The following is a 576,716-nucleotide window of genomic DNA, read 5'->3' on the forward strand; positions in this document are numbered from 1 at the left end:
TCTCTGGGTACAACCCATCCAATCTGTACAGGTCCCATCTCCCACCCCTCCAACTCCCTCCTGAACCATCTCTCCAGCCACCGTCTGTGGCACCAGAAATCATCTGAAGAGTACTACTTTTGCAGTACTACTTCCTAGCTCCCTAAAACCTCCCTGCAGGACCTCGTCCCTCTTTTTACCCATATCACTGGTACAGCAGGCTGTTCACTTTCACCATTCCGTGCCCTGCAGTTACTTAGTGACACCCTTGAGTGCATCAGAGAGACCGCATGTGATCTGGATTCACATCATCCACTGCAGAAACACCTGTCCCCCTAAACAAAGAAGCACAGTTTAACTTCTAAGCTTAGAAAAATTACGTTGATTAGCAAAGTTTAGTTTCTCTTGCTTTGAATTTCTGTATGACTTTTAAGGAATACATATTCCTGCAATGCTCTTGCGTTATTGGTTCATCCATATTTTCTGCTGGTAATCGTGTCAACCAAAATTTTGTGTTATTGTTTCTTATTTACAATGACTGATATTGCATGTTCACATTTGATTACAGGGGAGTCTTTTGTGTGATTCGTAAAAGTGCATTCTTGAAAATCTAGAGAATTCTGTGGAAGCATTTTTTGTTCGAGGTTAATTAATGGCTTTGACTTTATCTGAAGCCCCTTTTCCATTTGGATAACAAAAATTGCTTTGGAATTAAAGATAAATCTTAAGGAATAAATTTAAAGAATGAAGGATTCAAATAAGTGAATTATTATCACAAGCATATTTTCTTCCTAAATTTAATATTCTGTTCTACCCAAGATTCATCCAGCCAAACTGTAACCTAAATGTTTATCTTTGTGTTGGTAAATGGAAATAATATTAAAATTTTTTGGTTTATATGGATTTTAGCAAGGCGTTCGATAAGGTCCCCCATGCAAGGCTTCTCGAAAAAGTGAGAGGGCATGGGATCCAAGGGGCTGCTGCCCTATGGATCCAGAATTGGCTTGCCCAAAGGAGGCAGAGAGTGTGTATAGATGGGTCTTTTTCTAAATGGTGGTCGGTCACCAGTAGTGTGCCCCAGGGATCTGTTCTAAATGACCTGGATGAGGAAGTGGAGGGATGGGTTGGTAAGTTTGCCGACGACACGAAGGTTGGTGGGGTTGTGGATAGTCTGGAGGGATGTCAGAAGTTACAGAGGGACATAGTCTGGATGCAAGACTGGGCGGAGAAGTGGCAGATGGACTTCAACCCAGATAAATGCGTAGTGGTCCATTTTGGCAGGTCAAATGGGATGAAGGAGTACAATATAAAGGGAAAGACTCTTAGTACTGTAGAGGATCAGAAGGACCTTGGGGTCTGGGTCCATAGGACTCTAAAATCGGCCCCGCAGGTGGAGGAGGTGGTTAAGAAGGCGTATGGTGTGCTGGCCTTTATCAATCGAGGGATTGAGTTTAAGAGTCCGGGGATAATGATGCAGCTATATAAGACCCTCGTCAGACCCCACTTGGAGTACTGTGCTCAGTTCTGGTCGCCTCATTACAGGAAGAATGTGGAAAAGATTGAAAGGGTGCAGAGGCGATTTACAAGGATGTTGCCTGGATTGAGTGGCATGCCTTATGAGGATAGGCTGAGGGAGCTCGGTCTTTTCTCCTTGGAGAGACGTAGGATGAGAGGAGACCTAATAGAGGTATATAAGATGTTGAGAGACATAGATCATGTGGACTCTCAGAGCCTTTTTCCCAGGGTGGAAATGGCTGCTACGAGAGGACACAGGTTTAAGGTGCTGGGGTGTAGGTACAGGGGAGATGTTAGGGGGAAGTTTTTCACACCGAGGGTGGTGGGCGAGTGGAATCGGCACAACTTGTGGGGCCGAAGGGCCTGTTTTGTGCTGTAGTTTTCTATGTTTCTAAATGTTAGCGTTTAAGGATTGAATCTCAAAGTTGAGTCTAAATAAGGTTTCTAGGCATTTTTGACACGTTATATTGATAAAGAAATTGATTCTTTGTATATATTACCTGCTCTGCAAAGAAGTAAATCTTGTTATTACATTCATTGATCCTGTGAAATAAATGCAGTTTACAATAAATCAGGATTAAAAATCAGTGATATTGGGGAGCGGAATAAATTGTTTGCAAACTCTTGTTAAAATCAATTGTGTATATCTTTTTCTATTAAATAAAAATTAAGTATCCCAATTTATCAGTTTTTTTATTCATTTAAGGAATGTGGATTTTGCTGACTATGCCATCATTCATTGTCCATCCCTAATTGCCCTTGAAAAGGTGATAGTGAGCTGCTTTCTTAAATTGCTGCCATCCATGTGGTGTTGGTACACCCACAGTGCTGTTAGAGAGGGAGTTTCAGGATTTTGACCTAACGCCAGTGAAGGTATAGCGACATATTTTCAAGTCAGGATGGTGATGGCTTGGAGGGGAACTTCCAGGGGTGGGTGTTCCCATATGTTGTCTACCCTTGACCTTATAGATGGTAGTGATTATCAAGGATTTGGAAGGTGCTTTCTATGGAATCTAGGTGAGTTCCACCAGTGCATCTTGTAGATGTTACATGTTGCCATTGAGCATTGGTCGTGGAGGGAGTGAATGTTAATGCACGGGATGCGAATCAAGCAGGTTGCTTTGTCCTGATGGTGTCAAGCTTCTTGAGTGTTGTTGGAGTTGCATTCATCAAACTTGCACTCCAGGCAAGGGGAGAGTATTTCATCACACTCTTGGCGTGTGCCTTGTAAATGATGGACAAGCTCTGGGGAGTCAGGAGGTGAGTTATTCGCCACAGGATTCCTAGCCTATGGTCAAGTTGTTTCTGGTTAATAATAAACTCCAGGATGTTGATGGTGGAGATTCCGTGATGGTAATGCCATTAAACATCAAGGTGGTTGGCGATGGTTAGATTCTCTCTTGTTGGAGATGCTCATTACTTGGCACTTGTGTGGTGCGAATGTTACTTAGAGTCAAGAGGCTTACAGCATGGAAACAGGCCCTTCGGCCCAACTTGTCCATGCCGCCCTTTTTTTGTTAAACCCCTAAACTAATCCCAATTGCCCACATTTGGCCCATATTCCTCTATACCCAAGTTACTTGCCACTTGTCAGCCTAAGCCTGGATATTGTGCAGGTCTAATTGCATTGAGCATGAACGACTACAACATCTGAGGAGTTGCAAATGGTGTTGACAATCATCAAACATCCCCACTTCTGACCTTATGATGACAGGAGGATCACTGATGAAAGGTCATGAAAATGTAGTGTGCAGGTAGTGTAGTGGTTACATAGTTTAACTCTCACCACTACAATTTAAAAATTCTATTCTGTTCTAGAACCATTTAAGGTGACATAATTGTTATACAAAGCCACTGGTTCACCCTTGTCCTTTAGGAAGAGGAAGATTTGATTTGATTTTGATTTGATTTGATTTATTATTGTCGCATGTATTAGCATACAGTGAAAAGTATTGTTTCTTGCACGCTATACAGACAAAGCATACCATTCATAGAGAAGGAAAAGAGAGAGTGCAGAATGTACTGTTACAGTCATAGGGTGTAGAGAAAGGTCAACTTAATGCAAGGTAGGTCCATTCAAAAGTCTGATGGCAGCAGGGAAGAAACTGTTCTTGAGTCGGTTGGTATGTGACCTCAGACTTTTGCATCTTTTTCCCGACGGAAGAAGATGAAAGAGAGAATGTCTGAAGTGCGTGGGGTTCTTAATTATGCTGGCTGCTTTGCCAAGGCAGCAGGAAGTGTAGACAGTCAATGGATGGGAGGCTGTTTTGCGTGATGGATTTGGGTTACATTCACGACATTTTGTAGTTTTTTACGGTCTTGGGCAGAGCAGGAGCCATACCAACCTGTGATACAACCAGAAAGAATGCTTCCTATGGTGCATCTGTAAAAGTTGGTGAGAGTCGTAGCTGACATGCCAAATTTCCTTAGTCTTCTGAGAAAGTAGAGGCATTGTTGGGCTTTCTTAACTATAGTGTCGGCATGAGGGGACCAAGACAGGTTGTTGATGATCTGGACATCTAAAAACTTGAAGCACTTGACCCTTTCTACTTCGTCCCTGTTGATGTAGACAGGGGCACGTTCTCCTCTACGCTTCCTGAAGTCGATGGCAATCTCTTTCATTTTGTTGACATTGAGAAAGAGATTATTGTTGCCGCACCAGTTCACCAGATTCTCTATCTCATTTCTGTACTCTTGTCTCGTCATTGTTTGAGATCCGACCCACTGAAGTGATGTCGTCAGCAAATTTGAAAATTGAGTTGATGGGGAATTTGGTCTCACAGTCATAGGTGTATAAGGAGTATAGTAGGAGGCTGAGAACACAGCCTTGTGGGGCACCGGTGTTGAGGATGATCATGGAGGAGGTGTTGTTGCCTATCTGTACTGATTGTGGTCTGTGGATTAGGAAGTTCAGGATCCAGTTGCAGAAGGAGGAGCCGAGGCCCAGGCCATGGGGTTTGGAGTTGAGTTTCGTAGGGATAATGGTTTTGAAGGCTGAGCTGTTGTCAATAAATAGGAGTCTCACAATGTCTTTGTTATCTAGATGTTTCAGGGTTGAGATCAGGGCCAGGGAGATCCCGTCTGCTGTGGACCTGTTGCGGCGGCAGGCAATCTAGTGGATCCAGGCAATCTGGGAGGCTGGAATTGATTTGTGCCATGACTAACCTTTTGAAGCACTTCATAATGATGGATGTCAGAGCCACCAGCCGATAGTCATTAAGGCACGCTGCCTGACATTTCTTTGCAACCAGGATGATAATCGTCGTCTTGAAGCAGATTAGGACCTCCGATTGTTGTAAAGAGAGGTTGAAGATGTCTGTGAATACCCCCGCCAGCTGATCCGCGCAGGATCTGACTGCTCGTCTGGGTACCCCATCCAGGCCAGTCGCTTTCCGTAGGTTTACCTTAGAAGTTTGCTCTGACATCTGCAATAGTGACCTCGGATGTAGGTTCATCGCTTCCAGGGTGGAGGGCATGCTCTCGCTGACCTCTTGCTCAAAACAGGTGTAAAATGCATTGAGCTCATCAGGAAGGGGTGCTTTGGAGTTGGCGATTTGCCATGCCTTCATCGTGTAGACTGTTATGTCTTGCAGGACTTGCCATAGTTGGCAGGGGTCTGTGTGGCTAGCCTGGGACTCTAGCTTCATCAGGTACTGTCTTTTGGTATCTGACTTTCTTGTACAAGTCAGGGCCGCCTGACTTGAACGCCTCAGACCTGGACTTCAGCAAGCAGTGGATATCCCTGTTGATCCATGGTTTCCGGTTGGGAAACAGGTGGATTTGCTTCTTTGGCACACAGTCTTCTGCACGCTTACTAATGAAGTCAGTTACTATCGTGACGTACTCATTCAGGCTGTTCGCAGAGTTTTTAAATACTGACCAGTCCACTGACTCCAAACAGTCACATTTATGTCACGTTATCAGTAACCCCCACAGCTTGCCCCTGGTCTTGCAGAATCTCACTAGCTGTTCTTTCTGGAGACAATATACATCTCTTTAACCTGTGTTGAATGCTCCCTCCACCCACATTGTCTGTACCTTTAAGACCTGGCTGGCTGTAGAGATTTGCATTCTAATTAGTATTCTGTAACTTGATTTCTGTGTCTGTGCACTGTTTGAGAGCACATTTCCACTCCATCTGACGAAGGAGCAGTGCTCCGAAAGCTTATGGTATTTGCTACCAAATAAATCTGTTGGACTTTAACCTAGTGTTGTGAGACTTCTTACTGTGTTAACCTCAGTCCAACGCCGGCATCTCCACATCCAAACAGTCCCGCAGGAGATCATCTGATTCCTCAGACAAACATTGCACGACTTTCTTTGATGGATTCTCCTGCTTCAGAGGGTCTCAAGGGAGGAACCTACTGTCCTTGATGTTGATTTGGATGCTTGTGATAAAATTGAGAGCTGTCCCACAGACCGGTCAAGCAACAACCTGACACTGTCTGTATATAAGTATAAATGGCTATGCCCCAGACATCACCATCCCTGAGTATGTCCTATCCACTAGCAGAACAGCAGTATACAGTCAAGAGGAAGTTGCCCTGGGACTTCTCAATATTGACTCTGGACTCCCATCAGGTCAAACATGGGCAACAAACCTCCTGCTGATAACCACCTACTGATGAATGATCAACCGATGAATTAGAATTCCTCCATGTCAGACACAAATGAGAAGAAGCACTGAGGGTGGCAAGGGCACAGAATGTACTCTGGGTGAAGGCTTCAATGTCCATCACCAAGAGCGGCTTGGTAGCACCAGTACTAACTAAATTGGCCAAGTCCTAAAGGACATGGCTGATTGAGTCTGAGCAAATGCTGAAGGAACCTCAATGGTGGTGAAGCCCAGCACATCCATGCAAAAGACAATGGTTGCATTTGCAACCATCCTCGAGCAGAAATGCTGGATGATCCATCATGGCTTCCTCCTGAGGTCCCCAACATGATGGATGCCAGTTCTCGGCCAATTCAATTAATTCCAGGCGATATCAAGAAATAACTGAAGACACTGGATACTGCAAAGGCTATGGGTCCTGCCAGCATTCTGGCAACAGTGCTGAAGACTTGTGCTACAAATTAGCTGCACTTCTAGTCAAGCTGCTCAGTTCAGCTACAACACTGGCATGTACCAGCAATGTGGAAAATTGTCCTGGTCTGCCTGTCTACAAAAAGCAGGACAAATCCAACCCAGCCAACCAGTCTACACTCGATTATAAGCAAAGTAGTGAAAGTGTTGTCCATTGTTACAAAGTGACAGTTGCACATCAATAATCTGCACGTTGACATTCATTTTGGGTTCCGCCAGCGCCAGTTCATTCCTGATCTCATCACAGCCATGGTCCAAATATGGACAAAAGAGCTGATCTCGAGGTGACACTGGTATCAAAGAGCCTTAGCAAAACTGACGTCAGTGAGAACTTTTGCAGGGTGGAATAAAACTCAATTGTTTGGAGTCATATCTAGCATAAGGTAGATGATTGTGGTTATTGGAAGTCAAACATCTCAGTCCCAGTACATGGCTACACAAGTTCCTCCAAATTGTATCCGAGACCCAACTTCAGTCCTAATTGGGATGAAAGTTCCACCCTCTGAAGCTGCCACCCAATCAGATTGGCCGGCAGCTCCATCAGTCCCGGCAGCTGCCAGGAAGATGTCAGTAGCAGCTGCCGGGGCTGCAGCTGTAGTGAGGGATCTGAGGCCTAGGACCCCTGAAGCAGGTAAGCCTGGCATCTTGGGACAGGCGGGTTTGGGAGTGTTAGGCAAAGGGGCTATGAGGAGAAGGGGTGGGTTTAAGAGAGGAAATAGGTAAGGTGGGGGTTTAGTCTAAGGGGGGGGGGATACACCACGATTGGCAAAGGGCAGCCCCTGAAGGGGGCTATGGAGGCTCAGTAATGAATGATATCTATTCTCAGTTTTCTAGGGCATCAGCTGCTGGAAATGATTATGCTGTTGCCATTTAGAGATCTATACCCATCCTTTATTTCTGCCCTTATTCCTTTTGTCATTTACTTTTTCATGGGCCACTCTTTTACCCTGAAGTCTTGCCTGTCTGAAAGCTTGCTTTTTAAAGCTCTAACTTCCAATTCTGATGGAATGTTATTAATGTAAAACATTAACCCTGTTCTCTCTACAGCTCCTAGCTAACCTGTTGATTTTCCAACATTGTTTTTTTTTCTGAAAGATATTCAGAGTAATAGGTTTGCGTCTGCCAATAGATGCAAAGACCTAATTAAGGTGGAATATGATGCTCAGCATTTGCAGCAGCACTAAAGTTAATTGTATGCCTATGAATGGAGTTTTTAGTTTAATCGTCTGAAATGTTTAATATCAGATTAAATCTATTCTGAAATTTTCATATTGGTTTTAGTACCTTCCAACAGACACACGTATGCTAACAAATTAGCTTTAAAATACCATTGTGCAGGAAATGTGTCATTAATATGGCTGAGATTTTATGTTAAATGTAAACTTTTTGGTGCATTTAGTAGAATGATTTGCTAAATGTTATGGCTATTACACATGGGCAGAAACTAATAAAGGGTATACACTGGGACAGAGCTACAACACTGATGGGGAAAAGGGGGATTAAATCTGCAACCAACTATTTTCACTTCTACTAAAAGCATATGTATGTTTTATTGGATGCAACGTTTTTTCTTCTACCATTTCAAAGCAATTTAAGAGACAAAATACATTTAACAAGACCATACAATTTTTAAATTATTGTCAAAAGTATTGTTTCTTGCGCGCTATACAGACAAGGCATACTGTACATAGAGAAGGGAAGGAGAAGGTGCAGAATGTAGTGTTACAGTCATAGTTAGGGTATAGAAAAAGATTAATACAAGGTAGGTCCATTCAAAAGTCTGATGGCAGCAAGGAAGAAACCGTTCTTGAGTCGGTTGGTAGTATGACCTAAGACTTTTGTATCTTTTTCCCGATGGAAAAACGTGGAAGACAGTATGTCCAGGGTGCATGGGGTCCTTGATTATGCTGGCTGCTTTTTCGAGGCAGCGGGAATCATAGAAATCATAGAAACCCTACAGTACAGAAAGAGGCCATTCGGCCCATCGAGTCTGCACCGACCACAATCCCACCCAGGCCCTACCCCCGTATCCCTACATTTTTACCCGCTAATCCCTCTAATCTACGCATCCCAGGACACTAAGGGGCAATTTTAGCACGGCCAATCAACCTAACCCGCACATCTTTGGACTGCGGGAGGAAACCGGAGCACCCGGAGGAAACCCACGCAGACACGAGGAGAATGTGCAAACTCCACACAGACAGTGACCCAAGCCGGGAATCGAACCCAGGTCCCTGGAGCTGTGAAGCAGCAGTGCTAACCCACTGTGCTTACCGTGCTGCCCGGGAAGTGTAGACAGTCAATGGTTGGGAGGCTGGTTTGCGTGATGGACTTGACTTCGTTCATGACCCTTTGTAGTTTCTTGTGGTCTTGGACAGAGCAGGAGCCGTACCAAGCTGTGATACAACCACAAATAATGCTTTCTATGATGCATCTGTAAAAGTCGGTGAGAGTCGTAGTGGGCATCTTATCAAAGTTAGTTATACTCAAGTTCAAAGCACATTTATTTTTATGCCTTTCATGGCTTAAAGTCATCCCAAAATTATTACAATCCAATTGTTGCCATCCCAAATTACGACACCTCTAACAGTGCAGCACTCTCTCAATGTTGTGCTGTAGCCAGTAAGTGCTCGAATCTCTGTAATGGGACATAAATCCACAACCTTCTGACTCAGACAAGAGTGCCACCCCTGAGCCAAATCTGAAACTCAAGTGCTTTACATTTATTTCCTGTTAGATATTTTAAACTCCAGGGGAAGTGAAATCTACTTGACTGGCTTTTCTTCAAGAGGTCTTATTGAAGCTGTTGCTTTTCGCTTTCTTAAAAAATGCTTAGCTCTGTTTCCTGTTTGATATTTTAATATTTCAGGAAGCTAAAGCTGCTTGCTTACAGCTTTTTTGCAAAACAACTTAAAGCATGTATTTCTTATTTCTAAAATACAGTAAGTGTATTTTTCACAAGCTAATTGGCTTATCCTGACTAAAGGATTGGGGTAGGATATGTGAGGTCATCGCTACGCATACAATTATGAAATTATTAGTGTTGTGACTATCTAGTTCATTGTTTATGATATTTTGGAGATAATAATTCTGAAGATTAAAGTTTCAAAGGCAAGGTAATTAAAATAAAAGCAAAATACAGCTGATGCTGGAATCTGAAACAAAAACAGAAAATGCTGGAAAATCTCAGTAGGTCTGATAGCATCTGTGGAGAGAGAAAAGAGCCAACGTTTTGAGTCTGGATGACCCTTCATTAGAGCCAGAGACAAAAAGAATAGGAAATTTATATTGTAAGGCTGAGGATGGGACAGTGGAGAGGGGAGGACAGGCTGTAATTAAAATGTTGGACTTTCAAGATTACCAGAGCACAAAAAATGGCATTTCAAAGGGTTACCCAAAGTGATAGCATTATAAGATCACAGGTGGGCAGACTTAGCTAAAGAACTGGGTACATCTGCCATAAGAAATGGAAGAGATGTTTTTGTTCTGGGCGTTAAATATAAATTGGTCCAAAAGCATTGAACCCTGAAAGCTTGTAAAACCTATTTACTTCATCAGACCAAGGAAGAAATTGTAAATCAAGGTAATTTTAATTATAGTAAGAAGTTTAACAACACCAGGTTAAAGTCCAACAGGTTTATTTGGTAGCAAAAGCCACACAAGCTTTCGAGGCTCTGAGCCCCTTCTTCAGGTGAGTGGGAATTCTGTTCACAAACAGAACTTATAAGACACAGACTCAATTTACATGAATAATGGTTGGAATGCGAATACTTACAACTAATCCAGTCTTTAAGAAACAAAACAATGGGAGTGGAGAGAGCATCAAGACAGGCTAAAAAGATGTGTATTGTCTCCAGACAAGACAGCCAGTGAAACTCTGCAGGTCCACGCAACTGTGGGAGTTACAAATAGTGTGACATAAATTCTGATTCTAGGATCGCATGATAAAGACTCAGGAGGAAAAAAGCAGAAATATTTATGTGAAATAGTGTGACATAAACCCAATATCCCGGTTGAGGCCGTCCTTGTGTGTGCGGAACCTGGCTATCAGTTTCTGCTCCGCGACTCTGCGCTGTCGTGTGTCGCGAAGGCCGCCTTGGAGAACGCTTACCCGAATATCAGAGGCCGAATGCCCGTGACCGCTGAAGTGCTCCCCAACAGGAAGAGAACAGTCTTGCCTGGTGATTGTCGAGCGGTGTTCATTCATCCGTTGTCGCAGCGTCTGCATAGTTTCCCCAATGTACCATGCCTCGGGACATCCTTTCTTGCAGCGTATCAGGTAGACAACGTTGGCCGAGTTGCAAGAGTATGTACCGTGTACCTGGTGGATGGTGTTCTCACGTGAGATGATGGCATCTGTGTCGATGATCCGGCACATAATTTTAATTATGGCATGTTGGTGCTTATTGCGAAAGAAATGGAATATAAAAGTAGGGAAGCTTTACTGACACTTTACAGGGCCTTGGTGAGACCACATAGCGTACCGTGTGCAGTTTTACCTTACTTAAAATATATCTAATTGCTTTAGAAGAAGTTCAGAGATGGTTCACTCATCTCACTCCTGTGATGAAACGCTTATCTTATGAAGAAAGGTCGAGTAAGTTGAACCTTTACCTCATGGGGTTTAGAAGAATGCGAGGTGATCCTATTGAAACATTTAAGATCTGGAGGGGACTTGATAGGGTGGATACCATCAGGTTGTTTCCTCTTGTTGGAAGAGGCTAAAATAAGACAGAGATTAGATTTTTTTATTTTCAAGGGGTCATTAGTCTGTGGAATTCTCTTTTGCAGAAAGTGATGGAGTCCGGGTCATTAAATTTATTAAAGACTGAGTTAGAGTTTTGATGGATTAGGTACTCGAGGGTTATTTATTATTGTCACATGTATTAGTATACAATAAAAAGTATTGTTTCTTGCGCGCTATACAGACAAAGCATACCGTTCATAGAGAAGGAAAGGAGAGAGTGCAGAATGTAGTGTTACAGTCATAGCTAGGGTGAGATAGCTAAGATCAACTTAATGCGAGGCAGGCCCATTCAAAAGTCTGATGGCAGCAGGGAAGAAGATGTTCTTGAGTCGGTTAGTACGTGTCCTCAGACTTTGTATCTTTTTCCTGACAGAAGAAGGTGAAAGAGAGCATGCCTGGGGTACGTGGGGTTCTTAATTATGCTGGCTGCTTTTCCGAGGCAGCAGAAAGTGTAGACAGTGTCAATGGGTGGGAGGCTGGTTTGAGTGATGGACTGGGCTTCGTTCATGACCCTTTATAGTTTCTTGCGGTCTTGGGCAGAGCAGGAGCCATAGAAAGCTGTGATACAGACATAAAGAATGCTTTCTATGGTGCATCTGTATATGTTGATGGCAGTTGTAGCGGATGTGCCAAATTTTCTTAATCTTCTGAGAGAGTAGAGGCATTATTGGGCTTTCTTAACTATAGTGTTGGCATGGGGGGGACCAGGACAGGTTGTTGGTGATCTGGACACCTAAAAATTTGAAGATCTCGACCATTTCTACTTCGTGCCGATTAATATAGACAGGAGCATGTCCTCCACTATGCTTCTTGAAGTCAATAACTATCTCATAGAGTCATAGAGGTTTACAGCATTGTCTATGCCGCCCTTATTTTTTTTTAAAAACACCTAAGCTAATCCCAATTGCCCGCATTTGTCCCATATCCCTCTATACCCATCGTACCCATGTAACTATCTAAATGCTTTTTAAAATATAAAATTGTACCTGCCTCTATTACTACCTCTGGCAGCTTGTTCCAGACACTCACCACCCTCTGTGTGAAAAAATTGCCCCTCTGGACACTTTTGTATCTCTCCCCTCTCACCTTAAACCTATGCCCTCTAGTTTTAGACTCCCCTACCTTTGGGAAAAGATATTGACTATCTCGCTGATCTGTGTCCCTCATTATTTTATACACCTCTATAAGATCATCCCTCAGCCTCCTACGCTCCAGAGAAAAAAGTCCCAGTCTTTTCAGCCTCTCCTTATAACTCAATCCATCAAGTCCTGGTAGCATCCTAGTAAATCTTTTCTGCACTCTTTCTAGTTTAATAATATCCTTTCTATAATAGGGTGACCAGAATTTCACACAGTATTCCAAGTGTGGCCCTACCAATGTCTTGTACAACTTCAACAAGACGTCCCAACTCCTGTATTCAATGTTCTGACTGATGAAACCAAGCATGTTGAATGCCTTCTTCACCACTCTGTCCACCTGTGACTCCACTTTCTTCAAGGAGCTATGAGCATGTACCCCTAGATCTCTTTGTTCTATAACTCTCCCCAGCGCCCTACCATTAACTGAGTAAGTCCTGCCCTGGTTCAATCTACCAAAATGCATTACCTCGCATTTGTCTAAATTAAACTCCATCTGCCATTCGTCAGCCCACTGGCCCAATTGATCAAGATCCCGCTGCAGTTGGAGATAACCTTCATCTCCTTCATTTTGTTGATGTTGAGGGAGAGATTATTGTCATTGCATCAGTTCACCAGATTCTCTACCTCATTCCTGTACTCCCTCTCATCTGACCCATTGCAGTGGTATCATCAGCAAACTTGAAAATCGGGTTGGAGGGGAATTTGGCCACACAGTCATAGGTTTATAAGGAATATAGTAAGAGGCTGAGGACACAGCACTGTGAGACACTGGTGTTGAGAATGTTCATGGAGGTGTTGTTGCCTATCCTTACTGATTGTGGTCTGTGGGTGAGGAAGTTCAGGATCCAATTTGCAGAGGGAGGAACCGAGCCCCAGGCCAGGGAGTTTGGAGATGCACTTCGTAGGAATAATGGTGTCGAAGGCTGAGCTGTAGTCAATAAATAGGTGTCTGACACGGGTGTCTTTGTTATCTAAGTGTTCTAGGGTTGATTGCAGGGCCAGGGAGATGGCGTTTGCTGTGGACCTGTTGCAGCAGTAGGTGAACTGTAGTGGATCCAGGCAGTCCGGGAGGCTGGAATTGATTTGTGCCATGACTAATCTTTCAATGCACTTCATAATGATGGACGTCAGAGCCACCAGACAACAGTCATTAAGGCACACTGCTTGGCTTTTCTTTGGTCCCGGGATGATGGTCATCTTCTTGAAGCAGATAGGGACCTCACATTGTTGTAAAGAGAGGTTGAAGATGTCTGTGAATATCCCCGCCAGCTGATCCGTGCAGGATCTGAGTGCTCGTCTGGGTACCCCATCCGCGCCAGTCGCTTTCCGTAGGTTGATCTTCGAGAAAGCTGCTCTGACACCTGCAATGGTGACCTCGGATACAGTTTCATCCGAGGCATCTGGGGTGGAGGGCAAGCTCTCGCTGACCTCTTGCTCAAAAGGGCATAGAATGCATTGAGCTCATCAGGGAGAGGTGTGTTGGAGCCGGCAATTTTACATTCCTTCATCTTGTAGCCTGTTATGTCTTGCAGACCTTGCCATAGTCGGGTGATGTCTGTGTGGCTAGCCTGGGACTCTAGCTTGGTCCGGTACTGTCTTTTGCATCTTTGGATCTCCTTAGATCATATCTGGCTTTCTTGTATAGATCAGGATCGCCTGACTTGAATGCCTCAGACCTAGCTGATTGGGAAACACACGGATTTCCTTCTTTGGCACACAGTTTTCTACACACGTACTAATGAAGTCAGTTACTGTGGTTGTGTACTCGTTCAGGCTGGTAGTAGAGTTTTTAAAAACTGACCAGTCTACTGACTCTAAGTAGCCCCATAGGAGATCATCCGATTCCTCAGACCAACATTGCACGACTTTATTTGATAGATTCTCCCTTTTCAGTTTTTGCTTATTAGCCGGGAGCAGGAGCACAGCCTTGTTGTCTGATTTGCCAAAGTGTCGGCGGGCAATAGGGTGGTAGGCATATTTGATATTTGTGTAGCAGTGGTCTAGGATGTTTGGGCCTCTGGTGGAACAGGAGACGTGTTGGTGGTAACTTGGTATCTTGTTCTTACTGGATGGCGGAGAAGGCTCAAAGGGCCAAAAGGCCTACTTTTGCTCTATGTTCCTAAAGGTCAGGTTTAGAACATCCCAAGCAGGCTATGTCCTTATGCAGATGGATGGAGCTTGGGGAAATTCTCTGGTTTCAATTTATCTGATTATTTGCTGAGTTAGTGGCAGTTTGGAGCTGGTGTGGTTTGCAGTTCACTAAGAGACGGTCAAAGTTAATAATCGATAGTTAGCTAAGCCTGTAACAAAGAAAAAAGCTAACCATCACTGACCATGTGGAACTTGGGTGAGGCTTAGTCTCAGTCTAAATTTTGAGAGGGAACAGAAGCTCAAATCTTGCCTTGTTTAAAGCATATCGAAGAATCGACAATGGGCCTCACAATCTTGTGGTAAAGAAATCAGCAGGCAGATAGATTAGCTGGGAAATATTGAAAAGTAACCGCAACAAGGGGCTGAGGCTTCCATTACCAAGAGATTGTAACTGAAAGTTTTACCTCTGAGAATAGCCAGAGTGGAGGAGAATTCTCTGGAGGACTGTGGCATAGTTATGGTTGCAGAAGCAAATAACTTTAAGCTTGATATGTGTTACAAGAGAATTCTTGGGGGAAGTAAAAAGTAAATCAAGGATCTATAAGCCATAGTGTTAATATTTGTGTTGTTTGATTTGTTCTATATGCAACAAAGGTTATGTTTTGTTTTTTAAAAATGAAGTCTTGTGGCATATTAGTTAAAACGAGGTATTCAGATTTTTACTTAAATGTTAATGGCCCTTAACCATTAACTCATGCATTATACCTGTACTGTATTTTGGAGTCATTATGGGGAATTTTGCAATCTATTCATTGTCTTAAAACATTGAACAGTGCAGTTGAGACTGTAAAATGTAACAGTCTCCTGACAGTTTACTTTACGGTTTGTACATAGAATTATGAGAAATAACGTGACAATATTCAAGGCCTACATTAAACACTAATGCTTTTACTAAGTTTGTAAAACAGAAGGCACCTATTGCAATGCCTCTGTTGCAATGCACCATTACAGTTAATCTCAAATATATTACAAGAAATATGTAAGTGCGATCATCTAATGAGTGGTTAACCTTCCTACCAATCAAACCTCTAGCAGTTGACCCCACGTTGTTTGGCTTAGCAATGAATTATCATTTTGCAACAATTTTATACTTTTGCTTTCCACTGTGGGCAGATTGTCCGATTGGCAGATCCCATCAATGTCAACCTTGAGCTATAATTATCCAATGAAGTGTCTAATTGTTTCTTCAAACTATGACTTCAGACACTTGTTGACAATATCTGTATGTTCAAAACCCTCTTCAGTAGTTTCTAATTCTCTTGTTTTATCAATAACTCCTTCCCTGGACAAAAAAAACAATTCAACACTGTCACATTATTGATTCCTTACAAACTCTGCCAAATTAAAGATAGCATAAACACCTAACACTATTTGGACAAAGTGAATTAGCATATTTTAAAACAGCCACCTGTATCATGTTCGCCGGCATGATATCTCTAGGTCTAAATCTTCTTCTTGACATCAAAGTCAAGCATAAATATGTTTACTGGTAGATTTTACATGTTCCAGTCCAGTGCCTTGGTCATCAGTGATGGATAAAACCACCCTGCAGCTGTTACAGCCAACAACATTCTGCATTTAATTTAAACTATCGATGTACCCCCGGTTGAGTAACTTCCACAAATCTAAACCACAAATTTTGATTAAAAGTACGCAAGTCAGTCAAAAAATATTGCAGCAAATTACAGGGGAAAGCAGCCTGAGTTATGAGATTCTGATTCAATGAGAAGTTTATTCAGCACACTGATTTGGTAAGGGATTCTACATGACTTTCTATCCATATAAATTGATGGATGGAAAATAAGCCATGGGTAGTCCATTAGGAGCAGAAGTTCTCCATGCCTTTTTTTCTATGTTTGTTACATTCTGTTGATCCAATAGCCAGACACAGGAAAAAGGATAACTTGCTGCAGGGAATCTACCTAAGCGTACACACTATCACATCCAACCAAATATGACCTATGGTTAAAACTAAATATATTAAATTACGATAAAATATGAAGAAAATAAAATTATGCTACATTAACTTGACCTTTAATGAATATTCGGTATGGTTTCATCCCAACTATTCCATAGCTTGTGATCTTCTGCTAAATGTTGCGCATCTCCAGCCTTAACTGGTGAATCATTGCCTTCTCCATCTCGAAAGCAAATGATAAGGGCTGGTATTCAATACTTTTGAACAGTTACCATCATTGAGGCTACATTTCCTTTTAAATCACACCACCTTTGCGTATGGCTGATGATTCATCCTTGGACTCTATTGCTATTAATTTGGGCTACTTTAAGGACTCTTCCCATCCCAATTCTGTTTCTCCATATTAGCAACTTCTGCCATTTATTATCCACCTATACTTTGAGTTGTTGATTGCTCCAGACTTCCTTCAGGTCACATTACCCTTCTCTATGCAATCTCCTATCTTTAAGCACAATGGCTAACTCACCATATTAACTACTACGCCTGGCAAAAAAAACTCATTTGTATAGAATTTGTGAAATTAAACATCTCCAGAGCAAGGCTGGGTATTACGATTTTTTTTAAAATGATGAGAGGGAGAGCAAAGGTATTAGGAAAAAAATAAGCATTTGAAAACAGTTTGAAAACCTTTAGAGAAGTAGTTAAGTATCTAGATAGATTGGAAATAGACAAATACATTTTTAAAAAAATGACAAATTAGATAAAAACAACTGCAAACAAATTAATCTTTCTTCCAGTTTACGTGAAATAGATTATCAGGAGTAATTTTGAGAATTAATTTAGGTAACAGTTGTCAGTGTGCCTATACCCAACCTCCTTGACCTCTTTAAGGAAATTACAATCCAACTGGACTAATAGACCAGACATATATTTCCAAAGGTTTTTGACAATGTTCCACGCGATAAGCTATTGTTTAAATCCATAAGCTGTAGGCATTCAAATTAAACGCTAGCAATAGGTAATAGACTGTTGATGGAGACTGCAGCAGAAAATTACAAGTCCATGATAAAACATTTTTAAGAGTACAAGGAAATACTAACTGAGCTACCTCGGGTCTGACACCTCTGCTATTGCCAATTGAAATAAATAACCTGAATCTGAAATTAACATTACAGGTTGATGATCTTTCATTATAACTGGAAAAGGTTAGACATGCAATAGGTTTTCAGTGAGTAGAGGCAGAAAAAGTTGCAAGGAAAGGGAAAAAAAGGAAGGCTGATGATGGGGTCGAAGGAAGGAGGGATTAAATAGGACAGAGATAATGGTGCAAGGCAAAAAGGACAAGAAAATAAATAAAATATGGGTCCAGAGAAGATATAAATGGCAACAGAAGAATCTTTACTAGCAGCGACTGATTAAAATGTAAGTGATGATTATGATCTTAAATTGTTCCATTCTTTGTTCAGTCCAGAAGACTAGACAATGCCTAATCAAAACGTGAGAAGCTTCCTTCAAGCTTCAGTTCAGCTTCAGTGAAACAGTGTAGGAGGCCAAGGACTGACAGCTCAGGGTAAGAGCAGAGAATTATTAAGTGATGAACTATTGGAAAAACAGGTCTTTCGGAGAGAACATGGTATTCCTCAAAGTAATCACCCACTTTGTATTTGGTCTCTCCAGCATAGACCGGACTGCACTGTGAGCAGTGAATATGCCATATACTTAATTGAAAGAAGTAAATTACTGTTTCACCTTGAGAAAATGCTCGAGTTCTTTACTAAGAAGGCAGTAGCAGAACATTTAGAAATTCAAAATACAATCAGGCAAAGTCAACATGATTTTGTGAAAGGGATATCATGTTTGTTTATTTATTACAGTTCTTTGGGGATGTAACAAGCAGGGTAGATAAGAGGGCAGTGAGATATGTTGCCTTTGGATTTCCACAAGCAGGGTGGATAGAAGAGGTCAGTGAGATGTGTTGCTTTTGGATTTCCAACTGGGATTCAAAAAGGTGCCACACAAAAGATTACCACATGACATAAGAGGTCATGGTGTTCAGGGTGATACATTAGCATGGAGAAAGGTTCAGCTAAGAGTCAGGATAAATGGATCATTTTCAGGTTGGCAAACTAATTGATGGTATTGCAGGGCTCAACTATTTACAATCTATATAATGAAGTTAAAGTTTAAAAGTTTACTTATTAGTGTCACAAATAGACTGAGGTTACTGTGAAATCTCTTAGTTGCCATACTCTGGTATCTGTTCCAATATATTGAGGGAGAATTTAGCATGGCCAATCCACCTAACCAGCATGTCTTTTGGACTGTGGGAGGAAACCGGAACATCTGGAGGAAACCCATGCAGACACGGGGAAAACGTGCAGACTTCGCACAGATAGTGACCCAAGCCGGGAATTGAACCCAGGTCCCTGGCGCTGTGAGGCAGCAGTGCTAACCACTATGCCACCATGCCACCCTAAAAGTGTTGATGATACAAAGGTTGGTCGGAAAACAAGCTGCGAGAAGCATAAAAGAGACTGCAAGGAATATAGATAGGTTATCTGAGTGGACAAAAATTTGGCAAATGGAGTATAATATGGAGAAATGTGAGTTTGTCCCCTTTGACAAGAAAAATAGAAAAACAGAATATTATTTAACTAGAGAGTTCTTCTTGGCCTTTTGGCTAAGATCAAGCATCAGATCAAACACAAGATGGGGTGCAATGTCTTATCTTGTCAGCTTGGATCTTGTTTGTTTCTCTTATGGGGACTTTGAATTGGATTCAATTGGAGTTTGAATTTGTTTTTTTGGAGCAAGCAAGGAAGGATCTGATTCTGCCTGGTCCACTCTGAGCATTGGCTTTGTAACTTTAAGAGTGAGTAAAAAATTATAAGTAATGCAGGAAGATCTGTACCCGAATCACCAAAAGTTAGCATGCAAAGACAAATGGAATGTTGGCCTTTATTGTAAGTGTGATGTGGAGAAGTCTTGCTGCAACTGTACAGGACATCGGTGGTGAAACCACATGGATTATTCTGTACTATTTTGGTGTCCTTGCGTAAGGAGTGATAAACTTGCATTGGAAGCAGTTCAGAAAAGGTTCACTGGATTGATTCCTGGGATGAGGAAAGGTTGAGTATTTGCCCTATGCTTATTGGAGTTTAAGAAGACTGAGAAGTAATCTTATTGAAATATATAAGACTTTGATTCACAGAGTAGAAACTGAGAGAATGGTTCTTATGGGGAAATCTGGAACTAAGAGACAGTTGCTTTTTTATAGGACCTTCGCCATTTATTACCTGGTGAAGGATTGGCCTCTAATAGTGTTAGTGGTCAAGGGATAGGCACTTGCACGATTGAGGATCATACAAATCATCTCTTCTATAACTTTAATGGATTGAAAATGATGACTTCTGATTGAACGTTTCACAATATGCTCCCTGGGCACACTCAAAAAACAGGTGCACTGGAATGTTTACCCTTTAAAGTTTTTTAACTTTCTCTTTTCCTCGTTCTTTCTTATTGTGTTTTATTTATTGCTGTCATATTTGTTTCTGCACCCCTGGAAATGGCAGGTGCAGCAGCTTCGATACTTCAGTGGGTGGCTTGGAGCACATCCAGGACTTGGGTGACAGGAGGATTGATGGTCAACTACTTGACTTCAGAAATCCGTTGTGGCAGCAGACTCCCAGGAGTACAGTGAAAATGCATTAGTGATCCCACAAGAGGTCAAACATCCCTGTTGATGCATGGGAGTCCCTGACGTCTGACCAACCAAAATGGAGAAAGTTCATCTAGGAGCTACCAAACACGCACACAGACTTCATCAAGAATGTGAAGAGACAAAGTCCAAGAATCTGAGGCAATGAATAAACCTCCAAATTATCCATCCACCCGTCTTTCCAAGCACAACTTACAGCACATGTGGCAGAGCCTGTAGATTGCACGTTTAATATATCAACCACCTCAGAATACATAAAACCAGAGTAGAAGTAAATTATCCTCAATCCCTTAGAAGGAGAGAAGATGGTCTCTGCACTTCTGACTTGGTAGAACATGATGCTTTAGATGTTATTTGCTGTTTGAAGGGCTCTCTAAGTATTATTGTTGGATTTCTGTGAAGGATTCAGTCTATTGAGGAACAGACAGGTTGGTAACACACATTCGGGTTCAGTAGCAAGGAATCAATCAATCACATATAAAGTCATCTCTGATCTTTTCCTTGTCTTGCACTTCACCAAATCCCCTTATCCTACACCTCCCAAACATACTTCCTTCTGTGTTTGCTGAGAAACAACCACTCTCCCCATTCATTTATAACTCTGTTAGAATGCAAAGGTGCCCTTCATCTTCTTGACTGAAAACCATCTTTTTAAACATTCTCCCCTGTCTCCTCCATCCTCACCTTGGGAGGAGGCCATGGACCGAGAGCGAGACCATCCGATCAACTGTATCTGCCAGGCTTCTCTTTTGCTAGCTCACTGGGCTGAACTTGCTCAGAGGCTCCTCTGTCCTAACTCTGAACATGTGCCTTTCTCTTTTCCTCTCCTATCTTCCTTTGTACTTCCTTCAAACAAATCCTGTCCAAGATACCCATCTCTGATGATATATCTGTGCCATCACTAAGAACATATTTCCACCTCTTTAACAGTGCCCAACTCTGCCCCTACCTCAGCTCATCTGTTGAAACAGTCAACATTGCATTGCTAACTCTAGATATGACTATTCCAACATGTTCCTGGATGATCTCCCATATTCTACCCATGGTAAACAAAACTCCTCTGCACGTGCCCTCACTTCATCATCCGTGTGCACATTGACTTACACTGAGTCCCAGTTAAGCACACTGCAAATTTAAAATTGTTCCCTTGTTTTCAAATCCCTTATTGCCTCCCCCTGTCTTATTTTAGTAATCTTCTCTAATCCTATAATCTTTCAAGATATCAGTTCTCCACAAATTATGTCCTCTTGAGCTTCCACAATTTTATACACTTCACCTTTCCTTAGTTATGAAATTTCCTTCTTAAATCTCTCTGCTCCTTTACCTTCCTTTCCTCCTTTAAGGTGCTCCTTTAAATCTACCTATTTGACCAAACCTTTGGTCAGCTTCCTTAATATCGCTTTACGTGGCTTGTGTCAAATTTTCTTTCAGTAACACTCATGTCAAGCACATTGAAACATAGAGCTATGTTAAAGGCACTATATCTTAACATGTTTTTAGTCATTCATGAGTTGTGTGTATTGCAGAAAAGGTCAAAATTAATTACCACAGAAAAGGGCGGCACGATGGCACACTGGCTAGCACTACTGCCTCACAGCACAAGGGACCCTGGTTCTATTCCTGGCTTGGGTCACTGTCTGTGTGGAGTCTGCATGTTCTCCCTGTGCCTGCGTGGGTTTCCTCCGGGTTCTCTGGTTTCCTCCCACAATCTGAAAGACATGTCCATTAGGTGCATTGGCCATGGTAAATCCTCCCTCAGTGTACCCGAACAGGCGCTGGAGTGTGGTGACCAGGGAGTTTTCACAGTAACTTCATTGCAGTGTTAATGTAAGCCTATTTGTGACACTAATAAATAAACTTTAAAAAGGTAGTGGTAGTGAGGTGGAATATCTGGATTTTAGGTGTGAGTTGTGTGTGCAGGGAATACTGCTGGGTAAGTGATGGAGATATGGTATCTTGAACAGTGGAAGCAGTGGTGTGGTGGCTAGAATTATCGTGTGAAGATTCATTCACTGACCTTGACCACCCGTGTGAGGTCATTAGACTTCATGTGGCAATGCTGTCAGGTCCTTGGGCCCAGACTCCAAATCCATTCTACTATTTGCTGAGAACCGAAATAATATTTTGACACAAAAGTTGCGTGTGAAGATATAAAGATGTGGTAATCAATCAGTCTATGTGGTTCTTCAGACCCAAACCACAAGGTGAGTCACTACTTGCATACTATTATAGGTGTTGGAAATCTGAAACAAAAGCAAACTACTGGAATACTCAGCAATGTGGGCAGCATCTGTGGAGAGAGAAACTGAGTTGACCATTCAGGCTGACAACCTCACCTTTTTCAGAATGATACCATTGATGCAGTGGGAAATTATATGACTGTGAATAAATTAACTAAATGAATGAAGTCCGTAAACTTTCAAAACAGAAGTGCAGGCAATTCTGAAGCATATACCAGCCGTGGCTCAGTTGGTGGAAGCTTCACCTTATGAGTCAGATGGGTTCAGGTTCAAATCTTACTCCTGGACTTGAGCACCAAAATCAAGGCTGACACTCCAGTGCAGTGCTGAGGGAGTACTGAACTTTGAGATGCTGTCTTTCAGATGAGACATCAAACTGAGGCCCTGTCAGGGAATATGGGTGACTTTGGGTCTCCAAAATACAATCTCTCTTCCTGCTGCCCGATTTTCTGAATATTTCTCGCAGGTGGATGCAAAGGCTTTTTTTTCAAAGAACAAGGGAGCTCTCGCCTGTGTCCTAGTCATTTTATATCCCTCATTTCAAAAACAAAATTATCTTGTCACTGTCACATTGGTGTTTGTAGAAGCTTGGTCTGTGCAAATTGGCTGCCATTTTTCCTGCATTAGACCAGTGACTGCATTCCTAAAGTACCTAATTGACCAAATTCATTTGAGACATCCAGTGGTCCTGAGAAGCACGACATAGATGCCAGTCTATGTGCACACTTTTCCACCCCTTACCACCAATGTGATCTTCAGATTCCGCCAAAGACACCCCCTGGAGTGAAGTGACTTCTTGTGAGCTGGCCACTAATTGCATCTTTTACTCCCATTCTGCACTTCTAATGCTGTATTCTAAATCTTTTAAACTATCTAACAAATTTTTGAATTCTCATACAGATCATATAAAGCTGATCTTTCTCTTCACCTTACCGGTTACTGTAACACAATATTCTGCACCCTCTCCTTTCCTTCTCCTCTATGTACTCTATGAATGGTATGTTTTGTCTGTGCAGCATGCAAAAAACAATACTTTTCATTGTATCCCAATATATGTGGCAAATCAAATCATATCACCTTACCAGTGATGTAACGAGGCTCCTGTCCAGGAGGATGGGGAGCTCATTTCAATAAATTGTAATAAATTTAAATGTAATTAAAGGGTTTCCACTCCATATGCTCCTCCCTCATGGAATGTTTGCACAGCAGCCAAGCGGAAACTGGAAGGGGCGCACAGATAGGGGAGTGCCAGGGAGCAGGCCTTCTGGGAATTCCATTGGGGGAGGGGGCTTTTCCTTAGGTGTGGATGGGGGGTTGCCCTTGTGTTTGTAGAAGGGATGGGGGGGGGTCCCCACAGCCATGGGGGAGTTTGCCTGGTTTATGGGGATGGTAGGGAATGGGGTTTCCCGTATCCATGAGAGTGTGTGGGGAGAGGGGTAGATTTTGTTGTAGCTCGCTGATCATCAGGAGCTGGCATTGCCAGCTCTATGAGACATAGCCCCACCAGCGTGATGGCAGCAGATGCCAGAAGATTTTCTTTTACTCTGAGCACCACAATATCCGGCACAAAAATGCCGACTGTGCAGCTGGGGGAGCTGTAGGCAGGTTTTCCTGGCAGAGCCAGCACTTTGAGTAAATTTTGGAAGATTCCATCCCAGAATTTTTTTTTCAAATAAACAGGCTATGCTGGAAATATTCAGAAGGTTAGATAGTTTCTATGGCAAGAAATTGGGTAGTGGATACCTAAGAGGTACCAATATTTGGGTAAGTGCCCACAATCACTCTTCAAATTAAGTGACCATAAAGGTCACTAGCATCCACATTGTGACGTCATCTGTGTTAAGGAATTTTAGTTTGCATAAGAACAAAAAGTGCCAGGAATGCCATGCCTCCTTTTCACTACGAGAATTTTCAATATGTTAGCAAGATGAGGGAGAATAGCTTTACATAACTTATGTTACATGACATAGAGGGCTCCTAAATATTCCCTGTTTAGTTGTACTGACTTGATTTAAATAGAATTAGCTTACATATCCCCCACAAACAGAGACACTCCACAGGAATGGTGGAGTCATTTGGGAGTTCCCCTATGATGAGCAGCACAATCTTTTTTTAAACATGAGTTAATTTTTTTAGTACCACCGGATGTTGAAATGTCTGCTACATATTTAATTGTATGCAAATATTGCTGTTGATTTCACCCAAAAGATTTTGACTATGCTCATTTGCAACATATTCATTTCCTCCCCAGAAACATTTGGCAAAACTGATCAAAGAAGAGGTTTCTGGCGTTAACTGAGGTGTTGGTACAGATTTTATTTCATTTCATTTCCATTCATTGTACCATAGTATATGTTAAATCGAGCGTTAAGTGAGAATATATCTATTGATTTTTTTTTAACAAATGCCTTCTGGGTACAAGCAACAACATGCTTGTATTCAGCATCTTTGATAGAAAATCATCCCGAGCAGATTCATAGAGATGGAAAGCAAAAATGGACACCAGGTTACTCAAGGAGACATTAGGAGGGCTGAACAAAATGTATCGGGATAGGGCAATTTTAAGATGGTTCTTAAAGTTGGACAGGAAAGTCAAGGAGCTTCTATGTAGCAGTGTTGGACAACCTGCAGCCCGGGGGCCACATGTGGCTCATCTGGGTTCTAAGTGAGGCCGACAAGACATTCTGTTGACTGTTGTTCGCACGCAAGGTTACCACATTCTGCTGACCTCTGTGCACATAGTTTTTTTCCTTTGGTATGACTGAAGTGATACGCACATAAAGCAAGGACAAGTGAAGTGAGGTACATACTGCTTGCACACAACATCAAATGTGAGAGCTACGCACTTCCTCTGCATCCAAAGTGTAAATATTTCTTTTGTTTTCACCATTTACCATTTGAAGTTGGTAGCACAGTGGTTAGCACTGCGGCTTCACAGCTCCAGGGACCTGGGTTCGATTCCCACTCGGGTCACTGTCTGTGTGGAGTTTGCACATTCTCCTCGTGTCTGCGTGGGTTTCCTCCGGGTGCTCCGGTTTCCTCCCACAGTCCAAAGATGTGCGGGTTAGGTCGATTGGCTGTGCTAAAATTGCCCCTTAGTGTCCTGAGATGAGTAGGTTAGAGGGATTAGTGGGTAAAATATGTAGGGATATGGGGGTAGGGCCTGGGTGGGATTGTGGTCGGTGCAGACTCGATGGGCCGAATGGCCTCTTTCTGCACTGTAGGGTTCTATGATCTATGATCTATGATCTATAACTTGTGATGAAATGTTTGGCACGTATTAAATATATTTAATCTTATTCATGGGGTCATGGTTAATAAACAAGGCTGATTTCAATCTTACGGCCCACGAAGATGAAGGAGAGCCACTCAATAGCCTAGGTGCCCATCACTACTATATAACACCATAAGACAAAGGAGCAGAATTAGGCCACTCGGCCCATCGAGTCTGCTCCACCATTCAATCATGGTTGATATTTTTTTCATCCTCATTCTACTGCCTTTTCCCCATAACCCCTGATCCCCTTATTAATCAAGAACCTATCTATCTCTGTCTTAAAGACACTCAATGACCTGGCCTCCACAGCCTTCTGCAGCAATCTGCGGCAAAGAGTTCCACAGATTCACCACTCTCTGGCTGAAGAAATTCCTCCATCTCTGTTCTAAAGGATCGTCCCTTTAGCCTGAGGTTGCGCCCTCTATTTTTCCTACTAGTGGAAACATCCTCTCCACGTCCACTCTATCCAGGCCTCGCAGTATCCTGTAAGTTTCAATAAGATCCCCCCTCATCCTTCTAAGCTCCAATGAGTAGAGACCCAGAGTCCTCAACCGTTCCTCATACGACAAGCCCTTCATTCCAGGGATCATTCTTGTCCTCTGGACCATTTCCAAGGCCAGCACATCCTTCCATAGATATGGGGCCCAAAACTGCTCACAATACTCCAAATGGGGTCTGACCAGAGCCTTATACAGCCTCAGAAGTAAATCCCTGCTCTTGTATTCTAGCCCTCTCAACATGAATGCTAACTTTGCATTAGCCTTCCTAACTGCCGTCTGAACCTGCACGTTAACCTTAAGAGAATCTTGAACAATGACTCCCAAGTCCCTTTGTATGTCTGATTTCCTAAGCAATTTCCCATTTAGAAATAATCTATGCCTCCATTCTTCCTTCCAAAGTGCATAACCTCACACTTTTCCACATTGTATTCCATCTGCCAATTCTTTGCCCACTCTCCTAACCTGTCCAAGCCCTTCTGCAGCCCCCCTGCTTCCTCAACACTACCTGCCCCTCTACATATCTTTGTATCATCTGCAAACTTAGCAACAGTGCCTTCAGTTCCTTCCTCCAAATCGTTAATGCATATTGTGAAAATATGCGACCCCAGCACTGACCCCCGAGGCACATCACTAGTCACCGGCTGCCATCCTGAAAAAGACCCCTTTATCCCCATTCTCTGCCTTCTGCCAGTCAGCCAATCCTCTATCCATGCCAGGATCTTACCCTTAACACCATGGGCACTTAACTTATTTAACAGTCTTAATGTAGCACCTTGTCAAAGGCCTTCTGGAAATCTAAATAAATCACGTCCACCGGTTCTCCTTTATCTAACTTCCTTGTTACCTCCTCAAAGAACTCAAACAGATTTGTCAGACATGACCTCCCCTCGACAAAGCTGTGTTGACTCGGTCATACTTTATTATGCACTTCCAAGTACTCTGTAATCTCATCTTCAATAATGGACTCTAAAATCTTCCCAATGACTGAAGTCAGGCTAACCGGCCTATAATTTCCCGTCTGCTGCCTCCCTTCCTTCTTAAACAGCGGTGTTACATTAGCTACATTCCAGTCCTCTGGTACCCTCCCTGCCTCCAGTGATTCCTGAAAGATCACCACCAATGCCTGCACAATTTCCTCAGCTATCTCTTTTAGAACCCTGTGGTGTAGTCCATCCGGTCCAGGTGATTTCTCCACCTTCAGACCTTTCAATTGCCCCAGAATCTTCTCCTTAGTGATGGCCACTACACTCACCTGTGCCCCCTGACTCTCCTGGAGCTCTGGCATTCCACTGGTGTCTTCCACCGTGAAGACTGATGCAGAGTAACTATTCAGTTCCTCTGCCATTGCTTTGTTTCCTATTATTACTTCTCCAGCCTCATTTTCCAGTGGTCCAATGGCTATTTCCGCCTCCCTCTTACCTTTAAATATTGAAAAAAACTCTTCCTATCTTCTTTTATACTACTAGCTAGCTTACACTCATAATTCATCTTCTCCCCCCTTATTGCTTTTTTAGTATGTAGGAAGGGAATTTCAGAGCTTGAGCTCAGACGGCTTGAAGGCATTGTTACCACTTGTGTGACGGGGGCAAATTAAAGTGGTAGATGAGGTTCTACAGATATGGAAGGGTGAGGCCATTCAGGGATTTAAACACTAAGAAGAATGTTTTAAATGTGTGATATAGGGGAACCGGAAGCCAATGTAGGTCAAATGTGATGCAGACATCATCCTCATTATGTCTTCACTTCCTGTGGTTGATCTTTGTAGTATAAGGATGTTTGGGTTAATAAGGTTTAATGTTGGACTGGGAAAACAGAGCATCCACATTGATGTAGAGAGTCACATTGAATCAGAATCATAGAATCCCTACAGTGCAGAAGGCAGGTATTTGGCCCATTGAGTCTGCACTGACTCTCTGACAGAGCATCTTACCCAGGCTCATCCTCCTGCCCTATCCCTGTAACCGCACATATTTACCCCACTAATCCCCCTAACCTACACACCTTGTGACACTAATGGACAACTTAGCATAGCCAATCCACGTACCCTGCACATCTTTGCGAGACTGTGTGCAGGGAAATTTAAAGAGAAGTTGGCTTGAAGATAGCACCGATGAGTAAGTAAATGAGCTTACCCCAGGAGATTTGCATATAACTCTATCTGCTAACATCCGCAGGTGCAACAATTTTTTCAAAAGGGCGACAGCAGTGCAAATCACATCAAGGATATTACAGACTTTAGTCTAGACAAAATGGTAATGCAGCAAATGGCAATTCAGCAGAGAAATGCTTAATAAATATTAATTTTACACTGCAAGGTCAAGACAAAGTCATCAACTCAGATGTCCTGAAGTGTGTTAATCCATCAGCATACACCCAGTGACAAGCCAATGATGGTGCGCTGGTTTGGCCACATTCATTGGATTAATGAATGCCATTTACTCAAAGACCTTCTGTATCGTGACCTGGTCACAGGGTCGTGATCTCCTGGGTGTCCATAATTCCGCTACAAAGGGCACCTGTAAGTGAGATATGAAGATGGCAAACATTGACACTGACAACTGGAAGAAAGTCGGTGATGGCCATGACCTCTGGAAGCTGACTGGATGGACTTTGGGAGAGGTGAGCAAAAACAAAGAGCTCGACTGACTCGAAAATGGGCCCAGAAGAAGCAAAGGCCAGTGAATCAGCTACTGTCTTCCTCTAGAGCAAATACAGGAGTTGGGACATCTTGTTGAAGTTGTACAAGACATTGGTAAGGCCACATTTGGAATACTCTGTACAGTTCTGGTTACCCTATTATGGAAAAGATATTATTAAACTAGAAAGAGTGCAGAAGAGATTTACTGGGATGTTACTGAGACTTGATGGTTTGAGTTATAAGGAGAGGCTGGATAGAAGGCTGAGGGGTGATCTTATGGAGATCTATAAAATAATGGCGGGTATAGATCAGCTAGAAAGTCAATATCTTTTCCCAAAGGTAGGGGAGTCTAAAACTAGAGGGCATAGGTTTAAGGTGAGGGGCGATAGATACAAAAGTGTCCAGAGGGGCATTTTTTTTCACAGAGGATGGTGAGTGTCTGGAACAAGCTGCCAGAGGTAGTAGTAGAGGCAGGTACAATTTTGTCTTTTAAAAAGCATTTAGACAGTTACATGGGTAAGATGGGTATAGAGGGATACAGGCCAAATGCGGGCAATTGGGACTAGCTTAGAGGTTTAAAAAATAGGGTGGCATGGACAAGTTGGGCCGAAGGGCCCGTCTCTCCATGCTGTAAACCTCTATGATTCTATGACTCTAAATGCAGCAGAGACTGCCATGCCAGGGTGGCGTTCCTGAGCCACTCCAGGCGATGCTTAACGGAGAGTTGACTATCAGGGTGCAAATTATTGTCTTAACGAGATGAAAGGCTGCCAGACTGCAATGGCAGGACAGAGTTTCTATGCAATAATCACTACTGCAACACAATGAATTGAAAGGAAACCTTGACTCTTGTGTGACGATCTCAGAATGTGTATGTGGTTGAGAATTTCTAAATGAACATTATTCAACTATTTTACAATGAAAACTACATTCATTTTTGGATAAAGCTATTTATCAGAACTGTTCACCATTCATTTCCTGGCAATTTGAATTGTTTCCTGTTAGTGTAAAAATGTTCTGCACAGCACATTACTGCTGTAGGCCATAAGCCTGAATTATTAATAAGCCTTTTGAAGGAGAAGTTACTGTAAAGCTGAAGTTACAGTAAATTGTTACAAAATGCCAAAATCTCCTTTGCTTTATGTGTATAACATGACACTGAAAAGAACAAAAAATTTATGGATATACTTGCATTATAATCAGGGAGGTGCAACTGCTTGATTCTTTCCAGATTTTGGAAAGAAGAAACATTTATAACGAGCATTGGCAAATGCCCAAAGTAGATCTCTCCTTCATTCTTTCAACCACAGCAAAAGATGGCAAGGGCACTGCAAGAGGAACATTAGCAAATATATTTTTCATGTGTGAAGGGGATAGTGCTGCAAAGTGCCAGGTAACATTTTTGTACCATTCTTTGACTTGATTTATTATTGTCACATGTATTAGTATACAGTGAAAAGTATTGTTTCTTGCGCGCTATACAGACAAAACATACCGTTCATGAGAAGGAAAGGAGAGAGTACAGAATGTAGTGTTACCGTCATAGTTAGGGTATAGAGAAAGATCAATTTAATGTGAGGATCCATTCAAAAGTCTGATGGCAGCAGGGAAGAAACTGTTCTTGAGTCGGTTGTATGTGATCTCAGACTTTTGTATCTTTTTCCTGATGGAAGAAGGTGGAAGAGAGAATGTCAGGGGTGCGTGGGATTCTTGATTATGCTGGCTGCTTTTCCGAGGCAGCGGGAAGTGTAGACAGAGTCAATGGATGGGAGGCTTTATATTCTGATTGAACCTACATCTGTACAGATGATATATTTTTGCAAATCTTGGAAAACCTAGACATCTGCCTGGCATCTATTTGAATAAGGCTGTTTTTTTTTACTTCATTAGAAATGTCAAATAGATTTTCCTGTTAAATAATTATATTTGTAGTCAACAATGTCACAGCCTGTTGCTATTTCTTGAAGAGTATGTCACATTTTACAACCTATAATTTCCATCACTAGTGGAATGGCTTGCAAATATGTCAACTGCTTAATTTCTCACTCTGATTTAAATACTAACAATATGCATTTATAAAGCACCACTTGTGTAGCCATAGAACCCTATAGTGAAGAAGGAGGCCATTCGACCCATCGAGTCCGCACCAACCACAATCCCATCCAGGCCCTGACTCCATAACCATATTCATTTACCCTAGCTAATCCTCCTGACACTAAGGGGCAATTTAGCACGGTCAATCCACCTAACCCGAACATCTTTGGAGTGTGGGAGGAAAACGGAGCACACGGAGGAAACACATGCAGACGTGGGGAGAATGTGCAAACTCCACACAGGCAGTGACCCGAGGCCAGAATTGAACCCGGGTCCCTAGCACTGTGAGGCAGCAGTGCTAACCACAGCGCCACTGTGCCACCCCTAAAACAATCCAAAGCGCTTCACAGGTACACAGAAAAAAAGAGTTGTTTATCCTTTGAAGCAAATTTGAGATTTTCTCTCCTTGCATTTCTCTCTGTTTATGGAGTCAAACAGCAAGTCACAAAGTATGTCTTTGGAGACCTTGGTCTTTGCCTGGAGTCATCACAGGTTAAGCAGGCTCCTGTCCATGCAATACCTGCTTCTGATGCCAGGATCATCATCTTGGACAGGATTAGAGAGCATGGTGGAGAAAAAACATGCTGATAAAGGTTGGTGTTAAACTCCATTTGTGCTAAGAATGGGTCAGAAGCCTCACCATCATCCAGGGTGTGGAGATGCTGGGGTGGGCACAGTAAGAAGTCTCTCAATCCCAGGTTAAAATCCAACAGGTTTATTGGAATCATGAGCTTTTGGAGTGCTGCTCCTTCATCAGGTGAGGAAGGAGCAGCGCTCTGAAAGCTCGTGATTCCAATAAACCTGTTGGATTTTAACGATCCAAGCTCGTGTTGGATTTTTTTAACCTGGTGTTATGAGACGTCATCCAGGGAACATAGAAACATACCAGCATTTAACTGCTGAACAATTACGATGAATTTCTCGATTATCTTCCAAAGGCCCTCACGGCTAACTGTGTTGAAAGCCTTGGTCAGATCAATAAATGTGGTGCAGAGATCCATGTTCTGTTCTTGGCCTTTGTCTTGGAACTGTCGAACTGGAACCACCATACGTGTGGTCCTCAAACTGCACCGACTCCCTGGCAGCAGATCCTGTTTGAGATGTTGTGTTAAGCACTTCAGAAGGATTCTGAAGAATGTTTTCCTGTAACAGAGCAGACTGAGATTCTTCTTTGGTCACAAAATCATACGAAATAGGAGCAGGAGTAAACTAATTGAACCAGTTCCGCCATTCAATAAGTACATGGCTGATGATTGCTGCATGATTGGCAAGTTCCTTTCCGCTTGTACAGGTGGGCAATGGAGCTATCTTTTTATTCTTGCTGGGTGGTTCCTTGCTCCCACATAGACTGAAAGGATTCAGTGATTGTGGTCATGGAGGTTTACAGCACAGAAAAAGGCCCTTCAGCCCATTGCATCTGCATGGGTCAAACACAAACCACCCAACTATTTTAATCCTATTTTCCAACACTTGACCATAGCCTTGTTGCAATGACATCACAAGTGCACATTTAAATACTTCTTAAATGTTATGAGAGTCTCTGCCTCCACCATCCTTTCAGGCAGTGAGTTCCAGATTCCCACCAGCCTCTGGGTGAAAAAGTGTTTCTTCACTTCCCCTCTAAACCTCCTGCCCTTTATCTTAAAAAGATGCCCCCTGGTCATTGATCCCTCCACCAAGAGGAAAAGTTTCTTCCTGTCTATTCTATTTATGCCCCTCATGTGAAGAGAGATTGCATAGACTCAGGTTGTTTTCCTTGGAGCAGAGGAGACTGAGGGGGGACATGGATTGAGATGTATAAAATTATAAGGGGAACAACCACCCCAAGCCTTCTGTAATTTTACAACAATTTAACTTTAATTCAACAGGGAGAGCCTCAGGGGAGCAAATTGCAGATTATATAGCAAGACTTAGGAAAATCGCCGAACATTGTGATTTCAGGGCAACGTTAAATGAGATGTTGAGAGATCAATTGGTTTGCGGAGTAAATGATGAGGCAAGACAGAGAAAGTTGCTGGCAGAAACTGAGATTGATTTTAAAAAGGCGCTGGAAATAGCTTTAGCAATGGAGAGTGCTGGAAGGCACCAAGGAACTTCACAGAATGTGCAAAATGGTACGGTCCAACAGTTAGGATGGGAAACTGTAGACAGCAGTGGCACCAGCAGTGAAGACCTCAGTTTAAACTGGGAAACAGTTATCAAAGCACGTAAAGTTAGGAGATTCAAGAGAATGAATCAACCACCAAGGATCAGTACCGAGTGTTACTGGTGTGGGAGAAACCATTCCCAAAGATTTTCAGATTCAGAAATGTAGAATGCTTCATGTGTTACCAAAAGGGCCATTTGAGGCACAGATATAAGAATAAATGGGGCTTGCCTAGTTGCGATAGAGTGGACAGACCAGCACTAGTACATAGTGTTGAAGATTTTTCTGTGAGTGATCAAAATGTTCTTCAGATGAATAATGTGAAAGTGGGCAAGGTAGTCCCATTACAGTGGTGTTATTGATCAATGGCAAACCATTAAGAATGGAAATAGACACTGGAGCGTCTACTATTGTAGTATCATATCTTCGAGAAGGGGTTTGACGGAGGTTGAGGGGTGACCTGATAGAAGTCTACAAGATTATGAGAGGCATGGACAGAGTGGATAGTCAGAAGCTTTTTCCCAGGGTGGAAAACTCAATTACTAGGGGGCATAGGTTCAAGGTGCGAGGGGCAAGGTTTAAAGGAGATGTACGAGGCAGATTTTTTACACAGAGGGTGTTGGGTGCCTGGAACTCATTGCCGGGGGAACTAATGGAAGCGGATATGGTGTTGACTTTTAAGGGGCGTCTTGACAAATACATGAATAGGACGGGAATAGAGGGATATGGTCCCCAGAAGGGCAACATCGTCGCTGCAGGCTTGGAGGGCTGGAGGGCCTGTTCCTGTGCTGTAATTTTCTTTGTTCTTTGTTCTATTAAAGGAGGAGGCCCACATGAAGTAATCTGGAGGTATCCAGACTTTTTTCAGGATGAACTTGGGAAAATTAAAGCTGTAAAAGCAAAAATTCACATAGAGCCAGAAACCACTCCAAAATCTTTCAAATCTAGACCTGTGCCTTTTTAAAATCAATCTCAGTTTCTGCCAGCAACTTTCTCTGTATTGCCTCATCGTTTACTCCGCAAACCAATTGATCCCTCAACATCTCATTTAACGTTGCCCTAAAGTCACAATGTTCTGCGATTTTCCTAAGTCTTGCCATATAAACTGCAATTTAGAACATAGAACATAGAAAGCCACAGCACAAACAGGCCCTTCGGCCCACAAGTTGCGCTGATCATATCCCCTGAGGCTCTCCCTGATGAATTAAAGTTAAATTGTCGCAAAATTACAGAGGGCTTGGGGTGGTTGTGCCCCTCATAATTTTATACATCTCAATCCATGTCCCCGCTCAATCTCCTCTGCTCCAAGGAAAACAACCTCAGTCTATAATCTCTCTTCTTATGCTTTGTTGGACAAAGTTGAGACTGAGCTAAAAAGCCTGGAAGAACTTGGTATCATCCAACCAGTTCAGTTTGCAAATGGGCAGCCCCTATTGTGACTGCAGTAAAACCAGATAAAACAGTCCGCATCTGTGGAGATTATAAATTAACAATAAACCGGGCAGATAAACTGGACAAATACCTTATCCCTAAAATAGAGAATTTATATGCAAGACTGGCTGGAGGATAACCATATCCCAAATTAGATATGAGTCATGTTTATCAACAACTAGAGTTGGATGATGCTTCTGGAGGCTAACACCCATAAAGGATTACAGCAGTACATACACTTGCCCTTTGACATTTCATCGGCATGTGCCATCTTTCAAAGAACCATGGTAAGCTTATTGCAGGGCTTGCCACGTGTCATTATATATTTGGATGATGTACTGATTACTGTGTGCAACTGGCAATGAACATTTGGACAATCTAGAAGAGATACTGAGAAAATTTCAGGAGGTGGAAGTTTATCTGAAAAGGGAAAAGTGCTTTTTCAAGGCCAGTGCAGTAGTTTACCTCGACTACCATGTCAATGCCCAGGTTTGCATCCTATGAAGGACAAAGTATGGGCAATAAAAGAGGTGCCGTACCTGAGACACACCTCAGAGCTTAAATTATTCCTGGGATTGGTCAACTATTGACATAGAACATAGAAAAACTACAGCACAAAACAGGCCCTTCGGCCCCACAAGTTGTGCCGAACATATCCCTACCTTTTAGGCCTACCTATAACCCTCCATCCTATTAAGTCCCATGTACTCATCCAGGAGTCTCTTAAAAGACCCTATTGAGTTTGCCTCCACCACCACTGACGGCAGCCGATTCCACTCGCCCACCACCCTCTGTGTGAAAAACTTCCCCCTAACATTTCCCCTGTACCTACCCCCCAGCACCTTAAACCTGTGTCCTCTCGTTCCACCCTGGGAAAAAGCCTTTGAGAGTCCACCCGATCTATGCTTCTCAACATCTTATATATTTCTATTAGGTCTCCTCTCATCCTACGTCTCTCCAAGGAGAAAAGACCAAGCTCCCTCAGTCTATCCTCATAAGGCATGCCACTTAATCCAGGCAACATCCTTGTAAATCTCCTCTGCACCCTTTCAATCTTTTCCACATCCTTCCTGTAATGAGGTGACCAGAACTGAGCACAGTACTCCAAGTGGGGTCTGACGAGGGTCTTATATAGATGCATCACTATCCCCGGACTCCTAAACTCAATCCCTCGATTGATAAAGGCCAGCACACCATACGCCTTCTTAACCACCTCCTCCACCTGCGGGGCCGATTTTAGAGTCCTATGGACCCGGACCCCAAGGTCCTTCTGATCTTCTACAGTACTAAGAGTCGTTCCCTTTATATTGTACTCCTTCATCCCATTTGACCTGCCAAAATGGACCACTATGCATTTATCTAGGTTGAAGTCCATCTGCCACTTCTCTGCCCAGTCTTGCATCCTATCTATGTCCCTCTGTAACTTCTGACATCCCTCCAGACTATCCACAACCCCACCAACCTTCGTGTCGTCGGCAAACTTACCAACCTATCCCTCCACTTCCTCATCCAGGTCATTTATGAAAATGACAAACAGCAAGGGTCCCAGAATAGATCCCTGGGGCACACCACTGGTGACCAACCTCCATTTAGAAAAAGACCCATCTATACCCATTCTCTGTCTCCTTTGGGCAAGCCAGTTCTTTCTTAAAGTCCACATACTCAATCTTTTCAGTCCACCGCAAACCCGCAGTACATCCACCCAGGTCCTTTTCCTCTGTGAAAACTGAGGCAAAATACTCATTAAGCACCTCTGCCATTTCTACTGGTTCCGTACAGATTTTCCCGCCTTCACCTTTTATAGGCCCTATTCCTTCACGTCTCATCCTTTTACTCTTCACATATTTATAGAACGCCTTAGGGTTTTCCTTAATTCTACTTGCCAAGGCCTTCTCGTGACCCCTTCTGGCTCTCCTAATTTCCTTCTTTAGTCCCTTCCTACAAGCTGTATACTCATCTAGATCCCTATCTTCGCCAAGCTCTCTGAACCTTTTGTACGCTTTCCTTTTCTTCCCGACTAGGTCCCGCACCGCTTTCGTGCACCACGGTTCCTTTAACCTACCAACTCCTCCCTGTCTGCTCAGAACGTTGTCGTGTAGAACTCTAGACAGACATTCCTTGAAAAACTGCCACCTCTCTTCAGTACATTTCCCCGAGAATACCTCCTTCCAATTTACTCCTCTAATTTGCTGCCTTATGTCTTCATATTTCCCCTTACTCCATATAAACGCTTTCCTAACTGCCTGATCCTCTCTTTTTCCAATGCAAGCATAAAGGAGATAGAGTTATGATCGCTAAGCCCAAGATGCTCTCCCACTGAGAGATCTGACACCTGTCCAGGTTCATTGGTCAGTATCAGATCAAGTACAGCCTCTCCTCTTGTAGGCTTGTCCACATGCTGAGTCAGTAAACCCTCCTGAACACACCTAACGAACTCCTCCTCATCCAATCCCCTTACCCTAGGGAGATTCCAATCTATGTTTGGGAAATTAAAGTCTCCCATCACAATAACTCTGCTATTATTGCAACTCTCCAGGATCTGTTTCCCTATCTGCTCCTCCACCTCCCTGTTACTATTGGGCGGCCTATAGAAAACTCCCAGCAAAGTGATCGACCCCTTCCCACTCCAACTTCCACCCACAGAGACTCGGTGGACAATCCCTCCACAGCATACACCTTCTCTACAGCTGTGACACTATCCCTGATCAGCAGTGCCACTCCACCCCCTCTCTTGCCTCCCTCCCTGTCCTTCTTGAAACATCTGAATCCTGGCACCTGGAGTATCCAGTCCTGTCCCTGAGACATCCAAGTCTCCGTAATGGCCACCACATCACACTTCCAGGCATCGATCCACGCTCTGAGCTCATCCCCTTTATTCACTATACTCCTGTCACACCTGTCAACACTATTTGTTCCTTTACGTGTTTTATGGAAGAAACACCAGAGATGTTTTTGGAAAATACCACAGAAAGAAGCACTTAACAAAGTCAAACAATGTTTCGTTCATCGTGCCTTTTGGTACACTTCAACCCACCCAAGAAATTAGTGCCAACATGTGATGCCTTCCTGTATGACACTGGGGAAGTAATATCACACAGAATGGATGATGGGTCTGAGAGACCTATTGCATACATGTCAAGAACCCATTCAGAAGCTAATAAGGGATACTCGCAGATAGAAAAAGAAGGGCTCTCTGTGGTATACAGTGTGAGATAATTCCACCAATATGTCTACAGTAGACATTTTGCAACCGTTGCGGACCACAAGCCACTGTTGGGTCTTTACAATGAGGATAAAGCCATTCCGCCGATTGCTTTGGTCAGGATTCAGCAATGGGCACTGCTCCTGTCAGCCTATGAATACACATTTGAACACCGGCCAGAGAAACAAATTGCCAGTGCAATGCCCTTAACCACCTTCCACTGCCAGAGAGCACCCCGCCACCCAATAGCACAAGAGATTTTGATGGTAATAAATCTGGTGGCCAGGCATCAATGCCAATATTGGGAAAATGGTAAAGCACTGTGGCAGTTACAGCACAAATTACCAGCCACGGCACCTTTGCACCCGTGGAAATACCCAGGTTGGCCATGGGTGCGAGTCCTCCTCCAATACCCCTAGGCTGCAGGTTTTCCCGTTCACATGAGCAGGACCAGCAGATCTTGCCTGTATGAAGGACTGGAAAATTCCAGCCCTTATCTTTACAGGGCTTACCTTAATGACAAGTCATCAATTTCCAGGCCAGATGTTTATTGAAATATCCACAAGACTGTCCCGTGCAAGCTCAGAGAGATGCAAGACACTTGGCTGAATCAGAATGCAAATGCAGTTCAGTCACATGCAGACCACAAAGACAAAGAGAATCTGCGGTTCTCTGAAATCTGTCTATGGGGAAAAGAATAAATGCTGAACCAAAGAATGAAGATTGAAAGATGATCAAAAGTATGTTAAAATGATACATTTTGGGGGATGTCATAATGAAGGAGAGGGAAGAGCTGAGGGTTTAGGAAGGGAGGTCCCACATGCAGAGCCTCAGAGGCTGAAGGGACAGTTACCAATGGCAGAGTATAGAGGGAGAACTCAGGGATGGCATGATGGTAGCAGATGGTAGGGCTGGAGAAAGTAAGCAAAACCATGAGAATGGATGAAACAAAAGGACAAGAATTTGAAGTAGGCTGAATTCTGCTCCTATTTTGTAAGTAGTCCTGTAAGGCTGAAGTATGTGTAAACGGCAGGATTTGGTGTCGGATAGGTTACAGGAGCAGAATTTATGACGGTAAAGCATTGGGGAGCTTTGGAATAATTGAGCCTGGAAGTAGCATGGACCTGGTTTTCAATGATAAGTGAGCGTTATGGGCAGATATGAAGCAAGTTAATGAGGTGGGAGTAGACAGCTTGTGATAGGCAGGATCTATACCTGAATGCATGCAACTGCAGCAACACTGAAGTTGCTCAACACCAGCCAAGACATTTGATCAGCACCCATCTCAAACTGTAGCATACCATAGCTGTTTTGTGTCCTATCTATTGGATGCACTGAGACAAGTCACCAAGGTTTCTACCTCCTCCACAATTGCCAGCAACCAGAAATACAGGTGCATCACCTCCAAGGTGCCCTCCAAGTCTCATACAATTTTGACTTGGCAGATATCCTTCATCATTGCTGGAGTCCCGCAACAGCATATCCACCACAAATTCAAAAGGAAGACTCATTGCCACCTTCTCAAGTCCAGTCTTCCCACTGATGCCAATATCCCAAGAATAAAGTTAAGCAAAATGGGGTTGGATACATGGCTCGGGATTGAGCCGGGCTCTGCACATTCAACAAGTCATGATGATTAATACATTTCTAAAACCAATTCATGAGAATGATATAATCACAACAGTGATTACAAAAAGGCTAATAAAAATATATTTATTCATTTGATAAGTGGCTAATAACACTGACAGTGCGGCACCAGCCAGTGAATTGAGTAAACATATAATACACCAGTCCCAAGTGTGTCTGAGGTTATCACCCACTGCTTGAGAATGTGTCTATTTTTGGCTCTATGCTCTCTGCAACACTCTTTCTTGGGGATAGGTAAATTTTAAATATGCAGCTCACCTTCTAACAGGCTGATGGTAAATTAACTAAACATAAACAACTGTAACAGTGAGGACAAACAAGTTCACGGTGGTGAGAATGAAGCCAAAACTGAAATGGTGCTATAACTCATGTAAAAATGTAGGAAAGAGGAATCCCAAATTTATATTTCATAGCATACAATCAAATAGGGCAGACTAAACTTCGCTGAGCTGGGCAAGGCTCAATAGGCACAATCACAGTGGAAATCAGAAGCAGTTGGGGATTGGGAAACTGAACTGTTCAGACAGATATGATACGGTGGGCATTGCACCATGACATGCTGAAAGTAGATGGTGACATTCCCCTCGTACATTTACAGTAGAGGATGTGAACCATAAAAGAGTAGATTGTTCAAACACTTCTCATTGCTTTTACAGCCTTAAAAACAGATCTGGATTTTGTAAAGCACATTTCTAGTTTCAGTAAGTGGATAAACTATGCAATCACAACAGAATGTTGCTGTGTTTCCCAGCAACCGTTGACAAGCTTTACCTTTTACAAGAATGAATAAAGACGAAGCAGGTCACATGCTTTTGAGGAAATAATTGAGAAATAGGTTCATATTGACCATGGTAGATTATGAGAGGTATTCAATGGCCCCTCCAAGTTTGTAATCGGAGGTGGGGGTATTTATTCAGACGGGAGGATGTTGGGTGGGGGCTTCGCCACCTTCACCTCTGTTCTGATTAAGTCTGAGGCAGGAATCTCATGATTGCCTTCACAACATGCCACCAATTCAGGTTCTTTAAGGACCTCATCCACTGGTACTCAGCCAGCAGCAATTGGCAAGGGAGTTGCTATGTGGGAAGCCCGAAAGGTAAACTCTAATGCGTTTGTTTTCAGGGTTCCCAGTGAGTTGGGTCAGGGGAATCCATGCCTGCTTGAAGGCCAGGCATCAGGTAGCAGGAATTGTGGGAAGGGGCATTCACCACCTGCCCTTGCGGCTGACCTCTCCCCTCTCCCCCACAACACCAATCCTACCCTCAGGTCCCTTGCTGACCCTGGACATTTAGATGATGCATTTCCAGCAGCTCCCACCATTCCCACTTATGCTGTTTACAAAAGACAACTGCTGGCCTCTGGCCAACAACTAAGGAGGCAAAAACAGAAAATGCTGGAAAATCTCAGCAGGTCTGACAGTATCTGTGGGGAGAGAATAGAGCTAATGTTTCTAGTCTAGATGACCCTTCATCAGAGCTCTAAAGGAGAAATTGTTGAGTGAGAGAACCAGTTCAGCCAGGAGGAGAGTGGTGCTGGATGGGATTGTACAAACCTCTGTTCGAGGAAGAAGCAAAGAGCTTTGAGGCCATCCTGGTAGGGAATGGAGGTCTAGAGGGATAGGATATCCATGATGAGGAGTAGGCGATTTGGGCCGGGGAACTAGAAGTCGTTGATATGGCGCAAGGCATCGGAGGAATCGTGGATGTAGGTGGGAAGGTTCTGGAGTCAAGATAGGAGGAAATGAGTTCAGTGAGGCAGGAACAGGCTGACACAATGGGCCTACCGGACAGACCTGTTTGTGGATTCTGTGAAGGAGGTAGAAGCAGGCTATCCGAGGCTGGGGACTGTGGAGGGAAGATCTCCGGAGGAGATGAGGTTATTGACAGTCTGGAAACAGTGGCTTGATGTTCGGTGGTGGGGGGTCATGGTCTAGGGGGAAGTAGGAGGAAACATTTCGAGAGTTGGTGCTCAGCCTCTGCGAGATAGAGGTCCGTATGCCACACAACAACAGCACTGTCCTTGTCGACAGGTTTGATGACAAGGTCAGGGTTGATCCTAAGAGAGCGAAGTGCAGCAAGTTCAGAAGGGAAAAGTTAGAGTGGTTGAGAGGAGCAGAGAAATTGAGATGGCCGATGTCACGTTGACAGTTCTCGATGAAAAGATCAAGAGCTAGTAAGAGGCCAGAGGGAGGGGGAATGCTAGTGGTGGGTAAAAGGATCTGTTGAACAGGGGGGGAGAACTCCTGCCCAAAGAAGTGAACACGGAGATGAAGGCAGTGGAAGAAGAGTTCAGCATCATGTGAAGCCCGAAATTCATTGAGGTGAGGACATAAGGATACGAAGCCCAGTCCTATGCTGAGTACAGCACACTCAGCCTCAGAAAGAGGAAGGTCAGAGGGTATGGTGAATACACAGCAAGGGCTGGAGTTCGGAGGGATGGGATCCGAGGGATGGGAGGAGGTGGAGGGTCCTGGATGGGTGATGGTATCGATGAGTTGTTGGAGCTTGCGTCCCTTAACACCTAAAAGGAAGAGAAAAAGTTTCTTGTTAATGAGCCGGATGAGATGAAGAATGAGGTGAAACTGGGAACCAGGACAGCTTTGAGAAAGAGCGAGTCGGTGCTGCTGAAGAGAGATATCGAGGGTGTACATATAGCAGTGCATGGCACTGAGCGTGGATCTCAGGATGCAGCGAGAACAGCAGTCCAAGGAATGTTGCATATTCCAGAGATACCTGTAATCCTGGATGGATTCGAAAGATGAGGGGTGGAACTTCATTGGAAACCACGTGGGGTGAGTCGGAGATGGAGACAGTCACTGAGGAAGGAAATATGGCTGTGAAAGTGAGTTTTGGTAAACACCTTGTCGAGCACCAGGAGGGAAATGTAAAGCAGTGATGGTGCACAGGGTGAAAGAGACAAACGGAATTTCTGTCGGAGAGAAGAGCAGTACTTCTTCAGGGACGGCTCTGACGAAGGGTCATCTAGACTCGAAACGTTGACTTTATTCTCTCCCCACAGATGCTGTCAGACCTGCTGAGATTATCCAGTATTTTCTATTTTTATTTCAAATTCCAGCATCTGCAGTAATTTTGCTTTTAGCTAAGAAGACAACATGGGTCTCTTTGGTGAGACACATCTAATCTGGATTAAATTTTGTCTTGTGTGTCTAGGTGCCAAGGTTTCTGAATTAGTATTACCAAGCACCTTACCTGGAACCAGAGCATCCAATCTCACTCTGCAAAGCAGCGGCAGTAATCCATCCTCAGTAGGGTATTTAGACAGTCTGTTTTATAACAGCTGGAAATGGTCAAGGAAAATCAGAAAACATCTGGCCAGCTGAGGAGGGCAGGAAACCTGATGTGTTTTTAAATGAAAGATTATTTTGGAGCACAGGCAATTGACGTGGTAGTTCAGGGACTCAACTAGGAGCTTTCAACATCTGGCCTGGAACATTCCAAAACCTATATGTATTGTGTTCGTATGTGGGAAGCGTTTAGTCGTCCTTGGAATGAATAAGGATTGTGGAGATTTCTACGGTGAAGCTCCTCAAGAAAGAGTCTAGAATATTAATCTTTGCATCTATCGTGAACACATGCAGTGTGGCTGATGTAGGGAGGAGTGAGAATAAAGAGGTTCCATTTTTTAAAAAAGGACTCTTTCCTGCATGCTTCCTGTTGGCCATAGATAAAGTGGATACAAATGCACTTGTTGCATAATGTCAAAACTAACTCCAGAAAGACTGTACTACAGAAGTCGAAACAATAGAGGAAGGCTGATTGCTTTCAATAGTTGATGGGTGAATTAGTGAAATGAGTGGGCAGGTGGAAGAAGGTTGCCTTGGGAACTGACAGGATGCGGAATAGAAAATAGACCTCCAGGTTAAAGGGAATGCTGAAGTTGTGCACTACCGTGCAGGCTAAGCAGACAGTCAGTGAGGTTTATGGCATCTGTCCCAGAGGCACTTATTAGCTGGCAAGATCTAAACAGTTTTGGAGTTGCTGATTTGGGGCTTCAGAAGGTTTCTTCTCATTCAGGATTGATTTCAGAGAGGTCAGGCTGATTTTCAATGGCAATGTTAAAACTATTTGCACTGAGATTAATGGAGAGGATTATACACATGAGATTACTAATGGATTCTGGTTCCTGCTGAAGTAAACTTCTTTAAAGATGGGCATTGCTTTACAGGAAAGCGGCTGTGTATTTTTCCATTATCTGTGTGGAGTCAGTGTTCCATCCCTTTTTTAATCCTTCCAATTTACTCCTCTTTTCATGTGAATTCTGCCTCAATAGCAAGTTCTCATAAGATTACACTGAACACATTTCTTAAACTTCCCAATATTATAAAATCATTAGGTGTGACCTTACGACCTTGTCCCGCCTAACCTTTGGCTAGATGAGCTGGTAAGATCGGGTAAGAGGCAAAACCCCGGAAACGTGCCCAGTTTCCCACTTTCCCGATCATACCAGCATTGTTTTGCCGGTGAAATCAGTTTCACGCTGGCCGATTTCAATATTAATGACATGATTTAAATGTCATTAAGGAGTCCCGGCCGCCATCATCCGGGCTCACTTGCTTTAACCACCTCGCCGATCGTGGTTCTCACCGGCGAGAATCACAGTCGGCCTCCACCAGCAGAGACCAGACGTGGTGACCTCGCTGGGTAGATCAGAGGCCTTTGAAGCTCCCCGGGTTGTCAGGGGAGGGCTGGGCAGTGCACATGGGGCAGTGCCAGCCCAACAGTGCCCTCCTGGCACACTAATGCTGCCCATTGGGCACCTTGACACTGCCCACTGGGCAACATAGCTATGCCAAGGGCAGTGCCAAGTGGGTGGGGCATGAGTGGGGCGGAACCTGTGGAGGTGGAGCTATGTCTAGCAGGGAAGGAAGGAGCTCTGCAGGGGTGGTGATCGGAATCAGAGGGATGGAGCTCTGTGGTGGGGGAGTGTGGGGGGGTGGGGGGGCAATCACAGAGAAGGCGGAACTGTGCCAGGGTGGCCATCAGGGTATGAGGAAGGACTGGAACTCTGCCGGGTGGCTACCAGTAGGGGGAGGGGGGCATCTCTGTCGGGGTGGCGATCAGCAGAGGGACGGGTGGGGGAGGGGTTAGACCGGCACAAGGGGCGACCAACGTCATGGAAGGGGGTCCTAATGTCAGTGGGCTGGGAGCGGGGAAGCGGCAGAAGATTTCTGGGTGTCGGCTTCCCCGGCTAGCTCTGTCCCCACCCCATTGGTGAGAATAGCATCCCAGCTTCTTGGCACTTTTTTTGCACTAAGTGTCATAAGATTGCGACTTGCAGCTCATCAAAAAAATGGTGCCATTCACTTTCACTTTCTCGCACATTCAGCACTTGGAATTTTTTCATAAGATCGTGCCCATTTTCTGCCAATTTGATCTGGCAAAATTTGATCTGGTGGCACGGTGGCACAGTGATTAGCACTGCTGCGTCATAGCGCCAGGGACCCGGGTTCGATTCCCGGCTTGGGTCACTGTCTGTGTGGAATCTGCACGTTCTCCCCGTGTACGCGTGGGTTTCCTCCGGGTGCTCCGGTTTCCTCCCACAGTCCGAGAGACATGCTGGTTAGATGCATTGACCATGCTAAATTCTCCCTCAGTGTACCCAAACAGGCGCCGGAGTGTGGCGAATAGGGGGATTTTCACTGTAACTTCATTGCAGTGTTAATGTAAGCTTACTTGTCACACTAATAAATAAACTTAAACTTTAAACAAAGAGATTAAAAAATTGTATTTGCCAAACAGATCCATTTAATCAAAAACACTTTCCGTTAGTTCCCACGTAGCTTATTCAAATCATTATATATGGTATATCCGATATTTTTTTAGCATCATTTATGGCTGACATCCTTCATTTTATTAATAATCTTTTTTGCATGCTGTTCCTTCCTGTTGCATTTTTTCTCTGTTTCTCTTCAATGTTGCCTGAAGTCTTTTTTGTTTTTTTGAATTCACGCTTCATGTTGTTCAGTACCCACAGCCACCCTCCAGAGTACAAGTTTCTTCACACTTTTAAAAAATGTTCTTTCCATTTTGTAATCACTTGAGGTTAACCTTGCGATACATGAATATCACATGACTCTCATTAGCAATTTTGCAATGTTACCTCAGCCTTGTTTGTGTGAGGCAACCAAGCCTTTAAAATCGATGTCACGGTTGCAAAATGCTGTTTTTGTGGATTTTGCCTGTGTAAAATTATTTGTTAATATTACTCTAAGGCTTGGAATGCTATTAAATTATCAAATGATAATTCAGCAGTAAAGGAATTAAGGGTTATGGTGAGCGGGTGGGTAAATGGAGCTGAGTCCACAAAAAGATCAGCTATGATCTTATTGAATGGCGGAGCAGGCTCGAGGGGCAAGATGGCCTACTCCTGCTCCAAGTTCTTATGTTTCTATGAATATTTCTATAATTTATTGACAGAGCCATTCCTAGCACCAACTCAATTTAAGATCACTGAAGTATCTTCACTCTCCCACCTCTCTTAACTCTGTTTCTAAAAGGTTTCATTGGTCAAGTGCAGGTTGTAAAATAGCCAATCAAACCTAAGCACATTGGTCGAGATTTCCATTCCAGGTCCTGACCCCCTTCCCCTCCCCCTTTGGTGAAATCTTGTTGAGGTATCAGGGATGCTGCCCAGAAAGCAGTGGAGAGACACATGCTGCCTCTTTTTTGGGAAGGCCTGCCTAACCACAAGAGAATCAGACAGTCAATAGGCAAGTAACGGGCCTTTCCTTGGAATCAAGACCTCAGGGGCAGGTGACTTGTCCAGCAAGAATTGCCAGCAAATCAGAGGCCAACAGCTCCTGTGCTCAGCAGCACTGGGGAGACTATGGCCAAGTCCAGGAGGACAAGCACAAGAATCCCAGGATCGTGAAGAGCCACAGGTAGCTAGTGTTGGTGGGGCGGGAACAGGGGGGGCTTCACATGGTGAGGATCGCAGGAAGAAGGGGGCAAGAGATTGGAAGCAAGGATAGGGTGTGGCACCCCACCAGCACCCCCACCCTCCTATGTTCAGTCCCTTGATCAGGGCATGATTTCCTTTGGTTGAGGGATCTCTCCCACCACTCCCCCCCCCCCCCCCCCCGCCCCCCCAACTTCAGTCACTCCTCTCAAGTCCCTGCCCCTGTGTTTATCTGATGCCTCACTTGAAATGCTACGGGGAAGTTTGCAACATCCCATCTGAATGAAAAGTGCTGAGTGACAGAGGTTTTGACCTAATGCCATCTGTTTTCACCTCACAGGCTAAATGAAAGAACAATGCCAGGGAGAATGAGAGGAAACATTGGACACTGGATTGCCTAGATCACTTGTCTGATGCATTCCCAGGAACTGGCCAATAATCTGGCTCAGTTGCAAGAAACTGGGTGATTTGAGAGAAAGAAATAGGAGTGAAACATTGACAGAGTCAACAAATCTCAACATCTCCAGGATCAGGGGATCCATGGCAATCCTCCATACAATAAGCTGTTGATACTTTTACAACCATGGGAAGGCCATGGTGATGGTTCCTGTGAACGCTCAAATGACCATCAATGAGAAACACAAGTCAGCAATCATCTTCCTGGACAGGCACAGGCTTCTTTGTCACTGACACTCCAACAAGTCAAGGGAGCTTCTCCTTTAATTACAGAATCTCTACTGAGGGTATCTCCTCTCTTGCTCAGGGATCTGCCTCTGCTCCTAGTTATATTGCTCCTTATCGCTAGTCAATCCTATCTTAGAGTAGCTTAATCCCATTTCCAGTCAGGTCTTTCCTTTCAACTGTAATGTGCAGTCTTCCTGAAACCCTCTCTTATGACCGCTGAAGACCATTATGGCGAATGATCCATTTACTCCACCATCAACCTCGGCTACCCCAACTCCTCAAAGCCAATTTTCCCCAAGATGTCTTTGTCAGGAGTGATATGACAGAGATATGACAGAAAAATCTCCTGACTCGAAACAATTTGTTGTCTTTGGTTGAAAGCTTTTTCTGAGCCTTCCTACTTTAATGGTTCTGTTCTGCCATTCTGACTTGCTCCCCGGTGTGTGAGCACCTCCTCCCTGTCATGACTGAGACCCCGTGTGGATCCCTGACAAGAAAATTCTAAACTGGTCCCTGATGAGCTGACTGGTGTGTTAACTGCTTTAAGTAGCCATTCATGGATCTTGGGTGGGTTGCATCTCTAGCTCTCAGCAGAACCTTTAAAACTTTGAGCAGACCAGTTTTGCATGGAGAAAGTGACATGTCGACCAGAGAGGTCACTTTAAGTAATGGCCCCGTTCCCACCCTCCAATCTAACTAAAAATGCCAAGTGTTGGATATACAAGCCTGAATGATCTCAGAATATCCCATCAATTAAGTCCTCCGCTCCAGCCCTGGCTATTCGCTCATTGGTATTGCAAATTCTGGGGTGGAGATTTAATATAGAGTCGTGTATTCTTTTGAATCACTTCAGTTTGCTACCGAGGTGAATAAAAGTAAGAGGATATGATACAATTCCCCTCAGAGAAAAATGAATTCTGAACTGTTAAGCAGTAAAATTAAAGGTGGCACAGTGGTTAGCCCTACTGCCTCACAGCACCAGGGACCCAAGTTCAATTCCAGCCTTGGGTGACTGTCTGTGTGGAGTCTGCATGTACTCTCCATGTCTGTGTGGGTTTCCTCTGGGTGCTCTAGTTACCTCCCACACTCCAAAGATGTGCATGTTAGGTGGATTGGCCATGCTAAATTGACCCTTAGTGTCAGGGGGATTAGCAGAGTAACTATGTGGGGTTACGGGGATAGGGCCTGGATGGGATTTTTGTCAGTGCAAGATTGATGGGCCAAATGGCCTCCTTCTGCACTGTAGGGATTCTATAAGATGTAATTTATGTTAAAATTACTGTTCATTATGTTTTATGGAGATTTTAATGGTATTTTCCATGTAGATGTTGGATTTAGATATTGGAAAAAAGAGAACAATTTCAAAATTTGCCAAAGATACCAAACTGGGAAGAGTGGATATAAGTGAGGATGATACTAATTGACTGTAACAGGACATAGATAGGCTAGCAGAATGGGCAGACAAGTGCCAGATGATGATGTATTTTGGCACAAGGAATAGGGAGAGGCAATATAGACTTATCGTTCTAAAGAGTGTGTGGTGCAGGGGGACCTGGGGGATTGTAGGTGTATAGATCTTTAAAGGTAGCATATCCTTTTTTAAAAAAACAAACCCCGCTGTGGTCAAAGAGTGGGAAAAGAGGGGAGCTAATCTATCCTGGCTCATCCTACTGTTGACCCATGTGGACAAAGCAGGAGAAGTCAATGCAGGGAAGAGGCTGGATGGAAGTGGAACTATGGAGACTGGTAACAACGGAGCCTATAGAGAGGCCGCAGAGAATATTGGAGCTTTCAACTATACCAAAAGTGTCCAATGGTCATGGTTGCACAGAGGACCCAAGGGACTCAAACAAGGAGCAGTGGGAAGTGCAAGGGTGGATTTTACGGGAAGACATATTCCCTGCCCTTCCCATTGGAAAAGTCGGACTTAAGCCTACCAATCCAGAAACCTGGCAACAATAAAACGCTGGAAGCAGCCTGAATTAAAGTGTGACTTCCGCACACATCTGGGAGGAAGGCCCACCCAGGAGGGCTGCTGGCTAATCTGTTTGATGAGCTGGTTTGTAGTCGTAGCAGTGCCAGGATCGAGCCATGGCCATTGGTGGGACTACAGCCATTCCCCGAGGAAGAAGAGTCATGGAAGCCAGGCTTAAAGGTAAGTCTGGAATTTTGGACAGGCCTGGTTGGGACAGCCCAGCGAGGGGGCTGATTGGGGTGAGCTGTTGTTTTGGCCACTGCTATTTGGTATTATGAGATAAAAGATACAGACAAACTGTATGTGATTATTTTGCCTGTGTCCCTTTAGCTGAGGGCATTGGCCTGCATTGTCAACATCAACAAATATTGAAACAGCAAACAAAAAGCAATGACTAGAAAACCAGTTGTACTTTATTTGCCATCTCCAATGTTTGATCATTTTCAAACAGTTCAAAATATTTCATACCTTTAAGATAAAATCTGAAGAATGATAGGGGCTGGGGAGTGGGTGCATGGTGGTGGGGGAGGGGAGGTGATGGGGTGCTGAAAACCTGTGTTCCAGGTAGGGCTGTAAATTTGGCCAACAGGAGGTTTGTCAGATCCTTGCTTAACGTCAACAGGGAAATCAGAAACATAGACAAATCTGAGAGCTTCCTATTCCAACCAGTAGCCAGGAGGGTGATAGAGTTGCTGCCTGATTGCCATGAGGGCATTTATCACCGTATGAGAAGCAAAACCACTGCTAATACCAGACATTGCAACTCAGAAACAACGTGTAGAAATGAATATGAGGTCTATCAAGTTTCACAGTCACAGGAAGTTTTGTGTGAGCTTTGATCTTTGGCTCAAATTACTTTGCAACATGTAGCTTGGGTCAATAACTGCCTGCTTACTGCAACAACCTCATTGCTCTTCTAACACGCTGTGGTACAACATCCTGTTTAGAAACATCTGCATTCCTATCCTTGCCTCCTTCACCATTTTCTGCGAATCTCAACAGATTTATGCTGTTGTGCTTGCTGCTGCCTCTGTTGCCAGTCTTGCGGCTGCCTCAGTGGCAATGCCAACAAGTGGTTGGGGAGGAAGATGATGGGCCCAACAGACTGTCATAAATTCCAGCCCATAATGTCATGCTTGAGGGAGAAGACATGTTTGATGGTGGAAAGTTTCTTTGGATTATTCTTTAGGACGGTGCCTTAGCTGGCAAGGCTGACATTTATTGGTTACACCTAATTAACCTTGGAGAAAGTGATTATTCATTTATTACTGCAGTCCATGGAATGAAGATATTCCCATTATGTTGTTTGCTGACTTCCAGGATTTGACCCTGTGACAATCAAAGATAATGTGGCCCAAAACAGATCAGTGTGTAACTTGGAACAACTTGGAGATGATGGTTTCCCCATACACCTGCAACCCTTGTCATTCTAGGTGAAGGAGGGCCATGATTTGGGAGGTGCTGTTGAAGAAACATTAATGAGTTGCTGAAGTGCACCCTGTAGTTAGTAGACACTGCAGAAATGATACGTGGGTAGTGGAAGGAGTGGAGATTAGACCAGTGGATGAGTTAGAATCATAGAATCCTACAGTGCAGCAGGAGGCCATTTGACCCATCGAGTCCACACCTGCCACAATCCCACCCAGGCCCTATCCCCATAACCCCATGCATTTACCCTAGCCAGTTCCCCTGACACTAAGGGGCAATTTAGCATGGCCAATCCACCTAACCCACACATCTTTGGACTGTAGGAGAAAACCAGAGCACCCGGAGGAAACCCACGGAGAATGTGCAGACTCCGCACAAGCAGCGACCCAAGCCGGGAATCGAACCCAGGTCCCTGGCGCTGTGAGGCAACAGTGCTAACCACTGTGCCACCCCTGTTCAAGCAGATTGCTTTGCCCTCAACAAGGGTGAGTGTTTTGCAACTGTGCCCATCCAGACAAATTTACCGAGTATTAGATGTTAAACTTGGTCAAGTTAAAGAAAGGTAAAGTCAACAAAGATTCACTGATTATATCCGCGCTCTGGTTCTTTACTGATAAAGTTGCTTTTCAGACATGTTTTGGTAGACCTACTTTTCTTTCCTGGAATCGCTGTTAATGAGGATCCAACGGTTTTTTAATGGAGTCTCAGTTTGCTGCAAGATCGTAAACACTTTTCTCAGCAAAACAGGGTGCAAACATAGATGACATGTTCTAGAGGGAGAGAGAGGGAGACCCTTGTTCTCTTTGGCAGTCTGTGTGTTCTCTGCCTAGGACCCAATCCCAGAACCCACACAAGAGGTTGTATCACATGACCTCTCTCCATGTCTCTTGTATATTCCAAAGAATATCAGGCACCGGCTCACGTCTCGTAGTCGGCCCTTGTTTCATGGCTGAGGTGATTAATTTTTTAAAAATCAAAAACAGAAAATGCTGGAAAATCTCAGCAGGTCTGACAGCGTCTGTGGAGAGAGAACAGAGCTGACGTTTCAAGTCTGGATGATTTCGTAAATGAATTTACGAAGTTTCTGACATGTTATTCTGATCAAGATTACTCTGAGGAAAGAACCCAGTACAGACGTGAATGATGGGGTGAAGCAATATTGAAGTTTCTTTTGGAAATCGGTTTCAAGCACTGGCAGTTATATTCGTAAGAGCTTTACAAAATTTCATGTTCTTGTTTTTCAGCAACAGAATTTGTCGACAACCTGCATCCTGTTTGCTGATACGAACCTCAAATGTTGAAACAGCAAATAATTGTTACAGAATCTAGCACTAGCTTCTAACTGTAATAATGAATCATTAACTTTGTTTCATTTTGTAGACAGATGTTTTCTGTGCAAACAGTGACTGTGTTGAGAAACTGAGTGGAATTCTCCTGTTAGTATGAATATAAACTATCCACACAGCAATAAATTTAAAGTTTATTTATTGGTGTCACAAGTAGGTTTACATTAACACTGCCATGAAGTTACTGTGAAAATCCCCCAGTCGTCACACTCCGGCACCCATTCGGGTACATTGAGGGAGAATTTAGCACGGTCAATGCACCTAACTAGCGCGTCTTTTGGACTGTGGGAGGAAACCGCAGCACCCGGAGGAAACCCACGCAGACACGGGGAAAATGTGCAGACTCCGTGTGGTGGACCTCAGTTGTGCCTTTGTCCTATATGGACCACCGTTGTGTGTGTTTGTCATACCTGGACACATCCCCTTCCAGTTTGGTTCCTCCCCTCAGCACCTAGTATAAAGGTGGCTGTCTCCTCCCCCTTGTTCAGTCCAGGTCGGTTAATTGTTGGGATCTGCTCCTGATTCTGTTGTGAATAAAAGCCTACACTTATATTGGCATATCGGTAGTCTTTCGCCTTATTGATAGCGCATCACTTAGCACAGACAGTGACCCAAGCCGGGAATCGAACCCGGGTCCCTGGCGCTGTGAGACAACAGTGCTAACCACTGTGCCATCATATTGCCTCAGAAATGCCACTTCTGCGAGTCTATTTGATATATACAACACTCTGGGAAATTTTCAGATCTTTCAGTCTTGCTGGAGACTTAAGTCCAAACTCGGACTCTCAACTATTCACCAGAGGGAGTCGGATGATGAAGGATTTGATGTTTTCAAATGATAAACTTTGTCACCAGCTGCTTCATGCTGCACAAAAGAGGGGTCATGAACATAGAACATAGAACAGTACAGCACAGAACAGGCCCTTCGGCCCACGATGTTGTGCCGAGCTTTATCTGAAACCAAGATCAAGCTATCCCACTCCCTATCACACTGGTGTGCTCCATGTGCCTATCCAATAACCGCTTAAATGTTCCTAAAGTGTCTGACTCCACTATCACTGCAGGCAGTCCATTCCACACCCCAACCACTCTCTGCATAAAGAACCTACCTCTGATATCCTTCCTCTATCTCCCACTATGAACCCTATAGTTATGCCCCCTTGTAATAGCTCCATCCACCCGAGGAAATAGTCTTTGAATGTTCACTCTATCTATCCCCTTCATCATTTTATAAACCTCTATTAAGTCTCCCCTCAGCCTCCTCCGCTCCAGAGAGAACAATCCTAGCTCCCTCAACCTTTCCTCATAAGACCTACCCTCCAAACCAGGCAGCATCCTGGTAAATCTCCTCTGCACTCTTTCCAGCGCTTCCACATCCTTCTTATAGTGAGGTGGCCAGAACTGCACACAATATTCCAAATGTGGTCTCACCAAGGTCCTGTACAGTTGCAGCATAACCCCACGGCTCTTAAACTCCAACCCCCTGTTAATAAAAGCTAACACACTATAGGCCTTCTTCACAGCTCTATCCACTTGAGTGGCAACCTTTAGAGATCTGTGGATATGGACACCAAGATCTCTCTGTTCCTCCACAGTCTTCAGGACCCTACCTTTAACCCTGTAATCCACATTTAAATTAGTCCTACCAAAATGAATCACCTCACATCATGTGCGAAGCCCCCTTCAGGATTTCAGGGTGACAACAGTTATAGATGTCGGTGTGTTACATTGCTTATTTGGCCATGCAAGTTAAACATTCATTTACAAAAACTTTGGAGATTCCAGCTGTAAAACATGTTACGTGGTTTTAATATGATAGAAATTGGCTATAATTCTACCCTGACACCTAACCTCAATTCTGCCATCCTCTTCCATTTTACAGGCAGGTCCTGTGAGTCCTTCAAGCACCTCCTGAGTTTTTTCATTCTTTTTTGTTAATGGGACTCGGGCATTGCTATAGTGGGATTTGAACAGGGGGGGGGGGGGGGGGGGGGTGGCGGATTCTCCCAAAAGTGCTGTATTGGCGAGAAAACTGGTCTAGATCACGACAGTTTTTTCAATGCAACTTCAGACCCAAATCTCCGCACTCTGTGCAATGTGGGGTGGGGCCTATTCACACCAAAGAGCCTGGAATCGGCAGGATGAGCAGGAACCCACGCATGTGCACATCGCTGGGAAATCACTGAAAAGACCTCCCAGCATCCAGATCACTGCCATCCAATCCCCACACACATCGCTGGCCTCATCGCTGGCCCCCACAAGCCCCCTACAGACATCACTGGCCCCCACAACCACCCCACAGACATCGCTGGCCTCATCGCTGCCCCCCTCCCCCATACAGCCATTGCTGGCCCCCCTCCCCATACAGACATCACTGCCTCCCCCTCCCCCATACAGCCATTGCTGCCCCCCCCTCCCCCATACAGCCATTGCTGCCCCCCCCTCCCCCATACAGCCATTGCTGCCCCATCCCCCATACAGCCATTGCTGGCCCCCTCCCCCATACAGACATCACTGCCTCCCCCTCCCCCATACAGCCATTGCTGGCCCCCCTCCCCCATACAGCCATCGCTGCCCCCCTCCCCCATACAGCCATTGCTGCCCCATCCCCCATACAGACATCGCTGGCTCCCCCCATACAGACATCAATGCCCCCCCCCCCCCCCCCATACAGACATCAATGCCCCCCCCCCCCCCCCCCCCCATACAGACATCACTGCCCCTCCCTCCCTCCCCCATACAAACATCGCTGGCCCCCACAACTCCCCCACACATCACTGGCCTCATCGCTGGTCCCCACAACCCCTCCACAGACATCGCTGGCTCCCCTGTCTCCTCCCACACACAGACATGGCTGCCCGCTCACCTCATGCCCCCATGGATCCGGATAATGCGGGTACCTAATCCCTCCATCCTTAAAAATACTGTCCTCACTGCTGCCCTGCAGGGAACTAGTGTTGTGCTGACATGTACAACCCCAGCCTGTGATCATTCTCTCTCTTGAATGGGAGTCTTGAATATTGCACCCTCCCCCGGACACAGGAGCTAATCGATTAGAAGCCCTGAGTATTGCATCCCTCCCAGACACAGCAACCTATTGAATGGCAGCCAATCAGCACCCGAGGGATGAATGACACTCAACTGAAAGCAGCCTTCAAAATCTCTCACAAATATTTGTTGTCAACGGGCCCTTGACGGCCGCACTCACTGCACCTGCACTCCCCTAATAAGCCAGAGCTGTCTATAAGCTGCAGGAATGGACACACAGCCAGTCACACCACAAAGATGGCTGCTCGCAAACCTGCACCCAGATTTACAGAGGCTGACCAGGAGCACCTGCTAGGTGCTGTGGGGGAGAGGTGTGAGCGGATCTTCCCCGGCCAGGGCCCTCACCAAGGGGTGCATCCGCCACGGCATTGTGGGAGGAGGTGGCAGAAGCGGTGAATGCCAGGAGCCTGACACCGCGCTCTGGCCGGCAGTGTCGGAAAAAAATGTGCGACCTTCTTCGAGCAACAAGGGTGAGTGAGCATCCCACTTGGAACCCTGCACATGCTTGGCACAGATCTCAAACCCTGCTTAGACACCTGAAGGGCATGCAACAAGTTATTTTTCCCCCAAGGAACAGAATCTCATCCCTTTCCCTCACTCCTCAACGAGCACCTTCAGTGGTGACCGCTTTCCCTGAAACTGCCACCGAGAAACCGCCCGAGACACAGGCACGCATTGCGCACCATGCACTGCAATATATTAATACTTGCTATCCATCTTGTGTTCCCACAGGAGAAGAACATTCGCAACGTATGTGAGACGACACAGACTGGTGGTGGTGTGCCTGACCTGCGGCAGCTGACCAGCATGGAGGAGCATGCCTTGAGCTGGCAGGGGGTGATGGGCCTTCCCAATTGGTCACCGACAGCCAGGTCGGCGTCCAGCATGCAAGTGAGCAGAGGCTTACCCTCAACCTAGGTCCTCCTCGAAGTAAGTGCGATGCTGGACAGAATGTTTTGCCTCCCTTCCCCTAATGTGTGTTCTTTATTGCAGCTCTGGACGAGGAACGGCCCTTCGGGTGTTGCCGCCGCCCCTGCTGCTCTGGAGCAAACTGCCCGCGTCCCCCTGGATAACACCTCGGAGGGAGGCACTGAGGAATCCTCCGAGGGCAGCACCACTGAAGCGTCACCGGCATGTACCACACAAACCACCAACACAGAGACTGTCACCACAGTGGGTACCTTTAGTGTTGAGGCTTCTGGATCACTTACTGGTGAGCACATCACAGCTGCTGATGCACATCGGGTGGAGGTGGGCACATCCGAGGGCTCGGGCACACGGAGGTCTGCCAGATGCTAGGATTCAGCTGTCCCCAAGCCAGATGCCAGACCTCTGGGTTTGTTCCTCCCAAGGCTGGTGGAGATGCATCAGGAAACCTGGGGAGTTGTGGAAGGGTTGTCAGCAACCATGCTGCAACTGCAAGGCTGTTTAGGGGAGTCCAATAGAGTGCTGTTGCAGGAGGTGGTGCCGACACAGCGTGCGAACCAGGCCAACACTGCAAGGGTGGCGACCACAGTGGAAAGTCTGGCTCAGGGGTCTGTCCGCATGGGTGACAGGGTCCAGGCCATCCTGGAGACACAACAGGCCACGGGCGAGTGTGTTTCTGGCATCCAGGAGGTAGTGTTCGATGGCCATGGGTGTCGGGGGCTTGTGGGAGACACTGCTGGCCATGGCTGGGACTCTCGCTGGCATTCTGGAGACACAGCAGGCCTTGGCTGTGAGCCTTGACAACTTAGCCCAGGCTCAGAGGGCTATTGCAGAGGGGCTCCAGAGCTTGGCCCAGTCTCAGAGGGCCAGGGCTGAGGAGGCACAGATCTTGGGGCAGGTGCATCTAGGCCTCTGGGACTGGCAGAGCCAGGTGATGCCGGAGCTTCTGGAGCTCAGTCCAGCTACCCTGGCGTCCCATGGAGTGCCCCCGGGGCCTCTGGGCACACCAAGGGAGGAGGAAGGGCTGAACCCATGCCAGGGTCTTCCACCCAGGAGATCCCAGACGTCCCGAGACCTTCCAACTCCCCCCTTCCTCACTCTGAGGCATCTCAGAACCAGCGAGATGTACAGGGTGGCACCGAAACAGTGCCGTCCGCGAGTCAGCTGGGGCCCTAGGTCCCGGCCACCCAGGGGACATCTGCCAAGGGCATCACAGGCAATGGGGCGTGCATCACAGCTGGACACCTCCATCTCCGACGTGCATCCTGGGGTAGCACCTAGAAGAAGCAGTAGACAGCACAAAGTTAGAAAGTTGTAGTTCACTAGAGGGCACAGCTGAAGGTCACCAGTTGTCAGGGTTTATTAATCAATAATGTTAAGAACACAAACTGTTAATTGCACCTCACAGCTGTGACTAATGTGTCTCTGATTCAAACCGCACCCTCCCACCCCCCCACCACCCCCCCCAACCGCCCCCCCCCGCCCCCCCAACCGCCCCCCCCCCCACCCCCCCCCCCCCCCCCCACCCCCGAGAGCTGAGTGGCCCATCAGCCATGACCTTAGCGGGTAACCCTTGTAGCCATCCCGGGAGCCTGGGCTGGTCTTCAAAGAGCACAGGGATGTCCGACTGCCTGAGCACAAAGCTGTCTTGGACACTCCCTCGATGGCGTGCATCGACCTGCATGATCCTCATTAGCTGGTCACAGACAATTTGGACGTTCAGGGAGTGGAACCCCTTCCTGTTCACAAATTGCTGCTGTTCTGCATGTGGGGCCCGCAAGGCGATGTGTGTCCCGCCCACTGCTCCCTGGACATTGGGAATCCCAGCGATGGAAGCAAAGCCGAGAGCCTGGACCTCCTGCTGTGCACAGCCCACATCGAAATTAATGAGCTGTCCTGCCCGGGCATACAAGGCATCTGTGACCTGCCGCACACATCTGCGCACGGAGGCCTGGGAGATTCCAGCTACATCACCACTGGGTGCCTGAAATGAGCCGGAGGCATAAAAACTCAGGGCAGCCATAACCTTCACGTCAACAGAGAGCGGGTGGCCACCACTCCCCTGGAGTGCCAGGTGTGCAAGCACCTCACACAGGTGTCGCACCGTGGTCTTGGACAGGCATAGCTGGCGACGGCACATCTCCTCCAAGAGGGCCTCGAATGAATTGCGGGGCCTGTACCTCCTTGGCCTCGGCACCCTCCACCTTCTGTGCACCCTCTCGGGAAGCTGCTCACCCACCTCCTAGCCCTGAGCGGCAGCCCCCTTTCCCTCTTTCCTGAGGGACTGGTGGTGGCTGCTCCTGCTCCACGCCCGCCACCTCCTGAGGGCCGCCTCCTCCTACAACTCCGCCCCTGCTGCCACCAACATGGCCAGCTCCAGATCGAGCAAACTGAGATCCATCTGCACAGTGGGGTTTGGAAAGAGCATAGAATGATGGATTATTATCATTGGCTGCATAGACCCAGCACCACCCCAATCCCTCACTTGGGCCAGTGTGGTGAACCATCGTTGGTTACCACTGTGGGTTATTCCAATGTTACTGTTGGGTTAGGGTGTTGCCACTGTGGGGGTTGTTATAATGTTGTTGGGTTAGGGTGTTTACACTGTGGGATTAATATACCTGTGGTGGATGTTGTTATGGCACATCCCGGTCGGGCCCCGCCTCCTGGGGAGAGGTATAAGACCCTCTGCTCAGGCAGGACCCCTCCAGTCTGGATTGGTGTACTCGTGTTAGATAGTTCCATTGTTTATCAATAAAAGCCTTCAATGGCCTTCAAGGTTTTGAAAAGCGACATTGCGAAAGCCACGATGCACGCGGTGGATGAATCCATCCCTTTTCAGGTGGAAAGTGATGCATCGGATTTCGCCCTGGCCGCCACACTAAACCAGGCAGGCAGGCCCGTCGCGTTTTTTTCCCGCACCCTTCAAGGTCCCGAAATTCGGCATTCAGCGGTGGAGAAGGAGGCCCAGGCCATTGTGGAGGCCGTCAGACACTGGCGCCATTACCTGGCGGGGAAGCGGTTCACCCTGATCACGGATCAACGATCCGTGGCGTTTATGTTCAGTAATACGCAGAGGGGCAAGATCAAGAACGATAAGATCTTGCGGTGGAGAATTGAGCTCTCCACCTATAATTACGATATTATGTATCGTCCAGGGAAGCTCAATGAGCCCTCGGATGCCCTCTCGCGCGGAACATGCGCTATCATGCAGGAGGACCGCTTGAAGGCCCTCCACAATGACCTGTGCCATCCTGGAGTCACTCGACTCTACCACTTCATAAAAGCCCGCAACCTGCCCTACTCGGTGGAGGATGTCAGGTCAGTAACGAGAAGCTGTCGGATTTGCGCGGAATGCAAACCGCACTTTTATCGACCGGACTGGGCACAATTGGTCAAGGCCACTCGCCCCTTCGAGAGGCTGAGTGTGGATTTTAAGGGCCCCCTTCCCTCAACGGACCGGAATGTCTATTTTCTCAATATCATAGATGAATACTCCCGGTTCCCGTTTGTTGTCCCCTGTGCGGACACGTCGACTGCCACGGTAATTAAGGCATTCAGTGATCTTTTTACCCTGTTCGGGTACCCCTGCTACATACATAGCGACAGGGGCTCATCGTTCATGAGTAACGACTTGAGGCAATTCCTGCTCTCATACGGGATTGCCTCTAGTAGAACCACGAGCTACAACCCTAGGGGCAACGGACAGGTGGAGAGAGAGAATGCTACAGTCTGGAATGCTGTCCTATTGGCGCTGAAGTCCAGGGGCCTTCCAGTCTCCCGTTGGCAGGAGGTCCTTCCAAATGCGCTTCATTCCATCCGCTCCCTCCTGTGTACGGCAACCAATGCTACTCCCCACAAGAGGATGTTCTCATTCCCTCGGAAGTCGTCCTCGGGGATCTCCTTACCAGCCTGGTTGACGTACCCAGGACCCGTCCTTCTGCGGCGACATGTGAGGGCCCGCAAGTCCGATCCCTTGGTCGAACCGGTCCAACTCCTCCACGCCAACCCTCAGTATGCCTATGTGGCATATCCTGATGGGCGAGAGGACACGGTCTCGATTCGAGACCTGGCGCCCGCAGGGGACGTAGCAACTCCTGTCGCTCCTATACCCCCTGTCACGAACCCCCTTTCACTTCTTTCTTCCCCAGACGTGGCGCGGTCAGCACCGGGACCAGTGCATAACAGTTATACTCCCATGTACAGCTTGCCTGAGACTCGGAGATCGGCGCCACCACAGAAGGTTCCAGGATCCCCTGCACCACCGCCTCACCAGGGTCAACCGGCCCGGGAGTCCTCGAGGGGACAGCCGGACGTTGTTTTGGAGAGAACGCCACCGCAAGCACCTGCTCCGGTGTCGCAACCGGTGTTGAGGAGATCACAGCGACGGTGCGGTCCTCCAGACCGTCTGGACTTGTGAATTTTGTATATATGTGACCTGTTTTCGCACCCCGCCGGCCTTTGTTTTTAAAGGAGGGGTGAATGTGGTGAACCATCGTTGGTTACCACTGTGGGTTATTCCAATGTTACTGTTGGGTTAGGGTGTTGCCACTGTGGGATTAATATACCTGTGGTGGATGTTGTTATGGCACATCCCGGTCGGGCCCCGCCTCCTGGGGAGAGGTATAAGACCCTCTGCTCAGGCGGGACCCCTCCAGTCTGGATTGGTGTACTCGTGTTAGATAGTTCCATTGTTTATCAATAAAAGCCTTCAATCGCTGAAGCCTTGTACCTCGTGCTTGATTGTCGCGCATCAGCCAGCATCCCTACTTGTGGGAGCTGGCAACCCCACACAACCCATGGTGCCATGCGTGACCCGATTAGGGTTGTGTGAGATTCCCATCATGACAAATGCTGGCACAGATTATGCAGGTCGGTGTGCAGCCATGGGCAATGTGCACCGTTGAGCCATTGCTTTGTGTGCAACTGCAGAATTCGTTACAGGCATGTGTTGCTGTCCGTGTCACAGGGCAGAGACAGACTGCAAATCAGCACCAGATGTGTACCCAGTGATAGCAGATTCCATGCAGTCCATGTCTGACCCCCTGCACCCCGGCCTGGAGCAACAGCTGCTTCATCTGGTTAGGCCTGAGTCAGCATTTGGTGCACTCTTTCCCCACCCCGGAACACCAGCAATCAGTCGAGTCCCTGATCACACCCCCCGGCAAGACAATGCCACTGCAAAGTGCCCTGGAGGGGAGGGCTGAGCAGGACTCCTTCACAGAATCTCACCCAGAGAGCTCTGAGAAAATAGAAGCCCCCCACCCCAAATATCACTGGTTCATGGGCCAACACCTGAAGGCAGCAGGAGGAAGGCCATCAGACATCTCCCGAGCCTGCCTGCAACATCCCCCGCGCTCCGCTAGTAGCACTTACCTCCTCACGCCAGTTCAAGGCTGCCACACCAGGTTGAGACTTTTATGTACCTACTCTGATTCCCGCCAAAGTGACATCACAACAAAGAGGTGGGAGACGCTAATGTGGGCGGAGATTGCCGTGTGTACCTGATAATGGCAAGCTGAGGTATGGAAAGTCATGCAAATCAGCAGCACGCTGGTTTTCTGCGCAGTCCTGGCGGCGCCATTGTTTTCCGGTTGGGAGATGCGCGCATGATGTAAGCACTCGCGGGGAACCCGCAAAATGGCCGACACGCACATCTCCTGACCCAACCCGCCAGAAAATTTGTGGGCCGCGGTGGGAGAATCGCCCCCAGGGTTCCCAGAGCATTGCCCTGCTCTCCTCTTGCTGGATTACTAATCCAGTGACATTACCATGAGGACACTGCCTCCGCCTAAAGCGCTCTGAATGACATTCTTTTGCGGAGGGACAGACAGACCAGAATAATCTTCTTCCGTGTCACTGTAATATGTTGGGGCTGCTATCTGTAAATATATATGGACATTACCTGTCTGGAACCCTCTATTACACAGTAACAGGGTGCAGCTTTAACTTCCTTCCTTCCGTTCATGTCAGGAGGAAACCATTGAAATGGATGCTGCAATTTCTGAAATAGGTGCCACAACAATTTAAAACTCCTGTTGAGTGAATACAAACTCTTACAGAGTGAGAAACGGAATTCATCGAAAATACAAAAACTACACTAACCATAGTGATTGACAGGAACAAACTTAAGCAAAATCCTACTGGATATCTGAAAGATAGCTTGATAGCTTGATCTGGGTTTCGGAAAAGGTTCGGCACAACATCGTGGGCCGAAGGGCCTGTACTGTGCTGTACTGTTCTATGTTCTATGAAATAAAAACAGAAAGTGTTGGAAAACTGGGCAGCTCTGGCAGCTGCTGTGGAGAGCTAACGTTTCGAGTCTGTTTGACTTTTTTACAGAACTGCCTCAAGCTTCCACATCTTGCCAGAATCGTGCCCCACAGCAGTTTTCACTTTAAGTCCTCTTGCATTTACAATCCAAATGAAATGATTTGCATCCGGTTTATCAAAGCCTTCCTTCATTTTAACAACATAAACAATGTCCCCTCAAAATATTTTTATCCGAATGGCATCTCTCTTCTAGCTTAGCCCCAGGTCTGTCACCCTTGCGTGAGTTAGACACAGGTGCAAGGCTAGTTTTGTTGTAAGTACTCTGTGAGAAAGCGAGTTCAGCCTGTGGTTAAGCCTATTGCTCAACATCCTGTTAATATTTGTTGAAGTGTAACAAGAACATGGTCAGCACATCTGATACTGAGTATTGATTGTTGATCTCCAATATTAGGACCGAGAATTTTGTTTGGAAAAGTAAGAAATGGATGCCAGTCTCTGTGCCTGAAGATGGAGGCCAAGGATCACGATAAATTGATCCATGGCTCTTATCTAAATAATCGGGGTGAGCTGCCATTGCATTCACAACTTCGCAGGAAAAAATTGGCTGAGAATCAAGTTTCAATCTGTCTTTTTGGCCCTGAGGTCCTGGTGGAGATCACGATGTGGAGATGCCAGCGTTGGACTGGGGTAAACACAGTAAGAGTTTTAACAACACCAGGTTAAAGTCCAACAGGTTTATTTGGTAGCAAATGCCATTAGCTTTCAGAGCGCTGCCCCTTCGTCAGATGGAGTGGATATCTGCTCTCAGGTATGCCCTGTTTGAGAGCAGATATCCACTCCATCTGACGAAGGGGCAGCGCTCCGAAAGCTAATAGCATTTGCTACCAAATAAACCTGTTGGACTTTAACCTGGTGTTGTTAAAACTCTTACAGGAGGAGGGACAGGGGAAGGGAGTTCTCCGGCTGCAGTAGGAGCAGCATGGGGACAGTGTGGAACCATGAGGAGTTGAATAGGCAGAATGTTAATGTCTATAAAACCTGAGGGGAACGGGTCTGTCACTGTGGGTGCCCAATTTCCGAGAGAGGCCCTTAAACTGGCATTGTCCTCTGAGTAACATTTGCAAGGGGCCCCTGTTTTAGACAGCTGCCGCAGACTCAATTATGGGATGAATACTCTTCAGCTGACCTTGGGACTCCTTGGTCACCATAAAACATTTACTTGCTCGATCTTGCCAGCAACACCTGCATCCCATGAAAGAATGAAGAAAAATAATCCTTTGCCAGTCTTACATTGTCCAGTGCATTCCAGATTAATTTTTGTTGCAAGTCTGCCCTCTCCTGGAGCTGAATCATGTGTTAATTAAAAGCACACCTCTTCACTTCTGTTTACGGACCTGAGTACATTACATTGCAAGAGCTGTTGATATTATATTTCAAAGGGTTTGATTCCCATAGTACATAGAAAATAAGACAGTTGTATATCTCATAAGCAACCAAGCCCACTTAGAAAACAAAGTACGTGCAGGAGTACTACATATCTTGTCAAGCCTGTGCTTGTATTTGAAACAAGGACGTACAGAGGTTGTTAGAACTGGTTAGGAATCAAATAGAATTTCCCCAAGGCAAAGGTAAATGATCTTAACATTTAACTGTTGCACTGACAACTTTGTAAATTGCTGGTTAGACATGGTGGCACAGTGGTTAGCACTGCTGCCTCTCAGGGACCCGGGTCCAATTCCTGGTTTGGGTCACTGTCTGTGTGGTATCTGCATGTTCTTCTCGTGTCTGCGTGGGTTTCCTCCAGGTGCTCTGGTTTCCTCCCACAGTCTGAAAGATGTGCTGGTTAGGTGCATTGGCCATGCTAAATTCTCTGTGTACCTGAACAGGCACTGGAGTGTGGCGACTAGGGGATTTTGACTGTAACTTCATAGCAGTGTTAATGTAAACCTACTTGTGGCACTAATAAATAAACTTAAATTTAGACCTCAGCTGGAGAATTCTGGATAACATTTCAAAACGTTGGCTCTATTCTCTCTCCGCAGATGCTGTCAGACTGCTGAGATTTTCCAGCGTTTTCTGTTTTTATTTTGGAATTCGGCATCCGCTGAATTTTGCTTTTATCAAACAATTACATTGCATCTTTAAATTGCTGAAAAGTTTCAAAGTATTTTGCACAGGGGGTAGGCATCAACAAGGAATTGGAGAAACAGATGGAGTAGTGACTGAAAGCCTCGTTGAAGGGTTAGTTCTGAGGAATCTTTTGAAGGGGAGAAGAGGTTTAAGTAGACAAATAAACTTAGAAAGGAACTTTTGCATGAAGCAATTTGCTTGAAGACTCTTCGGAGTGGCACAGTGATTAACATTGCTGCCTCAGCGCCAGGGACCCGGGTTCGATTCCCAGCTTGGGTCACTATCTGTGCAGAGTCTGCATGTTCTTCCCGTGTCTGTGTGGGTTTCCTCCGGGTGCTCCGGTTTCCTTCCACAGTCCGAAAGAGATGCTGGTTAGGTGCATTGGCCATGCTAAATTCTCGCTCAGTGTACCTGAACAGGTGCTCGATTGTGGCAATTAGGAGATTTTCACAGTAGCATCATTGTAGTGTTCATGTAAGCCTACTTGTGACCCTAAATTTTAGAAAACTGATGTTTCAAGAAAAATGATTTTTAAAAAACACAATTACCTGCATGTCAAGTTCAATTTTTCAGTGCAGAACACAGCTTAGAGTCACAATGCACACAGGCTTCTTTGAAAGTTGCCAAAGCCCACAAGATATGATGATATTCATCACAAGTTTTGGCGATAGCACTATAGTTATGCTATTATATTACTAAAACATAGAAGGGGATTGAGTTTCAGTGCATCATGCCACTTATAGACCATTAAAACAGGTATTTTCTGATATTTTTCTCAATGTTTAGAATCTGCCCATCCCAGTTACATGAGGTTAATTTGTACCTTCTGTCGAATTATGTCAATCCACAGAAGATCCAATTTTTCTTGACTATGGTACAGATCTTTCCTTTTGTCTCTTGTTATTAATGCTCATGAAGCTCCTCCTTTAAAGTCACTACTGTACTCACTTCCAATGAGTTGACAAGCTGCTGGAGTCCTGTATGCTGCCAATAAAATGTCTTTGCCGTCTGAGAATGCCTGCTAATAGTTTCATTAATTAGCTTCCTGCGCACTGAAGCAGGCATATTCCTGTTTGATGTCACTCATTCTAATTTTCCTTGCCACCCGTTCCACCGATAATACCACAGTCTTCACCAGAACAGCTCAGAGCAACAAGGGAAGGCTGCAGAGATAGACCGCTTTGCATTTGATCCACTCCTGCATTGTCAAGTGAAGTTACATCTTGCCAGAACCAAGATTAGTCATGCACAAGCTGTGCCCAAATGGCACCAAGACAGATCAACAAGTCACCAAAGAGCTGTGGCATTTTTCACTAGCAAACCTGAAGGTTCTGCTGGAAGGGACAGATGCCTGAGTGTACCATCTAGAACCCCAGATAAGAGGCAGCTAGGGTCCAATCAGGGCCTTCACTTCCACAGAAGCACAAGCTGCAGTAAGTTTAGGGAGGACTGGAACACAGAAATGATTGTGACTTCCAGACTTTGGCTACTGCTGTTCCTCAGAGTTGGACAGATTTGACAGCTGCCTTCGATCAACCATCCCACTGCTCAGTGGGTCTGCAGATCCAGGCCCTGATGAAATAGTGATGGCTTGTGTTCTTGTTCCTGATACTGACCTTTCCGAGGACAGTAATGTGTGCCAAGCCTCCAGCAGTCCCCATTTGAATACTATGCCTTGATGGGCAAGACCAGAATGCCCAGGATCTCTGTCAAGCCATCCAGTGGCTGACCACCAGGAGCCCGCAGTTAAAATCCAAGGACCACCTCAGTCCAAAACTTTGATGGAAAAGAAAATAGCGCAAGATGTAAAATAGGCTGTTTCACATTTTGTGCTATCACGAAGACCAATAATCACTCTTATCAATACCTTTATAAAACATGTGTTGCACTGGAGGCTCCTTCCCTTCTTTTGTGTTTGTGCTCTTAAATTAAACTCATTTTGTTTTTTTTTTGTGCTGCTGTAATACTCTCATGTACGGATTCAACGGGGCGGCACGGTAGCACAGTGGTTAGCACTGCTGCTTCACAGCTCCAGGGACCTGGGTTCGATTCCCGGCTTGGGTCACTGTCTGTGTGGAGTTTGCACATTCTCCTCGTGTCTGCGTGGGTTTCCTCCGGGTGCTCCGGTTTCCTCCCACAGTCCAAAGATGTGCGGGTTAGGTTGATTGGCCATGCTAAAATTGCCCCTTAGTGTCCTGGGATGGGTAGATCAGAGGGATTAGTAGGTAAAATATGTAGGGATATGGGTGTGGGATATGGGTGTAGGGTCTGGGTGGGATTGTGGTCGGTGCAGACTCGATGGGCCGAATGGCCTCTTTCTGTACTGTAGGGTTTCTATGATTTCTATGAACACTGGTTATATTTTTACAATTGAAGTGCCAAGTTTAAAGTGCAGCACTTTGTACAACTTAGTGACTAAACAGAGTATTGAATTGTCTCAATCATGATCTGAGTCAGTGCTATTCACAGAAGTGTTCAGTTCAGATTTAAGCAGGTACAGGCATGAAGTTATAGCATAGAATGCAAAGTAAAATAGAGCAAAATAAAATCTATCCACCTTAATCAGTAACACTGAAAGACAATGCTTGTCTAAACTTCTCTGTTGCTCTCCGTTTCTACAAATCAGTGTTGACTAAACACAGTAGCCTAGATTTTATTCTGGGTTCAAATCTTACCTAGGAGTGTTTCTCCCAGCTCAACATTAAAACTATTTGCTGCCATCAGCTGTTGTGATATGTAATGTAGTTTACATATTGACTAACATAACTGCTGAATTTGTTTGCTATAGATCATCACAGGAAGAGATGCAGGTTAACACATTTCTAATTGTTGAAACTATGGCAATCACATCAGGCCTGTTTGGGTTTTGAAATGCAATCAGTATTAAGTGTCTGACCTGGCTTGCCACAGTCGTGTGACCTTGAGGAAATTTCTGGGTGCAGCCATGTTGCATGCAGTTCAATAAAGACACAAGCAAGACTACAGTCTGAGAACCCATAACTGGCTGTCTGGAGTGGAACAAATTGATTGAGTTTTGAAAATCTGGAAGAGAAACTACAGCTACTGAAAGAGAAACATTGTCCACCCCGCTAAAAGCTGCTGAAGAAACAGATCAGGAAAAGCTAACACAAGCTGAAGGCTGCAAACAGAATACTGTATGATGCAACAATGGCTGCAGATGTTCCACTTCCTGTTCCTGTGGAAATGAATGGCAACATGTGGCAGAATTGGTCATTTTTACACTTGCAATGGCAAAATTATGAGATTGCAACCGATTTAAAAAACAAGCCAGAGCCAATATATGCAGTAACATTTTGAACACTGCTGGGGGGAAGCTGCTACAAATTGTATTCAACCCTAAATCTATCTGACACAGACACAGCAGAAATTTTGCCTTGAAGGTACACTTTGAACACCAAGTGAACATGACTTACAAACAATTTTACCATCGCATTGTGCCCGTTTTTGGGCGCAAAAACTTGGTAAGGTCGGGCATGAGATGAGTAACATGATCCGTGACCACCTCCGAACCGGTTCCCCCTTTACCAAGGCCCGAAAATGGCCGCGATCAGGACCGTGCCCAAAATGGTCGCGACAGTCATTTAAATACATTTGCATGCATTTCAATAGTCTTAATGGTCTGCACGGCCAACTTTGCTAGCACTCCCCCTTTACCACCAATTTCGCCTATTGGAAACTGGCGCAAAACAGACATACTCCAGAAAAGTCCAATTCGGGTGCTCCATCAGTGAGGGTTAGTGAGGAGGTAGGTGTGGAGCGTCCGATGGCTCTGTGCTGCTTATGGGTGCCCTTTCGTTGAGGCCATTTTGTTTCTCGGGTCGGTGGCAGCTCTGCGAGTATGTGGGGGGATCACGGACTGTTGCTCAGCAGGGTGTCCGATGTCCAATTTGCAGCACTGACCTGGTCTCAGCACTGACCTTGGGTCTTGTGGATGCTGCTGGGTCCTAGTGCACTCAGCACTCTTCCAGCTGAAGGATGTGCACAAAGTGGCACGGTAGCACAGTGGTTAGCACTGCTGCTTCACAGCTCCAGGGACCTGGGTTCGATTCCCGGCTCGGGTCACTGTCTGTGTGGAGTTTGCACATTCTCCTCGTGTCTGTGTGGGTTTCCTCCAGGTGCTCCGGTTTCCTCCCACAGTCCAAAGATGTGCGGGTTAGGTTGATTGGCCATGATAAAAATTGCCCCTTAGTGTCCTGAGATGTGTAGGTTAGAGGGATTAGTGGGTAAAATATGTAGGGATATGGGGGCAGGGCCTGGGTGGGATTGTGGTCGGTGCAGACTCGATGGGCCAAATGGCCTCTTCCTGCACTGTAGGGTTTCTATGATTTCTATGAAAGCCTTGCAAATTGCACTGCTGCAGCCTCTCAACTTTTCAAAGAGCTGTGATTGTGGGTGCATGTGGGTGGGAGAATGGGGGGTCCGTGATTCTGGTGCGCATGTGGGTGGGGGAATGGGGTCTGTGATTCTAATGAGCATGTGGGTGGGGGAATGGGGGGTCTGTGATTCTGGTGAGCATGTGGGTGGGGGATTGGGTGTCTGTGATTCTGGTGAGCATGTGGGTGGGGGATTGGGGGTCTCTGATTCTGGGGAGTATGTGGGTGGGGGAATGGGGGTCTGTGATTCTGGGGAGCATGTGGGTGGGGGAATGGGCAGTATGGACAGTGTGTGTTGCTGGGCTAGGCGAGACACCCTGACAGCATGAATGACAGCTTCATTGTCAGGAGCTCTGACATACCGGAGACATTTGAGGAGGGGTCCAGGCTGCGGGGGTGGCTTGTGAATGATATATGTTACCCACTTCGGACATGGCTGATGACACCTGTGTGGAGACCTGTGACTGAGGCAGAGACCCACTAGAATGAGGCCCATGGAGCCACCCAGGCGATAGTGGAGAGGTGCATTGGGCTCCACAAAATGCAATTCCGGTGCCTAGACCACTCTGGCGGGGCCCTACAATGCAGCTCTCCGATCCCTTCCCACATTGTGGTGGTGTGCGATGCCCTGCACAAACTGGCACAGCAGAGAGGTGACCTTTTGGAGGAGGACATGGAGGCCGACGAGCCGCCCAGCAGGAGGAGGAGGAGGAGGAGGAGGAAGAGGAGGAGCACGCTGAGTAACCACACCCAGCCATTGGAGGGCTGGCAGCTCGAATGAGGCTTGCGAGGGCGGCGAGGGAGATCCTGATCACCAGGTGGTTCAGTCACTAGGGACCTGTGTCTGTGCGCGTGGGTTCCATTTCCCCCCCATCCCCCAAATCCTTCTATCTCCTGCAACATCATCACACAAGAGTGGTGGGCCTGGGTACGCTGTATTAGCGAGATTTTTGGCAGGCAGAATGGTGATGACAACTCGCTAAGCACCATTATGATGATGCTCTCGTGCAAACTAGTTTGACTCCTACCTGAGCTCTGCATGCACGCTGGCACCTGGGCCCACATCTGTGTAGTGGGTAAGGGATCTGAAACCCCCATACAGGACCCTGGAGTGGGTTGGGTGGTGAAGGGGAGAGAATCACTTGTGGGTTCTGGGGAACCAATGCCTTCCTTTTCTCAGTGACACAGCATTGAGGGGCCTCCCCAACTGACATCAACATGAAGCTTCCCTCCGGCGATCCTCAGTGGAAGAGGATTCTTATTCGAGACAAATTAGTCACAGGTGGGTAGTGAAAAAAAATTAATGACGAGAATAAAGGTGTTTAAATAATAAATTCTAACATACAAATGTGTGAATGGAAAACATTAAGGTGCTTAAAGATCTATCTAACTAGTGCAACCCTTCATCCATGCCATCTGAGTGCATCTATAACTTCCTAACCTTACGTGGCCTATCACTGCGTCTCAGTGACTCCCCAGACTGTACATCGGAGGTGGAGGGAGCCAGCTGCCTACCTCGCCCCGTGGTCTGTGATGCATGTGGCAGGTGTCCTCCGGAGGCCCTGGACCTTGAGGGCCCTGTCCGGCTTCCAGGTGTCTGGGACATTTCCATGACACTCTCTTCATCCTGCTGCCCCTGAGATGCCCTGGTGTCAGGAAGGGGGGCGTCAGAAGGTGTAGCCACAGCCACATTCTTCTGGCTGGAAGGCCCCGGCACGGGCTCGAGCCCTTCCTCCTCCCTTGGGGTTCCTGTGGGCCCCTGGGTCACTCCATGGGATGGCGGTGCTTCTGCAGAGCTCCAGAAGTTCTGGTGTCACCTGGCCCTGCCAGTCCTGGAGGACCACCTGCATCCTACCCATGATGGTTGAGCCCTCAGCAATGGCCACCTGAGTCGGGGGCCACCTGTCAATGGCCGCAGCAAGTGCCCTCTGAGACTGGGCCACGCTCTGCAGCCCCTCAGTCATGGCCCTCTGAGACTGGGCCACATTCTCAAGGGCTGTAGCCATAGCCTGCTGTGTCCTGCAAGCTCTCAAGCCTCTAAGCCATGGGCTGCAGAACCTCAAGAATCCTGTTGAGTCCCTCAGCTGTGACCCGCTGTGACTCGGCCATCGCCTGGAGCCTGCCACTCATGGTGTGAGCGTTCCCTGCCCCAGACTTTCCATCGTGGACACCACTCTTGCAGTGTTGGCTTGGGAAGCTCGCAAGACTGGCAATAGCTAGTCTGCCTGAAAGCTTTGGGACTCCTCCCAACAGCCTCATACTCGGTCCAGTGTGGCTGTCAGCCCCTCCTGCATTTCCTGGCTCTGTTGCTGCATCTCCAGCAGCTGAGGGAGAAGTGATCTCAGAGGCCCAGCATGTAGCCTGGGGCCAGCTGAGTCCTCACCTCCGGCAGGCCCCCGCATGTCAGAGGCCTCGGACGTTCCCTCCTCCACCCGATGTACATCAGTAGATGTGTCGTGCTCACCAGAGAGTGACCCAGAAGCTTCACCACTAACTGGACCCACAGCCGTGTCAGGATCTGGGATGGTGAACTGCGAGGTGGAAACTGACGCCAAAACGGTGCCACCCTCGGAGTTCGCTTCACCCATATCCTCTGAGGACTCATCCGAGCTGTCTGGAGCAGGATGGGCGGGAGCCGCAGTGGGGGCCATGATGCCCGAAGGCTGTGGGGCGTCCGGATCTGTTCCTGCAACACAGGACACAAGGTTAAGTGCAAGGGAGAAAGAGGAATCCAGGATGCAAAAAACTTGATTCACATTTCTCCGTTGAACATAGAACAAAGCACAAACAAAATTACATCACAGGAACTGGCCCTTAGGCCCTCCAAGCCTGCAGCGGCCAGGCTGCCCATCTGAATTGTAATGCCCCACCCTTCTGGGGACCATATGCTTCTATTCCCATCCCATTCACGTAGCTGTAAAGACGCCCCTTAAAGGCCACTCTCGTATCTGCCTCCGCGACTTCCCCCAGTAGCGTGTTCCAGGCACCCACCATCCTCCCTGTGCAAATAAACATGCCTCATACATCTCCTTTAAACCTTGTCCCTCACACCCAAAACCCATGCCCGCTAGAAGTTGCCTTCAAATTGAGTGGAGAATTGACTGGTGCTCACTTCCTGACAGCAGCCCGACCATGCTGTCGCTGCCTGCACCTCTCCTTCCCTGGACATCTCCAGCGCCCGCTCTTCAAATGGGGTGAGGACCCAGATGTCTGGCTCACCACCCCCTGTCTTCACCCTCTCTCGGGTATTACAGTCGGTCTTCTCCTGTGGGGATAGAAGGAGCCATGAAATAAATGATGGCGCGACTTATGCAGAGTATCAGGTGGTGACCCTTCGAGGGCAAGCGCATTGGGGCTCTTGGGTGGGATAGGAAGGAGGTGCTTGGGGGTCAGGGGCTGGAAGCATGCAGGGTGCTGGGGATGGGAGGATCTGGGGAAGATGCTAGGTGGGGTTAAGCACTCACTCTTGCTGCCCAGATGAGATCATTGACCTTCTTGCGGAATTGCTTTCCCTTTCTGGGGGCCAATGCCATGGCACTAACCGAGGTGGCAACTGCCTCCCGGGCTGCATTGCCATCAGCCCCCCTGGGTCTGCGTCCTGCTGGGGGGAAGAGGGTGTCCCACCTCGCCTCTGCTGCATCCAGCAGCCTCCCGAGGTCTCCATCAGTAAATCGGGGAGCTGGTCGTGTGCTCATTTTTTTTCCTCCACTGCCTGCCTGTCCATCCTTGAGTTTTTTATGGAGCTGCCCCTCGTTAGGGCAGATCAGCTGCAGGCAGTTTGACAGAACATTCCAGCAAGTTCCATGCAGTTTGCTTGTTAGCACTGAGGGGAAGGCAAGTGAGCACTTGCAGATGGGCTGATGGAGAGGGGGGGATGGTGGTGGATCAGTGCCTCAATGATTGGGGACAGAGGAGAGAGAGGGAGGTGTCACACAGCCATCGGAGTCTGGAGGAGATGGGGGCCTTGTGCTGGAGGGTCCAGGTGGGGAGGAGGGGCGGATCACTCTGCCTGAGATCAGTGGAGGGGGAGGGGGGACTGCTGCCACCCTGCATGAAATCAGTGGGGGGGGGGGGCGGGGGAAGGGGGCCGCGATTGGCCTGGGTGGCAGGGGTGTGGGGGGATAAGGGGGTCAGTAATGTTGGGGGGTGGGGCAATGTCTGTGGGGGCTAGGGGGAGGCATTATCCGGCCCGGGAGGGGTGTGGCAGGGGAGCAACATTCTATCTTTTTTTCTGCGCAGTTGGGGGCTCTGATCGGAGCTGCAGGATTTCAAGCACATTAAATCCCGCCCACAGGTTTCTGCAACACGATTCGGAATCGTTCATATTATTGCAGGCAGAGTGCATAAGGGGGCACCTGAAAACAGACCTAAAAGTTGGATCTGAAACAATCCCAGTTTCAAGTCCGCCCGAATGAAAATGGTAAAATAGGATCCAATATGTTTTCAACATTAAGACTTGAGGTGAAGTAGAGTCCATTGACCAGTTTTTGACTGCAGTAACACAGGTTGCAGAATCATGTGCATTTAGACAACTAAAAGTTGATCTCATTGAAGATCGAATTGACTTAGGTATAAGAGATCCAACAGTGGGAACAAATCTACTGAGAAGGGAGAAACATACTCTCAAGAAAGCAATAGAATTGTGCAGAAATGCAATGGTTGTAAAGTGTCAGATGGAGCACATATATGGCTGAACAGACCAGGAGATCCATTATGCTGATCGACTTTCCAGGTTAAAAGAGCAGAACAACCCTAGACATGATGCAAATACTGCATGGACATCATTCAAATGAAAATAATGAGTGTCCAGCATAGGGACAGCAGTGTTTTAACTGCAAGAAGCTGAACCGTTTCACACTCAAGTATTTGGCTAGAAAGAAGCAAAACAAGCTTATACAAAGGGACACTGGAGAGATATCCGCCAAAGAATCAGATGAAGAACTATACAGCATGCAACAGGATGGTTCCATCAGGTTGATAATTAATTTCTGATTATTAGAGTGATGACTGCAGAAGGAGAGCATCAGGTGAACCAGAAGTGTCATGTAGGCACTGGTGCATCATGCAACATTATGGACTTCACAGACTTTTGTAAATTGACTTAATATGGCGACTCAAAAATGAAGCCCTCAAAAGTAAGGTTGAGGCAATATGATGGCACTGTACTAAGAAAGCAACTTAGTCTGAGAGCCCAATGCAATGGTAAAAAATGAAGATCTGGAGTTCCAGATCATAAAGTTTTAAAGTTTAATTATTAGTCACAAGTAAGGCTTATATTAACACTGCAATGGAGTTACTGTGAAATTCCCCTAGTCGCCACACTGCGGCGCCTGTTCGGGTCAATGCACCTAACCAGCACGTCGTTCAGATTGTGGGAGGAAACCCATGCAGACACGGGGAGAACATGCAAACTCCACACAGATAGTGACCCAAGCCAGGAATCGAACCCGGGTGTCTGGCGCTGTGAGGCAGCAGTGCTAACCACTGTGCTACCGTGCCGCCCCTCATAGACAGTACAGAACAGCCATTCATCTCAGCTGAAGCAAGTCTAAAACTTGAACCCTAAATATGCCAACAGAGATTCACAACATGTCGCAGCACACAAAATCATTGACCACTGAACAGATCGTAGAGGAGTACAAAGATGTATTTGTAGGCAGCCATGTTACCTGTAGCTCAATAAAGACATTATACTAGAAAGACTTTGAGATCATAATAATACCCATTAAACTAATTGGGAGGAGAACACTTAAAAAGAAAGAAACATAAAATGTTGATACTGTACGCACACAAAACAGATTCCAGAAAGTTTCTTTAGTGGTTTCTGAACAGACAAACAATGAACGGGATTTACTGCCCAATTCGCCACACATTTCGCAGCGATGGGAGGTGACTTGTCATTGACCTGTGGCAGGATCTTCTGGTCCCACCATTGTAATTGAGATTTACCCGTTGAATACACCCCTCACCGCTCTAACACCCATGGTGGGGTGTGCTATCAGTGGGACTGGAAGATCCCACATGAATGACCAGAAAGTTCTGGACAATATGTCTGGGAAGTTATTTAAAAATGCAAATGGTTTTCCTGGATGCTAACTAACTCACTCCTCACCATTTCAATGGAAGAGATTTAAAAGTCAATGGCTGCTAACCATGCTGCCCCCATGAAGATGGAACTTCAAATAAAGCCATTAAGTGAGGATGGTTAGAATGGGACTGTTGATGGCATATCAATCTTTCCTCCAAGAATTACCCTTGAGAATCAGTACTACAAGAGTGAGTGATTAAAGGGGAAGGCATATTGGAATGGTCATTGACCAGAGAGGCAGTGTTCTGGCAGAGTCAAGCTAGAAAAGTCAATCTGAATTAGAGATCTGAGGCTGCTGAGCCATTGAGCACATGAGCTTTTCCTGCCAAAACAACTCTGTGGGTGGAGTCCCCTGTGCAGAAGCTGGAAGCCAGTGCAGCAACCACAGAGCTCAAGGCATTGGCAGAGATCCAGTGCATTCTTTCGTTCCTTTGAGGAAAAGTTATTTAAAGAGAAAATAAGATTCTTGAGATGGAAAGATTTTTTATCCCTGACAGCGAAATAACCAGTTATACATTGGAAGGCTCCAGACTTCCTCAACATATTTAAATTATTTGGGCAATGTATGAGTTGTGATTATGAATGACATCAGCACATCTGGACTGTCAGAAGTAGGCCAGAAAGAGCCATCTAAGCTCTGGACTCAGCTAAGAGTTAAGATAAATTTCAGAATCCATTGGCTTGAACTGACAATAGCCAGCAGAAATTATTGATCAGTTTGTTAGAAGATTTTGGAACAAGGTTAATGATCCTTCAGATGTAGAATTCTCTGAGAAAGTAATGATGCTGGTAGTCATATTGACTCTAATAGAGGTGTTCCTAAAATATGAGTTTAATGTGTAAAAGGGGCACAACATCGACAGTCTATTTAAAGATGGCAGAAAATATGAAGCTATCATCGTGGTCAGGCAAATCCACAAATACTTAGAGCAGCAATAACTATAGATGGGGTAGCCATCTACACAGTGCAAGATGTGCAAGAAATGTGGTCTCATGCACAATCCATGTAACTGTGCTGTGTTTTGAGATACTGGCAAGGTCTATGGTCTACTGAGATACTGGAAAAGATTGTGTAGGTTGTGTACAAAGATTGGTCGTAAGGAAGCAGGCAGAAATAACAGCAAGACACAACTCAGCAAAAAACAGATGCTACATGGTGGCAAGAATGCCACTTTAAGCACAGGCATGTCCACGAGGCAGGCAGAGACCTGGATGGCAAAAAGACACCGAGAAAGACAAACACGAGTTTGAAAATGAACAAGCTTTCGGTATAGTGACAGTCACGCAGCATGTGGAAGCTTGTGATGTGCAGTTGCCTCCTCTGCACATAGGGTGAAAGGTCAGTGTGATCCACATGCAAGAGAGGACATGGCTTCCTGCAATGTTGAAGAGGAATGGATGTCAGTTGAGAAAGTTATCCAACAGCCTCATACCTAAGAACTCTGAGTGTCAAGGATGACACTTATTCTCGTTCTTCAGAACTTCAAGTTCTGAGAGTGGAGACAAGGGAGATGGCATTGTGTATGTCATCAACACTACAATTCCAGATCTCAGTTTCACTGTTACCAGATCAGGTCGAGATAACAGACATCTATGTTTCAGAAACACTTGGACAATTATTATGAGAGTCAATACCAGTTTAAATACTGTTCACAATTATCCTATTTTATTATGTACATGGCTTATAACTTGGGTGGTTTTTCTATTTAAGGAAATAAGGAGATATTGTGATATTGCTTTCAGTGCATGTAGATTAACAAAAATGAATATGTAAATGATTTCACACACACACACCATAAAATCCCTACAGTGCAGAAAGAGGCCATTCAACCCATTGAGGCTGCACCAATTCTCCAAAGCAGCATCCTACCCAGACCTTTCCTTTTGCCCTATCCCCGTAACCCCATGCATTTACCTTGGCCAATCCACCTAACCGACACATCTTGGGGCACTAAGGGGCAATTTAGAATGGCCAATCTACCTAAGCTGCACCTCTTTGGATTGTGGGAGGAAACCAGAGCACCTGGAGGAAACCCACGCAGACACGGGGAGAACATGCAAACTCCACACAGACAGCAACCCCCCCCCAAGGCCAGAATCGAACCCAGGACCCTGGAGTTGTGAGGCTTCAGTGCTAACCACAATGCCACTGTGCCACCCTGCTGCACAACAATCACACCCCAGCAAGGACGATCCGTTCTCCAGGTCATTTTTATTCTTTTAATCACATCTATTTCTTCCTAAAATTATTTGAGGGAGAAACGTTAGCTTGTTAGTTGACTGTAAGAAAGCACTAAAGATTTTAAGGCTCGGGTCTGAGAACAAGGTCTGCTACAAAAATGCTTGCAAACAAATGCATGCAAGTAATTTATACTCCTTTAAACAAGTTGTGACAAAACCTCTTTTGGAATGGGCTGAGGTTTTCATTTACTTTTTAAGTTAGTGTTAGTCAGGTTAACCTGAAAGAAATTTCAAAGCATGTTTACCTATTTGTACAAATATCTTTGTACAAATTAAAATGCTGAAGCTGCAGAGTCACTTCAAGAGGCTCCCGTTACCAAACAAAAGGCTTTTTGAAGATGTGAGTATATCTATAGCTCTCTAAGCTTTGAAATATTCTTCAATTTTCAGATTTAGTAACAAATAATTCTCTTACTGCTATGTACACAATTCTGGAGGGAGCAATGCCAGAGGGCACTGCCAGAATTTGATAGAAGGCCCAAAAATCAGTCTTACACTGGTATGAAATTACAGCTGCATCCCCCGATGCTGCCCGTCATGGCAGATTGGGAATCCCACTGTCGACCAGTGTGAAATTAATTTGCATCCCATTAATCGGATACGGGTGAAGGCCGGACCAGAATCTTCCTCCCATTTCTGATTCTCCACGATGCCAGTGGGAAAACACGCCAGTGCACGACAGGCCTGGACCAACTTGGCGTGCAAAAGTTAGGACTAACCTGAAGAAAGCCTGGGGCTGCCTCCAGAGTTTGGGGTGGAGGTCACCAGAGACCCTGGACCTTGCAACACCACAGCTTTGGTGGCGGAGCATCTATGAGGTAGATCTTCCAACTTCATTGTCTTTGAGGTTGTCCATCTTCCAGTCTCAGAGTGTTCCTGGAGGTCCATCTTCTTTCTTCAGGAGGTCCACTTTCTTTCTCTGGGGTCCACCTCTTTCTCAGGAGGTCTACCTTCTTTCTTCAGGAGGTTTGTATTATTAGCAAACTTGGAAACATTACATTCAGTTCCCTCATCTGACTCATTGATATATATTGCCAATGACTGAGTCCAAGCACTGGTCCTGTTGCACTTCACTAATTACAGCCCACTATGACCCGTTTATTTCTACTCTCTGTTTTCTATCCGTTAACAGATCCTCAATCCATCCTAATATATTATTCTCAATCCTATGAACCCTGATCTTGTGTAACAACCTCTTGTGTGGCACTTAATTGAATGATTTCTGAAAATCCAAATATGCGACATTTAGTGATCCCCCTCTTATTTAGCCTGCTCATTACACCCTCAAAAATGTCTCATAAATTTGTCAAACACTGTTTCCCTTTCATAAATCCATGTTGACTCTGCCTAATCATAAATTGATTTTTCAAATGGTCTGATATCATTTCCTTAACTCTAAATTCTCGCATTTTTCTCACAACAGACAGAAGGCAGAGAGTTGGGATAAAAGGTTCTTTCTCAGAATGGCAACCGGTGACAAGTGGTGTCCCGCAGGGTTCAGTGTTGGGGCCACAGCTGTTCTCTTTATATATTAACGATCTAGATGACGGGACTGGGAGCATTCTGGCCAAGTTTGCCGATGATACAAAGATAGGTGGAGGGGCAGGTAGTATTGAGGAGGTGGGGAGGCTGCAGAAAGATTTAGACAGTTTAGGAGAGTGGTCCAAGAAGTGGCTGATGAAATTCAACGTGGGCAAGTGCGAGGTCGTACACTTTGGAAAAAAGAATAGAGGCATGGACTATTTTCTAAACGGTGACAAAATTCATAATGCTAAAGTGCAAAGGGACTTGGGAGTCCTAGTCCAGGATTCTCTAAAGGTAAACTTGCAGGTTGAGTCCGTAATTAAGAAAGCAAATGTAATGTTGTCATTTATCTCAAGAGGCTTGGAATACAAAAGCAGGGATGTACTTCTGAGGCTTTATAAAGCACTGGTTAGGCCCCATTTGGAGTACTGTGAGCAATTTTGGGCCCCACACCTCAGGAAGGACATACTGGCACTGGAGCGGGTCCAGCGGAGATTCACACGGATGATCCCAGGAATGGTAGGCCTGACATACGATGAACGTCTGAGGATCGTGGGATTATATTCATTGGAGTTTAGGAGGTTGAGGGGAGATCTGATAGAAACTTACAAGATAATGAACGGCTTAGATAGGATGGACGTAGGGAAGTTGTTTCCATTAACAGGGGAGACTAGGACGCGGGGGCACAGCCTTAGAATAAAAGGGAGTCACTTTAGAACAGAGATGAGGAGAAATTTCTTCAGCCAGAGAGTGGTGGGTCTGTGGAATTCATTGCCACAGAGGGCTGTGGAGGCCGAGACGTTGAGCGTCTTCAAGACAGAAATTGATAAATTCTTGATTTCTCGAGGAATTAAGGGCTATGGGGAGAGAGCGGGTAAATGGAGTTGAAATCAACCATGATTGAATGGTGGAGTGGACTCGATGGGCCGAATGGCCTTACTTCCGCTCCTATGTCTTATGGTCTTATGGTCTTAACTGACATCGGACAAACTGGATTTTTATTCCTGTTTTTCCTCTCCCTCATTTGTTGAACAATGGGGTTATTTTACTGTCTTCCAATCAATTGGCTGAATCTAGGGCATTCTAGATGGTCAAAATCACTCCACTTCCACTCTGCATGATCAGTGTGCCCAATTCTTTTAAGCCTCAGAACAAAGACCATCATTCCCAGGGTATTTGTCTCACCAATTCCTCCAGAACTGTCTCTTTACTAACAGTAATTACTTTGAGTTCTTCACACTCATTAAATCCTTGGTTTCCCTCAATTAATAGATGTCACTGTCATTTCATTTTTCCCCAGTTCTAATTACTTCAGTCTCTGTTTCTAATGGACCCATGATACCTTTCACCAATCTCTTCCTTTTTTACAAACTTGTAAAAGCTCTTGCTATATGTTTTTTTTCGGCCCATCGAACCTACTCCACCATTCAATGTGATCATGACGGATCCTCAATCTCAATGCCATATTCCTGCTCTCTCCCCATACCCCTTGACCCCCTTCGAGTGTCTAGAAATCTCTTTATTTCTTAAAATACACTCAGTGACCTGGTCTACACAGTCTTATGTGGTGGAGAATTCCACAGGTTCGTCACACTTTGAGCAAAGAAATTTCTCCTCAACCCACTCAGGGGTTTCCCAAACTGCACAAACCCCAACTTTCTGACTGATCTGCTCCAATGAGTTACAGTCAGCATTCTATTTCAGTTTAAGGTTTTTGGTATAAAAGTGTGGCTATTTCCACCTTTTTAAAAACCTTTCTAAAAACCTTTTGAAATGAAATAGTTTGCAGTTTTAATAAACCATTTGTATATTGGTTGAAAGTTCAGGAACAGATTTTCTATTGCATGCAATCCGATACATAGAATCATAGAAACCCTACAGTACAGAAAGAGGCCATTCGGCCCATCGAGTCTACACCGACCACAATCCCACCCAGGCCCTAGTCCCATATCCTACACATCTTACCCGCTAATCCCGCCAATCTACGCATCCCAGGACACTAAGGAGCAATTTTAGCATGGCCAATCAACCTAACCTGCACATCTTTGGACTGTGGGAGGAAACTGGAGCACCCGGAGGAAACCCACGCAGACACAAGGAGAATGTACAAACTCCACACAGACAGTGACCCAAGCCGGGAATTGAACCCAGGTCCCTGGAGCTGTGAAGCAGCAGTGCTAACCACTGTGCTACCGTGCCACCAGATTTCACTTTCTCAAGGTGTTGGCAAAGCATGATGGGAAAATTGTCTCTTCTGTGTTGTGTCACTTGGTGATTCTATCGATCTAGTATGACCTATCTATTTGTCAGCAAGTGTGTGATGGTTCAGCCCTATGAATGTTAGGATTTCTGGTCAAGGAAGGAAAGCTTATCAGATCCACGTTCTATGCCAAAATCTGGAACAACTGCCAAACATATTGGAAAATTACCTTTGTTGTCCCTAGCATTTTAATAACCTGCATTCTACGGCTCAGAATTCCCTCAGAATTGTTCCCCCCATGGTAACCAAAGCTTTACCGGATATGTGGCATATCCAGGATTCAGAGGAGGCAGTGGCATAGTGATGTTGTGACTGAACTAGTAATCCAGAAACCCAAGAAATGCTCTGGGGACCAGAGTTTAAATCCCATCATGGCAGTTGGTTGAATGTGAATTCGATAAAAATCTGGAATTAAATCCAACAATAATCTGGAATTAAAAGTCTGCTGATGACCATGAAACCACTGTTGATTGTTGTTAAAATCCACCTGGTTCACTAATGTCCTTCAGGGAAGGAAATCTGCCCTCCTTACCTGGTCTGGCCTACGTGTGACTCCAGACCCACAGCAATGTGGTTGACTTTGAAAGTGAGACACTCAGTTCAAGGAGTAATTAGGGATGGACAACAAATGCTGACCTTGGCAGCAACATCATGGGAGAATTTTTAAAAGATTAGGTCATACTTGCAGTGAAGCTGTGGCTGACAACAAGCCCAAGAAAATTCCATGCTGTAACTCTACATCGTACACCTCTGCCCTTACCTCTCCCACACTGCGCTGAAAACATTATTTGCTCTTTTTTTTAACCTTGAGGCTCAAATTCGCCAATTCTCCCTGCTAATCTTTTCAAACCACCCAACACAGGCTCCAGCCTCACAAATTTACATCTCCTACATCTATTACAGATATGTCAATCACTCAGCTCTCTGACCTCCTCAGACCTGTTGAATTCAAAATTCTAATCCTTATTTAAAATTGCTCCACATCCACACCCTTCCAGCTTTCCTTCTCCAGTCCTGAATCCTAGCTCTCCAATCTTCCACCAAGGCCTCTAATGTCTCCCACTTCCCTTCACTCCAATATCGGCAGCAGATGGCTCAGCAGTTGCAGCCTACCCTCTGGAACTGCCTCCCGAGATCTATATTCCGTCATACCTCTCTCCAGGCTTTCCAAAATCTTCTCAAAACTTATCTCTTTGACTAAGTGTTTTCAATTATATAACTCTTCTATCAATGCTCACAGTCCATTTCTCTTCAGTGAACAGCCTTTGTTAGCATCCTTACCTCTGGCCCACAAGCTCCAGGTTCAAGTCCCACTTCAGGACTTGATGGCCATGGAAGGTGAGTTTGCAGTGTGGCTAGACATTGAGCAAGGTTATCAAAAATTGCAGCAGGATCTTGATCAGCTGGAGAAGTTGGCTGAGAAATGGCAAATGGATTTCAATGCAGATAAGTGTGAGGTGTTGCATTTTGGAAAGTCAAATCAAGTTAGGACTTTCACAGTGAATGGTAAGACCTTAGTGACTATCATGGAACAGAGGGACCTTGGAGTTCAGGTGCACGGTTCTCTAAAAGTGGAGTCACAGTTGGATAGCGCAGTGAAGAAGGCTTTTAGCATGCTGGCCTTCATTAGTCAGGGCATTGAGTGTAGAAGTTGGGAAGTAATGTAGCAGTTGTACAGGACGTTGGTGAGGCCGCATCTGGAGTATTGTAGTTTGGGTCGCTTTGCTATAGGAAAAATGTTATTAAACTGAACAGAGTGCAGAAGAGATTTACAAGGATGTTGCCAGGACTCAAGGGATTGAGCTATAGGGAGAGATTGGACAGGCTAGGACTTTATTCTTTGGAGCGTAGGAGACTGAGGGGTGATCTTATAGAGGTATATAAGAGCATGAGAGGCATGGATAGGGTGAATGCACCCAGTCTTTTTCCCAGGGTGGGGGAATCAAGAACTAGAGGGCATAGATTTAAGTTAAGATGGGAAAGAATTAATGGGAACCTGAGGAGACATTGACAACATTTAAAACGTATTTGGACAGATACATGGATAGGAAAGGTTTAGAGGGATATGGGCCAAATGCAGGCAAATAGGGTTAGCTTAGATGGGCATTTTGGTCAGCATGGACCAGTTTGGGCTGAAGAGCCTGTCTCCATGCCATAGATTCTATGATTCTATCAGCCTATGAATCCTCCCTAATAGCAGGCCTCAAGAGCAGGAGAGTTTCTTTGTCAACAATACTGCAGGCAGCAACAGCAGACCACTACAATACTTTGCCATGAGAATCATGTACTAGTCCAATGGGACTCATGGAATCATAGAATCATACAGTGCAGAAGGAGGCCATTCAGCCCATTGAGTCTACACCAAATACAATCCCACCCAGGCCCTATCTCCATAACCACATACATTTACCCTAGCTAATCTCCCTGACACTAAGGGTCAATTTAGCATGGCCAATCCACCTAACCTGCACACTCCATGGTTGCCAACACCCTGTTAGGGCATGGTACCTGAGGCGGAGGAGGAACAGCATTGGAGCATTTACTGTGTTAACGACGCAACATAAATACAAGTTATTATTGATACACACACCATCCAGCATAATTCATCGACTCCAAGCTTGACTGCTAAGTGAAAACATATACAGACATGAAATAAAGAAAATCTGGTGGATTTTGCTAATGAAACCACAGCTTTTGTCCATTAGCTCAGTTTATACAATTTTAGCTGTAACCATATGACAGAGTTTCATGCCTTCCTTGTCTGAATTAGAAGCTGAAATCATATTGGGGAAAATTTGAATCCGTGGATGTTGCAATGGATAAACCTCCACTGGAGTTTCCTTTTGACTTTTGTTTTCTGTTTGTACATATAGATTCAGATGCTGGTGGCAGGTTTATTGTAACAATAAGTGAAAAAGAAAGTCAGTCCAGGCAGCTTCTTCCTGTGTTGCTGTGGTCTGTTTTACTGGATATGAGAGATATTTTGATAAAATTCCCTAACAGCAATTTGGCAGAAGCCAGTAGAGAACATTTTTAAATCCCAATTCAACCCCATGTGTTATCAGTAATCAGCAAGTAAACATACACATTTCCATAGATTCCTTTAAAATCGCTTCCTCCTGATGTTCAGTGGAAAATAGCCTGGCTGGAATTCCGCCAAAAACATTCTACGTGTCGAAAATGAGTAATTCACACTGTTTTTTCTCATTGGGAGTTCAGAGAAGAAACTCCCACACTCTGTGCATTGCAGAGGTCATTAGCATGTATATCATTAAAAATCAGTGGATGGGGCCTATTCCTGCTGGAGAGACCGGCAGCATAGCGCTGAGTGGACCACTGCACATGCACTGATCTGTCAGCACTGAGATTGGTGCATGCGCAGTGGCCCCGCACTGCTGGCCTCCTGATTGCAGGCCAGCTCGATCGCTGGCCAGCCACACGACCCCGCATCGCTGCCCCTCTACCCCCCCTCATAGCACGATTGCTGGCCGCCTGAGCATTCCCGGGCCAGTCCCGGCCCGCCCCAATCTCCAACCCCCCCGCCGTGATTCCCCACACCCGCAGTCCCGACCCCCCCTCCAAGCAGGCTGACTCCTCTCCCCCACCACCACCCTAAGCCCGCCCCGATCGCTGGCCTCCCTCTTTTCCTCACCGATCCTGTCTGCAGAGTGGCACCAGGACCCCCTCACCCCCACCAATTGGCCGACCAGGCTCCATCCCCATTAGCCCCTGCCCCCCAAAGGCCTCCCCTTTGGCACTGCCTCATGCTGGATGGGCAGTGCCAAGGTGCCCCCTGGGCATTGGCACTTTAACCCCTGGGCAGTGCCAGGGGGTCAGGCTGGCACTGCCAGGGTGCCAATGCCCAGGAGGCACCTCCTGACCCTCTGGGGGGCCCCAATTGCCGCTCTCTTCACTCCAGCAGGGTCAGGCTGCTAGTTCCCCATTAGTGGGGGGCTCTCTAAGCCCTGCTGGAGTGAACCACTATGGCGGGAAAGGGGAGGGGGCGAAATGCTAGTGGGCCCAGAGACTTCAGAAATTTAAATTATATTTAAATGACCATTTAAATGGTCTTGGTGCCTCCCCACCGATTTCCTGCATGGAGCTGACGCCGCCAGGAATCCGGCGCTGGGAGATGCTATCGCGACGGGAACACATGCGCGAACCCCGTGAATTGGTCGACACGAGAATCACCTAGCTAGCAGGATGGGAGAATCGCGGCTTTCCACTGAACCAACCAGATTATTAAAATACTAGGTTTAATCCCTAGTCCAATCTCAGTTAGTTGATCTCAAATTGGCCACTAGATTGGATACTATAATTTGCCTCAGATCCCTGTCCAGGAATTTGAAAAAATAACCATGTTTATTGTAGAATCATAGAATGGCTATAGCGGACTAGGAGGCTGTTTGGCCCATAATGTCCATAAGACCATAAGACATAGGAGCAGAGTTAGGCCACGTGGCCCATCGAGTCTGCTCCACCATTCAATCATGTTTGATATTTGTGGTGACCCACTGTAACTACATGTTGTATGCCTGGACACACCCCTGCTGCACCTGACCCGAGACTCCTCCCTTTCCACCTGAACGAGGTATAAAGATGACGGTTCCTCCACCCTGCCTCAGTCTGGGCCAGGTTAGCTACAAGGGTGTGTTCCAGTTCTTTGCAATTAAAAGTCTGTTATTTTCACTCACTCGCTGGAGTCCTCGTAATTGATGGTGCATCAATTTTAATCGCAAAGAAAAAAAAACAGAACTCGTAGGATGGAGCAAATTTTAAAGCCCGATAAATTAAACCTGGATCCGCAAGCTGTGGGAGCTGCCAACAGCTTCGATCACTGGCTGAAGTGCTTTGAAGCCTTCCTCGAAGCCTCCGCTGTCGTCCAGTCCGAATCAGACAAGCTGCACGTGCTCCGTGCCTGGGTAAGCAACATGGTTTATGCCACGATCCGCGACGCTGAGACGTACAGGGACGCGCTAGAGCTCTGAAAGAGCCAGTACAGTAAACGGACGAATGAAGTCTCCGCCAGACACCTTCTGGCTATCGGAAGACAGCGGCTGGGAGAATCGAGTGCACAGTTTCTCTGCGAACTACGGGTACTCGGCAGGGCCTGTAACTGCAAGGCTGTATCCGCCGCGCAGTACACGGAGGACTTAATCCGCGATGCCTATGTTACGGGCATCGCGTCCATCTACATTCAGCAGCGACTGCTGGAGCAAGGTGGGCTGGACCTACCGAAAACAGTGACGCTCGCTGAATCTTTAGAGGTGGCATCCCGTAACCTCGAGGCTTACGCACCCGACCACACGGTTGCATCGTGGGCACCACGGCCACTGCCACCCCAGTATCTAGGAGGGCCGCAGACTTATGCCACACCACGCCGCACCAACGACTCGACTGCTGCAGCTGTTGCAGGCCCGAAATGTTATTTTTGCGGCCTGGGGAAGCACCCCCGACAACGCTGCCCGGCAAGGGAGGTGTTCTGCTCTGGGTGCGGGAAAAAGGACCGCAAATATACTGCTTTCGAGGCAGATGGCCGCCTCTATCACTTCCTTAGGGTCCCCTTCGGCGTCACCAATGGGGTCTCGGTTTTCCAGCGTGAGATGGACCGAATGGTGGACCAGAACGGGCTACGGGCCTCCTTCCTGTACCTGGATAACGTCACCATCTGCGGCCATGATCAGCAGGACTACGACGCGAACCTCAATAAATTCCTTCACACGGCCGCGCTCCTTAACCTGACCTACAATAAGGAGAATTGTGTCTTCCACACTCACCGCCTCGCCATCCTGGGGTATGTAGTGGAAAACGGGGTCATCGGCCCCGATCCTGACTGCATGCGTCCCTTCCTGGAACTTCCCCTTCCCACCAATCTCAAAGCACTGAGGAGATGCCTGGGCTTCTTCTCATACTACGCCCAGTGGGTCCCTAATTATGCGAATAAGGCCCGTCTGCTTATCAAATCCACCCTTTTTCCCCTGTCGGGAGAAGCCCGCTTGGCCTTTGACTGCATCAAAGCGGACATCGCGAAGGCCACGATGCACGCTGTGGATGAGTCAATCCCTTCCCAGGTGGAGAGTGATGCATCTGACTTCGCCCTGGCCACCACCCTTAAACAGGCGGGCAGACCCGTGGCCTTCTTCTCGCGAACCCGCCAAGGCTCGGAAATTCGACACTCTTCTGTCGAGAAGGAGGCCCAGGCCTTCGTCGAAGGAGTCCAACACTGGTGCCACTACTTAGCTGGCCGACGGTTCACTTTGCTCACGGACCAACGTTCGGTGGCTTTTATGTTCAACAACGCGTAGAGGGGCAAGATTAAGAACGATAAGATACTGAGGTGGAGGATTGAGCTCTCCACCTACAATTATGATATCTTATACCGGCCCGGGAAGCTCAATGAGCCTCCGGACGCTCTGTCTCACAGAACATGTGCCAGCGCACAAGTGAACCAGCTACAGACTCTCCACAATGACCTCTGTCACCCGGGAGTCACCAGGCTCTACCATTTTATTAAGGCCCGTAACCTGCCTATTCTGTTGAGGACGTCCAGTCTATAATCAGATACTGCCCGGTCTGCGCGGAGTGTAAGCCGCACGTCTATCGGCCGGACAGGGCACACCTCATAAAAGTCACCCGCCCCTTTGAACGCCTCAGCATTGATTTCAAAGGGCCCCTTCCTTCTTCTGACCGCAACACCTATTTCCTCAACGTGATAGATGAGTACTCCCGATTCCCTTTTGCCATTCCCTGCTTGGATATGACTTCAGCCACGGTCGTCAGGGCCCTGCACGGCCTCTTCACCCTGTTCGGTTTCCCTAGCTACATCCACAGCGACTGGGGATCCTCCTTCATGAGTGATGAGCTGCGTCAGTACCTGTGCTCTAAGGGCATAGCCTCGAGTAGGACTACCAGCTATAACCCCAGGGGAAACGGACAGGTAGAGAGGGAGAATGCGACAGTCTGGAAGGCCGTTTTACTAGCGCTACGGTCTAAAGGCCTTCCAGTCACCCGCTGGCAAGAAGTCCTCCCTGATGCACTGCACTCAATTAGGTCACTCCTGTGTACGGCTACCAATGCCACCCCCATGAGCAGATATTTGCTTTCCCAAGGAAGTCCTCCTCGGGAATCTCACTACTGTCGTGGCTGACGTACCCAGGCCCCGTTCTGCACCGGAGGCATGTGCGGCCCCATAAGTCGGACCCCCTGGTCGGAAAGGTCCAGCTCCTCCACGCCAACCCCCAATATGCCTATGTGTCATACCCCGATGGGCGGGAGGACACGGTCTCTATCCGGGACCTGGCGCCTGCGGGTGCCCCGGAGCCCACTATGACCTCCCATCCCACATCCCTAGACCCCTCTGTTGTTCAGGTAGCACCAGGTCCACTTACTTCTTTGTCCCCTGTATGAAGCTCGCCTGAGCCCCCGGAGTCACCGCACAGTACCCAACCAGAAGGGACGACGGCGGACTCGAGCGGTTTCACCCTGCCATCTGAGACAACACCTCAACCAGCACTACGGCGGTCGCAGCGACGGATCAAGCCGCCCGACAGGCTGAACCTGTGAGGGGTCGCCATCTTACTTCAGCTTCGTGACTCTTGTATATACATCTTCGTGCCTCTGTATATATTGTTCCACCCATCTCACGCCCGCCGGACTCTTTTTTTAAAAAAGGGGGTGAATGTGGTGACCCACTGTAATTACATGTTGTATGCCTGGACACACCCCTGCTGCACCTGACCCGAGACTCCTCCCTTTCCACCTGAATGAGGTATAAAGATGACGGTTCCTCCCCCCTGCCTCAGTCTGGGCCAGGTTAGCTACAAGGGTGTGTTCCAGTTCTTTGCGATTAAAAGCCTGTTATTTTCACTCATTCGCTGGAGTCCTCGTAATTGATGGTGCATCAATATTTTTCTCATCCCCATTCTCCTGCCTTTTTCCCATAACTCCTGATCCCCCTATTAATCAAGAACCTATCTATCTCTGTCTTAAAGACACTCAATGATCTGGCCTCAACAGACTTCTGCGGCAAAGAGTTCCACAGATTCACCAATCTCTGGCTGAAGAAATTCCTCCTCATCTCTGTTTTAAAGGATTGTCCCTTTAGTCTGAAGTTGTGCCCGCTGGTTCTAGTTTTTCCCACTAGTGGAAACATCCTCTTCACATCTATTCTATCCAGGCCTCGCAGTATCATATAAGTTTCAGTAAGATCCCCCCCCACCTCAGCCTTCTAAACTCCAAGTACAGACCCAGAGTCCTCAACCGTTCCTCATACGACAAGCTCTTCATTCCAGGGATCATTCTTGTGAACCTCCTCTGGATCCTTTCCAAGGCCAGCACATCCTTCCTTAGATATGGGGCCCAAAACTACTCACAATACTCCAAATGGGGTCTGACCAGAGCCTTATACAGGCTCTGGTCAGAAGCACATCCCTGCTCTTGTATTCTAGCCCTCTCGACATGAATGCTAACATTGCATTTGCCTTCCTAACTGCCGACTGAACCTGCACGTTAACCTTGCTTAAGAGAATCTTAGGAATTCAGAAACACAAAGGGACTTGGGAGTCCTTGTTCATTTCCCCATTTGGAAAGCAGTCTATGCCTCCATTCCTCCTTCCAAAGTGCATAACCTCACATTTTTCCACATTGTATTCCATCTGCCACTCCTTTGCCCACTCTCCTAACCTGTCCAAGTCCTACTGCAGTCCCCCTGCTTCCTCAATACTACATGTCCCTCTACATATCTTTGTATCATCTGCAAACTTCCTTCTTCCAAATCGTTAATGTATATTGTGAAAAGTTGTGGTCCCAGCACCAACCTCTGAGGCACACCATTAGTCACCAGCTGCCGTCCTGAAAAACCCTTTTATCCCCACTCTCTGCCTTCTGCCAGTCAGCCAATCCTCTATCCAAAACTGTCAAAACAAGCTCTCTGTAAAAGCTACTTTCTGTCAATTCCACGTAAATTTTGCCTTCTGTATCTTTCCTATTAGATGGTGGCCTATAAAATATACTACGCAGGGTGATATCCTTTCTTGATATCCTTTTATCCAGTAATATCCTTTCTTGTTTAGAAACATAGAAAAACTACAGCACAAAACAGGCCCTTCGGCCCCACAAGTTGTCCTGAACATATCCCTACCTTTTAGGCCTACCTATAACCCTCCATCCTATTAAGTCCCATGTATTCATCCAGGAGTCTCTTAAAAGACCCTATTGAGTTTGCCTCCAGCACCACTGACAGCAGCCGATTCCACTCGCCCACCACCCTCTGTGTGAAAAACTTCCCCCTAACATTTCCCCTGTACCTACCCCCCAGCACCTTAAACCTGTGTCCTCTCGTAGCAGCCATTTCCACCCTGGGAAAAAGCCTCTGAGAGTCCACATGATCTATGCCTCTCAACATCTTATATACCTCTATTAGATCTCCTCTCATCCTACATCTTTCCAAGGAGAAAAGACCGAGCTCCCTCAGCCTATCCTCATAAGGCATGCCACTCAATCCAGGCAACATCCTTGTAAATCTCCTCTGCACCCTTTCAATCTTTTCCACATCCTTCCTGTAATGAGGCGACCAGAACTGAGCACAGTACTCCAAGTGGGGTCTGACGAGGGTCTTATATAGCTGCATCATTATCCCTGGACTCCTAAACTCAATCCCTCGATTGATAAAGGCCAGCACACCATACGCCTTCTTAACCACCTCCTCCACCTGCGGGGCCTATTTTAGAGTCCTATGGACCCGGACCCCGAGGTCCTTCTGATCCTCTACAGTACGAAGAGCCTTTCCCTTTATATTGTACTCCTTCATCCCATTTGACCTGTCAAAATGGACCACGACGCATTTATCTGGGTTGAAGTCCATCTGCCACTTCTCCGCCCAGTCTTGCATCCTATCCATGTCCCTCTGTAACTTCTGACATCCCTCCAGACTATCCATAACCCCACCAACCTTCGTATCGTCGGCAAACTTACCAACCCATCCCTCCACTTCCTCATCCAGGTCATTTATAAAAATGACAAACAGCAAGGGTCCCAGAATAGATCCCTGGGGCACACCACTGGTGACCGACCTCCATTTAGAAAAAGACCCATCTATACCCACTCTCTGCCTCCTTTGGGCAAGCCAGTTCTGGATTCACAGGGCAGCAGCCCCTTGGATCCCATGCCCTCTCACTTTTTCTGGAAGCCTTGCATGGGGGACCTTATCGAACGCCTTGCTAAAATCCATATAAACCACATCTACCGCTTTCCCTTCGTCAATGTGTTTAGTCACATTTTCGAAGAACTCCACCAGGCTCGAAAGGCACGATCTGCCTTTGACAAAGCCATGCTGAGTATTCTTGAGCATACTAAACTTCTCTAAATGCTCATAAATCTTGTACCTCAGGATCTTCTCCATCCACTGAGGTTAGACTCACCGGCCGGTAATTTCCTGGGCTATCCCTATTCCCCTTCTTGAAAATAGGAACCACATCCGCAATCCTCCAATCCTCCGGCACCTCCCCCGTCTCCATCGACGACGCAAAGATCATCGCCAGAGGCTCTGCAATCTCTTCTCTCGCCTCCCACAGTAACCTGGGGTACATCCCATCCGGACCCGGCGACTTATCTATCTTGATGCCATTCAAAGATTCCAGCACAACCTCTTTGTTAAAGTCCACATACTCAATCTTTTCAGTCCACCGCAAGCACACAGTACATCCACCCAGGTCCTTCTCCTCTGTGAAAACTGAGGCAAAATACTCATTAAGCACCTCTGCCATTTCTACTGGTTCCGTCCAGACTTTCCCGCCTTCACCTTGTATAGGCCCTATTCCTTCACGTCTCATCCTTTTACTTTTCACATATTTATAGAACGCCTTAGGGTTTTCCTTAATTCTACTTGCCAAGGCCTTCTCGTGATCCCTTTGGCTCTCCTAATTTCCTTCTTTAGTCCCTTCCTACAAGCCGTATACTCATCTAGATCCCTATCTTCGCCAAGCTCTCTGAACCTTTTGTACGCTTTCCTTTTCTTCTCGACTAGGTCCCGTGCAGCTTTAGTGCATCACGGTTCCTTTAACCTACCAACTCCTCCCTGTCTGCTCGGAACGTTGTCCTGTAGAACCCTGGACAGACATTCCTTGAAAAACTGCCACCTCTCTTCAGTACTCTCTTCAGTTTCTTGGCTCTCACCAAATTGTTTCTTTCCTTGACCCTTCTATGACATTCAATGTTTCCAGCATTGTAATATTGCCCTTAATTAATACTGCCACCCTTCCTCATTTCTTTTGTCCCTATCTTTCCTGAACCCTGTATCCTTTTTTTGAGTAACGTCTCTATTATTGCCATAGCATCATCATCCCACAGGACTACCTGTCCCTTCAGCTCTATATCTGCCTAACTTTGTGCATTTACATGCATGCACTGTGAAATTAATTTGGACCTTACTGCATTTCAGATTAATTTGACTTACTTTGATCTTACTATTTCCTGCTGCAGTGTTATTTGTCTTTCCCAGCTAGTTGTGCACTTTGTCCTCTTGAATGTTACCACCTGGTTCACACTCCCCCCTGCCAATTTTGTTTCTTCCTGAACACGAGTCAATGATTTTACTGAAAAGTGGACACCTCCACACAATAGTTCGGGACAGGGTTTGGCTTATTTGTAATGCATCCATAAATTTTTACTGCCTTGGGTCATTCATGAAATCTGAACACTTGGACATTTAGTACCCACCCATACCATGAAACATTGTTTTCAGTAGCAAAAGAAAAAAAGTTGGAAACAAAAGAATTCATTTTGATGCAAACCTGAAAAGTATATAAAATAGTGCAAATGACATATTAAATCATGCCTCTTGATGTCATTTTATAGTAGGGCACACTGGTTAGCACTGCTGCCTCACAGCACCAGAGAACCGAGTTTGATTCTAGTCTCTGTGTGGAGTTTGCACGTTGTCCCCATATCTGATTTGATTTGATTTGATTTATTATTGTCACATGTATTGACATACAGTGAAAAGTATTGTTTCTTGCGCGCTACTCAGACAAAGCATACCATTCATAGAGAAGGAAACTAGAGAGTGCAGAATGTAGTCATAGCTAGGGTGTAGAAAAAGATCAACTTAATGCAAGGTAAGTCTATTCAAAAGCCTGACAGCAGCAGGGAAGAAGCTGTTCTTGAGTCAGTTGGTACCTGACGTCAGACTTTTGTATCTTTTCCCCAACGGAAGAAGGTGGAAGAAAGAATGTCCAGGGTGTGTGGGGTCCTTAATTATGCTGGCTGCTTTGCCGAGGCAGCACGGAGTGTAGACAGAGTCAATGGATGGGAGGCTGGTTTGTGTGATGGATTGGGCTACATTCACGACCTTTTGTAGATCCTTGCGATCTTGGGCAGAACAGGAGCCATACCAAGCTGTGATACAACCAGAAAGAATGCTTTCTATGGTGCATCTGTAAATGTTGCTGAGAGTCATAGCTGACATGCCAAATTTGCTTCGTCTTCTGAGAAAGTAGAGGCGTTGGTGGACTTTCTTAACTATAGTGTCAGCATGGGGGGACCAGGACAAGTTGTTGGTGATCTGGACACCTAAAAACTTGAAGCTCTTGACCCTTTCTACATCGTCCCCATTGATATAGACAGGGGCATGTTCTCCTTTATGCTTCCTGAAGTCGATGACAATCTCTTCCGTTTTGTTGGCATTGAGGAAGAGATTATTGTTGCTGCACCAGTTCACCAGATTCTCTATCTCATTCCTGTTCTCTGTCTCATCATTGTTTGAGGTCCGATCCACTACAGTGGTGTCATCAGCAAACTTGAAAATCAAATTGGAGGGGAATTTGGCACACAGTCATAGGTGTATAAGGAGTATAGTAGGAGGCTGAGAACACAGCCTTGTGGGGCACCGGTGTTGAGGATGATCATGGAGGAGGTGTTATTGCCTATCCTTACTGATTGTGGTTTGTGAATTAGGAAGGTCAGGATCCAGTCACAGAGGGAGGTGCCGGGGCCCAGGTCACGGAGTTCGGAGATGAGTTTCATGGGAATAATGGTGTTGAAGGCTGAGCTGTAGTCAATAAATAGGAGTCTGACATAGGTGTCCTTGTTATCTAGGTGTTCCAGGGTTGAGTGCAGGACCAGGGAAATGGCATTTGCTGTGGACCTGTTGCGGCGGTAGGCAAACTGTGGTGGATCCGGGCAGTCCGGGAGGCTGGAATTGATTCGTGCCATGACTAACCTTTCAAAGCACTTCATAATGATGGATGTCAGAGCCACCGGACAATAGTCATTGAGGCACGCTCCTGGCTTTTCTTTGGTACCGGGATGATGGTCGTCTTCTTGAAGCAGATAGGGACCTCAGATTGTTGTAAGGAGAGGTTGAAGATGTCAGTGAATACCCCTGCCAGCTGATCCGTGCAGGATCTGAGTGCTCATCTGGGTACCCCATCCGGGCCAATTGCTTTCCGTGGGTTGACCTTCGAGAAAGCTGTTCTGATTCAGTAAGATCGTGTAAGATTCAAAATTCAGATTCAAAGATTCAGTAAGATTCAAAATTGGCTAATGTCCTTTAGGGAAGAAAATCTGCTGTCCTTACCTGGTCTGGCCTACATGTGACTCCAGAGCCACAGCAATGTGGTTGACTCTCAACTGCCCTCGGGCAACTAGGAGTGGGCAATAAATGCTGGCCAGCCAGTGACGCCCATGTCCCACGAATGGATAAAAAAAATGATGGCTTTAACTCCACTTTCCTGCTGCCCGCCTGTAAGCCTTGACACCCATGTCAATCAAAATTCCGTCGAACACAAATTAGAAATTCAATGATTCAGCATTCCGTGCTCTCTGAGGAGGGAATTCCAAAGATTAACTCCAAGTAGTGAACTTCCTCTTCATCTCGAGTTTAAATGTGATGGCATACACAGTAAAAAAAATTGTTCTCATTCTGTTGAAAGTTAGAACGTGCAAAATCACATTAATTTACACACAGATTGGTTCAGTTAAAACTTTGCCTTATTACTCAAACCACCAATCGTTGTAGTGTTTAAAATATTAAATTCCTGTGGTATTACGAAATACGATTTACACAAAGTGTGTCTAATATTTCTCCAAAATCAATGTGTGCTCTTTTATTGTAAGGTTAACCACAAGGTATGTGCCCAAGCAGATAAAGAGAATTACGAAAAAAAACTTAAACAGTAACATCTTTTCCCAGAAATAATGGTAATGTATAGCATTTTGGGGGAAAGAAATGCAGCTGTTACAGGAAATGATAAAGCTGCTGGCACAAAGACTTATTTTTTCAGAAGCTTCAATCTAAGCCAATAATGGGAGGTGTCAATAAACTATAGCTCGAGTTGATTGATGGCAGTACACAGCCTCCTATTGGTTAAATAAAGAATTCCCAAACCAGGAACAGCTCCTTTTGGAATATGCCTATCCAAATCGTTTCATGATTTCCAGCATCCATACAACCCTGACTGGCATGACTGAGAGAGAGGTTTGTATTGACTTTATTTCTATTGGTAGCAGTTAAGTGCTTTTCTCTAAAAGATAAGAGAAATCCCCAGGTCTGCTGATACAGTGTTCCTTGTAACATGACTTAGCTTTTTATTTTGTTGGGACTCCAATACTTACCGTACAACTGGCAATTTGTGATTTCCTCAGCAATGTTATAATGAAAGGTTGAAGCAAGACAATGTTAGTTAGGAAAGAGTGGATGGATACTCTTATCTTTGCTGCCTCTCTGTTGGTGGCTGTTAAGGACTTTTCTCTAAAAGAGAGACAAATCTCCACGATCTGCTGTTTTCTATTTCTGTCTGTTAAAAGGAGTAGGTAAAGAAATTGTAGCTGTTCTAATCATGGTCCTCCTCAGCTGTTTTGATTCAGAAATTGTTCCCCTGGATAGGAAAGTTGCCAATACCCATTTCATTGTTCAAGAAAGGTAGGAGAAATAAATGATAGGCCTATTAGTCTAAAGTCTTTTGTGGGGACATTATTAGAATCTGTTATTTAGGGCAGACAGAGCAATTGAATGAGAGCAAATATGAGCATGAACTTGTAAAATGTTAGTCATGCCTCAGGAACCTAAGCGAATTTTTTGAAAAATTTGCTTGAATTTTTTGAGGAGGTGACCAGGTGTGTGTATACGAGGATAGTGCAGTCGATGTCGTTTATATGTGTTTCAGCAAAGCTTTTGACAAGGTTCCACTTGGGAGGCTTGTAAAGAAAGTAAATTCACATGGGATACAGGGTAATTTGATAAAATGGATTCAAAATTGGCTCAGTTGTAGGAGACAGAGGGTGATGACAGAAGGCTGCTTTAATGACTGGAAGCCAGTGTCCAGTGGCGTACCACAGGGATCTGTGGTGGGCCTCCTATTGTTCGTTATTTATAGAAATGACATTGATGACTATGTGGGGGGTAAGATTAGTAAGTTTGCGGATGACACAAAAATTGGACATGTGATTAACAGTGAGGCAGAATGTCTTGGCTACAAGAAGATATAGACGGAATGGTCAAATGGGCAGATAAGTGGCAGATAGAATTTAACCCTGTAAAGTGTGAGGTGATACACTTTGGAAGAAGTAATTTGACAAGGAAGTACTCAATGAATGGTAGGACACATAAAGTTCTGTGTAACAAGGGGACTTTGGCATGTTTATCCACAGATCTCTGAAAAGCAGAAGGGCATGTTAGTAGGGTGGTGAAAAAAGCATATGGAACACTTGCCTTTATCAATCGAGGCCTAGGTTACAAAAACAGGGAAGTCATGTTGGAGCTGTATAGAACTTTGGTGAGGTCACAGTTAGAGTACTGTGTGCATTTCTGGTCGCCACATTATAGGAAGAGTGTAATTGCGCTGGAGGGGGTGCAGACGAGATTCACCAGGATGATGCCGGGATGGAACATTTAAGTTAAGAAAAGAGGCTTAAGTTGTTTTCGTTGGGACAGAGAAGACTGAGGGGTGACCTGATCGAGGTGTATAAGATTATGAGAGACATGGACAGAGTGGATAAGGAGCAGCTATTCTCCGGAATCAGGTCCAGCACAGCTCCCTCCCTTTCCCTTAGTTGAAGGGTCAGTCACGAGGGGACATAGGTTCAAGGCGAGGGGCAGGGTGTTTAGGGGGAATGTAAGGAAAAACTTTTTACCCAGAGGGTGTTGACGGTCTGGAATGCACTGCCTGGGAGGGTGGTGGTGGCGGGTTGCCTCACATCCTTTTAAAAAGTATCTGGATGAGCACTTCGCACATCAGAACATTCAGGGCTTTGAGCCATCTGCTGGCAGATGGAATTAGGTGGGAGGTCAGGTGTTTCTAACGTATTGGTGCGGACTTGATGGGCTGAAGGGCCTTTTCTGCATTGTATGATTCTATGATTCTATGATATAACTAAGTATGATGAAAGTTATGAATATGGGCTAACAGAGGACATTCAGTAAGGTGCAACATAAAAGACTGTTAACAAAAAGGAGAGCACATTGATTTGGCGCAAGTCTATTGGTCGTGTTATATGGAATTGGATCGAAGTAGGTGACAGAGGGTCGGAATATTAAATAGGCCAGATCTTCCGAGTAGTGGAAATCACAATTGGATTACCACTTCCTTCCTATTTGTTTACATGGTGTAAGAATTCCGAATTCCTGGCCTGGACTTCTGAACTAGGCCTCTTCAGAAATGCAGGAATCGCCTGTTTTCAGAGTCCTTCCTTGTAGGGCAGCATTGTCAGGCAAAGTCAGATCATTAGGGAGGCAGGGTGGTTGTTGGGAGGGTGGGTAGGGTGGTGAGCTCAGGTCAAAGGGGGGGGGAGCGGTTGGGACAGTCAGGGGGATTCAGAGGGTCCAGGTGGAGTCGGAGGGTTAGGCTGGACAAGTGCGGGGAGGTCAAAAGTTTGGGGAGAGTTGGAGGATCAGAGGGAGAGATGGTGGGTTGCAGAGGTGAAGGTTAGGGTGCGTTGGTGGGTTGATGGGGGCAGGAATCAGGGTGGGCAGTTGTATAGTTACCCAAGAATTAAACATTGTTTTTTCAGTCTAATATTTCCTGGGTAACTCTCTGGGTAACTGAGTAAGAACCATCCCAAGTCTCCAAGTCTAATTCAGAGTTGGAAACTTTTTCTGAGGGTCCAGGAAAGGTTCAGAATTGCCCAACAGGAGTTCAAAATTCCCAGGCAATTCCTGCAAAGTCCTTGTATTTGGGCTTCTGAGGGATCCCCAGCACATCTTCCAGTTAAATCCAGTCTCCCACCATCCAGAGACCCGAAGATCTGGTCCAATATAATTGCCAATGTGACTAGTAATGTCCCCAAGGATCTGTACTGAGGTCTGAGCTGTGAACTGTGAGTGAGTTAGATGAAGGATGAGAGCTCTATACCCAAGTGGTGACAAAAGGATGGGTGGCACTATGAGTAATATAGATTGGAGTGAAACATTACAGAAGGGCATTGTTGGATTAAATGAATGGATACAATTGTGGCCGATGGAGTTCAAGGCAGGGTGGTATCAAGTTATCAGCTTTAGACCTAGGAAAGTTAGATCAAAGTATTTTCTAAATGGTGAGAAGCTGGAAACTATGGAGGAACAGAGAAATTTAAGGGCCCAAGTACAGAGGTAACTAAAAGCTTTTAGGAAGGTAAAAAAAGAAATTAAGAAGACTATTAGAATGTTAATATCTCAAGAGAGCTGCAACACAAAGGTTTGGAAGTTATGTTACAGCTATATAAAACTTCTGTTAGACACCATTAGAGTGTTGCAACAATTCTTGGTCACTACGTCTCAGGAAGGCTATATTGAGAAGAGAGTGTTGATTGGTTGGTAAGTGGGCTTTGATTGGTAGAAGTGTTGCACCAGTTGATAGTGCCTGACAGCTAACTGCCAAGCATTGCTTGAAACGCACTGCACATTACCTCTACTGGAAGTTACATATACTAATACATAGGGCCCTGTTTCTTTGCAGACAGAAAGAACACATACACACATTACATCTGTTTCAGCTGAACAACGTAAGTGGCAGCCATTCACCGGTCCATTCTTAGGGCAATGCCTTGCCCAATCAGAGTTTGATTGCCTGGTTTATATTTCAAGCAATTCTTGGCAGTTAACTGTCATTCACCATCAAGTGGTACATACTCTATAATAAAACCTCTGCCAACCAGAGTCCACTTGATAGGAAATAGATATAATTTTATATAATTTATATTTGTATTTGTGTGTGTTGGGCATAAGACATAGATTTATGTTTAAGATTAATTTGTTAAGGAAACTTGACTTTTAGTTTCAGTTTAAAAATTGCCCACATTTTTAATGAGGTATTACGACCCTTGAAGGGGAGTTAAAGCAAACACAGAGTATAAAATAACTACACTGTCGCCTAGCAATAGAAAGGCCACAAGGGAACAGAAAGCAGTTTGAGGTTCAGTTGGTAATTATGTGCTAAGGTGAAGGCAATAGTTTTAAATCTCTCCGACCACCCAAACCTGTGCACTTACCTTCACCCTGGCCTATCAATTCCAATGGACCCTTTAAACTTAGATGCTTTACCGCAGGTAGTGCAGTAAAAAATGGGGCATTGCCTCCTTGAATCTGATGGAGCTGGATTGCACAGGGGCTTATGAGAGATCTTTCAATGCAGGCCCCTAGCAGTTGCGATCATCAGATATTTCAGTGCGGTTTTCAAAAAACGGTATGCATTAAAATATATGTATTAAAATATATATATATTAAAATGTATATTAAAATATATATATTAAAGTATGCATTAAATTCTTCTCATTCGTGTGGACCATCTATTTCTGACACTAATCAGATGTTATGATTCATAATCTCACCCCATTATGTAGCCAGACTAAATTCTGCAATATTTTCTTTGCCAGTCTATACTCTCATTAAATTGCTTGGCATTCCTATTTTAGTAATTTACTTCCCACCACTCTTGACTTTTATAGTTTTACAGTAACTGGAGCTCTGAGTTCTGACAAAGAATCCATTGAAAATACTAATTTGTTTTTTTTTAATGCTGATGGACTTGGTGTTCATTGCCAGTATTTTCTGATTTTATTCCATAAATGTTAATATGTTAATAATCTGCAACATCATAAAACCATAAGACGTAGGAGCAGAATGAGGCCACTCGGCCCATCACGTCTGCTCTGCCATTCAATCATATTTTTCTCATTCCCATTCTCCTGCCTTTTCCCCATAACCCCTGATCCCCTTATTAATCAAGAACCTATCTACCTCTGTCTTAAAGACACTCAATGACCTGGCCTCCACAGCCCTCTGCGGCAAAGAGTTCCAAAGATTCATCACTCTCTGGCTGAAGAAATTCCTCCTCATCTCTGTTTTAAAGGATCGTCCCTTTAACCTGAGGTTGTGCCCTCTGGTTTTAGTTTTTCCTACTAGTGGAAACATCCTCTCCACGTCCACTCTATCATCGTAGGTTTGAAGACTCATTGTTACAAACCTGGGTGACCCTTGGGTAGGCACAATAAGAAGTCTTACAACACCAGGTTAAAGTCCAACAGATTTATTTGGCAGCACAAGCTTTCGGAGTCTCAAGCTCCTTCATCAGGTGAGTGAGGACATGTGTTCACAAACAGGGCATATAAAGACACAAACTCAATTTACAAGATAATGGTTGGAATGCGAGTTTTTACAGGTAATCAGGACTATAAAGTCACACCCCCTCCCCCCCCCCTTGACCAGAGGATGAATGGCAGAGAGGCTCTCTCCACTCTCTGCTTTTTGTTTTGCGCCCGGGCGCGTTCTGTCAGATTCGTGGTTCGGCGCTCCGACAGATGCAAATGCGCTAGACCCCGCCCACTAGACCCGTGCCGAAAAAAGGCGTATGGGGGCGCTGGAGCGCAGCTGCCGGGCGCGGGTCTGATTTACGGCTGCACCCGGCACTTAGAGCCGATTTGGTAAAATCGGCCCGTGTCTCGCCGCGGATGCGAGAGCGAATTTGTGACATATTGTGTGATGCCAGCCTAACAAATTACACAGTAAGGGCGCTTCCCAATGTTTCGTGTGATGGGGAGGGTTGGATGGTGTGTTCCCTGCCTTCATTTGTGAGCATCATATTTAAGAGGCATCTCTTAACTTACCCACTATAGAAGGAGGTGATGCCTCGCTGATCACAGGGAGCTCTCACTCAAATTCAGTGACACATCCCCGTGACAGCACTATACACGTCCATCTGGTAGAATTGTCAGTACTACACACATTTATCTGGCAGAATTGTCAGGACTAAGTGCTGGGGTTCTCCTTCAGTTGTCCACTTGATCTAACCTGCTGCTCTGCCCACCACTGTGACCCAGTTCTCAATGAAACATTTCAAGATCTCCACCACAAGGCTCTAGATAGTTGCAAGTGGCCATTTGTACCTTTGGCATTCAATCAAATATTTTTACCCCTCCCTCTGTTACCCACACTCTCACCCCATAACCATTGACCCCTGCCCCCAGGTGTAACATTTAACCTTCTCATGTTCTCATGGTTACCCTTTAACCCATCCCCTCATCCTCCAACCTGTGCAGCTGAATGTCCACACCCCATTCCTCCCCAAGGAGCCCAACCCCATAATGGTAGATCTGCCTCCCTTCATCCTGCCGATCCACAGAATCCACTTCTCCTTCCACATCCACTCCAAAACCCCTCAGTGTCCCTTCACCCGTCCCTGTTGAACCCTCCCCATCCCACCCTATTGGCTTTCACTGCCCCGTCTAACCCGCACCATCCCTTCCTATCACCAATTCAGTATGTTCCCATGACTCAGCAGATGACACCACAGACCCCCTCCCTCTGAACCCCATTCCCATCTCTCCCCCATCATTCCTGTTTACATCTGGACACCCAGCGCCACCTGTGCGCCACCTCTGCCCTTCCCACTCTCCCACTCTATACCAGTTCACCCACTCAGTGATCCCTGCAGCATCTCTCTCTCTCTCTCTCTCCCCTAGGAGCTCCCATTATTAGGAATGCAGAGCGGTTTCTCATCGGCCTCTGGCGGGAATGCTGACATTCCCATCATCATTTTACACCGGCAAGAAACAGAATTTTTGGCTCCTGCCACTTTATTCCTCCCCCCCTCCCACCCCCCCAATTAAACTCTCATAGGGGGAACTGGGAAATTTCACCCTCTGTACCAGGTATAAAACTCTTAAGGAAAAATGCACAATATTCTTTTGCTAAATGCATAATATTTATTAAAATATTTGAATCCTCCAATAATTTTGTTCAAGTGATGTCAATAGCATCAAAGTGAGGATGTATTGCCAGAAAGATTGAATATTCAGATCATATGAATGAAGTATGGACTGTGGCCCTCTGTTCAAGTTCACCCAATCCCCATCAAGTAGAAATTGCAACTTTGAACTCCGTTTCTGCCAGGAAGGAAAGGGAATAAATATTCCATTGATTTTTTTTAAAATTGCTGTTTTATTTATAAACGTAGTAGACCAATTTACCTGATAGGGAGCATACAATTCACTAAAATAATGAATTGTGCTTTGTTTTTCAGTCGTTCCTATATTGTGTAATATGGGTGACCTGTCTGCAATTCAGTATATGTGCGTGGAGTGGTAAGTGCATAGATTCATAGAATCATAGAATCCCTACAGTGCAGAAGGAGGCTATTTGCCCCATCGAGTCTGCACTGACTACAATCCCACCAGGCCCTATCCCCATAATCCCCACGTATTTACCCTAGCTAGTCCCCTTGACACTAAGGGGCAATTTTAGCATGGCCAATCCACCTAACCTACACATCTTTGGATTGAAGAAGGAAACCGGAATACCCGGAGGTAACCCATGCAGACACATGGAGAATGTATAATATAATAATAAAATAGATTCTATGGAGTGTCATCATCACTGTTGTTAATGTGCAAATTCCACACAGACAGTGACTCAAGCCGGGAATTGAACCCAGGTCCCTGGTGCTGTGAGGTAGCACTGCTAACCACTGTGCCACCGTGCCGCTCCAAGTGCAACTCAAGGAAATGTGCGTTTCTCATTTTGCATCAAATCTGGTAGAATGCCTGATGCTAAGATGCCGCCCCTGCTACCTTCTGTGGGAGTTCACCTCCGTTATCCTAACAACAGTTTACATCCCACCCCATGTGGAAATGAAGATCGCGCTGGATGAAATATACACCACTGCAAATAGTCTTGAGATGAAACATCCCAAGGCCTTGTTCATCGTGGCCGCAATTTCAATCAGGTCAAGCTCAGGAGCGTACTACCAAGTTACCACCAGCATGTCTCCTGTTCCACCAGAGCCCAAACATCCGAGACCACTGCTACACAAATATCAAACATGCATACCGCTCTATCACCCACCCACACTTTGGCAAATCAGACCACAAGGCTGTGTTCCTGCTCCCGGCTTACAAGCAAAACCTGAAGCAGGAGAATCCATCAAAGAAAGTCGTGCAATGTTGGTCTGAGGAATCGGATGATCTCCTATGGGACTGCTAGGAGTCAGTGGACTGGTCAGTATTTAAAAACTCTGCGACCAGCTTGAACGAGTACGCCACTACAGTAACTGACATCATTAGTAAGTGTGTAGAAGACTGTGTGCCAAAGAAGCAAATCCGCATGTTGCCCAACCGGAAACCATGGATGAACAGGGATATCGACTGCTTGCTGAAGTCCAGGTCTGAGGCGTTCAAGTCAGGCCACCCTGACCTACACCAGAATGCCAAATATGATCTAAGGAGATCAATCAAAGATGCCAAAAGACAGTAGCAAGATGGCAAGATCTCTGAAACAGTACTGAGAGCGACTTAATGGGAATAGAACTAATGTCACTAAAGTGTAAACAAAAGAGAGCCACAAGTTGTCACATCCTCTCTGCCACCTTCATCCCAAACTTAGCTTAAACCCTGCAGATAGCACAGCTGTCCTGGAAGCAAGGTACATCACCACATTCCACAAGCACAACCCATGCAATTCTGCACCTTACCACCCCTACACACCCCTCTGTCCCCCCACCCTCCACCCCTACACACCCCTCTGTCCCCCCACCCTCCATCCCTCCACACCCCTCTGCCCCCCCACCCTCCACCCCTACACAACCCTCTGTCCCCCCACCCTCCACCCCTACACACCCCTCTGTCCCCCCACCCTCCACCCCTACACACCCCTCTGTCCCCCCACCCTCCACCCCTACACACCCCTCTGCCCCCCCACCCTCCACCCCTCCACACCCCTCTGTCCCCCCACCCTCCACCCCTACACACCCCTCTGCCCCCCCACCCTCCACCCCTACACAACCCTCTGTCCCCCCACCCTCCACCCCTACACACCCCTCTGTCCCCCCACCCTCCACCCCTACACACCCCTCTGTCCCCCCACCCTCCACCCCTCCACACCCCTCTGTCCCCCCACCCTCCATCCCTACACACCCCTCTGTCCCCCCACCCTCCATCCCTACACACCCCTCTGTCCCCCCACCCTCCACCCCTACACACCCCTCTGTCCCCCCACCCTCCACTCCTCCACACCCCTCTGTCCCCCCACCCTCCACTCCTCCACACCCCTCTGTCCCCCCACCCTCCATCCCTCCACACCCCTCTGTCCCCCCACCCTCCACCCCTCCACACCCCTCTGTCCCCCCACCCTCCACCCCTCCACACCCCTCTGTCCCCCCACCCTCCATCTCTACACACCCCTCTGTCCCCCCACCCTCCACACCCCTCTGTCCCCCCACCCTCCATCTCTACACACCCCTCTGTCCCCCCACCCTCCACCCCTCCACACCCCTCTGTCCCCCCACCCTCCATCTCTACACACCCCTCTGTCCCCCCACCCTCCACTCCTCCACACCCCTCTGTCCCCCCACCCTCCACCCCTACACACTCCTCTGCCCCCCTACCTTCCACCCCTATGCACCTTTCTGCCCCCCTACCCTCCATCCCTACAAACCCCTCTGCCCCCACACCCCAACCCTGCACCCCTATACATCCCTCTGCCCCCACACCCCCACACTCCATCCCTACAAACCCCTCTGCCCCCACACCCCCACCCTCCACCCCATGTCATTTGGTTTTTTAACCCTCACATTCCAGCTCAGCACTGAGTAATTCACAGAACCCTTGGGAGTGGGAAGAGTCGGGAGCATGCGGACTCGGATCTCATATGTACTTACGTGAAAAAGGAAATTCAAGAAAGATTGCATTAACAAGATCAGTATTTAAGAATGTGCAACAGTTTGCAATCTACAGCCTCATTTTAAGTAACATTAGAGAAGCCTTTTCTTTATTGATGGATGTAGCACAGAGCAGATTCATTACAAGCTGCAGCAGATCCCAAAGCATAAATACCCAGGATCCAGTTGGCGCCTCCTCTTTCATTGGAGCACAGACTATTGCCCTGCTGTCAGTAGTAGGTAGCACAGTAGCACAGTGGTTAGCACTGCTGCTTCACAGCGCCAGGGACCTGGGTTCAATTCCCAATTTGGGTCGCTGTCTGTGTGGAGTTTGCACATTCTCCCTGTGTCTGTGTGGGTTTCCTCCCACAGTCTGAAAGATCTGCTGGTTAGGTGCATTGACCCGAACAGGTGCCTGACTGTGGCGACTAGGGGAATTTCACAGTAACTTCATTGCAGTGTTAATATAAGCCTTACTTGTGACACTAATAAATAAACTTTACTTTAGTAGGGGCAGATTAGACAAAGTGGATTTCAGACCTTGGAGGCTGTGATTTTAGCATTTGATAGCTGCAATTGTACTGGTCACTGGGAATAATAGTTCCAGCACCCAGTGGAATAGACCTGGCTGGAAGCCACTCAAGACTGCCCCATCCCACTCAGAGTATCAGACAAGATAGCACACCACATCCAGGCTCACACTCCCAAAATGAAGCAATTGTAACTTTCACCATTTGTTTTAAAATAACTTTCGGGAAATTTCTGTTGCTAAATACTGCCTGCTGATTACCAAATAGTTGCTCATAACGGAAGCATTTGGCAAACTTCAGCAAAACAGGAAGAACAGAATAAGAGGATTTGTTACAATACAACAGGAGTGCAGGGACCAGACAGTGCATGCTACCCAGCGACACATGCTTAGGTGCAGGGACAGGAAAGCCTGCTCTATATGTGTAACATAGACTCATGTAATAATTACATTGCAATTCTTGCACCTTGTAGTTAATTGCTTAATCTATTTTGTCTGTAATCTATAATTAAAATATTAGATTCATTAATTGGTTATTGAAAATCAACTTCCCTTTTTCTCCAGGATCACCTGAGAAGCCTACAAATGTGTCCTGCATAACATATTACAATAAAAACATGACCTGCTGGTGGAATCCTGGAGAAGACGCATTAGTCTCAACCACGTATCAGTTAAAGTTGTTGTGGGTATTCTATTTTGCTAATTTTATGGACTACGTACATTAGACATTGCAATAAGATCTGGACAATATCGAGGCTTGGGTTCACAAGTGGCAAGTAACATTCGCGCCACACAAATGCCAGGCAATGATCATCACCAATAAGAGACACTCTAACCACCGCCCCTTGACATTCAATGGTGCAACCATCACTGAATCCCCCACTGTCAACATCCTTGGGGTTACCATTGACCAGAAACTCAACTAGACTCACCACATAAACACACTGGCTACAAGAGCAGGTCAGAGGCTAGGAATACTGCGGTGAGTAACTCACCTCCTGACTCCCCAGAGCCTATCCACCATCTAAAGGGCACAAGTCAGAAGTGTGATGGAATACTTCCCACTTGCCTGGATGGGTGTAGCTCCAACAACACTCAAGAAGCTTGACACCATCCAGGACAAAGCAGCCCACTTGACTGGCACCACATCTACAAATATTCAATCCCTCCACCACCAACGCTCAGTAGCAGCAGTGTGTACTATCTACAAGATGCACTGCAGCAATTCACCAAAGATCCTTAGACAGCACCTTCCAAACCCACAACCACTTCCATCTAGAAGGACAAGGGCAGTAGATAAATGAGAACACCACCATCTGCAAGTTCCCTTCCAAGCCACTTGGAAATATATCGCCGTTCCTTCACAGTTGATGGGTCAAAATCCTGGAATTCCCTCCCTAACGGCATTGTGGGTCAACCCATAGAACATGGACTGCAGCGATTCAAGAAGACAGCTCATCACCACCTTCTCAAGGGCAACTAGGGATGGGCAATAAATGCTGGCCAGCCAGCGACACCCATGTCCCACGAATGAAGTAAAAAAAAGACAGCACCTTCCAAAGCGCTCCCCCCACCCCCACCGACCCCCTGGCTTCTTGGAAGGCACTAGAAGGCCACCCCCATACAGTTGGTGGATGCACCATGTGGCCAGAGACTTTTCCAACACTGGCAAAATGCCACTAGCCTAGTAAAATGGCCGCCATGGGCCAATTAATTGACTTCCCAACTCCGGTCGGTGGGTGTGTTCCCACAGCTGTGAATATCCCCTGACAATGTAAACATACCGCGCTTCCCTCCATTTCCCACCATCTTTTCCACCCTTCATGCCTCCCAGTCTGTCTCCAATGGGCTAGCAAAATCCCAACCAATGAGTCAAGAAAGGAAAAGGGGAGAAAATTAGAGTAAACTTCAAAAAGGAAAAGAAATCAATGTAATGCATACATATGTTAAATAATGAAGGCGTAGTTTTAGAAACAGATCTATTCCTTCAGTGCTCAGAATTCAATGGGATCTTTCTGAAATAGATGACGGGAATGAAAAAAATGTGGCAAATGTTACCACAAATCAGTCAGAATTTTTTTTAACCATCAATTTACTCCATTTATTTTAGCATTCCTTCAATTCGTTTACAAAACTGCATTCCAGAACATTCCAAGAACTCATGCACAATTTATTATCCAAATATTCGGTATTTTGTCGATTATACCATTTGGGTAGAGGCAAAAAACAAGTATGGAAAAACTGACTCGGACCACATAGTACTGGATGCAATGGATTCAGGTAACACTGGAATTGCATGTAATGGGGAAACACCCGAAAATGACACCTTGTAAAAGTGCATCATTGTGATGTTGTATGTGATACAGTAAATGAATCAAAATGCAATTATTATTCAATACATTAATTATTATAATATAATAATTCTTAGAATTTTCCAATGATATAACCATCATTTCACCGATTTAATAATTACATTTTGAACTAACTTTATTTAGTGAAGCCTGAGCCCATCTTCATCACATCAGTACAACCTGGGCATGGATCGGGCGGAGCATTGATTGTGAAATGGGAAAACCCTTGGAAACTGCCATTCATTTTTCCACTAAAATACCACATCCAATATCGAATGGCTGGGACTGTGGGCTGGATTCAGGTACTTTAACTGGGCATCAATGGGAAAAGATTTAATGCAAATGCTGAATTTGTTAGAAATTGTGTTGGTTATTATTCAAAGTCTGAAATGTTTCATGCCTTTTTTGTGATATTTATGGAGTTGATATGTAGACTTATTGTTTATCTTTTGAAGCTATAAATAATTGAAGGCTTATATGTTAATCTCTCCTTTATTCTGTTTTATTCTATACTCGTGATGGATCTGTATACTTGCATTAAAAGTCATGTTTGAAAGAGTAAACAAGATGAAAAACTTGTGTTTTGTATCTTTCATAGAATCCGTATAGTGCAGAAGGAGGCCATTCGGCCCATCATACCTTCAGCAGCAACAATCCCATCTAGGCCCTCTCCCCGTAAACCCAAGTATTTACCCCGCTAATCCCCCTGACACTAAGGGGCAATTTAGCACAGCCAATCCACCACACCTTTGGACTGCGGGAAGAAACCGGAACACCCATAGGAAACGCATGTAGACACAGGGAGAATGTGCAAACACCTCACAGTCAATCACCCAATGTCAGAATTGAACCACTGTCCCTGGTGCTGTGAGGCAACAGTGCTAACCACTGTGCCACCGTGCTTTCAACTGGGGCAGCATGGTGGCACAGTGGTTAACACTGCTGCCTCACAGCACCAGGGACCCGGGTGCGATTCCCGACTTGGGTCACTGTCTGTGTGGAGTCTGCACATTCTCCCCGTGTCTGCGTGGGTTTCCTCCGGGTGCTCCAATTTCCTCCCACAGTCCAAAAGGCATGCTGATTAGGTGCATTGGACACGCTAAATTCTCCCTCAATGTACCCGAACAGGTGCCAGATTGTGGGGATTTTCACAGTAATTTCATTTCAGTGTTAATGTAAGCCTATTTGTGACACTAATAAATAAACTTTAAACTTTAATTTTTTATATGATCATGGGTATTTGCCTCCATTTTGCAAACAAGTGATACATTTAGCTGATAGAAATTTTCATCCTGCCAGCTTGGTGTGGGCTTGAAAATGTCAATCTGTATGTGACCAATTCACCACCCAATCCCCCTGAGGTGGTCACTGGGACAAGAATTATTGTAGAAATATGAGCTTGAATGTCTTTCAACCAACACAAGATTATTTTTATTCTTTCTGCCTTAGATTCAACTGGAGGAAATACCTCCTCATCAAGAGGTTTTCACCATTAAAGGCCTAAAGCCATTTACAAAGTATATTGTGGCAATTCGCTGCATGAGACGGTATGGGAACGGTTACTGGAGTGATTGGAGTTTGGAGAAAACTGGAACTTCTTCTGAAGATCGTATGTAGATTTCAACATCTGTTTATATTGACAACACTCAAATTAACTTGCATGTGTTGGAAGTGAAAATTGTGCAGTTTTTGCATGCAACCAGAATTTTAGTGAATTGTTTAGTTTTGCAGTCATATTGTTGCACACCACTTCTAATGCCTCTTGATGTCCATTGGTTATATAATGATGCAGCTACTAATCCAACACTGAAAACTCATCCTAAGATGTGTAGGTTAGATGGATTACCCATGGTAAATCACAGAATCAGAATCACAGAATCACAGAATACTACAGTGCAGAAGAGGCCCTTCAGCCCATCAAGTCTGCACCAACGCATGAAATGCCCTGACCTGCCCACCTAATCCCACGTGCCAGCACTTGGCCCATAGCCTTGAATGTTCTGACATGCGGCACGGTAGCACAGTGGTTAGCACTGCTGCTTCACAGCTCCAGGGACCTGGGTTCGATTCCCGGCTTAGGCCACTGTCTGTGTGGAGTTTGTACATTCTCCTCGTGTCTGCTGGGTTTCCTCCGGGTGCTCCGGTTTCCTCCCACAGTCCAAAGATGTGCAGGTTAGGTTGATTGGCCATGCTTAAATTGCCCCTTAGTGTCCCGAGATGTGTAGGTTAGAAGGGTTAGTGGGTAAAACATGTAAGGATATGGGGGTAGGGCCTGGGTGGGATTGTGGTCGGTGCAGACTCGATGGGCCGAATGGCCTCTTTCTGTACTGTAAGGGTTCTATGAATCTCTTTCTATGCCAAGTACCCATCCAGGTACTTTTTAAAGGATGTGAGGCATCCGCCTCCACCACCCTCCCGGGCAGTGCATTCCAGACCGTCAACACCTTCTGAGGAAAGAAGTTTTTCTCAAATCCCCCCTAAACCTCCCACCCCTCATTTTTAACTTGTGTCCCCTCGTAATTGACCCTTCAACTAAGGGGAACAGCTGCTCCCTAGCCATCCTATCCATGCCCCTCATAATCTTGAACACCTCAGTCTTCTCTGCTCCAATGAAAAAATGTGTGGAGTTACAGAGATAGGGTGGGGGAGAGGGCTTGGGTAAGATGCTCTGTTAGAGAGTCGGTACAGTCTCGATGGGCTGAATGGCCTCCTTCTGCACTGTAGGGATTCTATGAACTGGGTGAGGTCCTTGCCTTGTAGTCTGAGATCACTTTTTCTTTGCAAAGAATCGTCATTACTCTAAAATAAAAACAGAAAATGCTCAGCAGGTCTGGCAGCATCTGTGAAGAGAGAGACAGAGTTACATTTCGAGTCTAATATGACTCTTAAGCAGGACAATCATCGTTACTCTACTGAGTACTGAATTAGCATTATCGTCCTCTTGGTATAATTGTAATGGGCCAAAAGTCTGTCCTACTCTCTCATTTATTATCTAGGAACTTTGTACAAGAGGTTGATTTTATCTCCCAGTGCAGTCTAGTGGAACAGTAGCAGGGAGTCTTCACTGATTTTAATAGTTTTCACTGTTAGCATCCCCACATCCTAACTTCTCAACTAAAAAGGCCTCCTATGAATTAATTAGTGGTTACAAGATCACCAACTAACACATCTTCCACTCCTTACTCTTAACCTGGCAGCTATTGGTAATCTAGTTATTCATCAGTTGTTGTTTATCAGTTTTGATAAACCGTTTATCATAATTAATGCTAGTGATTTGTCATGATAAAGGACATGGTGACTCCTGAGACATGACCTGGTGACTCCTGAGACATGACCTGGTGAATTCCCTGACCTTTACAATCTCCAATTACAGATCCATTTTATTCAGTAATCATATAGAAATTGGAAGGGTTAAGGTAGGATTAGGGTTAGAGACTATTATTGAGCATGAACATTAGGAAGACAATGTCTGGTAGATCATGGATATTTTTCCTCTGAATGATGCAAATGGATACTGCAGAGTGCGAGTGGCTGTAATATAATGAAAGTGGAATAAGGAAGGAGATGTTACTTCGCCCTGCTTGGGTTGGTTTTCAGATAGAAACATGTTCCTGATTGTGCTTGCAGCCATCCCATAGTTTTCAAACTTTCCCAAGGCAAATCATTTAGCCTTAAATTACTCTGGAGATTATTTCCTGATTTTACACACCTGACAACGATTCTCACTTGCTGCTTAAAGATCTTAGAAACTCAAACCTATGCTGTATATGACTTTCCTGCCATTTCACATCTTGGTCAGAAAATCATCCACCTAAATTTCCAGACTGCACTCATGGCGGTCAAAGCAGGAACACAAAGTTGGCCGTTCACTTTAACACAAAGGCAAAATACTGTGGATGCTGGAATCTGAAACAAAAACAGAAAATACTGGAGAAACTCAGCAGGTCTGACAACACCTGCGGAGAGAGAATAGAGCCAACGGTTCAGGTGGGATTTTACAGCCACGCTCACCCCAAAACCGGAAAATCCCGCCAGAGGTCATTGGATCTTTGCATGGTTGGCCCCAGCCCGCCCGCCCACTACGATTCCTGCGGTGGGCATGACGGGAGAATTCTCCCCTTCGTGTCTGGATGACCCTTTGTGAGACCCTTCGCCCTCACTTTAACAATTGTGTGCTGTGTATACAAATTATTTTACAGTTCATGCCTCTTAACATGTAATCAAAAAAAAAGCTGTCAGTATTCTATTTCTCTGATGATTTTGAATCCTAGAACCAGCTCAAGGGCCAGACCTCTGGATCGTAAATAAAAATCCAAATTTACAAAGTAGACCAGTACTCATCATGTGGAAGGTAATGACTACATGTTTTTGTAGCTTGCAAACTTAATAAGGTAAACCTGCAAGGATCTTATCATGCACTTAGTTTATCAACAAGCTTTATCTCCTTATGTCATAAACATCTATTCAAGTCTCTTGAACAATAATTAAGAAGTCAATGAGTTAGCCTCTGGAGGTAACATGAGGCAGCTGGATCTTTTTCTGATTATTCAATGGTCTTGTTGTGGGAAAAATCCACTAGTAGTCAGACTTCGAGATTCAGAAAATACGATTTATTAAACGGAGCTCCGTGGAGAAAAGCGCTATGTTCATAGAACACTCTTTCTCAATTGTATACCGGGAGCGGTTCAATTTTATACCCTTTACAAAATGGGTAGACCGGTGATTCGAAGATTATCACATTTACAAGTATTTAACATTTCATGAATGGGTACATTTCCCCATATTTACAAGAATACAAACAGGTATAGACATTTAGCATTTTATGAATGGGTCTATCAATGGCTAGTTTCGTCTTGTGCGGGTGCTAATCGGTTCCCTCGCATTCATATTTCCCGCCTTCCTCTAGCATTAATCTAAGCTCTTTGTTTAGGGGTTTCCTTATCTTAAAGATGTTTCGACCCTTGGCTTTGGCTTCCTGAGGTGTTTGTTTGCTATGAGTCACTGTCTGTACTTTGTAAGTGGTTTGTCTGTCAGGATTCTGGCTTGACGTTATTTCTGAAAAGCGGGAGCCTGTGGCTGTTTTTCTGGCTTCTTTCCCAGTTAACCCTGTGTGTGCCAGGCAGCCATTTCAGAGTGTGCTTTCTTGTGCTGCCATTTTAAAGTGTGCCCCCCTTGTATTTTCCCCTTACAGTCTCAATCCTTAATAAGATAAGATGAAGCTGGTTAAGTAAAAGTTGTTGGTTCTATAACGTCATTGAAATGTCGACTGACAATCAATGGTAACCTTTCTTGTCTGTGAGTCAGAACTCAGTGGGTTTCAATCCCACTGCAGAGACTTGAGCATGTAATCTAGGCTGTTACACTGGTGTATTACTAAGGGATGGATGGACTGCACTATTGGAAATTCCATCTTTCAGATGAGAAGTTAAACTTCTCTGGCCATTCAGGTTGGCAGAGTCCTCTGGTCCCGCCAGCAGCAAGGGGTATCTTTAATGGGAATTCGCATTGACAGCAGCAGGACCTGAAGATTCCTCTGCCAGCAAATGGTGCGCCACCTCCCGCTGCAGAGAAAATCGCTGAGGGGAGGCCAGAGAATTTCACCCTTCATCTGCCCCATCAGGTGGATGGAAAAGACCTTGGCACCATTGAAGGAGGGTGAGCCACCATCTTGAACCGTTGTAGTCCATGTGGTGCAAGTGCACCCATGATGCTGTTAGGGAGAGGGTTCCAGGATTTTGATCCAGCAACAATGAAGGAACGGTGATATAATTCCAAGTCAAGATGGTGAGTGGCCCAGAGGGGAACTTGCAGGTGGTTGTGTTCCCATGCGTCGACTGCCCTTATCTTCTGGGTGGTAGAGGTGCTATTTCTAGACACGAAACGCATCAAAGGGTATAGGGAGAGAGTGTGGTGTTGAGATGGAGAATCAGCCATGATCACACTGAATGGTACAGCAAGCTCAAGGGGCCAAATGGCCTAATCCTGCTCCTATTAGCTATGTTTCCAGGTCATGGGTTTGGAAGGTGCTGACGAAAAAGCTTTGCTGAGTTAAAGAACAAAGAAAATTACAGCACAGGAACAGGCCCTTCAGCCCTCCAACCCTGCACCGACCATGCTGCCCGACTTAACTAAAACCCCCTACCCTTCTGGGGGCCATATCCCTCTATTCCCATCCGATTCATGTATTTGTCCAGACATCCCTTAAAAGTCACTATCGTATCTGCTTCCACTACCTCCCCTGCAGTATATCCTGTAGATGGTACACACTGCTGCTACTGTACATCAGTAATAGAGGGAGTGAATATTCAAGGTGGTGGATGCAGTGTCAATTGAGTGGGCTGCTTTGTCCTGGATGGTGGCAAGCTTCTTGAGTGTTGTTGGAGCTGCACTCATCCAGGCAAGTGGAAAGTATTCCATCATATTCCTGATTTGTGCCTTGTAGATTGTGGAGAGGCTTTGGGGAGTCAGGAGGTGAATTACTCACCGCAGAATTTCCAGCCACTGACCTGCTCTTGTAGCCACAGTATTTATAAGGCTGGTCCAGTTCAGTTTCTGGACAATGATAACCCCCCCAAGATGTTGATGGAGGGGAATTCAGCGATGGTAATGCCATATCTACATTTTACCACATTTGACCACATGTACTGCTTGCTCCTATTTGAAGATTTTACAGTCACAAGGTCACAAGATACTTATCAATGAGGAATATAATTCAATAAACCTTAATATATTCTTCCAGAACAACCCTACATCCTCCATCCCATCCATCACCATCATTGCTGCATCCCGTTGAATCTTAAATGATTCCAGGCTTTTCACCTCCACCACTCTGAAAATCCAGTTGGAGTATTAATCATTCTTTGTGGGAAGAAGCTCCTCGTGCCAGCTTGAACTCCTGGTTCTTTTCTGTACTGCTGCCAGTGTTTTCATGTCTTCCCTGTGTATCAGTCAGCCTTTATAAGGCTCTATAATATTTTTAATTTTGTTTGATGCTGACTCATTCAACAGGTGTAAAAATAAAATAAAAATACACAATTTTTAAATTTAATTTTAATTCAAACATTCAGGAACTAAGCCCGTCTGATGCTAATGGAATCATTTTAGGATACCAACTGCAGATAAGAGAAAGGAAGAGTCAGACAGTGGCATGGATCAACAGTACTGACCTGAAGTACAGTCTTGTTCTTTCTGGAGAATCCTACAAAATAGCGATTACTGCCTACAACTCAGTTGGGAACTCCCCTGAGTCTACGCTGATCGTGCCCCCAGCAAATCCAGAAGGTAAGTGTAACAAATGAAAGACACAAATTGATGATTTAATTTGTGAAGAGAGTGTAAAGTTGAGCCATACAAACCAACCATTGTCAGAGTTTAATCTTCACTCTGTGCTGAAGAGGTTGACCTGTATTAGTGCTACAAGTAGGAGAATGCCCCTGGCATTGACTTGACTGTTGTCCATTCATTGCTGTTGAAATGTGTCTGAGAAATGTGGACAGGGTTGAGCTCTTCTCTGGGCCTGACTTTACCAAACCTTCACGCCCGTTTTCGGGCGTGAAATCGCGGTAAAGTTGGGCGTCGGGCCTTTAACGCGATCTACACCCGAACCTGAGCAGATCGCGGCTTTACCAACACCCGATTCGGGCGTGGGTCCGGTGCGCACCCAAATCGGGCAGCCTGGCGATTTAAATGCATTTGCATGCATTTAAATCGACTTAATGAACCGCGCGCCCAACTCTACCGCAAAATCCCACTTTACCGTCTTCTGGCTCGATCCGTGTCCGCGTTGTTACCGACCTGCAAAATAAAAGTCGCCGCTGCAGCATCCGAAGTGTGGGGTCAGAGACGGCAACGGCTCTCTGACCCAGGTCATCCTCTGGTCGGGGCTGGAGGGGGGTGGGAGGAGAGGGGGTGTGACCGACCATCCCCGGGGGGGGTGGGGGGGTGACGTATCATCCCCTGGGGGAGGATTACTCTTCCCTGCAGGAAGCGAGAGTGTTGGCTGTGGCTAGCAGTGTACCAGTGATGGTGCCAGGAGGGATCGGCTGCAGACAGGCAACGGAACCCCCCCCCGACCAGAGGATGAGACGTCACACCCCCTCTCCTCCCCCTCACAGGGGATGAGGCGTCACACCCCCTCCCTTCCCACCCCCCCCAGGGGATGATCGGTCACACCCCCTCCCCTCCCACCCTCCCCTGCCACCCCCGACCAGAGGATGAACGTCAGAGAGCCGCTCTCTCTGCTTTCTGCTTTTTTTTTCACGCCCGGACGCGCTGTCAGATTTTTTTCAAACTGCGCATGTGCAGTTCAGAGCTCCGATCGGTCCGCCAGCGCTAAGTCCCACAACGCGGATCGGGCCGGAGCCGGCAAAACGCGTATGGGCGCGCTGCAAAGAGGATTCCAGGCGCGGATCTATTTGACCCCCAGATCCGGCACTTAGACTCAAAATGGTAAAATTCTCCCCTCTGATTTCTGTCATGACAATACTTCGGGAGGTCTGATGGGAGGGCAGGGGTGGGTGGGTGGGGTAGGTGGTGGTGCTCGTACATCCACACTGGATTTATACTCCTCCCAATGCCTCAATTAAATAATTCATTATTCGCCTGCTATGATTTTGGTGGTGCTGAAATATCAGAAGGAACCTACAGGTGTTCTCTTTGGCTCTTCACTGAGGTTCAGGCCTTGATCCCAGTCTGAACCTGGATGGTGTCCCCAGAGTCACAAGCGGGCCTGTGCTGCCTGGTCTGATCAACCATCCTCTGAAGATCATAGGCTATTTGAAAGCCTAAAACATGGGAACTCCTTAATTAGGGAGGCCTTGTCATGATCCCATTTCTTTTCATGATGATGGCCTTGTAAACCCAGATAGAGGTTTCAACTTCACTACGCCATCCCAGAAGCTAGAGGACCTAGGCCGGAACCAGGCATAATCAGATCTCGCTGACTCTGACCAAAATCATAGCAGGAGAACAATGAATTATTTAATTGAGGCATTGGGAGGAACACAAATCCAGTGTGGATGTACGAGCAATTGTTTCAAATATCAACTGAGCTTTGATTAATGTCGAATAGAGTTTGCTAATGATAATGGTGTTTGTTTTGATTATAGAACTCCCACCCATACAACATGTACAAGCTGCCCCACACAATGAGCAATTGATGGTAGAATGGAAGGCTCCCAACTCATCAGTAAATAGATACACACTTGAATGGTGTGTGGCAGAGTCAGACAGTGATCAGTGCACTGGGCCTGTACACTGGAGGAACGAACCCAATTCCACAGAGAAAGCATTTGTAAATGGTGAGTGGTTATCATAACATACAAACATACAACCTAGGAACGGAAGTAGGCCATTCAGCCCATCAAGCCTGCTCCTACATTGAATAAGACCATGACTGATCTGTTTGTGTTTCAAATTCCACATTCCCACCAATAACGTCTAATTCCCTTGCCCAACAAGAATCTATCTACCTCCACATTAAAAATATTCAATGACCCCACTTTCACCACCTTCTGAGGCAGAGAGTTCTAAAGTCAGCCAACCCTCAGAGAAAAGAATTCCCATTTCTGTCCTAAAAGGATTATTCCTCAATTTAAAACTGTGTCCCTGAGTTCCCCCACAAGAAGAAAAGCTATAAAAGGCCCTAACTTCCACCCAGCTATGGAAAATGATGCCCTGCTGGAGTTACAAGAGTTTAAAGCGCACATATTTGCTTGGAAAACTTCATTGAAACCTCTGCTGACTGGAGTTGCTTGGGACCTTCAGTGAAAGAGTCCCCAAAGGCGCATTCCAGCACAGGAGAACTCAGGGAGCTAACCCCCCACCTCCGATTGCATTGGCTGCTGTGAAGCAGGTAGGTTTAAAAGACCAGTGAAATTAACAGGCCCGGGAGGAGTTAAGTGTCCAGGTAAATGGATGGAATTTGACTGGTCGATTCCGGTTGTCAGTAGGAAGGGGGGGGGGGGGGGCGGGGGTTCAGGTCCGAATGGGGAACCGAAAGGTCCTTGCAGGGGGAAGAGGGTGGGGGGGATCACGTTTGCACAGAGAGAGCTGAGAACACACAATGGGTGCAGGTTAGGTCTGCGCACGGTACGGAGTTGGGGAATGTGGAGGATGTTCCGTGCGGGGCCCAGTCTGCGTGTTTAAAATAATTACTCTGATGTTACTCTTCTAATTCTTTCAGGGTAAATATTAGTGTAAAACTGGAAGAATCCTCCGAAGTTAGTGATTTAAATCCATTGTCGCGTGGTTCCCAGCACAGCTTCACATATTTAGGATGAACTCTGAGCATTGAATTCAGCGCTCATCCATTGTTGAGCAAGAATGGGAACCTGTGTTGCAGCAGGATTTCAATGACTGTCGCTATTTAGAGAATGGTTACATCATGCTTTTTAAGTCCTCAAATTTTCCATTGAATTAATGCTGGGAGATCAAGACAGCCCATGTAGAAATTCCATCACAAACTTTTTAATTTTATCTGATGTTGATAGCACCCCCACTTTACATCTTATCCAGTGAATTGTATAAGTAGTGATTACATCCCCTAAAACATTATCTCCATTTACATCTTCCACAGAAAACATTATGCCATTCAAGCGCTATAAGGTGGCAGTTTACCCTGTGTACGGTGAAGGCCCTGGACCTCAGCTTTCAATAAAGGCATATCTACAAGAAGGCTGTAAGTAAATTCCAACTAAGTCACCCTATAACTTGTTTACGTAAATCAGGTTTTTGAAAATCTAACTGGATTAATACAAGGGCGAGTTTCAAATTATCATCAACCTGGTTTCTAACATTTCTCAACAAGCTTTGAATTCAAATGTTAAGTGTTGAGTTAACCACCATTACTGCAATGTAAACGGGGTGGCACGGTGACACAGTGGTTAGCACTGCTGCCTCACAGTGCAGGGACCCAGGTTCAATTCCGATCTTGGGTCACTGTCTGTGCAGAGTTTGCACATTCTTCCCGTGTCTGCGTGGGTTTCCTCTGGGTGCTCTGGTTTCCTCCCACAGTCCAAAGATGAGGTTGATTGACCATGCTAAATTGCCCCTTAGTGTCAGGGGGATTAACAGGGTAAACATGTGGGGTGACAGGAATAGGGCCTGGGTGGGATTATGGTCGGTACAGACTCGGTGGGCCGAATGGCTTCCTTCTGCACTGTAGGGATTCTATGATAAACTACAGCTCTGGAAAGTCACGATTCTTGCCTGTCAGTTGTTTCAATACAATGCCTTCACACATTGGGATTGTCACAGTTACAACCAGACAGATGCTACAGCTGTTTTTGTGAACGGTACCTCCGGCTACCAAAATGTAAAAGGAATATGATGCACTGCCCTGATTTTGTAATGCTAGCCTTTTCTGAAACTGCATCCTTTTACAGCTCCAGCGCATGGCCCTTTTGTTCATTTAAAGGAAGCAGGAAAAATGGAAGCTGAGTTGGAATGGGATGAAATTCCGGTGGATAAACAGCGTGGGTTCATCACAAATTATACCATCTTTTATGAGCGTGCTGGTGAAAATGAATCATGTGAGCTGAAAAGATCTTTACTTTCCCTGGTGGAATAAAATGTCCGCACAACGATAGGGCCAGAGGTTGCACGCAGAGGCCATCAGTCCCATGGAGGCTGTGTAGACTGGGGGAGACTTGGAGCTGGAGGCTTCATGCACTTGTTGTGTGTTTGGGGGGGGGGGGGGGGGGGGGGGAGGAGGAGGGGGAGGGGGGGGGGCACTGACATGAAAGACTACACATGCACTCAAACCAGAGGTACTTTCTGTCCGATTTGATTCAATTGGTTTTCCATTTCCTGGATGTTAATTCATTGTTGTTCAAGCCAGCAAGGGCGCCTCCATGTTGAGGTGGACTCCGGCCTGCTTCAGCAACACCCACCTCTCCCGGTGAGGCTGCCAGGATTCCCGAACTGCAGGCCTCTGGTTGGGCCTGCAGCATCAAGAGCTCACCCACAGTCCTGTGATTGTGAAGGTGGCCGATTAGGAAGCTGCCTCCATGAAAGATTGCACTGCTCTTGGAGTCGGCATGTGCCGACTTGTGACCCCCATTTGGTCCCAATGTCAGGGTCCCAAAGCACACTGTAAAATCCTGCCCATCTCGGCAAATGCTGCCTGACTTGCTGAGTATTTCCAGCAGCTTCCATTTTTATTCCAGATTGTAGTAATTCACTGCATAAATTATTTTTCCTTAAATTGCACTTAATTATTTTGCCACTGTGGGCTCTGATTACTGACCCTGCTGCCACTGGAAACAGCTTCTGATTATTTACTCAAATCACAATATTTAAGATTTGAACACCTTTATCCAACTGTCGGTCGCCTTCAATAATAATGAAGTAGAAAAATAGAAAATGCTGGAAAAATCAGCAGGTTTGGCAGCATCTGCGGAGAGAAAAACACAGTTAATGTTTGGAGTCCAATGATCCTTCTACAGAAGAAGGCCCTCAACATTCTATGCTTTAAGAAGAACAACCCCAGCTTCTCCAGTCTCTCTATGTGACTGAAGCTTTTCATTCTGGTAATACTCAAGTGAAGCTTCTTTACACTCTCCCCAAGATCTTAATATTCATCCTAAAGTGCGGTACCCATATTGGCCACAATATCCCTTCTTACCACTCCGTTCCCCAATGATGGGGAGGCCATGGTCTAATGGTATTATCACTGGACTTATCTGGAGGCTCAAGTTTTTGCTCTGGGGACCTGGGTTCAAATCCCACCAAGGCAAATGGTGAATTCTGAATTCAATAATGAAACAATCTGGAATTAGAAATCTAAATGTGACTATGAAGCCATTATCAATTGTTGTAAAAGTTCATCTGGTTCACTAATGTCCATTAGTGAAGGAAATCTATCGTCCTTACCTGGTCTGGTCTACATGTGACTCCAGACCCACAGCAATGTGGTTGACTCTTAAAATGTCCTCTGAAATGGCCGAGCAAGCCACTCAGTTCAAGGGCAATTCAGGATGAGCAATGAAAGCTGGTGCAGCCAGTGATGCCCAGATCCAATGAATAACAAAACCACTTTTGATAAAAGTTTAGCATAAAATTTGCATGGATTTTAGCAAGCTCCCTGAATGTTTAGCAAGCTCCCTGAATGTTTAGCAAGCTCCTTGAATGTTTAGCAAGCTCCCTGAATGTTTAGCAAGCTCCCTGAATGTTTAGCAAGCACCCCAAATGTGTTAGGCAGGTTCCTTTACTGTTCTTTTTCTTTCATTCATCCTGAGCCGAATTGTAATGTCCTTATCATCCCCAGCTGAGATCAGCTTAGCCCAGAACCACAAACATCACTGAATTGTGTGACTCAGGTACTTACTAACACTTTGGAGGAATGTTCCAGATTTGGGTCTTTTCAGGTTCAGTGGTGTCGGTCAGCAGTAAACAATCTGAGCATCTTGATTTTATGGAAGTTGACGCTCACTGTAATATATCAACTTTTACCAGATCGTAACCCAGCAATGAAACAATAGAATCCCCATGTGACATGAACCACACAATCATGTCTTTTGCACTATAATTCTTCAATCTCTCCAAAGGTGGATTGAGAAAATGTGGTGAGAGGAGGCTTGCAAAAATCAATAAAATGTCTAACATTATAGGAAGGTGAATGTAGGGAAAGTGATGTTACAGTCAGGACACTATCTTTGAAATGTAACACAAAATAAAGAACACACCATGCTTCCCCAGTGAAGTTGTCTTCCTGGATTTAAAAAAATTAACTTCGAAATGCTCTTCGGCATTTGTAACCTCTTTTCAGGCCCTGTATTTTCCTACATTTCTATACGGGAACATCAGAACTTAAGAACATGAGAAAGAGAAGTACAAGGAAACCTTATAACCTGTCAGACTTTAATATGATCATGGCTGATTATTGGTCTGAACCCCCTACCTGCTCCCCATATCCCTCGATTCCCTGAGAAACTAGAGATCTGTCTGCCTCAGCCTCATATAGTCAATGATGGAGTATCCATCACCGAGAAGGACAAGGGAAGATGCATGGGAACACCATCACCTGGAGGTTCCCCTCCAAGCCACTCACCCTTCTGACTTGGAAGTATATTGCCGTTCCTTCATTGTTGCTGGGTCAAAATCCTGGAGCTCCCTCCCGAGCAGCGCTGTGGGTGCACCCACACCACATGGACTGCAACGGTTCAAGAAGACAGATCACCACCCATTTTTTTTTTTAATGCATTCGTGAGGCATGGGCGTCACTGTCTGGCCAGCATTTATTGCCCATCCCTAGTTGCCCGAGGACAGTTGGGAGTCATCACATTGCTGTGGCTCTGGAGTCACATGTCGGCCAGACCAGGTAAAGATGGCAGATTTCCTTCCCTAAAGGACATTAGTGAACTAGATGGGTTTTTCCGACAATCGGCATTGGTTTCATGGTCATCAGTAGATTTTTAATTCCAGATGTTTTTTGTTGAATTCAAATTCCAACATCTACCATGGCATGATTCGAACCTGAGTCTCCAGAACATTAGCTGAGTTTCTGAATTAATACCACTTGGCCATCACCTCCCCCAAGGGCAATTAGGGATGAGCAATAAATGTTGGCCGAGCCAGCGATACCCACATCCTGCGAAAAATGCATTTTTAAAAATCGACAACCCTTTGGGGTAGAGAATTCCAAAGATTCACAACCTCTTGAGTGAAGCAATTTCCCCTCAGATCATTCCTAAATGATCATCCTGATGTTGTGCCCCTGTGTCTAGATTCCCCTTTCTGTCTCTACCCACTCAAGCCCAGTCACAAGCTATTATGAATCAAATTGATAAAGATAGCCTGGAAGATGAGTTTATAGAAGTATTTAGATGAGCACTTGAAACGCCATAGCTTCCAAGGCTATGGACCAAGTGTTGAAGAATAGATAGGTGCTTTATGGCTGGCACAGACACGATGGGTCAAAGAGCCTCTTTCTGTAAACCTCTATCGTTTTATGTTTCAATTAGATCAGCACTCATTTTTCTATATGGGTTGATTCCATGAATAGGCACAGAGCAATTGGTGCATATAGAATAAACCCTTTATGATAAAACAATCAATGAACAATAGAAAAACTATTTATTGGAAGTGTTCACGGGAAAGATCTAATGATGTAGGAACTGTACAGTAGTTTTTACACGAGTGTTTGCACTCTTTTATGCAATCCTTTTGCAGATGTGACTGTTGGCCCAGCAAGTCGAAAATACACTCTGCTTAACTTAAGAAGCAATACCTTGTACTGGGTAAATGTCATGGCTTCTACCGCAAAAGGAGGCACAAATGGTACAGCCATCACTTTCAAAACATTAATCTTCAGTAAGTTCTGAACACTACCAGATCATATTATTTACTCTCTTAGTTCAGTTGTAAGGCAATAATGTTTATTCTGTTCATTAACAAATCGAAAATATGTCTTTCATGCAACAATCCAAATTATACTATAAAGGACTGAACGTAAGGGTAGCACTGTAGCACAGTAGTTAGCACCGCTGCCTCACAGTGTCAGGGACCCAGGTTCAATTCTGGCCTTGGGTGACTGTCTGTGTGGAGTCTGCACGTTCACCCCGTGTCTGAGTGGGTTTCCGCCCAGGTGCTCAGGTTTCCTCCCACAGTCCAAAGATATGTGAGTCAGGTGGATTGACCATGCTAAATTGCCCCTCAGTTTCTGGGGACCAGCAGGGTTTATATGTGGGGTTACGGGGATAGGGTCTGGGTGGGATTGTTGTTGGTGAAAGTTTGATGGGCCAAATGGCCGCCTTCTGCACTGAATGGATTCTATGATAAGGATTTAAGAAATTATAAACAATAATGTTACTGGACAAATATTCTAGATTTCTGGACGAATGCTCTGGAGACATGAGTTCAAGTTCCATAACAGCAGGTGGGGGAATTTATATTCAATCAATGAATAAATCTGGAATAAAATTATTTAATTAATAATGAAACTACTGAATTGTTGTAAGAGAAGGAAATCTGCCATTCTTACCTGGTGTGGACTACATGTGACTCCAGACACACACCAATATCATTGACTCTTAACTGTCCTCTGAAATGGCCTGGTAAGCCTCTCACATTATCACAGAACACTACAGTGCAGAAGAGGCCCTTCGGCCCATCGAGTCTGCACCGACGCATGAAATGCCCTGACCTGCCCACCTAATCCCACTTGCCAGTAATTGGCCCCTCTCAGTTGTAAGCGGGCTCACCACCACTGCTCAAGGGCAATTAAGGATGGGTAATAAATTATGGCCTTTCCAGCGATGCCCACATCTCAAGAACGAATGTATTAAAAAAATTGGGATTTCAAAATTCAAAAAATGATTTCAAATAAACCTGTTGGACTATAACCTGGTGTTCTATGACCTCTCACAAAAAAAAATGGAAAGAAGAAAAGAATATTTGTCTCATCAACCCATTCCCTCCATAAGCTCTGCACAGTTCATCCTGTCATAAACTTCATCCGCTTAACTCAATTCCCAGGGAGGAACCATTTCCAAGTGTTACCTCTGTGAACAAGGGAGGATGACATTTCAATGTTATTCCAGGGTTTCCAAGGCTCTTCTTCTGGACAGGCTGCACAATCCCTGCAGAAATCCATCTCCATAACCTCAATATAAACCCAATTTTTGCAACACACTTCTGTAACCTGCCACCTACAAGCTGTGTTCAACATGAATCTATCATGGTTCTAAAATCCATGCTTTGCGTGCTGAGTTTTGCAGAGCCAATTATGCAATCCAGCATTATTACCATAATTTAATCTTTCTCTGTTTTTGAATATAATAATCTAATCCTTACATTTTGTATTTTTCAGCAAAGTGGGAAACGGCTGCCATCATATTATCCACCTTCCTTATTTTCTTGTCAATTGCTGTTGCGATGTTGTTTGTGTACATTAAGAACAAGTAAGTACCACTGAAATTTCAAGTGAATTTTCATTCAAGTCATTGAATGCAATTACTCTCATGGACGAGACATAGCCATGTTTTCCAAATCACACTGCACAATCGATTGAACACAAGCAGCTATAGTTCACTTTAAAAAAAATACAGTTTTAAAAATCTGTAAATTAGGATTTAGAAACATGCAAGATGTATCTAGATTTTTTGCCATATAAGAGCAACAGTAGCTAATTCAATTAAACGGCATTATGTTTCATTCAAGGAATACTATCAAAATTCATGTTTATATTTAGCTGCTACTTTTCAAATCTTGCTCCCTAGGATTAGAAACAAATCTTGTCAGACTGTCCCAGATCCAGCAGACACTAATCCTCATGTAAATTCACTGAAGTACCAAACCCAGGTAAGGTTTCTCACTGCAAGGTTTTTAAATGGAAACTCAGTAACATACTTGAAGCCCTTTTTAGATCTTAATGTTAGTTTGTTTTAGTTTTAAGTGTTTGTGGTCGCGGCTTCATCATATCAATAAATTCCTTCAAAATTCTAGCTCCGTCTCTCCCAGAACAGTGTTCCTCCAACTTTGGTTCCTCTTGCACCCCACTCCCTTCACCCCATCATTGGTGGGTGGACCTTCAGCCACTTTGATTGTATGCTCTAGAATTCTCACCTTAAACTCTTCCATGTTTCTATTTTCATCTCCCTTTCTTTAGACCCTCCTCAAAACCCATGTCCTTGACTAAGTTCCTGATCGCCACACCTTTGGCCTGAATTTGCAAATGCTGCGGCAGTGACCCAAGAGCAGGTGTGATTTGAAAATCCCATTCCTGAAGTCCAGCTCTGGATCCCACTGCCTCTGGAACGTTATGTAATTTTGAAAGTGGGGAGTGGGGTGGGGTGTGGCACGAGGGTGCAGATGGGGTCACCCTGAAACCCGTGTACCTCCAATTAAGTGCTTACTGATGAATTCATTAACAGGCCTCAGAGAAGCTTTTTTTTTAATTTGCAAGGAGATACAGTAGTGTAGTAGAAAATGTTCCTGCACAAATAATCCAAAGGACCAGCTCTTGCTCTGGGGATATGGGTTCAAATCCCACCATGGTAATTGGTGGAATTTAAATTCAATTAAAAACAAAATCTGGAATTGAAAGTTAGTCTCAGTAATGATAACCTTGAAATTATCATTGTCACAAAAAGCCCATCTGGTTCGCTAATGCCTTTTAGGGATGGAAATCATCCTTACCTATTCTGGCCTACATGTGACTCCAGACTTAAGCAATGTGATTGACTTAATTGCTCTCAAGGGTGGGCAACAAATGATCCCATGAAAGGTATATTTAAAAAGTGTCTGACCCTGGGAATAGACCGTGTCTAGGGAATGCCCAGGTGCAGTTGGTATACATACAGTGAGGAGTTACAAGGAATAATGGATAAGCTGGTCAGCTCATTTAAAAGTTCTGGTCGCCACATTATCAAAAGGATGCGATTGCACTGGAGAGAGTGCAGAGGAGATTCACCAGGATGCTGCCTGGGATGGAACATTTAAGTTATGAAGGGAGATTGGATAGGCTTGGGTTGTTTTCTTTGGAGTAGAGAAGAAGGGGTGACCTGATCGAGGTGTACAAGATTATGAGGGGCATTGCCAGAGTGGATAAGGAGCAGCTGTTCCCTTTAGTTGAAGGGGCAGTCACAAGGGGACACAAGTTCAAGGTGAGTGGCAAGAGGATTAGGGGGATGAGAGGAAAAGCTTTTTTACCCAGAGGGTGGTGACGGTTTGGAGCGTGCTGTCTGGGAGGGTGGTAGAGGGGAGTTGTCTCACATTCTTTAAAAGTATCTGGATGAGCACTTGGCACATCATAACATTCGGGCTATGGGCCAAGTGCTGGCAGATGGAATTAGGTGGGAGTTCAAGTGTTTCTAATGTGTTGATGTGTAACCGATGGGCCAAAGGGCCTCTTCTGCACTGTATGATTCTATGAATTACTCTCCAACCCCACTCAGGTGATCAAAAGCAGTCAAGGGAATTACATGGGCTATGTTGCATGCCTTAAAAAAATTCCAAAGCATTTATAGTTTGGAAAGGGTTAAAAATACTTTCAGCGATATTTGTAATGAATGAATGAACATGAAGGCGTGAAATTTCTCTACGTAAAAGTATTCATTAACCCATCTTATTTGAAAAAGTTTCATTTTGATCCTTTTATCACAGCGTAACCTGGATGCAGAAAATCTGGGAAAGGTCTCGGAGAAGGTCAGTGCTATACAACAGCAACAGCAAAGTGCTGACGAGAAGGAGTCAAGTAGAACCTGTTCGAGGAGTGCTGAAGATCCAACTACAATGGGGAGCAGCAGTAGTCAGCAGCTGCCAACTCGGGTCTTAAGGTCAAACTCGACTTGTCTGCTTCTGGGTCCTGAAGAGACATTTCAGATTTAGATTAAGAAGGGAAATGAAATTCAGAATATCTACCTTCACAATGAGAAAAATTTTAAGAGAAAACACCTATATTAAAAATGAAGGGTATGACACTCACAGAATGATGGCGAGAAAAGGTGAAACAGAGAAATCTCACACTAGAAATACCAGAATCATATACTGGCTCATAAAGTTTGTATTTCACATGAAGAGTCACATGGACTCATTTAATAACCATTTAATATGTTGAATCAATCATTCTGTCATATTGTTTTTCCAGGCCAGGACTGATTTTTCAAGTGTCTTTAACCTTCAGTTCAGAAAAAATTAAAAATTGTCAATTCAACATGATAGTGATGGAGAGGCTCACTGAGTGACTGACACATTCTTGGAGCCAGTGTAGTGGCTTGTTTCCTAGATTCAGACTAACGAGGCCTTACGTGTCTGATTGAGTTTTTTGAAGATGTGACTAGACACTTAGACGGGGGAAGAGCGGTAGATGTGGTTTATATGGATTTCAGTAAGGCGTTTGATAAGGTGCCCCATGCAAGGCTTTTGGAGAAAGTGAAGGGGCATGGGATACAAGGGGATGTTGCTTTGTGGATTCAGAACTGGCTTGCCCACAGAAGGCAAAGAGTGGTTGTAGATGGGTCTTTTTCAGAGTGGAGGTCGGTCACCAGTGGGGTGCCCCAGGGATCTGTTCTGGGACCCTTGCTCTTTGTGATTTTTATAAATGACCTGGGTGAGGAAGTGGAAGGATGGGTTGGCAAGTTTGCTGATGACACAAAGGTTGGAGGTGTTGTGGATAGTGCAGAGGGATGTCAGCAGTTGCAACGAGACATAGATAAGATGCAAGACTGGGCAGAGAAGTGGCAGATGGACTTCAACCCAGATAAGTGTGTGGTGGTTCATTTTGACAGGTCGAATAGGATGGAAGAATATAATATTAAGGGTAAGACGCTTGGCAGTGTGGAAGAACAGAGGGATCTTGGGGTCCGGGTTCATAGGACGCTCAAAGTGGCGTCACAGGTAGAGGCTGTGGTTAAGAAGGCGTTTGGATTACTGGCCTTCATCAACAGAGGAATTGAGTTTAGAAATCGGGAGATAATGCTGCAGCTGTATAGGACCCTGGTCAGACCCCACCTGGAGTACTGTGCCCAGTTCTGGTCACCTCATTACAGAAAGGATGTGGAAGCCATAGAACGGGTGCAGAGGAGATTCACAAGGATCTCCTTGTGAATCTCCTTGGAGAGGCGAAGGATGAGAGGTGACCTGATAGAGGTGTATAAGATGTTGAGAGGTATTGATAGAGTGGATTCTCAGAGGCTTTTACCCAGGGCTGAAATGGTTGTCACGAGAGGCCACAGGTTTAGGGTGCAGGGGAGTAGGTATAGAGGAGATGTTAGGGGTAAGTTTTTCACTCAGAGGGTGGTGGGTGCGTGGAATCGGCTGCCGGTAGTGGTGGTGGAAGCGGATTCGATTGAGTCTTTTCAGAGACTTTTGGATAGGTTCATGGAGGTTAGTAAGATAGAGGGTTATAGATGAGCCTAGAAGGTAAGGAAATTGTTCGGCGCAACTTGTGGGCCGAAGGGCCTGTTTGTGCTGTAGCTTTTCTATGTTTCTACGACTTTGAATAATTAAGTATTTCCTAACAGATGGAAAAGCTCTTTTTAACTTTATTTACACAATAACTCGAAAGGGGAATATATGACATTGGAAATATATTTCTTACAGCAAGAGAATGAAGGGAGAAGGCATTTATTCAAACTTCTGCACATTTAACTAATCATGATTTATTAATTTCAAATTGTTTCCCCAAATAAACAACTACCAAAGTTAACCAGCACGGAAAAGTATTTTCCACTAAATTCTATTTCCAAGAGTCACATTGATTGACTTTACTCATCGCATTTCAAATGGGGATGGAATTTCCTGTGACAGAGCACTGAATGCCATCGACCAGTAGTTAGACTTGTCCTTGTACACGTCAGGTCAAAAATGATTCACCCACAAAGTTGCTGGAAGTGGGGATTAGTAATGGTGCTGCAAGGAAAACAGGGCAATTTACAGGATATCTCCTTAATCACTGAGATTAAGGACTAGGCGGGAGAACAGATAAAACTGAGAAAGTAAATTAAAGAGAGTAAATACAAGGTCAATTCAGGTACAAAAAGAGAAATAAAGAGAACAAATAAAGAGAACAAGAGGTGGGAAAAAGACTGAGAAAAGGGCATGGTGACATGGAATTACAATTTTGTATTTGATGACAGCACGGTGGCATCCTGGTTAGCACTGCTGCCTCACAGCCCCAGGGACCCGGGTTCAATTCTGGCCCTGTCTGTGTGGAGCTTGCACATTCTCCCCGTGTCTGCGTGGGTTTCCTCCCACTGTCCAAAGATGTGCGGGTTAGGTTAATTGGCCCTGATAAATTGACCCTTGGGGGCCCAATTTTGCCATTTTGATTCTAAGTGCTGAATCTAGGCGCAATTCAAATCCGACTTGGAAAACTGTTCTCAGGTGCCCCCCTACGCACTTAGCCTAAAAAAAATCGCAAGTCTGAACTGCGCTGTGGGCGGGGCTTATCGCACCCGAAACGCTGCTGCTCCGATCGGAGCTTTGAACTGCGCATGCGCAGTGAAAAAAAATTTGAAAAACGCGCCCCTGTCACATTGCTCCCGGGCCGCAAAAAAGCAGATAAAGCGGCCCGGGAGCAAAAAGCAGGAGCAATGGCCCCCACAGACATCGCCTCACCTCCACAACATAACTGGCCCCCTTATCCACCCAAACCGATCGCGACCCTCTGCTCCACTTTCCCCCCCACCGATCGCCTGCAGAGTGGCAGCGGTCCCCCCTGCCCCCCCCCCCCACCCCCCCACCAGAGATCCATCTGGCCTCCCTCCCCCCGCCCCCACCATAGAATGATCGGGCCTTCCTCCTCTTCCCCCATCCCTCACCAGAGAGCGATCGGGCCTCTCTTTCCCCCCCCCCCCAGCAGAGATACATCTGACCCACCTCCCTCCTCCCTCCCCCCCCCCCCCCCCACCACCACCAGAGAATGATCGGACCTCCCTCCTCCCCCCTCTCACCAGAGAATGATAAGGCCCCCCCCCCCCCCCCCCCCGCCCACCACCGATCTGAGTCAGAGAGCCTCTGAAGCTCTGAACTTACCTCTTCAGAAGCTGGAGCGCCTGAAACAGGCTTTTCCGAGCATGTCTGTTTCTCGTTGAATCTGAACGTGCGAATGTGATGGTAAAGGGGGAAATGCTGGTAAAGTTGGGCGGGCAGCCATTAATTCAATTTAAATGCATGCAAATGCATTTAAATCGCCATTGCGCCTGTTTTGGGCACGGTTTGGATCGCGGCCATTTTTGGCCCTTGATAAAGTGTGCATCTGTGCAGACGTGGGCGCGGATCGCGCTAATCGCCTCACGCCCGACTTTACCAAGTTTTCGCACCCGACAACAGGTGCAACGCAATGGTAAAATCAGGCCCTTAGTGTCAGGGGATTAGCAGGGTAAATACATGGGGTTACAGGGATAGGGCCTGAGGGGGATTGTTGTCGGTGCAGGCTCGATGGGCCGAATGGCCTCCTTCTGCACGGTAGGGATTCTATGTTAGGTGTGGACATCACCGACTAGGCAACCACTTATTACCCATACCTAATCACCCTGAAGAAGGTGATGAGCTAGCTGCCTTCTTAAACTGCTGCAGTTCATGTGGTGTAGCTACACCCATAGTTTTGTTGGGGAGGGAATTCCAGGATTTTGACCCAGTGACAGTGAAGGAACGGCAATATATTTCCAAGTGAGGATATTGTGTAGCTTGGAGGGAACTTGCATGATCTTCAATGCATCTGAATGCAAACAGAGAAGATGCCGTTTCCGTGAAGCACCTCAGACAGCAAACTTTAAATATTGATGTAAAACAGCACATCTGTCCGTTATTTGAAGTTGCTGTATGATTTGCACAGAAATAACAGTGACGCAGCATTAGCATCATCGTTTTAACAGCAAAACCTGGTCCAATATATCTGCTTTACAGAGGAACAGGCTCCTTACGCTGAACAAGAATCCTCTTGTTCAGCATATTCAATACAGATATGCGGGGGACGTATTTTACACAGAGGGTGGTGGGGGCTTGGAATGCACTACCAAGCAAGGTAGTTGAGGCAAACACGCTAGGATCATTTAAGACTTATCTAGATAGCCACATGAACAGACTGGGAATAGAGGGATACAAACGAATGGTCTAGTTGGGCACATGAGTGGCGCAGGCTTGGAGGGCCGAAGGGCCTGTTCCTGTGCTGTATTGTTCTTTGTTCTTTGTTCTCTGTGTGTGTTGCTACGGGCATGGGTTTGCTTTGTGTTTACAGATTTAATGAACTGGAGCAGAATAACATTGTGTAGTCAGATTCAGCTTGATAAGAGAATTTAGATTACAGTTCCAGTGTTGGTTTCACAGGGTCAGTTCAGCATGGCACAGCTGGTCTTCTGGCTTTTGGCCCACATGGGAGAAGGGACTTTTACATGAAGTTGTTTGGCACATATCAATTGGGACAGTCACTAAGAGGGGAGGGAAAAGGAAATGTGTGGAATTAGCAAGTATTAGAAAACAAGTCGCATCCTAATCGCAATGGGCAGCATGGTGGCACAGTGGTTAGCACTGCTGCCTCACAGCGCCACGGACCCAGGTTCAGTTCTGGCCTTGGGTCACTGTCTGTGTGGAGTTTGCACTTTCTCCCTGTGTCTGCGTGGGTTTCCTCCGGGTGTTCCGGTTTCCCCCCACACTCCAAAGATGTGCGGGTTAGGTTGATTAGCCATGATAAAATTGCCCTTTAATGTCAAGGGGATTAGCAGGGTAAATATGTGGTGTTACGGGAATAGGGCCTGGGTGGGATTGCGGTTGGTGCCGACTCGATGGGCCAAATGGCCTCCTTCTGCACTGTAGGGATTCTATGATACTATGAATTATTAGAGCTGTAAAGGCAAAAGGATGAAGTCCCGAAGTCATTGCAAGTCTGCTTCATGAAGATGTTTATTTCACTGGGAAATCAGTGGCAGTGTCTTCAATGTCAAATTTCAATGCTCTCTGTTGAACTCAATACTCAAATGATTCATGTATTACCCCATGTCCCTGAACTGAACCCTGTGAGATACCACTACTCACTTCAACAATACTGAAAAAAAATCCATATATCCTGCTCTGTGCTTTCTTATCTGAATAAAATATTTATCCATCATAATATTCTTCGCTACATTCTCAATTAACCCAGGGTTCACACCCAACCTGATATCATTCTTTTTAGTATAGATCAATGTCCGTAATTTTTGAAATCAATAGGATTTATCCAATAGGAACTGCTAACTAGTGTGACAATGGCTACATTATTTTAGTTAGCAGGTTCCAATTTTAGTAGAAAACACCTTGTGTAGTTTCACAAAACAAATAGATATACTTCAAATTGATTTGTCATACGAGGAACGGTTGAGGACTCTGGGTCTGTACTCGGAGTTTAGAAGGATGAGGAGGGATCTTACTGAACCTTAGAGGATACTGCGAGGCCTGGATAGAGTGGACGTGGAGAGGATTTTCCACTAGTATGAAAAACTAGAACCAGAGGGCACAACCTCAGGCTAAAGGTACGATTCTTTAAAACAGAGATGAGGAGGAATTTCTTCAGCCAGAGAGTGGTGAATCAGTGGAACTCTTTGCCGCAGAAGGCTGTGGAGGCCAGGTCATTGAGTGTTTTTAAGACAGAGATAGATAGGTTCTTGATTAATAAGGGGATCAGGGGTTATGGGGAAAAGGCAGGAGAATGGGGATGAGAAAAAAAAAATCAGCCGTGATTGAATGGCGGGGCAGACTCGATGGGCCGAGTGGCCTAATTCTGCTCCTATGTCTTATGGTCTTATGGTCTTACATGTACATATTTACCTACAAACATCTAACACCGCTCAGTAACCAGGGATGTAAAACTTTCACATTGATCCAAAAGACTTGGACAATATGACTGAAATTTTCTGCTCCCGCTTGCATCGGGCAGGTTTGGTGGTGAGAGCAGAAAATATTGCAAGAAGGTCAAAGTCGCATTTCATGTTGACATGAAAACAGGAAGCGATCGCCCCTCCCCTCGTCAGTGGCTGGCCATGTTTCCACCATTTAATGCCAGTATCTCATTGGAATATATTTGCACATCATTGTCGGGCCCATATGCTGAAATCATAGCCACACATCAAAAAATGCATCCATGGTGGCATGATGTCAGAAGCCTGCCCACTCTCGCCCAAATTGAGGTTTTTTAATGGCCAATTAATGGTCCACTTAAGGCCTGCTTCCCAGCCCACCCTCAATTTTGAGGCTGACAAGAGGAGATCAGGGACCAGGGGAGGCAGGGATGTGGGGAAGCCCAGCAGATCACCCTGCTTAGACTCGGCCTAGAGGGCGTGACACTTTCCTTATTAGCCCCTTTTCCACATCAGGTGGCCTGTGGTCTGCATCGCCTACCCTAACTCACCCCACCCCTGGTGCTCTCTCTCTCTCCCTCTCCCCTTCAGGCACTCTATCAGAAACCCTCAAACTCCTCTCTCACCCTGCCTCTGGGCCTCACCTCCCATTTTCACTGAAACACCTCTAGTACTTATTTACCCTATCGTGGCTCCAGGATTAGATTCTACTCCAGGTGGCACTGCTGGGACAACAGAGCTGCTGGCCAATCAGACTAGCTGGAAAGTCTCTGAGGTTGGACTTCCGCTTGAAGGGCAAAGGACCAAAATGGCAGCCACCAGTGGCATAGATGTGTTCTCCAACCACCCTTCAAATGGCAGCAAGGGAATACCAGCCAGCTGTTAAACTCTACCCATTGCTTCCTTACTAATTATAAGTATAATTAGCCACATCTGGCTTCCCAATTAGCCACGTGGGTCTGGATTTTATTGGGTGCTGTATTCAACCTCTTCCCCCCCGACCGTCTGAAAAGGTCAGTCGGGAGGCCAACCAGAAAAGAACAAGCAGCCCTACAGCCATTTAACATTTGGAAGGGAGCTGACGGCCTCAAGGTGAATCCTCTGCTTCCATCTGGGGAAAAGTGCTTACTCACCCCTGCCCCCGCCATCTCAGCTTGTTCAATCAAGCACCGGACTGCCAGTGGCCATCCAGCAGATAGGAGGCCAATCAAAGGGGCAAGCAAGGACTCCAGGCCCACCAACATGCCAGAAGGGCTTGGTGGGGGAAGTGGGGGAAATAAAAACAGCCATCCTAAGACAAATCACAGCAAAGGCTCCACCATCCTACTGTGACCTCTGACGATTTAAGAGGACATGCGAGTTCATGTCAAGAAGACCTTGAGTTCATCTGTCGATGTGCGTTCAGTGAATTGAATCCAACAGCCCAACCAAATTCACCAGACCAAGTAATATCTGCCTCTCAGGCAATTAACCTAGTTCTGGGGAAAAGTTAACTTATTGTGTAAGAAGTGTTTCTTTAACCTGTGAGTGTTTGTGATAAAGCTAAATCCTTTATCTGTCTTGTGAAGTAAGGGCACCTGGGTAAACTGTTTTGAGTGATGAACTGGTCGAAGTGTCTGTATAGAGTGTTTCACAGACAACAGTGGGCCCTGACTGGCAGGCTCCATCAATGAGGGTGAGGAGTATTGGGGGGCCAGGTTTGAGAGGTCAAGGGGGAGTGTTTTGATTTTTAATTTATTATTGTCATATGTATTAGTATACAGTGAAGAGTATCGTTTCTTGCACACTATACAGACAAAGCATATATCATTCATAGAGAAGGAAACGAGAGAGTGCAGAATGTAGTGTTACAGTCATAGCTAGGGTGGAGAGAAAGATCAACTTAATGTGAGGTAGGTCCATTCAAAAGTCTGATGGCAGCAGGGAAGAAGCTGTTCTTGAGTCAGTAGGTACGTGACCTCAGACTTTAGTATCTTTTTCCCGATGGAAGAAGGTGGAAGAGAGAATGTCCGGAGTGCAAGGGGTCCTTAATAATGCTGGCTGCCTTACCGAGACAGTGGGAAGTGTAGACAGAGTCAATGGATGGGAGGCTGGTTTGCGTGATGGATTGGGCTACATTCATGACCTTTCGTAGTTTGTTGCGGTCTTGGGCAGAGCAGGAGCCATACCAAGTTGTGATACAACCAGAAAGAATGCTTTTTATGGTGCATCTGTAAAAGTTGGTGAGAGTCGTCGCTGACATGCCAAATTTCCTCAGTCTTCTGAGAAAGTAGAGGCATTGGTGGGCTTTCTTAACTATAGCGTCGGCATGGGGGGACCAGGACACGTTGTTGGTGATCTGGGACACCTGAAAACCTGAAGCTCTCGACCCTTTCTACTTCGTCCCCATTGAGCCATCCATCCATTCAGGGACTCAGGGCCACGGAAGGGATCAGGTACCTGAGAGTTCTTCTTTACGCTTCCTGAAGTTGACAACAATTTCCTTTGTTTTGTTGACATTGAGGGAGAGATTATTATCGCAGCACCAGTTCACCAGATTCTCTATCTCATTCCTGTACTCTGTTTTATCAATATTTTGAGATCCGACCCATTACAGTGGTGTCATCAGCAAACTTGAAAATCGAGTTGGAGGGGAATTTGGCCACACAGTCATAGGTGTATAAGGAGTATAGATGGGGCTATGGAGGGGGGGGGGGGGGGGGGGGGGAATGACCTTGTTGGGGGCTGCTGGTAACTGCCTACATTGGGCACAGGGGAGTCACTAAGGAAGTCCCTATCCCTCTTGCCCAGTAAAAGCTGTCAGACTGCTCAGCATAGGTCTCTCACTGCCTTAGGCAAATAGCCACAGCGCAGGATTAGACACTGGGGAGGTGGGGGTGGGACCAAACACCCCCCACAGTCACTCATAAAATGGGAGATCAATCAGCAGCAGTCAGAACAGTGATGGGTCAGACATGTCTGGAATTTTGTGAGCTCCCCGTCTTCAAACCCACCAGCAAGGAGCAGAAAATCCAGGGCAGGTAGCTGGTGGAAATTGTAGAGCGCAACACAACTTTAAATAGTTCTGCCATACTTAATCATCTGTACCTTGGCAATCCTCAGCTTCTTAACTGACCTCACATTTAACAATCCTATCTCTACTGATATGATGTAAAATACTTCACAGTTTCTCTGATATCTTTTGAAAAGTTTTCCTTATACTTCCCTTAAGCCCTTTCTTAATATCTCATTCTGCTCCTTTGTTTTTTTTTTATTTGTTTTTTCAGTCTTTGTAGGCCAGTCTTTTTCAATTTCAATTTAACTTTCATTATCTGTAGAATCTGAAAACTGCTAGTAGGGTTTTTAATGGATTTTAAATTATTTTGTATATTTTCAATCCACTTAAACAAAAAATTATAATTTTGCCGACAGAATTATATCCCTAGACTTATAATGCCTTTGCTAATTCACTGGGGATGTGGATTCAATTCCCACCATGGCAGCTGTACCCCTAAGGACATTTTAGGGCCACTCTATAGATCCAGTTTCTGTGGGGGGCCAAAGTTAAGCCTGAAACCCAGTAAAGTCGGTGACCTTTTAACTTCCAGGCCGATCTTTGGAATGTTCCTGATACACTGCTCCACTATGGCCCTCGTGCTGCTGTAACTTTCATTAGGCCTCCTTTGGGCGGCACGGTAGCACAGTGGTTAGCACTGCTGCTTCACAGCTCCAGGGTCCCGGGTTCGGTTCCTGGCTCGGGTCACTGTCTGTGTGGAGTTTGCACATTCTCCTCGTGTCTGCGTGGGTTTTCTCCAGGTGCTCCGGTTTCCTCCCACAGTCCAAAGATGTGCGGGTTAGGTTGATTGGCCAGGTTAAAAATTGCCCCTTAGAGTCCTGGGATGTGTAGGTTAGAGGGATTAGCGGGTAAAATATGTGGGGGTAGGGCCTGGGTGGGATTGTGGTCGGTGCAGACTCGATGGGCCGAATGGCCTCCTTCTGCACTGTAGGGTTTCTATGATTTCTATGCTTCAGTTCTGGGCACCTTTTAAGGCATCAATAGCCATCTCTTTGATGGATACTCCCTGTCACTTATGAGCCATCGATCCAGGGAATCAGGGCCACGGAAGGGATCAGGTACCTGAGAGTTCTGAAGGATAAAGGAGTTGTGGTTGCTGTCCGGGTACCAAGTGCACGCCTATATGATCCACCAATGATGATCACAGAACAGCTGGACATTCAGCACGTGGAAGCCCTTCCTGTTGATGAAGGAACAGGGCTGTCCTGCAGGGGCCTTTATGGCACAGTGAATCGTCAATGGCTCCCTGGGGAAACCTGCAATCACTGTTAATCCTTGAGCTCTTTGGACACCGCGTGTGAAGGAGATGTAATTCCCTGCCATTCAGCACATTGCATCAATGAAGACCTTTCTGCAGTATTGCACAGCAGGTTGTGTGATGTCTCTGTGGTCTCCACAGGTTGCCTGGAAGGAGCCTGTTGTGAAGAAGTTGAACCTGACTGCCACCTTCAAAGCGACAGGCATTGAGTTCCCACCCTACGGATATCTGCCCTGCAAACATGTCACAGAGTGATACATCAAATGATATCAGAATAGATAATCTGTTCATTCAAATAAGCACTTCCGGCAGACATTGACAAACTAACTGCTAAACTGATCTGCAGCTTTGAAACCTGCTTCAACAAACTGATCCATGCAAAAAACAGCTATCCAAAAGGTATGATTCTGACTCGCTAATGACATTAATTATTATTTACATCATGCAAGCATTTGACCCCCATGCGCATGGGATGTTATTCAAATCCAGAATGAAATGCTGCCTGGCATCTTCATACCCAATGGAAATCGCTCCAGTTTTGGGAGCGTAATATTCAGTCTGTAGTATCTGGAGGTATGGATTTGAGTAAGCAATGTCAAAAAACGACAATATAAATTCTGTAATTTATTCATGTTCTTTAAAACAATTTTACCATCAGTTCTATAAGAATTAAAATTGATATCATAAAAGATATACAATAAACAAATAAGGTTATAAAACAGATATAGTATGGTCCCATGGATACCAACAGCTCTCAAAATCCTACCTGAATGGTCATTCTTATAAACTGAACATTGAGTGTCTTCTCTATTACAGCAAGGAAGGTATACCCAGGCCAGATACTATCCTCATGAAATACACCTGCGTACATTATAGCAAACAAGGCTGGCAAGAACAATAATACTGTGTTGAATTTTTCTCCTTTTAGCCTCAAGAAAGAGGTATATGTAAGATTAATGCTTTCCCAAGAGAGAACAGCAAGTTTAGCTCTAAACAAATATCAAACCTGTTTTTTGCACCTATTGAAAACACTCATTACTCTTCTAAACTATGATTAAGATCTGTTCAATATTTCTTTACCTCATCTAATACAATCTTTATATTTCAATACATAACATACTTTCCTTTTCTCCAAGCTATAAATGGGACATTTTTAATGCTCTTTCTCCCCCATCTACAGTCAGACAAGGTGTATGATAAGAGGCCAATCCATTCCCCCCAGTTTTCTGCCCACCAATAGTGAACATAAATTTCTATCAGTTGTTTCAAACTCAAGAATAACGGTCACTTCGTCATCATTACATTGTTTTAATTTGACAAATAAATTCACAATTCAGCCTTTTGGTGACAAATTCTCATGCCTCCATTTGTTGCTTTGCAATGAAATTAAGGTGAGAAATACTGGGTCAAAACTGTATCTTGACCAGCTTGGTTCAGTGATAGAAATATTACCTCCAAGTCAGAAATTGATGGGTTTAAACCCTACACCAGGAGTTGAGAACAGAATCCACGCTGACATTTCAACAACTAACTGAGGGAGTGCTGCATCATCAGAGGTGCCATCCTTCAGACTGAAACCTTGCCTGCCCTAGCAGGCAGATGAAACAAACACTCTGGCTCCATTTGAAGATGATCAAAAGGTTTGTCCTGGTGTCCTGCCCAATGTTTCTCCTTTCACCAACATCACTGTAACTATTTAACTGGTCATCTAATTCATTGCTGTTTGTGGGACCTTGCTGTGTGTAAATTGGCTGCCACATCTTACTACAGTACAACATCTGAAATGAGTATTCATTGGCAGTGAAATGCTTTTGGATCTCCTGAAGTTATGAATGGTACTACATAAACGTAGGGGACAAATCTCTGACCTCGCTATGCCTGGCGCAGATCGTGCCCATCCTGGAGAATAGCGTTTGGGCCTAAAAATTGGTTTCGCGCCTGATGCCAAACAGTTTACGATTCTCCTGGCCCTTTCCTAATGGCATGAACCAGATCACGCCCAAAAAGAGCACAAGGCCAATTAGCATATTTAAATCGGCATAACCCATTCGAATCCCACCGCCCGGAATTCCCCGGCATTTGAGCACGGTGCAAGAACAGCTTGAATCACTACTGATCTTCACTAGCGGAGACCTAGCACAATGGCCACAACAAGGGGCACAGAGGCCATTGAACACCCAGGTGGTCGGGGGCATGGCTGGATGTCACCCATCACCCAGTGCTCACTTGGAGATGCCCACCATATACCCTGGCATTTCACCCCCGGCGGTGCCCAATGGACATGTTGGCAGTGCCAGTTTTGCACCACCAGTGTGCTGGGGCAGTGTCAAGGGAGTGGAGCCTGTGTGGGGGGTTATGCTGGGGGGACTTTGCAGGGGAGGGCTATGCAGGGGGCATCTTGCAAGGGTGGACCAGATCAGGAGTCATGATGAGGGGGGCATGTCGGGAGTCCTGATGGGGCGCATTTTGGGAGTCAGGCAGGGGCATGCTGCCACCAATGAGGGGGCTTGGGTGAGGGGGTGGGGGGGAATCCCGATGTCCATAGGGAGAGGGAGGCAGTCTCCCAGTGCACTGTGCAATCAGGGCACCCTTGCGAAACAGTGCCTGAGCGCTCTGAAGCTAGGCTCATTCGCATGATTAGGCCTGAACCCCCTAATACTGGCGCAAAACTGATTGTGGGAGGATTATGGTGCAGAGCGCGCCTGAGAGACCGGTGCTGATCACTCTATTATTCCCGCTGTTGTGACATTTAGTTTTCACTGAGGGAGAATATGTTTTTTCCTTTCTATTCCTCAATTCCGTAGGGCTAAGAAGCAGTAGCAGGCCATTCAAGAATAGGGACATTGCAGCATGAACTTGATCTAGGCCACATAGGCACATGTTCCATCCTCTAGCAGGGTTCAGAGGATAGCATCAGAAATACAAACCCTGATCAATGTTTCCAAGGATATGGTGAGTACAATACCACCACCCTGTCAGAGATCAGATAATTCAGTGATCAAATCCAAAATCATTCTGATCTGTGCAGCGTCAGTACTCTCTGGGTGATGTCAAAGAGCCAGTAGGTTCTTATGTCATTCATTTTTTAATGAGATTGGAGCACCGCTGGCTAGGACAGCATTTATGGCCCATCCCTTTCTATGATTCAATAGCTGGAATTCTCCAATATCTTACACCACGCCACCGCTGCCAGCGAGAATGGAGAATTTGGCGTTCAGCCAATTCTCCATTCACAGCAGCGGGACTGGAGAATCCCAGCTATAGATGAAGTCGGAGAATCCCAGCCAACATATCCATTTTTATATTAATATGAGACAATATTAAATAATCTGCGTGTTTCCTGTGTTACACTTCAATTAAAGTATAAAGAAACAGAGGCATTGACGTTGCTTCACACTGCCTTCAAAATGAGCTTGGTGACCTTCCGGCCCTGATAGCACCATTGACCTGTCTAGCTTCATTTTGAAAGAAGCCCATAGGTTTTTCAAAGCGTCTGTCTGTTTCAGTCAATAAGCCCCATTCAAATGTGGTTCCTATGACATAAGCACATAATATTTGAATAACATAACACAGCATAATGTTTTGAATGTAAATTAACTGGCTGTTAATTCCTTTGGAAAGTGGAAAATAATGGCAGAATTGAGCAGAGTCAATATGAAATTATGAAAAGGAAGTCATGTTTGACAAACCTGTTATAGAGTTTTTTGAAGAGGAACCAAACAGGATAGATAAGGGCAAACCAGTGCATTCGGTATATTTGTATTTTCAAGTCTTTGGATAAGGTCCCACACAAGAGGTTAATACAAAAAATTAGAACACATGGAATTGGCATGGGTATACTGGCATGGATTGAGAATTGGTTCACAGACAGAAAACAGAGAGCATGATTAAACAGGTCACTCTCAGGATGGCAGACTGTTCCTAGTGGATCAAGTGCTTGAGTCCCAGCTATTCACAGTCTGTATCAATGATTTGGATGCGGGGACCAAATGTAATACTTCTAAATTTCATGATGGCACGGGACTAGGTGGGGATGAGTTGTGAGGAGGATGCAAGGAGATTTCAAGAGAACACAGTCTCAGAATAAAGGGTAGACTATTTAGGACTGAGATGAGGCGGAATTTCTTCATTCAGAGGGTGATGAATCTCTGGAATCCTCTAACCCAATGGGCAGTGGATACTGAGTCACTGAGTATGGTCAAGGCAGAGATCAACAGATTTCTGGATATTAGAGACATCAAGGGTCATGGGGAAAATGCAGGAAAATGGCATTGTGGTAAAAGATCAACCGTGATCCAATTGAATAACAGAGCAGGCTCGAGGGGCCGAATGGCCCACTCCTGCATCTATTTCTTGTGTTCCTCTGATAACACCCTCCTCTTGCAACATCCAATTTTCTTTTTAAAACGTTGGTTGTTTTGGCATTAATCACCGTTATGGCAGCAAGTTCCAGGGTCATTACCACTCACTGTAATTCCCCCTGCACCTCTTGTCCAAAATCTTAAATCTGTGTTCCTGGATTTTCTGCATCAGCCATGGGAAGAGTTTTTCTTTGCCTACCTGTCTCAGCCTGTCAAATTCTTGTAGTCTCCATCAAATTCTCTTTACTCCAAGGAGGACAACACCAGCTTCTCCAATCTAACCTTGTAGCTAAAATACATCATCCCTGGAATCAATCTGGTACATTTCCACTGCACTCTCTCAAGGACTTTCATGTCTTTCCGAACCTGTGGTGACCAGAACTGGACACTATACTCTCCCAGATCTTTAAGCAGTGTCAGCATAATTTCTCTGTTTTTGTACTCCATGTTTCTAATAAATGAAACCCAAGATCCCATATGCTTTGCTAACCATTTTCTCAATACACCCTGTCAACTTCAAAGGTGCACTACCTCACACTTCTCTGTATTAAATTCCATCTGCCACTTGTCTGCCCATTCTGCTAACCTATTTATGTCCTGTTGCAGACAATTCATGTCATGCTCATTGTTTACCACTCCTACAAGTTTGTGATCGTAGGCAAATTTGGAAATTTTACTCCATATTCCAAGATCCAAGTCATATATACATAGCAAGAAAAGCAGTGGTCCCAGCATTGACCCTTGGGAAACATCACTGTCTACCACAATCCAGTGTGAAAAACAACAATCTACTATAACTCACTAACTTCTACTCTTAAGTCAAATTTGTATCCAATTACTCACTGGCCCTCCTATTTCATAAGCCTCAATTTTATTAACCAACCTTTTATGTGGCACTTAGTCAAACCCTTTCTTAAAATCCATATATCCATTGTATTCCCTTAATTACTTCATCAAAGAATTTAATTAGTCACGCACAATCTGTCTTTTATAAATCAATGCTGGCTCTCCTTAAATAACTCAAACCTCTTGAAGTCCCTGTTGATATTTTTACCCAAATAACTCAAACCTCTTGAAGTCCCTGTTGATATTTTTACCCTGACTAACGATTCCAAAATCTTACTCACCACTGATGTCAGACTAACTGACCTGTAGTTACTGGGACTGCCCTTACTCCCTTTCTTGAATAAGGAGTCACATTTGCCACTCTCCAATCCTCTGACACCACCCCCCAACAATATCTACAGAAGCTTGAAAAGTTAAGGCAAATCCTCCACCCCCACTTGCAATGTCTTCTCCTTCCTGCTCCTGCACCTTTACCCTCTGTTTCCATCCTTGGCCTCCTACAATATCTCGTCTGCATGCTAGCCCTTGTTATCCCCAAAGGCATAGCATTAATTTTCATATATACGCTGACAGTACCCTGTTCTATCTCACCACTTCTCTACTCCGCCACTGTTGCTAAATTATCTGACTGCTTATATAAATAGCACAGTAAGAAGTTTAACAACACCAGGTTAAAGTCCAACAGGTTTATTTGGTAGCAAAAGCCAAGACCAAATAAACCTGTTGGACTTTAACCTGGCGTTGTTAAACTTCTTACTGTGTTTACCCCAGTCCAACGCCGGCATCTCTACATCATATATAAATAGCATCCAGTACTGGATGAGAAAATAGTTTCATATATTTAGTTCCAATAAATTCCCACATCACTATCTTCATCAATGTGTCGTGCTACTACAATAGATATTGACACTGTTGGGAATAATGTGTGGCGTTCTGGTCTTCTATAGGAAGGGTGTGATTGCATGAGAGATGGTGCAGAGGAGATTCACCAGGATGTTGCCTGGGCTGGAGCATTTCAGCTATGAAGAGAGGCTAGTTAGGCTGGGGTTGTTTTACTTAGAGCAGGAAAAGCTGAGGGGGGGCCTGATTGAGGTGTACAAAATTATGAGGGACATAGATAGGAAGGAACTTTTCCCCTTATTAGAGGGGTCAATAACCAGGGGGCATAGATTTAAGGTAAGGGGCAGGAGATTTAGAGGGGATTTGAGGAGAAGCTTTTTCACCCAGAGGGTGGTGAGAATCTGAAATTCACTGCCTGAAAGGCTGGTCAAGGCAGGAACCCTCACAATATTTGAGAAGCATTTAGATGAGCACTTGGAATGCCATAGCATGCAAGGCTATGGACCAAGTTCTGGAAAATGGGATTAGAATAGACAGGTGCTTGATGGCTAGCGCAGACCTGATCGACCGAAGGGCCTCTTTTCTTTTTGTGTTGTTAAACTCAATGACTCTATGAAGTTGCACTGTGCAGCACTGGTGTAGTTTCTGTTCAAGCAATAGACAAGAGAATGTACTGTAAACATTAAGGATTTGTACACAAATACATATTTTAGACTTTGATTTCTTGCTTGCATTGTTCCCTAGTATTTGTCCTTTAGCCCGCTCCTTCATTTTACATTAACTTTTGGAGGCAGGAACAATAATATGACTCAAATTTTGTTGCGTGGGTAGGGCGTTGGGCAGTAATTTGAGCCTGTTATGTGAATTATTCTTTTATAATGATTCTGCCTAGTATTACAAGAGCAGATATGGCTCAAATCTAAAACAATCAGTTTAAAAAAAAACAAATTCTGAGATAAAATTATAAAAATAATGGACATGAACCCAAAAGAGACAAAAAAAATTAATATTCTGTCAGAGCTTCAGAAATATTAACATATTTTGCCCTTTTCATATCCCAACAGACCTGCTGCACATTATATTTGTTTTTAATTCTGAAAACATGAGATTTCTGATGTGAAAGACTTGCTGTCTACAGCAGTTACATTTCATTGTTCAGCATAAATCCCAGTAATTCCACCGTAATGTAAGTTTGCATTTGGTTAGTTGGTTGATTATCTTGCTGAGGACTCTGCAGGTTCGGATCCACAGTTCCAGTATCTTCTTGTACTTTTTTGTCCACTTTAGAGCAACTATCAAACACAGGATCATTTGAGTTATCTGGACATGGTGCAAATTGCAACTCCGTCACATTTAAGGAGTTCTTCAAATATGCATTGTTTTTATCTATTGGTTGAAACACATCATTTTCCTCAATAATTTGTGGACACCAATTTTCTTCTGCTCCATCAATTGTATTTATTTCAGTTTCAAAGTCGCTGGTGCTTTTTTCCGAAGTATTTGAAAGCAGTGGCTGTTTTGACGATGACCTGCTGATGTCAGGGATTTGGCTCTTGTAGCCTTCCTCCAAGACAGTGTACATTACTGTATTCATAGACTGTAACAAATTGGTCTCTTCATCATTTGAAGTACTCTGCTGAGGGGGAGGTGTGGTAAAAGAACATTCTACTTCCACTGTGTGAAGAAGCGAATCTTTGTCTTTCCTTGTCAATTGTAGGTTGCTTTCTTCAGACAGACATAAGACTTCAACTGTGCTGAAGTCAGTGTTGAAATCATTCTCTGGATTCAGTAATTTAGGGGTTTGATCCATCTTGAAAAAGAAAAGAAAAAGTTAAATCCTTCTGGTAAGATAACATTCCCTAAAATCCAGTTCTGCTATCCTCCTGCCAAGCTGCCTTTTCACTCACCACCCAGAGACCATGGTCGATCCTCCTCCCCACCAAGTCTACGGATGATGATTTGGTAAGCCAGTTATCATTTTCTCTTTTCAAACCAATGCCAATATCTTCACAATGCTTAACGATGTCAGCATAACTTAATTTTGGCATAAATCATTTTCTTCTTTGTATCGGCACTAACTGACTAAAATAAATCATTGGAAAGGGCACCTGAGTGTCCCTGAGCTGGTATGGACAAGATGGGCCAAATGGCCTCCTTCTGTGCTGTTACCTTTCTATGGTTTTATGGTTCTAAGTGAGGTACACATCCCCAGTAAGTAGTCAGTCACATACTGCTCAAGATTTAGACTAGTTGCTCATTTTCTAACTTCATGTTAAATGGAGTTAACCTTCATGATAACTTGTGCCATTCCCAGAATATCATGAAATATCAGTCAATACTGTTAAAAGCTGGACACGACCAGGTGGATGCCACAAATCATGTGACCTGGAGAGTATGAGAGTCACACATTTGGAATGAGCACCAAAGGAGAGGCAACCTTTTCATTAAGAAAAGGAATTGGTCACCTGTGCCCTTTTCCTCCCACCTTGAAATGAAGGGGCAGCACTCCAAAAGCTTGTGCTACCAAATAAACCTGTTGGACTTTAACCTGGTGTTCTGAGACTTCTTACTGTGCCCACCCCAGTCCAACACCGGCATCTCCACATTATGTTTGAAAATGGCAGTCAATAGTCCTTTGTTGGCTGCTGGTACCCAGTGTTGTGCCCCTGGCACTTCCAGAACATTGTCAGACACGCACAGAGTAAATTACACAATTGTTCATATTATAGAGCACAGCAAGGTGGAGTCAGCGGGTGCACTGTGCATTACCAGCCCCAAAAAAACCTTGAGAAATCATCTCCGCTCACTAAATTCTAATCATCTTCCTTTCTGCAATCACTAAGTGAGGCACAACTGCCTGGATATTCATAGAGCATCATAGGTTGCAGAATCTATGCAGCATTAAAAAACCAGTATTATTAATCAGGACACATTATTTCATCTTTCGTGTATTTGCCTGAAGCATTCAATCACTTTTTTTATTTCATAGAAATCATAAATCATAGAATCCCTACAGTGCAGAAGGAGGTCATTCGGCCCATCGAGTCTGCACCGACAACAATCCCACCTAGGCTCTATCCCCGTAACCCTACATACTTACCCCACTAATCTACACATCCCAGGACCCACCAAGGGGCAAGTTAGCATGGCCAATGCACCTAACCCACACATCTTTGGACTGTGGGAGGAAACCGAAGCACCCGGATGAAACCCACGCAGACACGGGGAGAATGTGCAGACTCCACACAGACAGCGACCCAAGCCGGGAATCGAACATCGGTTCCTGGAGCTGTGAGGCAGCAGTGCTAACCACTGTGCCACCCTTTCTGTGATAGACAACAAAATAGCATCTAATAAAAGTGCAAATAGGTAAGATTAGAATCTAAGCTGCTGAAGGAGTAAGACAACTTTTTGGATTAAAAACATTTCAAGGTAGAAAATAAAATTTATGGAGAAAACTCAGATTACGAAGGATTTTGCTATTGATTGAATTTAGAGAAAAGTCCATCTGTTTACCTGATTTATTACCAAATTATTTAAATTACACCGTTAAGTGATAGGACTGAGAGACAAAAAGTACTTAACACCACAAAGTTTCTAATCAAAATAAATTATATTTAAATTAGAAGAAGCAAACCAGTCTTCAAAAAGTTTCACAGACATACAAACCGTGTTCAAAAAGAAGTAAAATACCACAGAAGCTGAAAAATAAACAAAAGGCTTCCATGTTAACTCTGTTTCTCTCTCCTCACTTGCTGTCTGGCCTACGGAGTATTTCCAGCATTATCTGTTTCTATACCAATTTGAAACCTCTTTTATAAATCCAAACCATTAGGCAGAAAAAACATACCTTGTATTGATGCTCATGAAACCAATCAGCCAAAGTGCTGCCTGCTGGATCTGCAACATCAGGCCAGATGTGATTTTTAATCCTAAAAGAGACAGAGATGACCATCATATTTATAATCTTATTCAGAGGAAATGGAACATTTTCACAAGCTTTCACCTTATTGGTTTCCTCAGGAAAGAGTGTGAGATCTGAAAGATTTTACTTCAGATTAACACGTTACTACATTATTAAACACAACCTATGGATGTCAGCAAAGTTCAAAACAAATTGTACCACTTCAGTGGAACAAAAGATTTAGGGACAAGGTCCCACAACTATCAGCTAATTCTATAGCTCCAGTGCGCAAAATCAATACTAAAGAAGTCAGATAACGCCTCCATTGACATTGTGAAAGGACCAGGTTGTCATGGAGTTGGGCCAACTCGTGAGGCTTTTAAAAATGGTGGGCAGGAGCTGGGTGCACAGGTCCCACCTCCATTTTTGACAGATCCTTTTTGCCAGGAAGACGAAAGGGGAGGGGCATGAATCACACAGGCGGAGAACCCAAACTTAGTAGGGCCATTTGAAATTCATGCTGAGTTCAAACAGACCCCATTTTGTGCCAAAGGTCCTAACCAGAATTGTTAGAACCATAATTTTATGGAGGAGGCATATGGAATCTTGCAGGGTGGTTAACATCTGGTCAAGTGTCATGATCTGAAGTGTTTAAAATCCCCAGTCATTAAAAACAGAAAAAAACCAGGCTGCAGCTGTCAGCTAGAATGAAAAAGTAGACAACTAATATTGGAGTGCATTGACTGATGAACCATCTAGTGTAGCTTAAAGAAAATAGCCATCTGTTCCTGTAGTTTCAATATACTTCACTGCTCATTTCCCAAGGGCTATTATTTCAGCTGGGCCCATTGTGAATGCTGAGTTTCAAAAGCTATAAATTACTTATCGTAGCAAGGGACTAAGTTCACATCTGGATGAAATGTTTTCAGAGACTATAAAAAGAATTAGTTGCCGTTGACGTGATTAGTCAACAGAAGTTCATTTGATTTTGAAACAGATCGATTACTTGAGGGGATTTAAATATTTTAATGGGTTTCATGAATATGAGATAAGAGGACTGTCCTTGACATAATTTCACTGAATGTGGCACCAAGGAGCCCCAGCAAGTCAGAGGGAAAACTCGTTGGAGTCAATCCTGGCACAAAGGAAGATGATTACGATTGTTGGAGGTCAAGCATCTCAGTCCCAAGACATTGCTGCAGGGGTTCCTCAGTGTGGTGTCTAAGCCTAAACATCTTCAGTTGCTTGATCAATGACATTTCCTCTATCATAAGGTCAGAAATGGGGATGTTCACAATGTTCATCATAATTTGCATCTCCTCAAATACTGAAGCAGTCCATGTCCAGATGCTGCAAAACCTGGACAACATTCAGGCTTTGGCAGACAAGTGGCAAGTTATCATTTATTATGAGGGGAAATTATTACAAAAGTAGGGAGGTTATGCTTCAGTTGTACGGGGCATGAGTGAGACCACATCTGGAGTACTGTGTAGAGTATTGATCTCCTTATTTAAGGAAAGACGTAATTTTTAAAAATTCATTCGTGGGACGGGGCGTCGCTGGCTAGCCAGCATTTAGTGCCCTAGTTGTCCTTGAGAAGGTGGTGGTGAGCTTCCTTCTTAAATCGCTGCAGTCCATGTTCTGTGGGTTGACCCACAATGCCGTTAGGAAGGGAGTTGCAGGATCTTGACCCAGCGACTGCGAAGCAACGATGATATATTTCCAAGGGGATGGTGAGTGGTTTGGAGGGGAACTAGCAGGTGGTGGTCTTCCCATTTAGCTGCTACCCTTGTCCTTCTAGATGGAAGTGGTCATGGGTTTGGAAGGTACTGTCTAAGGATCTTTGGTGAATTGCTGCAGTGCATCTTGTAGATAGTACACACTGCTGCTACTAAGCATCAGTGGCGGAGGGGCTGAATGTTTGTAGAAGTGGTGCCAATCAAGTGGGCTGCTTTGTCCTGGATGGTGTCAAGCTTCTTGAGTATTGTTGGAGCTGCACCATCCAGGCAAGTGGGGAGTTTTCCATCACATTCCTGACTTGTGCCTTGTAGATGGTGGATAGGCTCTGGGGAGTCAGAAGGTGAGTTACTCACCGCAGTATTCCTAGTCTCTGACCTACTCTTGTAGCCACTGTGTTTATGTGGCGAGTCCAGTTGAATACCTGGTCAATGGTAACCCCAAGGATGTTGACAGTGGGGAATCCAGTGATGGTTGCACCACTGAATGTCAAGGGGCAGTGGTTAGTGTGTCTCTTATTGGTGACGGTAATTGCCTGGCATTTGTGTGGCACAAATGTTACTTGCCAACTGTCAGCCCAAGCCTGGATATTATCCAGAGCTTGTTGCATTTGAACAAGCACTGCTTCATTATCTGAGGAATCGCGAATGGTGCAGAACATTGTGCAATCATCAGCGAATGTCCCCACTTCTGACTTTATGACAGAGGGAAGGTCACTGATGAAGCTGAAGATGGTTGGGCCTGGGACACTACCCTGAGGGACTCCTGCAGAGATGCCCTGGAGCTGGGATAACTGACCTTTTACAACCACAACCATCTTCTTATGTACCAGGTATGACTCCAACCAGCGGAGAGTTTGCTCTTCATTGATTCCAGTTTCACTGAAGCTCCTTGATGCCACATTTGGTTGAATGCAGCCTTGATGTCAAGGCTGTCACTTTCACCTCACCTCTAAATGCATTGGAAGCAATTCAGTAAAGGTTTATTAGACTAATGCCAAGATTGTCTTCTGAGGAAAGATTGGAGCTGTTAGGTTTGTATTCACTCGAGTTTAGAAGAGTAAGTGGTGACTTGATTGAAACCTTTAAGATCCTGAGGGGTACTGATAGGCTGAAAATGGATTCTAGTTGGAGAATCCAGAACCAAAGGTCACTGTTTAAAAATAAGGGGTCATTCATTTAAGACAGGTGAGAAGAAATTATTTCTCAGTGTTGTGAGTCTCTGGAACTCTCTTTCTCAAAAGTCAACAGAAGCAGAATCTTTGAATATTTTTTGATTTGATTTATTATTGTCACATGTATTAACATACAGTGAAAAGTATTGTTTCTTGCGCGCTATACAGACAAAACATACCGTTCATAGAGAAGGAAATGAGAGAGTGCAGAATGTAGTGTTACAGTCATAGCTAGGGTGCAGAGAAAGATCAACTTAATGCAAGGTAGGTCCTTTCAAAAGGCTGACAGCAGCAGGAAAGCTGTTCTTGAATCAGTTGGTACGTGACCTCAGACTTTTGTATCTTTTTTCCGAACGGAAGAAGGTGGAAGAGAGAATGTCCGGACTGCGTGGGGTTCTTAATTATGCTGGCTGCTTTTCCGAGGCAACGGGAAGTGTAGAGTCAATGGATGGGAGGCTGGTTTGCGTGATGGATTGGGCTACATTCACGACCTTTTGTAGTTCCTTGCGGTCTTGAGCAGAGCAGGATCCATACCAAGCTGTGACACAACCAGAAAGAATGCTTTCTATGGTGCATCTGTAAAAGTTGGTGAGAGTCGTAGCTGACATGCCAAATTTGCTTAGTCTTCTGAGAAAGTAGATGCGTTGGTGGGCTTTCTTAACTATAGCGTCAGCATGGGGGGACCAGAACAGGTTGTTGGTGATCTGGACACCTAAAAACTTGAAGCTTTCGACCCTTTCTACTTCGTCCCCGTTGATGTAGACAGAGACATGTTCTCCTTTACACTTCCTGAAGTCGATGACAATCTCCTTCGTTTTGTTGACACTGAGGGAGAGATTATTGTTGCTGCACCAGTTCACCAGATTCTCTATCTCATTCCTGTATTCTGTCTCGTCATTGTTTGAGGTCTGGCCCACTACGGTGGTGTCGTCAGCAAACTTGAAAATCGAATTGGAGGGGAATTTGGCCACACAGCTGAGCTGAGGCTGAGCTAGATCGATTCTGGATTAACATTGGGGGTAAAAGGTTATCAAGGGTAAGCAGGAATGTGAGGTTGAAGTTGCAATCAGATGAGCCATGATCTTACTGAATGGTGGAGGAGGCTGAAGGGGATGAGTGGCCTATACCTGCTCCTAATTTGTATGTTCGTATGTTTATACATGTTCATTGTACATCTCAAGTCCGGAGTTGAGAGGGTTGTCTTATGAGGAGAGATTGAGTAGACTGGGACTATTTTCATTAGAATTTAGACAAATGAGGGGGAATCTTATAGAAACATATAAAATTATGAAGGGATAAGATAGAAGCAAAATAAGGAGGAGCAGATTTAGGACTGAGTTGAGGAAGAACGTCTTCACACAAAGGGTTGTGAATCTGTGGAATTCCCTGCCCAGTGAAACAGTTGAGGCTACCTCATTGAATGTTTTTAAGACAAGGATAGACAGATTTTTCATCAGTAAAGGAATGAAGGGTTATGGTGAGCGGGCGGGTAAGTGGAGCTGAGTCCACAAAAAGATCAGCCATGATCTTATTGAATGGCGGAGCAAGTTTGAGAGGCCAACTGGCCTACTCCTGCTCCTAGTTCTTATGCTCTTAAGTCACAAGTCAATCCTCAAACATCATGTGATATATGCTACAAAGCCACAAAATATGTATCAACTTTACATTGTGTAAAATTCCATACTCAGTGTTGCCAGCACAGAGCTCCACACACGGGAAATGAGTATTGGAACGGTGGGCAGGTGATGTCCAGAATTTCCCATCCTTCAACTCTGTTATTGGAAAATCAATCCAATCACATGATTTTACCATATGCACCACATGTGGAGTTCTGTGCCTGGGGTGCTGGTGACCAGAACTTACCCATTATTATCTGAAAACATCAAAACAAACTTACTTATGCTTGTTGCCGAAACAGATCATCAAGACATTTACTATTAGTAGGAAGCAGACAAGAATAGGCACCACAATGACCGTAATATCTTCTGGCTCTGCAATCAAATTATAAGTTGGCTATTATTTTGAAGCAATGCTAGTCACGACACAAATCATCAACACATAACGTTTGTATCACTGCTTAGATTTGACAAGACTTCCTTAGTATTATGCATCCACCATTTTGTTCCATTTACAGAAACTGAAAGTTTTACCAGAAAATTCTGATAAGGATCACCTTCTAAACAAACTCTCTAAAACAGAGATAAAAGTAAAATCCTGCGGATGTTGGAATCTGAAACAAAAACAGAAAATGCTGGAAAATCTCGGCAGGTCTGACAGCGTCTGTGGGAGAGAAAAGAGCCAACGTTTCGAGTCTGGATGACCCTTGGTCAGAACTAAGAGCAAAGAGAATCAGCAGACATTTATACTATGGGGGGGGGGGGGGGGGGGGGGGGGGGGGGATGGGACAAAGGGAATTTAAATGAGGATACAGAAGGCTGAGAAGGTGCTAAAAGTGTCCATTAAGTGATCAGAATGTGTGAATGGCAGAAAGAGGTACAGATTCCAGCCCCCCTCCATCCTCAAAGTATAAATCTCTGCTATTCACTTTGCTCTTAGCTCCGACGAAGGGTCATCTAGACTTGAAACGTTGGCTCTATCCCCTCCCCACAGATGCTGTCAGACCTGCTGAGATTTTCCAGCATTTTCTGTTTTTCTCTCCAAAACAGACTTGTCCCACCAGCCGGATTGTGGCCCCAGGGCCACTGTTCAAAATGCTGGGAAGGCAGCAAAGGGAAGATGGAGATTCTGCATGCGGCCGCTTTCTCCAATCACAGGCCGTTGATAAGCTCACTCAGCAGCAAATGCAAGAAAGAAACAGGTTGTGATTGGAGGAGCAGTGAACAGCAGAGGTGGTGAGTATGTTGGGTCGGCCAGAGTGGGAGGGGAAAAGAGAAACTGCGGGGCCACGGGGGAAGAAGCAGAGGCTGAGGGACAACAGCGGTGAGACGATGCAGAGGTCAGGGTCGGGGAAGAGGCTGGCTGTGAGAAATAGGGAAAGAGTTAGTGTGAAAGAGTGAGTGTGTGTGTGAGAGGAAGTGTGTGAAGGTGCAAGAGAGAGGGTGTGAGAGGGTTTTTATTTCTGGGTGCCGTGTCACAGGGTTCGAATCTTGCTGAGTACATCGTATGTATATTACTCTTTAGCATGTCACGTGTTCTACAGAATGGAACATGATTGTATTGAATATGCAACAATTTCCAACTGTTCAGCTACAATGCAATGGAACATAATATATTCTAAAGATGCTAGAAGTATATTGCTCTGCTTTTTAGGTTTTAATAGCACATGGGCACAGATACCTATTTTATACAAATGGTCTCTCTTCAGCTCCTGTTCCTGGTGGTGCAGGCAAGATCAGGAATTCACCTCTTCTGCCTGCACTGCCATCTGTCCCAAACATGCACCCTCCCGTTCAACCAAGAGGATGAGGCCCCAATCCAGGAATCCTGCAATTTATTGCACAAGTTTATCTTACTACGTTTGAGTGGCTCTGACACAGGGATCCATCAGAAGCAACTGTGTCAGCCCTGAGGATAGGGAGGATGGCCCAGTAAGGGATCATCACAGCTATACCCATTCCTCAAAGTCACTTTTCCTGAAGACACATCTTGGCAGCCGCAGACACAACCCCAATGCAGGAGTTGGCATCTGCGGATTTTTGGAGTCAATTATGTTCAACTTAAGCAAGAGAAGTCTCGATTAAACTGCATTTATTTCAATGCAAGAGGCCTGATGAGCAAGGCAGATGAGCTCAGGGCATGGATGGGTACATGGGACGAGGATATTATAGCAATTATTGAAGCATGGCTAAGGGAAGGACAGAACAGACAAGTCAATGTTCCAGGGTACAGATGCTATAGGAAAGATAGAGAGGAGGGGGAGTTGCATTTTTGTTTAAGGAGAACATGTGGTGAACCATAGATGGTTACCACTATGGGTACTGAACCATAGATGGTTACCACTATGGGTACTTGTACATATGTTACTCTTGTTACTGTAGGGGTTAGGGTTGGGGTGTTCCACCTGTTGGTATTGTTCTGTGGTACACTCCGGTTGGCTCCGCCTACCTATAGGAGTATAAAGGTCACTGCACTTCCTAGTGACCCTTTAGTCTGGGATTGTATTGTTAAGCAGTATGCTCCATTCTTGTTAATAATAAAAGCCTTTATTTCCCGGGTACGATCCAGCCTCCCAAGTGAATTAATCGCGCATCAGAACATCACGGCAGTACTGAAAGGGGATATTTCTGAGTGTTCGCCCACTGAGTCTATATGGGTAGAACTGAGAAATAAGAAAGGGGAGATCACTTTGATAGGATTGTACAATAGACCCCCAAATAGTCAGTGGGAAATTGAGGAACTAATATGTAAGGAGATTACTGCGAACACCAGGAAAAATAGGATGGTAATAGTAGGGGACTTTAATTTTCCCAACATTGACTGGGACAGTCATAGTATTAGGGGCTTGGATGGAGAGAAATTTCTTCAGTGTATTCAGGAGAAACTTCTCATTCAGTCTGTGGATGGCCCGACTAGAGAGGAGGCAAAACTTGACCTCCTCTGGGGAAATAAGGAAGGGCAGGTGACAGAATTGTTAGTGAGGGATCACTTTGGGACCAGTGACCATAATTCCATTAGTTTTAAGATAGCTTTGGAGAATGTTAGGTCTGGCCCAAAAGTTAAAATTCTAAATTGGGGCAAGGCCAATTTTGATGATATTAGATGGTACCAGACAAGAACTTTCAAAGGATGATTGGGGGAGTCTGCTGGCAGGCTAACAGACGTCTGATAAGTGGGAGGTTTTCAAAATTGTGTTAACCAGGGTTCAGAGTAAGCACATTCCTTTTAGAGAGAAGGGCAAGGCTGGTAGAAGTAGGGAACCCTGGATGACTCAGGATATTGAGGACCTGGTCAAAAAGAAGAAGGAGGCATACGACATGCATTGGCAGCTGGGATCAAGTGGGTCCCTTGAAGAACATAAAGGGTGTCAGAGTAGAATTAAGAGAGAAATCAGGAAGGCAAAGAGGGGACATGAGATTGCTGTGGCAGATAAGGCAAAAGAGAATCCAGAGAGCTTCTACAAATATATAAAGGGCAAAATAGCAACTAGGGAAAGAATAGAACCTCTTAAGGATCAACAAGGTCATCTATGTACGGATCCACAAGAGATAGGTGAGATCCTAAATGAATATTTCTCATCAGTATTTACTTTTGAGAACGGGAACTTGGGGAAATAAACAATGACATCTTGAGAAGTGTACATATTACAGAGAAGGAGCGCATCAAGGTAGATAAATCCCCGGGACCTGATGAAGTGATTCCCAGGACATTGTGGAAGACTAGGGGGTAAACCCCTATGACTCTAGGACTCTGTAACTGAGAAAGAGAGTACGAGAGCAAGAATTAGCTTGCAGCTCATTAGGGTTCTTTATCACCCTGTATAAAACTGAACGTGTTTTGTGCAGCTACAAAGCTGGGAAATAAATACCTGAACGTTGAACTTTTTCTCATTGTGCTTCGCTTACCGAGTGCATCTGTTTTGAAGAAGATTGACGAGTTTATGCCTCCCTTCTCTGTGGATGCCATGACATGTAATGTATAGTCTGTATCTTTCTGCAGCGACTTCAGTGTATATTCGTGAACAGTCGCATTCACTGTTACAGCTGCAAAATATACAAAGAATAATTAGAAGGCAGTAAAACATAGTCTGAGAGAACTTTGTGATGAAATCTCTGTGTGCAAGAATCATATTTAACAACTTAATTTCACAAATTCAAAGAATCACAAATTTACAACACGGAAGACCATTTGGCCAATCGGGCTTGTGTCAGCTGAAAAACTGCCATCCAGACTAAACCCACTTTTCATACCTGCCCATTGTAGTTTTTGGCATTTAAAGTGCATTTCCTAGTACTTTGTACACGTGTTGGGGATTTCTATCTCTACTACTCTTTCAGACAGTTAGTTACAGATTCCACTGACCTTTGGCTGAAAAAAGTTCTCCTCAACTTTAATCATTCCATCAATTTAAATCTGTGCCCCTGCTTATTAACCTCTCTGCTGATGGAAATTGAATTTTTATATTCCTATTATATCAATTTAATCTCCTCTCAGCAACCTCTATTCCAAAGTTATTATCCCTGCCTATCCAATCTTTCCTCATAGCTAAAATTCTTCAGTCTTGGCAACATTCTTGCAAATCTCCTCTGTACCTTTTCTGGCGTGATCACATCCTTCCCAAAATGGGTGACCATACATGTATCAGAGTGTTTAACTAGTGCCTTGCACATTCTTACATAACCTCCCACTCTGATAGTCTATGGGTGGGATTTTACGACCTCGCTCGTCCCAAAACCATAAAAGCCCGCTTGGGGTCAACGGACATTTCCATGGTCCACCCCTCACCTGCTCCGATTCCCATGGTGGGCGGAATGGTAAAATTCTGGCCAATGTCTCTTCTAATCAAGGAGTACATCCCATATACCTTATTAAGTACTTTATCTACCTGTCCCATTACCTTAGGGGATTTTCACAGTAACTTCATTGCAGTGTTAATATAAGCCTACTTGTGACACATAAATAAAATTAAAACTTAAACTTCAGAGATCTGAGGACATGCACACAAAAGTCCATCAATTCCTCTACACTTCTTAGTATCCTGCCATTTATTATATATTCCCTTGCCTTGTTTGTCCTTCCCAAATGCATGACCTTACACTTCTCTGTTTTGAATTCTATTTGCGATTTGTACTACACACCTGACCAGTCCATTGTTATCTTCCTGTCTCCAGCTTTCTACCTCACGATCAACCACATGGCCAACTTTTGTACCATCTGATAATTTCTAATCATGTCCTATATATTTAAGTCTTAATCACTTGATATATGCATACCAGGATAAACAATGTACCTCAAACAGAGCCCTGTTCAAACCCACTGGAAACAGTCCTCCAGTCACAAAAACACCCATGGCTTCCTGCCAGTGAGTCAATTTTAGATCCAACTTGCACCCTTCCCTTGGGTCTCATTGTCTATTACATTTCTGAACAGTCTGCCATGTGGGACCTTGTCAAAGGTCTTGTTAAAATCCACGTAGACTACATCAAACTTGATAGAGCTGAGAAACACCAAAGGCAAAAAACGTTAGTGGGGGTTGTATATGGACCCCCAAAACTGTAGTGGTGATGTTGGGGATGGCATTAAACAGGAAATTAGAGACGCATGCGGTAAAGTAACTGTGATGACTTCAGCCAGGCTAATGAGGTTGGTTTGCTAGAGTATGAACTACCTGATGAGTCCTAATTGATGGTTAAATCAGGGAGCCTCATGCTCCCTATTTAAAGCAGGTGTGTCAGATTCCCAGCCTGCATTCAGCAGGGAGCAATTGGAGAGCTGACTGTATACAGATGTATGGTGTAAATAAAGTAACTTGGTGACGGGACTTTCGCCTCCATGGAGTTATTACAGTAACATCTGCAATTATGGGTGACTTTAATCTACCTATAGATTGGACAAATCAAATTAGCAACAATACTGTAGAGGAGGAATTCCTGGAGTGTGAAATAGCACATGAGAACACTGCAGCTTTTTTGACATTGTGTCCCTTTTCTACCACTTCAGGGTGCCCCTAGTGACTCTGCTCCGTGAATCCTTCACAGCAATATCACTGTGTGGTGTCAATCACATCATCAGACTCTGATTTATTAATCAGCAGGCTCTCATCACTTTGTAGCAGGTTGTTAGTTGCTGCAAGGAGCCGCCACTATTTGGAACATGGTGAATCGGAGCCAGTGGCTACATTCTTGAGTTTTAAACCTTTGCCTGCTGGGCAGGAGAGTGGGGCAGTGAAAACTGAGATCTCTAATACCATTTAAAAATAAACTGGACACATGTTTTTAAAAGAAAATCGGCAAAAAGTTCAAGAAGACAATGAGGCATGCACAGGACAAGACTAAAAGAATGAGATGTGTGCGATTACAATACCGAGGCTTCCACTCACATCAGATCCATATGGATCTGACTGTGCCTTAATATTGCATTTTGCTTTAGAGACAACTCAAAAGAACACACTTACCATTTTCACCTTTTGCAGATTTGTAAAAGATGGTGTAATTAATGATGAATCCACGCTGCTTTTCCACTGGAATTTCATCCCATTTGACTGTGACTGCTGTGCCTTTCACAACTGGAGTAAAAATGGCTGGGCCTTCCTCTGGAACTGACAAAGAAAGCCTTGGTCTAACACATGTTTAACACAAATAATTCAGATTTTTTTCCCCATTCTCAATTTAACCAGATATTAACGACCTACAATAGATGGCCTTTATATTACAGTCCTGTGGTATTCACCAGTCTCTAAGCAGCACATCTATTCCATTTATTTTCCCTATATGCTGGTTGTAAGCAGAGTAAATGAATATGGCATTAATCTCCACCAGGACACATTGGGCCCGATTTTACCATTTTCATTCTAAGTGCTGAATCTGGGCGTAATGCAGATCCGACTTGGAAATCTGCTTTCAGGCGCCCCCACACGCACTCAGCCTGAAAAAAACATCGCGAGTCCCATTCACGCTGTGGGCGAGGCTTAGCGCAGCCAAAACGATCGGAGCTCTGAACTGCGCATGCGCAGTTAGAAAAAATTTTGAAAAAGCGCGCCCATGCCAGATCGCTCCCGCGCCGGAGAAAGCGGCTCAGGAGCGAAAAGCGGGTGCGATGGCCCCCACACACATCACTGTCCCCCTTATCCAACCCCCTACTACCCACACACATCACTGTCCCCCTTATCCACCCCTCCCCACTACCCACACACATCACTGTCCCCCTTATCCACCCCCCACCAATCACCCACAGAGTGGCAGTGGACCCCCCTGCCCCCCCCCGCACCCCCACCAGAGATCCATCTGCCCCCCCCCCCGCCACCAGAGATCCACCTGCCCCCCACCAGTGAGCGATCGGGCTTCCCCCCTCACCAGAGATACATCTTACCTGCCTCCCTCCTCCCGCCATAGACAATGATCTGGCCTCACTCACACCGCCCCCACCCCCAGACAACGATCTGGCCTCACTCTCCCCCCACCCCAGACAACAATCTGGCCTCACTCACCCCCACCCCGCAGAGGAACATCTGACCCGCCTCCCCCCCCCCCCACCCCTCCCCCCCCCCACCACCACCAGATAACAATCAGCCCTCCCCCACCAACCACCAGACAATTATCGGCCCTTCTCCCCGCCCCCACCAGAGATACATCTGACCCGCCTCCTCCTCCTTCCCCCCGCCCAACCAGACAACGAACTGGCCTCACCCCCCTCCACCCCCCTCCACCCCCCAACCAGAGAATGATCTGGCCCGCCCACCTCCCCCCCTCCCTCTTCCCCCCCCCTCCCCGGCCCCCGTACCACTGATCTGAGTCAGGGAGCCGTTGGAAGCTCTGAATGCGCTCTTCAGCAGCTGGAGTGCCCGATTCAGACTTTTATTTAGCAGGTCCATTACGGCGCGGTTCCGGATTGGCAAACGCGGTGGTAAAGGGAGAAATGCTGATAAAGTTGGGCGGGCAGTTCATTAATTCAATTTAAATGCATGCAAATGCATTTAAATCGCCGTTGCGCCTGTTTTGAGCACGAAGTGGATCGCCGCCATTCCCGGGTTTCGGTAAAGTGGCAATCTGCGCAGACGTGGGCGCGGATCGCGTTAATGGCCTCTCACCCGACTTTACCACGTTTCCGTGCCCGAAAACGGGTGCGACACAATGGTAAAATCGGGCCCAATGTGTCCAATTTTAACTCTCTGCAAGTGGATACATTTTAGAGGTTAAAATCAGGCCCAATAAGTCAGCCCATTATTTCTCCAAGCGGATTTTATTTCCTTGTCAGTTATATAAGGAATGCATTTCATAGATTAAAAGTTGATCCTGGTAGGATGAGAATATTTTCTATTAATTTATTGAATGTGGGATTAATTGGCAAGGAATCATTGAGAAGGTGGTGGAGATGAGCTGTCTTTTTGAACTGCTGCAATCCATGTGTTGTATATACACCCACTGTGCTGTTAGGAAGGAATTCCAGGATTTTGATCCAGTTTCAGTGAAGGAACAGTCATATGGCTCCAAGTGAGCTTGGTGTAACTTAGAATCATAGAATCCTACAGTGCAGAAGGAGGCCATTCGGCCATCGAGTCTGCACTGACCACAATCCCACTCAGGCCCTATCCCTATAAGGCCATGCATTTACCCTGGCTAGTGTCTCTGACACTTAGGGGCAATTTAGCATGGCCAATCCACCTAACCCGCACATCTTTGGACTGTGGGAGGAAACTGGAGCACCCAAAGGAATCCCTTGCAGACACGGGGAGAATGTGCAAACTGCACAGACAGTGACCCAAGCTGGGAATCAAACCCAGGTCCCCGGCGCTGTGAGGCAGCAGTGCTAACCACTGTGCCACCGTGCCGTCCCACTTGGAAGGGAACTTGCTATGATGGTGTTCCCATGTATCTGCTGCCCTTGTCCTGGATGATAGTCCAAGGAATCTTGTCTAAGGAATCTTGACAAATTGCTGCAGTGCATTTTATAGATCTTACACATAACGGCCAGTATCCAGCTGTTGTGGGGGGGGCGGGGGGGGGGGGGGGGGGGGTGGAGGGAGGACGAATGCTGAAAGTGGTGGGTGGGGCACTAGAACTGTCCTCCTTTGCATTAGGTATGAATCCAACCAATGGAGTCTTCCCCCTTCAATTTTGCTAATGCTTCGCAAAGAACAAAGAAAAGAACAAAGAAAATTACAGCGCAGGAACAGGTCCTTCGGCCCTCCAAGCCTGCACCGACCATGCTGCCCGACTTAACTAAAACCCCCTACCCTTCCAGGGACCATATCCCTCTATTTCCATTCCTATTCATGTATTTGTCAAGACGCCCCTTAAAAGCCACTATCGTATCCGCTTCCATTACCTCCCCTGGCAGAGAGTTCCAGGCACCCACCACCTTTTGTGTAAAAAATCTGCCTCGTACATCTCCTTTAAACCTTGCCCCTCACACCTTAAACCTGTGCCCCCTAGTAATTGACTCTTCCACCCTGGGAAAAAGCTTCTGACTATCCACGCTGTCCATGCCTCTCATAATCTTGTAGACTTCTATCAGGTCGCCCAGGTTCTGCCATTTACTGTACATTTCCTATCTGTATTAGACCTTCCAAAATACATTACCTCACATTTGTCATGCCCAGTATGACATGCATATCCTATTCATAGCTTTTAAAACATGAACTGTAATCAGTTAAAATCATTTCTTTTAAAATTGGATGTAAAATGCTGCAAAAGGTGGCTGAGCTCAGCTAACTTGATTTGTGAATTCAGGCTGCCACACAGCCTGGAAAGGACACATTCCAAGTTCAGAAGTGTCGATACCCATACCTGAAACTCTCCAGAAATGATTTCCTGACCTGAATGAGTCTTTTTCAGAAACAAAGATAATGATTGTCTCAGGCCCAAAAGGTGGATTTCTGCACAAAAAGATCCAAGCTGTGGATAATTAACGTAAGCTGAACGCCATATTTGTAAGGGAGCTGTGAAGGATCACATGGTAATGCAGCCATGTTAGTCAGCCTTTTAAAAAAAAGTCTTAAGTGCTGTCAGCAGAACACGGGACAACTGCAGGATTGATAGTAGTAGTAAGGGCAGCAATATCTACATCTTTAAGACCTGGAGACTTCAACACCTTGAGGGAACCAATAAGAACAAAAAAAAGCTACTTGACCTTCTCCTCACCAAGCTCGCTGTCGCAGGAGCACATGTCCGTGACAATATCAGTAGCAGTGAACACCACAGTCCTTACACAGACAAAGGCCAGAAATTCACCGGCACTCCCACCCTGGTTGCGGGGGCGGACAAGGCTTGGAGAACAGCATTCTCGTTGGCCTCGGGCAGGGTCATACGAACCTTGGGCGGACATGCCAGTAAAATTCCGCCCAGAGTCCTGTCTTCACATTGAGGATATCTTCCACGGTCTTGTGTGGCATTACCATCGTTCTAAATGGGATAGATTTTGAACTAATCTAGCAATTCAAAGTTCAAGCATAAGGCGCCATGGGCCATCAACAGCAACAGAATTGTCTTCAACTACAATCTCTATCCTCATATCCCTCATTCTGACATTATCATCAAGCCCCAGGGATAAACCCTGGTTCAATGAAGAATGCAGAAGGGTTTGCAAGGAAGAGCACCAGGCATACCTAAAATGAGGTATCGACCTGGTGAAGCTGCAGCACAGGGCGGCCTGCGTACCAAACAGCAGAGGAAGCCTGCAATTCCACAACCAAAGGATCAGATCTAAGCTCCAAGACCTGCAACAGCCAGTCATGAATGGTGATGGACAATTAGACAACTCATTGGAGGGAGAGGCTTCACAAATATTGCCATCCTCAATGATGGGGGAGCCCAGCACATCAGTGCAAAAGATAAGGCTGAAACATTTGCGACCATCATCAACCAGAGGTGCCAAGTGGATGATCCATCTCAGCCACCTCTGGAGGTCCCCAGCATCATAGATGACGGTTTTCAGCCAATTCGATTCACTCCAAATGATGTCAAGAAACAGCTGACGGCAGCATCATCATAAGTCCCCAAGCCTGTTCTTTTTAAAGTCATCATAGAAATCATAGAAATCATACAGTGCAGAAGGAGGCCATTCAGACCATCAAATCTGCAATAACCACAATCCCACCCAAGCCCTATCCCCATAACCCCATGCATTTACCCTAGCTAGACCTCCTAACACGAAGGGGCACTTCAGCATGGCCAATCCACCTAACCCGTACATCCTTGGACTTTGGGGGGAATGATGTCACACTATCTGTAACCCCCACAGAGTTTCACTGGCTGTCTTGTCTGGAGACAATACACATCTTTTTAGCCTGTCTTGATGCTCTCTCCACTCACATTGTTTTGTTTCTTAAAGACTTGATTAGTTGTAAGTATTCGCATTCCAACCATTATTCATGTAAATTGAGTTTGTGTCTTTATATGCTCTGTTTGTGAACAGAATTCCCACTCACCTGAAGAAGGGGCTTGCAGCTCCGAAAGCTTGTGTGGCTTTTGCTACCAAATAAACCTGTTGGACTTTAACCTGGTGTTGTTAAACTTCTTACTTTGGGAGGAAACCAGAGCACCCAGAGGAAACCTACGCAGGCCCGGGGAGAATGTGCAGACTCCACACAGACAGTGACGGAAGCAGGAATCAAACCCTGGAGCTGTGAGGCAGCAATGCTAACCACTGTGCCACCATGCCGCCCCACTTTAGTGAACTAGCTGGGTTTTTCCAATAATCAACAACGGTTTCATGGTCATCAGTAGATTCTTAATTCCAGATATTTTTTATTGAATTCAAATTTCACCATCTGCCATGGTGGGATTCGAACCCGGTCCCCAGATATTAGCTAGTTTCTGGATTAAATGCCTAGCGATAATGCCACTTGGCCACCAGTACAGAAAACTGGCCTCCTAGTAAACAAGATTACAAGTAGTTAATTTCATGACCGACTGAAAATCCATCTCTTCAATGGAATCCTGCAATAATCCTGACACACGGATCCAACTATTGAATCCACAGAGACTGCTCTTCAGGAGTGAAAATGCTTTTTTGACCAGACCTACACATTGTGTAGCTTTTCCAAAGAGCCATATATGTGAATTACAAACTATTATTTTGTTTATGATTTGTGAAAGTGTCCTATTCTCTTTAGCTGCATTCTTCACACTTAAGATAATGTGTCTGTGTGTTTGTTTAAATGTGATAAGTGATGTAGCAATAGACATTTGAGCACATGAACAAATAATCCTCTTCATTTAAACCCATGAAAAGCTTGCTGCTGGTTATTCAAATTTTTCATACACTCAGGCATTAATAAGCACATACCTTCTTCCTTTCCAAAATTCACACCGATCAAAAACAGTATCCCTGACCATAACAGTGCTGCTTGATAGCGCCTCGGTAAAATACTGCCTTGATGTTAGGGGCAGTCGCTCTCACCTCGCCATTCGAATTCAGCTTTATTGTTCATGTTTGGACAAAGGTCGTAATGAGGTCAGGAATGGAGAAACCACGGGAACCTAAACTGAGCATCTATTGGATTATTACTGCGTATGTACTGAGGCCTGACGGGCAAGGCAGATGAACTCAGGGCCTTGATGGGTACGTGGGACTGGGATATTATAGCAATTACTGAAACATGGCTAAGGGAGGGACAGGTCTGGGAGCTCATTGTTTCAGGGTACAGATGCTATAGGAAAGATAAAACAGGAGGTAAGAGAGGAGGGGGAGTTGCACTTTTGATTAGGGAAAACATCACGGCCGTACTGAGAGGGGATATATCCGAGGGTTCGGCCACTGAGTCTATATGGGTAGAACTGAGAAATAAGAAGGGGGAAATCACTTTGATAGGGTCGTACTAAACAGTCAGCGGGAAATTGAGAGGCAAATATGTAAAGAGATTACAGAAAGCTCCAAGAAAAATAGGGTGGTAATAGTCGGAGATTTTAATTTTCCCAACATTGACTGGGACAGCCATAGTATTAGAGGGTTGGATGGAGAGAAATTTGTTGAGTGTATTCAGGAGGAATTTCTCATTCAGTGGATGGCCCGACTAGAGAGGGGGCAAAACCTGACCTCCTCTTGGGAAATAAGGAAAGGCAGGTGACAGAAGTGTTAGTGAGGGATCACTTTGGGACCAGTGACCATAATTCTATTAGTTTTAAGATAGCTATGAAGAATGATAGGTCTATCCCAAAAGTTAATATTCTAAATTGGGGCAAGGCCAATTTTGATGGTATCCGGCAGGAAGTTTCAAAAGTTAATGGGGGAGTCTGTGGGAAGGAAAAGGGACGTCTGGTAAGTGGCATGCTTTCAAAAGTGTGTTAACCAGAGTTCAGGGTAAACACATTCCTCTTAGAGTGAAGGGCAAGGCTGGCAGAAGTCGAGAACCCTGGATGACTCGGGATATTGAGGCCCTGGTCAAGAAAAAGAGAGGCACATGACGTGCATAGGGAGCTGGGATCAAGTGAATCTCTTGAAGAGTATAGGGGGTGTAGGAGTAGAGTTAAGAGAGAAATCAGGAGGGCAAAAAGGGGACACGAAATTGTTTTGGCAAAGGAGAATCCAAAGAGCTTCTACGTATACATAAAGGGCAAAAGTGTAACAAGGGAGAGAGTAGGGCCTCTTAAGGATCAACAAGGTAATCAATGTGCGGATCCACAAGAGATGGGTGAGATCCTAAATGAATATTTCTCATCAGTATTTACTGTTGAGAAAAGCATGGATGTTCGGGAACTTGGGGAATTAAATATTGATGTCTTGAGGAGTGTACATATTACAGAGAAGGAGGTGCTGGAAGTCTTAAAGCGCATCAAGGTAGATAAATCTGCGGGACCTGATGAGGTATATCCCAGGACATTGTTGGAGGCTAGGGAGGAAATTGCGGGTCCCCAAACCAAGATATTTGAATCATTGATAGTCACGGGTGAGGTACTTGAAGATTGGAGAGTGGTAAATGTTGTGCCTTTGTTTAAAAAGGGCTGCAGGGAAAAGCTTGGGAACTACAGGCCAGATAGCCTCACATCTGTGGTGGGTAAATTGTTGGAAGGTATTTTGAAAGACAGGATCTACAGGCATTTAGAGATGCAAGGACTGATTAGGGACAGTCAGCATGGCTTTGTGAGTGGAAAATCATGTCTCACAAATTTAATTTGAGTTTTTTGAAGGGGTAACCAAGAAGGTAGATGAGGGCAGTGCAGTTGATGTTGTCTACATGGACCTTAGCAAGGCCTTTGACAAGGTACCGCATGGTAGGTTGTTGCATAAAGTTAAATCTCACGGGATCCAGGGTGAGGTATCTAAATGGATACAAAATTGCTGGTTGTAGAGAGTTGTTTTTCAAACTGGAGGCCTGTGACCAGCGGTGTGCCTCAGGGATCAGTGCTGGGCCCACTGTTATTTGTCATTTAAATTAGTGATTTGCATGAGAATATAGGGGGCATGGTCAGTAAGTTTGCAGATGACACCAAGATTGGTGGCATGGTGGACAGTGAGGAAGGTTATCTCCAATTGCAGAGGGATCTTGATCAATTGGGCCAGTGGGCTGACGAATGGCAGATGGAGTTTAATTTAGACAAATGCGAGGTAGTGCATTTTGGTAGATTGAACGAGGGCAGGACTTACTCAGTTAATGGTAGGGCGTTGGGGAGGGTTGCAGAACAAAGAGATCTAGGGGTACATGTTCATAGCTCCTTGAAAATTGAGTCACAGGTGGACAGAGTGGTGAAGAAGGCATTCGGCATGCTTGGTTTCATCAGTCAGAACATTGAATACAGGAGTTGGGACGTCTTGTTGAAGTTGTACATTGGTAAGGCCACACTTGGAATACTGTGTGCAATTCTGGTCACCCTATTATAGAAAGGATATTATTAAACTAGAAAGAGTGCAGAAAAGATTTACTAGGATGCTACTGGGACTTGATGGATTGAGATATAAGGAGAGGCTGAATAGATGGGACTTTTTTCTCTGGAGCGTAGGAGGCTGAGGGGTGACCTTATAGAGGTCTATAAAATAATGAGGGGCATAGACAAGGTAGATAGTTAATATCTTTTCCCAAAGGTAGGGGAGTCTAAAACTAGAGGGTATAGGTTTAAGGTGAGAGGGGAGAGATACAAAAGTGTCCAGAGGGGCAATTTTGTTCACACAGAGGGTGGTGAGTGTCTGGAACAAGCTGCCAGAGGTAGTAGTAGAGGCGGGTACAATTTTATCTTTTAAAATAGTTACATGGGTACGATGGGTATAGAGGGATATGGGCCAAATGCAGGCAATTGGGATTAGCTTAGGGGTTTAAAATAAATAAATAAGGGCGGCATGGACAAGTTGGGCCGAAGGGCCTATTTCCATGCTGTAAACCTCTATGACTTTATGACTCTATGTGTTGTTTGATAGCACTGTCAACAACATCTTCCATTACTATTTTGACAATCAAGAGTAGACTGAATGGGCAATGGTTGGCCACATTGGATTTGTCCTATTTCTGTGGTCAGGACGCTTGTGGGAAATTTTCCACATTGTCGGAAAGATGCCAGTATGGAAGTTGTTTAATCAGGGGTTAACCCGGAACATTATGGTGAAATCATTGGCAATTACAATACTTACGGTTTAATAAATGTACTGAATTCACACATAAACAGCTCAAAATCAGGCTAATTGTGATAATGGGACAAATCAATGAGAAAAGTCACTTTCCACATTATGGGTGGGATTTTATGATGCCACCAAAATAATGGACTTTTGAATGGCTCACTGCACTTTATAGCTCCATCCCCACTGCAACAGGTCCATAAAGTTCCTCCCTATACATGCAACTTGCACTTCTTAGTTTAATCAAAAAGCTACCAATTATTACAAAACAGAAAAAGGGGAAATTGTTTTAACATTGGTATAGTACTTTCAGGAGCACAGCTTGCTTTTAAAATCCAGAAATACAACATTTGAACACTGCCAATTTGGCAAGCGGCATTTCCAATTGATAAACAACCCAGCATGTAGCCTGCTATCTGATGTCGCACTGCCTCAAATCAAGGTCGCTGGAAAGCCCCTAGTTAGCTATTAAATCTTGGAATATTTACTTACTAGCTTGCTGAAGGTATGCCGGTATTGAAAATGGATTTCCTGGACCATCATTGTACACAGAATAAACAGAGATGTTATAGCGCTTAAATTGTTCTAAATCTGTGAAGGAAATCAGAAAAATTGTGCAGCAATTTAGAAAGATTCTTAAATAGGTTATTTTCAATATAAACACCAAGATACAAACATCTTGTTCAAACTTAATTAGTCGAATTATTTTCATATTTATCTGCATTGCAATGCTTGAAGCATTTAACTGTTCTTAAGCAGCTAATTCTAGATGGTTGCTATGTTTAATGATAGGCCATTGCCATGTGTTTTCGCTGTCTTTTGGTTCCCAGATGTTATTAATATTAATCGCACTTTAAGCTTTGAATGATTAGAACTCTTTATGTTTACTTTTGTTATAAGGTCTGGTGCAAAGAAGGACCAGATTGAACTAGTTCTGTTATAGTTCACGAGTTCACACTCGTGAACTATAAGTGCTTAGCAACCATGAAATGTAGCTTCCCCCCCCCCCCCCCCACCTAAGACACTTACACGTAACACACCAGTTCCCAGCTAAGTAGTCTCCAGCTATTTATGGATAATACAACAATACATAACAACCAGTAACCAAGAATCCCCAGTTCCATTCTGAGTCCTTGCTGACATTTTTGTAGCTGTACTGTGTGTAACTGTTGTCTGTTGATAAGATCGGTTAGACCAATGTAAAAGAGAAGATAATGTGGGTACACCATGAAATAATTTTTCTTTTGTTTTGAAAATATTGCAGGGCAATTATGAAATGTGCTGCAGGTTTAATTCTGGCCAAGCTTTGGAAAACCCAGCAGCTAAAGGGAGTCATGGACAACTTCAGGGAGAAGGTAAGTGTCTTTACAGCACTGGAAGCCAGGAGGAGCCAGACTGTTGTCTCCGGGATACAACAGATGACCGTCTTGCTTTGGATTGGAACCTCACTCCAACAGACCATCTTTCACAAAGACCACTACTGGGTTGGGGATCAGATACCCGTTTCTTCCAGGGCCATAGATTGGATCCTCCCGGCACCCACCCTGCGCTCCAAGTACCAGCTTCGGACATTTCCGGCCTGCTCTAGAGTGCTCCCTGCTTGACCAGAAGTCAAGCTTGCCAATCAGGCTGACTCCTGGATGGAAATTGTGGCAAAAAAAAAACCTTTTACAACATGTGGGGAAACCAGAACTTTTGGGTGTCCCATCAGAAACTCTATTCCCCAACTATGTCACCAGGCCCCTTCAAGATCAGGGCCTGTGTGTACTGCTGACAATTATTGCTACAAAACAAAGCATAACCATTCCTTTAAGTTAGAAATGCCCGTTTTGGCTCTCTGCTGGCCAAGAGTTTGTAGCTTTCACTGTATTTCCAAGTAAGTTAGCCTGTTCCTGTGAGTGAGAAAGTAACAGTGGTTGGAAACAGTCTGCCTCTTGGCAGTCTGACCTGCCTCACATTACTCCATTGCTCAGCCTCTTCTTTCTCCAAGAATCATGAAGAGGGGAATTTCCATTAGGAAATCCTTGATTCTGAGATTATTTATTTTTAAGTGGCAGAGCCAGACCATTAATTACCAACTAATTAGATGGAAACACCAAAGGGACAAAAAGGTTAGGTAAAGATTTAAAATACATTACGCATGGTAAAATCACATGCGTTTCAGTAAATAGCACGACTTTAGTAACTGGATTGTCCATTTTATCTGGACTGGATAATGATTGGATGTTTTAACAGTAATAAGACCAGGAAATGGAAGCGCAATCAATAGGCCACCAGGGCCTTGTACTAATAAAATCAGCTGCACAATTGCAATCAGCAGTACAAAAACCAACCAGAAAATCGAATAGTGAGCTAAATGGGTGAATATCCAGCATAACAGATCTCTGCCTATGTTTCCATTTGCTTTATCCACTTCAGAGTCATTGTTCAGCTGCTGCTACGTTGTGCTTTTCCAAATTGTACAGTTGTATTTCTCTCCCGGCCCCTTTGAAATGTTTTGTTCATTCAGGCGTGGGATATGAGTTCTGCAGAATGGAATGTTTTCCCATTTCAGCTACCAGGGTCAATGTTAAGCACTTTCAGCTTAGATATGGGATTGTTAGATATAGAGCTCCCTCTAATCCATCTCATAATATAGCACAGTCAAGTCTCAGATCAGGAACCGAGGCTGCCGTAGTATATATTTTTCAACAGTAGCTATCTTGTGGTTTCTCAATGTCATTCATTTTTTTCCCCAATAGAGAGTCTATTTTATGCTACAGGCAAATGTCCATTAGGAACGTGGTTGATGATTCAAAACTTCGTCATCAAGGACTCATGCAGAAAAATACAAGCTGGAAGGATAATTATTAACATTTTCCTGGCAGGGATTATATTCAAGAGCGATAGGAGAACAGGTTTATACTATTTGTTACTGGATTAAGAGACAAAACAAAAAGTAAATCTCTTGCTTCCATTATATTTTAGGCAGCATTTTCTGAAAAACACTGAAGTGAACTTGCGGTGGCACAGTGGTTAGCTCTGCTGCCTAACTGTGCCAGGGACCCGGGTTCAATTTTAGCCTCAGGTCACTGTCTGTGTGGAGTTTGCACTTTCTCCCCGTGCCTGCGTGGGTTTCCTCCGGGTGCTCCGGTTTCCTCCGGGTGCTCCGGTTTCCTCCCACAGTCCAAGATGTGCGGGTTAGGTTGACTGGCCATGCTAAATTGACCCTGGTGTCAGGAGGATTAGCAGGGTAAATATGTAGGGTTATGGGAGTGGGGCCTGGGTAGGGCTGTGGTCAGTATAAACTCAATGGGCTGACTGGCCTCCTTCTGCACTGTAGGGATTCTATAATTCTATAAAAAACTGCTTAAATAACATCAAAGAGCAGGCCTGCTAAGCGAGCAACAGGTGTAACTCCACTCAACACGAAGTAATATCCTCACTGGATATTCAGCCATTTACAATAGATTCACTTAGATGTGAATCTGTTATGGGGGACACCCCGGGGGTGTAAGGGTGAGTATAACCCCTAGGCGGAGAGGAACATGGCCTGGAAGTGGCACGGTGATCCCCCTAACCTACACATCTTGCGACACTAAGGCATAATTTAGCAAGGCCATTCCATCTAACCTGCACATCTTTGGACTGTGGGAGGAAACCAGAGCACTCGGAGAAAACCCAGGCAGGCACGGAGAGAATGTGCAAACTCCACACAGAGTCACCCATGTCATGCCGACCAGTGCCAGGGGGCCGACCCCATTAGGGGTCTCATGAAGGAGTGGGAGGGGATTCATTCAGATTTGGTTGTGGGCCGACGGAAGAGCAGGGGATGGTCATTGGCGGGTTGGGGGTTCCTGGAACGACTAAGGGGGAAGGGACTGATGATTGGGTGGGGAGGGGTTGGAGAAGTGCTGACTCCAATCAGGGGGTGGAGAGGGCAGCCCCTGAGACCTCCGTGATGAGCTGGGGAAGGTTTACTCAGGTTCTGATCGTGGCACCCTTTAAAGATGGCGCCTTGATCTCTGAGCAGTTTCATGGGCAAGTTTAGGTTATGCCCACCCCCACCTTCCGTCTTAGGCATGAACCACATCCCCTTGAATTTTTTTGGCAGAGTGTCATAAGATCTGGGGAGAAAGTATGCTGATTTTCTTGTCAGAAACAACACTGCCATTTTTGGTAAGATTTCACCCAACATTTTTATTTTAATAATCTTGTGAAATCCAGTACAAATCTTGAAAACTATTTTTAAAAAAACACTGGAGAAATAAATTTCCTTGTATCATTTTATTTCTTTCATTGCAGCACCATGATATCAAAAAGGCTGGCCACAATACATTGTGGACATAGAGGAAGTGTTTTTAATCTATTAAGTTCCCAATAATGTGTATAAGTTATTCAGTGGACACAGGCTGCACATTATTTCTCATCTCTCCAATTAATAAATAGTTAGGTCTTCCAGTTGACATGAAAATGAGTCCTGTAAATCAGCCTAATTTGACCTTGGTCTATTAAATTAGCAGATTATGGCTAGACACCCACTCCCGGCACAGTGGTTAGCACTGCTGCCTCACAGCGCCAGGGACCTGGGTTCAATTCCAGCTTTGGGTCACTGTCTATGTGGAGTTTGTACCTTCTCCCTCTGTCTGCATGGGTTTCCTTTGGGTACTCCGGTTTTCTCCCACACTCCAAAGATGGGGTCTGGCCACGTTAAATTGTCCCTTAGTGTCCCAAGCTGTGTAGGTTATGGGGATTAGCAGGGTAAACATGTGGGGTTACGAGGATAGGACATGGGGAGGGCCTGTGTGAGATGCTCTGCTAGAGAGGTGGTGCAGACTTGATGGGCTGAATGACCTCCTTGTGCACTGTAGGGATTCTATGATTCCCTCTATCCAATAACCTCTGATGGAAAGTGCGTTTATGTAGTTATTGAGTAAGATCAAGGCTGGTCTCAGCTGATTATTCTTTCTGGTGGTTTCAGCTTAACCACAAAGATGAACATTTCATATGATTTGGAGCACACAGCCCCAGTATGAGTCAACATTCTCAGGAAAAGAGAGACAAAAGTGAAGCAACAGATTGCTTTCCTTCTCCTTTAACCCCTCAGTACACTTGGTGCAGTGGCCATTTTACATTTATCTTATACTAATATCCATGCCTTATATTTTAAGCGTTTATATAATGAATATTTACCCTGTAAGTAAGACATTTCAGAAGTGTTGTCCTCGTGTTGCCAGTGCAATGGCCCAGCAAATGGACTTGTATCCAAAATCAAACACCATTCAATCACATAACCATTGTCAGGTGGTCTTGTAGCCTTCCACTGTACGAGCAGTTGGTCATTCTGTGATGTAACGTTAACGTATTGAACAGCTGCAAAACCTTTTTTCAAATAGGTGACAAGACATTAGTGTACAAATCTAATAAAGTTGCAATAATCACTATAATGATCATTACAAAACAGGAATAATTTGTTGCCCCTTTGTTTGTTATTGGCCCCTAATGCCACAAACTGTCTAAAGCAGGTAACCATCCAGCAACCTACAAAACAAAGAACAAAGAAAATTACAGCACAGGAACAGGCCCTTCGGCCCTCCAAGCCTGCACCAACCATGCTGCCTGACTGACCTAGAATCCCCTACCCTTCCGGGGACCGTAACCCTCTATTCCCATCCTATTCATATATTTGTCAAGATGTGGAGATGCCGGCGTTGGACTGGGGTAGGCACAGTAAGTAGTCTCACAACACCAGGTTAAAGTCCAACAGGTTTATTTGGTAGCACGCGCTTTCGGAGCGTTGCCCCTTCATCAGGTGAGTGATGAAGGGGCAATGCTCCGAAAGCTTGTGCTACCAAATAAACCTGTTGGACTTTAACGTGGTGTGAGACTACTTACTATATTTGTCAAGACGCCCCTTAAATGTCACTATCGTATCTGCTTCCACTACTTCGCCCGGCAGCGAGTTCCAGGCACCCACCACCCTCTGTGTCAAAACGTGCCTCATACATCTCCTTTAAACCTTGCCCCTCGCACCTTAAACCTATTCCCCCTAGTAATTGACTCTTCCACCCTGGGAAAAAGCTTCTGACTGTCCACTCTGTCCATGCCCCTCATAATCTTGTAGGCTTCTATCAGGAAGTAGACTTTCAGGCCTGCCAATAACACTCTGAAACTAATTGCTAGATGTCTTAAGATTAATGGTGGCACTCCATAATGCCTTAGAATTTCACATCACAGAAGGAGGCCATTCAACCTATTGCATCTTGGCTGGCTCTTCGCCAGAGCTATGCAATCTCACTGACCTGCCGTCACTCTTTAGCCTGTGTCTTCCTGTATAGCACTTCAACAAAAGTGAGGAAGCCTGAGTTCAAATCTCACCTTGCCTGGCATCTGTAGTCAGGATTTTACCGAGTGAAACACTATTAGAAACAGTACAGGGGGTGAAGTAGCTCAGAGTGAGAGCAAGCGGATGTTATTTTGGGTTTCCACATCATGCTTTGGCTCAGTAATCTGACTGACAATAGATAAACATTGACAGATGTTTTGGAAAAGTGCATAATTGCCTATTTTTTTTTAACCAAAGCTTTGAAACGGGGACAGCAAAGCTGGGATTGGAGAGAATTACTTCATAGTTACATAGCAAAAAGATTAATCATAATATTTGGATATTAATATTCATATTTCCATCTGTGGCTCTTGTTAAAAGGTTTTAGTTGAATATTTGCTATGCCTCAGGAATAGTAAGACATACCTGTCTGGTTTATTGCTGGAACTATCAAAGTGGCTTTAGGAGAGTCACCTGCTGAGTTATAGGCGACCACAGTTATAGCGTATGCTTCATGCGTCAAGAACAAAGAATAATTCAAATATGTTGTATTATGTTGTAGCATCACTGTTGGATCCTTTCTTTTCCCATACTGTACTCTGTATCCTAAGATAATTCCATTTGCTTCAGATCTGTTTAATGCCTGCATCAAAAATATCAGGTTATTCTGGAACGAATTTCATATCCTGTTATCTTCATGGTATGGATTACAGAGTTACATTCAAGACTTCTGAGTAGATTTTGATGATTTGACAAGTTCTCCCCCCAGCAATTTTGTCTTTCTTTCCCTGAGAATATTGACTCACACACTGGGGGAAAGTGGCGGCGCAATGGTCATGCCACTTAATCCAGAGGCGCAGGCTAATACTTAGGCACAGGATAATTCTTAGGGAATATAGAGTTCAAACCATGGCAGCTGGTGGAATTTAAATTCAATTAATAAAAGAAAATCTGGAATATAAAGTTAGCCTCAGTAATGATGACCACGAAACTACCACTGATTATCTGTAAAAAGCCATCGAGTTCACTAATGTCCTTCAGAGAAGGGAATAGAAACATAGAAACATAGAAAACTACAGCACAAAACAGGCCCTTCGGCCCCACAAGTTGTGCCAAACATATCCCTACCTTTTAGGCCTACCTATAACCCTCCATCCTATTAAGTCCCATGTACCCATCTCTTAAAAGACCCTATTGAGTTTGCCTCCACCACCACTGACGGCAGCCGATTCCACTCGCCCACCACCCTCTGTGTGAAAAACTTCCCCCTAACATTTCCCCTGTACCTACACCCCAGCACCTTAAACCTGTGTCCTCTCGTAGCAGCCATTTTCACCCTGGGAAAAAGCCACTGAGAGTCCACACGATCTATGCCTCTCAACATCTTATATACCTCTATTAGGTCTCCTCTCATCCTACGTCTCTCCAAGGAGAAAAGACCGAGCTCCCTCAGCCTATCCTCATAAGGCATGCCACTCAATCCAGGCAACATCCTTGTAAATCACCTCTGCACCCTTTCAATCTTTTCCACATCCTTCCTGTAATGAGGCGACCAGAACTGAGCACAGTACTCCAAGTGGGGTCTGACGAGGGTCTTATATAACTGCATCATTATCCCCGGACTCCTAAACTCAATCCCTCGATTGATAAAGGCCAGCACACCGTACGCCTTCTTAACCACCTCCTCCACCTGCGGGGCCGATTTTAGAGTCCTATGGACCCGGACCCTAAGGTCCTTCTGATCCTCTAAAGTACTAAGAGTCTTTCCCTTTATATTGTACTCCTTCATCCCATTTGACCTGCCAAAATGGACCACTACGCATTTATCTGGGTTGAAGTCCATCTGCCACTTCTCTGCCCAGTCTTGCATCCTATCTATGTCCCTCTGTAACTTCTGACATCCCTCCAGACTATCCACAACCCCACCAACCTTCGTGTCGTCGGCAAACTTACCAACCCATCCCTCCACTTCCTCATCCAGGTCATTTATGAAAATGACAAACAGCAAGGGTCCCAGAACAGATCCCTGGGGCACACCACTGGTGACCGACGTCCATTTAGAAAAAAACCCATCTATACATACTCTCTGCCTCCTTTGGGCAAGCCAGTTCTGGATCCACAGGGCAGCAGCCCCTTCACTTTTTCTAGAAGCCTTGCATGGGGGACCTTATCGAACGCCTTGCTAAAATCCATATAAACCACATCTACCGCTTTCCCTTCGTCAATGTGTTTAGTCACATTTTCGAAGAACTCCAGCAGGCTCGTAAGGCACGATCTGCCTTTGACAAAGCCATGCTGAGTATTCTTGAGCATACTAAACCTCTCTAAATGCTCATAAATCTTGTCCCTCAGGATCTTCTCCATCAGCTTACCGACCACTGAGGTTAGACTCACTGGTCGGTAATTTCCTGGGCTATCCCTATTCCCCTTCGTGAAAATAGGAACCACATCCGCAATCCTCCAATCCTCCGGCACCTCTCCTGTCTCCATCAATGACGCAAAGATCATCGTCAGAGGCTCTGCCATCCTTATCTGGTCTGGCTTACAAGTGATTCCAGATCCACAACAATGTGGTTGATTCTTAACTGCTTTATGAAATGGCTTAGCAGGCCATTCAGTTCAAGGGCAATTAGGGATGATCAACAAATGCTGACCTTGCCAGCAAAGCCCATATTTCATGAGAGAATACATTTTTAAAAATGAAAATAGTGCAACGTCCTATTTTTCATCTGTCAGGGCCCACAAACTCTGACTCATTTTTTACTTCCTGTACACCCTTATGCTTGCACAACTTTGAAAATGAAAGATGGTGGGAAAACATCCGACTTCTGGGATCTAGAGTTTGCATAGATACACACCGCATTAGCTGGAAGCTTCTCTTCAAATAGATGCTTATTAAAATTAAAAATTGCTAAGTTAACTTTTCACACTCAAACTGCAATTAGTTTAACTTCAGCATCCAAGAAGATATTTCTGCAGCCTTGACTGTTATTCAATAGATAGGAAACACACTAAACACATTAAAGTAATTCACACTGGGGCCTTGACTACTGGCTATATTAATTGACAACTTTGATGATGGGACAAAAGCCACATATCTACCATTGCCAATGACACAAAGATAGGTGTTACTGTAAACAGGTGGAAGTGCGATGGATTAAGTGGATTTCAATATAGGAAATATGAGGTCATCCACTGTGGACAGCTTACTTTCTAAATAGTGAAAAGCTAGAAACAGTCAAGGTCCAAAGAGACTTGGGAGTCCAGATACACAAATCATTAACCTATTAGGACCAGAAGCAGAAAATAATCACAAATTCTAATGGAATGATGGCTTTTATATCTAGTAAGAAGTTTAACAACACCAGAGTAAAGTTCAACAGGTTTATTTTCAAAACTGCCAGTACATCCTCCCTCCGAACATCTATTTCCTCCAGCCTATTAGCCTGTAACACCTTCTCTTCCTCAAAAACATGGCCCCTCTCCTTGGTGAACACTGAAGAAAAGTATTCATTCATCACCTCGCCTATCTCTACTGACTCCATACACAAGTTCCCACTACTGTCCTTGACCAGCCCTAACCTCACCCTGGTCATTCTTTTATTTCTCACATAAGAGTAAAAAGCCTTGGAGTTTTCCTTGATCCGACCCGCCAAGGACTTCTCATGTCCCCTCCTAGCTCTCCTAAGCCCCTTTATCAGCTCATTCCTTGCTAACTTGTAACCCTCAATCGAACCATCTGAACCTTGTTTCCTCATCCCTACATAAGCTTCCCTCTTCCTTTTCACAAGACATTCCACCTCTTTCGTGAACCATGGTTCCCTCACTCGGCCATTTCCTTCCTGCCTGACAGGGACATACCTATCAAGGACACCCAGTATTTGTTCCTTGAAAAAGTTCCACTTTTCATGAGTGCCTTTCCCTGACAGTTTCTGTTCCCATCTTATGCCCCCTAATTCTTGCCTAATCGCATCATAATTACCTCTCCCCCAATTGTAAACCTTGCCCTGCCGTACAGCCCTATCCCTCTCCATTGCAATAACAAAAGACACCGAATTGTGGTCACTATCTCCAAAGTGCTCTCCCACAACCAAATCTAACACTTGGCCCAGTTCATTTCCCAGTACCAAATCCAATGTGGCCTCACCTCTTGTCGGCCTTTCCACATATTGTGTCAGGAAACCCTCCTGCACACACTGCACAAAAACTGCCCCATCCGAACTATTTGACCAACAAAGGTTCCAATCAATATTTGGAAAGTTAAAGTCCCTCATGACAACTACCCTGTGACCCCCACACTTATCCATAATCTGCTTAGCAATTTCTTCCTCCACGTCTCTATTACTATTTGGGGGCCTATAGTAAACTCCTAACAACGTGACCGCTCCTTTCCTATTTCTAACCTCAGCCCATATTACCTCAGTGTGCAGATCCCCCTCAAAGTGCCTTTCCGCAGCCGTTAAACTATCCTTGATTAACAATGCTATTCCTCCACCTCTTTTACCAGCTTCCCTACACTTACTGAAACATCTATACCCCGGAACGTCCAACAACCATTCCTGACCTTGTTCTACCCATGTCTCCGTAATGGCCACAACATCGTAGTCCCAAGTACCAATCCACGCCCCAAGTTCATCTACCTTGTTCCGGATGCTCCTTGCATTGAAGTAGACACACTTCAACCCACCTTCCTGTCTACCGGTACCCACCCTTGACCTTGATACCTTCCCCAATACCTCACCACCCTCAACACTGACTTCTGGACTACAACTCCTTTTCCCACTCCCCTGACAAATTAGTTTAAACCCCCCTGAAGAGCCGTATCAAATTTCCCTCCCAGGATATTGGTGCCCCTCTGGTTCAGGTGCACCCCGTCCTGTTTGTACAGGTCCCACCTTCCCCAGAATGTGTTCCAATTATCTACGTATCTGAAACCCTCCCTCCTACACCATCCCTGCAACCACATGTTTAACTGCACTCTCTCCCTGTTCCTCATCTTGCTATCACGTGGCACAGGGAATGTACTAGAGATGACCACCTGTTTTGTCTTGGCTCTCAGCTTCCAGCCCAGCTCCCGAAATTCCTGTTTTAAATCCCCGTCCCTTCTCTTACCTATGTCGTTGGTACAATGTATACCACGACTTGTGACTGTTTCCCCTCCCCCTTAAGAATCCGGAAAACACAGTCCGAGACGTCACGGACCCTGGCATCCGGTAGGCAACATACCATCCTCGAGTCTCTTTTGCTGCCACAGAACCTCCTATCTATCCCTCTAACTAACGAAAGGCTGAAAAATGGCAAATGGCACATTGATAAATGTGAGGTGATTCATTTTGGTAGGACTAATTTAAATGTGGATTACAGGGTCAAAGGTAGGGTTCTGAAGACTGTGGAGGAACAGAGAGATCTTGGGGTCCATATCCACAGATCTCTAAAGGTTGCCACTCAAGTGGATAGAGCTGTGAAGAAGGCCTATAGTGTGTTAGCTTTTATTAACAGGGGGTTGGAGTTTAAGAGCCGTGGGGTTATGCTGCAACTGTACAGGACCTTGGTGAGACCACATTTGGAATATTGTGTGCAGTTCTGGTCACCTCACTATAAGAAGGATGTGGAAGCGCTGGAAAGAGTGCAGAGGAGATTTACCAGGATGCTGCCTAGTTTGGAGGGTAGGTCATATGAGGAAAGGTTGAGGGAGCTAGGGCTGTTCTCTCTGGAGCGGAGGAGGCTGAGGGGAGACTTAATAGAGGTTTATAAAATGATGAAGGGGATAGATAGAGTGAACGTTCAAAGACTATTTCCTCGGGTGGATGGAGCTATTACAAGGGGGCATAACTATAGGGTTCATGGTGGGAGATATAGGAAGGATATCAGAGGTAGGTTCTTTACGCAGAGAGTGGTTGGGGTGTGGAATGGACTGCCTGCAGTGATAGTGGAGTCAGACACTTTAGGAACATTTAAGCGGTTATTGGATAGGCACATGGAGCACACCAGGGTGATAGGGAGTGGGATAGCTTGATCTTGGTTTCAGATAAAGCTCGGCACAACATCGTGGGCCGAAGAGCCTGTTCTGTGCTGTACTGTTCTATGTTCTATGTTTATTTGGTAGCAAAAGCCACTAGCTTTCGGAGCCTTAAACCCCTTCTTCAGGTGAGTGGGAATTCTGGGCATGTAAGGACACAAACTCAATTTACAGAATAATGGTTGGAATGCGAATACTTACAGCTAATCAAGTCTTAAAGGTACAAACAATGCGAGTGGAGAGAGCATTAAGACAGGTTAAAGAGATGTGTATTGTCTCCAGACAGGACAGCCAGTGAGACTCTGCAAGTCCAGGCAGGCTGTGGGGGTTACGGATAGTGTGACATGAACCCAATATCCCGGTTGAGGCCGTCCTCATGTGTGCGGAACTTGGCTATCAGTTTCTGCTCAGCGACTCTGCGCCGTCGTGTGTCATGAAGGCCACCTTGGAGAACGCTGACCCGTTTTATATCTAGGGCACTAAGATATAAGGAGGCAGAAGTCATGCTTCAACAAGCCCTACTTAAACCACATTTATGCTGAGACTTTCTGCCCCCCCCCCCCCCCCCCATTGCGGAGGGTTTCCTTACAACGGCTGGTGCATTCCATTTAAATCCCTGTTGACTTCAGCGGGACTGGACAATCCTGCATGTGGGAAGGGGCCAGAAAATCCCACCAATGGAGTCCTGTGAACAGCTCTGAGCATCTCAGATTAGGAAGGATATGTAGGACTTGGGAGGTAGTGCAGCATAAATTTACCAGACTGACACCTGGACTCCAAGGTTTAAATGACAAGGAGAAATGAATCTCCTTGAATGGTGGATTCCCTGGAATTCAGAAAGTTAAGGGGCCATTTGATCAAAGTAGAGAGAAACTGTTTCTGTTAGTCTGGGAGTCTGGGGTGAATGGGCATAATCTCAAAATTAGAGCCAGACCTTTCAGGAGTGAAATTAGGAAACATTTTTTCACACAACGTGTGTAAAAGTTTGGAATTTTTTCCCATAAATCTGTGCTGTAATTTTCTTTGTTCTTTGTTCTAAATGGCAGTTGATGCCAGATCAACTGTTAATTTTAAAAATGAAATTAATAGATTTTCACTAACCAAAAGGATTAAGAGGTGTGGGGCAAAGGTGTTATGCTGCAGATGGAGCATGATCTCAATGAATGGTGGAATAGGCTTGAGAGGCTAAATGGATTTGAGGAAAAACTTTTTTACTCAGTGGGTAGTGACGGTCTGGAATGCGCTGCCTGGGAGGCTGGTGGAGGCGGGATGCCTCACATAGAACCATAGAAAATTACAGCTCAGAAACAGGCCTTTTGGCCCTTCTTGTCTGTGCCGAACCATTTTTTGCCTAGTCCCACTCACCTGCACTTGGACCATATCCCTCCACACCCCTCTCATCCATGAACCAGTCCAAGTTTTTCTTAAATGTTAAAAGTGACCCCGCATTTACCACTTTATCCGGCAGCTCATTCCACACTCCCACCACTCTCTGCGTGAAGAAGCTCCCCCTAATATTCCCTTTCAACTTTTCTCCTTTCATCCTTAACCCATGCCCTCTGGTTTTTTTCTCCCCTAGCCTCAGCGGAAAAAGCCTGCTTGCATTCACTCTATCTATACCCATCAAAATCTTATACACCTCTATCAAATCACCCCTCAATCTTCTACGCTCCAGGGAATAAAGTCCCAACCTATTCAATCTCTCTCTGTAACTCAGCTTCTCAAGTCCCGGCAACATCCTTGTGAACCTTCTCTGCACTCTTTCAACCTTAAAAAGTACCTGGATGAGCACTTGGCATGCCATAACATTCACGGCTATGGGCCAAGTGCTGGCAAGTGGGATTAGGTGGACAGGTCAGGGCCTTTCATGCATTGGTGCAGACCCAATGGGCTGAAGAGCCTCTATTGCACTGTAGTATTCTGTGATTCTGTCCTAATCCTGTTTCTATGCTCCACAATAAACTTGGCAAAATACCCAGATTGTCATCGTTGAAAACTGAAATCCAAAGGTTTAGTGTACTGATGTAGTGGATTGACAGCACACAGGCAATTTAGAAATCCGCAGCCTCATTTCTTCAACAAAAATGGGTTCTGAGAGTGCAACTTATTATCACACCGAACTGGGGAAATCAAGTCCTGTGTCCATAACAGTCGTAGCACCAATTTACACTTTCTACATGTAGTTTGTTATGAAGCTTTTTTAAGTACCATTCAGGCATTTATAAATCAAATTATAGATTTTTATGAAGGTTCAAAATAATATTTCAAATAACTTTAAATAGTCACAATGATAGTCTCCAAAGATGTGCAGGTTAGGTGGATTGGCCATGCTAAATTTCCACTTAATGTCAGGGAGACTAGCAGGGTAAACACGTGGGGTTACGGGGATAGGGCCTGGGTGGGATTGTTGTCGGTGCAGGCTCAATGGGCTGAATGGCCTCCTTCTGCACTGTCGGGATTCCGTGGTATCATACTGCTGAAAAATATAGAAAACAAAGAAAATATTGGCTTGTATGTCATCGGTGGTGTGCTGTTCACAACGATATTTCCACTCGTGTCAGGAGTTGACTCCTATGGGATTAAAATTAAAATTTATATTTATAATGCCGGCAGTGGACAATCATGTGGTGGGGGGGGAAACTTTTTATTGGTGAAACCTGCCATCAGATGACAAAGCAGCAGGTACAGATGGACAATAAAAAAACTTCCTGGTCAGTTTCTTTATAGTCCACCTGTACCTGCTGCATTGTCACGGACAGGCATGCTCTGCATCATGGCTACCACTTTGCTGTTGTTACATTTATTGTTGCCACACTTCATCATCCCAGCCATTCCCCCAAAACCTTCCCTGCATCACTCCGCACCTTATTTTATTGCATGTCATTCACTCAGACCTAATTCCCACCCCCATCCCCAATCACATCCTCTAATGTTGGCAGGTGGACAGAGACCAGCTTCATGGTTTAGCAATGCCTCCCTGCAGGTTCTCCTCCAGGCCACCAGATGCAGGCAAGTGGTGTTCCTTCCCACGGATGGCAACAGAAGACCCTTCCACCTGACCAAGGTAGCCTGGACAGAGGTTGCAGAGGAGATGAGCAACTAGCAGAGATCATAGAAGACCCTAAGACCAGTGCAGGAAATGACTTGTTCTAATCTGTCAGGATAGATGTAAGGTTGCATCTTACAAAAGGTTCTCTTGTGGGAACATCAATGAATTTATATTTGCCAGTGGGCAGCGGGGCCAGGTGGATGAATGTGTGATCCGCCTCAGTACCACCTGGCAATTGAGGCCAAAGTGTCTGTCAGTTGAGCTTATGCTGTGTGAGTGGTTGGATGCAATGTGTGACTGAGGGGCCAGTATGTGTGTGTGATGGTGGTGTGTGTAGTGGGGGAATGTGAAGACAAGGGGTTTACGTGACACTTAACACGTCACTAACTCTGCATGTTATCATGCAGGTCAAACAGACCCACAACATGAGGGTAAAGTTAGAGTTGCAGACATGGAAGTTCTCATCCTTGAGAGAAGGAGGATCTACAGCTCACAGGAAAGAAGATAGGCTGAGCAGTCACAGATAGTGAGGCTAGAATAGCCAGGTGTAAATGTAAAAATGCCCCCAACCTTGTGCTGATACATGGGCGCACAGGAGGCTTTTTGATTTGATTTAATTTATTATTGTCACATATATTAGTATACAGTGAAAGGTATTGTTTCTTGTGCGCTATACAGACAAAGCATACCGTACATAGAGAAGGAAACAAGAGTGTGCAGAATGTCATTGTTAGAGAGTTTAAAAGAGTTAAAGTGAAGTTTTAGAAGCATAGAATGAAAGTAAAAGATAGAATTAGAAGGTATGCTAGGCACAGCTTGCAAAAGGTCAACTCCCTCCAGCGCCATCTTAAAACCACAAGGCTTGCGAGGACATGTACTCCTACTATGATAAAGTCCTCACATTCCCAAGACCACAGGCACAGTAGCAGCCTGAAGACTTCACGTCTGGGGATGAAGACACAAGACAGAGAATGCCCCATCATCTGCCTCATCAACAACCTCCATCAATGCAGTTACCATCCACATAAATCGCAGAGGGTGTTTAGAATTAGGGTCACAATCTGGTGCTCACAGCACAGACTCAGAGAGACCCTAAAGATGCTGGATACTCGGCTCCAGCTGAGCCCAATGTTGACAATGAGTCTCATTTCATGGCCACAAGAAGTCTGCTGGAGATGCAGCATGAAGTAAGGAAGCATATGGCAGATTATACACAGGGATTATGTGCGGCTTTGCACAGGTGCTAAATGATAGGGAGCTCAGGATTGTGCTTGGGTTCAGAATGGGGGATGTTTAATGAAGCAATCACCCAAATCTATGTTTGGGCTAACGGGAGGACTTTGAATAGTGTGGAGGAGCAGAGGGATCTAGGTGTATGTGTGCATAGATCCCTGAAAGTTGGGAATCAAGTAGATAAGGTTGTTAAGAAGGCATATGGTGTCTTGGCGTTTATTGGTAGGGGGATTGAATTTAGGAGTCGTAGCGTTATGTTGCAACTGTACACAACTCTGGTGCGGCCGCACTTGGAGTACTGTGTGCAGTTCTGGTCCCCACATTACAGGAAGGATGTGGAGGCTTTGGAGAGGGTGCAGAGGAGGTTTACCAGGATGTTGCCTGGTATGGAGGGGAGATCCTATGAGGAGAGGCTGAGGGATTTGGGATTGTTTTCGCTGGAAAGGCGGCGGCTAAGAGGGGATCTTATTGAAACATATAAGATGATTAGAGGTTTAGATAGGGTGGATAGTGATAGCCTTTTTCCTCTGATGGAGAAATCCAGCACGAGGGGGCATGGCTTTAAATTGAGGGGGGGTAGTTATAGAACCGATGTCAGGGGTAGGTTCTTTACCCAGAGGGTGGTGAGGGATTGGAATGCCCTGCCAGCATCAGTAGTAAATGCGCCTAGTTTGGGGGCGTTTAAGAGATCCGTAGATAGGTTCATGGACGAAAAGAAATTGGTTTAGGTTGGAGGGTCACAGTTTTTTTTTAACTGGTCGGTGCAACATCGTGGGCCGAAGGGCCTGTTCTGCGCTGTAATGTTCTATGTTCTATGTTCTAATACCTAACTGCATCCCCCTTCCCCCACAAAAGGACAGGACAGTGTTGACAGAGTTAAAATATCAGGATATGGCAATCTGGTAACATTCATTCAATGTAGATTTTACTTATAGCACTCCTTTTGGGCGAGTAGGAATAGGAATGCTCCCTCCACCTCCCCAAGTGAATCAAGGAAGCCTTCAGGCTACCCACCACCGCCCCCCCCCCCCCCCCCCCCCCCCCGCTCCCCCCAAACTTCACCTTTGCTCTACAGCCCTCCTGAGCACAAATTTTCTCCCATCCGTGCAGATCATTCTCCAGTGCGAATGATTCCTTCCCAATGCTGGAGAACATTCCCAACTGTCCCTGGTTACAGTCTCCTGCTCCTTGCATTCACTCCCAACCACCAGCTGTCAGGTAGGAGGCAACCCGCTATATGTTAATGACCACTGCTATTACGATTGGCAAGGCCTCCACAGCCCTGGCTTGCCGGCTCTTTGGTTGTTTTTCCAATTTCCCTCACACCTTCCCCAGATCCTCATTATAAGGGCTCTCTTCATCCCAATATGGAGACTTCATTGGTTGGAAGAATTATAAGATAACCACCACCTCAATCAGAAGGAGTGTTTGGGGCTTTGGCTCATGGAGTGGGAGGGAATAAAACAGCAACTGTTGTCATCTTTTCCTTTATTCTTTCATGGGATGTGGGAATCTCTGTCAAGGCCAACATTTGTTGCTCATCCCTAATTGTCCTTGAACTGAGTGGTTTGCTAGCTCATTTCAGGGGGCAGTTAAGAGAAAACCACATTGCTGGGGTCTGGAGACAAATGTAGGCCCAGACCAGCTAAGGATGGCAGACTTCCTTCCGTAAAGGACATAAGTGAACCAGGTGGATTGTGTCTGCTATGCTGGGATATGAAGGTTCCAGGGAAGGAAATCAGATATTAAGAGTGTTGGAAGATGTCCCTTTGAATGTTGTGTTTAACAACACAATTACATTGAACGTGTTGAATATGGAGGCTGGTGAGGGTTAAAGAATGTAGCTAAAGTACAGGGATGGAATTTACCAATGTAGATGAGATGTGGAGATGCTGGTGTTGGACTGGGGTGGGCACAGTAAGAAGTCTCACAACACCAGGTTAAAGTCCAACAGGTTTACTTGATAGCACGAGCTTTTGGAGCGCTGCGCCTTCATCAGGTGAGTGGAGAGTTGGGTTCACAAACAGAGCATATATAGACACAGACTCAATTGCAAGATAATGGTTGGATTGCGAGTCTTAACAGGTAATGAAATGAACATTTGTTGGTCCAAACTTATCTTTACTTTTGACAATCAATTGTCCATTTCAATGCTGGAAATTATTTACCTTCCACAGCAGATGTACTTTTCTATTTCCCTGAGAATCAAGATTTATAATCTGTCTCCAAAGGGCTGGTCCTTTCATTGGTTCTGGAAACAACAAGGAGGAGAGAAAAATAAACAAAAGAACTCTATTTACGCCATTAATTTCATGTTTTACTTTAATACACCAAGTCAGTCCATTCATCTCAATGCTTCCATTATTTGTAGTTACTTTGAAATCAGGTCTACTGACTCTTTTTCTTTGATGTTTTCCAAGTTTCTTATCCACTTCTGCAGGATCGTTGTGTTAACAAGCAATCATACATTGCTACCATTGCGAATGTCAAATTGGAACCTTGAGGTTAACGTGTACAGTGTTAAAAAGGGTAAGCTCAGGGCAGAAAGGAAATTGTGGAAAGGTTGAGAACATAGGAAGAATATGTTTGTTACAATTCAAAACTTTGCTCACCAAAGTCAGGGTGAGTGTCAGAGAGGATTCTGGGAGAAGTCAACTCAATCACCGCGACTGTACTGTGGTTAGCTGAAAAACCCCTCCAGTGACAAACAGGAGGAAAATCATCCAGCAGAGGTGGCAGAGGAGGATTCTGGGAGAAGTCACCTCAGTCACCTCGACTATACTGTGGTTAGCCGAAGAACGCGTGTCAAGGAGCGATTAAGCCTGAGACACTGCATTAGAGTTTCCCTCCCTCCCTCCTCCTTGAACCAAAAAAAAGATACTGTGAGGAGGACAAGCAAGGTAAGATTCTTATTCTTATATCTTTCTTAAGTGTACAAGGGCAGAGATGGCAGTTAGGGCAGAGATATGCTCCTCCTGCCAGATGTGGGAGATCAGTGAGCTTTCTAGCATCCCCGATGACTATGTCTGCGGGAAGTGTGACCAGCTGCAGCTCCTCACAGACCGCGTAGTTCAGTTGAAGCAGTAGCTGGACACATTGTGGAGCACACAGGGAGCAGAGAGTGTGATAGACAGTAGTTTCAGGGAGGTGGTCACACCACAGGTTCAGACAGGTAGATGGGTGACCATCAGGAGAGACAGGCAGGTAAGGCAGGAGTCTCCTGTGGCTATTCCCCTCTCAAACAGATATATCATTTTGGATATTGTTGAGGGGGAATCGCCTCTCAGGGGAAAGTACCAGCAGCAGCTAGGCCTGTGGCACCATAACTAGATCTGCTGTAGAGCAGGGTCGGGCTAAGTCCAAGTGAGTAATAGCAGTAGGAGACCCAATAGTCGGGGCACAGACAGGCATTTCTGTGGCCGCAAACGAGACTCTAGGATGGTGTGTTGCCTCCCTGGTGCCAGGGTCCTAGATGTCTCTAAGTGGGTACAGGGCATCCTGAAATGGAAAGGTAAACAGATGTCATTGTCCACATTAGCACTAATGACATAGGCAGGAAGAGGGAAGAGGTCCTGCAAAGTGAATTCAGGGAGTTAGGTAGGGAGCTAAAAAGCAGGATCTCTAGGGTAGTCATCTCAGGATTACTCCCCATGCCATGTGCTAGTGAGGCTTGGAACAGGGAGATATTACAGTTGAACAGTTGGCTAAAGAACTGGTGTAGGAGGGAGGGCTTTAGATATGTGGATCACTGGGATGTCTTCTGGAGAAGATGGTATCTGTACAAGAAGGACGGGTTGCACCGGAACTGGAGGAGCACCAATATCCTGGGTGGGAGGTTTGCTATTGCTGTTCGGGAGAGTTTAAACTAGTGTGGCGGGCGTTGGGAACCGGAACAGCAGGCCAGTAAGTGTAGAGACTGGAGAAAGAAGTGAGACTGAGATAAACATAGCGCAGAGTAAGAACAGGCAGAGAGAGACTGCGGGGCTCGGCAGGACTGGAGGTCTGGAGTGTGTTTGTTTCAATGCAAAAAGTATAACAGATAAAACAGATGAACTGAGAGCTTGCATTACTGCATGGAATTATGATGTTATTGTAATTATGGAGGCATGGTTAAAGGAGGGACAGGACTGGCAGCTTAACATTCAGAGATATCGTTGTTTTAGACAGGACAGAAGGGGAAACAAAAAAGAGGTGGGGGAGTTGCATTGCTGTTTGCTGTTTTTTTTAGTTAGGGCATCATGATCAGCACAGGCTTGGAGGGCCGAAGGGCCTTTTCCTGTGCTGTATATTTCTTTGTTCTTTGTATCAAAGTCTGATGAGAAAATATGCTTATAGCAGTGGAGAGCTTGAATTGTCAGTAACTCATTATTGGTCGCATTGATGACAAACAACAATTTTGTTCCTGTGCTTTGTTTGAAATTTTAGTTTTAAAATCTTGAATGTCCTTAGTAATATGTTTGTCAAAGTCTTAATACATACTAGCAGCAGGTGTTAATCCAGTTTCCTTTGAACTCCAGTCACTCCAAAAGGAGTGACTTTCACCAATGCATCGCACAGCAACTGTATAATTGGTGTGGGGTTTGAGATTCTTAATTACATATGAAGTGTTATAAATTTTTTCTTCTTCTGTTACCTAAGAAAATGCAAGTGGTACATATAATTAACAATATATAATCCAAAGAGTTATGGTAGAATAACTTGCCTTGTTTGCTCTAACAATTGTTCCAATAGTAATTTAGGATCAAAGAACTGAGAAACAGTGGTGCCTCATGCAGACAGGTCTTTCACTTTATATTCTCTGACTTTTTACCTTCAAAAATGATTTAGCTTCCAGATACCACACCATAAATGAAAAAAAAATTGCAACTTTCTCATCTATTCAAAGGTCTAAAGTAAATAGTAAACTGCTGCCTCAGAGCTCCAGGAGTCCGGGTTCAATTCCGGCCTTGAGTGACTGTGTGGAGTTTGTACGTTCTCTCCGTGTCTGCGTGGGTTTCCTCCGGGTGCTTCAGTTTCCTCCACAATCCAAAGGTGTGCGAGTTAGGTTGATTGGCCATGGTAAATTTCCCCTTCATGTCAGGAGGACTAACTAGGGTAAATAAGTAGGGTTAAGGGGATAAGGCCTGGGTGGGATGCTCTGACAGAGAGTCAGTGCAGGTTTGATGGGCCGAGTGGCTTCATTCTACACTGGAGGGATTCTATGGTTCTATGATAAATCACTGCTACCCTTGGCAAGTTTCTGTCCAAACACTCAGTGAGTAGAAAGGTGTTTCAAGTAAGCACTTACTACAATCTATTTCCATCACTGCCTCTTTAACATTCTAGATTTAATTATTGAAATAAATCATTTTGTTATGGTAAACAAGATTGGGTGAAAGAGAAAATCTCACAAAGGCACTTTTAATGTGAAGGCAAATTGTTGTCACGAATAAGTTGCTTTCTAATCTATTAGTTACATGTTACTATTATATGGAATATTATATAGAATTTACAACACAGGTTACATGTTACTTCAAAAGAGTGGCTGACAGTTGATGAAAGTGGTTCCATACCTGAATCCATTTGCCTGTACCAGCCATTTGGTATTGGAGCCCACAGACTAACACGAGTGTTGGTGGCTTCTCTGTAGGTTTATGCCAGGTTACAAGCAAAGACCTCGATTGACCCAGGATAGAATGAACAATAACTTTCTGAGGAGGATTAGTTTTCCCTGCATTGAAGAATATACCAGTCATCAGCCAACTTATCCTGCATTTATTACAACTTCAAAAATCAAATAATGATAACAACCTTCACCCCAGATCAAATTAGTCGTAATTAAGTGAAGGTGTTCTTGGCTACAAATGGCAAAATGCTAGGAACCCATAGGAGATGTATTTTGACGGCAGGAGTAAGTTTTGAACATTCCGTGTTGGGTTGGCCTGCTGACAGGTTCCTGCCTCTGTGCACTTTTGCCAGAGTCGGGCTAGATGTGGTAGTAGTTTCCTCTCTAGAAGCAGCAGGCAGGTAATTGGGATCGTTTATAGGCAATTTGGGACAGCTAAACAGGACCAAGCAACCTTGTGAATGGGACACAGCTTCCCCCCCTCAAGCACTGCTGAGCTGTGAGGAGGATGCAGAGATGCTTCAGCATGATTTGTACAGGCTGAGCGCGTGGGCATATGCATGGCAGATGCAGTATAATGTGGATAAATGTGAGGTTATCCACTTTGGTAGCGATAACAGGAAGACAGGTTATTACTTGAATGGGTGTAAATTAAGAGAGGTGGATACTCAACAAAACCTTGGAGTCCTCGTGCATCAGTTACTGAAAGTAAATGCGCAAGTACAGCAAACAGTAAAAAAGACAAATGATATGTTGGCCTTCATAATGAGAAATTTGGTTTGGTGCAATTGTATAGGGCATTGGTGAGGCACATTTGGAGTATTGTGTGTAGTTTTGGTGTCCTTATCTGAGGAAGGATATCCTTGCCATAGAGGGAGTACAGCAAAGGTTTACCAGGCTAATTCCTGGGATGGCAGGTCTGTCATGTGAGGAGATACTAAGTCGGTTAGAATTGTATTCACTGGAGTTTAGAAGAGTGAGATGGGATCTCGTAGAAACTTATAAAATTCTAACAGGATTAGACAGGGTAGATTCAGAAAGAATGTTTCCAATGGTGGGGGAGTCCAGAACTAGGTGCCATAGTTTGAGGATGAAGGGTGAACCTTTTAGAACTGAGGTGAGGAGAAATTTCTTCACCCAGAGGGTGGTGAATGTGTGGAATTCACTACCACAGAATGTAGTTGCAGCCAATGTCTGATTTCAAGAAGAAATTAGATAAAGCTCTCGGGAGTAAACGGATCAAGGGATACGGGGTGGAAGGGGGAATCAGGATATTGAATTTGATGATCAGACATGATCAAAATAAATGGTAGAGCATGCTCAAAGGGCCAGATGGCCTACTCCTGCTTTTAGTTTCTATGTTTCTATGACACCTACCCCCATCTCCCACACTGCTGCCCTCTCGCACTGCCCTTGTCCCCACAATGCTCCAAAGAACAAAGAAAATTACAGCACAGGAACAGGCCCTTCGACCCTCCAAGCCTGCACTGACCATGCTGCCCAACTGAACTAGAACCCCATACCCTGCCAGGAACCATATACCTCTATTCCCTTCCTATTCATGTATTTGTCAAGACGCCCCTTAAAAGTCACTATCGTATCTGCTTCCACTACCTCCCCCGGCAGCGAGTTCCAGGCACCCACCACCCTCTGTGTAAAAAAACTTGCCTCGTACATCTCCTTTAAACCTAGCCCCTCGTACCTTAAACCTATGCCCCCTAGTAATTGACTCTTTCACCCTGGGAAAAAGCTTCTGTCTACCACTCTGTCCATGCCCCTCATAATCTTGTAGACTTTTATCAAGTCGCCCCCTCAACCTCCGTCATTCCAATGAGAACAAACCAAGTTTCTCTAATCTCCCCTCATAGCTAATGCCCTCCATACCAGGCAGCATCCTGGTAAATCTTTTCTGTATCCTCTCTAAAGTCTCCACATCCTTCTGGTAGTGTGGCGACCAGAAGTGAACACTATATTCCAAGTGCCGCCTAACTAAGGTTCTATAAAGCTGCTACATGACTTGCCAATTTTTAAACTCAGTGACCCAGCTGATGAAGGCAAGCATGTCGTATGCCTTCTTCACTACCTTCTCCACCTGCATTGTCACTTTCAATGACCTGTGTACCTGTACACCCAGATCCCTCTGCCTATCAATACTCTGCCATTTACTGTATATTTCCTATCTATATTATACCTCCCAAAATGCATTATCTCACATTTGTCCAGATTAAACTCCATCTGCCATCTCTCCGCCCAAGTCTCCAACGGATCTATATCCTGCTGTATTCTTTGACTGTCCTCATCGCTGTCCGCAATTCCACCAACCTTTGTGTCGTCCACAAACTTATTAATCAAACCAGTTACATTTTCTTCCAAATCATTTATATATATTACAAACAGCAAAGGTCCCAGCACTGACCCCTGAGGAACGCCACATGTCACAGCTCTCCATTCAGAAATACACCTTCCACTGCTACCCTCTCTCTTCTATGACCACCTGCACTGTGTTCCCCCACCCCACCCCCACACTGTCGGCTCCCCACAAGGGGGACAGGATGGTGGTCAAGGTAGGAGTTTCAAACAACGGGCCTGAAGGCAGAGAAGGGAAAAGATTGATAATTGGAGGAGAGGGTGGTGGATTGTTGAGGCTGGGTGTTTGGGGTGGGTGGGGGGGGGGGGGGGGGGGGGAGCGGGAAGGGGGTGCAATTATGAGCAGCTCCAAAAATGAAGGTTGCAAAAGATGGTTCTGAACATGGAGAAAGGGGTGGGTAAACTGGGAATTAAGTTTGCTTAGGAATCCGGGAGGAAACATTCCTGCTCCCCCTAGCCCACAAGCAGTTCTGGTTAATCTCTTCCAAGCAACAGTCCCACCTTCCTTTAGCTGCTGTGTTTCCTAAGGCCTGGGAACTAGGTCAGCCAGTCAGCATTAAAGCTGGGAGAGAGATAAAATCAGAGGCTCACAGCTTCATGAAAGTATTTAAATGAGGTACCCATCTCTTGGGAGTATGTTGGTCACCCACAACCCATTCTAACTCTGTTAAAACTGGAGTGGATAAGATTGAGGTATGTGGATTTGGATTTGAGATGTTGGTAAAATTTCCCCTATTATCTGTGTTGACTTGTATTATATCCCTGCTAAATGTACCTCAATGATTTATTTATCAATTGCTTTGATTACTTTCTGGATTTATCCCTCGAATTCTGTCCTCAACATCAAGCTGCACAAATGAACTACATGGGTAACAGCAGCAAGCTGTACTCACATTGTACAGAAAATAGACCAGAGATTCTCCATGACTGCAAGGAGCCCCTGATTGTGGAATTATCCTGACACATTTTGTTTCTTTGATCCCAATATCCCCACTTTCCCCAAGGAACTGGATCTGCCATTGACCAACCAATATTGATCAACCAGACCGAGTGTGTGACACACACTTAACTAACAGAAAGCAAAGAGTGGGGGTAAATGGGTGTTTTTCTGGTTGGTGATCAGTGACTAGTGACGTGCCTCAGGGATCAGTTTTGGGGCCGCAATTGTTTACAATTTACATAGATGATTTGGAGTTGGGGACCAAGTGTAGTGTGTCAAAATTCACAGATAACAATAAGATGAGAGGCAGAGCAAAGTGTGCAGAGGATGCTGAAAGTCTGCAAAAGGATATAGTTGGCCTAAGTGAGTGGGCAAGGATCTGGCAGATGGAGTACAGGGGTGTTGGTAAATGTGAGGTCATCCATTTTGGTAGGAATAACAGCAAAATGGATTATTATTTAAATGATAAAAAAATTGCAGCATGTTGCTGTGCAGAGGGACCTGGGTGTCCTTGTGCATGAATCACAAAAAGTTGGTTTGCAGGTGCAGCAAGTAATTAAGAAGGCAAATGGAATTTTGTCCTTCATTGCTAGAGGGATGGAGTTTAAAGACAGCGAGATTATGTTGCAGCTATATAAGGTGCTAGTGAGGCCACACCTGGAGTACTGTGTACAGTTTTGGTCTCCTTACTTGAGAAAGGATATACTGGAACTGGAGGGGGTACAGAGGAGATTCACTAGGTTGATTCAGGAAGGTGAAAGGGTTGGCTTATAAGGAGAAACTAAGTAGGCTGGGACTATACTCATTGGAGTTTAGAAGAATGAGGGGGGAAACTTATAGAAACATATAAAATTATGAAGGGAATAGATAGGATAGAAGCAGGGAGGTTGTTTCCACTGGCAGGTGAAAGTAGAACTAGGGGGCATAGCCTCAAAATAAGGGGGAGCAGATTTAGGACTGAGTTGAGGAGGAACTTCTTCACCCAAAGGTTTGTGAATCTGTGGAATTCCCTGCCCAGTGAAGCAGTTGAGGCTACCTCATTGAATGTTTTTAAGGCAAAGAAAGACAGATTTTTGATCAGTGAAGGAATTAAGGATTATGTTGAGCAGGCGGGTAAGTGGAGCTGAGTCCACAAAAAGATCAGCCATGATCTTATTGAATGGCGGAGCAGGTTTGAGGGGCCAGATGGCCTACTCCTGCTCCTAGTTCTTATGTTCTTCTGTAGCTGCGAAAAAGAGACAAACGATTCAGAATATGTCTACATTGTGCATCACTCATTTATCTCCTATTTTTGAACTGTCTGTAAATTGAAAACTAGAATTTTTCTCTTATCTGTTTATCTATTGTGGGGTAGGTAGGACTTAGGCTGGTTTTTATTAAATAGTCATTTGATATTGAATAGTTCATCTTTGTGTGCATGGCTTTGGTATTGTCATTTGAAAAACAAGTGTGCAATACAAAAAATATTATTATGAACTATGTTCCATTTCCCCCCACATTGTGTGACATGTTCATGCTTATAACCAGCTGTAAAAATGACCATACGATATAGATTGTTGTATGAAATATTGATAATTACAAGTGTGCCAAGTGTTCAGGACTAAAGGATCAGACTGAGCTTTCCCAAGAGCGTTCTGTGCCATTACAATGAGTCTAAGATTTTCACTGATGTGTATTCGTGGAAACATAAAGGAACAGGTGTTCTTCAAGGTAACACAGGTGTCATTTTTCCATTGATTTCTGAAAAACAAATAAAAACTTGCATGCAACTTTCAAATAAAAGTTCTCTCAAATAAAACATTTACTTGTATTTACTGGTTTTACAAAACTTCATGAGGCCAATCTCCCTCCCCAGTGCCGACCAGATTGCAAACCACACCAGAAGTGCAATCCACCACCCTGACATCATCATTGTCTAACCTATCATTTAGCCCCCATTACCAAGAGATGGAAGTACAGTGAGTGCACAAAGAGGCACGCCCTTAGGTTTCTTCACCCTTTCCAAATCTATTCATATCTGCCTGAGCTGTAGCTGCCCTCTGGTGGTCCTCGGGCTTTGTCTGCTGTGAATGTGTTTGCATTGATGTCACAGATGAAATGAGACAAACTCCAAGCTAAAGATCAGGTGGCCCTGCAATCTGTCCTGGAATAACTGGTGCCATTGTGGGATAAGGAGTAGGAATGTAGGAATGACAAATAATGCTGGGGAAATGAAAGGTGACTGTCAGCTTTCTCCTTTTATTCAAGTTGGGTTGGAGCAATTGTCTGACTGGGGGAACAGATATTTGTGCCTCAGGGAGAACCAACTGATGTAAAGGCAAAGAGATCTAATGTGCAGTGAGGCATATGTAGTGCACTGAAGAAGTTGGACATGACCTGAAGGTATGGAAAAATGACAGTGGTGACAATGAGAGATGCTTAAAGGAGAACATAAGAACTAGGAGCAGGAGTAGACAATTCAGCCCCTCGAACCTGCTCCACCATTCGATATAATCATGGCTGAACTTGTCTCTGCCTGAACTCCACTTTCCTGCCCATTCTTCATAACCTTTCAGCCCATTGCTAATTAAAATCTGTCTATCTCCTCCTTGAATTGGCTCAATGTCCTGGCATCCACTCTGGGGTAATGAATTTCACAGATTCACTATGCTTTGAGAGAAGTAGATTCTCCTCATCTCTGTTTCAAATCTACTACCCCTTTTCCTAAAGCTATGACTGCTCGTTCTAGATTGCCCCACAAAGGGAAGCATCTACTCTATGTCTACTTTGTCAATACCTTTTATCATCTTATATACCTCAATTAGATCTCCTCTCATTCTTCTAAACTCTAGACAGTATAGACCTAAACTGCTCAATCTCTCGTCATAAGACAAATCTCTCATCTCTGGAATCAATCTAGTGAACCTCCTCTGAACTGCCACTAATGCACTTACATCCTTCCTCAAATATAGGGACCAAAACTGTTTCTGCTGCCAGTATTGAGAAATCCTCCAAGTGACAGCCTCAACAAAGTTCCATTTTATGATCTTCTGTCTCCAAAGCAATCTTTTTGGACAGGGAAAGTTATTCAGGGCAATGTAAGCTACCGCTCTGTGTAATGCATATTTCATTGCCCCTCCTGATGTTCTTAGGCAGAAATGGAGCCATTGAAGATGCCTGTAATTCTCTCTGTGACAACTTTAGTACAGGCTTGTGTCTTTATTAGCACATTTCAGCTTGCATTGTGCAACTCAGATGCTGCATTATCTTGTTAGTCAGGGGTACAGTTTATCAACAATAGCCATTTGTCACTTGAATCTCTCCCTTGAGCAGAGGTGAATGTTCCTGAGGACATAGGCTTGACAACTTGCTGCACTTTTGACGATGGCATAGGGAGCTCTTTGGTGATGCTCAGATACTATTTGAATACATGTGAAAAGTTCCTGTCTATTCAGATATGACAGGATGGCCCCAGCTGATAACCTGAAAAGATGCATTACTGTGTCCTTTTTAGGGCCATTGGCTAGGGCCTTGCTGTGTCTTATCAAATATTCAATGAATCACTCTTAAAGAATTTAATGTATACTTGGGGCCTGATTTTACCATTTTCATTCTAAGTGCTGAATCTGGGCGTAATTTAGATCCGATTTAGAAATCTGCTCTCAGGCGCCCCCATACACACTCAGCCTGAAAAAAAAATTGCGGGTCCCATTCGTGCTGTGGGCGGGGCTTAGCGCGCCCAAAACGACCGAAGCTCTGAACTGCGCATGTGCAGTTAAAAAAAGCATTTGAAAAAGCGCACCTGTGTCAAATGGCTCCCGGACCACAGAAAGTGAAGAAAGTGGCTCGGAAGCGAAAAGCGGGAGCGATGGCACCCACAGACATCACAGTCCCCCTTATCCATCCACCCACCCCCCCCGCTACCCAGTCCGATCGCGACTCCCTGCTCCCTTCACCCCCACCCCACCGATCGCCCGCAGAGTGGCAGCGGACCCCCCTGTACCCTCCCCCACCAGAGATATATCCCCCCCCCCATACAGTGAGCGATCGGGCCACCCCCTCCCCACCAGAGATACATCTTACCCACCTCCCTTCTCCCCCCACCACCCCCCCCCCCCTGCCAGAGAACGATCTGGCCTCATTCACCCCCTCCAGAGGAACATCTGACCCGCCTCCTTCTCCCTCCCCACCAGATAATGATCAGCCCTCCCCCATACCCTCCCCCCCACCCCCCACCACCAGACAACGACCGGGCCTCCCTCCTCCCCCCTCCCCACCAGAGATACATCTGACCCGCCTCCTCCTCCTCCCCCCACCCCAACCAGACAATGATCTGGCCTCACTCCCCTCCCCTCCCAACCAGAGAATGATCTGGCCTCACTCCCCTCCCCACCCCCCAACCAGAGAATGATCTGACCCGCCTCCCTCCTCCCCCCCCACCACCGATCTGAGTCAGAGAGCTGTTGGAAGCGCTGAACCCGCCTCTTCAGCAGCTGGTGTGCCCGATTCAGACTTTTATTCAGCAGGTTCATTTTGGCGCGATTCTGGATTGGCAAACACGGTGGTAGAGGGGGAAATGCTGATAAAGTTGGGCGGGCAGTTCATTAATTTAATTGAAATACATGCAAATACATTTAAATCGCCGTTGCGCCTGTTTCGGGCGCGAAGCAGATCACGGCCATTCCCGGATTTCGGTAAAGTGACCATCTGCGCAGACGCGGGCACGGATCGCATTAATGGCCTCACACCCGACTTTACCACGTTTCCGAAAACGGGCGCAACGCCATGGTAAAATAGGGCCCTTGGTGTTAGAATCATATATTTAAGACTGAACTTTTCTTTCACAGAATGGAAGAGTCATGGCATGATTTGTACATTTGGGGTTTTTTTAAGGTCATAAGTTCATCTTGGAACTGTCAACAGGCTTTTTCCAAGAAACCACCTGATCTTTCTGGTACTTGAGGAAGATCTTGATTGTTTTGAATTGCAATCACTCAATCACTTTAATTGGGGGGGGGGGGGGGGGAGGTGGACACTGAAAAGTACACTTGCTGGATATCACGGGGAGAGAGAAAAAAACTGAAGTTGTGAACGGGCTGGTTTTGAAGGCAGTCTTGTTGAACACCAAGCTGAGAAAGGAAGGCTGCATTCACTGTCTCTCTCTGTCTGTCTCTACCTTGCCTGAAATTTTGTGTCTAGTATTGTAAGGAATAATCATTAAGACAACATATATTGGAAGGAATAATTATTAGGACAAGTAGGAGATAATAATTAACATAGAAGAGATAATCACTACTTGAGAAGCTCTCATATATCACATATCTTATTAAGCATACACATGGATACTCACATAAATGAACATAAAGGCTGAAAGAAGTCAAGCAAACACACAGAAGCTGAAAGTAATTTCTTAAATAAACGTGAGAAAGTCAGACAACGGGAAAAAAGACTTGGCATAGCAGGATGCCCTACAATGGTTGAACAAGCAACAACCTTGGCTGATTAGACAATAAACTTCAGATAAGAAGGCAGGATGTAACCACAGTGATATCATAGCACATTCATTAGTGAAAAAACAGAAAGAAGGCAGATAACGTAGGTCTAGTAAATCATGGTGGCTAACGAAAAGTGGCCTTGGGGTCTGCAACAAAAAAACCTTGACTGTAAGATAAGAATGATGAAATATGAAGCTAAATGTGGAGAAAAAGGACTGTCAGAGCACTGGTTTTTTGGATTCGTCTGGAAATCCCGGCTTTATTGAAATGTATTAGCTAATAAAGCCTTGCTGCCTGGAAGATCACGACTCAGACTCTCTATTCTGATTGATGAACTCTTCTTGCCGTCCACGGGGAACCACGGCAAATCTGGCGCTTGCGAGCAGGGCAGAGTTGAGGTCGTCCGGTGACTCAACCCCGGAGGGATCGAGGGAGACGGTGGTCCGACCGGAACCGAGAAGTCCCCAGCCGGCCTTCTGTCAACAAGGTAAGCAGACTTGCATGCATGTAAATCCTTGTTGTCAGAAAGGGGTTTTCGAGGCCTGGCGCACCCGGTTCTCCACTGGTCCTGGATCTCACCTGCCCAAAAGATAACCTGCATTGGTAAAGTTAAAATTGTGTAAAATATTGAGAGACTGAGTCTGATCGGAAGGGTAAATTTTGCATGTAAAAAGCACGCTTTAGTTTTATGTACTGTATTGTCCACGAATGGGTAAAAAGTGAGACGCTACAAAAACCGAACGCTAATTGATGCAATTAGGTTAGTCGAGCGGTTTGGAGCGGGCTTCCAGGTTACGACTTGCCCAAGGAGAGTAAGTGTAGGCAAGCCTGCCAGTCCAAACCTACCCAGGATCTCGGAGAGAGAGATGTCAGCCGAGAGGAAGGAGAGATCTAGGAGAGATTGGTCTCCTACCTGATATAGTAATTAAGGACCTACGTTGATCGCCGGAAGAAGAGAGGGGATAGGTAGTGAAATAAAGTAAAGGGGCTACAAGGAGAAGCCTGAAAAGGTTGATCTGGAATAGCGGTGTAAGCAGCTGTTGGTAAATGTGGAGTGTAAAGCAGGATCACGACAGTGATGAATCACGTAGGAATATTGCAGTAATAGATTTCTTAAGTAGTGGTGTTAACACATTTTTTTAGAGAAGATCTAGTAAAAATAGTTGGAGGAGGTTTTAGGGAGTGGTATGAGGGTGAGAGAAATGCCCTGCTAAGAAGAATAAGTGAAGTAGTTAATTTGGAGGAAGTGAATAAGGAGTGGCCATACGTAAATTGGGACGAAATAATATACAAAAATTGGACGAGTGAAGCAGTAGAAGAAACATTGACAGAATTAATAGAAGAAATCAGACCAAGTAAGGCTTTGTTGGAAATCAGTGAGCAAGTGGAGGCATATTATCCACTAGCAGAAGAAAAAGGATTATCACCAGGAGAGGGAAGAACAGGGAAGCAAATACTGAGACCTCGGTTGGAAATACAGGTGTCAGTCAGGGAAGTGCAGTGGGAAGATAGTCCAAGGACAGAAAAAGGGAAAACAGTATATCGCATAAAAATAACAATAGTGCCAAATACCAACATATCAGAAAATATTAAGCCGCAAGGTAGTGCAAAGAAACAGAACATGCCATATCAAATTAAGACACCGGTGGAAATTCTGGGAGAAAAGTACCCAGCCCTGAAAGGAAACATAGCCCATATCTCCCAAAAATGGACCAAAAGAACAAGTAAATTAAACACACAGTGGCCAGAGGGAGGCACCTGGTGTACAGAAAGATGTGAGGATCAGAAAGGACTGGAAAAGAACTATAAACTAAGGGATAAATCACAAAAGAGAAATCAGAAAAGAAGAAAAGAATTGGAGATACTAACATTATTTGAAAAGGAAGGAAAAGAGAAAAAGCGCATATGGAAAATGCAAATGCCAGTTCAGATTCAGGAAAAGGAAAACTTGAAAGACCCAAATATAGCCCCGCCCCCTTATAAGGAAAACCAAGATTTTGCTGGGCTGTATCCAGTAATAAAGGGGACAGTGAATTTTGAGGGGGAATATGAAGAAAGGGACATGACCCGCGAACAATGGGCAAAGCAGGAGGTGGAAAGAAAGGTAAAAAGGGAAGAAGAAGGTGCTAAAGTGGAAGGAGAACTGGATAACATACGCCGTATGAGGCAAGAGTTAGAGGAAGAGTTGGTTCGGGTAAGGGTGTTAAAATGGGCAAATAGAAAAATGGAGGAAGAACAGAGTAAAAAAGGTGAGGAGGCAGTGGACAGTGAGGCAAGGTGTGAAGAGGAGGAGGGTAAGGAAGAATGGGATGAAAAATGTAAATATAGCAAGGGAAGTGCAGGAGGAAAAGGACAGGGACAGGGAAAGGCACCCTATCAGAACCAGAGGGGACAAAACCAAGGATATAATCAAGGCCCCAGGCAGGGAGGACCACCTGGCCCTCCAGGGGTATGCTGGGGATGTGGGGAAACAGGACACATAAAGAGGAATTGTCCCCAAAACAGCTATAGACAAGGAGGTCAACAACAAATGAGTCAGCAAATGATGCAAGTGCCAACCAGTGACTGCCCAATGAGTCAGGGGCCAGTAAATCATCAGAGTTTCCTATAGGGAGGCCCAGAGAACCCCGAAATGGTAGGCCAGTATGTACAAATAACGGACACAGCAAATCAAGAACCTGTAATCAATGTTAGAATAGGGGGCGTTGAGATCCCCATGATGATAGATACAGGAGCTACTTGTACGTGCATGCAAGAAAAATATGCAGGACACCTACCATTGTCAGGTCAGTTTGTAAAAACTATGGGGTTCTCGGGGAAAGCAGTATTGACTCAAATGACGATGCCGGTGCCTATCACCGTTGGAAACAAAACCACTCATGTGCCTGTGTTAGTATGCAATAAAACACCATTGAATTTGTTAGGCCGGGATGCAATCTTAGGGTTAGGGTTAAAATTAGAGTGTACAACTCAAGGAATTAATCTGACGGGCATGTACGTAATTAGGGTAAGGGGAGAAGAGTGGGCCAATGTATATTGGCTAGGGGACATAGAAGAACAAATTAAAAAGCAGGTATGGGAAATTTGGGGGACATTTGTAGAGGCACAGATTCCAGACGCCGAATGGCCAAAAACTGAACTACATAGCACAATGATTTTTGATAAAATACAACAGTCAGAGATACAGGAGAAGTGGAATAAAGAGGCAGGACAAGAACAGGAAATAAATTCAGACAGCATTTTAATCGGACCAGAGGGAGCAGCCCTCACAATTAGAAAGAATGAATGGGTCAGAAAATGGTTCTCAGTGCCTGAGACAGAACCACATGTTACGCTAAAGGTGAATCCTGATTACAGACCAAAGGATTTGGGACTTATGACGTTTAGGGCACAGGAACTGGAATTTATTAAAGCAAACAATGAGAATATTTGGATGTCGACTGACGGACAAATGATGAAAATATCTGTTAATGCAAGGATGACTGGAAGACCAAAAGAGGTAAAAATAGAGTTAAAAGATAAAGAAGTAGAGCAAGAATGGACAGCAAAGTTAGAAAAAGATTTAGATTCTCTCCCTGAGGAATTGTGGTCAAAGAACGACACAGATGTAGGCAAAGTTAAAACAGCTACCCCAGTCGAAGTAAAATTGAAGCCAGGATGTCAAGGACCTTATAAACCACAATATCCAATCAAGGCAGAAGCAGTAAAAGGCATAAGAGAAACAATCAGAGGATTAGTAGACGCAGGGGTGTTAAAAGAAACCCGAAGTAAATGTAACACACCCTTATTACCAGTTAAAAAGGCAGATGGGGAAAAGTGGAGGTTAGTACACGACCTGAGAGCAGTTAATGAAGTAGTTGAAAATATGCCAGTAGAAGTCCCTAACCCCTACACCTTATTGACTAACATACCGTCTGAAAGCAGATGGTTTACAGTAATAGACTTATGCTCAGCATTTTTCAGTGTGCCCTTGGCACAAGCGAGTCAGTACTTATTTGCTTTCAAGTACGAGGGAAAACAGTACACATACAATAGAATGCCACAAGGATTCAAACACTCCCCACATGTATTCAACCAAGTGTTGAGAGCAGATTTGGCAGGGATACAACTAGAAGGAACACTGATACAATATGTGGATGACTTGTTGTTGTGTACAGAAACAAAGGAACAATGTAGGGAAGAAAGTTTAAAACTGCTGGGAAAGCTGGCGAAAGGAGGACATAAAGTGTCAAGAAAGAAATTACAGTTCTGTCAAAGAAAAGTAGAATACCTTGGAAGGGAAATAACTGTTGGACAAAAAAGAATAGCTCACCAGCAGATAGAAGCAGTATTGAAAATCCCAAAACCACAGACAGTGAGACAGATGATGACATTCTTAGGAATGACAGGATTTAGTTCAGAATGGATAGAAAACTATGCAGAAAAAACACAAGCGTTAAGGAAAATAATGAAAGAGGCCGGATGTGAGGAGTTAAAAGCGATCTTGATATGGGACAGGGAGGCCTCAGAAGCATTTGATAACGTGAAACAAGAGATGGTGCAAGCACCAGCACTGATGCTGCCTTCGTATGATAAACCCTTTGACCTTTTTGTTAGCAACAGGGAAACAGGATTCGCAACTGCTGTGTTAATGCAGGACAGCTGTAAAGGAAGAAAGAAACAAGCAATAGCTTATTATAGCACCAAGTTAGATGATGTGGCCCTGGGGTACCCTCCATGTTATCAGGGTTTGGCAGCTGCTTGGTGGGCTTACGAAAAAGCAGCTACCATCACAATGGGATATTTAATAAACATACATGTACACCACAAAGTAGCTGAATTGATTGAGCAAGGAAAATTTGTGCTGACACCTGCTAGGATCCATCATTATCGAATGCTAACCACATTCCCAGATATCACGATAATAAAGTGCAACAGAGTAAATCCAGCTGATTACATGCCATTACCTCATGAAGGAAAAGAACATGAATGCTTAAGAGAAGCAAAAACATTTATGAAACTGAGAGAAGACTTAAGAGCAGAGGGACTAGTGACAGAAGAGAAGAGGACACTGTATGTAGATGGCTCATGTTACAGGGATCACTTGGGAAACCACGCAGGCTATGCCATAGTTGAACAAAGACCAGGAGGACTTGAAGTTATAGAAGCAGAAAAATGTGAACAGCCCTGTTCGGCCCAACTAGCAGAACCTAAGGCTCTAACCAGAGCGTGTGAACTAGCAAAAGGGGAGGCAGTAGAAGTGTATACAGATTCGGCTTATGCACATGGTGTGTCATCTGTTTGGATCAATCTGGAAACAGAGAGGCTTTATGAAAAGTAGTGGGGGACCAATACAGCATGAAAGTCAAATAAAAGCCTTAATACAAGCTATGATGGGCCCAAAAGAATTGGCCATAATATTTGGAATTGGCTTGATAATGTATTCGGACAATGGGGAGCATGGTTTGCAAAGGCAGGGGTTATAATGGTAGTAGTAATAATCATAATTGGACTAATCTTTTGTTGTTTACTGCCTGCTTTGAGATCTTTTATTACCAGACTAATGATGCGACAAATGGTAGTGCGAATGGAGAATGAACAAATCCCCGAACAAGAAGTCCAGGAATGGGGTCAAGTTGAATTACCCCCACCGAATAGACTCATGATAACTTTGATTGAGACTGACGCTCCTTGTTTTGCAATGTAGCACTAAAGACTGCAAAAGAGGGGAAGATCTGTTTCAATGCGTTAAAAGAAGATGGAAATTTGATTTGTATACCAGTGATCAGTATTTTCCTTCCTCAGGAACAAGGACTGTTGACACAAACTCTACCGCTCAAGTTCATGGTTCATCGAATTCGACCCAGGAAACTGAGCTATCAACTGAACTGACAAAACAAGAGAAATCACTGAAATTGAAGCTGAAAGACTGTATAAACTAAATAGTAGTAGCGGCGACTAAGCGCGGGAAAAGAATTGTGTAAACTGTGATAAATTGTACTCTCCCTCCTTGTGAAAGCATGGGAAAAGTAGGGGTAGGATGGATGGGGATAATACTAGTACTTAGTATGGGGGGTGGCAAGAGTAAAAATGAACAGGAAGAAGACAGATCGCATATAAATACTTACCTATATATGTCATATATGTATTCAGAAAGATTGAACATAAGCAAATGTTGGGTCTGCACTCATGTCCCAAGCCATTCCCAAGAAGGCCTACCACTCCAGTCTCTCCCCTTTCAGATTTCAGAAACTATAGAATGGATATTGAGACAAAATAAGACAGGGGAAGGAGGAAACATGACAATGTGGGAGTCAGCTGGGTATAGAATGACCAGGTTTGCTACATGGTACCAACCAACTTACGACCATTCCCAGTTCCCACCTGTACCGACGGTCCTAAAATCAAATGGACCAGGATCCTTCTGTTTAAAGAAAAATGTGGATGGAGCAAGAGTTGGAGAAAGTAAATGTCAGCAAACTGTAGAATGGCAACCACCTGTGAAAGATTTAAGTACAGCTGGTATGTTCAAAGTAGACTGGACTGAAATATGCAACATCACATCAAGCAACGTGTGGGAAGGAAAAGCTGTACAACCTTGGATGACGTTGGCTGAGAACTTTACGGCCTACAATGGAACTTACTTTATATGCGGTACAAAGGCATATCCCTGGCTTCCTGCGAACTGGACAGGCTCCTGTTATCTGGGATATGTAGTGCCCTATATGCACCACATGCCTTCCCTACGAAGCTACCCTTCGCGAGCAAAACGAACAATCAGTAAGACTGACTGGTTCTTTATGATGGCCTTTCCATTACATGGGACAGGAAGAACGGCAAACGAGTTAATTCTGATGGCCACAGCCCTGGAACAACTGGCTAATATCACTGCAGCTGAAGCTCGATAAACAGGGCAAGCCTTGACAGAAGTATCAGCAGAACTGATGGCAGTCCGCACAGTAGCCCTGCAAAATAGACTGGCTTTGGACTATCTATTGGCCTCGCAGGGAGGAACATGTGCCATAATTTAACAAGAATGCTGTACTTACATACCAGATAAATCTGAGAATATAACTAACCTTGCAAAGCATATCAAGGCACAAGCAGACCAACTCCAAAAGATAGGTCACGAATTCCATGATTATAACCCACCTGGATGGTTAGGATGGGTGGGAAATGGGATGTTTGATTGGATTTTAAAATCATTTATGTTACTGCTGCTTATAATAGTAGGGATAGCGTTAGCAGGATGCTTATGTCGATGTGTAATTAACAGGGCAATGGACAGCATGTACCATTATCAATAGTTTGAAAATAAGAGGAGATAATATGACCCTAGATACCATACGCATAGAGGGAAATACTTAAATGATCAAGCAAAATCAAGGAGGGAGAGATGTGTTAGTCTAAAGTGTATGAAATGTATTAATGCAAAAATGTATTTTAATGAACTATCAGGTAAAGGAAATCTGGAGGAGCAGTTCGCAATTAGGCTATTAATAAACAAAAAGGGATATTGATCCTACACTTAAGCTCCTCCACATTTCGTGAAACCAAACATAACTAAGACATATATTGGGAAAATATATCAAGAAATAGTTTAGTGAGACAATGATGTCTCAAAGAGGGGATATGTAAGGAATAATCATTAAGACAACATATATTGGAAGGAATAATTATTAGGACAAGTAGGAGATAATAATTAACATAGAAGAGATAATCACTACTTGAGAAGCTCTCATATATCACATATCTTATTAAGCATACACATGGATACTCGCATAAATGAACATAAAGGCTGAAAGAAGTCAAGCAAACACACAGAAGCTGAAAGTAATTTCTTAAATAAACGTGAGAAAGTCAGACAACGGGAAAAAAGACTTGGCATAGCAGGATGCCCTACAATGGTTGAACAAGCAACAACCTTGGCTGATTAGACAATAAACTTCAGATAAGAAGGCAGGATGTAACCACAGTGATATCATAGCACATTCATTAGTGACCAATCAGAAAGAAGGCAGATAACGTAGGTCTAGTAAATCATGGTGGCTAACGAAAAGTGGCCTTGGGGTCTGCAACAAAAAAACCTTGACTGTAAGATAAGAATGATGAAATATGAAGCTAAATGTGGAGAAAAAGGACTGTCAGAGCACTGGTTTTTTGGATTCGTCTGGAAATCCCGGCTTTATTGAAATGTATTAGCTAATAAAGCCTTGCTGCCTGGAAGATCACGACTCAGACTCTCTATTCTGATTGATGAACTCTTCTTGCCGTCCACGGGGAACCACGGCAGTATCCAGAGAACCCTCACTGAGTGTAACTGGTCTGCATCCAGACCTGCACAGCTGAGATCAGGTGCTGAGAATTTGCAGACGCCTACTGATACCAGCAATCCATCTTCACATGCAGAACTCTAGGTCAACACCACCAAGATTCTGCAAACTTTATCCTTTATTTTATAACTCCCATCCTCTAAAGCCCATCTTTGCAGAGATATTCTATTTGTCCTGTGTTCATCTGTGCCCATGCATTGGAAAAATTCTTAGGAAGTAATAGTTATACTTCCTGATTACAACTGTGTATTAATCAAGACTTGCAACTTGTTAAAAGAAGTTTAGTTTATAACAAAATAATTATTCTGAGTTTATTGAAAGAAGCCTGGTTAAAGACTCTTGAGGATCAGGAGAGGAGGTAAGCTATTGGCTATTTTGTTAAGCAAATTGAACTTTACTGGTAAGATCTGCAGAGTAGTGGGGCTAGATAATACGCACATTACTCCATCTTGATCGCAACACTGCCAATCACCCTGGCTGAATTTACAGTTTCTCATGTCACTTTTGGTTCTTTTGCCATTCATTTTAAATCACTATCTTCTGGTTTTCAAACCATCCACTCTCGGTCTACTCTGTCCAGACTCCTCATGACTTTGAGTACCTCGAGCAAATCTCCTCTCAAACTTCTCCCAGGAGAATAACCTGAGCTTCTCCAGTCTGAAGTCCCTCAGCCCTGGACCCATTCTCAAGATTCTTTCCTGAACTCTCATTCTTCATTTCACATCCTTCCAAAAGTGTGGTGTCCCGAATTGGGTGCAGTGGGTGATATTTAATCCAGGAGACTTGGGACCTGCCGGTGAGCCCAGAAGCCAATGGGATTCCTGTGCAGGTGGGAAGGAGCCAACCAACCGTCATCACTGGGGGTAGTCAGCCATTTAGGGGAAGTGATGAGTGGGGCTTGTCCAATTATATGGCTGGGACAGGCTTTATGACTGCTCCTGCCTCTCCTAGAATGGTACCTTTGCTTCCTGTCTCTCTCTGGTACCTGCTGCTGCCTCCCTCTGTGCTGCTCCAGCACTACTGACGTATCCAACTATCGGGTTTGTGGTCTCCTGGGTCTGATTTTATCCCTTTCACTGACTGTTTACCCTGGAACTAAAGTGTCAATGTATCCCCCTCAGACTGCTGACCCTGAATCTTTGCCTGTTAGATCAGGCCCTCCATCTGATATAGATGATCCTCAGCCTACAACCTTGCAAATTCCTTGTGTCCTCCTGTGGAAGGCAATTGCAAAATGGCTGACCTTCCACCTCGGAGAGACACCTCACTTCAATGCCGCAAGCTTTCACTGCTCGGCGATCTGACAACCTGTGATCCTCTCTTTCATTTGCTTAATCCCAAAAGGTGCATTTAATAGCATTCAGGGGAAAATATCTCTGATGTGCCTGCTTAACAATCTTCAATTGGCTTCCTGCCATAGGTTTGTCAGCTTGCTGCCTTCCCACCAGCTGTTTAATTCTTCCATCAGTATCCGTGGTTAGGATTCCAACTCACTCACTCCCACCCAATCCTAGGCCCCTCCGGTCACGAATTTCATTCCGGCAGTTTTCATGAAGCTCTGCCCATTATTCCAGTTAAGGATGAATCTGTGAAGATTTTTGGAAATTTTTATTCTTGATGCAGCATTAATTTTAATCCACCTACAATGATGCTGTCATCACCGGGTATTATCCTGAGAACTGAGCAACATTCACATCTGCAAACCTAACAGGAAATAATGCTGCAGCAAAGGTGATCTTCACCCCTAATTTGCAGGTCTCACAAGGTGGAGATGTACTGGAAATGGCAACCAAATATGAAATCATTATTCTGCATTTACTTTGAAACAACCTCAGCAAGTAGTTCTTAAATACCAAACAAGATGATTTAGTACAACAGCTCTTCACACCCACATCCTAAAAGGACTCAATCCCATTCTTTCAGTTCCTTCATCTCCACCACATCTGTTCTGATTACGCCACTTTCCAAAATAGCGTTACCGATATAAGAACTAGGAGCAGGAGTAGGCCATGTAGCCCCTCGAGCCTGCTCCGCCATTCAATAAGATCATGGCTGATCTTTTCGTGGACTCAGCTCCACTCACCCACCCGCTCACCATAACCATTAATTCCTTTATTGTTAAAAAATTTATTTATCATTGCCTTAAAAACATTCAACGATGTAGCCTCAATTGCTTCACTGGGCAGGGAATTCCACAGATTCACAACCCTTTGGGTGAAGAAGTTCTTCCTCAACTCAGTCCTAAATCTGCTCCCCTTAATTTGAGGCTATGCCCCCAGCCCTAGTTCCCCCCCCCCCAAATGGAAACAACTACCTTGCTTCTATCTTATCTATTTCCTTCATAATTTTATATATTTCTATAAGATCCCCCCCATTCTTGTGAATTCCAATGAGTATAGTCCCAGTCTACTCAGTCTCCTCATAAGCCAACCCTTTCAACTCCGGAACCACCGAATCTCCTCTGTACCCCCTCCAGTGCCAATGTATTCTTTCTCAAATACGGAGACCAAAACTGTACACAATACTCCAGGTCTGGCCTCACCAGCACCTTATGCAGCTACAACATAACCTCCCTGTTTTTAAACTCCATCCCTCTAGCAATGAAGGACAAAATTCCATTTGCCTTCTTAATTACCTGCTGCACCTGCAAACCAACTCCTTGAGATTCCTGCACAAGAACACCCAGGTCCCTCTGCACAGCAGCATGCTGCAATTTTTCACCATTTAAATAATAATCCATTTTGCTGTTATTCCTGCCAAAATGGATGACCTCACATTTACCAACATTGTACTCCATCTGCCAGACCCTTGCCCACTCACTTAGACTATCTATATCCCTCTGCCAACTTTGTATCCTCTACACATTTTGCTCTGCCACTCACCTTAGTGTCATCTGCGGATTTTGACACACTACACTTGGTCCCAAACTCCAAATCATCTATGTAAATCGTAAACAATTGTGGTCCCAATACTGATCCCTGAGGCACACCACCGGTCACTGATCACCAACCAGAAAAATACCCATTTATCCCCAGTTGTAGCTTCCTGATAGTTAACCAATCTTCTATCCATGTTAATACATTACTCGTGATGCTGTGCACCTTTATCTTATGCAGCAGCCTTTTATGCGGCACCTTGTCGAATGCCTTCTGGAAATCCAGGTACACCACATCCACCGGTTCCGCATTCGTAATGTCAATATGTTTTCCTTCTTCCTCAATCGTGGTTTTCCACCCGCTGTGGTTGACAGGGCTCTCAGCCACGTCCAACCCATCCCCTGGGCCACTGCTCTCACGCCCTCCCCTCCCTCCCAGAACCAGGATAGGGTCCCTCTTGTCCTCACTTTTCACCCCACCAGTCTCTGCATTCGAAGGATCATCCTCTGTCATTTCCGCCAACTCCAGCATGATGCCACTACTCAACACATCTTCCCCTCACTCCCTTGTCAGCATTCCGCAGGGACCATTCTCTTCAGGACACCCTGGTCCACTCCCCCATCGCACCCAACACCTCACCCCCTTCCCACGGCACCTTCCCATGCAATCGTAGAAGGTGCAACACCTGCCCCTTTACCTCCGCCTTGCTCACCGTCCCAAGTCCGAAACACCCCTTTCAGGTAAAGCAGTGCTTCATATGCACCTCCTTCAATTTTGTCTATTGCATTCGCTGCTCCCAGTGTGGTCTACTCTACATCGGAGAGACTAAACGCAGACTGGCTGACCGCTTTGCTGAACATGTTTGGTCTGTCCGTAAACAGGACCCAGACCTTCCTGTCGCTTGCCACTTCAACACACCACCCTGCTCTCCTGTCCACGTGTCCGTCCTTGGCCTTTTGTAATGTTCTAGTGAACCCCAACGCAAACTGGAGGAACAGCACCTCATCTTCCAATTGGGCACTTTACAGCCTTCTGGACTGAACATTGAGTTCAACAACTTCAGAGGATGAACTTTCTCCTCCATCTTCACCCAATTTCCATTTATTTTGTTTCATTGCTTTTCATCTCATTCATCCATCTTATCATCCTTTTTTCTCACTTCCATTTTTCCACTTCTCCATTCTAGCTTTCCTTCTTGCTCCCCCTCCCACCCCCTTCGAGGGCAACTGCCATAATCCTCAGGCAGTCCCTTAACCATCTGTACCTCTTTCTGCCATTCACACATTCTAATCACTTAATTGGCACTTTTAGCACCTTTTCAGCCTTCTGTATCCTCATTTACATTTCCTTTGTCCCATTCCACGCACTCCCCCCCACCACCCCCCCCCGCCCCATCCCCGCCCACCCACCCATAATATAAATCTCTGCTGATTTTCTTTGCTCTTAGCTCTGATGAAGGATCATCTAGACTTGAAATGTTGACTTGATTCTCTCCCCACAGATGCTGTCAGACCTACTGAGATTTTCCAGCTTTTTCTGTTTTTGTTTACATAGAACATTACAGCGCAGTACAGGCCCTCGGCCCTCGATGTTGCACCAACTTGCGAAACGAATCTAAAGCCCATCTAACCTACACTATTCCAATATCATCCATATGTTTATCCAATGACCCTTTAAATGCCCTTAATGTTGACGAGTCCACTACTGTTGCAGGCAGGGCATTCCACGCCCTTACTACTCTCTGAGTAAAGAACCTACCTCTAACATCTGTCCTATATCTCTCACCCCTCAATTTAAAGCTATGTCCCCTCGTGCTAGCCATCACCATCCGAGGAAAAAGGCTTACACTGTCCACCCTATCTAATCCTCTGATCATCTTGTATGCCTCTATTAAGTCACCTCTTAACCTTCTTCTCTCTAACGAAAACAGCCTCAAGTCACTCACCCTTTCCTCATAAGACCTTCTGGTTAAGATGAGTTGGCAAAAAGAAAGCAACTGAAATACTGATATCAAGTGAAATGTATCATGTTCCATACTTACTGTATTCTGATTAGTGTAAAATTAGTCTCAATAAACGTTTCACGCCCTTGATCCCAGAAACAAGTAAAGCTTTTTCGCCAGTGTGAAATGCAAGAAATATCTTTTGGTTTATCAGGAGGCACTGAAAGAAAAAAATAATCATATTAAAGCTCTTTATATGGTACAATATATGAATTAGCCTTCCTGTTCAGTGCAAAGAAACGGTACATATTAGCTTCAAAGAAGAATAGTATGGTCTCACAAAGTTAACTGTATTTCCTCTCTCCGCAGATGCTGCCAGACCTGCTGAGTTTTTCTGTTTTTCTTGTAGTGCATGTTCGCAATTCAGGAATAATGGTCAGTGGAACAGAATACCTGATACGTTGATGCTCTTCAGTTTTGAAGAAAATGAAGTCTCAGAGGAAATCTTACAGGACATGAATGTTTTCGTCTTGCGAGGCACGATAGTCATGTACCATGAACACCCACCGGTACATTCATGCTATTCAGAGGGGCTATATTTTCTATAAAATATTAAGGGTAGAATTTCACCCTTGATAGGCTCGCTTGGTGGTCAGAACCAGAAGGGCCGGTGAATCCTGTTCCCACCCATCCAGTTGAAACTCATGATACTATGTTGGCTGCCAGCGACAATTGCGGCCGAATTGGTGGAGTTGGTCTGGTGGAGGCAGGCGTGCAGTGGGCACCGTGTTCAATGGCAGCCCATCACGAACTTTAAAAGCGGCCTCCACAGGCCACAGAAGAATACCTGTGAGAGCCATGGCAGCAACAGGAGGCCAGAGCAGATGGGAAGGGAGTTCAGGCGGCCAGCAAGCATCCCATTTCCTGCATGACTGCCTCTGAGCCCTGGTGGAGGCAGTCACACAAAGACGAGATGTGCTGATGCAAAGGGTTGGGAGGAGGACGCTGCCTCACAAAGAAGGCTTGGACCGAGGTGGTAACGGAAGTCAGTGGGCACGACATTGTGCAGAGAACCTGGATCCAGTGCCAGAAAAGGTTTAATGAACTTCTGCGCTCAGCGTGGGTGAGCACTGAGTGGACATTGTGCTGAATGGGGCACTGAGGTGGGTGGCCATCCATGGTTGCAATCAAATGTGTGGGTCTCATGTAGTCTTGGATCACACATGTTCCTGTGCATCCTAATGCTGGAGAAATGGAATCAGCAGCCTCTGCTTCATCAATGGTTCAAATGTCCAGGAGGGTGGTAACGGTCTCAAAACTCTGAGGGTGCTGTGAGGTGGGGGGTGCAGCATGGTATAGCGCTCGAGTTAAAAGGCTCAGCACTCATTGGGGTTCTACACTGACTTGCAGGAGAAACGGAGGCACAACAACTGGGAGCGATCTGGGGTGGGGGGTGCCAAAGGTGCCAATCCTCACCAGCCATGACCTGAAGCTGGAGGGCGAGCAAAGAGGACAGTTGTCAGGCTGCGGAAAGGCTGCCGTTTCTGAGGAAGGTAAGAGCCTATTGGGCTGAAGGTGTGACATTCAGGATGAAGGTGATGATGGAGGCTCTGCTCCATCAGAACAACTTCATTTATGTGCCAGGCAGTGAGAAGCCTGAAGACAACCAAAGCCCCTTGTGATGGACAGCATGTGCTGAGATGTCAACCTGTGTGATACGACTAATGAACCTTTGTTTGCTTCCCTCAGATGAACGAACCGTCAGGAATCAGCCAGCAGCAAACAACCCCCCCCTACCCTGCTTGATGCCCAGGACAGCACGGCACACCAGTGCTTGGCCCCCAGCACAGATACATGCACTCCAAGATCCAGGGGAGGCAGCGAGAGAATCATTAATTTCTCCTACTTGCTGTTGTGTTGCAGGTTAAATGCAATGGAAGCCTAGTGGATCCAAATTCCACCTCCTAATCCACCAGGGATTTTTGAGTTAAATTCTGAGAGGTTTTTTATGCTTTCACGGGAAGAGGCTGACGAGCGGCCTTTTTGAACACTGCAGTCCATGTGATGGAGGGACACCCACAGTGCAGATAGGGAGGGATTTTAACCCAGTGATAATGAAGGAATGGCAATCTAGTTCCAAGTCAGGATAGTGTGAGGAAGGGAACTTGCAGGTTGTGTTGTATCAAAAAAAGCCATTTTGTCTGAATGAATGCTGGTTTAACCGCATAGGTACCACAACAAGGCTAAAACTGTCGAACTAGCAAAGCTAATTCTATAGCTTTGTTTGATACACACTCCGCGCTGTTTGTGTCTCAACTAAAAAATAACAGGTAAAACCTCCTACAGAGATTACCAATAAGTAAATTGTTTCCAGAGCTCAGAATTCATCACTTGAAGCTCTTCAGATAAATAAACTGGCAGTAAATATTTTCACAAATATTTTACATTCCACTATATTTCAAGTTCTATTTTCTACAGTCCTTTTTTCTTGTTTATAGGAAGTCACTCGGAAAGACTACTTACATCCTGCTTCAATTGTAAAACGGTGAAGGATATTTGTTACTCCTTTCATGTTGATATGACATGTCAAATAACCTTTCACTACCTGAAAGGTTACACGGGAAACTGTTGTATTGAAATCATATTGCTGTTGTGGAATTTGGGTATCATTCATTTTCCAGAATATGTGGCTTGCATTTGCGCCCAATGATTTGAGGCAATCCTCTCGTAATGCACATGACAGCGATGCACTTGATTGTAGTTTAAAGACTTTTGTCAAACCGACATCATGGCAGAGTCGTGACAATTTACCTGTGAATTCAAGGGAAAAACAGTACGTCAACGGCAGGCAACACTGTGCTGTTAGAGATCGATCACATTGCTGGATAACGTTATTGAATTAACTGTTGGACAGCAAGTTGAAAGTATTTGCAGTTGTGAGTGGTTCTTTGATGGGAAAGCGTGATTTGTTCTTTGGCAGATTTCCTGCTTTCAGCTCATTTGCTACACCAAGCCTTATACCTTTACACCTCGAGATTCCCAGAAACATAGAACATTTGAAGCACAGAAGAAGGCCATTCGACCCATCATGTCTGGGTCAGCTGCAAAAAAGCAAAATAGCTAATCCCACTTTTCAGTTCTTGGTCTGTATCCCTCTACAGCAATTCAAATATTTTTTCATGCAATGAGAGTTTTTGCCTACACCATCCTCTCAGGCAGCAAGTTCCAAACCTCCATCATCCTCTGAGAACAAAATTCTCTTCAACTTCCCTGTAATCATTCTGCCAATTACTTTAAATCTAGGCCCCTGGTTATTTGACCGCTCTACTAAAGGGAACAGGTCCTTCCTCGCCATTCTATCCTGATACATCAGAACTTATACACCTCAGTTAAATCTCCCCTTGGCTTCCTCTGTTCTAGAGTACATAACCCCAGTCTATTCAATCCTTCTTCATAGCTAAAATTCTCCAGTCCTGGTAGCATCCTCATAAATTTCTTCTGTACATTCTCCTGTGTTATCACATCCTTCCTTTATGTGTTGACTGAACTGTAATGTTATTGCACACAGTACACTAGCTGTGACCTAACTAGTGACCTATGCAGCTTTAACCTTCCTGATCTTATATTCTATCCCTCAGCTAGTATCCAGTACGTCTTTTTAACTATTTTATGTACCTGTCCTACTATCATCAGGGACTTGAACTTCAACGTCCCCCTGGTTTTTTATACTTTTTAGTATCCGACTATTTATTGAGTATTCCCTTACTATCTTAATATGCCCCAACTCTCATCCGCCATCATTCCTGTACTCATGGAGTACATTAGCTCCCAGTCCAGCAATGCCTCAGTTTTAAAATTCTTATCCTTATTTTCAATTCCCTCCATGGCATGCCCCCTTCCTATCTCCATAACCTACTCCAGCCCTATAGTCGTCCGAGAACGTTATGTGCTGGAAATTCTGGCCTTTCTAACTCATTCCTGATTTCCATTAATCCACCATTGGCAACCATGCTTTCAGTGCCAAGGTCTTAAAAGTCCAAAATTCCCTCCCTAAATCTCTCTGCTGTTCCATCTCCCCTTCTCCTTCCTTAAAACTTACCTCTTTGACCAAGCGTTTGCTCATCTGTCCTAATATCCTCCCCTGCGGCCTGATGATGCCTGCCAAATATTGGGCCGGAATTCTCCAACTTTGGGATTTTCCCATCGCGCTGCAATGAATGAAGATTTGGCTGGACGCAAGATTCTCCATTCTTGTTGGAAGCAGCAGCGGGGTGTGAACGGCCGGAGAATTTCAGCTATTGTTTTTGTAATACTCCTGTGAAATGGCTTGAAAGATTTCACTATAAGTTAACGCTTCTGTATGAATGTTGCTTGTTCTTCTTATTGTTCATGATGTTGTGACCTTTTCTAGTGAGGCTCCACCCACATACCACTAACGCAATCCAACATCTCCTTCAATTCCCAGCACATGTGCTGAGTTAACTAATTTCAATCAAAACAGGATGTGTTCCAATTGACTTCGGTGTCCCTAGGGAAAGGGAAGGTGAATTCAGCCACTGTTCCCATTTCCTGATTGTTATTAAGTGACTTTCTACAGGAAAGTTTGTGTGTGGACATCAGTTGATTTGGCCTTGCTCCCTGTATCCTGTACGGTCTGTCACACACTGAATAGTCCCTTAGGTGTGCCATTGGAAAGCAGATAGTGTCTGTATTCCAGTAAAAGGGGAAATTTTTGTACTTTTAGTTTCTATCTCCAAATTATATTGGTGGGTTTCATGCAAAATAATCATTTGAATTGTCCAGTGTTCCAAGATCATAATCAGATCTGTATCTTGTAAAATTATTGTATTTCTGTCTACTTCTCCTGATTCTCAGTTCCCTCAATTTCACTTTTAGTTTTAGTTACAACATTTTACCACTGCAATGCTGTCTTAAAATTTGTTGCCATAATTCATTTTAAACTTGTATTTTTTTCTCCTTCACAAATTCCTTCGTGCTATAGTTCCTTCTTCAATAGTATCTTTCATTTTCTCTCATGCACTTTTTATTTTTTATTCTTGTTCTCACACAAGCTATCTATTATATGTGTATTAATTGGTGTTTAAATGTATGGAGGTAGCGAGCATTAACTGAGGATTCCCTGTGCCTCGATAAATTGACACAGACTGAAACTGTGCTGGCTGAATTGGGAGGTGCATGCTTGTAATGTGTAACCGTAAACAAATGCTTATAAAAGTGTCCAAAGATTGGCTCCAATTCCATCCTTCACCAACTGGCTTTCGGAATTATAGCACTATCTGTTTTCCTGTTTAAATTCTGAACCTTCTATTGTTGACCCAGACTGCACTGCAGTGTCACAATAAAGAAAGACAGACAATGAGACAGAGAGAAAGAGATACATACATACAGGCAGATGTATAGTGTAGGTCTTGATCTTGGGATGTTGCAATGTGCTTTAGAAATAATTAAGTACTGTTGAAATGTAGTCACTGTTATAATGCATTGTCTCACACATTTATTTTATCCAACTGAATTTAAAGAGTAAATAATTAGTTGCTGAAAGAGAAGGTGACTGGAGGAATATCCTCTGAAAGTGAAGGCATTACTCAGGATTTTGGATATTCATTATATTCAGCTAGATTTCCAGTTACTGCTATTTTGTCATACTCTGCACAAGATAGTGATGACAATTATTTACTGGGATTTGCTTGGAAGACATCCTTTTAGCAGTGGTCCCTGCACCTGCTCCTTGGATTTCACTGTAGACTAGTTTTTTGGGGAATACCAAGTACTTGCTGCCTTTTAGCAAACACACTCAATAGAGACTGAAACATAAAGATGATCAGAGAGAACACAAAAGCTATTTACAAATTGGAGCCAATGGCAAATGCAGGATTCCGTTGCTATGGAATGAAAAGAAACGACAGATAGAAGCAAAAAGGGTGGAGATGTGAATACATTGTATGTTGAAATGTGTAGTATACCGACGTGTGAGAAGAGATCTCGACAATATGTACATCATGCATTCAATTTTCATTATTCTCACCTTCAGCAACACATGCACTTATGGAAAATATCACCCATGCCCAAGCAGAAATGGTGTTTTCCATGGAAACTGTAAAATTTAATGAATTGGTTTTTAGTAATAAAACAAACATTTATTGACAACTCAAATCAATGAAAAACAAGAAAAACCCACTAATGCTGAACACCAGAAACACAAACAGAAATACAGTTCTACCTGAAACATAAACCTCTCTGTTCTCGCTACAGATGTGGACTGACTCCATACATGTAGCAACTTATCTTTCATTCTAGATTCAATGAATCCCTGTAAAGGGTAGAAACGTCTGACTGAATGCCAGTGGTTTTAAGTATATGGGACTTGAGTATTGCTGTCAAGGCCAATAGTTATTGTCCATCTCTAGTTGCCCTTCAAATGGTGGTGAGCTTTCTTCCAGAACCAATGCAGTCAGTTCTGATGAAAGGTTATCGATCAGACACTCTGTTTCTTTCACCATAGATGCTGCCAGACTTATAGTATTTATAGTATTTCCAGCATTTTAGATAAGGGAAACCAAAGGGAAACCAAAGGAGATTGTGCATTTGAATTTTCAAAAAATGTTGGAAAAAATGCCACACAATTGGTTATTAAACAATTTATACTCATGGGACTGGGAGCAATATACTACTATGGATTGAGGATTGGTTAATGGACAGACGACGGAGGAAATAAACGGGACATTTTCAGGTTGGCAGGTTGTAACCAGAAGGATACTGGAAGAATCAGTGCTTCAGCCTCTGCTGTTTACAAACTATATTAATGACGTAGAATGAGAAGATGGAGTATAATGTAGCCAAGTTTGCTGGCAATAAAAAATTAGGTGAGAAAGTAAGTGGTGAAGAAAACACAAAGAGGCTACAGCGGGATGGGTGAGGCGTAGATGGAATAAATACACTGTAGCAAAGTGTGATGTTATCCAATTTGGTAAGAAAAATAAAAAAATGGAACATTCTTGAATGGTGAGAGACTGGGAAATGTTTGCATTTGGAGGGACCTGGATGTCCTTGTGCAGAAATCACAAAGTTAACATGCAGGTGCAGCAAGCAACAAGGAAGGTAAATGGTAGAAAAACAGAAAGTGCCAGAAAGGAATACCGAGCAAACCAGGCAACATCTATAGAATCTATCTTAAGTCAGGGTGTTGAACAAAGGAAATTATGAAGTTATGAAGGACAAATTGGCTGAGGTGGATTGGGAAAATATATTAAAGATATGACTATAGATAGTCTGTGAAAATTATCACACAGTTTAAAGCAATTATGCCTTCCAGGCATGAAAATCCAAAAAGGCAAGTCAACCATGGTGAAGAAAGGAAGTTAAAGAGTGTTTAAGATGAAAAGAAAAGGCCCATAAAGTTGATAGAAATATTAGTGAACCTGAGCATTAGGAACGTTTTAGAATGCACCAAAGGAGGACCAACAAACTGATAAAGGAAGAATGAAATATGAATGTAAACTAATTAAAATGGACTGTAAAAGCTTCTATAGGTACTTAAAAAGGGAATATTTGGCTAAGCCGAATGTGGATCCATTATAGGCAGAATCAAGAGAATTTGTAAGGTAGAATAGAGAAATGGCAGAGAAGCTAAATGAATATGTCGAATTTGTCTTCCCAAAATTAAAGATCCAAAGGACATGGGAGATTGAGAATTTGAACCGAATTAGTAAGAATGTTGTATTGGAGAAATTAATGGGACTGAAGGTTAATAAGTACCCAGGACCTGATATTCTATATCCCAGAGTGTTGAAAGAGATGCACTGGTGATCATCTTCCAACATTCCACAGATTCTTTGAATTCCTGCAAATTGGAAAGTAGCAAATGTCACGTCACCCCACTATTTAAGAAGAGAGGATGAAAATACTAGAATCTATTATAAAGGATGTGATGAATGGACATTTGGATAATAATTATCTTATTGGGAATATTCAACATGGATTTATAAATGGGAAATCATGTTTAATGAACCTGTTGGAGTTTTTTGAGGATGTTACTAACAGAATTAATAAAGAGGCATTGGTGGACGTAGTATACTTGGATTTTCAGAAGGCATTTGCTAAAGTTCCCCACAGGAGGTTGATTAACAAAAATAAAGCATATGGGATAGGAGATAATATGCTGGTATGAATTAAGGATTATTCATCAGACAGAAAACAAAGAGCAGAAATAAATGGGTTGTTCTTGAATTGACAGGCTGTGGCTAGTTCAATACCACAATGATCAGTACTTGGGCCCCATATAGTCACAAAATGTGTTAATGATTTGAAGGGGGGGACCAAATGTAATCATTATAGAATCCCTACAGTGCAGGAGAAGACCATTTGGCCCATCAAGCATTCACTGACAACAATCCCACCCAAGCCTTATCCCTGGAACCCCATGTATTTACCCTGCTAATCATTCTGACACAAAGGGGCAATTTAGCATGGCCAACCAACCTAACCCACACATCTTTGGGAGGAAATGGGAGCACCCAGAGGAAACACTACATCCTGCATGATCTCGTTTCTTTCTCTATGAACAGTATGCTTTATCTGTGAAGCGCGCAAGAAACAATACTTTTCACTGTGTGCTAATACATGTGACAACAATAAATCAAATCAAATCAATTCAGTCCCCTGAGGTCGGAATTGAACCCTGGTCCCTAGCACTGTGAGGCCGCAGTACTAATCACTGTGCCACTGTGGCACCCATAATATTTCTAAGTTCACAGATGACATAAAGCTGAGCGGAAATGTGTGTTGTGTACAAGATGCAAAGCAGAGTTAAGGGGATTTGGGCAGATTTTTGTGAGTGGGCAAGAATATGGCAATTGGAACATAATGCAGAGAAATGTGAAATTACCTACTTTGGTTGGGGAAACAAACGTGCAAAGTATTTCTTAAATAGTAAGAGATTAGAAAGTGTGGATGTACAAAGGAACTTGCTTTCCTCATCAATAACTCACTGAAACTTAACATGCAGGTGCAGCAAGCAGTTAGGAAGGCTAATGTTATGTAAACCTTTATTGCAAGAGTACAGAAGTATCAAAGTCTTGCTTCAATTCGTTAGAACTTTGTTTCGACCGCACGTAGAGTACAGGTGCAGTTTTGGTCTCCTTATCTTAGGAGCGATACTCTTGCCATAGAGGGAATGCAACAAATTTTCACTGGACTTGTTCCCAGAAAGATGGGACTGTCCCACTGTTAGGAAATAGAGATAGTTTTAAGTTATATTGGTATTTTTTGGGTGTTGGGAGTAAAATATGGCTTTAAGGTTTAATTTTAATTTGTATATCTGTAGTTGTGTCTTAAGGATGAGGTGGAGATGCCGGCGTTGGACTGGGTTGGGCACAGTAAGAAGTCTCACAACACCAGGTTAAAGTCCAACAGGTTTATTTGGAATCACCAGCTTTCGGACTGCTGGTCCTTCATCACCTGATCTTGACTTTTAAAAGATGCTGGCATTTTTAACACGGTTTTACAATTCTTAAAGGAGTGGGAAACTATGTTGTTTCCGAACAACAAGGGACCCACAAAGACAGAAAAAAAAGTTTCAATTCAGTTGGAAGAAAGACCAAGAATGAAATACCAGTTCAAAGAAACTACTGGTACAGGTAGGACATACACGGTACAGAGAAGAAGTCCCAAAATAACAACAAAGGTTCCAAACACCAGGGAGGGACAGGAAAAAGTCTCAAGATGACAGCTAAGTCAGGGAACAAGGGCAGTGAAATTAAGAATGAGCAGCAGAGCAAAAGGGCTCCAAGGTAAAAGACGTATTTGCAGAAAGCAGATGTAAATCAATATACGTTTGCGAAAAGCTAGAGATCCAAAGAGACAGCCGAAGGTCTGTAACTCCTTGATATGAGTCTATGAAGCTATGGTGTTCTGTTGTCATGGCTAGGTATCTGAGAGAATGTGTGGAAGGCAAAGTTTGAATGCACATGATGCTCCAAGGCAGAGGAACATCAGAAGGAAAGGTTGAACCTTGAAGATGGATCCTTGGGGAAGACATTTAAGAGAAAGTGTTGTTTGGGTAAAGATTCCAAGGCATGTTCTTAGAGAGCGGAGATTGGAAACCATTAAGTGAAAGACAGAGTTCCAGTGAGACCATTTAGGAGTTGTTGAGAAATCAGTAGAAGTTGTTTGGGATGGCATCTGCCGCTTGGTTTCAGAGTGTGGTGTGTCTGATGACAGTTCGCCTATTGGGGTTTACATGGACTGTGCACTTACAGTAAACATTAAAGTGCAAGATAGATTTTGTAACTGGTGTTATCTTATGAATCCGTATATGTCTGCAAAGGTATAGTTGGGGTGGTGTATTATAATTCATCTGTTTAATAAATGTTTTATCTTTTTGTTAAAAGTATATCAGCCATCTCTGTGACTCTACTCAGTAACCACCCTCCACTATTCTAAACAAAAAAAAACATTAAGATCTGTCAAGTCAGCTTCCATCCTGGGGTTTTGGATCCAGTAGTGACATCAGCTGGGATCATAAGACTATGAGGAAAGATTGGGGAAACTGGGTCTATATTCTCTGTCACTGGCTACCTATCAGCCCAAGGCAATATTATCCAGGTCTTGCTACATTTGGACACGGGCTGCTGTGGCATTTGAGGAGTTGCAAATGGAACTGAACCCCGTGCAATCATGAGAAATATTCCCACCGCTGAACTTAGGTCATTAATGAAGCAGCTGAAGATGGTTGGGCCACGGATATGACCTTGAGGACCTCCAACAACAATATCACAGGGCTGAGATGATGGGGTTCCAACAACCATAACCATCTTCCTTGGTGTGAGGTATGACTCCAACCAGTGCAGAGTTTTTCCCAGATTCCTGATTCTGTCAAATGTCAATGTGATCAACAGGTAAATACCCAGATGGAACAGCATGAGCTCTAACTGCTGATGCTGTTCAATCTTCTACGCTACATTCTCAGTGAATTTGCTGTATAATCCTACGGCATTATGGTCTAGTGCTCACCAGAGCAGTTTCAGTAAGTTAACACTATTGAAAATTACACAAGAATGTTAATCACTTCCCTAATTATGAGCTCAAAGGACGCTTAATCATTGCATTAGCATTAGTGAATAACAGACCAGTGATATATCTGTGCTGGATATCTGTATTGTTGAAAAAAACTTACTATTAATGCTAAAAGTGTTAATTGTTAGGCAAACCCAGCCAAAAACATAAAACCCGAGTAAAATCGATAGGATATAGATCTTGGCCCAGAAAGCACCAGTCGGGATTGTTACATGTGATAGACTATATGTTTAACATGGAGATTGTACATAACATGCAATATATTTGAATTTTTTTTAATTATAGAGCCTATTAAGAAATTGAAAACACCAAGAAATATTGCTGTCAGTCCTTAATACTGAAAGCTGTATGTTTTAAAGAGCTGATCAGAGGTTGGCTCACTGAGCTGTGGGCTATTCTAAGGAAATGAGACATGACAAACTAGTGACTGAATTCTGGTAAGGAAGTGTGACAAAGAGTAAATGTCCTACAGGGGAATTAGAACATTTAGACTTTTGTTCTTTTCCAGCCCCTCACGCTAGCGAGATCTTCCGGTCCCACCAGTGTGAATGGAGACTTCAATGGCTTATCGGCCCCGCCTTAGGGTTTGGTTGGGGGGTGGGGGGGGCGGGTGGTGGGGGCTTGGAATTCCAGCCAGTGTCTTAAACAAGAATATTTCTAAGAGGTAGTTTTACCCAGTTTGGTTTTGCAAAGAAAGCAGTTCTACTTGTTTGCTTTTCTAGCTACTTTCTTAATACTTTTAAAACTTAAACAAATTCCCTGTTTTCTGTTCTTTAGGCAACTTGCTCATGTCCTCAGCATCTCTATTCTCCTATCTTTACGTTCATCTACAAGATCCTCCTCTCTGCCTGTGACTGTGTTACCTTTCATCCACTTTTCCATTTGTTCTTAAACACAAGGGGGGCAAAACTGAGAGCAAAAATATTTAAGCGCCTCGTAATGTCTGGCAGTACAAGAATTATTTAAAAAGGGTATCAGGAATAATAAAATTCAGAAAGCACCTTTTTTTTTAGTAAGATCAGAAGAAACAGGAGTAAACCGTTTCTCCCCTCAGAGCACACAAAGAAAATATCAGTTGTCTCCAAAATATGGTTGTGATGTCAGTACAAGCCCAACATTTGAGCTGTTTGGTTTTCTTTCAGTTAAATGTCAGACATTTACATGGTTTCATAAGAAATGGGACAAAGGCAGGAACTCTCAGCTCGGCTGCTAGATCTCCAGAGGTTCCGGTCGATCAGAGCTATTAGCTCAAATTCTATTACGGATCATAACCGCAATGGGTTTTTCTTAAGTGTTGAGCGGAAAAGCACACTAAGCTTTCTGAATATTACTCCTCTTGATGCCCTGCCAGATATTGTCATGAGCTGTTTCCTTTTCATTTTCTCTGTTTCGAATGTGTTTCCCTGACCTTTTGCCAGCAAAAAGCACAAACAAAAACACTTTTCCATTCAAAGGCATTGTTCTCCATAATGTTCCCCTGCACTCCAAGAATAAATGTTGGAACCTTTGTGAGAGAAGTTCTCCAAGAGATAAATTTGCAATTGCAGAGAGCAAATCAAGAACTCAAGAGGCCTCAGCACTGTAATATATCCCCAATGTTCAATACTGCCCACCATAACTTGGCAGCACCACGTGAATCATTGCCAATCTCAGGTCTCCAGGTTTGTCAAATCATGTTTGAAATTCTGCTAGTACAATAAAGCCTGAAACAGAGTCAGACTGACTTCTTCAACATAATCCTTTCGATGATTTAGCAGATAGACACTGCACTGTGTGGCAGAAAGTCGTTCAGAGCGAGAAGGTGGGACTTGTTAGTCATGACTATACATGTAACAGAAAGGAACCTCACATCAATTTACATTGCACACTGCTCCTAAAATGGGTTATTAAAATACGGTACAAATACAAAACCCGGTGAGCGGTTAATTATAAATGAAAATAGAAAGTGCTGGAAATATTCAGCAGGTCTGGTAGCATCAATGGAGAGAGAAGTTTCAAGGGTGGCACGGTGGCACAGTGGTTAGTTCAGCGCCAGAGACCTGGGTTCAATTCCGGCCTCGGGTCACTGTCTGCATGGAGTTTGCACATTCTCCCTGTATCTGTGTGGGTTTCCTTCAAATGCTCTGGCTTCCTCCCACAGTCCAAAGATGTGCAGGTTAGGTTGATTGGCAATGCTAAATTGGCCCTTAGTGTCAGGGGAATTAGCAAGGGTAAATAGGTAGGATAACAGGGATAGGGCTTGGGTGGGATTGTGGTCAGTGCAAGCTCGATGGGTTGAATGGTCTCCTTCTGCACTGTAGGGATTCTATGATTCTATGAGAAACAGAGTGAACATATTGAGTCAAATATGACTCTTCTGTTTGGTGATATGGCAAGAATGAACATGGGGGTGGGGCAACACTATCACCACCGGCTGGAAACTGAGCAATGAAAATGATGCAGCTGTTTATTCCTCTCCATTCCAACCAATCTCAGATTTTAACACCTATGCCGGAATTCTACCGTCCTGCCCTCCACAGAATTGGAGCCGGCGAGGGGCAGACAATGAAAATGTCCGTTGACCTCGGGCAGGATTTTCCGATCTTGGGTCGATGAGGCTCCCACTGGACTCAGGTTCTCACTCCACTCCATTCTCAGTCACTCTATCGCTTCCCCTGCACTTCCTTGACAAGGGGGAGATCAGGAGGAGGGTTCTTTACCCGGCCGATGGAAGGAGGAGGCTGAGCAGTGAAACCAACCCTACATGGGCGCAGGTCACTAATGCTGTCAGTGCTCAGGCTGTCCAGCGCCGGTCAGTCATACAATACCAGGAAAGGATGAACAATCTCCTCCACTGCGCCAGGGTACGTGAAGCTTCAGCTGCTCACACTAACCACAATGAAACTAACATTTCAGGGTACACGGGCCTCAGTGACAACAGCATCAGCTCGCGCTTCACCGTCCCACTGCAGTGCATCCACTCCGCAGTGGCGTGACCACCGTGCCTCCTTCACACTTCCACACAGAGAGATTAATGCTGTATGGGGGAGGGTCTCAGGTGCAGAGGTTACCAGCAACTCTGCCAATCAGATGCCTCTCTGAGCCTTTCTTTCATGTGGATGGGCCCAGTGCTCTGGAGGGAACTGTTCTCCAACCCTCCTGGATAACCTGCAGAGCATGAATGCCAAACCACACAATCCAGTGGGTTATCTCTGAGTGGAAAGATGAGAAATGAATATTGTGTACAAATGGCTGCCACATACAATTCCTCTCAAACCCACCCTCTTGTTGTCTTTGTACAGAATATGTTAAGTTACAGTGTAAGACAAGGAGAGGGCACATCTGGGCTCACAGAGAGTTCATAGAGAGGACGGCCCAGCCTAGTTGACAGGTGTGGAGTGGGACTAGAGCAGGATTGGAGATGGGGAGGATGGATTGAGGCCTCCATCCAGTAAGGATCCGTGCATGGTAAAAAAAAAACCAAGAGCCAAGTATGCCTCTATGTTGGAGGCAGCTCCTGTTGTCACTCACGCTCTCCTCTCTCACTTGTAGGTGCCACCAAGAAGAAGTAAGAGGGGGACAGAGCACCCCGACCTCCCTCCAGGTGCCCCTTCCCATCAAGGAGTTGCGCAGTCAAAGAGAGGAGGAGTGGCAGCTGGATACCCCTGAGACCCCCACTCAGGAATCTCAGAGTTTGTCCAGCTCTTCTGAATTCCCTCTGTCTCTGACCCCTTCAACCTTGTCTCCTGTCATTGCAGAGGGAGCAGCTGACCCCCAGGAGAACTGCCAAAGGAAGCCAGGGCCCTTGACGATTGTCAAAATCAAAGGCACCAGGGCCAACTAGTCATCAGATTGCTTCCACCCCTGCTGTGGATTTTTAAAAAATCCATTTATGGGATATGGGCTTTGCTGGCTAGTCCAGCATTTATTGCCCATCCCGAGTTGCACTTCAAAAGGTGGTGGTGAGCGGCCTTCTTGAACTGCTGCAGTCCCTGAGTTGTAGGTACACCCACAATGCTGTTAGGGAGGGTATATTTCTAAATCAGGATGATGAGTGCCTTGGAGGGGAACATGCAGGTGGTGGTATTCCCATGCATCTGCTGCCATCAATTATCCATCTAGATGGTAGCATTCATGTGTTTGGAAGGTGGTGTCTAAAGAGGCTTGGTGCAGTGCATCATGTAAATGGGACACACTGCTGCCACTGCACGTCAGTGATGGAGAGAGTAGATGTTTTTAGTGGAGGTGGTGCCAATCAAACGGGCTGTTATGTCCTGAATGATGCCAAGTTTCTCAGTGTTGTTGGAGCTGCACTTGCCCAGGCAAGTGGAGGGTATTCCATCACTTTCCTGACTTTGCCTTGTAGATTGTAGACAGGCTTTGGGGAAACAGGAGGTGAGTTACTCACCGCAGGATTCCTAGTTCCTAACCATCTTCAACAATTCCTAACAACTACACCCTCCTCCACTGAACTTGTTCTGTCACTCAACAATTTCTCCTTAAATTGTCTCATTTCCTGCAAGTGCAAGATATGTTTCTGGGAACCTGCATTCCTTGTTCCAGGCTTACTCAAGCACCCCCCCCCCCCAAAACTCTTCCCCCGTTATATTGATGAATATATCAGTGCTGCTTCATGCTGTCATTGGGACCAGGTAATATTTTTCAATTTTGCTTCCAATTTCCATCCCTCTCTCACTTCACATGGTCCGTCTCCAATATTTCCTTTCTTTAACCTCTCCGTCTCCACTTCTGATGATAGATTGACCACTAATATTCATTAAAACCCAATGAATCCCATAGCTACCTTGACTACAACTCTTCACACCCCACTCCCTGTAAGGACGCCATCTCACCCTCCCGGTTTCTCCTCCTCTGCCACATCTGTTCCAATGATGTCACCTTCAAAAACAGTGCTACTGACATGTCTGCCTTTTTCTTTGACCAAGGATTCCCCCCAACTGTGGTTGACAGGACACTCAACCGTGTCTGCCCCATCTTCTGCACCTCTGCCCTCACCCCTTCCCCTCCCTCCCAGAACCATGTCAGGGTCCCTCTTGTCCCCACCAGCTTCCACAGTCAAAGGATCATCCTCCACCTTTTCCGTCAACTCCAACAAGATGCCACCAGTAAATAGATCTTCCCCTCACCCCTCCAACCCATCAGCATTCCACATGGAACACTCCCTCCGTCGCCCCCAACCTTCAACTCCTTCCCACAACATCTGTGTACAGTTCTCGTCACCCTATTATAGAAAAGATATTATTAAACTAGAAAAAGTGCAGAAACGATTTACTGGGATACTATCAGGATTTGATGGTTTGAGTTATAAGGAGAGGCGGGATAGACTGGAACCTTTTTCCCTGGAGCGTAGGAGGCTTAGGGGTGACCTTATAGAGGTCTATAAAATAATGAGGGGCATAGATAAGTCAACATCTTTTCCCAAAGGTAGGGGAGTCTAAAACTAGAGGGCATAGGTTTAAAGTGAGAGGGGAGAGATACAAAAAGATCCAGAGGAGCAATTTTTTCAGAGGGTGGTGTATATCTGGAACAAGCTGTCAGAGGTAGTAGGAAACAACCCAAAGCATTTTATTGACATAACCAAAAAAGAACGGATGCGAAGCAAAGGAGAAACAAAGAAGGATGACCAAAAGCAAGGTCAAAGATATCAGTTTTATAGAAGAGAGGGAGTTAGACAAGAGAAAGGTTTTAGCATGAAGCTCATAGTGCTGAAGCCTTAGTTGCCAACACTGGGGCAAAGGGGGCAATGCACAGATGAAGAATGAAGGTGTCCATTTAAAATGAAAAGCTATAATCAAATACCTCTTATTCCGCATCTGGGGATCCATTATTCAATTTGTGAGGATCCATAATGAGTGATAGTCCAAAAAAGGTTGTGAGCGTAGATTGCGAGAGCAGTGGTCACCTTCATTAAGACTGTTATTCTAAATTTATTCATTAACTTCTGAATTGGATTACCCAGCATTTGTCTACTTAATATAAATATTTGTAAATAGTAATGAAAACAGAAAATGCTTCAAACACTTGGCTAATTCAGTCATCAGTAGTGAGAACAAACAATTATTCTCTCATTGAATCACTCGATAATACTTACGCATTGTTGATTGATCCTGAGGAGTATTTGTCTATCCACAGTGTAACTGTGCAGTATCATTGATAACCATTTCAATTCTTCAAAACTGAGAACTGAATATGTTGGAAATGGACAGCGGATCGGTTATCATCTGCAAACAGAAATGCAGATTGACATTGTGAGTACTGATCTTGTATTGGAATTTGAGTTGTGTCAAAAGGTTTACAGCTGAAATATTAAACTGGCTGTTCTAGGCCAAGCTTGTATTCCACCAGCATTTTCTGTTATATTTAGGATCTACTACATTTGCATTATTTGATGTAAGGAAAAATGTTGCAGGTTATGTACCAATTGATTGCACTGAGTTTCAAATGCCTGTACCATTTCTTTACACCACTTTCAACTTGTGTAACCAAAGGACTAATTGGATAATCTCTAAACTAATTACCCCCTAATAGGATCATTGGTTTGGCTAACATCATTGTGGATCATTTCCAAAGTCCTGACATAAAATATGCAGTGGCAACTGATGTAACCATGAAATGTAGTCCTTCAATTATTTTTTTATTCATTCATGCGACATGGGCATCGCTGGCCAGCCAGCATTTATTGCCCATCCTTAGTTGCTCTTGTTCAGAGGCCAGTTGAAAGTCAACAACATTTCTGTAGCTCTGGAGTCTCATGTAGGCCAGACCAGGTAAGGATGGCAGATTTCCTTCCCTTAAGGACATTAATGAATCAGATGTTTTTTTTCTGACAATCGACAATGGTTTCATGGTCATCATTAGATCCTTAATTCTGGATATTCTTTCATCAAATTTCACCATCTGCCATGGTGGAATTTGAACCTGCGTCCCCAGTCCATGAGCTGAGTTTCTGGATTAATAGTCTAACGATAATACCACTAGCCCATTGCCACCTCAATGGACACTACCAAACCAATGTCCAACAAGTAAACCCTGAAATCTGAAATTAAATTTTACTGCGCCGTGGTGTTTTAGATAATAAGAGCAGAAGTAAGTCATTCGGCCCCGAGTCTGATTCAACATTCAATAAGATCATGCTGATCTGTTTGTATTTAGAATTCCACATTTCCATCTACCCACAATAATCTTTGACTCCCATGATTAACAGGAATATTTCTACCCCCACTTAGATATATTCAGCCACTCCACCTCCACTGCCTTCTGAGGCAGAGTTCCAAAGTCACACAACCCTTTGAGAGAATAAAATTCTCCTCATCTCGGCCTTAAAAAGGCAACGCCTAATTTTAAAACAGTGCTCCCACTAGTTCTGGACTCACTCACAAGGGGAAACATCTTTTCCGCATGCAACTTGTCAAGACCGTTCAGAATCTTATATACTTCAAGCAAGTTATCCGTCACTCTTCTAAATTCCAGTCGAAACAAGCCCAGTCTTTACAACCTATCCTTATTAGACAACCCACTCATTCCAGGTATCAATCTAGTAAATGTTCTCTGAAACGCCTCCAACACATTTACATCCTTCCTTAAATAAGGAAACCAAAACTGCACTCAAGATGTGGTCTCCTAAATGCCCTGGATAACTGAGGCATAACATCCTTATTTTTATATAAAAACAGAAAATGCAGGTTTAGTAGCATCGGTGGAGAGAGCATTTCGAGTCCATATAACTCTTCAGAGCTCTGCTGCCAGATCTGCTGAGTTTTTCTAGCATTTTCTGTTTTCACTTCAGATTTCCAGCATCCGCATTACTTTGCTTTTATTGTTACTTTTATGTTCAATTCCTCGCATAATAAAGGATGGCATGCCATTAGCCTTTTTATTTACTTGCTGTACATGCATATTATGTTTTTGTGATTCATGCACAAAAGGCCTAGATCCCGCTGCCCCTCAGAATTCTGGGCTCATTCCCCTTTCAAATCATAATCTACTTTTTTATCCTTCCTGCCAAAGTGAACAACTTCACATTTTCCAATATTATGCATAATCTGCCAGATTTTTTCCCACTCACTCAACCTATCCATATCCATCTGCAACCTCCTTACGTTCCCTTCACAACACACTTCCCTACGTATCTTTGTGACGTCTACAAATTTGGCTACCACATATTTGCTCCCTTTGTCTAAGTAATTGATTTAAATTGGAAAATGTTGTGGCCCTAACACAGGCGCCTGTGGGACTCTAATGTCATTCTGAATGTGTCTGAATATTTTTTTTGGCATTCTTCATAAATTGTTTGAGCCAGAAAGAATGTTGTCCAAAACTTCTTTTCATTAATACTCCACATTGTTACCAACCAAAATTTTATGGTTCAAAATAATTGTAATCTCACTGCACATTCTGATATTTCATAATAATAGAGTGTGATTGAGTGAGCTGGACATTCGCACACACTCTCACCCTTTCACATTCTAATGGTCATCTTTTTTATTATTATTTTTTAAATTGTCAATTTATTGTTGTAATTTTCTTTTGCTCAGCAAGTTGCTTCTTTTCATACTTCATGTTTAGTGCTGTCAAACTTTACCTTTCAAAACTTTTCTCTGCAGTCTTCTAAGTGTGAGAAAAATTGATATTTGGCCCCCATGCAAAAATGTTGGTCAAGCCTGTCCAACGGCTGGGGAAGGGGAGAGGGAAGTTGGGAAATAAGGCCAAAATCAGTGGACGATGAGCAGGGACAGAATTAGAGAGCAAAGGTAAGATGGCTCACAGAATGTTAATACTCAAGGTAAGATCACATGTTAGGGGTAATTTATTAGCTTGGATAGAAGATTGGCTAAACGACAGAAGGCAGAGACTTGGGATAAATGGGTCTTTTTCCGGTTGGCAAGATGTAACTAGTGGGATGCCACAGGGTTCGCATCCTAAATATTTACAATCTGTATTAATGATTTGGATACAGGGGTAGAAACTATTGCTAAATTTGCAGATGACCTAAAATAGGTGGGCTAGTGAGTTGCAATGAGGAAATAAGAAATTTAGAAATGGATATAGATAGGTTAGGCAAGTGGGCCAAATGTGGCAGATGGAGTTTAATGTGGATAAATGTGAGGTTATCCATTTTGGTCATAACAATTGAAAAGCTACTCTGCTTTGGTGCAGAGGGATCTGGGTGTCCTCGTGCATGAGTCGCAGAAAACTAGTGTACAGATACTGCAGGTAATAAGGAAAACAATGGAATTTTGGCATTTATAAAGGAATAGAATATAAAAATAAGAAGTGTTGCAACTATACAAGGCACTGGTGAGACCGCACCTGGAGCACTATGTACAGTTTTGGTCCTCTTATTTGAGGGAAGATTTAGTGGCATTAGACGCAGTTCAGAGGAGGTTCAGTGGATCGATTCGAGAGATGGAGGGTTTGTCTCATGAAGAGAGATTGAGAGTTTAGGCCTATACTCTCTAGAGTTTAGAATGAGAGGAGATCAAATTGAGCTGTATAAGATGATAAAAGATTTGACAAAGTAGACGAAGAACAGATACTTCCTCTTGTGGGGCAATCTAGAACAAGAGGTCATAGTTTTAGGATAAGGGGTAGCAGATTTAAAATAGAGATGAAGTGAAACTACAAGTGGGATTTTACGGCCTTGCTCTTCCCGAAACCATAAAATTCTGCCCGAGGTCAACAGACCTTTCCATGGCCCACTCCTTGCCCGCTCCAATTCCTGTGGCATGCAGGACATTAAAATTCCATCCTATTTCTCTCAAAGGGTCATGAATCTATGGAATTCATTACCCCAGAGTGCGGTGGATGCCAGGACATTGATTAAATTCAAGGAGGAGATAGACAGATTTTTAATTAGTAATGGGCTAAAGGAGAATGGGTAGGAAAGTGGAGTTGAGGCTGAGATGAGATCAGTCATGATCATATCGAATGGCGGAGCAGGCTCAAGGGCAGAATTGCCTACTCCTGCTCCTAGTTCTTATGTTCTTATATTCTAAAGTACTTTTGGAGTCGCGGCCATGATCACTGTTATCATGCAATATATGTAGACCTTTGTTACCTAGCCCCAAAGTTTATCTAGATCAATCTCATTTATGTCAACAGGTTAGGAATGCATTTATACCCATTTTTAAGCCCAGAATTGCCAGTACACAGTTAGAACACATCCCAATCCAGAAAACCCCAAGTTTGCCAAAAGTTGGGCCTCCTTACAGTAAGTTTATCATGCTGCAGGTGTCTATTGTGCCTCCATGAACAGCTTATCCATTTTGGGAAATTAATGTTGAGCTCTTGCCATGATGGCAGCAGCCCTTAGATATGTGCTGGGAATGAATGGAACATGAGGGAGGCCAATTCAGCAAACAGTGGGTGCTGGTAGTACTGTAGAGCTGGGAAGAGCACTGTTGCTCCTCCTTTTTCCACATGAATCCTTAACATGAACTCGGAAACTCGCTGGAGTGAATCGCGCACTACGGATTTTGAGCATGTGTGCCATTCCCACAGATGGAGAGTGCTGGCCCAAAATGGCCCCCAAAGTGTCTGCTTCAGTTAAATAAAGTAAGTGGCAGTCATTGACTGATTCATTCTTCAGGGCAATGTCTTGACCAATCAGAGTCAAGCTGCCTGGTTTAAATTTCAATTCATGCTCAGCAGTCAGTCACCTGGTACATTCTTCATGGCAACGCATCTACCAATCAGAGTTCACTTGCCAGCCAACCAGCATTCTCTTCTCATACAGTTGTCTCCGTTGGATTTGTATTCTTGTAAAATATCCTGATGGGTGCAAGGCAAAAAGTTTCAACAAAAATGTCTCTGACTATGAAATGCAACATGCGACATCAGATTGTCATCAAACCATTCCGACCAAGTTGCCAAGAAGCTCAAAGATACAATGAGGTTACCAAACCAAATGTGGGGCGGCACAGTGGTTAGTATTGCTGCCTCACAGCGCCAGGGACCCATGTTCAATTCTGGCCTTCATTGACTGTTCATTGGAGTTTGCACATTCTCCCCATAGATAGATAGATCGAATCCCTACTGTGCAGAAGGAGGCCATTTGGCCCATCGAACCTGCATTGACAACAATGCCACCCAGGCCCTATCCCCGTAACCTCATGTATTTACCATGCTAGCCCCCTGACAAGAAGGCGCAATTTTGCATGGACAATCAACCTAACCTGCATATCTTTGGAGTGTAGGGGGAAACCGGAGCACCCAGAGGAAACCCATGCAAACACGAGGAGAATGTGCAAACTCCACTCAGACAGTGACCCGAGGCCGGAATTGAATCCGGGTCCCTGGCACTGTGAGGCAACAATGCTAACCATTGTGCCACCCCGTGTCTGCATGGGTTTCCTCCGGTGCTCCAGTTTCCTCCCACAGTCCAAAGATGTACGGGTTAGGTTGATTGGCTATGCTAAATTGACCCTAGTGTCAGGGGGATTAACAGGGTAAATATGTGGGGTTACAGGAATAAGGCCTGGCTGGGATTGTGGTCGGTGCAGGCTCAATGTGCCAAATGGCCTCCTTCTGCACTGCAGGGATTCTATGATTCAAAGTATTCATATGTTTGCAATCATAGTATCCCATGATGTCCCACACATAAAACCAGATTCCGTCATGATGGAAGTACAGGAGGATCAACAGATAATGGGCTATGGTGAGGTTGAATTTCTTGGGGTCTAAAAATGTGGATTCAAACTGATTATTAGTGATGTTTGGTGAGGGATGGATGGGCTATAACAATAACAATTTTCTTTTAAACAAAACTTGCCATAAAGCATCCCAAGATGTTTTAAAATTTATTATAGAAGAATTTATTGTTAAGTTATGGACATTCATCGGCTGAAACTGCATTTTATTTAGTGGATTTTGATAGATCATATGAGGATTTACAATACTACAGTGCAAATGTTATATTTTATATGTATTATGCATAGTTTTATTCTTTTATGATATAATATGTATTATATAACATTTATATTCCCCTCCCCCAGGGGTAGCGCAGCCAGCTTTGCTTCTCCTCACTCCCCAGCTTACGTGGCACAGGAGCTTAGATTAAAGTTGGGTTATCCAGTATGGCTCATTGCCACATGACATTACACATATCAGCCACTTAACAGCATCGCATGTCTCCAAGGGCACAGGAATAGAAAATGACATGAAGATAGAAAAGGGTTACTTTCTTTAAAGGGCATTAACCTGAAATAGCTTAAGCACGTACAAATCTCTTGTAATTTCTTTCGAACTATGTGTTGCTGCTGTAATTTTTAAAAGGAGAAATCTAGTATGTAGCAGAGTTTATCCAGATAATCATCCAGATTTTAGAGCAAATTATAGATTTAAAATTTGAAAGACATTAATTGAATTTCAGATTGAAGTTTTAAAGATGTATGATTGAAGTTACAAAGATGCATGGTCGATGTACTGAGTTGAAGTTATAAAGATGCACAGTGTTGAAGTTATATGAATGTATGGTCAATATACAGTATTGAAGTTATAAAGATGTATGGTTCAAGTACTGTGTTGAAACTATAAAGATTTACAGTTGATGTACAATGTTGAAGTTATAAAGATGTACGGCTAAAATTTTAAAAATGTACTGTTGATGTTATAAAGATGTACGGTTGATGTACAGTGAAATTATAAAGATGTACAGTTGAAGTTATATAGATATATGGTTGTAGTATGATGTTGAAGTTGTAAAGATGTATGGTTGATGTAGGATGAAGTTATAAAGATGCACAGTTGAAGTTATATAGATGTACAGTTGAAGTTATATAGATGTACAGTTGAAGTTATATAGATGTACAGTTGTAGTACGCTGTTGGAAGTTATACAGATGTGCAGTTGAAGTTGATATAGATGCATGGTTGTAGTACAGTGTTGAAGTTATATAGATATATGGTTGAAATTATAAAGATGTTTGGTTTCACAGAAAATGAAGTAAAATGTAGGATTATAAAGGGGAATTAAAAGAAAGTGTACAATTTAAAGGGGTAAAGTTTAGGTGCCCTAACCTTGGATTTCTCAATTATTTCCCCTTGCTGAGGCGAAAACATTCTGTCCTATCTAGCAACATTAAAGGAATAGAGCAGGAGGAATGGGGCTGACTGATTTGATGAACGTGGACTAGATAGGCCGAATGGCCTCCTTTATGCTGGAACAAATCTATTACTCTGACTCACTCTCTCAAAAGCAAGTCATCCTCTGAATGGTTCTGGCAATTTAAAGGTCTATAATTAGTCCTGTAATTAGTCTTTGCAGGTCTTGCATTCCCCGCAGAGAGAAAAAGAAAACACTAGTTGGAGATTCAGTGTTATGTCCTAGCCCTATCTGACAAAGAGGATTGGTGAATTTACCTTGAATGTTAATTGGGTTAATTTGTGCACCGTTTATTGTGATGGACCAATATCTCATAGTAAACAGAGTGAGATTGCCCAAAATTGTTTAACCTCAACCAAACTTAGGACTTCGAATGTTAAACTATTCCATCAATGCTTCCGAAAATTAATTCTAGTGGATATATAATTGTAAAATCATAAAGCTTCAGAAACCATGCCATTTTACTAGCGCATTTTATTCAACATTCTTATCAAGTGCAGTAAATTGTGCAAATTTGTTTCCTGCCTGCTATCCCTTCCATGCAGTAATTCTGTGGCAATAATTGCTTCCATTTCTTTGCTTTCTCTGTACTGACAATGCCCTGCCCCTATTCCCCATCCAAGACCCCCCTAACTTCAACACTGAGCTAATATTGTAACAAAATGTAATCACAGCATTATGTTGATATCCCAACAGATAAACTCCATTTAACAAAAATTCAATTTGATTGTTCTGGTCTACAGCATAAATATTGTGTTAAATGATCCAAAATAAAGAATAAAGAAATCATTCTATACTCTCAAGGTTTTGTTCGTGCTAAATATAAAAGCTCTGATTTTCCACAAGGCTTCTCCTGGTCAGCACTAGACCGGTGGAACTCCGATAGCAAAGGCATAAACAGTCATGTAACAAAGTACACAATGCTGCATTAGAACATATGGATCTTATCATTTCTATTCCTTGGAAATACAGTCTATCCCACACAGAGCAGAATTTTCCAAGCCAGGTGGAGGCTGGTTCCAGAGCATGACAAATGGGAAGGTCCCTAAAACTGACATTGGTTCAGGATTCCGATATGAACCCCTCCTTCTGCATTTAGGAAACCAAAACCTGACAAATCTCCCGGATTTGATTGCCTCCATCCCAAGGTTGGAGATAGTGGACATGCTGGATATGCTTTTCCATAATTTCCTAGATTCTAGATCAGTCCCAGCAGATTGGAAGTTAATAAATGTAGCACTGCTATTGGAGAAAGGAGGGAGAGAGAAAACAGGAAATTATAGGACCGTTAGTCTGACATCAGTCATCATGAGGACTGGAAATATTATTGAGGAAGTCTTAAAAATATACTTAGAAAATCATAACATGACCAGACAAAGTCAACATTATCTTACAAAAAGGAAATAGTGTTTCACAAACTTCAAGATTTTTTTGAGGATCTCACTAGTAAGATTACCGGGTGCTCCGGTTTCCTCCCACACTCCAAAGATGTGCAGGTTAGGTTGATTGGCCATGGTAAACTGTCCTTAGTGTCAGGGGGATTAGCAGGGTAAATGTATGGGGTTACAGGAATAGGGCTGGGTGGGATGTGGTCGGTGCAGACTTGATGGGCCGAATGGCCTCCTTCTGTAGTGTAGGGATTCTATGATTCTATAAAGGATTTCCAAAAGTCATTTGACAAGGTGCAGAGAGTAACTCACTTCCTGACTCCCCTAAGCCTGTCCACCATCTACAAGGCAGCCAGGCACAAGTCAGGAGTATGATCGAATACTCTCCACTTAATTGGATGAGTCCAGCTCCCAACAACACTCAAGAAGCTCAACACAATCCAGAACAAAGCAGCCTGCTTGATCGACAATCCATTACGTTAAACATTCAGACACTGCCAATTTGCTGATTTGTTTTGCTTGTGTTCTCTCTTGTTTTCTTTGCTTTCGGATAACAGCTGTTTAGAATCCTGCCATTCACACCTCCTCTAGGAACATAAATGAAGGTTTCATGGTACAAGGCCAAAGGACATGTTAATAGGACAAGTGAAGAAATAAGTTATCTCTCCAGCTTTCTGCTCTACCACTGACCTTCCTTATTGCTTTTCTTCCTATTCTCACCCTACCTCCTACACTTTCATTTGCTTAAAACCTATTATATTCCTAACTTCTTCCAGTTCTGAGAAAAGGTTGCTGAACTGAACCGCTGTTTCTTTCACCACAGATGCTGCCAGAACTGCTGCATACCTTCCAACATTTTCTGTCATTGTTCTCTAACATGAGAGGTTTCTGCCCTCCAAATCTATCTGAATCTTGTTTAGGCACGCATTCCAACAACAGTATCAGCTTGGCTGAATTTATGTCATTCGCAGATAATTTCCAAGTGAGATATCTGTTGGTTCAAGGTCCATATGGCCATAACACAAAATCAAAACTGATAATCCAGTGCAATACTTTTTTTTAAGCACATCTTCACACACTTTTTTGTCCATTTGGGAAATAGTGGAAGGAATCCTGGGCTGATTGAAATGTGTCACGAACGCTCCTTTTATAGCCAACAAACTCAGGTGAGGACATGAACTTCTGGCCCAGAGGTAGGGGCACTGCACCACAAGACATCCTATAGTGCAGTACCGATGAAGTCCCATACTGTCTGAGCTGCTACCTTTCCAAGGAGATGTTAAGCTGAGGCCCTGTTTGCTTTCTCAGGTGGAAGTAAAAGATCCCACAAGTTTGAACTTCTCTCGGCGTGCTGGCCAACATTTCTCCCTCAACCAATATTGTGAATAAAACAGGCCATCTGATCATTATCATATTGCTGTTTGTGGGACCTTACTGTATCCAAATTGCCTGCTACATCTACCTTACAACAGTTATTGCAATTCGAAAGTAATTGATTGTAAAGTACTTTGAGACCATCAGAGTAATGTGTAAAGTGCTTTAGAATTTAAATGCTTTTTTATCAAGGCCACAGATTAACATAGAAACATAGAAAATAGGCGCAGGGGTAGGCCATTCAAACCTGCACCTCCATTCAATATGATCATGGCTGATCATGCACTTTCAGTATCCCACTCATGCTTTCCCTCCATAACCCTTGATCCCTTTAGCCACAAGGGCCACATCCAGCTCCCTCTTATCTAACATATCTGATAAACTGGCTCCAACAGCTTTCTGTGGTAGAGAATTCCACAGGTTCACAATTCTCGGAGTGATGAGGTTCTTCCTCATCTCAATCCTGAATGGCTTATCCCTTATTCTTAGACTGTGACCCCTAGTTCTGCACTTCCCCAACATCGGGAACATTGTTCCCACATCTAGCCTGTCCAGTCCCATCAGGATTTTATATGTTTCTATGAGATCCCCTCTCATTCCTCTAAATTCCAGTGAGTACTAGCGATCCAGTCTCTCTTCATATATCAGTCTTGCCATTCCAGGAATCATCTGGTGAACCTTTGCTGGACTCTCTCAATAGCAAGATTGTCAACCTGGGGTCTGCAACAGCATCAAAAGGCATATGTATGATTATTAGGGGTCTATGAAGCTGTGCAAAATGATTTTGGTAGTTTCAAAATTAATTGTTTTAGTTTGCCTGTGATTTTGTAGTTTGAACTAATATGCTCATAATATTATAGAATCCCTACATGCAGAATCATAGAAACCCTACAGTGCAGAAGGAGGCCATTCGGCCCATCGAGTCTGCACCGACCACAATCCCACCCAGGCCCTACCCCCACATATTTACCCGCTAATCCCACTAACCTACGCATCTCAGGACTCTAAGGGGCAATTTTTAACCTGGCCAATCAACCTAACCCGCACATCTTTGGACTGTGGGAGGAAACCGGAGCACCCGGAGGAAACCCACGCAGACACGAGGAGAATGTGCAAACTCCACACAGACAGTGACCCGAGCCGGGAATCGAACCCGGGACCCTGGAGCGGTGAAGCAGCAGTGCTAACCACTGTGCTACCGTGCCGCCCTTTTTATCAAGGCCACAGATTAACATAGAAACATAGAAAATAGGCGCAGGGGTAGGCCATTCAAACCTGCACCTCCATTCAATATGATCATGGCTGATCATGCACTTTCAGTATCCCACTCATGCTTTCCCTCCATAACCCTTGATCCCTTTAGCCACAAGGGCCACATCCCGCTCCCTCTTATCTAACATATCTGATAAACTGGCTCCAACAGCTTTCTGTGGTAGAGAATTCCACAGAAGGAGGCCATTCGACCCATCAGGTCTGCACCGACCACAATCCTACCCAGACCCTATCCCCATAACTCCATACATTTACCCTAGCTAGTCCCCCTGACACTAAGGGCAATTTAGCATGGCCAATCAACCTAGCCTGCACATCTTTGGACTGTGGGAGCACCCGGAGGAAACCCACGCAGACACGGGGAGAACGTGCTGACTCCACACAGACAGTGACCCAAGCCGGGAATTGAATTCAGGTCGCTGGCGCTATGAGGCAGCAGTGCTAACCACTGTGCCACCATGCTGGCCCTTCATGGGACACAGGCATCGCTGGCTGGCCAGTATTTATTGCCCATCCTTAGTTAACCTTGAGAAGGTGGTGGTGAGCCACCTTGAATAACTGCAGTCTACGTGCTGTGGGTTGACCCACAATGCCATTAGGGAAGGAATTCCAGGATTTTGACCCAGCGACTGCGAAGGAATGGCCTAGGTTGATGCCAGGTGATCCATGCTATTAAACATTTTATGCTAAATTGACAAAAGTCAACCAGCCAGCTTAGTTAAGTAGTCAAGGGCAAAATACTGAGGATGCTGGAATCTGAAATAAAAACAGAAAATGCTGGAGAATCTCAGCAGGTTTGACAGCATCTATGGAGTGAGAATAGAGCTAAGGGTCATCATGACTCGAAACGTAAGCTCTATTCTTTCTCCACAGATGCTGTCAACCAGCTGAGATTTTCCAACATTTTTGTTTTTGTTAGTTAAGTAGACAGCCTTAATTGTGAGACAAATAAAGAATAAATAATTGATGTTGGAAAGGCTGGAACTGCAATCTGGCACACAAAAGTTATAACTTTCACAATTATAAATAATTGTGTAAATGTAAATATAATAAATGTACTATTAATACAGATTCTCAAAATGTTGTGGGAATTATAAATTTTGCCCTTCACAGACAGACAGGAAAAATGTGACTTGTTAACCTTGATGGAAGGAATTAATAGGCTCCTCTTCAAGATGTCTCAACTTTAAATGACAGGCAGCTATGTTAACCAATTATTGGCCAATACTCAGGCTAACTCAAGATAAGAGATATAACTTGAGAGAAAGCATGGTCTTAAAGTTGAGACAATGATCATAATTAACTAAAAATCAATGTGCTAACTCTTATTTCATTATTGACAAATTATAGACCAACTGGCTATTTTCCAACAATTAACTGAAGTGGGCTTTCAGCATCTTTAAGGTATAAAAAAGGGGTCTCGAGAAGCCACATTGATAGAGAGAGATGTTCATAGAGTCATAGAGGTTTACAGCAGGGAAACAGGCCCTTTGGCCCAACTTGTCCTTGCCGCCCCTTTGTTTTTAATCACGAAGCTAATCCCAATTGCCCGCGATTGGCCCATATCCCTCTATACCCATCTTACCCAGGTAACTGTCCAAACGCTTTTTAAAAGACAAAATTGTACCCGCCTCTACTACTATCTCTGGCAGCTTGTTCCAGACACTCACCAACCTGTGTGTGAAAAAATCACCCCTCTGGACACTTTTGTATCTCTCCCCTCTCACCGTAAACCCTATGCCCTCTAGTTTTGAACTCCCCTATCTTTGGGAAAAGATATTGACGATCTGTGCCCCTCATTATTTTATACACCTCTATAAGATCACCCTTCAGCCTCCTCCCTCCAGAGAAAATATCCCAGTCTATCCAGCCTCTTCTTATTATTTAAACCATCAAGTCCCAGTAGCATCCTAGTAAATTTTTCTGCACTCTTTCTAATTTAATAATATCCTATCTAGAATAGAGTGACCAGAACTGTCACAGTATTCCAAGTGTGGCCTTACCAATATCTTGTACAACTTCAACAAGACGTCCCAACTCCTGTATTCAATGTTCTGACCAATGAAACCAAGCATGCTGAATGCCTTCTTCACTGCTCTGTCCACTTTCAAGGAGCTATGAACCTGTACCCCAAGGGTTGTTAGAGAAAGGTAGATAGAAATGTTTACAGAGAGGTGTTGATTTTACATGTTATCCATGTTTTGGGCCAAAGGGCCTGTTTCCCTGCTGTAAACCTCTATGACTCTATGAACATCTCTCTCTATCAATGTGGCTTCTCGAGACCCCTTTTTTATACCTTAAAGATGCTGAAAGCCCACTTCAGTTAATTGTTGGAAAATAGCCAGTTGGTCTATAATTTGTCAATAATGAAATAAGAGTTAGCACATTGATTTTTAGTTAATTATGATCATTGTCTCAACTTTAAGACCATGCTTTCTCTCAAGTTATATCTCTTATCTTGAGTTAGCCTGAGTATTGGCCAATAATTGGTTAACATAGCTGCCTGTTATTTAAAGTTGAGACATCTTGAAGAGGAGCCTATGAATTCCTTCCATCAAGGTTAACAAGTCACATCCTGCTCTGAGAAGGCTGTTCAATTGTTAAACTTTCTCCTCTTACCATTAATTGACGCTGCTTTTTTACCTTTCTAACTTGTAACCTTTTTGATAGTTAATAAACTTTCTGAATTCACCATTTAAAGTGTTTCTTCGTGACATGTAGTTAGGTTTCTAGAATCGGGTGTGATTTAAAATTGTTTTTTTTTCAAATAAGGTGAACTCCATAAATCCTAGTTCAAATAAATCAAAATCGTTACAAACTTGTGACCGCACAGCAGAGCAGAAGGCTAAGGTTGAACACTTCAGTGATAACATTTACCATTGCATATTTGGAAAAAGCTAATTAACAATAACAGCTGAGACAGAATCTTTCTGTTTCTTCTCAGTACCAAACTAAGCTAGCCCATTTATCTGGAATAGTTTGGGCTACTGCACTCTGAATGATTATTAATAACCACAATGTCTGATTTGAGATATTGATTGATTTTATTGAATGTAAGGTTAACAGTAAGATATAGAAGTCATCAGAAAGTCTGGTTCTCTTAGCTTATATTGCTGTGTTGTCAGAAATTGAAGATCATAGAATTCCTATAGTACAGAAGGAGGCCATTCGGTCCATTGTGCCTGCACCGACAACAGTCCCACTCTATCCACATAACCCCACATATTCCCCCTGTTCATCCCCCTGAAACTAGGGTCAATTTAGCATGGCCAATCAACCTAACCCGCACATCTTTGGACTGTGGGAGGAAACCGGAGCACCTGGAGGAAACCCACGCAGACATGGGGAGAATGTGCAAACTCCACACAGACAGTGACCCAAGCTGGGAATCGAACCCGGGTTTCTGGCACTGTGAGGCAGCATGCTAACCACTGTGCCGCCCTAAAGTGATGTTATCATTCAAGGCAAACATCAGAGATTCTTTGAACTGGAGAACGAATTGAGGTTCTCACCCTTTGTGGGTGTGAACTTCGCTATATCACCAGCCAGGAAGCAATTAGAGGCTATTACTAGACAGGATGAACAAAATTTATGTGCATCTCAATATTCAGATTCAATATCTGGAATGTAAGGCTGTTTGTACATCAGTTTTGTTACAACAGCTAGGGCATATCATTGCCTCTGCTGATGAAGCTAGTATTAAAGCAAAAGATTAGAAACAGACTTGCTCAAGCTAAGGAAAAAATGTTACTTAACCTGGTTCTCACTGTGAATCAAAGATAAACAAGTTAGAAAATGAGTTGGAGAGACAAGATGCTTTTATTGTTGCAATTATTTGATTTGATTTATTACTGTCACATGTATTAGCATATAGTGAAAAGTATTGTTTCTTGTGCGCTATACAGACAAAGCATACCGTACATAGGAAAGGAAAGGAGAGACTGCAGAATGTAGTGTTACAGTCATGGCTATGGTGGAGAGAAAGATCAACTTAATGCAGGGTAGGTCCATTCAAAAGTCTATTGGCAGCAGGGAAGAAGTTGTTCTTGAGTTGGTTGGTACGTGATCTCAGACTTTTGTATCTTTTTCCCAATGGAAGAAGGTGGAAGAGAATTTGTCCGGGATGCATGAGGTCCTTGATTATGCTGGCTGCTTTTCCGAGGCAGCAGGAAGTGTAGACAGTGTCAATGGATGCGAGGCTGGTTTGAGTGATGGACTGGGCTTCATTCACGACCCTTAATTATTAATTAATTGTGGAAATCCAATTCCAGGTTTTCCATCAGACCCTAAAGCTTGTGTGGCTGTATCTATTACTTTCAACACAATGCATACCATCTTGGAGTAGGCATAATCAATGATAGGACTCGATATTGGTGAAAATAAAATGAATCCATTGCAGTTTGGAAAGGTAGGATGGGTTGTTAGCCTATTTGGAAACAGGCCATTTTTTAACTGTTCAAAAAATCTTTGGCCAACATGGCTGGCATTGCACAATTGCTGCGTGATTCTACAGTCTGGTACATCTCCCTTATCAAGCTGGAACTCTTAGTACACAGTAAAAATCAGATTCCTGCTCAATTTATGTTTGTGCCTGATGCTAAGTAAGATTTCAGCTTGGGTGAGGGGTGTACCATGCCGGCAGCCAGGCATTTAACTTTGCCATGTTACAATGATGCTTTGTGGACACGAGTTGCCCTTCTCATTTGTCTTGGCAATTCTGAATTTTATATTTTTCAGTATTACATGGTTTACACTCTAAAAGCTTCCTGCAACAAAAATAGTTGTTCCAAATTTCAAGATTGTCCTGATTGCCTGTTTGCAATTTCAGCGGGAAATTGGAAGAACCGCTTGGAGAAACAGTCTAAAAGGCAATTTTCAGCTGTTTAAGTCATTTCTCAGGTGGGTTAAACCAGATTTCCCAAAGATGTCATAAGAGATTTTGAAAAACCCCACGGAGAAGTGTGAGGTGATGCATTTTGTTAGGAAGAACATGGAGAGACAATATAAAATAAGGGGTAAGGGGATGCAGGAGCAGAAAAACTTCGGTGTACACATGCATAGTTCATTGAAGGTGGCAGGACAGGTAGAGAGAGCAGTTAATAAAGCATACACTATTCTGGGCTTTATTAATAGGGGCATAGAGTGCAAGAGTAAGGAGGTTATGCTGAGCTTATACAAGACACAAGTTGGACCTCAGCTGGAGTATTGTGTACAGTTCTGGGCACCACACTATAAGGAGGATGTGAATACATTGGAGAGAGTGCAGAGAGGCTACAAGAATGGGTCCAGGAATGGGAAACTTCTGTTATGAGAATAGTTTGGAGAGGTTGGGGCTGTTCTCCTTGGAGAGAAGAAGGCTAAGAAATGTTCAAAATCATGAGGGGGCTGTACAGAGTAGATGGGGAAAAACTGTTCCTGCTCGTAAAAGGATCAAAAACAAGAAGGATCAGGTTTAAAGTGATTAAAGCAAATATGATATGAGAAAAAAACTTTTTCACACTATGAGTGGTTCAGGTCTGGAATGCAGTGCCTGGAAATGTGGTGGAGACAGGTTCAATTGAGGCATTAGATGATTATTTGAATAGAAACACAATGGGCCAAATGGCCTCCTTCTACACCGTCACAATTTTGTGAAATTCAAGGCTGCTGGTTCTTTTGGGTAGCTGACATTTTCCTTTTAACTGTTATAATAGGGAATGTGTCAATATTTGCAATGTCTCCACATGTATCGATTGTAGCAAGGATTCCCACACAGAAGTTTGAAAACCACACTTTCTTGACTCAGATCTAGAAACCATTCATTTTGGCAAAGCAGTTAAGATTACACAAGGATGAACCAGCATTTTCAGGAGAGGGCAAATTGGAGGAACAGAAGTCATTATAATTGCAAAAAAAAAATTGCAAACATCTTCATAGAATGATTAAGTACAGACAGCTATTTGGCCCATCTTTGATAACCAACCCACTGCCCAGCTCTTTCCCCAGAACCCTGCAACTTTTTCCCCCAAAAGTAACTTCCTGAACTAACATTATTAAAATTACTGTCTTCAGATAATCACTTGATAAGTATAATAGAACTCTGTTATCACCATTGTGGGCCTTAGCTTAGGTTGCCTTTTGTTAGAATCGATAGCCTGCTGGAGGCAAGGCTGTTGGTAATCTTTACCTTTCAATGAACAATTTAGCATGGCCAATCAACCTAACCCGCAGATCTTTGGACTGTGGGAGGAAACCGGAACACCCGGAGGAAACCCACGCAGACACAGGGAGAATGTGCAAGCTCCACACAGACAGTGAGCCGAGGCCGAAATTGAACCTGGGTCCCTGGCGCTGTGAGGCAGCAGTGCCACGGTGCTGCCCCATGATGTTTGTTTATTCCACGATAAATGACCAAGGTAAATGACCTTGCTGCATTCATTTTACAACAGAATATTCAATATATAGTAATTACAAGAATATATAGTATTTCAATGTTGTGGCCATCTCGGAGACATGGATAGAGCAGGGACAGGAATGGTTGTTACAGGTTCCAGGGTTTAGATGTTTCAGTAAGTGCAGGGAAGGTGGTAAAAGAGGGGGAGGTGTGGCATTGTTAGTCAAGGACAGTATTACGGTGGCAGAAAGGACTTTTGATGAGGGCTCGTCTACTGAGGTAGTTTGGGCTGAGGTTAGAAACAGGAAAGGAGAGGTCACCCTGTTGGGAGTTTTTTATAGACCTCTGAAAAGTTCCAGAGATGTAGAGGAAAAGATTGCAAAGATGATTCTGGATAGGAGCAAAAGTAACAGGGTAGTTGTACTGGGGGACTTTAACTTTACAAATATTGACTGAAAAAGCTATAGTTCGAGTACTTTGGAGGGGTCGGTTTTTGTCCAATGTGTGCAGGAAGGCTTCCTGACACAGTATGTAGATAGACCAACAAGAGGTGAGGCCACATTGGATTTGGTACTGGGTAATGAACCAGGCCAGGTGTTAGATTTGGAGGTAGGTGAGTACTTTGGTGACAGTGACCACAATTCGATTATGTTTACCTTAGCTATGGAAAAGGATAGGTATATACCAAAGGGCAAGAGTTATAGCTGGGGGAAAGGAAATTATGATGCGATTAGGCGAGATTTAGCTGGCATAGGTTGGGGAAGGAAACTGCAGGGGATGGGCACAATTGTAATGTGGAACTTGTTCAAGGAACAGCTACTACGCGTCCTTGATAAATATGTACCTGTCAGGCAGGGAGGAAGCAGACGTGTGAAGGAACCGTGGTTTACTAAGGAGGGTGAATCTCTTGTGAAGAGGAAGAAGGAGACTTATGTTAAGATGAGATGTGAAGGCTCAGTTAGGGAGCTTGAGAGTTACAAGTTAGCCAGGAAGGACCTAAAGAAAGAGTTAAGAAGAGCCAGGAGGGGACATGAGAAGTCTTTGGCAGGTAGGATCAAGGAAAACCCTGAAGCTTTCTATAGGTATGTCAGGAGTAAAAGAATGACATGGGTAAGATTAGGGCCAGTCAAGGACAGGAGTGGGAAGTTGTGCGTGGAGTCTGAAGAGATAGGAGAGGCACTAAATGAATATTTTTTGTCGGTATTCACACTGGAGAGGGACAGTGTTGTCGAGGGGAGTACTGAAATGCAGGCTGTTGGACTGGATGGGATTGAGGTTCATAAGGAGGAGGTGTTAGCAATTCTGGAAAGGGTAAAAATAGATAAGTCCCCTGGGCCGGATGGGATTTATCCTAGGATTCTCTGGGAGGCTAGAGAGGAGATTGCAGAGCCTTTGGCTTTGATCTTTGGGTCGTCATTGTCTACAGGAACAGTGCCAGAAGGCTGGAGGATAGCAAATGTTGTCCCTTGTTCAAGAAGGGGAGTAGGGACAACCCTGGTAATTATAGACCGGTGAGCCTTACTTCTGTTGTGGGCAAAGTTTTGGAAAGGATTATATGAGATAGGATTTATAATCACCTGGAAAGGAATAATTTGATTAGGGATGGTCAACACAGTTTTGTGAAGAGTAGGTCGTGCCTCACAAACCTTATTGAGTTCTTTGAGAAGGTAACCAAAGAGGTGGATGAGGGTAAAGCCGTTGATGTGGTGTATATGGATTTCAGTAAAGCGTTTGATAAGGTTCCCCATGGTAAGCTTTTGCAGAAAATACAGACACATGGGATTGAGGGTGATTTAGTGGTTTGGATCAGGAATTGGCTAGCTGTAAGAAAACAGAGGGTGATGGTTGATGGGAAATATTCATCCTGGAGTTCAGTTACTAGTGGTGTACCGCGAGGATCTGTTTTAGGGCCACTGCTGTTTGTCATTTTTATTAATGACCTGGATGAGGGCGTAGAACATAAGAACATAAGAAATAGGAGCAGGAGTAGGCCATCTAGCCCCTCGAGCCTGCCCCGCCATTCAATAAGATCATGGCTGATCTGAAGTGGATCAGTTCCACTTACCCGCCTGATCCCTATAACCCCTAATTCCCTTACCGATCAGGAATCTATCTATCCCTGATTTAAACATATTCAACGAGGTAGCCTCCACCACTTCAGTGGGCAGAGAATTCCAGAGATTCACCACCCTCTGAGAGAAGAAGTTCCTCCTCAACTCTGTCCTAAACTGACCCCCCTTTATTATGAGGCTGTGCCTTCTAGTTCTAGTTTCCTTTCTAAGTGGAAAGAATCTCTCCATCTCTACCCTATCCAGCCCCTTCATTATCTTATAGGTCTCTATAAGATCACCCCTCAGCCTTCTAAATTCCAACGAATACAAACCCAATCTGCTCAGTCTCTCCTCATAATCAACACCCCTCATCTCTGGTATCAACCTGGTGAACCTTCTCTGCACTCCCTCCAAGGCCAATATATCCTTCCGCAAATAAGGGGACCAATACTGCACACAGTATTCCAGCTGCGGCCTCACCAATGCCCTGTACAGATGCAGCAAGACATCTCTGCTTTTATATTCTATCCCCCTTGTGATATAGGCCAACATCCCATTTGCCTTCTTGATCACCTGTTCCACCTGCAGACTGGGTTTTTGCGTCTCATGCACAAGGACCCCCAGGTCCCTCTGCACAACAGCATGTTGTAATTTCTTTCCATTTAGATAATAATCCAAGGGTGGATTAGTAAATTTGCGGATGACACTAAAGTCGGTGGAGCTGTGGACAGTGCGGAGGGAAGTGGCAGGTTACAGGGGGACATAGATAAGCTGCAGAGCTGGGCTGAGAGGTGGCAAATGGAGTTTAATGCGGAAAAGTGCGAAGTGATTCACTTTGGAAGGAGTAACAGGAATACAGAGTACTGGGCTAATGGTAAGATACTTGGTAGTGTGGATGAACAGAGGGATCTGGGTGTCCATGTGCATAGATCCCTGAAAGTTGGCACCTAGGTTGATAGGGTTGTTAAGAAGGCGTACGGTGTGTTAGCTTTTATTGGTAGAGGGATTGAGTTTCGGAGCCAGGAGGTCATGTTGCAACTGTACAAAACTCTGGTGCGGCCACACTTGGAGTATTGCATACAGTTCTGGTCGCCGCATTATAGGAAGGATGTGGAAGTGTTGGAAAGGGTGCAGAGGAGGTTTACCAGGATGTTGCCTGGTATGGTGGGAAAATCGTATGAGGAAAGGCTGAGGGGCTTGGGGTTGTTTTCATTAGAGAGAAGAAGGTTAAGAGGTAACTTAATAGAGGCATACAAGATGATCAGAGGATTAGATAGGGTGGATAGTGAGAGCCTTTTTCCTCGGATGGTGATGGCTAACACAAGGGGACATAGATTTAAATTGAGGGGTGAGAGATATAGGACAGATGTTAGAGGTAGGTTCTTTACTCAGAGAGTAGTAAGGGCGTGGAATACCCTGCCTGCAGCAGTAGTGGACTCGTCAACATTAAGAGCATTCAAATGGTTATTGGATAAACATATGGATGATAGTGGAATAGTGTAGATTAGAGGGGCTTTAGATTGGTTCCACTGGTCGGCGCAACATCGAGGGCTGAAGGGCCTGTACTGCGCTGTAATGTTCTATGTTCTATTTAGGGGGGTGGGGGGGGGGGGGGGGGGGAGAGAGAGAGTCCATAATTTCTAATTCATTTGTAAAGGGCTCCTTCAACCAAAAACTTTTGAGAACTATTCTTCTAGCACAGTAAGTAGTCTCACAACACCAGGTTAAAGTCCAACAGGTTTATTTGGTAGCAGGAGCTTTCGGAGCACTGCCCCTTCATCAGGTGAGTCACTCACTCACCTGATGAAGGGGCAGCGCTCCGAAAGCTCATGCTATCAAATAAACCTGTTGGACTTTAACCTGGTGTCGTGAGACTACTTACTGAGCCTACCCCAGTCCAACACCGGCAACTCCACATCATATTCTTCTAGCAGCTGGTTAAGACACTGTACAGGCACAGTCCTGACAACAGATTTCTCCTGAAGCGGTTATAAAATGTCATTCTGTTCCTAATTGTTCTTGGTATATGCTGTCATACAGCAAATACCAATCCCAAAGTAAGTATCGGATTTGCTACTGAGAAGACTTGTGAGATGAACAAGTTTACTTCATGGCTTTTGCTCATCACGCAAGATTCATACACGGCTTAGAATCAGTTTATGGCAACAAAATAAATTGCTTGGATTGCTGGACATGAACAAACGCAGCCCCTGCTACTCCCAACATCTTTCTCATTGAAACCTTAGTTTGAACTGGAACATTCCAACTCCCACCTTCCTCCAAGTACAGCAGCTGAATGCAGAAAACACTCCAACTGAGAAAGCCTTAGGATTTGATGGCTTTACTACTTTTTAAAAATTCATTCGTGGGACATGGGCGTCGCTAGCTGGTCAGCATTTATTGCCCATCCCTCATTGCCTGAGGGCAGTTGAGAGTCAACTACATTGCTGAGTTCAAGGCCTTATAACCAGAGCTCATTTCTCTATTACTGAAACTCCAACGTCAGTGTAGGGACAATACATAAAAGTAAAGACCCCACAATGATTATAGTGCAATCAAATATATCTGTATCATTCCTCAGCGAGGACTATAAAATACTAACAATCTTTTAGCTTTAAGACTAGATGCAATCATCCTTGGATCATTTCATGCAGACCAAAATAATTTATACAAGGTTGCCTAAGGCAATGTTCAATGTGATGCACCACTTTAATTGGCCCAATGTGTTGTACAATCAGGATACACAATGATTCCAAAACTCTGTATGGGAATGTGCATGATCATAGAATCATAGAATGGTTACAGCACAGAGGGAGGCCATTTACCCAACATGGCCACACTGGCTCTCTGAAACTGATGACAACTCCCATTCCTCTGACTTTATCTCCATAGCCGCATATTTGTTTTCTCTCCATATAATTATCACTTTTGAAAGTCATGATTGAACCTGCTTTCACCAGACACCCAGGCAGTGCATTCCAAATCCCAACCATCTCCTGTGCAAAAGGATTTTCCATATGCCACCTCTGGTTCTTTTGCCAATGACCTTATATCTCTGTCCTCTGGTTCTCAACCCTTCTATCCTATTTATTCGGTCTGGGCCACTCATGATTTTGGGCTCCTCTATCAAATCTCTCAACTTTCTCTTCTCTGAGGAGAAAAGCCGCAACTTCACCAACCTATCCATGTAATGCATTCCAGAACCATTCTCAAAAATCTTTTCCTCATTCTCTTGAATGCCTTCATCTCCTTCCCAAACTGTGGTGCCCAGAATTTGACAATACAGTACTAGAAATCAGCACTGTTTTATAAAGGTTCATCAAGGACCTCAACTATTTACCATATACATAGACGATCTGGAGGAGGGGACCGAGTGTAGGGTAACAAGGCTTGTGGATGACACAAAGATGAGTGGGAAAGCAAATTGCGTGGAGGACACAGAGAGTCTGCAGAGAGATTTGGATAGGCTAAGTGAATGGGCAAGGATCTGGCAGATGGAGTATAACGTTGGTAAGTGTGAGGTTATCCACTTTGGAAGGAATAATAGTAAAATGGACTATTATTTAAACGGTGAAAAATTACAACATGCTGCTGTGCAAAGGGACCTGGGGGTCCTTGTGCATAAATCACAAAAACTCAGTTTGCAGGTGCAGCAGGTAATCAAGAAGGCAAATGGAATGTTGGCCTTTATCACGAGAAGTTATTGAGTATAAAAGCAGGGAGGTCATGCTGCAACTGTACAGGGTACTGGTGAGGCCGCACCTAGAGTACTGTGTGCAATTTTGGTCCCCTTATTTAAGAAAGGATATATTAGCTTTGGAGGGGGTACAGAGAAGGTTCACCAGGTTGATTCCAGAGATGAGGGGGTTAGCTTATGAGGAGAGATTGAGTAGACTGGGCCTGTACTCATTGGAGTTTAGAAGGTTGAGGGGAGATCTTATAGAGGCATATAAGATAATGAAGGGGCCAGACAGGGTAGAAGCAGCGAGGTTATTTCCACTTACAATGGAACCAAGAACTAGAGGGCATAGCCTCAAAATATGGGGGAGTCAATTTAGAACATAGTTGAGAAGGAACTCCTTCTCCCAGACGGTAGTGAATCTTTGGAATTCTCTGCCCAATGAAGCAGTAGAGGCTACCTCGTTAAATGTGTTTAAGTCACAGATAGATAGATTTTTAACCATTAAGGGAATTAAGGGTTATGGGGAGCGGGCGGGTAAGTGGAACTGAACCCACTGTCAGATCAGCCATGATCTTATTGAATGGTGGAACAGGCTTGAGGGGCTAGATGGCCTACTCCTGCTCTTATTTCTTATGTTCTTATAATTTTCTTGCTTTTGTACTCTATTCCTCTATTTAAAAAGTCCAGGATTTCTTATGCCTTATTAAGCTCTGGTTTCGTCCCATAATCCGAACGACGCGCTGGTTAGATGCATTGACCTAATTAAATTCTCCCTCACTTAACCCGAACAGATGCTGGAGTGTGGCAACTAGGGGATTTTCACAGTAACTTCATTGCAGTGTTAATGTAAGCCTACTTGTGACACTAATAAATGAACTTAAACTTAACCGCTTTCTCAACATGCCCTGCCACTTCCAACGATTTGTGCATATTTATCCCCAGTTCTCTCTGCTTCTGCAGCCCCTTTAGAATTGTACCCTTTATTTTATGCTCCATTCCTCATTCTCCTCCTCAAAATGTATCACTTCACACTTTCAGTATTAAATTTAATCTGCCACCCACCCATCCATTCCACAAGCCTGCCGAAGTCCTTTTGGGTTTCATCACTATTCTCATAGTTCACAATATGTCAGTTTTGTGCCATCTGCAATTTTTAAAATTGTGCCCTGCACAGCTAGGTCTAGGCCATTTGTACATATCAAGAAAAAAGCAGTAGTCCCAATAACAACCCCAAGGAACCCCAATATATACCATTCTCCAGTTTGATAAACAACCTTTCACTGCTACTCGATATAATCTTGTAAAATATCTATGTGTTTGTTCCCTTAATCAACCAATTGGCTTAAAGTTAGGAATATTTTGATGTATGTATAACTGCTTCATTAAAATATGTATGAATGTACAATTGTATGTATAATTGTATGTATAAGTTTCATAAAATATTCTGCGTATTCTTAAAAATACAATAAAATGGAAAATGTAGTCAAGTACAATGCCTCAAGGCTGAATAAACAATTTCACTTATTAAAAAGCAACATTGTAGCTTGTTTTCAGTGAAGAGATGAGCAACTAAGTGTTTAAAGTTTAAAGTTAATTTATTAGTGTCACAAGCATGCTTACATTAACACTGCAATGAGCTACTGTGAAAATCCCCTAGTGCTATCTAGGTGCTATCATAACATAAACTGGGGGCAGATAAAATTTCACAATTAGTACAAATACTGTATTAATTGTGTAATGACGTATAGCACCATCCATTATTGTAATTATTTTAATGAAACAATTATCTGTTAGTCCTGTTAATCAAATTCTATCTTCATAGGGCACTTTGCCAGATTGCATCTATTTATCCCTAAATTCTTTTCAATAATCATGCGCATTCGGAAAAGTTGAAAAGTTTCTTGGCTCTTAACCATACTTTAGTGCAACTTTTAAAAGTAAGGTGAACATGTATTCATGAAAGATCTTATTTTGGATCACACTAATCACTTGGATCACTTTAATAAAACCTAAGAAGCCAAGTTAATCAAGACATCCCTTCACACAAAAGGCAAATGCAAGCTAAGGATAAGGTACTCTAATTTGCCAAAACAAAATGATGGAAGTAGAAATCCTATTTAGACAATGTAACTGAGGCGGTTTGGCTGGTAAGTACTTCACATGTCAACATCTTTGTCTTGAACTTATTCTTTGTTAAAGCAGAAGAATGCTAAAAATGCATCATTATTTTAAAGGTATTATTAAAAGATACAAGTGTTTCAGTGGCTGGTGGCATCCAATTTAAGAAGAAAATATAAAATTCAACCCAAATGGAAATATTTCATCGAACACAACTTCAGAGATATTTCAAATAGGAACCTTTGCTTCCAACCTCCTTCTACAACCTTTTCTACTGTTGGAATCTCAGTAGTAGTAGTAATACACTGAAGCATATTGTTGAGGGATTTATGATTTGGGCTCTGCTTTAGATTTTTCTTCTCTGTTTCTATACTTCCACTTAAAGAAATAAATATGGTAAAAGTGAATACTAATGCTAAATACACAACTTCTTAGGTGTGAATGTGGAAAATTAAACATTTCCACTGTTTCTTAAATGTTTACTCAAATAAACATGGAGCTCTATTTATAATGCACACTCTGTACTTTATTAATTAAGACTTTAGATACAAACACACATTGCAAAATCAATTGTGTTATTACTATTTCCAGACATTTCCTTGACATAATTTTGTCATTTGAAATGTTCACCATTTCCAAGACAATCTAAAGTTAAAGTGAAATTCCTCTAGTCGCCACACTTCAGTGCCTGTTCAAGTCTATGCACCTAACCTGCACATCTTTGGACTGTGGGAGGAAACCGGTGCACCCGGAGGAAACCCACACAGACACAGGGAGAACGTGCAAACTCCACACAGACACGCCAGGAATCGAACCCGGATCCCTGGCGCAGTGCTAACCACTGTGCCACCCTATCTTGAACATATATATCATGTTATCAACTTTTTATCTTTTAAAGTACAGAAAAAGTCAAGTTTATTCTGACAGTTTAAGGTCTCAGCTTGGTTACATGACAGCATTCCCACCTCTGGGTTAAAAAATGTAGATTAGACTAGGATGACATTTGAGTGCAATACTGAGGGAGTACTGCACTGTCTTAGGTGATATCTTTCAAACAGGACATTTGCCCTTTCAGGTGGATGCAAAAGATCCCAAAGCATAATTTCAAAGAAGAACATGAAAGTTCTCCCAATTTCCCGGCCAACATCTGCTTTGGTCATTTATTTAATAGCCGTTTGTAGGACCTCCTGTGCACAAATGAGTATTTCTTTCATTGCAACAACTATTACACTTCAAAGGTACTCAATTGGTTGTAAAGCATTTTTGAACAACCTGTGGTGGTGAAAGGCACCATATAAATGCAAATCTTTCTTTAAGCGGTAGTCCAATAAAGGGTCATCCTGACTCCAAACGTTGGCTCTATTCTCTCTCTCTCTCTTCATGGATGCTGCCAGACCTGCTGAGTTTCTCCAGCGTTTTCTTTTTTGTTTCAAATTTCAGCATCCACAGTATTGCGCCTTAATCAAAGTGTTTAGTTAACTGTTTTCTAAAGAAGAACAAGCACGTGAGTACGCTTTTTCTGATACAGGCACAGGACGTTCCTGTCCCACTCCGAGATTCACTGCAAGTTTGCCAGGTGTTGGAGAGTTAAAGACACCCTCTGGTTTGTAAGGAGTAAGGATTCATCAGTTCAAATAGCCCAAGAGGCCAAATGTAAGAAAAACATTTGGAATATTACCTCCCCCCCAACCCCACCCAAAGCAACACGTGTACATCCAGAGAATTAACCACAGCCGGCTGATATATTAAATGTATTACTGAACTCCATATTAGTGACTGATAATACATCTTACTGAAATTAGGTAATTGGAAACCGCTGATTTAACTGCACAGATTACCATTCTAATCACTGCACCCTTAAAATTGACAGAAGGTGAATATTTGCTCACCTTAAATCCACAGTACCCGAGTACAGTGGTGTCCTGAAAAGCAACAAAGCATAAATTAGGATATGTCACAACTGACTAATGTAGAACATCAAGACATTATAATTCAACGGTGCTATTTAGAGCTACAAATTACTATGTAGATTGTGACCTGAAAATCGAGTTTCACTTATAAAGTTCGAGTACGATATTTTGGTCATCTTTGAAAGACAAATCGCTCACCTTGTCAAGTAGAGACACCAACAAGGACGATGCAACCGATTTGGCAGAAAGCGTGAGTAAGTAGAAGTCAGATGGGGGTGTGAACAATCACGGAAACACCAACTTAATGTCAAGGATAACAGACTTCATTCTTGTAGAACACAAGGGAAATGACTTGGCTCAAATCACGTGGGGGAATTCCACTTCTGTGCAAAACTAATGCTCAGTTTTCAAGCCAGTACGTTTTTATGTCTCTTCCACCTCTCGCTTCCTATAATTTATAGCAGATTTTCAGCTCCGGAAACTCCTCCAGCCCCTTCGACTTGAAATGACAGTCAGCACGCTGACGCTTCCAGAGGCAGAATTAAAGCTATTTGAATTGCTGTCGGAAATAGTGCGTGCAACCTTCCAACATCAACAGGGACGAGCAGACCCTAGGTCAGAGCAAAACCCCAAATCTCTGAAACAAAATGCTTTAAAGTTTCATGTTTAGCAAACTGCTTCTCACGAATGCTCACTCAAGTGTAAACCTATTCACAGTAATGGGCCTGGAACAATTACGTTTCAATGTGTATCTGAGATTTTCCTCTCACTATCCCGAAATCCGCTTTCCCTCTCACTATCCCTGGCTTCGCTCCATCCCTTGGCCAATATCCTTCCGAGCCCAGCTGAACGTTTAAATCTCTGCTTCTTTCCGTGATTTTTGCTCTCCTGTCCGGTCCCCCCATGTGTTTGCCTCAGGTATGGCTATCCCCCCCCCCCCCCCCTTGTGTCTGAACTTCCTTCCCTGTAGTTCTGTCATTCCCTGTGTGTCTGAGCTATCTCTTCGCCTGAACGTTTCTCTCTGTGTTTTCTTTGTGGGAAATGTCCCTAATCCCCTGACATTTTTCCTTACCTTGTATGAACCTCTATCTGACTTCCCGACTCTCCATGTGCGGAACTTGTCTCTTCCTCCGATTGCCACTATGGGTCACAATTCCACTCTCCTCGTTGTCCTTTGAGATCTGAATTCTTCTTTTCCCCTTTTTTGCGTCCGAATTCTCTCACTTTCACTTTCCAGATATCTCAATTCTCCCCCGTGTGACAACCATGCACAAATACAGTAACAACCCATCGCCAACAGTGCGGTATGAGCGTGAATGCCTTGGTCAGGTCCGGGCTTGACTACTTCAACGCTCTCTCTGCCAACTCCCTCTCATTCATGCTCCATAAACTTCAGTTCACCCAGAACTTTGCCGCCCATATCCTATCACACTGTAAGTCAGCTATACTTAATTACTCTCCCATGTCTGGAATATTAAATTCTCATCCCCAACTCTGTAACATGCTCCAGAATGACAGTCCTCCCACAACGCAGTGTCCCTCCAATTCCAGCCTCTTGTGTACCCCTGCCCCAGTCTCATCATGAGTGGCTATGTGCACCTTCTGAGTACGCCCTCAAATTCCTTGACCAAGACTTTGCCACCAATCTTAATATTGTTTTTGGCTGTGTCAGTGTTTACCTGATTAAAGTGTTTTTTATTTCAAAATTTGCCTGATTAAAGTTACTTTATTAGTCACAAGTAAGTCTTACATTAACACCGATGAAGTTACTGTGAAATTCCCCTAGTCGCACAATCCGACACCTTTTCAGGTCAATACACCTAACCAGCACATCTTTCAGAATGAGAGAGGGAACAGGAGCACCTGGAGGAAACCCACGCAGACACAGGGAGAAAGTGCAAACTCCCCACGGGACAGTGACCCAAGCCGGGAATCGAACCCAAATCCCTGGCACTGTGAGGCAGCAATGCTAATCACTGTGCCACCATACCGCCAGACCACACAGTTGGTGTCACTGCTAAAACTGATGGACAGAAGACCAGTTGGGCCCAGCGAATCTTCCCCACGCAGGCATCAAACTCAATGCCATGACACCTATCATGTTCATGCTGTCTGCCTGCAAGACTTAGTTAGCTACTTCCACTTTTGCGCCTTTTCCTTGGAGCTCTGCAATAATTGATTTTTAAAGCCCTTATTGAATAGCTCCTCCATACTCGCGGATAGTGCATTTCAGATCCTAACCACCCATCACTAAGTTTTAAAAAAAATCTCATGTCACCATTGTATCTTTTGTCAATCCCTTAAAGATGCACCCTCTGGTTCTCTAGCCTTTTGCCAACAGGAACAGTTTATTCCTATCAATTCTACCAAGACCCCTGGTGGGGCAGCCTGGTGGTTAGCATTGCTTCCTCACAACGCCAGGGACCCAGGTGCAATTCCAGCCTTGGGTGACTGTCAGTGTGGAGTCTGCATATTCTCCCCGTGTCTGCATGGGTTTTCTCCACAGTCCAAATGTACAGGCTGGGCAGACAGGCGATGCTAAATTGCCCCTCGGGTCAGGGGGATTAGCAGGGCAAATGCGTGGGGTTGCGGGGATGGGGTCTGGGTGGGATTGTTGTCGGTGCAGACTTGATAGGCTGAACAGCCTCCTTCTGCAGTGTAGGGATTCTATGATTTTTAAAAATTTTCTCTTCTCCAAGGAGACGAGCCCCAACTTCTCTAATCTAACCAAATTCCCAGAGTCATCATCAATATCACTTGTCAATATAACTTAATTTGATGTGGAAGTGCTGGCGTTGTACTGGGCTGGGCACAGTAAGTCTCACAAAACCAGGTTTAAGTCCAACAGGTTTATTTGGTATCACAAGCTTTTGGAGCACGACTCCATCAGGTGAGTGGCGAGTGGGGTTCACAAATAGGGCATATATAGACACAGACTCAATTGCAAGAAAATGGTTGGAATGTGGTCGCATTTATGATATCAAATAAACCTATTGGACTTTAGCCTGGTGTTGTGAGACTTCTTATTGTAACTTAAATTATGTCTCGGTTACAAGATGTAGATGAATTTGAATGTCATCTATTAATCACATTGCACACTGTCTCCCAATATGACTCCAGTCAGAATTTGGGTGGGCCACTCCTGACCTGTTTCAACAAAGGTATTTTGAAAGACAGGACCTGCAGGCATTTAGAGATGCAAGGACTGATTAGGGAGAGTCAGCATGGCTTTGAGTGGAAAATCATGTCTCACAAATTTGATTGAGCTTTTTTGAAAGGGTAACCAAGAAGGTAGATGAGGGCAGTGCAGTTGATGTTGTCTACATGGACTTTAGCAAGGCCTTTGACAAGGTACATCATGGTAGGTTGTTGCATCAGGTTAAATCTCACGGGATCCAGGGTGAGGTATCTAAATGGATACAAAATTGGCTTCTTGACAGAAGCCGGAGGATGGTTGTAGAGGGTTGTTTTTCAAACTGGAGGCCTGTGACCAGCTGTGTGCCTCAGGGATCAGTGCTCGGTCCACTGTTATTTGTCATTTATATTAATGATTTAGATGAGAATATAGAAGGCATGGTTAGTAAGTTTGCAGATGACACCAAGATTGGTAGCATAGTGGACAGTGAAGAAAGTTATCTCGGATTGCAAAGGGATCCTGATCAATTGGACCAGTGGGCTGACGAATGGCAGATGAAGTTTAATTTAGATAAATGTGAGGTGATGCATTTTGGTAGATTGAACCAGGACAGGACATACTCAGTTAATGTAGGGCGTTGGGGAGAGTTACAGAACAAAGTGATCTAGGGGTACATGTTCATAGCTCCTTAAAAGTGGAGTCACAGGTGGACAGAGTGGTGAAGGCGGCATTCAGCATGCTTGGTTTCATCAGTCAGAACATTGAATACAGGAGTTGGGACGTCTTGTTGAAGTTGTACAAGACATTGGTAAGGCCACACTTGGAATACTGTGTGTACTTCTGGTCACCCTTTTATAGAAAGGATATTATTAAACTAGAAAGAGTGCAGAAAAGATTTACTAGGGTGCTACCGGGACTTGATGGTTTTTGAGAAGCTGGATAGACTGGGAATTTCTTCTCTGGAGCGTAGAAGGCTGAGGGGTGATCTTATAGAGGTCTATAAAATAATGAGGGGCACAGATCAGCTAGTCAATATCTTTTTCCATAGGTAGGGGAGTCTAAAACTAGAGGGCATAGGTTTAAGATGAGAGTGGAGATATTTAGAAGTGTCCAGAGGGGCAATTCTTTCACATAGAGGGTGGTGAAAGTCTGGAACAAGCTGCCAGAGGTAGTAGTAGAGGCGGGTACAATTTTGTCTTTTCAAAAGCATTTAGATAGTTACATAGTAAGAAGGGTATAGAGGGATGTGGGCCAAATGCAAGCAATTGGGATTAGCTTAGGGGTTTAAAAAAAAGGGCGGCATGGACAAGTTGGGCCGAAGGGCCTGTTTCCATGCTGTAAATCTCTTTGACTCTATGCTCAGCTGAATCTATTTGGGTCAAAACAATATTTTACCATCAGCAAAAACAAAGTGAAAGACTAAATGAAAATAGTTTTCAGAACAGATATAGGTATTGAACCAAGCTGAAGACAAAACACGATAAATCAGAGCGGCGTAAAAGTCATTGTAGAAGGAGTTGGTGGATAGTTTCAGTAGCAATTGTAAAATCTTGGGGGAAAAAAGTGGAAATGATTAGGATAGTCCTCCAGCTTCTCAGCTCAGACACTACTGGAAGCATACTGACAGTTTTGCTCCCCAAAACAGGCCATAACTAATTTAGCCCTCTACTGCATCTACTTTTGAGTGAAGCAGTTGAGGCTACCTCATTGAATGTTTTTAAGGCAAAGATAGATAGATAGATTTTTGACCAGTAAAGGAATTAAGGGTTATGGAGAGCAGGCGGGTAAGTGGAGCTGAGTCCACAAAAAGATCAGCCACCATATTGAATGGCGGAGCATGCTCGAGGGGCCAGATGGCCTACTCCTAGTTATGTTCTCACATGGTGGATCTGGTTGTGATCTAATTTGGTTAAGTGTAGAAAAAATAAATAGAACAGGTAAAGATGAACACGGTGGAAACATGTCTCAAAAATTGGGAATTTGACTCGAATGGGAATTAGGAGCAGAGAGCAGGAATGAAGCGGTTTAATTGAAATTAGTAAAATTTACAAAAACAACATATATGGTAAGACAGCATGAAGGGAGTGGCATGCAATTCCTGAAGGGTGTAGGAGGTTGGAGTGACAAATGTTAACTTTGACAAAGCTGTGGAAAATTTCTCTAAATAAATTTACTTGAACTCAAGATTTCAGAACTTGAGTTGAGACCCAGTTATTAAAATGGAGGGGTGGGGGTGGTATTTACAGTATATTAATACTGCTGAAATAGGCAGCAAGCAGTGGCAAAAGAAAAAGGGGTCACCATCTACAGATCAGGAAACTGATGAGAAACGGTGAAAAAAATGATTTCCAGAAAAATATGACCTTTGCTAAAACATTTGAATTACTGTGACATGTACCCTTGACAGGAAAATTACATTGACACCAAAAACACGAACTAGCTCAAGCTGGGGGCAAGTGTAGAAATTCAGCCAGAAACACAATAACTGGTGAAAAAGAACAAAGAAGAATACAGCACAGGAACAGGCCCTACGGCCCTCCAAGCCCGTGCCAATCATGATGCCCTAACGAAACTAAAAAAACTTTCTGCCCTTACTCGGTCTGTATCCCTCGATTTCCTCCCTATTCATGTAGGAGCAGATGCCTCTTGAATGTTGTTAATGTGCCTGTTTCCACCACCTCCTCTGGCAACGCATTCCAGGCACCCACCATTCTCTGCGTGAGAAACTTCCCCTGCACATCTCTTAAATTTTCCCTCTCGACTTGAGCCTGTGCCCCCTTGTAATTGACACTATAGTTTGGGGTAATTGCAGTATAGTTGGATTTCTAAAAGGCATCAGATAAGGTGCTGCTCAAAAAGGTTAATAGGCAAGATATGGTTCATGGGGTTGGTTATAATATGTTAGCACAGACAGAGGACTGGTTAACGTAGAAAAAGAGAGTGGGCATAAACAGGGATTTTAAGTTGGTGGATAGTGGATATTGGAGTTAGACAAGGATTAATGCTGGGGCTTCAGCTTCTTACAATATGTTAATTACTTTGATGGGACAGAGTGCAACGTACTTACATTTGCTGATGATATCAAGCTAGGTGAAAGCCAAGATGTGGGGAGAACACAGCAAGGCCACAAAAAGACATGGACAGGTTGAGTGGGCAATAAAATGGCAGATGGAATATGAGAAGAAAGTGTAAAGTTATTCACTTCAGTCATAATTTTTAAAAAAGCAAAAATCTAAAAAAGAGATACTTGTACATTTTGATGTTCAAAGTGATGGGTATGTTTGTGCAAGGAACACGAAGTTAGCATGCAACAATTAATTAGAAAATCAAATGTCATGTCGCCCTTTATTACACAAGTACAAAAGTAAAGAAATCTTGCTACTGTTGTACAGGGTAAGACCACATCTAGAGTACTGTGTGCCCTTCTGATCTCCACATTTAAAGATACACTTGCATTGGAGAAAAACAGCAAAAGTTCGCTAAATTGGAAGGGCATTGTCCGATGATGAATTAAATTGGGCGTATATACTCTGCAGTTCAGAAGAATGAGGGGCAATCTCATTAAAATCTACAAAATTCTGACAGGGGTTGGGAAATCTAAAACATAGGGCACAGTTGCAGAAATATGGGGTCAATAATTTAGGACTAAAATGCAGAGAACTTACTTCACTCAAAAGGTTGTGAATCACTGGAATTTTCTACCCCGGAGGGTTGTGAACATTATCATTGAATACAAATGAAGGCTGGGATATGCATATCTGCAGTTTTCAGGAAATGAAGGGCTACAGGGAGTGGGTGGTTCGTACTGAATGACAGAGCAGGCTCAGTTGGCCATATAACCATGCTCTTGTTTGTGTTCTAAATTGAGGAGGATATAATTAGGGAATTTAAAATACAGCCTAAAAAAGGGGTATGGCAAGAAGAGCATACAGGCATTAGCACCTGTTCTGGGAAAGTAGCTCATCTGCAAGGTTGGGGTGAACCTGAAGAGGGCCAATGTTCTGACAAAAGGTACAAACAAGTGTTATGTCTGCAGACTATCCAAGGGCATATTGAAATTAGGAAGACCTATACTTTTAAAATAAATACATGTAAAAACACTGATCAAAAGATGATGTAATGATAATGTAAAGTGACCACTGTCTGGAAAATTCCTATGTGGATTACACTTGACAGAGAACATGGAATGTCATACCTGAAGAGGTCAATGCCTGCTTCAAACAGAAAAATTTGAAAGGAAGATTTGAAAACAAGATATGGAAAATGAAAAAGGCTAAGCTTATCTCCGGTGGTTGAGAAGACAATGAAAACAGGTTCCCACATCTCAGCAGTTATCCAAAATCCATCTCCTGTTGATTTATATCTCAATGTGTAAAATGGTCGGAGATGCAAGAAAAATGGACTCTGGGCACAACATATACCCTTTTTCACCCTCCCGGGAATATGAAGGTAAATAGGTTAAAAAGCCAGCTGCAGAAGAGTGCTAGGTGCGACAGCAATAAACACCAGCCAACCTTAAAGCAGGTATTTTTTCTGGTCTCTGTTCCTGGGGCCAAACATTTAGCAGAAACCACAAGCAAAAGGGAAAGGCAGCCTCTTCAGCTACAAGAATCAGGATCCCTCCTTCTGGGATAAGCCAACCAGTGTCTCCAACAGGCTGCGAACCTCTCAAAGTCAACAAAACCATCCAACTGAATGCCTCCAACATGCCACCATCAACACCTCTCGGACAAGAGCAAGCCAAGGGCTGATGTGCCTTTTTAAAAATGTATTTCTGGACTCAACTTCTCTTCTCATTTCTGATATGTATGAATGAATCAATGTGTGTGTTTTTATTTTTCCTCAGGTTTTAGTAACTAATAAACTTTTGACTAAGAAAGCCTAGTTAAATAGGCTCTAATAAGTAAATACATTCAGACTGGGTAAAGGTATCACAGAAAAAGGATTTGTAAACAAACCTTGTTTACAAGATTAGGCTGGAGAAGCAGAGATTGAGGAGAGATTTAATTGATCATGAAGAGGCACCACAATATTGAAGGAGGGAGTGCACACAATTGTAGAGAGGACTGATGTACAGAACCAAGATTGAGTATATGGCTAGAAAGTAAAGGTGAAAAGACATTAAAGTTTGATTTACAGACCTAATATAGGTGCGAAATGGAAGAGAAAATCTGCAGCTAGATCAGGGCAATGACCAAGAATAATAATCATTGTAGCAGATTTTAATCTCACTCTCTTGGGCCAGAATGCATCTTAGAATATCATAGGAAAGGAAGAGGCATTCAGCACACCACTTGAGGGATTTTTGAGAGTTATCAAGTAGTGTTGCTGTCCTGTTTGTTCATCATTTAAAAAAAAAATCTCCTTTTTGAAAATTGTATTTGCTTCCATTATACTTTCAGTCAGTGCATTCCAGATCCTAATAATGTGTTGCATTAACAAGATTCTCTGGTAGAATCTGTGCCCTCTGGTTAAAGTGATTGGCAAAAGAATCAAAAGGCAACAGAAGGAAATAATTTACATAGCAAGTGGTTGCTATGTAGAATGCACTGCCTTAAAAGTCAGTGGAGGGTTTCGATCATTGCTTTCAAAATGGAATTGAGAAAATGGCGAAAAAAATGCAGTGCTACAGGGAAAGCCAAGGTAGTGGACAAGCTAAATCGCTCTTGTAGGGAGCCTTTAAATCGACTCAATATAAATGGCCTGCTCCTGTACTGTGCTCCAAGTGGGGGTATTCACAGACATCTTTAATCTCTCTTTACACCAATCCAAGGTCCCTATCTGCTTCAAGACAGCAGCCATCATCCTGGTACTAAAGAAAAGCCAGAGCATGCCTTAATGACTATCATCCAGTGGCTCTGATATCCATCATTGAGAGTCATGGCAAAAATCAATATTGGGCTCCCAGATTGCCTGGATCCACCGCAGTTCGCCTACCGTCGCAACAGGTCCACAGCAGACGCTATCTCCTTGGTCCTGCACTCAACGCTGGAACACCAAGACAACGACACCGGTCAGACTCCTATTCATTAACTACAGCTTAGCCTTCAACACCATTATTCCTACAAAATTCATCTCCAAACTCCGTGGCCTGGGGCTCGGCTCCTCTCTGCGACTGGATCCTAGACTTCCTAACCCACAGATCGCAATCGGTAAGGATAGGCAACACCTTCTCCACAATCATCCTCAACACCAGTGCCCCACAAGGCAGGGTCCTCAGCCCCTTCTTATACACCTATGATGCCCCTCTCAATTTTTCAAGTTTGCTGATGGCATCACTGTTTGAGATCTGACCCACTGCAATGAGATGGAGTACAGGAAAAAGATGAAGAATCTGGTGAACTGATGCAACGACAATAATCTCGGACTTCAGGAAGCGTAGTGGAGGATATGCCCATCTACATCAAAAGGGACAAAGTGGAAATGGTCGAGAGCTTCAAGTTTCTAGGTGTCCAGGTCACCAACAACCCATCCTGGTCCCTCCATGCCAACATTATAGTTAAGAAAACCCACCAACGCCTCTACTTTCTCAGAAGGCTAAAGAAATTTGGCATGCCCACTAATCTCACCAATTTTACAGATGCACCATAGAACGCATTCTTTCTGGTTGTATCACAGCTTGGTATGGCTCCTGCTCTGGCCAAGAACTAAAGGGTTCTGAACAAAGCCCAAACCAGTCTCCCATCCATTGACTCCATTAAGACTTCCTACTGCCTCAGAAAAACAGCCAGCATAAATCAAGGACGCCAGGCACCCCAGACATACTCTTCCACCTTTTTCCGTCGGGGAAAACAAAAGTCTGAGGACATGTACCAACCGATTCAAGAACAGTTTCTTCCCTGCTGCCATCAGCCTTTTGAATGGACCTACCTGGCATTAAGTTGATCTGTCTCTACACCCAAACTATGACTAACACTACATTCTGCACTCTCCTTTCCTTCTCTATGTATGGTATGCTTTGTCTGTACAGCACGCAAGAAACAATACTTTTCACTGTATACTAAAAAATGGGACAATAAATCAAATTATACAATTTTCTTCCTGAAGTTGTTTCCTATAAAAATCCTCAATTTAAAATCATTGGCTTTTTCCACTCAAGCAATAATCCCAACTTCTCAAATCTCTAATGATAATTGAAATTGAATATTGCTGAAGAGAAATGCTGCCAAATATATGTCTTGTACTGGAGACAAATGCAAGAATGCCAAATTTCATTTGATTACAACCTTTTGTACAATATAGAAAAGGATGCTGACTGGTTTGCAAGCCACCAGGGAATTTTGGCTCCCATAGCTGCTGGGTAATTCAAAAAAAGGTGCAAGACTCTGCATATAAATATGAGGTCATCCACTTTTGTAGGAACAACAGCAAAATGGACAATTATTTAAGTGGTTAAAAAAAATTGCAGCATGCTGCTGTTATGCACGAAACATTAAGGCAAATAGAATTTTGTCTTTCATTGCTAGAGGGATGGAGTTTAAAAACAGGGAGGTTATGTTGCAGCTGTATAAAAAGGTGCAGGTGAGGACACACCTGGAGTACTGTGTACCGTTTTGGTCTCCTTACTTGAAAAATGATATAGTAGCACTGGAGGGGGTGCAGAGGAGATTCACTAGATTGATTCTGGAGTTGAGAGGGATGATTTAAGAGGAAAGACTAAGTAGACTAGGACTATACTCATTGAAATTTAGAAGGGGGGGGTGGGGGAGATCTTATAGAAATATATAAAATTATGAAGGGAATAGATAAGATAAAAAGCAGGGAGGTTGTTTCCGCTGGCGGGTGAAACCAGAACTAGGGGACATAGACTCAAAATAAATGGGGATTTAAGACTGAGGCGAGGAGGAACTTCCTTCACCCAAAGCATTGTGAACCTCTGAAATTCCATGCCCAGTGAAGCAGTTGAGGCTACCTTGTTAAATGTTATTAAGGCAAATACAGATAGATTTTTTGAACAGCAAAGCAATTAAGGGTAATGGTGAGCGGACGGGCAAGTGGAGTTAAGTCCACAAAAAGATCAGCCATGAGGGGCCAAACAGCCTACACTCCTAGTTCTTATGAATATGCTACTTCTAGCAAGTGTACATGAGCCACATTATGTACTCAACTGATTATCCTAAACTGACTACTAACCTATTAGCACACTCCGGATTGGTTCATACATGCTTACTGTAAGTGACATACATTCATACACATTCATGCAAATATCTATTCTCTAAATAAAAGCAGCATGGTTTTTTTAAAATCCCTTAATCATGGTGAGCTTTCCCCATGTTAGCCATCCAACTAACCAGTGTCACTGCAATCTATAACTAAAGTTACCAATATTTGCACCCTCAAAATTATTTATAGGAGTTGGGGGAAAAAGTTCTCTACCCTGGAAACTACAACAATGCTCTAGCAATGGACTCATTCATGTACCATAAAATGTTGCTGCAGAAAATCAGTCTGTTGTTGCATAACCACAGGCTCCTTCTTTAAAGATTCATGATCATAAATCCTTCTAGATTTTTTTATTTTCTATTAACTCAATTTTGAAGCCTTTTAAAAAAATTTTTTTACAACAGCCCCTATTCGCAGCTACTGGTTGGCATTACTTTTGGAATTTCTCTTGCACTGTGGGAGCAAAACAAGGAGCATGCTTCAGATGGATATCCACCTGTGAGGTGACCTGTACCATCGATCACATCAATCAATTATAGACATAGCATTAGAGACTTGATCAGACAGGTTGTTCTCTAGATTAAGCCCGACCCCCTCAGGATGACAACTGGTTGTCAAACAAATTTCTGTAGATTGAATTGCCGTGTAGGTGCTCTTTCAACTATGTGCGTAATAACCAGTACTGAGGCATTGGGGTCTTGAAAAATGTGAATGTGGCAAAACTTCTGATTCTACATTGCATGTTGCATTTATGCCATAGTACACATGAAACAGGGTTAAGTGTCCAGCAAGTAATAATATAGTAGCTAGCTGCCTTTAGATTCAGCTTTCCATTCTAAACATTCTCCCTTTCGTCCCATGCCCTGCAGATAATGAAGTGTTGAGTCTGTTCACATGGCTGAAGTATGATATTGAATAACCACCCTTGCATCCACCTTCAACTGTACATTAGGCAACCATACTTCAGTTTGCTCAATGTTTCCCCTTTTATGTTATCCTTGATCAAACTCAGACGTAAAATATTGATAGTGACACTGTTGTCCCCTCACACAATAGACATCCCTTTAATTTGGATTTAATGCCTCAGATCTTTTGCAGCAGCTGATTCCCAAATCAAAAACTGCTGAAAGTTAAACATGCACAGAGGCTGCTTTCACAGCAGTGATTGTATCGGGGCAGTTTGTTTTGGCAATGCTGCACATCAGAAGTGCAGTACAAAACTCAAAGCTGCAATCTCGGCTCGAGCCTCCACCAATACCCACCCTGGTTCAGCCCTGATTTGAAGTGCCCACTATTGGTGGCCGATCCTTCAGCTGCATAGGCCCTAGGTTCTGGCATTCTCCTTTAAACAAACTCCCTAAAAGCTACCTCTATGTCCAAGCTTTTGATCATTTGTAATAATGTCTGCTTATTTGGCCCAGAACCCAATTGGGTTTAATAATGTTCCGGGTAAGCAGCTTGGGATGCATCAAACACCATTTAAAAAGTTACATTAAATGAATGCAAGTTGTTACTAATGGTAATGTACTCAAACCCAAGCCCTATGTAAACCTTCCATTTAAAGACGACATTAAAAAATAATGACACATAACGGGCTTTGCAAATCTAAACAATATTAACCCTATCTTGCACTTTATTTCCCAAGTCATACAGATAACCAAAAAAAGGCATTGCAATATCTGACCACTGTGACACAACTTAAATATTAAAGCAAAAATGTGCATAACTGAATGTAAACACTTACAATAAAAGTTCCCTACAAAACAAGTCAACAATGAAAACTTGCTTCAAATTACTAATGCTAGTAATCTTTAGAGGACATTGATTTAGAGTTCTAAGCAAATCAAGGTGTTGGAGTTAGTCCCAAGATTCTTCTTCATTTCCTCCGTACATCACTGGTATATTTGTTTCGTAGCCACTGAAGTTTCTGTTAACACCCAAGCCCTACAACAAAAAAAAAAGTGGGAAGAGAAGAAAATGAGGTTGCCATTCAAAATAATTTGTGCAGAAATTACTTAAAATCCACGCCCCCTGCACCCCCCCCCCCCAGTTAGTGATTTCTCTTAGCCACTTTATCCAAGTTCGCAATGACATCTCCTCTTGCCCTCCTCCATTGCAAAGACGGCAATCTCAGCCTATACAATTTTCTTTCATAACTAGAATTCTCCAAACCTGGCAAACATCCACCTAAAATCACCCCCGTAGTCTCTTGAGTGACCATGCCTTTCCTGTAAAACAGTGATCGGAACTATAAACAACCTTCTTGCTGTTGCCTAACTAGTGTTTTTGCATGTTCTAGCTTAACCTCCCTAATTCTTGTATTCTAATAAAGGAAAGTATTCCATATGCTTTTGTTGCAGTCTTAATTACTTTATCCATTTGTTCTTCTACATTCAGGGATCTGTGGACATGCACTCCAAGGTTCCCCATTGAGAATTTTGCCACTTTTCCTTGTTTCTCATGGTACCTTAAATTTTCTCCAACACTGCCAAATGTTACCTTAACAGAAGTCTTGCTAAATTCTATGTATGGCAAACATGATATCCTTATCAACTCTCCCCATTACCTCACACAATTTTCAATCAAGTTAGTCGGACACCATTTCCTTAAACTCTCAAAGATTCTCCTCGATTAATCCATGTCTCTCTAAACAATGATTTATGGGTCCTCAAATCACCCCCCCCCCCCCCCCCCCAATAATTTGCCCACGACTTGAGCACTGGCCCATAATTATTCTGCCCATTCTTTCCTGCCTTTTTAAACTATGGTACATCATCAATCCTTCAGCACTATGCCAGTAGCCAGTGTGGATTGGAAAATGACCATCTGAACCTTGACTATTTTCTTCGTTTGCAGCCTGAAATATACACTTCATCTGGGCCTGGCAATTTCTCCAAAGATGCGAATACCCCTCAACACATCTTCTCATTACATTCATCCTACCCCATATTGTGCACTCAACTAGTATGTTTGCACTTCTTGGTATTTGACTTCCAAAAAGATACTCATTAGAACCAAACCCACATCTTCCGCCTCCATAGTTGACTGATCCTTTAAAAATAGTAATATGCAAACAAACTTAAAAAACAGCAAAATTTCATACCAAATACTGTGATGAACTACGAATAATCTCATTACCTGCCTTATTGACTTGGTAAAATACCAAAAATCCTTTACAACAAGGAGCACCACTGACCCGATCAGATTCTCACAAACTTAATCATAAAAAACAAGTTGGAAATTTCATCAGTATCAAATGACCATCATTCGAACACCCCAACAAGGAATTTGCAATGGATGTTTATAGCATGTCCGGGAAAGGACTTCAATTCTTAGAGTTGCACACGAGCGTGAGCCTGCGAGGGGAGGGAGGAAAGCTGCCTCCATTCCACAGACATCTGGGGCAGAAAGGACAAGAACAGAAACTGCCAACTTCATTAAAGTAGCAAAATATTACAGAGAAAAGAAAGGCACAAGTAGTGGAGATTGAAAATATTGCTGCAGGATATATCAAACAAGTTATAGAAAGAAAACTGGGAACGGCATATCCATCAAAGAAATTGGGAGTCTGTTTGGAGTGTTTTATGCATTTACGCAGACCACCCAACCCAAAATGAGGGAGCTTGAAGCATCGACGTCAGCCTATGTAACTTACAAATGATAAAATGCAAAGGATTAAAGCTCCTAAACCCTCCAAATTAAATAATCCCAATTACAACATTTTCTGGACAAAACATTGAAAGGGAGGAGTGCCATGAAGAACAGAAAGAAATACCACAGCACTGCAACAAAGGCCATCAAGAGGTTAAATTAAGAGACAGGTAGAGTTAAGGAATAGGAAGGTAATGGTACAGTACTGTGAGCATCACAGAAACCAGACTATAGAAACAGAGGAGATTTAGAATCAGAGTTTAGCGAGAACAAGGGCAAAAAAAAAATTAGGTGATTTAACTAAACCAAGGAAAATAGCAGGAATGTGGGTAAAGATCTTCTGTTGTGACTGCTTCCCTTTATTAGCATAGTTTTAGTTCAACAAGGCAAGAAGCATTGCTTAATTTTGTTCTGGGAAATGAAACAAGTCAAATCACTAATGACTATAGAGAACAATTGCGAAAGTGACCATAATACAGTTGGGTTCCTTGCAAAAATAGAAAAATGCAAATAAGGGATATGACTCAAGTTAACTGGGAAAGTTAGGAAACAGAACTACCCATAGCCTGTAGGAAATCTACAAAATAGATATATTCAAGTCAAAAAGCAGATTTGGGGCAGCACGGTGGTTAGCACTGCTGTCTCACAGCTCCAGGGACCCAGGTTCAATTCCAGCCTCAGGTCACTGTCTGTCTGGCGGAGTTTGCACATTCTCCTCATGTCTGTGTGGGTTTTCTCCGGATGCTCCAGCTTCCTCGCACAGTCCAAAGATGTGCAGATTAGGTTGATTGGCCATGCAAAATTGCCCCTTCGTGTCACGAGGATTAGCAGGGCAAATACACTGGGTTACAGGGAATAGGGTCTGGGTGGGCTTGTTGTAGGTGCAGGCTTGATGGGCCGAATGGCCTACTTCAGTACAGTAGGGATTCTATGATAAAACTAAAATTGAAAAAGAGGGTATAATAAACATTGGTTCACAATACTAATGTGTATATAGCCGTCAGTACCCTCAAGATCCTTGTTGTGAATATAGAAAAATATAGTTGAGATGAATAAGGATAGTGCTTGCAAAATTCAGTGGAGGAACGGTCAGACCCTGTAACTTCAAGTTTGTGGCTTTTTGAATAAGAAAGCCCCAGTGTTTTTTGCTCACAGTTTAAAAAACAATTATGTATTTTTGGTGATTGTGATGGAATGCAGGCAAAGGAGACAAAAACAAATTTCCCACTGTTATGGATGGCTCTAGGAGCATCTAGAGTAGGATGAAATTGTTTTTAAAAAAACACATCAAGGAAAGGACCAAGTACGAGAATAATGTCTCAGAAATGTACATTATACACCAATTCTTAGCAAGATGGAACTTGCTTCTCAAAAGGCTCTGTATACAGAGCCAAATGAAATTGAAGACAGGAAATTGATTTTATTTTAGGCAAAAGGTTGTCAGGGACTAGAAGGAGGAAACCAAATGGAGAAGAAGTTTAGAAGAACCACAATCTAACTGAACAGACATGTGTTATGAACCACGCTGGTACTAAAAGCAAGGGTATCCCAGAGGGTTAATTTAGAACATCAGTTTGTACTGGTGTACGTGTTTTTTGGTATTATGTGAAGAATGATGTACAACCCAGGTGAAACAGCCGTTCAGAAATTAATTAGGAATCAACTCAAAAGAAAAACAAAAGCACACAACAAAGACTATAATACACTGCGGCATTCAGGGCTGATGTCTATCCACGTATAATATTACATGAAACTATCCCTTGGTCCCCAAAACTACCCAACGTTTACTTGATCTCCAAGAGATCCCTTTTCCCAAACAATATCCAATATCAAGCAACTCTATGAGCTAACTCCAGCAAATAATTACCACAACCAGGTTAAGATGGCCACGCTTGGGAAATAGTGCGGTTCAGCGAAGGCAGAAAATGGTTGCTTCTCTCGGGACACTATAGCTGCAATTTGCTGCAGTTCTATTGTTGCCGATGTCGCTCTCCCCCTTTGTTAGGGTTTTATAGTTGTACTATTTTGTTCCCTATGATTTTATCCCTCTGTGGAGTCGGCTTGTGGGCAGTTGAGTGTCAATTTTCTTATTTCTCCACTTCGAAATTACCACCTCCATGTAAAATATTTGTTTTTCCACTGATGGGCTAATTTGCATCATTTCTCCAGCCTCTAATCAACTCCCCATATTTACTTTGTTTTTTAAATCTTAAATGTGCCCCAATTCTTAACACCTTTAATATGTTAAAACACCCCGAGGTACTTTCCAAGAGCATTATTGTCCATCAAGAGATATTAGGGTAGATGCGGTCGGTTTTAAGGAGCATATCAAAAGAGAGGTGGAGAGATTTGAGGGGGGAATTCCAGACCTTGGCAGCTGAAACCATGGTCACCAATGGAGGAGCAAAAAAAAAATAGACACTTAATAGACCAGTATTGGAGGATCACAGCTGTCTTCAAGTTGTAGGGTGCAGGAGGTTATTGAGTTAGGGAGAGGGCAGGCCATGTTGGGGGAGGAGGGAGAATTAAAAACTAGACTGAGAATTTTTAAAAATAGGGTCAAGGGGTTGAATTTATTCCTGTATGGATAGGAAATTAATTTTTCTGACATAGCTATTAAGGAAACAAGCATTTCTCAATTGTAAATAGTAAAAGAAATTAACATTTAAAAACATTCAATTTGGTCATTCATGAATCTGTGAATAATACATTCCCTTTAATGTCATAAAGCGTAATTTGGACAGGCTGAGTGAGTGGATATGTGCGTGACAGATGCAATATAATGTGGATAAATGCGAGGTTATCCACTTTGACAGCAAAACAATAAGGCGGCACGTTATTTGAACAGGTGCAAATTGAGAGAGAAGTGGATACTCAGCGAGACCTTGGAGTCCTCATGCATCAGTCGCTGAAAGTAAGCAATGCAGGGACAGCAGGCACTAAAGGCAGAAAATGGTATGTTGGCCTTCATAGTGAGAGGATTTGAGCAAAGGACTAAGGAAGCTTTAATGTAATTGTTTAGAGCTTTGGGGAGGTCACACCTGTGCAGTTTTGGTGTCCTTGTTATAGAGGGTGAATAGTGATGGTTTAAACATGCTGATCCCAGGAATGGCACGACCATCACATGAGGAGAGACAAGGGTCACTTAGGATTGTAGTCATTGGAGTTAGGAGAGAGAGGGGATCTCAGAAGTTTATAAAATTCTAACAGGGTTAGATAGGTTATAATAGAATCCTTACAATGCAGAAGGAGGCCATTCAGCCCATCGAGTCTACACTGACCACAATCCCATCCAGGCTCTATTCCCATAACCCCATACATTTATCCTGCTAATACCTGACACTAGGATCAATTTAGCCTAACCCACACATCTTTGCACTGTGGGGAGGAAACCAGAGCATTTGGAGGAAACCAACGCAGACAAGAGGGGGGAAATGTGCAAACTCCACACAGACAGACAGTCACCAGAGTAATTGAACCCGGGTCCCTGGTGCTGTGAGGCAGCAATGCTACCTCTCCTGCTACCACCTGTGTTAGAACCAGAAAGATGATTTCGGGGGGTGGGGTTTCCCAGAACAAGGGGTCATAGTTTGAGGATAAAGAAGTAAACCTTTTAGGACTGAGGTGAGGAGAAATTTCTTCACCCAGACAGTGGTGAATGCATGGAATTCACTACCACAAAAAGTAGCAGAGGCCAAAACAGTGATTTCAGGAAGGATCAGGCTATTAAATATGATCAGCCATGATCATAATAAATGGCGGCGCAGGCTCAAAGGGCCAAATGGCCTACTCCTGCCTCAATGCAAAGACATAATATCCACACCACATCTCAGAGGTAGGTTCACTAAGAGACCAATTTCAAAAACCAGAATGAAAATAATTCAGCTGTCAATAAAAAATTGTAATTAGCATAGAACAATCACGCAAAAGGAAGATGGAGTGCACATTTCTATTCCACCCCAGTGAACTGTACCTGCAGCTTCCACATTACCTGTCTTTTTATTAAGTTTCATCAGCCAAAAAAAAAAATCAGTTCTGCTGCACTTCCTGCCATGACTACTTGCACAACAGAAAACACCCTCCATTTAGTAGCACAAACTGCACCAGAGGAGGAAGACAATAATTCAAACAGGAAATTAGACTTTCCAAAAAGTTAACACCATGGACTTTAGTACAAAGATCAGGTCAATTGCCAAGCATCAGTAAAGACAATTGGGCTTATTGTGTGTAATCAGATCTGGTGTCCACCTCAAAAGACAAGTTCCCTCATACAAGATGTCAGAATTTGTGTTCTCTGTTCCAAAATGCTTGGGAATAGGGTACAAATCAAAAGAATAGCAAAAATTAGATTAGAGTTGAAACTTCCAGAAGGTAAAAAATTGATCAACTTCAGTTCACAGATGACTGAAATAAAAGTACATCAAACTAACCTTGCGAGTATCTACTGAAGCAAACACCTTTCCAAGTGGATTATGGTAACTGGTCCCATGAGCCGCGTAAGCAAATTCTTCTAGCCATATCGGAACTTCCTGTTGTGCCTAGAGAAATAGTTTCAATATAAATATTAAGCACTAAAGGCTCATGCTAGGATGGATTCAGTAACAAAAATATCTACTTTCTTGCTTCTCTTTAACTTTTCTCTCTTTCACATCCTTGTGCACCCGGTTTTCAATGATAAACTTTGAAAAAAGGGGGAATAATGTTAAATATCAACTCAGAATGAGAATAATTGGTTAACCTATTCTAAATTCTGAGCAATGTGGTATCTACACCAAATGGACTTGGGAAGCTTTATAGACAATTGAGTTAAGTAACTCTTGATGCTACTTTCCATAATCTATCAAATATAAAATGATACTTCTGCAGTACTTACATCAGAAAGAACCTTTAGGAGAGCACGTGCTATTGGCAAATCCGTATTTGAGTCAAAGAATGATATTGCTTTGCCAACATTCCCACAACGGCCTGTACGTCCAATGCGATGGACATATTCATCAATGGTAGAAGGCAAATCAAAGTTAATGACATGCTGCACATGCTCAATGTCCAGTCCTCGAGCTGCTACTGCTGTTGCCACCAAAACAGGACATTTCCCTGTACGGAAGTCACCAAGTGCCATCTCCCTTTCCCTTTGCTCTCGATCACTACAAAACAAAAGCCAAAAAAACTTTTGCACAATATTTACACGCAACAAGAATCACATATTTGTCATTGTTTTATACAATTTGTGCAACTTGCACAAATCACTGCACCCTGGCAATCGCTCCATAAAGTGCAGAAATTCTGAAATTATTTTACCACATCCAAAGTCCCAATCAAATAAAGCAGCTGCATACTGAAAATGATCTTCAAAACTGTCACTCTTTCCCCCACAACACCCAATCCCCATCCCAACACCTGCAACAGACTCTATTTTTGGACACCATGGGAATTGAGGGAACACACAGGACAATTAAAGTTAAAAGTTTTTTTTATTAGTCACAAGTAAGGCTTACATTAACACTGCAATGAAGTTACTGTGAAATTCCCCTAGTCGCCACAGTCTGGCGCCTGTTCGGGTCAATGCACCTAACCAGCACATTTTTCAGACTGTGGGAGGAAACTCACGCTGACATGGGGAGAACATGCAAACTCCACACAGACAGCGACCCAAGCCAGGAATCGAATCCAGGTCCCTGGCACTGTGAGGCAGCAGTGCTAACCCCTGTGCCACCCAGTGACGTGGAGGTAGAAGATTAGCCATGGTGAGCAGTCCCTTCACCCCAAGGTCATTCATATAGATGGCATTAGTTGAGGCACCAGCAATGGTATTACACCAATTGGTTTGCCAATCTGACAATGACTCATTTATCCAGACTCTGCCTCCTGTTAGTTCAGTAAGTAGTCTCACAACACCAGATTAAAGTCCAACAGGTTTATTTGGTAGCAAAAGCCACTAGCTTTCAGAGCGCTGCTCCTTCATCAGGTAAGTGGGAGTTCTGTTCACAAACAGGACATATAAAGACACAAACTCAATTTACAAGATAATGGTTGGAATGAGTGTCTTTACAGGTAATCAAGTCTTAAAGGTACAGACAATGTGAGTGGAGAGAGGGTTAAGCACAGGTTAAAGAGATGTGTATTGTCTCCAGCCAGGACAGTTAGTGAGATTTTGCAAGTCCAGGCAAGTCATGGGGGGTGACAGATAGTGTGACATGAGGAATCAATTGTGAACAGAACTCCCACTTAACCTGACGAAGGAGCAGCGCTCCGAAAGCTAGTGGCTTTTGCTACCAAATAAACCTGTTGGACTTTAACCTGGTGTCGTGAGACTTCTTACTGCGTTTACCCCAGTCCAACGCCAGCATCTTCATATCCTGTTAGTTCGCCAATCCACTAGCCACACTAATGAGTCATCCCCAATACCGTGAGCTCTTTATCTGTGTGGTAACCTTTTGTGTGGCACCTTAATTGATTGCCTTTTGAAACTCCATCTACTTTATGCTTTACCCGCCTGCTTGTTCCATCCTCAAAAGGAAACCTGAGTATTTCCAGTGTTTTCTACTATCCTTTCAGTTTTCTAGCATCTGCATGCAGTCTTTTGCCAAAATGAGGGAACTTTGTTTCATTGAAAAGATTTAGTGTGAACTCTCTCCAAATGATAAATAACCTCTATTTCATCAACTTTGATCAAAACTCTCATGAAAGGCAATTTGGTATGAGCCATCTATTTAAATTGGTTACTTTGGGGCATGAAGGGGTAAAAATCAGATACATGCAACAAGAATCTCTGAAGCTGTTGTGACTGCACTAAGTGACTTTGGTAACCACGAGGAAGTGTCAAACCACTGCTCCAGATAACAGTTACAACAGACCATCAAGGACTTTGATGCTTCATTATCAGACAGTATAATCAAAAATAATTTTCTCCCCAACCTGTTCCCCAAAAAACAGCCAAGAAAACAAGAATTATGGATAACTGTTTCAAGGCACAAGTCACCTGTGCAAGCAATAGTCACTAGAGAACGCACAACACCATGGCGAGGAAGAATGGATTTTCACACGCAACCACATGAATCAAATTTGAATTCAGCAAAAGGAGGACCTGGAGATTATTAAAGAGTGAAAAATGGAGTACGAGCATAACCTCATCAGGAACATAAAAGTGGATTATAAAAGTTTCAATATGTTAAAAGAAAAAGAAAAGTGACAACAAACATATGTCCTTACAGTCCGAAAAGCAGAGGAATCAATCAAGGAAAAGACAGAACAATTACTTTAGTTCTGTCTTCATGCCAGAAGAAACTAAACTTCCCAGAAATTCCAGGGAAGCAAGGATCTAGTGTTGGGAATTAAAGGAAATTAGTACAACTAAAAAAAAAAGTGTTGCGGAAATTAATGGGACCGAAAGCTCCTAAATCCTTAGGGTCTGATAATCTACACCCCAGGGTATTAAAGGAGGTGGCCATGGAAATAGTGGATGCACTAGTGTAATCTTCCAAAATTCTGTTGATTCTGGAACAGTTCCAACAGATTGGAGTGTAGCAAATGCAACCCCTCTATTTAGAAAAGAGGGAAAGAGACAACAGGGAATTCCAAACTGGTTAAACTATCAGTGGCAGGAAAAATGCTAGAGCCTATTACAAATGACGTGTTAACAGGACATTCAACAGGATTAGACAAAGTCAACATGGATTTATCAAAGGAAAAGCATGGTTAATAAATCTACTGGAGTTTTTTTTGAGGACGTAACTAGCAGAACAAACAAGGGAGAAAGGCAGTGATGTAGCACAGCGATTAGTGTGCTCAGCTATTCACAGTATACATTAATGATTTGGATGAGGGAACCCAAAGTAATATTTCTACGTTTGCTGACGACAAAACCCTGGTGGAATTGTGAGGAGAAAGAAGCTTCAAGGCGATTTAGACAAGTTGAATGAGTGGGCAAATACATGGCAGATGCAACATAACATAAATGTGAGGTTATCTACTTGGAAGGAAAAACAGGAGATGATGATGTACAAAAGAGACCTGGGTGTCTTCGTACACTAGTCATTGAAAGAAAGAATGCAGATGCAGCAAGCTGTTAGAAAGGCAAATGGTGTGTTGGCCTTTATTGCAAGAAGAATAGAGAGTACAAGAGCAAGGATGTCTTCCTGTAATTATACAAGGCTTGGGCAAGACCACACCTGCAGTTGTCTCCTCAGCCAAGAAAATATATACTAGCCATAGAGGGGAGTGAAACGAAGGTTCACCAGACTGATTTCTGAGATGACAATGAGGAGAGGTTGGGTCAACTAGGCCTGTATGCACTGGAGTTTAGAAAAATTGAGGGGGGGTGGGATCTCACTGATACATCCAGTCTGTCAGAAATGTAGGGATGTTAGAGACCAAACCACTGAATAGATTTGCAAAATTAATAGATTTCTAGAGGATCAGCCATGATCAAACGGAATGGCTTGATGGGCTAAGTGGCCTACTCCTGCTTTCCATTGAATTTCTAAAATTAGTTAGACCCCTGTTTTAATTAAATCATGCTTAACAACTCATTTTCTTTTGTGTCCACCCGCGTAGTAAATCTTCGGAATTCCCTACTGCAGAGGGTTGTGTCAGAGAATGTTTTAGTATCTAGAAATCTATTGATATTCCAACGACATCAAGGGATATGGGAATAGTGCAGGGTGGAGAGGTAGATGATTTTTTTAATATATTAAATTTGTGGGACATGGGCATCACTGGCTGGCCAGCATTTATTGCCCATCGCTTGCCCAAGGGCAGTTGAGAGTCAACCACGCTGCTGTGGCTCGGGAGTTACATGTAGGACAGAGCAGGGAAGGACAGCAGATTTCCCTCCCTAAAGGGCATCAGCAAACCAGATAGGTTTTTCTGTTAATCGACAATGGTTTCACAGTCATCAGTAGATTCTTAATTCCAGATATTTTTTATTGAATTCAAATTCCATCATCTGTTGTGGTGGGATTCGAACCCAGATCCTTCAGAACATTAGCTGAGTTTCTGGATGAATAGTCTAGCCATAATACCACAAGGCTATCACCTCCCCATGATCAGCTGTAATTTAGTTAAAGAGGGGCTGAATGGCCTACTCCTACCTCTATGTTTCACTCTAGCTGGAACTTCAAATGCTCTTCAACTCACCAGTCTCTTCACATTAGAAAACACAAAGCATCTCAAGACTAGTGGAAACCCAAGAGCCAAAACAGAGGGAAGAACTTATCACAATCACTAGAGAAAAAGTACTGGAAAAAATCTAATGGGACTAAGGCTAACAAATCTCCAAGACCTGTTGGTTTCCTGGATTTTGGAAAGATCCCAGCTGATTGACAAACTGCAAATGTGAAACCTCTACCCAAGAAAATAAGGAATTAGAACGCATTTAAGGGCCATTTATCCTAACATTTGTCATTGGAAAAAAATGATAGAATCCATAAATTGAAGTGGTAGTAACAAAACACTTAGGAAAATCAATCAGGCAGACAAGATGGTTTGGCAAAAGGGTAGCAGTGTTTGATAAATTTACCAGCAGATAGAGTGCATTTGGATTTCCAAGAGGCATTCAAAATGGTCACTACAAAATAAGAGTTCATGATGATTAATAAATAGCATGGAGGAAATCAGTTAGAATAAATGGGTCATTTTCAGTTCGGCAAACTTTAACTAGTGGGGTGCCACAGGGATTAAGTGCTGGGTCTCAACTATTTACAATTTATATCAATGATTTAGGATGAAGTGACTGACTGGATTGTAGCCAAATTCGCTGATGATACAAAGATAGACAGAAAAGTTGAGGAGGGCAAGTCTGCAAAGGGACAGAGGTAGGTTAGGAAAAGCAAACTACTAAAGTAATAAAAATGGATTAAGATAAAAAGTGAATTCAATAAATGGAAATGGAGTGGAGGTGCAGGAGAGAGTTCATGCTCTGAAATTGTTAAATTCAATGTTCAGTCCGGAAGATGAGGTGCTGTTCCTCCAGTTTGCGTTGGGCTTCAACGAAATATTGCAACAGACCAAAGATGGACATGTGGACAAGAGAGCAGGGTGGTGAGCTGAAATGGCAAGCAACAGGAAAGTCCGGGTCCTGCTTGCAGACGGCAAAGCACTCACCCAATCTGTGTTTGTCTCTCCAATGTAGAGTAGACTGCGATGTAGAATGACGCTATTAGCACCGTTCTCAGCCTTTATAACCATCATTTACATTTGATTTGTCTTTTTGTCCATGACATCTTGGTCATAACAACAACAACAACACCCCCCCCCCCCCCCCCATAGCCATTTGAGTTTATAAGAATGAGGGGTAAACTTTTGTTTTAAATAGATACAATATGTTACTATGCAATCAAACAAATCACGAGCTTAATTTGATTTGTGATCAAATTGCCAAACTTCTCACAAGATGCTGCTCCAATCCTTAAAAAAAAATGATGTGGTATAGTTTTCTATATGCATGCCTGTGAAATTCTGTCATGTTAACTAAAATTAAGTTCAAGCAAAATTTAAACAATATGGGGAAGAAAACTCCATTCCTATCCGTACTGGGCAAATGTCTGAAGCTTATCCAAACCAGTCACTTGCTTAATATAGTGCTTGACATCAAAAGATAAACTTCTGATAACATCTCGTATTAATAAACTGTCTACTTCCAACTCCATAACATTGCATAGCTCAACTCATCTGCTGCTGAAGCCATCTCTAGACTGGAGTAGTCCATGTTCTCCAGTCAGCCTCCCATTTCCAGCCTGTGGTCATCCAAAACACTGCTGCTTGCATCTTAAAAATCAATCAAGTCCTGTTTATCCATTACTTTCCAAATATTGATTGGAACCTTTGTAGGTTGAATAGTTCGGATGGGGCAGTTTTTGTGCAGTATGTGCAGGAGGGTTTCCTGACACAATATGTGGATGGGCCAACAAGAGGTGAGGCCACATTGGATTTGGTACTGGGAAACGAACCGGGCCAAGTGTTAGATTTGGTTGTGGGAGAGCACTTTGGAGATAGTGACCACAATTCGGTGTCTTTTGTTATTGCAATGGAGAGGGATAGGGCCGTACGGCAGGGCAAGGTTTACAATTGGGGGGGGGGGGGGGAAAAGAGGTAATTATGATGAGATTAGGCAAGAATTAGGGGGCATAAGTTGGGAACAGAAACTGTCAGGGAAAGGCACTAATGAAAAGTGGAACTTTTTCAAGGAACAAATACTGTGTGTCCTGGATAGGTATGTCCCTGTCAGGCAGGGAGGAAATGGCTGAGTGAGGGAACCATGGTTCACGAAAGAGGTGGAATGTCTTGTGAAAAGGAAGAGGGAAGCTTATGTAGGGATGAGGAAACAAGGTTCAGATGGCTCGATTGAGGGTTACAAGTTAGCAAGGAACAAGCTGATAAAGGGGCTTAGGAGAGCTAGGAGGGGACATGAGAAGTCCTTGGTGGGTCGGATCAAGGAAAACCCCAAGGCTTTATACTCTTATGTGAGGAATAAAAGAATGACCAGGCTGAGGTTAGGGCCGGTCAAGGACAGTAGTGGGAACTTGTGTATGGAGTCAGTAGAGATAGGCGAGGTGATGAATGAATACTTTTCTTCAGTGTTCACCAAGGAGAGGGGCCATGTTTTTGAGGAAGAGAAGGTGTTACAGGCTAATAGGCTGGAGGAAATAGATGTTCGGAGGGAGGATGTCCTGGCAGTTTTGAATAAACTGAAGGTCGATAAGTCCCCTGGGCCTGATGAAATATATCCTAGGATTCTTTGGGAGGCAAGGGATGAGATTGCAGAGCCTTTGGCTTTGATCTTTGGGTCCTCACTGTCCACGGGGATGGTGCCAGAGGACTGGAGAGTGGCGAATGTTGTTCCTCTGTTTAAGAAAGGGAATAGAAATGACCCTGGTAATTATAGACCGGTTAGTCTTACTTCGGTGGTTGGTAAATTGATGGAAAAGGTCCTTAGGGATGGGATTTACGACCATTTAGAAAGATGCGGATTAATCCGGGATAGTCAGCACGGATTCGTGAAGGGCAAGTCGTGCCTCACAAATTTGATTGAATTTTTTGAGGAGGTAACTAAGTGTGTTGATGAAGGTAGGGCAGTTGATGTCATATACATGGATTTTAGTAAGGCGTTTGACAAGGTCCTCCATGGTCGGCTTATGATGAAAGTAAGGAGGTGTGGGATAGAGGGAAAGTTGGCCAATTGGATAGGTAACTGGCCATCTGATTGAAGACAGAGGGTGGTGGTGGATGGAAAATTTTTGGACTGGAGGCAGGTTGCTAGCAGAGTGCCACAGGGATCAGTGCTTGGTCCTCTGCTCTGTGATTTTTATTAATGACTTAGAGGAGGGGGCTGAAGGGTGGATCAGTAAATTTGCTGATGACACCAAGACTGGTGGAGTAGTGGATGAGGTGGAGGGCTGTTGTAGGCTGCAAAGAGACATAGATAGGATGCAAAGCTGGGCTGAAAAATGGCAAATGGAGTTTAACCCTGATAAATGTGAGGTGATTCATTTTGGTAGGACTAATTTAAATGTGGATTACAAGGTCAAAGGTAGGGTTCTGAAGACTGTGGAGGAACAGAGAGATCTTGGGGTCCATATCCACAGATCTCTAAAGGTTGCCACTTCAAGTGGATAGAGCTGTGAAGAAGGCCTATCGTGTGTTAGCATTTATTAACAGGGGGTTGGAGTTTAAGAGCCGTGGGGTTATGCTGCAACTGTACAGGACCTTGGTGAGACCACATTTGGAATATTGTGTGCAGTTCTGGTCACCTCACTATAAGAAGGATGTGGAAGCGCTGGAAAGAGTGCAGAGGAGATTTACCAGGATGCTGCCTGGTTTGGAGGGTAGGTCTTATGAGGAAAGGTTGAGGGAGCTGGGGCTGTTCTCTCTGGAGCGGAGGAGGCTGAGGGGAGACTTAATAGAGGTTTATAAAATGATGAAGGGGATAGATAGAGTGAACGTTCAAAGACTATTTCCTCGGGTGGATGGAGCTATTACAAGGGGGCATAACTATAGGGTTCGTGGTGGGAGATACAGGAAGGATATCAGAAGTAGGTTCTTTACGCAGAGAGTGGTTGGGGTGTGGAATGGACTGCCTGCAGTGATAGTGGAGTCAGACACTTTAGGAACATTTAAGCGGTTATTGGATAGGCACATGGAGCACACCAGGATGATAGGGAGTGGGATACCTTGATCTTGGTTTCAGATAAAGCTCGGCACAACATCGTGGGCCAAAGGACCTGTTCTGTGCTATACTGTTCTATGTTCACGTTTGCTGACTCAACTGGCTCTCAGGCTAGCAGCACCTCAATCTCAACATGACCTGTACACACCTCTCTCTGCTCTCCAAGATTTCTGCACTCCTCAAATTCTTGCACTTTGCACAACCACAAATTTAAAAATTGCTCCATTACAGGTTAAGCTGCCCTCAGCTAACTTGCCCTTGCTTCTGGATTTCCCTCCTCAAGTCTCTCCGCCTCTTTACTCCTCCCCTTTCCTTAAGATATTGCGTAAAATCCATCACTTGTACCTTTTTGACCATCTGCCTCAGTATCTCCTGCTGTGGTTCAGTGTCAAATTTTGATGGATAACACTGATGTGATACCCTGGGACGCTTTGTTACATTGGAAGGTGTTTTATATATTATATTGAAACAGTAGAACAATCAAATATTTAATTGTAAAAGAATCTAAAATCTCTCAGACTCCCTCTCCCAGAATCACATTAAGAAATAAAAAAGCACCCAGATATACCCATTACTGATCTGGGCAATTAACTACCACAGACAGGTTTGTAGCATCCAGATGGGTATATTGCAAAATCTGACATTCGAGAGATTATTAAAACGTATTGTCAAAATTCACAAAAAATTGATTCAAAATCCTAAGTTTTGTATAGAATGCAGTCAAAATGAAAGCATTTTGTTTACGCCAATGGGTCAAGAGGGAATGAGAAAAAATAAATTCAACTTCTCAATCTCTTCTCTTTTCAACCCTGGCAGTGACTTCAATGCTTCATACACAAGATGCATGTTTTTTTCCATGAGTTTCAGCAGCTGAACCAAAGCAGATACTAGGAGGAACATACCCAGCAGCCCTCCCAAAGACCACTGGATTCTAGGCAGTCAGCAATAATTATATTTATGAGAAGCAAATGATAAAACCTTACCCGTGAATACTTGTCGTAGGGAATTTTTCTTGACAAAGGAAGGTAGCAAGAAAGTCGGCCTTTCGTTTGGTGTCAACAAAAACCATAGTCCGTTCAATACCTGTAAAACACTGCTTAAATTAAGAAACCGCTCTTTTGCGCACCAATAGGTGCTAGAAATCATTTCTGCACTAACATTTGGTGACATCCCTAATTACCCTTTGCTGTCAAATGAAGCATTTCAGAATCGAAGAACGGAATTATACAAGGCGTCGGACGCCTGGCTAAAAGTTTAGGGATAGCCACACAGCCATTTAACTTATAGGCTAGATGCAGGATGTCTAGATCAGGAAGTCTAGATCATGTCTAGATCTAAATCAGGAAGTCCCACCTCAGAGCTGTGATTGGCCAGAAGCTCCAGGAATCTTGCCAGGTGCTAAGCTGCAGGGGGTACAACCTTGGGGAGGGAGGAAAGGTCATTGGAAATTCTAGCGCTCCACCCACCCGCGCAGAGCACTTGATGTGGGCCTCTCCAACTTTTGGTTAAATCCTGATGGCAGCTTAAAGCCCGTTAGTGGGCACATACTTGCCTGCTTATGGGCCTCATATGGCCCACTAGTGGTGTGCTGCCTAAACACCACCTCCTAATGCTGGCATATTGGAGGAATGGGCAGGCTGACTACATTTAATTAACTGCCCCAAAATCCAATAAGTGAAGCCTTAAATTCAGGCCTAGATGAATTATGGTAGCTTGGTTTACAATCATGCTACACAAGACCATAACCATAAGACCGCAAGATACAGGAGCAGAATTAGGCCACTCGGCCCATAGAGCTGCTCCGCCATTCAATCATGGCTGAAATTATTTCTCATCCCCATTCTCCTGCCTTTTCCCCCCATAACCCCTGATCCCCTTATTAATCAAGAACCGATCTATCTCTGTCTTAAAAACACTCAATGACCTGGCCTCCACAGCCTTCTGCGGCAAAGAGTTCCACAGTTTCACCACTCTCTGGCTGAAGAAATTCCTCCTCATCTCAGTTTTAAAGGATCGTCCCTTTAGCCTGAGGTTGTGCCCTCTGCTTCTAGTTTTTCCTACTAGTGGAAACATCCTCTCCATGTCCACTCTATCCAGGCCTCACAGTATCCTGTAAGTTTTAATAAGATCCTCCCTCATCCTTCTAAACTCCAACCAGTACAGACCCAGAGTCCTCAACCGTTCCTCAAACCACGGATATGATTCATTCCACGGATCATTCCTGTGAACCTCCTCTGGAACCTTTCCAAGGTCAGCATATCCTTCCTTAGATACGGGGCCCAAAACTGCTCACAAATACTCCAAATGGGGTCTGACCAGAGCCTTATACAGCCTCAGAAGTACATCTCCACTCTTGTATTCTAGCCCTCTCGACATGAATGCTACTGAGGGAAATACAAATAAAACAATTCAAGTATATTTGTGAAATGCTCAGGAAGCAAAATCAAAGAATATTCACTTCAATCAAAGAATATTCATTTCAAATGCAGTTTCCCAAAAAATAATTTGACTGGAGCAGGACCTCTTTGTAAATAAATTTTCAATCACTTTTTGTATTTCAATTTCCAGTATTCCTTCAACTTGGAGCAGCTGCTCCTAACTATTTTTCTGGAAATAGTCTTACTGTACTTTTGTAAAGAATTATGTACTCTTGCCACCTATCAAATTTTTACCTTTGCCTCTTGAACCAATCAATTCTTTGTGGGGATATGGCTCCCCAGGCACCTTCGAGTACTGTACACAACTAAAGTGTAGAGTTATTTCAGCAAATCCTTCATGCATTTCTGGCTGATCAAATGACAGTGCAAGGAAATTTAAAACTAAGTGAGGCTGAGCTGGCTCCTCAATTGAGGCCATATGGGTGGAATTTAAAAACAAAGGGGGACACTTTGTTTAGGGACAGAAACAATCATGGAGAGATAGAAGAGCAGATGTGCAGGACAGAAAGGTAAAAATAAAATGGTAATAGGAGGGGATTTCAACTTGCCCAGTATTAATTAGGATAGACAAAGTGTGAAAAGTTTCGAGAGGGTGGAATTCTTAGTGCATCCAGCAGAGCATTTTGAGTCAGAACACAGAAAGGGGTGACACTTGACCTAATTTTAGGTAAGGAAGCTGGGACAGTAGAGGTGTCAGTGGGGGAGCATTTTGATGATAGTGAACATAATTCAGTAAGATTCAAGGTAATTATGGAAAAGGAAAAAGATGGACTGGAAAGAGGACAGATTGTGACTAGGTTAGGATTGTCTTCACTGGAGTTCAGACAAATGAGGAGGGAATCTCAGACACTTATAAAATTCTAACAGGACTAGACAGGGTAGATGCAGAGAGGATATTCCTGATGGTGGGGGTATCCAGAATCAGGGGTCACAGTCTGAGAATTCAAGGTAGACCATTTAGGACTGGAAGGGAGGAGGCATTTCATAGAATCCCTACAGTACAGGAGGAGGCCATTCGGCCCATCAAGTCTGTACCGAACACAATCCACCCAGGCCCCATACCCATAACCCTCATTTACGCTGCTAATTCCCCAACACTAGGGTCAATTTAGCATGGCCAGTCAATCTAATCCGCACATCTTTGGACTGTGGGAGGAAACTGGAGCACTTGGAGAAAACCCACAGACACGAGGAGAATGTGCAAATGCCACACACGACAGTGACCCGAGGCTGGAACTGCCTGGGTCCCAGGTGCTATGAGGCAGCAGTGCTAACCACTGCACCACCATGCATTTCTTCACCCAAAGAGCAGTGAGCCTGTGAAATTCATTACCACAGTTAATGCCAAAACATTGAATGTATTCAAGAGGCAGCTTGGGATCAAAGGTTATGGGGGAAAAAGCAGGATTAGGCTATTGAGTTGGATGATCAGCCATGATCGTAATGAATGGCGGACCAGGCTCGAAGGGCCACATGGCCGCCTCCTGCTCAGAGATTGCAATTTTAATCGAATAAGACAATTATCCAAATAGAATGTGGATAAACATTCTATTTGTCCACTGGCCAAAGTGGACTGGGAGCAGCTACTTGTAGGAAAATTCACATCAGAGCAAGAGTCATTCTAAAAGGGAAATAGGGAGAATATAAAGCTAACATGTTCCCGTAAAGGTAAAGGGTAGGACCAAAAACACTGGATGTCATGGAATATATGAAACCAATAAGGAAAAGGGGAAGCTTATGACAGATACAAAGGGCTCAAAACAGCATGTTGAGTAGTGTAGAATGTGCAGGGAGGGCACTTAAAAGGAAATTAGGAGAGTGAAGAGGGGGCATTAAAAAAACACGAGCGCAAAATAATGGAAAATCCCAAGACGCTTTAAGTATATTACGGGCAAAAGGATAACCAGGAAAAGAGTAGGGCCCAAAGTGGCGATCTGTGTAGAACCAAAAGACATTGACGAGCTATTAATTGAGTACTTTGCATCTTGCATCACAATGGAGAAGGAAGATGTAGGTCTAGAAAGCAGGAAGGGGGGGGGTGAACAGATTGGCATTGAGGGGAGAAGGTGCTGGCAGTTTCAGTGGGTTTAAAAGTGGATAAATTCCCAGACGGGATGCATCCTTGTCTGCTGTGTAAGGCAAGGGAGGGGCTTGCAGGGGCTGACGTTAATTTTCAAATCCTCTCTGGTCAAGAAGCTAAGAGCCCATGGGATCCAGGGAAATTTGGCAAAAGGTTCTAAAGTTGGCTAAATGGCAGATGGTAATGGTCAACGGTATTTTTTGCGACCGGAAGCCAGTATTCAGTGGTGTATCGCAGGGATCAGTGCCAAGTCCCTTACTGTTTGTAATGTGCATTAATGATCTAGACATGAATGTGGGGGTATGATCAGCAAGTTTGCCGATGCCATGAAATCTATTGTGTGGTAAACAGTGAGGAGCAAAGCCTTCCATTACAGGATGATAGACGGGCTGCGCTGATGAGAAGAAGAGTGGCAAATGGAAATTAACCCCGAAAGGTTAATTTCACAGCAGGGAAGACAGTGGAACAGCAATGGCAGGAGTTTGAGTTATTTGGAAGGCACAACAGAAATTCATCCCAAGGAGGAGGAAACATGCCAAGGGGAGGATGAAGCATCCATGGCTGACAAGAGAAGTCAAGGACAGCATAAAAGCAAAATAAAAAGCATACAAAGTGGCATGGGGGGGGTGGGGGGAGGAAGAAGATAGAATATGAGTGTAAGCTAGCTAGTAATATAAAAGACAGGAAGAGTTTTTTCAATATATAAAAAAGTAATAGAGAGGCAAAAATAGCCATTGGACCACAGGATAAGGACGCTGGAGAATAAATAATAGGAAACAAAGCAATTGCAAAGGAACTGAATAGTTACTTTGCATCAGTCTTCACGGTGGAAGACACCAGTGGGATACCAGAGCTCCAGGAGAGTCAGGGGGCACAGGTGATTGAATGGCGGAGCAGACTCAATGGGCTGAGTGGCCTAATTCTGCTCCTATGTCTTATGGTCTTTTTAAAAGGAGTGAGGTGATGCATTTTGGGAGGAGTAACAAGGCAAGGAACTGAACAATAGGACGCCAAGTAGTAGAGGACCAAAAGGATTTTTGGATGCATATCCAAAGCTACCCAGAGGCAACAGGACAGGTAGTTAAGAAGGCATATAGGATACTTGCCTTTATTAGTCAAGGCAGATTGCAGAGGGGTTATGAAAGGGTGCACCAGAAAGGGTACAAAGAACATAGAACAGTACAGCACAGAACAGGCCCTTCGGCCCACGATGTTGTGCCGAGCTTTATCTGAAACCAAGATCAAGCTATCCCACTCCCTATCATCCTGGTGTGCTCCATGTGCCTATCCAATAACCGCTTAAATGTTCCTAAAGTGTCTGACTCCACTATCACTGCAGGCAGTCCATTCCACACCCCAACCACTCTCTGCGTAAAGAACCTACCTCTGATATCCTTCCTGAAACTCCCACCACAAACCCTATAGTTATGCCCCCTTGTAATAGCTCCATCCACCCGAGGAAATAGTACAGAGGAGATTCACCAGGATGTTGCCTGGGCTGGAGCATTGCTGCTATGAAGAAAGGCTGGTTAGGTCGGAGTTGTTTTCATTAGAGCAGAGAAGGCTGGGGACAGGGGTGAAGAGAGGAACAGACCTCATTATGGTGTACAAAATTATGAAGAAACCTTGCCCTATAGTAAAGGGGTCAATAATCAGGGGACATAGCTTTACAGTAAGATTTAGAAGGGATTTGAGGAAAAGCTTCACGCAGAGAATGGTGGGAATCTGGAACTTTCTGCCTGAAAGATGGTACAGGCAAAATTTAAAAGCATTTTAGATGAGCACTTAAAATGCCATAGCATTCAAGGCTACAGACTAAGCGCTGAAAAATGGGATTAGAATAGATGGGTGCTTGATGGCTGTCGCAGATACAATAGGCCAATCGCCCTCTTTCTGTGCTGTAAACCTCGGAGGCCATGGCTCAGTAATATCATTCTCACCTATGTTAGTGAGGATTTCAACCAATTTGTTCCTTTTGGAATACTGGTCAACTTGCAGTATGGACTGCTGCACATCACCACAGGCCCCTCCCACTTGGCCAACCGCAAGGAACAAATAGTCGCTCTTCATGAAATCTGCAGCCAACCTTCAGGAAAGAAGCACAACAACATGAAAATTAAACATTTGGACCGGTTTGAACTTCACTATTTACAACTAAATAAATTTACTCCGGTCAAAACTCAGTTTTTGTTTTTTTTAGCCACACAAGATAATGCAAACAAGATTAAAAATGGAGAGATGACATCAGCTCAATTGAACAGCATAAAATATTAATGCATTTTGATAGGCTAAATAAAGAGAAACTTGTTTACATTGGCTGTTAACTGGAAGGCACAAATTTAGGATAATTTGCAAAACAATAAAGGGGAGGGGATGAGATGGAATATGCAAAGTGGGTTTTGCTGATCTGAAAGGTAGCAGAAACAGATTTGACTAACTTTCTAAAGCAAATTAGATCTATGCTCGAAAAGGAGGAACAATTTACATCAGTACGCAGAAAGAACGGGACTAATTAGATAATGCTTTCCAGGAGCCAACACAAATTATGGGCTGATGCTGTATGATAATGATTAACTTGCTGAAATTTGGAAATTCAAGGTATTTTCTTTGCTCCTCATTCAGCCACTGGTTTCACTGGTACATCACAAAGCAAAACAAGAACATACGAGTGAAGAGTCTTACAGGATAACAGACACGTTACGTGAACAGCACGGCAGCACAGTGGTTAGCACTGCTGCTTCACAGCTACAGGGTCCCGGGTTCGATTCCCAGCTCGGGTCAGTGTGTGTGGAGTTTGCACATTCTCCTCGTGTCTGCGTGGGTTTCCTCCGGGTGCTCCGGTTTCCTCCCACAGTCCAAAGATGTGCAGGTTAGGTTGATTGGCCAGGTTAAAAAAAATTGCCCCTTAGAGTCCTGGGATGCGTAGGTTAGAGGGATTAGTGGGTAAAATATGTGGGGGTAGGGCCTGGGTGGGATTGTGGTCGGTGCAGACTCGATGGGCCGAATGGCCTCCTTCTGCACTGTAGGGTTTCTATGATTCTATGATTCATCTTCTCTCCCCACACAGTCGAAAGATGTCCCACACAGTCGAAAGATGTGCAGGTTAGGTGGATTGGCCATGCTAAATTGTCCCTCGGTGTCAGGGGGTTTAGCAAGGTAACTACATGGAGTTGCAGGGATAGGGCCTGGATGGGATTGTTGTCGGTGCAGGTTTGATGGGCTGAATGGCCTGATTCCGTGAATAAGCCAGTTTATCAATACATACAAATGAAGCTAGCAGCTTCAAATCTCTCAAACTGAGGGACAAGCAGCTGCAGATATCAGATAAACTATTAGATCGAATAAATCACTTTTCTCTTTACCAATGGTAAGCATTTTTGCTTCAGCTCAGTCAGTGCTTTATTTAAATTGGTTCTAAAGTACAAAAAGTCAGATAGCAGTTATTGTAAACAACAGTATCCCAAACAACTGTTACCTTCAATGAGACACTATTTATGCAGAAAGAAACTCAATTTTCTGTGCCAGTACAACAAATAAGGAAGTGAGAAAAGGATCCAGTCATCTAACCTCCAGACAGCCTCAGTTGCACTGATTAAGCAATACCATACTGGGGTGTGTGTGCGTGCGTGTGGGGGGGTGATGTGGTACCACCCTATCTCAGCCAAGCCAAATCATCTCCCAGCCTAATGATCAACTTGAATTGTTTTTACATTTTTCAACTGACCTCTATGTAGTTTATTACATGTTTGAGCAAGGTTTTTACCCAATAATGCTCGATACTGGACTAAAGGAAACACTTCACACAAATGGTAGAAATATCTCACTCAAAGTGCAGTAGATGCTAATTAAATTTACAGCTGAAGTAAATTGACATTGAGGTTATAGGGATATGGAGCCAAGGCAAGCAGACCAAGAGGATAAGAGAGATCAATCACAATAAGTGGCATAACATGTTTAAGGGGCTAAATGACTTATACCTACGCTCATATTTCAATGACAGAATTTTGATCATGACTCGTTCAGAACAAAAATAAGAGTATTAGTAATTAAGAACAAAGCTATCAAGGAAGTTTAATTTGAAACAAAAACAGAAAATGCTGGAATATCTCAGCAAGTCTGACAGCATCTGTGGCGAGAAAATAGAGCCAATATTGAGAGTCTGGGTGACCCTTCGCCAGTGTAGAAGGCTGAGAGGGGTGCTAAAAGCATCCATTGGGCTGCACGGTAGCACAGTGGTTAGCACAGCTGCTTTACAGCTCCAGGGACCCGGGTTCGATTCCCAGCTTGGGTCACTGTCTGTGTGGAGTTTGCACATTCTCCTCGTGTCTGCGTGGGTTTCCTCCAGATGCTCCAGTTTCCTCCCACAGTCCAAAGATGCGCGGGTTAGGTTGATTGGCCATGCTAAAATTGCCCCGTAGTGTCCTGGGATGCATAGATTAGAGGGATTAGCGAGTAAAATATGTAGAGATACGGGGGTCGGGCCTGGGTGGGATTGTGGTCGGTGCAGACTCGATGGGCTGAATGGCCTCTTTCTGTACTGGAGATCAGAATGCTTGAATGGCAGAACAGAGATACAGAAGGATGATAATAATGGATGAATGAGATGAAAAGAAGAAACAGAATGAAATAAGTGGAAATGGAGTGACGGTGGAGAGAGTTAGTTCATGTTCTGAAGTTGTTGAACTCAATATTCAGTCCGGAAAGGCTGTAAGTGCATTGGAAGAGGAGGTGCTGTTCTTCCAGTTTGCGTTGGTGTTCGCTAGAACATTGCTTTCCTGTCCGCATGTCTGTCCCTGACCTTTTGCAGAGTGGTGTGTTGAAGTGGCAAGCGACAGGAAGGTCTGGGTCCTGCTTGCGGACGGACCAAAGGTGTTCAGCAAAGCAGTCACCGAGCCTGTATTTGGTCTCTCCGATGTAGAGTTGACTTCCTTGGGAATTGCAAATGCAATAGACCAAACTGAAGGAGATGCATGTGAAGCGCTGTTTAGGACCTGGGATGGTGAGCAGGGAGGAGTTAAAACAGCAGGTGTTACACCTTTTACGATAGCATGGGAAGGTGCCGTGGGCAGGGGATGAGGTGTTGGGTGTGATGGAGGAGTGGATCAGGGTGTCCCGGAGAGAATGGTCCCTGCGGAATGCTGACAAGGGGGTGAGGGGGAAGATGTGTTGAATTGTAGCATCATGTTGGGAGTTGGCGGAAATGACAGAGGATTATGCTTTGAATGCGGAGTCTGGTGGGGTGAAAAGTGAGAACAAGAGGGTCCCTATCCTGGTTCTGAGAGGGAGGGGAAGGGGCGAGAACAGTGACCCAGGGGATGAGTCGGATGCAGTTGAGAGCTCTGTCAACCACTGTCAGTGAGTGAAAAATCATGGTTGAAGGAGGAGGAAGACATATCTGCAGCGCTTTTTTCGAAAGTGGTATCATCAGAACAGATGCAAAGGAACTGAGAGAATGGATGGAGTCCTTACATGATGTGGGGCGTGAGGAGCTGCAGTCAAGGTAGTTGTAGGAGCCAGGCTTGTAATGGATACTGGTAGACAGTTGATCACCAGAAATGGAGTAGTAAAGGGAGGGAAGAGAAGTGTCAGAGATGGACCATGTGAAGATGATAGAGGAGTGGAAATTGGAATCTGAGATTTTCCAGCATTTTCTGTTTTTGTTTCAGATTCCAGCATCCGCAATATTTTGCTTTTATCCAAGTATAATTTAAAGTTGAATTGTCAAAGGCATATTGCACAAAAGACTATAACCTCAGGAGGAAGGAATGCTGTACAAATGCTGAATGAAAATAAACACATCAATAATATTCCAGCAATGGCTCAGTTGGTAAACGGCAGCTGTAATTTCCACGGGGGTGCTCCCAATCTTCTGCCAAGATTGAGAAACTCCTGTACAAATCAATCCTCAGGTGTTTCATTCAACCATTTGGTCCCAGGTTTAACCTTCAGTGTCTATCCCTCTCCCATCCTTGCTGGATGAAGGTCCAAAGGACACAGAATGCTTTCTGTTAACTCTACAAGTGATTCTACAAGTTCATAATAATGTTTCTACTCCATACAGAGCCCAGCTATAAATTCAGACGCAACTGAAAGTAAACTACAGATGATAAAAACCTGTGGTATATAATCCCAAGCAAAATGAACTTGGAATAATCTATCAAGACGTATTGTACCCGCTGGACCAAAGTACGTGTGACCTGCAGTGCTGCAGTCCCAGGACTGGGGATTTTACTACACTGACTTCCAGAGACCAGGAAAATGCCACTGAAGCCGGGATCTTCACTCTGCTGGTCTCCAACGACCAGACCTGCATCCCTGGGGCTGGAGCCCTCTCCTCCCCAGCCCCCAACCTGGAGAACTGCAACCTCCTGCAAGCCCCAAGCACTCCCTCCACTCCCCTTCTACAATCGCCCCACACTCCTAAATCAACTCCCACTGCCTAACCATCACTAACACTGCTCTTTAAAATTTACTTGAAGGTCTCGAGATCCTCCGACCTCCAAGGGAAGATCCTGACCTGGCAGTGACCCAGCGGACCCAATACACAGAACCCAGCCACCAACTCATCCACGACAAGTCATCCACTTACCGGCCTTCGACCCGTCCTCGCCGGAGCGTGGTCTGGACATCCACCAACCTGCAAAGCCAAACCACAGCCCAACAGCGACGCAGAACGCCCAACTGCGCAGACCCATACACTGACGCAGGAACCTCAAGCAAGGCAACAAATCCTCCATCCAAACGCCGACCAGAGCGAAGAACCTCATTGGACACAAATGTACCCTTAACACCGCAAGCTACTCTGACTGTCCCCCAGGCTCAAAGAGAACCAGTCACTCCAGGAAGTGTGGAAAACGTGCAGGCCAGAATAAAACAACGTGGTCCCAAGGCCCCCCTCCCCAGCTTACTCCTTGCAAATATCCAAGCTCTGGAAAACAAGCTAGACGAACTTAAAAGCCAGATTCACTTTCCAAAGAGAACCCAGGGACTGCTGTGTGCTCTGCTTCACGGAGACGTGGCTTACTCCTTCTTCACTAGACTGTGCCCTACAACCAGAGGGCTTCTCAATCCATCGAATGAACTTTTCAGCAGCCTCAGGCAAGACTAGGGGAGTGGGGTCTCCCTCCTAATCACCACCTTGTGGTGCCTAGACGTAGCAACACTGGCAGGCTTCTGCTCCCTGGACCTAGAATACATGACACTAAAATGCCACCCCTACTGCGGGAGTTCACATCCCACACCAAGTGAATGTGAAGATCACGCTGGACGATCAAATAGCCTCGGAACAAAACATCCTGAGGCCTTATTCAGCGTGGCCGGCAACTTCAATCAGGCCAAACACAAGAGTGTACTACCAAGTTCCCACCAATACATCCATTCCACTAGAGGCTCAAAACATCCGAGACCACTGCTACATAAATATCAAACATGCCTACCGCTCTACTGCCTGCCCACACTTTGGCAAATCAGACCACAAGGCTGTGCTTCTGCTCCCAGCTGACAAGCAAAAACTGAAGCGAGAGAATCTGTCAAAGAAAGTCGTGCAATGTTGGTCTGAGGAATCGGATGATCGCCTACAGGATTGCTCGAGTCAGTGGACTGGTCAGTATTTAAAAACTCTGCGACCAGCCCGAACAAGTAAGCCACTACAGTAACGGACTTAATCAGCAAGTGTGTAGAAGCCTGCGTGCCAAAGAAGCAAATCCACGAGTTTCCCAACTGGAAACCATGGGTGAACAGGGATATCCACAGCTTGCTGAAGTCTAGGTCTGATGTGTTCAAGATTGGCGACCCGGACCTATACAAGAAACCTAGATATGATCCAAGGAGATCCATCAAAGATGCCAAAAGATAAGACTGGGCCAAGCTGGAATCCCAGGCTAGCCACATGGACCCCCATCGACTATGGCGAGGTCTGCAAGACATTACAAGCTACAAGATGAAGGCATGTAAAATCATTTGGTCCAATGCATCCCTCCCTGAAGAGCTCAAAGCATTCTACGCCCGTTTTGAGCTAGAGGTCAGTGAGAGCATGCCCTCCACCCTGGAAGCCTCAGATGAAACCGTATCTGAGGTCACCAATGCAAATGTCAGAGCAGCCTTCTCGAAGGTCAACCCCTGGACCGGATGGGGTACCTAGACGACCACTCAGATCCTGCACAGATCAGCTGGCGGGGGTATTCGCAGACATCTCCAACCTCTCTTTACAACAATCTGAAGTCCCTATCTGCTTCAAGATGACGACCATCATCCCAGTATCAAAGAAAAGCCAAGCAGCATGCCTCAATGAGTATCGTCTGATGATTCTGACATCCATCATTATGAAGTGCTTCGAAAGGTTAGTCATGCCATAAATCAATTCTGGCCTCCTGGATCCACTACAGTTTGCCTACTGCCGCAACAGCAGACGCCATCTCCCTGGCCTTGCACTCAACCCTGGGAACACCTAGCTAACAAAGACACGTGTGTCAGACACCCATTTATTATCTACAGCTCAGCCTTCAACACTATTATTCCCACGAAAATCATCTCCAAACTCCATGGCCTGGGCTCCTCCCTCTGCAACAGGATCCTGAACTTCCTAACCACAGACCACAATCAATAAGGATGGGCAACACCTCCTCCTCCACAATCATCCTCAACACCGGTACCCCACAAGGCTGTCTCAACCCTCTACTATACTTCTTATACACCTATGACTGTGTGGCCAAATTCCCCTCCACATCACAATAATCTCTCCCTCAATGTCAACAAAACAATGGAGATTGTCATTGACTTCAGGAAACGTAGAGGAGAACATGCCCCTATCTACATCAACGGGGACGAAGTAGTAGAAATAGTTGAAAGCTTCAGGTTTTTAGTTGTCCAGATCACCAACCACCTGTCCTGGTCCCCCCATGCCGACACTATAGTTAAGAAAGCCCACCAACGCCTCTACTTTCTCAGAAGTCCAAGGAAATTTGGCATGTCAGATACAACCCTTAGCAACTTTTACAGATGCACCTTAACAAGCATTCTTTCTGGTTGTAACACAGCTTGGTTTGGCTCCTGCTCTGCCCAAGACTGCAAGAAACTGCAAAAGGTCGTGACTGTAGCCCAATCCATCACATAAACCAGCCTCCAATCCATTGACGGTCTACACTTCCCGCTGTCTCGGCAAAGCAGCCAACATATTTAAGGACCCCACGCACCCCGGACATGCTCTCTTCCACTTTCTTCTGTCAGGAAAAAGATATAATTCTGAAGTCACGTACCAACCGACTCAAGAACAGCTTCTTCCCTGCTGCTGTCAGACTTTTGAATGGACCTGTCTTGCATTAAGTTGATCTTTCTCTATACTCTAGCAATGTAACACTATATTCTGCACTCGTTTCCTTCTCTATGAACAGTATGCTTTGTCCGTATAGCACTCAAGTAACAATACTTTTCACTGTATACTAATACATGTGACAATAATAAATGAAAATCAAATCAAGTAGTGGTTTACCACATCAAGCATGTTTATAAATCAGCACTGGGAGAAAGTTTCCATCTATATTCTGGTACTTCAACAGACAGCTAAATTTTGTAACCCGGAGTATTTCTGTACATATTCAACTATTAAGCAGATTTTCTACATCTAGAAACAACATATAAAGGGCAACACAAGGACATACAAAGTATGAGTTTGGCAGAAAGGCATCAGCTCAAATTAGACGAGTTCTGAGAAAAGCCTCAATGAGATGCCAATGTTACTTCTCCCACACAAGACTAGGAACTAATCAACATTGGCCAATATATTAACAAATGCAAAGGTCTGAATGACTGAATGGCTATGCTTTGATGCATATAAATGGTTATTTGAAAAATGCATCGTCTGTTTCAGAATCTCCAGAAGGTTGCACAAAAACCCAAGTACCAGAATTAACCTTTTAGTACTGGCTATGCACAAAAACCCTGTGAGAAGTAAAGGTGGTTATTGATATTGATTTGCTAAATGTCCTGTGACCTCTGTTGGCAGGAGGGGGAGGGAGAGAGAGACTGAAGCTTCTGCTTGCAGGAATCTAATGGAAGTTTGAGGCCAGTCCTTAGAAAGTCAACAAGGTGACATGCAATCAGCAGTGTGTTTGAAAGTTTCAATGCGGGCATAACTAGGGGACTTGGGCAGAGAACTTTTTGTTGTTTGAAACAGTAAGTAGACTTGTCAAAATTATGTGCTGACTATAATGTGCTATAAAAGGGTGGGCTGTAGGGAAATGTACGTCCTGTTAAAACTAGATCTCTTCAGACTAACCATCATTTACCACATTATTGGGCGGAGAATTATTTAGTGGACATGAGGAACCCCAATGGGTGCGGCCAAGGAAGACTTTGAAAAGCTTTCTAGTTTAAAAACTCAAATGAGGGATCAACTGTGCCTCAACTCCATTTCTAGAAGAACCAATCAAGAGGAAAGTATTTTTGTGCCAATAACTTTATCCTAGATAATACAATCGAATACAAGTCTCCCTTGCTAGAACCCTTTCTTTTCAATTCGCAATAACATGCTGAATTAGATGTTTATTAAATAATGAAAAGTTTATAATTAAAATACTCTGCACAGCAACCCATCCCGGGCAGCACAGTAGCACTGCTGCTTCAGTACCAGGGACCAGAGTTCGATTCCCGGCTTGGGTCACTGTCTGTCTGGACTTCACCCGTTCTCCCAGTGTCTGCGTTCGTTCCTCCGGGTGCTCTGGTTTCCTCCCACATTCTGAAAGATGTGCTGGTTTGGTGCATTGACCCGAACAGGTGCCGGACTGTGGCGATTCGGGGAGTTTCACAGTAACTTCTTGGCAGTGTTAATGTAAGCCTTACTGGTGACTAATAAATAAACTTTACTTTCATTAGAAATATTTTTCTAACCTTGCAGCTGAATTGAGTTTATGGGTGAACGAGTAACACATGCACTTATAATTGACAATATAAACCAATTTGAAAAATTAATAGTCACAATCAGCTATATTTCAGGTTAACATTAGCATACATCATATTCATTTCGATTGAGAATTATTCTGAACTTTAACTATCTGTATATTGAAATCAACTCGATTGAATTGCATTCATTATGCAAACAAAACGCTGTGCACCATGTTCAAAAGTAAAGTGCAAGTTACATATATAAAACTTGGTTCAAATGTAATCTGGATCTTCCCTCAGGTTTTTGAAGGCACCAAATAGTTAACTACCACATTTATATTGAGTTAGGCCTGGAACATAATGGACAACAGATGGCTTTTAATCTCAGTTATGTGTTTTAAGGGGAGTGCTGCCAAACCAAGACTAAACAAAAATCAACTTCATTTTGAAAAAGTAAACAAATTCAGTTATGCTCATTTGCCCAAGACCATCTTATCCTAGCTGTGATAGTTCAGTATTGAACTGGAGCATGAGCAAACTTTCGAAATAATAATGTTTCTAAACGTGCTTGGTGTTTGAACTTGCCTTTGAATCTCTTCAGGAAAGGTGGCACTGAACATCAATGTCTGGCGGTTTTGTTTTGGTGGCATATCAAAGGAACTGACTAGTTTCCGCATGTCAGGTTCAAATCCCATATCCAGCATACGGTCTGCTTCATCTAATACCAAGTACTGAACCTTACCAAGGCCAACCTAGAAATCATGAAAATAGATAAGTTTCATCAGGAGCTAGAGTCAGAATAAAAATGCTGGTCATAAAATGATGAGCTACCATTAAACCATATGGGCCACAGGTGGCGAGAGGAACGTTGGTCATCATATTAATCAATGATCTTTAATTGGAAAGAGTACGAACACATCTTTATCTTTAGAATCTTGGTGGTAATCTGGCAAAAAAAAAATCAAGGAGTGCCTGCCCTTAGTAGATCCGGTTCTATTTTCCGATCAACTTAAGAAATCAGATAGATTTAATAAAAGGCAGGAATTGTTTTGCCATGTTACTGCTGAAATGGTGGGCTAAATCTATCCCCATACTTCCATGGTAAGAAGAAAAGATGTCCTGGACTACATTTCAAAAGCTTACTAGCACTCTTCTGATAATACAGGATGTTATCTACATAGTTACTGGATGCAAATCACAGCCAGTTATTTTCCAAAGTTAGAATAAAGATGGCCAACATTTATCCTGAGGGTTTTTGGCCTACTTGTAGCCCATCAGGCAACGCATTCTTTCCAAAATCAAAATACTGCAGATGCTGGAAATATGGAAAACCAGAAAATGCTAAAAATCCTCATCAGGTCTGGCAGCATCTGTGGAGAGGACCTGAAATGTCAAGTCTTTCTCTCTTCACAGATGTTGCTCGTCTCAATAAGGATTTTCAGCATGCTGATTTTTTAAAAAAATATTCTTCCTTCTTTCAGTACAGTGGTAGGTTAGAAAAAACAATATTTCTTCTGTTAAGAGTGGAAATTCTAGTTTCTGGTTAACACAAGAAATGATCCGAAATTGTCCATTAAATGCACAATCCATGATCAATCTCAGTTTCAGCCCAGTTGTTCCATCATATGACAACTTACGGCTTTCGATTTGCCAGCACTCTTGACAGTAAATTTCTATAATAGCCTTTTACTATACAATGACCAACAGCTTACCTTTCCTTTGGAGATCATATCCAAAAGTCTGCCAGGGGTGCCACACAAGATATTACACCCTTGTAAAACCTGACGAATTTGATGGCCTGTACTCGTTCCCCCATAAACCACAACAGGTCTTATAACGGTTCTGTAAATATTGAAAAACACAGGATTCATAAAATTAACTTGAGGGGAAATGTTAGGCAATTTTAACCTGTAAATATGACCTGGACCTTCCTTCAGCTCAGCACTCAAAATTTCCTATCCCATTCCCAACAATACTCAACACAAACGTCAAGAATAGAGTCTTGAACCCTTTGCAACAAATGTTGACAGGGACCGGGTTCATGGGGTTAGCCTACTTCCCTCACCCTGTAGGCTTCAGGTGCCTAACTGCATAGTGTCAAAAAAAACTGCTGCGTTGTATTTGTCATTTTCCTCAGCTTTACCCCCCAACCTCTCATTTTTGATCCAGTAGGCCTTTCCCACATTCTACAATTTGCACTTTTTATTACTTTGTTCATTGCGCCCTGCCCAAAGGCAGGTCTGTGCATGATGTTTCATCCCTGAGCCATTAGAAAGTACTGGTTCGTCACTGCTTTCTACTCACAGGGGCCAAGTGCAGACAGGCAGGTCTCATGTTCACCTCAGCAGGAATGTGAATCAAAATCACGTTATGGTATTATTCTGAACCATACTGAGCTAACCAGCCCAGTGTTCTTTTTATATCTTTCTGCTGACATAAGGACCATCCTTTTTTTTAAAAAAAACATTAATTCCAGGCCAGGCCTGGACTTAAAACCCACCTTGGAGTGGTGTTGGGCCCACCTGAGCCACTGAAGTCATCGCGGTGCAAGTACCACCATCAGGGCGTTCTAGAATTATTAACCATTGACAATGAAAAAAATGGGGACACATACCCAAGTCCGAACAGGGAGAGATTCTGGGAGGTGATAGGTGTCCCCCATGCAATTGCAGCCTTCTGAATAAAGTTTGGGAGATGCTGCCATCTTAAAAATAGTACATAATTTTGCTTCCCCCTCTTCAAATGATACTGACATTATAATAAAAGCAAAATACTGTGGATGCTGGAAATCTGAAAGAGAAAATGCTGGAAAAACTCACCTCTAAAGGAAAGTCTTATGGATTTGAAACGTTTCTCTCCACAGATGCTGCCAGGCCTGTTGAGTTTTCCCAGCATTTTTTGGTTTTTAAATTGAACACTTATCTTTTCAGTGTTCAGTTCAAACGAACATCTAAAATGTTAACCTTGAGAAATGCTGACTCAGCAATTTGTGTATTTTTGCCAGAAATCCAAATCCTTGGGGATTTTTTTATTACTTACCCATAAGAAAATTTCCGAGCTTCCAGATATATCTGATTGATCAGCTCACGGGTTGGAGCTACAATAACTACTTCTGGTTCTTGTAGTTCCTTGAATCGACTGGATGCTGCATTTCCCCTAATTAACATTTCTATCATTGGCAACAGGAACGCGGCCTGTGACAAGTGCATACAAAAAACAAAGTTACCGGTTGACTGCAATTATTACAGGGGAGGAGGAGCATTAACATGTCTCAGATTCTTATAGTCAGTTACTCTAACTTGACAGTGCACGTATGTTGAGCAAAGACCTTTATCTTGGGTTCATGCATGGAAAAGTGACTTGGAAAAAGGTACAGAGAACTGCAATGGCCTTTACGAAGAGTGTGAGGGTAGAAGATTAGCAGCAATTTTCCCTTTAAATGCACAAGAACCTGGAACATACCATGTCAGCCAGCTGCAAGTTACCCAGTTTATAATGACACATGAACGCTGGTGCATAAGAAATTTTAAAAGGTATTGTACATCGCAATGTACAGGTTGCGCACAAAACAAAAAAAGACACTGATCAGATGGTAGCAATCACTGTCCAGGAAGCTATTGCTTATGAGCTGGTATAGATAATATGCATCAGAAATAAAGATCAGTAGGACTCAGCTATTTTTATCTTTCCCAACTCAAAAGGTGCTAAAATATAAATTTACATGTAAAAGGGCAATTCATAAAATATTACCAGCACATTAAGGGTTGACGGTTACATGGTGTTTTTTCTACCACTCACTGTTTTTCCAGAGCCAGTTTGGGCACAGGCCATCAAATCCCGTCCCGAAAGCACAATTGGAATTCCATGTTTCTGAACTGGTGTAGGTTTCAGATATCCTGCCTTATTTATATTCTTGTTCAAAGTTTCACACAGATGAGCTTCATCAAATGACTAGAAGGAAAAAAAACTGACAAGCTTTAGTAATTGGTCTTTTTAAAACTGAAATGAATTACGGTGTACAAACCTTGAGAATTTTTTTAGCTCCATTCAATGGTGGGGACTATATGCACCATGAATACAAATACATTCATAGAAACCATAGAAACCCTACAGTGCAGAAGGAGGCCATTCGGCCCATCGAGTCTGCACCGACCACAATCCCACCCAGGCCCTACCCCCACATATTTTACCCGCTAATCCCTCTAACCTACGCATCCCAGGACTCTAAGGGGCAATTTTTTTAACCTGGCCAATCAACCTAACCCGCACATCTTTGGACTGTGGGAGGAAACCGGAGCACCCGGAGGAAACCCACGCAGACACGAGGAGAATGTGCAAACTCCACACAGACAGTGACCCGAGCCAGGAATTGAACCCAGGACCCTGGAGCTGTGAAGCAGCAGTGCTAACTACTGTGCTACCGTGCCGCCCATTTTTATGGTCAGAACAGCAGCAAATGGAATTTAATCCCAAAAAAGGAGTGAGGTTTTTGGAAAGACTAACAAGGCAAGGGAATAAACAATGAATGGTAGGACACCAAGTAGTACAGAGGAACACAGGGACCTTGGGGTGCATGTTCAAAGATCCCTGAAGGCAGCAGGACAAGTAGATAATGGGCATATGGGATATCTGCCTTTATTAGTTAAGGCATAAAATACAAGAGCAGGGAGGTTATGACACAGCTGCGTAAAATGCACATTAGGCCACAGCTGGAGTACTGTTTGCAGTTCTGGTCGCCACATTATAGGAAGGATGTGATTGCACTAGAAAGGGTGCAAAGGAGATTCACCAGGATGCTGCCTGGGCCGGAGCGTTTCAGCTATAAGAGGGGCTGGAATTGTTTTCATTAGTGCAGAGACGTTTGAGGGGGGGGGAAACTTCATCGAGGTGTATGGAGCTATGAGGAATATAGAAAGGAAGAAACTTTTCTCCTTAGTAGAGGGATCAATAACCAGTAAGGGGCAGGAGATTTAAAGGGGCTTAGAGCAAAAAATCTTTTTACCCCAGAGGGTGGTGGGAATAAAGAACATAAAACATTACAAACAGGCCCTTCGACCCTCCAAGCCTGCACCAACCATGCTGCCCAACTTAACTAAAACCCCCAAACCTTCCGGGGACCATATCCCTCTATTCCCATCCTATTCATGTACTTGTCAAGACGCCCCTTAAAAGTCACTATCTTATCTGCTTCCACTACCTTCCCCCAGCAACGAGTTCCAGGCACCCATGAATCTCTGTGTAAAAAATCTGCCTTTAAACCTTGCCCCTCGCACCTTAAACCTATGCCCCTTAGTAATTGACTCTTCCACCCTGGGAAAAAGCTTCTGACTATCCACTCTGTCCATGCCTCTCATAATCTTGTAGACTTCTATCAGGTTGCCCCTCAACCTCCATCGTTCCAGTGAGAACAAACCACGTTTCTCCAACCTCTCCTCACAGCTAATGCCCTCCATACCAGGCAACATCCTGATAAATCTTTTCTGTACCCTCTCCAAAGCCTCCACATCCTTCTGGTAATGTGGCGATCAGAACTGAACACTATATTCCAAGTGCGGCCTAACTAAGGTTCTATAAGGCTGCAACATGACTTGCCAATTTTTAAACTCAATACCTCGGCCGATGAAGGCAAGCATGCCGTATGCCTTCTTGACTACCTTCTCCACCTGCATTGCCACTTTCAGTGACCCAGATCCCTCTGCCTATCAATACTCTTAAGGGTTCTGCCATTTACTGTATATTTCCTATCTGTATTAGACCTTCCAAAATGCATTACCTCACATTTGTCCGGATTAAACTCCGTCTGCCATCTCTCCAGCCAAGTCTCCAACTGATCTATATCCTGCTTATCCTCTGATGGTCCTCATCGCTATCTGCAAATCCACCAACCTTTGTGTCGTCCACAAACTTACTAATCAATCTAGTTACATTTTCCTCCAAATCATTTATATACATTACAAACAACAACGGTCCCAGCACTGATCCCTGAGGAACACCACTTGTCACAGCCCTCCATTCAGAAACGCACCCTTCCACTGCTACCCTCTCTTCTTTGAGCGAGCCAGTTTTGTATCCACCTTGCCAGCTCACCTCTGATCCCATGCGACTTCACCTTCTGCACCAGTCTGCCATGAGGGACCTTGTCAAAGGCCTTACTGAAGTCCATGTAGACAACATCCACTGCCCTACCCTCAATCATCTTCATCACTTCCTCAAAAAACTCGATCAAGTTCGTGAGACACAACCTCCCCTTCACAAAACCATGTTGCCTCTCACTAATACGTCCACTTATTTCCAAGTGGGAATAAAGCCCATCTCGAAGAATCCTCTCCAATAATTTCCCTACCACTGATGTAAGGCTCACCGGCCTGTAATTACTTGGATTATTCTTGCTACCCTTCTTAAACAAAGGAACAATATTGGCTATTCTCCAATCCTCTAGGACCTTCCCTGTAGCCAGTGAGGATACAAAGATTTCTCAAGGCCCCAGCAATTTCCTCCCTTGCCCTTCTCAGTATTCTGAGGTATATTCCCATCAGGCCCTGGGGACTTGTCTATCTTAATGTTTCTCAAGACCCTAATACCTCCTCCTCTTTGATCTCAACACGACTCAAACTATCTACACATCCTTTCCCAGACTCATCATCCACCAAGTCCTTCTCTTTGGTGAGTACTGACGCAAAGTACTCATTTAATACCTCGCCTATTTCCTCTGGCTCCACGTATAGATTCCCTCCCTTGTCCTCGAGTGGGCCAACCCTCTCGCTCTTTATATATGTATAAAAAGCCTTGGGATTTTCCTTAATCCTGCTGACCAATGCTTTTTCATGGCCCCTTTTAGCCCTTCTCACTCCTTGCTTAAGTTTCTTTCTACTTTCCTTGTATTCCATACATGCTTCTTGTGTTCCCAGCCTCCTAGCTTTGACAAATGCTTCCTTTTTCTCTTTGACTAGGCTCACAATATCTCTTGTTATCCAAGGTTCCCAAAACTTGCCATACTTATCCTTCATCCTTACAGGAATGTGCTGAATCCCTATCAACTTGCACTTGAAAGCCTCCCACATGCCAGATGTTGATTTGCCCTCAAACATCTGCCCCCAATCTACATTCTTCAGTTCCTGCCTAATATTGTTGTAATTAGCCTTCCCCCAATTTAGTACTTCACTTGAGGACTACACTTATCTTTATCCATCAGTACCTAAAGCTTACTGAATTGTGGTCACTGTTTCAGTAGGGGAACCGTTCAGGAACATAGACCACCTATGGCTCATTCCCCAATACCAGTTCCAGTATGGCCCCTTCCCTAGTTTGGACTAGCTACATACTGTTTCAAGAAGTCCTCCTGGATGTTCCTTACAAACTCTGCCCCATCCACGCCCCGAGCACTAAGTGAGTTCCAGTCAATATAGGGGAAATTAAAATCTCCCACAACAACCCTGTCACTTTTACACTTTGCCAAAATCTGCCTACATATCTGTTCCTCAATCTCCCACTGGCAGTTGGGTGGCCTGTAGTAAATCCCCAACATTGTGACTACACCTTTCCTATTCCTGAGCTCTACCCATGTTGCCTCGCTGTATGAGCCCTCCGAGGTGTCCTCCCAGAGTACAGCTGTGATATTCTCCTTAACCAGTAGTGCAACTCCCCCACCCCTTTTACATCCAGCTCTATCCCACCTGAAAACATCTGTATCCTGGAATGTTAAGCTGCCAATCCTGCCCTTCCCTTAACCAAGACTCTAATGGCAACAACATCGTAGTTCCTCGTACTAATCCAAGTTCATCTGCCTTACCCGTTACACTTCTTGCATTGAAACAAATGCACTTCAGTCCACCACACCCTCTCTGATTAGCAACCCCACCCTGCCTGCTGTTTCTCAGTCTTACTGGCCCTACAAATTTGGTGGAGTTTTTTGAGGAAGTGACAAAAACGGTCGATGAAGGAAGGGCCGTGGATGTCGTCTATATGGATTTCAGCAAGGCATTTGACAAAGTCCCACATGGCAGGTTGGTTAAGAAGGTTAAGGCTCATGGGATACAAGGAGAAGTGGCTAGATGGGCGGAGAACTGGCTTGGCCATAGGAGACAGAGGGTAGTGGTCCAAGAGTCTTTTTCCGGCTGGAGGTCTGTGACCAGTGGTGTTCCGCAGAGCTCTGTACTGGGGCCTCTGCTATTTGTGATATGATTTGGAAGAAGGTGTAACTGGTGTTATCAGCAAGTTTGCGGATGACACGAAGATGGCTGGACTGGCGGATAGCGAAGAGCATTGTCGGGCAATACAGCAGGATATAGATAGGCTGGAAAATTGGGCGGAGAGGTGGCAGATGGAGTTTAATCCGGATAAATGCGAAGTGATGCATTTTGGAAGAAATAATGTAGGGAGGAGTTATACAATAAATGGCAGAGTCATCAGGAGTATAGAAACACAGAGGGACCTAGGTGTGCAAGTCCACAAATCCTTGAAGGTGGCAACACAGGTGGAGAAGGTGGTGAAGAAGGCATATGGTATGCTTGCCTTTATAGGACGGGGTATAGAGTATAAAAGCTGGAGTCTGATGATGCAGCTGTATAGAACGCTGGTTAGGCCACATTTGGAGTACTGCATCCAGTTCTGGTCGCCGCACTACCAGAAGGACATGGAGGCATTAGAGGGAGTGCAGAGAAGGTTTACCAGGATGTTGCCTGGTATGGAGGGTCTTAGCTATGAGGAGAGATTGGGTAAACTGGGGTTGTTCTCCCTGGAAAGACGGAGAATGAGGGGAGATCTAATAGAGGTGTACAAGATTATGAAGGGTTTAGATAGGGTGAACGGTGGGAAGCTTTTTCCCAGATCAGAAGTGACGTTCACGAGGGGTCACGGGCTCAAGGTGAGAGGGGCGAAGTATAACTCAGATATTAGAGGGATGTTTTTTTACACAGAGGGTGGTAGGGGCCTGGAATGCGCTGCCAAGTAGGGTGGTGGAGGCAGGCACGCTGACATCGTTTAAGACTTATCTGGATAGTCACATGAGCAGCCTGGGAATGGAGGGATACAAACGATTGGTCTAGTTGGACCAAGGAGCGGCACAGGAGGGCCGAAGGGCCCGTGTCCTGTGCTGTACTGTTCTTTGTACTCTCTGGTTCCCCTTCAGCTAATTCACCTTTGCTTTGGTTCCCACCCCCCTGCCAAACTAGTTTAAATCATCCCGTGTGACACTAGCAAACCTCCCGGCCAGAATATTTGTGCCCCTCCAGTTTAGATGCAACCCGTCCTTCTTGTACAGGTCCCATCTGCCCCGGAAGAGACTCCAGTGGTCCAGATATCTGAAACCCTCCCTCCTACACCAGCTGTTTAGTCACGTGTTGAGCTGCACTATCTTCCTATTCCTAGCCTCACTAGCATGTGACACAGGGAGTAATCCGGAGATTACAACCCTAGAGATCCTGCTTTTTAAACTTTCTACCTAACTCCCTAAACTGCTGCTGCAGGACCTCATCGCTCTTCTTGCCTATGTCATTAGTACCAATATGGACCACGACCTCTGGCTGTTCACTCTCTCCCTTCAGAATGGGCGACACGGTAGCACAGTGGTTAGCACTGCTGCTTCACAGCTCCAGGGACCTGGGTTCGATTCCCGGCTTGGGTCACTGTCTGTGTGGAGTTTGCACATTCTCCTCGTGTCTGCGTGGGTTTCCTCCGGGTGCTCCGGTTTCCTCCCACAGTCCAAAGATGTGCGGGTTAGGTTGATTGGCCATGCTAAAATTGCCCCGTAGTGTCCTGGGATGCGTAGATTAGAGGGATTAGTGGGTAAAATATGTAGGGATATGGGGGTAGGGCCTGGGTGGGATTGTGGTCGGTGCAGACTCGATGGGCCGAATGGCCTCTTTCTGTACTGTAGGGTTTCTATGATTTCTATGATCTATGAGAATGCTTTCTGTTCGTTCAGAGACATCCTGGGCCCTGGCACCAGGAAGGTAACATACCATCCTGGAGTCTCTTTCACGTCCACGGAAACACCTATCTGCACCCTTAACTATAGAATTCCCTTTAACTATTGCTCTAGTCCTCTTTGTCCCTCCCTGCTCAACAGAGCCAGCCGATGTACCATTACTTTGGCTGCTGCTATCCCCTGATAGCCCATCTCCCTCAACAGTATCCAAAACAGTATACTTATTACAGAGGGGGATGACCACAGGGGATTCCTGCACTGACTGCCTGCCCCTTCTAGCGGCCACCCATCTATCTGACTGCACCTTCGGTGTGACCATGTCTCTAAAGCTCCTATCTATGATGCTTTCCGCCTCCTTCATGTTCCTAAGTGCATCCAACTGCTGCTCCAACCTATCCATGTGGTCTGTAAGGAGCTGCAATTGGGTGCATTTCCTGCAGACAGTCGTCTGGAATCCTCTGCCTGAAAGGGTGGTAGAGGCAGGAACATTCACAACATTTATGAAGCATTTAGATAACCACTTGAAATACTATAGCATACAAGGCTGCAGACCTGGAAAATGGGATTAGAACAGATAGGTGTTTGATAGCTGTCAGAGATATGGGCTGAAGGGCCTCTTTCTGTGCTGTAAAAGACTCAAATGACTGACAAAAAGGAAACAATTTTTTGCTTTATGGTCTCAATGTAGCATATATCAGTTTCCAAATTCCCAAGTTCACCATTTTTGTGGGGCAAGATAGATAGACTTAAAAAGGTGAGTTTTTAAATATCATACTATGTGAAAATATTGTTCTAGGCTAGAGATTGATTTTAATAATAAAAAGCATTATTGTCTTGCATTCAGTCTATTTCTACCCGTGCTAATCATTTCTTTTTTCCCCACCCTCCCATTATGGGTGAACCAATGCTGAAAAGTGCAACACAATACACCAGAACCTTTGAGCAACTTAAGCAACATCAACTGATACAGCTTTAAATCCCTGCTCATTTCTGAGTTCCAATTCAACCCGAATTAAAATCTTATTTTGACTTGCATGTTAGCAATGTATAGTCTTCCACAATTCCTCTCAACCTATGTTGCGTTGGAAAAGGATGGATAAGGAAGGATTTTACTTACGTCCCCATGAATATTTTAGAAACATAACACTCAGGGCAAGTAATAACTGTGTTGTAACGTGACCCGCAAGGAGAAATAAATGGTGCATCTTCAGTATGGTCTTAGAATGAACTGTATACTGTCCAGGTACTAATTGCCAAAGTGGGGAAAAATCCCAAATTAGCAACCTCATGAATCATATGCACTGGGTTTTCTTCCTCCACCTCCACTCGATCACCCAATTCTCATCTTCCTCAGTTCTTCAAATGAAAGGCTAAGTGATAATTTATTATACAAACCCATTTCATTTGCCATAAAATTGCCCCCAAATAAATATCTTCCTGCAACTTGGCACTCTACTCATTACCCATTCCCTCCCAAGTTTCTCTACTTATCCACCATTCTTGACCAAAAGAAAATCTTTCAAATCTAACTTTTTAAACCAGAGTCTTCCAACTCTGCCAAAGGCAACCCCCTACGGAGGTTCCCCGGCAACAGGGCAGGCAAGGCATGCAGAATGCCATGCCAATGTCTCAGCAGTCAATGATGAGCCACCTCCACCAGGAAACACACCACAGAGGGGCCTGAAAATCACACCCATGGTTCTGGTCATCTGATCCAATATCTAACGGCAGTGTTAAATTCTCATTAAAAAAGGTGCGATACAAATGCAAATATTTGTTCTGGTATTTATTTTCTATCATACTCTGTATGGAACACTCTCTCCGGCAACAGTGGCCAACATAACTGCCTCACAGCACCAGGGACTCGGGTTCAATTCCGACCTTGGGTCACTGTCTGTGCAGAGTATGCACATTCTCCCCATGTCTGTGTGGGTTTCCTCCAGGTGCTCCGATTTCCTCCCACAGTTCAAAAATATGCAGGTTAGGTGGATTGGCCATGCTAAATTGTCCCTTAGTGTCCCAAGATTGTAGGTTAGTGGAATTAATGGGGCAAATACTTGGAGTTACACAGATAGAACGTGGGTGGAATGCTCCGTCAGCAAGTTAGTGCGGACCCAATGTGTTGAACGGCCTCCTTTTGCGCTGCAGGGATTCTATTCCATTTCCACTGATTTTCTCAAATATTTCCGCACATTCCCTTAAGTAGATCCAACATTGCAATTTGCACAACGTTTGATCTCAAGACCACATCTGGTCGCATTATCAGAAAGACATGGAAGTTTTGGAGAAAGTGCAAAGAAGGTTCACCAGGATGTTGCCTGTTCGAGGGAGTTGGCTAGGAGGCCAGTCATAGAGGTTTACAGCATGGAGAGATTGAATAAACTAGGATTGTTTTCATTGGAAAGATGGGAGACCTGATAGGGTTTCACAAAATTGAGATGTTTGGGGTCAGAGAGAGGACATGTCCTCTTTTCTTTGTGCTCTGCCACTTTTCTTTCAGCTCACGTCCAACCCTTGGCCCTTATTGTGTGGCTCGTCTCTTTGGCCTTTTTGTTCTTATTATTAAATGTTAATTTTTCCTTGTGTGGGGTGGTGAATGGGGGTTTGGGGGGGGGGGGGCGTGGAGAGAACAAAGGAAAACGGGGTGATGGTCAGCTTCTGTCATATTTTAGGATGTGGTGGTGGTAGGTTGGGGGGGGTGGGGGAAAGAGGGGTTGTTATGGTAGTGTGCGTGTTGAGGAGGGGGCTGCAAGGTGAGGGTGTGTGTGTGTGTTTCCGGGGGCTGGGATGGATAAGCATAGGCAGGGTGAATCAGAGGCTTTTTCCCCAGGGTGGAAGTGTCAATTACAAGGGGGCACAGGCTCAAGGTGAAAGGAGGATGTGCAGGGGAAGTTTTTCATGGAGAGTAGTGGGTGCCTCGAACACGCTGCCAGAGGTGGTGGTGGAAGCAGGCACATTAGCAACATTTAAGAGGCATCTGGATGGGTACATGGATAGGGAGGGAATATAGAGGGATACAGAAGGTTTTTGTTTAGTAAGGGCATCATGATCAGCACAGGCTTGGAGGGCCAAAGGGCTGATTCCTGTGCTGTACTTTTCTTTGTTTGACAGTTTCAATCATCTTTATTTTCCCCAAAGAAATCTTGGGTCATTGGGATAAGATCCCAGAAGTTTGGACAGGCAAGACCCGTGTATCCATTGGCATTTGGAAGACCAGGGGTGCAATTTAAGATGGAGATGAGAAGAAATCTTTTCTCTCCAACTCTCCTCTCCTTCCCCACACCCCACAGTGGTTATAAAATGAATATTTTTAAAAAGGGAGAGTTAGACAGATTCTTGGGAATCAAGGGTTATTGAGAGTAGGTGGAACGTGAAGTTGAAGCCACAATCAGGTCAGCCATGATCTTATCAAAATTTAGACACGAGTGCTGATGGAACAGGCTAAAGGGGTTGAATGGCCTATTCTTGCTCCTAATTCTAATGGCCATAGATGAGAACTGGATGATAGTTGCAAAACCTGAAACAATCAAAACAACCTGTCAGCACTCAAGTGTCGAGACTTGTGCATTGGAAGAGATGATGTGGAGATGCCGGCGTTGGACTGGGGTAAACACAGCAAGAAGAAGTCTCACAACACCAGGGTAAAGTCCAACATGTTTATTTGGTAGCAAAAGCCACTAGCTTTCAGAGTGCTGCTCCTTCGTCAGGTAAGTGGGAGTTCTGTTCACAAACAGGGCATATAAAGACACAAACTCAATTTACAAAAATTATATTTTGTAAATTGAGTTTGTGTCTTTATGTGCCCTGTTTGTGAACAGAACTCCCACTTACCTGACAAAGGAGCAGCGCTCCGAAAGCCAGTGGCTTTTGCTACCAAATAAACCTGTTGGACTTTAACCTGGTGTTGTGAGACTTCTTATTGGAAGAGATGCCAGAGGACTGCAGCACTACACAAAATAGCAAAATATTTATTTTCTGCATGTACAAACATTTCCTACATACACAAAAACAGCTCACTGCTCAGCCCGAACACAATTCAAAAAAAAATGGGAAAAACAAAGTCAAAGTTTTAAAATAACAACTCTCCTCCCACCCACCCACTGAGGAATAGCAACATTTACCAGGGCAGTGTTTACATGATCTGCAAGCGCATAGTGTATCAGCCCAACCATTCATTAGAATAAGAGGAAATGTCAATACCAACCAGTATTGCAGCCGGAACATTGAATCCCGAAACATCCACAAGAATTTCGTCATATTTATCGAAGTTAATGCCAGTCTGATAACGAGCAAAGATTGCATTTTCATCTTCAGGTGGCGGTGGAGGAACATAAGTCACTTTGGGGCCTTGGAAGAAATACATCAACTAGATTTAGATTTATACATTGGAAATCTGAATACCTATTATAGTCAAGAATGGAATGCTATTTAAGCAGAGCATTTTTCTTTTGGGCATGAGTTTAAAGGAACAAATACAAGATTATTTTCTGCAAAGTAAAAACCATTTTAGATACATCAATATAACAAAGCGAAGCACTGAGCGCTTGGAACCATTTATCAGAACAACTTTCCCAAATGAGGAATGCTGGAAAAGGAAAGGCAAGTTACCATAATCTTATCATATCTCCTTGCATTCTGTTTGAAAAGGAACAGGAACCTGTCTGCTGATGATGGGAATGGGCCTAAACAGGAAGGAATTCTTCCTCCTCCCCTCCCACGTACACAAAAGAGACAGGAATGGACTTTGTATAGGACTCAATATTTGAAAAGCATGTGCCATTTATAAATACCTAGCTTAACCCCATCCCACAGAAAGATAAATACCAACAGGGAATTTAAAGAAAAAGCACAGAAAATGTACAGCTGGCAATCCTCTTCCTTCATATATGTGCAGATATTGATTACTGGCCGTTCCCTGGATAACAAACACAAATGGTGGGCTGTCTGATCATTTATTCTGAAAAACAGCTCTTTTAGCACGTCCACAGTCTGATTAGGAGCTGCACAGTTGCATGATGAGGTTGCTTTAACCTTTAACATCTACCATGGCCAGTTTAGTGGTGGTTGATAGATGTCCAATACTTGCATGAAAGGCTTAATCTTTCAGGTTGTACAGTTGGGCCCCTTGCTGCAGAATGCATTTGGTATGTTGCATTTCTTCGGTCACCAAAGTGGAAGAAAGATTATTGAAAGGTTTCAGGAGCTGTCCAAAGTAGCCTCCGAGATTACACTCAGGTTGGTGCTATGTTGGTTTACGCTCTGGAGACGCTCTGGAGACTGCACATTTGCGGTAATACACCGAAGATGAGTAAAATTTAGAATATAGTATGAAATTTAAACCAGGAACATTCTATTTCTGACCTCTGTAAAAGGTGAAAAATTACTAAAAGGTAGGAATAAAAGATCAGTATTGAGACTAAAAGCAAAATTATGCAGATGCTAGAAACCAGAAATAAAAACATGTACACACATTGCCTGTTTCAGCTAAACAAAATAAGTCAGTCATGCGCTGGAACATTCCACAGGGCAATGCCTTGACTAGAGTCAGGATGCTGGGTTTAAATTTCAAACAATGCTTGGCAGTCAGTCACCATCAACTGATGCATTCACTATGGCAACACCTCTACTATGAAGAGTCCACTTGCCAACCAATCAGCACCCTCTTTCCATACAGTATTAAGTTACTGTTTCCCCTGACATTGGTATTCTTGCAATAGAGTCCTGATGAGTGCAAAACAAAAAATTTCAACAAATTAAGTTCTTTACTACCAAGCAAATATATTTGAAAAAGTCAAAGTGAATAACGTAGATGAATTCGAAGGGAAACTCGCAAAGTGCTTGTGGGAGAAAGGAATAGAATGATACTCGTGGGATCAAATGAAAAAAAAGGTTGGAGAAATCTCAAATGGAGCATAACCTTTTCTGTGCTGCAAATACGATCAAGGTCAAGCATCAGCCAGGATTCCAACTCATGATTCTCACCCAGTGAAACCTGAACTCATGGTGCACAAAGACGAGATTGGACTCAAGACTGATGTACCCCCCCATTAGTCACCCAACCCTACACCCAAGTTTCCTTTCGATACTTGACTATTACCTTGGTTTTGGTCACCTTCATCTTTAGAATTCCAACGATCTGAAAAACAAACAAACAATATATTAACTGTGCTGGTGTGTGTGTGTGTGTGTGTGTGTGTGTGGTAACCAATTTAATGAATACAAATAAAGAACTACTAGCAAGCAGAGAAAATAAAAAGAGAGATGGAGGTTTTTAAGTTATCAAGTGTCTTGATTGTGTTACTAGGAAGAGATCGCTTCCCATGGCTCGGAAAATCAGTGATGAGTTCAGCGATGGAAACCATAAGATCTAGGAGCAGCAGTGAGCCATTCAGCCCATCAGGTCTGCTCTACCAATGAGATCATGACTGAGGGATTATCAACTTAAAATCAGAGTGTCGAGAGTGGGGAGAATGTAAAAACAATCATAGGGGATAGGGTTACTGAAATATGCAATATTCTGCTCAAGACAGCCAAAAGCATTACATAATAAGGGAAAACTGGGTAAATGTGTGAAACAAAGGACAACGCTTGGGGAGAAATTGGGTCACAGATTAGTTTTAGCTAGCTCTACAAAAAAGCCAAAGATATAGGGCACAATTTTCCCATCCTGCCACCACAGGAAACGTTGGGACATGGACCATGCAAAGGTCTGTTGACTTCAGGCAGGATTTTCCGGCCTTGGGGGAAAAAGTGTGCGGCGGGAAAATCCCACCCATAGATCTATTGGCCATCTTCTGTGCTGTAAATGTTTCTGTTACTAAATGAACAGCTCACCTGCCAATCTAGAAGTATATCCAGAAAAGGGCTCTTCATTCCTACCTCGATAACCACCTACAATTTAAAATTTTAAAGGATGAATTTCAAAACAAAAAAAAAAGATTTGGAAACTAGACAAATGCAGTATTAAACTGTAAACCATAACTTCTGAAGGGTCATCATTGATCTGCAACAGTTACTCTATTTCTCTCTATAGATGCCGCCTGATTTGAAGTATTTCTAGCATTTTCAGTTATTTTAGATTTCCAGAATCTTCAGCATTTGATTTTGGTAAACTTACACAGGAATTGCCTTTTGAAACATTGCTTCAGGTGATGAATGGCAACATCTTAGTGCAGGGCCTGGATGACAGAAATGATGTTAGAAGGTACAAAATTGGACCTCCTTATGCAATTTTCTCATCCCAAGAAAGCATTTGACTTGGAGATTTCCCACTTCGAGGAGGTTTGTTGCATTTCCCTAGAGGAGGTTTCACCTTATAGAGCATAAAACACAGGGCTGAGGAATAGGGAAGCCAGATGCAATTTTTAAAAAAGTACAACATCTCACCTCTTGTTGCAAGTGCAGATCGAAAACCTGCTCTTCCACGACTTAGACCAAATCCACCACTATCACCTAAAAAAAAAATCGATAATTCAAAACATGATTAATTTACAATGCAATGTAACGAATCTCCAATACAGTGGCGGTGCAAATATAGGATATCCTAGGTTTGCCACCATGTCACTGCAGGATTACCGCATATCTGTTGGCACCTTCCATTTCATAATTTTCTTGAGCAAAGTTGGGAGACAACAGGGTTCTTACTTCCAATTGCTATTAAGGATTTCCTTCTTGTGGAAACTGAAGGAAAGAGACAGGGTAATTGTGTGTACCCCAACAATTAAGCTAATGCATCTCTTTCCTCCAAACCACTTCATTCTTTGTCAAGATCTAGATTCATACCGGTGTGGGCAGGGTGGGACACAAACACACAATCCTAAATATGTCTTCTTCATTTCTGGCAGATGTTACCAGATGGCAACAGTAGCAAGAATATAATTAGTACCATCTTGACTGGGATTTAGTTTTTTTTTAAAAATTAGCTTTCACTCAGTGTGGCACCCTTGCCTGCATCAGAAGATCACGGGTTCAAACCCCAATCCAGTAAAATGAACATAATCTAGGGCAATGCTGAAGGAGTGTTGCACTATTAAGGGGGGTATCTATCAGATGAGACTTTAAACTGAAACCATACCTGGTCCCTCAGTTGGGCATAAAAGAACCCATGACACTGCTCAAAAAAAAATCAGGAAGCTCTCCTGATGTGCTACCCAATATATATATATTTTTGTAAATTTATCAGTGTCACAAGTAGGCTTACATTAACACCGCAATAAAGTTACTGTGAAAATCTCCTAGTTGCCACACTCTGGCACCTGTTCGGGTACACGGAGGGAGAATTTAGCATGGCCAATGCACCTAACCAGCACGTGTGATGCTAGTGTACCTTTAAGAAAATGTTTTTTTCCCCTGAAATCATGTTCTCTGTAGTTTGCAAGCAGATTCAACGCCCCCCCCCCCCACCCCCATTGTTGCCGAGCTGTCCGCTTAGCAGTCCTTTTATTGCTACTTCAATGGTTGAAATGGGGTTGTGTTTATTTTTTCCTCTGGGCCTCAGGTACTTTGGGATTTTATGACCCCGAATTGGAGGAGAAAAAAATGATTGACAAGTCAGATGACAGGAGTTATTTCATTTTTGGGTTGCTGTTTTAGTTTACGTGGTGTTTGGACATCAGACTGAAAAGCAGTGTTTCTGTTTTTCTCTCTCCCATGTATTGTAAATTCTGCTGGCTAGCTGGAAGCAGGTATTCGTGCCTTCCAGAATTCTGCCTCTTGCAGTGGTTCGCTGGTTGAAAACTAGAGGCCAGTAGTGGCATTATCTCTACCTTGTGGGCTACTGGAAGTTACAAGGCTGAGAAGTCAGAACTTCAATTCTCCAACCATGGGACTAAGTTCCATCACATCACGTGAGCATTTGTATTTTCTGTGCTAAACCCATGACCAAGGGTTTTGTTTGGTTGGAACATTTCATATTTGTTAAGGGTTATAAATATTATGATCGTTTTTTCCCCCTTGTTTGTAGTTACTACTATATGTTAACAGTATTCTTAAATAAACTTTGTTTGATAAAAACTCCCTCGTGAGTCAGTTGAATCATACCTCAAGTGAAACACCTCATGCTTACCCTAGCCAAATTAAAATTGCAAATATCATGATCCAGGCGGACTTCATAAAACACTTGAGTTTCTGACCGGAATTACAACACATCTTTTGGACTGTGGGAGGAAATCGGAGTACCTGGAGGAAACCCATGCATATATGGGGAGAACATGCAAACTCCACACAGTGATTCAAAGCCAGAATTGACCCCAGATCCCTGGCGCTGTGAGGCAGCAGTGCCAATCACCGCGCCACCCCTATATTTATCCCTCAAATCAACATACATTAAAATAATTATCCATGTATATCTTAGTGCTGGTTGTGGAACCTCAGGAGTACAAATTTGTGTAATGTGGCAAAACTCCAGTTCAAAAAGCATTTAAAATGGCTTTAGGATGTCCAATAGTTGTGAAAGGTGCTACAGGACTGTATGTTCTTTCTTTCAGAATGGTAAATGCACTGTCATGTTAAGTCATAAAGGCCAGGATTTACCAAATTCACCATCAGGAATCTACACATGGAATTGCATCAGTTCCAAATGGCCAAAGGCAATTTGTTCACAAAATAAAGTCAGCTTGTATCCCTCTTGTAGAAAGAGCAATGACCTGTGTGTGGAATATTGTTCCTCAGATATGGAGATTCGTTAGCACCTCATGGATATTCTCAGTCTTCATATAAAGCCTGGATATAACTAGCATCCACATACTTCAAAATAACAGACATCATAGCCCGCATCGTGCTCACCCTAATGCCTCCACAAGGACTTTGCAGGAAAAGACAATGGACAAATGAATTAACTTGCCCCAAAAGCAAAGGGGAACCAGAAGTTGCACCACAAAAGGCAATCACTGCATTGACTATTACCTGATGGTGAAATTCTCTCATCATGCCCAAGTTCCAGATTGGATAATGTGGACCAACCAAGCTACTGGGGAAGCCCTTAACATGGAAAAGCGATTTACTGCAATCCAAAATATATTAGTTGCTTTGGAAATGACTTGGCCAATGAAACATAAATTAATTTTCTTAGGCAGATTAATTGAATAAGGCATGTTTACAGTAAACCTAGAAAACTGCTAATGATCAGTCAGTACAACTCACTGGTAAGAGTTTAGTGGGGGCATGGGGGAAAAAGAGGGGACAGTCACTGCAGCTGCAATTCTTCTCACTCATCCCCCAGATGATCACAAAAAGCAACGGATTGGACACACTCAAAGGAATAATTCCTTGAGCCGATTGACCTTCAGCAGCACCCATGCCCCCTACCACCCCAAGCCTCAGTTCCACTCTCCTGATCAGAACCATCCGGACTTAGGGAAACTGCATCCATCCCTGCAAGGACTTTGCACTGGACAACCGAAACCTGCCTGATCGATATAGATGTCAATGGCTTGAACTGGAGATTCAAAACACGTTTGGACATCAAATGCCCAGTTAACCATGACAAAAATTTTTATTTCTGAATTTCTACAATGCAATAAAGTTTAAAATATCCTCACCTGATTGACCACCAAATCCTCTTCTTCCACCTAGGCCACCTCTGCCCAAAGGGCTACCTCTACCAAAAGGAGCATCTCCGCCTGCTTTTGCAGCAACTTAAGAAAATAAAGTTCACAATTAACTTGCAAAATATTCTAGTGACACAATAGGCAAAGAGTGAAAAAAATGATGATTTTGGACAGAGAAAGGTTGGTAGGTCAAACAGCTGAAAGATGAAGTAAAAAAGAAATGGAGAGGATGTGGATTAAAAAAGACACCTAGGATTCAAGTGAAAGTTCATGCAATATTATAAATGTGGGACATAATCCAGGAGGAAAAAAGGTAATACATTTCAACAGTGTATTCCAAACTATTGGCAGCCCAAGAACAGCCACTAGGCCCCACAGGCCCATGTCAGGTTTTTATGCTCCAATGAGCCTCCACCTGTACTTCACCTAACCTCATTAATATACCCTTCCGATTATCTAGTTCCATCTTAAAATGTATCCACACTATTCACCTCAAATTGGTCCTCGAGATAGGACGTTCCATATTCTCACCTCTCTGGATAAAGAATTTTCACCCAATTCCCCATCGTATTTATTACAGGTCATCTTATATTTATGCCCCCAGCTCTAGTCTTACTCACAAGTGAAGCACCTTCTCTATGTCTACCCTACTAAAGACGAAAACCTTCCATAATCTTGATGACTAATCAGGTCACTGCAGTGCAGTGGGGCAAGACACACCAGCGGGGGCCTGTAGCGAGGTTTGTGGGGACTCCATCTGCTCCCGATGCCTTGTTCTTTAGTTGTTGAGTGGCTTTTTCTATCTCAAGCCATGCTGGGTTTGTGCTGAGATAATGGCGGGTAGAATGCTATGGGGGGGGGAGTCAATGATACTTGTATCGAAGACAAAGACCCTGTTCAGGATGCCTTCAAAGCGAGTGCCAACTGCCTCTGTTCTTGATGAGCAACTTCCCATTTTTGGCCAGTAGTGGCATGGGCCCTAGATGGTCTCAACTGTGAAGAAACCTTGCGCATCATGGTTGTCGCTAACTGGTGAATCGCCTGCACTTCAACCACCATCTATTCTTTACGTTGTAGGTTTTTTGCTGGACCACTAATTTATTAGTGAATTCCTGTACTTATCAGACTCCTCCTCTGCACAGACTACACTCATAACCCCCAAATTGAGAGACTCAAAAAAAGGGAAAGGATGCTGAAAGACAAGAAGTGAACAGATGTGCATTTCCCCAACTCTTACCATTCTGTGCACTAACTCTTGGAAATCCAGCACGATCACCTCTGCCAAACCCACATCTTCTTCCACCTCTGCTGTCAAAATCATTTTCATTTATAGGCGCAGATTCTGCAAACCCTGCAACTGCATTAAATTTAACAAAAATTAATTCATCGTTTGAAAAAAGAGCAAAGCACTGTCCAATATTATCAAAATCCATGTTTTACTCTGCTAGACAAAGACATGGTGACCGTAAAAAATGTTATGAAATGTGTAACTGCAATATCAGCCAACTGGAAAGGTAATTACTGTAACAAGTAATAAATTTCACCCTTCCACTCAGGATTTTCATTTTGCAACCATCAACAAAAATCTGATCAACTGTAATATATAGCTTTTACAAAAATTTCAAAGAGATAATCATGCTGGAGCTTCATTTGGAGATACTAGAGAGTCATGGACCATTTTATATTGGCATAGTTTAGCTTGGATTCCAGATGATCAATACCATATTTTGGTTTCCTAATTAAAACAAGGCCAATATAATAGCAGCAACAAAATAGCAGAATGCAAACCAACATCCACTATCTGCCAGAGTAATAAACCAAATGTGTAGGGTGCATTAACATGCAGCACCCAACAAGTTGGCAGCAAGACCAAAGTTTACTTTCCAGATTTGCAAGAATACCAAGCAATCAATTCCAGTCTTGGTGGCCGCTGAGCTCAACAAATCTAGAATTACTACCTAACTCCACTTAGAACTACAATGACAGCGAAAGCAGAAACAGATTGTAACCCTTTACACATTCCTAGATGCCAATTTCAATAAATAGGGATGATTTCTTACCAAAATCTCTTGGTTCTGAAACATCAGTTTGCACTGACACTCCTGGGATTTCACAAGTGTCAGTACTTCACCTTTGTGCCAGCATTCGTGGACCACTCGAGTGTGGAGATCCGAGCTAAACTCAAACTGCTCTCAATCTACAAATATTTCTCAAGCAAGGTCACTTGATGGTAATCAAGGTTTCCCTACTGGCTGAGATCAGCTGATTGTAGGTGTTGGCATTTGACCCCAAAGAAGCCCCTTGGAAACCATTGAAACCAACACCATAGGGTTCCACTGGTTTATTTTCTATGTTGATTTCCTGGAAAAATCATCCAAAACTAACCCAATTCCTGCTCCAACTTCAAAGTCTTGCATCTTTTTTTGGCTTCAAATAAATTTTGCGTTGTCCTTTAAAAGGTAATTGCTATAGAAAGGCATTCCATTACAAAGTGTAAAGAAATTTCACGTCCTCTGTACAGAAATTTAGATAGGACTCCTTGCCACCAACTCTCCAAGTAGAAGAAATATTATTCCTTAAATGACAAAGGATTTATAGTTGTGACAAAATCGCTCTTAAACCTCCTCCAAGACTCCAGTGAAAGGAAGCTCGGTATTGTTGGATTTTCATCACCTCTGTCATGGTGAAAATGAGCCCATAAGTCGATGTACCTCCCAAATAGAGCACTTCCCACTTGGCTTTTACAGAGGAAGCCGGCCAATAAAATCATCAGCTGCCTCCACTAAAATGGGACCTTGGTAGGCCAGGAATGTGAAACCCAAAATGTGCAGATTAGGCCAGATAAGGGCAAGTCTGAATTTGGTATTTGTTTTGATAGCTGTTTGGCGAGGGAAGGTACCCCTTTGAATATGGTCCTGGGCCATCTAACCTACACATCGTTTGGACACCAAGGAGCAATTTTAGCATTGTCCACTCCACCTAACCTGCACCTCCAACTGTGAGGGGAAGCCGGAGCACGTGGAAGAAACTCACACAGACATGGAGAACATAGACCCAAGACCGGAATTGAAACAGGTTCCTGGCATTGTGAGGCAGCAGTACTAACCACTGTGCCACCGGTACAGGGGCATAGAACATGTGTGCGCGGGGGGCACACAACCTCAGGCTGAAGGGGCGCTCGCTCGTTTAAAACAGAGGCGAGATGGGAGGAATTTCTTCAGCCAGAGTGCGGGGGGGGGGGGCGCAAGAGCAGTCATTGTACGAGATTTGATAGTGAGGGGTTTCTGCAGTTGAAGTGACAAAGGTGGGGAGTTGAAGGGAAATTTTCTTATGCTGTTTTACTCAAGGCTACGCTATTGTTGACACGTGGTCTTGTCTTTGATATACAAAGAACAGTACAGCACACGAACAGGCCCTTCGGCCCATTCAAGTCTGTGCTGACACAGATGCCTTTATTTTCTTGCTTCTACATGGTCGGTATCCCTCTATTCCCTACCTATTCATTATCTTGCCAGATGCCTCTTAAATGCTGTTATAGTATCTTCTGCCACCACCTTTTGGCAGCATGTTCCATACATTCACGACCCTCTGGAAAAATTTGCCCCTTGCATCGCTCTTAAACTTTCCCCCACTCACTTTCAACCTATGCCCCCAAGTAATTTACCCTGCAACCCTAGGAAAAAGACTGACTGTCCACTCTCTATCCAAGCCTGTCATAATCTTGTAAACCTCTATCAGGTCCCCTCTCATCCTCTGGCGCTCCAATGAAAACAATCCAAGTTTGTTCAACCTTTCTTCATAGTCATATCCTCCAAACCAGGCAGCATCCTGGTAAACCTTGTGACACTAATAAAATAAAGTCCTTTTGATAACATCCGTGCACCTAGATTGGCATTAGGATGTTTGGCAAAGCAAGTAATTTTACATTATATAAAAATGTTCCACAAGGAGCCAGAGTCCTGTGCATTTTTGGCAGAGGCTCGGCAACTAATGACTATCAATTTTTTGAGACTTCAGGATTGACTTGTTCATTGTGATGACTATTTGGAGACCACCGTATCTCTTTACCGCCAATGTTGTATTTTTGTTGGGAGTGTAGTCACTATTGTAATGTAGGAAATACCAGCAGCCAATTTTTGCACAGTTATGTCCAGGTAATCCTTTTTTTGTGATTTTGCTGGAGGGCTGGATATTAGCTAAGGCATGGGGGATAACTCCCTTGCTCTTCAAAATAGCCCCCCACCACTATGTCCGTGTGTGAGAGCAGATGGCACATCTGTTCAGTGGCAACTCTGACATTGCAGCTTTCTCTCGTTATTGCACTAGTGTCTATAATGGTGCCCAATTTCCTGGACTGGGACTCTGAGGAATGTGTACTACAACTGAGCCACTGATGTGCTTTGGACTTCACTAGAATTTTAAAAAGGCCTAGTTTGGGCAGTTCCTTTTGCATAACTGTTTAACATAGTAACTGGAATTATCTAAATTGAACAATGTTTCTAGTTTCATGCTTTTTTTCTTCTGTTTAATTTCATGTTAAATCTGATCTCTTACTGGGTTAGTATCAATGTCAATTTTATTCCACTAGATGTCCACCTTGTTATTTAAACATGTGAACATCAGTAAACTTCAATGTGTGAGCTTAATATTAGAAGGGAAGAAATGTATCTGGGGGCAGGCTAGAGGAAACAGTTTTATATGAAGTATGTATAGTTCGCTTTACAAAACATCCTAAAGCGCATCCTAGGTGCATGGATGTTATCAAAATGACTTTTTTAATTTTATTGTCACAAGTAAGCTTACATTAAAGCCTACATTAACACCTGCAATAAAGTTACTGTAAAAGCTGCCACAAGTCCAACACCTGTTTGTGTACACTGGGGCAGAATTTAGCATGACCAGTACACCTAACCAGCACGCCTTTCGGACTGTGGGAGGAAATCAGAGCACCCGGAGGAAACCTGTGCAGACTCCACACAGACCGTGACCCAAGCTGGGAATTGAACCCGGGTCTCTCGCATTGAGGCCGCAATGTTAACCACTGCCACCGTGCATGTGGTATATGGGTATTCTCATACAATTAACATGAGTACAGCCAGCAATTAGGAAGGCAAATGGCATGTTGACCTTTATTGCAAGGGATTGGAGTACAGAATAAATAAGCAGTTGCCAAATGTGTACGGGGTTTTGGAGAGACTACATCTGGTGTATGTAACTTTGGAAACTAAAGCACCGTCTCTTCAGTCACACATTCAGCTGCTCTATCCATCCATTCCTGTACTCACTAGCATGTGGCAGTAATCCAGAGATTCCACCCCTTGATGTCCTGCTTTACACTGCCACCTAGCTCCCTAAATTTTTGCTGCAGGATCATGTCCCTCTTCTTAGCTGCCATTGGTACCAATATAAACCACAACCTCTGACTGTTCACCCTTCCTTTTCAGAATGCTCTGCAGCCATTCACTGACCCTGGCACCAGGGGGGACAATGCACCATCCTGGTGCAAAACATGAGCTGAAGGAAAGGAGAGCAAAATGTGACTGTTTGAGTTTGCAGGATTCCCTTTAACTCCCCAACCTTTGTCAGAATGGTGTTGTTTAAAGGGAGTGCTGCAAACTTAAACAGTCACACTTTGCAAAACCTGCGCTGAAGGAAAGGTGAGCAAAGAGGTGTCTTTTTGCATGAGCCATCTGCTGGCAAAAAAGAAACCATTCACTGACGGCAAAGTTATCAATGAGGCGAAGATGGTTGCTGCTGTCAGCTTGTTAAAGACTTTAAAAACAAAGATGAAATTATGACAGCCATCGGCCGCTTGGCGCTTTTTAAAACAGTAGCCAGAAAGACTTCAGCAAACCATGTTAATTTATTTTATCTTACAAACTGATTGCACAATTAATAATGCAGATTTGATAACTTTTGGTAATTTGTCATTTTATTCCTCTGCTCAACTATCACCTCAGTTTTGGTTTCTTCCACTGCTCCAATAAAGCCGAGGTTCAAGGAACAGCACCTCTTCTTTTGATTAGGCACTCTACAGCTGCTTGAGTTCAGATCACCTTTTGTTGACAATTGTTGGCGATGAATCCATTATTGCCATTTACATCTGCTCCACACTCATCCAATATTTCTTTACTTGCCCAATTAACATCCTCTTTGGCTTTACATCATCACTTTGGCCATTTAATTTTCATTCCAGCCTTCCTTTTTAACCTCAAGTGCCTCTGCACTGGAATAAAACTAGTTAAATCTCTAAATGTTTCTAGTTTGACGCAAGGTCAATGAACCAGGAAATGGCAGAGGAGTTAAATAAAAACTGTGCGTCAGTCTTCACGATAGAAGATACTAATAACATTCCAAAAATACTAAATCATCAAGGGACAAAAGGGGAGATGAATAAGTACAATAACTATCACTAAAGAAAAAGTACTAAGGGATACTAATGGGGCTGAAGGCAGATAGGTTCCCTGGACCTGTTGGGTTGCATCCTCGAATATTAAAGGAAGTAGCTACAGAGATTACAGTGGGTGTACTGAAACAGGTAACTAGGCCAGTTAACTTAACATCTGTCACTGGGGTAATGTTAAGAGTCCACTAAAGGGTGTAATACCAGAGTAATTAGAAATGCATAATATAAATAAAGCACTTCATGAAGGAGAAATCATGCCTGCTAAATTTATTGTAATTCTCCAAGGAGATAACAAAACTCCCCGAAAGTGGCTGGCCACCAAGCTGCCCATCATCCATGTCAGGATGGTGTGGGGTTTGAAGGGGAACTTGCTGGTGGTTGTGTTTCCATGTATCTGCTGCCCTTGTCCTTCTAGGGGTATATGTGATGGATTTGAAGATGCCAAAGGAGCCTTGGGTGCTGCGCTGCCTCTTGTAGATGGTACACACTGCGAATCAGTGGTGTAGGGAGCATATAATAGAAACATAGAAGATAGGAGCAGAGGAGGCCATTCAGCCTTTTGAACCTGCTCCGCTGTTTATGATGATCATGGCTGATTGTCTATCTCAATAGCCTAATCCTGCTTTCTCCCCATATCCAAGCATGCAGCAACTGTATCAGGATTGGCTCGAAGCAAAAAGTCTAATTCCCAATTGTTCCTGCTTATTTCCCTTTAGTAGCACCTCTACATCCCGAAAATGATTCTGTTGCATAAATTTAACATTCACAAACACAATCACAAATTCAGGTCAATTCATAGGAATTCATTTTATAAAAAATGGAAACTCTAGGTAAGCATCAAATTGGCAGCACATGCTCTTGGGAACACAATCAGTAAAACAAGGTTTGGAGTCTACCATTTCGCTCACCATGGCAAATGCTACTGCAATTTACTAGTTTAAATGAGAAAAATCATGTAATTTATTTTAAACTGTTTTCGTTCAAAAATGAAAAAAAATTTTTTTTCAAAGAATTGCAAACATTTACAAACTTTGATGTGCACTAATGAATGTTAAGCTGGCAGTTGGTGTTTTAAAAAGTTGGCAATGCATGATCTGAAAATGAAATAAAGAAAGCAAGAGAGAGGTTTGAAAGGTGAAGCCTAATGATTCCCAGTTCATGACCACAAATTGATGGCTCCATCACGTCGAGGTGTCTTTTCTCAGATTTTAATTTAGCACACGATTCTATGAGGGAAAATTGGAGCATAGAATAGCTTTTGGAACCGTAACATGAATTGCATCAGCAGAGGGGGCTTACAAAAATTATTTGCTTGCATAATCACTAGAGGACACTACATGAATATTACACAACAGGATGTGTTACAATGCAGTTTTAGTAACTTGCCATGAAAAATATTTCCCAATAGTGAGAATTTTGTAGTAAATATCTTGCCGAGGCATTTCAATTTTGACCTTTGCCACTTTATTGTACACCAGTATTATACGTGGTAATCTAGAAAGCACAAATGTGCGCCTTCTCTATTTGCTCAATTAAAAATTGAGCACCTTGTGTCCAGGAGTGGTGCATGCTGGTTTCTTCAGTCTCTCCAAACTAAAGCCCCTCAACCTAGCATCAGCTTGTGCGCATCCTTTCTAAACCAGAACACAGAAATGGGCAATATATTCTAAATGTTGTCTAACCAATGACCGCACTGATTCATTACTGCTCCTCTGCTTTTAAACACATTCATAAAAGCAGGATATTCATTTTTTTTCCAAAAAATTAAAAAGCTAGTCACATCCTCCCCATTCCCAATTTGTTTTCTGATAGTTACATTTTAAAAAATAAGACTCAAAATGAACAAGTATGTGTAAAAGTCTACGAGGAAAGCAGAGCATGACAGCATATCATCAAGTGCTTCATTTCCTTGGTTACTGAATGGTGGAAGATGTGTTAAGTAAATTTAAGCATTTCATATGAATGCAGTAGGTGATTAAAACAGTCTTGCTAGAGGCACTCCTACAGCTAGTTTGAAAACGGATTAATATGAACCCAATGGTTTCTGCTCTGCAAGGCAAGATTAGGCACCTGTCATCTCACTACATGATTCAATATCAAGAGTCTTAATTTCTTAAGACTTCAGATTCACACCAATTTGTAAATCAGAAAATCAACAAAAACAAAAGCCAAAGTAATTCCCCAACACCCTCCATTAAAATCCTAGCAATAATTGTAAAGTGCCTTTAACATGGTAAATTCCACAAAGTGGTTCACAGGGATAACAAACATTTTACATCAAACCATGAGGTGACATGAATACTGGAAGACACTCATTTAAAAGAGCACAGAAGTGGAAGAAGGAAATTATTCCGGAGCTACAGGTTAGGCTGCCACAAATGACAAAATTAAAATTGAAGGAGGTGCAGAAAAGGCAACTAGGGATGAGCAATAAATCCTGGCTTAGCCAGCAACACCCACATTCTGTAAATTAATAGAAAAAAGCCAGAATTGGAGAGCAGAGATGGTGTGTACAGAGATGGGGAGAAATATGAAAAGGGTGAAGATTTTAAAACAAGCCCCAATGCTCACACATTAAAATGGGAAAATAGAAAGGTGCTTCCGACTGCACCTTTAAAATATATGTCCACACAGTTTATTGGTTGGGTGCATACATCGTCTGACAACATCCTCACCCACTCCCCCTTCAAAATCCCCACGAGCACACGCACAGTCCCCAATAGGGACCTCTCATATAAAATCCTCAGCATCACATCAACCAGACAGTGGGGGAAAAAGGACTCCCAAAGAGGCAGTCAAGTCCTAAAATCCAGTGGACATATAAACATCCAAATCATTGATATATTCCACAAACAGCAAGCATCCAGTAAAAAGGCTTGCAGAACCCTATTGCAAACAGCCTTCCAGCCACAAAAACATTCAATCCAACTTTCCACTTGTCCTTGGATCTCACTCACTTTTATCTGTTGATATGGGATCTCCTCAGAAGCCTATACAAGACCCCATCAACCCTTATTATCTTTCAAAATTTCACATCAAGTTAAGCAAACAGCACTTAGCCTTAAAAATTTCATGCTGACTGCCCGAGTAATCCATGCCTCTCAAAATGATCAACAACCGTCTAATTTCGCACTTAATCATTCTCAGTCCGGTAAATTTTCATGCTGCTTTCTAAACCTTCCAACTTTAAAAACTAATTGATAAAACCAGATCAGAGGCATTTACAGATAATTACCTAGAAATATCCCCAAGTGTCACACTTCACTTCACAATGCATGTTTGCAAAGTAAACAAAAATTTTTACTGTGGAGTAAAGTTCTTTTTAATATTAATTAGTGTCACAAGTAGGCTTACATTAACACTGAAATTAAGTTACTATGAAAATCCCATGTGTGAATAAATGCAGCATCAATATCACCAACTATGCACAGGATATGGACCAGCAAGTTAACAAATTCAATGCCAAGGATCAGCAGTATGACAATTGTCAGTGTGACAATTAGTTGGGGACCATGGAGACAAACAAATAGGAGGGGGGGGAAAAAGGCAAAGAAGGAGACACACAAATGAAGTCAAAGCTGATACAAGATGACCCAGTTGGTTAAAATCCTATCCAAACAGCCACTCAAGACAAGAAAGGTTGGATGCATTTAATTATAAACAGCAACAACGCAATACTTTGGAGAAAAGATGCACAATGTTCAATCTGGAACTGAAAGACAAAAGGAATTTGACACATAGGGGCTTGCTCGGCCATTTTCAGAAGGCAGTTACAAGTCAGCCACACTTGTCGTTGCTCCAGTGACGTACAGGTCAGACAAGGTAATGATGACAGGTTTCCTTCCCCAAATGAACCAGGTGGGTTATTAATGACAAAAATGATAATGGTCATGGTGACCATTATTGAGACTAGTTATCAATTCCAGGTTTTAGTACTGCTGAAAAACATTTTTGCCAAAATTTTCCATCTTGTACTTGGCAAGAATACCAATGCCAGGAGAAACAACTAGATACTGTACGAGAAGCACGTCCCTCCCACAACGGGTATGGCAAGGCCACTCCTAACCAGCCTGCTCTTGCAAAACTCAAGAGTGTTGAGGACACTCAAGAGGACAACATATTCTGAATAGTCATCGAGTGTGCTAATAACTTCACTGACAACATTTAAGATGGTCAATCAGGCTTGCAGTGTGGTGCATTTGGGTTTACTGGAAGCGACATATTAATACACAGAGCTCTGTTCTTCGTAGGCAGAAAGGATACAAACCCATTACACCCATTTCAGCTAAAACAAGTGATATTCATTTCTCAGGCCAATGCCTTGACCACAGTCAAGCTGCCTGGTTTAACTGTCATTATTAACTTGTGTATTCGCCATGGCAATGCTTCTACCAGAGTCCACTTGCCAATCAAAAAGCACTCTTCTCAGTAGAAAAATAGTTTCCCCTGACACATGGTCCTGAGCAGCACAAGGAAAAAAGCTTCAACAATACTTAAGTTCTGTACTGCCAAACAACTATCTGAATTCCAGATTTAACTGAAACTCCCATCAACATCATCCTGCGGGTTACCACTGACCAGCATCTGAACTGAACCAACCATCTAAAAACTGTCAGGCCCGAGGCTGGGAATTCTGTAACATAGAAACGTAGAAACCCTACAGTGCAGAAGGAGGCCATTCGGCCCATCGAGTCTGCACCGACCACAATCCCACCCAGGCCCTACCCCCACATATTTTACCCGCTAATCCCTCTAACCCACGCATCTCAGGACTCTAAGGGACAATTTTTAACCTGGCCAATCAACCTAACCTGCACATCTTTGGACTGTGGGAGGAAACCGGAGCACCCGGAGGAAACCCACGCAGACACGAGGAGAATGTGCAAACTCCACACAGACAGTGACCCGAGCCGGGAATCGAACCCGGGACCCTGGAGCTGTGAAGCAGCAGTGCTAACCACTGTGCTACCGTGCCGCCCGACCACTGTGCTACCGTGCCGCCCGTAGGGATTAACTCACCTCCTGACTCCCAAAGCCTGTTCACCATCTACAAGGCACAAGTCCAGATCCAACAACACTCAAAAGCTTGAAACCATCCAGGACATAGCAGCCAACTGGCACCCCACTACCACTGATACCCGCTGAGTACCATCTTCAAGATGCACGACAGTATCTTGCAGAAGCTCCTTCGAAAGCGCCGTCTAAACTTGTGACCTCTAGCACCCAGATGGACAAGGACAGCAGATAAATGGGAACACCACATCCTCACTTGTAACTATAATCACGTCAAAAAACTGAAACTCCTTCCTGACAGCACGATAATGTATAACCCTTAACAAACATCAGAGCTGTTCCAATCAAACCTATCCCATAAATAAGACCCTTCAAACAAGCTTAATACAGTACAGACTAAAGCTCACATGATACTGGAATGGAGTCCTTTGGATGAAGTCTGCAGTTCTCTGGATAGACTCAGAACAGCTTCCCAAAACACCAGGAACCCTAGGCAAGCCACCAATAGCAGATTCTGCCTTTCAGAAAGGCAAGACTTTGCTTTCAGATGACCAGCAGAATTTCCAAAACACGAGAGAGAGAGACTTTTCAGCTTGATGCCCCATCCAAAACTAAAATGCAAACTGCAGCTCCAAACTGAGTGGGAAAAAAAACACCCATCACCTGACCTGCCAGTTATTTTCCTAACAGTCATAAACATCCCAGTAAAAATAAACAAACTCCTGTTTAAGCAGCAATAAAAAGATCACCACCAGTCAAGTCAGTGCCATAATGACATCAGCTAAGGCTGAGAGAGCTGCAGAGATCATGATTTTAAAAAAAAATCTCAAAAAGGTACACCAACATCACACTGGACAGCCAAAAAATGTACAGATACAGGAGAAATTCCAGCTACCCGAGCATGGCAAAAGGTTAGAATGGACATAAAACTAATTCAGCGCCAGCTGCTGTACCGTGCCCAATTGTGGATGTCTCAAATCAAGAAAAATATGAAGGCTTTGGACACAGTACAGAGAAGAGGGCAGCACAGTGGCTAGCACTGCTGTCTGTGTCAAGGACCCAGGTTCGATTTGCAGCTTGGGTCACTGTCTGTGTGGAGTTTGCACATTCTCTCTGTCTGCGTTGGTTTCCTCCCACAGTCCAAAGATGTGCTAGTTAGGTGGATTGACCATGCTAAATTGCCCCTTAGTGTCAAGGGAATTAGCTAGGGTAAATGCATGGGGCTGGGCCTGGGTGAAATTGTGATCGGTGCAGAATCGATGGGCCAAATGGCCTCCTTCTGCACTGTAGGATTCTAAGAGCTTTACTAGAAAACTTGCAGGGATGAGAGATTATATTTACTTGGGAGATTGGAGAAGTTGGAGTTGCTCTTAAAGAGAAAATTTGATAGAGGTCCTTGAAAATCATGAAGTGTTTAGATAAAATGCTAAAGAAAACACCCTTTTCAATCGTAAGAGTTAAAAGAGAAGGCCCAGATTTAAAAGTTAATACCAAAAAGAGCCAGGGGCAACACAAAAGAAAAAACAACCTTCTCACACAAGTGAAGATGATTTTGAGGATGAACTACTGTGATGAGAGAGTGTAGATTCCTCAACAAACTTATTAAAAAAAGGAATTGGGCAAATATTTGGGACATTGCAGAGGGCTGGGACTACCTGGTAAAAATAGCCAACCCAGACTTGATGGGGTAAAGGACCTCTGACCGTGCCACACAGTTCTAGGATTTCCTGATCATAAACAGAACATGGAGACAACAATAAGAGTCTCAAGTCTAGTTGGTTTGGTACACTGGAATCCAAATCAGAGACAGCGTGGATGGAGCATATGGAATGCCAAGGAAACAAAAGAAATTACAATATTTTTTCTGAGATCAAAGGGAAAGAACATATTTAAGGAGATACTGAAAATGAGGAGGTAGCTGTTTAGGTGTGAACGAAGCCAGACCTAAAGAGCCAGCTGCTGTTAGCCTCAGAGGACAGCAAAAACAGAGAAAGGTATTGTATGGTAAATATTACTGGACAGAAATAGAAAGGTTCAGCTCTGATGTCAAGCCATGTGTGTGTTTAAAGTGCAATTCTATTATATTTTTAAATTTCTTAATATTTACTTTAAAATCACCAGCAGACAATTTCCAGCTTTCACAATCTCTCCTTATACTATGTGGAAAAGCCATTTTGGCAGTTGATTCAAGTTTCTCTTCTAGTATTTGGGACAACATAGCGTTTGCCATCAGCTGCTGTGCCATAACAGGAATCAGTAACCACAAGGCATAAAGTAGTTAATCCAAGGGTCCAGCTAAGGTGTGCATTGGCCCGTTGTTAGTGTGCACCAGTGGATCATGGATAACAAAGAAGCAATGGGATTGAAATGCATGGATCACATATAGTGATACCAGGGAGTTATCGGAGAAAAGGTAAATTAATTGTTAGTGCAGAAGATTGGTCTGGAGGAACAGTAGTAAGGCAAGTAGCGCACAATCTCAAGGGCAGCACAACCTTGAGGGATCAGTCCAGCAAAGGATATTGGAAATTTTGATAGTTAAGTGGCACAGTACAGAAACAGCCGCCATGGCTGAAAACAGATATAGTGACCAGCAAAATTCAAGAAATCATGACTAACAGTAGGAACAAATCTTCGACAGGGCAATAGAAAACTGAACCCGCCTGAAGCAATCCAGGTATTAGCATAAAGACAGTCTGAACGGTATAATGATAGTAGAAAGCGAAAAATACCAACGAGAAATGCTAGTTTTTCAAATATCTTTTAATTGAGCAGCTGCTAGCTGGAATTATCCACACACACTTAAATCACAACTTGTCCTTCATCAGAGAATTACAATTGTCAACCTCAAATTGCATTTTAGCGAACTTGTCTTTATAAACAATTCATTCTGAAGTATTAAACTTAATTGACATTTTTTAATTTAGATGAGATGAGATGTATTTTTTTTATATCAAAAACATGTCAAGTTGAGATACCTTACCTTCCAAGTCAAAAGGTTGATTGCCGTTGATGACATCTTCATTCATTAGTCCAGTCTAAATTAAAAATAAACAACCAACATTAACTAAGAAATCTGAGTTCAGAAATCAACAAACTTCAAAAGCAGCCAATACCTACCATATCATTAAAAGATGAGATAATGGTTACAGGTTCTGTTCCTAGTTCTGCATCCCAATCTGTCATGTTGAGGTAGTCTGTTTCTCCACACTACAACTGCAAATCAAAACCAAAATTGTAAAATAATTACATTTATTCTTTGATGAGGATCACAGAACCTACAGCTCAGAAGGCCACCTGTACCTTGTAAATGGAGTTATTCTTCAACTGGAGTCAGTTAGTTCAATCCCATTCCTATCAGTCTCCTGAACCCTCATTCTTTCTAAATAAGCAGCCAAATTTTTAAATAACAGCCTTTATCGCAATGACGATTTGTTGTAAAGCATTCCAAATTCTACCTTATGTGTTTGCAGTGATGAGTCTGTACCCTTTTATTACAATCTGCAAGTTTAAAAAAAAATATACAAGTCATGCACTCAAGTCTACACACAAGCTGGTTACAAACAATATCTTTGACATGCTGTAACACCACATTGACCACTTCTAAATTCCTTCGTTAAATTTTACCGCTTCAGACAAAAAATACTCTCTGAAGTCTATGCAACCATACGCTTATTTGTACAATTTTACAGAGCCTCCACTATATACACACACACACATGGCTTCAAATGTTGTACTGATGAAGAAATGCCCAATCATAGATAATAATCTAACTAACTGCAAAAGGCCAATTGTAGCCTGATGTCTTGGGGAAGGAGACAGTGGGAAAAAGGTAAATTGGTGGAATGTGGATTTACTGGTTCCAAGTGCAACTGCCAATTCAGTTCATTTCATAGTGAGGATTCTCAACTAGTCCAGGGGATACCGAGGCTGGGATCCACAGAAAATTCCAAGGATTCACCAAATGAACATTTCAAGGATAATTTTTTTTAAATCCCCAATATACAATGAAAATATATTCTAGTCTTAGGATGCACAGGGAACACATTTCAAGAAACTGCACAGTCCCAACAGAAGGAAAAGCACAAGGTGTCCAAGTAAAAGTGCAGCCATTGTTATTGGAGGGGAGACCTTCCTCCCTCAGATCAGTTAGTGACAACCAGCAGTGGATTCTTTGCCCGACTCATCTCCTGTCCATGTTAAAATTGGGCAGATGGAGCAACAGGTCAGTGAAGTTGTGTCTGATTTATGGAGTAATGGGCCTAGAATTAACCAAATAATGGTGGCCAATGTTTGGCTAACCTCACTTGTTGCACAGTTATTTGCTGCTTGATCATAGCAGAGCTAAGTAACTGAACAAACCACCCAATAGAGTCAGTCCATGGGTCCGAGTTCCATGTAAAAAAAATGACCTTTTATTACAAATGAAACACCCCATTTTGGATGGATAGAACCTGGAGTTTGGGTGCATATCATACAGCGCTACATCGGACTTTGTGCACAGGTTTGTTTTTTTTTAAAAACAGCCACTCCACACCACATCAAGTAAACCAAAACTAAGTGCTTAATTGTATAGCTAATTTTTACTATAAAAGGGTCTGCAGATTTAAAAAAAAAACAGGAGGGAGAGCCTCGGAAGCAAATAGATCGGAGTACCCCTGTTCCACAGTATGATAAACAATGTGCACTGGACACTGCAAATAATCTGGGCCTTGCCAATGCCCCTGTAGCTTGAAGTTGGACACCTAAACTAAGCCAAGTTGCTGCAATGCAACTAAAACTACAGCAAATGAAGGACCAAGTCAGACATATCCTATCCACATACAATTAGCAATGCAAGCAGTCCCTAGTAATATCAAATGCGTAGTTGCCCAATCACTGATGCTACTCAGATTTTGTCAATATTACTCAGCACCAAGCCCCATCACATTTTTAATCCACAAACAAACAAAGCAAATATTACAACAGATGGAAATTGAAGCAATAATTAGAGAATGACACCAAGGAGCCCCAGTAAATCTGAAATCAGACAAAATCTTTCCAGTGTCTGGACAGCTACTGGACAACACCCAAAGATATCGGGCAAGATCTTGCTTGAAGAATAACACTTAACGTTGCATACTAATGGTCCATGGCTCAGTTGATAGCACTTTTGCTCTCTCCCAGTCATAAAGAAATGGGTTCAACTCCCAGTCCAAAGACTTAGTGCACAAAAATGGAGTTGACACATGAGGCTGTGCTGTCAGCCATACCATCTTTCAGATGAGACTTTAATCATGGGTCCCATCTGCCATTTCCAAGTGCACATTAAAGATCCCAGGGCACTATTAAGACATGCAGGGAAGCTATTCCCAGTGTCTCAGCCAATATCTACCCCTTAATCGTCACTATTTGTGGGAGCTTGCTACGTGCACATTGGCAGTCACCTTTCCAATATGACAACAGCGACTAGAGTTTTAAAAAGAAGTACTTCACGGAAAGCAAGATTGAGGTCACGTAAGACAGGAGCACAGGGAATTTTTCTGGCATTGAATACAGGTGCATCAGACCAGGTCAAGCCTGCTGACCTCAGCTGCCACCCGTGTCCAGTCCTTCTTTGTTAGGTGGGATGGCCTCCTTCTTCAATCCCTGGACATTAACATCCAGGAGGGACATGTCATTGCCTCCAAAAGCATTTGCAGTCTCCAGAGAAATGAGGGGCTTGCTGGCTGCTGTACCTCCCCTCCAGCCTGGTGCATCTTCCAGCGAATTATATTTTTAAACCTTGTGGCAGGCCACCCCATGCAGCCATGATTCACTATGGCTGCCACTTAATATCACACGGTTTTTAAAAACAATTATTGGTTTTCAAAGAGATAAAGGAGCAGGCAGAGTACAATATAATGACATAGCTCCACCCTGCGTCAATTAAAAAGGGAGCAACAAGGACTGGTGTAAAACTGGAAAAAAAACAATTAATCTAACAGTCAACAGTAATTTTTGAAAAAAAGGCCGCAATAAAACTGACATGTTTAATCTTTTCCAAAGAAAAGACATTAAGTTTCTAACCAGGATGAAGCAGTGGGTGGCGTGTGGGAAATCAAGTTAATAGAATTCACCTGCAGCCCATTAATAAATGCAATGACATCTACCTTAACCTAATCTGAACTGGCCAGTCTAAGATTATCAAAGGACAAGGCTGCAAAGTCTTAAGTCTAGAAGAGTGTCAAAGGAGGATGCCCTAAAACCAGCCAATTTTGAGCATGACCAGGTACATGTGGATATGGTCTCCAGGGGCAAGTGAACACCTGTCACATTTGTGGTTTGTGTTGGAAAAAAGAATCTGATCTTGAAATGAGGTCTCTGTAGAATTGAATTAAGCTTAACAGAGCACAGGGTCAACTCCCACCCATCATCCACAAGGTCCAGCCCAAGTTCAGTCTCCCTGTCATTTCTTAGCTTGTAGAGAGAAGAGGCCAGTGGCCGCACAAGCTCGTACAATGTTAAAATGAAACCTCCACAAGTTTGTGGCAGTGACAAAATCCCTTCCAATAAATAAGGTGTTGAGAGAGCAGAAGCAAGGATGAGCAACAAAAGCGAAAACAAACTCTGGGCTTGAAATTGAGACAAGTTAAATTTGGTTGCAAGCTCTCCCCACTAGGCAAACACCAAGTCAAGCTTGGAAGGCAAGAATAAGTGGTTGTTGCAAAATGTTGACAAAATTGCTTCTATATTTTTGAAGTAGAAGTCACACTGGGGTTTGACATGTATTCAGGAGATAGTGGGGTACAAGTTAAGGCAGAAAGACAATTAACAGGCGTGCGCTTCCATAAAACACCAGTTTATACTTGGATTATGACACCACATTATTATTGGGCAGCCAATATTCAATTACAGTAGGTTAGGGAGTGATAGTCCACCATCCTGGGAGTCCTGCCTGCCCAAACAAATGTTGATACCAGCTTGTTTATCCTAATAAAAAAATTGAAAAGAAACAGGAACCTGGGCCGACTGCTTATTTTAACAGATTGAATCCTGCCAGTTGAGAGCAGTTTGAAAACACCAAAAGGAGGGCAAGTCTTTGGACTACAGTGGTTTAACCCTGCATCCATGATACAGTTTAGAACCTCTCAAAGCACAAGATGGGCGGCACGGTAGCACAGTGGTTAGCACTGCTGCTTCACAGCTCCAGGGTCCCGGGTTCGATTCCCGGCTCGGGTCACTGTCTGTGTGGAGTTTGCACATTCTCCCCGTGTCTGCGTGGGTTTCCTCCGGGTGCTCCGGTTTCCTCCCACAGTCCAAAGATGTGCGGGTTAGGTTGATTGGCCAGGTTAAAAATTGCCCCTTAGAGTCCTGGGATGTGTAGGTTAGAGGGATTAGCGGGTAAATATGTGGGGGTAGGGCCTGGGTGGGATTGTGGTCGGTGCAGACTCGATGGGCCGAATGGCCTCCTTCTGCACTGTAGGGTTTCTATGATTCTATGAAGATGGTGGGTGTCTAGACTGGGAAAGGAGGAGGATAGGAGCAAATTTGCTGATGACACCAAAGTCGGTGGTGTGGTAGACAGTGAGGAAGGGTGTCGTAGTTTGCAGGAAGACTTAGACAGGTTGCAAAGTTGGGCCGAGAGGTGGCGGATGGAGTTTAATGCGGAGAAGTGTGAGGTAATTCACTTTGGTAGGAATAACAGATGTGTTGAGTATAGGGCTAACGGGAGGACTTTGAATAGTGTGGAGGAGCAGAGGGATCTAGGTGTATGTGTGCATAGATCCCTGAAAGTTGGGAATCAAGTAGATAAGGTTGTTAAGAAGGCATATGGTGTCTTGGCGTTTATTGGTAGGGGGATTGAATTTAGGAGTCGTAGCGTTATGTTGCAACTGTACACAACTCTGGTGCGGCCGCACTTGGAGTACTGTGTGCAGTTCTGGTCCCCACATTACAGGAAAGATGTGGAGGCTTTGGAGAGGGTGCAGAGGAGGTTTACCAGGATGTTGCCTGGTATGGAGGGGAGATCCTATGAGGAGAGGCTGAGGGATTTGGGATTGTTTTCGCTGGAAAGGCGGCGGCTAAGAGGGGATCTTATTGAAACATATAAGATGATTAGAGGTTTAGATAGGGTGGATAGTGATAGCCTTTTTCCTCTGATGGAGAAATCCAGCACGAGGGGGCATGGCTTTAAATTGAGGGGGGGTAGTTATAGAACCGATGTCAGGGGTAGGTTCTTTACCCAGAGGGTGGTGAGGGATTGGAATGCCCTGCCAGCATCAGTTGTAAATGCGCCTAGTTTGGGGGCGTTTAAGAGATCCGTAGATAGGTTCATGGACGAAAAGAAATTGGTTTAGGTTGGAGGGTCACAGTTTTTTTTTTAACTGGTCGGTGCAACATCGTGGGCCGAAGGGCCTGTTCTGCGCTGTAATGTTCTATGTTCTATGTATTTAATTTTACATCGTCCCAGTTAGGGGCATTGACATTCACCAATACTCCAGGGAAGTGTGCCACTAACTCTCGTATAACGTCCACCAAGATCTGAAATTATGCTCAAGGGAGAAGAACTGTATTCCTTTGTTAATCAGATTGCTGTCCCTCTAGTTTTACCAATGAAACACCTGGCTAACCCATGCTTTACATACAAAACAAAAATGCTGGAAAATCTCAGGAGGTCTGACAGCATCTGTGGAGAGAAGAGAGCTAATGTTTCAAGTCTGGATGACTGTCAGAGCTTTACAGAATCTGGTGCGATCATTAGCATGAAGGTGTGGCCCCAGAAAGAATGTGATAGTGTTAAAGTCAAGATGTGAAAACACTTAGGAAAGTTTCACTGAGCCATTCACCGTGCCCCCCCCCCCTCCCCTCCCCTCCCCTCCCCTCCTCACAGTACATGCAACTAGTCTGATTGAGAGCCCTGTGCCAGGCATACATATAAGGTGGCTTTACAAATTAATGGAAAAGAAAACGAGGATCTGTTACACAATGAGAATGGCCAAAAACAAGAAAGTCTTGGTTACTGTCAACATAAGAAATCCCTCGATCCCAAACCTAATCACTACACCCCCAAGCCACTAGAACAAAAATCAAATGGTCTGGTAAACAAACTCACCATAAACAAGCACGCACCAGGTATTTCCTCTTACATAGCACCTTTACGCCACTGAAAAGTTGTTTGTTATAACCACATGCTAAGAGTTCTAATACATTTCGACAATCAAATACTTGTTTAGTTCTAAGCCTCTTAAGTGGCGAATATGGGTGTGTAAGCACATGAACCCAAACACCCCAAAAACCTATTCACCTCATGGCTACTACAGTAACTCAACTAACATTTCAGCTTTGCCAAAATGTATTGGGCCACAACTGAAAGACATCAAGAGGTCCTCACAGGAAAAGGATTACAATGCACTGAATTGCTATGAAGATATACATCCTAAGTGTCTGATGCTGTCATTACGCATCACCGGAGGACTGTCGGAGATCCATGTTCAACAGGTCCTCCACCTTTAGTGACCAAGTGTAAACAGTGGCCAGGTATTGAAAGGCATAATTTCCAGTCATTACTCGCATAAAATCTATCAAGGTGTCAGTTACCCAGTCAGGAATTAAACATGCACCACTGCAGGAAAGGATTTGCATCGCCCCAAGTGAACTTCCCCGTTCAGTGTGATGCAAAGACAGGCAGGGTAATTGGCCTGAAGCGGACTCCTTTCTTGTACAACATGGATTTGATGTTAAATACTACTCGTAAATACTACTCGTCTCCTTGCCAGATTTGTCCCGTACATGCTAATTGGGTGGCCTTGGTAAGTGACATTGTGGTGCTCCCACACTGACCAAAGAACAAGTTCCTTCTCTTTAGCATGGTGGAATCATACTGTAATGGCTCACGGGGGGGGGTTTGGCCTTGGGTCCCCTCTGGTAGACTAACAACGCGCAAGTTTTGTCGTCTAGACTGGTTTTCCAGGTCATTGACTATGTCCTGCAACGAACATTCAATTTGCCAGTCAGCTTGGACTCCACATCCTGTTGCTGTGGTCCAAGTGGACCATCTCGATGTTAGGAACATAGAAATTAGAAGTAGGTAAATTCAACCCTTCAAATCAGATCAGGGCGGAACTGTCCTTGGGTCTCAAATCCATCTCCCCACACCCTTTTTTAAAAAAATTAGAAATCTATTTCTTTCCTGATCCCACCACTCTAGGGCAGTAAGTTCCATAAAGTCACCACTCTCTGCAAGTAGTAGTTCCTTCTCATCTCAGTTTTAAAATCTATATTCTGATCACTCCCAATGGCCATTAAGTACAAAATAAAGTAATAGTGTGGATTTGCAGCGATGCAGATTGTTCTTTGAAATTTTCTTTAATTAGAACACTTGTGTCTTCCCTTATGTTAGAGGCCTGCCTCAAACACTTCTTGCTTCTCTTATCTAACTTCCTCTGAAATTATATTTAGTGTGGTCCTCACTTGTATTAGCAATCTGACATGTGTCATATGCATCCCATTTCTACTCCATCTTTTCCTCGTCATCCAGGAAGCTATAGCTTGGCTTGCTTTCCTTTCTTCCACACACGACCAGGGATTGAACTTTGTACTCAAAGCAGCATTTTGTTCCATTACAACTTTGCCTTATAATCTTCGATTCCAATTTAACTGGGCCAAATCGATTCTCACCCCACCGCCAGTGCTTGTCTCCCAACCTAAATTGCTCTTTTTTCTTGCTTATAGCTAACCTAAATATCATGATCACTTTCTCCTGAATGTTCCCCTATTCACTTTTGACCCACTTCATTCCCCAAACCAGATTCAGCAATACCCACTTCCTCATTGGGTCAGGAACAATCCTCCCCCACCCCCCCACAAATATCATCTTTTACTCCATTACTATCCCAGTCTACCTCTGGGTAATTCAAGATCATTATTTTTGCACATCCAATTTCCTTGCAAGTTAGTTCTTCATCTTTCCCACTCTGGAAGACAATAGAATACACTCAGTAGCATAATGGTAGTAAATAGATTACGTTCTTTACCGCCCTAGGATATCTTCTCTGACCACCACGACCACAAATCCTCTTCTTTCTTGAACACCTTTGCATCCAGCAGAATATTTAGTACCCAGGTCTCTGGTATCACACATCCCATGGCTGTTTGCATCTACAAACTCACCTTTATTTGCCATACTTTGCACATCTATGTAAAGCTTACTATGCATGTATAATTTCTTACTTATGCCATCCATTTCTCCCAATTATTTACACTTCATTTACCCTCTGTCAGTTAGTGAATCCTATGAAGTTAGTTTAAATCTTGCCCGACAGCACTCTGGAAACCAACCCCCAAGGACATTGGTCCCACCTCTGTTCAGATTCCAGTTCCCTCTGGAAATCCGTCTCGAATTTAAAGCCCATCTTCCCTCCAGGCTCCAGTTCATGGTGGTTATGCTCAGAAAACTGGGTTTTAGCTAAAACGCCCCAATTTGCAAGCCTCAGGGCAGAACAAAAGACCGGTCGACATACACCCCAACCCCACTATTACGCGATATAATCCTTACATTATTTTACACACTCGACAGACTCTGAACAGAAGTATTTACTTGGGGCCTCAAAGCTCTTTCCAGCTGCTGGCGAACACGAGGGTCGGTCCAAGCCATGAACTGACACCCAGTCAGCAGGTTAGCCTCCCCCTCCCGGAGCATGGGGTATTTATTTGAGCCACAGTTGCTGTGCTACCCTGCCCCAGAGCGGGGTATTTCACTTACGAGGGATATTTTAGGGGAGGGCTTGCGGCCTCCTCCTCGCCTCAGTTTGGCGCCTTTTCCAGCCTCATGTGGCCCCTCCGCCAGGGGCACGTGACCCCGTGACGCGCACGGCTCTGCACCCATTGTGACGCAGAGATGTGGTGGAACCCGGGGACGCAGCTAGACCTCCGCCCCGCCCCAGTGCTCAGCTGTAACCACCGCAGCAATTCCCAGGCAAACTGCCTGTCCCAGTGCTCAGCTGTAACCACTGCAGCAACTCCCGGGGCTGCCTGTCCCAGTGCTCAGCTGTAACCACCGCAGCAACTCCCGGGGCTGCCTGTCCCAGTGCTCAGCTGTAACCACCGCAGCAACTACCGGGCAAACTACCTGTCCCAGTGCTCAGCTGCAACCACTGTAGCAACTCCCGGGGCTGCCTGCCCCAGTGCTCAGCTGTAGCCACCGCAGCAACTACCGGGCAAACTACCTGTCCCAGTGCTCAGCTGCAACCACTGCAGCAACTACCGGGGTTGCATCAGTGAAGCTACTAGTTAACCCTTTGCGTACATCAGAGGGAAGTCAACCTCTCCCTCCCCCCCATCCGAAATAAAAACCACGCACTTGAGGACCCAAAGTAAATAGCACTAACTTTCAGTAATTAAAGAGAATGGTATTCCATCTGCTCACTTAGAGGGCATTGGTGATCTCCAAATTGATGCAAACGTTGTTGAAAAAGAAAGTTACACATACTTTACGCAAGTAATCTCAAACCCTAGCATACTTAACTACCAGACCAATCTGTAACACAAAAGCAAACCAAAAAATGCCGGAGGGAGTCAAGTTTCCACTAAGTCAATACCTGATTTTCACAGTAACTTCATTGCAGTGTTAATATAAGCCTACTTGTAACACTAATAAATACACTTTTAACTTTGATTTGTTTTACGTAAGCATTTCACACCAAAATAAACGGCCGTAGAAAACACTCCCAAACAGCAACCGAGATCAATCAAGTAATTTACGGGGGGGGGGGGGGTCTGCAAAACAGGCAGGATCAATATTCTCTCAAAAGGTAACAAATACATTATTGTTGTTGTTTCTATGAAACTCCCAATGACATACGCACTAAACAACCTGGTCCATAACTTACCTTCGCTTCGCTAACCTGTACAACAGTTTAAACCCACATTTTTCTCCTCTTATAAACAACCAATCAATACAGGCAGTGCCTGGATACTCTCACCTTTAAGTACAGGCTGAAAACAAACTACACATTTCCGCTGGGTCCTAAACTTCTCCAAGCCCTGAGGCCAAAGCCCGAGTTCTTGGTCTAAATATTTACTTTAAAAGGAGCAGGTTTTTTTTGCCAGCTAATCGACTGTTTTCTTAACAGCGGTATTTGCATATTCTTAGCACTAGATGGCCCCCTAATAGTATAACAATTATACCCAAAGGTTTTTTGATCGTGACAAAGTATTCTAGGGTTCTGGAAATATAAAAATAAGCAGCTAGTTATTACCATACCAATTTGAGTGTTTATTGGTAGGTAACATTATTTAACCGATTTACATAGATTACAACATAAACGGTTGTTACTGAAAGAACTTGCATTTATAAAATGTCTTTCACAACCTCAGGGCATGCCACTGTGCTGCAAAAGAAAGCTTGAAACTCCTATAGGTGCTAATTTAGAAATTTTAGCACATGAAAAGGCTACGTTACCAAACGCGCTTTTCCAAGAGGTCCATTTGAATGTAACGTTTATCAATCTCTCACATTAACCAAACAGATTACAAATAAAAACAGATGGAAGTCCTTGATTCGATCTAGGCAACTTTCAATCACCCACAATTAGCAGTTATTAATCCCTCACAACAGTCAGACCAAGAGGCTTCAAATACAGGAGGGCAAGCTTTTAATCTCCCACACAAGGTAGAGAAAAAGAATTTGAATTAAAAACAGAAAATTCTGGAAAAGTTCAGCATCTGTGGAGAAACAGAGTCGAGTCGAATATGACATTTTGTTGGAATATGTATTTTAATTTTGCTCTTATAAAAAGCATTTGAACATGATAATGCAAAGTACAAACTAGTGCAGGGCAGCACAGTGGTTAACACTGCTGCCTCATAGCGCCAGGGACCCAGGTTTGATTCCTGGCTTGGGTCACTGTGTGGAGTCTGCACATTCTAAAGTAAAGTTTATTTATTAGTCGCAAGTAAGGCTTACATTAACACTGCAATGAAGTTACTGTGAAATTCCCCTAGTCGCCACAGTCAGGCGCCTGTTCGGGTCGATGCACCTAAGCAGCACGACTGGGAGGAAACCGGAGCACCCAGGGGAAATCCATGCAGATATGGGGAGAACATGCAAACTCCACACAGACAGTGACCCAACCCAGGAATCGAACCCAGGTTCCTGGCGCTGTGAAGCAGCAGTGCTAACCACTATGTTACCGTGCTGCCCCATGTCTGTGTGGTTTTCCTCCGGGTGCTCCGGTTTCCTCCCACAGTCCAAAAGATGTGCTGATTGGATGTATTGGCCATGCTAAATTCTCCCTCAGTGTACCCGAACAGGTGCCGGAGTGTAGTGACTAGGAGATTTTCACAGTAACTTCATTGCAGTATTAATGTAAGCCTACATGTGACACTAATAAAGAAACTTTAAAAAAAGTTGAGGCAGCATAAGTAGTTCCAGATGTCAACGATTGTCCCAGTAGAACTGGGTAATATTGGTTGGAATTCAATGCCCTGCCTGGAAGGGCAGCTTTTATTCAAGTGGGAGTGTGGCAGGTGGGGGACCTCACCACATTCCTGGCTTTGCCTCAATTGACTCACCTGATGAAGGAGCAGCACACCGAAAGCTCATGATTCCAAATAAACCTGTTGGATTTTAACCTGGTGTTGTGAGACTTCTTACTGTGCCCACCCCAGACCAACACCGGTATCTCCACATCTTGCCTCAATTAAGTCTGGGGCCGGAAGGCCTCATTCTGCCACCAATGTTATTCACCAGATTTACTGGTATCCTAAGATTAGGTATCAATGAGGAAAGGACTTTATGGAAATCACACACTTTCATTTTTAAAAATGAGTGCTACAATTTCAAACGTACCAAATCTCATCTCAACATTAATTCAGAAACAGGTCAATGTTTAACCTTTCCATATTATTATAACAATCGGTAAGTGTTTGATTGAGAGAAAAGGAAATGCAAAGGAAGTGTTATGTGCAGGTGAAATCTTAACTTTTTAAAAATATGATTTATTATTGTCACATGTATTGGGATACAGTGAAAAGTACAGTTTTGTGTGCGCTATACAGACAAAGCATAACATTCATAGAGTACGTAGGGGAGAAGGAAAGGAGAGGATGCAGAATATAATATTACAGCCATAGCTAGGTGTAGAGAAAGATCAGCTTAGTTTATAAATGAAGTGAAAAGAATTCACTACACAACAATCATTTTGAGTTTTATTTCAGGGTAATGTGAGCCAGTTTCTTTGCTGATAAATTTATTGCACCTTAAACACAGGGTTTTATTATGCTGTAATAATTCTGTTTTTAAATGGGCCTAAAAATGACCCATCTTCGTTGTTGCATTAATAACCTTGTCAAGATAAATTACACTTTTCTACATTGTGTTTCATATTGGAATGAATTTGTACAAAAACAAACTTGCATTGATTGACTAAGTGTAAGATGGCATTTATTACAGTCCAGGGCACAATACAGAGGAGAAATTGTCCCTAAGCAATAGCAGAAGAGTGAAGAGAGCATCTCTGAAAAAGTAAAGATTTTGGTGAGAGTTTGAATGGAAGGAGGAGAGATGTGAAGTTAAAGTACTTGAGGCAGACGTTCACAGAGCTGATGGAAGGGAGGGTTGCACAACAGGTCAGAGTTAAAGAGCCGCAGGTGGCAACATTTGGCTGGAGAGGTTAGCTGCAGCATGGTCTTGGAGGCATTTTTAAATGAGATTAATTTTGAATTCAATATGTTCATGGGTAGGGAGATGAAAGTGATCCTTGAGGACAGGAGTGAGGTGAGGGGCAGGTGGTGATGCGCGACAATCAAGCACGTGGAACAAAGTTTCAGCTATTGAAGGCTTTTATTAGCAAACAATGGAACTAACTAACACGAGTACACCAGTTCAGACTGGAGGGGTCCCGCCGGAGCAGAGGGTCTTATACCTCTCCCCAGGAGGCGGGGCCCGACCGGGATGTGCCACAACAACATCTACCACAGGTAAACACCCTAACCCAACAACATTATACAACCCCCACAGTGGCAACCCCCTAACCCAACAGTAACATAGGAATAACCCACAGTGGTAACCAACGATGGTTCACCACATTCACCCCTCCTTTAAAAACAAAGGCCGGCGGGGTGCGAAAACAGGTCACATATGTACAAAATTCACAAGTCCAGACGGTCTGGAGGACCGCACCGTCGCTGTGATCTCCTCAACACCGGTTGCGACACCGGAGCAGGTGCTTGCGGTGGCGTTCTCTCCAAAACAGCGTCCGGCTGTCCCCTCGAGGACTCCCGGGCCGGTTGACCCTGGTGAGGCGATGGTGCAGGGGATCCTGGAACCTTCTATGGTGGCGCTGATCTCCGAGTCTCAGGCAAGCTGTACATGGGAGTATAACTGTTATGCACTGGTCCCGGTGCTGACCGCGCCACGTCTGGGGAAGAAATAAGTGATAGGGGATTCGTGACAGGGGGTATGGGAGCGACAGGAGTTGCTACGTCCCCTGCGGGCGCCAGGTCTCGGATGGAGACTGTGTCCTCTCGCCCGTCAGGATATGCCACATAGGCATACTGAGGGTTGGTGTGGAGGAGTTGGACCGGTTCGACCAAGGGGTCGGACCTGCGGGCCCTCACATGTCGCCGCAGAAGGACGGGTCCTGGGTACGTCAACCAGGCTGGTAAGGAGATCCCCGAGGACGACTTCCGAGGGAATGAGAACATCCTCTCGTGGGGAGTAACATTGGTTGCCGTACACAGGAGGGAGCGGATGGAATGAAGCGCATTTGGAAGGACCTCCTGCCAACGGGAGACTGGAAGGCCCCTGGATTTCAGCGCCAGTAGGACAGCCTTCCAGACTGTAGCATTCTCCCTCTCCACCTGTCCGTTACCCCTAGGGTTGTAGCTCGTGGTTCTACTAGAGGCAATCCCGTATGAGAGCAGGAATTGCCTCAAGTCGTTACTCATGAACGACGAGCCCCTGTCGCTATGTATGTAGCAGGGGTACCCGAACAGGGTAAAAAGATCACTGAATGCCTTAATCACTGTGGCAGTCGACGTGTCCGCACAGGGGACAACAAACGGGAACCGGGAGTACTCATCTATTATATTGAGAAAATAGACATTCCGGTCCGTTGAGGGAAGGGGGCCCTTAAAATCCACACTCAGCCTCTCGAAGGGGCGAGTGGCCTTGACCAATTGTGCCCGGTCCGGTCGATAAAAGTGCGGTTTGCATTCCGCGCAAATCCGACAGCTTCTCGTCACTGACCTGACATCCTCCACCGAGTAGGGCAGGTTGCGGGCTTTTACGAAGTGGTAGAGTCGGGTGACTCCAGGATGGCACAGGTCATTGTGGAGGGCCTTCAAGCGGTCCTCCTGCATGATGGCGCATGTTCCGCGCGAAAGGGCATCCGAGGGCTCATTGAGCTTCCCTGGACGATACATAATATCGTAATTATAGGTGGAGAGCTCAATTCTCCACCGCAAGATCTTATCGTTCTTGATCTTGCCCCTCTGCGTGTTACTGAACATAAACGCCACGGATCGTTGATCCGTGATCAGGGTGAACCGCTTCCCCGCCAGGTAATGGCGCCAGTGTCTGACGGCCTCCACAATGGCCTGAGCCTCCTTCTCCACCGCTGAGTGCCGAATTTCGGGGCCTTGAAGGGTGCGGGAAAAGAACGCGACGGGCCTGCCTGCCTGGTTTAGTGTGGCGGTAGGGCGAAATCAGATGCATCACTTTCCACCTGGAAAGGGATGGATTCATCCACCGCGTGCATCGTGGCTTTCGCAATGTCGCTTTTCAAAGCCTTGAAGGCCAATTGGGCCTCCGGCGTGAGTGGGAAGGTCGTGGACTTGATGAGCGGACGAGCTTTGTCCACGTAGTTGGGGACCCACTGCGCATAATACGAAAAGAAGCCGAGGCATCTCCTCAGTGCTTTTGTGCTAGCGGGCAAGGGAAGTTCAGTAAGGGGGCGCATACGGTCTGGATCAGGGCCAATGACCCCGTTTTCCACCACGTATCCAAGGATAGCTAACCTGCGCGTACGGAATACGCACTTCTCCCTGTTATAGGTCAGATTCAGGCGAGATGCAGTGCGCAGAAAGTGTTGGAGATTCGTGTCATGGTCCTGCTGGTCATGGCCGCAGATGGTGACGTTATCCAGGTACGGGAAGGTAGCCCGCAACCCGTTCTGGTCCACCATTCGGTCCATAGCACGCTGGAAAACCGAGACCCCATTGGTGACACCAAATGGAACCCTGAGAAAATGGTATAGACGACCATCCGCCTCAAAAGCCGTGTATTGTCGGTCCTCTGGGCGGATGGGGAGTTGATGGTAGGCGGACTTAAGGTCTATGGTAGAGAACACCCGGTACTGCGCAATCTGATTGACCATATCAGAAATGCGCGGGAGAGGATACGCATCCAGCTGCGTATAACGGTTAATGGTCTGACTGTAGTCGATGACCATCCAAGGTTTGTTCCCGCTTTTAACCACCACGACCTGCGCTCTCCACGGACTAGCACTGGCCTGTATGATCCCTTCCTTGAGGAGCCGCTGAACCTCAGATCTGATAAAGATCCGGTCTTCAGCGCTGTAACGCCTACTCTTAGTAGCGATGGGCTTGCAGCCTGGTACCAGATTCTTAAATAAAGAAGGTGTGGTGATTTTTAGTGTGGAAAGATTGCATGCGGGGCACTTTGGGCAATTTGGAGGCTGCGGCTGATTCCCTACTGCCAGTGAAGGGAATGGCCCACCGTACTGTAGGATCACACTCTTCATGTGGACCATAAAATTTAGTCCGAGGAGAATTGGCGCACAAAGGTGCGGTAACACAAGGAGCCTGTATTGCTCGTAAATTGTGCCCTGTACCTCTAGGGTTACCATACACCGTCCTTGGATCGGTACAGACCGGGACCGTGATGCCATGGAAATTGTCTGTTTGGCAGGTAGAACCCAGAGTCCACACCTTTTTGCAGTGTCAGGGTGAATAAAACTCTCGGTGCTCCCACTGTCAAACAGACAATACACAGTACGACCATTTACCTTGATGTTCATCATGGAATTATCAAGCCTGTGGTGCTTTGTCTGGTCCAGAGAGATCGACGCCACCGTTGGCCCCTGGGCGTCACTGCATGCAGCCGAGGTTGATGCTGAGGACCCCTGCTGGTCGCTCCTAGTCGTCGTTGACCATGATGGCCGCCCCCATGAATCGCACGTGGGTGAGGGCGCCAAACGTAGCGACTCCTGGTGGTCTTCCTCCTCCTCCGTCAGCCACGATGGCGCCATCCTGGATTCGCACGTGGTCGGACCTCGTGGGTACTGCGACGCCGAAGGAGATTGTCTCCGCTCTGGAGGGTCACAGGCTGCACTGCCGTTTTTGGGCTTCGACCTGCAAACTTTAGCATAGTGGCCCTTTTTACCACACTGGCTGCAGATTGCCGTTTTTGCAGGACACTGTTGCCGTGAATGCTTGGCCCCGCCGCAAAAATAGCATCGCTGGCCGCCTGGAGCTGCCGGCGTCGTCGGATCGATATGGGAGCGCGAGCCCGTGGGGCGAGGAGGGATTTGTGCTTGCTCTTGCCACGTTGTCTCCACGTGGTCTTCGGGGTACAGAGCCAAGCTTTTCGACGCTGCTTCCAGCATCTCAGCCATCTCCATCGCTTGGGTCAAGTTGAGGTTCCCTTTCTCTAGTAACTTAAGCCGGATGTACGAGGACCCTACCCCTGCTACGAACGCATCTCGGGCGAGGTCGTACATATATTGCTCTGCTGACACATCTTTACAATCGCAACCCCTGGCAAGCTGCAAGAGCTCATTGGCGTAGTCCTCCATGGTTTCGCCCGACTGCCGACGTCGTGTAGCGAGGAGGTAACGAGCGTGTATCTCGTTGGGTGGTCTCGTGTATCGTTTCTTCAAGAGCTCGATGGCCCTCGGGTAAGTGGTGGCCGCACGAATCACAAGATAAATCGTGTCGCTTACCCTCGCGTGGAGGACCTGGAGTTTGTCATTGTCTGTAGTAACAGCTACAGAGGCTGCCAGGTAGTCTTCGAAACACTTCCACCAGTGGTCGAAGGTGTTAGCGGCACCGACCGCACGTGGGTCCAGCGCCAGACGTTCTGGTTTTAATATTTGTTCCATACTCCCTTTTTACTGTTGAGAGTTTTATGTTTGCTAATAAAATTGATGCGCGACAATCAAGCACGTGGAACAAGGCTTCAGCTATTGAAGGCTTTTATTAGCAAACAATGGAACTAACTAACACGAGTACACCAGTTCAGACTGGAGGGGTCCCGCCGGAGCAGAGGGTCTTATACCTCTCCCCAGGAGGCGGGGCCCGACCGGGATATGCCACAACAACATCTACCACAGGTAAACACCCTAACCCAACAACATTATACAACCCCCACAGTGGCAACCCCCTAACCCAACAGTAACATAGGAATAACCCACAGTGGTAACCAACGATGGTTCACCACAGGTGGAGAGGAGAATGCAATGTTATCTGACACGGAATGAATCCAGAGACCAGAATTAGAGGAATGGAGATAGCTTAGTGGGTTGTGGGGCTGGAGAAGATTACAAAGTTTGCTGGGGATGGGGGGGGGAGAGTGTGGGTATGTGGAGGGCCGTGGATGACATTTTGAAAACATGGGGGAGAATTCTAAAATCAAGATGTTGCTTAACAGGAAAATACTGCAGATGTTGGAAATGTTTCACCGAATCAGAGAATTGTTACAGTGCAGAAGGAAGCCATTCAGTCCACTGTGTCTGCATCAGCTCTCCAAATGAACAGTTCACCTAGTGCCATTCCCCTGCCTTCTTCCTGTATAGTAAGAAGTCTCACGACACCAGATTAAAGTCCAACAGGTTTATTTGGCAGCACTAGCTTTCGGAGTCTCAGGCTCCTTCATCAGGTGAGTTCTTCCTGTATTCCTTTTATTGTCCATCCCTAATTGCCTTTGAGGAATAAGTGGTGAGCTGCCTTCTTAAACTGCTTCAGCCCATGTGGTGTGTAGGTACAACCACAGTGCAATTAGGGAGGGAGTTCCAGGATATTGACTCCGTGACAGTAAAGGAATGGCAAACAAAAACAGAAAATGTTCAAAAAGCTCAGCAGGTCTGGCAGTACCTTTGAAGAGAAAAGCAGGGTTAATATTTCAAATCCATATGACTCTTTTTCAGAGAAAAAGCAATATAGTTCCAAATCAGGATGGTGTGTGGCCTCTTTTTAGGTCAAACCAAATAAACAAACTCAAATTAAGTCAGGACAAAGTAAAAGGGGCAGCTCCCCAAAAAGGAGGGGAACAGCCCGAACAGAAATCAAAGTACAAAGGAAACTTAAAAACATCAAATTAAAATGTGATTATTAGGGTCGATAACGCACCCCAACCCCTGCGGTGCCCAGCGGGCCCGGAAGGTGTCAACCGCGCCCGTGGACACCGCATGCTCCCTCTCCAGGGACAGCTGGCCGCGAACGTAGTCGCGGTAGAGGGGCAGACAATCAGGATGGACGGCCCCCTCGATCGCCCGCTGCCTGGACCGGTAAATGGCGCGTTTCGCCAGGCCCAGGAGCAGGTTCACGAGGAGGTCGCCATCCCGACCCTCCCCTCTCCGCACCGGGTGTCCGTAGATCAGGAGCGTGGGACTGAAGTGCAAGCAAAACATCAATAAAAGGTTTTTTAGGAAAACATAAAGGGAGTGCAGCCTAAGACACACAACATAGACATGGTCCACGGACTCCACAAGGCCACAGAAAGGGCAGTCTTCGGAGCCCGTGAACCACTGAATCCTACGGTTGTGCAGAACTGCTGCATGCATCACCCTCCACCCCAGGTCCCCGACGTAATTGGGGGAGATCCCTCCGTAGAGGGACCTCCAGCAGGGACCTCCGCCGCCCAGCGGCAACAAGGCCCGCCAAGGTGTATCCGGGCGACAGGCGAGGAGGCGGTAGTGGAAGGTGTGCACAGGAAACGCCTCCGTGCGGTAGAAAAAGGCATGGAGGACATTTCCGCGAGGCGGCTCAGGCTGTGGGGCACCTCACCCAGGGAGGGGGGCTGAGGCTTTGGGCCAATGTGGAATTCCGTCCGAACAGGGGAACGCTCGGGCGGGATCCCACCGCACGTCTGCGCCGTCTCGAGTTTGCATGCAGTTCCGGGGCCGAGCACGACCGTCCTAAGGTCTAGGATGGCTTTGGCCGCATGCCGGACGGTCGTCCCCGCGCGCTCAGCCAGCACGCGGGGACTCATCCAGCCCGCCCCTCCGCCATCGAGCACGTCCCCGATTCTGGTCACCCCGGCGTCCACAGCCCTCCTCTCCGCCAGCCACCTGAAGTCATACGGCTGGAGGAGCGGATTCCTGAGCAGCGGCTCTCGCATGAGAGCCGCTACTCCTGACGGGGGAGAGCTGCGTCACGAGGTGACCTTGTTCCAGACAGTGAGGAGGTCCTGGTAAAAGACGGGCAACTCCTGCAGGGCGGTCGAAGCACGCCCCAGTTCGATATGCAGGAGCTGCACGTCATAATTCAGGCCGTGCCACTGGCGGAAGAAATACGTCACCATGGCACACCACTGTGGAGGGGGCTCAACGTAAAGGTACCTCTGCAGGGCCTGGAGGCGGAAGGTCGCTATCTGAGTGCGGAGGCACACCAGACCTTGTCCGCCCTCCTCAAGCGGGAGATGCAGAACCGCAGCAGGGACCCAGTGCAGTCGATTGTGCCAGAAGAACCGCAGGAGGGTTCTCTGGATATCGGCGACAAAGCCAGGGGGAGGGGTCAAAGGGACCAGCCGGTACCACAGCATGGAGGCGACCAGCTGGTTTATGACGCGAACTCGTGCCCCGTAGGACAGCACTCGGAGCAGTCCTGTCCAGCGATTCAGGCGGGCGGAGACTTTGGCCTCCAGCTCCCGCCAGTTCGCCGGCCAGGATTCCTCGGCTGGGCAGAGATGGGCCCCAAGTAGAGGAGGTTGGTCCTGCTCCAGGTGAAAGGCCTGAGCTCCTCCGGAAGGGGGTCCGTCTCCCAAGGACCGACAAGGAGTCCGGAGCACTTGGCCCAGTTGATCCTGGCGGAGGACGCTGCGGAGTACACCGCCTGGCATTCTCGCATCCTCTGTAGGTCAGCCGGGTCCGTGAACATGAGGAGCACGTCATCGGGGTAAGCTGACAGGACCACCCCTACGTCCGGTCCACGCAGGGCCAAACCTGACAACCTCCTCCGCAAGAGGCGCAGGAATGGCTCCACGCATACGGAATACAGTTGACCGGACAAGGGGCAGCCCTGCCATACTCCTCTCCCAAAGCGAAGGGGCGCCGTCAGGGACCCGTTAACCTTAATCAAACACTCTGCGGCAGAGTACAGTAATCGGATCCGGGCGACAAAATGCGTCCCGAACCCGAGATGGTGTGTGGCTTGAAGAGGAAATTGCAGGTGTTGATGTTGAAGGACAACAATGGGTTAATTATTCCTTGTTTTAGTTTCTGCTGGAGTTACAAATTTAGATGGGACCAGACAATCACAAAGCTCAATTGAGACGAAAGGTGCAATAAACATATGTGTCCTACAACTACAATGGGGGAAGAGATAAGGACTTGATGACCTAAAGAACCAAACAATGGAAGGGGATCAGCTCCAGTGCTGTGTAAATACAAGAAGCAAAGGCATGAAAGACTGGCATTCTTAGGGTCAATTATCAGCAGAAGTAGACGACGTGTCTTTCACAGAAAGCCCTTTCTCTTATAAAGGGATTTTATGGATGAGATCATAAATTATAAATTACCAATCCGAACAAAAGTTTGGCCTCATACCAAATTTGGGAAATATGTTGACCAGATCAGCAACAGAAATGGTATAATTGTGAACAGAAATTGTGGGACCCCACAGTCAAAAACGTCTGTAGAGTCTGGTCAATTCCACCTACAACTCCATTGCAAGAAGTCTCACAACACCAGATTAAAGTCCAACAGGGTTATTTGGTAGCATAAGCTTCTGCTCCTTCATCAGGTAAGTGGGAGTTGGGTTCACAAACACAGCATATATAGACACAAACTCAATTACAAGATAATGGATGGAATGCGAGTAACAGGTAATCAACTCTTTACAGGTACAGACAATGCAAGTGGAGAGAGATTTAATCATAAGTTAAAGAGGTGTGAATTAGCCAGGACAGTTAGTGAGATTTTGCAAGCCCAGGCAAGGCGTGGGGGTTCTGGATGGTGTGACATGAACCCAAGATCCCGGTTGAGGCCGTCCTCATGTGTGCGGAACTTGGCTGTCAGTTTCTGCTCGGCAATTCTGCGTTGTTGTGTGTCTTGAAGGCCGCCTTAGAGAACGCTTACCCAAAGGTCAGAGGCTGAATGCTCTTGACTGCTGAAGCGTTCTCTGACAGGAAGGGAGCACTCCTGCCTGGTGATTGTCGAGCGGTGTCCATTCATCCATTGTTGTAGCGTCTGCATGGTCTCACCAATGTACCATGCCTCAGGACATCCTTTCCTGCAGTGTGTCAGGTATGGTGTGGATAGATAGATAGATATGTATGATGTGTCAGGTAGACAATGTTACTCCGAGTCACAGGAGTATGTACCATGTACCTGGTGGATGGTGTTCTTATCTTGTAATTGAGTTTGTGTCTATATATGCTGTGTTTGTGAACCCAACTCCCACTTACCTGATGAAGAAGCAGCGCTCCGAAAGATCATGTTACCAAATAAACCTGTTGGACTTTAACCTGGTGTTGTGAGGCTTCTTAATGTGCCTACCCCAGTCCAACGCCGGCATCTCTACATCATGGCTACAACTCCATTGGAAGACAAACTGAAGGGTGATTGTAAATGTTAAGTTAGGATATAAAGATTATGCATTAACTCAGGAACAGGGTGGGGGTTTAGCCTCTAATGGGACATGATTCTGGTAACATAACTGAAATTGTAATTGCATTTTGTGTTTGCTGAGTGCAGACCTTCTCGATAGTTCGATAAAGCGATTGTGAGTTATCAGAAGAAGCTTGACATGTTGGTCATTCTGTTCAAGCCATAGACACGGGAATCTGGTGTTATGAATTTGAGTGTTGGGAGGGACTCTGAGGGAAAAAGGAGATTGCCCTACACGGATCCCATGTATCTGCTGCACTTGATCTTTTAAGAGGTAGAGGTCATGGATTTGGAAGGTATTGTCGAAGGAGTTTTGGTGAGTTGCTGTGGTGCATCATCTGGATGGCAGCATTTGGAAAACTGCGCCCAGTTCTGGTCGCCACACTACCAGAAGGACGTGGAGGCTTTAGAGAGAGTGCAGAGGAGGTTTACCAGGATGTTGCCTGGTATGGAAGGGCTTAGTTATGAGGAGAGATTGGGTAAACAGGGGTTGTCCTCACTGGAAAGACGGAGGATGACGGGTGACCTGATAGAGGTGTATAAAATTATGAAAGGCATAGATAGGGTGAACGGTGGGAAGCTTTTTCCCAGGTCGGTGGTGACGTTCACGAGGAGTTATAGGTTCAAGGTGAGGGGGGGGGAGGTTTAACACGGATATCAGAAGGACGTATTTTACACAGAGGGTGGTGGGGGCCTGGAATGCGCTGCCGGGCAAGGTGGTGGAGGCGGACACACTGGGAACGTTTAAGACTTATCGAGATAGCCATAGGAACGGAGTGGGAATGGAGGGATACAAAAGAATGGTCTAGTTTGGACCAGGGAGCGGCGCGGGCTTGGAGGGCCGAAGGGCCTGTTCCTGTGCTGTATTGTTCTTTGTTTCGTTCACACATTGCTGCCACTATGCATCAGTGGTGGAGGGGAATGGATGTTGGAGGTAGTGGGTGGGGTGCCAATCAAGTGAGCTGCTTTGTCCTGGATGGCATTGAGCTTCTCGAGTGTTGAAGCTGCACCCGTCCAGGCTAGCGGAGATTAAAGTTAAAATTAAAGTTTATTTATTCGTCACAAGTAAGGCTTACATTAAACCTGCAATGAAGTTACTGTGAAATTCCCCTAGTCACCACACTCTGGCTGTGCGTTTGTAGTGAATATTAGTGGGCGGCACGGTAGCACAGTGGGGGCGGCACAGTAGCACAGTGGTTAGCACTGCTGCTTCACAGCTCCAGGGTCCTGGGTTCGATTCCAAGCCCGGGTCACTGTCTGTGTGGAGTTTGCACATTCTCCTCGTGTCTGCGTGGGTTTCCTCCGGGTGCTCCGGTTTCCTCCCACAGTCCAAAGATGTGCGGGTTAGGTTGATTGGCCAGGTTAAAAATTGCCCCTTAGAGTCCTGGGATGCGTAGGTTAGAGGGATTAGTGGGTAAATATGTGGGGATAGGGCCTGGGTGGGATTGTAGTCGGTGCAGACTCGATGGGCCGAATGGCCTCCTTCTGCACTGTAGGGTTTCTATGATTTCTATGATTTCTATGATAGCCCAGCTCCAGAAATGGAGGCAGAGAGGTTGCGGAAGAGAAGGGTCAGAGATGGTGGCAATTGGAAACAAAGTCAATTAAATTTTCCAGTTCATGGAGAGAGAGCAGGTGAGACACCAATATAATCATCAGTGTACCAGAAAAAGAGAAAAGAAGGGTGCCTGAGTAGGACTGGAATAATGAATGTTCCAAATATCCCACAAAAAAGTAGGCATGAGTGGGACCATGAGAGTACTCATAGCAAAACCTTTTATTTGGAGGAGTGGGGGGTGATCTATAATTGCTACCTGAATATAACATAATGTGAATGTTAGTGTTCAATTGCCTGAGGCTGAAGCTGCTTCTCTGGTTCAACTTTAATTGGGACACTGCAGTCATTGAGCTTCCCCTGTGGTTACACATAAACCTGGCTTTCTATGATCCTGTAACTGGGGAATATTGGAACTTGTAGACAAACTGCTAGGTATATCGACCACACAGAATGTAACCTAAACCTATAATTCTCTGTATGTAACAGAGAATTTTATTTACTTACAATAACACAAAATATTCTGGTAAAATTGCACGAAAGAATTTGGTTTTGGTTCTCAGTTGTTTATAGAATTGCTGATCTGGCAACAAACATTTCTGTGGTTCAGGTTTGTGCATCTTCTTGCTGAATGGAGTTTTTTTCTGCTGATTATATAAATTCTTTAGGATTGTCTTTGCTGTTCCGCGTTTTGTGGTTAGGTTTGCTCACGCAAATACTGAGGGCAGAATTTTCTGATTTTTTGACAAAGTGTCATCTTGGGCAGGAAAAGCAGAGAGTAGCCCGTCGGCATCGTGGTTGACTGCTGCGCCTTCCACAGCCTGGCCCTTCAACAGGACAAGTAGCTGCTTGAAGAGAAGATGGATGAGCGGCACAACTCCTCTGATGACCAAGGCTGATTCTAAAAATCTCTCAAATAACCCATTCAGACATCAGTAAACACTGTGAGTGAACCAATCTCAGTAAAACTCTGACTCTCACACAAGGGATTCCAGTCTTCACCTTCGAAGATCTCGACTTGGAATTCTCTACAAAAGTAACTTGTAGAATTGCTGGGCGATTCTCCCAGCCCACTGCCCATTTGGAATGTTGTGAGCAGTTTTGGGCCCCATACCTAAGGAAGGATGTGCTGGCTTTAAAGGGGGTCCAGAGGAGTTTCACTAGAATGATCCCAGGACTGAAGGGTTTGTCATATGAGGAGTGGTTGAGGAATCTGGGTCTCTACTCGATGGAGTTTAGAAGGATGAGGGGGGATCTAATTGAAACTTACAGAATAATGAGAGGCCTAGATAGAGTGGACGTAGAGAGGATGTTTTCACTAGTGGGGGACTCTAAAACCTGAGGGTACAACCTCCGAATGAAGGGACGTTCCTTTAAAACTGAGGTCAGGAGGAATTTCTTCAGCCAGAGACTGGTGAATCTGTGGAATTCATTGTCACGGAGTGTTGTGGAGGTCAGGTCATTGAGTGTCTTTAAGACAGAGATAGATAGGTTCTTGATCAATAAGGGGATCAAGGGTTACAGGGAGAAGGCAGGAGAATGGGGATGAGAATCATATCAGCCATGATTGAATGGTGGAGCAGACTCGATGGGCCGAATGACCTAATTCGGCTCCGCTATCTTATGGGCTTATGATCTTACTGTGCTGCTTGAGTAGTGCAGCGGGCCGGGACACATCAGCAGCGGCTGTTTCACAGGATTCTCATTGGGTGTCACGGCCTCCACGCGTTTCCCAAGGTATGTTTTCCGACATAATCAGCTCCACACCGGAAATCACGCAGGGCTGATTATCATATGGAAATGTTGCGGAAATTAACATTTACATATGATTAGTGGGCTTGGGATGGAATTCTCCGGGCCCACTCGCGTCTCCCCCCCTGCTGGGAGTGGTTTCCCTCCAGCAGCGTTTGCAACAGATCCCCACTAATGGGGAACAGGCGTTCAACCCTGCTGGGAGGAAGAGATGTCATTGAGACCCCTTCGGGAGTTTGGATGTAAGAGGGGATGCCCCTTGGGCAGTGCCAGCCTGGCATCATGGCACTGCCCAAGGGGCAAACTGGCATGCCCACTGAGCACTGGGTAATGCCAAGAAGGCAGAGCCAGAGGGGGTGGGGCCTATTGCGGCCGGGGCATTTTGGGAGACGATCAGTATGGGGGAGGGGTAACTCACTGCAGCTGCAAAAGGATCGGTGAGGGAAGGAGGGTGTGAGGGTGATCAGGGCTGGCTATCCAGGTGGGGGGGTGGGGCAGGGCTGTGGGGAGGGGAGTTGGGTCTGTCAGGGGAGAGATTGGGGCTGGCGTGACATAGGGGCTGACCCGGAAAGGTTTGGGAGGTGATGATCAGGCGTGGGTGGGTCGGAAGGCCAGCGATGGGGGGGTTTAGAGCTGGCCAATGGTCGGGCTGGCCAGCAATCTGGAGGCCGGCAATGGCGGAACACTGTACATGTGCTAATCTCCACGCTGACAGATCAGCACATGCGCAGTGGCCCGCTCAGCACTATGCTGCCAGCCTCTTGGACAGGAATAGGCCCCACCATTTACTTTCCAGAGGGAATCCCGCTAGGTAACTCTGTGATGCACAGAGTGCTGGAGAATCACTCTGGTAAGTACACTTTAAAAACAACGAGATGTACTCCCATTTTCCCGCACATTGGGAAGTTAGAATTTGTTTGGGAGAATCCCGGCCAGGGTTTCAGTCTCATCTCCTGAGATGCCATTCCCCTGGATTCCAAAGTCTGTTCTCCAGCATCAATTTATAAGCATAACTTTAGCTCTTCGGGCACTCTGAGCAGGTTATTACTGTTCCAAAGGGGTACATTCACCCCTCTAGCTCACAGCATAGCGTCACCAACATCCTGCTGTCTCACATGTACAAAACTCCTCAGGCATGCTGGGCATTGTAGTTTCCAGCTTCTGCTCTCGACGAGGTAAATTTGGATCACATTACAGAGTGCTGATGTAAACGGCAGCCAAAACAGATTCAGGGAGGGAAGACCCTGCCTGAGTTCCTTGCGGAAGTGAGAGCTCTTAAGACTTCCAGGAAGTATTTGACAAATTTTCCATGAAAGGTTTTACTTGAGATCAAAGTTATGAGCATTTAGGGTTCAGTTAGAAGTTAGCAATTGAATACAACAGGTATATGTTTGAGGAGTTACATTGGAACTAATTTTGGTGCCAGTGCAATGCCACGTACGTAGGCCTTGCATCCAAGTGATTGCTGATTGAATCAAACTATGTTCCTTCAGTTATTCATCTTAGACAGAGTTTCGACTGCATTCAACCAGCCTGTGCTTACAAAATCCAAAACAAAATTTCTACTTTTAGCTGTGATTCTGAAATTGGGCAGCACTTGATGAACAATCCTGAGTGTGCTAATAGCTACACTAACAACCAATTTAAGATAATCAGTTGAGCTCCTAACACCGCTCATTTATGTTGGCTGGAAGTGACATACATTCACACGCAGCAACCCATTCTCTGCAAACAAAAAGGGTATGTTCGAGCTTTGCACCTTCTTTGAATATCCCAGGAGCTCAGGCAGAATAGAGTCTCCATGGCAAAGCCTTGACCAACGAGACTCAACTTGCCAACCAATCAACATCCATTCTTCCTGTAATATAAATTGTTTGGAATTTGGCATTCTTGCGTTTGTCCTGATGAATGCAAGATACAAAGCTTTGGCAGCATGACTCTCTTTTCATTAATATTCAATATATTGTCTCCTAAATGAAGCACCTTATGATGTTTTATTATGTGTGTGAGTCCCCCCCCCTACTAAATTTCTCCCTCCTTAAATTGGTATTCAAGTTTTTAAAAAAATAATCTCCTCTCTTAAGGCACACCTTAAATTCTACCCCTTTGGCAAGTCTTTTGGTCTCCTGTCCTAATTCCTCTTTATGCAGCTTGGTATCAAATTTTAGCTAGTAACACTCCTGTGAAGCATCTTAATTGTACTTATTTAATGGTGCTATATAAATGTAAGTTCTGGTTATTGTTAAAGATATGGTGCAGGTTATTATAGTTGGTTAACGTCCACAAATGTCTGAAGCCAGCCACATTCGTCCTCAAGTAACCACTTTTTAAAAATTCATTCGTGGGATACGGGTGTCACTGGCTGGCCAATATTTATTGCCCTTGAGAAGGTGGTGGTGAGCCACCTTGAATAGCTGCAGTCCATGTGCTGTGGGTTGACCCACAATGCCATTATGGAGGGAATTCCAGGATTTTGCCCCAGCGACTGCGAAGGAATAACCTACGTTGATGCCAGGTGGTCCATTGAGACTTTGTAGCAATTGATACAACTGAGTGGCTTACTAGGCCATTTCAGAAGGCAGTTGAGAGTCAACCACTTTGCTGTAGCTCTGGAGTCACATGTAGGCCAGACCAGGTAAGGATGGCAGATTTCCTTCCCTAAAGGACAATAGTGAACCAGATGTTTTTCAGACAATCGACAATGGTTTCATGGTCAACAGTAGATTCTTAATTCCAGATTTTTTAAATCGAATTCAATTCCACCATCTGCCATGGCGGGATTCAAAACAGAGTCCCCAGAACATTAGATGAGTTTCTGGATTAATAGTCGAGCGATAATACTGCTAGGCCATTGCCTTCCCTTAGCTTTCATTGAAGAACCATAATAAATAAAGATTTATGTTCTATTATGCCTTTCATATCTTCAGGATATCCAAAAACACTTCATAGCCAATGAAGTACTTTTGAAATGTAAGCTTTGTTAGGGAAACACAACAGCTAATTTGTATGCAGCAAAATACCAAATTAGCTTGTTTATTTATATTGCTTGAAAGATAACAACATAAGAAATAGGAGCAGGAGTATGCATTTGGCCTCTAGAGCCTGCTCCACCATTCAATAACTTAATGGCTGATCTGATTGTGGCTTTAACTCCATTTTCTTGCCAGTTTCCACCGCCCTCTCATCACCTTTGACTTCCTTGTTAATCAAGAATTTGCTTAACTCAGCCTTAAATATTTTCAATGATCCAGCCTCTACTGCTCTCAGGGATAGAGAATTCCAAAGATTAACAACCCTTTGAAAGAAGAAATTCCTTCTCCTCTCCATCTAAAGTGGGAGACCTCTTACTTTGAAACTGAGTTCCCTAGTTCTAGACTTCCCCATGAATGTAAACATTCTCAGCTTCTACCCTGTCAAGACCTTTAGAGTCTTATGTGCTACAATAAGATTACTTCCCATTCTTCTGAACTCCAGTGAACGTAGGCCCAATGTGCTCAAACTTTCTTCATAAAGCTACTTCTGCATCCCAGCAATCAACCTAGTGAACCTTCTCTGAACTGCCTCCAGTGCAAGCATGTCCATTACTCCTAAAGGAGACCAAAACTGTACTCGAAGCATGTTCATACAAATGTCCAATATAGTTGTAGGATGTCCTTAATTTATACTCCATCCATGAACATTCCATTTGCCTCCCTAAATATTAGCTATACCTGAATGCTAGTCTTTTGTGATCCATGTGTGAGGACACCCTGATTCCACTTTATCGCAAACTCTTTTCTTCCTACCAGACAGTCTCACATTTTCCAACATTGTAATCCAATTTTTTGCCCTCTCACTCATTTTTTAAACATTTATCCTTTGATGGGATGCGCATGTCGCTGGCAAGGCATTTGTTGCCTATCCCTAAATTGCCCTTGAACTGAATGGCTTGCTTGGTCATTTCACAAGGTAATTGAGAGTCAACCACATTGCTGTGGGTCTGGAGTCAGAGGTAGGCCAAATCAGATAAGAATAGCAATTTCCTTTCCATTAGTGAACCAGAGTTTTTTTTATAACAATTGATGATAATTTCATAGTCACTATTACTGTCTAGCTGTCAATTCCAGATTTTATGGATTGAATTTAAATTCCACCAGTTGCCTTGGTGAGATTTAAACCCATTCCCCCAGAGTATGAGGCTTGTTCTCTGGATTGCCAGACCAGTGACATTGCCATGGTGCCACCATCTACTTCCCCGTCCCTCTAATCTGACTATATCCCTTTGCAGACTTTGCTCTCTTCAATTTGATTTTTCACCTGGCTTTGTATCATCAGCAAATTTGGCTACAATACAGTTGGTCCTTTCATTCAAGTCATTAATATAGTTTGTAAACAGATGTGGCCCCAGCACTGATTCCTGCAGCACCACACTAATTATGGTTTGCCAACCTGAAAATTACTCTCTTATCCTGACTCTGTTTTCTAACAAATTGCCAATTCTCTATCCATGCTAATATATTAGACCAAACACCATGCGCTCTTAACTTGTGTTAACCCTATCAAATGCCTTTAGAAAATTGAAATACACCACATCTTGTAGTAAAGGATACAGAAACCCCAGATTTCTGAGACTATTAAAACAAAGTAGATTAGTTTAAAATAGTGACTACAGTGTGCCTTATATATATCAAGATATCACAATGTGCCTCACTTATATATATATACTATATGGAGGTATTGTCCGTATAAACACATATATAATCATTTTTGAACAAGCATTATAGATTTAAACTGTATTTTTGTATTTTCTTGTAAGCTTTGGCCAACAAACAAGTTACCCCTTGGCATAATGGGAAATAAATTTAGACAGACCACATTCTTTTGGAACAATGAAGTATCGAGCGTATACCCTAATATCAGGGGCAGGCCAGGCAGCTACAAGCAACCAAGGTTTTTGAAATGAATAGAAATGTTCAGCTTCTAGCTTCAATGAATAGACGTACTCAGCCTTCACTGATAGAGGGGACAGAAAACAGACAAGAAAGATGACTCCCTTCTCGTTTCCAGGACTGCAGGTGTTAGGAGCAACCCTTGAACCTACCAGATTTGGTAAGGTTACTAGACAACGGGGGGAAGAATCTCTGCGTTTGGTTAACCAATGAATTCCTAAGTCTGCTAAAAGGTAGAATGCTATTGGCCAAAGTAAATAAAGTGTATTAATGTAATTGGACCATCCAGGTTGGGCGGAGGATTAAATCTTCAGAACTGTATATCTGTTGTGCTCATGTGATGCAACGTCAAAGAGAAGTTGGAATCTTCTGACTGTCTCTCTCCCAATACATGTTGGTCAAATAAAGAACGTCTTTAACTGCATACTGTCTTTCGTAAATCTTTGTGTTATCTGGGTTTGGCTGAATACAAGACCCCCCAGAGGGAAACCCCAGGAAATCTCCTTACACATCGACTGATTCCCCTTTGTCCACTCTGCTTATTACATTCTCAAATAATTTATATAAATTTGTCAAACAGTTAATTTCCTTTGGGAACTTTCCAGAATCCAGGGAAGTTTGGAAGATTATAACAAACACATCCACTTTCTCTGCACCTACTTCTTTTAAGAAACTAGGATGCAGGTCATCAGATCCAGGGGATCTGTCAGCCTTTTAAGGATCATTAATATTCTCATTAGTTTTTCTCGAGTGCTAGTGTTGTTTTTAAGTTTCTCCCTCTCTTGCATTTGCCTTAAGGGCACAATTCTAGAGGGGGTTCAGGAACAGAGAGACCAGGAGGTACACATGTACAAATTGGGAAAAGGTGTCGAGGTCAGTTAAGAAAGTGGTTAACAGACATATAGGGTTCTAAATTTTATAAATAGCTTTTGAAAATTATTCCCTTGTGGGATGTGGGCATCACTGGCTAGGCCAGCATTTGTTGGCTATCCCTAATTGCTCATTTGTTTGGGCTGTTCCCCCTTCTTTTGGGGAGCTGTCCCTTTTACTTTGTCCCTGAGTTCATTTGAGTTAGTTTATTTGTTTTGCCCTAAAAGAGGGAGAAAAGATATCCCTAATTGCTCATGAAATGGTCATGGTGAGCTGCCTTCTTGAATCACGACAATCCACGTGATGTAAGTACATCCACAGTGTTGTTAGGAAGTGAGTTTCAGAAGTTGCAGGTGGTGGTGTTCTCATGCATCTGCTGCTCGTCTGTCCAGGTGATAGAATGATGTGGAGATGCCGGCGTTGGACTACATCACGTGGATTGTAGTGGTTCAAGAAGGCAGCTCACCATGACCATTTCATGAGCAATTAGGGATACCTTTTCTCCTTTTAGGGCAAAACAAATAAACTAACTCAAATGAACTCAGGGACAAAGTAAAAGGGACAGCTCCCAAAAAGGGGGAACAGCCCAAACAAATGAGCAATTAGGGATAGGCAACAAATGCTGGCCTAGCCAGTGGTGCCCACATCCCACAAGGGAATGATTTTCAAAAGCTATTTATAAAATTTAGAACCCTATATGTCTGTTAACCACTATAGAAGTCAGGGGTTTGGAAGAAACTGTTGATGGAGCCTTGGTGAGTTGCTGCAGTGCATCTTGTAATGGTACACATGCTGCCACTGTGCATCTGTGGTGGAGGGAGTGAATGTTTAAGGTGATGGATGAGGGTGCCAATCAAGCGGACTGCTTTGTCCTGGATGTTGTTGAGCTTCTTGAGTGTTGTTGGATCTGCACTCATCCAGGCAAATATTCCATTACATTCCTGGCTTGTGCTCTGCAGATAATGGACAGGTTTTGACGAGTCAGGAGTTGAGTTACTCCCTACAGAACTCCCAACCTCTGACCTGTTCTTGTAGCCACAGTATTTATGTGGATGGTCCAGTTCAGTTTTTGGTCAATGGTAAACCCCAGAGTGTTGATGATGGGGGGACTCAGTGATGGTAATGCCATTGCAAGTCAAGGAGAGATTTTTGGATTCTCTCCTTTCAGTGGTCACTGCCTGGCACTTGTGTGGTGTGAATATTACTTGCTACTGATCAGCACAAGCCTGAATGTTGTCCAAGTCTTCCTGCATATGGACACAAATGATGCTGAACATTGCACAATCATCAATGAATCATCCCTTTTCTAATCTTATGATGCCATTGATGAAGCAGCTGCAGATGGACATATTGTGCAAAAGCAAGGAAGCTATGACAAACCTTTAGAAATCTGTGTCGGCTTCTACTTGAATATTGGCACCACAATAGGAAGAACGTGAAAGCATTAGAAAAGAATGCAGGAAAATATTTACAAAAATGCTTTCGGGGACTTCAGTTACATGGATAGACTGATGAAGTTGGGTCTGTGGTTAAGAAATTTGATGAGGTATTGAAAATGATGAGGGTCTGGACACAGGAGATAGGCAGAAAATGTTCAGCAATAGCGGAAGGATTGAGAAACCAAAAGACCCAAGAAAGTTTTTTACACAGTGAGTGGTTACACGCAATGAACTCCCACAGTGTTTGGTGGAGGAGGATTCAATCAGTTTTCAAAATAGGCGATTGGATAATTATCTAGAACCATAGAACATTACAGCACAGAAACAGGTCTTTTGGCTCTTCTTGGCTGTGCTGAACCATTTTTCTGCTTAGTCCCACTGACCTGCACCTGGACCATATCCCTCCACACCCCTCTCACCCATGTACCTGTCCAAGTTTTTCGTAAATGTTAAAAGTGAGCCCGCATTCACCAATTCATCTGGCAGCTCATTCCACACTCCCACCACTCTCTGTGTGAAGAAGCCCCCCCCCCCAATATTCCCTTTAAACTTTTCCCCCTTCACCCTTAACCCATGTCCTCTGGTTTTTTTTCTCCCCTAGCCTCAGTGGGAAAAGCCTGCTTGCATTCACTCTATCCATACGCATCATAATTTTATACACCTCTATCAAATCTCCCCTCATTCTTCTACGCGCCAGGGAATAAAGTCAGAGAATAGAAATCATAGAATCCCTACAGTGCAGGAGGCCATTCGGCCCATCGAGTCTGCACCGACCACAATCCCACCCAGGCCCTACCCCCACATATTTACCCGCTAATCCCTCTAACCTACGCATTTTAGGATTCTAAGTGGCAATTTTTTTAACCTGGCCAATCAACCTAACCCGCACATCTTTGGACTGTGGGAGGAAACCAGAGCACCCGGAGGAAACCCACGCAGACACGAGGAGAATGTGCAAACTCCACACAGACAGTGACCCGAGCCGGGAATCGAACCCAGGACCCTGGAGCTGTGAAGCAGCAGTGCTAACCACTGTGCTACCGTGCCGCCCCTAAGTCCTAACCTATTCAACCTTTCTCTGTAACTCAGTTTCTCAAGTCCCGGCAACATCCTTGTAAACCTTCTCTGCACTCTTCCATCCTTATTAATATCCTTCCTGTAATTAGGTGACCGAAACTGCACACAATACTCTAAATTCGGCCTCACCAATGTCTTATACAACCTCACCATAACATTCCAAAAAAGATGTAGGACCATGGGAAAAGACAGAGTGGGACTAGCTGAGTGGCTCTTCAGAGGGCACACAGAGACAGGACAGGCTGAATGGCCCCTCTGAGCCCAGTGACTAATCTCTGATTCACACTGAGCTCAGCCCAGACACATCACGTGACGCTCCGCGCGGACCGAGACCCGGCTGGTTCTCTCACGTGACCTCGAGGTTCCTGCCGGGAGCCGGCTTCAGCGGCAACGTTCACCGGGAAGGCCGCGAGCCGGCCGGTAGACGGCGATTGTTAGTTGAGGGTACAGTTGACACCGGGCTGGGATATTTTTAAGCTACGCTGAGTTGCCAACTGCCCAGGCGGTAAAGCCTGCTGGGAAGTGTAGTTCCACTGGAGTTGGCCCGGGGCGTTGAAGCACGCCTGCGCAGACTGGCAGAGCCGGTGGTGGTGGGGCTGGAGCCGGGACTGGAAGGTTGGGGGAAGCTGGAGCAGGTGAGGCCGGGCGCGCGCCGCGTGCAAGCACTGCTTTACAGCTCAGTCCCTCAGAGACAGGAGCAGCCTGCAAGCTTCAGTCAACGCAAGAGGCAGGTGTGGGACACAGCAGCTCAGCCTCCCGTTTCTGGCTTCGATTGCTGCAGAAACTTTTGCTTTCCCAAGTGCAGATTTTCATTTGGCTATAATATGATGAGCAAATTCTCAGTTCTCGTGCATTTGACTATCTGCGTTAGCCCGGGGCAAAATCAGACCGATACCCACCCGAAATCATGTTCCAGCGACCACTTCACCAGTGCGGTGGGGGTGGGGGGCGATTGAATTTGTTTTTGATCCGTTTTCCTTTCTCCCCCCTCCCCATTCCCGGTGACCTTTGAAGCCCACTGCCATTGGAGATAAGTGTTATTCCTCAGTTTGGAGCAAAGTCAACCAGACCTTTAATTTAAAGCTTATTGAAATTGTTAAGATTTCTGCAGACACAGCAGATATAAAAGTATTATTCCTCACTTCCCCTCCAAGCCTAAGAGGTCAAGATAGACTTTCAAATATCTGTTTAGAAGTTGGCTGCTCATATCGTCGTGAAATTGGTTCGGTTTTGTCTGTGCATCTGTCCTTTCGGGTATATTTACATCTTTTCTCGGATTTCTTGAATTTGTAATCAATTTACGGTTGGTTTCTGATCCAGAATGCGTACAAAGGTATGATTGGTTTAAGGATGAATTTTAGATTTGTCTGCGTCCGTCTGAAATTTTAACGGAGAATACGGAACTGCTAGTATAACTAAATATAACTTACTGGGCGGTGCTTTTTAGTCTGACATCCCAATGTGTCCATCTGATCCTGCTATGCGCACACTTGAGTTACGCTGTTTCTTCTTTATAATGGTCCAAAAATGGCAGTATAAATGTGGTTAGTTTCTACACAAGTCATAAATCATAACTATAAGTTGAAGTATTGGAGAACTTATTTGTGAGAGGCTTTTTGACTTTTAAGTTTGTACTTTTGCAATTGGACTGTTCTGGAAAAGATATGATTGGACTATGGTTTGAAATTTAATTGTAAACAATGGTGGAAATGCAGAAAATGGGTGGCAGGCAATTTTATTTTTTTCTATAAATACTGATTTGGATTAGTCCAGGTGCCATAGTAGCTAGTTATGATTACTGAATAAGTGAAGTTAGTTCCAACTTTTAATCCACGTCTCTGGCCACTGCTGACAATTGGAAGTAAATAATTTTAAAACCCTGGGTTAAGGGTGGAGAAAATGAACAAGGAGTTCTGGATACCTGTTGAAAAGTGTGTACATATTCCTTGTGGATAGGACTAAGTTCAAATTTCACTTTCATTATGTACATCTGCAAACCTCAGTGAAAAAGAGAGATTCTTGAGAAGGATGTACTAACTAGTAAATGAAGGAAGTTAAGGATGGTATCAAAAGAAATGGTATACAATGCTACAAAGATTAGTGGTAGGCCTGAAGATTGGGAACATTTGAGAATCTAGCAAACGATGACTTAAAATGAGGAAGAAATTAGCAAGAAATATAAAAAGCTGAAGTAAATGTTGATCCTTAAGAGACTGAGGAATTAATGGGGAAGCAACAAAATGGTAGATATTTTGAACAGGTATTTTTGTTTGCATGGGAAAAGACACGAGCATCCCAAGAATAGAAAATTAAGGAACAAAAGGGAGGGAGGAACTGAAAACTGTCAAAAGAAAAAAGTACTGGGAAAACTAATGGGGCTGAATACTGACAGGTCTCCAGAAGCTGATGGCCTATATCTCAAGAATATAGAGGAAAATTAGAGGAAGTAGCTTAGAGATCGTGGATGCATTGGTTATTATCTTCCAAAATTCCCTAGATTCTGGAAGGGCCCTAGCAGATTAGAAAACACACACATGTCGCACCTCGATTCAAGAATGAAGGGAGACAGAAAGTGTGAAACTGTGGGCCAGTTAGCCCAACATCTGTCAGTGGGAAAATACTGGAATCCATTGTTAAGAAACATTGCAGGACATTCAGAAAATGATAAAATAATCAGTCAACATGGCTTTCATGAAAGGGGAATAGTGTTTCACAACTTTATTAGAATTCTGAGGATGTAGTAAGCAAGGTGGATAAAGGACAATATAGTGTATTTGGATTTCCAAGGTGCCACATCAAAAAGTTACTGTACAAGATAAGAACTCATAGTATTGAGGATAACAAATTAACACAGATAATTGGCCAACTATCAGGTAACAGAGTCAGAAAAAATGAACAATTTTTAGGATAGAATTTCTCGTGTGTGTCGATCGTAGTTTAGCTGGATTGAGTAGGCAGTAGTAACTACATTTATCCGGGTCACATGGAGGGTACATTGGGCAGGGGAGTAGGTCACCCTCCCCAAGAAGTTCTTTTGGGGACTTCTGGACCACTCTCTCTCTTGAGACTTTGTTCTGCTGGGGATAAGGTGTCTTGTTGACTGCAAGGCCTGAGTGCAAATCTAAGTGATTAAGGATACATGATCTGTCTGTACCTTCATAGGTGATGAGCTTGGATTTCGTAATCCCAAAATAACAAAAGTACAAAAGAAAAAAGTTCCAACAGGGGTTTTCCTCACCCACAATGAGGACTTAAGGTCATACCAACTGCCTCTTATCTGCCACTCTGCTGTGGCACTACTCATCTATAAATAAAGTGAAGGGTACCAAAAAATATGCTCCCTCAGTGTAAATGTAAGGCTTACGGCACATAAATCAGGTAAATACTGCACAACTCTCCTGTCATACAATCAGCTCAGCATGCTCCCTAATAAAATGGAGACCTATAAATAATCCCCAAACAAGGAAATATCTCTGTATTGAAAATGCTGAAGCCTAAGAATTAGAATTTGATACAGGCCAGAAGTAGGGTGGGAGACTCCTTTGCCCACCCACACCCCTGGCACCACACATCAAAATCAAGACTAAATACAAATGGTAATGCATATTAAACTAAGGCCTTCCTTGTTACACTGTCGGAGCATGCCAGTGGACAGTTACCATCAAGTGGTTGGTGGGGTGGGGGTCGGGGGGTGAAGGAAAATCCTGATTTCCTCAGGATAGCAGGTGACAAACTCCTCTGTGCTGACATAGCATGCACCTTTGTCAAGATAAAAGACAGTATCATGGGAACAAAGTTCAGGATTAATGAATTGCAAGGTAATATAACCATCTGCTGAGTTTGAAAAGGCCAAAGCTATGACAGGGTCGTCGAACAACTTCAGGATCCATCCAGAGTTTCACTGAAGTCTTTGAATCTCCGTCATAGAACATAGAACAGTACAGCACAGAACAGGCCCTTCGGCCCACGATGTTGTGCCGAGCTTTATCTGAAACCAAGATCAAGCTATCCCACTCCCTATCATCCTGGTGTGCTCCATGTGCCTATCCAATAACCGCTTAAATGTTCCTAAAAACTCATGTTCTTGTAAAGAGAAACCTAGGCCCCGGTGGGTCGTGAAGACCCATTGTCTCCTGCTGCCTCCAACCCTTCTCAACGAACCCGGAGGACAAGGCAACGTAAAACCAGTGGTCACAAGTCTTTGATCAGATACAGTGTGTTCCATCAAACTCAATACCCAGTATTCAAGTCAAGATTGTGAAAGCATGGCAGCCAGTTCTCAAATTCATTCCCAGGCACACGGATACTCCTCCGGCCCCATTTCCCGTGTCAACCAGGATGTTTAACATACCGTGCAGCAGGATTTCCAAGGACTGGAAGGTGAGCCCCCATTGAGGAAACTGCCCCATTGACTGACAGTATTCTCTTCGCTGCTTCATCCATTCTCTTTGGGATATCATGCAATTCATCAATGTGAGCACCAATAATCTGTGCTGCAGAGCCGAGACCATCGTCCACAACTGCACTCTCAATGACATCCATTTTTCAAAAAAAAAATGCTTAGTGCCAGAGCTCGCTTGCAGCCGCTCCTGCACTTACATCACACGACCTGCTCGATGCATTTTCAGTAGCCAGTTGGGTTATTCATTGCTCTTGTGTTCTTTATCCTTGATATTGTTATCTTGAAAATATCTGCGCCTTCTTGGATCCATGCAAAGTATTACATTTGGTACCTGACCCTTGACATATGCATCTAGTGCAGTAAATCCAGGGGGAAGATTTGTATGTGTCGAACCTTGCTGTCTAAGCTCACGTTGTTCCCCTGTGCAAGGTTCTACAGACTAGAGGTGTAGCACAGTAATTGATTTGATTTATTATTGTCACATGTATTAGTATACAGGTGAAAAGTATTGTTTCTTGCATGCTATATGGACAAAGCATACTGTTCATAGAGAAGGAAAGGAGAGAGTGCAGAATGTAGAGTTAGAGTTCAGGAAGCATGGAAAACGTACCGGCCTGCAGGTGAGAGTGAAACAACGTGGTTCCAAGGCCCCCCTCCCCATCTTACTGCTTGCAAATGTCCAATCTCTGGAAAACAAGCAAGATGAACTTAGAGCCAGACTCACTTTTCAAAGAGAACTGAGACACTGCTGTGTACTCTGTTTCACGGAGACATAGCTCACTCCTGCTTCACTGGACTGTGCCTTACAACCAGAGGGCTTCTCAATCCATCGAATGGACCATACAGCAGCCTCGGGCAAGGTTAGGGGAGGTGAGGTCTGCTTCCTAATAAACACATCGTGGTGCCTTGACGGAGCAACACTGGCAAGTTTCTGCTCAGAAGTCTAACAACACCAGGTTAAAGTCCAACAGGTTTATTTGGTAGCAAAAGCCACTAGCTTTCGGAACAGGCTGTTCCGAAAGCTAGTGGCTTTTGCTACCAAATAAACCTGTTGGACTTTAACCTGGTGTTGTTAGACTTCTTACTGTGTTTACCCCAGTCCAACACCGGCATCTCCACATCAAGTTTCTGCTCCCCAGACACACGATACCTGATGCTAAAATGCCGACACTATTACTTTCTGCAGAGGTTCACCTCCGTTAACCTGATGGCAGTTTACATTCCACCCCATGCGGACGTAAAAATCGGGCTGGACGAAATATGCACAACTATGAATAGCCTTGAGATGAAACATCCTGAGGCCTTGTCCATTATGGCCGGGGACTTCAATCAGGCCAAGCTCAGGAGCGTACTACCAAATTACCACCAACATGTCTCCTGTTCCACCAGAGGCCCAAACATCCAAGACCACTGCTACACAAATATCAAACATGCCTACTGCCCTATCGCCCGCCCACACTTTGGTAAATCAGACCACAAGGCTGTGCTCCTGCTCCCAGCTTACAAGCAAAAACTGAAGCGGGAGAATCCATCACAAAGTCGTGCAATGTTGGCCTGAGGAATTGGATAATTTCCTCCGGGACTGGTCAGTATTTAAAAACTCTGCGACCAGCCTGAACGAGTATGCCACTACAGTATAGTAACTGGCTTCATTAGTAAGTGTGTAGAAGACTGTGTGTCAAAGAAGTAAATCCGCGTGTTCCCCAAATGGAAACCATGGATGAACAGGGATATTCACTGCTTGCTAAAGTCCAGGTCTGAGGTGTTCAAGTCAGGCAACTCTGACCTACAAAAGAAAGCCAGATACGATCTAAGGAGATCCATCAAAGATGCCAAAAGACAGGACCGGACCAAGTTAGAGTCCCAGGTTAGCCACATGGACCCCCGCCGACTATGGCAAGGTCTGCAAGACAGGCTACAAAATGAAGGCATGTAAAATCGCCGACTCCAACCCACCCCTCCCTGATGAGCTCAATGCATTCTACGCCCGATTTGAGCAAGAGGTCACGGGAGCATGCCCTCCACCCTGGATGAACCTGTATCTGTGGTCACCTTTGCAGATGTCAGAGCAGCTTTCTTGAAGGTCAACCCACGGAAAGCGACTAGCCCAGATGGGGTATCCAGACGAGCATGTGGATCAGCTGGCGGGGATATTCACAGACATCTTCAACCTCTCTTTACAACAATCTGAGGTCCCTATCTGCTTCAAGAAGACAGCCATCATCCCAATACCTAAGAAAAACCAAGCAGCATGCCTCAATGACTCTCGTCCAGTGGCTCTGACATCCATTATTATGAAGTGCTTCGAAAGGCTAGTCATGGCATGAATCAATTCCAGCCTCCCGGACTATCTGGATCCACTACAGTTTGCCTACTGCCGCAACAAGTCCACAGCAGATGCCATCTCCATGGCCCTGCACTCAATCCTGGAACACCTACATAACAAGACACCGATGTCCGACTCCTATTTATTGACTACAGATCAGCATTCAACACTATTATTCCCATGAAACTCATCTCCAAACTCCGTGGCCTGGGCTTCGGCTCCTCCCTCTGCGACTGGATCCTGAACTCCCTAACCCACAGACCACAATCAGTAAGGATAGGTAACAACTCTTCCATGATCATCCTCAATACTGGTGCCCCACAAGGCTGTGTTCTCAGCCCCCTACTATACTCCTTATACACCTATGACTGTGTGGCCAAATTCCCCTCCAATTCGATTTTCAAGTTTGCTGACAACACCACCGTAGTGGGTCAGATCTCAATCAATGACGAGACAGTACAGGAATGAGATAGAGAATCTGGTGAACTGGTGTGACAACAATAATCTCTCCCTCAATGTCAACAAAACGAAGGAGATTGTCATCGACTTCAGGAAGTGTAGTGGAGAACATGCCCCTGTCTACGTCAATGGGGACAAAGTAGAAAGGGTCGAGAGCTTCAAGTTTTTAGGTGTCCAGATCACCAACAAACTGTTCTGGCCCCCCCATGCCAGCACTATAGTTACGAGAGCCCACCAACGCCTCTACTTTCTCAGAAGACTAAGGAAATTTGGCATGTCAGCCACGACTTTCACCAACTTTTCAGATGCATCATAGAAAGAATCCTTTCTGGTTGTATCAGTTTGGTATGACTCCTGCTCTGCCCAAGACAACAAGAAGCTACAAAAGACTGAATGTAGCCCAATCCATCGCACAAACCAGCCTCCCATCCATTGACTCTATCTACACTTCTCGCTGTCTCAGCAAAGCAGCCAGCATAATTAAGGACCCCACGCACCTTGGACATTCTCTCTTCCTCCTTCCGTCAGGAAAAAGATAAAGAAGTCTGAGGTCACATACCAACCAACTCAAGAACAGCTTCTTCCCTGCTGCCATCAGACTTTTGAATGGACCTACCTTGCACTAAGTTGATCTTTCTCTATACCCTAGCTGAGTGTAACACTACATTCTGCACACTGTCGTTTTCTTCTCTGTGAACGGTATGCTTTGTTTGTATAGCGTGCAAGAAACAATACTTTTCACTGTATGCTAATACATGTGACAAATCAAATCATAGCTAGGGTGTAGAGAAAGATCAATTTCGTGTGAGATGGGTCCATTCAAAAGTTTGATGGCAGCAGGGAAGAAGCTGTTCTTGAGTCAGTTGGTATGTGACCTCAGACTTTTGTATCTTTTTCCTGACGGAAGAAGGTGAAAGAGTACGTCCGGGGTGCGTGGGGCCCTTGATTATGCTGGCTGCTTTGTCAAGGCGGCAGTAAGTGTAGACAGAGTCAATGGATGGGAGGCTGGTTTGTGTGATGGACTCGGCTACATTCATGACCCTTTGTAGTTTCCTGTGGTCTTGGGCAGAGTGATAGACAGACGACGATTAAACTTTTTTTTAAGACAAGTGGCAAGCAAATTAACTGACATCCAATCTGTGAAATATTTTTGTCCTGCTAATATACTGTATGCAGATTAGATTCCATCCCTGATCTGTGCACTTGCCTCTTTAAACCTTGAGTTGGCTTACTATGTCTCCAGGATATTTTTGCCCCTCTGTGCACGCTTGATGCAGAAGATAATTACAACCCTTAAGATGTTGGACTCTGTGATTGTAACTTATTTCCAATCCCTCCATGCCCCCCCCCCCCTCTCTATATCTGGAATCTCCTGTTGCAGCCTACAAACTTTGAGGTATCTACACTCTCTAATTTTGATCTGTTTTGCATCCTCAATTTTAATTGCTGCACCATCAGTGTCTGTGCCGCCTTCAGTGGTCTCGGTCTCAAGCTCTCGAATGCCTTCCCAATACCTCTCCACCTTCATATCTTGTTTTCCTCCCTTGAGACGCTCCTTAAAACCTACCTCTTTGACAAAGCTTTTGGTTATGTGACCCTGTATCAAATCTTGCTTATTGTGCTTCTGTGAAGTTTCTTTAGATGCTTCATTACTTCATTATGTTAAAGGTGTTCTATAAATATGCTGCTGTTTTGTGGGCCTCATTTTGGAATCTGTTTCTGTTGGATGTTTCTAAAGCAGAGTTTTTGCTGTCAATTTTGAGGCATAATGGATGGACAGCAGCATCTCACCTTGATTTCTCAATGGCTCAGTTTTATAAGGATCCTACATAGAATTAACAGCACAGACATAAGAGCCCAACAGATTTATGCTTCCTATGAATCCCTTCGCACCTTTCTTCACCTTCCCCTACCCCATCACCAGTCCATTGTCCCTTATATTTAGCTTCCCCTTTCTCTTATACGTTGCATCTCCATACTACTCGCCTCAATCAGCAAAAGTTCCAAAATCCTGTTAGTCTCTCGAAGGCCTTTTGAAAGCGCGTGCATTTTGCATCCACTCCATTATTTTTCTGTTCCTTCTGGTGCTTCAAAGAATTCAATAAGGCTGATCAAGCATAACCTTTCCATTTGAAATTTTCATTTTATTATATTCTTGGTTTCTAGATACTTTTCTATTCCATTTGTTTCATAGCTACACCTACTAGTGTAAATACCTACTAGTATTAAGCTAATTGCTCTCTGCTTTTCTAGTATTGTTCCTTTTTTAAGAAGATACTGGAATAATATTAGCAGTCTGTCTGTCCTTTGCACTGTTCCCTTTTCCGTTCAGTTTTTATGTAGACATGAATGCCTCTGCTATCTCATAGAAACTAGAAACAGAAGGTCATTGGCCCTTCGAACCTGCTCCGCCATTAATTTTGATCATAGCTGATCATCGAATTCAATATCCTTACCACCCCCCCCCCCACCCCCCCCGATCATCGTATCCTTACCACACACCCCCCCCCCCCCCCCCCCCCCCCCCCCCGCCGCCGCCGCCGCCACCACCAAATATCCTTTAGAGCTACATCTAATTTCTTGAAATCAGACAACGTTTTGGCCTGAACTTCATTCTGTATGGAGTGTGGTGCTTTGTGCTGACTTGGCAAATGCTATTAACATGGCTCGTACTTCTTGACAGCAATGTCATTGTTCATACCCAGCCAATAGAATGTGTCTCTTGAATTTTCTTGACCAATCTACACCCATGTGTGAGTGATGAAGTTGGTGAAGAAAATCAGGTCGCAAAGATTTTACAAAACCTACCTGTCTTTTAAAATGACTCCCCAAGTGATGCTTACCTCACCCCAATAAGGCCAAATGGCCTTTTGTTTATGGACACGCTGAATTGAATCAGGCCATCCTTGGATGATGCTTTCCAACAGTTTCTGTAGTGTAGAATCTTGTGCCGTTTCTTCTGAAAGCTGCTGGTATTTGCATTGTACAAAATGTACCAGATCAATTAGAAGAACACATTCAAGTTTGATGTCAATGAAGTTATAGATCTAAGGACATATCTTCTGGGTTAGGCAATCTGCTAAAAATATTCAATGTGACCATCATGTTATCTGGCTTGTATCTAATCTCATATTCGTAATCTTGAATTTTTACCAAGAAATGTCACAGTCTTCACAGTGCATTGGTCAATGGTTTTTGCCAAATCATCTCCAGGGCAGTCTCTACCACAAATCTTTTGCCAAATAGATAGGTGTGAAAATGAATGATTCCAAATACTAAAGTTGTTTCCCACTTGATGTTGGAGTAGTTGGATTGTGTTAACTCTTTCCTAACTTTGTTTAGTATGCCTGTTGACTAGGGATTTTTATCTGCTTTAAGTTTATCTTTTCTCAGATATTGCCTTTTTTCTATGCAGAACCCCAACATGTAGATTTTGCTTGCCTTGTGTGCTTTTCAGATGTTGGCTGACTTTTATGTGTGCGACCTGAATATTTCCAGCACTTTCTGTTTTCAATTCTTTGACCAGGTGACGAGCAACTTTTTGTACGCACCTTTAATTAAGAAGCCCCAGTTTTCAGCTGTTACTGGGCATCCATGTACATGGATGCATATTTCAGAAGCGGGTATACATCAAACAAATATACTTTTCTTTTTAGAGCAATTGTACTTGGATTCCAGGATGTATCCTTATTCACCATCAGCCCTGTGCTTTCTACATTTGGATCTCCATTGAGAAATGCCTTGATTTTAAAATTCTCATCCTTGTTTACAAATCTCTCCATGGCCTTGCCCCTCCTTATCTTTGTTATCTCCAGTCCACAGCCACCTGATATATCTGCACTCCTCCAATTCTGGCCTTCTGTGCACCCCCAATTTTAATTGTTCCACCACTGATAGCATGCCTTCAGCTGCTGAGCACCTAAACTCTGGAATTTCCTTCCAAAACCTCTCATCTCAACCTCTCTTTTCCTCTTTTTGAGATGCTCCTTAAACCTTCCTCTTTGACCAAGCTTTTGGTCATCTGACCAAATGTTTCTATGGCTCGGTGTGTTTTTATTTGATAAAGCTTATGTTTTATGTTAATGGCACTATATCATAACAAGAACTAGGAACAGGAGTAGGCCATCTGGCCCCTCGAGCCTGCTCCGCTATTCAATAAGATCATGGCTGATCTTTTTGTGGACTCGGCTCCACTTACCCGCCCGCTCACCATAACCCTTAATTCCTTCACTGTTCAAAAATTTATCTATCCTATCAGTACAAGTTGTTATATAGCTCAGAAATTGTGCCGGTATTTTTTTTAAATGACCAACTGATGAAATTAAACTGATCTTTCTGATTGCTGAAGCACTACTAAAATCTTGCAAGACTCTTGCAAGTTTAATGTGAAAATTTCCAAAGTTGCATCAGAACATTATAGTTCATAACGCATAACAGATTAAAAGTAGCCTAACAGTGTATAAAACTGCAACAACAAAAACAATTGGCATGTCACCACAAATGACAGACTGGAAAAGACCAACTGATCCAACTAGTCTGCCCACATTGTTGAAATACCTTATGCATTACAATGTGTAATCTCTGATGAGAGGAAAGAAATGCATAAGACCAATTGGAGAGGGGAGTAGGCAGTGATTAAAACTAGTCCAAAAGGGCACATTGGTCTTGATTTACATTACAGGATATCTATATCTGAAGTACCCATCACACCAGCCAGAATTGCACCCTCTGTTTTCCTACTCCCCTATGTGCTCTGAATGATATGCTTTGTCTATATAGCGTGCAAGAAACAATACTTTTCACTGTATAGCAATACATGTGACAAAAAATCAAATCAAATTTGGGTCCAGCTCTCATCTGATAATCAAATCACCCCTCAGCCTCCTTTGTTCCGAGGAGAACAGCCATGGGAGATTTGATTTACTGCTGTATAAGATTATGACAGGTTTGGATAAGGTAGACAAAGAAAAGCCATTCCCCTCAGCTGGTGATACAAGGCTGATGGGACATACCCAAGGGTGTCCTGTCTTACTGGTAGGGCAGATCCAGCGGGGGTGGTGGCACAGTGGTATACAGTCTGGAGGGAGTTGACCTGGGAGTCCTCACCATCGACTCTGGACCCCACGAAATCTCATGACATCAGGTAAAACACCAGCAAGGAAACCTCCTGATTATCATATATGTCTCCCCTCAGTTGATAAATCAGTATGTTCCTCCATGTTGAACGCTACTTGGGGGAAGCACTGAGGGTGACAAGGGTACAGAATGTACTCTGGGTGGGGGACTTCAATGTCCATTGCCAAGAGTAGCTTGGTAGCACCACCACAAACTGAGCCCTAAAGGGCATGCCCGCTGCTAAATTGGGTCTGTGGCAGGTGATGAGGGAATGAACAGGATTGAAAAATATACTTTACCTCACCCTCACCAATCTGTCCATGACAGTATTGGGAGGAGTGAGTACTGCACAGTGCTTGTGGGGATGAAGTGGCAATAACATTTGCACCAAACAAGCACAAGGCAACGACCATCTCAAACGAGAGAATCTAACCATCATCCTTGACATTCAATGGCATTTCCATCACTGAAATTCCACCATCAACATCCCTGGGGCTTACCATTGACCAGAAATTGAACTGGACTAGCCATATAAATTTTGGCTATAAGAGCAGGTTAGAGGTTAGGATCCATGTGGTGAATAACACACCACCTGACTCCCTAAAGCCTGTCCACCATCTACGAAACACAAGTCAGGAGTGCAATGGAATACTCTCCCCTTGCCTGGATGGTTGTAGCTCCAACAACACTTGCAACTTTCCTGAATGGCAACCCTTCCATGAACATTCACTTCCTCCACCACGGGCAAATAGTGGCAGCTGAGTTTACCATCTACAAGATGCAGGACAGGAACCCACCAAGGTCCTTGGAAAGCACCTTCCAAACCCAGTAATTCATCATCTTGATTTAGTTGGCTTTAAATTCCAAACTGTCACCAAAACGTTTCTACTTTGCAAATTGTCCATTATTCCACATTGAGTTATCCATGTTGCTGAAATATTCATACATGCTTTTGTTACTTTTGGACAGGTATTTTCCATGAGCATCTGCACCATTTCCTCTCGAGCTCTAATGTATCAAAATTCTGCTTGTGTCCCATCCCCATTGTCTTATTTGCACATTTCCAAAATCCTCTCTGCTCTTTGGTGCCCCTATACATCAATGCATCAAAATTAAGATTCTTAACTTTGTCTCTAAATCCACATGGTGGATTCAAATGGTTTTGCCACACTGTGTATCTCAGTTCATCCAGCCCTCTAACCTTGTGAATGTTCCATGCTGTTAATCCTGGCCTTCCATTTGCTTGCAATAGTCTTGTTATCTGGGGTTCTCCTTAATCACTTCATCCAACATTGTACTCTTGAAAATCAGTTTTCCAACCTATCTCCTTGCCCCTCTCTTTGACTTGGCATTAATTTCTGTGCCCACCTGCAAACTGTCTTTGTTTTCTGTATTAAAGATGCTATAATAGTTTAACAAAAGATTTGATGGAAAGGCCATTAAATCCTGCAAGCTTGTTCAATTTTATTGACCCCAATTTTGTTTTATGATCCAAGGGCCTTAGCCACGACCCCTTTCTAGAAATTTGTACAAATAGCTTTTTCACTCATTTATGAATTTGCTTCAAAAATATTAAAGTTAAAATCATAGTGGTTACAGCATAGGTGGTCACTCAGCCCATCCAATCCACATTGTTCATGAGAACTGGAACCAAAAGCAATCATGTGCTATTGCAGTCCCAGTCAGCTACCTGGCCCCAAGGTCTGGAATTTGCTTCTTAAACCACTAGAGCCTTCTACCTCGCTTTCCTCCTTTAATACATGCCTCAAAGCCAACTTTGTTAGCCAAGCTTCTGTCACCTGCCTGTATATCTTGTTATTTGGCTGAGTGCCATATTTTGTTTTATACTTTTTTGAAATGCCTTGGACCATTTTTTTAAATGTTAAAGATGCCTATATAAGTACAAGTTGAATTTTGAACCCAGATCCTTGTGGGAAATCAAAGGCTGCATGCTTCAGTCATTCGCAGCTGACCTTGTTATCTTGATGACTCTTGGTCCAGTAATGATCACAATAGGTTCACATGCTACACTGGTTATTGTACCTTGATCCTGTTGATTTTTGCAGCAAGTTGAAGAGGTTAGTGGAGTTACGCTATCGAGCTTTTAGATGTGTGCAGAATTCAGTTCCAGGTTTGCATGCATAGATCATTTGGATTCTAATAATTATATTTGATTAACTTAATTGCTCTTTTTAGATTGGCTACCTGAGTTAGTGCAGTGCTGGTTGCAAAATTAGTTAGTGATCTGCAATCAATTGAGATGTGTTAAAATCTGCTTTTGCAGTTGTAACCAATTGTAACCTGAATTAGTTATTGCCTTGTTGTGGTGCTGGTGCAGTGTGTCTTGGTCAATCTCTGAAAAAAGCTCTGAAAAAGGAGCTTAACTACTGTTGATTTCTATTGCATAGAAGTTGTAATGAGCATGTTAATGCTGTAACCATTTTTCCTTGCTAGATTATCCTCTTTATTTGCTGTTTTCGAAGTGAAAAACAGCAAGTCACGCTGTTAAATGGTTGTGTGAAATGGCCTGAGCTGCCTGCCAGTAGTTATCATTTTGAACCATCGTAGAATCCCTACAGTGCAAAAGAGGCCATTCGGCCCATTGTGTCTACACCGACTTTGACTGAGTATCTTACCCAGGTCCCATCCTTCGCCCTATCCCTGTAAACGCACACGTTTAGCATGGCCAATCCACATAACTTGCACAACTTTGGTCGGTAGAGCTGATTTTCTCAAGGTAATTCTGAGTACGGAACTTAATCATTAAAAATGTAATTTTTTGAAAAATCACATGTCAGCAGGAGATGGGGCCATGAAACGTTTCCAGAGGATTGTCTAAGGTTACAGAGATGTGCTGGTGTGCAATAATAGAGATTTGAACATTAAGACGTGAATTTTAAGAGGTTGTGTGGGGCAGGAGCAAATGTAACTTCAGCACGATGGTGATGAGTGAATGGAACATGGTGTGAGTCAGTGTAATGTGACAGGGAAGGAAATTGATCAGAACATTTGTAGAAGTTTTAGCTTCATAATATAGAAACTGTGAAGGTTTTTTTTAGAACATAGAACATAGAACATTACAGCGCAGAACAGGCCCTTCGGCCCACGATGTTGCACCGACCAGTTAAAAAAAAACTGTGACCCTCCAACCTAAACCAATTTCTTTTCGTCCATGAACCTATCTACGGATCTCTTAAACGCCCCCAAACTAGGCGCATTTACTACTGATGCTGGCAGGGCATTCCAATCCCTCACCACCCTCTGGGTAAAGAACCTACCCCTGACATCGGTTCTATAACTACCCCCCCTCAATTTAAAGCCATGCCCCCTCGTGCTGGATTTCTCCATCAGAGGAAAAAGGCTATCACTATCCACCCTATCTAAACCTCTAATCATCTTATATGTTTCAATAAGATCCCCTCTTAGCCGCCGCCTTTCCAGCGAAAACAATCCCAAATCCCTCAGCCTCTCCTCATAGGATCTCCCCTCCATACCAGGCAACATCCTGGTAAACCTCCTCTGCACCCTCTCCAAAGCCTCCACATCCTTCCTGTAATGTGGGGACCAGAACTGCACACAGTACTCCAAGTGCGGCCGCACCAGAGTTGTGTACAGTTGCAACATAACGCTACGACTCCTAAATTCAATCCCCCTACCAATAAACGCCAAGACACCATATGCCTTCTTAACAACCTTATCTACTTGATTCCCAACTTTCAGGGATCTATGCACACATATACCTAGATCCCTCTGCTCCTCCACACTATTCAAAGTCCTCCCGTTAGCCCTATACTCAACACATCTGTTATTCCTACCAAAGTGAATTACCTCACACTTCTCCGCATTAAACTCCATCCGCCACCTCTCGGCCCAACTTTGCAACCTGTCTAAGTCTTCCTGCAAACTACGACACCCTTCCTCACTGTCTACCACACCACCGACTTTGGTGTCATCAGCAAATTTGCTAATCCACCCAACTATACCCTCATCCAGATCATTAATAAATATTACAAACAGCAGTGGCCCCAAAACAGATCCCTGAGGTACACCACTTGTAACCGCACTCCATGATGAATATTTACTATCAACCACCACCCTCTGTTTCCTATCCGCTAGCCAATTCCTGATCCAATTTCCTAGATCACCCCCAATCCCATACATCTGCATTTTCTGCAGAAGCCTACCATGGTGAACCTTATCAAACGCCTTACTAAAATCCATATATACCACGTCCACTGCCCTGCCCCCATCCACCTCCCTGGTCACTCTCTCAAAAAACTCAATAAGGTTAGTAAGGCACGACCTACCTGCCACAAAACCATGCTGACTATCACCTATCAATTCATTACTCTCCAAATAACTATAAATCCTATCCCTCATAATTTTTTCCAACATCTTGCCGACAACAGAAGTGAGACTCACCGGTCTATAATTCCCGGGGAAGTCTCTGTTCCCCTTCTTAAACAATGGGACAACATTCGCTAACCTCCAATCTTCTGGTACTATACCAGAGGCCAACGACGACCTGAAGATCAGAGCCAGAGGCTCTGCAATCACTTCTCTTGCCTCCCAGAGAATCCTTGGATAAATCCCATCCGGACCAGGGGATTTTTAGTAAAGTAGTTCTGGAAGGAGGATACCAGTTAGCTCAGTTGGCTAGATGGTTAGCATGTGAAACAGATTAACGCCAATGGGGTTTGATCCCCATTCCACTCGAGTTAGACTTGATCGCAAAGTGGTACTTTGCCACTGCTTTGAGATGTATGTTGTAGGCTGTTTAAGTTTCAGCATATAGGGGTGCATAGATCACTGCTGCCTGGTAAACTGCGACCTTCGCCTCAAATTTGAGATCCCAGTCCTCATATATTCTCTCTCTCAGTTGGTCAAAGGCTGAGCTGGCATATTGGTGACGAAGATGAATTTTGCCTTTAGCGAGAGAAAGTTCCTTGGATACAGAAACGGTCCTGTTTCCTGGATCTCTCTGTTGATAATTGAGGGAGAAATGCTTTACTGTGGGAGGTGGTTGGAAGAGAACATTGGTTCTCTGTGTTTAGTGAAAGGCTCATTTTCTCATTTGCTTCAGCGAAGGAGTTGACAATGGCCTGGACCTCATTTTCTGAGTGAACTCTCTCATAAGCATCATCTGAGCACTGAAGCTGAGGTTGGAGTGCTTTTGAATTTGGATCGAAAGTAACAGAGGTTCAACAGTTTTCCATCTATAGATTATCTCCATGCTTGTGGGTAATTTGCTGGAGGTGAGGTGCAGTATTGCAGTGAGGAAAATGGATAAGTGTTGGTGCAATGACAACAGCCTCGTTTAAATGGATTATCAATCAAGGTAACAATTGAGTTCACTCAAAATGCATTTGTTGCCATGTTGGGTGATTTAACATACGGTGGGAGCTTTACATCTTTTCATTCCTAACTTGTTTTTGATGTACTTGCTAGCTTTAACAGTTTCTTTTGAATATCTTTATTTATTAACTATCTTTGTATATGTATGCCTAGATGATACAGGGCTCCAGAGAACAGCAACCAATGAAAACATAGCAATTGGGCATCAGAGAGCCAAATAGACTGAAATATGGCAGATGACACCCAGCCGTTAATGACTCCTGTGGTTGAAGATGAATCAACGTATCTCGAACAAGCAAGGGACAAGCCAGAATCAAATTCAAGAAAGTAAGATTTAAGGAATAATCATCAAGAGTAGTTAAATTCTACTTATCAAAACAAAGCAGACCTGCATTGTTTTGGAATGAACTATGGGTGTGGCAACTTGGGTGTGTTTGATTTCTTCAAATGTGTAACTAAATATCGTCAATAATTATATTTTTTTCATCTCTTTGGAGGAAGGTAACATTGGGAAATATATATAATACGTATAGTTGCAAAAATTACTAGAATGCAGATACTGGTAACAGATTTTATTTTGCATTTCTTTAATTCACTGCTTGTTGCAACATACTTCCACAGGTACAAGTGATGTCTGGCACCTCAGAAAATGGGCATTGATGTGAACAGTGACAGTATTGTTAGCTATTCACCGAAAGAAGACATCACTGTTATTCTCCCCTTCTCCGATCATCCCACTCAGTAGCAGGATAACGATTGTGAATATGAACTTTACCAACGTTTTCCTGCTTAATATACTTTCCCCCTAATCGCTCGCTCTGAATCCCGTACAAACTGCGATCAAGCAAGTAATTTGGTTTTTCTTTTAAGTATACTGACCAGTCATAATCTTCATATTTCCAGTATGCAATTGGCCCATTATTTTGAATCAAACAGGTACCAAGGCCTAAATATAAATCTGTTAATTCCACAAAGACCAAAGAACCATAGTTTAATGTCACACTATGCAATGCACTTAGTCCTTATATCTTCAGAAAACAATGTTACGGTACATGTTTAACAGTCTTCTGTCTTGTACAACAATGCTTTGAGCTGTGTTGGTCAACTGTTAGGCGTTACCTGCTGTGGCTCAAGCAGCCCCACTCTGGCATGGCAGTCTCTGTTGCATGTGGGAGAGGATGGTGGGCTGCGCGGGGTACATGATTCGCTGTTCTCTATAAACATGCAGATTAGGTGTAGGAGTCAGCCATTTGGCCCCTCTAGCCTGCTCCGCCATTTGATAAGATCCTGGCTGATTTGATGTGGCCTCAACTGTATTCTTCTGCCTACCTCGCATCCTTTGACTCCTTTGTCAATGAAGCATCTATCTAACTCGGCCTTAAAAATATTCAATGACCCTGCCCCCACTGCTCTCTGGGGAAAATAATTCCATAGACTAATGACCCTCGAGAGAAAAATTCTCTTAATCTTGGTCTTGAATGGGAGACCCCCTTATTTTAAGCGGTGTGCCCTTGTTTTAATATCTGTCCTCAGGATTTTTATGTTTCGTTAAAATCACCTTTCACTCTTCTAAACTCCAATGAGCACAGTCCCAACTTGCCCATCCTTTGCTCAGAAGGTAACCCTCTCATTCCCGGAATCAGTTTAGTGAACGTTAACTGAACTGTTTCTATTTTTAAAATAAGCACACCAAAACTGTACACAGTACTCCAAACGTGCTCTCACCAGTATAGCTGTAGCAAAAGTTCCCGACTTAAACAAAAAACAAAGAACAATACAGCACAGGAACAGGCCCTTCGGCCCTCCAAGCCCGTGCCGCTCCCTGGTCCAAACTAGACCATTCTTTTGTATCCCTCAATTTCCACTCCGTTCATGTGGCTATCTAGATAAGTCTTAAACGATCCCAGTGTGCCCGCCTCCTCCACCACCTTGCCTGGCAGTGCATTCCAGGCCCCCACCACCCTCTGTGTAAAATATGTCCTTCTGATATCCTTGTTAAACCTCTCTCTTCTCTCTCTCTCTCTCTCTCTCTCCCCCCCCCCCTTACCTTGAACTTATGACCCCTCGTGAACGTCACCACCGACCTGGGAAAAAGCTTCCCACCGTTCACCCTATCTATGCCTTTCATAATTTTATACACCTCTATTAGGTCACCCCTCATCCTCAGTCTTTCCAGTGAGAACAACCCCAGTTTACCCAATCTCTCCTCATAACTAAGCCCCCTCCATACCAGGCAACATCCTGGTAAACCTCCTCTGCACTCTCTCTAAAGCCTCCACGTCCTTCTGGTAGTGTGGCGACCAGAACTGGACGCAGTATTCCAAATGCGGCCGAACCAACGTTTTATACATCTGCAACATCAGACCCCAACTTTTATACTCTATGCCCCGTCCTATAAAGGCAAGCATGCCATATGCCGCCTTCACCATCTTCTCCACCTGTGACGTCACCTTCAAGGATCTGTGGACTTGCACACCCAGGTCCCACTGTGTATCTGCACCCTTTATGGTTCTGCCATTTATCCTATAGCTCCCCCCTACATTAGCTCTACCAAAATGCATCACTTCGCATTTATCAGGATTGAACTCCATCTGCCATTTCTTTGCCCAAATTTCCAGCCTATCTATATCCTTCTGTAGCCTCTGACAATGTTCCTCACTATCTGCAAGTCCAGCCAATTTTGTGTCGTCTGCAAACTTACTGATCACCCCAGTTACACCTTCTTCCAGATTGTTTATATAAATCACAAACAGCAGAGGTCCCAATACAGAGCCCTGCGGAACACCACTAGTCACAGGCCTCCAGCCGGAAAAAGACCCTTCCACTACCACCCTCTGTCTTCTGTGACCAAGCCAGTTCTCCACCCATCTAGCCACCTCCCCCTTTATCCCATGAAATCCAACATTTTGCACCAACCTACCATGAGGGACTTTGTCAAACGCTTTCCTAAAGTCCATATAGACGACATCCACAGCCCTTCCCTCATCAATCATTCTAGTCACTTCTTCAAAAAACTGCACCAGGTTAGTGAGGCATGACCTCCCTCTCACAAAACCATGCTGACTATTGTTAATGAGTTTATTCCTTTCTAAATGTGCATACATCCTATCTCTAAGAATCCTCTCCAACAACTTCCCAACCACAGACGTCAAGCTCACTGGCCTATAATTTCCCGGGTTAATCTTCCTACCCTTCTTAAATAACGAGACCACAATAGCTATCCTCCAATCCTCTGGGACCTCACCTGTGTCCAGTGATGAGACAAAGATTTGTGTCAGAGGCCCAGCGATTTCATCTCTCGTCTCCCTGAGCAGCCTTGGATAGATTCCATCAGGCCCTGGGGATTTGTCAGTCTTTATATTCTCTAAAAAACCTAACACTTCCTCCCTTGTAATGGAGATTTTCTCTAACAGTTCAACACTCCCCTTCGAGACACTCCCAGTCAACACATCCCTCTCCTTTGTGAATACCGACGCAAAGTATTCATTTAGGATCTCCCCTACTTCTTTGGGCTCCAAGAATAATTCCTCACTTTTGTCCCTGAGAGGTCCGATTTTTTCCCTGACAACCCTTTTGTTCCTAACGTATGAATAAAATGCCTTGGGATTCTCCTTAATCCTGTCTGCCAAGGACATTTTGTGACCCCTTTTTGCCCTTCTAATTCCTCGTTTGAGTTATTTCCTACTTTCTTGGTATTCCTCCAGAGCTCCCTCCGTTTTTAGCTGCCTGGACCTAACGTATGCCTCTCTTTTCTTTTTGACCAGTCCCTCAATTTCCCTGGTTATCTATGGTTCTCGAATCCTACCCTTCCTATCCTTTTTTACAGGCACATGCCTGTCCTGCAGCCCTAACAACTGTTCCTTAAAAGACTCCCACATGCCAGATGTAGATTTGCCCTCAAACAGCCCCTCCCAATCAACAGCTGCCAATTTCTGTCCAATCCCACTAAAGTTAGCCTTCCCCCAATCCAACACCTTACCCTTGGGACACCACTCGTCCTTTTCCATCGCTATCCTAAAGCTAACAGAATTGTGGTCACTATTTGCCACATGTTCCCCTACTGAAACTTTGAAGACCTGACCGGGCTCATTCCCCAGTACTAGGTCCAGTATAGCCCCCTCTCTAGTCGGGCTATCTACATATTGTTCCAAAGAACCTTCCTGTATGCATTTTACAAATTCCTCCCCATTCAGAGTCCCAGCTTCCAGGGAAATTGAAGTCTCCCACTGCAACAACCCTATTTTTCCTGCACCTATCCAGTATCTCCTGACATATCCGTTCTTCCACTTCCCTTGGGCTGTTGGGGGGCCTGTAGTATACCCCCAACATAGTGACTGCGCCCTTCCTGTTTCGAAGCTCCACCCACAGTGACTCGTTACACGACCCCTCTGAATTGTCCTCCCTCTGCACCGCTGTAATACGTTCTCTAACTAATACTGCTACTCCCCCACCTCTTTTTGCCCCTCCTCTGTCTCGCCTAAAACACTTGTACCCCGGAATATTCAGCTGCCAATCCTGTCCCTCTTTCAACCAAGTCTCTGTCACAGCAACCACATCCAAATTCCTCGTAAGCATTAAGGCCCTAAGTTCGTCTGTCTTACCTGCTACGCTCCTTGCATTGAAGTATAAGCACTCCAGACCTCCAGGCCCAGTGAGGTCATCCTCCCCCAGAGTGCTCTTCTCCTTTGCCAGCCTTGTCCTGGCCCCAAGCTCGTCCCCAGCTCTACACTTGTAGACCTAATTTTTTGATCCCCAACCCCCCCTGCCATATTAGTTTAAACCCACCCGAACTGCACTAGCCAGGATATTCGTGCCCTTCCAATTTAGTTGTGACCTGTCCTCCTTGTACAGGTGCCATCCTCTCTTGAAAACTTCCCAATGATCCAGGAAAATGAAGCCCTCCCTCCTGGACCAGTCCTTTAGCCAAGCATTCAATTGTACTAACTTCCTATTCCTAGCCTCACTGGCACAAGGCATTGGGAGCAGCCCAGATATTGCCACCCTGGAGGCCCTACTTTTTAGCCTATTTCCCAACTCCCTGAATTGCTCTCGTCGGATCCCCCTGCTCTTCCCTTCTACGTCATTTGCACCAATGTGTACAACGACATCTGTTTCTTTATCTTCCCCTTTTAATATGCCTCCTATCCGCTCGAAGACATCCAGTACCCCAGCACCAGGTCGGCAGACTACCATCCTGGAGTCCCGTTCGCACCCACAGAATCGCCTGTCCATGCCTCTAACCGACGCGTCCCCCACCACTATTGCTCTCCTAATTCCTCTCTTTCCTTTCCGGGCCACAGAGCCTGACTCTGTGCCAGTGACCTGGTCACTGTGGCTTACCCCTGGAGAGTCATCCTCCTCCACACTATCCAAAACAATGTACTTGTTTTGGAGGGGGACAACCACAGGTGACCCCTCCACTAATTGCTCACCAAGAGCCGAGCCCTTCCTGCTATGAGAGACAACCACTGGGATACTCTCTCGTACGTTACCCTTCTGACCTTTACTCCTCCTACCTGTGACCCACGTGTCTTCCTTCCGAGGCCCCGGTGTAACTACTTGCCGATAACTCATGTCTATTAGTCTCTCATTCTCCCTGACGAGACCAAGGTCAGCAATCTGCAGCTCCAGTTCCGTGACGCGGTCCCTCAGGAGCTGCAGTTCCACGCACCTGGCGCAAATGTGGTCCTCCGGGAGGCTAGGTGTTTCCAGGAACTTCCACACCCCACACCGGAAGCAACAAACCGGCCTATCACTCATAGTTACCCTTTTCCTTTATAGGTTTGGATAAAAATAACTTGCCCAGCTTCGCCCTTTCCGCCTAAGCCCTGACTTATATCTTCTATTCCCCTTAAAAACAAACAATCCATTTACCATCCTTGCTGTACCTGCAATATGAACAGTTCATGATTCATCTATTAGGGCACACAGATCCCCTCTGTCTTGCAGAGTTATGCAATATCTCTCCGTTTAATATGCTGCTTTTTCTATTCTTCCTGTCAAGGTGGAGAAGTTCACATTTTCCCACATAGTGCTCCATCTGCCAAATTTTTGCCCATTCATTTAATATATCTATATGCCTTTACAGACTCTCGTACTCTTCACTGCTTACTTTCCTACATGTCGTTGGTCTCTCCATGCCCTTTTTCTCACAGTTGAGCTTCTTGTTTTTTGCTCGCCCGTTCCAAAGTCCTTCTGACTGCTAAGCCTCCAGAAATCACGGCCATCGGCAACTGTCTCCTAGTTGTCATGTCCACCATCTTCCTATTCCATTTAGAGGTGTCGTTGTAGTGGAAGCATGAACACCCAGGACATCATGACACTATGGCCAATTCAGAAGGTCTTTGGATACATGGTTGTCATCCACATGTGGTTGAGCCAGTACAGACATCATTGACTTGGCAAAGTGTTTTCTGATGTAATGAATACACTCCAGGGTGACCTTGTCCTGGCGAGTAATACTGAGGATATGTCTGAGAAAGTGAAGATGCAAACTATTTTGCCTTTTCTCCTGGCTAGCATATATTCAGGAGAGGAGAGTGCTGAGGACGCATGCTTGGTCGATTCATGGTTTGGTGTTTTTGTAGAGTGAGTTTTACAGCACAGAGTCCCTTCGCCAATCATGTCTGCACTGGCCTCTGTCAGATTGTTGTTGTTCCCCACACTCAACTTCCACATACACAAAGCTGCAGTGTTATGTTTATTTCACTATCAAGTCAGACGTCAGCTCCACAATCACCAGTGACTTATGTCAAGCTATCTTTCAACATCACGTTAACAATGCTAATAGTCCAGGCTGTTGCTATACTGCCATGTCACTTGTCTTCCTGGTGCTGATGGTCAAACTAAACTCAGGCGTGAGTTTCTTTATTTGCCGCTGAAGGTATTCCTCAGTATGGAATGTTTGTGCGGTGTCATCAGTGTAGAGCAACTGATGAGGATCTGCCACACCTTTGCCTTGGATCTCCAATGAGCTAGGCTGAAAAGCTTTCTATCAGTTCTGGTAATGCAAGTAAACACACTTTGTAGGTAACTTGAAGGCACATGACAGCAGCAAAGAGAAGAATGTTCCAAAGGTGGTTGGTGTTAGAACGCAACCTGTTTGGCCACACTACTGATCTCAAAGGGCTCTGATGTTGCCCAGTCAGAGTTGACCTTACCCATGTTGTCACAGAAAGAGGAGATCATAGAAACTAGAAGCAGGAGTAGGCCGTTCGAGCCTGTTCTGCCATTCATTATGACCATATTCAATATCCTGATCCCTTTAGCCCCAAGAGCTATATCTAATTTCTTCTTGAAATCCAGACATTTTGGCCTCACTACTTTCTGTGGTAGTGAATTTCTCACATTCACCATTCTCTGGTGAAGAAATCTTTCCTCGCCTCAATTCTAAAAGGGTTTACCCCTTATCCTCAAACTATGACCCCAAGTTCTGGACTCCCCCACCATTGGGAATATGTTTCTCATATGACAGACCTGCTGTCCCAGGAATCGGCCTGGTAAACCTTCGCTACACTCCCTGTATAGCAAGGACATCCTTCCTCAGATAAGGAGACCAAAACTGCACACGATACTCCAGGTGTGGCCTTACCAGTGCCCTACACAATTGCAGTAAAACATCCTTATTCATATACTCAAATCCTGTCGCTATGTAGGCCAACATACCATTTGCCGCCTTTACCGCCTGCTGTACTTGCACGCTTATTTCCAGCGACTGACACACGAGGACACCAAGGTCTCGCTGAGTATTCACCCCTCTCATAGATCACATCAAGCAGCTTCAACGGGCAGCCAATTCTCTGCAGCAGCTTAAATAGAACACTTTTATTCATGTGGTGAAATACCTTGGTGAAATCGGTGAATGGAATTTGGACTTCATTTGTTCACCTTTGTCAATTGTACTTCTCTGTTCTGAAACACTGGGATTCAGAGTGGATGTGTTCAGCCAGGTTCTGTACTCTAATGAAGGCAATATGGGCAGATGCTTTTCCCTTGATGCTCAATAGGATAATATCTCCATAACCTCAGTGTCAGACCATGAACTCCACCCATCCACCCACCACAGGGCCAACTGGTGTTGCTTTCATAGAGCTCTGGCCCTTGTTCTGCTGTTAACGTATTCACATTCACAACTTTGCCATTAGTTTTTAACACCATTAGAACTCTTTTGCCTTGTGTCCATGACATCTTTGTCTAATCTCCCCTGAACTCTTTCTTATCCCTGACCTTCTAGAGTGCTCTGCTTCTGCACCCTTCTCTCCAACTATATAATCCATCACATTTCAAGTTCTGGAGAAGAGTCATATGGACTTGAAATGCTAACTCTGTTTCTGTCTCCACAGATGCTGCCAGACCTGCTAACTCCTTCCAGCGTTTTTCGATTTTTAGTTCAGATTCCCAGCATCCAATATTTTGCTTTTAATTTAATGTCTCCATAACTGTTACCATTGCTGTGGTTGCTTTTGTTCTTGCACAGGGTCACAATCTTTGCATCACTCAACCTGTGGCACTGCCTCCTCCCTCCAGCAGAGATGGAGAAGTTTGCTGCGACACTATTAGTTGCCCAAGTTTGAGTTCAGGCAGTATAACACCGGCATCTGGAGCTTTGCCCAGGGCAAATGAGTCAATAACTTTGTTAAGCTCCTCCACTGATGTACGTTATCCTAGTCATGGCTGTGCTAGTCAGACAGTCATGTCTGGTGATAATCTGATCCAGCTGATGCCAATGCCCTGATCTTGAATGTCTCCAGGACACATGGTGACATGATTTGTTCTGAAAGAAAGTGTTCGTTACGGGAACCTCACGGTAGGAGTAAACCCTGGACATGCCTCTATCTTTCCTAGGCTGTAATGTCTGAGGCAGGAGCCCACGTCTCCTCATCTATGTCCACTCCTGCGTTGAAATCCCCTAGTAGGTAAATATGTTCTAACCTGGGAATTTGGGGATTTTACTGCTCGCAGCATCAAGCTCTTTACAAAATTGATTTTTCACCTGTGTAATGGAATACAGCATTGGAGTGTAGATCTCAAGAGGTTAACACTTCCCTGGGACTGGCGGACTCTCAGTCTGTACACAGGTAGCTTAGATGTATTTGCTATTGTCTGCAAGTGTGAATAACTTGAACCTTTTTCTCAGTAAAATAATCTAGTCCCTTTAATCTTTGGCAGTCAAAATACCCAGCTCGCTGTTGGGCAGTTTTCAGAACAGATCAAATGATCCCCTTCATTTTACCTTCAATTGAAGACATAGCCCAAAAGCCGCAGAATCTTACAAAGCCATTATAATAGTAACAGTGGATATTCCACTATATTCCGTTCCATTTTCATTCATCTGAGCAGTCTGAGCTTGATTGGCACTCCTGGTTGATGCTTGGGGTGAAAGGAGCAAGCCCTTGTTCCATCTCCCACAGTGGTATTGTCGCTTGACTCCCACCATGGCAGATTGTGAATTTTTTAAAAACTCAGTTAAAAGTCTGACCATGAAACCATTGTCGATGTTGTAAAAACCCATCTAAGATAAACAACAACATCTCCACGATCATCCTCAACATCGGTGCCCCACAAGGCTGTGTTCTCAGTCCCCTTTATACACCTATGACTGTGTGGCCAGATTCCCCTCCAATTCGATTTTCAAGTTTGCTGACGACATCAGCGTAGTGGGTTGGATCTCAAACAATGACGAGACACAGTACAGGAATGAGATAGAGAATCTGGTGAACTGGTGCAGCAACAATAATCTCTCCCTCAATGTCAACAAAATGAAGGAGATTGTCATTGACTGCAGGAAGCGTAAAGGAGAACAGGCCCGTCTACATCAATGGGGACAAAGTAGAAGGGGTCGAGAGCTTCAAGTTTTTAGGTGTCGTTCTCTCTGGTTGTATCACAGCTTGGTATGGTTCCTGGTCTGCCCAAGACCGCAAGGAACTACAAAAGGTCGTGAATGTAGCCCAATCCATCACGCAAACCAGCCTCCCATCCATTGACTCTGTCTGCATTTCCTGCTGCCTCGACAAAGTAGCCAGCATAATTGAGGACCCCGGACATTCTCTCTTCCACCTTCTTCCTTTGGGCAAAAGATACAAAAGTCTGAGGTCACATACCAACCGACTCAAGAACAGCTTCTTCCCTGCTGCTGTCAGACTTTTGAATGGACTTACCTTCCATTAATTTGCTGGTATGACTGTAAGACTACATTCTGCACTCTCTCGTTTCCTTCTCTGAACGGTATATTTTGTCTGTATAGCGCTCAAGAAACAATACTTTTCACTATGTTAATACATGTGATAATAATAAATCAAATCAAATAATGTCTTTGAGGGAAGGAAACCTGTCATCCTTACTTGGTCTAGCCTACATGGGATTCCACACCCACAGCAATGTTGTTCACTCTTAAATTTGGGAGATAGGGCAGGACCTGGGTAAGATAAGTCTGGTAAGAAGTTTAACAACACCAGGTTAAAGTCCAACAGGTTTATTTGGTAGCAAAAGCCACACAAGCTTTCGGAGCTGCAAGCCCCTTCTTCAGGTCAGTGGGAATTCTGTTCACAAACAGAGCATATAAAGACACAAACTCAACTTACATGAATAATGGTTGGAATGCCAATACCCACAACTAATCAAGTCTTCAAGAAACAAAACAACGTGAGTGGAGAGAGCATCAAGACAGGCCAAAAAAATGTGTATTGTCTCCAGACAAGACAGCCAGTGAAACTCTGTGGGGGTTACAAATAGTGTGACATGAACCCAATATCCCGGTTGAGGCCGTCCTCGTGTGTGCGGAACTTGGCTATCAGTTTCTGCTCAGCGACTCTGCGCCGTCGTGTGTCGCGAAGGCCGCCTTGGAGAACGCTTACCCGAATATCAGAGGCCGAATGCCCGTGACCGCTGAAGTGCTCCCCAACAGGAAGAGAACAGTCTTGCCTGGTGATTGTCGAGCGGTGTTCATTCATCCGTTGTCGCAGCGTCTGCATAGTTTCCCCAATGTACCATGCCTCGGGACATCCTTTCTTGCAGCGTATCAGGTAGACAACATTGGCCGAGTTGCAAGAGTATGTACCGTGTACCTGGTGGATGGTGTTCTCACGTGAGATGATGGCATCCGTGTCGATGATCCGGCACGTCTTGTCCCGAGGCATGGTACATTGGGGAAACTATGCAGACGCTGCGACAACGGATGAATGAACACCGCTCGACAATCACCAGGCAAGACTGTTCTCTTCCTGTTAGGGAGCACTTCAGCGGTCACGGGCATTCGGCCTCTGATATTCGGGTAAGCGTTCTCCAAGGCGGCCTTCACGACACACGACGGCGCAGAGTCGCTGGGCAGAAACTGATAGCCAAGTTCCGCACACACGAGGACGGCCTCAACCGGGATATTGGGTTCATGTCACACTATTTGTAACCCCCACAGAGTTTCACTGGCTGTCTTGTCTGGAGACAATACACATTTTTTTGGCCTGTCTTGATGCTCTCTCCACTCGCATTGTTTTGTTTCTTGAAGACTTGATTAGTTGTGGGTATTGGCATTCCAACCATTATTCATGTAAGTTGAGTTTGTGTCTTTATATGCTCTGTTTGTGAACAGAATTCCCACTGACCTGAAGAAGGGGCTTGCAGCTCGAAAGGTTGTGTGGCTTTTGCTACCAAATAAACCTGTTGGACTTTAACCTGGTGTTGTTAAACTTCTTACTGTGTTTACCCCAGTCCAACGCCGGCATCTCCACATTAAGATAAGTCTGTCAGAGGGTCAGTGCAGACATGATGGGCCAAATGGCCTCTCCTGCATTGAAGGGCCTCTAAAAATTTTGGAACTCCCTCCTTAACAGCACTATGGGTGTACATACACCTCAGGAACTGCAGTGGTTCAGGAATGCAGTTCACCACCATTTCCTTTTCGAGAGCAACTAGGGATGGTAATAAATGCTGGTCTAGCCAGTGACAGTTGCATCCCATAAAATGAATTTTAAAAAACATTCACTTCACTCCTTTCAGCATCAGTGCATGGTGGTTGCAGTGTGTGTCATCTACAAAATGCACTAAGGCAAGTTGCCAACACTTCTTTGACAACTCCTGAAACCCAAGACTGCTGTTGTCTAAAAGGGCAAGGGTAGCAGGTGCATGGGAACACCATAGCTGTAAATTCCCCTTCCAAGTCGCACACCATCCTGATCTTATTTCATTGTTTCCTGGAAATCCATTTCTTCACTGCACTGACTAGCAGTCAAGGAGATAGCTCACCACCTCAAGGACACTTTCATGAATGAATAGAAGTCTAAAGTTCTTGTTTGTAAACACCCGGTTCTGTACACTTAATGAAATATACTTTTTATCTTACATTTAGACCTTTCTATGTGCGACCCAGAAACCTCCATGGAAACACAGACCCGCAAGAGTTGGTGACAGATGAAGCTTCAGCAATGAATAGCCGTGTTCAGTACTACAGCAAGTTGACCACGACACACAACGCCTTGGTAGGTTTTTTTTTGCAAAGCTTAAAACATAAACCTGTAAGCTTTGCAATACCACCCCACTCTCATTCCACTTCCTGTGCTGATAACTTGACTTAAGTTGCCTCATAAGATTTTTAAAGTGATTACATTGTCACAATGGAATGAGTGGCATTCTACTGTACTGTTTGATCAAGTTCCGTGTGCTAATTGTACTTAGCTAAGCTAGGTGCATCTTTGTACTTTTGTAATTGCAGGAATTATTAATTTAGGAGCAGGAACCTTGGCACCTCCTAATTTGATGAGTAATCTAGTTAATTGGTGAGCCGTACAGACCAGGAAGATTTCTAGTTAATCTATGGTTTGGTGAGTTTACTGGCCTCAAAGCAGTAGTAGACTTCTTGCAATTGGCTCAGTGTTCCTGGATGACACTTCTGTTTGTGTAGTGTGATGCATGGGTTTTTGATAAGCATGGGGAGGGTGGCTTTTGTTTGTTGTAAAGGTTCGCATGATACTTGGATGTCTGAAAATGACTAAATATAGAGCAGAATGCAAACTAGATGCTACTACTTTCAAGGAGTAAGGAGGGAGAACATTGGGGAGAGGGACCTTGGTTTCCTCAGTTCTATCTCTTGCTTGAAGTAGGTCAATTACAGTGCCCCTTCTCGGATGTTCTTGTGCCACCCAATTAGAAAAGGCTATTTGAATGAAACAAGGAGTGTGACAGAAATTCAGAATGGAGAGAAGAAAAACAGGCAGTGGGAAGTTGAGAAGAATTAACTGATCGGAAGGACATATCAGAGTAGTATCTATGTGAAGAGAATACTTGGAAAGTTTGATAGAATTGGAGTAGGGAATTAGAAGGTCATTTAGATGGGGTCAGAGTAAGGGGAAAGTTCTTTAAAAAACCCTAGGTTAAGGTTCATGCATGTGAATGCACTGTGTGGTTAACAAGATTTGCTAAATGGAACAATGATAACAGACATGGCTCAAGGGTAGGTCTGGGTATTAAGCACCCTGTACACAGGAGTATTTGAGAGAGACTGAAAAGGAAAAATGGGGTGAAGAGAAGAGAGATTGTTTGTTTGAAGATGGCGTTACAGTAGAATGAAAAAGGTACACCAACATTGGTTGGTATAGACTAGCAACTAACGGAGGGGATGCAGTGAAATAAATTTGCAAAGAAATTATACAGGTGCAAGAATTGTGGAGCAATTATAATGAGGAACTTTAATTATCCAAATATACACTGGGATAGGAATAGTGCTTAGGGCAAGATGGATGAGAGTTCCTCGAATGTGTTCAAGATAATTTTTTTGCAGCAGTATGTTTCTGGTCCAATGAGAGGGTAGACACTGTTGGACCTTAACCTGGGGAATGAGTTGGCCCAAGTGCATCACGTATCAGTGGGAGTTCAGGGACAGCGACCATAGTATCATAAGGTTTAGGTTGGCCATGGAATAAGACCAGGAGCAATCTAACACAGCGATACTTAATTGGGGAAACCTAACTTGGATGGGACGAGTGAGTTACAATCAAATGTTGGCAGAAAAGACGATGGCTGAACAATGGGCCACCCTCAAAGAAAAAGTATTGTAGGCAACATCAAGGTATATTCCCTTGAAGGGGAAAAGTAGGATAAATAAATCCAGAGAACCCTGGATAATGACAGTATTGAAGATGAAAAGGAAAGTGTATGCATTCGCCAGATGTCAGGTAGAAAATAAAATGGGGAATCAGGCTGATGACAGAAGGACCAGAGGGGAAGTGAAAGAACTAGTTAAAGAAAGGAGAAAGAGGCTGGACAGCTCAGATAGAAGACCATGGGATTTCCTTTTATAAGCATATAAAAATAAATGTGTGGTAAAAGAGGAAGTAGGGCCAATTAAGAGATTTAAAAAGTGGACTTGCATGTAGATGGAGGAGAAAGATCAAAGCTATTAAACGAGCACTTTGTATCTGTCTTTACAGAGGGAAGGGCAAGTCTGGGCTATCCAGGCTGAGGTGAGAGAGGAGGTAACTGGTACGCTCAAAGAATTTACAATTGAGAAGGAAGTGGTGTTAGAAGAGCCAGCCTTACTTTTTGATTTATTATTGTCACATGTATGTATTAGTGTAGAAAAGTATTGTTTCTTGCACACTGTGCAGATAAAGCATACCGTACCTGGAGAAGGAAAGGACAGAATGCAGAATATAATGTTACAGTCATAACTAGGGTATAGAGAAAGATCAACTTAATGCGAGGTAGGTCCAATCAAAAGTCTGATGGCAGCAGGGAAGAAGCTATTCTTGAGTCGGTTGGTACGTGACCTCAGACTTTTGTATCTTTTTCCCAATGGAAGAAGGTGGAAGAGAGAATGTCCGGAATGCGTGGAGTCCTTGATTATGCTGGCTGCTTTTCCGAGGCAGCACGAAGTGTAGGCAGAGTCAGTGGATGGGGGGCTGGTTTGGGTGATGGACTGGACTTCATTCACGACCCTTTGTAGTTCCTTGCAGTCTTGGGCAGAGCAAGAACCATATCAAGCTGTGATAGCTCCAGAAAGAATGCTTTCTATAGTGCATCTGTAGAAGTTAGTGAGAGTTGTAGCAGACATGCCAAATTTCTTTACTTAAAATGGACATGATACCAGGACTGGATGAGATCCAAGGGAGGTGAGAATAGAAATTGAAGGGGCACGAGTGATAATCTTTCAGTCTTCCTTAGACTCGGGGGCGGTGTCAGAGGACTGGAAAATTGAGAATGTTACATCCTTATTCAAAATAGAGTGCAAGGATGAAGCTGGCAACCACAATTTGACTTCAGTGGTAGGGAAACTTCTGGGAACAACGGTTGTGGACAAAGGCAATACAAGTAGCCCTCGACCTTGCAGCATTCGTGTTACAATGGACAACAGTTAACAATGTTTATAAACCACATTTGGACTTTTAAAGTTGGTTTTGATTTTATGACGCCATGCCAGAATGTTCTATGATGCGCATTGCTGTTCTGTGGTACCATCTATAATACTGGATAGGTTGAACTATTAGGTTGGAAATGAGTGCATTGTTCTGTTAAAATGTTTTGGTGCAACTGTTGCATTTTTAATATATTCATACACTTGTGTTGTATTTAACAAGTGATTTGATTTATTATTGTCATATGTATTAGTATACAGTGAAAAGTATTGTTTCTTGCGCACTATCCAGACAAAACATACCGTTCATAGAGAAGGAAAAGAGAGAGTGCAGAATGTAGTGTTACAGTCATAGCTCGGGTGTAGAGAAAGATCAACTTAATGCAAGGTAAGTTCATTCAAAGGTCTGACAGCAGCAGGGAAGAAGCTGTTCTTGAGTCGGTTGGTACGTGACCTTGGACTTTTGTATCAAGGTTAAACAATTGATAGTGATCGATGGCTTTATATCTCCTCACACAACTGAAGAACTTGTGCTAAGGTGTTGCCACTTGTGCTAAGGTGTTGCAACGGTTGCCACAGCGACTTGACAGGGCAAGAGTTGTGAGCATTTGATACTACCAGGCACCCCATGAGCAATTTCCAGCCTTGGTTCAGGAAGCAATCCCCCTATTTGTGATGTTGTTCCCATGGGAAAAATCAGTTCTGACTTGCGATGTTGCGTCTTACAACCTGGTTCTCAGGAACCAAAAGTGGCGCAAGTCCGAGGCCTGCTTTGGTTGTGTTGGCAAGTGCAGGATAATTAAGGAAAGGCAGTGTGGATTCATTAAGGGAAAATTATGTTTAATTTTAAGGTGTTTTTTGAGGTGTTAGCAGAGATGGTTGATGAGGGCAATGCTGTTGATGTGTATATGGATTTTCAAAAGGCATTTGATACAGTGCCACACCTCAGACTTGAGCAAAATTTTAACTTGTGGAATAAAAGGGAAAATAAAAGGGATAAGAAATTGGCTGACTGACGGGAAATCGAATGTGGTGATAAATGGTTATTTTTCAAATTGGAGGAAGGTTTATAGTGGACTTCCCCAAGGGAAGATCCTTGATCTTCCTGATATGTATGACTGACTGTGTGTGTTTGTGTGTTCCTTGGGGACAATAGACTGAGAGGAGACTTGATAAGCGGTGTTCAGGATCCTGAGGGGTGTGGACAGGGTAAATAGTCAGAAACTGTTCTCTCTCTCTCTCGAGGACATCAAGAATGAGGAGGCATACATTCAAAATAATTGGCAAAAGGAGTAAAAGTGATGCAAGCAAAAATCTTTTCACCCAGGGAATGGTTGGAGTCTGCAACAAACTTCCTCAGAGGGTGTGGCAAGCAGGTTCGATCAAGGCATTCAAAAGGGAATTGGATTGCTATCTGAGAATGTGCAAGGCGAAGGAGTGGAATGCTCTTTCGGAGAGCCATTGCAGACTCAATGGGCTGCATCGTCTCCTGCACTTCTGAGATGGAGCTGCTTTACAAGATAGCCACACAGACTCCTAGCGACTATGGCAAGGTCTGCAAGACGTAACAGCTTCAAGCTGAAGGTGTATAGAATCACCAGCAACAATGCACCCCTCCAGATGAGCTGAACACATTCTATGCCTGTTTTGAGCGAGAGGACGTCATCCACTCCAGAAGCCTCGGTTGAACCGGTATTGCAGATGCCAGATCAGCCTTTTTGAAAGTTAACCGAAGGAAAGATTCCAGCATCCGCAGTAATTCACTTTTAACCCAAGGAAAGCGATCGGCCTGGATGAGCATTCAAATCCTGCGCTGGCCAGGAATTCGCAGACATCTTTAACCTCTCCTTACTCCGATCTGAGGTCCCTACCTGCTTCAGGAAGATGACCATCTTCCCTGTACCAAAGAAAAGCCAGGCGGTGTGCCTTAATGACTACAGCCCGATGGCTCTGACATCCATCAGTATGAAATGTTTCGAAAGGGTAGTCATGGCATGCATCAATTCCAGCCTCCCAGATTGCCTAGATCCACTACAGGTTGCCGATCGCCGCAACAGGCCCACAGCAGACGCCATCTCCCTGGCCCTGCACTCAACCCAGGAACACCTGGATTACAAAAGACCCTTATGTCAGACTCCTGTTTGACTACAGCTCAGCCTACAACTCTCCTCTCCAAACTCCGTGACCTGGGACTCAGCTCCTTCCTCTGCGACTGGATCCCAGATTTCCTAACCCACAGACCATAATCAGTAAGAATAGGTAACGACACCACCTCCACCATTATCCTCAACACCAAGTACAAGGCTGTGTCCTCAGCCCCTTACTATGCTAGGAACATAAAAGAAGAGCAGAAGTAGGCAAATTCAGCCCTTCGAGCCTGCTCTGCCATTCCATCAGATCATGGCTGATCTCTATATACATTAATGATCCTTATACACTGACAACTGTGGCCAAATTCTGCTCCAACTCCATTTTCAAGTTTTCTGATGACACCACCATAGTGGGTCAGATCTCAAACAATGATGAGACGGAGTACTGGAAGGAGAGGGTCTGGTGAAATGGTGTGATGAAAATAATCTATCCCTCAATGTCAGTAAAACAAAGGAGACAGTCATCAACTTCAGGAAATGTCGGGGAAGACATGCCCCTGTCTACATCAATGGTAATGAGCTTCAAGTTTCTAGGTGTTCAGATCACCAACAACCTGTCCTCCACATTGCTATAGTTAAAGTCCACCCACGCCCCTACTTTCTCAGGAGGCTAAGGAAATTCAGCATGTCCTCTACGATTCTGAACAATTTTTATAGATGCACCATAGAAAGCACCCTTTCTGGATGTATTACAACTTGGCATGACTCCTGCTCTGACCAAGACTACAAGAAACTACAAGTGAACGTACCCCAGACTATAATGCAAACCAGCCTCCCATTATTTGAAACCAAAAGAGAAAACGCTGAAAGATCTCAGCAGGTCTGGCAGTTTCTGTAAGGAGAGGAAAGAGCTGATGCTTTGAGTCCAGATGACCCTTTGTCAAAGCTGAAAGGCATAGGAAGTGGGAGGTATTTATACTGCAAGATGAGGGAATGAAAGATGAGTCATAGCCACAAAAACAAGGGGAAAATACTGCCAATGGCTGTCCACGGAGAATAAAGGGTGTGAATGGCTGAACGACAGAGAAGCTGTGACAGGTGAAGATGTTGGGGGCGGTGGGGAGAGATGGGACAGAAGTAAAATGTAGAAAAGGGGAAGGACGGGGGGGGGGGGGGTGAGAAGGGAAGGGGGAAATAGTGGGAAAGAGTGGGGGGGGGGAAGAAAAATGAAGAAAGACAGTAAAGAAATATGAGGTAGAGAACAGTTTAAAAAAAAAAGTAAATAGCATGAAAATAAAGGGGGCCAAGGTGGGGTAGAGCAAATCATCTGAAGTTGTTGAATTCGATGTGGAGACCGGAAGGCTGTAAAGTGCCTTGGAGGAAGATGAGATACTGTTCCTCCAGTTTGCATTGAACTTCACTGGAACATTTGCAGCAAGCCAAGGACAGGCATGTGGGCATGGGAGCAGGATCGTGTGTTAAAATGGCAAGCAGTCGGAAGGTTAGGGTCCTGATTGTACACAGATCGAAGGTGCTCAGCAAAGCGATCACCCAGTCTATGCTTGGTCTCTCTGATATAGAGGAGACCACATTGAGAGCAGTGAATGCAATACACCAAATTGAAAGAGGTGCAAGCGAAACGCTGCCTAACCCCCTCTTCCACAGATCCTTTCATATGCCTCCAACATTCTGCCTCCAATTGGACACCCCCACCGGGACAATTACCTGCCCTCGACCTTTTCATTGGGAACTGTCGTCGGGACATTGGCCGTCTCAATTATTCTGCCCCGTGTGTCCCTAACCATTATTTGACTCTATCTACACTTCCCGTTGCCTCGGAAAAGCAGCCAGTATAATCAAGGCCCCTATGCACCCCATACATAATCTTTTCAACCTTTTCCCATCAAGATAAAGATACAAAAATCTGAAAACACGTGCCAGCCGACTGAAGAACAACTTCTTCCCTGCTGCCATCAGACTTTTGAATGGACCTACCATAGATTAAGCCGATATTTCTCTACACCCTGGGTATGACTGTAACACTACATTCTGCACCCTCTCCTTTCCTTCTCTCCTATGTACTCTATGAATGGTATGTTTTATCTGTATAGCGTGCAAGAAACAATACTTTTCACTGTATCTCAATATATGTGACAATAATAAATCAAAAAAATTGTGTAACCTATATTGACCCTCCCCCACAATGCATTACTTGGAAGACCAGACAACTAATCAAGCTCAAAATTAATTTGAGCCATGGCTGTAATCATTCCTCTCATGTGGTGCTGTAGATAGCCAACTGATTTTAGATGAATATCTGAGATAACCAAGTAGTTTCAGATTCTCGCATCTGTAGTAATTTGCTACAAGTAATATCCATCCTCAATTATCTTGTATATACCGTATATTAGAGCATATAATCCTTAAGAAAGCTCAATACTTGGTATTTTTCCAAATATCTAGCTAATGTTTTGTGTATTAACACTTGTTTGCGTGATAGACTAATGATCTTGCTGTGTCACAACTGAGCAATAGATTTTGATAACTGGGGCGAACTACTCTAATTTACTCATTGCAACCACTCTTATCTCTTGTAAAGCTTGTGGTTGGTGTTGAACACCAAAGGGTGTGCAACAGTATGGGTGCAGCTCCTTCACACTGTTGTGTGGTGACATTGAGTCTCTGGTACTTAAGCAGGGTATAGTGTTTTCAGTTCTCTAGCTGTCTCCTGCCTGCAGGTGGAGATTCTGATTGTTGCCCCTGGTACAAATGGTAACTGCCTGGAGAGAGACTTGCATTGCAATGATAGTTTGTAGCAGCTGTCCTTTCCACTATGGCACTCAAATTGTCTTGCATAAAGTGTCTCCAGAATGTTAAAGTCCTTGAATGAGCAATGTGTCAAGTAGTCGCTCCTTAAAACAAAAATGTTTTTCCAGTAGCTGATTAAGTTTTTTAAGTAGAGTAAGGAGTCTAACAACACCGGGTTAAAGTCCAACAGGTTTATTTGGTAGCAAATGCCACTAGCTTTCGGAGCGCTGCTAGTGGCGTTTGCTACCAAGTAAACCTGTTGGACTTTAACCTGGTGTTGTTAGACTCCTTACTGTGTTTACCCCAGTCCAACGCCGGCATTTCCACATCATGACTACCATCGAAGTTTTTTAAGCCAGAGTGGTACCTGTCATTTTATTCAATGTTTTCTCCAAGACCCAATTCTTAATAATCTGAAGCCAAGCCTAAGCAATCCAGATCAATTTGTCGCCACATCTTCCTCTGTCAAGTTCACTTGAGTGCAGGCAACATTGAAAGCCTGCTTGACAGATAAAAAATGATTGGTATCAGTCATTAACAAGAGGGAAGTAGAAAATGCATAGGAAGTCATTAATACAGTGCTGTGGACTTCTGCAATTGCAGTCGACATGTTTGATTTTATCCCACAGGAACTTGCATTTGTAAAGAACCATTAATATAGAAGAACATCCTAAGCGCTACAGAGGCACAAGGAAATTTGGTACCTGGTCAAAGAAGGGAAACATTTATAGATGGATTTTCAGGATGCTCTTAAAGGAGAGAAATTTATAAACAGGGGTTAGTGTGGCTTAAATCATGTTTGCCAATGCTGAGGCAAAGAGTGAGAGTGAATGCACAAGAGACCAAGGTCATAGGCATAGCGAGTTTTAGGGTGAGAGAATTGTAGTGATCAATTGGTTAGAAATGAGAGGGCCGAGATGATGGGAGGATTTTGAACAGCAAGATAATTTAAGATTTGAGACATTGAGGAGCTAATACAGATATGATGGACAAGCGCATTTGGTGTGGGAGTGCAGTTTTTGGAGGAGTTGCTGTTTACTGGGGGTTATAGTTCAGGAGGTCATTGGATTACAAAGTTTATTAGAGCATGGAATTGGATTTTCAGACTGTGCAGCTGGCATTGAGCACAGAACATACCGCAGATCAGCCATGATCTCATTGATGGCAATCAGACCTGATGAACTGAATGGCCTACTTCTGTTCCCACATCTTATGGTCTTATGAATGAGATTGTTGTGAAAGTTTTTAAATATGGAAGAAACTTTGTTCATAAATTGCTATGATTCATTAATATTTTACAGGTACCACCTGATCACGTAATTCCTGCTGAAGAGAAAATTTATGTTTACAGTCCACTGGGAAGTGCTCTCCAATTTGAAAGTAGCATAGATGGCTATGGAAAGAATCCCAGCATAGTCACTATGTATGTATAGGTTTACGTTTCCTTCAGTAATCTCCCAGTTTATAAGGAAAATATATAATGTATTCCATGTTCAGGATTCAAGTGATAGTGAATTTCATTTCTTTCCAGATTTTCCATCTGGAATACTATGATGGGTACATCGATATTGAGTCTTCCATGGGCACTAAAGGAGGTTAGGAGTTCTTTGCACAGTTTCATGAATTTTTATCAATATTGTGTTGCAATTTTTCTGCATTTAATTAAAATGTTGCAACTTCAGAGCCAGTTTGTTGAAGTTATAGCTTCTTCAGAAACAATAACCATTTTTCCCTCTCCCAATTAGGCAGGATTTACTTTAGGGATTATATTGCTCGTTTCAATGAACGTGCTAATGCTGTACTGTTGTTATCGGGTGCTGAAATCGCGACAGACCATAGGTGCGTATTATTATTTTGTAATTTGCTATTTAATGTGGTTATTGAGTAATTTGCAAGGATTTCAGAAATATATTTTGCAAGTAAAAATAATTTGTAGTGTTTAACCTAACTGCTTATTGCATACTGGCAACTTGGTTATTGTCTAATCATTGCCATGTTTAATTTGTCCAGTTAAAGTATTTAAGGAAACATCAATTTTCAAAATATTTTTGTTGAATGGTACCTGAGGTTGGGGATAATTAATTTTAAATGACTAATAGTAGTAATGGTAATGTGTTTTTTTAATGCATTTGTGATAAAACCTGTTCTAAACTTATGGGATTGTCAAAACACTTTTTCTTTCAAAATGAATTTAGACTTCTGTACCTGAGTACTGGATGGAAATTTTCATTCCCAAAATAGTTTTATGGGGAGCATGCATTCAATTTGTTACACTATAAAGGCCTTGCTATTTCAATTCACAAAGGAAAATGAGAATATATTGAAATTAAATTTCGGTTAACCAATTTGTGCAGTCTTTTTGTTAGACATATGGACAGTTCAGAGAATGGTGGATGTGAACTTACATTTTGGCTCTTTGCTTCACAGCAAAGTGTTTTAGCAAGTCACTTTCAGCTGCTACTCGATGAGAAAAATTAATAACTGGACTGTTGGGTTATTTGGCATGTAAATCAAAGACTTGAGTATGTATGAATTAAAGTATCTGAGAAGCACATTTGTTCAGTAAATTATCTCCAAGTCCCTTTGCCACACAAAATCTGTCTGCTTTGTGTCCACTTTTTCTTCACTCATGGGATGTGCGCATTGCTGGCAAGGCCAGCACTGTTGCCCATCCCTAGTTCCCCTTGAGAAGATGGTGGTGAGATGCGTTCTTGAAACATTGCTATCCATATCGTGTAGTTATATGTACAGTGCTTATAGGAAGGGAGTTCCAGGATTTTGGCCCTGAGACGGTTAAGGAACACCAATTTAGTTCCAAGTCAGGTTGTTGTATGGCTTGGAGAGGAGCTTGCAGGTGGTGGTGGTGTTTCCATATATTTGCTGCGCTATGTGGTGGAGGTCATGGTTATGGAAGATGCTTGCTCAGTTGTGCTTGCTTCATCCTCCTTACAGTTTGGCTGTTTTCCACTAAAGGGAAAGTAGAATTACACCACAAGTGCAGTGGTCTGGATGAGTTTAAATCCTTGATGCTGGTGGTAATCCACTCTTGGGATTTTGTGGCCTGCTTGACCACGGTTTCTCCAATTAATATCTTTAACCAGCAGGCTAGCAGCAGAGTTTTTGGCCCTCTATTTGCTGAATTGATTTCTAAAATTTGTTTGTTTTTCTTAAAGATTATGTCAATACATCAGACTGGGAGTTTCCTGATGTCTGCAAATACTATTTTGGCTCATTTGGTCAGTGGTCCAGTCTTCTTTTCTCTCTCATTTCTCTTTTTGGAGCCATGATTGTTTACTGGGTCCTTATGTCCAATTTCCTCTTCAACACCGGGAAATTTATTTACAGTAAGTTTTTTTTTGAAAAAAGAACTTTGTTTCTACCAGTTTGAACTTTTAAGTATAACTTAGATCTCTGCAGATTGTTTGATTCCTAAATCTTTTAATTATCACATTCAAGATGATGAGAATTCCTACACGTTAAAATCTTGAGCATTCTAATTTTATCAAATTACTGTGAATGGTATTTATTACATGAGGAAAATAAATTGATTACAATTGCCTCCACAATTCAGAGGTTTGCTTGTAAGAATTGATATCAACCAAAGGCTTTTCAATATTCCAGAAACTAGTGGCACAAAGCAGTCACAGGGCTGTTTTTATGATTGTTTGTTTGATTTTTAAGCTTGTTTAATCTCATTTACCATGTCCCATTACTTTATTTTCCAGATTATGTTCATAATGTCACAGAAGTGGACCATGTGTTAAGTACGAATGGAAGTGTTAAAGGTAGTACTGACGGTTTGAGAGTTAGGTTTAATATAGAATTTAAATGTAAACTTCATCACAAAATGTATGCATAGTTCTTTACTTAATATCCAGACCTGAACCCATTGCTCTATTTCCACTTTATTCTCCAATATTTGGCTTCCTTTTAGTCTTTATACATATCTCTCTCTGTTATGCTTCTTGCCGTTTCTTCACTCTTGGGTCCAGGATCCTCAGTCCTACCCCTAACTTTGCCTTCTGATTCTTCTGGCACCCTAGTCTTTACATCTCATTGACAAACTAGCTTCTCTCTGCCTCACTTGCCATCATCCAAGGCACTCCATTGCCTACTTAACAAACAACTGACCATCCTACTTTTTTGTCGAACCTACTGGAGGTTAAATCTTGACAAACTGATTCCTGTCAACTTATCACTTCTAGTGCCAATCCTGTAAACTCTGCTAATGGGTCAGCTTTCATTGTCCCCCTCAGCATTTCCTGCTAGAATGTCTGTTCACTCTTGGACAAGGCATTTGTCCGCTACAAGCCTCTTGTGAATGATCGCAATTACATCATGGTCTTGACACAGATTTGGCTGGAGGGTGGTGATACCCTCCTCCCTTCCTGGCTTTACCATACTATTATCCCCATCCAGTCAACCTGTCGCAATGATGATGTGGCTCGTATCACCAAATCTGCCCCACCTACTGTTCTGGTACTTCATCCTGCTTTGTGCATCTCACCGTTCTCTCTTTAAAACCCTTGCACTCTACTGCCCACCCTTGTACCATAAAAAATTTCACATAAGATTGTAAGAAATAAGAGGAGTGTGTCTTACAGCCCATTGAGCCTGCTCTGCCATTCAGTAAGATCATGGCTGATCTGATTGTGGCCTTAACTTTCCTGCCTGGCTCATGGATTTCTTTGTCACTAAGATTGTGACAATTTCATTAGCTGCTTCTGTCTCTTCCCTTCCTCTAGCCCATCGAGGCAAACCTCCTCCTCCAAGATTATGTCCCACCCTATCCCTGAACTTGTATCTTTCTCCAGTTTTTCACCTATTTCCCTGTCTGTTCTCTCTAAGTTCATCCATGAGACTACCCCTGCTCTCTCGACCCTATTCCCACTAAACTGGCCATTGAATTTCCTTTCCTGGCTCCTTTTGCTAGTTGACGTTGTTAATGGTTCTCAGTTGCTGTCCCCCTCTCCTTTTAAATTTGCTATTATTGCCCTTCCCTTCCATCATTGCAGGCTATTGCTGGATTGCCAAACACTCTTTCCCCTCTGTTCTTGAACATTATACAGCTTGCAAATCCTTCCCATCATTTACGGAACTCTTTGGAGGGATTCAAGCAATTGGGTTTCTGTCTCTGCCTTAGTGTCAGAATTGCTTTGTATTAGTCACAAATGGTATCCTATGTGACATTCACAAAGGTAAACTATCTGTCTGCAACTTTTGACTCAGTTGAATATGCTTTCCTCCTCCAATGTCACTCCATCATCGTTCAGTTAGCTGGCATCATGGGTTTCATGGTTATCCAGTCATATCAGAACATTACCTGCAATGGCACTTCCAGACCTCCAGTGTTCCCTCATGGATCTATCTTTGACTCCCCTATTTCTAATCACATATTGCCTTTTGGTGACCATCATCTGCAAACACACATCAGTTTCCACATGTATGTTGATGGCACACAGATCATTCTCACTAAGAGTTCTTGCCACTGCTTGTCTGACAGCCTGTGCTGGATGAGCAGAAACTTCCTCCAAATAAATTTTGAGAAGTCCAAAGGCATTGTATTTAGTTCCCACCACAAATTCAATTCCCCTCGCCATCAACTTCATCTCGCTCCCTGGCAACTGTTTGAGTCTTGAAAGCATATTTGAAATGAGTTTCCAAGCACAAATCACTAAAACTCATTTCTGCTTGAGCATCACCTGACTCTGCCCTGCCTCAACTCATCTGCTGCAGATTCCCTCATAGACCTTTGTTGTCTCCATGTTAAATTGCTCAGTTATGTTCCTGGCAAAACTACTTTGACATCCAACCACAGAACTTAGGAGCAGGAGTAGACCATTTTTTTGCCTCAAGCCTGCTCTGCCATCCACGCTCCTGGCTGATCAGATTATAGCCTTGCTTCCACATTCCCACTACTACTGGATATAATATGATTGACGTGACTTTATCTAATTCAGCCATAAAAATATTCAATGACCCTGCCCTCCACTTTCTGGAGAGCGAGCACCATGGACTTTGCATCTCCACTTCTGTATTTGGCTAGACATTGGACAGGTGAATAAAAGCTTTGACTTTGGGGATTGAGGACTTGTTTGCAACTTGACTGGTGAATAAAAAAGCCCACAAATATAACTATTACTGTACAGCTATTGCTATAAAGTATTTGATAAAATTTGAAAGATGGTCATACGGTGCCCATAGTTAACAGAGTTGTATGGTGTTTTTGTTTCAAATTCAATGCATGGAAATATTTGAGTTGCATGCAATTAATTTTTGTATTTTAGACCATATTAGAACATAGGCATGGATCTATTTTTCCTCTAACTACAAGGGTCCAAAGTAAAGTGACTGACTGATCCATCTCTTATCACTCCCAGTGAGTGCAAATGTTCATTCTTATGCCATAAATGCATAACAGAAGCTAACCCAAACATTTCAAACAAGTTCCCAATCAGTACGTTCTACTGACTGGAGCATGCTGCCAAGTCAGATTTGTTTTCAATACCTTTTTATTTGAAGGTTGTTGCAATTGTTTATAGAATTTGCGATTCTGATCCTTGCTTTTTATTTTCAGTTGTTTGTCCAAACCCACCCGGAGTCCACCACCATAACAGCACAGACATGTCTTTCATCATAAGCAATGACACAGGTGTGCAGGAGTTTCGGGAATGGTGGAATAAAACCAATACTGTCCCCCTCTACCTGATTTTCCTGTTGTTGCCTCTCCTCAGCTTCAAGTCTGCTTCATTCTTTGCACGATTCAATAACCTAGGTAAGTATTTCATTTGAATGCTGATGCAGCTGTAGAAACTTGCTGAGAGTAAGGACATTAATTGAAGAAACAGCTAGATTTAAAAAAAAAAACAAGCTATTTAGCAAATAAACTGTGGTAGCTCCAGTGCGTCCAAGAATTTGGAAAGTCACCATTAAACTTTGAAGTCTTCTCATGACTGTGCGTAGTATTTATTTGGATTGGCTATATGATAGATGTCTCTGCACAGAATAATTTCTGCAACTTCTTGTGTTTTTGGAGTTTAGTTTTCAGTTTGTGCCATGAGCAACATTATTTTTTGAATTAATTTAAGATGTACTGATCACTTAAGATGGTTTGGAAGAGCTGTGCCTTTGAATATCAGCAATAGTTGAAAAATTATGGTTATCAGAACACTTAAAAAAAATGCTAGAATTGTGAATGGAGGCAGTGGGACATTTTCTGGAAACAGGAAGAGAGTGAACTCCTTTTTAGCCTTTAGTCTTCATGTTTTCTTTGGCTTGTGCTGCCTTCAAATCAGTTTTGGATTTTAACTGTAGTGGGAATATTAAAATTGATTTGATTCCTTCCTAATCTCACAGTTAAATGCTGTCTTATACTGTTCATGTATTTGACTTGCCTCTGGCTTCGCAATGGCAAATCTGAATTTGGTGTTTGCTGAAGTGCTGGTTCAACTTTGTTTATGGTTAGATTTTATTTGGATTTAGTGATTTTTTTTAAAATGCTGTTTTCTTTTGGGACGGGGCAGTTGGCGAAAGAGATGTGCTCTCTTCCACATAATGGTTGACTTTACAGTTACTGCTGAATGGGATGCAGGGATGCTGTTTCCTCTGCCCGGGGCATCTAGAACAAGGGGTGACAGTCTCAGGATATAGGGTAGGCCATTTGGGACTGAGATGAAGAGAAACCTCTTCACTCAGAAGGTAGTGAAGTTCTCTACCACAGGATGTGGAGGCCAAATCACTGAATATATTTAAGAAGGAAATAGATTTCTAGACTCTAAAGGTGTCAAGGGCTGTGCGGAGAGTGCGAGAGTATAATGTTGAGACGGAGAATCAGCCATGATCATATTGAATGGCAGAGCAGGCTTGAAGGGCTGATTGGCGTTTTCCTGCTCTGATTTTTTTCTATGTTTCTATTGAGCCAGAGATGTAGACAACCCTTTTTTCTCCAATGGGCAGAAGCAATCATTAGGCATGTGGTGCCAGTTTAGCTGTGACGATGTTGCTTCTTATTCCAATGTTAGCATATCCTGGACCTGTTCTATTTGGGAAAATAAGTGGGTGTTCCTGATAGTTTGGATGCTACTCCAATAATGACTTCTGATAATTTACTTTAGTTTCAGTTTAGCTGCTGATTCTCCGTATGCAGATTGAGAAATGATCTGTTAACAATTGTCTTGATCATGTTGCTTTTAATTCAGAACATGCTGTTTTGTGTTCTTCAAATATTGCTGGTCTCAATGGATACATTGATCAGATACAGCTCGGAAATATACTTAATAACCACATATGGTTGATATGGCTTGGAATTACATTGGGTTGTGCATTTCCTCCTTTTACTCATTAAGAGGCATAGTGGAACCTTTTAATGCTCATTTTTAATTAGATTCCTCTGCATCCAAATATGTGTCATTTCAGTTTTTCTTTTTTACTTGCAGGCACAGTTTCAGTCATCTATTTAATTATACTAGTAACACTGAAGGCAGGGAGAGAAGGATTTCACTTGGAGTTCCACTGGTTTGAATCTGCACATAATTTTGTAGCAGGTAATGTTTTGAATAATTGTACATTCCACTTGATTATTATGTCTCATGTATAGAATGACATATCAAACTAAAATTAAAAGGGAATCTGGGGGAGATGGCCTATTTGACTAACTTGCCTTTTGAGTTGATTATTTTTAATTGCAAGATAGATTCTGAGTCTTTTTAGCCCATTTGATATTATCCTTCTAGAATAGAAAAACTTGGTGTGACCTAAATTTTTCCATCGCAACCACTTGTTACCTTGGTATATCTGAGAGTGTCCTTATAGGTTAACTTTATTGTCTTGAGTATTTCTGTACCATTTTATAAGATTTCCTTCTCGGGAGCTTTAGTGCATTATTTGTAGCTTTTCCTCTGACACCAGACATCCAACAGAGGCAATCTAATTGCAAGACTGAAGTGCAGCCCAACAGTTTCAACACAACTCGAGGGGATTTGAACTCAACTGATCTTGATAATATTATGTAGATTGGAAATGTTTGGACATGATGGGTCAACAAATGTCCTTGGATCTCTTGTAGACTTCGCTCCTGGGAACTTGTCTCCCACTCATTGGAGCACCTGGAATTATTGCATTATGTAGGATAGGCGGAGTCTATTTGTCCCATCACACCTGTGGTGATTCATTGAAAGAACAATCCAATTAATCCCATTCCATCTTTTATTTGGTTGCAGGCAAGTACAAGGTACTGCAGAGATTGTTTTGCATTTGCTGCAGCTTTAGCGAAACTATCTGTTCTGAATCCACAGTCTTTCCTCCTTTTTGCATCTTTTTTCTTGTACTCCATCCCACCTCCACAGGAGGAGACCGGCATTCCCCCTCAATCAAATATTGCCAAAAGCAGATTATTAGGTCCTTCATCTCCCTTCTTTAGAGGCCTGTGTGTACACTGGCTATTTATTTGTTTGCACAGCAGTCACTAATGGCATGTTATAGACTTTTATACATATTTAAATATAGAATGTTTCTGTATATGGCTAAATGAAAAGTGAGGACTTTTTCTGCTGTTACTTAGGTTGGTATATTTCATGTTTATAAAGGATTACCTATTTAATTTTACCACTACATATGATGAGGGGGTTTGAAAATGTTTCCAATAATGGAACACATTTCAAACTCCAGGTAAAAGGTTTTGTAAATGGGCAGTGGGAGTAGGGAACTAAAGATTTAGTGGATCATGGATCTTTTTATCCATGGACTGTGAATGTGCCAGCCCTGTAATAGTTGTTAGTTAAATTAGCTTTGGTGATAGTGGTCTCGGTTTTATTAGACATGGCCCTACAGGAGGGGGGGAATTAATTAGTGCAGTAGGATGTCCCCCACACAAACCTTCCAGCTTTCCAGTTGAAAGTCTACTACTGCACTCCAGTTTGGGAGCAACAGTATTGTGCAGAAGTCGGGGGAAAAATCCAACGGCTGCTCCACTCTTTGTTGTAGACTTGTCTTAATGATCTCTCGAAAGCACAAACATACGTTCAAAGCGAGAACAGTGAAAATCAATTGGCAACTAATGTGCAAGTAACTGATTCCTTTAAAAGGTGCTGCTGGGAGGTTCCTTCCTGCTGCTGAATGCATGTTCTGCCTAATCTGCATACTCCAGACAGATGGTCATTGCATGTGCCTAAGTGCCGTACCCTCATAGCATCCAGTGCAACTTGCATCTGATGTTTTGTACATGTCTCATGTGGGTCATTTTTGACTTGAGGGCCCCTGGAACACCCAAACGGCCATTACAAATAGGACTTTTGTGTTCTCTGACTTTGGCTTATGATTCTAGGACTTTTCAACATAATGGGAAGATTTTTTAACAACCAGTTTTTGAAAATTTTAAAATGTCAGTAGGATCTCTAACATGTTTGTCATATTGTGTTTATCCTTTTTAACTGTTCTTTCCTAATTATTTTTGAAACTACGTAAATTATTTTCCTGTATATGTAGGTTTGTTTGTGAGTGTTTCCTCAGTAGCTGACCAGTTATGTAGGACACAGATTGTTGCTGACTAACATCTCTAGTTCCTTTTCAACATGGCAGTTGAATGTGACTTAAACTATTAAAATTTGTTTGCAAACCACAAACAACGAAAGCCAATCCCAACAGTAAACTTATTTTTGTATTGGCATCTTGACTTTGTAAAGTGCCTTGAATGACTTCGCTAAGAGTTGAAAATATCAAGGAAGAATGCCATGTTTGATGGGAGAGAAAGCTTTGCAAAAGGTAGGGAAATGAAAGGTAGAGGGGTATGAGAGTGAATTCCAGCAATTTAGGCAGAGGCGGCAGAAGATTGTGCCATAAATAGTAAGGTCTGAGGTGTTCAATGAGCAGAAGGCCATGATCAAAGGATCAAAATGGGAGAGGATGCGAGGCTGTAGGGCCTTGCAGTAATGGTATGAGGATGTTGATGAACATAACATAACTAGTAGCAGGAGTAGTCAATTTGGCCCCTTGCTCTGCCATTCAATACAATCATCTATTTCATCGCCACCTTTCTGCCCACTCCCTTAACCTGCTAGTTAAAAAGTTTCTTTTTCAAATTTGTTTAGTGTTCCAGCATCCACTGCACTCTGGGCAGAAAATTCCACAGATTCATGACCCTTTGAGTGAAGTAATTCCTCATTTCTGTTTTAAATCTGCCACCCCTTAGCCTAAAACTATGGGCTCTCATTCTAGAATGCCTAACAAGAGAAAGTCTACATCTATCCTGTCAACCCCTGTTAGCATCTTGTATGCGTCTATCAGACCTCCCATCATTCTTCTAAACTCCAGCGAGTATAAGCGTAAATTCTCAATCTCTCTTCATAAGACAGGTCCTTCATCCCTGGAATCCATCTAATGAACATTCTTTGAACTTGCGCAAAGGCATTTATGTCCCTCTGCACTGAAGTTTCTCTCCATTTAAATAAGTTGCTTTTTTTATTCCTCCGACCAAAATGGGTAACCTCTCACTTATCCACATTAAATTCCAGCTGCCAAGGTGAGAGCATGAAGGCATTAATAGGAGCACTTAAATTCAATATACAGGTGTGACAGCTACTGTATATAGGACAAGAGAGGATACACGCTTGAGCTTTGAACAAGTTGTAGTTTAGAGGCAGAGGATGAGAGACTGAGTAGTCTGTGAAGTAGTATCAAAAAGTGACCGGGTTTTAGAGTGGCTGAGTTTTGAGAGTAGAGCAAGGACAATTATGTGTAATGTTCAGCTTTTAAAATGTTCAATTTCACTTATTTCTGACCATCAACTACCATTACGCTGAAGGGCAGAGCAGGCTCGAGCGGCTGAATGGCCTACTACTCCTTTGTTCCCCTGTTATCCACGATATCTCATTTGTAACATTGCTTGTATATCCAGCATTGGACGAACAGAAATTTCCTCCAGTTAAAATATGATAAACTACGTCAGGGTCACATTTTTATGCATGAAATGCTAAAACATATATGCTCAAAGCAAATTAAATGAGCTGAAGCAAACTCATTGGATGCTAATTACGTAGCTAGTGAAGTTTTGTTTTTCCTTTCCAGAGTTCAGGTTATCTTTTCCACATCTGACTGGAGTTCTTGCACTTGCTTTCTTCATTCACAACTGTGTCATCACGCTGTTGAGGAACAACCAACACCAAGAAAATAATGTAAGTTAAAACTATAGGAAGGGCTCCATTAGGCAAGGGTGTTACATTGTAACATTCATGGTAATAGTGTTTAACTTGGCTATCTGGTTTAAATAAGCTGGCATTTGAATTGCATATTATTTCAAATTTATCTTTCCATTTAAGTGCCATTCCTGACCAAAACAAAATGGTAAAACCTTGCTTTTAACTTTTTAAACCATCTCCAGTGTGCTGACAAGAATTAAAACATGATCGATTGCTTCAATTTGTCCGCCCTTCCTTCTGAGGGAAAACCTCTGGATCAATTCCCTTGCAGCCACATCTTAATTGAGAAAGCTCTCTCTGTGGCTCTTCCACAAGACAAGTTGTTCCAGGCTCCTAATAATGACTTTAAAGATTCCTCTTGGCCACTATTGGTATTGCTTAGGGTCCTCTCAAATAGAAGGGCTAAATAAAACATGTTTTTAAGGATGCACCGAAGTAATTTACAATGAGCTGTTTGCTTTTGAAGTTTGTACATTTTCAGGTTGTTAGGTTTTATAGAATTTTAGAAGTCACTCCATTTTATATTCAAAACTGGTTGCTTTTACCACTGTTGTCTGCAAACGGTCTGAGAAGTTTTACCCCCCCCGCCCCCAAACTTGTTCCTCATTCTTGGAGATTTGATTTGCAGACCAAGCTGTTGTCACTGGGACAGCTTTATACTTTGATCTCAAAGAGTCTTTTGGGAGCAATCAGAGGATTTGCAGAAGTTTTTTTTTGCCAAGAGTACATGAGGCCTGCAGATCAGGGGCCAGCAGTGCAAACTTAATTCTAAACTTTTACAGTGCGTTTAGAAATGGTGCAATGCTGCAGGGTTAACATCAGGTGGCAGACATTTGCCGTCTTCTCTTTACCTTAGTTTGAGTCCTTTTGGAACCAAACAAAAACTTGTGCCACAACACTAGGGGGAGCATTTACTACATATGCACAGTGTCAGCTGGCTGAATCAAAACAAAACAAGTTGGCTTAATATACGCTAACAAAGTTCAAGTTGCCCATTTTTAAGTCTGCGCAGTTAACAAATTACAAGTGCTTGTATCTAGTTTAGCAACTTATTTTAGAGATACAATTAGGGCGGCACAGTGGTTAGCACTGCTGCCTCAGCTCCACAGACCTGGGTTTGATTCCCAGCTTGGGTTACTGTCTGTGCGGAGTCTGCACGTTCTCCCTGTGTCTGCGTGGGTTTCCTCCGAGTGCTCCGGTTTCCTCCCACAGTCCAAAGATTTGCTGGTTAGGTGAATTGGCCATGCTAAATTCTGAGTATATCCAAACAGGCGCGAGAGTGTGGCGACTAGGGGATTTTCACAGTAACTTCATTACAGTGTAAATGTAAGCCTACTGTGACTAATAAATAAACTTTAATTGCTAAATATGCTGTCATTCAGTAACTAAAGATATCTAATCGGGAAATTTCAATGTGAGATTTCCAACTTCGAATGAACTAATGTCATCGTAAAAATCAATAAAGTATTTGGATTAAAATATTGAGGAAATAAATTATTTCCTCCTGCAGGATTTGGAGCACTGACCCTGGAATTAAGAACCTCATTATCTACCAACCAAGCTACCCAGACTGAGAACTCGGCATAAGTCCATAACAGATGGGAGAGAAATTGAATTCAATATAATTCGCTTGTATATTACTCATGAAAATGAACAAATGATCTGATTTCCATTTTCTCCATCCTACTAGTAAATGCCCATAAAGCTCGTTATCACACTTTCACCACCTGTTTTCTTTATCAGTCCTTCCTTCATGCAGTACTGTCTTCCGGTCTTGTCCCCCTTGCTCAGTACTGCTACACCCCAGCACACTACTCCATGGCCTGATGTGCTATTTCCAATATTTCCAGGTACTCTGGCTCCAAGCAATTCCCAACATTCCCCCTTAACACAAGATCAAAATCATTCTACGTTACTGCTATAGTGTTATAATCCATGCATCAGTGCACTATATCATAAATATATTGTGCCATCTTAAAGCAGGCCAGTACAGCTATATTTTCATCTCATGATGTTCCTAATGTCAGGCTGAAGTTTGCCAAAGCCTTGTAATAAAAGCAAAATACTGCGGATGCTGGAAGTGCAAAATAAAAACAGAAAATGATGAAAAGACTCAGCAGGTTCGTGACTACTCAGATACTGTAGCAGTCCAAGTCCAAATACAGCAAGACCTGGACAATATCCAGGCTTGGACTGACAAAAGATAAGTGACATTTGTGCCCCACAAATGCCAGGCAATGACCATCTCCAACAAGAGATTATCTAACCATTGCCCATTGACATTCAATGGCATTACTGTAACTGAATCCCCCATGATCAACATCTTGGGAGTTACCATTGACCAGAAACTGAACTGGATTAGCCATATAAATACTATGGCTACAAAAGTAGGTAAGAGGCAAGGAATACTTCACCACAGCCTGACCAGTATCTACAAGGGACAAGTCAGGAGTTTGATGTCATATTTTCCACTTGTCTGGATGAGTGCAGCTCCAACAACACTCAAAAAGCTTGACACTGTCCAGGACAAAGCAGCCACTTTGCTACCCCATCTACAAACATTCACTCCCTTCAGCACGGATGAACAGTAGCAACCGTGTGTACATCTACAACATGCAGGAACTCACCAAGGCTCCTTAGACAATGCCTTCCAAACCCACGACCCCTACCATCTAGTAAGACAAGGGCAGCAGATACTTAGGAACACCACTGCCTGAAGATTCTCCTCCAAGTCACCCGCTATCCTGACTTGGAAATATATCGCCGTTCCTTCACTGTCGCTGAGTCAAAATCCTGGAACTCCCTAACAGTGGAAGTACCTACACCTCAGGGACTGCCATGGTTCAAGAAGGTGGACCTTCTCGAGGGCATCTAGGGATGGGCAGTAAATGCTGGCCTACCCAGCAATACCCACATACTGTAAATAAATTTTTAAAAAATAAACCGTTCACGTTTCAAGTGGCTAGGATTTCTTCAAAGTTCTGAAAAGTCATATTGGACTCTCAATGTCAACTCTATTTCTCTCTCCACAGTTGGTCCTCAATCTGCTGAATGTTTCCAGCACTTTGTTTTTATTTGCTAAAGCCTTGTTTGCTGGAACATATTCTGCTTCAGTTCCGTTACAAGAAGTTTGGAATTTTATTTTGTTTGTGTTTAATGCGATACCAGTCTCTTTATTGCAAAGGTCTGTGGTTGAGTGTTTTCTGAAAATCAAAATATACCACCTGCAATATTAAAAAGCACCTTTGGCTTGTCCAGTGAATAGTTCTATAAAGATGCCAAGTCAGCCCACTTGAAATGAGCTCCACTCCAACAGAGAAATTTGTAAAAATCCAAAACTTTAATGTTATTGTTCTCCAAAAATATTTTCTTCTATGATCTTTCAACAAAGATGTACTCAAACAAATTGAAGAGATGATTGAGCAGGTCCTGCCGTATCACAGCAACCAAATAAAATCTGAAACACATTCCTTTTTATTACATTCACAAATAGTATGCCTTTAATTAACCAAAGTTGGCTTGGAAATAAGTTTACTTCCTTTCTTGGCTTGTATCTCCATGCAGACTTATTTCCTTTTTTATTTAATTTCCACTTCAGGTTCGGGATCTCTCCATTGCCTACCTACTTGTGGGATTAACCTATATGTATGTTGCAGTGATGACATTTGCTGCATTTCCCTCCCCAGAACTATCCAAAGACTGCATTGAGCCGGTATGTAATTCTGAAATTCTTTAGTGGGGGGAGAAAATGTTTATGTTAGTTTAACATTTTGCTGGCAACAAGGGCATCAAGAATAGAAGGAGAGGGAGTTATTGAAGCAATTCCAGCCTCAGAGTTACTGTGATAAATGTATAACCAAAGACAATGCATTTGAGTTTGAAAATATAATTATAAGTGATTTGAATTTTTCTGGGATTGTTGAGACAGGAAGTGGTGTTGGAAGAAGTAGAAAATTCCAATACAAATCCACAAATTGGACTGTCCTGGTACACCCATTATTTTAGCCTGTTCCTGCCTGACTGAACTACTTTCTTCCTATCTTGACACTTCTTCTCCCCTTGTCCTGTCTCTTCAACACTCTGCAGTTTCCTGGGCTTAACTGCTTCTTCCTTATTATGGACATCCAATCCCGCTAGACTTCTGTCCCCGACCAGGATGATCTGATGGGCTCTCCCCTTCTTCCTTGAATGGAGGCCTGAACAATCCCCATCTCCACCTGACTGAAATCATTGAACAATTTCTCCTTCAACTTGACTTGCTTCCTCCAAATAGAAGCTGTGGATATGCGTACCTGCCTGAGCCCCAGTTATGCTTGTCCTGTGGGATATGTGGGACATTCCTGGCTCCTTGCACATGGGTGCTGTATCATGGTCTCGCCTGGAACTGGAAAAATTAATCGCTATTTCTGCCGACTCCAGTATGAAACAACAACCAAACACATCTTCTGCACCCCTCACCTTTTAAAATTCCGAAGGGACCATCACCCCCATGACACCCTGATCTACTCCTCTATCATCCCCAGCACCTCCTTCATTTCCCATGGCACCTTCCCATGCAATTGCAGGGAGTGTAACACCTGTCCCTTACCTCCTCACAGTCCAAAGCCCCAGACACACTTTCCAGGTGAGGCAGTGATTTACTTGTATTTCTTTCAATTTAGTCTACTGTGTGCACTGCCCACTGCCACAATGTTGTCCCTTCTACACTGGGGCAACCAAACATTGACTAGGTGACTGCCTTGCAGAACAGCTGAATTCAATCTGCAAGCAACTGGAAGGTCAGGGTACATTTCAATTCACCTCCTGCTCTCCTGCTGACGTTTCTGTCCACAGCTTGGTACAATGTTCCAGTGAAGCCCGGCCCAGGCTTGAGAGACAGCACCTCATTGTTCACTTGAGCACTTTGAGTTCACGGTAGTCCAGAAGGCTGCAATTTCACCCTCAAGAGCCAGTCTGCACCTTATGTTTTTGTTTTCATACAGCACTGACTTTTTTGCTACTCACGCATGCTTTATTTCTTGAAAAGCTATCATTACCACACCCTTTGTTCCATGACTTCTTTGTCATTTCACCTTCCCTCCCCTCTAACCTATCCCTCATCTTTTTTGTTCTACCTGCCCCTCCCCTATCTTTCAACAGCATAAAACAGTCACTTTCTGTTTTGAAAAAGAATGGATTCCATGTTCGCTGTCTTTCTCTCTCCATATATGCTGCCAGACTGGCTGAGTTTTTCCAGCACTTTGGCTGCTGGAGATCTGAAATAAAAATGCAATATTTTGCTTTCATCCACTAGAAGTATGCAGAGTAGGCAAATAATGAAATTGCTAAGAGTGTAATGCTGATTTGATGCAAGTGTTGCCATTTAGAGTTCACAGCTCCAGCACAGTTTAATATGCATTTATCAGCACAAGGAACGTGCCCTTGCCCCTCCAAGAGATGATGAACTAATTCCAATTTAGTGGCTAATTGATTTCAGTTAGCTGTTGCTGCAATTGTGGGAGCATTTAATAGTTTCCCGAGTTGTTTAAAGTTGCTTACGTCTACAGTGAATGGTGTGGCAGATGCTTAAAGTCTTGGTCATGTCTTCAAGGATTCTGTACAAATTACGTCCTCCCAGATGCGTGCAGTAGATTGCACTCCTTTGGCCTACAGCTTTGCAAAGAGGAGGAATAACATGGGGAAAGAGGACTTGCTGCAAAAGCAGTGCTTGCACTGGGAAGCCATGTAGGTTGCATACATAGAAACAAAGAAAATAGGAGCAGAAGTAAACCATTTGGCCCTTCAAACGTGCTCTGCTATTCAATATGATCATGACTCATCCTCAATTCCATACAATCACCCCAGAACCTTTGATGCCTTTCAAGTCGAGAAATCTATTTCCTTAAATATATTCAGTGACTTGGTAAAGAATTGCACAAGTTCACACTGAGTGAAGACGTTTCTCCTCATCTCAGTCCCAAACGGTCTACCCCGTTTCTTGAGACTGTGACCCCTTGTTCTCGACCTGCCCCAATCACAGGAAACAACATTCCTGCATCCAGTTTGTCCAGCTCTCAGAATTTTGTTTTGATTAGATTCTCTACCCCCGCCCCACCCTCATTCTTCTTAATTCCAGTGAATACAGGCCTCGGCAGGCTATTCTCTCATCTTTTGACAATCCTGCTATCCCAGGAATCAGTCTGGTGAACCTTCACTGCACTCCCTCTATGGCAAGTATATATTTTCTTTGATCAGGACATCAAAACTGCACATACTACTCCAGGTGTTGTCTTGCCAAAGCCCTCTACAGCTGCAATAAGGCATCCTTGCTCCTGTACTCGAGTCCTCTTGCAACGAAAGCCAACATGCCATTTGCCTTCCTAACTGCTTGCTGTATCATGTTTGTTTTCAATGACTGGTGTACAAGGACACCCCGGTCCCTTTGTACATCAACATCCCCCAATCTGTCACCATTTAAATAATACTCTGCTATTCTGTTTTTCCTTCCAGAGTAGAAAATTCCACATTTATCCATGTTATGCTGCAACTGCCATATATTTGCACACTCATTTTGTCTAATCAGCTTGATCATTCTCCTCACCACTCGTATTCCCACTAAGTTCCATGTCGCAGAAAACTTGGAAATATTACATTCGGTTTCCTCCAAATCATTGATGTACATTTTAAATAACTGGGGCCCAAGCACTGATCCCTGTGGGACCACGCTAGTCACTGTACGTATATAACAAAAGTACTGTTGCCGCACAAAATGTAATGGAGTAGCTCATTGGGATACCTAATGCATTTTCTATCTGAACTGCTCTCTGTCAGGAGGGTTTCTAGGGGATTATGGTGGCCTGTTACATGCTGTACAATATCACCATCATGAGGACATAGCTCTTGCCACTAGCTAGTTGGGGATCAGAAGAGGAAGAAACTAACAATCTCCTTTTCTGGTTGGGTTGTCTGTGATCTAGTTCTCCAACTGCATTATCAGTAAACACAACCCCAATTCCCCATTCAACAACTTACTGCCCTTTTGCTTTATCAACTTGGCCACATTATAAAAATTAAAGTCAAATACAAGAGGAAACATCCTCCAGTTCCCTCAAGATCTTGTGTTTCAATAAGATCACCCCTCATTATTGTAAACTCCAATGGATATATGTCAAATGCGTTCGACCTTTCTTCCTAGGGTTAAACTTTTCAACCCTGAAATGAGTTGAGTAAACTTTCTCTGAACTACTTCTAAAGCAATTATATATTTTTTCAAGTAAGGAGACCAAAACAGGATGCAGTACTCTTGATGTGGTCACACCAAGGGCCTGTACAGCTGCTGTAGAACTTCCCTATTTTAATATTCTATTCCTCTTGCAAAAAACACCAACATTCCATTTGCATTCCTAATCACTTGATGTACCTACATACCAGCTTTGACTCGTACGAGAACATCCATCATTCTGTCAGAATCCTGCAACCTTCCTCCACTTAAATAGTATACTACTTTGCTAAGTGACGAAGTTCACATTTACCCACATTATACAGCATCCACTAAATTTTCGTCCATTCACTTAACCTGTCCATATAGCCTTGCAGACACTCTACTTCCTCTTGACAACCTACTCTTCTACCTATCTTTATCATTAATATAGCTACTATACATTTGGTCCCATTGTTTAAAAAGTTGAGCATCCAACACTGATCTCCATGGCACTCCACTAGTTGCAGCTTGTCAATCTGAAAAATACCAATTTATCCTTACTCAATGCTTCCTGTTAGCTAACCAATCTTCTATGCCATGTGCTCTTACCTTGAGTGTTAACTGTTGGTGTGGTATCTTTTTAAATGGCTTTTGGAAATCTTTGTATGCCATAACCTGTCCTGGTCTCCCCATGCCGACACTATAGTTAAGAAAGCCCACCAACGCCTCTACTTTATCAGCTACGTGTTATAGCATGTCAGCTACGACTCTCCCCAACCTTTACGGATGCACTATGAAAGCATTCTTTCTGGTTGTATCTCAGCTTGGTATGGCTCCTGCTGTGCCCAAGACTGCAAGAAATTACAAAAGGTTGTGAATGTAGCCCAATCCATCACGCAAACCAGCCTCCCATCCATTGACTCTTCCCGCTGCCTCGGCAAAGCAGCCAGCATAACTAAGGACCCCGCGCACTCCAGATGTGCTCTTCCATGTTCCACCGGGAAAAAGATACAAAAGTCTGAGGTCACGTACCACTTGACTCAAGAACAGCTTCTTCCCTGCTGCTGAATGAACCTACCTTGCATTAAGTTGATCTTTCTCTACACCCTAGCTATGACTGTGACACTACATTCTGCATTCTCTCATTTCCTTTTCTATGAACGGTATGTTTTGTCTGTATAGCGTGCAAGAAACAATACTTTTCACTGTATGTCAATACATGTGACAAATCATATCTAATCTACCGGTTCCCCTTTATCCACCTTGAGTGTTACTTTGTCAAACAAATTCTAATAAATTAGTTGAACACGATTTTCCTTGCATAAAGCCATGTTGGCTCTGCTTAACAATGTTGTGATTTTCTAAGTATCCTGCTATAACAACCTCCGTAATGGATTGTAGTACTTTCCTACTTCCCCAATGACACTGTAACGCTAACTGGCCTATAGTTTCTGCTTTCTGTCTCTCTGCTTTCTTGAACAAAAGTGTTACACCAGCTGTTTTCAAATCCACGGGACTCTTTCAGAATCGAAAAGAATTTTGGAGATTTTAACCAATGTATTTACTGTCTGTGCCGCCACTTATTTAAGACCCTAGGATGCAGGCCATTTGGTCCTAGGGACTTATTATCTTTTAGGTTCAATAGCTTCCATGCCATCCTTTTCCCTGACAATTGTGATTGCTTTAAGTTCATTGTGCCTTATCACCCCTTATCTTCAGAAGGTTTTCTACCTGTTCAACAGCTTTGTAATTTTCTTGTATCACATTATCATTTCCCCAGACTCGTCCTCTAGAAAACTAAACCGAGCTTTGATTGCTCTTTGTCTATTTAAATACTTGTTGAAACTCTTATCTGTTTTTCTATTTCTAACTAGTTTCCCCTCATACTCTTCTTTCTTGTTTCAATTTCCTGGGGCTGTGCTTCAGCGATCCCAGCAATATAAAGAACAAAGAACAGTACAGCACAGGAACAGGCCCTTCTGCCCTCCAAGCCTGCACTGATCATGATGTCTGCCTAAACTAAAATCGTATGCACTTGGGATCCTTTTCCTTCCATTTCCATCCTATTCATATACTCGTTTAGATGCCCTTTAAATGCCGCTATCATACCTGCTCCCACCATCTCCTGGGCAGCATGTTCCAGACATTCACCAGCCATGATGCCCTGTCAGCCCCTTTGATCACAGAAATCTAGAGTTATGAAGACAACACTTTGAAATTCATGGCAGCAAGGTGCATAGACTACAGTCTAAATTTTCTTGGATTTGAACAAATTTAGTAGAGATGCCTGCAACAAGATGAGTAAAATATAGCCTCTGGCTCTCCTGCTATGTATATCTGCTCTAACTGTATGAAGATGCCTGCTCTGGTTCTTGGCCATTTCTAACAGGCTGATACTTGATTCTTCCAGTTTTATAGGCATTTAACCCGTGGCATGTAATACTGGCAGTGCTGGCATTCCCAGTCTGGTTGGTTGCTGTCGTTTACATTCCACCCAAAAGATGATTCCTCTGACATTGCAGCACTCTCCGTATTGTAGAGTCACCCTCTTGCATGCGAAGTTCTTGGCATCTGATTTGGATAACAAGGAGTTAAATTAGTACCTAGCAAATCCATAGAGAGCTAAGAACTGTAAGGACACAGTTTAGTTACATACAGCCGCAGATTTGAATGTAGAGATACCTGTGATAACGTGTTTCCAAAAATACAATTGGAGACTTGCTAGGGAAGACTGAGTAATGATGAGTTATAAAGGGTGCAATTGGTTGATATTTATCCAAGTTTCATGGACATTGGTGTTTAAGCATCTTTAAAGGGGCTTGTTTACACTTTTGTAGGAAGGACACATTTTTGAATGGTTAACTAAAAAACTAGTAAAGGACTTCTGGCAAGCAATTTTCTGTAAAAACGCACAATGCAAACCCTTCCTCTGTCAGTGAGCCTGTGTTGTGAACCTTGAATTCCTGTTTTTCATCTCCCCATAATGAGTTGATTTTGCCACCTGACGCTCCCTTCACAGCAGGTGGTCTTATGATATGTTCATAAGACTGTCTCCCCTGAGCTTTTGTCTGCTTCTCTTTTATTTCTGTAACAATTTGTTAATCTCTTTTCCAGAACTTTCTGGACAACCTGCCAAGCAGTGATGTCCTGGCCTTTATTTCCAGAGTCTTCCTGCTGTTTCAAATGACAACCGTCTATCCACTACTGGGCTACTTGCTTCGAGTGCAACTACTGAGCCAGTTGTTTGGAAACGTGTATCCCAGGTGTGATGTAATTCAGTATTTTCTTTCCAGCTACTTTAACAGTTTGATCAGCCAGTTTATACGGTGCAGAAAACTTTCCAAGTTGGGCGTTGCAACACATTCTGAAAGTTGGCCGTCTCCTGACCTAGATAATAGCCAGATCTTTTGTTCCAAGTATTACATCATAGATTTAAATCTGGTGGGAGATTTGGGAAACGAATTACTGTGCGTTTGCTTGGCACATGGTTGGTTGTTTTTTCTGGGTTCAATGTCATAACAGCATAGAATTTCTTTTAGCTTCAGTCCAGTCACCTCGCTAAACTAGAGGCCATTCCTCCTGTTGTTTGTACTGGTTCTGTGCGTGAGCAATCTCGGCCTGTTCACTTAACCCTTCCCTTTTACACCCATATTTCTTTCCTGTTCAGGTGCTTAAACAATTCACTTTTTTAAAAGCCACATCTGAATTGCCTCCACCACTCTCTGTCAGTGCATTCCACATCCTAATCACTCACTGCTTGAAACTGTACTTTCCTCTTTATTGGTTCTTGTGCCATTCACCTCCGATCAGTGTCCTCTCAACCCTCCCCCAATGGGAACACTTTATACCTATCCACTCTTGTTTTGACTCCTCCTGATTTTGAGCACCTCTATTCAATCTCCTCTCAACCTTTCCTAAGGAGAACAACACGAGCATCAACAATTTATCCACAACTGAAATCCTTCACTCCTAAAACCATTCTTGTAAATCCTTTGTGCACTCTCTCTGAAGCCTTCACATCCTTCCTAAAGCATGGTGATTTGAATACTCGAGGTGAGGCCATATCAAAGTTTTATAAAGGATCATCATCATTTGTAATGAAAAAGCAAAATGTTGTGAATACTGGAAAACTGAAATAAAAGTTGAAAATGCAAGAAGTACTCTGGTCTGTGACCTGATCAGATGAAGGATCTTTCTCTCCCAATCCTTTTGTATACTTTTTTTAGTGCTATATCCTGGTTCCCATTCCCTGCCTGGTTAACTTAAGCTGGCTCCCTAACCACCCAGCCTAGGGCAGTGGTCCTGGCAACCTAATCTGCCTGTATAGGTCCGATTTCGCAGAACTGGTCCCAGTGTATGAGGCATCTAAGCACAAGTCGCACAGTTATCTGTAATAAAAACACAATGCTGGATAAATTCAGCAGGTCTGGCTGCATCTGTGGAGAGAAAAACAAGAGTTTCTTGGGACCACTCTGTTTTTCTCTCTCCACAGATGCTGCTAGACCTGCTGAGTTTCTGGCATTTGTTGGATTTCCAGCATCCGTGGTGTTTTGCTTTGATCTCATTTCTGTTCTATCCACTTATTTCTGTACTTACTAATGCACAGCACTGGAGTAATCTAGAGATAGAGGTCTTGCCTGCTGCTGTCTTTTCTCTGTAGCTAAATTGCATGCAAGATCTTGTTCCTCTTTCTACCTATGTTGTTGATATTGATATGGACTGCATCCTCTAGTATCAGGATCAAGGGTGTCACTGAGCAGTTGCAGAGCACTCTGGAGGGGCTACGGGTGAATAGCCAGAGTGACAGCATACCATCGTGGAATCACATGGCTGTCGAAACCCCTGTATGTTAGCCTGACGTCTCCTATCACTATTACTTTCCCAGTCTTACTCCTTTACCCGCATCCTCCCGCCCTGCCAGATGTTGCAATGTTGAGACTACCTTGGACTTGCTCTAGCTGCAGTCTTCAAAGAAACAATTAGCCTTGATGGCATACAGAACTGAATATGAACTGGATAGCGAGGTACACTTAAGAGAATCCTGCATGTCTGCCTGGTCCTGCTTGACTGTCTAGCATAACTTGAGAGTTTTGTGGATAGCATGTTACTGGATGTGGTCACTCCACAGCTGAAGAATGTGCAGGCAGAGAGGGTCTGCCTTGCCTGCACTTTCTTAACTGTGGGGTAGCCACATCCAGAAAAGCAGTATCCACAAAACTCTCAAGTCATGTGGATGTATTTTGTGGATGCCAGCTATTTTGCCAAGATTGAGTGAGTCCCGACGGGTGGGGGGGCAGGCAGGCAAAGTTATAGGAATTTTGAATATTGGGAAGGATTAAATGAAGATTGGAAAAAAGCAGCAATTAAATGTGGCTTCATAGCAGAGTACGAGCAAAATTACTAGGTACCACGAGTGGCTACCAGAAATAAAATGCATAGATTTCTATAAATTCTGTCAAAATGTCCTAAGAACCAAAAAGGAGTAATTTTGTTCAGGTGGCAGCAGTATCACTCCATTTGCTGAATGTGAATACTGCTACCAGATTTTAACTGCAACCTGAATCCTCCAACTTTGGGAGAGTGGAGGTGTGTGTGAGATGGTTATCAGATAAGGCAGACTCACAATGGTTCAGCCACAAGGAGCCATAGCTCAGTTCAGTGGGATGGTTCTTTGTTCTTGTTAGATTCTGCATTGTAATACCCTGTAACCAATTGTTCCACCTGATCCAGCTCATACTCAACAACTACCAAATGAAGCCCAGCCAGTCAGTACTGTTACCACTACTAGACTACTTCAATTACATTTTTAACATCTCGTTTCCAAATGTTTTACTGATTTTTTTTTTTCCTCTCTCCCTCAGTTTTTTTCACGTGTTCATCCTAAACATTGTAATTGTGTTAACTGGAGTCTTTGTCGCAAGGTTCTATCCCAATATAGGAGCCATCATAAGGTATTTGTGCAGCCATTTTTAGTATTTGAAATCAAATTGTATTGTATCAAAAGTTCAGCAGAACTATTGAAACTTTAAAGTGATGTAGAGCAGTTATTGTGAAATCTTTTTGGTTGAAGGTCTTCTCAAATAGACTACAAAACATGGATTCCTCCTCCACCCTCCCCCAATGCGCCCCTCTAAATTTTAATGCTGTATAGTAATCATGAAATACATGTGTTTTAATAATGCTTTAGGGAAGCAGGTAAGTACTTGCAGCTATCCGTGAGAAGGGTGTGCCTGCCTAGGCATGTACCACTTAAATATTATTTTAAATCTCCCTTCTTGATGAGGTTGAATTCATCTGGTACAAAACAAAGTGCTGGAAAGCTGGTCCAGCAGTATCTGTAGAGGGAAACGGAGTTAACGTTTTGAGTTGAATGTGACTTCAAAGTTGAAGAGAGGTAGAAATGTGTTGGGTTTTATGCTGCTGAAAGGGTAATGGGGAAGAACAGCAAAAGGGATAGTGCATAGGGCAGGAAAGATGATGGTTATAATAATGCTAATAATTATGATAATGGTTATATTATATATCATATACAATATATATTATATAATAATTATGATAATGGTTATAACTTCTTACTGTGTATACCCCAGTCCAATGCCGACATCTCCACATTATAATAAACAAAGCATTAGTCCAGAGTGAGTGTTAATGACAGAATAATAAACACCTGTCTGAAAGCATAAAAATGAAAACAAGGCACAAACCAATACATGGTAAACAAAAATCAAAATGGGAGAGAGAGCTCATGGTTTAAATTGTTGAACTCAATGTTGTAGGAACAGTGTAGAAGGCTGTAAAGTACCTCATCAAAAGTTGAGGTGCCATTCTGCGTTGAGCTTTACTGGAACATTGCAGTGGACCGAGGACAGATGTGAGAGCAAGGAAGTGAATTAAACTTGGTGGGTGGGGGAGTGGTCATGCTTGCAGACTGAGCAGAGAGGTGTTTCACACGAATCAGCCAGTCTGCATTTGGTCTCCCCAGTGGAGAGAGGCAACTACATTGTAAACAGTGAATACGGTATTCTAAATTGAAAGTACAAATAAATCCCTTTCACCTAGAAAGGAGTTTTGGGGGCTTTGAACAGCAAAGAGAAAGGTGGTTAGTGAGGTGTTAGACCTCCAGCTGTTGTGTGGAAAGGGGACACCATGTTGGTTGTGATAGAGGAGTAGACCAGCATGTTGCAGAAGGAAAGGGCCCTTTGGAATGATGGGTGGCGAAGGAAGATGTGTGCCATGCGATCCAGTATTTTGCTTTTGCTTTCAGCAGAGTATACGCACACCTCTGATGTCGCCAAGTTTTGATTGTGTAAATGTTTGCATGTACTTAGTCCCAATAAATTAACCCACAATGAGTATGCGCAATCCTTTGAGTAATTGGTGTGTTTATATCATTATAAAAACACAATCATCATCTTGATAACTGCAAGTCTAACTGGTGATATTGGTCTAACTCCCAGTGCTGCTGCTTGTGCACGCCTCCAAGGTAAAACAGCCAGACCATTCTGTACTTCACACTTGTGGTTGCTCTCCGCTGGCAACAAGCCCACTTCCGGCTGCTACAGAATTGATTTTCTGTTTCACTTCCCCAATTTGTGGATCATGATGTGGAGTATTATTTTTCAAGTATTGATTTAAGTATGTTACTACATGCCTTAAAGCTAAGGAAATACCTTTCATAATTCCGGTCTTTTAGCTGTGGTACTTGTCTCATAGACCAGACCAGATGCCATCAATAAATTCCAATCCTTCAAATTTCTGACCAATATAAATTAATACATTCCAGTTGCAACTTGGTTCAGTGATGAATCAAGAGTTGCTGTGTTCATTGAGGTTAGACAATGACTCTGTGTAAAGACGAATCATTGACTCATGTAGAAATTAATTATTTAACTGCTTCAATTCTTAAAGCTGAACATTATTTGTTTGATACCTGGCCTTAAAATCACATCGATAAAATTGAAAATCTAAATTTTCTGACTTTTTCTCATTGACTTACTAAGTACGAAGACGGTTTCTATGCTTTAAAAATATAAATGTCCAGATTCCATAAACATAATTTTGTGGTTCTCTACAAAACAGCTGTAATGAATACAAAAGCAAAAAATGCTGGAAAATCTCAGCAGGCCTGACAGCATCTGTGGAGAGAGAACAAGAGCCAACATTTCAACTCTCAATGATTCTGACTTGGAAACATTGGCTCTATTCTCTCTCCACAGATGCTGTCAGATCTGTTGAGATTTCCCAGCATTTTCTGTTTTTGTTTCATATTCCAGCATCCGCAGTAATTTGCCTTTATAAAGATGTAAAGAATATTTTGATAGGTTTCTGTAACTAAGCAAAACTTTCCAGTGATCCAGTCATCGAGAGATGGTGGTGATGTAGAGCTGGCTGTCATCAGTCTGGAACAAAGAAGTACTTGTGAAAACTAATGCTTTGCCTTCAGTCTGTCACTGAGGGGCAGATCTAGATGCGATATAGGAGGGCGTTATAGGGATAGATAGGTAGAATATAAATGTTAATGGTATTTGTACATGATTGGGACATTATACTTTAAAATTGAGAAAATGGTTACCAGCCAACAGACATCCATTTTACCCAGAATCCTTTCCATACCTACGTGGCTGGCACTGAACAAATTAAAAATAGCTGAATTTAATGAAAGACAATATTACTTCGTGTTGGTAGCTTCCACTAGAATTCTAGTGCTCCTGTCTTTTTTGGACATGGGTAACCAGAAATATTCACATTTTAAGCGCTTTATTCACTGCCAGAGGTATTTTTAAAAAGGAGAGAACACAATTTAATGGTAATGCAGTCTGGGATGGTCTATGAAGAAGGCACCCTTAAAATTGAGCTCAGTATATCATGAAAGTAATGGGCTTCTAATAGTTAGAGTTGAATGTTATCAGACACCTGGTACAAAAATGTATGCTATATAAATATAGCCTGTGCCGAGCTAGAAATTAACATAAAGGTTTAAAATCACTTTGAAAATTTGGTTGCAAGTAAATTTAATTAGGATTGATATTAAAACATGCAAGCATTTATTGACTAGACAAATTCTCTCAATGTTCACCTCAATATTTAAATTATAGTGAACTACCAAAAATAATCAGAAGGGAGGAATTTAAAAAAGGAGGCAACACCCATAGTTGCTAGAGATTATGTAATTTAGTGGGGTACAAAAAGCACAGGCTTTTCTTCAGAGAAGCAGCAATAATTAAGAAGAGCTTGAAGGGGAACCTTAAACCAAGGCTTCTCAGCCTTTTGAAGAGTTGGACACTTTAAACAGTTTTTTTTTGTGTCCTACTGTTCAGACAGTTAAAGCTACTCGGGGATTTAAGCTAATACTTGCTTTAAATATTTGATGGCTGGCCTAAGAGCTTTTCAGTCTGTAGCATTTTAAGTCTATTTTATTGGATTCTAAATTAGAACTAAGATTATGGTTTCCATCTTTCAATTGTGCAGTTCACTTGCTCAGACCCAGAACAAGTGTCAGTGGGAAATGGCTATTTTGCACTAGTGAGGATGATTATTTTGAGGGTGTGCTCCTGATCTGGAGTAACCCCCAAAACCAATAATTCACCTGAGGAGGTCAAGGATAGATCCTTGCGGCTCCAGAGATGAAGTGCAGGAGCAGGTAGAGAAACCATTGCAAGTGATGAGATGGTTAGAAGTGGAATCAGGTGAGAGTAACCCCATCCAGCTGGATAACAGGAGTGTTGAAGGAAGATGATGTGGGTCCATTGTGTCAAAGACTGAGTGACGGGGGAAAGTTTATCTTTGTCACAGTTGTATTTGTGGCTTTGATGAGAGCTATTAGTGAAACTGACAGGGACTATAGTATTATTTTGAGGGATTCAAACATGGAGTTCTGGGAAAAATGGGAATAGATTTGGGAGGTGATGGCATGTTTAGAGAGAAGAAAGGAGGGGGTCTGGAGATGGAATGGTGGGGTCAATTGTTTTTGGAGGAGGGGGTGATAACATATTTAAAGGGGGGAGCAACATCTAAAAACAAATGTTTAAATTGCAGCAAAACAGAGGCCAAGGGAAAAGGTTGGTAATCAATGGGACTAGGATGGAGAGAAGAGAGATGGGTCTTATGAACAAGATGAGCTCAAAGTGGGCATGAAGAAATATGTTTAATTAAAACTCATTAAATTAATAAATTCTGACTTTGTGCTGTTGTAATGCAAACAGGCAAGTTATCACCAATGTTGCACTACCAGTTTGATTCAAGTGATTTTGATAAATATTTGTTTTATCATCAATAAGTGCTTGAGTAAATGGAATAAAAAGGTGTTCAGCTTCAGAGGTGAATAATTACCCAGTTTCAAATTCCAAGATTTCTTTAGATTTGAAAACTAAATGCTATTAAGTTTGACCATCCATCCCTCTGGAGAGGTGGACCTTTGCATGATTTCACTTTGGGATGGTGACTGTGGTAGGGATTTCTGCATCCTGTAATATTGGACCCTTCAGGTGAAATGTAAGATGAAAAAATAAGAGATTTTTGTGTATCATTGTGTTTTTCTTTTAATGCAGGTATTCGGGAGCAACATGTGGCCTTGCCTTTGTATTTGTATATCCATCCCTTATTCACATGATATCACGCCATCGCAAAGGACAGCTGAGTTGGCCATCTGCGATCTTCCATAGTTTTCTCATAGTGCTTGGTGTGGTTAATCTCATTGCACAGTTCTTGATATGAGACCAGCAAAAAGAATACCAAATTTTAAGATAACTCATGAACCAAATTATATATGTTCTTAGAGAAGAATTGTAAATTCTATGTACTGTTCTCATATGCCAACACTTAGTGCCTTAAGTGGGATGATCAATTTGTTAATCAGTACTTGCACCCAGAGGCCTGATATTTCTCCTATTTTTATTATCTATTAATTTTGCCCTATAAAATGATTGGTATGGATCAGATATTATGGTGGCCCTTCATTTGATTTGCACAATAAAACCACAATAAGTAAATACACTTTCTGGTGTGTTTCATCATATAAATTGAAATTGGGTTCTGTTGAGCACTTCTAGAAACGATTCAAAGAATATACAAGATATAAAGTTACACGCACATCCTGTCAAGACTGCTTTTAAAAGCATATCTGACATCATTTTGATTTATTAAAGCCAGAATATATTTTTCTTTTTGCAAGCCACTACATCTGGCAGACAAGAAATATTTCTACAAGATTCCATTGGATCAGTTACCCTTTGTCTCGACATGTGGCTGTTTACTACATTGTATAGAGAAAAAATCCTTATGATGGATTTTGGCTGGAATGGTTTGAGGATATTTGGTCTATTGGTTTAAATTGTCTTGTATGCAAATACATAGGAATGAGAAGGTTCCAGCAACAACCACTCTAATGTTTGGGCACCCAAACCCATATAAAGCTACTTCAGTTGACTGATCTAAATTTTGACGGTCTGGATTAGTGGAACCCTTCACTTGGTGCTCGATTTTATAGCACTAGATTTTTCCCACTTATTTGGGCGAAAGTGTTGGCAGGCTTATATTTAGAAACTTGAATGGGCCTGGAACATGTGATCTTTTTGCTTACATGATGCCTATATGTAAATGTAAAAATACATTTTCAATTGTTATGCTCAACTGAATTTTTAGTGATTTGAACAGTTCAGCTAACTTGAACACGATGCCCTATTCTGTATCATGACATAATGAAGTTGACATCTTGTTTAAAAAAAAACTTAATTGTCATGCCATTCGAAGGAGCAAAAGTCTAAAAAGATTGAGTCATATGCTGTGCAAACAAGATGTTAGCTTATTGATGAGTTGCACTGGAGCTGATTATGCCAGTTACTGGCATCAAAACATTTAAGCTGGTTTATTTGTGCTGCAATTTTGGGTAAAACTTTCAAATTGGCAGACTGATCTGATCTGTAGACTGATGGCAGAACAGTAGAAAATACGAAAGAAGCAGTTGTGTTAATGATACAGCATGTGTGTGGTCTCCTCTTTTTTTAAAATAGTAATCATTGTAACGCAGCACCATGGAAGTGCTGGGACATGTTTTCTCCACTTCACTGAATTCCTCATCTGCATCACTGTCATATTGGGAAGTGATGTGTTGTTGCTGGGCTCTTAGTAATGCTCTGGGAGCAGGCCCAGAGTAGTTCAACTAGTGTGTGGCTGGGGAAACCAGGGGGATACAAATCTAGGTCATGCACCCAAAATTCTGTTACAGTTTCATTACCTATTGCTTTTCTTGAATAAGATATGGTGTAATAATACTTTACAGCTGAGTTAAACCATTGGACAGGTTCAACTTTGGGTAAATTTTACTGGAAATATTTAATTTGTGGTAAACTGGACACTTTGCATCATGTGATGCCCATTAAGCTGTATCAGTTTAACAGATACCATGTACTTCTGTTGCTGTCTTGCACAAGGCTTTTTGCCATCTTGTCAATTATTTTTCTCTCTGGTGCAGTGCACTTGAGTCTGTGAATTCATTATAAATTTAAGCTTGATTGTCTTGAGTTGCTCATTTGAATGGTACATGTTCAGCCAATAAAACATAGCATATTTAAACATGGTTTTCAAGGTGCATCTTTCAAGAAAAATGAGTGGAATAATAATTTAGTTAACTTTCATTTCTCATATCTATATGAACATTGGATAGAACACCACCTTGACCCAAGTTGCAAATGATTATTGAACTGAATTAATAACTGGGTTTGGAATTATATTTTCTTGCTGTCTTTTTGCCAGTATCCTATATTTATATTTTAAAATACTTTGAACTTGTGAAACATGTAGAATGATTGCATTAATAAAGTATCCCAATATTGCAAAGAGGTAGAGAAACGAATCAGCAATCCAGTATTCTGAATGTAGTAATGTGAGCTGAATTTTGTTTCTGGAACATGTGCAATAATGCTACGTTATACAATCTGATATGCCATTGCATTATGTAGATATTTGAACATATCACCCAAACTTTAGGAAGTAATGAGGCTCAGTAAGTGGCGCCCTTGCCTTTGAGTCCGAAGCTTTGGGTTCCAGTCCTGCTCAAGAAAAGGGCGTTCATGATGCAGTTAACAGTTTATTAATCAGCCTGCTAAGCTTTCCAGTGCTTCCCTACTATTCCCCAAAGGAAAAACTGTGCGCAAAGAAACAAGCCCAAATATCTGAGGAATTGTTTTCCTGCTTCAGATGTATCAAGAAGCTCTCTCTGGTACCAAGAGCAAGTAGACCATGGTCAGAATTCTCGGGCCATTCACCAGCACAAGCCAAGCCAACGAAAACGGAGAACTTGAAGCTCAGCCAAATCTCTTGTTTGCTGCAGCGAGACCAGAAATCCCAGTTGTGGTGAGTCGAAGAATCCAGCCCCTTGATTGTGGGTTTTCTCTATGCTCTGCCTTGACTCCAATTGCACAATTAAGTAACTGACAGCTAGGATTACTGTCTCACAGAAGAGAGTGCAAGTACTTAATGTTTGGATTGCAGGGTGAAATCCTTCAAGCAATTAGATGCCCTCTGTTCATTGATACATGTAACAGAGTGTCAGTTTACAATATTTTAAAAAAAGTACTGATCTGAATTTTCCAAGGTTGTAAAATCAGCTTTTTAGTTGATTCAAGTTAGCTTTGTGCATTTTGTCTGATACATGTAGTTAATAAGTAAGTACAATTAGTCCCATAAAATTGGAACTAGAGTATTTCTGAAGTAATTTGTTTGTGAAATGCTTTGCTATCATAGAGGATGAAGTAGTGTTGCGAAATGTCCTTTCTTCGCTCATCCCCACTTCCCCGATCAGCGCTAACAAGCTTCACCCAGGAGTGAATGGTGAACCCCAATGTTCTTCTACTGCTCGTGTTCACTATTACTTGAGCATTAGTGTTTTAACTCCTCATTACTGAGGGTGTGACCCATTAAAGAAGTAATCTTTATAAGTATCATTGTAATGCTTGTTTTCTTTAATGACTCTTCTCGTACATAAGGGGAGACTGTGGTATAATGGTATGTCACAGGACCAGTAATGATGTGGAGATGTCGGCGTTGGACTGGGGTAAGCACAGTGAGAAGTCTCACAACACCAGGTTAAAGTCCGACAGGTTTATTTGGTAGCACAAGCTTTCAGACTGTCACTCCTTCAGGTGAGTGAGGAGTTGTGTTCACAAACAGGGCATATATAGACACAAACTCAATTTACAAGATAATGGTTGGGCATGCGAGTCTTTACAGGTAATCAAGTCTTAAAGGTACAGACAATGAGAGTGGAGAGAGGGTTAAGCACAGGTTAAAGAGATGTGTATTGTCTCCAGCCAGGACAGTTCGTGAGATTTTGCAAGCCCAGGCGAGTCGTGGGGGTTACAGATAGTGTGAAATGAACCCAAGATCCCGGTTGAGGCCGTCCTCATGTTTGCGGAACTTGGCTATCAGTTTCTGCTCAGTGATTCTGTGTTGTCGTGTGTCGTGAAGACCGCCTTGGAGAATGCTTATCCGAAGATCAGAGGCTGAATGCCCGTGACTGCTGAAGTGTTCCCCAACAGGAAGAGAACGTTCCAGTCTGGTGATTGTCGAGCGGCGTTCATTCATCCGTTGTTGTAGCATCTGCATGGTCTCCCCAATGTACCATGCCTCGGGACATCCTTTCCTGCAGCATATCAGGTAGACAACGTTGGCTGATTCACAAGAGTATGTACAGTGTACCTGGTGGATGGTGTTCTCATGTGAGATGATGGTATCCGTGTCGATGATCTGGCACGTCTTGCAGAGGTTGCTGTGGGAGGGTTGTGTGGTGTCGTGGTCACTGTTCTCCTGAAGGCTGGGTAGTTTGCTGCGGACAATGGTCTGAGGTTGTGCAGTTGTTTGAAGGCAAGAAGTGGGGGTGTAGGGATGGCCTTGGCAAAATGTTCATCTTCTTCAATGACGTGTTGAAAGCTCCAGAGAAGATGTCGTAGCTTCTCCGCTCCAGAGAAGTACTGGATGACGAAGAGTACTCTGTCAGCTGTGTCCCGTGTTTGTCTTCTGAGGAGGTCGGCGCGGTTTTTCGCTGTGGCACGTCGGAACTGTTGATCGATGAGTCGAGCGCCATATCCTGTTCTTATGAGGGCATCTTTCAGCGTCTGTAGGGTTCGAACAAGATCTCTTCACCGCACAGGACCTTCAACCGGCGCGAAACACGAGATACATCGATGACATTTTCTTCCTTTGGACTCATGGCAAACGATCACTGAAACAACTATATTTTGACATCAACAAGTTACATCCCACCATCAGACTCACCATGGACTACTCTGCGGAATCGGTTGCATTCTTGGGCTCGCATCTCCATCAAGGATGGTCACCTCAGCACTTCACTGTACGGCAAGTCCACAGATAACCTCACGGTGCTCCACTTCTCTAACTTCCACTCTAAACACGTTAAAGAAGCCATCCCCTATGGACAAGCCTTCCGTATACACAGGATCTGCTCAGATGAGCAGGATCGCGACAGACACACAGACGTTGAAAGACACCCTCATAAGAACAGGATATGGCACTCAACTCATCAATCGACAGTTCCAACGTGCCACAGCGAAAAACCGCACTGATCTCCTCAGAAGACAAACACGGGACACGGCGGACAGAGTACCCTTTGTCATCCAGTACTTCCCCAGAATGGAGAAGCTATGACATCTTCTCCGGAGCCTTCAACGTGTCATTGATGAAGACTAACATCTTGCCAAGGCCATCTCCACACCCCCACTTCTTGCCTTCAAACAACCGCACAACCTCAAACAGACCATTGTCCACAGCAAGCTACCCAGCCTTCAGTAGAACAGTGACCACAACGCCACACAGCCCTGCCACAGCAACCTCTGCAAGACATGCCCAGGTCATCGACACGGATGCCATCATCTCAAGTGAGAACACCATCCACCAGGTACACAGTATATACTCTTGCAACTCGGCCAACGATGTCTACCTGATATGCTGCAGGAAAGGATGTCCCGAGGCATGGTACATTGGGGAGACCATGCTGCTACGACAATGGATGAATGAACACCGCTCGACAATTACCAAGCAGGAGTGTTCTCTTCCTGTCGGGGAACACTTCAGCAGTCACGGGTATTCAGTCTCTGATCTTCGGGTAAGCGTTCTCCAAGGTTGTCTTCACGACACATGACAGCACAGAATTGCTGAGCAGAAACTGATAGCCAAGTTCCGTACACATGAAGACGGCCTCAACTGGGATCTTTGGTTCGTGTCACACTGTAACCCCCACAACTTGCATGGGCTTGCAAAATCTCACTAACTGATTTGGCTGGAGACAATACACATCTCTTTAACCTGTGCTTAACCCTCTCTCCACTCACATTGTCTGTACCTTTAAGACTTGATTACCTGTAAAGCCTCACATTCCGACCATTATCTGGTAAATTGAGTTTGTGTCTATATATACCCTGTTTGTGAACACAACTCCTCACTCACCTGAAGAAGGAGTGACACTCTGAAAGCTTGTGCTACCAAATAAACCTGTTGGACTTTAACCTGGTGTTGTGAAACTTCTTACAGGACCAGTAATCCAGAGGTCCAGGCTTCAAGGACATGGGTTCAAATCCCACTTCAGTAGTTGGTAGAATTTAAATTCAATTTTTAAAAATCTGGAATTGGAAGCTAGTCATCAGTAATGGTGACCATGAAACTATATGATTGATTATTGTTAACCCATCGGGTGCGCTAATATTCTTTTGAGGGAGGAAAACCTGCCATCCTTGCCTGACCAAACCTACATGTGACTCCAGATCTGTGCAGTAACGTGGTTTATTCTTCACTGGCTGCCATCTAAAAATGGTCTAACAATCCACTCAGAAGGGTGATTAGGGATGGCCTTACCATCTACACCCACATCCCGTTAAAAATTTTACGAAAAAGGATCGGAAACATCTTCAAAGCATCCATATATTATGGCTCTGAATAACATTTTATCGATCTAATTGTACTTGTAAACTGTGCTTTGGAAAAACTATAAAATTAACGGATCCAATTAATTTTGAAGTTCTAACAATGGAAAATTTGGATCATATTTTCAAAATTTACATAGGTATTACAAACCAGCATCCTGATTATGTCCTTTAGCTGCCTTTCCATTTTTCAATGTTCTCCATTTTTGTTCATTTAATAGGATGTGGGCATCGCTGGCATCGTTAGCTATTATTGCTCACCCTTAGTTACTCCTGAGGAAAGTGAATTCATGGGATGTAATCATCACTCACAAGACCAGCATTTGCCCCATATTATTTTCTTTGAAGGTGGTGGGTTGCATTCCCGAACCACTGATAGTTGATTACTATTTAAAGCTTAACTAGTGAATCATCTTGGCTCACCCTGGCTCTATTTAAGTAAGGGACTATTAGAAGCACAGTGAGCTTGCGCACACACACAAGACCTCAGTGAGACATCGCCAGAGGAGTGTGGTTATTGGGATTTTGGAGCAAAGTGGGAATTTGGTGCAGAGGAAAGAGGTGTTAGAGTCATTGAGGTTTACAGCATGGAAACAGATCCTTCGGCCCAACTTGTCCATGCCGCCCTTTTTTTTTTAAAACCCCTAAGCTAATCCCAATTGCCCATATTTGGCTCATATCCCTCTCTACCCATTGTATCCATGTAACTAAATGCTTTTTAAAAGATAAAATTGTACCCACCTCTACTACTATCTCTAGCAGTTTGTTCCAGACACTCACCACCTTCTGTGTGAAAAAATTGCCCCTCTGGACACTTTTGTATCTCTCCCCTCTCGCCTTAAACCTATGCCCTCTAGTTTTAGACTCCCCTACCTTTGGGAAAAAATATTGACTATCTACCTTGTCTATGCCCTTCATTATTTTACAGACCTCTATAAGGTCACCCCTCAGCCTCCTATGCTCCAGAGAGAAAAGTCCCAGTCTACTCAGCCTCTCCTTATAACTCAATCTATCAAGTCCCGGTAGCATCCTAGTAAATCTTTTCTGCACTCTTTCTAGTTTAATAATATCCTTTCTGTAATAGGGTGACCAGAATTGCACACCAATATTCCAAGTGTGGCCTTACCAATGTCTGGTACAACTTCAACAAGACGTCCCGACTCCTGTATTCAATGTTCTGACCGATGAAACCAAGCATGCCGAATGCCGCCTTCACCACTCTGTCCACCTGTGACTCCACCTGTTCTTTGCATTTTTTTTCTTTGTTTCCCAACTTAATGCTTCAGAATGGTCTTGTCCTGCTGCTGCAGCAGAGGCTACAAGGGAGAGTTAATTGGTAAGTAGTGGGCAAGGTTGGTTAAGTATTTACTACTTTTATGGCTTATAGTTTAAGTTCTCTCTGTGGTTTATAATTTGTATTTTCTGTAGTAATGAGGATCCTTGGTGCTCGGGTCAAGGATGTCTCATTAACCACATCATCAAATGACCCTGTTAATCACTAATCAGAAATCCCAGAGGAAGTTAAGTAAACAAAAGTCCATTAGCTTTACTTAAAATATACAGTTGCAAGGTGGAATGAGTAATTATCCTACCCTCCCAGCATCTGAGCTGCATTCTCTCCAGGCATACTGACTTTTTTATTCACTTGTGGGACATGGACGTCGCTGAACGGCCAGCACCTAATGCCCATCCCTAGTTGCCCTTGAGAAGGTAGTGTTAAGCTGTTTTCTTGAAATGCTGCAGTCCAGGTGCTGTGGGTTGACCCACAATGCTATTAAGAGGGAATTCCAGTATTTTGACCGTGCGACTGCAAAGAAACGGTGAAGGACTACCTGCAGAATAAAGCTGAACTTTTAAACATTCCCCTTTAACATAAGTATCTGTATCAATTATACTACTGTCACCGCATCCGGTATGGAGGGATTGTCTTATGAGGGAAGGTTAAACAGGCTGGGACTCATTGGAATTTAGAAGAATGAGAGGTGATTTCATTGAAACATATTTGATTCTTAAAGGGCTTGACAGGATAAATGCTGAAAAGATGGGAGAGACTAGAACCAGAGGGCACAGTCTCAGAATTAAGGAGTGCCAATTTAAGATGGAGATGAAGAATTTTTTCTTCTTGGAGGATTCGGTGTCTTTGGAACCCCTTGCCACAGAGAACTGAGAGGGCAGAGTCATTGCGTATATTTAAGGTTGAGATAGATTTCTGATCAGTGCAGGAATCAAGGGTTACAAAGAAAGGGCAGGCAAGTGGATGTGAGAAATGTTGAATCGGCCATGATCCTATTGAATAGCAGAGCAAGCTCGAGGAGCCACACAGCCTACTCCTGTTCCTATGTCTTATGGCAAGTGCACCTACAGTGCTATTAGGTAGTTCCGACTTTTTGACGCTATGATGGTGAAAGCATGCAATATAGTTGCAAATCAGAAAGATGTGTCGCTTAAAGGGACACTTGCAGGCAGCAGTGTTCCCATGCAACTGCCCTTCTCCTAGGTGGTAGCGGTGGCGGGTTTGGAAGTTGCTGACTAATGAGCCTTGATGACTTGCTATACTACATCTTGTAGATAATGCATGCTGCTGTAACTGTCAGCCTGTGATGGATGGAGTACCAATCGAGCAGGTTGCTTTGTCCTGGTTTCTGTTGAACTAGTGCTGTAGGAGCTGCACTGATCAAGCAAATGGAGAATATTTCATAATACTCCTGACTTGTACCTTGAAGATAGTGGACATACTTTGTGAGGATCAAGTCAGTTACTCTTTGAAGAAGACTCAGCCTTTGATCTCCTCTGGTAGCCATAGTATTTAAATGGTTGGTCCATGTAGGACATTGATAATGCTGTCTTTAGCCACTGCAATCTGAGTGGTGAAGGCATTCTCTCAAGAGCTGCGAGTAAGAAGTTCCAGGTTCACTGATCGACATGCTGTTGAAGCATTTTGTTTTGCATTCATTAGGAGAGATGTAAGAATGCTAAAATTCAAAGGGAGCAACAGTTTATACTGCATAAGGAAAGGATGCTGATTGGTTTGCAAGTTGATTCAGGTCGAGCTATTGCCATGGAGAAAGCACTGGGGGAGCTATACTCCCCTGTGCGTTGTTAATATGAAAAAAGGCGCAAAGACTAGGCATGCTCTTCTTGCAAAGTATAGGCCCCTGCATATGAATAATAGGAACTTACTATTATCTGGCATTCTATTGGCATAAATTCGTACCACATTACTCATTCATGTGGTAAGGCAAAATGCCTTTGGAGCTTGACAGCAGCATCCTGTTAGTGTAAAATACCACTAGTGTTGCTGTTACATAATAGCAGCATGAAATGACTATCTCTGTGTATCAGAATTGGACAGTTTAAAAACAATTATTGTGAATATTTCTGGGACAAAAACTTTCAAATTAATTTAAACCTACAGAGGAATGGATTATTAAAATGAGTTCTCAATAGTTGAGTAATCAAAGGAGAGATTACATGTGCACTTTAAGCACTTTTGAATGTGTCAATATTGCACTTTTAAGGTGATTGAAAATAAATTAAACTATTTGTTGTTCTTTGCAAGCTTGTTTTCTGATTTCAAATGAACAATAAGATTTGGAGGGCAGCTGTGTAATTTATTCCAAGGGTTCATATGATCCAAGAAAGAAATGATTGCTTGGTTTATGGATCTTATCTGAATCAATTTTGACTACTGCCAATTACGTCACTTTTTTTTGTAAAGATGATCCTTTTGATGATTAATTCCATTATTTTATATAGAACTCAATTAAGTTTTATAAGTCTCTGATCTTGTTTTGTCTGCCTTTTTGGATATGTGTGCACTTACAATCTGTTTCCAGTCGATCAATTGAACCCACCATTGAGTTTGTTGACTTCCACACAATTGTAGGTACACTTTTTCTAGTTTCTCTCAACATTTTGAGATAAGTATAATTTATTTCCAGGGATTTTTGTGTTCATCCCTTTTTTAGCCTTTCTTGAATGTTATTAGTGACCACAATTCTGTTAGCTTTAGGATAGTGATGGAAAAGGAAGGGTGGTGTCTCAAGGGTAAGGTGTTGGATTGGGGGAAGGCTAACTTTAATGGGATTAGGCAGAAATTGGCAGCTGTTGATTGGGAGAGGCTGTTTGAGGGTAAATCCACATCTGGCATGTGGGAGTCTTTTAAGGAACAGTTGTTAGGGCTGCAGGATAGGCATGTGCCTGTAAAAAAGGATAGGAAGGGTAGGATTCGAGAACCGTGGATAACCAGGGAAATTGAGGGATTGGTCAAAAAGAAAAGAGTGGCGTACGTTAGGTCCAGGCAGCTAAAAACAGAGGGAGCTCGGGAGGAATACAAAGAAAGTAGGAAAGAACTCAAACGAGGAATTAGAAGGGCAAAAAGGGGTCACGAAATGTCCTTGGCAGACAGGATTAAGGAGAATCCCAAGGCATTTTATTCATACGTTAGGAACAAAAGGGTTGTCGGGGGAAAATCGGACCTCTCAGGGACAAAAGTGGGGAATTATGCTTCGAGCCCAAAGAAGTGGGGGAGATCCTAAATGAATACTTTGCGTTGATATTCACAAAGGAGAGGGATGTGTTGACTGGGAGTGTCTCGGAGGGGAGTGTTGACCCGTTAGAGAAAATCTCCATTACAAGGGAGGAAGTGTTAGGTTTTTTAGAGAATATAAAGACTGACAAATCCCCAGGGCCTGATGGAATCTATCCCAGGCTGCTCAGGGAGATGAGAGATGAAATCGCTGGGCCTCTGACGCAAATCTTTGTCTCGTCACTGGACACAGGTGAGGTCCCAGAGGACTGGAGGATAGCTAATGTGGTCTCGTTATTTAAGAAGGGTAGGAAGGATAACCCGGGAAATTATAGGCCGGTGAGCTTGACGTCCGTGGTCGGGAAGTTGTTGGAGAGGATTCTTAGAGATAGGATGTATGCGCAATTAGAAAGGAATAAACTCATTAACGATAGTCAGCATGGTTTTGTGAGAGGGAGGTCATGCCTCACTAACCTGGTGGAGTTTTTTGAAGAAGTGACTAGAATGGTTGACGAGGGAAGGGCCGTGGATGTCGTCTATATGGACTTTAGTAAAGCATTTGACAAAGTCCCTCATGGTAGGTTGGTGCAAAAGGTTGGATCTCATGGGATAAAGGGGGAGGTGGCTAGATGGGTGGAGAACTGGCTTGGTCACAGAAGACAGAGGGTGGTAGTGGAAGGGTCTTTTTCCGGCTGGATGCCTGTGACTAGTGGTGTTCCGCAGGGCCTTGTATTGGGACCTCTGCTGTTCGTGATTTATATAAACGATCTGGAAGAAGGTGTAACTGGGGTGATCAGTAAGTTTGCGGACGACACGAAAATGGCTGGACTTGCAGATAGTGAGGAACATTGTCAGAGGCTACAGAAGGATATAGATGGGCTGGAAATTTGGGCAAAGAAATGGCAGATGGAGTTCAATCCAGATAAATGCGAAGTGATGCATTTTGGTAGAACTAACGTACAGGGGAGCTATAGGATAAATGGCAGAACCATAAGGGGTGTAGATACACAGAGGGACCTTGGTGTGCAAGTCCACAGATCCTTGAAGGTGACGTCACAGGTGGAGAAGGTAGTGAATAAGGCATATGGCATGCTTGCCTTTATAGGACGGGGCATAGAGTATAAAAGTTGGGGTCTGATGTTGCAGTTGTATAGAACGTTGGTTCGGCCGCATTTGGAATACTGCATCCAGTTTTGGTCGCCACACTACCAGAAGGACGAGGAGGCTTTGGAGAGAGTGCAGAGGAGGTTTACCAGGATGTTGCCTGGTATGGAGGGGCTTAGTTATGAGGAGTGATTGGGTAAATTGAGGTTGTTCTCACTGGAAAGACGGAGGATGAGGGGTGACCTAATAGAGGTGTATAAAATTATGAAAGGCATAGATAGGGTGAACGGTGGGAAGCTTTTTCCCAGATCGGTGGTGATGTTCATGAGGGGTCATAGGTTGAAGGTGAGGTGGGGGGAGGTTTAACACGGATATCAGAAGGATGTATTTTACACAGAGGGTGGTGGGGGCCTGGAATGCGCTGCCGGGCAAGGTGGTGGAGGCGGACACACTGGGAACGTTTAAGACTTATCTAGATAGCCACATGAACGGAGTGGGAATGGAGGGATACAAAAGAATGGTCTAGTTTGGACCAGGGAGCGGCGTGGGCTTGGAGGGCCAAAGGGCCTGTTCCTGTGCTGTATTGTTCTTTGTTTTTTGTAATCTTACTCTCAACAGTGTTATTTTTATGTGGAGAAGGAGTGCCGTTAATGTGTACTCTTGTTAACACATGGAAGCAATGGTTCTCTTGGTCGTACTCTGGCCCCCAATTCAGAAGATTCTGGATGCAAGTTCCACTCTTGGACTTGAGCTTAACAATTTAGATAGTGCACTACCAAAAGATTGTGGAGGTCTTTCTGGCTGAGACATTAAACTGAGGTGCTTCATACCTTCACAGATGGATGTCAAAGATCCCATAGCACACTTTTCGAAGAAACATTGGTGTCTTGATCAATATTTGTACAGGTGTGACCTGTACAAATTGGACGGATTACACCTGGGCAGGACTGGGACTGATGTCCTAGGGGACTGATGTCCTAGGGGGAGTGTTTGCTAGAGCAGTTGGAGAGGGGTTAAACTAATATGCCAGGGGGATGGGAACCTATGTAAGGAGTCCAAGAAGGAGGGAGCAAGGACAAAATGTGGGGATAAGGTTCCAACTACATCAAAAATCAGGAAAAAATTTAAAAGGAAGGAGAACTCAGGATATGTTGTTAATGGAAGTGTTAGAATTCAAGAAGAAGGTACAAAAACTAGCATAAGGGCACTTTATCTGAATGTTCGTAGCATTTGAAACAAAGTAAATGAGTTGACGGCACAAATCGTTGCGAACAAGAATGATCTGGTGGCCATGGTTGCAGAATGGTCACGACTGGGAGTTAAATATCCAGGGGGATCAGACTGTTCAGAGAGACTGACAGGAAGTTCAGGGAGGTGGTGTAGCTCTGATATTTAAGGATGATATCAGGGCAGTAGTGAGAGATGATATAGGTTCTATGGAAAAAAAGGTTGAATCCATTTGGGTGGATATTAGAAATAGTAAGGAGAAAAAGTCACTGATCGGCATAGTCTATATAGGCGACCAAATAATATCATGGTGGGGTGAGAAATAAACAAAGAAATAACTGATGCATGTAAAAATGGTACAACAATTATCATGGGGGATTTTAATCTACATATCAATTGATCAAACCAGGTTGGTCAAGGCAGCCTTGAGGAGGAGTTCATAGAATGTATCTGTGATAGCTTCCTTGAACAGTATGTAATGGAACCTACAAGGGAGCAAGCTATCCTAGGTCTGGTCCTGTGTAATGAGACAGGAATAATTAATGATCTTACATTTAGGGATCCTCTTGGAAGAAGCGATCACAGTATGGTTGAATTTAAAATACAGATGGAGCATGAGAAGGTAAAATCCAGTGTCTTGTGCTTAAACAAAGGGGACTACAAAGGGATGAGGGAGGTGTTGGCTAAGGTAGACTGGGAGCAAAGATTTTATGGTGGGGCAATTAAGGAACAGTGGAGGACTTTCAAAGTGATCTTTCACAGTGCTCAGCAAAAGTATATACCAGTGATAGGGAAGGACTGTAGAAAAAGAGATAAACAGCCGTGGATATAAGAAAATAAAGGAGGGTATCAAATTAAAAGAAAATGCATACAAAGTGGCAAAGATTAGTGGGAAACTAGAGGATTGGGAAATTTTTAAAGGTCAACAGAAAGCCACGAAAAAAGCTATAAAGTAAAGTAAGTTGGATTATGAGAGTAAACTAGTTCAGAATATAAAAACAGATAGCAAAACTTTCTACAAATATATAAAATGAAAAAAAGTGGCGAAAGTAAACATTGGTCCTTTAGAGGACGAGAAGTGGGATGTAATAACTGGAAATGAGAAAATGGCTGAGGCATTGAACAGGTATTTTGTGTCGGTCTCCACAGTGGAAGACATAAATAACATGCCAAAAATTGATGACAGGAAGACTGAGGAAGATGAGGACCTAGAAACTATCACGAAAGAGCTAGTGTTGGGCAAGCTAAAGGTAGACAAGTCTCCTGGCCCTGATGGAATGCATCCCAGGGTACTAAAAGAGATGGCAGGGGAAATAGCAAATGCACTAATGGTAATTTATCAAAATTCGCTGTACTCTGGGGTGGTTCCACAGATTGGAAAACAGCAATTGTGATGCCACTGTTTAAAAAAGGAGGTAGACACAAGGTGGTTAACTATAGGACAGTTAGCTTAATTTCCGCAGAAGGGAAAATGCTTGAATCTATCATCAAGGAAGAAATCGCGAGACATCTGGATATAAATTGTCCAATTGGTAAGACGCAGCATGGGTTCATGAAGGGCAGGTCATGCTTGACTAATTTGGTGGAATTCTTTGAGAACATTACATGCGCAGTGGACAATGGAGAACCTGTGGATGTGGTGTATCTGGATTTCCAGAAGGCATTTTACAAGGTGCCGCAGCAAAGACTGCTACATAAGATAAAGGTGCACGGTGTTACGGGTAATATATTAGTATGGATAGCGGATTGGTTAACTAACAGGAAAGCAAAGAATGGGGATAAATGGGTGTTTTTCTGGTTAGCGATCAGTGACTAGTGGTGTGCCTCGGGGATCAGTGTTGGGACCGCAATTGTTTACGATTTACATAGATGATTTGGAATTGGGGACCAAGTTAGTGTGTCAAAATTCGCAGATGACACTACGATGAGAGCCAGAACTAAGTGTGCAGAGGACGCTGAAAGGGATATAAATAGTCTAAGTAAGTGGGCGGGAGTCTGACAGATGGAGTACACTGTTGGTAAATGTGAGGTCATCCATTTTAGTAGGAATAACAGCAAAGTGGATTATTATTCAAATGGTAAAAAATTGCAGCATGCTGCTGTGCAGAGGGACCTGTGTGTCCTTATGCAAGAATCACAAGGAGTTGGTTTGCAGGTGCAACTGGTAATAAAGAAGGCAAATGGAATTTTGTCCTTTATTGCTAGAGGAATGGAGTTTAAAAACAGCGAGGTTATGTTGCAGCAGTATAAGGTGCTGGTGAGGCCATACCTGGAGTACTGTGTACAGTTTTGGTCTCCTCTTTTGAGAAAGGATATACTGGCACTGGAGAGGGTGCAGAGGAGATTCACTAGGTTGATTCTGGAGTTGAGAGTTGGCTTATGAGGAGAGACTGAATAGACTGGGGCTATACTCATTGGAATTCAGAAGAATGAGGGGAGATCTTATAGAAACATACAAGATTATGAAGGGAATAGATCAGATAGAAGCAGGGAAGTTGTTTCCACTGGTGGGTGAAGATAGAACTAGGGGGCATAGCCTCAAAATAAGCGGGAGCAGATTTAGGACTGGGTTGAGGAGGAACTTCTTCACACAAAGGGTTGTGAATCTGTGGAACTCCCTGCCCAGTGAAGCAGTTGAGGCTACCTCATTGAATATTTTTAAGGCAAGGATAGCTAAATTTTTGAACAGTAAAGGAATTAAGGGTTATGATGAGCAGGCGGGGTAAGTGGAGGTGAGTCCATGAAAAGATCAGCCATGATCTTGAATGGCGGAGCAGGCTCGAGAGGCCAGATGGCCTACTCCTGCTCCTAGTTCTTAAGTTTATATATTGCAGGAGTTCCACAAGAGTAGTACCCTGGGCCAACAATCTTCAGCTGTTGCATCAATAACTTAGGGAAGACAATGACATAATGGTATTACCACTAGATTAGTAATCCAGAAACCCATGGTAATAATCTGGGTTGGCGACCCGGATTCAAATCCCACCACAGCAGACGGTGAAATTTTAATTGAATAAAAATCTGAAATTAAAAGTCTAATGATGACCATGAAACATTGCCAATTGTTGTAAAAACTCATCTGATTCACTGATGTCCTTTAGAGAAGGAAACCTCTTACCCTTACTTGATCCGACTTACATGTGACTCCAGATCGACAGCAATGCGGTTGACTTTCAATTACCCTCGGGTGAGCAATAAATGCTGGTCCAGCCAGCAGCATCCACATCCCATGAATGAATTTTTTTAAAAAACCTAGGCAATATTAATGCTTGAGCTGTGAAGTAGCAGGCAAAATCGGGCAATTATCATATCAAGCAAGAGAGAATCTAACCACTGCCACCATTGACCAGAAACTTAATTGGATCAGCCACATAAATACTGTGGCTACAAGAGCAAGTCAGAGACAGAGTAACTTTCCTCCAGACTCCTCAAAGTCTTCCCATTATCTACAAGTTTAAAATTTATTTATTAGTGTCACAAGTGGGCTTACATGCAATAAAGTTACTGTGGAAATTCTCTAGTCGCCACACTCTGGCGCCTGTTTGGGTACACTGAGGGAGAATTTAGCATAGCCAATGCACCTAACCAGTCTTTCGGACTGTGGGAAGAAACTGGAGCACCTGGCGGAAACTCATGCAGACGCATGGAGAATGTGCAGACTCTGCACAGTGACCCAAGCCAGGAATTGAACCCAGGTCCATGGTGCTGTCAGGCAGCAGTACTCACCATCGTGCCACCGTGCTGCTCAAGGCACATATGATGCAATGCTCTTGCCTTACTTGAAAGAGTGCAGCTCCAACCACACTCAAGAGGCTTGACACCATTCAGACCGAAGCAACCTACTTGATCAGCAGTCCTTAAATCACCTTCAGAATTGACTCCCTCCGCTACCATATAGCTAGAGTATGTGCAATACAACAGCTTGCCAAGACCCCTTCAACAACATTTTCCAAACTTGCACCGTCTAACATTTTAAAGACCAAGGGAATATAATGACCCGCAAGATCCACCCCTAATCTCTCACCATCATGACTTTGAAGGGATGATATATTTATATCACTGGATCAAAATCATGGAACTCCCATGATTAAAATTAATGATTAAACAACTCATTTGTTTACTTATGCCACACAGATTACAGTAGCTCAGCACTCCCTTCTCAAGGGCAATAAAAAGTGGACAATGAACACTAGCTTTGTAAATGATGCTGCCCACCTACGAACACATTTTTAAAAAGTAAGTCAAATAGTTTCCCAAACTGTTTGCTTTACTTCCCTCATTGAAAAAAACTCTTAAAATTATTGGGTTCCTTGCTCCTCACTTTGAGTCCTGCTGTGGTGATTCTCTTATGGGTGCTATGATTTTCCTTTAATATATTTTCAGGTCACGTATTCATTTGTTGTAGCCTGATCTTGCTGTTTGGGATTGGCTGCTGTATTTGCATAATCTAAAAAAAGTACCTACGTTTCAAAATGATCGACTTTGGGATGGAGTTTAGGAAATACTGGTGCTCTACAAATACAAGTTCTTTTGTTCCACTTTTTATTTAGAATTTTTTATTCATTCAGAGGATGTGGGCTTTGCTGGCTGGGCCAGAATTTATTGCCCATCTCTAATTGCCCTCAAGTTAGTGAGCTGCATTCTTGGACTGCTGCAGTCTGTGATGTAGGCATGTCCACAGTGCTGTTAGGGAGGAACTTCCAGGATTTTGACCCAGTGACAGTGTACTTATACCTTTACTCATTTTAGTAGCCATGGCATTTATGTGGTTTGTTGAGTTGAGTTTCTCAAAAGGGGGAAAAAATAACACTTTCCATGACTGCTGGATGACTCAAAGCACTTTACAGCCCATGAAGTACTTTTGAAGTATAGTCACTGTTGTGATGTGGGAAACATGGCTGCAAGCTCCCAAAACTGCAGTGTAATCATGACCATATAATCTGTTCTTGCAATGTTGATTAATTAATATTGGCTAGGATACCAGGGATAACTCTCCTTCTCATTTATCTTTATGTTCACCCAAGGGGAGAGAAAGGTCTTGGTTTAATATTTCATCTGGAAGTCTGCACCTTAAAGTGCAGCACTTCTTCAGTACTGTGCTGGAGAGTTAGCTTTGATCTTTATGTTTGAGTCTTAAAGTGGGGCTTAATGCTTGTGACTTAGGAACAATGGTGCTACCAAGTAAGCTAATGAGCTACACTGACTGGATGGTGAACAGCAGGATGTTAATAGTTGCTGAACGTTCTGTAATTGCAAAGGATTCGGCTTCATCCCTTTATGTCCTCAACTCAATGAATTTCAAGCTCAACATGATGCATAACTCCTTCTCTTTCACTTTTGTCTCCATGCTCACTTCATTGGACTGGTGTCCTCCCCCAATTCAATGGATTCCTCCATCTATCTCCAATACTCTCCCTCTACCTGGAACCCTCCTTCTGGCCTCCTACCTGTTCGTGATCTTTTCATCAAGCACCGTCCATATGATTTGATTTTGATTTGATTTATTATTGTCACATGTATTAACATACAGTGAAAAGTATTGTTTCTTGTGCACTATACAGACAAAACATACCGTTCATAGAGAAGGAAACGAGAGAGTGCAGAATGTAGTGTTACAGTCATAGCTAGTGTGTAGAGAACGATCAACTTAATGCAAGGTAAGTCCATTCAAAAGTCTGACAGCAGCAGGGAAGAAGTTGTTCTTGAGTTGGTTGGTATGTGACCTCAGACTTTTGTATCTTTTTCCCGAAGGAAGAAGGTGGAAGAGAGAATGTCCGGGGTGCGTGGGGTCCTTAATTATGCTGACTGCTTTGCTGAGGCAGCGGGAAAGGTAGACGGAGTCAATGGATGGGAGGCTGGTTTGCATGATGGATTGGGCTACATTCAAGACCTTTTGTAGTTCCTTGCGGTCTTGAGCAGAGCCAACAAGCTATGATACAACCAGAAAGAATGCTTTCTATGGTGCATCTCAGGATGTTGCCTGGTATGGAGGGTCTTAGCTATGAGGAGAGATTGGGTAAACTGGGCTTGTTCTCCCTGGAAAGTTGGAGAATGAGGGGCGACCTAATAGAGGTGTACAAAATTATGAAAAGTATAGATAGGGTGAACAGTGGGAAGCTTTTTCCCAGGTCAGAGGTGACGATCACAAGGGGTCACGGGTTCAAGGTGAGAGGGGTGAGGTATAACTCAGATATCAGAGGGATGTTTTTTACGCTGACAGTGGTGGGAGCCTGGAATGCGCTGCCAAGTAGGGTGGTGGAGGCAGACACGCTGGCATCGTTTAAGACTTGCCTGGATAGTCACATGAGCATTCTGGGAATGGAGGGATACAAACGAATGGTCTAGTTGGACCAATGAGCGGCACAGGCTTGGAGGGCTGAAGGGCCTGTTTCCTGTGCTGTACTGGTCTTTGTTCTTTGAGTTGTAGAAGCATAGAAAAACTACAGCACAAACAGGCCCTTCGGCCCACAAGTTGTGCCGAACACATCCCTACCTTCTAGACCTACCTATAACCCTTCATCCTATTAAGCTCCATGTACTCATCCAGGCGTCTCTTAAAAGACCCTATTGAGTTTGCCTCCACCACCACTGACAGCAGCCGATTCCACTCACCCACCACCCTCTGTGTGAAAAACTTACCCCTAACATCTCCCCTGTACCTACCCCCCAGCACCTTAAACCTGTGTCCTCTCGTAGCAGACATTTCCACCCTGGGAAAAAGCCTCCGAGAGTCCACCCGATCTATGCCTCGTAACATCTTATACACCTCTATTAGGTCTCCTCTCATCCTTCGTCTCTCCAAGGAGAAAAGACCGAGCTCCCTCAGCCTATCCTCATAAGGCATGCCACTCAATCCAGGCAACATCCTTGTAAATCTCCTCTGCACCCTTTCAATCTTTTCCACATCCTTCCTGTAATGAGGTGACCAGAACTGAGCAGAGTACTCCAAGTGGGGTCTGACGAGGGTCTTATGTAGCTGCATCATTATCCCCGGACTCCTAAACTCAATCCCTCGATTGATAAAGGCCAGCACACCATACACCTTCTTAACCACCTCCTCCACCTGCGGGGCCGATTTCAGAGTCCTATGGACCCGGACCCCAAGGTCCTTCTGATCCTCTACCGTACTAAGAGTCTTTCCCTTTATATTGTACTCCTTCATCCCATTTGACCTGCCAAAATGGACCACTACGCATTTATCTGGGTTGAAATCCATCTGCCACTTCTCCGCCCAGTCTTGCATCCTATCTATGTCCCTCTGTAACTTCTGACATCCCTCCAGACTATCCACAACCCCACCAACCTTCGTGTCGTCGGCAAACTTACCAACCCATCCCTCCGCTTCCTCATCCAGGTCAATTATGAAAATGACAAACAGCAAGGGTCCCAGAACAGATTCCTGGGGCACACCACTGGTGACCGACCTCCATTTAGAAAAAGATCCATCTATACCCACTCTCTGCCTCCTTTGGGCAAGCCAGTTCTGGATCCACCGGGCAGCAGCCCCTTGGATCCCATATAGCTGACATGCCAAATTTCCTTAGTCTTCTGAGAAAGTTGAGGTGTTGACCTCAGCAGCCTCAATTTCTCTGCTCCTCTTACCCACTCCAACCTGTCTCCTTCTGAACTTGCTGCACTCTGTTCTCTCAAGTTCAACCCTGACTTGGTTATCAAACCTGACATGGATGGTGCTATTGTTGTCTGGTGTACTGACCTCTACCTCACAGAGGCTGAGTGCCAACTCTCAAACACTTTCTCCTATCTCCTCCAGACCATGACCCCACCACCAAACATCATGCCATTGTTTCCAGGACTGTCATTGACCTCATTACTTCAGGGGATCTTCCTGCCAGCTCAAACCTCATAGTCCCCCAATCCATGAACAGGACTGCCCAGATGGACCGATCATACCAGCCTGCTTCTGCTCCACTGAAATCATCTCTTATCTTGACTCCATTATCACTCCCTTTGTCCAATCCTTTCTCGCCTACATTTGTGATTCCCCCTGATAAACTATGTCGCATCAACAATTTCCAGTTTCCTGACCCTAACTGCCTCCTCTTCATTATGAGCATCCAATCTCTCTCTGAACCTCCATCCCACCAGAAGGGTCTCGGGGCTCTCAGCTTCTTTCTCAAGCAGAGGTCTGAACAATCCCTGTCCCCCACTCTCCTCTGCCTGGCTGAACTTGTTAAAGGAGAAATTGTTTAGGATAGAATTTGTCTTACTTCCTGCAAATAAAAGGTGTGGCTATGAGCCCCTGCATGGGCCCCATTTGTGCCTGTCTTTTTGTGGGGTATGTGGAACATTCCTCCTTCCAGTTTTACTTGGGTGCTCTCTCACAACACTTTCTCTGTTATATAGATTACTATATCTGTGCCCTTTCATGTTCTCATCTGGACCTGGAAAACGTGTTGATTTTGCTTTCAATCCCCATCCCCCTCAACTTGATCTCTGTCTCCATTTCTGGTTATAGACTGACCACCAATATTCATTACAAGCCCACCAACCCCCACAGCTGCCTTGACCACAGTCCCTCACATCCCACTTCTTGTAAGGACCATCCATTCTCCCAGTTTCTTTGCCCCTACTGCATCTGTTCTAATGATGCTACTGCTGAGTTTATTCGGCCTTTTAAGTTTATATTTCCGATTTCTAGCAGTATTTTGCTTTTATTAGGACTAGTGATGGAAGTCAACAGCAAAATTTTGGATTTGATCTTGTTGGAAATGGTCATTCCCTTGCACGAATGTGATACAAGCACCACTTGACTGACCAAGAAGTCTCTATTATGGATTTTGTTTGTACTATTCTGAATCTTCACGATGTGTAAGCATTTCAAAAGATCACCGAAACAGTTACAGGACTTGTTTCACGGCAAGATGTTGCTCACTACATGTTGACCAGGGCGGAGATCCAGCTCTTTACATATAATGCCCATAAGTTGATGAGGCATCGATATGATTGACGTTAGTTTGGATATTTCGGGATGACTGATATTGTGCTCAATATTCTGCAATGTTGAGCGAGGCCCTATTGCAAAATATTGTCTGGTCCTCAAGAGCTGTGTAGTGAGTCACGGTGCAAATTGGTGACGGATATTTTGGTGTCAGGTGCCTGACGCGCGAGTGCATTGGGTAAGGAGAGAGGGATTGGCATTGCTGCTTGACAGTGTGCTGCAGCTGGACTGCCTGGGCTTGTGCTGGGGTTGGCGCTGACGTGTTTGCGGGGGAGGCGTCGCTTTGGCAAAGCAGCCCTGTGTGTGTGTGTGAGGCTGGCCCGGGGGGTACGAGCGGGCTGGGGTCCGGGAGGCGCGAGCGGGCTGGGGTCTCCGACTCTCATTGTTCCCATTGTGACATGCTGCTGCCGCCTGACACGGGATTCTAAGTCCCTCCTTCACGCGCGTTCGGCCCGGGGACCGGGTAGAGGGAGGGTCACCGAGCAAGGGAGAGGAGACCAGACTGATTGATTTTTGGGGGGGGGGGGTGGGTGGGGAGTTTGCAGCGCTTTCTGTGCCTGCAGTGAAAGGGGAGCATCCAGGATTCCTCACATCTCCACCCGCCGCCTCCCATCTCCTTTGTTGAGCTGCAAGCGGGGCAGCCCCGTGTCCGCCATTAGTCTTCGTTTAGCCTGGTCCTCCGACGGTTCGCACACTCTGCTGGTGCTCGCTGCTTGCCAGGCGTCCTTTTAAACCGGCACTCTCCCTCTTCCTCCTCCCACACGCGCACACACCCCAGAGCGAGATCGTGCCGCAGACAAAACCAAGCAAACTTCAAAAGATTACTTCCACAGAGCGAACTGGCTGCAAGGAAAATAGCTACTGTCTCCCCTTCGACATACAAGGAAAACAGGAGGAAGATGTTTGACAGGCAGAGGATCCCCTATGTTTGCTTGGATATAATATGCATTATACTGGGTGAGTTTATATACAACTATGTATCTATTATGTACATTTTTGAGGAAACAGACTGGTTTCCTTGCATGCAGCTTTCTTTTGTTTGTTTATGTGTCTGTACATTTTTAAATAACGAACTTGCGATGTGTATTTTCACTTATCCCTGGGTTACCGGGACGTGTTTTGCTTCCCTGAACACAATGAATGTGATGGTAGGAGACAAGGTGAAGGAAGGACAGATGTGGCTTCACCCTCTGATTAGAATGTAAACACTAAACAGTACGAGCTTGTCCTGGCACGCGATTCCTCTGCGGGAATAAGATCTTATTACTTCAACATACGGTGAGCCATTGCTGACAAATAAGCATTAGCTGGACGAGTTTTTTTTTGCTGTTGTAATCATACAGGGAACTGGTCGGTTAATTTGATCCAGGCGGTCTCCGCAGTCAGTCACTTACACAGCCCTTGGCCAGCCTTACTTATGTTGTTGACTCGAGCTTTTTATTTTTTTCGTTCTCCAGTTAGTCCCTTCGCCATTCCTCACGTCCCATCTCCAAGGCAAAGCTGTCAGTGTCAAAAGAAAGGGACACTAATTGGTTCGTGTGACTATGCAAAAAACCAACAAAAGGAGGACAAGTAAATTAATTATTTAATTGCCCCAAATTAGATTTAAAAATATTTAGCTGATTTGTTTCAGAGATGTGGAGATGCCGGCGTTGGACTGGGGTAAGCACAGTAAGAAGTCTCACAACACCAGGTTAAAGTCGAACAGGTTTATTTAATAATATAATAACATAATAATAAACCTGTTGGACTTTAACCTGGTGTTGTGAGACTTCTTACGTTGTTTCAGAGAAGCAGCGGACTTGAATTATGATTTACTACAATGTTACCGAACAAGGAATAGATGTAATTCATATTTTGAACGTGGATCATTGACAACGAACCAAAGCAGCTATCAGCATAGTAATATGAACGGCTGTTCTTAAATCCCTGTAAAACAGTTTTAGATACAGTAAGCAGTTCATAAACAATTTAGTGGGCTTTACTCTTTCAAAGGCAGAGAAAGGTTTGCATCAAATCAGACTGAACTTCACATATGGTAACAGTTTCAGCTCTTTGACCAAAGTTTTGCCTTCCTTATTCAGTCGTCTGTTCAAACCTGGTAATATACGCAAACGTTTATTTCTGGTAACATAATTATTTTAACACTTGCTTAAGGTCTTGGAAATTGAGCCGGGGAGAGCTGTTTTCATTCTAACAGTTAGTTATTTCTAGGACGGTAATGACAAAGATAAAGTTGTTTCAGACAAAGCCATTTGAAGAATAAAAAAGCTGGCATTTATATAGCGTTTTTCACGACCACCAGACGTCTCCAAGCTCTTTGCAGCTGTATCTTTTGAAATCACTGAGTTTTTCGGTCACAGTTGTATTGTAGGAAACGCACAGTCAGTTTGTGTACTTCCTGATATGACTCACCGACTCAAATTTAAAGTGCAGATTATAAAATGGTGCATATTGACTCAGAAAGGGTAGCAGGAGATCGATTCACCTCTTGATCCTGATATATTGATTGTTGGATTGCAGAATGCATCAATTAGATGCCAGATTCTTTTGCAAGACAGAGTCATTCTGGTACAGGAGGAGGTCATTTGATCTAATAAGTGTGTGCCGGCTCTCCATGGAGCAAAAGTCAGTCTCGATCCCCATAGCCGGACAAGTTTATTTCCCTTAAGTGCCCATCTAATTTCCTTTTAAATCACTTATCGGCTCCATTTCCATCACTCTCGTAAATGACTAGTTTCAGGCCACTCAGAGTCACGGAATGGTTACAGCACAGAGGAAGGCCATTTGGCCCATCGTGTCTGCACAATCTCTGAAAGGGTGCCACTCCCTGGCCTTCTCCCAGTTGCCTTGCACAGTCTTCCTTTACAAATAATCCCATTCGCTCTTAAATGCCTTGATTGAACTGACTCCACCACACACTCAGGCATGGCATTCCAGACCTCAACCACTCTCTGCATGAAAACGTTTTTTCCTCATGTCTCCATTGTTTCTTTTGCCAATTACCTTAGATCTGTGCCCCCTGGTTCTCAATCTTTTCACTTTCACCAGTTTCTTCCTATCTACTCAATGCAGACCTCTCATGATTTTGAATACTTCTATCAAATCTCCTCTTACTTTCTTTTCTCTAAGGAAAACAGTCCCAACTTCCCCAATCGATGTAATTTGAGGTTCCTCACCCCTGGAATTATTCACAATCTTTTCTACACTCTGTCTAATTAATGCCTTCACATCTTTCCTGAAGTGTGGCATGCAGAATGGACACCATACTCCAGATGAGGCCGAACCAGTGTTGTATACAAGTTTAAGCTAAGCTTCTTGCTCTTGTATTCTATGGCCCTATTAATGAAAGGTAGGATAGTGTATGCTTTATTAACCACACTCTCAACCAGTCCTACCACCTTCAATGACTTATGCACATGTACACTTGCGTCTCTTCTGCTCTTGCACCCCCTTTAGAATTATACCCTTTATTTTATATTGGCTCTCCATGTTCACCTTACCAAAATGAATTGTTTCACATTTCTCTTCATTGAACTTCATCTGCCACTTGTCCATCCATTCCACCAACCTCCCTGTCCTTTTGGAGTTCAACATTTTCCTCACTATTCACAATGCTTCCAAGTTTCCTATTATTCATGAATATTAAATTGAAGGGAACAGCTCAAAATTGGAGGTGAGGTCCATACCAATCACAGCAGCTGGGAAGTTATGTGATGGATTGAATAACTCCAGGTGACAAGACCTGGAGAAGATGGTTCATCAAGCTGTTCCAATACAGCTGCATCTACCTGGCAATCTGGAAAATTACCCAGTTATGTCCGGTTCACAGAAAATCCAAACTTGCCAATTACTGCCCATCAGTCTATTCCCAATCATTAGCAAAGTGATGTAAGGGATTGTGGACAGAGGTTCAAAGGGGAAGTGAAAAAGCAGTGAGAAGCAAACAGAGTAGGAAAAGAGATTGGAAACTAACTTGAAAAGTTTACTATAGGTATATAAAAAGGTTTATGAAAGGAATGAGGTCAATTAAGGACAAACAAAGGAGATTTGCACGTAATGATTACGCTGTCTGTATTTCAAGTTGATAAGGCAGCAGGACCAGATGAGGTGGTACGCTGGCACAGTGGTTAGCATTGCTGCCCCTCAGTGCAATTCCAGCCTTGGGTCACTGTGAGCAATTGTATCTTCGGCCTGGTTCTGGTTGTACGATCTATCTGACATCTTAATCTAAATCCCTATATCTTTCATCCAGGGAGGTCTGGATTGTTTGCCCTACCTTTCCCCTTAATGGGAATGCATCTTGACTGTGCCCAAACCATTCTCCTCTTTAAAGCTGTTCAGTTACTGTTTTGCCTGTCAATCATTGATTCCAATTTATCTGCCCCAGATCCATTGTTACCCCATTTAAGTTGTCTTTCCTCAAGTTAATTATTTTTACTCTGGATTGTTCTTCGTCCTTTTCCATAATCAACCTAAACCGTATGATACAATGATCACTGTTCTTTTAATGTTCTCTTATTGAAACCTAATCCATTTGACCCACCTCATTCCCAGGAACCAGGTCTGGCAATGTCCCTTTCTTATTGGACTGGAAGCGTACTGTTGTAGGCAAATTTCCTGAACACACTCTAGAAACTCCAGGACTTGGCTCAGGATGCACCCCCAGACGATCCATCATTGTCATCAGTACTCCAAACTGAATACTGGCTGGAGAAGGAGATATACTCAGGGGCCTCCAGCACAACCAGCCTGTTTTTTCTTGGCCACCCATTCTGACTCACTGCTTTTGTTCTTGCTTTATTATTTACATGGGAAATGTTATTTGGTCCATCAGATATGCTACTTGTCACAAAATAAGCCATCCTTTTTAATTAGCACAACCCATCATATCTCCCGGGGAAAAATTCTGGAAAACAAAATTGTACTAATCTCCAAAATATCTGTCCAGCCTTCTAATCTGACTGTTTGATTTCAAAGCAGGATAAACTGAACAGTGCAAGGCTCTCTTTATACTCTACACAACATTCAGTCATCTCTGTTAGTACTTCTTGTTATATTTCTGGACTCTAATTTTAATCAGATATTCCCACAGCCCAATGCATTAATCAACACACAAAATGGCATGTTTACAGACTGATGCACGACATTTAGGGAAACATATTAAATGTCGCTATCTCCATGAAATTGAATTCATGTCTGTTCTGGAGACGCCCTGCTGTACTAATTGTAGATTTTGATTCTACAATTGTTGTAGTATAGAGCATAGCAATTAGTTCCTACAGCAGATATATTTAACCAGGACTGGATCTGCCATACTGTCCACACATTTCTTTTGCTGAAGAATAGCTCAAATGGGAACTTCGACAGAAAGTGGAAATCAAATTTCCTTCTTTCCTTATGATCAATATACTTTTTTTTGTGGAATTGTGACAGAGATCTGCAGTATTTTTCCATTTGTACATTGCAACTCAACCACCCGTCTCGGGTCTTGATGGGGAATGTTGTCCATAAAGTAGTTCTGATGTCCATAGAACTCTCAGCAAAGACTCTTGGGTGAAAATGGCCTGTCATATCTTCTACTTTCACTCTGCTAAAATATTTAGTGAGCTGTAACTGTCACAACCAACAAAGTTTTAGGTTCAGTTCTGTGGAAAATAAAGACTGATCTTTTGCCAGATTGACGAAAATGAAAACTAAACATTTGGGTATTGCTGAAAAATGAGACATGTTGTCAAAGCTTTTTGTTTTGCATTTATTTGGACAGATGCAAGAATGCCAAATTTCAAAGGGAACAACAGTGGTTACTGCATGAGAAAAGGGTGCTGATTGGTTGCCAAGTTGATTCTGATTGGTCAAGACATTGCCGTGGAGAATAGGGAACTATTGCCCATCCCCACCATGCTTTAGTTTAATTCAAAAAAAGTGTGATGCTGGGAACGATCCCTCTTCCTGCAGAGCACAGGTCCTGTGAATGAATATGTGTAACTGCAAATAAGCATAATTCAGCCACACGACGAGCCCGACAGATAACCTTAAACTATTCTCGTCTTTAAAGCTTACTGTTCAATTACTGTTTTGCCTGTCAAACATTGATTCCAATTTATCTGCCCCAGATCCATTGTTTTTCCCATTTAAATTGGCTTTCTTTTGAGTTACTTATTTTTACTTTGGATTGTTCTTAGTCCTTTTCCATAACCAACCTAAACCTTATGGTAGTGTAATTCTTGGCATACTCTGGATTATTCAGCAAGTGCTGTTCAATCACAACCACATCTAATATTTTATATGTTCTGAGATTTGCAAGCATGACCCGGCTCACTGTTTCTAGCCTTTCACCATTCATTCTGCGCTATCCTACACTAGATTCTATTTGCCACGGTTTTGCCTATTCACTTAATTTGTTAACATTTCTTTGTAATTTTATGCTTCCATCCACACTGCTTACAATATGAACTATATTTGCGTCATCAGCAAACTGGGGTATATGGTTTTTTATCCTGTAACTTAATTTGTTAATAAATGCAGTGAACATTTGCAGCCCCATCACAGTTACCTTATGTTTAAAGTTTTTAAACTTTATTTATTAGTGTCATAAATAGGTTTATATTAACACTGCAATGAAGTTACTGTGAAAATCCCCTAGTCATCAAACTCTGGCACCTTTTTGGATCCATTGAGGGAGAATTTAGCATGGCCAATGCACCTAACCAGCACGCCCCTGGACTGGGGGAAGAGCACAGTAAGAAGTCTTACAACACCAGGTTAAAGTCCAACAGGTTTATTTGGTGGCAAATGCCACTAGCTTTCGGAGCGTGCTGCTCCTTCGTCAGGTGGAGTGGGAGATGTGCTCACAAACAGGGCATACAGAGACACAGAAGTGTCCACCTGACGAAGGAGCAGCACGCTCCGAAAGCTAGTGGCATTTGCTACCAAATAAACCTGTTGGACTTTAACCTGGTGTTGTTAGACTTCTTACTGTGTTTACCCCAGTCCAACGCCAGCATCTCCACATCATGACTGCTGGGGGAAGAAACCAGAGCACCCATAAGAAGCCCACGCAGACATGGGGAGAACGTGCAGACTCCGCACAGACAGTGACCCAAGCCAGGAATTGAACCCGGGTCCTTGACGCTGTGAGGCAGCAGTGCTAACCACTGCGCCACCATGCCGCCCCTCACTTCATCACTAGCCACATACTGCCATATGGGTACCTGCACATTATCCCCACTTGCTGTCACCTGTCACTCAGCCAGTTTCCTGATCAAGTCAATAAGTTACCACCAATCCCTTGAATTTCAAATATAGCCAACAGTTTCTCATGAGGGACTTTAATGAATGTTTTCTGGGAGCCCACAAAATCCATAGACATTCCTGTTTACTGTCATCTTTTCAAAAAAATCAATTGGGTTCATCAGGCCTTTTACAGATACACACTGGTTGTCTCGGATCAGCTGAAAATGTTTAAGGTATTCAGATGCTGTATCCTTGATTTTAGTGTCTCGTACTTGCCTGATCACAGATGTTAAATTAACTGGTCTGTAATTCCCTGGTTTTGTTCTCTCGCATTTCTGAAAAAGTGGAATGATGTGAAATTTTCCAATCGATATGAATGTTTTCTGGATTGATAGAAATTCGAAAGATTATAGTTAGAGCATTTACTTTAAAACTCTGGGGTGGAAACCATTTGATCCTGGGAACTTTCTCAATTTTTAGCAGTAGCTTTTTCATCAACGTTAATTTGCTCACATGTTACATGCTGAGCTGCATCCTGAAATTAAAGTTAGTTTCCTTGGGGAGTCCAGCATGCTATCCTCTTCCTTCACTGTAAATACTGAAACAAAGTAATTATTTAACATAGTGCTAATTCGTTATTTTCATTAACAAATCACCATTATCTGTTTATAAAGCCCCACTTTCAGCTACGTTTTTGAGATGAGAACTTAAACAGATTGTGATGATGTCGCAAAGATACTTCGAAACTGGGCGGCGTGGTGGCACAGTGGTCAGCACTGCTGCTTCACAGCGCCAGGGACCCGGGTTCAATTCCCAGCTTGGGTCACTGTCTGTGTGGGGTCTGCATGTTCTCCCCGTGTCGGCGTGAGTTTCTTCCGGATGTTCCAGTTTCCTCCCACGGTCCAAAAGACATGCTGATTAGGTGCATTAGCCATGCTAAATCCTTCCTCAGTGTACCTGAATAGGTGCGGGAGTGTGTGTGGCGACTGGGGGGTTTTCATAGTAACTTCATTGCAGTGTTAATGGAAGCCTACTTGTGACGCTAAAAGACAACTCACTTTGTGGTGCAATATAAATTAGACAGCATTGAAATAACACAAAACACAAAGTTCTTGTAATAGTGTAACTGGCAACATTTTATGTATTACATCAAAAATTATCCCAATCTTACTGTTGGCAACTTGTACTAAGTTTCCTGGAAATTTCAATCACCTATGCCTGAAGGTAAAACCCTGTGATTTGAGTCCCGAAACGTTAACTCTGTTTCGCTCTCCACAGTTGCTGCCAGACCTGCTGAGTCTATCCAGCATTTTCTGTTTTTATTTCAGATTTCCAGTATCCGCAGTATTTTGCTTTTTATTTGCATGAGGGGATGCTGAATGGGAGCCAGGGACCAGAGGTCACCTTGGGGACTGTGGCGATTCATGGGGGCAGCTGACCGCCACCTTTTCAAGTGCAACTAGTGATTGGCAATGAATGCTGCTCTAGCCAGCGATCCTGTAAATTGATTTTAAAAAAAGTTTGGGGGGGGGTCTCGCCCAAGCCAGACAGGCAGTACTGTGAGAAAGCAACTTAACGGAAAAAATAACATTTGCATTCAGATTCATGTTTTATTTGTCAGTGTTTACGGGTAGTGAGGATGGGTCCTTATCAAACCTGAGAGGAAAACAAGAGGTTGGCAGTATGGCTGGGAACCAGCACAGACTTTTCTTTAAGTGCTTGGTGCCTCACCAGTAATGTCTTTTGGGAGCAGACAGGACATCCTTGCATTTCAGTTCAATAAACAGGCTTTTCCCAAATATTTCATATTATGTTTGATGTTCCCTCAATGGGATGTCTTAAAACCACAGTCTCTAGTTACTCAACAAAATTGAAGCCCATGGGATTAAAGGGGCAGTGTGGATACCAAATTGGCTACAAGCCCCAAAGCTGAGAACAGTTGTTTATCGGACTGGGAAAAAAAAACATATACAGTGGTATCCCCCAGTGGTAGGTAATAGGGCTACAGCTTTTTTCATCTTTGTTAATACCGGAATCTGGGCCCAAAAGATAAACTTTCAAAGTTTGCTTAAAAGATGAAGTTTGGGAATATAGTTAACAGGATAGTAGCAAGCTTCAGTGGAATATAGACTGGTGAAATGGACACATGGCAGATGGAATTTAATGCAAAGGACTGAAATTATCTCTGGGGTGGGGGTGGCGGGGGGCAAGTTTGAGCAGAAGCAATATAAACTAAATTGTACAATTATAAAGAATATGCAGGAACAAATAGACCGAGGAGTTCATCTACACAAATCTTCACAGGATACCTCGATAAAGCTGTTTATATTAAAACCTAGCCATAGAGAATCCCTGGCTTTGTAAGATGAGGGATAGAATATAAAAGCAAGTAAGTTAAACTGAACCTTTTATAAATCATTACCACCTCCAACAAGAGAGAATCTAACCATCACCCCCTTGACATTCAGTGGCATTACCATTACTGAACCCCTCTTGTCAACATCCGGGGGTTACATTGACCAGAAACTCAACTGGACTAGCCATATAAACACTGGCTACAGCAGCAGGTCAGTGGCTAGGAATCTTGTGGCCCGTAGCTGACCTCCTGAGTCCCCAAAGCCTGTCCTTAAGGCACAAGTCAGGACTGTGATGTTGAGTGCAGCTTCAACCTCAGTCAAGAAGCTTGACACCATCAAAGACAAAGCAGCCTGCTTGATTGGCGCCTCCTCTACAAACATGCAATCCCTCCACCACCGATGCGCAGTAGCAGCAGTGTGTACCATCTATAAGATGCACTGCATGAACTCACCAAGGCTCCTTAAGCAATGCCTGCCAAACCTATGAATACTAGCATTTAGAAGCACAAGGACAGCAGATGCATGGAAATGCCACCACCTGCAAGTTGCTCTCCGTGCCACTCACCATCCTGATTTGGAAATATATCGCCATTCCTTCACCGTCACTTGGTCAAATTCCTAGAATTCCCACGCTAATAACACTGTGGCTATACCCACTCCACAGCAGCAGCAGGACTGTAGCAGTTCAAGAAGGCAGCTCACCACCACCTTCTCGAGGGAAACTGGGGATGGGCAATAAATGCCGGCCCAGCCAGTGACGCCCACATCCCATGAATTAATTTTTTTAAAAATCACTGTTTGGCTTCTGCTATAGATTATTGTGTTAAATTCTGGACACTGCATTTTAGGAAAGATGTAAAGGCCTTTGAGAGGATGCAGATAAGATTTGCTGGAAAAGCACCCGGGATGAGGCACTTCAGTTACATGAAAAGACTAGAGAATCTAGGATTGTTCTTGTAGAAGGGAGGTTAATGGGAGATGTAATAGAAATATTCAATTTAAAAATAAAAAGTTTTGATGTAGTCAATTGGGAGAAACTTTTTCATGCGGTGGGAGGGTTGATAACCAGAGGATAAATATACAAGATCATTGGCAAAAGTAACATGGGAGGAATGAGAGTCAGAATTCTCCACTCTCGTACATTCTAACACCACTGCCAGTGAGAACGGAGTATTTGGTGCTCAGCCAAAACTTCATTCACTGCAGTGGGATAGAAGAATCTCAGCTGCGGGTAAGATCAGAAAATTTCAGTCGAGGAAAACAATGGCCGCAATTTAACCCAAAAAAATTACTTAGTATTGTAACGGCAAGAAAACTGGACTGATTGAACTTTGGTTGTTCCCATACTCAAGTCATTTTTTGGGAGAGTGGTGAGTTGCATGCCGGTTCTGGGAAGGTCGGGGCCTAAACACGCTGGTGAGCCCGAATGCAAAGTGATTAGGTGGCATTTTGCAAGGGCACCAATCAGCGCACTGGGAGACCCTCCTCTCAAACCCCCCCCCACCCCCCCATGGACATCGGGACCGCCCCCAATCCCCCCCCCCCCCCCCCCCCCCCCCCCCCCCGGCCCCCCATTGGCGGCATGTTTCCCTACTCGCTCTCCGACACGGAGTGCCGGCATTGGGGCCATTCCAATGGGTTCCCCTTCATGACCCCCGACATATCCCATTCTGTCACGGCCCCTTCCATCATAGCACAACCACCCCCCCAACCCCGTTTGTACTGCCCCTGGTACACTGGCAGTGTCCAACTGGCACTGCCAGGTGGGCATGGCCAGATGGCACGATGTGTGCCAGGTGCAACAAGGCCTGAAAATCACCCCCAAGATTTCTGCAGTGAATTTTTGAGTTCTGGAATGCACTGCCTGAAAACATGAAAGCGTATTGAGTGGGTACTTTCAAAAAGGATATATAATTGGAAAGGGAATATTTAAAGAGCTACGAGTGGAACTAATTTGATAAATCTTTTAAGGAGCCAACACAGGCACAATGAGCTGGATGGCCTTTTTCTGTAAGATACTATCAACGAATTAGATTTCTTTCAATATCAGTCAGAATTGGTAGATTTTCGATTGAAATTAGATTTTTTTTCCCCTATATCTGGAGAAAGCAAAGTTCACCTGAGATTATTTTCTTCCTCAATTAGGCTTTCTAAGTTTGAACATCATTCCTAGCTGCGGGAGAAGTTGGGAATTGCTCTGAGGATTTTGCTAAAGCAGCTCTGACACTTCTCTCTTGCTTGTGTTTCCTGGAGTGCGCCTTGTGACGTATAAAAACAGTGATTTCTGGAAATACAAGACGTTTCTCAGCATGTGAAAAGAAAAATCTGTGTACTTATGAAGAGTTTACATCCAAAAACATTCAACCTTTTTTTCTCTTTAGAAAGTGCCATTTTAAAAAATTCATTCATGGGAATGAATGAATGCTGGCCAGCATTTATCGCCCATCCCTAGTTGCCCTTGAGAAGGCGGTCGTGAGCTGCCATCTTGAATCGCTACAGTTCACGTGCTTTGGGTTGACCCAAAGGGAAATTAGGGAAATGCAGATTTCTGCATTTTCTGTTACCCATTGTCCCATTTTGCAGTTCATTTTACTCTCTGGCAAACCACTTCGCTTTTCTTCCATCTTTATTGTCTTGAGTCAGTGATTCTCGTGTTGCAGCTGTGTTGAATTTGGAATGTGCAGGATTGGGTGCAAACGTGGCACTGCACATTGAACAACTTACCTGTTTTATTTTGTAGTTATTGTAGCAAAGGTCAACTGTAGTGCTCATAGCCTAACCTGTTTCATTTTTCAAGAACTGTGGATGAGATCCCAATGTCAACAGCCTGACACACCAACAGATAAACGATTAATCAAAATGGGCTGCTCTGCAAAAGCAGGTTTACTAATGGGTTGGCTCCTTTGGTATCCTATTCTGTGTTTGAAATATTGAGTTGCTGTTTGTTCACTCCAGCTCCAAAAGGAAAAAACAGACCATACAGACTGGAAGCCTCTCTGATCTATACTTTCCTTAAGTGTTGAAAGGATTTGAGTGCTAGCTGTTGTGTGGCTTCTGTTTGAGTGAAAAGAGCAAGCCGTGTTATGTGATAGCGGCACAATCTTTGCATGCAAAAGCATGTTTACTCTGGATTAGGAGTTAATCCTGTTTCACTGAAGCAACTGCCCACAGGTAGCCATCCTTTGCTTAATTGGGTTTGCTGCCAGCTACAATACATGTGATGTCAGTAATTTTCTCTTTTTCATCAGAATTATAAAACAGAGAGCGGGTAGGAACTGTCAGCCAAGAACAGCCCGCAACTCTTGTCTCCACATGGCATTGCTCTTCACAGATATATCTTTCTTTACAAGTTCAAAACAGCAAACCCAACCTGGGTTTTCAGAGTTCATTGTTCATTGGCACCTGTTGTCGTGCAAGTCTGGCCTTTCTGAGCATGGAGAGAGTTTGTGCTTAAATATGGTGGAAAAATGTTAAGCAGCATGTTTAGATGGCCAGACCCAAGCAGAGTTGGCAATGGCAGCGGATATTATGTGCATACTTAATGATCTTAATAAACAGCAGAGAGCAGACTGACCTGTAATGTACGCAGTTATTTGGAAACCTGTTACAGGAGAACACCCCCACCTTTCTTTCCAGCCCAGCTAATTATTAATATTTACTAAATTATTTTAACTGATTCTAGAAAGCAATTGGCAGGATCGACACTTAATTCAATGTTCTTGTCAAACTCCCTCTAATCAGTCATTATATCATATCACACAGAAAGCTTAACCAAATCACCAACGTACACTGTTCTTTTAATCTGAGTCAACAAATATTTATAACATTTCAAAATAAACAAATTGTTCCCGTCTGACTTTTCATCGATGTACAAGTATTAAAACACACATCTCTTCTGTGGCCTGATACTCTGCCCATCTCCCATCTTTTAATGCAGGCTTCTCGACTTTTTCTCCTTCTCTCAATTGGTTTCACATTCTTGTTTCCTTCCCAACCTTTCTCTAGCAGTTTATTGTTTCTTCTTTCCAGTTTCCCTTTCTCTGCCTCTCTTTTTTAAAAAGAATCATTGGATTCTATTGGAAGAAGATGATTCAGCTTATCATGCTTGGGCTGGCTCCTCGAAAGAGCAATCTTTCACCACAGTGAACAGCGCCTTGTAAACAGCTTTTGTCCATTCCCTGCATTATAATTCTGGCAAAAAAGAGAAAACCAACTTTTACTGGCTATGCCTGCATTGCAATCGGCAGAATACCAGCATTCATGTGGGTAAAAGATGGTTACCTGCCCTGTTTCAGTGAAACGGATTAGTTCCCAACTTCAGGTAAAATTCCAATACTCTGTTGAAAGTTGTTGTTGGGTTTGCTTCTACCACCCATAAGACAGTACATTCCATATCCTAAGAATGCACTCATCTTTTCTCTGGTTCCATTCCACTACATTTTCTACTGCTTGACTCAAACTTATTACTCATACCTTACAGGGACTGGGGTCAGAAAGAAGGGAGAGGTGCTCACTATCAGGTCCTATGCCTCCAGTGTTGCCATCAGTCAGCTTCCTACCAAAATCCCAGTAGGTAGTGTCACGCGATCTAGCATTGGATGAGAAGCCAGAGAAATCAGATAGGATTCAGGAAAGGTTCAAGTGAAGACGGGATAGATAGATAAAATAAAAATTTAGGAAAGGGAAGGTGCATGGATTTCTTTGATTCTTTCATCGGATGTGGGCCTTACTGACTAGGGCAGCATCTATTGCCTATCCCTAATTGCCCCGAGAAGGTGGTGGTGAGCTGCCTTCTTGGACTGCTGCAGTCTATGTGGTGTTTAAAGGAGGGTTCCAGGATTTTGACCAAGCAACAGTGAAGGAACAACAACGTAGTTCCAAGTCAAAATGGTGTGTGGCTTGGAGAGAAGCCTGTAGATGGTGGTGTACCAATACCTCTGCTGCCCTTGTCCTTGTAGGTGGTAGATGACATTGATGACACAGCAAAGCATATTAATGAAGCAGGTGAAGATGGTTGAGAACACCATCCAGAGACAGGTCATTGGGTGCAATGATTGACATCTAACCATAGTCACATTCCTGGATGTCAGCCGTAACTCTGGTTACTGAAAGATTTTTAATTTTCCTTTCGTATTCTTAGCACAGAATTATTGCCCATTTTTAAAGGGACCTTGTGCATTTTTGGGGTTTCTGGTACAGTTCATATGTTTTCAAAAGAATCATTCATTCAGTTACTCCAAGCACCTTTAATTATTATGAAGTTAGGTCCAAGTAAGCAATGGTAAAATCTTTAACTGATGAAATCAGACCTACAGGAAATTCCAATCTTGCTACTGAAACTATTTTCTAAGGACCTAATTACAAAAAAGATCTTTAGAGATTGCCTCCTACCCAATTCTATTTGGAGCCACTTGCCACAATTTTCTCTAGGTTATAAAGTTAACCAAATTGTGAATCTGGTGATGCTGCATAATATTGCTTTTTGTGTCCATTTTTGTGTTGGCTTTACACCTCGCAATCCACATGTAGCATGCATCCACACAAAATGATTTTGTTCTCTTGCACACGTCCATGTGTGTTAAACTTTTTTGCTGGCATGCATTTTGCTATGCTCTACTCAATGATTTCTTACAGGTATGGAACCACTTCTTACAAGGCTTTTACATTGTATGCACTTTGGGAATTAACTCTAAATTCTGCAACTTTTATGAAAGACAACTTTAAAGATAAAAATTAAATATGTTTAACCATAGGCCTAATAACTTCTTAATCGCATACGTTTAGTTTAGCCCAGTTGGATAGACAGCTAGTTTGTGATGCAGAGCGTCGTCAACAGCTTGGGTTCAATTTCTGTAGTGGCTGAGGTTATTCATGAAGGCCCCACGTTCTCAATCTTGCCCCTTGCCTGAGGTGTGGTGATCTTCCGGTTAAATCACCACTAGTCAGCTCTCCCCCTTCAAAGGGGGAGGGCAGCCTATGGTCAACTGGGACAATGCCGACTTTATTCATAAGTACATAATGCAGGTGTATAATTAAACCTTTTTCCTTTATCAACTGTCGTTTAATCTCAGTAGCCCTTTTTTATGTTCCATGAATTTCAATTTTTCTCTTTTTGTTTGAAGATGTTGAGTCATATTGCAAGGTCTCTCGGGAACTCATCATTATCTGGTAGCTCACTCAAACCTAGAATGCTAGTCACGATATTCAGTTATAGGAGGAATCAAAACTGAGAAGTATTTTTCTGAGGCACCCCCAGAGACGAGGGAAGGGCTGTTTCTCCATTGTCATCTTATACATTTATTTCTATCTACCACTGTGAATAGGACAAATTCAGAGCTTCGGGAGCCAACGTGCATGATAAGATGCTTTATGAAGAGCAAGTTCTGCAATCTGTAATAAGGCTGAGGATGTAGATTGTCCTGTGTAGTATCCCTTCTGTGTCTCGACATGAGAATTGCCTGAACAGTGTGATTTTCATATGCCATTTGGAACAGGCCAGCACTTTATAAGTTTGATGATGTATATTTAAGCATTAAGCAAAGAAATGTTGAAATAAAATTTACAGCGGAGGACTGCACTTCTGGAGCAACTCAAACATTTATTTCCTGTTCATAGTTTAGAATGTGATGTGGAAAGAGGTTTGAACATTATTTATTTTCTGTTTCAAATTGAAAGAACATTAAACCTCTTCAGGTTCTCATATCCTCTTTAGTGGTTTCAGAGCTTCTAAACACACGGTAGACAATATTTCCCCCTCACTGGCCTTTCAAATGATGCAATCTTTCATTCTGGTATAATTGTTTTCTTTATCCCTGTGCCAAATCAAATATGTGTTGCTATTTGGTTTCAGGAGGAGTCAAATCCCCACAGGGTCACGTAGCTTGACAGCAGTTAATCTCTGAGGTTGTCTGTGAAATATGATTACTTGAGTGAGTGATGCATCAGAACAAGAAAGGAAAAAAAGGATCCTCGGCATATCCAGGCCAAAGGCACAGACATTTTCTTGTACTGATCCATAAATGGCCACTCATAGGTCACTGAGCTCTGTTAGGCAGAGATATCCTGATGATTGATTTTCTATTCTTTCCTCCCTGTTGATGGAGACTAACTTGTGCTGAACATGTACTGTTGGCCACTTTAGTGGAACTGGGTATTGGGTTAGGTTAAGATCAGTAGAGCTTTGATGCGCTGAAGATGAGAGGCCAGCCAGACATAAGAGCATTGGTGTAATTGAGCCTGGAGGTCACCAAGGATATGAACAGGTTGGTTATTGTGTTGTTACAGTATTTTCATGGCCAAGCTGGAAGCTCATCAGCTTCTGAAAATAAGGTTAATAAAGTGAAGCTTAGAAGTGCTCTTGCATTCAAATCCATTCAAGTTATCAGCCTCCTGTTACTTTTTATTCTATTTCTTCGGCCCTTTACTTCACATTGTCTTGATGAAAATTTTCTCCCTATGTTCACACTATTTCTTTAATGTAAGTTGGTGGGATCAGAAAGGGAAATAAAACAAAATACAGAGAAATAATAAATAATTTCTGAAAAGGGGGCAAAATGCAACAGGAAGGTTATCAAAAACCTGCCAGATGGAAAGAGATAAAAGTTGAAATGAAAGAAAAGAAAATCTCTGTCCTTATTTTATCTGTAATAACCAAGTTTTGTCTTTTATGTCAAATATCTGGATGACTCTTTGTCAGAACTCTGATGAAGAGTCATCCAGACTCTTAGTTAGCTCTATTCTCCACAGACGCTGTCAGACCTGCTGAGATTTTCCAGCATTTTCTTTTCAAAACAAAATGAAAGTTCTGCTGTTTTCAGCATAATATGAAAATAATTAATTCCTTCTGTGGTATGAATCAATGCACTGCCAATTCATTATGTCTGTGATCTCCTTTTGACAAAAATATTTCAGACTGTGGACCCAGTCTGTGAAAAATGTGAGTCAAGATTTTTTCTGTTTATCTTCACCAAGATGTTTGATAGTTGTGTAAGTTATCATTATTCTCTGGTCATAGTACAAGTCACTTTGGAATGCAGACAACCATGAAACACTAATATAAGAAAGAGACATGCATAGAACATAGAACAGTGCAGCACAGACCAGGCCCTTCGGCCCATGATGTAGTGCCGAGCTTTATCTGAAACCAAGATCAAGCTATCCCACTCCCTATCATCCTGGTGTGCTCCATGTGCCTATCCAATAACCGCTTAAATGTTCCTAAAGTGTCTGACTCCACTATCACTGCAGGCAGTCCATTCCACACCCCAACCACTCTCTGCGTAAAGAACCTACCTCCGATATCCTTCCTATATCTCCCACCATGAACCCTATAGTTATGCCCCCTTGTAATAGCGCCATCAACATAGTTAGTGATGTTTGTGAAAGTGGCTTCGTAAGTGGTAGACAATGCGTGCTACCTGTTGCTGGTCTTAGGGTATGTATTGTTGTCCATTTACTTGAATGTGCACTTTTAATGCCCATAAAGTGACATTTGAATGCTGGGAAGTCGGATTGGACTGGATAGCTCTCTTTCGGCTGGCTTGGACATGATGGGCAAAATGGCTTGCTGCTATGCTGTAAATTGCTATGGTTTCTATTTTCTATTCACTGTTACTGGTTCACACTCCTACAGTTAGGCTTTTAATGCTCTGCTGCTTTCAAGTTATGCTACACGCACTTCATGTCGATTTCTAGATTCTCTCACTTAATTATCCCTGGTTTTTGGATGAATGTCTGTCACTTTTTCCGTAACTTTTTATGAGATGCTGCTTGTCATTCCTCCTTGCCTTGATTAGTTTCAGATTATGTTGGCTGCAAACAATGATAGTTCAAGTGGCTATCTGCCTATTAGCCTTTCTGATGTAACTATGAAAGGTTTACTGCTCATTTCTATTGATTTGCTGGCCAGCTATTAATTGTGGCTTTGTGTGCCTCAAGAATGTGCTGTGTTTAGCTTTGTGTCTCCTTTATGATCTTGAATTTATCATAAGGTTGATATTGTGCAGGCCCATGCATAACTTTGGTCTTTTTTGAACCAAATTACCTTGTATCATTGATGCACCATACAGATCCATAATAACAGCAACTTGCAGTTTCTTCACTTGGGGTCGTTAGTGTTTAGAATTCTCTTCCCAGAGAGCTGTGGAGGCTGGATCATTGAATATATCCAATGCTGAGTGAAGCAGATTTTTGATCTACAAAGGAGTTCAAGGTTATGGGGGACAGGCAGGAAAGTTAAGACCACAAATCAGATGAGCCACTCCTGTTTCTATTTCTTATATTTGCGTTAATGTTTAAAATGTACACATGCAACTGGGTAAGTAAATGGACCTTGAGTCCTGGAGGGAAAGATTAAGACACAGTTTTCTCAAAAGCTGAATTTTGAGAGTTTTAAAAGATGGGGAGAAGAGTGATGTTGCATGGGGCCCAGGCAGATGAAAGCCAGGCCGACACTGGTGGACTGTGGAGGGCGAGTTGTTGAAAAAGGCAAGCAGCGGACTGCAGGGTGTGGAGGGCAATGCAAGGTAGGAGAAATTTGCAGAGGAAGACTGGGCAAGAGTGTGGAAAGACTTGTAAATGAGAACAAGTTACTTAAGTTAATATGTTGAGGTCAGGGAGGGAGAGTAGGTCTGTAAGAAAAGGGTGGTTGGTATGTGGGACAGGATAAGGTTAGTTGCATTTTGCTCAAGTAAAGTTTCTGCAGGGTGGTGGTTGGGAGGCCAGAAAACGGGATATTGGAATAATCTGCTGCAGAAATGGGAGAAGCAAAGCTCAGGGATTCAGTGCCTGAGGATGGAGATAACAATATTGCTCATGTTCAAATAGTGTTGATCTTGGATATACTGTGTTTGAAGTTCAGTCCTGCGTTGGACAGTATGTCAAGACTTTGCACTGTCTAGTTTATTTTGAATAAGTTGTAATGGGAGGCAGGGGGTTGTGGGGGGTGGCAATCGGCAAAGTGAAGAAGAAATCAGTGGCAAGGAAGAGGAATTTATGCCTGATGCCAGACATTATTGCTTCAGTCTTCCTAATTGGAGGAAGTTTTTGACCCATCCGTAATTTGATATTGAACAGATAGTCTGATGTTGATACATGCTAGTGAAATTGAATGAGATGGTGGAGAGGTGGCACTTGGTGCCTTCAACAAACCCAGAGAAGCTGATCCAGGGCTTGTGGATGATGTTATCAAGGGGGCAGACTGTAGACGAGGAAGAAGAGTGAGCCAAGGATAGAAAGTTTAGGGAACTCCAGTGGTCAGATTGTGGGGCAGTAAGAGAAGTCATATTGTGATAGGTCAGCTTCAGAATGTACGTGATTAACCTCAACATCGTCCCTTTTTTCCAGTCTGCTCCAGAAGAGCTGATTCTATGCTTTCCCCCGCCAAGACAATTGCCTCTTCATGTCTTACAAATATGTATAATTGCCTGATGATTCCGCTGATAAGTGTGTCAACTGTGGCTAAGTTGGTAGCCCTCTACCAGGCTTGAGAGACTGAAAAGCCTACTCCTCCTTGTTCATATGTTTCTATGCTCCCTTGTCTGAGTCGCAAGGTTATAAGTTTGAATCCCATTCTAAGGCATGGGCACAACAACCAAGGCTGATGCTCCAGTGTCATTCTGTTGAAGGCGTTATCCAGATGAGGTGTTAAACCCAGGTCCCATTTGTTAGCTTGGGTGAATGTAAAAGGCTCCATGGTACTATTTTGAAGGAGAGCAAGGGAGTTATCTCTAGTGTCCCTGTCAATATTTATCCCTCAATCAATATTGCAAAAACAGATAAGCTGGTCATTATCATATTGCATTTTGTGGGAGCTTGCTGTGTGCAAATTAACTACCACATTTCCTACATTACAACAATGACTACGCTTCAAAAGTACTTCATTGGTTGTAAAATGCTTTGAGAAATTTGGTGGCCATGAATAGTGCTATATGAATGCAAATTTTTTTTCATTAGTCATGCAGAGCAGGAGGCCGAGAGAGAATGCTTTAGCCAGTATCAGAAATGATCAGTTTTCTTCAGAAACTGTGCATTAGGAGGGGAAAATCAGTTCAAGGTTCCTGCTCCTGATAGCTATGCAGTAAACTGGTAAAGTGCCAATGTGTCATTAGGTGAGCACAGGATAGGCCATGAATAACCCTCATAATGGGATGTCCTACAGACTTGCATGATTCAGTTTTACAGCTGAAGAAAGATTAAAAGATGTATGAGAAGGTTTGCTTAATTCTATTGCAGCATTAGTCACTGCCTTTAAAAGATGGGAAATAAAGGAGGAATATGAAGTGAGTGTTGGAGGAGAGAAGAATGATAAGTGTACCCCAAGTCAAAAACTCATCTTAGGCTGAGGTGATGGGAATAAACTGCTAGAATTTGCTCTAATCTCAGCCTCTTGTTGTGATGCTATTTTATAAAACGTTTTAAATTATGCTGCATGTTCAAAACTAATCTGTTAATACCCACCTCTTCAGTACTAAAACAGCTGTCAGGTACAAGGATATTTTTAGAAAATTCCTTGAAATTTGTCCAGTGTCGGAGCTGCATAGATTACTGAACAATTCAGAGGAAGAGCTGCCTGCCCAACTCATTGCTGATTAAGTCTAAGATTGGGATCAATGCTGCAAAATGGGTTCAAGTCATAACATCTTTTTCCACCCCCCTGCTCTGGCACACATTAGTCTGAACTGAAGCTTTATTTGCTTTGAGGATGGAGTGATGTTTAATATTTGAAAGTGTCAGTGTGAGAATGTGTTTTGTGCTGTGGATGTGTGCCTTTTTAGAACTGTTCAAACTAATTTCACTTTCCAGATGATCTTTAAATAGCTGTCGAGGTAAAAGGATTATCTTGAAATGTTGGGTAAATCCATCGCTGTTTGAATGTTTGACCTAGCCAATCAAACTCAGAAGTCAGATGCGAAACATTGAAATTGCTGAAGTGGTCAGTGGGTTCAGGTCTTAGCCTCATTTGCCTCAGAAGTGTTTGTTCAGGTGCTGCTTTTGGATTTCTTGATGAATGGAATAATCTATAGTTTTTTTTCAATACCAAACCTATATATCAAAAGTCCTGTTAGACCATTACTAGCCATGGTTGGGTGTGTTTAACTTTTAACCTCTTATTACACTCACCCTTTAAAACTTCTCAAACATCACAATTTTCTTCATTTAACTTCATTGCAGTGTTAATGTAAGCCTTACTTGTGACTAATAAATAAACTTTTAAAGTATTTCCAAAAATAACTTGTAACTTGTCCCCAGATGTGTAAAATGATCTGTTTTTGTTTACTTTTGAGAGCTGTCGATCATTCGTGTAAGTGGAGCTAGTATCCCAGACTCCAGTCTAAACAGTAGCCTGTGGTCCCAATTTGTTTTAATTCAATCATAGGACATGGGCATTGCTGGCTGGATAGCATTTATCGCCCATCCCTAGTTGCCCGGGGGCAGTTGAGGGTCGACCATATTGCTGTGGCTCTGGAGTCACATGTAGGCCAGACCAGATGATGATGGCAGCTTTCCTTCCCTAAAGGACATTCGTGAACCAGATGGGTTTTTCCGACAATGGTTTCATGGTCACCAGTAGATTCTTAATTCCAGATTTTTTTATTGAATTCAAATTCCACCATCTGCTGTGGTGGGATTTGAACCCGGGTCCCCAGAACATTAGTTGAGTTTCTGGATTAATAGTCTAGTGATAATACCACTAGGCCAGCGCCTCCCCAGTCAAGTTGACCGTTCAATCCAAATGTAAAGGACACTGTGATTATGTTGCTGGTACATCTTAGTAATTAAACTGAATTGAAGGTTTCAAGCAAGGGTTATTTTGGATAGTGCTTTAGAGTGAGAGAAAATTGTATGGTTTAATAAAAGAAATACATGCTTTAATAAAATAAAAGCAAAAGCTTTTATATCTGCTTTGGGCCCCTGTAGATATAGTTTACAATCAGAACAAAACCAAAAAAAAAACCGCTCCATCTTTTTCTGAAGTTAGATATTAAAGATATGGGGGAGGGGGGAGGGGGGTGGGTGACAGGGCTCCAGAAGTCTGCAGCCAGCATGGGTATTAATTTTACCATTCATCTTGCAAGGTAAGGGATTTATAAAAATAATTCTTTGGAAGAGTTTTGCATTGATGTCTTCCTCCCCTATATTAATCTTTTACTTTAAAATCAATCTTGTTTGTGTTTGTGTTTTATATTTAGTGTGTTATTCATGAATAAAGCCCTTTGTCAGTTCTGCTGATCTGATATATAAACAAATTTAGTTTGAGTGTAACTTCCCTTATGGAGGGCCTTGCTTCTTTATCAGGTACATTCTGAGTAACAGCCCACAGCACATGTACTCAGCACTTGAGCTCTACCACTCGTGTGTCAATAAATAGATTCAAGATGAGCGCAAACTGCCAGACTGTCTCCTTTAATAAGATAATTGGGCATAAGTTGGCTACTAAGCAGTTAAAGTGGCTAAAAATCTCATCTGGAATCAATTTTAGTGTTTTGCAATGATGTCCTGTAAGGTGAAGGCTTCTTGTGTTAGTAGCTAGAGTTGGAGAGAAAAGGCAAATTAGTCAGAAGGAAGTTCTAGGCTAGCTGGGAGTAGGCATTAAGTTAATGAAATGATTAAGGAAGGCCCTTTTACTTTATAAATGAATACAACCTAAACAAAGGATCTATGATTATTGGGTGAAGTATGTTGATTTCCTGAGGGCAAGAAGACAGATGGTTTTGTGTGTCTGCCCTGTATGAAAGTGGAGCAAAGCATGTGTATGGAAGCTGACTGTTCAATCCTAATATAAAAGCACGCACGTCACTCGGCCAAAACTGGATTGTCCTATTTCGAAAAGAATCTTAGAAAAGCACAAAAGGGGTGGGGGATTTGATTTTGTTCATTTTTGTTGCTCTTTTCTGCTCCTCTCCTGAGTAAGCAGGTTCCACAGTTCCGGCAGTCCGAGTGCACATAAGAGAAAAAGCTCCAAATGCTGGTGACGCATATTAAATTCAGAAGATAAAAATACACAACAGCACCATCAGCATAAACAGAAAGACAAGACAGGTTGTTTCAGATGCTTCTTGCACAATGTAAACCTGTGATTTCTTCTTTCGAATGCTGAGTGACCTGTGTCCCCAGTGCACCCAGTTTAATTTTTACTGAATTCAGTGGAATTAAATTTGAGAGATTATTAAAATAGGGCTGATTCAATCGCTCCCACTGCCCACAATTATTCAAAGTTAAAGTTGCCCCCTCTGTTTGGAAGTGCACTGAGCAATTCACACCAAGAAGTTTATAGATTAAATCTCTCATTTATCCAGAAAGATAGTAGGAATGCCACAGGTTTAGGGAGAGAGGAAAATCATCAATTCAGCATTATTGGACTTTGAAAATGGGATCGCTGTTTCGAGATAGTGAGGTAGATCTTGACTTGGCATGATGGTTTAAAACTGGTGATCGTTTAAACATCAATGTAAATAAAAGTGGGTGACTACTCACGAACACCCATTTTATACTATCATAAAAAGTTGAACTTTGCCCCATTCAGTAATAATCTTTTATCTTCAAATGACATGACATGAGGTCACAACACACAAGAGTGGAATATTGCAGACAAGAGGTCTCAATGATATGATCCCACCCTGACCCCACCATTCTTGTAATACATTTTTAATGAAAAAGTAAACTGAAGACACACTATTGAAAAGAAAATGGAAAATAATGGCAATTTCCCTTTAAATAGACACTGCTCAGGTTGTCAGGAAATCTACAAGATCATTTTCTCGTTGTACATCAGATCCGATCAGTCACTTGTTACATGTTGCACCCAGTTTAATTTTTACTGAATTCAATGGAATTAAATTTGAGAGATTATTAAAATAGAGCTGATTCAATAGCTCCCACTGCCCACTATTATTCAAAGTTAAAGTTGCCCCCTCTGTTTGGAAGTGCACTGAGCAATTCACACCAACAAGTTTATAGATTAAATCTCTCATTTGTCCGGAAAGATAGCAGGAATGCCACATGTTTAGGGAGAAAGAGAGGAAAATCATCTATTGAGTGAACCCTGCTGACAGCAGCTGTGTGGCCATTGGGTGAGGACAGGATTGGATTTCACAGTCTGGACTAACTGGTGAGGAACAGACTACTGTGAGCCATATTGTGACTATTGTGTTGCTGCAGTAATCATGTTGCTTAATGCAGGAGGAATCTCAATTTGGTGTGATGCTGAATGGTGCCTAGTACCTATAGATTTGATTTATTATTGCCACATGTACTGGGATACAGTGAAAAGTATTGTTTCGCGCGCTATACAGACATAGCATACTGTTCATAGAGAAGGAAAGGGGAGAGTGCAGAATGTCGTATTACAGTCATAGCTAGGATGTAGAGAAAGGTATAAGAGTTAGAATAGAATTTTAAAAGTTTAGAACAAGAGTAAAAGATAGAATTAGAGGGTATGCTGGGCTCAGCTTGCAAGAAGTCGCCACGCTCCGGTGCCAGACATTTACTTCATGAGAAGGTAAGAAATAAGAGCAGGAGTACACCATTTGGCTCCTCGAACTGCTCCACCATTCAATGAGATTATGGCTGAAATGCTTCTGTTTCGAATTCCGTGTTCCCAACTTTCCCCTGAAAACCTTTGACTCCTTTGCCTAACAAGAATCTAGATAGCTCAGCCTTAAAAATATTTGATGGCTCCCCTTCCAATACCTTCTGAGGCAATGTTTTTCAAAATCGCACAATCGTTTGAGAGAAAAAAAAACTCTCCTCATCTCTGTCCTAAAACGGCAACCCCTAATTTTAAAACAGTGCCCCCTAGTTCTGGACTCGCTTACAAGAGGAAACATCCTTTCCACGTCCACCTTGTCAAAACCGTTCAGGATCTCATACACTTCAATCAGGTCACCCCTCACTCTCCTGAACTCCAGTGAAAATAAGCCCAGACTGTCTTGCCATTCCTCATTAGACAACCCACTTATCTGAGGTATCAATCTAGTAAACCGCCTACAACACATTCACATCCTTCCTTAACTAAAGACACCAAAACTGCACACAGTATTCGAGATGTGATCTCACCAATGCCCCGCATTCCTGAGACATAACATCCTTACGTTTATGTTCAATTTCTCTCATATAATAAAGAATAGCATTTCATTAGCCGCCTTAATCACTTGCTGTACCTCACATTAACTTTTTGTGACTCATGCATTAGAACACTTAGATCTCTCTGCATTTCAGGGTTCCGCAGTTGTTCTCCATTCAAGTAATACTCTGTTTTTTTTAAATCTTCCTGCCTACTTCATTATAAGATGTCTTCAGGAGAGGAAAGGAGAAAAGAAACTCACTATTCTATAAGCAAGATTTACATTGGCTCATACCTAAATGAGCAATTCTGAGCAGTGATCATGCTATACTGAACTTAGACCCACGTCTGGGCAGTGTATTTATTGACTATCTTTGATGTTCCCTTTACTCGCTGATAAATACTGTTGGTGTTTCCTTCAAAGTTACATTAGTTAAGACTTCCTGGACTTTTAGATATAATTAGGTTTTTTTCTGAACTGGAATATTAACATTAAAACTACTAACACTAGCATTCTCTATGGTGGCATTGAATAAGTCGGTGGGGTAGGACTATTAGATCTGTAATATGATGCTTTAAACCTTGCAATCTATAATCAGAAACAGAGATGACTCTTTGAGTACTATAATTGGCCCAGGCTCCCTTGGTTAATGAGGGGGAAGGTTGTCTCAGGATCCTGCTCCTGATTGCTATCTAGAGAGTCCTGTGCATGTGAATATTGGGTGTGGACTAGATCAGACTCTGAATTCCCTGCGTAGCCAAGTAACTGATTAGTACTCACTTCAAAGTTCACATATGAATTCTGGAAACTTAGTCAGGCACCACATGGTGACTGGCACCGATGGATCCATGACCCACCTAAGAGTTAGCGTTTTCAGGAGAGAAGGGGAAAGAAAAAAATTGCAGGGGGAAATGAATAGTCTTATAAGATTTATTAAAAAGCAAAGAAAAATGTCATTAAATTTTAATATGAAAAGTTCTGATGAGATAAAGGTAAAAAAGACAGTTGTATTTTGGAACGACGAATGCTATCAAAATCCAGAGACACTCTGTACTTGGTGCATGGCTCACTGTGGCGAAAAGGTGCGACCATCTAGTTTTTTAAAAAAAGTTTATTTTATTAGTGTCACAAATAGGCTTACATTTACACTGCAATGAAGTTACTGTGAAAATCCCCTAGTCGCCACACTCTGGCACCTATTCAGGTACATAGAGAAAATTTAGCATGGCCAATGCACCTAACCAACATATCTTTTGGACTGTGGGAGAAAACCGCAGCACCCAGAGGAAACCCACGCAGACACGGGGGGAATGTGCAAACTCCGCACAGACACTGACCCAAGCCGGGAATCAAATCCAGTCCCTGGTGCTGTGAGGCAGCAGTGCTAACCACTGTGCCACTGTGATGCCCTCTTAAACTGGAACAAAGGAACAAAGCTCATTAGGAAGAATTCCATTTACGGGAGAACCTATTGGGAAAATTAACAATTTTCTAGGACGATATCAGCATTACAAAATATTGTACGTACATAAATGTTGCCCCAGTCTGATTGGGAGATGCCCAACTAGTCACCTTCTCCAGAAAGAAACAGATGACAAAACTGCCATTCAGTAGGATAATATTACACGGTATTTCCAGATCATTGATACTCATCTCAAATTATGATGTTCCTATTTATTTGGCAAATTTAACAGGGCCAATATTTTTTTATCTAATTTAAGCCTATGAATGCCACAGCAGTGGTTTTGTGAAACCAAACGATGGCATTTCTTGTGTACAGGCACACGATTGAGTTTGCTTTCTGCTGTTATGTGGTCTGCACTTAGCCACATAAATTTAAAACAAAAATGAGGTATAATTACTAAATGATGTCAACACTGAACAAAGAGCTCTAAATTTCAAAGATTGAGGATCATGGAAATCCAATGGTATGGTTTGACCCGCGTTCATGCTCACGAGCTGTTGTCAATTCTAAATGGCTTATCTGAGCCATTTCTCTGGGACTGGTGTTCAGTGGAGGGGAGGCACTTCCCCGCAGCATGGTGGAAACTGGAATGCATGTCATCCCACCCCGGGCCACTGCATGCACATCTGACAAATGGGCTGTTTTGTACTTTGATTTTTTTTTAAACAAGATTCATGAATGTTATCTGCTTATTGTAAAGTTGTCAGTTTAAGGTGCACTTAAAAGATTTTTTTTCCTTCCCTACAGCTGGTATGCCATTGGGTGTTATAAATTTGTTCAAAATAAAACCGTATCAAAGAGGTTTTTATTGTGATGATGAATCCATCAAGTACCCTTTCAAGAACAGTACCGTCACTTCCACTGTGCTGTATACAGTTGGGCTTTTACTGCCTATATCAGCTGTAAGTAGCTAAGACGATTTGTGGAACAGTTGGGACCACATCCCAAAACTCTTGGCGTTGGTACTATTGAGGGCTAAATGGGAGAGATAAAAACATAGTGATAGCATGTGGTTGCTGGTTTAATTATTGTGAAACCTGCTTTATTGTTCATATTTTCTTGTTTTTATCTAGAATTAGCAAAATGCAATGTTTTAAAATTATTCATGAAATGTTACGTATGGTCGTGCTGTATTTCAGCTCATCAGTACTAAATAAACAGAAGTACATCAGCAGCAGTGCACTATGAGGAGATGTCAGGTCTTGTGGGATTATTCTGTGGGTTCCATTAAGAAAGAGCCAGCACAGGTGTGATGGCTTTCTTCTTTGCTATGAACCTTTATGGTGTATGTAATGTGACTAGTGGTTTTGAGGGTTAGGCAATAGCAAATGTCTAAATGTAAGTTGCTTATTTTAAAAATAGGATATCTTTCTGTTTGCAGTTGCATGCGCCTGGCTACTTGACTGTTCTATTTTGGCTATGAATGCTTTGACTCTTTAGATATGTCAACAGCTGCATATTCAGGCATTGGCTTGCTTCAGCTTATTATTTTTATGCAGCTAAATTATCACCGCAGCTAAGCAACTTTGCTATGTCTGATTCTTTCAGCTTTTTTTGTACTGTTCCATACATTGTCAACTACTCTTGAACAGGATCAGCTTTTGAGCTGAACCCGCAAGGTTTTTCCAGTTAAGAATATGTGATTCTTAAGTCGCCACTGAGAAGGAGCAGAGTTGCACCCAGCTCCAGCTTTTGTATGGTACAGATCAACTTATCACAATTTTAAAAATCTCAGCCCTCACTGACTTCCCCTCGTTGCCCACCGTTTGCCATTTTTCAGCCAGTGCCATATGTGATGTTGGAGCATTCCAAACCTGAGGGCGGGAAATGCTAATTGGGTAGAAGGGCAACATTTCTGCCGGTCTGTTACGGGACGGCATTGACTACAGCTGTTGAAAAGTCGGCGTGCCCTCCTGGTTGAATTACGCCATGTTAACTGGGGAAATAATGAAATCTTGAACCGGGGAAATAATGAAATCTTGAACCACAGTAAAACTGAGGATGCAAAGATTCTCCCTCACCCAGGCCCACAGAATGCAGCTCCGTGTCAAATTGATACAAGGCATTGAGTGCAACTTGGAGGTGTCTGAGAATGAGAAACTAGCAACATTAAAAACATGAGCAGTATAATCCAGCAGCATCTTTATTGACACTGACTAACAGAATAGTTGCAGCTAACATTCAAATAGGATGCACAGAAATAATGAGTGGTGCTCACGGTACAGCAGGTGACTTCCATTTATATTTTGGAAATTGTGGTTGCGTTTTGACTGAAAGACTAAAATAAAGTGTTTTCAGGTTATTCCAGAATTCTATTGGTTAAGAATGGTTTTGTGAACTAACATCATTGTTTTTTTAAAGTTCTCCGTGTTACATGCGGATGCAGGAGAATTACTCTTGCCTCGGCAATGAATGGTAGGATTTCACTGCACACACAATTCACTGCTGATTGCCTTTGGTGTTTGTCATGCTGCAGTACAATCACGACTCACTCCCTTAAAAATATAGTTCACATTAATTTAAGCGGGCACTGTGGATTTAATGTTTATAAACCATAACCTCATCTGGGTTAATGCTGCTTTCATCGTGTTTGCACATGATGTGGAAATTAGTTTGACTCAATTCACTCGCCACTGAAAATATTGTGAAGTGCATGCCTTCATTTATTAGTAATTGATCAAGAAAAACCTATTTGACAGATTACCACTTCATTGTTTTGATGTTGGAGGGGAATGAAGTGCTAAAATATTCCTTTCAGACAGGGACTGTAGTTAATGTTTATATCTCCTGACTTCTTGTTTAGGCATTCCTCTAGTGGTGGCTAAAATATGGCATAATTAAAGTTGTCTGAATTCTGTGATTGCTACGCAGTGACTTTAATGTATGATTGATTGCAACTTCTTGGGTTTTGTTGCTGCCATATCTTTCTCTTCTAGAAACCCTGCTTTTGTATCAGTTTTAGGTTCCAATGGGTAACCCTTTCATCCAGCAGCATTCCAGCTTCAGATCGGACAACTTAGAAGACTTCTTACTGACAAAGGTGCCTTTCTCTTTGCAGAGATTAAAGATCGCAACCAAAGGGGATGGGTGAATGTTGAACAATTTGATTTGTTTCATGGTTTCCTCCTTCAGGGATTTTTTTTGAAGCTGATCGCAAATCGGTATTCCATTTTGGAGGCAGATGAGGGCACTGGTTCCTCCAGGGAGTGCAGACAAAGCCAAGCTTCTGGCACCACAAGCAGCCTGTCTGTACTGGAGAGGGTGAAGAGAGGCAGGGCAATAGTAATAGGGGATTCAATAGTCAGGGGTATGGATAGGTGCTACTGTGGCCTTCAACATGACTCCTGGATGGTACTTTGCCCCCCCTACTGCTAGGGTCTGGGATGTCACTGAACGGCTGCAGGCCATTCTGAAGGAGGAAGGTGATCAGGCAGAGGTCATGGTACATGTTGGTACCGGTGACATAGATAGAAAGAGGGATGAGGTCTTGCATCAAGAATTCAGGGGTTAGGCAATAGACTAAAAAGCAAGACCTCTCGGGTTGTAATCTTGGGATTACTCCCAGTGCCACGTACTAGCGAGCACAGAAATAGGAGGATAGTGCAGGTGAATGCGTGGCTTAAGAGTTGGCGCAGGAGGGAAGATTTTAGATTCCTGGATCACTGGGACTATTTCTGGGGAAAGTGGGACCTGTACAAACAGGACGGTCTGCATCTGAACCAGAATGGGACTAACATCCTTGTGGGATGTTTTGCTAGTGCTCTTGGGAGGAGTTTAAACTAATTGGCAGGGGGAGGGGACACAGACTTTTAGCAGAATAAGGGCATGGAATCATACAGCAAAACAAACAAGTTGGAGGGAGTACAGCTGTATCAAGTTTCAAGGGTGTAAGGCCAGTCTGGATAGCCTCTCTTTTAACGCCAGGAGTATTACAGGTAAACGCATGAGTTGAGGGCAATGATTGACACGTGGAAGTGTGATTATAGTAGCCATCATAGAGCTATGGTTGAAGGAAGGACACGATTGGCATCTCAACATTCGAGGATATAGAATCTTCAGGTGAGACGGGGAGGAGGTAAAAGAGGAGGAGGCACAGCATTATTAGTTAAGGAGTCAGTTACTGCAGTAGGAGAGATGACATATTGAAGGGGGCATCAAATAAAGCTTTGTGAGTAGAGCTCAGGAATAAAAAAGGGGCAGCCACATTGTTAGGTGTTTATTATAGACCCCCAGCTAGAGGGATATTGAGGAGCAAATATATGCTCAGTTTGTGGAGATGTATAAAAACGATAACAATAGGGTTATTATAAGGTGATTTCAACTTTCCCAATATTAACTGGGATATTGTCGTGCTAAGGGCTTGGATGGAGTAGATTCCTTGAAATGTGTACAGGAGAACTTTTTAAATCAATATGTGGAAGGTCCAACAAGGGAAGGAGCTGTGCTGGACCTGATTCTGGGGAATGAAGCCAGAACGGGTGGTTGAGGTGGTGGTGGTGGGGGAGCATTTTAATGGTAGTGATCACAACATGGTACAATTTCAGTTTGTTATGGACAAGGAAATAGACAAGCTGCAAAAAAAAGATTTGGATTGGGGGAGAATGGATTTTAGTAAAATAAGACCGGATATGGCCAAGGTAGACTGGAAACAGCTATTGGTTAAAATCTACAGAAGAGTAGTGGGGGGCATTCAAAAAGGAAAAGGCGAGGGTGCAAGCCCAGCACGTTCCCTATAACAAGCCCAGAGATCCATAGATGACCAGAGATATTCAGGATATAATGAGAAGGAAAAGAAAGGCTTTTTTTTTAAAAAAAGGGGAGCAAATCAGTGGAAGCATTGGTGTGGTATAGAAAGCACAGGGTGGAGCATAAGAAAGCAATTAGGAATGCAAAGAATCGATATGAGAAAACTGTGGCTGGTAAAAGTAGGGAAAATCACAACAATGGGAAGAGGATAACTACGGAAAGAGTAGGGCCCACGAGAGACAAAGGGGTGAGCAGAGCCAGAGAACATTGGGAGAGCGTTGAATGAATGCTTCACATCCGTCTTCACCCAAGAGAATGAGGACGATGGTATGAAATTCAGGCAGAGAGACTGTGAGGTTCTTGAGCATTTTGACATAGGGAAGGACAAGGTATAGGGGGTATTGGCAGCCTTAAAAGTGGATAAATCTCCAGGTCCAAATGAATTGTGCCCTAGGCTGCTGTAGGAGGCAAGGAAGGAGATTGCAGGGGCTCTGACCCAAATTTTCAGTTCCTTTCTGGCCACGGGGGAGGTGCCAGACGACTGGAAAACAGCTAATGTAGTTCTGCTATTTAAGAAGGGTTGTAGACATAAACCAGGGAATTATAGACCAGTGAGTTTCGCATCAGTAGCAGGGAAACTATTAGAGAAACTTCTGAAGGAGAGCATCCCTGTCCACTTGGAGAGGTAAAGCTTGATCAGGGACAGTCAGTATGGCTTTGTCAGAGCGAGGTCATGCCTAACAAATTTGATTGAATTTTTTGAGGAGGTGACCAGGTTTGTAGACGAGGGTAGTGCAGTCGATGTAGTTTATATGGATTTCAGAAAAACCTTTGACAAGGTCCCACATGGGAGACTTGTAAAGAAGATAAATTCACATGGGATGCAGGGTAATTTGATAAAGTGGATTCAAAATTGGCTCAGTTGTGGGAGACCGAGGGTGATGACAGAAGGCTGCTTTAGTGGCTGGAAGCCAGTGTCCAGTGGCGTACCACAGAGATCTGTGTTGGGGCCCCCTATTGTTTGTTAGTTATATAAATGATATTGATGACTATGTGGGGGGATTAGTAAGTTTGCGGATGACACAAAGATTGGACGGGTGGTTAACAGTGAGGTGGAGTTTCTTGGGCTACAAGATGATATAGACGGAATGGTTACATGGGCATGTGGAATTTAACCCTGAAAAGTGAGAGGAAATACACATTTTGAAGGAGTAATTTGATAAAGTATTCAATGAATGGTAGGAAATTCTGTGGAACAAATGGACCTTGGCATGTTTGTCCACAGATTTCTGAAAAGTGGAAGGGCATGTTAGGGTGGTGAAAAAGGCATATGGGACGCTTGCCTTTATCAATCGAGGCATAGATTACAAAAGCAGGGAAGTCATGTTGGATTTGTATAAAACTTTGGTGAAGCCACGGCTAGAGTACTGTGCACAGTTCTGGAAGGATGTGATTGCACTGGATGAGATGCAGAAGAGATTTACCAGGATGCTTTCATAAGAACATAAGAACATAAGAAATAGGAGCAGGAGTAGGCCATCTAGCCCCTCGAGCCTGCCCCGCCATTCAATAAGATCATGGCTGATCTGACGTGGATCAGTACCACTTACCTGCCTGATCCCCATAACCCTTAATTCCCTTACCGATCAGGAATCCATCCATCCGCGCTTTAAACATATTCAGCGAGGTAGCCTCCACCACCTCAGTGAGCAGAGAATTCCAGAGATTCACCACCCTCTGGGAGAAGAAGTTCCTCCTCAACTCTGTCTTAAACCGACCCCCCTTTATTTTGAGGCTGTGTCCTCTAGTTTTAACTTCCTTACTAAGTGGAAAGAATCTCTCCGCCTCCACCCTATCCAGCCCCCGCATTATCTTATAAGTCTCCATAAGATCCCCCCTCATCCTTCTAAACTCCAACGAGTACAAACCCAATCTCCTCAGCCTCTCCTCATAATCCAAACCCCTCATCTCCGGTATCAACCTGGTGAACCTTCTCTGCACTCCCTCCAATGCCAATATATCCTTCCTCATATAAGGGGACCAATACTGCACACAGTATTCCAGCTGCGGCCTCACCAATGCCCTGTACAGGTGCATCAAGACATCCCTGCTTTTATATTCTATCCCCTTCGCAATATAGGCCAACATCCCATTTGCCTTCTTGATCACCTGTTGTACCTGCAGACTGGGCTTTTGCGTCTCATGCACAAGGACCCCCAGGTCCCTTTGCACGGTAGCATGTTTTAATTTGTTTCCATTGAGATAGTAATCCCATTTGTTATTATTTCCTCCAAAGTGTATAACCTCGCATTTATCAACGTTATACTCCATTTGCCATATCCTCGCCCACTCACTCAGCCTGTCCAAATCTCTCTGCAGATCTTCTCCGTCCTCCACACGATTCACTTTTCCACTTATCTTTGTGTCGTCTGCAAACTTCGTTACCCTACACTCCGTCCCCTCCTCCAGATCATCTATATAAATGGTAAACAGTTGCGGCCCGAGTACCGATCCCTGCGGCACGCCACTAGTTACCTTCCTCCAACCAGAAAAACACCCATTTATTCCGACTCTTTGCTTCCTGTCGGATAGCCAGTCCCCAATCCACTTTAACACACTACCCCCAACTCCGTGTGCCCTAATCTTCTTCAGCAGCCTTTTATGGGGCACCTTATCAAACGCCTTTTGGAAATCCAAAAACACCGCATCCACCGGTTCTCCTCTATCAACCGCCCTAGTCACATCTTCATAAAAATCCAACATGTTCGTCAAGCACGACTTTCGCCTCATGAATCCATGGGATGGAATATTTAAGATATGAAGAGAGGTTGGATATACTTGAGTTGTTCATGTTGGAGCAGAGAAGACTGAGGAGCGACCTGATTGAGGTGTACAAGATTATGAGAGACATGGACAGAGTGGATAAGGAGCAGCTATTCTCCAGAATTGGGTTCAGCACAGCTCCCTCCCTTTCCCTTAGTCGAAGGGTCAGTCATGAGGGACATAGGTTCAAGGTGAGGGGCAGGAGGTTTAGGGGGGATGTGAGGAAAATTTTTTTACCCAGAGGGTGGCGACGGTCTGGAATGTGCTACCTGGGAGGGTAGTAGAGGCAGGTTGCCTCACCTTTTAAAAAGTATCTGGATGAGCAATTGGCACATCATAACATTCAGGGCTATGGGCCAAGTGCTGGCAGATGGGATTAGGTGGGACGTCAGGTGTTTCTAATGTGTCGGTGTGGACTAGATGGGTCGAAGGGCCTCTTCTACACTGTATGACTCTGTGATCGGGATAAGGTAAACCAGTTAGAATGAAAAATAACAACTTAATCTGCTTCGTGATTGTGGCATTGCATTTTCAAAATAATTGGCAGATATACTGGCGTCTCTGTGACCAGTAATATTATGTTAATTCTTTATGTACAGTTTTTGGCCTTTAAATTTCAAAGATAAAATAATAATTGTCTCACCATGATGGAGTGCATTTAGCACAACGAAAATGGCTTGTTGTGTGAGTAATTCTGTTGGCGCTGGAGGTCTGAAATAGGGCGTGTTTAGTGCTTTGTTATATTCTTTGTTTCCTGTTTACAAGATGGCTTTAGGAACATAGGGCAGAATTTATGGCCTGGTAATCACAGTTAGATTGTCACTGTGATCCTTTTTACTTACCTTAGTCAGGGGCTAGATATTTCTTGCCCAACTTTGACTCGGGTCTGCTAAGAAATGGGTAGCATGTCAGCAACTGGGACTGTCCTGTGCAGGGAGGCAGCATCGACGAAATGAAGCCACACTTCTCCTTTATGGTATTAGTAAACTGAAACAAGATAAGTTTCTAGGTTCCAGCCACTTTGAGAAGCCAAGGAAAGTAAATGTATAAGGTAAGGGGGTAGGATGCGTGGGTTTCCTCCGGGTCCTCCGGTTTCCTCCCACAGTCCAAAGATGTGAGGGTTAGTTTGATTGGCCATTGGTAAATCGCCCCAGAGTGTCAGAGGGAATAGCAGGGTAAATATGTGGGGTTAAGGGAATAGGGCCTGGGTGGGATTGTGGTTGGTGCAGACCTGATGGGCCGAATGGCTTCCTTCTGCACTGTACAGATTCTATGATAAACTAATACAGCATAGAGCGTCTGTCAAACATGAACCATTGCCTTTTTGAATTGCTTGATTCCCACAGTGCACCATTATCCGATAAATGCGTCAATGAGCTTCTGAGACATTATTTTATCAGTAAACTATGGAAAATGTTTGAAGTTTAGTAATGCCACTCCTTAACTAAATTACTTTATCTTGTTCCATAGGAACATAAAATAGCATCTTTGTTACTGATAGAGATCTCTTGGACTTAGTTGTGGTTTCACGTTGGATAATCAACATCCTGTGCATTTTTATTTCTTAGATTAGTGATCTGAATTCATCTGGAGTCAGCAGTGGGAGTTTTGTGACTTTTCAGAAATATATTTGTAGTTACCCTGTGATGTGCTGCTGAAGTTTTGTAATTTTACAGAAGATTGGTGTGAAAATTTTACAACCTTCACATTTGAGTTCCAAACAATGTTTTGTCTTCCCTTCTCTTCATTTCTGCTCGTTTTCTACCTCTGCATCATTCCTGCCATAAACCATCTTGAATTGTGTGAAACATGCACAAGTGTACCCAATATAATTTCTGATAAAATTGCCTATGTCAGGTGATGCTAAGTTATCATTCCCTATCCTGTTTAATCGAAGTCTGAGGCAAAGAAAAATTATACTCACCAGAATGCCTCTCGTTAGGTGAATGGACCCATTTGAAATATTGCCAGACCCCCGAGTGATGTAGGGTCAGAAAACATGGATAGTTACAAGATGGACGAGCAACAAAGGGAACACAGCAAGAACCCTGGGTCAGAATCCACAAGAAGGGTGAGCGAAATACAGAAAAGTTCCTGTGCTTAGATTGTAGACTTGGGTGGTGGTTCAGGAAGTTTAGTACATTAACAAAGCTGAAAGACAGATGCAAAATAAAACCCCTGTAAAATTGACAGGCAGAGTCAAAGGCTTAAAAAATGGAAACTTACAGAGAAAACAACCCTCACGGAGTAAAGGCTGTGGCTTCAAATTTAAAAAGAAGTAACTTGGGTGAAAGGCAAACAATTGCTCAGTTAAAAAGGTTCAAGAGCTTAAAAGAACAGCTGACACTAGAAAGCAGTGCTGCAGCTTCAAGAGTAAACAAAAAAGAAACCACTCGAACACGCTTTCTTGTTTCACAATTTCACTTGCAAAGGAAAGCCAATTGTATCCCAGCAACTACAGCCTTTGTAGGGGAAAAATATTTTACTATACTCAATCTTAAAGCAGCAATACCCTTAAGAGGTAATACACTTGCATCGGCAACCACAAGAAGAAACAAATGGACAGGAAAATTAGAGAAAGACCCCAGATAGAGGGCAACAATCAAAAAGGTCCATAGGTGCCAAAGACCTCAAAGAAGAGGAAATGGAAGGCCTCTGCGGAGGGGCAACAAAGGCCTCGGCGGAGAGGCAACAAAGGCAATAGACACCCCAGAAAGAGGCAAGTGAAAGACATTTAAATGAAATGAAAGAACCCACAAGGAGAGCCATCACCACTGCAACATAAAGAACCCATATAAACTACACAATATGACTTGGTGTCACAATATGAAACTTGGATCCCTGGAATTATTGGCCCTCAGACCAGACCCCTATTGTACCAAGTGGTGTGGAGGGATGGACCTTTCGTAAACACATGGACCACTTGACGAGCAGAGAGACACTCCAACAGTCAATGTTGCCATCAAGAAATGCTTCCAAACCTGTTGGTACCAAAGTACATATGCACTATAGAAAGCATTCTTTCTGGTTGTATCACAGTTTGGTATGGCTCCTGCTCTGCCCATTAATCAGACAGACCTGGCTAACAGTGAAGCCAAAAGGGTTTGGCTGAAGTTAAGACGAGTGAAAATAAAGGTTCTATTTGTGAAATGTACACATCCTCGGAAGGAAACAGAAATGAAACACCTCAAAAGAAATTAGGAATTATTGAACATAAAAAAGAGAAATCAGCAAAAAGAATTAAAGCTCCAGGGAAGACGTTAAAATATGGTGATGACATGGCTGACAGCAAACTTGGAGGAAAAAAAAAGAAATTGCAAAAATTTACAAAAGTTAAGAAGAAAGAGAACTGTCTAGAACTGAACTTAGTTAGCAGCATGTCTGCATGGAACAGTTCTATGCACCACCATACTTGGAATTGTACATTTTAAAGACTACATAAAGTGCTTGTGTTTAAACACACAAGCCTCAGGATCTCCTCAATGAGCCATCACCACTGCAACATAAAGAACCCATATAAACTACGCAATATGACTTGGTGTCACAATATGAAACTTGGATCCCTGGAATTATTGGCCCTCAGACCAGACCCCTATTGTACCAAGTGGTGTGGAGGGATGGACCTTTCGTAAACACATGGACCACTTGACGAGCAGAGAGACACTCCAACAGTCAATGTTGCCATCAAGAAATGCTTCCAAACCTGTTAGTACCAAAGTACATATGCACCATAGAAAGCATTCTTTCTGGTTGTATCACAGTTTGGTATGGTTCCTGCTCTGCCCAAGACCGCAAGGAACTACAAAAGGTCGTGAATGTAGTCCAATCCATCATGCAAACCAGCCTTCCATCCATTGATTCTGTCTACACTTCCCACTGTCTCGGCAAAGCAGCCAGCATAATTAAGGACCCCACGCACCCCAGACATTCTCTGTTCCCCCTTCTGTCGGGAAAAAGATACAAAAGTCTGAAGTTGCATACCAACCGACTCAAGAACAGCTTCTTCCTTACTGCTGTCAGACTTTTGAATGGACTTACCTTGCATTAAGCTGATCTTTCTCTACACCCTAGCTATGACTGTAACACTACATTGTGCACTCTCTCGTTTCCTTCTCTATGAACAGGTTGCTTAGTCTGTATAGCACACAAGAAACAACACTTTTCACTGTATGTTAATACATGTGACAATAATAAATCAAATCAAAAATTGGTTTTGCACCCAACGTCAAATAGTTTATGATGCTCCCAGCTCCTTCCTAATGGTGCAAACCGGAGGCCAATTAGAATATTTGAAGTCGCATTTAAATATGCATGGCTGATTCGAATACTAGCATATGAAAGTCTCCGGCCTTTGGGCATGGCACGATAATGGCGAGAATCACTACTTGTCTCCACTAGTGGAGCCCCGGGTGCGGGGTGGTGGGGGGGTGGGGGGGGCGGTGGGTGGCGGCTTGGAGACCATTTGAAGCATTGGGCATGACTGGATGTTGACCATCGGACAGTGCTGGTGACCCATGATGGAAGTGGGTGGGGAACATGGGGGAGTTCCAATGTCCGTGGGCTACCATTGCACTGAGATCGGGGTGTCTACCAGCATGTTTACACCCCACCCCCCCTGCCCCAGTACTGACGCACAATGCATCACTCTCCAAAAGAGTGACTTGAGTGTGGGAGGATTGCAGTGTGGAGTGCACCTGAGAGACCATAATCACTCTCGTCATTATGATACTTTTTTTTTGGTGAGAATTCCACCCCTGGTCTGTTCACTTAACAACCCCTTCAGGCCCAGCTGCTTCGTCCTGGAGGAGGACTTTTAATCTTTGTGACCTCTTTTTCTAAATTGATTTTATTATAAATTGCGTCATTCAATCTTGTTACATTTCACTTTCCACTTGTTTCCCGCTTGAAAGATTCTGACCTTTGGCAATGATCATTTGCTGAACTTTTCTTCAATTTCTTAAGGAATGCTGCTGTTTTGACATTAATGAGAATTGTGAAACTGTCCAAATTGATATTACTTTGAGTAAATGAGTTTGCAACAGTTTTTTATGGAATATCAATTAACTTCATTCTTAAATAGCTGTTTGTTAAATCGGGCAGTGCATCCATTTGAATACAGGCATCTCCTGTCTCTGTTCATTACTGATAGCTGCTGCTTGGTGAGATATTTCACTTGATTGTCATTTTTGGCATTGGTCTGCGTCACAGGATGTTTTCATTCTGAGGTTCTTGTTACTACCCTATAATAAATAAAAAATAATTGCTTGTTGCAAAAACGAGAGACCACATAACAGACAATCCAAAGAAAATGTGCATATTAAAAGCCGTGGTTTGACAGCAGTACACCAACTCTGATTCGGTTTGATTATTTTACTTCCTGTGAGAGAAGCCTGGGTCACCTTAGCTCAAAGATGTTATTTACTTCTAATGCAGGGAAATCTTGCTTCACTGATAGTTTGATAAGTGTTGTCTTCACTGCATTGCCTACATGGGAAAGGATGTCTGATTCCTGGTTCCAACAAATGCAATGCAAGAAAAATAAGGGGCAGGTGTAGAGCAATCTCCTATTTTCAGTGTTCCAGTGGTGGATGGACTATATGATGATTGTTGAAGGAATTGGAAGCCGGTCCTGTATTGCCTTCAGTTTTGCGCAGTTGCAGTTTTAGGAGAAACTGCAACTTCGTAAGCACAATTATTTCTTCGTTGCCTGCAATGATGAGGCAATGGACTAGATGAAGAAAATTTTCCTTTAATGACCCAGCTTTGTGTTGTCAAAGTTACTGAACGAATGTGCCCACAGGAGAATGATGGTGGGTCCTGGCAGTAATAGTAAAACCTGATTTCATTTATAGTTTGCAGAAATTCTTGTTTCAATATTTAATCCCTGAGGTGTGATTCCAAGATCTTCTGTATATCAGTCATGTCTCACAAATATTTTGGAGATATTTCTTATCATCTGGTAGTTGCTACTTATTATTTCTTTAGCTTCGTTGCAAAAAAGACATCGATTTAGGATTTTAAAAAACTGACAAGTTAGTTTTTCTTTAAATTGCAATACTGTTTCATGTTTATACAATGCAGTGATGCCTTTGGTTTAACAAGAAATGATCTGCATAATGTTCTGCACATGTGGCCTATATAATTGTTGGCACTGTCAGTTTATCATTCCAGATATCATGTTCAAGCTTTAGAAGCTGTATATGGAAATCTGGTCAATTCTGTCCTTTTTCATGATGATATAATAAGGCTCAATTCCATGGTTAGGAATGAGCTTTGTCTGACAGAGTTGCCCATCGGGAAGTTTGGACATGTACCTCAGGTGCCCTGTATCTCCATTTTAATGGATTTCCACTGCATAAATCCCACTGACAGCAGCATTACTTTATGAAATTCACAACAATATCCAAAGTTTAACCAAAAAACACTGTGTACTATCACATTGCTTCCTCTTACTTCCACCCGACACTTCCTGTTCATGACAGTACAGTTCTGCGGATACTGGTAACCCTTTAGTACATCACCCACTTGGCCATTCTTAATGTGAGAGCAGCAGCAGCATACTATGTGGGCACTGAGCACAAAGACTGTCACTACGATGAATCCAGGGAGAAAACTGGATAGAAGTATATAGTTTAATCACAATAGTTTTAGCATTCTTAGCAATGTTTCATTGTTTGTTTGGAACCAGGGGAGTTGGAACTCCGGTAAACATGAAATTCAAGTTTGTAGTGGACTATTAAGATGATCATAATTCAGATGTCCGATGGTACTGTGCATTGTTTGTCTAATCAATCTTTTGTTTTGATTCTAGGTTTGATTTTTAACTGGTCTTTTGAAAGTGGTGTCTTTTTTATCCCCTCCACATTCTGCATCATCTTGTGTCCAAAAATGGCAGATAGGCACACTGCAGCTCAGCTGACCTGGTTGGTAGGGTGCATACAACAGCAGACCCCTCTGGCGATTTTTCTTCCATCTGTGTGGCCAGTTCCATATAGCAATAGAGATCATTTGTCCACCAAGTAGGGAATTATCCTTTGATTCTTCTTTGCTGTGACCACACATGATACAGTATGTATGTGTGCCACATCACGTACCTTTATATTTTCTGCTGTTTTAAACCTGTACCCAGTAGCCTGGTCATAGCCAAATAATTAAATCTGGTAACGTTTGGACATGGATCATTGAGCAACTATTATTGTATCTGAATATACTGACAGTCTGGTTTCTCATTGCTTTTGCTAGCTGGATTGCCCTTTGCAATTCTTACACCGATGCATTCACCATTCAGACGAGGATTTTACTGTAATGATGAAACTATCAAGTACCCATACAAAGAGGACACCATACCCTACCAATTATTAGCAGGAATATTTATCCCATTTGTTCTACTGGTAGTAAGTCAACTCATTTTTACTCCGTACAATTTACTCTGTTGCTTTCGTCTGTTGCAAGTTATGTTGCTTACTCTCTGGCATATGCATTAGTTGTGCCAAGGAAAATTGAGGCCTGTTTGACTTTATTTTGGTGGCTGCTTCAATGAATTATTGGTTAAATAGCTTTCCAGCTTGACACTCAGCTATTCAATCAAGTTAGCCCAGTTTCATTACCTGCTCGGTCTGAATTAACTGTTTTTAGCTGGGGTAGCAGTTTGGTTGTTATGTTGGCCTTATTGCCCAGTCGTGCTTTCTCCCTAATCGCTGTCCAATGATTCCTGCAGGAATGTCTAACTCTGGATGTCATATGGGGTCTCGCTGGACTTAGCTACAAAACTACATTGATGGAATTGGCTATTGACTCTCACTATTTAGGCTTACCTAAAAATATTGAGGTACTAGATTGCTGACTTTGTCCTGCTAACTAGTGCTGCCTTCAGGAGAAAAAGAATATGGGAGGAGTATTTTCTTAAGTTAAAAACAATGTCTTTGATTTTCCTGTGTAATTAACCAGCAAGTGAAGAAGAAAAAAATGGGTGGGTAGCTAGCTGTTCATTAGTTCCTGCCCCTTGACACATTTCATAGAATCATAGAATACCTACAGTGCAGAGGGAGGCCGTTCGGCCCATCGAGCCTGCACTGACAACAATCCCACCCAGGCCCTATGCCCGTAACCCCACGTATTTACCCTGCTAATCCCCCTGACACCAAGGGGCAATTTAACATGGCCAATCAACCTATCCTGCACATCTTTGGAGTGTGGGAGGAAACCCATGCAGGCATGGATGGTAAGCTCCACACATACAGTCACCCAAGGCCGGAATTGAACCCGAGTCCCTGGCACTGTGAGGTAGCAGTGTTAACCACTGTGCCACCGTGCTGCTCATACTTCTAACATATTCTGCTGGAAGTGCTGTTGGCTGGGTTCTTGTCTGCTCAAATATGGGTGAATATGTTATATATGCTGTGTTAGGTGGATTGGTGATGCTAAATTGCCCTTAATGTCCAAAGACATGTACATTAGGTGGATTAGCCATGGTAAATGCACGAGGAATAGGGCGGAAGGGATGGTCTGAGTGGGATGCTCTTTCGGGGAGTTGGTGCAGAGTCAAAGGGCCAGATGGCCTCTTTCTGCACTGTAGGGATTCTGTGAAAAGCGACAGCTGATGGGTATACATTATACATAGATTTCCCTGCCTTTCCACTCTCAACAGACTGTGCAAAAAGCACACTTGTATATTCCTTATGCCTAACTTTGTTATAGGTTACTGGGTGGGGGTAACTTTAAATGGCCAGCTTTGAGATGTGGTTGTTGCTAGTAATTTCCCATGAGAGCCAATCACATTGTTGTGGTTCTGGAGTCACACATAGACCAGACCAGGACAGCAGATTTCCTTCCTCTTTAGGCATTACTGAACCAAATGGGTTTTCACCATTGATTGTAGTTTCATGGTCACCATGACTTGAGACTGGCTTTCAATTTCAGATTTTTTAAATATATAATTGAATTTAAATTCCATCAGCAGCCATGGTGGGATTTGCACCCATGTCCCCAGATCATTATCCTGGGCCTCTGGATTACTAATCCAGTGACTTTACACAATCGTTTCCCATCCTTTAAAAGAGATAATGATTTAAGATATTTTCCAAATCATCTGCTTGGGACCACAGGCCAACTTATCCCATTGGCATAAGTAGGCCCAGTGCCACCTAAAATACATAAATGGTCCTGCACCCCTGGATCTAGGCTGACATCAGGAATACTACTAAAGATGGGCTGAAGTCCTATGAACATTCTGTCATGATCCTGACATTACAGTTTCTAGGATAATTACTTTAGCTTTGATGTATTGCTTTAATATCAAATTTTTGGGTCAAGAGCAGGGCTGGGAAGCGTCCGTGGGGCAGTGCCGGCCTGGCACTGTCTGCCGGGTACCCTGCCACTTCCCACTGGGTATCCTTGCAATGCTGGGGGTGGGGGGAGCGGAGGGGGATGGACGGATGAACCTGACGGAGAGGCAGGGCGGATGTTCCGTAGGGGGGATGGAAGGAGGATCTCTGCGGAGGGAGAAGGTTTGATTGGTGAGGGCGGCAATCGGGGGGTAGTGTCGACTGGTGGTGAGTGGAGGGGTGGAGTGGGGGGGGGGGGGGGGAGGGGGTGCATGATCAGCCGGGGTGGTGATTGGGAGGGGGGTGGGGACGACGATCAGGTGGAGGGGGGGGGGGGGGGGGGGAGGGGGTGCATGATCAGCCGGGGTGGTGATTGGGAGGGGGGTGGGGACGACGATCAGGTGGAGGGGGGGGGGGGGGGAGTGACAGATCTCCCAGTACACTGTGTACACAGTACACTGGGAGATTGGTGCGCTTGCGCAATGGTGCCCCTAGTGCTCAGCAGCTAGCTTCACAGACAAGCTGAGTGTCCACTGCGACTGGCAAGATTCACATGACTGTTCCTGTTACACACACAGTGCTGTAAATTCACATTACTTACTTCACTGGAAAAAAAAGGCGAGAAAAGCTACTGTTTCTTTGCCCGTTCGGCACTTAGAACTTTTTGAGAAAATACTGTCCTGTGTGGCTTGTACCTTTTTAAAGGAGTATGATCTGCAGGAAAAAGAGTTTAAATGTCAAAAAGCCTTTTCAACTTATTTGTTGACATTGGTGGCTGTCCCTTGATTCGAGGATGGCGTCTTCTCGGGTTACAAATGTCTGCCATGCGTCTTCATGTGATCAGACTGATTCTTGATTTTTTGGCATATGGACATCCCACAGGATAGTGGGATCTGGAATGCATGATTTGCTTCATTGTTTTTCCTGTTCTGCCATCAATGCTGCCTCATCATTAAAACATTGTGATTCAAAACATGATGCAGCTTGGTGGATAAGTTGTCATCATCTTGAACAATTGGTGGTAAGATCCTCCCAGTTATTGATGCCAATGCTTCCCACTTGAAGGAGAGCTTCAGGGTGCTATTGAAGCATTTTCTTTGCCCTGCCCTGGAATGTGGGCCATTTGAGAGTTGCGAAAACGGGACCTGGAGGGGAGATGGTTTTCGGCCATCCGTATCCAGTCTGTCATGATTGACCTTTGCAGAAGTTTTGCCTGAATTCTTGTGGAGCTGGCTTCAAGGACATTGGCATTCTAGGAGGATGTGACCGAGGCATTATTGGTGGAATTTCTCTTGCGAGAGCTAGAAATTATGAATATGCACATTAGTGTGTCAACGTTGGGAAGAAAATGACATCCTTTATATCTTTTATCTTGTCCAGTTGAATCCCTTTCCATTCTCTCCATAGATTACCAGCCAGCTCAGCAGGATTGGACTCTGAACTCTCATTGCTGATGCGGCTCAGATACTTAGTAGATTAACTTGTTGAGCGACCGAGCATGGCTTTTCAGCTCATTAAACAAAAAAAAAGATTCTCTAAACATTCTTTTTGAACCATTGACATGGTGCCTTGATGTAATTCTGTTCTGAAATTTAGAGACATTTAATTCCTGAATGTGTGTCAGGTCAGGAAGATGTAAAATTCCTGTTTTGTCACATTTGTTTCTCTGCCATTTTGCAACTTCAGTAAAAACTGCAACCTACTTGTTACAGGACAGGGTGTGTTATTGTGATAATATCCATTTCAAGGTCACCTTTCATTATTAACACTATTTTATCACTGTCAAACAGAGGGTGATTCTATGTTTTATGTTTTATGCTGGGTTTTGCAACCTGCTGGGCTAACTCAGAGGGCAATAAGAGTTAACCGCATACTGCAGCACAGGACATCAGTAAAGCAACAGGTTCCTCAATTCTTTATTCTGGTCTGAGCCCATCAGTTATCAGATTTATCCAACTCAATTTCACAACTTGGCACGGTGAATTACTTAGTTGCAAACAAATATCATAACTACCATCCCCATACTGTGGTTACTGAATGCTTGAGTTCCAGTTTGCACAAGTCTGTCATTGCTAGATTTGCAAAGCTGGAGGATTGGTTCAGAAGAAGAATTGATGGTGGGTTTACACTCTTCAGTGATAGCCTGCAATCTCTTCTCACAGAAACCATGGTCGGAATTTTACCGCCTCGCCCGCCCCGGAATTGGGACGGGTGAGGCTCACAGAATGGAATTCTCCATTGGCCTCGGATGGGATTTTACGAGCCTCATCTGAGCGATGTCGTAAAATGCCGCCCGTCCATAGGTCCGTTCACAGGAGTGATCAGTACACAGGGCGCAGCACGGAAAAGGAGAGAGGCAGATTCCACAATGTCCAAATCACTACGTGTCTCAAATAATTGAACAAATGCCAGATTCTGACGTAGCTTCAACATTTGTAGGGCCAGTTCCTGCTTCTTCACTGTCTGCAGGATTAGTTAAGGGCTGGATATTGCCATCTTTGTAAATGGTTATCAGTGACTGCCTACTTCAGCAATCCTCTGGGTTTCATGTCTGTCTTCTGCTCCTCATACTCTTCTTTTGGACCACGGGCCTCCGCCTTGCCTACTTCCACTGATATTTTGCAGCATGCATCAGATTAATCATTTGGAGGCCCCATTCCCCCAGAAACTGGGTTGTGGAAAAGGAAGGCTTCCTCCATGGCCCAAACGATTACTCAAGAGATGCTTTTCCTTCACTCTGAGGGCCTGCCGGCTTCAGCCCTCATCGTTTTTGAATTTGATGCACATGTCACCTCTCTGTTAAGATGCCATGCGCTTTCCTTGCTGTCTGAGCAGTGCCCAGATCACCCAGTAAAGTTGCCAGTCATCCAAAGATACAGGCCCTCTGATTGAACCTTCAGCCTCGGGAAACTGTCCTTAGTTGGATAGGGTCGTTGGAGGGGGCAGTAACTGTCTGCCTCTAGAAAGATCATGCAGATAGGCAGGACGTGCCATTGGATCAGGACCTTCATGATGATCAGATACCATTGAATCAATAATGAATGATAGTCCTCCCTGTCCAAGTAGGCCATGGGTTTGATGCGAAAAGCCATGATGTTCATCAGGATCCCACCTACAATTTTCTGGTCTCTTGGGATTTCCGCTACTTAGTGAACAATGTTCACCTAGTCCAATTGGTGCCTGACTTCAGAAGGGCAGTTAATCAACTATTTCTATTATAAACATTGGGCCGGATTCTCCAACCTCGCCCACAACTGGGATTTTCCTGTCCCGTTGCTGCGAACGGAGATTTGGCTGAGTGCCAGATTCTCCGTTCTTGCTGGCAGTGGTGGCGGGACATGAATGGCTGGAGAATTCTGGCCATTATGGGGGGAGAATTGTTCCAGGCTCTTGGACGCATGTTAGAAAGTGGGGGAGCAGGGAAAATTATGAAGAAAGCAACCAGTTAGTAATAATTTTCCAGTGTAAGTGATATTTTTCTGTCATTGCACATCTGTCGTGCCTGTAGCTCATCAGGTAAGATGAAGTTCATAGGGGGTGGGGGGGGGTGTGTGTGTGGTGGTCAGAGTGCCACAATGATAATTCATATTTATCACCTATAGATTCAAATCAGCAAGCCTGAAGTCTTCTACAGGCAGACACTTGCAAATTCCTTCCTGTCTCCTGGAGACTGCAGTAAGGGATAGTGCTTGTTGGGGAGGAAGTCTTTCCAACCATTTCACTCTTCCATCTTGTCCAATCTTCTTGCATCCCGTGCACCCCAGCAGCACTCTGCATTCACAGTGTGGGTTACCTGCTGGCCTTGCAGTTTCATGCACTCAAATCACCCTCCTACCTCCACAGTCTGCTCAATTCGGTTCCGAATTGAACAGTGATTCTGAAGAAGGCCTTTTAATTGGGTGCCTCGTAAAATTTTCCTGGGAGGTGGCAGACTACTGCTGTAAACAGATCTGCAATCTAAAAATGCTCCTGACTTGACAATTTTCAAAGTCCAGGAGATTCAGCCCCATGTGTCTCATTGATTTGCACTGGTCTGCTGAACTGATCTTGAAGTTGGTGACTCCAATGACTTGGAGAGATTGGGTAGCACAAAAATTTAATGTTGTTGCCATGGTGGGAACAGTCTGCAGTAAGCCGACAGCTTTCTACACCATGCACTCGGCTGTGTGCTGATTTTATGACCTGTGCTTGTGTACACTGAAGCTGCGTGTTTTCAGTGGAACTGTGGAATGAATATCAAACATATGCTGTTAAGCCAAACATCGTGAAAAAAATACTATGAATGGTTCAGCGAATGCTCCTTTAGCTTCAGCAGTTTTAGCTGTGATAAATATATTGATCATGGGTTGTTACATTGACACGAAAACAGTAGGTTATATACAGAATACCAATTGTTTGCTTCTCATCCAGTGAGTGACATTTACTGTTATGGTGAAAAGTTCCACAGTTTGAAAATTGTGTGGATTATTAAGGAAGGAACTCTGTACACATGAGCACCACTCAAAGCTTGCCTGATTTTTCGTGGGACAATCATCAAATTTCAAAATGTGATTCGTAAGATCTCAAGCTATAGCACCCAATAAAAATGTGATTTATTTTTTGCTGTTGCTTTGTTTGCATGTGATTTGCTTTGCTGAACTGTTTGTAAATGGCAACGTGCATGTTTTGTGAATTTCTTGGTTTCATTATTTCCTGTGCAGAGCTGATGCCTGACTTTTCTCTGTTACAGATAATCATAGGAGAGTTAGCTTCGGTTCATTGGAACCATTTGTACTCAAATTCCTTTATTAGAAATTCCTATGTATCCACTGTGTACAAGGGCATTGGTGCGTTTCTGTTTGGGGCTGCTGCAAGTCAGTCCCTTACCGACATTGCCAAGTATTCAATAGGTCGCCTTCGGCCCCACTTCCTTGATATGTGCAAACCTGATTGGAAGAAAATCAACTGCTCTTTGGGGTACATAGTTAACTTCACGTGTCTGGGTGACGAAAAGATGTCAACTGAAGCACGGTGAGTCTAAGATAAGCTATATATGAATTGTATAACATTCAAACCATAGGATATAATCTGCTGTTCATTATATCCCCAACTTGTTGTATCATAGATAAGAATAACAACAATATACTATATTGTCTTTTACAAAATGTTACACGATTTGACATCAAGCGACACGGTGGCACAGTGGTGGCACATAAGGTATTAGAAATAAGAACAAAATGCTGGAGAAACTCAGCAGGCATCTGCGGAGAGAGAAAAAGTTATCATTTTGAGATATTGAGAGATTCCGGCGATATTAGGGGATTTGATTTGATTTATTATTGTCACGTGTATTTGTATGCAGTGAAAAGTATTGTTTCTTGCGCGCTATACAGACAAAGCATACTGTTCATAGAGAAGGAAATGAAAGAGTGCAGAATGTAGTGTTACAGTCATAGTTAGGGTGCAGAGAAAGATCAACTTAATGCAAGGTAGATCCATTCAAAAGTCTGATGGCAGCAGGGAAGAAGCTGTTCTGGAATCGGTTGGTACGTGATCTCAGACTTTTGTATCTTTTTCCCGGTGGAAGAAGGTGGAAGAGAGAATGTCCAGGGTGCATGGGGTTCTTAATTATGCTGGCTGCTTTGCCGAGGCAGCGGGAAATGTAGACAGAGTCAATGGATGGGAGACTGGTTTGCGTGATGGATTGGGCTACATTCACGACCTTTTGTAGCTTCTTGTGGTCTTGGGCAGAGCAGGAGCCATACCAAGATGTGATACAACCAGAAAGAATGCTTTCTATGGTGCATCTGTAAAAATTAATGAGAATTGTTGCTGACATGCCAAATTTCCTTAGTCTTCTGAGATAGTCGAGGCGTTGGTGGGCTTTCTTAACTATAGCCGGATTAGGCAGGAATTGGTGGACGTTGATTGGGAGAGGATGTTCGAGGGTAAGTCCGCGTCTGGCATGTGGGAGTCTTTTAAGGAACAATTGATAAGGCTGCAGGATAGGCATGTGCCTGTAAAAAGGAAGGATAGGAAAGGGTAGGATTCGAGAGCCGTGGATAACCAGGGAAATTGAGGTTCTGATTAAAATGAAAAGGGAGGCGTACGTTAAGTCCAGGCAACAGAAAACAGATGGAGCTCTGGAGGAATACAGAGAGAGTAGGAAAGAACTCAAACGGGGAGTTAGAAGAGCAAAAAGAGATCATGAGATGTTCTTGGCAGGCAGGATTAAGGAGAATCCTAAGGCATTCTATTCATACGTTAGGAACAAAAGAGTTGTCAGGGAGAAAATCGGACCTCTCTGGGACAAAGGAGGGGAATTATGCTTAGAACCCAAGGGAATAGGGGTGATCCTAAATGAATACTTTGCATCGGTATTCACGAAGGAGAGGGACGTGTTAACCGGGAGTGTCTAGGAGGGAGGTGTTGACCCGTTAGAGAAAATCTCCATTACAAGAGAGGAAGTGAAGTGTTAGGTTTTTTAGGGAACATTAAAACTGACAAAGCCCCAGGGCCTGATGGCATCTATCCTCGACTGCTCAGGGAGACGAGAGATGAAATTGCTGGGCCTCTGACGGAAATCTTTGTCGCTTCTTTGGACACAGGTGAGGTCCCTGAGGATTGGAGGATAGCGAATGTGGTCCCGTTGTTTAAGAAGGGTAGCAGGGATAATCCAGGAAATTATAGGTCGGTGAGCTTGACGTCCGTGGTAGGGAAGTTGTTGGAGAGGATTCTTAGAGACAGGATGTATGTGCATTTAGAACGGAACAATCTCATTAGTGACAGACAGCATGGTTTTGTAAGAGGGAGGTCGTGCCTTACAAATTTGGTGGAGTTTTTTGAGGAAGTGACAAAAACGGTTGATGAAGGAAGGGCCGTGGATGTCGTCTATATGGATTTCAGTAAGGCATTTGACAAAGTCCCACATGGCAGGTTGGTTAAGAAGGTTAAGGCTCATGGGATACAAGGAAAAGTGGCTAGATGGGTGAAGAACTGGCTTGGCCATAGGAGACAGAGGGTAGCGGTCAAAGGGCCTTTTTCCGGCTGGAGGTCTGTGACCAGTGGTGTTCTGCAGGACTCTGTACTGGGACCTCTGCTATTTGTGATATATGTAAATGATTTGGAAGAATGTGTAAGTGGTGTTATCAGCAAGTTTGCGGATGACACGAAGATGGCTGGACTTGCGGATAACGATGAGCATTGTCGGGCAATACAGCAGGATATAGATAGGCTGGAAAATTGGGCGGAGAGGTGGCAGATGGAATTTAATCCTGATAAATGCGAAGTGATGTATTTTGGAAGAAATAATGTATGGAGGAGTTATACAATAAATGGCAGAGCCATCAGGAGTATAGAAACACAGAGGGACCTAGGTGTGCAAGTTCACAAATCCTTGAAGGTGGCAACACAGGTGGAGAAGGTGGTGAAGAAGGCATATGGTATGCTTGCCTTTATAGGATGGGGTAGAGTATAAAAGTTGGAGTCTGATGATGCAGCTGTATAGAATGCTGGTTAGGCCACATTTGGAGTACTGTGTCCAGTTCTGGTCGCCGCACTACCAGAAGGATGTGGAGGCGTTAGAGAGAGTGCAGAGAAAGTTTACTAGGATGTTGCCTGGTATGGAGGGTCTTAACTATGAGGAGAGATTGGGTAAACTGGGGTTGTTCTCCCTGGAAAGATGGAGAATGAGGGGAGATCTAATAGAGGTGTACAAGATTATGAAGGGGATAGATAGGGTGAACGGTGGGAAGCTTTTTCTCAGATCAGAAGTGACGATCACGAGGGGTCACGGGCTCAAGGTGAGAGGGGCGAAGTATAACTCAGATATCAGAGGGATGTTTTTTACACAGAGGGTGGTGGGGGCCTGGAATGCGCTGCCAAGTAGGGTGGTGGAGGCAGATGCGCTGACATCGTTTAAGACTTACCTGGATAGTCACATGAGCAGCCTGGGAATGGAGGGATACAAACGATTGGTCTAGTTGAACCAAGGAGCGGTACTGGCGTGGAGGACCGAAGGGCCTGTTTCCTGTGCTGTACTGTTTGTTGTTCTTTAATGTCGGCATGGGGGACCAGAACAGATTGTTGGTGATCTGGACACCTAAAAACTTGAAGCTGTTGACCATTTCTACATTGTCCCATTGATGTAGACGGGCATGTTCTTCTCTACGCTTCCTGAAGTCGATGACAATCTTCTCCTTGGGGATTGGGAGATAATAGAATAGAAATGAAAACATGGGTCAAAGATGTTACAGAGCATCTTAAAAATGGAAAGAACGATAGGTTGGCAGAGAGGTTTAGGAAGACAATTCCAGAAATGTAGGACCTTAGCAGCTGAAGGCTTGATGCCAGTGGTAGAGCAATTAAAATTTGATTTTCTCAGTAATTAGAAGAACACATATCGAGAGAGAGAGAGATGTTGGGGCTGGAGAAGATAACAAAGGTGGTAAAGAGTAGGCCATGGACGAATTTGAAAAATAGGATGAGCAGTTTAAACAAGGCATTAATCAGTCAGGACGTTTTTAAGCACAGATGTGGGTGAACAGGGGTCTTGGTGCAAGTCGGAAGCTGACAAAAAAAAGGTTTTGCCTACCACACAAATGAATAATGCAGCATTTGAATTTCAGTGTCGGTGAAATGCCAGATAATGAGGCATATGTCCCTAAAACTGACCGATCCTATCAAAAAGCATACCCCTTCAGCTGTTTGCAAAAGGCAGAGTACTGACTGTTCTGGGCCAGCTTGTGCATGTAAAACACAGAACATAGGGCCAAATCTTACTAAAAATGGCCAAGTGTCAGGGTCTGACTGAAAACCAGCATGTTTCTCTCCTGAAAACCAGCATGTTTCTCTCCAGAGAACCAGGCAAGTCTTCTTGCCAGATCTGAATGCACATTGTCAAAAAAAAAAACAGGCAGGGGTGCATTTCATGATGTCATGTTGAAGGGTGGGGCCTAAACATGCCAGTAAAACCAGCTGTGCAGAAATCAAGGGTGCCCCAATTAGAGGAAACCCTCCCTGGCATCCCTCCCAAGATCGATGCCGGCACCACCTCTCTCTCTCCCTCTCTCTCTCTCTCTCTTTTTCTCTCTCTCTTTTTCTGTTTCTTTCTCTCTTTCCACCCCCCCCCCCCCAACCCATAGTCAATGCTGGCGCCACCCCTCTTATCCGCACCACCTTCACCCCCCCACCCCCCCCCCCCCCCCCCCCTCCCAAACTGTCATCGCTGGCCATTGGTTTTTTCCGCTGGCACTTCACTAGCCACAGTTTGCCACATTGAAAATGACCCTGGCTCTCTGTTTCCTATTAGTTAGCTAATCTCTATCCTTGGTAGTTTATCACTCCCAACACCATGTCTTGTTCAGTAACCTTTTATGTGGCAACTCATTGAATGCCTTTGGAAATACACTACATCTACTGGTTCACCTTCATCCATTCTGTTTGTTACATCCTCAAAGAACTCTAATCAATTTGTCAAACATGATCCTTTATAAACTGAGCGACCCTATCTCCTTTTCCTTTGTTCCAGTTTGACATGTGAATATTTAGGTCCCAGCCTTATGACCACATCTGTGTATGGTTATTGAATCATACTAATTTATTTATTGAGATCATTACAAAGCATAATTATTGACACTGATGGAATGAAAGAATTCGGCTTATAGCCAAAATTAGGAAACGAGCATAATTGGAAGAGCAGTAAATTTGCCTCTTCTTAAATTTGCTTGACATTTTATAGGTTGCAGGGGAGCATAAACCTGGATAGATTTCATTTTGATTAGGTTGGAGCCTGCAATGCAAATATCCTTAGTCTTATAGCAACCAACATCTGTTTGGATAGCTGTTATCCATAATTCTCATTTTAAACTCCTGGGAAAAAGGCTTGCTGGCTTTAAGCCACACAGTTTACAATGGACTGTATGCTGGCATAGAATTGATATTAATCCGACTCCATGGAAAGAGATCCTGTCAGACTTAAAACTCAATTTTATACAAACAAGAAATAGCACGTGTGGTAAAAACACTCTGAATCATATTCCACAGAAAGTGTTATTTGACCAGTATTTAGAGCTACTAATGCCAGACCAATTATAGGCATGACATTTTATATCATGTGCTATGAGGAGTCCTTTTCGCCAGAAAAACAGTTAAAATTGAAGTTTTTATCAATGTGAAGGGAAATTGGGTGGTGTTTAACAGATGGCCGATCTGCTCACACCAAAAATGACATTTTTAATGTTTTTTTTATTAGTGTTACAAGTAAGCTTACATTAACACTGCAATTAAGTTACTCTGAAAATTCCCTAGTCGCCACACTCCAGCGCCCATTCGGTTACACTGAGGGAGAATTTGGCATGATCGATGCACCGAACCAGCACGTCTTTCAGACTGTGGGATGAAACCGGAGAACCCGGAGGAAACCCATGCAGACACGGGGAGAACGTGCAGACTCCACACACACACACAATGATCCAAGCTGGGAATCGAACCCGGATCCCTGGCTCTGAGAGGCAGCAGTGCTAACCACTGTGTCACTGCGCTGCCCTTTTAAAAAATCTATATTAAGAATGGGATTTTCTAGCCCACCTTGCCAGTGGGATCTTCTGGTCTGCCAAAGGTGACCCTCCGGTGTGGGTTCCCCGGTGACAGGACGGGCGAGCCAAACAAAATGCCGTAGACGCCAGTGGGACCGGACAAGCCTGCTGCTGGCCAATGGCGAATCACCTCTAAAGTCAAGAAAAAAAGGATGGGTGGGGGTTGCCGGAAAATCCTGCTCCAGGTTTTCGCTCCACCAAAACCTCTAACTCTCTAATAACAGTGCTAGAGAGCTTCCACTATCACTATGAATAATGGGATAGACTTGCATCTGCGAAATTCTCGTCAGAGATTAAAATAGTTTACATTATTCTCATTACAGCAGCTAGATTGGAGTGTCAGGCATCCCTGTGTATCAAAATATCACTGTCATGTTGAACGAAATCAGCACTGACTGTCGAGAAATAACTGCATGTGGCAGGTTTCTTTGTTGCTCTAATAAAGAAAATGAAACATTAGACTGGAGGAAACAGCCTATTCAGTTACTTTTAAAAATGCAGTATTAATTATTCATTCTCTAAAGGAAAATGTTCTCCCACTGGAAATGGAAAGCTAGGTCTTGGGGAACCCATGATGTACAAGTTTCAGACATTGTGTTACCTGATTTATTGGCCTTTGCCTTTGAAAATAAATAGGAGATGACTAAGGATACCTTAATCCCTTAGTTGGTGTCTATACTTATTGCAGTACTGCTGCAGCCAACTACTAAACAGTCTCTGGCTGTGGCTTAATATAGTTTGACCAGAAAGCCGTGTACTTATTCAGTAAAGACTTGCCAACTCATCATGCGACCTTTGAGTCAGAGTAAGCTGCATGCTTTTCTCCTGAAGTCAAACTCTGCATAGAGTTACACTTTTATCAACCTTGGCCAAATAGCAGCTTGAGAGTTTAGAAATCAAAGATTATATTGCCATATAATCTGGACATTAAATTTGATCGGACTCTAGAATCTCCTGGTCCATCTGCAGATGGGAAGTAGATCAGTAAAAATAATGATTGGAAAGACTGGGTGGAAAGTTAGTTGCATCGGTATCAGTGTTGTGTTTCAGTAGCTTAAAGTTATTTGCTTTGGTGATCTTATTTTGTTTTTGTTTTCTCCTATATGTCTTTGCCAATTTTTTTTGTAATTGGCCACTGGGAGATGAATTGGAAACCCTGTAATTTTTTTTCCTTATTCCTTTCACCTTTGAGACGTCGCTTGCATAATTCCTGAACAGCTAAAGTTGAGATCAGAAACTGGCTGAATGGGGATAAACTGAATGATAGCACACGTGGTGCAGTGTTACCACACAAATGGAAGCTGTACCAAAGCTGTTGCTGTACTCATTTTCAAGCACTTTTTCTTCTTTATAAAGCTGCCATGCCATACCCTACCATACCATCTTTCATTCAATCTGACACCAGTGCAATTGTTAGTGAAAACCCAAGGTGAATACCTTGAACTGTGGATGTGGATTTGCTCCCACAGCACAGAACCAATAGATGGAAAATCCCAAGAAGCCTGCATCCAAAATTACAAATTGCACTCCTGCTGTGCAGAGTTCTGTGTCAGAAGAAGGAATTTGTTAAATATATAATTGCAATTCAGAGCAAAAGCTGCTACTTTCACTAACACCGCATTGTGGTCATAATGGATAATATGCAAATAGGGCAGTGGCACAGAGGTTTTTAAATCCGCTTCAGCCAAAGGATGTACGCCATCCTGATACCTTTCTGCTCTTTGTTTTTCAGTTGAAATTTCTAAAATACATTTTCAATTCCAATGTGTTTGCAAATGGATCACTGGATTTCTGTCTTGTCTCAAACAGCATTCAGATTAATGTGAGTGGTTTGAAAAGGTTCTGTTTCCTTTTTATGTTCTGTTGTGACAGGAGCAGCTGGTCTTGCATTAATAGCACAACTCCCATCTTAAATAAAAAGTTGCAAGGATGTTAAACAATTTCCTTTATGTAAAGAAATGCCTGCTGGAATCCGTAAATCCTCTGGTTGAAGTCACTGGCAGTAACTGTCTGCCAGAGATGAGTCACATTTTGTACCCCCAGCACAAGCAGCATTTATAATATTATGTATCTAACAAAATTCAGGAGCAAGAGTAAGCCATTCAGCCTTTTGAGCCTGCTCTACCATTCAATAACACCATGGCTGATCTGATTGCGGACTCGATTCCACTTTCCAGTTTGCTTCCCGTAGCCCCGACTCCCTCATTGATCAAAAATCAGCCTTGAATACATTCAATGGTCCATCCTTCAATGCTGTCTGGGGAAGAGAATTCTAAGGACTAACAACTCTCTTGGAGAAAATATTTCTCCTCATCTGAGTTACATGGTAGCCCCCTCACTTATAAACTATTTGCTTTAGTTGTCGACTCTGCCACAATGGGAAACATCCTCTTAGCACCCACCCTGTCAAGTTCCCTCAGGATCTTATAGGTTGTAATACGATCACATTTCATTCTTATAAACTGCCCAACCTGCTTAAACTTCTCTCATAAGATAACACCTTCATCAAGAGTCAGTCGGATGAAGCTTCTCTGAACTGCTTATAATGCAATTATATTCTAAGTAAGGCAACCAAAGTCATGCACAGTACCCCAGAGGGGTCTAACTAAGGCCCTGTACAACTGCAACAAGACTTTCCTACTATCCTCGCAATTAACAAACAAATTCAATTTGCCTTCCTATTCACCTGCAAAGTAACTTTTTGTGATTCATGTATCAGGTCACCCAATTCCTGCTGTTCTGTAGAATTCTGCAATCTAGTTTTCATTTGTGTAGGATTGGCATTTTCCTATATTATACTTACATTTCCAAATTTTTTGCCCACTCACTTAACCTAGCTACAACTTTTTATGTCCTCTTGACAACTTACTTTCCTACACACCTTTGTGTCATCAGCCAATTTAACAACCATACATTTGGTCCATTCATCCAAGTCATTGATATCGTTTGTCAATTGTTGAGGCCCCAGTACTAGTCCATGTGGAACTCCGCTAATAATAGTTTGCCAACCTGAAAATGACCCATTTTCCGCAACTCTCCACTTCCTGTTACACCTATACTATGAGCTTTTACTTTTGAGTAGTAACTTTTGATGTGGCATCTTATCAAATGCTTTTTGGACATTCAAGTACCTCACACCTACAGGTTTTCCTTTATTCACCTTGCACGTTGCTTCTTCAAAGAACGCTAATAAATTAGTCAAACACAATTTCCCATTCATAAACCATGTTGACTCTGTATGATTGGGATTGTATTATGATTTTCTAAATGTCCTACTATTATTTCCTTAACAATGCATTCTAATATTTTCCCTATGACTATTGTTAGGTTGAATTTACTTGCATTCGGTTGCCTTACTTGAATAGAGATGTTACATTTATGATTTTTCCAGTCTGCTGAGACCTTTCCTGAATCTAGGCTCCTTTAATATGAGCTCATTAATCCTGTCTCATGGCACGTTACCAGTGTAATAGCCTGACATTGAGGGCTCAAAACAGTAGAAGCTGAGAGGAGTATAGAATATTGTTAGGGTACAGATCAGATACCCCAAAGTATATTAAGTCAGACAGGACTCCAAAAATGTGCTATTTTGGTATTAGTGTGAGGATAAGGTGCTTCACTCCAAGCACGATTCCTCTAACTCATAGGGAAGCTTTTATGAAAACAACTTTATTTATCAACACTCTTTAACTATAACAAATGAATTAGCTTAATCTTTAACAATTGAACTATACTTAAACATGGCAAGATACAATTCTTAACTGCTAATCTATCCCTATGAGTTCCTGTTGAAGCAATATTCTACTTAGACTTAAACCACTCTTCAAAATCAGCTAACAAAACACAGCTTTACTTGTACTTAAGTTGCCAACTCTGGAGCTGTCAGACACCTTCTAGAGACAGAGAGACCCGTCTCACTTCTTTTAGAACAGACGATAACTGCTTGTATTTGTAAAAAATGAGACTGAAACAGTATATCCACCCTGCAAGCTTAACTCCTCCCATTAAGCACACTACTCTGTCCCTGTCAATCAACCTAATCAAAACTCTACTCTGAAATCCCAGGGGAAACATAAGTAAACAAAAATGCATGCTCTCAGCTTAAAACAAACACCCAGGTACTTATCCTGTTTTCCCAGCTACCAAATTAAAATATTTATTAGACAAATCGGCACCTTGCAAATCAGATCTGAGTTCTAAACATACGCTTACAAGAAGCATGATATACATACATTTCTTTAAGGCACAGCATCGTCACAACGTGTGAGAGGGAACTTAAAAAGGAAATTAGCAGAGGGAATTTGGACAGCAAAAAAGGGATATGAAAAGATACTGGCAGGTAGAATAAAGGAAAATCCTAAATTGTTTAACAAGTACATTAAGGGTAAAAGGATAACTAGGGCCCATTAAGAACTACAGAGCTAATTTGTATGTGGAGCCAGAGGACATAGGTATGGATCTAAATTATTACTTTGTATTGGTGTTAACTAGTGAGAGGGATGATGTGGGTCTAGAAATCGGGGAGAAGGACTGTGAAACAATTAAAGAGCTTAACATAGACAGAGGTTCTGAGTGGTCTGTCAGGCTCAAAAGTAGATAAATCTCCAGGGCCTGATGCAATGTATTCCAGCCTGTTGAGAGGAAAGGGAGGAAATAGGGGCTCTGGCAATTTTCAATTCCTTTCTGGCCACAGGGGAGGTGCCGGACGACTGGAGGACAGCCAATGTGGTACCATTATTCAAGAAGGGAGAACGGATAAACCAGGAAACAATGGGCCAGTCAGTCTAACCTCAGTGGTGGAGAAACTGTTGGAAGCAATTCTGAGAAACAGCGTTAATTTGCACTTGGAGAGGCAGGGATTAAACAAGATCAGCAGCTTGATTTTGTTATGTCTGACCAGCTTGATTGAATTTTTGAAGAGGAGACCAGGTGTGTAGGTGAGGGCAATACATTTAAAGTAGTCTTCTTGGACTTTAGCAAGGCTTTTGATAAGGTCCTACATGGGAGATTGATAGCAAAGGTATGAGCCCATGGGATTCGAGGAAATTTGTCAAATTGGATCCAGAATCAGCTGAGTGACAGGGTGCAGAGGGTGATGGTTGGGTGGTTTTCTGACTGGAAGCCTGTATCCAATGGGGTTCTGTAGGGACCCTTGCTGTTTGTGGTTTATATAAATTATTTAGACTTGAATATAGGAGGGTTGATCAGTAAGTTTGCAGATGATGTGAAAATTGGTAGGGTGACAAATAGTGAGGAGGTTATTGGAATGTGTATGTGTCTCACTTTCTTGCTGTTGTTCCATCTAGCCCTAGCTTTAGATGTTGCCTTCTTTGTCTCCTGATTCTTCTTGGTTGAGGAATGATAAAGTTTATAATACTGTCCCGGGCAGTAATATTAACTGTAGGATTTTTCATGCTTTGCTATTTTGTGGCAAAAGGTGCAGAGCTTAAAACTTATTGCTTTGCTCAACAATTAGTCAGTGAAGGCTCATTAAGGATATCTTCCCCTCAAAGCAGGGAGTATGTAAGATAAGATTATTAATAAGAATATTAGCATTTAACCTTTTTAGATATACTTCTTTGCAGAATAGTAAAGTGGGAAAGCTTAAAATTAGAGCACAGTGTAGACTGTTTCCATCTGGGAGATAATGTCCAACTTTAAAAGCCTACTGCATCTGGAAGCAAAAGTCCTTGAAGACTCTGTGTAAAATTACTTGTGTAAGATAAAGGCAAGAATGCAGAGGCCTCTCTCTATGCGATAAGAGACCGCAGGATATAAAAAAACCTCGAGATACTTTTGAAGGGCACGAGAGAAATATGTAAAATGAGTAACTATTCCTGGTCAAGAAAAGTATGCTCACGGCTGAAGATATTTAGGGCTAGGGAAGGGGTAATTGGATAAGAGCTGGGGTAAAAATAGCTAGACCAACCAAAGCCATGTGGAGGAGAGAAACAAAAATCTAATACACGAGAGAGAGAATAGAAGCTTGAAGCTGAAGCCCAAATGTTGCAAGAATTGTTATCCAGAATAATATGAAAAATATATAGCCCACATTAGACCATAAATCATGATTTGAGTTTGTTGCTAATGAAACCCAATAAATGCGTTCTGACTTTAACGCATTAAGGTAGTCTCACAACTGCATAGGCTGCCACTTTCTTCCCTGCCAGAGGAGTGGGGGGGAAGAATAATTCAAAAATGGGAAATACTTTCGTAAAGGCAAGTGCTCTGTCCCTTATTATCCTCATTCCATGGGTAATTGTCCCAAAGTAGCTGCCGTTCAGAAGGAAGATCGGCTCTTAGAATCCATAACCTGGCCACCCTTTGCCAGTTGCTGCCCTAGATTCCTTGCTACGTAGGGCAAAACTGTCGATAAATGAGGAATGTTATACCCAAAAATGAGTAATCCATGAAGAAACAGTGGGAAGCTGAGGGTTACTGGCCTTTGACTTTCACTGTAGAATGAGTGTCTGCTTAGAAGGAACCCAGAGGTGGTGCAGGGAAAGATGAGGTGCCTTGAATTCCCCTGGGAGGAAAGTGTGGGGATTGGCTCATTATCAACTGGTCCTGCCAAGTCCAACTTCCATCTCGGGCTCTGATGAGGGTGGGGAATGGCTGAGTATTTTGCATACGCCCCTTCCATTACCTCCCGCCTACCTGCAAAGGAAGGGGTGGAGAAAATGCCCGAGTCTAGCCCAGAAATACTGTCACTTATGCATTCAAAACCTCTCGGGTTGATGTCAGCTGAGTTACAGGAGAGTGGGATGTCTCCTTGGAGCTGGGGAGTAATAATTAAAATACTTAAGTAGGTAATTGACTACTGTTTTAACCAACCATTCTGACATGAACATCTACCTCCTACTTGCTGAGTTGTCAGCATCAACCAAGCAAGTGCACAGGTAGTGAAACTGACAGGTTGGGGAGGTTTTAATCAGTGAGATCATGCCTGGGGAGAAGCTGGTGCTCACAACACTCCTTCTCAGAGCGTGCTCTCAGTGATTTACAACTGTCATGTCATGGGACAGCTCTACCTTGCAGCACTGTGAGGAAGAGGAGCAATTACACCAATACCAATAATACGAATGGTAACAGAAGGAGCAGCAACAGCAGCTGCATTCTCGGCAACCATATGCTCAAGGTGGGTGGGGGGGGGGGGGGGGGGGGGGGGGGAGGTGAATATAGGGATGCTGGTCCAAGGAGATGACACCAACAATGGGGGATCTCCAAGCAGAGGATCAGGTTGCCACACCAGGTTATTTCTGACATCTTCAGCTCCTGGAACGGGTGCTTCTCCCTAGTGGATCAGGTGGTCAACAAGATGGTCATTACTGGAGGGCCATCTTCCCTCCCTTTAGGTTTTTGCGCCTCCCCAACGTTGTGCGCTCTCACACAATAAGATAAAGCAGAGGGTTATGACTGTTAGAAATTGCTTGTGTGGATAGAAGGACAACATTTTCAGTGAATGACTGAGGCATAAGTGTGAAATGGCACATTGATGATGTGGGTAGGAGTGTTGGCTGTCCCGATGGAGTATGAAGAGCTGTCTGGAGAGAAAGGAAAGAGTGCAGCTGCAATGTGTGTTGCTCTAATGAATGCTGTGCAGGAGAATACTGGGAAAATGAAGGATGGTAACATCAAATGATATGAGGCTCTACTTCTCTGCTCACCTCAGGTCCTGAATCCTCTTGGTGCAACTTAGGGGAACCACACTTCTGCTGCTGGCTTCCTGGGTCATTTTCTTGCCCTCTTTCCAGTCCAGCTGCTTAATTTAAGAGGCTGGCTTCTTCCTTCTACTCTTGGGAAAAATCACCTCATTGCAGTCACTCAGTTCCCTCAGTATCTCCAGTTAAGAGTGAGAGACATAGAAGGCAGCTTTTTCAGGACTCCTCATCATTCCTGTGGCTGCTGCGGCCTTAGGAATATTTTGCAGCTGAGTCCTGCCAGACTCTCTTGATTAAAATCATCCCTCATTTGGTGCATCATCATGCTCACCTTCTCTAATTGGTTAGGAATCCTGGAAGTGGGATGCTAGTGCCATGACCGGTAAAGACCATCGCAAAGGCTGCTGCTGATTCCTACTGGTTCCTGACCTGCTGTAGGGGTCCCAATGTTTCAGTGGCTTTAGAATTCTACCGATTGTGTCAGTTACAGTAATATATTCAAGGTGCTTTGAATGTTGTTAATGTTTGCAGAAGCTATATGGAACTTGCTGTGGAAAAATTGTGTTTGATAATGATTGTATTGGATGTGTTGAACAGAAGCTTTTAAACTGGTTGACTTGAGACGATGGGATAACATTGAAATAAAACCCAATCACAAGATCAAAGAAATTCCATTAACTCTTGTGATTGACAATATAGACTGGCATTTTACCTTCACTCCCACCCCAAAATCGGGACAGGTGTGGCTCGCAGAATGGAATTCTCTGTTGGTCTTGGGCGGTTTACGAGCCTCGCCCCAGTGAGGTCATAAAATACCATCTCTAGTTTTTTCTTAAAATGAGTTTTATACCTGTCAACAATAACCTAAAGTTTTCTGAAGTTAATCTACAGTAATTTTAAAAAAATCATTGTGTATATTTTCGTATGTTCATAATTGTTTGTCACAACATTGGCTGATTTTACATGATTACAGGATCCAGTTTTGTCCCTGGAAGTGACACCACAGTGAGGATTGTAATATTGTATTGTTCATCTCTCTAGGTTGTCCTTTTTCTCTGGCCATTCATCCTTCTCCATGTACTGTATGATGTTCATCGCAGTAAGTATTTTTATATTTTTATTGGCATGTACACATTCGCAGCACATTGTCCAGCTGTTTGCCTCATTAACAGTGCCCTTCAAATCTGCAAAATTTGAGAGGATGTTTAACTTGCAGATGGCTCTACCACGCAGCTGAGTTTAAGTGTGGGGGAGAGTTTCCTTTGCAACTGTGATAAACTGAAAAGTGGAGTAAGGGAGGAGACAGGAACCACTAATTGTGATCAGAATCTGGCGTATTAAATAGGGACTGACTGATTAATTGAGCTGGTGGTCTGCTCGTTAAGACATCATTTCATAGTCTTTTGACATTTTTAAAGTTATCCAAGCTTTGAATAGGACACTGGAGGCACAGGGAAACAAACCCTTTTCCAAGATCCACATGCTGTGCAGGAAGAGGTGGCCAGCCTTCAACAACAATGGAGTTTTAAATGTTTTAATTCACCCCAAGGTGGGTGGCCTCCAGATTGGGACCATTTTGTTCCTGGTATTTCTTGAGCTCAATCTTGGAGCTTTGGTGTGGCATGCAGCATTTACAGATGTTTCCAATCCTTTCTTTTTCTGCCCACATCAGTGCGCTGTTTAGTGGTAACTTAGTAATATTGCACCATTGCATCAAGACACAAATGGCTAGTTACAGATTAGAGTTTTAACAACACCAGGTTAAATTCCAACAGGTTTATTTGGTAGCAAATACCATTAGCTTTCGGAGCGCTGCTCCTTCGTCAGATGGAGTGGAAATCTGCTCTCAAACAGGGCAGATTTCCACTCCATCTGACGAAGGAGCAGCGCTCCGAAAGCTAATGGTATTTGCTACCAAATAAACCTGTTGGACTTTAACCTGGTGTTGTTAAAACTCTTACTGTGTTCACCCCAGTCCAGCGCCGGCATCTCCACATCATAGTTACAGTTTAACAGTGCAGTTATTGAAATGGAAAGAAAGTCCAGTAAAGCACTGCTCTCTGCAGCAAAATTGTGATCACTTCATATGCTGCTGCAGGGCTTCCCATACCAGATTTTGGGGCATCGAGCTTCAACGCATCATTGGCTGCTGTGGAGCTCGGGGTGGCTTATTGACTGGCCTCGAGGTCTGATTGTTGTAACAAAGACAGCCTGTGAGAAGGTAACTGGTGTTTTTATTTGTAGAAGCCCTGCCTTTCCACCAACTCCCCCAGTGCATTAGACAATGGCAAACCAACACAAACTTATCACTTCGTCATTGCAACAGCTAAATCCCCCCCATTGCCTCCCCCCTCCCCCCGCAGAAATATACAAATACAATTTTAAAAAGTATATATTCATGTTACTAAATGTTTTATGATAAGGGGAGGAAACATTTTGATAACCTATATCACATGGATATTTTCTTTACAACTAAAACCCAATTGTAGCGACTATCCTATAATCTGGTTTGTATATCAAATGTCCTGTACATGCAGAAGTGGAATTTCAATATTTTATGTAGCTAAGAATTATAGTTTGATGTGAAATTTTAGATGAGGTAATTGCAAGTATTTAGCTGCTTCGAATGGTCTGGACAATAATGATTTCAGAATTATCTGTCTGAAGCCCCTTGTTCAACTGCTCACATACCCCCATGTTTTCACTTGGTCACACAAAGTCTGAGACATTAAAATGGGATTGTACGAGGATAAAAATGACAAAGCATTATTCTATTAAACACAAAGCAACTGCTTTGGACCAATTGTTTGTAATGATTGAAAATCATTTTGTGTTAGAAATAACACTGAGATTATACAACGTACTACTTAATTTTTTATATTACTCAATGTTATGTTGTCATGGTTTGAGTTGTGTCTTTTTTCAGAAAGGTGAAAGATTTCTGCCCACAATGCAGAACACACTACTCAGAATATAAGAAATGACAAAGATGACAAAAATCAGGAGCCAGTGGCTAGCCAGTACCAAGTGCAAGTTTTGAAATTTTGAAGATGGTCAGATGAGAGCAAGACAGGGAAAAAATTCCACAGTTTTAAGATCCCTAGAAAGAACAACTTAGAACAGGAAACTTTGATGAGTCTTCATTACAACACACTGGAGTTATAGGACGAGTAATGTGTAGGGTAGTGGCCACCCAACTTGTAGGATGATAATAAGGAATTAATTGAGGAGCACTGCCCCAACTAGTATTGATAAAATAAACATTGCAAACATCTGTTTTTAAAAAAAAAAGAGATTGTGGCTTAGAGGTGAGAGAGGATTTGCCTGTCAGATAAATATTTTTCTTCTATCCTGTCAAGGGTTATGAGAGATGATAGAACTTTCCAAGTATTGTAATAATGTTGGCTTGAAAGCATTAAAGAAAGTTAAGATTTTTTGAGGACAAGGGAAAATCTCAACACAAAGACAAAACTGTGCTTCTTGGGGCCAGATTTATCACTGTAGGCAATTTATCAGTTCCAGCAGATAGTGTGGGATATGGTGTGAGGTGTGAAATAACAATATCAACATTGCTACACTTAATGCTGTTTGACTGCATGACTGCCATTATGGTGTCAGACTGCCTTTTGATTTTAACAAGTTTAAAACATCTCCTGATCAGTGTTAGTAAGATAGTTTATATTAGAGGTGCCAATTTCATACATTTCCCAACTCACTTAGGTGGCACAACATCAGCATTCTGTTGAGACCTACATTAAATATCGAAGTCCAAATTTGGTGCTTCACCAGGATCCCAGACTTCCACCTCCATAAGATTCCCTTCACACTCTCACTGTGATTCTTGCTGTCTCTAAAGAATTGCTCACCATCCTTCCAATCCGTAGCCTATAAAAACTTTGTTCCATTCATAATTCTCCGGATTATCCTATCTGCATCAATTCCCCCTGAATAATCATCTATGCTTGGGTAACCTCAACTTTCAGATGAGATGTAAAACTAAGACCCAACTTGCCCGCTCGGGTGGAGGTGTTCCTCCACTCCATCAGTTTTAGTCTTCATTCTCCATCCTTTATACGCAGTCTGAAGCCCTCTATTTTGCCATTTCCCTTCCCATTTTCTCAATCTCTCTCAAGTCAAGTTTTTTGACTGTACTTTCAATCATTTTCCCTAACTTATGTTCAGTGCCCTGCAGGCTCTTATTGTTTGCAATATTCATTATGTGAAGGATATTGTATAATCTTCTTTAAGCCTGACATTGGTAGTGGGGAAAATTCCAGAGTCCATTATAAAAGATTTTATAGCAAAACACTTGGAAGCAGTGGTAGAATCAGACAGAGTCAACATGAATTTACAAAAGGGAAATCATGCTTGACAAATCTACTGGAATTCTTTGAGGATGTAGCTATAGTAGACTTGATGAGGTGGGGGGGGGGGGCAGTGGATGTGGTTTATTGGACTTTCTGAAGGCTTTTGACAACATACGACATAAGAGATTAGCATGCAAATTAAAATGCATGGGATTGGGTGTAATGTACTGAAATGGATAGAAAACTGATTGGTAGACAGGAAACAAAGTGTAGGAAAATGAGGGTCTTTTTCCAAATGGCAGGCAGTAACTAGTGGGGTACCACAGGGATCCGAGCTAGGACTCCATCTATTCACAATATATATTAATGTCTTAAATGAAGAAACTAAATATAATATCTCCAAATTTGCAGATGACACTGGGTGGGAGGTGAGCTGTGAGGAGGATGCAGAGATCCTTCAATGTGATTTGGACAAGTTGAGTGAGTGGGTCATTGCATGGTAGATGCAGTATAATGTGGATAAATGTGAGGTTATCCACTTTGGTTGCAAAAACGGGAAGGCATATTGTTATCTGAAAGGCTATTAATTAAGAGGGGAATGTGTAACAGGACCTGGGTGTCCTCATACACTAGTCACAGAAGGGAAGCATGCAGGTGCAGCAGGCAGTAAAAAACAAGCAAATGGTATGTTGGCCTTCATAGCGAGAAGATTCGTGTACAGGAGCAGGGGTGTCTTGCTGCAATTATACACCTGGAATATTGTGTTCAGTTCTGGTCTCCTTATCTGAGGAAGGATGTTCTTGCTATAGAGGGAGTGCAGTGAAAGTTTACCAGACTGATTCCTGGGATGGCAGAACTGGTGTATGAGGAGAGATTGAGTTGGTTAGGATTATATCTATGGAGTTCAGAAGAATGAGGGGGGAATCTCAGAAACCTATAAAATTCTAACAGGACTAGACACGGTATTTGCAGGAAGAAAGTTCCTGATGGTGGGGATGTCCAGAACTAGGGGTCATAGTCTAAGTATACATAGAACATAGAACATTACAGCGCAGAACAGGCCCTTCGGCCCACGATGTTGCACCGACCAGTTAAAAAAAAACTGTGACCCTCCAACCTAAACCAATTTCTTTTCGTCCATGAACCTATCTACGGATCTCTTAAACGCCCCCAAACTAGGCGCATTTACTACTGATGCTGGCAGGGCATTCCAATCCCTCACCACCCTCTGGGTAAAGAACCTACCCCTGACATCGGTTCTATAACTACCCCCCCTCAATTTAAAGCCATGCCCCCTCGTGCTGGATTTCTCCATCAGAGGAAAAAGGCTATCACTATCCACCCTATCTAAACCTCTAATCATCTTATATGTTTCAATAAGATCCCCACTTAGCCGCCGCCTTTCCAGCGAAAACAATCCCAAATCCCTCAGCCTCTCCTCATAGGATCTCCCCTCCATACCAGGCAACATCCTGGTAAACCTCCTCTGCACCCTCTCCAAAGCCTCCACATCCTTCCTGTAATGTGGGGACCAGAACTGCACACAGTACTCCAAGTGCGGCCGCACCAGAGTTGTGTACAGTTGCAACATAACGCTACGACTCCTAAATTCAATCCCCCTACCAATAAACGCCAAGACACCATATGCCTTCTTAACAACCTTATCTACTTGATTCCCAACTTTCAGGGATCTATGCACACATACACCTAGATCCCTCTGCTCCTCCACACTATTCAAAGTCCTCCCGTTAGCCCTATACTCAACACAACTGTTATTCCTACCAAAGTGAATTACCTCACACTTCTCCGCATTAAACTCCATCCGCCACCTCTCGGCCCAACTTTGCAACCTGTCTAAGTCTTCCTGCAGACTATGACACCCTTCCTCACTGTCTACCACACCACCGACTTTGGTGTCATCAGCAAATTTGCTAAAATAAGTACTTGGAGTACTGTGTGCAGTTCTGGTCCCCACATTACAGGAAGGATGTGGAGGCTTTGGAGAGGGTGCAGAGGAGGTTTACCAGGATGTTGCCTGGTATGGAGGGGAGATCCTATGAGGAGAGGCTGAGGGATTTGGGATTGTTTTCGCTGGAAAGGCGGCGGCTAAGAGGGGATCTTATTGAAACATATAAGATGATTAGAGGTTTAGATAGGGTGGATAGTGATAGCGGGGAAACCTTTTTAGGACAGCCCTCCGAGCAAAGAGATTTCTCTTTATTTTAGTCCTAGATGATTGACTCCTTATCCCCTAAGTGTACCCCTTTGACCCAGAAAGATTATCCAATCAAGGGAAACAACTAGTCAGTGTCTATCCTGGCTTCCCTTCCACTTTTTAACCACTATATCTTGCTGCTCAGCTGCATGAAACCAAATTCCAAAATCACATCTTGGTTTTCACAATTTATGTTTTTAAAGTTTATTTATTAGTTTCACAAGTAGGCTTACGTTAACACCGCAATGAAGTTACTGTGAAACTCCCACTGTGAAAGTCGCCACACTCCGGTTCCTATTCAGGTACACTTGGGGAGAATTTAGCACGGCCAATGCACCCAACCAGCACATCTTTTGGACTGTGGAAGGAAACCAGAGCATCCTGAGGAAACACATGGGGAGAATGTGCAGACTCCGCACAGACAGTGACCCAAGCCAGAATTGAACCCGGGTCCCTGGCGCTGTGAGGCAGCAGTGCTAACCACTGTTGTACGTTCTCTGATGTTGAAAGGGATAGTAGAGGTGCAATTTTTGGTCTTTCTGATTTGGTATTTCTCTTAAGTGCATTTTTTTGGATGGCTTCAATTTCCTGGAATATTTTAAAAACATCACCTTGTTTGAGGTTTCAGATTCCAGCATCCACAGTATTTTGCTTATTTAAACTTTTCGCGGTAGTCGCTCTCAACGGAAAGCAGGTCCTGCTGAGTAGAACAGCACTTAGCATTGCCTGCATTGGCAGGACACTGTGTGAGCTCACTCCTGCCATTTGAGGGAGTTAACTGGGTGGAACGTGGGTTTTGTGAACACTCGAATTAAGCTGTAAATACAAATAACATTCAGTTAAAAACCATAGATGTTTACTTCTCAGGAATAAATTATTGGCTGGTAATGTCTGATCCAGCTCTTTGTTAGACCAATCCAAAATTCAATCCCATTAACCTGTAACACTCTGCTTCAAATAAATCCCTTAAAACATGCAATGGGTCCCTTTATCGATTTGGTAAAGCATTCCATACCTCACCTGCTATTGATAAAGATATTAACCAAAATTTTAGGTTGTTTGTCCGGGTAACCAGAAGCGCGTGAAATCGTGTAAGATGTTGGCCGAATGTCCCAATGTTTTTGCGCACTCTTTCAGTTGACGGTGGGCATGAGAGTTGAAACGCAACCACAGACCATCAAGCAGGCAATTTAACCCAAGAAGGGGCCAGTTGAATGTAATTTTACAACAGGTGATTAGTTATTTACTCCTAAGTTTCAACTTCAGTGCAGGGCGGGGTGAACTGCCCCAGGCTGAAATAAAATTTGAAAAGGTGTCTGGCGACTCAGGTTTATGTCTAAATGTGCTGCCTACACCCTCTGTGCATCATCTTCCGATTGTTAATTTATTTTTTCACCGGTGTGCGGTTCCCCGAGACGGCTCTTGTTGTGTCCGTCTCCCTGAGGGAACACGTTAGAAGTGCCAGCCTGTACCCTCACTTCCTTCGGTGCCTGCCCTCTTCCCTGGCAGTGTTGAGCCTTTCCCAGCGCATGTTTCACATTCGTTCTGGGACTGACTGCAGCCGGAAGCAAGTTTTGCGCCTGTTTCCAGTCCTGCCTACAGGCGCACCCAACGGACAAAATATTCGGGCCATTATTCGTACCGTACGCCTCTTAGTGAGAATCTACATCAAAATTTCCTCCTTGAACTAGGGCTGCACTGCATTTGCTTTAGTGAAATAGTGAGCAGTGGAGGGTGATTTTGTACTTTTAAAGTGCAGGATTTATTTTCTCTCACCCCAAGTAGCTTATTCCTAATGCTTTACCAAGTGACCTAGTTCACGTAGACTGGGATTTAAGCGTCTTTTTGAATGGTAGCTGTACGTTGACTTGGAATGGCCTCAAATTTGTGTAAAGTATTTTTCAAGATACCAATTTTGTTTTGGTTTATCTATACAAGAAGTTTTAGTTTTGCTGTATCTGACCTATCAAAGAGTACTATCCTTTCTCGATGGAGGATAACCAGTAGAAAGGAACATTTCAATTAAACATGTCAGTTACGCAGAAAATGTTTCAAATGTTTTAGTGCTTGGCCCCATTTGTTAGAACGTTTGATTGTCATTTTTTTCTTAAAGGGGTAAGCACATTAATGGGTTTTCCCTACACGTGACATTTAGAGAAATTACTATAGCATTGAAATAAGTGCCATTTGGGATTGATAGTTTGATTGAATGACGGAGCAGACTTGACGGCCTGAATGGCCTAATTCTACTCCTATATCTAATGGCCTTATGAAAGAATGTCCTCAGCAGTGGAGTGGCTGTACTAAGTATCTGTAGAAATGAGGGTCACTAGTTTATCTTGAGAATTCTCCAAAGTTAATCTTTTTTGTGGTTCTACAATTGTTTAATTCTCATTATAGTGTGTAGTTATGAAGGCTGCGTATGAAAATAAGTAAGAAGTCTCACAACACCAGGTTAAAGTCCAACGGGTTTATTTGGTAGCAAAAGCCACTAGCTTTCGGAGCGTTCGCTGCTCCTTCGTCAGGTGAGTGGGATTTCAGTTCATAAACAGGGCATATAAAGACACAAACTCAATTTACAAATTTTGCAGCGAGAGCTCCGAAAGCTAGTGGCTTTTGCTACCAAATAAACCTGTTGGACTTTAACCTGGTGTTGTGAGACTTCTTACTGTGTTTACCCCAGTCCAATGCCGGCATCTCCACATTATGAGAATAAGTACAGTGGAGAATCTGCCTTTCAGTGAATCATCTACAGATCCCCATTCCAGTTCAGGTACATTGCTACTTTGCAAGAACAGTGTATTGGTGTTAATTGCATTAGGTAACAGCAAAATAACAAGCGTGACTTACTGCCTAACGACAGTGTGATTCATAAAGTAAATTTAACAATGGACTCCATTTGCTTAGTGACCAGGAAACAAAGGACTGTGTGCAATAGCATCTAATTCACAGCTAGTGTAGTTAAGAATTTCCTGACATGCCAATTGCAAACCACATCCTCAAATGTGTGTGTTTGTGATGATAGGAATATGTTTTAAACTAGCAAATTTAGCATGCTGTGGTCAAGTATATTTTAATTTGAATAATCATACAACTTGACCATTTATTTTCCAGTTTTCTTCACTGGGTTCCTGGCAATGACTTGCGCTAGAGTTTAGTTCCATAGTTATCAGCAGCTCCCCTGTGCTTTGTCCAAATGCCCAATTCTTTATTTAAAAGCTTGGACAGTGCTGTTTAGCAAGTTATGAACCATGAATGGAGATAATGCAATCTTGGGGGGAAGCCCAGTCGTGTCCCTATTCTATGTGTGCATTTAACATTGTTTTAAAATGGATTTGTAACAATTTTCTTTATTTTTTCATTTTAATTAACCATTTTGTTGCATTGCCTCAATTAAATATGCTTTATTGAATTAGCTTTTATGGCTTGAATGGACAATCATTGAAAAACTATGAGTGACTCAACTACTGAACAATTTTAGTCTCACGCTGGTGGGGTAAGAAGGTAAAAATAGTACAAGGAATCTGTCAGTGAAATGGATCACAACTCCCTGTGGTGACTCTGCAGCTGTACGATACAGCATTTTGCCAGTGACTCAGATATCAGCTACTCCAGTATTTTGCTGGTTTTAATTTGGAGAGTGAAAGAAATCATGGTTTACCCAGTTATAGGGACTAATATTGATTAAACACAGTAAAAAGCATTTGTTATCGAATATAATTTTGACACCTCCTATAATTTGTGCATTGTTTTCTACCTGCTCTTGTTCAGTACCTTGCCTGAGTGGTAATTCTTCAATGTGGGACTGGATCCATTGAATGTGGAGGGCATCAAAGCAATGCCCAATCCTGCCCTCATCTGACACCCACACAGTAGGAATCCTGTGACTTTATTTAACCTGCTCCAGTGCAACTGAGTCAGATTGAAGAATAGCTTCGATTAGGTAATAACACAGAGTGAGCTCAATATGTCTCGGTTTCACACCAGGTGCTTTGTTTACTAACTATACGCTCAGGTGAATTGCCTTTGAACAGACACTGAACTGGCATAGGAGGAACTCCATTTTTTAAATAATATGGACCATTTTACTTTCTCACACTCTGTTTACTTTTTGCAGTATAAATTCCCATATGTATTCTATGATAGAAATTGTCGATAAAGACACGTTTGTGACATACAGTCAGTAGGTGTAACTGAGCAAATGTCATACAGTCAAGTACAAAGACTAAACAAGGGTGTGATTTAGGCTCCCTTGATATTCATTTCCCCCTGCTGAGTAGAACTCTGAAAGAATGTAAAGGCACAGCACATTTTCTAATGAATGCTTTATTATATACTCGGACACAAATTCAGTTTACAATAGCAAATGCCATTTGATTAAACTTTGACTTTTCAAGTGTTTGAAAGACACAGATGCAACTAATCAACATTGTTGAATGCTGGCCAGATGAAAATCAACTCCTTCAGACATTATAGTTTCATCGTCAGCAAAAAACAAATCTTGAGAGCACGCAGAGAGATGAATATAATCAGATTTGTTCAAGCTGTAGTCGTGCTGTTAAAGCTCAGTATAAGTTTAAGCTAATTAGCGGAACCAACTCTTGGAACCAGATGTTCCAAGCAGCAAGCAATGGTGTTGCTTGTGGAGAAGAAGGAGCTGAGAATGAGCACAAACAAAAAAAAAAGCCTCAAGCTTTTGAGCGTGAACAAAAATAATCATAACATTTTTATTCCCTGCCCCATTATAAATCAAGGGACACGAGCACAATTGGGTCTTAAATTTAACTTGCAGCTCTGGCAATTTAAATATGCTTTACAGAATTTCAAACTCCATCTCAGGGTGCCTAACCCTCTTTAGAGAATAAGAAACCTTTGGCTGAATGTGGAAACAAGTCTCAGTCAACCAATCCACTCTCAGATAGTGGATGCATAGTTATTTAATATCATGAGGCTGCATGCCTGCATTAAATAGTCATTTTATCATTGACTATGGGCAGCAGAGTTTCCCAGGCCTTGGCAGCGGTGCAAGTGCTGAATCCATGACTTTTATTGCACTGTTTGTGGACCGGAAGAAACACAAGTGTTTCCTCCAGACCCACAATAAACCGCACCCCCCCCCCCCCGCAAAAGTGCCATCTCCTGTCTTTATGATCAAAACCGCCCCCCCTGTGCTTCCCCATTGGATGCCGTGCTCCACCTCATCCCCACTGCGACCAGAATCCTCCTCCATGACCTTGCTTACCTGTCTGCAATCTTAGGCTTCAGTCACGTTATATGAAGCAAACGTCCTGTCTGAAGGGCCTCCAGCCTGTCAATCAGGCTTCTTGTGTTGACTGAAACCCCACTTAAAGCAACTCTTGGATTAAAATTGACAGTACATTCGGAAAACCCATTTTTTTCAGGTTTTCCTATTGCTCAACAGCACTGCCCTTCCACACAAAACTCACCTCCCAATCATAACCCAGATAGATTTTCAGTATTTTTAACAATTGGGAATTATCAGCAAACATGATGGCCTCCTCATTGTCTACTGTGCTCTTTTTCTATAATTGGACCCAAATGTGCAGGAAGCCTTTGTGAAAATCGTGCACCATTGGTTGTTTGGAAAATTGGGTTGCTGCTGAATGTAATATGTTATACATACCGTGGTCAGCTTCTTAGGACCCTAAACAGTGAAACCAGCAACAACAAATATTTATTTAGCACCTTCAAATGTAATGAAATGTCCTAAAGCATTTAACAGGAGCATTATAAAACAAAACCATTTAAAGACATAAGAAATTACTTCAGATGACCAAAAGCTTGGTCATATAGATAGGGTTTTAAGAACTGTCTCAAAGGAAGAAAGTGAGTAGAGAGGTGTGGGGAAGGAATTCCAGAACTTGAGACCTAGGAAACTGAAGGCATAGCCATCTTTTGTGGAGCAGTTATGATTGGTAATGTGCAAGAGGCCAGGATTAAGGGAATGCCCTTCAGAGGGGGAAGAGGCTAGAAGTGATTACAGAACTAGGGGGAGGCAAGGCTATGGAGAGATTTGAAACGAAGTATGAGAATTTTAAAATCACCACATTGTTTGGCCAAGAGCCAATGTAGGTCAGCGAGCACAGACGTGATGGGAAAACTGGTAACACTCAGCAGTTTTGGATGACTTCAAGTTTACAGAGGGTAGAATGTGGAAGAGCAGCCAGGAGTGTATCAGAGTCGTCAAGTCCAGTGATAATAAAAGCATGGATCATCAGCAACAGATGAGCGGAGATGGGGCAAAGTCAAGTGATGATACAAAGGTGGAAATAGGCAGTTTTAGAGATGGGGGAGGTGATGGCCTAGTGGTATTATTGCCAGACTATTAACCAAGAAACTTAGCTAATGTTCTGGGGACCCAGGTTCGAATCAAGTCATGGCAGATGGTGGAATTTGAATTCATATATCTGGAACTAAGAATCTATTGATGACCATGAAACCTTTGTTGACTGTTGGAAAAGCCCATCTGGTTCACTAATGCCCTTTAGGAAATGCAATCTGCTGCCTTTACCTGGTCTGGCCCAAATGTGGTTGACTCTCAACTGTCCTCGGGCAACTAGGAATGGGCAATAAACGCTGGCCAGCCAGCACCGCCAATGTCCCACAAATGAATTTAAAGAGATGGCGCGGATATGAGAATATATGCAGATCAAATGTGACATCAAAGTTGTGAACAGACTGGTTTAATCTCTGGGAGAGATGGGGTCGATGATTAGGGAATGGAGTTTGGAGTGGGGAACAAAAACAGTGGCTTCGGTCTTCCCAATATTTAATTGGAGGAAATTAGTGCTCATCCATTCTGCTCATGGATGTTGGATAAGCAGTCTGATACTTAGTCACAGTGTAGGAGCCGAGAGAGGTGGTTGAGATAGAGTTGGTTGCTGTCCGTGTACATATGAAAACTAACACTGTACCTTTGGATGAAGTTGCTAAGGAGCTGGATGTAGATGAGAAATAGGAGGGGCCAAGGATCGATTCTCAGAGGACACCAGAGGTAAAATGCATGAGCAGGAAGAGAAGCCACTAACTCTCTGACAGTGATTAGATAGATAAGAATGGAGCCATGTTAGAGCAGCCTCATCTAGCTGGATGACAAAAGAAAGGCATAGGAGAAGAATGGTGTGGTCAGCCATGTTAAAGGCTGCAGACAGTTTAAGATGGGCATGGGGGGAATATGTATCTTTGCCACAGTCACATACGATGCCATTTGTGACTTTGATAAGAGCAGTTCTGGTACTGGAGCAGGGCGGAGGGTTTGGAGGGATTCAAACGCAGATCTCGGAAAATGGAAATAGTTTTGGGAGATGACAAGGCATTCAGGGATTTTGGAGAGGAAAAGGTGGTTAGAGATAGTAGATCACAAACAATGAAGGAGTCAAAGGATGGTTTTTGAGGAGAGGGTCTTGAGCAATTCATGAAAGAGTCTGTAGGAGACTGCTACCTGAATAGTAAGTTTATGTTTAATTGCCTGTGTGGAGCTGCAATGAGCACTTCTGGCCACCTCTTCCTGACTGCCTGCTTGGGAGAGCCCCATTGTGTGTGCTTTGCACCAGGATCACGGCCTGATTCAGGCACAGGCTAATTTCTAGGCCTTCCAAAGAGGCCTGTAGTCCACAAGAGGGAACCGGACTGATAATTGAAACCAGAACATTTCAGCTTCGCTGATAAAGTTCTAAAACATTTTGATTCACCATTAATTATTGTCATTATTCTTACTGTGAAAAGTTCTATCCTGTTTAAATCACAGCTATGCATTTTGTAGCTATCCTATATCCAGAAAAGATGAACTGCAGCAAAGGGTGATCTTAAATAGCAACTCAGACAATTTGTTAAAATATATGTTTGTTGTGTCACTTCGAGCATTCTGGAAATGCAAAGGATCATATGAACTCGAGATAAATACTGATGATGATAATTATAGTCATCTTAGCTCATAGTGTCGAACCCAACCTCACCCCACTCATAGCAACTGTTGCTCACAAATATCTATTCATGCTTTTGAGAGTACAGATTTGTTGGCTCAATGAGCTGAGAACCAGTACGTTCTTGGTTAAGATTTAATTATGTATTAATAAACCACATGGGGAGCTGTTCGCAAAAATATGAACAAATCACCAAATGATGCATCATTTAATGTCATTGTTAACCATTGCAGCCTGTCTATACCTACTGTAATTATGTGGCTCCAGCCCAACACCTACAGATAAATCAACTATTAGACATTGGTTTAGGTGGAATTGGCAGCATAATTATGCAACTCAAACATATGAAACCAGGTGAAGGGAAACTCATCGTCCGATCCAAAGACTTTGGCGTTCACACCCAAATCTATTGAACACTCGCTTTTTCCATAGTTTCTCGCATTTTTTACATTGCCCACAAAAAAGCAGAACAAATCCAACCCGGCCAGTTGTATTTCCATCAGTCAACTCTCCATCATCAGCAAAGTGATGGGAGGTGTTTATCGATAGTACTGTCAAGTCACACTTACTCATCAATAACCTGCTCGCTGACACTCAGTTTGGTTTCTGCTAGGGCCACTTAGCTCCTGACCTCATTACAGCCACGGTCCAAACATGGACAAAATGCCGAACTTGGTAAGTGAGCTGAGAGTGACTGCACTTGACATCAAGGCAGTATTTGACTGAGAGTGGCATCTATCAAAACTGAAGTCAATGAGAATTGGGGCAAACCCTCTGCTGGTTGGAGATATACCCAGCACAAAGAAAGATGGTTGCGATTATTGGAGGTCAATCACCTGTCCCAGGACATCGCTGCAGGAGTTCCTCAGAGTAGAATCCTAGGTCTAGCCATCTTCAGCTACTTCATCAATGACTTTCCTTCGGTCATAAGGTCAGAAGTTGAGGTTTTTGTGTTGATTGCACTGTTTGAACTCCTGTGATACTGAAGCAGTCCATTCCCATATGCAGCAAGACCTGGACAATATCCAAGCTTGGGCTGACAAGTGAGAAGTAATATTCATGCCATTCAGGCGCCAAACAATGGCCATCTCCAACAAGAGATAATATAGCCATTGCCCCTTGACATTCAATGGCATTGCCATCACTGAAATATCCTACTAACAACATCCTGGGGGTCACCATAAACTGGATTAGCCATATAACTACTGTGGTTGTAAGAGCAGGTCAGAGGCTGGGAATCTTGTGGTAAGTAACACACCTCCTGATTCCCCAAAGCCTATCCATCATTTACAAGGCACAAGTCAGGAGTGTGATGGAATAATCTCCACTTGCCTGAATGAGTGCAACTCCAACATCACTCAAAGCTTAATTGGCACCCTATCCACCACCTCCAACATTTGCTCCCTCCACCACCAATGCATAGTGGCAGTAGTGTGTACCATCTACAAGGTGCACTGCAGTAACTCACGGCAGCTCCTTCAATAGCACCTTCCCAAATCCATAACCTCCGCCACCTCAAAGGACAAGGGCAGCAGATGTATGGGAAAACCACCACCTGCAAGTTCCCCTCCAAGCTCTTCTGACTTGGAACTATATCCTTCACTTTTGCTGGTCAAAATCCTGGAACTCACTCCTTACCATCACAGTGGGTGTACCGACATCACATGGACTATAGCAGATCAAGAATGTAGCAAACCACCAACTTCTCAATGGTGATTAGAGCTGGGCGATAAATGCAACATAGCCAGCGATTTCCTCAACCCTTGAAAGAATTGGTAACATAGGAATTTAGGAAAGTACTGGGCCACATGATTGTACAATTCACCAGGCTGATACCAAAGCAAGTAATTCTTAGTAGCCTTCTTACTCAAACATCTATCCAACTCTCAATTATTTTCTCCGCACAATCTCATTCTACTGCATCCTTAGCCAGTCCATGCCACGTGGTGACCTTCAGAGTAACGTCCTTGAACCTAAATTGAAAAGCAGGGCAGTTATGTTAGACTTCTGTAGAGCCTTTATTAGACCACATTTCCAGTACTTTGTATAGTTCCAGCCACCATATTACAAAAAGGGATACAGAGGTACTGGAGAAGTTGTAAAGAAGATTTACAAAGATGAAACCAGAGCTTAAAGGTTAGAAGTACCAGGAATGACTGAAGGTGTTGGATCTGGGGGTGGCCTGAATTTTCTTTGGGAGGAATTCGCTAGGGCAAAAGGAGGGCAGATGCTTCTGCGTGTGGAGGAATCCAAAATTATGGGATGAGGTTTGTGTGAAAAACAGACACAAGTCCAGTCCAGTCGCCCAAACAGTCTGTTTCTGTTCTGAAAATTCTTTCAAAAAACACTCTGTCATTTAACTTGCCCTGTGTCCCCTGGTTCTACCATTTTAGGTAATCTTGATATGTTTGAAATTTAAATTATCTATTCCCTTCAGAATCTTGAATTTGAGCCATTTTTGAACATTTTTCTCTCCAGACTAAATAATCACAGCTCTCCCCGTTTTAACAGTTTAAATTAGATGCCAGTTTGGTTGTTCTTTTCTCCACCGCTAATAATGCTTGAATGTTCTCAATTAACTCCTGCAAACCAAAACAGTGCTCATCAGAACCTTGTACATTCATTGTAGCCACTGGGATTTGTGCTTCATTCATGTGCCTACACAGGGTGAGGCAGTGGTGTTGTGGTCTCTGACTAGTAATCCAGAAACAATGCTCTGGGGTGTCGGCTTTGAATCTCTTCATGGCAGATGGTGAAATTTGAATTCGGTAGAAATCTGCAATTAGAAGTCGAATGATGACCATGAAACCATGGTCAAATGTGAACCATCTAGTTCACTAATGTCCTTTAGTGAAGGAAACCAGACCATCCTTTCTGTGCCTACATGGTACTCCAGATCCACAGCAATGTCTTAAATGCCTCTGAAGAGGGATGGGCAATAAATGCTGACCCAGCCAGCTACACCCATATCCAATAAATAAAAAAAATCCCAAGATCCAGTACATGCTTGTTTCAGATTCACCAATGATCTCATGCTGTGTCATGTTGTCTAGAAGTAATTAGTCAACTACCACTCGTTATTACCCTTCCCTAGCCTCAGTACTTGGCATTTTTCCATATTAAATATCACCTTCCATTCATCACCCCACCTTCCCAACCAAGGAACGTCTCACTGCCGCTTCCCTACTCTTCTAAATTCCAGTTTCTCCGAAGAGAGGAAATTGTTTTCTGATCCCCAGCTCGAATGATTTATAATATTAAAACAGAAATACTCGTAGCTCTGATGCCTGCATCACACATTTGATGACTCCTTGCCATGCTGATTAAGTTTTGTGCATTACCAGCCATTTGTTTCTCTGGGTTAGTTCAAAGAAGTCTTAAAGCGCATCAAGGTAGATAAATCCTGATGAAGTGTATCCCAGGACATTGTGGAAGGCTCGGGAGGAAATTGCGGGTCATCGATAGTCAAGGGTGAGGTGCCTGAAGATTGGAGAGTGGCAAATGTTATGCCTTTGTTTAAAAAAGGCTGCAGGGAAAAGCCTGGGAATTACAGGCCAGTGAGCCTCACATCTGTGGTGGGTAAATTGCTGGAAGATATTTTGAGAGACAGGATCTACAGGCATTTAGAGACGCAAGGACTGATTAGGGACAGTCAGCATGTCTTTGTGAGTGGAAAATCATGTCTCACAAATTTGATTGCGTTTTTTGAAGGGGTAACCAAGAAGGTATATGAGGGCAGTGCAGTTGATATTGTCTACATGGACTTTAGCAAGGCTTTTGACAAGGTACCGCATGGTAAGTTGTTGCATAAGATTAAATCTCACGGGATCCAGGGTGAGGTATCTAAATGGATACAAAATTGGCTTCTTGACAGAAGCCAGAGGGTGGTTGTAGAGGTGTTTTTCAAACTGGAGGCCTGTGACCAGCGGTGTGCCTCAGGGATCAGTGCTGGGTCCACTGTTATTTGTCACTTATATTAATGATTTGGATGAGAATATAGGAGGCATGGTTAGTAAGTTTGCAGATGACGCCAAGATTGGTGGCATAGTGGACAGTGAAGAAAGTTATCTCCAATTGCAACGGGATCTTGATCAATTGGGCCAGTGGGCTGATGAATGGCAGATGGAGTTTAATTTAGACAAATGCGAGGTGATGCATTTTGGTAGATTGAACCAGGGCAGGACTTACTCAGTTAATTGTAGAGCGTTGGGGAGAGTTACAGAACAAAGAGATCAAGCGGTACATGTTCATAGCTCCTTGAAAGTGGAGTCACAGGTGGACAGAGTGGTGAAGAAGGCATTCGGCATGCTTGGTTTCATCGGTCAGAACATTGAATACAGGAGTTGGAATGTCTTGTTGAAGTTGTACAAGACATTGGTAAGGCCACACTTGTACCGTTCCTAGAGAAGGAAACAAGAGAGTGCAGAATGTAATATTACAGTCATAGCTCGGGTGTAGAGAAAGATCAACTTAATGCAATGTAAGTCCATTCAAAAGTCTGACAGCAGCAGGGAAGAAGCTGTTCTTGAATCAGTTGGTATGTGACCTCAGACTTTTGTATCTTTTTCCCGAAGGAAGAAGGTGGAAGAGAGAATGTCCGGGGTGAGGGTGCATGGGGTCCTTAATTATGCTGGCTGTTTTGCCGAGGCAGCGGGAAGTGTAGACAGAGTCACTGGATGGGAGGCTGGTTTGCGTGATGGGTTGGGCTACATTCACGACTTTTTGTAGTTCCTTGCAGTCTTGGGCAGAGAGGAGCCACTCTCAGGGTTTTCACTCTGGGTTTTCGCCTCTCCCTGGAGATCACATGGTCTGGAATGGGGGGGTGGGGGTGAGTTAATAGGTTGTGATAAACAAAGCATCGTAGCTGTGAGGGACAGCTTGGTGGATAGGATATTGGTATGTAGATAGGCTGGAAAATTGGGCGGGGATCCTGGATTCAGGATTCAATCCTGGACCGGGGAGCGGCGCGGGCTTGGAGGGCCGAAGGGCCTGTTCCTGTGCTGTATTGTTCTTTGTTCACTCCAACTTGTGATGCAACCAGAAAGAATGCTTTCCATGGTGCATCTGTAAAAGTTGGTGAGAGTGGTAGCCGACATGCCGAATTTCTTTAGTCTTCTGAGAAAGTAGAGGCGTTGGTGGGCTTTCTTAACTATAGTGTTAGCATGGGGGAACCAGGACAGGTTGTTGGTGAACTGGACACTTAAAAACTTAATTCAATTTCTAATGGTTCCTTAAAAAGTGATAGATACCTGACCCATTTCACCAGTTACTTTGATGCACTCTTGTATATAATCCATTTTGATTGTGAATTTTTAGGATGGTGGGGGCTTGCCTCTTGCTAGTTGAAGATTTGGTGGGGAACGCATTCCACTAATTCTGACTTCTCCACTGTCAGTTTATGCTCTAACAAGCATAGGTTGGCATTAGGGGAGACGTACGCCCCTCACTTGGGAGGAGATCCCACCTTGCAGAGCTTCTGGCTAATCTGATCGTCTGGAGCTCTCCAGTCCCTGTAGCAATAGCGCTGCGGTGACCAGAAGAAGGTCACCAGGAGGTTTGACATCAAGTCTGGGAACCAAAGGAAAAGGACAGTGTTGTGGATCCCAGGCAGGGAGGCTAGGGAAGGCCCAGAGGGTTGTGAGTGGAGCAATCGCGTTCCAGGATATGTGTGTGTTTGTGTGTGTTGGGGGGTGTGTGTGTGTGTGTTGGTGGGGGGGGTGGTGTTCAGACTTGGCCTCAAGAGATGGAGACAGCCCACCCCCACCCCACTTCCTGCTCTGGGTATAACATTTTTTGGGCCTGACAGCCTTAAACATTGAGGCTCGGCCTCAAGCGGGGCAAGGGCAGGTTTCCCATCTGTGGCCTTGTCTGACACAGTGTAAAATCAGGGTGAGGTTCACACACTCCACCACCACCCTAAAACCCACAGGAGGTTGAGGGGGGAGGGGGGTGGCTGGAAGGGAGGGAGGGAGGGAAATATTTTCTATTATATCATTGGCCTATTTTGTATATGCTTTGTCGGAAAATTCCATTTAGAATTATTGTTTCCCACTTCCCCACCAGTACACTGAAGCTGGTGATCATAATTGCACTTTTTTCCTGTATGTGCTTCTCTTATTTAACCACAGAGTTTCAGGTCCAGGCGTCGTCCTGCTTTTGGTGAACTATAGCAGAAGTCCATAGCTAATTTCCTTTCTCGTGTCTTTTCATAGATCAGATATCAACATTTCTGTTTGACCTTGTGTGAAAATTTTTTTTCAAATATATCATCTGTTTTCTCTTCCTCTGAAAAGTTATCTGTATCCAATCCACGTTAATGTGGAGCTGGATCTCTGCACTATTTTATCAGTCTTTCTTCCTTGCCAGCAATGATTTCCATATCTCCCATTTTATTAGTGAAACCTAAAGCATTCATGATGCACATATTTCCCCCACCCCATAGATGGATGAAAAACAAAAGCAGAAAATGCTGGAAACATTATGAAGACACAAATTGGGAGCAGGAGTAGGCCATTTGACCCCTCGGGCCTGCTCCGCCATTCAATAAGATCATGGCTAATCTGTATGTGTTGAGTTTCATATTCTCCTTTTATGCCCGATAACTTTTCCCTAACAAGAATCTATCTACCTCTGCCTTAGAGATATTGTGACCCCGCCTCCACCACCTTCTGAGGCAGAGGGTTCCAAAGTTACACAGTCCTCCGAGAAAATTAAATTCTCCTCATCTATGTCCTAAAATGGCAATTGCTAATTTAAAAACAGTGCCCCTAGTTTCTGATGAAGCACTAACAAATAGCAGATGATATAATGGACTCACTGACAAGAGGAAACCTCCTTTCCATGTCCACTTTGTCGAAACCGTTCAGGATATTATATACTTCAATCAAGTTACCCCTCACTCTTCTAAACTCCTATCCTCATCAGACAACCCGCTCATTTCAGGTATGAATCTTTTTTTTATTTGATTCATGGGACATGAGCCTTGCTGGTTAGAGCAGCATTTATTGCCCATCCCTAGTTGTCCTTGAGGAGGTGGTGGTGAGCTGCCTCCTTGAATTGCTGCAGTTCACATGCTGTGGGTTGCCATTGGCACTGTGGGTGTAACCATTGGGTAACCAGTTGGAAAAAAGTGAACTACTATGAATTTCCAGAAATACTCGAGTTATTTTGGCTTACTGAAATTATATTTCTCCAGCATTGAATATTAATTGTTCTCATATACTGCAAGGTTATGCAACTTGAATTTGTGAATTATTGTGGGTTTCAAAGGATTCATTTTCTTCAGTTCCTGTTCCATTTTTCTCAATATTTTGGGGTGCGGGTGGAATTCTGCAGTTTGACAGTTGAAACACTTATAAGGCTTCATGAAGTGTGGTTTTAATAGCTTCATATTATAATGGTGTTCTATTGCAAGTGTACTTTAAGCTGAATGCCATTCTTGTGGATTGCCTGAACTTTTAATATGATCCAATAGAGGAGGTAGTAAATGAAGACTAAACCAAAAGCCGATTGAGACAAATTTAACTTCTATACGTTTCAAACATTTTAATGTAATTTTATAATAATAGTTCAGTGCAGCTGACAAAGCCAAAACCTATCTTTCTCATGCATATTTGTTTCAGTTCTATTATACTGCATGGATTTTCCAAAGGACAATTTACATTCTTCTTTGATCTCCTTATGCAACAGGAAATATTTTGCTTGGTTTAATTTTCAGGTCCATTACAACAGCCCATCATTGTAACATATTGTAGAGCTAGTTAATAGTATTGCAATGCAATAGTTAAATATTGAAATCAATGCCAGTTAATTGGTACCACGTGCAATGATTTGTGAAATCTGCATTTAGTTAGTGAGTAAGCTAGTTTTAATCTTGAAACTCCTTCAGAATGTTTTCTCAATTAAATTGATCTACAGCTTTCCATCTGCCTCCACCCTCCCCTCTGCTAAAGCTCTTATTTACATATTTGTCACCACCAGACACAATTGTCCCCACAGGTTCCACTATATTTAAATTACAACTCGTCCAAAATGTTGCTGCCCATTCTCTATAAGCTGCACACAAACAGGCTGCTCTATATCATCTGTGTTCATGTGTCTTGCCATCAAATTGAGTTCAAAAGCCTCGTCTTCATCTACTAGCTTCACCATTCCCTACAATTGCAGTCATTTCCAATCCTGTGTGCCAGCATGTGTCTTAGCACTTTTGCTGTCACTGAGTGTCCCCCACCAATTGCTCCATTCAGAAATCTTAGACCCACGCTCTGTAATACCCTCATTTTTCTATACTCCCTTCAAACACCATCCTTAACTCTTTCACCATGTCCTGGATAACTTGTCTGAACCTAATCCTTTTCTCATTACTGTTGGCTATCCGGTTAGTTAGCACTCTGTGAAGCACTGTGTGATGGTTTATTATGTTGAACAGAAAAAGAAACATTTGTTGCTGGCACGATGCTTATCTGTGTTACATATTGAATTACAATTTTACACAGCTGAGAAAATGTATCTAATTTTTACTAAGTTCAAACAATGATGTTTTGCTCTCAACCCTAAAGTTACAGCTTTTTCAATCTGTGCCACGATACATTCAGAAACTTTTTTTTTTAAAGGTAAAATAGTGATTTTGATTGGATAGTCATTGTACTTAAAATGCTTGGCTACTAGGGAGCCATCTGGTGTCCTGACTGTGAAACGTCATCTGGGCTATCCAAACAGCCGAGCTTCACTACAGCAAAATGTTGCTGCCCATACTCTCTAAGCTGCACACAAACAGGCTGCTCTATATCATCTGTGTTCATGTGTCTTGCCATCAAATTGAATTCAAAAGCCTCGTCTTCATCTACTAGCTTCACCATTCCCTCCAATTACAGTCATTTCCAATCCTGTGTGCCAGCATGTGCACCCAGCAAGTCTATTTTTAATTAATTCATGGGATGTGGGCATCGCTTATTACCCATCCCTAATTGCCCTTGAAAAGGTGCTGGTGAGTTATCATCTTGAATGGCTGCAGTCATGTGCTGTAGGTACACCCACAGTGCAGTTGGGGAGGGAGTTCCAGGATTTTGACCCAGCGATAGTGAAGGAACAGCGATATAGTTCTAAATCAGTGTGGTATTCGCGTGAAGGGGAATTTACAGGTGGTTGTGCTTCTGTGTGCCTGATGCCCTTGTGCTTCTGGGTGATAAAGACCCCAGTTATGGCAGATTCTGTTGAAGAGTTGGCAGCTTGTACACGGTACACACTGCTGCCGTGATATGCCCATGGTGGAGGGGGTGAATGTTTAAGGCAGTTGATGGACATGTCAATCAAGCGGTCTGGACGAGCTGGATAAATACTGTGGCTACAACAGCAGGTCAGATTGTATCGAGCTTCTGGAGCTGCACTCATCCAGGCAGGTGGAGAGTATTCCACCACACTCCTGTCTTCTGCCTCATAGAGATGGCAGACAGGAGACTCACCACACACAGTTTGCAGCCTCTGACCTGCTGTTGTAGCCACAGTATTTATGCAGCTAGTCCAGTTATATTTCTAGCCAGTAGTAACCCCAGGATGTTGATGGTGGGTGATTCAGCGATGCCAATGCTGTTAAGTCATGGGGAGATGGTCAAGTTTTCTATTGTTAATGATAATTGTCTGGCATTTGTGTGGTGTGACTTGCCACTTATTAACACAAGCCTGAATGTTGTTTAGGTCTTGGCACTTGCAGACATTGACTGTTTCAGTATCTGAAGAGTTGAAAATGGAACTGAACACAGCAGGAGTGCAGATAATTCGATTGTTTCGACCATGTTACATGATGTTGCAGAAATGAATCTATTGGGCACGATTTGTCACAAAACAAAATTTGATCAAGGCAATACTGCTGAATCAAATGAACAATTTCAACTGGCAGAAAGTTGTACTATTACTAAGCCAGGCAAAGTGATAAAGATGCATCATGGAACAAGCTGTACCAAATTAGAAATTTTGCTGAAATTGGCAGAAAATGCCTGAAATGCTCTGCAGGTCAGGCAGCATCCATGATGAGAGAGACACACAGACTCAGATTGATGTTTCCGGCTGATGACCATTCCTCAAAACTAGAAAAAGAGATGTTACAAATTTTACAGAATGGCAGGGAGAGGGGCAGAAGGGAAAGTCTGTGATGATCAGGAGATTTTGAAAGGCACTTTTTTCACCGAGGGGCAATTTATTCTCAGAGGGTGGTGTCTGGAACAAGCTGCCAGAGGCAGTAGTAGAGGCGGGTACACTTTTGTCTTTTAAAAAGCATTTAGACAGTTACATGGGTACGACGGGTATAGAAGGATATGGGCCAAATGGGACTAGCTTAGTGGTAAAAACTGGGCAGCATGGTCAAGTTGGGCCGAAGAGCCTGTTGCCATGCTATGACCCTATAAAAGACAAAAAGAACTGTGGTGCACGGCGAAAGGTGATGGCAATGGGACAATTAAAACAACAAATGGGGGTTAGAGCAATGTAAATTGCAATAGCAGAATTATTACCAGCAGCTGCTGAATGGAGAAGAGGCTGTGATCTGAAATTGTTGAACTCAGCGTAGTCTGAAAGGCTGTAAAGCGCCAAATCGAAACACAAGCTGCTGTTCCCTAAGTTTACCTCGAGCTTCATTGGAAAATGTAGGAGGCCAAGGACAGAGGAGTCAGAGTGGAAGGAAGGTGGAAAATTTAAATAACTGTTATGGAAATGAGAAGGAAATAGCAGCAATTGAGTCATCAGTGTCTCCGAAAACGAGGTGAAGGACTGGAACAAAGAACGTTCCACATATCTCACAAAAAGGCAGGCATTGCTAGGATTCCTGTGGGTTCCCATTGCAAAACCCTTTATTTGGAGACAATTACAATTTAGCCTGCATCATTGTACCCTATAGATAAATGACATAATGGTGAGATTTTTCACACTTTCACTAAGGTGCACCTCTGTGTTGCTTTTAAATACGTAATCTAGAACCCACAATGAATCATGAAATTGTAATTCATGAATGAAAGGTCAACTGAGTTTCATAATGATTTTGCAGGTTTTAATTCTATGCATTGCTTGGTTTGGCTTTACAATGAAGGGAATTTTTTTCCAAAGGTCTTTTATTTTTAATGATGAGAACGAAAAAAAGTATTAATGCTTAAGAAATATCTCAAATTTATGACAAGTAGAAATGGAAAATTTCAAACTGAATTTCACCACAGGCTTTGGAACACTAGAAAGATCGTTTGCATGAACATTTGACACTTGTTACTTTACCAAAAGGAAGAGTAGAGTCCCACAGCACAGAAATAAGCCCTTCGGCACACATTCCTATGCTGACCATCAAATGCCATTCTATACTAATCCCATTTATCTGCACTTTGTCCATAGCCTACTATGCCATGGCGATTTAAATGCTCGTCCAAGTGCTTCTTAAGTGTCGTGAGAATGCCTGCCTCCACCACCATCTCTGGCAGCATTCCATATTTCTACCACCCTCTGGGTGAAAATACTTTTGCTCAGATCCCTTCTAAACCACTTACTCTCACCTTAAACTTATGCCATCTGGTCTTAGACACATCTGCCATGGGGAAAAGATTCTTACGATCTACCCTATCTATGCCCCTCAATTTTGAATACTGCTAACAAATCCCCTCTCAGCCTCCTCTGCTCCAGGGAAAACAAATCCAGCCTATCCAGTATCTCCTTATAGCTGAAACTTTCCATCCCAGGCAACATCCTGGTGAATCTTCTCTGCACCCTCTTCAGTGCAAACAAGTCCTGCTGACAGTGTGGTGACCAGACTACGTACAATACTCAATCTATGGCCTAACCAATGTTTTATATAGTTGTACCAAGACCTTCCTGCTCCTATATTCTATGCCCCGGCTAATGAAGACAAGCATTCCGTATGCCTTTTTCACCACCCTATCTATCTGTGCTGCCACCTTCAGGGACCCTACAACTTGTACACCAAGGTCTCTTTGTTCTTCAATACTCTCTGGAGACCTACCATTCATTATGTATATCCTCTCCTTTATTAGACCTCCCAAAATGCGTCCTCTCACAATTATTAGGATAAATTCAACCTGCCATTGCTCTAATCAATTTAACAGCTGATCAATCAGTCTAGCCTAAGACTATCCTTCCTATTATCAACACCACCAATTTTTGTGTCACTTGCAACCTTATTTGGGTATGAATGTAGGTGTTGTATATAACAGCAAGTGTTCCAGCACTGATCCCTGTGGTACACCACTGGTCACAGGCTCCCAATCACAAAAGCAGCCCTCTGCTATCACCCTTTGCCTCCTATTAACAAGCAAATTTTGGATCTAGTTTGCCATGGATCCCATAGTCTCTAGTCTTTTGGATCAGCCTTCCATGTGGGATCTTATCGAAGGCCTTACTGAAGTCCACATAAACCACATCAACTGTGCTAACCTCATCAATATAGTTACCTTTTCAAAATACTCAATTAAATTAGCTAGACAGGGTCTCCCAGCTATAAATATGTGCTGAGTATTCTAGTTTCTATAGCTCTTGGGGCTAAAGGGATCAAGGGATAGGAGAGAAGGCGGGATCAGGATATTGAATTTGATGATCAGCCATGATGGGGCGGCACAGTGGTTAGCACTGCTGCCTCACAGCGCCAGGGACCCAGGTTTGATTCCTGGCTCGGGTCACTGTCTGTGTGGAGTTTGCATGTTCTCCCTGTGCCTGCATGGATTTCCTCCGGGTGCTTCGGTTTCCTCCCACAGTCTCAAAGACATGCTGGTTAGGTGCATTGACCCGAACAGGCACCCGAGTGTGGCGACTAGGGGAATTTCACAGTAATTTCATTGCAAGGTTAATATAAGCCTTACTTGTGACTAATAAATATCTTTACTTATGATCAAACAGAATGGTGGAGCAGGCTCGGAGGGCTGAATGGCCTATTCCTGATTCTAGTTTCTATCCCTGATCAACCCCTATCTTTCCAAGTATTGATTAATCCTTTACCTCAGAATGTTTTCCAATAATTTCCCTATCAATGATGTTAGACTAACTGGCCTGTAATCTCCTGGCTTATCCCTACTGCCCTTCTCAAATAAAGGTACATTAGCTATCCTCCAGTCATCTGGCACTTCACCTGTGGTCAGAGAAGATTTAAATATCTCTGTCAGGGTCCCTGCTATCTCCTCCCTCTTCTACTATAGCAGCCCGGGATACATCTCACGAGGCCCTGGGGATTTATGGACTTTTATGTATGGTTTCTGACAAGTGCAAACTGTTGTTAATCTTTTTTTCACATTTTTCATCAGCTTTACCTACAGGCACGGATGGTGGGTGACTGGTCCAGATTGCTGCGTCCGACTATTCAGTTTGCCTTAATTGCATGTTCAGTTTATGTGGGTCTTTCACGTGTGTCTGATTACAAACACCATTGGAGTGATGTCTTGACTGGACTTATCGAGGGAGCTATTGCCGCCATACTTGTTGTAAGTACAAACAAATTCTTCATTTACTACACTGTCATCATTGACTTTCTATCATTACAGCAAAATACTGCAGAAGCAGGAAATCCGCAATAAAAACAAAAAATGTCAGAAATACTCAGCAGGTGGCATCTGTGAAGAGAGAAAGTGTTAACGTTTCAGGTTGATAATCCCTCACAGGATCTTTACCGTGCAGGAGGCCATTCGGCCCATTGAGCTTGCACTGGCTTGCTTCATTAGAACTAGTGAATAGATAATGTACTGAAAAACCAAACCTTTAGATTGTTAAATTGGCATTATGTATTTGTAAGTGTAGCATGGCTTCAATCACAAAAGACAAGCGATCGTTAAGCGAAATATCACTGCCTTGCTTTCAACTACTTATTGAAATGCTACAACTTACAAGTGTAAAGGACACTCAGTCTCTTGGGCCTATTCAGCATTTCTGTTTGCAAGACAGCTCCAATATGCTTCCCTGATTATGGATAAGCACTTGAGGGAAATAACTTAAAGAGTGGACGAATAGAACTTCCTGATTGGAGAGCCAGCATGACCTCAACAAGCCACATAGCCTCCTGTGTCATAATGGCTCTTGACTATTCTAAATATCCCTTAATACATTTGCTTCCAATTGGTCTGGATACTCCATTAGAAGCAAGAATTAACCCGCTGTTGATGTTGTTAACTCTAATTTACTTCAAATGTCTTAACTAAGTTATTCCTTCATTTCTGCATTTTCAGAAAATGGAACTCAAAATCACCAGGTTTCTCACAATAGCATCCCTTCCTCCCGAATATTAGCCTGATTAATTATTGCCCTGGCCTCTTTACCCAGTCCAACGCCGGCATCTCCACATCATGGCTCTTTCTACCAAGCAGGTAGAACACCCAAAAAGAAAAATTCCAAATAAAGAACTAAAAATTGAAAGATCCCACATGTTAACTCGGAGCTTTTGTAAGTTAACTGAAAAAGTAATTTACATGTGGTAATAAAACTCCTCCTCGTCCATGATTTAACCATAATAAATAGGATTGTTTATCAAAAGGAACAAAAACATTGACAAATCACTTAATCCTGTCTAAACATCAAACAGTAATATTTGACAGTCTTTAAATGAAACACAGCAAATTTTCAGTCATAATGAGGAATTATGAGCACGGCCAAAATAAGGTACATTCTGACAGCAACTGGGAGCCAAGTCACAATTCGCATGATAGACTGAAAGCTCATTGTAAACATGTGAACTTAAATTTGTCCACGCTTTTACAGGAAACTAAGATGCTAACACAAACATCAAAGAGTTCAAACTTCACTTGAGAATTGATGTGACGTTAAGTTTATGGATGTCATTCTCTTTACGGCTTTACATAACAATAGAAAATAGTGGCACAAAGCATTGAATGACACACACTGGAATGCTTTTCCAAATCCTGCAAATAGCAGGGTACCAATTTCTTGTAAAAGATCAAATTCAGATAAGTAAAGTTAAAGTTTATTTATTGGTACAAGTAAGGCTTACATTAACACTGCAATGAAGTTACTGTGAAATTTCCCCTAGTTGCCACACTCCGGCGTCTATTTGGGTCAATGTTCCTGAGCAGTACTTCTTTCAGACTGTGGGAGGAAACATGGGGAGAACATGCAAACTCCACATAGAGTGACCGAAGCCGGGAATCGAACCCAGGTCCCTGGCGCTGTGAGGCAGCAGTGCTAGCCACCGTATCGCCCAGGATTTTTGGGTATAGTTTTTAAATGTCTTTCCTGGCTGGCTCTGCTAGATATGGTAGGACAACTTGCCTTTAATGTAGAAAAAAATGACACATGGGAAGATTGGTGAACAGGGACAAGAATGATGATTTACAGGACTTTGGTGCAGGGTAGGATAGAAGCAGCAAAGTTTTGGATGAGCTGAGGTTCATGATGGCAGAGCCTGTCAGGAGAGATCTGGAATAATTGAATTTGGAGGTGGCAAAGACATGTTTGAGCATTTCAGCAGCAAATGAGCTGAAGTGATGTTGGAGAGTTGGTGTTTGTGATGGAGAGAATATGGATTAAAGGAGAGTATTAAAGTTTATTTATTGGTGTCACAAGTAGGCTTACACTACTGCTGCAATGGAGTTACTGTGGAAAATCCCCTAGTCGCCACATTCTGGTGCCTGTTCGGGTACACTGAGGGAGAATTTAGCATGGCCAAAGCACCTAACCAGCACATCTTTCGGACTGTGGGAAGAAACCCACACAGACAGAGGGAGAACGTGCAGACTCCACAGTCAGTGACTCAGGCCAGGAATTGAACTTGGGTTCTTGGTGCTGTGAGGTGGCAGTGCTAACCATTGTGTCACTGTGCCGAGAGGAAGCAGTTGTGGATAAATGGGCATTTTGAAGTTGGGAGGTTGGCTACAACAAGTGAGTGCCACAAGGATCAGTGTTGGGGCCTCGGCTATTTAATATCTACACTGATGACTTACATTACTCTGTCAAAGTTGGCTTTACAAATCTAGGTTGGAGTTCAAGCTGCAAAGATAGAAAAAGGCTGCAAATGATATAGGCAACAAGGAGATAGATGGAATGTGGGGAAGTGAGAGATTAAAAGGCATGAAACATGTAAATGTTGGTATTCCGAGGGACTTGGATATACTCATACAAGGGACATTTAGTTAGCATGCAGCTTCAGCAAGAAGACAAATGGCGTGTTGGTTTTATTGCAAAGGGATTAGAGTTCAAGAATTCGGAAGTCTTGCTACAATTGTACATGGTTTGGTGAGACCACACTTGGGAGTACTGTGTGCAGTCCTGGTCTCCATATCTAAGGAAAGATATACTTGTCTTGGTGATACAGTGAAGCTTCACTAGCTAGGCCACTGGGGTGTCGTTATCCAATGATAAGAGGCTGAGTAAATTGGACCGAAATTCTCAATGTTTAGAGGAATGAGGGGTGATTTCATTGAAACATACAAGATCATGAAGGGGCTTGACAGGGTAAACAGAGGTTTTTTCCACTGGCTGGGGAATCTAGAATAAGGGGGCACAGCTGACCGTAAAATCCAGCCCAGTGGTTTTGGTTTACCTTACGTTTGAACTGGAGAAAGTTGCAGTTCATCTAAGATTGGAAGCCGAACAAACAAGATCAGTGGCAAGAGAGCTGGGTGTTGTAAGCGTACATGATCAAACTAACTCCATGTCTTAGGTTGATATTGCCAGGAAGCAGCGTTTATATCCCTGGAGCACTGTAATGGTGTGGGACTTGAAGAAAAAACATTGCTGGAGATGTTTTGTTACGGTTTGACAAATGAGAATGGAACCAAGTGAGGCCCGTCCCACTGAGCTGGACAATGGAGGAGGATGAATTACAATGTTTACGAATCCCGTGGCTTGGAATAAATTCAGACCAATTGAACATAATGTCAAGAAACCACAGACAAACTATTTAAAATTTAATTTTCCAGGTGCTTTTCTGAAAACTGAACTCAAGTGCCACTAGTATTGAATTTTAATCTTTTAATACTTGGGCTTTCCCCCTCCAAAAAAATAAGGTTTGAAAACACATTACAAACCTCTGTCGAGATTACATCAGTAATCTGCCTGTTTTGGGTAAAATGTAAAAGGATAATAGAAAGGCAATTTGATCACAACTGTCTCAATCTGCTTCTGTCTATCCTGTGCAACAAGCTGGTATAAACTGATTGCAAATATTACTCTAATCTATCCTTTTTTCAAATCAGGTGATGTTTGTATCAGACTTTTTCAAAGTGAGAATGCCCAGAATTTCAGTAAAAGATGAGGAAAATTCACATACAACTCTACACGAGACACATGGAAACCATTATGGCAGGAATCATCAGAAATAAAAGATGGTCATGGGCACCAGTGAATGTAAATCTGTCTTATTGTCACGATAAATACCTACTCAAGTTGATAACCGTCTATATAATAAGCACCTGCTGCAATACTCTCTGAATCCACTTTGTTTATATTAAATATACTTATTACATTTTGTTTATAATTTTAATTTTATTATTTGCACCTTATAAGCTCTTATTAAAGTGATGAGAAGCAGTCAGATTAGTGCAAAATGTAAAATGTTTATTAAAATAACGAAGCTTATGTACAGTTTCAGCTGTTGGAAGCTTGCTTTGATGGTGCTCAAATTCCACTACACAAATTCAATGGAAAATAAAAGAATTCTACAAAATCTGTCATTGTTTGATTATTCCTTTCCCACCAAAATCTTCAGTCTCCATGTTGCTGCATATTTCAAAACCTGTGCTGATTGGTTGATTTCAGCTTGAAAATAGATGGCATTTGTGCTGCTTCCTTGAAATTACAAGTAAAGACTTGCAGCAAACACAATATCTCTTTTGATCTTGGTAATGCCTGAAAATAAAACATAATCCTAAATTTAACAAAAAACCTTCTGGCAAGACAAGAATTACTGAGTTCTCAGCAATTGCTTTTTCATATTCACATTTATTTGCTTTGCTGCTGATGCCAAGCAACAGGTAAGGATATTGACCTTCTCAAGACTTTCAACAGCTTTGTTGGTTCAAGCTGGGAAGTAAGCAAGATCAAGCAGTTTTCCCTGCAATGGATCACCCCCTTTCTTGCCTTGGTTTCAGAACTGGCAACTTACCTCTCTGCTCTGAATGATATGCTATTTTCTTCCAAGTCCTAACTCGTGCTGGGTGATGAATCTATGGCTGCTAACACGGCAGCAAATCAGTGTTTTGGCCAAGTACTCATTCACACGTGTCAAAGTAGCAAATACCAGGCAATTCAGCTTTGGGATGACCTCACCACCTGAGCTAATCTGCCATTTCACATTTTTCCAGCCCTCAACAGTAATTAGGAAGAGGATCATGAGTGTATTTTAGTCTCAGCTCAAGGATTCTGACAAGACCAAACTTTGCATCCCAAATGCAAAAATCAGTTAACCCCATACAAATTGAGGGTAAATTCTGAATTTTATCTTTCTGGATTAATATTAATTCCCATAAACTTAATATAATGAACAAATACAAATTTTCAATAGAGATATTAATAAAGCATTGACTCTTGCATCACAACAGCAAAGTTTCAATATCCTTATGAAACTGCTGTTAAGCTACTCAATGAATCTAGTGACTGTTGCCATTTTTGGTGCAGTCAAACATATTCCTGCAGGGCCTGGCGTTCCAATTTACTAACACGAAGGTCTGTCTTTTCAAGGTCCTAGTCAGCATATTCACACAAGACTGGCACATTCAGGATCAGCCATGGCCTGATTCTTTGGTTCAATTACCACACAGGCATACTGCATTGTTGATTTATGGTGATGGCAGAGCTCCTTCCCACCACTTCACAAAGCAATACCTTGACTCTGGCAATCAGAGTTAGGTGATGCACTGCTTTTTCCACCAAACTACAGATTAAGACCAGCACCTTGCGTTTGTCTTCATCCTCCACTCCTTCAGCCTTGGCATTAGCAAGACTGCTAATTGTTGAGATGTATTTTCAAATGCTATCAGAATTTCTGTCCACATTTTGATATTCCCTGAATCTTATTAAATTTATTTTGGATTAAATTTTCCTTTCATCTGTTCTTTAGATCAGCTCAGACTTATACATGCAATCGTGTCAATAAGATGAACCTCAGGAAAGGGATAACCTTTCCTTTGAACTATCACCACTTTTGTAGAGAAGGTAAATGTAATAACCATGAACATGACAAGATTTTTTCAATGAGAATTACATATATATGATTGCAGACCAAAAAAAAACTTCTTTAAAACTTGGCAATATGGCCCTCCCAACAGTAATAGTTATTTAAAGACAAACCTTCTGCAAATTTGTTTTCTAGTTCCGTGTTTCCTATAGCCTTTGCTGCTTGACACATCTGTCGAAGGAGTTCTTCCAATCTTCTCATACATCGAATTATGCTCCCTGTTTTAAAATTTAATAAAATGATTCATGTTGTGTTACTTTGACAGAAAAGATGACTTTCCAGCGATATGGACTATGTTAACTTCATTAAACATTTGGTTAGCTTCAATGAAGCAACCCCATTGTCTCAATCTACTTTCCATAGCTTAGTGCTCATTAACAAACTTTTAACTTCACAATTTTGCTCCACATTACAAGCTGGTGTAAAATATCGCCAAGCATGTAGTTCAGTTTTACATAAATGTTGGGATATTTATCAAAAAATAAATAGCACAATGTAATAGGCAAAAGGATTCTAGCAACATATACTGGGGTACAGAATTTTGACTGGTAGTTCCGTAATCGGTTAGTTTTTAAGTTTATTAAAAGGAAAGTACCAGAATTGATTTTTTCTGTTCTCGGTCTGGCCTCTCACTTTCCACCGTGTCAAATTAAAATATCAATGTGTTTTATCTTTTAAATAAAAGTCTCAAAATTTGGTACATAATGGAAACCCATGTTAATTATGGACAGGTGGGATTTGAGTCCTAGATAACAACAAACACTATACATTGGGTAACTATCCAGGGGGGAGGCGATGAAGCAGCAAGGTAGAGCAGGGAAGACATGATCTAAAATATTCTCGAGTAAAATTTGAAGGGTAGAAAGTGGAATGATAGAGATGATGAGAGAGAGAGTTGAGTCCAGAATGAACATTCACTCATATGGAACAGAGAAAGAGCAACAGACTAGTGTTGGAAGCCCAGAAAATTGCAAACTTGGCCATAGAACTGGGGAAGAATGCAAGGACTTAAAACTTGACTCTTGGGACATAAAAAGCCAATGAGAAATTGATGCGAATGGAGATGGCAGTACAGTGTCAGTGCAAGTGCACATGCCTGACATTCTGGACCATTTGTAGTTTGCGAATGGTAGTAGAGAGCCAGAAGGAGAATTTTGGATAAAAGCAAATTACAGCAGATGCTAGAATCTAAAATGAAAACAGAAAATGCTGGAAAATCTCAGGAGGTCTGATTGCACCTGTGGAGAGTACAGAGGTAACGATTTGAATCTGGATGACCCTTCAGAAGAGAATTTTGGAGGTCAGTTATGGACTGCTACAACAGGTATTGATTAGGATTTTGAAAGCAGATGATGCTGCATTAATCGGTCTACTCTTTTCAATTCTAGGTTTAAAACTTCAATCTGGAACTATAGGAAGCCTCAACAATCATATTATGTTCCACATATGGTGACTTTGCCTTTACATATATGATGGGTTTGTTACAAGTAGTTAATGCCTGCTTTTGGTGATAGCGGGGGGGGGATTTGAACATTCGGATTCCCTGCTGGGAATTCAGTCCCACTGAAAAGCCATTTAATGTATGGCAAAATTCAGTATATTTGTGATTTTAACTTGACACACAAGATGGTTTTTGTAATGATTCAGTTGTATTCAGCAGTCGCATTCTCACTACAAGAATGTTGCTTGATAAATTTAAAAGGACATATGTCAGGGTTTGATGCTTTACTGAATGGGTGGTAGATATAACATGGCATGAATAAAAGTCAATAGTAACCTGAATAAATTATTTACCACTAGCCAATATTTTGATGTACAGCATGTATTCTACTTAAAGCAAAAACATAATGCTTTACAAGTTTAACATTGCATTATATAATCATTTTGGACATAATTAAAATGTGGAGTGATACATATGACAAGCTCAGTGTCATGACATCATGTTTGCAATGTGACTGATGTTAGCCTTATTTAAAGTATGTTGCAGCAATATGCATTGCTGACTAAAGCTAATGTGCCATTAAAAAGACATGGTGGTTGCTCTGGGAAATGTAACCCACAAAGCACAAAGCACAGATTTGGACTCCACCACAGTGTACAAATATAGTTACATCTCGAGAAAGCTGTGCATCGTTTGTACAAACAGGGACTTGAAAACGGAACATAAAAATGTAGCAGATTTACTTTGAGCATTAACTGGGCTGTTGATTGGAATCATTTTTATTTTTGTATGACAAACTTAGCAGTGAAACAAACTACTGTCTTCTGTTTGTTGATCTGTAATGCGGCCAGGACTCCTGCAAACAAACCGGCATAATTGCAATGAACTTATATCCATGAATCCCAAAGGTTCCAAGAAGCCCCAAACCCATCTGGAATGAATCATAACAGGGCAGAAACCCAACCGAACTAAAGTTGCTACAGATTCCAAAAGCAGAGCCACACTGCACTTTTGGCACAGATCAGGTTTCAGCTTAACCTTCAATTGCATGCTAACGGTACAAACTCCACTGCAAATGCACAATTAATCCAAGCTTTAAGCACTGGTTAACAAAGCACTATTTACAACCTTAACTTCTCCTGTGAAGTAATTTGAGATGTTTTACTGCTAAAGGCTCTATATAAATGCAAGCTGTTAGCATTACCCAACTTCAATACTTAAATATCTGGAACACAACAAGCTTCCAATCATACCTCATTTGGAAAATAAGAATGTGAGTTGGGAGGGGGAGGGAATACATGTTAATATCTACTGTTTCTAACTTACCTCAATGACTTGGAATTTGAAACTCAATGGAAATTGGTTCAATTTGCCAATTATGCCAAATTAGGAAGTGGAATCTAAAGGTGGCAGCCACGAAACTAAAGAATCAGTTAATAAAATGAGCGGGCCAAACAATAGCAGGTGAAATTTAAATGCAGACAAGGGTAAAATATTGCACATGAAAATGAAAAGTAGGTGACACAAGCATTGCAGGCTGAAGTTGAAATAGGTGAGAATTTAAATTGAAAGAAACATAGGAGTCTTAGTTGACTCAATACTCCAGATTCTGCACAGCAACCAACAATGCCAATAGGGCGTTAAACAGTACAACATGAATCACAGGAAAGTATGATCAAACTGTACTCCAGTTACACACCCCTCGAGTTCTATGTCCAGTTCTGATTGTTCAGAAACAAGCGACAATTACTGATACAGCAAACAGCGTGGAGGCAACCTTTGTTGTCTTGAGTTATGGTTAATGGTAGGGCACTGGGGAGAGTTATAGGACAGAGATCTGGGGATACAGGTTTATAGTTCCTTGAAAGTGGAGTCACAGGTGGATAGAGTGGTGAAGGCGGCATTCAGCATGCTCGCTTTCATTGGTCAGAACATTGAAAACAGGAGTTGGGATGTCTTGTTGAAGTTGTACAAGACATTAGTAAGACCACACTAGGAATACTGTGTACAGTTCTGGTCATCCTATTATAGAAAGGATATTATTAAACTAGAAAGAGTGCAGAAAAGATTTACTAGGATGCAACAGGGACTTGAGTTATAAGAGGAGGCTGGATAGACTGGGACTTTTTTCCCCTGGAATGTAGGAGGCTTAGGGGTGATCTTATGGAAGTCTGTAAAATAACGAAGGGCATAGATCAGCTAGATAGTCAACATCTTTTCCCAAAGGTAGGGGAATCTAAAACTAGAGGCATAGATTTAAGGTAAGAGGGGAGAGATACAAAAGGGTCCAGAGGGACAATTTTTTCACACAGAGGGTGGCAAGTATCTAGAACGAGCTGCCAGAGGTAGTAGTAAAGGGGGGGTATAATTTTGTCTTTTAAAAAGCATTTAGACAGTTACATGGGTAAGATGGGTATAGAGGGATATGGGCCAAACATGGGCAATTGGGACTAGCTTAGTGGGTAAAACAAAAAGGGCGGCATGGACAAGTTGAGCTGAAGGGCCTGTTTCTATGCTGTAAACCTCTATGACTATGACTGTGTGTAAAAATCTGGGAACCTTGAGTTTTTCAGACTGAAACAGAGGCATCTGAAAGGTGATCTTTAGTGGTGTACAAGATAATTAATTCCATGAAATAGGTTAATCATGCAATATCGCTTCAAATTAAACAGTGGGAACAAGAGACAGGCTCAAAGTTGTAAAAGGTAACTTTAAAATCTTCTTCACGCTAAGAATGATTGTAGATTGGACTTCCAGTCTGAATGTTGGGAGATGAAAATTCGGGAATCATTAAAGAAACAAATAGATGCAACAATGGGGGAAGTATTGGTGTGTTATGAATGGATACACTAAGATAGGATGAATGGTTTCCTCAACTGGAAGTATATTGTGAATAGGATTTTATTACAACCCCTGTGATTAGCAGGAGCTAAATTATTTTCACTGCTTTGGATTGTAATGAAAGTATCTTACATAAAGAGTGAGGAGGTGAAAGCATTGGTGACCAACGCTAGTGTGAATGGCAGAGAATGCCGTTGCACTCCCATAATGTTTGGACACTTGTTGTTACTAACAAATTTGGACACTTTGTCACAAAAACATTCAGCTGTCAGGGTTATTCTAGGTTGTTGAACCAGGCTTTTCTGAAAGTGTCCGCTCTCACTGGTAATTGTTCCAAGTGTCACCTATGCTTCAGCTTTCCACCAAATACAATCATTGAAAAATCATCCAACAGCATAGACAATTTGGCACAAAACAATTTAGGGATTGGGAAAAACTAGCCTGGGTGCGAATGTGTAATGTAGAACTTAAGGATGGCAAGTGAAGTTCTGGCGTTTATTGCAAGGGGAATAGAATATAAAAACAGGGAAGTTTTATTGCCGCTGTAAAGAGCCTTGGAGAGGTCACATCTGGAACTCTGTGTGCAATTTTCAATTCCTTATTTGAAAAAAAGATGGTGTTAGAAGCAGTTCAGAGAAGGTTCACTCCACTTGTTCCTGGGATAAGGGGCTTATCTTATGAAGAAAGATTGAACAGGTTGGGACTGTACCTATTGGAGTTGAGTAGAATAAGGGGTTGAAACATCCAAGATCCTGAGAGAACATTTCCACTTGAGAGGGAGACTAGAACTAAGGAACAGTTTGAAAATAAGAGGTCTCCCATTTAAGATGGGGTGAGGAGAAATATTTTATCTCGGGGAGTCATTCGTCTGTGGAATTCTCTTCCCCCAAAAGCACTGGAGGTTGGATCGTTGAATTTATTCAAGGCTCAGATAGATTTTTGGTAGACAATGGAGTCAAGGGTTATGGGAGAGCAGGTTCGAAGGGATGAATGGCCTACTCTTGCTCCCAAGTCCAGTGTTCCGAAGTATCTTAATTCTGACATTAGAATACAGTCAAAGGAAGCTTTCACCAACAAAATGAAAACAAAGTATATCGTCCAATAAGGCTGGTAAGGTGGACTAAAAAAGGAAAACCTCTCTTGCCAAAAGTCTGACCATTTAATAGAGATTTTTCTTGTGGATAGAGAAATTTTCCCAAGTGCATGTTGAGTCTGAATGATTGAAGAATTCTTCATAGCATTCGTCCGAGAAACTTTATTAAATGCCTTCTGAAAATCCAGCAAGGTTAGGTCCATTGAATCTTCCCCTTTTATCAAAGAAGTCAGTAATTTCATGAAGTGTGATTTAGAGTTTATAAATTGATTTTGACTATTCCTTATAACCTGTGTGGTTATGTGATGCGCATTGATAGCATTTTTTAAGATACTGCCAAACATTTTCCCATTAATGTTAGAATGTTAGCACTCCTTTTTGGTCAGATACAGCTTTTCGACTGCACACATCTCAAACTTAAAAACTTCTTAAACAAATTTTTGCTAGCTCCTAATTTTATGTTTTACAGCTTCAGGGCAACCTCTTTGTAAAAGCCTGGCATTGGCAACGGCCAAGTGAAATTACTGAGTTTCATTCAAACTCCGTCTCCATAGTGAAATGTAACATGGAAAATTAACTTTACATACACATACTGAAGGCAGCTGAATTAATAGAAATCACCAACCATATAAAGCTGATCTGGACCACACAAAGCTGATACTTGGAATGCAAAAATACATCTAGATTAACGCATACTGCTGTGAAATTCATATTAAAATAAATGTGAAGGTTGAATATTATGGATGGTAAAACTGTGACACAGTGCAATGTAACACGAATGGAGGAAGGTATATTCAATCCCACATTTTTGTTGCTGCTTCGTGTAATTAATGAACGGAAGGCAGGCAGTTCTCTACTGGGGGAATCTGAAGGAGAGTTGTCACCTGATGTGCCCCTCGTGGTTGAAGAGCAGTAACACGAAGAGAGGCTGAGAAATGGGAGACACATAGCCTAATTTATAAAAGGAGCTGGGGATGAAGAGAGTTTTCAAAGTATTAAAAACAATATTATAGAAGCGTACTGTATTTGAAAATGTTAATGAAAAAATCTTATAGAATCTATTGATGTGGAGATGCCAACGTTGGACTGGGGTGGGCACAGTAAGAAGCCTTACAACGCCAGGTTAAAGTCCAACAGGTGTATTTGGTAGCACAAGCTTTCGGAGCACTGCCCCTTCATCATGTGACTCACCTGATGAAGGGGCAGCACTCTGAAAGCTTGTGCTACCAAATAAACCTTTTGGACTTTAACCTGATGTTGCGAGACTTTTTACAGAATCTATTGATGATTATGAGGGACTTTTCCAGTCAGTTTCCTTGCCTTATTATCTCTCTTTGAAACTGTAGCTAAGTTATAGATTTTGACTCTGGGAAAAGAAAAACCAACATGGATCCATGGAGAGCTAATTATACCTGTAGACTGATACTGAAAGGAACAGGCCAGTTGTCATTGCTCTTGGCCAGAGGACTATGAACCATTGGGAACCAAAATATTTTTGTATTCAACTGATTTGGAATTATCAGAGCTTTAGCTCACAAACTTAATTCTCAAAATGCGCATGAAAGATATTAGAAAATAAATTCCAAAATCAGCCAAAACAATTATATTATACCAAATATCATTCGGTTTAATTGTTCTACGTTAATACTGCACAACCAAAGGCCATGCACAGATAAACTATCAAAGTGATACAAAGAGGGTGAATGAGTTAAACATACTGCATCATCAAACTAGAACTATGAACCATAGCATAAAAATATCAGCGCATCATGCCTGTGCTACCCCCATGTGAAAACAATCCATAAGCTAACTCCAGACTCTCCCGACAGATCTTTATGTTCCTTCACTTCAAAAATGTAGCCAGTGTTCCCTTAAAACATGCAAGTCTCTACCTTTATCCCTATGGAAAAGCATTGCATGATTTATCAAGAAATTTCTCTTTACCTTTCTGTTCACTATGAGCAACAATTTTAAACCCAGATACAAACAGGTTGTTCTTTCCACTGTCAACCTAGTCAACCACCATTTCAAATATTTATTCTCTATTCCTCAGAGGTTTACATGAAGGTTATTAAAAGATAATTTTATCCCCCTTCATTGTAAGTGAACTAATTCTACAACTACAACTGAACTGAAAAGTTAATTATTGCTGAAAAAAGAAACTTTTCTTCTGGCACTGAACAAAGAACAAAGAACAATACAGCACAGGAACAGGCCCTTCGGCCCTCCAAGCCCGTGCCGCTCCCCGGTCCAGGATTGAATCCTGAATCCAGGATCCCCGCCCACTGATCAGGACATAACACAAGAACAACAAATGCATTTGCTTCGCATGAAACAAATGAGTTGTTCCCTTTACATTTGGTGTTCTTGCGAGTGTCCTGATGAGTGCAAGACAAGCAGCTTCAACATGGTCATTTTTCAGCGATACTCAAGTTGTGTTGTATCAAATGACTATTTATTATAATTACGCAAACAGTGGGTTATCAAAGGGGGCAAGAAGAGAAATAAAAATCTATTGGTATAGCACTATATTAAAGCACTATTATTTATTCAAGATATTAAACTAGGTTTAGCAGCCAGTATATCGAAAATGATATTGGGATAGTTATTAATAGATAACGTGAAAGCATTAATCTGTGATATTGTCTTGATACATGTAAGTTTATGACTTTGCATAAAGGAAAACTTTATTTTCAAATTCTAAATCTAAACAGATGCAGGAAAAATGTATACTACCACAGGCATTGTTAAAGCTAAAAAAAATTGCAAGGAACATGAAAATATTTATTACCCTCAAAAACCTCTGTCATTTTGCAGATCTGAGCAAAAGTAGCTCCATTCGCCCATGTAAATACAACGTCCATTAAGTGGGGGCGAAACGAGTCCAGGTATATTTCCTCATCGACCTCCAGTTTGGCTTCTGCTGAAACTTTGGCTATTCTCCGAGCACATTCCTGAAATCAAAATGGAAGAATATTACCTGAAGTTAATTTCAATTCAGACTTTTGCCACCACTAAACAGGTCCACAGTTTCACAAGGGAATTGTCTCCTCTGTGTTTAAGAGATATTGGTGTTTATTAATGTTCAAATTATATTGCTAACTGCATTGACAACACCTTCCTTGAGCAGTGTTTTTGCCTGCTAATAAAGGGACAGCTAGAGCTGGCCATATGTAATGTAATCAAGTAGATAAGTTAAATGATTGACAATGTCACGAGTACTGACAATAATACTAACTCTGATTTGTGGGTGGTGGGCTCCCACAGATAACAATGGGTAAAGTGACCAGATGGCCCTTTTTGGTACTGATTTGGGGATAAATATTGGACTGGGGATCTATTATAAACTGTGGTGCCCATTATATAAATCAAGTCCTTAATCCCAGAAGGCTGCAGGCACTCAGTCTTTGGGTATATTAAATACAAACTCAATAGATTTTGGAGTACCAAGGAAATTAAGGATATGGGAAGGTGGAGTGAAGGTAGATCAGTCATGATCTTATTGAATGGCAGAAAAAGCTAAAAGGGCTGAATAGCCTATTCCTGTTTCTATTTCTTATTTTCTTATATGGTTTCAGATCCAAATAAAAAGTACCAGATTCATACAAGGCAGATTTTTGAAAGATAAGAAACAAACTATCAGAGATGAAGTGGAAAGAGAAATCAGCACACAAGAAGTACTGTAGATCAACACCTCAAGACTGCAAAGTAGAATATACATTTCAAAATAAATTAAAGTTTCAAAATGCTGTAAAAAAAAACCAAGCTGAAACTACAGGCAGGAAAGGGGACCAAAGAGTATGCTGAAAATGAGAGAATATGGGAAAATAAGGAAGGAGATTTTTAAAAGAAATTTAAAGATTATGAAAAGGTAGTAAGAGGAAAGAGTCTCAAAAATATTTAAAATAATAATTTAATCTATAAATATATTAACAGGAAAGTTGTCAAATGTCAGCTGGACACCTTAGAGAAGATTGTTAGTTACCACAGGATGGGTAAAAACCAATGCAACACTTTGTTTGTGTTTGTAAAGGAGGATATTGCAAAAAATGTAAAATGATTTAATTGTCTGTGTCTTAACTTATACCAAGTCCCTTTCACCTATCACTCCTGTGCTTACTACCTACATTGGCTCCCATTCAAGCAATGCCTTGATTTTAAAATTCTCATTCTTATATTCAAATCTATCCTCAGCTTCACCACTCTATAATCTCCTGTATGCCGCAGCCCTCCAAGATATGTGTTCAGCTAATTTTGGATCTTGAGCATTCCCAATTTTAATCGCTCCATCATTGATGGCCATGCCTTCAGTGGTCTAGGCCCAGGAGTTTCCTCTCTATACCTCTTGCCTCTGTACCATGCCTTCCTCCTTTAAGAGAGTACTGAAAACTACTTCCATGACCAAGCTTTTGGTCATTTAACCTGATATCTTATGTGGCTTGGTATCATATCTTGTTTTACGATGCTACTTCAATGGATCTCAGAGAAACATATACGATTCTAACAAAGAACAAAGAACAGTACAGCACAGGAAACAGGCCCTTCGGCCCTCCAAGCCTGTGCCGCTCCATGGTCCAACTAGACCAATCGTTTGTATCCCTCCATTCCCAGGCTGCTCATGTGACTATCCAGGTAAGTCTTAAACGATGTCAGCGTGCCTGCCTCCACCACCCTACTTGGCAGCGCATTCCAGGCCCCCACCACCCTCTGTGTAAAAAACGTCCTTCTGATATCTGAGTTATACTTCGCCCCTAACAGGGTTAGGCAAGGTAGATTCAGAAAGAATGTTCCCAATAGTGAAGGAGTCCAGAACCAGGGGTCATAGTTTGAGGATAAGGGGTAAACCTTTTAGAACTGAGGTGAGGAAAATTTTCTTCACCCAGAGGGTGGTGAATGTGTGGAGTTCACTACCACGGAATGTAGTTGAGACCAAAACATTGTCTGATTGCAAGAAGAAATTAGATATAGCTCTTGGGGCTAAAGGGATATGGGATGAAGGGGGGGGGATCAGGACATTGAATTCAATGATCAGCCATGATCAAGATGAGTGGCAGGGCAGGCCCGAAGGGTACACTCCTCTATGTTTCTACTTTGAAGGGCCTCAATATATTTATGTAGCATCTTTAGCCTACCAATCATGTGTTGTTTTGTTAACATGCTTTTATTTTAATATTCTTTCATGTAATGTGGGCATCGCTGACCAGGCCAGAATTTGCTGCCCATCTCTAATTGCTTGGAGAAGGTAGTGGTGAACCACCTTCTTGAACCACTGTAGATTATCTGGTACAGATACAAGCCACAGTACTGTTAGAAGAGGACTAGAAATTTGATCCAATAATGATGAAGTGACAGCTACATCATTCCAAGTCAGAATGTGTGTGGCTTGAAGAGAACTTGCTGGTGGTGGTGTTCCCAAGTAGCTGCTGCTCTTATCCTTCTAGGTGGTAACAGTTGTAGGTTAGGTAGGTGCAGTCAAAAGAGCCTTGGTGAGTTGCTGCAATGCATCTTGCATATGATACACATTGCTCCCACTGTGCATCAGTGGTGGAGGGAGTGAATGTAAAAGTTGATGGAAGGAGTGCAAATCAAGTGGGCTGGATGGTTTTGAGCTTCTTCAGTTTTATAGCAGCTGTGCTCATCCAGGAAAGTGCGGAGTAGTCCATCATACTCCTGATTTGTCCTTTGGAGATAGATGGTGGGCTGACCTCAAAATTCCCACCCTCTGGACTGCTCTTCTAGTTACAGTATTTATGTGGCTGGTCCAGTTCAGATTCCGGTCAATGGTAGCGCTCAGTATGCTGATAATGGGGAGGTTCTGTGACGGTAATATCATTGAATGTCAAGACAAGATAATTCGAATCTCTCTTGTTGGAGATGGCCAATGTCTGGCATGAGTGTTATGTTATTTTAGTTTACAGAACTTGCTTTGAAAGCAATACTGAGGAAATCTTGGAAAAATTCAAATAACTGCTCTGTGGTAAAGTAGTTATTTTTGAACATATAAGATTAATTGCCAAAGTTTTTCTTTGAGCCCCTGGAGGGTGCAGGGTGGGTGGTGCACAAAAAAAAGATCAAAACTGATTGCTTTGGTTCAACTCGTCCCAAAAACGACACAGCATCGTAGTAGTGAAATGTCTACAAAACAATGGCTTATTTGTCACTTTAAGTAGAAGTATAATAAGAATGAGTAGCTGTCAATGATTTGGCAGCACAGGTGTATGAATGGTACCGAAAAATATTTGACTAAGTACATCCAAACAGAAGAGCAGTTTCAGTGACAATGAACTATTAAGAAATTCCTTACCTGCATCTGTCGTAATGGGCCTGCTAGTTGTTCTGTCAGTTTGGGCATTTCATTTGCCTACAAATTAGAATACACATATCCAAATTACTGTATTGCTCAATAGTCATTGTGCATTATATACATGATTCAGAGATTTGGTGCCACATAGCAGGGGGAATCTTCCAATTGTGAATCTTCTTGAATCACTTGGATGCATACCACAGACCTCTATGGGCCAGATACAAAGTTTAAACAAACATTCCCAATTATTTCCACATGGCTGAAGCTGCTGATTCAAACAGATTCAGATTGAGGATTTATCCACTAATACAAAAATGGCACCGAGAACAGACCTTTACAAATTTCAGAACCACAAAGCACAACAGGAAAAACACTGAAGTAAAACAATTGAAATGCAAATAGCGGCCAGGCTATGCCAGCTTAGGTTCCAACGTCCATTTTTTGGATCAATCAATTTTGGATGATTGGATGAGATAAACAAAACTAAACAAAGTTGTTAAATTTCTGTGATGCGTCAGGAAGGGAAAAAGTCACCACCTGCACACTTTGTCCCAGAAGGCAGTCACATTCCAGAGGGTAGGATCTCCTGATTTGGTCAGTGGACAGGAAGTGCAGGTGTTACTGCAAGTGAGGCAGGTAAGGAGACCAAGAAAGTACAGGTGAAAGAGTCTCAGCCCTTGCAACCGTCCAACAGGTTTGAGGTTCGTGCAGCTTGACTGGATATGAGCGAGTGTATGAATAACTAGGAAGGAAGTGGTAGTAGGGGACAGTATAGTCAAGAGGGTGGACACGGGTCTCTACAGCCAAGAGTGAGAGTTTGGAAAGCTATATTGCCTGCCCAGTGCCAAGGTTTGGGGCATCTGATCGGGGCTGGAGGAACTTGCAGTGGGAGGGAGAGGATCCAGTGGTTGTGATCCACATGGGAACCACTGATACAGATAGGATAGAGTTCCTGCTTAAGGATGATGAGCAACCAGCAGCAAAATTTTAAAAAGCATAACCACAAAGAGAATCCTTGGAATACTACCTGAGCCACTAGCAAATTGGCAAAGGGGAAATACGATTGGAGTTAAATGCGTGGCTCAAAGACTGTGCGGGTAAAATGAGTTTCAATTCATGGGGCACTGGCGACTGTACTGGAGAAAGTGGAAGTTGTACCGGAACTGTCTTCACCCGAATCATGCTGGTATCAGTGTTCGGGTGAGTTATATAACTAGGGCAGTAGAGAGAGCGTTAACCTAAATAGCTTGGGGGAAGCTTGTGGAGGGATCAAGTGAGCAGAGATATGGTAAATTAAACAGTATAAAGTAGCAACATGGGCACTGATAACCAGAATGTGGTAAGAAGGGACAGAGAGTACAAACAGCAGGGTGCACCAGCAGATAAGGTCAGAGTTTGCAAAAATGAGTAAAAAGGCAGAACTAAAGGCTCTGTATCTGAAATAAAAATAAAGTGCTGGAAAAGCTCAGCCATTCTGGCAGTATCGTGGAGAGAGAAACAAGATTAACGTTTCTAGTTCAGTCTGACTTCTTCGGAACCCTTAGTTATCTGAACCACATAAAAAGTTGCTGTTGTGTTGGTCAAATGATAAGGAACTTGCCTATATCTAGCACTAATTAAATAGTTTTATTTTCGTATGCATTTTTAAGAAGTCACAACAAGCCTATTTATAATTGCAGTATTTTTGACAGCTTTTACTGTGGTATTTCAGAATTTTCAAAAAGTCCATATATGGAAAAAGCGGAGAACAATTTTAAAAAACGTGACAACTATTTAACTTATCTTCTGAGACACCTATGGTTCTGTTAGGGACGCATAGTTTTAAAACCATCACAAAATGACATAACTGAAGTATTTAAAAGCTCTATCAATGTTTATTACTGAATTAATATTGAGTTAGTTTCTTACATGTAAAGCCAGGAAAAGGAGAAATTATGATTCAATTCAATTGCTCTGCAGTGAGTTACAGAAAATTATGTTTTACCTATTAACTGACCAGAGCACAGTATGAGAATTGTTAAAGGGATATTCCAGACCAAACGTTATAATTTAAGTAAACAGAACTTAGCAGCACTGCAAAACCGTCTGCCAACTCACCAGAATTTCTTTACTCAATATATTAAAAACTATTTTTGAAACCACACCATGTAGCAATAGGAGTGAAAAGTTGTGTTCCAGAACTTGCCACACCCCAAGCAAAGCTGTTCCAGTACAGCTACAACACTAGCATCTACCCAGTGATGTGGAAAATTGCCCAGGTATGTCCTGTATATAAAAAGCAGGGCAAACCCAAACTGACCAATACCGGCCCATCAGTCTACTCTTGATCACCAGTAAAGTGATGGAAGGGGTCATCAACAGTGCTATCAAGCAGCATTTGCTTAGTAATAACCTACTCACTGATGCTCAGTTTGGGTTCCGCCAGGGCCATTCAGCTCCTGAACTTAACAGCTGTGGTTCAGGCATGGATTAAAGAGCTGAACTCCATAGGGGAGGTGACAGTGAATGCCCTTGACATCAAGGCAGTATTTGATTGAAAGAGCCCTTGGCATCAAAGAGCCCTCGCAAAACTGGAGCCAATAGGAATCAGGGGGAAAACACTTTGATGGTTGCACTCACAGCAAGCATAATGGAAGATGGTTGTCATTGTTGGAAGCCAATCATCTCACTTCCAGCACATCACTGAAGGAGTTCCTCAGCATGGTGTCGTCGGCCCAACCATCAATCATCTTTCTTGCATCATAAGTTCAGAAGTAGGGTTGTTCGCTGGTGACTGCATAACATTCCAAATCATTCACAACTCCCCAGATAATTAAACAGTCCATGTCTAAATGCAGAAAGATGTGGACAATATACAGACTGAGCTGACAAGTGGTGAGTAACAATTGTGCCGCACAAGTGCCAAGCAATGACCAACTCCAACAAGAGAGAATCGAACCACCTCCTCTTGATGGTCAATGGCATTACCATCGATGAATCACCCACTATTAAACTCCAGGGGGAGGGGTAATTGAACTGGACTAGCCATATAACCATCCAGGGCAAAGCAGCCCGCTTGACTGGCACCCCATCCGCGAACACTTACTCCCTCCACCACCAATGGACAGTAGCAACAGTGTGCACTATCTACAAGATGCACTGCAGGAACTCACCAAGGTTCTTTAGACAGTATCTTCCAAACCCTAACCAGTACCATCCGGAAAGACAAGGGTAGTAGACACATGGGAACACAATCACTGGAAGTCACTCAGCACCCTGAGTTGGAAATGCGTTGTCATTCCTTCACTGCCACTGAGTCAAAATCGTGGAACACTCTCGCTAACAACACTGCAGGTGTACCTACAGTACATGGATCACAGTGGTTCAAGAAGGCAATCTTACCACTGCTTTCTCAAGGGCAATTAGAGATAGATAATAAATGCCTAGCCAGAGATGCCCACATCCAATGAATGAATAAAAATTGTGTAGATCATATTTGTCAATACTGCAATATCCTGAACAACGCAATCTGATGATCAAACTATATACTCCAGTAACTAGAGAAACAGATGATCTAGGCGTGAAAAGTGTATCAGCGTTTGAGAGACAGAAAATTATTCACGAGAAAAAAAGATGGTCAAGTTTGATAATTACAGAAGAAATGATAATGAAATATTGCATGGCTATAGAATTTGTAAAACCATCATACATAGAAAACAGTTTGCATTTATTGCCATGCATTTTAGGCTTTAAACTTCATTTTATAAACCATCAATAATGCTCAATAACAGATGGCAGAAACCTCAAGCTGGGCAGGCAAGAGGAAGTTGCAGTAAGACTGTTGAGCACTTTTGCTAGTACAGTTTTGTAGACCTAAAGTAAATCACTCAAAGTGTAATCAAACTGTGTTAAAGAACACAAAAGCATAACAGAATTTATTCATTTGATTGATGAACGAAAAGAAATGTAACAGCATGAAGTTATCCAGAAGTACATAAAAGAAAACATGTTGAAAATTTAACACCTTCGGATTTTTTGCACTGCTGGAACCTGAAACTATAAAGGGATTTCTGTCTGTAAAGCCAGCCAAACCAAAGAGAGGATTTATGCCATAAAGTATAATTTCTAGGTATAATAATCTGTCTTAATGTGGGAATCAATGGCAAAGCTGTTAAAAATTAGTACATAATGCTAGTCATTGAAAGAGTCATAAAACAGTTTTTCTTTGAATTTATTCCTTTGCTCTCAGCTGGGGTATGGGTCTTTATGTACCAACATTCCTATGATATCTTACCTGAGTGGTCATTCTTCATGTGCAAGGCTGAGCAGTACTTGAAAACAGACTATATGAATAAAAATTGTAGGCCAGCCTGGGTGACCCTGATCTGTGCTCAATCAATTTTTATACATACTCTTTCTCAGCAGTGGTCAGTAGTTTTACAATGGGAGCAATGGGGGATTTGGAAACTACATGGTTCTGGAACGCGAACAGCACAACTATTATCAGATAAATTACCCTACGTTGGGAATCAAGTCAATAACCTTGTAACATTTAGTTCCGCACTGTACTTCATGGCATCTGAAACTGGCTCAAATTAGAAAAGTCAAAATTTGCAAATTAACCAATTCTGGCTGGATTTTCAATCAGGGAGTGTATTAAAGCAAAATTCACAATCATTAGATATGAAGAGTATTCTTACCAGAAAATTACTCCACAGATGTTAGGAGCAACTTAGAATTAAACCTATAGATCAGCCTACTCTATCAGTTAAAGCTGGGTCAACTAACCACCAATACTTGCACTTAATTAACTTTTCTGGGTAATACCAAGAGAATTAGCAAGGGTGTTTTCCATTGCAGAAATCACAAACATGTCACAAAGTTCCGAAGCACTAAATTCAGATCTGGCAAATGTCTTTTATAAAGATCCTTTTGGCTCCCTTCGTAAAAGACTTAATACACAGATGGATATGGTGACCGCCTCTAAATATTCAGCAATGGGAGATAAAAGAATGCAATGATTGCTACATAGGGATTATAACATTTTAAATTCAACACTTGAGTTCAATCATTTCAGATCACAACCCACTGTTAGAATGATTTGGACTGCAGGTGGGGCAGTACGGTGGCATAGCAGTTAGCACTGCTGCCTCACAGCACCAGGGACCCGGGCTCAATTCTGGCCTCGGGTCACAGTCTATGTGGAGTTTGCACATTCTCCTCGTGTCTGCGTGGGTTTCCTCCGGGTGCTCCGGTTTCCTCCCAGAGTCCAAAGATGTGCAGGTCGGTACAGACTCGATGGGCTGAATGGCCTCCTTCTGCACTATAGGGATTCTAAGAGGTGTTGGTGATGATCCTGCTGTAGTCATTTGCAGCTCCTCTCGACACTTCAGTTGTTTTTTTACTTATCCCATTAACGTACCCTTTAGCACATCACTATCATCCCTTTATCATTTAATCTCTCCTGCCTCCCACCTCATCAAATATCTTGTTCTTTCCCTTGCCTCCTCCTGTCCATGCTTAAAATTTAGCAGATGTCTAACTTTTTTCCAATTCTGACAAAAAGTGACCAACCTGAAACATTAGCGGCTAAGGCCGGAATGTTACAGCCGTTCATACCAGTGGGATTTTCCCATCCTGTCGCAGTGAACGGAGATTTGGCTGGGCACCAAATTCTCCAACTTCGGTGCAGCAGGAGAGTGGGGTAAATGGCCAGTAAGACTGCACCCTATTTCTCCACAGAGTGCCCGAATTGCTGGATATTTCTATCATTTTAAGCTTTTGACTTCAAATTTCCAACACCTGCAATAATAATATTTGGCTTTCATAAAACTATTTTCGCAAACTTGCAATAACTTAAAAGTCAATCAGATGGGTCATTTAATGAATGATGCCAAATTTGACTTTGCAATTCCACAGTGGCAAAAACCCAATAATATTCACTTGCTCATTCAAAAAAAATTAATATCCTTGGCCAAATAGGTAATTAGAATTACTACATCCTTTAGTTATAACTTCAAAATATGCTGGAATGAAGATAAATTAATTTGTGTTTCAAAATGCTGAGTATGACGTTCCAGTAATCTCAGTGAGTAGAACAGAACTGTGCTAAGTACTTGTCTATAATACACTTTTTCCTCAATTGATGTAATTAGAAACTATTAAGAGCAGAATATACTTTTGCTGATATTGGGAATTGTTATCAATACTAGATCAATAACTGACCACAAGTGCTGTAAATGGTGTGGAAAGAAATCTGCTATTAATCCTGTGATGTTGTGCATCCATATGAAGACCGATCGTTATATACTATGACTACAAGTACAGAAATACAAGACATCTGACTTTGAATTTAAGTCAACTTGTATGTTATGAAAGCTCTTCTCTGGTTTAAGCATCAGTTTGTTGCTTTACTAATGCCCTTCTATGCCAATCCTATGAAAAAGGCACAAAGTTTCAAGATGCAAGACAGGGAATGGCATTTATGACATTCTGAATCTTGAGAGATTTATTTATTCCTGGGTAGGACATGCACTATTTGAACCAAGTCTTTCTTCAGACTGCTGGCAATCCACTCCTATAGGATTGGAGTTAATTCTAACAGCTTGAATTTGGCTTTCCCACAACATATTCAAAATATTTATGATTTAGCTGATTCATTCTTCCCATCAGAGGCTGAGTGCCTGAACTATTCATTACACCAGCCTGTCAACCGTGACTATGTTGGTTATTCTCCCGAGTCAGAAAGGTTGTGGATTCACACTCCACTCCAGACAGCTGAGCAGATGACCAAGAATAGCGCAACACGGAAAGAGACCATTTGGCATTTCGAATCTGTGCCGAGGCTTAAACTTCAGTGCAATACTGAGGAAATCTTTCAGTTGAGGGCTGAAACTGAGGTCCAGTTTGCCCCCTCACATCACTATTAAAAGAAAAACAGGCGTGGTTTTCCAGTGTTCCAATGAACATTTATCCGAAACTATCAGAACAGATTATCAAACCAGTTATCTCACAGCTGTTTGTGAGACATTGCTATGTTAAAAATCACTGCTACATTTCCAACATTCCAACAGTCTCAAACTTCAAAAAATATTTCACTGATAAAAATCGCTTTGGAATATCCTGAAGTTGTGAAATATCAAGTTATTCTTTCTTTCTCCTCAGGGACGAGACATAAAAATGTAGTGCAAAGTGGAGATATACACCTGAAAGTAATTCACTCAGGCACACTTTAAGTTGGGTCTACTGATCTGTTTTTCAAGTATAAATATTGAAAAATAAGTAACAAAGTCCATGTGTAAGTTAATGCAGTGTATGAAGCTACACAGAGAACCATGACATCCTTTAATCATTCGATCTATCCCCAAATTAGATCGACAGTATATTTTGCTCCAAGAAATAACCCTTTTCCCCTATGACTTTGCATTCTCTCTTCTTCCTTGTGCTAAGTGCTTTGGCCTTTCTTTGGCAGGCTCGCGTGCTGATGCAGCTGGCATTAGGCAGTAGCAGAGGTGACTCATCAAACCTTGCCTTCCAGCACCAGTCAGTCTGCTGTCATATCAATTGTTTCTGAAGTGCAGAATTCTGTAGCTGAGACCATATAAAACATTAAAATAAAAATACAACTGAATTAATTGCTCATTGAAAAAAAAGACAAACAGTTTTCTGGATTAATATTCTAGCAATATTACCACTAGGCGATGGTATTAGCGCTAGAATATTAATCCAAAAACTCGGCTACTGTTCTGGGGACCTGGGTTTGAATCCCACCACGGCAGGTGGTAGAATTTGAATTCAATAAAAAAAAAATCTGGAATTAAGAATCTACTGATGACCATGAAACCATTGTTGATTGTCGGAAAAACCTGCCTGGTTCACTAATGTCCTTTAGGGAAAGAAATCTGCCGTCCTTACTCGGTCTGGCCTACACGTGACTCCAGATCCACAGCAATGCGGTTAATTCTCAATTGCTCTCAGGCAACTAGGAATGGACAACAAATGCTGGGCCCAGCGACGCCCATGTCCCATGAATAAAAAAAAATGTGGCATGACCAGCATGCAAAATGGGATAGATTCAGAACAGATCCAGCAGCTCAAACCTGCACATTTGTTAAGGAATTGTGGATCAGCAGCAGTACTCAACCACAATCTGTAACCTCATGGCCTAACATTTCCCTAACTCTACCATTATCATCAAGCCAGTGGACCAACCTCAATTCAATGAGCAGTGTACGTGAGCATGCTATGAGCAGCACCAGGCACATCTAAAAATGAGATGTCAACTTGGTGAAACGGCAACACAGGACTACATTCATGATGAACAGTAGAAGCAGCATGCTATAGGCAGATCCAAACAATATGACAACCAAATCAGACAAAAGCTCCAAAAGCCTGCCATATCCAGTTGGAAGTGGTGATCTAGAAAGGGTGTATGCTAGGAATCTTTGTCAAGAGAAGTTGAAGGAAATTGGTTTAGTTGGGGCAGCCCTGGATTTTTCGTTGGCCCAGTGTGTTGAGAAGAATTTGAGGTTTGCAAAGCAGAAATTGTATGAATTTGGGATTAAACAGAGTAGATACTTGGCTTTTGCTAGGAGAAGAAATCGGACTCAAGGAAGATTGCTTTGCTGGAGGACTTTAAGAGAAATAGGAGGATTAGGGCAGAAGATATTAATGAGGCTTTTAAGAGCTTTTATGCCAATTTATATAAATCAGAACAAATTGAGGACGCTCTGGTACTTTTGGAGCATTTCTTCTCTTCTCTTGACCTTCCCTTTGTATCAGAGGATCTGAGAGCAGCTGTGAATGCTCCGATCTCTGGGGAGGATGTGGTCTACTGCGAGAAAGAAGCTTCAGCCTCGTAAGGCACCCTGGCCTGATGATTTTGGGTGTGAATTCTACAAGGAATTGAAAGGTGTTATTAGATCCACTAAGTGGTATGTATAACCATTAATTTGGATTAGTTATGTTAGGGCAGTCACTTTGGGAGGCAAATATTTCTTGAATCCTGAAACCAGACACAAGTCCTGAGCAGTGTAATTCTGACAGACACATTTTTTATCTGAGAGTCTGGCAATGTGCCTGGAGAAAATCATTCCTGTGATTATCCAGAGTGATCCGACTGGATTTATTAAGGGTCGAAACTCATGCAATAATATTAGAAGATTGCTGAATATCATCCAAGTCTTTCAAAAGTGTGCTTTAGATGGGTTAGTGAGCTCTTTGGATGCCAAAAAAGCTTTTGGTAAGGTGGAATGGAATTATTTGCTCTAAACGTTGCATAAATTTGTATTGGGAGGGGACTTGTGAAGTGGACTCAAGCATTCCATAGGAATTGGATGGTAGCTGTCCTTACAAATGGTTATCGATCTGAGAATTTTGCCTCCAGAGGGGGATGAGGCAGGGATGTCCCTTGTCTCTCCCTTTGTTTATTCGAGCCATCGAACCTTTGGCGGAGGCCATTAGACATGACCCTCAGGTTTATGGGTTATCTGGCGGAGGTAGACAGCATCGATATTCGCTTTATGCGGATGTGGTGTTGCTGTTTTTTTCCGAACCAAGTGCCTCTGTTCCTGTTATTATTGATGTGGCAAATAGAATTAGTTTTTTTTGGGCTATACGATTCATGAAATTGGAGGCAAGTCCCTTGAGCAAGTTAAGGGGTAGTCCCCCTCCCTCTTCTTGTTTTCCCTTCAGATGATCCCCATTGCGGGGAGTTTTTGGCAGTTATATAAAGCAAAATTTCCTTAATTATTTGCCTCTATTAAGCGGCACCGACATAGTTGGTTATCTTTACCGAATTCCTGGTTGGGCAGAATTGTTTTAATTAAGATTTGGCGGCATGGACAAGTTGGGCCAAAGGACCTGTTTCCATGCTGTAAACCTCTATGACTCTAAGATGAACGTGTCGCTTAGGCTACTTCATCCTCTGCAAATGCTACCAATCCTGTTGTCTGCTAAGGTCCTTAAAGAAATTTATGGTTGCTTAGTTCTTTTGTTTGGAAGAAGAAGCCGCCTCGTTTAAAATTAACTGAGCTGCAGTTGTCCAGTTCAAAAGGAGGGCTAGGGGTGCCAATATTAAGATGTATCAGTTAGCTTCCCACCTTAGATTTATACGTGAACAAATTAAAGCAGACTTTCTCCATATGGATTGATGTTGAAGCTGATCAGAGCCTGTACTCTTTACAGTCACTTTTATTTCTTAGTATGATAATCCTATTGTTATTATCTCCACATCTATTGTTATTAAAACTCTGAAGGCTTGGAGGATGGTCCGTGAGTTGGAGGGGAGATCTAATTTTTCTGCTCCTTCTCCCATTCAAGGTAATCCAGATTTCCCGCCAGGTCTTATGGTCCACGATTTCAACATATGGAGCGATAGAGGTCTCTGTGGACCAAGGGATGTGTTTGACGGCACTACCGGTTATCTATTGAGCAGCTATGTCAACAGTTCGATATTCCAATACACTCCTTTTTCAGATCTTGCAGCTTGGGGACTTTATTCTTAAAAAGACAACTGTTCTTTTTGATGCTAAGATTTCCCTGTTGGAAAAATCCTGCTACCTGTGGAGCACAGTCAGTAAATTTTACGACACACTATGCTCCAGATCTTGTGAAAATACACTGGACACGCTACGGTCTTGGTAGAGAGATCTCAGTAAATATTGACGAGGTGACATGGGGTGATAGCTAGGAATGTGCTAATAAAATTGTGCAATAGAACAAAAGAAACTCAACTTAAGATACTGCAACATCTGCATATTACTCCAAGCTTGTAGCTCAAGTTTAACTCTGGCATATCCTCCATGTGCCTGAAGTGCAAGGTGGACCCAGGGGGATTACTTGCAAACATTAATGCATTTAAGCCTTATTTAGCTTGTTGTACGCATTATGTTGCAAACCACTCTGGTAAGGCCATAACCATGGTAAATATAAGTACTTGTGACGTTAGTGAGCAATCAATTCAGCTGAAAGAAAGTGGGTGTGCTGCGGAATTGTTTGTCTCACTGAAGTGTGCAGTGTTGCTGAAAAGGTTGGGAATCACTCATCTATTGTACTCCTGCAATGTTTTCCATAAATTCTGTAGTTCCATCGCCGTTATCCTGTGAATTTGGTTGTGCACCACTGAGCCAATTGTGGCTGTATCCTGTTATTCCCCCCATCCTTCAATACATCTTTTCATGACTTGTATGATAGGAGGAGCTGGATACAATCAATAATCCAAAGCAACCGTATTGGTACTTTTTTCTGTCTTTTTCTATATGTAGTTGCTTTAAAATGATAGAACCATTGAATAGAATCCCAACAGAAGGAAGCCATCCAGCCCATTGAGTCTGCACTGACTCTGCAAGAGAGCATCTTACCAGGCCCATCCTACCTCGTCCTATCACCGTAACCCCGCACATTTACCATGGCTAATCTACCTAATCTTGTTTTACCGTACCAATCCTTGAGAGTTTATTGCGTTATTTGTAAAGAAAAATGAAAAAATATTCAGTAAAAATATATTTTTCAAAAACACAGCATTGACCTATTCGCTGACATTCTGTTTGGGTTGCGCCAGGGCCACTCAGCTCCTGACCACCATACAG

General features: G+C 43.4%; 6 protein-coding genes across 22 annotated transcripts in view; 3 read left to right on the plus strand and 3 right to left on the minus strand.

Annotated features, from left to right (window-relative positions):
• The first annotated feature begins 77,164 nt into the window (after positions 1 to 77,164).
• Positions 77,165 to 127,321, plus strand: LOC144499883 (interleukin-6 receptor subunit beta-like). The gene is made up of 15 exons (XM_078222553.1): positions 77,165 to 77,220; positions 102,153 to 102,213; positions 105,877 to 105,994; positions 107,423 to 107,592; positions 107,808 to 107,965; positions 109,113 to 109,272; positions 111,935 to 112,014; positions 114,731 to 114,944; positions 116,771 to 116,962; positions 118,240 to 118,341; positions 119,048 to 119,194; positions 122,835 to 122,975; positions 124,474 to 124,564; positions 124,883 to 124,964; positions 126,768 to 127,321. Exons 3-15 carry the CDS (start codon positions 105,930 to 105,932, stop codon positions 126,990 to 126,992), a joined length of 1,827 nt encoding a protein of 608 aa, XP_078078679.1. The 5' UTR covers positions 77,165 to 77,220; positions 102,153 to 102,213; positions 105,877 to 105,929; the 3' UTR covers positions 126,993 to 127,321.
• A 16,562-nt stretch (positions 127,322 to 143,883) lies between these two features.
• LOC144497591 (interleukin-6 receptor subunit beta-like) lies at positions 143,884 to 256,975 on the minus strand. Of its 4 annotated transcripts, none has more exons than XM_078219045.1 (19): positions 256,826 to 256,964; positions 255,733 to 255,765; positions 233,143 to 233,254; positions 228,576 to 228,705; positions 217,437 to 217,505; positions 213,914 to 214,201; positions 211,490 to 211,610; positions 194,366 to 194,526; positions 189,427 to 189,584; positions 188,354 to 188,507; positions 186,043 to 186,125; positions 174,000 to 174,216; positions 172,442 to 172,630; positions 167,762 to 167,860; positions 158,181 to 158,324; positions 155,632 to 155,769; positions 152,007 to 152,100; positions 147,145 to 147,226; positions 143,884 to 145,104 (listed from the first exon to the last, which is right to left on the minus strand). In XM_078219045.1, the coding sequence occupies exons 4-19, from the start codon at positions 228,577 to 228,579 to the stop codon at positions 144,436 to 144,438; spliced, it is 2,670 nt and encodes an 889-aa protein (XP_078075171.1). In that variant the 5' UTR covers positions 228,580 to 228,705; positions 233,143 to 233,254; positions 255,733 to 255,765; positions 256,826 to 256,964; the 3' UTR covers positions 143,884 to 144,435. The 4 variants fall into 4 exon arrangements, with proteins under 4 accessions (XP_078075171.1, XP_078075166.1, XP_078075173.1 ...); XM_078219040.1 differs by lacking the exon at positions 256,826 to 256,964 and adding an exon at positions 255,952 to 256,364; XM_078219047.1 differs by lacking the exons at positions 143,884 to 145,104; positions 147,145 to 147,226 and adding an exon at positions 150,210 to 151,111 and having other exon boundaries at positions 256,826 to 256,975.
• Positions 256,976 to 268,651: 11,676 nt separating this feature from the next.
• Positions 268,652 to 368,050, minus strand: ddx4 (DEAD (Asp-Glu-Ala-Asp) box polypeptide 4). Of its 6 annotated transcripts, none has more exons than XM_078219087.1 (18): positions 367,938 to 368,050; positions 334,273 to 334,368; positions 334,136 to 334,190; positions 320,971 to 321,090; positions 319,725 to 319,820; positions 316,573 to 316,638; positions 316,021 to 316,077; positions 315,284 to 315,322; positions 313,391 to 313,533; positions 303,060 to 303,212; positions 302,301 to 302,455; positions 300,974 to 301,103; positions 299,847 to 300,013; positions 290,324 to 290,469; positions 284,849 to 284,948; positions 275,577 to 275,847; positions 275,134 to 275,241; positions 268,652 to 268,996 (listed from the first exon to the last, which is right to left on the minus strand). In XM_078219087.1, the coding sequence occupies exons 2-18, from the start codon at positions 334,336 to 334,338 to the stop codon at positions 268,910 to 268,912; spliced, it is 1,959 nt and encodes a 652-aa protein (XP_078075213.1). In that variant the 5' UTR covers positions 334,339 to 334,368; positions 367,938 to 368,050; the 3' UTR covers positions 268,652 to 268,909. The 6 variants fall into 6 exon arrangements, with proteins under 6 accessions (XP_078075213.1, XP_078075198.1, XP_078075191.1 ...); XM_078219072.1 differs by lacking the exon at positions 367,938 to 368,050 and adding an exon at positions 344,094 to 344,267; XM_078219065.1 differs by lacking the exon at positions 367,938 to 368,050 and adding an exon at positions 344,001 to 344,103.
• slc38a9 (solute carrier family 38 member 9) lies at positions 367,865 to 437,687 on the plus strand. Of its 6 annotated transcripts, XM_078219146.1 has the most exons (16): positions 368,166 to 368,217; positions 385,393 to 385,566; positions 397,580 to 397,709; positions 397,943 to 398,051; positions 406,779 to 406,900; positions 407,009 to 407,072; positions 407,223 to 407,316; positions 408,651 to 408,821; positions 409,203 to 409,262; positions 412,055 to 412,252; positions 413,913 to 414,020; positions 417,538 to 417,644; positions 421,267 to 421,380; positions 427,963 to 428,111; positions 430,710 to 430,799; positions 435,396 to 437,687. In XM_078219146.1, exons 6-16 carry the CDS (start codon positions 407,028 to 407,030, stop codon positions 435,559 to 435,561), a joined length of 1,302 nt encoding a protein of 433 aa, XP_078075272.1. In that variant the 5' UTR covers positions 368,166 to 368,217; positions 385,393 to 385,566; positions 397,580 to 397,709; positions 397,943 to 398,051; positions 406,779 to 406,900; positions 407,009 to 407,027; the 3' UTR covers positions 435,562 to 437,687. The 6 variants fall into 6 exon arrangements, with proteins under 6 accessions (XP_078075250.1, XP_078075238.1, XP_078075272.1 ...); XM_078219124.1 differs by lacking the exons at positions 368,166 to 368,217; positions 397,943 to 398,051 and adding an exon at positions 367,865 to 368,015; XM_078219112.1 differs by lacking the exon at positions 397,943 to 398,051 and having other exon boundaries at positions 367,931 to 368,217.
• Positions 437,688 to 457,778: 20,091 nt separating this feature from the next.
• plpp1a (phospholipid phosphatase 1a) lies at positions 457,779 to 551,963 on the plus strand. Of its 4 annotated transcripts, XM_078219172.1 has the most exons (7): positions 457,897 to 458,554; positions 485,467 to 485,621; positions 499,531 to 499,682; positions 506,341 to 506,621; positions 520,888 to 520,945; positions 547,595 to 547,771; positions 551,492 to 551,963. In XM_078219172.1, exons 3-7 carry the CDS (start codon positions 499,560 to 499,562, stop codon positions 551,615 to 551,617), a joined length of 765 nt encoding a protein of 254 aa, XP_078075298.1. In that variant the 5' UTR covers positions 457,897 to 458,554; positions 485,467 to 485,621; positions 499,531 to 499,559; the 3' UTR covers positions 551,618 to 551,963. The 4 variants fall into 4 exon arrangements, with proteins under 4 accessions (XP_078075287.1, XP_078075281.1, XP_078075298.1 ...); XM_078219161.1 differs by lacking the exon at positions 485,467 to 485,621 and having other exon boundaries at positions 457,779 to 458,554; XM_078219155.1 differs by lacking the exon at positions 499,531 to 499,682 and having other exon boundaries at positions 457,796 to 458,554.
• Positions 551,834 to 576,716, minus strand: part of mtrex (Mtr4 exosome RNA helicase) — a 77,758-nt gene continuing 52,875 nt past the window's right edge. The window contains exons 14-17 of the mRNA XM_078239818.1: positions 565,150 to 565,206; positions 561,637 to 561,799; positions 553,584 to 553,688; positions 551,834 to 552,143 (exon numbers count right to left, since the gene is read on the minus strand). Of these exons, the coding sequence (XP_078095944.1) occupies positions 552,091 to 552,143; positions 553,584 to 553,688; positions 561,637 to 561,799; positions 565,150 to 565,206 (378 nt within the window). The 3' untranslated portion in view covers positions 551,834 to 552,090. The remainder of the gene's footprint in view (positions 552,144 to 553,583; positions 553,689 to 561,636; positions 561,800 to 565,149; positions 565,207 to 576,716) is intronic.

This window comes from Mustelus asterias, chromosome 1, assembly GCF_964213995.1.
Source record: "Mustelus asterias chromosome 1, sMusAst1.hap1.1, whole genome shotgun sequence".
NCBI classification, from domain to species: Eukaryota; Metazoa; Chordata; class Chondrichthyes; order Carcharhiniformes; family Triakidae; genus Mustelus; species Mustelus asterias.

Coding starts and splice junctions, on each gene's coding strand:
- LOC144499883 (XM_078222553.1), top strand. CDS start 105,930: ATGACCTGCTGGTGGAATCCTGGAGAAGACGCATTAGTCTCAACCACG. Junction 107,966..109,112: donor GGACTGTGGGCTGGATTCAG/GTACTTTAACTG, acceptor TTTCTGCCTTAG/ATTCAACTGGAGGAAATACC. Junction 122,976..124,473: donor TTTCAAAACATTAATCTTCA/GTAAGTTCTGAA, acceptor TGTATTTTTCAG/CAAAGTGGGAAACGGCTGCC.
- LOC144497591 (XM_078219045.1), bottom strand. Junction 211,611..213,913: donor TTTTACAATTGAAGCAGGAT/GTAAGTAGTCTT, acceptor TTTTTCTTTCAG/TGCCTCCTGATAAACCAAAA. Junction 147,227..152,006: donor TGTTTCGGCAACAAGCATAA/GTAAGTTTGTTT, acceptor TGTCTCTTTTAG/GATTAAAAATCACATCTGGC.
- ddx4 (XM_078219087.1), bottom strand. CDS start 334,338: ATGACAGATTGGGATGCAGAACTAGGAACAGAACCTGTAACCATTATC. Junction 321,091..334,135: donor TCAACCTTTTGACTTGGAAG/GTAAGGTATCTC, acceptor AATTTAATGCAG/TTGCAGGGTTTGCAGAATCT. Junction 268,997..275,133: donor CTTCAGTAGATACTCGCAAG/GTTAGTTTGATG, acceptor TTTTTGTTGTAG/GGCTTGGGTGTTAACAGAAA.
- slc38a9 (XM_078219124.1), top strand. CDS start 385,469: ATGGCAGATGACACCCAGCCGTTAATGACTCCTGTGGTTGAAGATGAA. Junction 407,317..408,650: donor GAAATCGCGACAGACCATAG/GTGCGTATTATT, acceptor TTTTTCTTAAAG/ATTATGTCAATACATCAGAC. Junction 412,253..413,912: donor TGCACGATTCAATAACCTAG/GTAAGTATTTCA, acceptor TTTTACTTGCAG/GCACAGTTTCAGTCATCTAT.
- plpp1a (XM_078219155.1), top strand. CDS start 458,497: ATGTTTGACAGGCAGAGGATCCCCTATGTTTGCTTGGATATAATATGC. Junction 458,555..485,466: donor TATAATATGCATTATACTGG/GTGAGTTTATAT, acceptor CCTTCCCTACAG/CTGGTATGCCATTGGGTGTT. Junction 485,622..506,340: donor TTTTACTGCCTATATCAGCT/GTAAGTAGCTAA, acceptor TCTCTGTTACAG/ATAATCATAGGAGAGTTAGC.